Below are 561,577 nucleotides of genomic sequence, written 5' to 3' on the forward strand. Positions count from 1 at the left end.
TGGAGGGGAGGGGGTCTCTCAAATACTTCCTCAAGAACCAGGGTTGGCACAATAGCGCCAGACCTTGCAGCCACTGGGAAGTCTGGGGCCGCCTTGACGGCTGGCTCCCTGGCCCTCCGGTCTGCCTCCCTGGCCCTCCGGTCTGCCTCCCTGGCCCTCCGGTCTGCCTCCCTGGCCCTCCGGTCTGCTAGGTCTAAATTCTCTTCCTCTTCTGAGCTTCAGCTAGCTCCTTGGAGGAACAGGGTTGGGTATCTGAGCCCACAGGAGGACCTCTGTTTCTTCACTGCTTATCGCCTCCCAACTCTGCCCCCTCCTACCCAGCCCAGGGTGCCTCTGCCAACGGCTGGTTATTTATATCCTGGAGCAGCTGCTGACAGACAGCTGTGAGCTGGGAGGCGTCTGACAGGGACAGAGCTAGGCAGAGATGACAGGGCGGTGGGTGGTGCTGTCATTCTTAGCAGGCACTACTGGGCAGAACTCCCCCACTTTCACCAGGAAGGTGAGACTGACAGTCTGACAGGGCATCTGGGTAGGGGCCCTCCAAGGAAAGGGAGCAAGGGCTTGAACCCCAGATGCAGGAGGCAGAACTGCGGTTGCAATAAGGAGCTCACCTCTGAGGCAGGATGGGAACATCAAGGCTTATCTGGATACTTGCACATGGAACCTGCTCATGGGTGGAATATGACCTTGGAAAGGTCGACCGTGAGTCTCTGTAAAGCTAGGTGATTGGATGACAGTTCTCTAAATTCTCCTCTCGCTGTGTCAGAGGTCACAAGCACAAACTCTACCACTCGTTTGCTGTGTGACCTTGGACATCTTATGTAACATCTCCATAAAGTGGCCATTCTCAATGGCACCGCTGGCCTAGGGTCTTTGTAGGCATGAGACAAGTTAACTGATCCATCGATTGGAGCTGGGCTTGGCACACACAGCAGTTGTTAGGTTAAACAGAATCATGAGTCTGCGGCTCTGTCTACCATGAAGCTAAGTGACTATCAGAAAATACTACAGAAGAAGGTGGGGAGAAATTTTACTACACATTGCAGGAGGAAGGGGTTTTTGTTTTATAGATTTATGTCCCATGTCCCATCAGGTAGGCAACCTGAAGATAGCAAAATATATAGGATAAACCTACATTTGTTTAGAACCCAAGCCCTGGCCTCTGACTAATGCTTTTGCCTGCAATCTCTTTGGGGCTGCTGTTGACTTAATAGGAGTGATACATACTAGGAATTAACACTTGGCAAGTGACTACAAGGGCACTGTTCGGAGTTTCAGGTCAGCCTGGGCTACCTAGTACCAGACCAAACTAGTAAGACCCTGCCTCAAAACACACAACCACAAAAACTACCAAGGGGTCTGGAGAGATGGCACAAAACTTGCTGCTCTTGCAGAAGAACCAGTGTTGAGTGCTTAGGACCCATGTCAAACCACTCAAAGCTACCTGAAACCCCAGGCCCCGTGGATCTGATGCTCTCTTCGGGCACCTGTGTCCACATGTGCACACTCACAACAGACACATAAAAATTAAAAACAGGGCTGGGCGTTGATGGCACACACCTTTAATCCCAGTACTCTGGAGGCAGAGGCAGGAGGACCTCTGAGTTTGAGACCAGCCTGGTCTTCAGAGCCAGTTCCAGGACAGCCTCCAAAGTCACAGAGAAACCCTATCTCGAAAACAAAACAAAAACAAACAAACAGAAACAAATTAAAAACATTTTTTTAAGCTGGTGAAGGGTTAGAAGTATTTGTGTCAATTCTCCTGCCCTGTCTCTGTTCTCCTGCTCTGTGCCCTCTTGCTCTGTCTCCATTCTCCTGTTCTGTCTCCATTCTCCTGTTCTGTCTCCATTCTCCTCTCTAGTTCTTCCAGCTGTCTGCTTTTTAACTCCGTGCTGTTCTGTTTTAAAGACAAATTCTGGTCTCAGAAGACGTGGAATCCAGGGTGTGTAGCTGTGTCTCTGGGCACAGCTGAGCCTACAACACAGAGGGCTTCCATAGGAGGGTGGATTCTGAGACAGTGGTGACCCTGGAGCGGGAGCTGGTGGCCCATTGGCTCTATGTCCATCACATCAGTGTAGCTTTGCTGGATTTACAGTCACTTCTTAGCAAGTGTCTAGAGCAGCTGAGGGATGGATGACTTCCCTTCTTTGTAACCAACCTTGGCCCTCCTGTTGAGAGAAGTGTCTGCTATCACAGAGGACAGAAGGATAGAAGAAAGCAAAGGAGCTTTGGGTTACCATGGAAACCACCAGAACACAAACTCTTAGCTTTAGCTAATCCTTGACTTGCAGTAATACACCCATAACCGCAATAACCACAACTTAAGTGAACACACACACACACACACACACACACACACACACACACACACACACCTTTAAGAACAAATGTTGGCTCATTCTCTCATCACAGCAATTAGGTCTAATGCTGGATCTGGGTGTAAGATGAGGCTGAACTGAACCTGCCATTCTTTAAAGCCATTGCTGTCTACTCTTTTTGGAAACCTAGGGGCTGATTCTAACACCTGGACATTATCTACACGTTTGTAGGCAGTGTTGTATCCTCCAAGTCCCTAAGGCTTTGCTGAATCATGATGGCCACAGGCAGAGGCTTAAATGTTTGCTTTGCCATTGACCAAAGCCTCAACACCTAAGAAACAAGCACCGAGTGTCAGGCTGATGTGTCAGAGAGATGCTAAGAAAGCGTACAGTAACTGACTTCAAGAACTGTTGTGGAATGTTACTTTAACTATGTAAAGGTATGTTACATTTATTTATGTTTTGGAATATTACTTTAATTATGTAAAGGTGTGTTGCATTTGTTTAACTATGTAAAAATGTGTTACATTTGTTTTACCTTGCCTGCCAAAGGCACCTGATTGAGCTAACAAAAAGCTGAATGGCCAATAGCTAGGCAGGAGAGGGATAGGTGGGGTTGGTGGACAGAGAGTAAGTAGGAGGAGGAATCTAGGCTCAAGAGAGAAAAGAATGAGGGAGAAAGAAAGGGAGATGCCTGGCATCCACCAGCCAGCCAGTCATCCAGCCATGGAAGAAGCAGGAATAATAGGACATACAGAATGAAGGAAAGGTAAAAGGCCCCAAGGCAAAAACATCGAAGAGAAACAGGTTAAAATAAGAGCTAGTGGGACAAGCATAAAGTAGGACCAATCATTCATAACTAATAAGAAGTCTCTGTGTCTTTATTTGGGAGCTGGTTGGTGTCCCAAAAAGAAAGCCTCCTACAAAGAACCATTCAACTCAAGCAATGGAAGGTATGGCATAAATTAGCTGCTACTGAAAATAAAGGTCACCACTGACAGACACCATACTCAAGGGGATCCTGGGATGATGTGTCTTTTGAGGGGAGAAGTTGAGGCCTGGGGCGCAGAGAGAGAAGAAATTGATTCAAGGCCATGTCCCTAACACTTCAAGGCTTCCATCTTCACACACTCCAGCCACAGGCTGCTAGCCTCTTTCCCTCCCAGTATTACCTGCCTGCTCAATTCAGACACTGCAAAGATCCTGCATTCTAGATCCTTCTTCCACTTCAAAATTGGGTTTTCATCTACCCTCTGCACATTTGGAAAGTGGCCCCATTCACCTGAGAATCCAATTACCACTCACTCCCCTGAGCATACTTGGCCTCTGTTATGCAAATGTGGCTATGGTTGTGTCAGGCAGGTTTTGTTGTGTGTCATGCCCCGCCCCCCTGCACTCCCATTTCCTTTCAAGCTGGAGTCCAGCTCCCCCTTCTAACTGTGAAGCTTCCTGAGGTGTCATCCCCTACCCCACCCCCACCTTCCGGAATCAGGAAATCACCTTGATTACCCACTGAGGATTCCAGGAGCCACAACAGGCCTGTCTTGGATGAACAGAAGGAAAAAATAAACAACTGGGATTGGAATTTATTTTATTTCTTTGGAGATGCAATCAGAAGGTTCCAGATAAGCTCTGGGAACAGCTGTGAGGACTGGAGAATGTTGGCTCTGAGAACGATAGCTGTGTCTACATGGAAAATGGGCTGCTTTGCAAGCCAGAGGGACACCCTGATTCTATGAAAGGCAGGAGAGACACGGATGGCTTGTCGCCAGTTATATTTGGACAGACTTGATGGGTTTACAAGCCTAAGCCCCTGAATTCTTGGTTTGCACTGCTAAAAGCTCCTGTGGCTCTCCAAATGGCACTGTGCATCCAAGAGGGAACTCCACTTTCCTGGATGGGGGTGGGGGGTTGGGGGGGTGGGGGTGGTCTCCTAACCTGACCCTCAGAAGGCAGAGAGTTCCAGATTAAAACAGAAACCCACTTTGCTCATGTAATCATTGAAAACACTGAGAGCAGCTGAATGAGGTGTGCTTGCTTGCTCATGGCTTGGGAGTGGAAGGCAATAGGATCAGAAGTTCAAGGTCATCCTTGGCTACAGACCAAGTTCAAGATCAGACAGGGCTATGTGAGACCCCTTCTAAAAATAAATAAATAAATTAAATAACCCAAGTGCTTAATTTAGGCAGTATTCTTGGTACAGGGGATATACATCAACAAACGAATTAGATGTGAGCTTCCAATCTGAAAAAGACATTCACAAAAGAATGAATGTATTGTAGCAGATAGCCATGAGCAGCAAATGAATGTATTGTAGGAGGTAGCAATACACAGTAAGTAGAAAACCCAGGAGGACACCAGAACGTGATAAACTGGAGACTGATTTACTCTCCGTGTAAAGGTAGTTACAGTCTCCGCTGAGGAGTTCCAGCTGAGGGTGTTCAAGGACAGTTGGCAGCTATTGGGCTGGGGAAAAGGGTCGGGGGAGGAGAGGTCAGCACTCAGATGGTTTTGGAGGTCATCTAGACATCTTGGATTTTGCTTGGAGTAACGGGGAGGCCACTGGGAAGTTTTAAGCAAGGAAGTAGCTGGGTGCATCTTCGAAGGGCAGTTCTAGCTCCTGCTTGGCCGACTGTGTGAGGCAGAACCTGTGGATGCAGCAGGCAGAGGGCAGCTTGGGGACAGAGGGCCCAGGCAGGAGCAAGGTTTCCAGGTGGGAGCAGTGGTGAAGGCAGGAAGTCCTAGGAGACAAGAAAAATGCCTTCAGAGTGTGCAGGATGGAGGTGGAAGGATTCAAGGGCAATGCCTTGTCTGAACAATCAGAGCTACCCTTGACTAAGGCGGGAAAGGATGTAGGAGGAGCAGGCTAGGGCAGGAATCAGAGTCCTATTTGGGGTTGTTGGGTTTGAGACTCCTCCTGGGATAACCAGGGAGTGAAACAAAGGCAGTCAGCAACTGGAACCTGCCGGTCAAGAGCAGAATCCTGCCGCACACCTGCACTCGGTAATGAAGGTAAATGAGCTCACTTGCCCAGCGAGTGATGCTGGGATGATGGCAGGCTACACCAGGCCTGGCATTCAGCACTAGCAGCAGATCAGTGGTATGGGAAGATGGACCATCTGGGTAAACTGAAGCCTGGATTTCAAACATTCCGATTCCCCTACCTGCAAAAAGCCTCAGCTCTTAGGGTCTCAGATCTCGAAGTGAAATTGACAGGCAGGGCAGAGCTAAGGTGACCCGAGGAATTACTTCATTTCCTAGGCTTCTGTTTTCTCCTTGGTCTGAGAATGGAGAAGCCTCTGCCTGTGAGAACTCTACATAGCTCAACTCCAGAAAGCCCAGTGCTCAGCCAGTGCCACTGTTGTCACAGGGGTGGGCTGGGTGTATACCTCATTCCCTGGCCTGTCATGGTCTACAATACACAGCAGGACCTCTTATTCATAGTTTAGGTACTGTACTGGCAAATTCTTCCACTCCCTAACTCTTTGTAAACCCATAGTCAGTGCTCAGGACACTTCATCATTTGAGAGCAGAGCACCAAGCAACTGCATCCCCCATGCTTGGTCCTGGCTGAGCCCACCTTCTGGGTCCTGGCTGAGGTCAAAGGAGACTCTGGCTGCCTTCTGCTGTTAGCTTTCTCATCAAAACAAAGACCTCTTCTGCAGTCATTCAATACCACGCTTTCCATGTGTTAGCGTTTCTCGTTGGTGGTTTTGCTCTACAGGAAGCCTGCAAACATGGCGCCAATGTGTGGCTTAGTCTCCCTGTAAGCAGGCTGTGGTGCGCCTGCTTACAGGGCAGGGAGAATATATGAGGGTTTATGTGAATTTCATGCAGATGTGAGTTCTAGGTGTCAGCTGTGAGTTCATTGTTAACAGATCAACAATATATGTTAGGGATGGTACTTTTAAAAACAGAAACATAGGTAAAAAAAAAAAACTTAGGTATTGACAGTTCTTTAAAGTGTCTCCCAGGAGCCCAATCCTGTCTGTGTTTGTACATACTTCTGTATGTACAGTGGATACTCATTCAGAGTTTGCAGTCCCTCATAGAACACAGACATCTCAGAAGGACCACGATGGTTTGCACACTTTTCTGAGCTTACTTGCTTTTCTAGCCACAGGCTCTCAGGGAAATTGGTGTTGGATTTGTAAAGACCCTGGGGACATTTCCTGAGCACAGTGTGGTGTAGTATCATGCCTTTGAAATCATTCTCCTGTCCTTTAGGGTAGCTATTTTCTTTCTCATTTCTACTATTATTTCAATGTAGCTAGGTAATTCATTTGTAATGCAGTTCATTTATTAGCTTATGTTATATTTTAGGTTCTTTGACATTTCTGGTAAACTTTTATGCAACTGGTCTTGAGTTAACCACCATGGTCACAGTATAGAATAATGTCTGCCAGAAATCCCTTTGTCCTGCCAGTTTTGTGTTAGCCCCTCTCCCTACAACTAACCCATGGCAGCCATGCAGCAATTTTTATTGTCCTTATAGCTATGCTTCTAGAACGTCATGTGTAGGGACTCAGCATTTTGTATCTGACTTCTCCCAGTTAAGAAAACATATTTAAGGTTCACCACTATGATGCTGCCGTGTCAAACAGTATTCTCTTTTCCTTGCTGAGTAGTATTCCAGTCTACAGAGGTGCTGCAGTTATGTTTTTGTCAGCTAGAGAACATTTAGATTCTTCTAGATCAGGGAAACCATGAGTGAAGCTGCTGTGCAGTCCATGCTCAAAGCTTTAGGTGAACATGAGTTTCTGTTACTGAGCAAAGAAGAATGGTGTTGCAGATCATGTAGTAGCGTGTGTAGCATTACGAGAAGTCACCAAACAGCTGAGCTATCTGTTCTTTCACCCACAATGCTCAAGAGCTGCAGCTGCTCCTGGGCCTCCCCAGCACCGGTGCTGTCACTCACCGTTAGTTATTTGCCATTGTAATAGATTCACAAGTTGTTGTAGCTCTCGTCCAATACTCCTCCAATTACTAATGCTTTAGACACTTTTCAAACGTGTGGTGTTGTCCTTGTGTTTTCTTTGGAGAACTGACTTTTCTGATCTTTTGTCAATTGTTGTCTTTGAGTGTTTATCTTCTTATTGCTGAACTTTTTTGGTTTGTTTTTTTGAGACAGGGTCTTGTCCCACCCTGTAGTCCAAGCTAGCTTTGAGTTCACTGTATAACCCAGACTGGTCTCAAATTCATACTCCTCCCACCTCAGTCTCCTGAATGCTAAACTAAAATATGTGCTACGATGCCCGGCATATTGTTGAGTTCTGAAGAGTCTTTATAAATTCTAGATCTAAGTACTTTGCCAAATGTATGATTTGCAAGAATTTGTTCCCTGCTTATGGCTTGCGTTATCCTTTTATTACCAGGATCATTTATTTGCAAAAGAAAGTTTTGAAATTTATATCCAGTTTATTGTTTTTTATTTGTGGATGACATTTTTGGAATTTCATATAAAAGCTCATTGCCTAACCAAGATCACAAAGGTTCCCATGTTTTCATCTAGAAATTATATGGTCTTATGCTTTATGAATGATCCAAATATGACATGACCTATTGAGAATTAAATTGGGGTTAATTTTTGTGTAAGTTATGAAGTTTAGGTATATACCTATGCTTGTTTGTTTGTCTGGTTGCTTCAGGACTATTGGCGTTCCATGATAGTTTGAAATTGTGCAAATGGGGAAAGCCTAGGGAAAGGAAGGGATCATAGAGATGGTCTAGCTACTAGGCAACTCACCAGCAGCTCAAAACTAGAGTGTCAAGAGTCCGTAAGTCAGAGAATCTGGCAGAGACTTTGGCCTTTTCAGAAGTAATTAAATGGAGGGCAGTTTTTTGAGCCAACCTCATGTAGCTCCCTCAGGAGAGTGGGGAGCCTCATCAATGGTTTATTCGGCAGTGAGGTCCTCACTCTCCCAGGGCTCTATCTCCTTGGGCTCTGGAGATGGTGGATGCTGCAGCCTGGGCTGAATGCCAGGCTGACTCATCCTTCGTCCCAGGATGAGCATCTCGGGGAAAGATTGTTTTATTTGCTCTTGTAGCAAACCCTATTGCAATAACAGCTCCAAGGTGTCCTGGAGTTTTGGCTTTCTCTCCCTCGGTTCCTAATGGAGATTGGCAGAATCCAGCATCTAGGTAATTCCATTGTCAGTTCTGGCAGCCTCCGTACCTCATTAGACAAAAGCAGAGGGAAATGAGCAGAGAAGGAATGTCAGACCTTCAGCTTGTGTGAGCAAGCCGCTTCCAGGAGACAGAAAGGCAGCGAGGGAATTATCCAGGCCTTCCCACCAGCCCCTCTATCCCTGGGGTGCAGGACACTGGCATAAACTGTTCATTTGGGCTGCAGGCCCTTTGCTTTGAGCGACAGGACCAGGGGTAGCTATGACAATCTTTGGGACTATTCAACCCTTGGGTCACAGGTTCTTCCTGGTCATGTGATCTCTGGGTAATTTAGCTGGAGCAATGAGTGTTGGGGTCATTGTGGGTTGATATGTTTGTTCCCCTAAAGGTTTATGTGCTAGAAGCTCAGTTCCCAGTTGCAGGGCACTCAGAAGGTAGGACCTAGGAGCGATTGGGTTAGGTACCTTTTTTATGAAGGGATCAGTGTTGGTCTCATGACTGAGTTAGATCTTGTAGCATGGGCTAGTTCTTATGAGGGTGAGTTCCTGTAAAAGAGTCAGTCTGATCTGTTTCATGCTCATCATGTGACTTCTCTTGTACATACTCTGTCATGAGATGCTATCCCTGTGTTATACTGTCAGCCAAATGGCCATCACCAGAGACTCATAGAATATGGCTCCAACATCTCAGACTTCAGCCTCCAAAACTATGAAGTAAATGCATCTCTTTGCTTTATAAAGCACACAGGACTTCAGCCTGGGGTATCTCTAAAAGGGACTCACTATACACTAAGACACACATGATCAGAGCCTTGTTGATTTAAATGGTCCAGGAAATCAAGATGGTGCCCGTAACTATTGCTGCATCCTTGCAAGCCAGAGGGACAAGGCGGCTTCCTTCAGTCTCTTACATAAGGATCCCAATCCCATTTTCAAAAGCCCCTTTCTCTTAAGACTGCCATATTTGGGAGTTTATCGATTTGGAGAGAACAGCAGCATTCAGACCACAGCAACACCCAACATTAACATATGCAAGCTCAAGTACGGAAACAAGTATTTGTGAAGTTTCTGTCTTTGGCTTATGGCATCAGCCTCTTTGCTTCCTGTTTACATCGTGGAAGTATACAGCTCACATACATATTCACACCCACCCACCACTCTCATAACACACAGCGCGCACTCAAACACCCATGCCACAAACACATCCACGTATTTGTACTCTTAGCTATGTTTGCCCAAACATGAGCCTCTTTCAGTTTCCAAGTTCAGTAAATCTCTTGACCCGAAGTGGTCACTTGAATGCCTGCACTTACTCTACGGGTGCACGCCTTTTGACACATGCTTTCCTACCTGGCCTTGCCAGTGTCCACACAAGGACTATAGTCTCTCCCACCTCCTTCATGCTATTGACATGCAACACCTGTATGTCTTCCCCTCGTCACACTCTGGCTCAACTGGGTGAATGCCGGAGTCTGCCGGGCACAGATCCCAGAGCAGCAGCCCAGAAGAAATTGTCCAATGGGAATGAGCCTCCACAAACCCAGAATGGGTACCTGCCAAGTCAGGAAGAGCCATCAAGGAAAGAGGCCTTGGGAGGTGACCTGGCTCCTCCTCCAAGTGCTCTAGACAGTCATGGGATGAGGGCTCAAGGAGTGGCTCCTTTCTAGTCCTGCCTCTATTCTCCTCTAATGTCTGGACACTTTGAAGATTCATGGCCTTCATTGACCTAGAGGTGAGAGTGAGGCCTGAATGACAGCCAGCTTAGAGAACCCGAAGGCAGGGTCTGGGCTACTGGGTGGCTCACCAGCCTTTGTTTATGCGTCATAGTTATGTTTTAGAAATAGTTCATCTCCAGGGGTTCAAATGGTGGAAGCCTGCTCCCCACACAGTGATACTGGGGGTGGCAAGACATTAAGAGTCAGACCTGTCTATGTCACTGGGGGCTCTGTCCTTGAAAGCGATTAGATAGTTCTTGTGGGACTCCTGAACAAATTCACATAAGAAGCTTCCTTCTTCAGGATCTTTCTCCCACATGTGCCGTCACATCATGCCATGCACAGGGTGCTCATCAGAGCTGAGACAAAGCCATTGTCATACCCTTGAACCTCCAGAACCATGAACTCAATAAACCTCTTTATTAAGTTAGCTTGCCTCTGGTATTTCATTATATCAAAACAAAGCATAGTAATAATACAATCACTATATTCTTATAAGTTAGAACATGCCCAGAAACCAAAAACCAAAAACCAAAAGCTTAGCTGAATAAATAAGCATGAGTGCTCGTTAGCCCGTGAAACAAGGCAGACAATGCTTCGTCTCCTGGGGCTTTCTAAAGTTAGAGGAGATAGGCAGCTATGAAGAATTTTTGCTGTTGTTGTGAACAAAGCAGGTAGGTGAGCAATTTCTCTTCCCAGTTCCCATGCTTCTGAGTCTCCCACCCCCCACTGTGTGCTGTCACAAGGGTAAGGGCTCCAGCTGTCACGGCCCTGCTGCTGTACTTCACACTGCACTCTCTCTCTCTCCAGTCCGTCCAACAATGCCCTGGAAGTGAGCATCTGCAGCCAGGGAACCCGAGGTTCTGAGAGGCTGAGTAACTCACTCAAAGCCACACAGCTGTAGACAGCAGAGGCAGGATCTGACCTCGGGTCTTTGTTTCTCAAGCCCATACTCTCCGCAGCATACTAAGCTTGAATTTACATATTACCACCAGTCAGAATGCATATTCTAGACATTTATCAGTTGTCTAAGCCTGCATAAACTCTTTTTCTACGTCCATTTCTCAATGTTAAGCTGCATGTTGGACTGAACAGACAGCAGGAACTGTGTCTACAGAGTCCATTTCATGGTGTTTAGCAGAGTTCCTGGGATAGATAACCTTTTTAAAAATAGCAATGGCTTCATACATTTCAAATGAAATCTGGGGTTAGAGACAAAGTTCTACTTCTGTTCTTAGGAAAGAAGAAGATTCAAGAAAAGCTGAAACTTTTCAGGGCTGGGGAGTTGGCTCAGGGGATAAAGTGCTTTCTGTTTTTGCATGGGGCCCTGAGTTAAGGAAGGGACATAGCCACGTGCATCTGTGAACCAGTCACCAGAGAGACAGACAGATGGGTCAGGAGGCTTTCTGGGTAGCTACTGTAGCCAAATTAGTGAGCTCCAGGTTTGCAGACTCTGTTGCAAAAAAATAAGGTGGAGAGAAATAGAGGAAGGCATTCAGATTGACACCTGGCCTTCAAATGTACATGTGTAGGCCTAAGCATGCACACACACACACACACACACACACACACACACAATTTTTTTTACCATAGCACATTTCTGTGGCCAGATGTATGGGTTTCTTCCCCTCATACCAACTGGCTATCCAGCAGACACCAAAGGTTCTGCGTTGAGAGCGTGGTCTCACAAAAGCCCCTCAGTGTTCTAAAGCACCACCCCCCCAGGGCCTCAGATATGACTTGTATTCCTGACACGTTACATCTAAGCTTCGGCTCCACCCTGGCTCTAGGATTGGGGTAATTTCCCAGGATAGCTCAGAGAATTGAGAGGAAAAAACTGCTGATGGATAGCAGTTTACTACATTGGGTGTCACAGGGTTTAGGGTGCTGGCTGTAGGGTAAGGTGTGTAGCATGGGTGTGGAGCTTCCAGGCCCTCCTGGGGTTTGTGGCCCTTCAGGAGTCCCCAGGTGTTCAGCCCCTCAAAAGCTCTCTGAATCCTGTCTTCTTTGAACTCTGTCCTTTGGAGGTTTCTGGGGTCTTCATTCCATAGATGTGACTGACTACATCACTAGTCAAAGGTGACCAACCAAACATTTGGTTGACTCTTCTCCCCAAAGGTGGGAAGTGTGATTTGTTGCCTCAACCTGGTGACCAAGACTTGGCATGACTCAGTGAACCTGGTGAGCAGGCTCTATCCTGAAGCCATCTAGGGATCTCCCAAACTAGCCACCTTCTAGTACACAAAACCAGTCACACATCTGGTGGTGCAAGCCTATTAGGAGCTGTGGACAAGAGGGAGATATGCACTTCTCATGACATCACAGTGTCCAGCTGAATCCACTCACAAACCTGATTTGCTCTGATGATTTCCTCTCTCCACCTCAACTTCTTCATCTGTAGAGTGACATTCTGGATGTGATATTCTCCCAAACACGATTTTCAAATGTCCACTGTTTTGCATGGTGCTGAATGGAAGTGATAACATAAGATTACTCCAAGTGCTTGCTGAGAGGACCACGCCCAGACACTGTCTCCTGCTTCCTCGTGTTCACCTTCCTACGCATTCCTGAAGTAGACAAGTCAAGATGGATAGTCCTCTCACCTAAGAGTGCAGGCGCACCTTCATAGGCTCTTCTCCAACACAGCCACCTGGGGCTTCCCAAAGCCAGGATCGGTCACCCCACACGTATGCAGAGCATGCCACATGCTGAACACCCCCTGGGTACTGAACAAGCCCGTGTTAGGAAAAAGTCTGAAGAGATGACTGGGCCGATCTGAGAAGGGAGTCTTCTCATTAACAAACCTCTAGGAGCCTGGTGACCTAAGAGAGGGAGACAGGCTCTCACTGGCAGGAAGACAGTAGCAGTTCAGGTCTAGTCTTCGTATCTGTTCCCATCAGCATCAGGTACTTGAAAAGACAGCATCTCCATTCTGGGAAGAGCTAGTCTGCTGGGAGGAAAATGTTCTAGATTTGGCCACTGCTTGGCTCCAGGCAAGTCATTTATCTCCACAAGTCTTAGTGGCCCCATTTTTACACAGCCAGCTCTCTCAGATGTCAGCATTTTGTGCATATAACAGAGTGATGTGGATCACTGGAATGGCAATAGACACTAAGGCTTTAGGGTTCCTGGGAAAATTACGGAAGTCTTAGTTCCCAAATACTCCTCTCTGGGCCAGTATTCCGAGGATAGACAATCCCTTTTGAAGCCCATGATGACTCTCTCTGACCCCTGTCATCCCCATTCACTTGTCCTGTCTCCCTTCTGAGTCCCGTATCCAGAGGAGTCCTGGTCCCAACAGTGCACTCATAGATGTTTAACAAGCAGGTGTGGGAGGGAGAAATTTCTGATTTGTAGAGTTTGCCAACTACCAAGGAATAAATGCCATAGAGCTGAGCAACCCTACATGCACAGACACTAATAAAACACAGCCAAGAATTAGGAAGTGATGGGATCTCATTATGACCTGGCTTTTAATAACATTTATTGAATTGTAAGTTTGTGTCAGTTTCTTTTTTTCAGAGACAGGGTTTCTCTGTGTAGCTTTGGAGCCTGTCCTGGAACTCTCTCTGTAGACCAGGTGACCATGCTGGCCTCGAACTCACAGAGATCCTCCTGCCTCTGCCTCCTGAGTTCTGGGATTTAAAGCATGCACCATCACCACCTGGCTGTTGTCAATTTTTTGATGGTATGATTAACAACTTGTTCATTAAATTCTTGAAAAAAATTTGGTCCTTCCCTTCCAGACAGAGATGTACACCCTAGGTTTTCAGGAATATTCAGCTCTAGAGCCTTGCCTAGACAAAGTCTTGCCGGGACAAGCTTTGTGGAATTACAAGCATGCTACACTATGACTGGTCACAGCCAGCTTTTTCTGTAAAGGACTGGAGAGTAAATATTTTGGATTGTGCAGGCCATATACAATCTGTTGCCAGTATGTGGCTGTGTTATGGTAGAGTAGAACCTCTCAGGACAATATGAAAGCAAGCATGTGTTACTTCCCAATGAGTTTTATTTATGGTCAATGAAAATTGAATTACATAGAACTTTCACATGCCACAAAATGTTACTATGCTTTTTATTTTTCTCAGCCCCATGGAAGTATAGAAACTGTCATGTTGCTAAGCTGTTGGTTTTGTTGGGTTAGATGTTTTCAGTGATATCCTCAATTTATGATGTATTTATGGGGATGACTCCACTGAGAGTTGAGAAACATCTTCCTATTGTAAAATACTATAAAAATGTTAACCATGCATTTTGGCACTTCCACAGCAAGAATGGCATCACCTTCCCATGACTTTTTATTAATTATAAATTTGTACAGTACTTAGCTATTACTAGAATTCCGGCTGTTTCTGGAATTTACTATTTTAGTTGCTCTGAAATGTTTTATTTTCATACCATGTGAATAAACAACTACTCATGCCAAAATATAGAAATAACAATGTAGAAATCATTCTTAACTCAAAGGCCATTTGAGAATAAGCCCAAGGCAGAATATGGCCCACAGGCAAAGTTTAGCTATCAATGTCTTTCCCCTTTCGGAATTGAGTAGCTAGCTCATCTTTGTTAAAGAGAAAGGAAAAATAAACAGCCATCCCAAATGCTTGTTACAGGTGCTAAAGCAGGTTTTATTCAAGGGGCCCTTGGGCATGGAACCACTGTGATGGGGCCTCGCAGTGGGAGAGGGACCCGGCTCAGCTATGCCTCCAAAAAGGAGAAGTGGGGATTGGTAATGAAAGATGGAGGTTGTCAGCCTATGGGAAAACATGAAGGTTTCTGGCTAAACTGATTGGTTAAGGCAAAATACTGAGGTAGTTAAAAAAAAAAAAAACAACCCGGAAGTGTCCAAGCAGGCTTCTTGCTTACATGGGCTTCTACAAGGACAGAGAGGGAACCTAGGCACTATGAGGCAGTGAACCCAGGGGAGTTTGACTGTAGCTTTGGTCAAGGGCCAAAGAGTCATTGCTATTCCAAACATCCAAAAGAGTTTAGGAAATATAGCGGAATCTTTACCAGCTGGGCACATAGATGGGCTTGAGTCATCCTCATTTAGAAAATTGACAGTTAAGAGACTATGGGTATAGCATTGTAGTAGAGTATTTGCCTAGCTGGGTTCCAGCCACAGTATGAGGGTGGGGGAAGGAAGGGGGGCAGAAGATGAACAATCTTCCCCGCAGTATTCATTCTTTTCTTCCAGTCAGCAACCTGACAGATGTGTGAGTGGGAACAGTTCCAGAGAGAAAAGAGTTAAGATGCTAGGGATGCTACTCCTCAGGCAGGTTTCAGACCGGAAGCAGAGGCGGACCCGAGAACCCCCTCAGACAGACAGACAGACAGACAGACACACACACACACACACACACACACACACACCATGGGATGGGGAAGAGTTGAGGGGCGTTGTCTGGGAGGCGGTGATGAGAGGAGGATAGACCTGAGGATCCCCTCACCTCCTGTACTGGAGCCAGCAGGCACAGCTTCTCCAGCTCCCGCTGCCCTTTCAAGGTGCTTTTTCCTGCAGCTGCCTACTGAAGAGGAAAACACAAATGGAGTGTGAAAAAAATCAGCAAAATAATTACAGGTTACAAGAAATCAATTGAAGCTGTGTAAATAGCTTGAGGCAGGTAGCCGAGTCAGGCTTAACACCCAGCCTTGTCTACAGCTGCAGTGTGAGTCCCACGATGTGATGTCTGAGGATCTGGATGGATGGGAGCCCCAGCCTGTCCTAAGCCACCGTGTGAACGTGGCTGCCCACTCCCCCCTGAGAACATGTCTCATTGCCTAGGACACCACACTCATCACTGTACTCGTGTCTCCTGGATGGTTGACGGTCAATGCGCTAACGGCGGGAACGTGCTGGGAAACTACACAGAGCTAGACACACGGAGCCTCTGCCTTCCTGTCTTAAGTCCCTTGACTTCTCTACCTCCTGTCACCTGTTCTTAGGGGTAGTGCCAAAACCTGCAGCCTGATGTGTTGTAGCAGCCTGGCTGTATTCACTCTAATCCCTCATAGGCCTGTTGCCAGCATGGTCTTAGGGGAACGGAACCTCTGGGGGCCAGAGGGAAAGTGTGATTGAGGGTTCGGGGGTAAAGGTAGTTAGGACTAAGAGAAAGGGGGAACCCTGGAATGAAGGTTCAAGAAGCTTTCAGTAAGTACATCCTGCTTGGCATGGCGAGGGGTCCTGGGAGTTAGTGTCCCACCCTTCTGTGGCTTAATTACTATGCGGGAAGACAGAATTTGCCATGATGAGGCTAATGGAGTGCAATGAGATACAAAGTGTGTGCTTCCCTGACTGTGGACCGTCTGTAGCAAGGGCCCAAGTCCAGGAGGCTCACGGTGCTGGCCCGGCTGGTAAGAGAAGGAGATCTTGAAGAGCACACTGGGTTACAACAGAGACAGAGGATGGGCTCTGGACAAGACACTCAGATAGGGTTATGACTTGAGAAGCAGGGGCAGCAGTGAGGGGGCTATGCAGGGGAGAAGGTCCCGGCCCAGAGCATCGTGGCCACCTCTATTAGAAAGATGCTGCATGGTGAGGTCGGGTTAGGCAGGACTTCTAAGTCTAGCCTGGGGTGATGCGGTGTAGTTTAGATGAACTGTGGACAGGCTGATGCATTATTGATTTGCTCAATGGATAATTTCATACTCAGAAGTAGGGAAAACAAGAAAGAAGTGCAGTGCTCTGGGTTTTGCTTTGACTGGCCCCAAGGAACACTTGTTGGCAACGAAGTAATTGGGTATTTGGAAAATGGGCCTGTCAGCCTGGAATGGGTCACAGTGAAGACCCCTGGACATGACAGGATGGGTGCTACGCTGGAGGATCTGGGAAAGCACTGCGTGGGAGAGCAGCCAAACTCAGAGACGCTGAAACTGACGCAATGAGCAGCAGATATGGCTCTCAGAGTACGGAGCTGCCAAAAGTGAAAGTCTGTGACGCACTCATGAACAGCTCACACAGAGAACAGCATGGCACACGCACGGGCATACACAGGCACATGCCCTGTATTCTCTGGGTCTGTAATTTGGCACCCAGACAGTTCATTCTTTCAGACACGGTGCCAATGGCACCAGGAACCTTGTAGAGTTTACAACAGGGTGACATTGCCAGGCACATTACAATGTCTCAGGGAGAAGACAGGAAAGGGAATTCCCCTCCCCTGGCCTCTGCAGGAGATTGCCGCCTGTCCGCCTCAGCCCAGACCCACCTGAGGCTCACCCCTCCATGATCTAGCCCTGGGCTCCCGGCCTCCTCCCATTCTTCAATGCTACCCCGTCTGTGCTGACAAAAGGTTCTTTGGAGGAGAGACCAGAGGGTCCAAGTGGCTGGGACATGGTTCTAGGGAGAACCCCAAACCATGTGGCCATCCTTTTCCATCAGCTTTGGACTGAAATGGCTCACCAGGAAGTGAGAACAGTTTCCCCCTGGTCTCCCCGTCTTAAAGGATCGTCTAACTCACCAAAGTGCTGCACCTGGAAGATGGTGGACACCTACTTCTGGATTGAGTGTTCAAGGGCATGCTGAGAGCTTACTCCAGGCTCAGGCTTAGCCCAGACCCTTGAAATGTACTGCTGAACCAGAGGGACCACCATGCTCACAATGAGCCAAAGGGAGAAGGGCAATGAGCAACAGACACAATGAACAGGCCATCTGCATGCTGTGTTCCAAGGAGCAGAGAAAAATGAAGAAGGAGTTGCATCCTGGAGGGGAACGTGTGCAGAAGAGGTGACCCCTGGGGAGGAGAAACAGCAGAACTGCAGGCAGTAGAAACAGCTGCAACATAGTTACAGAGACTGATGGTTAGTGATAGCTGATGGAGAGTGATGGCTAGTTTGAACTGTCGGCCTGACACAGCCCCAGAAGGGGTGGTGGTGTCTGATTACATCTATTGGTGTTGTATAGCCCAGTCCACTGTGGGTGGCACCATCCCCTGGGTTTGTATAAGAACAGAGACAGAGAGCTGAGTAGTAAGCAGGCAGGCATTCCCTCTCTGGCCTTGACTGTGGATGTGATGTCACTAGTTGTTGAAGTTTCTACCTGTGACCACTTCAGTGATAGATTACAAATTGTAATTGTGGGTTCAAAGAAGCACTTTCTCTGCTAAGTTGCTTTCTGTTAGGGTGTTTTTGTCACAGCAGCAGAACTGAAACTAGGACAGAGGGAGGCAGTGTGACAGGCAGTATGGCTAGGGTAGCTGAGTGGATGCTGGTCAAGGGGAGCAGGAGGGAGGGCAGACCCTGCATGCCACCTCACATAGCACCCTTGCCTCAGCTCCCTTCACCCCATTGCCCAGTCTTACCACACCCTGGTCTGTCCTATGCTGAATCGTATGGTCTGCCTCCCTGTAGGATGTAAGCTTCCAGAAGCAGGCCTGTGGCCTGTTTGTCCACTGCCCCTTCCCCCAGGCCAGCTCATGGTAGAGACTGGTGGTGCCAGTGTCAGAACTGATGCTGAGTGTGACGAGAGTGGATACTGTCATACCAGGTGGTGGCTGCTGGGAGACTTCAAGACATGACCCCAACTTCCCTGTCCGGTAGGAAGCCTCTCTCACCCAAGGTGAATGGCCAGACTGAGGGAAATCCACAGGGGTGTGTCACAGATTTCTCTCACTGGCCTTGGTTAGCTGAGGGCAGGGTGGCATTGTGCATGTGGGATTTCTGTCCCCTGTGGGTGACATCATTCCCTGGCTGGGATCCTGAACTGTGTAAGTAGAGAAAGGTCTGAGGAACAGCATGCATCCGTCCATAGTTTTCCACTCCCTGAGTGTGGGTGTCACGTGACCAGCTGCTGCCTTGACCTCCTCTCTAAGACTGACTGTACTTTGAACTGTCAACTTCTTCCTTAGGTTGATTTTGTTGTTTTATCCAAGCAACAGGAAAAAGAGAGCAAGGGATCTTAGCTCCTAGTTCTCTGTTCTTTTCCACCTTTAGAAGGCATTTCCATAATCCCAAAGAAAAAGAGTTTGTTTACTTTACAGCTCAGCATAGCCTAGGACTCCTGCTTCTACCTCCTGAGTGCTAAAATTACAGGTATGTGCCATACTGCCCAGAGCTACAGATTTGATAAAGACGTCAATTAATAAACACACTGGGCTCTCCTGGCATCTGTGCAGCCCTCTCCCTAATTCATCCCATGGAGCAATTAAGTACTAAAAGAGGTGACTCCCAGAATTCCTCATTTCCTCCCCTGGGCTCAAGCCCTCCCAGCCAGTCCCTGTACTTGTAAATAGGACCTGAGGAATGTGGCGCTTCTTTTATTTCTAAATTTTTGTGTGTATGGGTATTTTGTCTGCAGGTATGTATTTGCACCAAACAGTGCTTGTGGAGCCCAGAAGAGGGTGCCGGGCCCCCTGAGACTGAAGTTACACACAGGTGTGAGTACTGGGAATTGAACCGGATCCTCTGGAAGAGCAGCCAGTGTTCTTAACCTCCATGCCACCTCTTCAGCCTTGGGGTTTCTTGCTTCAGGTAGAATTGTTCAAAGGCTATCACGCCTATTGTCTAACCTCCACACCTGCTGCCACCAGCAATAGCCTGAGAAACTCTTTCTAAAGACCTCCAACCAGGCAAAGCGTGGATCTGCTGCTTTGAGGTGGAACGCAATGTCAAGGAGAGCCCACATGAAGCAGGTTAGGTTGCTTACAGATGCAAAGGGGTACACTAGGAAAGAGTAAAGCAGGAGAGGGGGCAGGGGGACATAGAGATGGGGTGCAGAGGACTGGGGAGGCCCTCCAGTTACTTCTCTAAAGGTAGTTAAGAACCCGATAAAAATTTTAAAGAATTTTCTTTTTTTGTAAACTAAATTGTAAGGTAGATGTAGAGATGCTTAGACTTCCACGTGGAAGGGGAGGGCCAAGAATTCAGGGTTATGTATGATTTAACTGCAAGCGAACACAGTTAATCTACTCTTTGCCATTTCTGAGAAGTTCTTAGGGGGGAACGCCATCTCTGTCGGCCATTTTGGCTTTATAAGTGGCACTTGAAGTCTCATGGCCTGAAATGGGCAGGACAGGACCAAACATGGGATGAAGGTTCTGTCTGCCTACCCATGTTCCCTTCCCAGGTCACGGTAATTTCCCATGGCTTTCTCCCACCTCGCCTATCTGTGTTTACAACCTGGAGGAGAATGCGGACGGTAGTGTGTTAGTTAGAGTCCTTGCTGGTTTAATAGAAAGAGAGCTGTTCATCACTAAAGACAGAAGTTCATAGCAACATACAAGAAGAGGGGGGCTGGCCCTGACTTCTTCAGGACCCAAAGAGCTTTGTCAGAGCTTTGACAAATGGTGAAAAACTCAGAGGAAAAGATAATACAAAGATAAAAACAGCCAGCTCTCTAACAACTAGAAAAGGAGCAGAAAGTTAGGGTATCAGCTAGATGGCCCTGAAGGTTCTCCTTCCTGGTTCTTGTGGGAGGGTCTCAAGAATTTAGCCTAGCTGGTGTTGATACACAAAATCCCCAGAGAACTTGATTTAGGGGGTACCTACTTCTCATCCTGGGAACTGTAGCCCAGGTTGCATTAACTCAGGGCCATCCCTGGCCACATCCTTCTCTCATATGCAAGAATACAAGGCACCAGAGTCTCTCTTCTGGACTACTCACATGCATGCTAGACCCCTGAGACCATGGTCAGGCCAACTATGGCCCTCCATTGATTACAATTGGTCCATCCTGCCAATCATGTGCCTGAGAACTTCTGCCTGGAGTTGTGTGGCATTGGTAGTGCCTTTGGTCCACAGGTGAATTAAAACATGTCAAAATGAAAGGAAGATAAAATGTGTATACAAACATACAGCCTTTGTGCTAAAATACCTACCACGTACGAGTTCAGGCATGGGGAAATTTGGGAACAGAGAAACTGTAGCTTCGTGGGCTCAGTGACGGGAGTGTGAGGTGGCTGCTGACCCTGTCTGTCTTATGATTTCGTTAGCAGATGCTCATCTAGCTCTCGGGAGAGGACATGGTCCCCATGTGCCAGCCCACTCTGGAAAGTCACATTCAGTGCTGTGGCCACTCTGGGTACAAGGAGAGGCAGAGGTGACGGCTGTTGCTATAGTATATGCAGAATACATACAAGGCTAGTGGAGCTGCTGAGGGGACCAGACTAATTAGCCGAGGTTGACAGATTGTAGTCTAGCTGGCCCCAGCTCATGTCTGGGATTCCAAGGCAGAAGGAAGGGTCAAGGGATAGAACGGACCTGGACCACTGCAAGAGAAGCAGGTGCTGAAGTCAAAGCATGCCGTGCGAGATGGATGGACACATGGGGTCAAGGGGCTAGGCAGTTACAGGGAGGCTGATGAGGACAGTTTAGGGAAAGAGGTTGGAGTTCTATAGTTGCACAGCTGTCTAGAGAGACTGGCTGCAGTAGCTTTATCAACCATAGTGGGGACTTTGTTTGCAAGCGTGTTTTGTTGTTTTTGAGACATGGTCTCATAAAGCCTAGGTTGGTCTATGACTTAATGTATAGAGGACAATGAACTTGGAACTTCTTCCTGTCTCTGTCTTCAGAGTGCTGGGATTACAGACTTGCACCACCGAGCCCAATTTATGCTGTGCTGAGGATCAAAACCAGGACTTCGTGTTTTAGGTTTTTTTGTTTGTTTGTTTTGTTTTAAGACAGGGTTTTCTCTGTGTAGCTTTGGAGCCTGTCCTGGCACTTGCTTTGTAGATCAGGCTGACCTTGAACTCACATAGATCTGCCCGCCTCTGCCTCCTAAGTGCTGGGATTAAAGGCACGCACCACCACCCACAGCGCATCTGATTGTTTTCTTTTTTCTTAGTCTGATTTTTTTTCTTCTTTAAAAAAGAAAAAAAATCAGACTTGCTGGCGGTGGTGGCGTATGCCTTTAATCTGGTGGATCTCTGAATTTGAGGACAGCCTAGTCTACATAGTGAGTTCCAGGACAGCCAGGCTACACAGAGAAACCTTGTCTTGCAAGAAAAAAATAGCAGACTCCTGTATGAGTATTTTTTTAGGTTTTCTCTTTTAATTAAAAGTAACACTGTATTTAGGATGGGGGAAATGCAATTCTCCGTCCTCATGTTTGAATTCCCACTTGTTAGAACCAATGCTTCCAGCTACTGTTTTTGCTTCTGCCCCTCCCTACACACACACACACAGACACACACACACACACACACACACAGAGGAACGTGCACTTTATTTCCAAGCAGCAGATTGCATGGTTGTTTCTTGGCTTTTGTTTGCCTCTTGGGAGGTTAGGGATAGAGTCACTTACACCCCCTCCAGTTTCCAGTCATCCTATGTACTCATGTAACTGCTTTGCCCTCAGGATCCAGGATCCAGGGTTATCACACTGGCAGGCGTAGGGGTGGGGAATCAACAGCTGTCATTTGTGATTTATAGCGGATAGGGGCAGTAAAGCAACCTTGTTCTCTTTTAAACAGTAGATTTAAGTTTGCCCACTTGCTTGGGTTTTCCATTTGTCTGTCATAAAGTCACTCTCAAATAACTCCCCTCCCCAGGACAATAGAAGTTGCTGAAATGCGTGCAAGCATTAGATAGTGTGTTTCTTTTTGCCCTTTTTCCACTCGGAGGTCTTCTCCAGCACCCTGTCTCTGCCGTGTCTAAACCGTAGCACCCTAAGCTCGTTATGCAGTTTGGGGAAATCCACTTTACCTCTTATCTGACAATTTCCTTTGCTTATTTCCTGTGTTAAGCCTCTTATTTCCAGAATTCCTTGTTTCCCTCTGTATTAGGGTTCTCTAGAGGAATGGAACTGATAGGATGAATTTACATACATACATACATACATACATACATACATACATACATACATACATACGCACACACTTGCATGAGCACAAACACATAAATTTATTCACTCTCCAGAGCTGAGACCCTGATAGTTAACTCCATCTTTTTTTGTTTGTTTGTTTTTGGTTTTATGAGACAGAGTTTCTCTGTATTGTTTTGGAGGCTGTCGGTCCAGCCCGGCCTCAAACTCACAGAGATCAACCTGCCTTTGCCTCCCGAGTGCTGGGATTAAAGGCATGTGCCACTACCGCCCGGCCAGTTAACTCCATCTTTGATGTGGGGAGTTTCTGTAGTCCAAGTTGCCCCTCAATGACTGTCTCTTACTAGGGAGACCTAAAGCCAGTAGTTGCAGAGTCCACAATGCTGGGTGCCTCAGCAGTCCCAAGCTGGCACGGAACCCTAGGAGGTTCCTGGAGAACCACTGGTCCTTAGCCCATAATGAAATCTTGGAAACCCTGGTTCAGCTCCTTCAGCCACAGCAGCAGCAGCAATAACATAACAACAGGGAGAGTTGACTCCGTGGCAAGAGATAGGCCAAGCCAGCCAGAGGCCATGGTCCTCCCCTGGTCATGCCCTGGGGTGCCACCCTCAGACCCACATCATTCGAGGCAATCAGGACATGCCTTTAGCCAAGGCTCCTTACACAGGTGATTCTAATTTGTGGCCAGGACATTCAAATCAACCATAACACCCTCCTTCTTGGTTTGTTCTGCCCTTTTTGAACAGCAGCGTTTATGTAAAAGGATAAACGTCAGGGTAGTTTTTTGAAACCAGGCACATCTGAAGATGTCCATAAAACTCCATCCATTTAAAGCACACAGCTCAGCGGGTTTTAGTTGTTCAGAGTTATGCAGAACAGTTTAATTTTAGGACATCTTCAGCTCACCCAAACCCTGTCCACATTGGCCGTCCTTAACTGCTGCTCTGGCTCTTCTAATGAGCTGTGGTAATCCCAGGTGACCCTGACTTCCTTGGCATATGCCTGTGAGCTTGCTGACGGAACACGCAGTGCAGCAACATGACATGTGGTCCTTTGCCGTCGGTGTCTTTCACTTTAGCACCGTCTTTTCTGTTCCTGTTGGGCCATGTTCTATTAGCCATTCTTTTTTTATTGCTGCATAGTATTCTGGGACATGGATATATACCAGATTTTGTTTATCCAGACGTCGTTTATGGACAATTTAGGCTGCTATCATTCCTTGGCTATTTTGAATCACATTGCTGGACGTATGGTTTTTTTATGTGGATGCAAGTTTTTGTTTCTCTTTTATGGGATGTGTAGCACTGGGTTGTGAGAGGCAAGGCTGATTTTGAGTCTGGGCTGGTCAGAGTCTGTGATCAATCGGCCCAGTTACTTTGGGCCTGTGGTGAGTCTGTGCCATGGTGGGAGCCTGGGGAAGGGAGCCGCTCACCTCCTGACAGCTAGGAATAAAAAAATTAAAAGACAGCAAAGGTCTGAGGACAATCACCTTTTTAAGAATACACCCCTGGGGACCTAACTTCTTCCAATGGAGCCCCACTGTCCCAGTTAGGGTTCCTATTGCCGTGATGAAACACCGTGACCAAATGCAAGTTGGGGAGGAAAGGGTTTATTTGGATTACACCTCCACATTGCAGTCCATCATTGAAGGAAGCCAGAGCAGGAACTCAAAAAGGTTAAGAGCCTGAAGACAGAACCTGATGCAGGGGTCATGGAGGGATGCTACTTACTGACTTGCTCCCCATGGATTGCTCAGTCTGCTTTCTCATAAACCCAGGACCACCTGCCCAGTGGTGGCCTCACTCACAGTAGTTCAGGCTTTCCCCCATCAACCACGAATTAAGAAGATGCCCTATAGGTTTGCCTGTATCAAGATCTTATGGAGGCATTTTCTTAATTGAGGCTTCCTCCTCTCAGATGACTACCTTCTGTCAAGTTAATACAAAACCATTCAGCACGCCCACTCTTAGGTTTCCACTGCTTTCCAGTCGATTGCAGGGTGCTCGTCAAGCCTTCCACAGGTGGCTGTAAGCACAGCTCTCGCCTGCATATGCCTGCGTATCAGCTCTTCATCTACTGAGATGAGTGGATGACTTTTATCTTTTCTCTTGTTATCTAAACTTGGCACTGAATTTGTAGACCAGTTTGAGGAGTGCTGTGATCTTGGCAGGGTGCAGTCTTCCAGTCCATGACCATGTGATGCCACACACACCCCCACTCCCACCCCCTGATTTAGTGTCTTCAATAGGCCCAGAGAGCCACGGTTTAGTCCCCAGGTGTTATGACTGGAAAGTGCTGGAACCTTTGGTAGAAGGAGTGTTGAGAGGGGATTTGGAGAACACAGCCCATCAGTCCTTCTCCTTTTGCTTTAGGCCAGGAGGTGAGCAATTCACACTTCTTCGCATTTTCTACGTTGCCATCCTGCATTCGCACCAAAAGCCCTGAGAGATGTTTCTGTACCTTGGACAAGAACCCCCAGAACTGTGAGCTATGTATTTCCTCTTTACAAGTTCATTATCTTGGGTGTTTCATTATAGTGACTGAAAGCTGGTGAACACAATGCTATATTAAATCGACTTTAATATGTTAAATCTAACTCACATTCCCAGGATAAAACTCATTTAGTCAAAACGTCTGAGCCTTTTCATATGTTGCTGAATTTAGTTTGCTAGTATTTTTGTTGAATATTTTTACATTTATAATCAAGAGATGTTTGTCTGCAGCTTTCGTGTGTGTTGTCTTGGTCTGGTTTTGATGTCAGTGTAATACTGGCCTCATAGATGGGGTTGTAGATGCCCATGGATGGTTTGACCATTTGAAAACATAAACTTGCTTTAGATGAGCACTGGAAAATCTTTCTGTAAGGATGATAGGACCTACTTTTAGAACCTTAAATAGTCTCTGTTCATGTTACTTGTCTCCTTATCCTCCTGTTTAGAAGTTTTGGGGTATTTCTTCTCTCCCAGTCTCTTCCCTGGCTCATTCTTTTGTTCACATACTCTCTTTCTTTCTCTATCTCATTTTGCCTTGTTTTCACTTTGGAAACTCTTAGAGTGTTCTATTTCTAGAAACTTCTTGAAGATATATCCTATTGTGTATGTATGTATATATATATTACTTATTATATCAGGAAATATGTCTAATACAGAGACAGTTGACAAGGTTCTGGACTCTGGGGCCTGCTAACATGGCGGTCCGTAGCCTGGGCTCTGGAGATGGTGTTTATTTTTAACTATTGCTTATGTACTAATAGCCCCTGTTTTCTCTCCTTCCTGAACTTCTGTTATCATGAACTAGCTTTCAGATTTTCTCAACTCTTCCCCATTTCCTCCATCTGTTGTATTTTTATTCTGATGCTTAAGATATTTCCTCAACTTTATTTTTCAACATGTTTTTTTAAATTTCTGCCACATATGAATTTAACTGCCAGAATTCTTTCTGATTTTTTTTTTAAAGACAGAGTCTCATGGTGTAGTTTTGGCTGTTCTGGAACTGGTTATGTAGACTAGGCTGGCCTGGAACTCATAGAGATCCTCCTGCCTCTGCCTCCCGAGTGCTGGGATTAAAGGTGTGCCCCATCACACCCCAGCTCTTTCTTACTTTTCCAAATGGTCTTCTTTATAGAATTCTGTTTTCCTTTCACTAATGTAATGAACTTTCCCATCTGTCTCAAGATGTCAAGATTTTAAAAAGTTTTCTTGTGCATTCCTTATTGTGTGTTTCCTCATATTTCTTTTTCTCTTGTAACCTTTTGAATATGAAATATCCCTGACAATCTCGTATGCTTGACCACTTGATCCCCAGCCTGTGAGTTACACCCACCTCTGCTTCTGGTCTAGAATTCTCTACCTTTTGATCTATGAAGATCTCAGCAAGCTATGCTGTGAACTCCTCCCCACCATGGACCAGGCAACTCCAGCGGCTGTGCCTTCCCTGACAAGAAGGACTGTATCCTATGGATCTGTGAGCCAAAATCCACCTCTTCTTCCTTAAGTTATTTCTGTTGGGTGCTTGTTCGTTTTTCTCCCTTGGGAGAACAACTGGTCTGTCTGATTCTTGATTGCCCAATCACACTTAAGAATGAGAAGACTAGTTAGAGACTAGTTAAGGTCTAGTTAGAAACCCAGCTGTACTTTCAGCGGTGGACATCACTGGTGAACCAATGTATTTCTGCCATGCCGGAAGCAGGGAGATTGAGGAAAAGGAAAGTCAATAATTTATAAAGAAATAAAAATTGCCTACTACGTGTGGGTGTGTGTAGGTGTGTGTATGTTGGGGCAGGGGTAGGTAAGCCTTGCTGCCAATCTGTAGCCAAGTAGGGAAATGGACAAAGTGTGGACAACGGGGCCTGCTTTGCTTTACTTTCCCCTTGGATGGTCTATATTGCTATGGTAAGCACATGGTTCCTCTTGGTCAGTTGTCAGAAGAGTTAGCCTGATAATGCAGTTCTAAGGAGTAAGGATTTGGATCTGGGGACTAGAAATGCCTTTTATAAAGACTTTCAACCAATGTTATTTTAGCCCCACCCACAAGCTTCCACTTTAGGAAGAGAGAAAAAATTGCAAACTGAAACTGAATACTTTGAGAAAACAGTATATACCGTGTGTGTGGGGGGGGGGAGGGGGACCACAAAGGAAACCTCTTCACACAGAAGCTTAACAATTAGATGAAATGAATCACTTCTTAGGAAAACAAAGCATCACTCACCTAATATGAAGTATATAACTTGAGTAGCTTTATAATTATTAAAAAATCAATGTGTTTAGAGTTGCTATGCCACATTGATGGGTCAACCCTTTATCATTAAGCAGTATCTTATGGTGTCCTTGGCATTTTTATCTGATATTAATATAATCACATACATTACCCTTTGATTTATATTTTATAAAATTGTATTCCCCATTTTTACTTTAAAATTGCCTATGCTGTTGCATTTGAAATGAAAAAATTAGCTTTTTAAAAAATTTAATGTGTATTAATGTTTTTCCTGGCATGAATGCATGCATGCATTTGCATCACAAGAATGCCTGGTGCTCTTGAAAGTCAGAAGAGGGTGTTGGATCACCAGGAACTGGAGTTACATGGAGTTGTGAGTCACTGTGTAGATGCTGGGAACCTAACCCAAGTCCTCTGTAAGAACAAATGCTCTTAACTAGTGAGCCATCTTTCCAGCCCTGAAATCAATTTCTTGTAATAACATATAGTGATCATATTTTTCCAATATTGCTTCCTTTTGCGGGTGAGGGTCTATGGAGTCAGAGTCATACTCCAGGCATAGAACTAATAATATAGCCCAGGTTGGCCTCTCATTAAGGACAGTCTTCTGCCTCTACCACCTGAATGCTGGGATTACACTGTTTCAGTCTTGGTCTTTTAATGAGTGTATTTAGGCTATTTGTATCTGGCATAATTAATTATTTATATGTTGATGCTTAGGTCTGCCATTTTATCTTTATTTTGGCTTCTCTCTTTCAATACTGTTTTACTTTCCTTTTCTTTTTTTTTTTTTAAAGAATGCCATTCTGAATGCTCTGGAATGTATCCTTTGTATACCTTCCCCAGGGTTTCCCTTAGGCATTGTATTACAAACAATAACCCATCACAGTCTACTGGTAGTCATCATTTGATCAGTTTGAATGTAGTTTACAAAATTGCCATATTTATGTCTCTCTATCTTTCCTATTTAGAAGACAATTTTCTTAAATACCTCCTCCATAGTCACATTTTAAAAATGTGTAAGTTCATGCTATAATTTTTCTTTCAACAGTCAAGTATAATTGAGAAAACTCCAGAGGAGAAAAATGTGTCTGCCCATATTTTGACTCTTTTTGTTGTTTTTCTTTCCTTCTCGATGGTCCAAGATCCTTTTTTCTTTTTGAAAGGTTATGGGCATTTTTTTTAAAACTTAAATTAGAAACAAACTTACTTTATATGTCAATCCCAGTTCCCTCTCCCTCCCCTCCTCCCCTGACCCACTATCCCATCCCCTTTCTGCTCCCCAGGGAGGATGAAGCCTTCCATTGGGGGATCTTCAAAGTCTGTCATATCATTTGGAACAGGGTCTAGACCCTTCCCTGTGTGCAAGATCCTTTTTTCTATCACTCCCTTTGTGTTGTAAAACTTTCCGGCAGCGGTCTGCTTGTGAATGTGCACCGTGTGCCCGTTAATGCCACGATGGTGTGTGGAGTCAGATGACAACTCTCTCCATCACATGGAGCTCTGTGATCAAACTCAGGTGTGGTGCCAAGCATGGAGCTGGCCCTCTGTAGCCATTACAAAACAAAACAAACCCGCCCACATTTTCTTTGTATTTATTTATTTTTATGTGTGTGAGCATTTTTGCCTTACTGGGAACAGAACTCGGGTCCTCTGCAAGAGCAACGTGCGCTTTTAATCATTGAGCCATCTTTCTAGCCCCCATAGTCACTTTTATCTCCCCCCACCCTTGACTGACAATGAGTTAATTTCCCTTTCATTCTCAACAGCTGTTTCCACTAAGCAGAGGGTAGCAAGGTTGACAGTGTTTGGGCGAAATGTGCAGTTTTTCCTCAAGCCTCCAAGGCTGCAACTGCAGAGTAAGCTGCCGTCCAAATTGCTTTTCCCAGGAGTGAAGTGTCATTTTTCTCCGAAACTTTTCAAGACTGCTTTGCTTTTCAGAGGTTTAATTATGGTATATTTTGGCAAGGATTCTTTCTAGTTGGTCCCGATGGAGTTTGCTCTGATTCTATAGGTCTATGGATCTTGTTGGATTTGGAGGCATCCAGCCATCACTTTTAAGCGGTTTTCAGCTCCTCCTTGTTCCTTTCTTCTTGGAAGCTGGTGATGTGGGCTTAGACCCTTTGCTGTAGTTCCCCAGGCCTCTGAGGCCCTGCCATTTTTTCCATTTTAATTTTTCTCAGTTATTTGATGTGGTCATTCTGGTTGTTTTATATCCAAGTCAAAGATTATTTTCTTTCTTTCCTTCTTTCGCTCTTTTTGTCTGTCTGTCTTTATTTATTTGTTTATTTATTAATTTCCGTCTGTCTTTCTTCCTTTCTTGATTCTTTCTGTCTCTTGTATCCTACCTTCAGCCCACCCTGGGAATATATTGTTATCTAACGTCCTTGTTTTTCCTTACATCTGTTTCTTCGCTGAGGCCTCGGCTCTTGGTTGGAGTCAAGCGTGCCTATAACTGTTTACTGAAGTGTTGGCCACGGCAGCTTTGGAATCTGCGCTGGGCCGTTAGCAGCTGGGTCGTCTCAATACCAGTGCCCACCCACTTTCTCTTCTTTTTTTCTTCCTGCCCCAATTTAGCTTGATACCTTTCTGATTCTCTATATGACAGGTGGTTTGTTGACACCTGAGCTTTTTCACGTTATGTTATGGGGTTCTTTGTCTTACACGAACCTTCCAGTTTACATGGCTTTCTCTGACACAGATTCGACGGGACAGTGGGTGGTAGGAGGTGGGGCACTGTCACTGATGAGGTGGAAGCCTGGCTTTCTGCTGGGCTTCCATGGACACCCAGGGAAGGGTTCCTCATCTGTGCTGGCTGGGGGTGAGGGTTGGTCTCCCTTAGCACAGTAGTGAGGTGGTTTAGTTACTATCAGCTGTTGGTAAAAGTCCTGACTGTCTGCCAGGCCTCATCTGACACCATCTGGCAAAGGAGGGGAGTGATTCTCCGTTACATGGGGGCAAAGAAGGCAGTATCCAGCCTTTCCGAGTGGTCTGCACTGACACCAGCTGTGGGTAGCTTATTACTAAATCTTTGCTTTCTTGGACATACTTCTAGTAAGTATGTTGGGGCAGCTTGTAACTCATTCAATCTCTGTGTGGGGGTGGCACTAGAGGTCCCCCTTTTGGTTTATGACGAAGAAGGACAGATACTGTTTGTGTTCCGACCTGCTAGACTGACCCTCTGCTGATGTTTTGGTTTGGCCGGGCTTCTCATAGAGTGCTCAGCCCTGTGGTTACCTGCTTTAGCGCCTGTTGGTGGCTCTGGGTGGCTAGCACCCTCTGCTCAAGCCAGGGCTGTGCAAATCAAAATGAGCACCCAGGGCCTCACCATTGGGCCAATTCTGGCTCCCAAGGCTCTAAGCCAGGGTTCCTTCTGTTCCACCTTTCAGGTCCTTTTTGAGCTTGTGTGATATGCTCAGGGCATAGGATGTACTTAGTAGGAATGAATGAGAAAAATGCATGTATTCCATTGTCCCAGAAGTCTCCCATGCATTTTTTCCCATTCTTTAAGTGCAGAAACAGTCATTTACATGTGTCTCAAATCATACACTTTGATACACAGGATGCAGAACGATTACTATGGAGCTTTTCTTCCTCTTGGAAATCAGGGGCGCCGGAACCTGTAAGCACCATCCAACAGCTGTGTGCCCCAAATCTCCCAACAGCTCAGGAGCAGAACTGGAATGCGCTCTCCAGCTTGTGTGATTCTGCAGCTGGTACGCTGCTCTGGGTTTCCAACCTGGGGTACGTAGGCTCAAATACTAGAATATGGTCTCATGGGATCAGACAGGTTAGCTGCTTGTGGATTCAGATGACAGAGCTGTCTACTTAGAGAGCAGGAACTGTCTGTCCATCCGAGGTGCTGTACTGCAGGGTCGCCAAGGGTCTGGCCTCTGGACCACCTGTCTGCAATGTAAGGGTTGCAGATTCCTCCAGCCTACCCTAGAAGGTGGGTGTGGCAGACAATGGATGAGGGGTGTGCTCTTTCAAGCTTTGTTATAGGCAGCCTGGCCCTCTTCAAACTGAGACAGACTCTGGTTCTCTTGAAGCAACTGCCCTTGTTGCCCAGTATGGGAGACCACTCAGCTGCTCCATCAATTTCTGGTAATATTGGCTCGGTGAGGAAGGCCAACTCAGTCTTAGCTTACGGGAATATGCCTGAGCCTTGGGGGTCAGGGAGCTTCCTCTAGGAGAAGCAAGACGGGAGTAGGCTCGTTAGAAGCAGCAGACAGTGGAAGACTAATGGGATTAATGCTTGGGATTCATTAGCAGAAGATTCTGGAACCTTTCCAGCCCTCTCCAGCAAATGGCCCAAACTGCCCCCTTAATAGCATTAAGTGAAATTACAAATCAGAGAGGCTGGCTGATCGATCTCCTTGGGGCTGCTCTGAGGCTCTGATGGGGGTGGGGACGGTCCTTTGGTGGGGCTGCCACTGCTTCTCTGCCAGCAGCTGCAGCAGTACCCAATCCATCGGTCAGTTTCCTTGCCCCTGCTGTAGAGGAACAGTGCATCTTTGGCTCATGGTCAAAGCTTATCCCTCACCCACATCCCATTCTGCAGCACAGACGCCCACCCTCAAAAGGGAGCCATGCAGACAGAAGTTTCAAGAGATCTCAGAAACCTCCATGGCCACAGATCTGAGGTTGGAGTGATGTAATGGGAAGAAGGGCCATGTGGAACTTTTGGGGGAGGAGGGTGTCTTTTTCTCAGCATAACCTGAGGTGTTTCTGAGTATATCACAGGCTTGAGGAGAACAACCCAGCTAGGTACCACTGCTCTCCCAAGGCCAGGTTCTGGGCAGGAAACACTTCCCAGTGCTAAGTTCTTGGATCTCCCAGAGGAAACTGCAGCCTCTGGCCATTTGCTCTGATTCTCCACAGCCATGGCCTAGTGAGATAATCCAGGTCTTTCTCTCTTCAGGACAAGCAGCACCGCCTTATCACCTACATCTTACCCTCCTTTCTAGCAAGAGAGATTTAGTATGAATAGGTCACAGTCCTCCAAAGAAACCAAACCAATAAGATAACCAATAAGGTAAGCACAGGAGAGGACATTTGTTATGAGAACTGGCTCATATGAGCTGTGTGGTGAGAGACCTGTAAGTCAGAAATTCCAGGAAAGCTGGGATTTAACTAGTTCTGGGACTGAAGGTCTGAGACACAGGGACTCTGGGGTGTGGAGGAAGGAAGAGACTGATACCCCAGTCCAAAAAGAAAGAGGGGGCCTCCCTTTTTCTGCTCTGCCTTTCTGTCTGGGCCCTCAGTTGTTCAGAGGATGCCAGCCCATATTGGGAAGGGGGCTCTTAGCTGTTGCAAAGGCTAATCTCTTCCCCAAACACCCCCTAGACATGCCCACCAATAATGTTTCCCCAGATAGCTGTGCATCCTTCAACCTAGCAGACACATGAAATTATTATCAGAGAAAGACAACCAGGCCCGGTATGGAGATAAGAGCAGAAGTGTGAGCTGTGGGCTTCTCTGCAGAGGCTCAGCAGCTGAGGCAAGTACCTCAGTGCCCCAAGCCTCACTGGCCCAGTCAGCAGAGATGCCAACAGCAGGGTGGCCCAAAACATTCCTTCATGACAGTTACAAAGGAGGGATGGACTGAGCACACTGCATTTCTGTGGGTTTCATGAGCATCTAATGGCATCAAACCCCAAAGCGCACCCGCACCAATGAGGCTGTCCACGAAGAGCTCAGCATCCGATAGTAAGCACAGGTGTCCCCCGTCTCCCCACGGTAATCTATCTATACTCTATCAAAATGGGAAATCAATTCTGGTGATTACCCTATTTCCCCGATTTTAATATCCCGCTGATTAAAAGATGCACCCTTGATTCAATAGCTGCCTCCCAAAAAAGTGGGACTTCACAATAAATATGCACATCTATTTTAAGACCCATGCCTATTTCAGAAATGTTAAGATGTGTGCCGGGAAGGGGAAAGATGCATATTATAATTAAGAGAAAATGGTAATTGAGAGATAGTTGAGCCGATTGCCTGATTGAATTCATCAGTGAATTCAGTCAGCATGCCTCACTGGTCGGCACCATGAGAGAACACCTTTCTCAGCCAGAGAGTTGTGTGTGATGGGGAGCATCCTGGCCAATCACTCAACTGCCAGAGTTCCCTGGCAGCTGTCAGGGCTCCTGCCCATGGCCACAGTCACACGGGGCATCTGATTCCAAATAGCAACACACAGAAAAATTACATATTGCCTCACCTTCTTTAGTCAGATCCTCCCCCATCACTGCCCAAGGGTTCAGATCTCCTACAGTGTCACCAGCATGAGAGGCTCATATCTCAGAGCTATGTTCTGGAATAAGCTAGCTTACCACATAACGACCAGCTGCAAGGCTCCATGAAACAGAAGAAATTGAGGCAGGATGACATTTATCACCAAATGTACAGACACAAAGCATGGTACTGGGTGACAGCAAGACTGGTTGGACCTCTACAATTTGTGCCAGAAAAAAAGGTACAAATATATGTATCATAGTGGTTAGGACAAACGTGAACTCACCTATACTGGCATGTACCTGGCTTATGCCAAACTATCCATCAGGCACATTTCTGGCATTAGGGTCTGACTGAGAAGCTCCAGAAACAACTGCTTATCGTTTGCTGTGAAACTGCAGGATAAACAAACTAGAATGACTCTGGAGCCATCGTGGCAGTTACAGAACGAGATGCTGCAAGCCATGTCGAGCTGAATCCATATAGACCTCTGCCAGAAGGGAATTCTCCCCCTGCCCATCATCAGGATGGGACTCCAGTGCGAGCGAGCATTACCACTGTCTCCGTTCTGACTCCTCACCATCTCTCCCGGATACTCTAGGAGGAAGCCTGCAGCCAGATGTCTGGTGCTGTTTCTCTAGTTCCAACTCCTTCAGGCTCCAGCCTTTGCTAAAGTGGTCTTCCTAACCTTGGATTCCTATCGGTTCTATCAATCTTTTATTTGGAGGAGAAAGCATCACTGGATCATGTGATGGGTCAAGAGCTGATAAGCCAGCAGAACATCATGAAGGCCTAAGGTGTGGGGTGGGGACTGGTGGGAAAATCTGGCAAATAAAGTGTAACACCTGAATTTTGATTCATGTTGGGAAAGCTGCAATGTGCAAATGCAGAGAGGGATGGAGTCTTTGTAGGTAACAGATGAACTCTATGAAAAAGGCAGAGTGCCTCTGACCTTTCTACCTTACTCAAGACCGTCTCTCCTACATTTCTAAATTTTCTGTTTTTCTCTATCTTCCATGCAGTGGTTCTCAGTCTAGGGGCTAGGATACAACCCCTGCCTCTAGGTGTTTGGGAACATGTGGTTGTCACAATGACTGAGCTCTGATGCCATTGGATGGACAGGGCCTAGAACAACTAGGAATATTGAAGCATTGGGGACAATCTTGCTCAAGAAAGAGTGTCCTCTTCCAAATGCCAGGGCCAGGCAGAGAATCAGCCTGGAAGGATCTGTCCCTGTCATTGGCAAGCCTCTGTACTGGGCCGTGGCAGGACCTCTCCCTGCCGTTGGCATGCCCCTGTCCTCTTGGGCTGCCTTCCCTGACCATCACCCCATCACACATTCTAGTTTGGAATTTTCCATTTCCAGTGGAACTTTCTTACCAAGCTAAGGGAGACAGATGGGAAATTATCGAAGAAAGCACAAAGCATAAAAACAGGAGAGCAGGGACAGATTTCTCAGTCTCAGTAAACTCAAACCCATTCACACAAACTCTTTCTTTTTTAACTCACAATGTGCCTAATTGAAGTGATATAGCAGGTACAGTCTCACTTGTCTTAACACCACAGGGACAGCCTGGTCCTGATGCTGGCCTGGCAGACTGCTAAGACTCTCCAGAGAGGCTACTTCTGGACTTCCTCTGACATGTGACCCAGAAAGGCCATGGATTCAAATCCCTTGGTCCTCAAGCTGAGCTGGCCTCTGGCCTCTCCTGACTTCTCCTGGCCTCTCCTGGCCTCTGATCCCTCATGTTGGTTTCAATCATTAGGTCTCCGAGAAAGGTATGGTCCTCTTGCTGTGGAAATGTTATCATTGTGATGGAGGACCCACAGACTTGCAAACTCATGCAAGCCTTAAGCAAGGGCTACCAAGTCACTGCTTACTGGTAACCCAGGAGCTCAGTCTTCTACTTGGTGACAACTCCCTCATTGGTTTCTAGGCTACCATGTCTGTCTGCATCCAGCCAGCAGGAGAGGAGAGTGGGAACCTGAATATGATCTCCATAGATAGGCCTTGCACATTACATCTCAGATTCTGTTGGAAGTTCATCTCCATTAGCTTCAGAGGCTGGGAAATGTACATTAACATATATGTGAGGAAATGAAGCTGGGTTTGATGGTTGGACCTCAGCATATGTCCTTACCTACCTGAATATGGATTTCCTGAAGTCCTATATTCCTTTTTCTCTGTTATTATTGACAGTCTAAAACAGTTTCCTGGTTATCAGTTAAGTGACGGGTTCCTCATAATGTTGAATTATCACACAACCCTGCAGTCTATCCATAGGATTGTATCTAGAATCAAAAATAGACACACACACACACACACACACACACACACACACACACACCCCAAAACAAAAAAACACCTGGCATAAGTATCCCAAGGGTGAGAACAAACTAAGTCCATCAATGGAATCAGTATGAACACATATGGAGTATTATTTAGCCATAGAAAGCATTGATGTGTTGACGCATACTACAATGTAGATGAATCTCAAAAGGACTTTGCTAAGTGAAAGAAGCCAGACACAAAAGCTCACGTAGCAGCACATCGTCCTTTCATACAAAACATCCAGGGTAAGAAATCCACAGGTAGAGAAGACTGGTGACTCCCCACGGATATGGAGGAGCTGTTTACTGGGCTTTGGGGGGTGGGAGTCTCTTCTTGGAGTAATGAAGACAGCTGTATACTGCCCTGTATAGATGTCACTGCACTGTCCACTTGAGAATGGTTGGATTTAGCTGTGTGGATCATACTTCATGAAACTTGGAGCTAATCATTCTAAAAGAAAGCACAAAAGGCTGGATTTGTTTTTCGTGAAGTCTTTCTTTGATCTATCCTGTTTGTTCATGGCTCAGGTCTGCATCAAATAGAATGGTGTATTCTGGCCTAGTCCTTTAAAGACACTGGGAAATTAATGGACAATTTTCCCTTCAGCCCCTGGACTTCCTTCTTGCATTCAGTGTCTGCTGATAGAAAACACATTTCTAAATCATTGAGTGAGTGTCTGTTAGAGAATCCACTGGCTCAACACTGATGGCAGACTCCTACTCTCATGTTGTCATTTCCATCCACTCATGAAGCCTTTCAGCTTCTTTGCTGTCACGCCTGCCTCCTTCTCCACCTCAGATGCCTTCAAGAAGGCTGGGGCCTACAGCATCCCTGGTTCCAATCCTTTGTTCATGACTCTGGTCAAATAGTTTCTTTAATAACAAAAACAAATGCACAAAGAATCTATACTCTGCTCATGCTTCAAATACAGGAGCCCTCCCTCACACATGGCTCTGTGCTGCCTCTGAGGAAGGATTTCTGATGACTCCAGACTGCAGAGTCTCTGAGGGTAAGGACCATGACCTAACTGTTTTTCCCTTCTCAGCACTTAACATGGTGCCTGGATTATACAGTAGCTGCTCAATAAAAATGAATTAAGTGGATGAATGACCATCATGTAATAGGATACAATGAGAAAGACTGTTTTCTCATACAAATATACAATCCAATCAAAGCCATTGTCTTGTAGAGAGAGCAGCTTTTACTGGAAATCAATGGATGTTCATTCCTGCAGACCAGCACAAAAGAGTCATTATTCAAGGTGGCCAAGGATTATATGCAGGCAGGCTACAGGAAAGTAACAAGCTGTATTAGAAATAGTAATCTTGACTTAGCAAGCAGGGGAAGGGGACAATGCCAGAGTGGGCAAAAAGTGCTCACAGTGTGGCCGGGAACCTGCTGCGGGCAAAGGGGAACTCTTAGCAGTGTCCCCTAAGGATGTGCATTTGGGCAAGGTGATGGTGTAGGTGACCATCTCAGGCAAGACCATCAGAGGGAAAAAGAGAGGATCCCAGCCAGCACAAAGTGCGACTATGGTGTAACAGGGTATAGCAGGTGATTGACCTTAAAGGAACTGACAGTAGGCTTGTTCTAGGCAAGAGTTCTAAAAAGAATGGTGAAATTAAGACTCTCTTTGAAGGAATCAGCTTTTTGTGGCTGGCTTTCCTGCTGGGGGAGGGTGAGAATCTGGTCTCTCCAGAACACCTTAGAAATAAGGCTCACTGTTAAACTGACTCACTGATCAGAGTGGAGCGGTAGGATCCAAGGGCCGAACTCCTGAGGTGGGTGGGGCTACAACCGAGGCCAGGGTGAGTATACAGAGAGCAAGGAGCCATCACAGGTGAACTTGGAAACAGACTTGTGGCCAATCTGCATCTGATGATCAGGCTGTGCCCATAAATCCATGGGATTCAATGTGTACACATTTTAAAGATTTTCTTTCCTGGTAGCAATGTAGATTTATGGTTTGAATGGCTGAGTTTATTAATTATAATAATTTTCTTTAGAACACAAGTATATGAGAAGCTGAAAAGAGCTATGACTTGAAGTCCAAGAAGAAAGGAAGGGCTTGGAGGGATGGCTCAGCGGATAAGAGCATGTGTTGCTTTTGCACAGGACCTGAGTTCAATTCCCTTGTGGTTCACAATCATTTATGACTCTAGTTCTGGAGGTTGACCTCTCAGAACAATCATGAGTATGGTGAACATACAGGCATGCAGGAAAAATGCTCACACATAAAATAAAACGAATAAATCTAATTTAAAAAGTAGAAGAAGGAAGGGAGCCATGGGAGAAAACAGAGGGAGGGAGGGAGGGAGGGAGGGAGGGAGGGAGGGAGGGAGGGAGGGAGGGAGGGAGAGGGAGGGAGGGAGGGAGGGAGGGAAGGAGGGAGAGAGAGAGAGGGAGGGAGGAGGGAGTGAAGGAGGGAGTGAAGGAGGGAGTGAAGGAGGGAGTGAAGGAGGGAGTGAAGGAGGGAGGGAAGGAAGGAGTGAAGGAGGGAGGGAGGGAGGGAGGGAGAGAGAGAGAGGGAGGGAGTGAAGGAGGGAGTGAAGGAGGGAGGGAGAGAGGGAGAAAGGAACTTTGCTGCATTGCATTTGGCCAGATGTGTGTGAGTGTGCAGGCGTCCTGAAGGTTTTTAGCTGGCTTTGGTTCCCTTGTCCAGACGGTACTCCCTCCTTCCCTGAAGACGACAGACCACTAAGCTCTCATACAGAGGTATGGCTGCCCATGGCTTCCTGGTTGTGCTCACCCGAGCTCTCAGCAAAGCGTGGTGAATTCTGTACAGTCCTGGCCTGCCTGGGGCTGCCAGCCCTATCCCTGCTTGTTACATGAACACAGTTCTCGTTGTCTATTTTACGAGCTGGTCATTTTTTCCCCATACATTCCTTTTCAGAGTATATCAGTCTAAGCAAGTCCTGATGTTTGCAATACTGGATGGGGACAGATATAGAAACTGATGGCTTGGGTGGTGGCAGGAAATATACCCTCAGAGAAAGGAACAGATGGGTGACGGGACCTGTCATCTGCCTGGCTAGAGCTGTAGGCTGGGCAAATTCACCTTCTAGCAGTCTGGCTGAAGGAGAAAGCGCTTGCAGCCATGGATATTACTGAAGACCACAGCAGGCAAAGCGAGGGGTCTCTATGGCACATGTGCTTGCCCCTTGGCCGCCACAGATGGGCCCTCTGGGTTTCAGTGCAGCTACACATCGTCATGGCCAAGTCTGTACCAAGATCTCTCTGCTTTCCTGACTGAGGTTTTCTCCAAAGTGGGGGACAAACAGCCAGCCTCCACAAGAGAGGGCGGTGTCATTCTTGAATCAGGATGGGGGCTAAATGTCCCCATTCTTTTCCTTCTGAGGTGACTTCTATCCCACGGGACCAATGGCAGTGAGCCCACCATGTTGGCTGCTTTCCCCTTTCCTGTCTCCTTCTCCCTGCTTCTTTATTTACTTGCTGAACAAGCCTGAAGATGAGCTTGCCTGCAGTAGGAAGAACCAGGAGAAGGACAAGATGGCCAGGACTGGAGTCAGCAGCTTGCTCCTGCCAGGAAGCCTAAGGAGAATATGGAACTCAAACTCATGGCTTTCAGTTCGTGCTCTGGGGACAGAAGCATGAGGACTTTTCGGTCCCCAGGGGCTAGACTTATACTGCCCAAACTGACCACCAGCACGATTCTAAATTGGTTGCAGTACAAATTTAGTTAAAAGCCATAGATTCTCCAGTTTTTCTAATGTGGGACATTGGATGTTGGTCAGGAATAAGCGGTTAGAATAAAGCTGTCTGAGAAGGTTCAGGCTCTGAACTCATATCCACTGAGCCATTCTTGCAGGGCACAGCAACTCCTTCCTGAAGACACTGATACTATCCTGCTTGGACATTCCAGGCAGCTACCTTGTGAGGGAAGAATCAGTATCCTTCTTTAATCTCTAGTCTGAAACAAATAACTAGAGGCAAATCCCATAGGCAGAGGGATGTAAGAGGGGCTAATTAAGAGTTAAACTGGAGGAGAATGCTTGTATGTGGAATAAAATGATCTCCAGAAATCTGGGGCACTCACACAGAGATTCACAGAGAAAGAGCAAGCAGAAATCGGTGTTGGGGTGCGCACATTTGAAGACACAGAGGGACTTGCCCAAGGTTCTATGCTGGTTGTCCCAGTCTGACCAGTCACTGGCAGTAGTCCTGGTTCTGTTTGGCTGGGACACGGACTCCACCTGGATTCCCACTGAACAGAGTCAAGAACCCAAAGTCTCTAGGACACATAGAATGCGGGAGAGGAATGGGTTCCCCTGAACCCACCTTCCTACTCTGTAAAGAGTCTAAAGCTTGTTTCCCTCCCAATGCCAGGAAGCCAAGAAGTCACATGCTATTGTCCTGGAGTCATGGGTAAGGTCAAAAATCAGAACGGAAGATGTAAGTATTATTCACTCTTGTGTCAGCCCATCTTTACGAAGAACGAAGAATGCACTGAAGGAAACCTCCCACTCCCCTGTCCTCTATAGGTGGATGCTCGGGAGAGATGGGTGAGCCTCAGGTGGTTCAGTGCATACAGTAAGGATGAGGGATTTCCCCTCTGTCCCCACTCTTGGAAGAGAGAGAGAGAACCCTGCCAGAGAAGGTTACAACTTCATGTCCTGGTTGGGTGTCTGAGACAGCCAAAACCAATCACACAGTCCTACAGTCTGTCACAGTACAAATCTGGTTAACAACCATAGCTTCTTCCAATTTCTAATGCGGAGCATCAGACATTGATCTGGTCTAAGACTTGAGTACAGCTAGAGACTGGGTGTATATTGGGTGTAGAGCATGAAGCAACTGTTCCCCCAGCATGTGGCAGGTGGTGACCTGTGTCCTTTCCCAGAGCCTGGGGAACACAATGGAAAGAGCTGCTCTGGGTTGTCTAGCTAGACAGAGGACTGCCTCCCCCTGGGGACCCCAGCAGTGGGAGTCCCAATGGTGATTGTATTTGGTGGGAGATGCTGGGGGTAGCCAGAACCAAATCTCAAGGCGGACCTACCCGAGAGTTCACATGTGGGACAGCAGCCCAGCACTTGGGATGGGGAGGGGTGTCAGCTACCAGCCAGAGAAGTGGTAGCATTGGACACGACTATGCCCTGGTTCCTGTATCAGTTTCTCTCTGTGAGGGGAGAGCCAAGGAACAGCATAGGAAAGCACTGCAGACTGGGGCTTCCCTGGAGCCATCCGTCTGTGACCAGGTGGCTATGTGCTAATCAGAGCCACTAGATTTTTTCCAGGATTATTGGATTCTGGCCCCATGTAACATCAGTTTTCAGGAACCCAGAGCAACACTTTATCTACCGTCACTGCGCTTTTGTGGGCCAGGAGATAAAGGAATTTTCACCTGTTTCATGATAGACCCATGGGGACACTAATCTCATGGCATGCTTTTTTCCCCCAGTTCTAGAATGGACTGTTTTGACCACTGGAGAATCCCTGGTCTGGCTTCTGACCTGTAGAATAAGGCTGTTTCTAAAGACTGGTTCTCAAGAGTCTAGAGTGGCTCCAGGATACACAGAGATACTGATTGCAGCCATCAGTAGTCCAGTCTCAAGAGGTGCCCAGAGCAAAAGAAGGCTCTGTTGTAGGCTCCAGTCACCATGCGCAACTTGGCTCTGTACAGACACTTTGAGGACCAACATCTGTGAAAGAGCAGGATTCCATATGGAGTCATGGGAAGGAAGTAAGAGTATATGCTCCTTTGGGTCTGGGGAGCAAAGTCAACCTCTTTTTTATCCCGTAACTGTTCATGTTAGAGCTAGGGACTGGCTCTGAGAACCCACAGTGGCCCTGCAGCCCAAGTGTTCACTCTGACCCTGTTGTGATCTCAGTGCTCCAAGAATGACATCCCACCACCTCCACACTTCGGAGGTTTGGGAACATCTGAGACCAGACCAGCAAGTCTGAAAGGCACATGCTAGTAGCACATGGTTCATGCTTCCAACATACATGTACCTGCCACACTGCCACAGCCCTCAGATCATACCTGTGACCTCATAGAGAATAGGTCCCTATGAGCTATCAATTACAGATGTAGGGAGAGATCTTACATGCCCCTAGTACTGACCATGCCCATTTCGGCGTGGTCACAGGTACGTGGGAGAGGGCAGGGTGTAAGGGGCTAGGAGGAAGGGGACACCCCTCTCTTGGAGTTCCAGTCAAGGCTTGAAGACCAGCAGAGTGCTGACCTCATGTTCTCAGCTTCTCATGTAAGTGACTTCCCCCTCAATAAATATTATATGACAACCTACCCTGTGTAGCTCCACATTCCACATTATACAGAGGCAAATGGAAGCCTGGTTGATAGCTCTAGATGACTCTGGTAGGTAGCTCTAGATGACTCTGATACCACTCAGCAGTGGACTGCTGTGACATTAGAACCATCTCCTGGTCAGCCTAGAGGATGACAAGAAGGCAGAAAATCATGGGGACAGTTCCAGCAGTGTGTAGCGACCACTCTTCCCAGGAGATGAGGTGTCTAGCTGCAGTGGCATATAATGAGTTAGCCAGAAGGCCAGGACTCTGAAGCAGCAAGAAGAAAATTAGGGACAAGAAGGTTTAAGAGAACAGGTCATGATGAACCCACACCCCCAAATCACAAAAGCCTCCAATCTCCGTCCTACCCAACACTCTGCCCTCTTGAGGCTGATGCAACCATGCCATTTTCTGACAAGGTCAAAGACTCCTCTCACTTGCAAGAGAGAGCACATGTCCTCCAGATTGTCTGTGTGTTCCCTGTGTCTTAACCATGTGCTTCCCTGACATTCCAGCTTGCCCTCTACAGCAGGCCCTCCAGCCTCAGCATTTGATACCTCTGTGCATTTCCTCCGCCACCCACTACTGTGCCCTGTGCATCCTCTAGATCTCAGCTCAAAGGCCACCTCCTCAGGAAAGTCTGCCCAGATGGTCCCAGGTAGATGCAGCTGACCATTGTTGTCGACTCCACAGCTAGACACTGAGGCCTTCAATGCTGGCTCAGTCACTTGCTGGTGTGGCCTTTAGTGTGTTACTACTGTTCCTGTGCTTCTATTCCAGCCTTGTAAACTAAGCAAGGCTAGTGTGAGGATTAATTAATAGACAAGTAATAGCAATATTAATGATTGGACTTACAAACAATAAAACAGAAGTATCTAATAAATAATGCATTGCAGAATCTACAGGCAGAGAGGCAGGCCTGGTAGAGCTCACTGCATGCTATTAGTTGTACAAACATAGGCATGAGGGGAGCATGCGTCTTCTGCCCTCAGCAAAGTCTGGCTTCATAGCAGGCTCTCATGAAGAGCTTGTGGGATGCAAGAGTGATGTCTGGGGTGGGCAACAAAGACACAACCTCAGTTCAATGTTTACTGAGAACCCTGCGAAAACCATAACTGATTTTTGGCAGCTTCCTTGTCTGCATACATGATAATGCAGATGTTAGGTTGATTCCTATTTTTCTCTTTGTAATCATATACTTACATGATTCTACATTGTTCTTCCACCCCAGAAGCTCTGACTGAGGGAGGCCCAAATGCAGGAATGAGTCTGATGGCCATTTACAAGATGTAAAGAACTATATAATGTCAGTGTTGATCATTAGCAGATATACATAGTAAACTGGTGCTGGTATATTTAAGAGTCAAATCATTCTGTTTGTGTAGTAAATAGCATATTAGAGATACAAACTAAAATTTAAATTCAGATGATGGGTATCATTGGAGTTGGGCTTGAACTCGGGACTCCGGCCAGAGAAGAGCTATGGGTTTAGTGTCTGCAGAGAGCTGTGGAGAGAAAAGACGCAGCAGCCTGCATGTCTGCCAGCTGTAGGGTAAAAGGTCCAAGCCCAGTTCCTGCCTTGAAAATCCACTAAAACTCACCAATCCCTGAGCTTGAAAACCCACCCATTCTGAGCTTGAAAATCCACCAATGCCTGAGCTCAAAACCCCACCAATCCCTGAGCCTGAAACCCCATCAATCCCTGAGCATGAAAACCCACTAATCCCTGAGCCTGAAACCCCACCAATCCCTGAACTTGCCTTGAAATTCTACCAATCTCCACCCCCAAGAAGCCCTATATAAAGCCTTCATCTTTCTCAGTCCCCTTCTGCTTCTTGCCTGAGCAGAGGCAGCCACACTCTTGTGTCTCTCCTAATAAATCTCTTGTGTGAGGTTTGTTGTGAGGTGTGACTTTGTGGTATTTCTTGGCTTCCAACTGCCAGGATACCTTTCTCTTCAGAGCTGTAACACTTCCACTGGGGAAACCGCCCCACTCAGAGCTGCAACACCTCTGTTGGAGAAGCCTTTCACCTCAGAGCTGTAACACACCAGTCAGCTTGCATTTACCATCATGTGGCTCTTGGGACCCCTCAGGGATTTTTCTCCAGCATTTCGCTGATTTTCTGGCATCTGGCTCCACCTCTCCCAGATAGCCAAGGCAATAGCCTTCCCAGAATTCCTGAGTAGGCTTTGCTGGTGAATGTCAGTACTCAAACAGTCATGGGTCCAATCTAGGTAAATCCTGTGTCTCTGAGAACTCTGGAGACAGAGATCTGTCTATAGTCCAATGCCTCTCCCAGAAAACATCTATCCTGCTGTCCTTTCACCAGCTCAGACAGGCACCTGCTCTGGGCACAGTCTAAAGAAAAGGTGGGCCTACTGTCTGCAGAGGTCCCACGAAACTGAGAGGGTCTGTCCAGCAGCTGCCACCAAGCTTTCCTGGCTAGCTGGAGCCTCTACTCACTTCCTTTGAATCTCTTTGGCTCCATTCACTATCCTGCCTAAGAAAGACTGTCTGTCAATGGATGGCCTATGCTTATCTGAGATGAAGTCATAGAATCACCAGCAATCCTGGGGGAGACTCCTCAGTAATCACCCTGGGGAAACCACGACCAGCGAGAAGAGGCTGGATCTGAACCAGGCCTGTGGGCAGCCCAGGCGACTCCATGTGTTTTGAGCAGCGAACTGTTGTTTCTAAGAACTGCGGTGTGGGGCACAAGGAAGCCCTGCTGGCCTGAACCTGCTCCCCCAGCTGCATGGCCACCTTGTCTGAAAAACCTCTGTGCTTTAGAGGAGCAACTGCGTGTAAAGTGCCCATCTCTAGCTGCCCATCACACAGTTAAAGTGAGCACATGTTACTTTTAATAAAGGGGACTTTGTTGCAGGATTTGAAAACAAGTCAGAGGACTATGAGCTGACTGGGGGATCAGGACAAGGTAATGCTGAACTCCAGTGTGTCGGCTGTTGAACTGTTTGTTCCTCTTTTGGTACAAGACCTCACCTCTCAATCACATCCAGGGAACACTTACTGCATGGTTATTGTGTTTTAGGCCAGGTTAAGTTTTGTGGATGCAGAAGCTAAGTCAGTATCCCTCTGCCCCGGAAGGTGCTCTGCTGCTTGTGAGGCTGCCCCCAGAGCTGGTGACTGCCAGGCTGTGTAACAGGGAGGCTGTGTAATGGAGGGGGTGGTGTCCCAGGGAGTGGGCATGCTAGGCAGAAGGGGAGGTTTGAACAAGTGCCTGGAGGCATGAAATCAATTTGGAGACTGTGTCAGATGGGCATGAGCCGGGCAGCTGACAGCAAACAACCCAAAATAACAGCAGCTAGAGCAAACTACAGGCTTTTTCTCTCTCACACACGCAAAAGAAGGGCAGGGCTGGACACACAGAGCAGATACAGAAGGCCCCCGGTTACCAGGGGCCGGGCAGGGCAGGCTACACAGGGAATCAGAGCGTGGGCTCTTCAGGGTCCCTGCCGGACTTTAACCTCTCAGACCACAGGACAGTGAGGCCATGTCCATTCTCTTGCTCCTTTGTCTGTAAAGTGAGAACAGAGCTCTCTGTGTGGTGATTTCTGTGAGAAGTAAACTGTTTACTACAGGAAGCGTGTATGGGACAGAAGCTGGTGTACAGCTGAGTGTGCATGGCTCAGCCCTGTCTACTGCACAGAAGGTCATCGTCCCCATCGCCTACCACCACCCTGTTCACCCCGTCACAGAGAAAGAAGAGAAAAGACAGCCATGGCGGCATATATTTTAATATTCTGTTGTTTGCTCTGCCTCCCTCAGTATACGGCTTTTATTCCCAAGGTCCTTTGTGTTTCAGTGGCTGCTGAAGCTCCAGCCATTCCATCTCAACACCAGGCAGCAGAGATTTCCTTTAAACAGTTGTTCAGAATTCCCACTTGTCACATATCAGTGCCTGAACTTAATCTCGGGGCTTCTTGTTGAGGTTCAGACCCTTTAGTTGGATTCTCTAGGAAGAAAGAGGATACCCTTTGGTCAGAACGTGCTGCAGGGCTCAGCAGGTAAACCTGGGTCCTGGGTTTAGGCTAAGTTGCAGGAAACCAAACTATGGACAGCACTCACTGGCCTATCACATGCAAGGGCTGGATGCATTGCATCATATTGGCCTGCGCTTTCTTACTTTCAAAAGGGACATGAACTACTTTTCAGAGGCGGCTTCCCCAACCCCTCACCCTCATAGCATCTCAGAGCAGTGGGAGTTGGGCTGGAATTCTATCACCTGCTTACTCTGGCTGAATGACCTTGCCCTCCACACAGGCAGGGCTGCTGAGCACCGGGCTGCCTCTCTAGTGGAGAGGGAGAACAGTGCAAGCCTGTTCTCTTGCTCATGGGGGATACTGGGGTAACATTTAACTGGGGTCCCTTTGAGAAGCCAGGTCTGCAGGGCCACCCCCAGTTGTTCTCAGAGCCTAGGCGCCTCCATGATGAGTCAGGTGGTGGCATCTGGCCCTGCTGTATTGCTAGGGAGCTTTTGCCCCTCCCTGAAGTAGCACCGTTTGTCTTCCTAGCACTGTTCCCAAAGGAGAAGCAGGCACACTGAGGGTGGCGGTGGCTGGTTTCAGTTCTCCTCTGGGAGACGGTTGTATTGTATCCCGAACCTGTTTCTGCAGAACTGTTTTCTCCATCTAAGAAGCCTAGTGCTAACACAGTGAAGCAGAAATAAGGAATAAGTGCTGTGGGCCAGGAGGTCTAGGAGAAGTGTTACAGGGTGGTTCTGGCCCACAGGCTGCCGGGCAATGACAGGGAGCACTTGGGTCTGGTCTGGAGCCACCACCAGGCTGGATGGGGGCAGTGCAGCCACTCATCCATGTGACAGGTAAGGACAGAGCAAGACAGCTAAAGGAACCGGGGGTGGGGGGGGTTTGGGGGGGTGGGGGGTGGAGGGGAGGGGTGGCAGGCAGCGTCTAAGTCTGAGGACAGAGGCTCAGGAGCCACATGGGGACTTTTGCCACACCCTGCCCCTGCAGAACTGTTAGCAGTTTCCAGGCAAGAGGCTCCACCTTTTGTAGAAAAGACCGCAACAGAAATATTTGCAGAAATATTGAAACTCCTAAGCAGGATTTGGGAACCCTGAGATAAGGAGGCCAGAGGCAGAATCGGAAGGGCGAGTAATGAAATCCGCCTCAAGCCTTTAGGGATTTGAAGGCAACACAGAAAATTATATTGACTTAGTTCGGAGGAGTCTGTGATCCAAATCCAGAAATTTCCAAACTCCGGGTGGATCTGATGTCTGCCTAGCTGATGCTGTGCCCAAGAACCCTGAACTGTAAATTCTCATCGAGGTCAAGGCCTGCTATCACTTCACCACTAAGGACACTATCCTAGAAAGGGAAACTGAGGCCATGAGAGGCTAAGTGGCCTGATTTCTGGCCTCTGCTGTAAGTCAGGTAGAGGTAGGAGGACTGAGTGCCTCTCCAAAACCCACTGAGGTGATACGTCTATTCCCATCTTCCTGATTCGGAAACGGAAGCATGGTCATCAAAAATATGGATATGCCAGCATTTGGTAAGCATAGGAAGTCAGATCTCTGTGAGTTTGAGGCCAGCTTGGTCGACAGAACGAGTTCCAGGACAGGCTCCAAAGCCACAGAGAAACCCTGTCTCAAAAAAAAAAAAAGAGGATATACAAATGCCCATAAACATCCAGTCACAAACAGGAGGACAGGGCTACAATTCTAACCCAGTTGGTCTGACTCCAAAGATGGTGCTCTGACCTTTCTACTCTGCTGCTCTCCACCCAGCCATGTCTGAAAGTCATCACCCTTCTGCCCCTGTAAGCTCAGGCTGCTGGGTAGGACACTGGGGTCCTCCCAGACACAGGCCTCAGAAGCTGAAGTTTCCCTGGGGGAGGAGGCCGTGTCCCCGCCCTGGCTCTCTCAGCAGTTTTTTCATTAACTCCTCTGTCGCAAACCTCCATAATCAGAGTCAGGGTGCTGGGGTCACACAGACCATAGCTAGATCTCCAGTTTTACCAGCAGCTGTATCAAGGTAAACAACAGTTCCGACCCCGATTGTCTGGTACTCGCCCTCTAACCAACTGCATTGCTGAACTCCCCACTCTGAGCAGGGCTCTGTTCCCATGCCTGGCGCCCTCTACTGGTGGATGTGGCTCCCTTGGCTGCAAACCTGAGAGGCGGGGAGGGGGAAGGGGGGAACGGTGATATTAGCTCTGGTTTGGGGCACCTCACCCAGAGGCCAGCCTGTAACACACAGGTCATGCCTGGAAATGTGACAACTGGGTATTTCTAGACATTAACACTGCCATTTTCTCCACGTAGTGAATGTAGGCCCCATAGACCCTTGCCTTGCTTGTAGACCTACTGAGTGTCCCTCCTCTCCCAAGGTTTCTTGTGGTGTGAAATTCCAAGCGTAAGAAAAAGGACTTCCCTTGTGCTGCTGCCACGGCACCGGCGACAATCTTGGGTGCTGCTCCAAACTCCCAAACAGCCGCTGCCAGTTTGGCCTCTGTGTCAAACAACTCCGCTGTCCTAGCATGGAGGAAGTTTGGGAAAAGCCTGCTCAACCCAACTCCTCTTAACTGGTCCTGCACCCTCAGAAAAGACACAGAGTGTGGGATGTAATGTAGGAGAGGAAAAAGAAAAGAAAAAGACACAAAAGGACAGATGCCTTGTGACAGCCTTCCCTGCTTTTAGCCTTCCCACGTCTGCTAACCCTGGGCTGGCCATGCCCAGTCCACCTCTGTGTATGCCAGTTATCTGCTTTTCCCGTTTGGATGTATTATTTCATGTATGTGAATGCTTTGCCTGCATGTGTCTGATCCCTGGGAACTGGAGTTATGGGTCGAAGCTTGCCAGCACCACGTCAATGCCTAGAAGTAGACTCAGGTCCTCTGCAAGAGCAGCATTAGGATTGCTCTTAACCAGTGAGCCACCTCTCTCTCCAGCCCCAGCTTTATACTTTGTGGGAAGAACTAATGAAATATGAGCAAAAGAAAAAGAATGATTTCTGTTTTATTTAGGTCCAACACTTTGCCCGTCAAAGCAATTTACTAAAACCAACAGGCAAGCAAACAAACAGCTTTACATCTAGGTGTGGTTGAGTTGCCTGTAACAGGGCAGTAAGGACAAGGGCTGGGGAGGAAAATCATGAGAATCCCAAGGCACAGTGCTTCAGGCCTTCAGTGAAACAGAGATCAATCACAGCAGACGTCTTATGGACATGATTTATGAAAGAAAAGCAAAGGGAAGAAAAGTGGGTCTGTACTTACAAGAAAGGTCATGGGCTTATATCAAAAATTATCAAATGCCCATTTATAGTTTCCAAGGCAATGTCTAAGGTGGGTAATATTTCACCTGACTCTTGGACAAGGGTTTCTCTTACATTGGTGACAGCCAAAGCTTTCAGAGCCCAGCAAGGCAAGAGATCCCAGTACAACCAAAGGCTAATTAGGAAATCAATGCATCCAGGCCTAATTGACAATGCTAATCGTTGCTCTGCACCACTGGACTCAGTGGAGCCTGTCAGTGAGAGATCAGGCCTGAGGTTTGCACAAGGAAGCAGGGTGCTTTGCTCAGCAGACATGGACCTGATCAATAACTTTCAGTATGGTGGCCTGTGACCTTCTGCTCAGTAACAAATGCTTCCAAGCCTCTAATAGACTTCACACACTGTGCTTATGCTTGGCTGTTCCCAGGAGATCTTCTTCCCCCTGGCATGCTCCACCACTCCACTCTAGCTCCTGAGCTGCTCGGAGAAGCCCTCCCTGCTGAGCCTGTAAATCCCCTCCTTCTTCCCCTCAGCTGTGTTTGTTTGGGGGGAAACCTTAACCATGGCGAGGGATGACTAGAAGTCAGCACTTCTCTCTAGCCTCCTGCACTGTTTCCCCACCCTGCCCCCTTACTCTGTTGGAAGAATGGGAAGCAACTTTGCAAGTACCAAAACTTCCCATCCCCCCCCCCCCGTGACAATCAAGGAAAGGCTCCGAAAGCAGAGCTCATGCCTGTCCAGTCCTTGACGTGTAGCACAGTGAATGGCGGAGTCTTCCATCGGCTTCCATTTGCTGGGTTCCCTGCAACTGTCTAGAGGCTCCAGGAAGTGGAGGAGCTGAGATAATAAATAAGGATGGAGCTGTTGCCGCCTTCATCACTCATGTGTGTCACACACAGTTCATTTCCCCAGGGCATCCAAGTTCTAGTTCACTGATCTACCTGTTAATACACGTGTGCTCCTCCCGGTAGGTTATCCTCTGCACGTCGGCATCCTTAGTGTGCAGCAGCACACACTTGACACACAGGTGGGCTCCAGTGACACATATGGAGTTGTCGAGTGGCTGACAGTCACTATGGTTTCCCCCTCCTCCTGGCTCCTTCTGCATTCCATCATCCTATCCCTTAGCAGAAGTCTACCTTCACTTCAGCAAACCATCCCCCCCCCAAGCGTCAAACAGGAAACAACATAGGCACGTGGGACATGCGGTCCCCACTGCAGCATTCGAGACTCTACCATTGTGTACGGAAGCAGCCATAGACTCTCCATAGAGAGTAGGCATGGCTCCGTTCCAGTAAAGCTTTATGTATAAAAAGTGGGGCCGGGCAGGATTTGGCAGACATTCTCAAAGCTGCTGTTACAGAAAAGAAACAATGCTGAAAAAGGAGCTATCCTTGGTACCTTCATCTTCTCCAGGCAGCCCAGGAAGGGAAGGCCTAGGCTGTGAGTGCCCGTGTTCACGTATGGGGGACAGCTTCCCTCCACCAATCAGCACCTCCACCTCTTTCTGCCACGGGGTTGCTGTATCACAGACACAAAAGCTGGCACCATAGCCTGGCCACTTATTAACTGGTGACCGAATTCACCATTAGGCTTCTCTTCCGCCTTCACAGAAGTGGGCAACACTACTACTTTTGATGAACCAGCCTGACTTCATCTTAGGCTTAACAATCTTATAGTAGAGGCAAACTAGGCTCATTCTTGTTTATGATTAAACCTCTGCTTCTCCCTGTAACCCACCTCCCTGCTCCCACCTGTAACCGTAACTACACATGGTTCTGTACTGCCTGTTCCAGGAAACAGCAACGGCAACCAGGTCTTTGTTTCAGAAAGTTGCAACCCCACTTTAGCTTCAAAACAATTTTGTGGCTTTATGACCACCTCGCAACCATGTCTTTGTTTCGGGGAGTCATTATGCTCATGTTCTACTCCTGTAACCCATCTATTTTGCCTGCCAAGTCCCCCGTTTGGAAACTGCCTATCCTTGCCTTCCTCACATCTAATACTGATCTCTCGAAACTCACTTTAGGGAGAGATGGGTACATGATTTTAAAAAGCTTGCTTTAATTATCTGCATGCTTTAATTAACTTGGTCGTGGTGATTTGGGTGGGTGGTCTTACACCTCCCATCTCTGAGAGTAACACTTTCTCACGGAACTCTCCTAGGGGGCACTGGCACAGAGCACATAACATCACAATGTAGCAGCCAATGGTGCCCATATTACTATCTACTGACATGCTTCTCCGTTTAAAAACACAACTAAGTCTGCGATGAAGAGCACGGGCACCTGAACCAGTCAGCAAGACTTGGAAGGTAACCTCACCTCTTACTGACGCTGGGAACTCGGGGAGCGGCTTGCTAGGTCTGCACGTTAGTTTGACTAACTAGCAAGGTTGTTCTGAGGACTAAATGAATCATTGCAGGCACAGGGCTTCGACGGATGTCTATGGAAGTGCTTGCTATACCAGCACCAATTGAGGAAAGCATCCCTGGGTCTCTGGACCTTCATCAGCCCTGGGGTCCTGGTGTTACTCTCCTGGCTCACTCAAAGTGCCCCAGCATAATGCTTCCTCTGGCCATGTTGCAGCTCTGGGCTTCCATTGTCTATTCAGCGGGATTCAAAACCCCCTATATTCTCTTACCTACACTCAAGAAACCCTTTCCTGGTGTCTTGGAGCCAGTGGGTGAGCTATCTTCTTTTCTGCACCCCTCTCTCCTCACTCCTACCCTGGGATATTTGTGTCCCTGCTATTTATTTAGTGCAACCAATCAGGCCACTTGTGATGTAGTGATTGGCATCCTACCAGCTGAACAAGAATAGAATTGAGTCCCCAGCTCCCTCCAAGACATCATTCTTGACTGCCACTCATGGCCCTTGTGGGTGGGGGGTGGGAGAGGGAAGGGGTTTGGGGTCTTCTAGTGTCTGCCAAAGTGGCTTGAATCTCTTAGTATCGGGCAACCAGAAACTTGACTGTCGCCTTTGTTTGAGGCAAACTGTATTCCTCCCAACTTCAAGTCTCCTCCTGGTAGCCCAACAGCTCAGGGCAGGACATATCCTACAATACAGGGCAGGGCAGGACACATTCTACAGGACAGCTCAGGGCAGGACATATCCTACAATACAGGGCAGGGCAGGACACATTCTACAGGACAGCTCAGGGCAGGACATATCCTACAATACAGGGCAGGGCAGGACACATTCTACAGGACAGCTCAGGGCAGGACATATCCTACAATACAGGGCAGGGCAGGACACATTCTACAGGACAGCTCAGGGCAGGACATATCCTACAATACAGGGCAGGGCAGGACACATTCTACAGGACAGCTCAGGGCAGGACATATCCTACAATACAGGGCAGGGCAGGACACATTCTACAGGACAGCTCAGGGCAGGACATATCCTACAATACAGGGCAGGGCAGGACACATTCTACAGGACAGCTCAGGGCAGGACATATCCTACAATACAGGGCAGGGCAGGACACATTCTACAGGACAGCTCAGGGCAGGACATATCCTACAATACAGGGCAGGGCAGGACACATTCTACAGGACAGCTCAGGGCAGGACATATCCTACAATACAGGGCAGGGCAGGACACATTCTACAGGACAGCTCAGGGCAGGACATATCCTACAATACAGGGCAGGGCAGGACACATTCTACAGGACAGCTCAGGGCAGGACATATCCTACAATACAGGGCAGGGCAGGACACATTCTACAGGACAGCTCAGGGCAGGACATATCCTACAATACAGGGCAGGGCAGGACACATTCTACAGGACAGCTCAGGGCAGGACATATCCTACAATACAGGGCAGGGCAGGACACATTCTACAGGACAGCTCAGGGCAGGACATATCCTACAATACAGGGCAGGGCAGGACACATTCTACAGGACAGCTCAGGGCAGGACATATCCTACAATACAGGGCAGGGCAGGACACATTCTACAGGACAGCTCAGGGCAGGACATATCCTACAATACAGGGCAGGGCAGGACACATTCTACAGGACAGCTCAGGGCAGGACATATCCTACAATACAGGGCAGGGCAGGACACATTCTACAGGACAGCTCAGGGCAGGACATATCCTACAATACAGGGCAGGGCAGGACACATTCTACAGGACAGCTCAGGGCAGGACATATCCTACAATACAGGGCAGGGCAGGACACATCCTGCAGGACAGCTCAGGGCAGGACATATCCTACAATACAGGGCAGGGCAGGACACATTCTACAGGACAGCTCAGGGCAGGACATATCCTACAATACAGGGCAGGGCAGGACACATTCTACAGGACAGCTCAGGGCAGGACATATCCTACAATACAGGGCAGGGCAGGACACATTCTACAGGACAGCTCAGGGCAGGACATATCCTACAATACAGGGCAGGGCAGGACACATTCTACAGGACAGCTCAGGGCAGGACATATCCTACAATACAGGGCAGGGCAGGACACATTCTACAGGACAGCTCAGGGCAGGACATATCCTACAATACAGGGCAGGGCAGGACACATTCTACAGGACAGCTCAGGGCAGGACATATCCTACAATACAGGGCAGGGCAGGACACATTCTACAGGACAGCTCAGGGCAGGACATATCCTACAATACAGGGCAGGGCAGGACACATTCTACAGGACAGCTCAGGGCAGGACATATCCTACAATACAGGGCAGGGCAGGACACATTCTGCAGGACAGCTCAGGGCAGGACATATCCTACAATACAGGGCAGGGCAGGACACATTCTACAGGACAGCTCAGGGCAGGACATATCCTACAATACAGGGCAGGGCAGGACACATCCTGCAGGACAGCTCAGGGCAGGACATATCCTACAATACAGGGCAGGGCAGGACACATCCTACAGGACAGCTCAGGGCAGGACATATCCTACAATACAGGGCAGGGCAGGACACATCCTGCAGGACAGCTCAGGGCAGGACATATCCTACAATACAGGGCAGGGCAGGACACATTCTACAGGACAGCTCAGGGCAGGACATATCCTACAATACAGGGCAGGGCAGGACACATTCTACAGGACAGCTCAGGGCAGGACATATCCTACAATACAGGGCAGGGCAGGACACATTCTGCAGGACAGCTCAGGGCAGGACATATCCTACAATACAGGGCAGGGCAGGACACATTCTACAGGACAGCTCAGGGCAGGACATATCCTACAATACAGGGCAGGGCAGGACACATCCTGCAGGACAGCTCAGGGCAGGACATATCCTACAATACAGGGCAGGGCAGGACACATTCTACAGGACAGCTCAGGGCAGGACATATCCTACAATACAGGGCAGGGCAGGACACATTCTACAGGACAGCTCAGGGCAGGACATATCCTACAATACAGGGCAGGGCAGGACACATTCTACAGGACAGCTCAGGGCAGGACATATCCTACAATACAGGGCAGGGCAGGACACATTCTACAGGACAGCTCAGGGCAGGACATATCCTACAATACAGGGCAGGGCAGGACACATTCTACAGGACAGCTCAGGGCAGGACATATCCTACAATACAGGGCAGGGCAGGACACATTCTACAGGACAGCTCAGGGCAGGACATATCCTACAATACAGGGCAGGGCAGGACACATTCTACAGGACAGCTCAGGGCAGGACATATCCTACAATACAGGGCAGGGCAGGACACATTCTACAGGACAGCTCAGGGCAGGACATATCCTACAATACAGGGCAGGGCAGGACACATTCTACAGGACAGCTCAGGGCAGGACATATCCTACAATACAGGGCAGGGCAGGACACATTCTACAGGACAGCTCAGGGCAGGACATATCCTACAATACAGGGCAGGGCAGGACACATTCTACAGGACAGCTCAGGGCAGGACATATCCTACAATACAGGGCAGGGCAGGACACATTCTACAGGACAGCTCAGGGCAGGACATATCCTACAATACAGGGCAGGGCAGGACACATTCTACAGGACAGCTCAGGGCAGGACATATCCTACAATACAGGGCAGGGCAGGACACATTCTACAGGACAGCTCAGGGCAGGACATATCCTACAATACAGGGCAGGGCAGGACACATTCTACAGGACAGCTCAGGGCAGGACATATCCTACAATACAGGGCAGGGCAGGACACATTCTACAGGACAGCTCAGGGCAGGACATATCCTACAATACAGGGCAGGGCAGGACACATTCTACAGGACAGCTCAGGGCAGGACATATCCTACAATACAGGGCAGGGCAGGACACATTCTACAGGACAGCTCAGGGCAGGACATATCCTACAATACAGGGCAGGGCAGGACACATTCTACAGGACAGCTCAGGGCAGCTGCACAACCTGCAGGTGACAGGATGCTCTTCCCTTCCTACGTACTTCTAGACACTGACCTGAGGGAATGGATGCTGGTTGAGTAGGGTAAGCACTGGAGGGTGGTCAGGTTACTGCGCAGCAGCAGCAGCAGAAAGGGGCCATAACAATGGGAGCTGCCTCTCATTCCATGCTCATGAAGGTGCAGAAAAGTCTTCTTTTAGAAGCTATGGGATGCCCCAGTCAGACAAGGGTTAAACAAAATTAAATCTCCCTGGACCACATTGGATTTTCTTCCTAGGATCAGTTGCTTCTTTGTCTCCAGGCCACCCCCAGGCAGCCTGGGCCTCTTCCCAGGACTGAAGCTGCTTGTGTGCATTTCTGTGGAGATGCTGATGCTACTTATCCCCTGGGCCCCCTGGATCTTTTCAGCACTCCAGCCCCCTCAGAGATTGGCTCCATTCCTGCCTGCCCCAAGTAGCTCTGAACTTTTTTCAAAGAAGTACCCCTGTCAGCTCTTCTCTGGGCTCCCTGCCTTGCTCTCTTGGCTCCCTCCTTTCAACAAGCGAAATCTTCATCTTATTATCTGACTTCTGAGGGAACTGGGCCTTTCTTCCCTCTGAACATCCATCAAACAAAATAGAACATGAATTAAGTGAGTCTCTTCCAACACCAAAGCAGCTGTGCTCTGTGAAAGAGGGGCTAGGACTTCTGGCCGGCCAGCCATGCTGAGCAGATGGGAAAGAGCTGTGCCTCCCAGTCTCACCTCTCTCCAAATCTGGGAGCTGGGGTGGCTGGAAAAAATAGAACCAAAAAGAAACTCAAAGCCACAGCTAAGCCCAAGGTTAAGAGAGAAGTCCTTGTGTTGGACTGACAGAGGAAATTCCACATCAAGATGACATCATGTCAGAAGGAAAACAGCTCGTGATATTATGATCATCTTGACTGGGGCTGAGTATTGAGCTTAAACCGCCGAGGAGTCTTGGCCTCAGACCTTGTGTAGCAGAGCTGAACTGTCACAGAGAGGTGGGGATCTCCAGGGCTGGTGCATCTATGATGTGGAAATCGAGAGAACGTCAGTCTTGCCTATTGGCAAGGAAAGACTAGTGTCCACATATCAAGGACTCAGTACCCTCAGCCAATGGGCAGGCTTGGATTCTATTGTGTCCATCCAAGCTTAAACAAAACAAAACATAAAAGGCGGCCAAAGCTGCTAAAACTTGGAGTAGCTGGCAGATGCCTTTAGAGAAGCAACTCTCCCAGACAGGTCTATGATCAAGGCTACAAGAGAATGCTATGGAGAACAAGTCACAATCAAAGAAAAAAGTCACAGTCCAAGCTGGAACCACCATAAGGGATCATCATCAGGCATGGCAGATAAAAGAATTCTTACTCTTGATTATATATATATATATATATATATATATATATATATATATATATGAATGATACTTTGAGAAGTTTATGAAGACTGGCAAGCTAAGCAATAGTGTAGAGACCACCTCGAATGCCCATTCCTGATAATGAACTTGATGTCTATAGCCATCCTGGAGCCTTCACCCAGTGACTGATGGAAGCAGAGGCAAACACCCACAGTTAAACACTGAACTGAACCCAAGGAACCCAGTGACAGAGAGAGGAGCGATGAGCAAATTGGCAAAGAATGGGCTGGCAAAACCAGCAGAGACAGCTGATCTGAACAGGGGAGAGCTCTTGGACACCAGACCGACAGCTGGGAGGCCAGCATGGGACTGATCCAGACCCCCCGAATGTGAGAGTCAGTGAGGAGGCCTGGGCAACTTATGGGGTCCTGGGCAGTGGATAAGTGTTTATCCCTGGCGTACAAACAGACTTCGTGTGTCCATAACACAAAGAGGGATGCTCTCCTCAGCCTGGACTCTTAGGGGAGTGTCTGGACCCTGCCCTGAGTGAAATGAAAGACTCTAGATATCCCCTATGTGGAAGGAAGTGAAGATAGGGTGGGAGGCTGGGGGGGATGCGGGAGGAGGGGAGGGAGAGGGAACTGGGATTGACATGTGAAACAAGCTATTTAAAATTAAAATAATAAAAAATTTTTAAAAAGAAGTTTATGAAGGAGGCTAGAGAGATGGCCCACCATTTAAAATTACTTACTACTCTTCCAGAGACTAGAGTTCAATTCCCAAGACTCACATCACACAGCTCACAACTGTCTGTGACTCCAGCTCCAAGGGGATCCCACAGTTTGGGCCTCCATGGGCATCAACACTCATGTTCATGTACCCCCACCCAGATATACATAAACACAAATGATTTTTGAAAATTGTAAATTTAGCTGCAGGCCTAGCTTAATGATAGAGCACAGGTTAGGCTCTGGGTTCAATCTCCAGCACTGTAATAAGTTAAATATTAAAATGTTAAAAAAAGAATAGATACCAGGACCATAAGAACAATGCAACACAAAAAAAGATATAGTTATCAAGGGAACATATGGAATAAAACAATAAATCTCAAATGTTAAACATTCAACATAAAGGGTGAATCACAGCTTTTTCAAGATCAAAGAGAGAATTAGTCAGATTTTTAAAAAGTTGGAACTGAAGTAAAATCTAGAGTATAACTTGAGACAAAGAGTTGAAAACATGAAGTAAAGCTAGGGAGTGAGCAGGACAGAGTGAGGAAGGTGGGTGCATATTAAATAAGAGCCATGAAAGGAAAGAAAAGTGAAAGACAAAATGCTTAGAACAAACAGCTACCAACCCAGTTCTATACCCAGCTCAACTATCATGTAAGAGTGACTGTAAAATGAAGATGTTTTAAGACATTTGCGGAGTGGGATTACTGCTCTCAGATTTATCTCGAAAACATGGTGGTTTAAATAAGAATGACCCCAATAACTCATATATGTGAATGCTTAGTCATCAGGGTGTGGAGCTCTTTGAAAAGATTAGAAGGTCTTGGAGGATGTGTGTCACTTTGGGTAGACTTTGAGGTTTCAAAAACCCATGCCAGGTCCAGTCTCCCCCCCCCACCTCTCTCTCTCTTTCAGCTACTTCTACAGCACCATGTCTGCCTGCATGCCACCATGTCCCCTGCCATGATGATAATGGACTAAACTGTTGAAACTGTAAGCCAGCCACAATTAAATGTTTCTTTTTGTAAGAGTTGCCTTGGCCGTGAGGTTTCTCCACATCAATAGAACAGTGACCACAACAAAAATAATGAAACTGCTTTTAAACACTATTAGTGGCATTACAGGTGCTTTATCTGGCCTGGTGGTAAGGTCTCTCCTCATGGCTACACAGGAGGTAAGGCAGGAGGGGCAGAAGTGAGACCTGCTTGGCCAACTTAATGAATCCATCTCAAAGCAAGATCAAATAGAGGGATGGCACAGTTAAGAGCTGAGATGTTCCTCAGAGGGCTGCATTCCGGTCCCAGCACCCACATGGCCGCCCACAACCACCTGTAACTCCAGTTCCAGAGGACCCTCTGTCCCCTCTGACCTCATTGACACCAGACACACCTGTAGTACTCAGACATAAATGTGGCAAAATATACATTCACATTAAAATAAGTAAAATAAAGTGGAATACGTAAATAAACATAAAATGCAACTAAGATATTGTTTTGTGGGAAGTATTTTTTAAGAGTTACTATTTTATAGGCTAGTAAATATTAAATATTCATGTGGCTCAGTTTAACAGAGAGAGGGAAGCTTCCCAGATTTGCCAGGGACATACCAATCCTAACACATTATGAAGACTTTGAATAGCTCAGGGAAAGGTAGAAGTAAGTCATGTCAGATTTTAAGTACACATTCTAAATGTTAAGGATATATAGTACAGGAAAAATGCTTGTAAGAATAGAATGTATAGATGAGGGACTGAGCAGGGCAAAGAGACCTATGCACAGGCTGGGGTGTTCTGTCCTGGCTGAGGAGGAAGCATGGGCCCACCTGGTACCTCGTGGCGTCAGGCAGAAGGGCATTATTATAGTGAGCAGATGTATGGTGGGGTGTGGGTGGGGGGGGGACAGAGACAGAGACAGAGAGAGACAGAGATAGAGACAGAGAGTAGTTCTTTTCCCGTGGGTGGAGCCAGATCTGAAGAGGTGACAGTGATGAAGAGGCCTGAGGTGGGCGACTTGATTGCTACCCAGGGCTGCTACTGGGATCCGTGTCTGTGTTCATGGCTCTCATGCAGCCATGGTCTGTGTTGATGTCTGTGGCTCCTGATACTAGTGAAGGTCAGGGAAAATGGCTGCTCAGAGTTGGCCCCACCCCTCACTGGCTGCAACACTAGGGAGAACTAGTCCCACCTCCTGCTGGCTGAAACACTCAGGAGAGAGGTCTTACACCACACAGTAGAGCTGATCCTGGTCAACGGGGCATGGGTGAGCTGGTCCTGAGGGTGTGAGAATGGGAGAGCAGGCCACTCCCTTCTTGTCTGCCATGTGGTGGTATGGGTGAGGGAAAGATGCCCTCTTCCCCTTGCCTCTTGACACCTGTAGCAGCTGAGAGACCTGACCCAACTCCTTGCCATATACAGCACTCAGGAGAATGGGCTCTGCACCTTACCTGGACAGCACAGTAGAGTTGACCCCGTAGACAGCGGCAAGGGTGAACCACCCTGAGTAAGTGAGAGGGGCCTAGCTGGTACCACCTCCCTAGTCTTCGCTGTGGTAGTGGGGGCGAGGGAAAGACTCCCTTCTCCCTTGCCCCTACCACCTCCAGCTGCCGAGGGAGCTGGCCCTCCCCTTTACCAGCTGAAACTCTCCAGAAGTGGGCCCTGCACTTCATCTGGGCAGCACAGTGGAGCTGACCGTGTAGGCAGAGGAGCAGGTAAGCTGTGAGCATGGGGTAGCTGGTCATACCCTCCTCCTCTGCCTGTGGTGGTGATGGAGAGGAAAAGAAGCCCCTCCCCCCTTGCCCCTGCCACCTGTGGCGGGGGAGGGAGCTGAGCCTCTCCCAGACCAGCTGCAGCACCTGGGAAAGTGGGTCTCACATGGGCAGCCCAGCATAGCTAATCCTATCAATGGGGATGCAGGTGAGCCGACCCTGAGGATGTGAGCATGGGGGATCTGGCCCCAGACCTCACCTGCCATATGGTGGTGTGGGTGGGGGGAGGGGTGCCCCTCCCCCACCTCTCAATGTCTGTGGCAGGTGGGAGAGCTGGCCCTGAGGTCATAAGAGCAGGAAAGCTGTCCCTACCCTTCACCAGCTGCAGCACTGGGTGGAGAGGCCCCTACACCTTCCTGGACAACACAGTAGAGCTGGCCCTGGGGGTGTAGGTGAGGGAGAGCTGACCCTGAGGGTGTGGAAGCAGGAGAACTGGCCCCACCCCTTACTCATCGCTGCAAAGGGTGAACCAGCCTGGGCAAAGCTGAAGAGCTCACCCTGGTGGTGAAGACAGGGGAACCTGGTGGGTTGACCAACCCTGCAACTGCCAAGGCGCAGAACCCAACATCCACCCCACCTGTGATCAGTGAGAACATGCGAAGGAGCCGGTCCTGCAGACCCAAAGCTGCAGGGTCTCCACGACACAGGGCAGCAACAGAATAACCAAGAGAAATCCCAGGGAGGGTCCAACATCGATAGTGTAATAAAAACCAGGAACCAGAAATCTTGACTCAGACCAATGACTCTTTGCAATGAACACTTTCAAGTAAAGATATATGGATATCATGAAGTGTTTACTTCATGATCCACTGTGTCACACTGCAGCTTCCAGGATGAGATCCCCCCCTTTCCCTTTCTTCCTTTTAAATTCTTATTGGGGGGATGGATTGCAAGAGCTAGGATAGATATGAAGGGACAGGGAAACGAACGGGATGGAGACGCATGGTGTAAAAGACACAAAGAATAAATAAAAAAAGTTTAAAAAGAAAAGAATGTGTAATTACCTACCCAGTTAAAGAAAAAAATAAATTAAAGAACTTCAAGTTAGGTCACCCAGCAATAGGGAAGAGGAATAAAAGGAAGACAGGGTTTCATGAGCTGGCTTCCGGTTTGTAATCAAGACTTGAGCTGTTGATTCATGGCTCAGCCACATGTACCGGTCCTCTATTCTGAGCTTCATTTTCCTCAGCTATAAACTGGAAGAAGTAAAATTCAGCAGGGCACTTATGAGCACCGCATGGTATAATAGACAACCCGATACACACATAGGGGCGGCTGTGACATAATTGGTACTCAGTGAATGCCAGTGCTCTGTCCCATCTTGCTGTTCGGTGCTCCTTTCGGTGTCACCAACCCTAACCGAACAGGAGGGCTGTCTCCGTCCTAATGATGGCTGGATCACTCAAGCTCGGTCTTCATTCGGTGTTTGTGCATGGTCAGGATGGCAGCAGCTGTCATGCCATATGACAGCCTGGCCTGCCGGTCTTCGTCAGAGGACCTGAGTTGTGTCTCTGTACTTTGGAGGCTGCACGGTATTGGGAAAGCATTTTCAGAACCCGAGATTTCTCATATGTAAAATGGATTAACAGTGCCTCTCTTTGTCCTAGTGTCTCTCCATCAGGGTTCATTACAAGATGGAAGAGCAGTGCACTACAAGAGGCTATCATGTTAATTCCCATTGCTGTCGCTGTGGCACGATCCCTGGGAGGAGCCATTTAAAGGAGGGAGAAGTGGCTCCTGTCTTCAGAGAGCCCAGTCCGTGGCTGGCCGGATCCATTGTTCCCAGGTTGTGGTGAGGCAGAAGATCACGGCAGAAGGACATAGAGGAAGAAAAGTGTTGCCTCGTGGTAGACAGAAAGCCTAGAGGGAGATAGGAAGACATCAGGGACAGAAACCTATCTCCTAACCTGTCTCCATGTGAACCTCAACTCCCCAAGTGGTGACACCCTCTGGGGACCCAGCTCTCAAGACTGTAGCCTCTTGGGCAACACTCCTATCCAAGACAGGACAGTGGGCAGAGAACAGGAAGCCACTGCCCTCAGGTCAGGTCCACAGCACTGGCTCTTGCAGTCAGGCTCACTACTTGCTGACTCACTGGGAATGGACACTCATGCCCATCTGTTTATTCATTCAATCTTACGGCCTGCTTTTGTGAAGCATCTACTGTGTACGGGACACTCAAAGGATCAGCCGGCAAGATGGCTCAGTGGAGAAGGGTGCTTGCTGCCAAACCTGACAACCTGAGTTTTGATGGCCAGAACCCTCATGGTGGAAGGAGAGAACGATTTCCTACAAGTAGTCCTCTGGTTTCCATACAGGTGCACACTACAGCACCATGCCCCACCCCCAACAAATAAATAAACAAAAATAGATGGTTTTCCTTTTTTTTTTTTAAAAAAAAAAAGCTGAATGGCTTGCGACACCACCAGGTATAAGAATAGCATTGAAAAGTTTATTTAAAAATATCAGTACACAAGTTATCTTCAGGGAAGCATACTATTCATTGTACTGGCTCTCAGATCTCATAAAAGGTATTAGAACTCCCCGAATAGATGGGTCATCCTGCCGGAAACCCCTCCTCTCTGTCTGACAGATGTTACACAAATGGGACTGGGTTTATTTACTCCTAATGGGACATAATGAGTACCTCATATTAACACTCGTGAGACCCTTGGCAGAAATGGACGAGAGAAGAAGACAGACAGACACAAATAATGGGCAAAAGTCTGGATCCAAAAAGAGGAAACTCTGTTGCTGGTCACCTGCAAACCAGTTAGAGAGCAGGCCAGACAAGGCACACGTGTGTGCATGCATGCAGGTGTGCAAGTGTGCCTATAGGGTTTTCTTAGAAGTGGCCTATTTTTACCCTCTGCAGGGAGTCTCTAGGGGCAGCTTGGTGGTTGTGTTCGACCCTGCTTCTGAACAGCACAGAGCATCTTTCTTGGCACATGGTCTCATTTGCTTCCAGAGTAGCTTCGGAATTTAAGAGCAACAGGCAAATTCCCTCCCACCTGCATGCATGAGAAATGAGCTAAGCCCAGAAAACCCATTTGTTTTGCCTGATGTAGTGTAGCCAGGACTTCAAACCTGGGCTGCCACCTTCCTGATCCTGGCTCTTTGCATTCCTGCTCACTTTGAGTTGAGGAATACTGTGTCAGCTCAGGAAATAGTTCTGTTCCCTTAGAGGGAGAAGCGGGAAGCAAAAGCACATCCATGGGCCAAGTCTGACGTTGTTTTCATGGAAGGTGACAAAGCCCTTACTGGTGCTGACAGGGCAGTGGTTAGATTCAGCCACTGTAGGAGGAGAATGGTCCTTGGGCCATGTTTCTGGGATTCTGGATCATAGAACAAGAACATGTGACTTTTAGGGCAATCTCTGGAGTCCCCTCTCTTCTTTCTGGAACTTTCCCATTTCAATGGGAAACCTTCGCATTGAAATATTCTCTCTCTCTGTCTCCCCTCCCCTTTCTCAGGATTCATGAAAACGTGTTTCCTTCTCATCGTGTGGACCTGAGAGAGTACCCAGAGAAGAAACCAAACAACAACAATTCAGTGGCTTCCTGTCCTGTCTGCTACACCAGAGGGGAGGGAGTCCCAGGCCCGCACTCTCACATGCTCCAATGCTCAGCAGGAATAACCAAGCAGACCTTCTCTGATGGGAGACTCAAATGAGAGAATAGACAGGAAAGAGGCAAGAAAGCGTAGCCAGCTATCCGGTCTTGCCAGCACAGGTTAGCAGCCATTATCGTTGCAATAAATCCTTGGTTCCCAGAAGCTTTCTGCTAACCAGACTCCTCTGGGACTCCTTCTTTCAAGGCAAATGGTTTTGAATCAAGCTGATATGGGGAATTTATCTCACGATGAAGTAATGTCTGTCCTGTGCAATGTGTTCAAGTCCCAACACCTTCCCTTGCCATATCAGCATTATTACCTTGAGATGTGGTCTTCTGGAAACATCTTGGGACTCATTAATGTCTCTGCTCGTCAGAAACAGCATGTACCAGGTTTACCAAGCTGTGCTTGGGGTGGGGAAAGAGCAGTTGGACCTTCCAGGAAGATATTTAACAAGAGTTTTTAAAATAAAGCATAGTTACTTAGAAAGCTCAATTTACCGAACAATTCATTCATGAGCTTTATGGTCGGTTGTGCTGCCCTGTTACCTCTGAAAGCTTTCCAATCAAGTTTGTTGAATTGGATTGAGGTCATGAACCTTGTCTTCTCACTCAATAGGCTGGAGAAGGATGACAGATGAAGCCCGGCCAGGAGGGCCCACCAGTTTGTCCTGGGAGCCAGCTGAGGAGTCCCGTCTGTCATTGGCAAGGTCATAGTGGGAATTCTAGGACCTCCAAACTTGCCAATACAGGAGAAACTGTGCACCAAGGAAACATCCACAGATTTATTGCTAGGTGTGATGATGACAGGTGTCTATCTCCCCCCCCCCCCCCTTTAGACATTTATATTTGGCTATGAGAGACATGGTGCTATCATTTGGGCATAGATTTAAAGCATATACAGCATCTTATATAACAGCACCCTAATTTCACAGAGCATTGTCACCCAATCAATTAGGGTCATAAACGAGCCTCTCCTGGATATTGCACTTATCTCTCAGACCAGTTGCCTCAGATAAAGGGGGGTGCAGGGGAGATTTGTGAACATGAACTTATCACTGTACTATTTTTGTATTAAAGTGAACTTTTGTATAAGACACCATCACAATGGGACCCTGTGAGTCCCTGATGATTGTGTTGGCAGAGGAGACCCACTCAGATAAAGAAAGTGTCTACATACGGAATATGTGAGGGTTCCCAGTAAGACACGGCCCTGACCTTTGCAAGAAGGAACTCAAAGGTCTGGTTCCCAAAGTCACTGTGCCTCTTTCTGGGCCTCAGTGTTGTCTTCTGCTTTTGGTAAACTGGGCACTCAGCTGCTGTGACTGGCAGAGAAGCCTTGGAGAAACCATTTTTACCACTGCGGCCACTTTATACACAGACCCATGGACCAAACAGCTGGTAGCCGGGGGAGGAACTGACCATAGCAACAAGCTTTCTTTTGGGAAGCTTCCTGTGAAGTGGGTGTTCTCCACTGGACCAGCAATATCCTCATGTTCTTCACCTATCCCAAGAATTGCAACCACACAGTCTCCCTGAGAGCTCTGGTATCATATTAATCTACAACGGCTCATCTTTCCATGCTGCTAAGCTGCTACCCACAACACTGAATAATCTGTGTGTAAACCCACCTTCCTTTCCGAGCAAATCAGTTATTTTGTCCAGGTTCCTCCCAAGCCCCACACTGAGAGGCTGTTCTCTGTTACTACTTTTTAGAGCCATCTCCAAGTACAATTGTGCACATTGGCTGGTGTCAGGATTCAAATAAGACTATTCTAGAAACCAGGCCTACAGGTTTTCCCCTTTCAGTTGAATGATCAGGGTTTGGGGGTGGGAAATTCCCATGAGGGCTGAGGAAGAGGTGGTGAAATGGGGAAAATACAGTCTTGGCTAACTTGCCTGTGACTCCCAGAACTGCATTGAGTCAGTTTCATATAGAAAAGCTCAGTCAACTATGAGATGCCACTGCACATGCCTGACTTTATGACTCGATGAATGAGATCACACCTATTCATGGTCACTGTAGCTCACAGAACCACTTGGACAAAGGTTTGTGGTTTTATTTTAAGTGTCTAGATACTTAAATACCATCAGATCTGCTGGGTCATTAGACTGAAATTGCAGAGTCGCCTGTACTGCAGCCCGAGCTTGATATGCAGTTCTCACTTGTTTTGATACTTACCGTCATATGACCACCTCTTGGGTTACTGAGCAAATTGGCCAGGATGGAACACCCAGACATTTCTTCCAAAATCAAAGAGGTCAGGGGACAATCAGCACTTTTCCTTGTGATGCACGGTACAAAGTAGACTTTTTTTGTTTGTTTGTTTGTTTTTTTGGTTTCATGAGACAGGATTTCTCTGTATTGTTTTGGAGGCTGTCGGTCCAGCCCCGCCTCCAACTCACAGAGATCTGCCTGAGTGCTGGGATTAAAGGCATGCGCCACCACCGCCCAGCCAAAGTAGATTGGTTTAACTTCAATACTGGAAGGGCTGTCCCCGCCGTGCTCTACATTTTATGGGGTTATTATTCCCCCCCCCTTTGTTAAACCTTTCACACAAGGGATTTTGTTCACAGGTTTATCTGACATAATTCAATCAACATAAATGGCCATCATGAAGACCTGTGATATACCAAGGTCCCTTTGAGCTATATTGTGATAGCAAGTAGAGGAACTGATGTAACCCTGAAGGCCATGAGGGTATACTCCTGTCTCAGCCAGGTGAAGGCAAAGTGTTTTTGACTGTTCTTACTAATTAAGATAGAGCAAATTGTTTTTGCAGTTCATAGTGCTGTAGCAGATAAAACAACTAGGCCAGTAGAACTACATACATAGTCATTCCCTATGACTTGTATGGTTGTTTTGTTTTTGTTTTTCAAGGCATGGTCTCTCTGTGTAGCCCTGGTTGTCCTGAAACTCAATTTGTAGACCAGGCTGGCCTCAAACTCAGAGCTCCACCTGCCTCTCTGCCTCTGCCTCCTGAGTGTGGGGATTAAAGGTGTGTGCCACCGCAGTCCTGCTTTTGCTCCTGATCAAGTAGGTGTTAAACAGAGATACTTTTGGAGCCACCATTTTCATCTTCCAAGGCCTCCATGGTGACTCTAACTTAGGTTGAATTCTAGAGATTGTGATATTGCTTCTGGTTTCTTCTTTTGGCAGGTGGGTAAATGAACAATGGCTGCCTCCCAGAGGCCTCCTCTTGGCCTTTCTTACCCTGAGAGTTGTCCTGTGACTACAATAGGATTCTTCCATTTGCCACTTACGACCTATCAGGTTCCTCTTTCAAGAACTGGGGAAGCAGACACAGGCTTGGTCCATGGTCTTGTTGGACTACTTCTAGACAGCCCCAGTGGGATCCCGAATAGCTCCAGGTCTTTGTGAGCCCTCACTCAGGCTGGTGGATCCCAGTGCTTTGTTTTGTTATCTTCCCACCTGTGTAGGTTAGCATCAGTTCAGTTAGGATCCAATAGCCTCTGCCAAGCCTGGACATTTCCGTTCTCTTGTGTCCAGTCATCCTAGCAAGTGGCCTTCTAGCTTCTTCTGTGGAGACTTGGAAAGAATTTACAGAATTCACTCATCACATTCCAGGGTTTTCCCAAAAGGAACCCGGCTTCTCAGTCAAAGGATTTCAAGTTAGTGAGCCATTTGGACACAGAGAACTCACAAGAAGTTAAGGATTCCCTACAATAGCTATAATTTCCCCAATTATATAGGTCTGTGCTACCTAACTGATCACCTGTGATGCCTACTGATCACCTGCATTGTGGCCAGTCCCAATGAGATGTGCTTACATGAAATATACACACTGAATTTAAAGACAGAACCATGTAAAATATCTCAATGTGTGTATTAACTTCCCACTAAAATAATACTTCAGACATAACAAGTTAAACATGTTGCTAAAATTGTTATCACGCGTTTTCCTTTACTTTTCTAGCATGGTTACTAGAAAATTTAAATTCATCAGTGTAGCTCATAGTATATTTCTGTTGGACTGATGATATACCTTAGCCAACTAATAGCATAATCTTACATGGAACAAAACAATTTGGTATTCCCCCTTCTGGCTTAAAGGCACTGAACCCACTGACTCTGACAGTCAGGAGCTATCACCAGCTGTCACTGTGGGTTCCTATCTCCATCATTAGTATCAGCAGCCCCAATTCACTGGCAATATCTCCCACTGTCACCTCTGGTTTGGAGAGAATAGCCAAGTATGCTAGTGTTCTTCTTGATAGCATTTAAACTGCTTTTATGAGGGGAGGGGAGTGTTGTCTGGATCTTGCTGGAGGCAATTAACAAGTTACACAGAACAGGTGCATTACATTTGCCCATCACACTAAGCTTCTGTGATGTGCTAAGGAAGCTGTGGCACACCCAGCCCCATTAGATACAGAGCACTTCGACAACAAGGTTTAATTACTCAACCAGGCAAGCTATTAGAGCCATTCCTGGCCACTTAATGACTATATTACATCCTGGATCCCAGGTGAATCCACTCATGTTGACAAATTGATTCTGTCCAACTATATATTTCATCCTTCTTGGTGCAATGTGTAGGAAATAAATAGTTAATATTTATTCCCATACATGTGTGGAATTTCCAGTCAATAAAAATAAAAGGTGCTACAATTCCTTCTTTTGGCAAGGGCTTACCATGTTCCCCTGAGTTGTAACTCATTATGAACCTGAAGGTAATTAAAATAAGCAGTACTGACCTACAGGGCTGTATATTCTCCGCCCCCCCCCTCTCTCTGTGTGTGTGTGTGTGTGTGTGTGTGTGTGTGTGTACATGTGTGTGGAGATTGGAGGACAACTTAGAGGAGTAAGTTCTGTCCTTCCACCATGTAGGTTCCAGATACAGAGTTCCAGTCATCAGGTTTGTTGTCAAGCATCCTTACCCACTAAGATACCTTAGTGGCCTAATATGTAGCCTCTTTAGAGGTCACCCTTGTATGTGGAACTGCTGTCTCTGGTGAGGGAGATTTGTGGTGATTAGGGCTCTGAGCAGTTCTGTTTCCTTGGTGTCTCTCCAAATGTAGTCATTCTACCCTCAGATATCTCCTCCTTCACAATGCATGCCTTAACATTAGTGTAGAGACTTTATGAGCTGCATTTAACCCACTGTAACTCAGGGCTCTTCGGAAGCCTCCTTGGAAACCTTCTGGTTCTACACCCAAGTATTGAGTTGGACATCCGAGGCTCAGAGGCTCAAAGCCCACTCATCCCCCTCCCTCCAGCACAATCAAAAAGAACCAGTCCACTCTGCAGTTGCAATTACTGCTTCTGCATTTACTACAGTTGCTACAGCAACCAACTGACCTAGTCACTTAAAAATCTAGACTTCCACTCCATATCAACACTGGTAATAATTTGAGCATAATCTTAATGCTATTTTGTGCCACACCAGTGTCCCAATTCCCTCAGCAATTATGCCATTTATGTCTTTGGGATGTGAATAAGAGACCTGGTGGCACAATACCATTTTGAAGGTTGTTTCTTAGGACATCATTCCTGTCACCAGCTATTGAATTAAAAGGAGTCTCAGCAGGAAGCAGCATCTACACTGAGTTGTGTAGAGAAAGACATCTTAATGATGAGCTATGGCAGAGACGTGAACAAAATTGGGGACAAGAAATAATGTCTCCAAACAGGAAGTAAGAATGGGAATTATGGAGGAGGACTATGTAATGAGAGCTGCAGTATGGGAGGGTCACAGCCATTGCCAGGGGTGTGGCAAGGGTGAGGAAGGGGCGGGGAGGAAATCTCCAGCTCCCTTGTCAAACTCACTGGAAGCCAAGAGGCAAAAAGAGCCCAGTGGTAGGTCTAAAACATGAATGGCTGTCCCAGGCCTCATGCAGGGTGAATCAGATTTCAGATGAGCTTCTGGAGGAGGGCAACGGGAAAGCCGCGAGCCTTCCAGACAGTGCACTTGCATGCACAGTCTCCTTCAAGCCCTCAAACTCAGTGTCGACGTGGTATGCTCTACTACCATCTTAATACACCTAACAAGGAGCGGGCTCAGACATCGGCTTGCTCCGGATCATAGAACTGGACACCCCAGGTCTGCAACTTGACCTGTGCAGTTTGAACTTGATTTCACACTAAGTGATATTTGTTCAGCTTCGGTACAGAGTTGAGTTTGAGGAGAGAATGGGCGGAGGGTGACAGGGGGTTGAGGCCAAAGTATGGAAGACATGATAGCTGACCCAAGAAACTCATTAGCTCCCTTTTCTTTTCCTCAAGCACAGGCAAGGATCATGTCTGCTCCCGCTTGCTTAAGGCCTGGAAGAATTAAAAAACCAAGGACTCAGGAGGTTGGGAATAGAGCCAGCCTTTTCCTGAGTGTGGGGAACACGGTAATATGGGCTTCTCATTAGCACCCCCTTTTCTGTGCATTTAGGCTGTACTGAGCCCCCCACATCTTTATTTTATTTCATGGATGTGAGTGCCTTGCCTTCACATGCAGGCCTCTCGTTGTAAAGGTCGGAAGAGGCCATCAGAACCCCTGGAACTGGAATTACAGATGACTTTAAGTCCCCACATGCATGCTGGGAACTGAACACAGGTCCTCCGAAAGAGCAAGCCACCTCTCCATCCAGGGCTCTTTCACTCCTCACCACCATGACTTCTGGGTAGAGCCCTTCAGCCAATCAGCAAACAGCATTCTACTAATGACAGAGGTGGGCATATGACCAAAGTCAGACTAAAAGGAACCAACAAATCAACTCCTCATATGTCATCAGGAGACTAAGGACCTGAAAAGACATCAGGGCACACCTTTTATTTGACTAGTTTTCTTCCAATGGAGTCTAGACTGAAGCAGTGTCCACGAAAGGCAGACTAAGAGATGACCATAGTCTCAGCCTGGCAGCACTTGAGCCCTAATCTGGCTACACCCAACATGAGCAGTCCTCTGGATTTTGTGTTACATAAACCGCAGATTTGCTTTCTTTGCCTCAGACAGATCTCTGTCTTCTGTAATCACAGGCAGATGTGTGGAAGAGAGGGACCAGCTCATCTTTCTTCAAAGCCTTTGTCCCAAAGATTCAGAAGCGTGGGGCAAAACCCCAGGGGAAGAAAGCTGAATGCGGGCAGAGGGTGAGGAACAGGAAAGATGTCCCCGACATCAGAGAGAAGATAAACGCTAGAATCAACACACGCCCCCACAGAGGTATATTTAGTAAACTTTTTCCTCACAGGGCTTGAAAGATCAAAATTGCTTTTTAAAAATAATAAAAAGGAAACAGCCACTGTGGTTTCTCTTGACACAAGCCCAATTTCTTGGCTGTCACAATACTTCCAAATAACATGTGTAAGGCTTTGCTGGGCTGTCTCTTTTGCCTTAAAACTCAAGAGGAAAAAAAGAAAACCAGAAAAGCCTGCAGTTCTCAATGCATGATGTGTGGCCAGAGGCTGCTGCATCTCTCTCACGCCTGGCTGGCTTAGGGGCCCGATGCTTCATGGCAACCATCTTTGGGCAGATGAGATGGGGTCTCAGAAAAGAGCCCAGGCTAGGACAGACCCCTGTAATTAGCTGGGACCCTCTGGTATCTGCCTGGTCCCCCCCAGAGGTGGGCACGGTGAGCCAAATTCCTTGCTGCCCTGAGACCCTCTTTGTCTCCCCTATTCCATGCTCCCCAGTGTATCTGCACTCTCTTGGGTATATTTTCTCTTCCAGCCCCCTGGGGAGTAAAAAAAAATGGTATCTTACATTCCAGGTTAGCGGTCATGTTTATAGTTTTGATCCCATTTTACATTTGGGATTTGGCTTTATTATTTTCTTTTCCTTATATACTTAAAGACTGTTAATTAACTTTGTGAAAAGTATAAATTTACATGTAATAAAATGTAGTCATTTTTGGCATTAGGAATGTTTTGGTAAGTGGGTACACCTGTGTGACCATCATTAACACACCATGCAGTTTTTCACCAGGAAAGCTGCTTCCTGTCACCAGTCCTCCTTGAATCACCCCTGTCCCAGAAGCCACTGCTACACATGGCAGATATGCTTCAGTCATAGTTGATTAGGGTATAATGGAATTTATACCAATGTAATCATATGATATATACTCACATATTTGGCTGCTTTCTCACGTGTCTTTGAAATCCAGCGTATTATGACTATTCCCATCTCACCTCTTCTATTGCAGAGCAGCATACCACTGTATAGATAGCTATGATGTCTTTACTCCCCTGCTGATGGACGTTTGGGTTGATTATACCCCCCAAGACCAGACAAAAGATAAACACTTGAAATAAATAAAGTTGATGTGAAAATATGTGAACACCTTCACTTCATTTCACGTGTCTCTATGTTAACTGAAACTTTTGAATGTATGGGAAATACATGGTTATTTTATGGAAATAGTCAAATTGGTTTCCTAGTGTGGCTGGATCATTTTGTTCTTATGCCAGTAATGAGAGTTCTAGTTGCTTCCTATCCCTACCAACACATGGTGCTGCCAGTAATTTTACCCTTTGCCATTTTCATGGATGTTGAGTGTGTCTCAACATAATGAATGGATTCTCGTTGTGGTTAACTGTGCCTTGCTGTGATAGATGGACTTTTATGGATGTTGGGTCTTGTGATAGATGGATATTGATAGATGAAGGGTGTGTTTCATTGTGGTGAATGGATTTTGATAGAGGTTAAGTATGTCTCATTGTGACTGACAGATTTTCATGAATGTCGAGTGTGTCTCATTGTGACAGATGGGTTCTGATGGATGTTGAGTGTGCCTCATTGTGATGGATGGGTTCTGATGGATGTTGGGTGTGTCTCATTGTGATGGATGGATTTTGATGGCTGCTAAGTGTGTCTCACTGTGGTTTTATTTTTCTTTCCCCATTACTAAAGGTCTAAGAATTTTTTTCATGAGCTTACTTACTGGTTGCTTGAATATTCTTTTGTTTTGTGGATGATCAAATATTTGCCCATCTTTTGTTTATTATTGAGTTGTAGTAGTGTTGTATATACATTTAAACACACAATTACATGAAAATATAATATGCAAATATGCTCAGTATAGGTCATGAATTTTTTTTTCTTAACAGTTTTACTTTTTTCGTTCCTTTTTGTTTTGTTGTTTGAGATCAGGTCTTACTCTGTAGTTTTGGCTGGGCTGTTACTTTCAGCGACCCTCCTGCCTCTCCCTCCCTAGTGTTAGAGTTTCAAGAACATATTTAATTACTTTTGATGTAGTCTAATTCACCTCTTCTTGAAGTTAACATCTGTTGGCTCTTTTCTGTTGTCTTATCAAATGCTCGAATTTCTCCAGTAACTTATAAAACTTAACCAGACAAAAATCCCTTTATTGAACCCCATAGCCCTCTCTAGTCATGTCTTTCTGGCCCCTTGCACAGCTAAGCAGCAGAAAAACCAAATGTCTTCATTTACTGTCCCTACATCTAAAACCTCGTTCTTTCTTTTACCTACTCCCACCACTCTTCTGTGACATCTCTGGGAGAGCAATGGACCCAGATGCAAAGTCAAGTTCTGATATCCAGGTGTCCAAAACTTTCCACATGGTTGGTTCGAAGCAGCATTGCTGGGAGTGAAGCTGAATGGAGACAGTGCTGTGTGGTTGAACGGCAGGGACTAAGGAAGCCGTCTGACCACCTTCTTATGTTCCAGTCTTGTTTCCCAATAACATCTTTTCATCATTGCCTAATAACTGTCACATTATGAGATGATTATTACCTCACAAACGTCTACTGAGACCGCAGTTACTGACGGACACATTCTGATGACAGAGACTGTCTCTACTCTGAGATGTATGACTTCCAAACCCCAACACTCCACTCTCTCCTCACAACCATCCGTAACCTCTACTTCCAGGGTATCTGCCTTCTCTTGGCCTCCTTGGCTACCAGACACACACACACACACACACACACACACACACACACACACACACACACACACACACACACAAAGCACCTGCACACATTAAATAATAAATAAATAATTTTAAAAGAGAAGTTCATGGTCTACTTGGTGAGGTGGTGAGCCATCTGTCAACACAGGAGATAAACAAGAATACCCTGAAACAGCTGCAGAAGGAGAGCCTCACTCTGGGGGAAGTACGTGAACATAGCATGAACATGTATGACAAGGGAAAAAGGGGTGGCTGTCACGCCATTCGTGGAGAACACTTCAGCTCACTTAGGGAGTGGGGGTAGCTGAGGGAACTTGTGGGAAGCACCCAGGACTGAATAACAGCACTGCCTTCGTGGTGCAAAAGTGCATACACATCTGCCCAGATCCTTCTCCTCTTTTAACAGAGGGCAGCACAGCCAGCCATACGGCTGAGCTACAGTTCCCAGCTTCCTTTACGGCTGAGCTACAGTTCCCAGCTTCCTTTACGGCTGAGCTACAGTTCCCAGCTTCCTTTACGGCTGAGCTACAGTTCCCAGCTTCCTTTGCTGTGAAGTGGGAACATGTGTCTACGCTATCCCAATGGAACATGAGCAGAAGCCATGTGTGGCCTTTCCAAATGAAAGCTTCTCAGCAAGTGAGCAGGCCTCCTCCATGCTATTCCTCTTTTTGGTAACTGGTTAGAGACAGCAACACACTCCCAAGGAAGGATGGAGCCAAGAGATGGAAGGAGTTCAGGCTCCTGAGTGATGCTGTAGGGCCGAGCCACTCTGCAAACCCAAGCACCTATACAGGAGCAACCAATGAGCAGATGTGTTAAACGGGAGAAAACTCGGGGTCATTTTTATTCTTGTAGCATAGCCTACTCTATGTAAATGCATGCAGATTAAGGTACATTTGTAGAAAGTTTATAAATTATACATACATGTAGAGCAAAGAAAATGGAGTAAAATACACCAAGCTGTTAATAATGGCGGTTATCTGTGGGTGGTAAAATTATGGGTGAATTTAATTTTCTTTGAACACGTCTGCCTTTTCCGGATTTGCTACAGTGAGCATGTGTTATTTTATATGCATGACAAATATAAATTCTCTAAATTCAGGTAGTTACACAGAGATAATGACAGGTTAAGAAAGAGCTTTATCACTAGGTGGCACGTAGAAAGTCTACTCACGTTGCAGACTCGAGGACAGAGAAAAGGGAAACGAGACAGTTGAGTCCCTCATTCTCCCAGGCTCACGGAGAGATCCGGCTAAGACACAGCTGTGGGTTGCAGGCATCACTTGCCTTGTAAAGGTCAGAGCACTTGTAGGGAATCACTTCTTCCTCTACAGGTGTTCTGGGGAATCAAACTCAGCCATCGGGCTTGGCTGCAAGCACCTTTACCCACCGAGCCATCTCACTGAGCCTGAGCACGCTTGTGAGAGCTGTGGAACCTTCAGGAGGTCAGGAGAGGCGGTGTCTGAAGGTTTCACGCAGCTCGATGCTCTTTGCTTCCTGGTAGACCTCCATGTGAACATGATTCTCCCAGTCTGGATGCCACAGGCCGAGCCAGCCCTGCAGCCAATGCCTCCACCTCATACTCTCACGATGGCCTGGTGACCTCTGAAACAATAAGCCAAATGCAGCTTTCCCCCCTCCTTCGAGGCGTTTCCGTCAGAGGTTTTGTCACTTGGATGAGAAAGGTAACTAACGCAGCTTCTCTTTATGTTTTCCTCACCTGACCATGTGACATACACTGAGAAACCTGGGGGTCAGATGGAAAAGGCAGTCAGGTGTACAAAAGCGGGACCCGGGAGAGACAGATGCAGCGTAAGCCGCCCGCCCCAGGGGCTTCCTGAAGCTTACTTCCTCTTGGGCTTCCACGAGAACTCAACCCCCTGCCTTTCTGCCTTTCTGCCCACGCGGTACTTGTCACCGCCCATCTTCTCGGCTCCTCCTAGGCCCCTCTTTAGGTGTCTTCTCACACCACCCTCTTCTGAAATGGTCTCGTCCTTACCAACACCCCTCTGTCTGTCCTTCGGGTTGGCTCCAAAGACTGATGGAGAACGGCCCGTGGGCCTCACAGCTGAGGTCATCCAGCCCTGCTGTGCCCAGCAGCCTCCTCACCACCTCACCATCCAGTTCCATGTCCGAAGCCCCCCAGGGCTGCCCTCTCTCCTCATGCCTCTTCTCCAGCAGGTGCCAAGGTTGTCACTCCAGGTGTGAAGTCACCCTTGGAAGGCACCTCATGAGTCCACCTCCAACGCCACGCCCTTTGCTTATGCCTCCTTGCCCTATGGGAACTTCCCTGACGGGTTCTTTCCTAGACTCTCGAGGGCCCCTATTTTCCACAGAGCCCCCAAAATGAGTCTCTTAAAAAAATTGTGAAATTATGAATAGTTCATATGCAGAAAAAGGCACTGGAAATAAATACAGTAAATATCTGCATTTCTGCCACCTGCGCATAACAAGTAGGAAGGATTCCTACCTGTCTTTTGCAACTAAATAGGTCTAAGGAGAGATTCTAAATTGCTGCTTTGACTAAAAAAAAAAAAAAACCTCAGTGGGACAAGTCTGGTGGTTCACCTATTAATACGAGCGCTTGGGAGGTAGAGACAGGAGGATTACTATGCGTTTGAGGTCAGCCTAGGCTGCACAGTGAGTTTGAGACAAGCCCCCCGGGCCATGTAGTGAAATCCTGTCTCTAAAACACCACGGAGAGGGGGTGGGGCTTCGGTGGGGCAGGGCGTGCCGCTCAGCGGTGGGGTGGGGCTCGTCGTGAGACCAGCGAAGGGTTTTCAAAGACTCAGTGGCCCTAAATTCGCTTAATATAACTTCCTCAGGGGCACTGGTGTCGACAGCCTGCACACTTAACTGATTCTCCAGGCCTCAGAGTATCACTTTTCTCATCAATGTGACCAAATAGCTGGCAACAAGCGACTTAACAAATATGGCAGGTTCACTTTGGCTCCGGGATTGAAGAGCTGTGTTCTATCGCAAGAAGGAAGGCGTGGTGGCAGCGGCGAGAGGCAGCTGGTCATATGGTGTCTCCCAGTCAGCCGCAAACCAAACAGGAAGTGGGGGCGGGGCCACCAAAGTGACCCACTTCCTCTAGTGAGCTTCTTCCTCCTAAAGGTTCCCCAACCTTCCCAAACAGCGCCACCAGCTGGAGACAAAGTGTCTAGCACACAGGGGGGCATTTCGCATTCAAACTGAACGCTCGTTTCCTGGTAAAACGGAGATAACGTCAGGGGCTGTTATACGAGTTACATGGCATGGCACCCAGCACATAGTCCACACGCTGGATTAATTAGTTTCTTCCTTAATAACCCTTTAAAAATTTATTCTTATGCAATTTCTTTCATACATACTTTGATCATATTCCTCCCCATTTTCCCGTATTATTCTCCTTCTCCCTCTCGCTGAACCACCTCCCATCGTGTCCTTCCTCCAGTTTCATGTAGTTTTTGTTTGATTGTTGGTGGATCCCCGCATTTAATCAGGGTTACTTGCCAGGACAAGGGTGTCGGGTTATTTACCCGAACACCAGCAAGCCTAAACGTTTACGACAGTGCCGGCTGCCCCTCAACTGTCCGTAAATCCTCAGGAGAGCTGGCTCTCGACGAGCCTCCCCGCCCCCGTGATGGATGGATGGGCTCATCCCTGTGCAGGCGAGGAAAGAAGGAAGCAGAGGGAGGGGACTTTCAAAGGAAAGCGAGAGGGAACGGAAAAGAAAATAGTAGTAGACTTTAAAGAACGACTGGGGAGATGAAAAGATGTTTAAATGGAGGGAAACAAAAGACGTGGAATGAAAGGGAGGAGGCTTTTTTTTTCTAGGACAAAAGAGTGCTTCCAGTTGAAAGTAACTCGAGTTAGTGCGGTAGTTCCGGCTGGGTTGGAATCCCAGGCGTGGCTGCGCTGGCACAGGACCAGCTCCACCAGGGGGCGGTGTGGCGCTCTTGCTCCCTCCGCCTGCAATCCACCTCCTCCCAGAAGATGGAGGGAAACACCGAAGGAGTTGATGTCACGTCCCTTGCTTAGAGTCTGCTACTTGTTATTTGAGGGATAAGACAGGCATCGAGCTTTTCGGAGATTAATTTTTGATTTATTGGTAGTAACAATGATTTATTCTGATACACCCCCAGGGCAAAGAAGGGGCCGTAAATATTTTAAATGCTGCTAGCTGGTGACAAGAAACATTGCTGGTTGGGGAGTAAGGCAGATGGGAATTTCAAATGCCTTCCCTAAATTACTTAAAGGCAGACTGTGAGAACTTGTTACCTTGTTAAGATCAAGGCTGGTGGGGGTTGGGGGAGGAACATTAAATTGTCTTATTAACTCACACAAAATCTGTTTTCTTTGCTGAATCTATGGGCTCTCCCTGTGATGGGACACGTCTGGATTTCCCAGCCTTTTCCCAGACTTCTGGGAGAGTGGACTGTATATGGGGACTAGTAACAAGAGCCACCCACCGGGTGGTCCTCTGATATAAGGACTCCAGGACCAAGGGCAAGGCAGGACATGGGGAACCCTCTGGACTAAGAAACTGACCCAGCTTCTGCGCCTGTTAACTGGATTGATCACCCTTACTGGTGCAGTGTAGTGTAGACTAAAGACTGAGTGTGATAATGATTTGACATATGTCCCCTCACCAGCCTCTGTCTCATCTGGTTCCATGCTGGGAAAAGACAGTTACTCCAGCCTCTCTCCTGCCTCTTATGCCAGTCCTGACTTTTAGAAAGAGATGGGGATACCCTCCTGCATGATTGCAGAGCTGCCTAGAGCACTGCACCACAGCCCACTTGGGCAATCAGATGCAAGCCCCTAGTGCATTGTGGGTGGCCTGTGTCAGCTCCCTGGGCACTCATGTAACCTGTATCACCCCTCTTGGGGCTGAGGCTAGGCCAAGGAGAGTCAGACACTCAGGGATGCTCCCACAATTTAAAAATCAAGATTTTTAAAGTCTTTTAAAAATCAATAAGTAGGAGTTTGAGAGAGGTGCTTGCTGTGAATCCCTGGGGCCTGCGTTTAAGTTCCTAGCACCCATGCAAAAGCCAGGTGTGGGGACTGGAGAGATGGTTGTGCAGTTAGGAGCATTTGCTGATCTTACAAAAGGACCAAAGTGTGGTTTCCAGTACCCATATGAGGCAGGTCACAGCCACCTGCAACTCCTGCTCCTAGGGATCTGACACTCTCATTTGGCTTCCCTGGGAACCAGCACACTCACGCAGACACTCATACAGATACACACATGTGCATATAAATAAAAATAAAATAACCTGCAGGGTGGTGGTGGCACAAACCTTTCATCCTGGCACTTAGGAGGCAGAGGCAGGCAGATCTCTGAGTTCAAGGCCAGCCTGGTCTACAGAGTGAGTTCCAGCACAGCCAGGGCTACACAGTGAAACCCTGTCTTGGCAAACCAAATCAATCGAAGAAAAACAGGTGTGACAACATACACTCATAACCCCAGTGCTGGGAGGTGGAGATAAAGGGTCCCTGGAGCTCACTGGAAGCCAGTCTAGTGCTCTCCCCTCACCGGCGCCGAGGAAGCCGGCCCTGAAGGACGGGTAGGAGACTTCTGGAAACACAGCGGCCACAGAGGTGTGAAGGCACAAGGCTTGTCTGGCCACTTGAGTGCAGCCTTTCTGAGTCTGATCAGGAGAGGAAACAGCAAAGAGGCCCAACACCTCCAGGCAAGAGGGGGCCTGGTTCCCCTGCTGGCCACCCTGGCCAACAGAGCTGTGCTGTTGGGGTGGAAGGCCGATGTCTTCTGATGGCCTCTGCTCTTCCTTCTTCAGGGAACTTTGCTCCCAGAGGTTTCTGGTTGTGTTTGGCTAAGGGAAGGGATCCCAGCAGAGAAGACTGAGGAAGGGGTAGTGAATCTTAGTCTCTCGCCACAGATTGCTTTTTCCCCCCTGAACTCACAGCTTTTCTCGAGCTCTCCGTGTACACTAACCTCTCTTTAAACACACAGGCAACGGCTCTCTCCTCCTGTCCTTTTAAGTTCAGAATGGCCATGGCCTCACCGCACCTGACCAATAACCCGCAGATCCTGCTACATTAGGGCGGTCTGTGACAACAGGAAGAGGAGGTGGACAGAGAGGTGACACTGGTCCTGTAGATGATTAGTCTGTGAATTGGTGTGTGCACCTGTGAACACTGAGAGGTCCTCCCACCTGCCACAGGCAAGCTGCAAACCCAGGAGAAAGCCAGGTGTGGTCTGACAGCCTGAGCCGGTGGTGTTGACTCCAGTATGAAGGCCTGAGAATCAGGAACGCCAAGGCAGAAGATGATGGATGCTGACCTGCTGTCTGTCTGACTGGCAGTTTATAAACAGCGTGGTGCTTATAGAATGCATGGTGCTGGCAGCTGACAAGGGCTTCTCCCAGCATCATATGAGAAGGAGAACATGTGTGAGACTGAGAAGAAGGGCGGGGTCAAACTTAACCATCAGGGACCTGATCCCACCATAACTGACCCCCAAGATCGGCCCCATGACCTGACCAACCCTTAAAGGTCTTGCATCCCTGTAGCCTTCCGCATGGATCTGGGAAGGGTTGTCTCAGCTCAGCAGTCAGGAAGACTCTGAACTCACCCTTCCTCCACGACTTTATTGCATTCAGGAGGGTCATTCACTATGGACTGACATTCCCCGACACCAAGGAGGGCCATCTGCAGTACTCCATCCACCAACCAGAGTGCTAACCTCTCCTGGAAATTTCCTTGCAGATATACTTAGAAATTATGTTTAGGACTGGAGAGATGGCTCAGGGGTTAAGAGCACTGTCTGCTCTTCCAGAGGACCCAGGTTCAATCCCCAACACCCACATGGCAGCTCCCAACTGTCTGTAACTTCAGGACCCAACACCCTCACATAAGCATACATTCAGGCAAAATACCAGTGCACACCAAATAAAAATAAATAAATATTTTTGTTGTTGTTTTTGTTTTTTGAGACAGGGTTGGCCTTGAACTCACAAGAGATCCACCTGCCTCTGCCTCCCAAGTGCTGGGATTCAGGGTGTGTACCACCACCACCTGGCCTAATTAATTATGTTTTAAAAATTATGTTTAACCATATATCTAACCATGTCTTGGCCTAGCCAGGTTAACAGAGTTATCCTCAGACCTGTCTCTGTCTTTATAACTAGCCCCTTTCCAGATCTTCTTCGAAGTCCCCACATTTGAGCTGCTGTGTTTCCTGCAGAGGTCTTAGACCACACTCACTCACTTGTTCCTGTATCAGCTGCTCACTGGACACCTCCTGTGGATTTAGACTGTGGATTTAGGAGTGAATGAAGCAAGTGTCCCTGCCCGCCATCCCCTGTGTTGTCTGGCTGATTCTTTTTTTTTTTTTAAAGATTTTATTTATTTATTATGAATACAACATCCTGCCTCCATGTATGTCTGCACACCAGAAGAGGGCACCAGATCTCATTATGGATGGTTGTGAGCCACCATGTGGTTGCTGGGAATTGAACTCAGGACCTCTAGAAGAGCAGTCGGTGCTCTTAACCTCTGAGCCATCTCTCCAGCCCTGTCTGGCTGATTCTATGGCACCTGTGTGCCTCTTATCTCTGACTGTCCAGAAGAACAGTGTGCCTGCTTCAGCTCCATGCCAGTCATGTTTGTAGCCTGAGCAAAGGCACCCCAGAAGGCTAGGGAGGCAGTGTTCCTGAGGCTGTTGGCAGTGACCCAGTTATGACCATGATGGCTCTGAGAAGCCAGCTCTGCACACCTGGACATGTCACTAACTCACCTTTCCTTGTTTTCAAGTGAAGGGGCTGGATTGGACAACGGTGGCCAGCTTGGAGAGTTCTGTATTGGTACTGCCAAAATCTGGGGTTAGAATATCAAGATGCTATCTAAAAGCATCCTGGACCTTCTACAAGGAGTTTGAAGGATGGGGGAAGTCTGGGTCCTCTGCATCGTGCTGAAGGATATCCTAAAACGACTATGTCATTTGCTTTTAGGAATCTGGAGGTGGAAGGGCCCCATGGGCCCTCCAGGGACCTCTAGTTCCTTCACACCTACTCCCAACCCCCATACCTGCCCTTTCTCCCAGGGGCATGTGTGTTCCCTGAAGGTGGAGGGCACAGAGAAGGCAGACTTGGAGCCCTCAACGTACCCAGTTAGGCCCAGTGCTGCCAGCTGGCCAACCAAGCATCTTCAGAGGCAAACATATGCATATAGATCCCTGGATGCACCTGCTGGAAGAGCCTGCCTGAGGCAAATGAGAGTCCCCACGCTTCATGCTACAAGCAACATTCCCAGACTCACAGCACATTCAGGGCTCTGATGTCTCTTCCAGGCTGGACCTAGTCACCACACTTTAAAAAATGATTTATCTGTTTTGATTTTATATGTATTGTTGTGAGATATCTACCAGAGAAGACTACTCAGACGTAAGTCCAAGTCAATAGAAAATCTTTATTTTCCAGCCAGCAACTGAACTCGACGTTCCAGACACCCCCACAGCCCTGAGCCTTTCTCAGGGAGGATTTTAAAGCACAAAAATTTCATCCTGGATTGACACACCTCAGTTTGCAGTAATACAGAAGCCAAAAAGCATGATTAGTACATTTAGAGACCTCCCCAGAGCTATGGACTTTGATGGAATAGGTCTTTGTTATTATTTTGACAGGTGGTGCTGTCTATGTGCTGGGTTACAAGGCCTGAATGATACTTCCATCATGGCTTTAGTTATGCTAAGGTCTGGGGGCCTGCTACAGTATGAGTGTTTTCCCTGCCTGTATGTCTATGCATGAGTGCAGTGCCCATGAAGGCCAGAAGAGGGCACTGGAACTGGAGCTATATTTGGGGGCTGTGAATCAAATCCAGGTAATCAGGAAGAGCCACCTGTGCTTGGAAGCTCCAGGCAATCTCTCCAGCCCTCTAGTGACCACACTTAAGACAACTAGCAGACAGGGGAGGATGGGTAGGTAGCTGGGCTTCCTGCTGTGAGTCTGTTGGCAGTGAGCAAGCCAGCTTTGCTGATTCTACCTGGGCATAGCACAATGTGTCTGGCACTTGTGTGCACACCATTTCCTCCCCTCAGAAACTGCTCAGGGAGGTATGGGATCATGAGCTCGAGGCTAGCTTAGGCTATATAGCAAGGCTTTGTCAGGAGAGGCAGAGAGGAGGGAAGAAAGAAAAGGCTGGGAATGCCAGGTGTAGGCAGGATGCTTCGAAGAGCAACCCTGAGAGCTACCACATAGTACAGGGCCCTTGGTCTAGGACTTGCCCATCTGAGGCAGAACCCTCTGCTGAGCCTGTGATTCCAGCCAGAGTGTCAGATCTTGTGAAGCTGTCTCTGGGCACCTGTACTTCTCACACAGGTGGCAGTGCCCCACACCATCTTCAAAGCTCTTAGCTATCCAGGCTGAGAAGCAGGCCTTGAAGCCTTGTCAAGAATGTCTGCAATGTGTGGAGTTCACAGGTCAGGCAGCACGGATCTGGGGGTCAAGAACTGGAGTTTGAATCCTAGCTCACTTGTCTGGGCTGTGGATCAACGGATGGGCAAATCTGTCCTTCGTGTGATGGGGAAAAGGTCATCACCTGCTACCATGGTGGCAACTGACTTTTGACTTTTCCTGCTTTGTCTATGCAGCTACGAGCACACTTTCTTGGAGCTGAGCATGCAGGCTTGAATCCTGGGTGTCTGTATAAGCCATGCTGACATTTCTAGTCCCCAGAACCGGGCACTGGGGTAGGCTCAAACAAGCAAAGACTCTTTCCCACCTGTCCAGACTTCTGTTTCATGTCTCCCAAGCGCTGGCCACCCAACTGCTGGACCAGCTAGAACTGAAGCTGGCTGACCACATCCCGGAGTCCAGACAGTACACAGGGTGCTGAAACCCTGCCTTTCTCTGCCTGAGAGCTGCCCGCCCCATCTGTCCTGAGCAGCCCTGCCCAGTGCACGGGCACACACGCTACACACATCAGCAGGGCATAAATATTTATGACATGCAACTAATGCAAAGGCTTATAGGATTCCTGGAGCTTCAAGTGGGCGCCCTTTGCACAGGAAGCATTTTCTGTGAGGGGGGGGGTCCTGCACAGGAGAGCAGTGTGTGCAAGCAGAGAGAGGGATCTTGGCCTCTTAGAGTGTCCTGGAAGGCTGCCCTTCGCTGCGGCAGCTTGAGTGTTTCCATTTTCGGGGAAGCTTGGTCGGCAGCTGCCACCTTGCACTGACATTCCATCGGCCTTTGAAGTGTGCTCTTCAGAAGGCCCGCCCTGGCCTGGCCGGATGTCCACAAACCACAGGATGGAAAGCATTCCTTACCCACTCACCTGCCTACTCATCCTGCTGAGTCCTCCGGAGTTGGGTAGAGCAGAGGGCTCCTATTCTCACCATCACAAACTTCTAGACGGCTCTCAGAGCTGAAACCAAGAATGACTGCCCCTTCCAAAGCCCTCCATAGGGCTATTCAACCACATTCCCAGCACTTAGCCCCCACAGCAAGACATGCAGGTATCAATCCAACCGTGGTGGTGCACACCTGTAATTCTGGCACCCAGGAGGCAGAAGTAGGAGGATCCTAAGGTTTGGGGCCAGTCAGGGTTAAACTAAAGTTACATAGTAGGAACCTATCTCAGAAAAGAAAGGAAACGCAAGTATCTCAGACTTCCAACAATATGACAAAGGTTCACGCATATCTGAGTCAATTCCTTCTCCTCTGATCAGCCAGTATCCTCACTGGGGCCGTCTACTAACACCCGCTGATGTGGCTTTTCTAGGTTCTGAGGGAGCTGGTGAGGAGTGGTGAGCAAAGTCATGAGACAGGAGACTTTCTGCAGAGGTCCAGCCTGGGCCTGGAGTGGAGAGCTCCTGCCCTGTGGGCCTTTTCCTGGGGCCGTCAGCAGTGGTCAAACCTGACCTGGACCATGGCCAACCCAGAGTGGAGAGGGGAGTGCTCCTTTAGTGGACGGAGGGGCTTCCAACTGACCTCCGTCAGCAAGATTTAGCCACCTGGGAACTCCCACCTCAACGCCTCCAGTGCGCTCTCCTAAGCCACCCCCACCCCAGCACAGTCTGACTCCTCTCATCTGTTCCTCCAGTCAAAACAGCGCCTTTCTCCTGACTTTAGACAGTTCCTCTGTTGAGGAGGTCAGGAAGAAAGCCGAAGGGGTGTGGGTAGGGGTGGGGGAGGCGAGCATGGTGCTAGTCCTTCGCACACAGCCCCACTCCAGGGCCTCATGACCAGCATAAATTTCTCCTTCTTCCTCCTAACCCTGGCCAGCTCCCTGTCACTGCTAACAACGCTGCACTGATTTTGTTCACGTGACTGTTTCCCCCCAAAGACCATAAACTCCTTGAGAGCAGAATCTATGCTTTGTTTGTGTTTTTTGTTTTGTTTTGTTTTTTGTTTTATGAGACAGGGTTTCTCTGTTTTGTTTTGGAGGCCGTCGGTCCAGCCCAGCCTCGAACTCACAGAGATCCGCCTGCCTCTGCCTCCCGAGTGCTGGGATTAAAGGCGTGCGCCACCAACGCCCGGCTTGTCTGTGTTTTTGAACTCAACTGCCCACCAGTGTCCAGGACAGAGCAGGCTCACATAAGCACTTGGTGAAAGCTCCTCCAAGCTTTATACATTCACAAAAACAAGCGGAAGTCGCAGCTATTCACGCTGTTCTCCAGCAAGGCCCGTGTGGGGCTGGAGAGGAAAGACCTGCTTGCCGCCTGCAGGGTTTTCCAGCGGGCTGCTGCTGCTGCCGCAGCTCCAAGCACATGACACAGGGTCAGCTGCCTGCCACCTGCTGGTGTGTCATTCGTGCAGCAGGAGTGGACCCCTGTCCTTGCAGCAGAGAAAGCACATCACCCAGAATGAGCGCAGCATGAGCAGGCTGCCTAGAAAGACAATGGTATCCCTTCTCCGTGTTGATGGCACGCATTACCTGAGAACAGGAGGCACTGCCCTGAGGTGCCAGTCCCGCTTTAAACACAGAGGGGGGATAGGCATGAGTGGAGCCCAGTCCCCACCTTCTAGAGCCACCCGTGGGGCTGAAGACATGTGCCAGGCAATGTTCAGCTAAGCAACTCAGGCAGGGAACAATTATGGACTGCACTGTGTGGTGTGACCGTGGAGGTCCCAGGGGTTGGGGAGAGAGGCATGACTAATGACCAAAGGCTGGTGGCATTCTGTGTGACATACAGGAGGATGGGAGGTGGAGAGAAGAAACTGAGGCAGGTGCAGCCAGCAGTAAATTCCAGATCCCACGTGCTGTACGGTGAGCACAGCGGAGAGAAGGTCAATTCCGTGGGCTGAAGGGAAGGAGGCAAGAAAGCATTTAACAGCCGGGTATTGGGGCGCACGCCTTTAATCCCAGCACTCGGGAGGCAGAGGCAAGCGGATCTCTGTGAGTTCGAGGCCGGGCTGGACCAACAGCCTCCAAAACAATACAGAGAAACCCTGTCTCGTAAAACCAAAAAAAAAAAAAAAAAAAAAAAGCATTTAACTGATAGGACAAGAAGCAACAACAGTGTGCATCCCAAAATACTTCAGAGCGTCGAGTGACTGGCTATGCTTAGTGGTAACTGGAACCCTTCTTCTCTGTAATTTTTTTTAATTTAAAGTTGGGCTACAGAGATAGCATGCTTGCCATGCAAATGTGGAGGCCAGGGCTCAGAGTCCTAGAACCTGTACCAAGCCATGCATGATGGCCTTCTGCCCTCCTGGCACGTGAGAAGTACAGACAGGGGCTTCCTGGCTAGCTGGCTAGTTAGACTGCCTGGACTCAGTGAGCTCTTGGTTCAGTGAGAGACGCTACCTCAATAAACAAGCTACAGAGGACCAAGGAAGGCATCCAACATCAACTTTGGGCCTCTACACACACGTACATAAAGTATGTATGTACCCACATATATGTGTGCCCTTACAGTTGCAAGCATGCATACACTCACAAGGCATGCAAACATATGCAAAAGTTTTAATTTAAAACTAGCCCAGCTCACCTTAAGGAAATAATCTCACAAAAGACATTGGCTGACAGTTTTTTTTCCAGCGCCCACTGGTAACCGTCTTCTTCTCATCCCAGAGAGTCATAAGAATCAAAGCTTGTATTTTCACACAAATGACAACTGGTTGTTCTTTTATTTCAGTTAAAATATACAAGCGAGCGTTCCTTTCAGTCTTATAATGGCTCATTTCAATTGTCATCTTGGTTGGATTAATAAGCACCTTGGGGTGCTGGGGAGGTGGCTTAGTGGATCAAGAGCTGGGTCACGAGAACCTGAGTTTGAATCTCTACAGCACATGCTAAACTGGGTGCAGAGTTGTGAGCCTCTGATCCCAGTGCTATTATGATAGGACGAGAGGCAGAGGCAGCAGAATCCTCAGCTAGCCGGGCAGACATAGCAGGGAAGCAACAAGTGGAAGACAAGGACCACGGACTGATAAAACGGAGAAAACGATGCGCTGGAGGGACGGACTGGCAGTTAAGAGCATTCGCCATCAGGCAGAGGACCTGACAGGCCCAGCACCTACTGCCCGCACCAGGCAGCCCACAGCCCCTTGTAACTCCAGCACCAGGGGATCTGATACCCATCTTTGTTTCCGAAGGCAGCAGGCAGGCATGCAATACACACACACACACACACATGCACATACCCCCCCACACACACATGCGCATACACCCACACATATCCATAAGATGAAAATTACAGAAGCAAATCCTTTTATTTATTTATCTTTGGAGCAGCAGCTTACTATGCAGCTCTGACTGGCCTGGAGCTTACTATGTAGCTGGACTCCAACTCATAGAGATCCTCCTGCCTCTGCCTCCTTGGTACTTCTATCACATCTGGACCATAAATAGATATCTAAAAATAATATTTAAAGAGGAAAGGAAACATCCAGGTCAGCACCAGCTTTGTCCTTTCTGTACCCCTCAGGTGTCTCCACACAAGCCTGCAGCCCCACACTCCTGATGCCTGCCCTAGCCGCCATTTATGCTACTACATTCTGGCAAGGACTCTAGCCGCATTTTCCCTGTGTCCCGAGAACATGAGAGAGGATGAGGTCAGAGGTGAGGGACCTTAGGAGGAGGAAATTTCAAGATATCATAGTATACAAACTATGTATTTACCCAGATTTACAGATGGGGAAAACAGAAATAGAATAGAAAAATACAAACAAAACAAAAACAAACAAAAAAAGTGCAGTTTGGCCAAGAAAGGAATGTGAACCCAGTTACAGGTGCAGACTAAGTGTAGAAGGAATGCTAGTGTTGTGTGTACCCTGGGCTGTAGCCCAGAGGTGAGACACTTGCCTAGGAAGTGATGTGTGTGACGTTGTCTAGTTGACAGAAAATGGGCTTGTGACGGTTCATCTTCACTGTCAGCTTGATCTGATTTGGAACCACCTAGAAGACACAACTCTGGTGTGTCTGTGAGGGTGTTCCCAGAAAAGTCTAACTGGAAAAGGAAGACCAGGAATCAGGAGTCCAGACTGAACAAATTATGAGAAAACGATGAATACAGATAAGCTCTACCATTAAACAGCAAGCTAAAAGACTATTTCTTTCCTTTAGTACCTTCTTGTTAAGTATTTGGTAACAAGCAAAGTATCTAATACAAGTCCCTATAGAGTTGTCTTAATTTTATATGGTTTCATAGTATTTGACCAATTTCTTTGTGACTTTGTGACAAATTAATATAACCAGATCAATATTCATGAACTGTAAGGTTCTTTATTGTTGTAACTAGTGCTGAAACAATATTCTTGCATATCCATCCATGTACACATGCAGTTCTATAAGGGGCAGGAAAGGAAGCCTCAATAATGCTCCATAGAAGTGCCTTCGTGTGAGAGTACCTGATTCCTTCTCAGCAGGGTTAACTTTGTCTTCTTTAGAGGTTTTCCAAGACAGGGTTTCTCTGTGTAACAGCCTGGCTATCCTGGAACTCACAGAGATCAGCCTGCCTCTGCCTCCTGAGTGTTGGGATTAAAGGCGTGGGCCAGCACTGCCTGTCTCTCAGCAGGATTAAATTTAACCTTTGCCATCCTAAAGGCTGTGCTGTCTCAGCGTGGTGCAAACCTGCATTCCTTGTGAGTCAAGGCTCTTTTCAGGTGTTTAGAGTCCTTTATTTTCACTTCTTTTGTCTACTTCTACTAATTTGTTGGCATTTTCTTAGTGATTTGCAGGAAATTTTTTATTTATTAAAGTAACTTCTTTTTATAATGTTGCATATCCTTTCCAATCTGTGATTTGTATTTTTATTTTGTACATTTATGTATGTATTATTTGTGTATGGGTGTCTGTATGAGTGTGGAGGTGCATGCATGTGTGTGTGTGTGTGTGTGTGTGTGTGTGTGTGTGTGTGTGTGTAGGCCAAATGAAAGCATTGGATTTCCTCTTCTCTCATTCTCTGTCTATTCCTTTGAGGCAGGGTCTTTCTCTGATCCTGGGGCTCATGTTTTCTAGGAGAGGCTGGAAGCCAGCAATCTCAGAGATCCTCCTATCTCTGCCCAAAACAGAGCTAGGATTTCAGGCACACTCTGATCATCGAGCTTGTTATGGGTATGTTGGGATCTGAACTCAGTTCCTCATGAGAGCTCTTAACCACTGGGCCATCTCTTTCGTCTGCTTTTACTTCTTCACTAGTGACTTGCCAGGTAGGCGTGTGAGGCTTTTACACACACACACACACACACACACACACACACACACACACACGTCTGAACCTATTAATCTTTTCTTTTATAACTATGTGTTTGCCCATACTTATCTTTTGCACACTTTAAGATTATAAAAATATACTTGCATGTTTGCATATTTTCTTTTGTTTGGGTCCAATTTTATTTTAATTATTTGGTTGGTCTACAACAAATTTTGGTTTGTAGAATGACTTTTTTTTTCCTTAACACTGTAGCTCAGATTTCATGTTTACCTGTCTCTAAAAATCACCTCCTTATTATACTCTATTAACCAGCTCACCATATACAGATTGGTTCTATATAGTACAATATTAAAAGCTAATGTCCGGAGAACACATTTCAATGGCGTCCAATACAGACTAATGCTTATGCAGTTAATACTGCTTATGTGCCACCAAGGGATCAGGTTAAAAAAATCAGATTCCAGCTCAGTAGAACCAAGGCAACCTGAGGTCCAGCATCTATCACAGGTTCCCAGGACGCTATGTGATGCTTCATTTGGGGAGGACGCAGGTAGCACTCACGTGTCATTGAGTTCTGTCTGGAGCTGTGAAGGCTTTCCCATTAAGTTAAATCTGTTTCTAAGCCCTGGTTCTGCCTCGTGGGCACAGGCCTCGATCGTGTGCCAAAGCTTCAGCATTTTGCTAGATAGTCTTCACGTCTTCCCTTTCTCTACCTGTGCTACAGATGCCCTCGTCCTGGGTTCCTTGGAACCCAGTCTCTGACCTAACTTCTTCCCATGCTTGCCTGCCCAAGAAAGGTCATGAAATGTTCCAGTCATGTCTCGAGCTCCAAGTCTCTAAAGAAGACTCCATAGTAACAGGGTGGGTGCTGAGAGGGGAGAACTCGGTAAAAGAAGAAGGCCCCAGGGGTGTGCTGGCAGATGCTCAGCTGGCTCTCCACAGCAGCCCTGAAGTCTAGCACGAGCTTCCTCCTGTGGTGTGAATTCTCCCTCCACCATCAATTTCTAGCTGGCTGTGCCCCATCACTGCAGGCAGCAACGCTTAGAGCAGTCCCAAGCAACAGAGACAGTAAATGTAAAAATCCCCCAGTGACAAGAGCATAATCATTAGGAAATTAGTAGTTTTAGGGCTTGCTGTATTTTTAATGTATTTAGTTGTAAATTTTTAACGAAGGCTATATTTAGCAACAAGTTTTCGAAATGTAGCTATCTGCTCTCCTGAGCCTGTTTGAGCCACTTCCAGCTGGTCCTTTTGGGCTTCTACTTTGATAGTTGGACTCCATCCTCAAGGACAGACAAGCCTCGGAGGCTCCTTCCTGCTTGAGCCTTTGAGACCATCGCTCCTAGCGATGGCCACACTGCCAGCATCAGTGCTCTGCCACCCCCTATCGGCGACACTGGCCCGCTGCAGGTACCCGGCAATTTTACCTTTTGCAATAGACTTGGACACCCCAACGGCAGAAGGAGCAGTACCCTTCTGCAGCCTTTTTGTGTGGCTCTTCAACTCATTTTGCACCCTATCACTTGGGGAGGAGGTAACACTCACGCGCTATCTCATTCTGCCTGTACACTCACGCGCTACCTCATTCTGCCTGTGACGGGCTCAGGGAGGGTTTTCCTACTAAGTCAAGTCTATTTCTAAGTCCTGGTTTTGTGCCCTGTGCACAGATAGAGAAGGTTCGATCTCTGTCACCTGCTAGGGGGCTCCCTCTGCACCCCCCAGGGCGATGAGTCCTCCGTGTTCAGCCGCTCCTGGGGGAAGTGTAAGCATTCGGCTTTACCTGGAGCTTTAGCGCCATCTAGTGCCTCTGTGCACCCTCTCCCCAGTCCCATCCAAGGGACCTCTAGGTTCTGAAGACTGTGGAGTGTCCTACGTTGTTTTGTTGGGGGTAGCATAGAAAGTCTCTCCAGATATCTATCTGCTAGGCCGAGCTTCCTGTCATAGAGCCGGTCAGGAGGGAAGCTCAACACCAGACCTTCCTGTAAAGTACTTCTCACCACAGACAACAGTCTGGTCACAGCTGAGAGCTCCACCCCAGCCAGGATGATCCATTCACCTATTGAAGGCTGTCCAGGTTGTTTCAAGCTTCCGGCTGCTACAGGCAAAGCTGCTGTAAAAGCCTGTGGACAGGGTTTTGTTTGCACACACATTTGTATTCTGATATAAATGCTCACAAGTGCAGCTGAACTTTGTTTCCTGACTTAGGACAGGGCTAATCATGGGGAATGCTCCATGTGAAATTGAGAAGAACGTGGATTCCACTGAGAGAAAGTGTTCTGTAGGTGTCTCTTAGGTCTGCTTGGTGAGTAGTGCTGTTAACTGTCTATTCCTGCATGGTTCTCTTTGCTTTGGATGTTGAGGTCTTCACCTGTTCTGTTGTCTGTTTCGTTTCTGTCACGTTGCTTTGTGTATTTTAGTGCTGTGTTGTTAGGTACATAGGTGTTTAAAATGGTTGTGCTTCACGATGAAATGACTTTTCAAGTCTTTATAAAACACCCCTTGGGCTGGGAAGTGGCTCAGTAATGGAGCATTTGTCTAGTATGCACGGACCCCTGAGTTCAGCCCTCAGCAAAACACACACACACACACACACACACACACACACACACACACACACACACCTACCTCTTCGGATCTCTAACATAATATACTAAAAATATCTAAAAAAATAAAAGAAAGAAACCATGCTGGGCAGTGGTAGCACACACCTTTAATCCCAGCACTTGGGAGGCAGAGGCAGAGGCAGAGGCAGAGGCAGAGGCAGAGGCAGAGGCAGAGGCAGAGGCAGAGGCAGAGGCAGAGGCAGAGGCAGAGGCAGAGGCAGAGGCAGAGGCAGAGGCAGAGGCAGAGGCAGAGGCAGAGGCAGAGGCAGAGGCAGAGGCAGAGGCAGAGGCAGACAGATTTCTGTGGTCTACAAGAACTAGTTCCAGGACAGCCTCCAAAGCCACAGAGAAACCCTGTCTGGAAAAACAAAAAAAAATCTGCTGGTTGTGGTGCCGACCAGTAGAATGTGCTGAAGAAGTCACAAGTTCAACGGCCGCCTAGGTTGCACACTTCAGGGACTATAACGATATCTCAGTAGTTCAGAGCACTTCTTGCTTTTTGAGAAGATGCAGGTTCAGTTCCCTGAACTCACCTAAGGAGGCTCACAATCCCCTATCACACCAGCATTCATGTGAACACACACACACACACACACACACACACACACACACAAATAATAAAAATAAAACTTAAAAAAATGTCCACAGTTCCTGGGAACAAAACGAGTATTGCGGCTGCTTTATCTGCCAGGGCCCAGGGGCTGCCTGAAAAGAAAGACTCTGGTTTTTGTTTTCAAGCACTGCTGTCTTCACAGATTTTGAGGAATGCGGTGACAAGACCCTCCCCTATCTGTGTCTCACCTGTGCAGGTTAGGCACCAGATGGCTGGATACCTGTGGGTGGCCACGGGCGGGCGTAGCGCCACTGCTGCCGGCACCTCCACTTGGAGCTCGTGTAAAAGTGCTGGTGCTTTCTGCTCTAGTCTCTCGTGTTGGGTGTCACGGCCACTCCACTGTCGATGTTGACTCTCATCCTGCCTCCACTTTCCTTTCAGTCTGTTTGAGCACTTAGCATAAGGTGTGTTTCCTGCAGACGGTACACGTGACCAGGCCACGTCCTTCGCGTCTGGTCTGACGATGTTTGTCTTTGGAGCATTCTGTCTACTCGTGATTAGTGTTTTATGAGCTGGCTGGATTTCCACCCGCCATCTTATCCTTGGTCCTCTACGTATCTCGAGCCTATCTTCCCTCCTCTTTCCTTTCTTTATGGGGTCCTTTGGGTTAAGCGCATCCATCTAACAGGTTTTAAATGAGGGAGGGCAGTTCTGGGAATGAAACCCAAGGCCTGCTGCATGCATCATACAGCCGAACCACACCCTAGTGTCAGCATTTAGTTTCTTGATGAGCTCTTTAACTCTGAGCTGTTGTTTTGGTCAAGAGCAGCGGTTCTCAACTTTCTTAACGCTGCCACCTCTAATAAGATTCCTCACGTTGTGGTGACCCCAACCATAAAATTATTTTCCTTGCTACTTCATAACTGTAATTTCGCTACTGTTAAGAATTGTAATGTAAATATCTGATATGCGACCCCAAAGGGGCCCGAGACCCACAGGCTGAGAAACACTGGTCTGGATCCTTCTGTGCACATCTTAACTCCCTGGAGTCAGCATTGGCTCTACACTGCTTCTGGGCAGAGCTGTGCAGAAATGTTGCTCTCTCTAGACCTGCCCCTCCTCTCTTTTCGGTGGTTTATTGCTAGAGTGAGGGTTGTTTTTTTTTTTTTTAAAGAACAGTATTTCTGCACTGTATCGCAGACCTTCAACATTGAAATCTGTATTTTTAAAAAGCACCTGGGTGATTTGATGGCCAGCAGGCTGGAGATCTCCCCCTTCCTAAGCTGAGGATTCGGGAGGCCAAGATATAGCGGCAGCCACACGCCACCATTAGCTGATGCCCACATCTCCGCCCCGTGCCCACTCAGGTCTCTCCCCACAAGCTGGGCTGTGCTCCCCCATGACTTCACTGTGTCTTCTGTGTCAGCTGCCTGCTTGGGGCTCCTCAGAGAAGAACAGTGGAGTAGGAATGGAGGAAAACGCTCTGAGCCCTTCTGGGTATTTGAGGGGGAAGTAGTTCATGATGACCGACTATCTTAGTCAGTGTCCTATTGCTGTGAAGACACACCATGACCATGACAACTCTTATAAAAGAAAGCATTAAATTAGGGCTTGCTTACAGTTTCAGAGGTTTAGTTCACTATTCTAATGACATAAAGCTGGCAGCATGCAGGCAGACATGGTATTGGAGAAGTAGCTGAGAGTTCTACATCCGGGTCTCAGGCAGCAGGAAGAGAGACACTGGGCCTGGCTTGAGCATTTGAAACCCCAAAGCCCACCCCCACTGACACACTTCCTCAAACAAGGCCACACCTTTCCAAGGCTGCACCTCCTAATTCCTCCCAAGTAGTGCCACTCCCTGATGACCGAGCATTCAAATATATGAGCTTATGAGAGCCATTCTTACTCAAACTACCACACCGGCCATGACCTGGATGACAACTTCCATTAACCCGGGGGGAAAGATTGCAGGAACCAAAGGACAGTTCATGTCCTAATTCAACACCTTTGCCAGGCATTAGGGAAGGCATTAGAAGTAACTAAATGAAAGACACATACAGAGAGATACAAGTAAAGAACACATGGAAATGTTTAGCCTACTCAGAAACGGAATACTTCCATAACTTAGAAGTGGTGAAGGCTGAGCTGAGCTGCGGATAGAATGGCTGATGATCTCAGATTTCCCTGCCTAAAGGTTTCTCGTAAGAGTTTGTTATTTCCTTAAGTCCCTTTAGTCCCAGGAGGAATTTCAGAGGTTGAGGCTCACGGCCTCTTACGAGCAGAGTCTATAAAGAGCATCTGATTGGTCACTGAGATGCGACATTCTATCTACAGAATTTCTTTAAGGGTCATGAGAACTGTAGCCCTTTGAACTGCTGTTGCAGTGCACTGAACAACACTGGCTGGTGGACCCTCCACAACATCGTGACCTAGCCTGGCATGTGGTATTGACTGACTTTGACAACGATGACCAAAAGGAATAATGGGACTCCTCTGCAGTGCTGGGTAGGCAGAAGGAACAACACTTCCAGAAGCAAAGGGCAGTCTAGGAATGGGAAGTCCAGAGGAACCGCATAGTCCAAGCCAAGAGGCAGTGGGCAAGACTCAGACCCCAACCACTTCAGAGAAAGTGACAATTATAACAAGTAGGGTGTAGACCCAGGAGACGCCCAGGAAAGAGCTCAGACTGTGGACAAGTAGGAGAAACCAGTTCCTGCCCAGGACTAAGGCAGGTCCTGGCACTCAGAAATGGTCCCAACCTATTCCATAGCAAGGCCACTTAGATGCTGTGAGATACCCTATGCACCCGGGACAGCCTGCATCCCTCCTGAGGTCTACAGGACCTGGAGATGGGATTTTAGAATAGACCTCTCAATGGCAGAGCCTGGAGCTATAAAGCAAAGGGCCACAAGGAAGAGGAACCCTGAATTCCTTCAGGACAGAATACCCTAGTGTGGTGGTTTGAATAGGTATGGCCCCCATAGTGTTGAATAATGGCCATAGGGAGTGGCACTATCAGGTGTGCCTTTGTTGGAGGAAATGTGTCACTGTGGAGGTGGGCTCCAAGCATATGCTCCGCTATTCCCAGTGTGGCACACAGTCTCCTTCTGCTGCCTGCAGATCCAGATGTAGAACTCTCAGCCTCTTCTTCAGCCCATGTCTGCCTGCATGCCACCATGCTTCTCACCATGATGATAATGGACTGAACCTCTGAAACTGTAAGCCAGCCCCAGTTAATTTTTTTAAATAAGAGTTGCTGTGGCCATAGTGTCTTCACAGCCATAGACCCTAAGACTCCTGGTGTTCCTCATGAAGCAGAGGGTCAACTTCCCTGAAGACAGCATAAGGTCTCTATCCTGGGGATGACCTCCAAGCCTTTGCAACATTCAGGTTGATAAGTATGTCCTCATTTACCTCAAGGTGTTGGGTCACACCAGGTTTTCTGACACTGTGACAAGATGATCCACAGTAGGCCCTTAGATTAGATGACATCAACTTGTCATTTAGAGACACTAAAGTTCAAGGTCAGATTTTTGGGCAGTCAGTCATGCCTACACATTTTGGCCCCAATAGGAAACCATGACACCATGGCTTGAAGGAGCCTCTGGCTGGCAGTACTCTCTGTGTGTGGCCTCATGTCATGACGAGAAGGAAACACAGCTTCATTGTTCTCACTGATAGAGGACAGCTGGAGTACACATCTGTTTCTCTCGGGCTTGATGCTGCCAGTGAAAGCACACTCATAAGCAGCTGATGCAGATCACTGTGCTGGAGTTTCCAGTCTCTGCTTGTCTCCACATTTGGGTCAGCACAGCTTATGGAGTTTCTCATTCAACCAGAAACTCCAGTTCCATCTGTGTGATGGTTTCAGTCATCAACTTGACCTAACCTAGAGTAACCTGGGAGTGGTTCTCAGCGAGAGGTTGCTTACATTGAGTTGGTCTGTGGGGTTGTATATTAGGGATTGCCTTAATAAAGGTCATTGATGTGGGGAGACCCAGGCCAATATGGGGTTCCTAGACTGTATGGAAGTGGAGAAATCAAGCAAGCAAGCATGCGTGCATTTGTTTCTCTCTGCCGTTGACTGTGGATATGGAGTAGTTTTAAGTTTCTGCTGCCTTGGTGTTACTGCCCTGTTGGACTGTTACCTGGAACTGTAAGCTGAAATAAATCCTTTCTCCCCTGCTTTGTTTTTTGTCAATGTTTTGTCACAGAAACAGAAATCAAACTGTGATAACTTGTGACCATCCCTTAACCACAAAACCAATTATGGTTCTAAAAACTGTGACTTTGTCCTAATAGTAACTTAGCATTGAGTTCATGAGATCCCAGATAAGCAGTTGCTCTGAAGTCACCCACGGAGGGTCAGTGCAGGACACTGCGTGTCTCAGCTCCAGGTACCAGTTCCCTCCCTATAAAGTGGGAGCAACAGTCCACACCCTGCTACTCCATAGCTCTGAAGACGGATCAAATGCCTCCCAACCCCGGGGAACGGTCTGCAAACTGCCTAGTGGCCTGCCAGCTGCAGGGCTGGACCCCCAGAAAAAGCTGTGAGGTTTGTGCAGAATTGCTGTGGGTATGAGGAGTTTGGGCCATTCCTGCAGCTCCACTTTCCTTAGAAGAGATTTCCTTTCATTACTGGCAAACTAAAATAACCTCAGAAAACTTCCAAAGGCAGGATGTAGGGCAGGAGACAGTAAGCTCCCTGCCCTGGTTCCATTGTGCAGATCACAGAGAAGTGCTCCCTCTTATACATTCTCACACCAGCTCCTCCTCTCTCTTCTCCACCTTAGCTGTGGCTTACACTTTCACTGAGAACTCCATCGATGGCCACTCCCATCCCCCCTTGTCCATGTCTGGGGAGACCCCTGAATGCCACATGCAGTGGTGGAGGGTTTGTCCAGGCCTGGTGTGGAGAGGCAGATCTCTTCCACATCTCTCAGGATGCCAGGGAAGGGACTTCTGAATATGCAGGTGGCTTCCCCAAGATCGAAGTCCGTCTTCATCTCTTCTGCCCAAAGCATCCTCAATACTTCCAAGTGCTCCCTGTGTGGAGGGACAGAAAAGCCTTTCACTAGCCACCCAGGTTGGTTCTCTGCCCCTGCCACTTAGCCCAGGAAAAGAAGCGATTCTCCAAACCCTCTGTTCTCAGCTGCACGTGCTTGAGGACACAGCATTTGTGATTGAAGACAAGGCATAGAGCCTTGCCCAAGGGGTTTCAATCCTGCTTCTCAGCTTGCCAGCCGGGAGAGCTCAGGCAAAGTTTCTACCCTGTGTTCATGTGTTTTTATTATGGGGAGAAACTGTGACTCAATGGGCTTCCCATTCATGTAGTTCTGGGACCAGGGACAGGTACACAGTAACAACTATGCTGTTAGCTGGGTTTTTTGTTTTGTTTTGTTTTTGCTTGTTTGTTTATTTTCGAGACAGAGTTTCTCCATATAGCCTAGGCTGTCTGGAACTCCCTCTGCAGACCAGGCTGGCCTCTAACTCAGGGATCTGTCTGCCTCTGCCTCCTGAGTGCTGGGACTAAAGTTTTGCACCCTTCCTGCTAGCTGTTTTTATTTTAGCATATGAAAATACAATTACTCACTAGTCAGATTATAAACCTCTCTCCCCCATCTCACTCCTGCAGTCCCCCTCCCCCCCACACCCCAATATGATGATCCACAGACATGTGTCACGTCTTGACTGTGCTGACAACTGCATACTGGGAAGCCCAAAGCAGGAAAGCTTGGACCTGAGCACAGGTCCTCTCCTGTCATCCTAACCTTTGCCTCGCAGCGAAGCCCTGCTCCCAAGCACACTTGGCCCCACGTTTCCATCGCCTTTTCTGTTGCTATGGGACACAGACACGCCAGCCTTGGGGCTGTCCTCTCCCAGCTTAGGGCAGCAGAAAAGCATGTCCCAGGAAAGGAAGTGTGGAGAGTGGGTTGGAGAGGAAGCTGCCATCAGACATATGGCCTGGCCCACAGGGCCACTGAGTCAGCCCGCTGTACAGGACAGTGAGAAAAGGGTCTGCGCAGGCACCCGGAGCCTCGTGAGCTGTCACCGGCATCTGAAGGAGATGCTGATGTTGGCAACCAGGGCAGGTTCTAGAAAGGATAGCAACTGGGAGGTGGCGGCAGCAGCCATTGCATGGGTAGGTGTGGGTCACCAGCCGTGTTTGATAGCTCTGTCTTTCATTTTCCTAAACATGCACCTACCTCCCTGAGTGCATTCTGGAAGCCATGACCCAGAAATTCTAAAAGCAGCAGTCACAGGTACACATTTTGAAACGAGTGCTCTGGGGCAAGCATGCGTGGGAGCTAGCTCCAAGTAGCTTACAGAGCTACTGGATACCTGGGACTTTGTGAGGCCTCAAGAAACAGAGCCCTGACTAGGAACTAAAATGCAGATCCTGACAATTGAGCAGGTACATATTAAAAAATGGTGATTCTGGGGTGTAACATTTACTGAGCATGCATGAAGCCTCAAGTTAGATAGCCAACACTTCAAAGGGTAGAAATAGTTTAACTCACCATTTTCTAGTTATTTTACATTTTGCTCCTGGCTATGATCTCAGTGTTATTTATGTCTCTGGTGTCCGATTGGTAGAAATGCAAAAAGCAGTGAGACACAGATCTCCCTCTCTTCACATAGAGTGACATCATGGTGGGACTTTGAAAGTAGCCTCAGTGGGAGAATTTACAGCACAGAATTTGGAAGACAATATAGAAACAGGAAGACAAATTGTAACCAGAAAGCCAGATATTAAATATCCACTGTGGGCTGTTTCTCATAATAAGTATACACAACACAGACATACCCACAGACAGACATACATATGCACAGACAGACAGACAGATAGACACACACACACATACCCCAGAGGAACCTGTGGGAAGCCCTTGTCCATTCTTAGAGTTTTAAATCTGATCTTTGTCAGGACTGGAGGAAAGAGTACATGGGGTTCCTTACCCCAGCAGGGTAATCCCTACAGGGTAGTCCCACTTGCCCATGGAACTTGGTACTCCCAAGGCAGAGGCACCCAGTGGCCCATGAAAGTTGGCTCCGAAGCTTTGCACCCCTCCTCAGATGGTGGCTGTTCATCAGTTCATTAGAAATGTCCTCTTAGTTAAAAGGACGGGCCCAACTTCTGGGGAGGAAGAAACTGGCTCACTGGGGTAAGATGGAGTGATAGGGGTTGCTATTTACAAAGCCATGTTACTTAATAGAGAATTCTTAGTTGTTGATTACTTCTCAGAGGTCCCTTAAAGAGAAGCCTGAGCAAACAGCTTGCAGTTGTGAAAAATCCCCACATACTAGAAACACGTTCATCCCACCTGCTGGGTGGAGCTTCTCTGGGGGGCTCCACGGGAAAGGAGAGGTCACCTAACTGCTCGGGCCACTGAGCTCAGGCGTTTGGCTAGCATACCTGAAATCCAGTATTTCAAACAGGCATCTTCTCCTGCCACCCCACCCCCAACCCCAGGGGTTCTGTGTTACTAAATCAGCACTAATTATAAACTGGTTCACAGGTCAGTTTAGCTGTTCCTCTTAGCTCCTGGTCCCACTCTTCCAATCCCCAGAGCCGGCAGGAACAGGGTGGGAGCAGAGTGTATTAGCAGAGGGGACTGGAGGCCACAGCCTAGCACCACAAGTGAAAGGAGGCTCTCCTTGCCCCAGCTTGTGGGGTCTGGCCCAGAGCAGGAGGGACCTTGACACTGAGATGCGTGTGCATGCGTGCGTGCGTGTGTGCGTGCGTGCGTGCGTGCGTGTGTGTGTGTGTGTGTGTGTGTGTGTGTGTGTGTGTGTGTGTGTGTGTAGGGGACACATCACATTTCTGTGGTTCCTGGAAAGCCACAGGCCAGGGGCTTGTCAAGGTCGCCGTTCTGGAAAATTGTCAGCTGCTGTGTCCAGCATGTGATGACTGCTCGGTGAACACGGGCACTTTGTTCTGCTGTGCTTCCATCCCTAGCAGCAGGTTGTTCTGCCTACTGTGTTTGTCTCTTCAGGAAATAATTCCAGCAAGGCAATGCATGCCTCACATGCAAGAGAAATGGACACTGGTTGTCAGGTGATGAGGGCGGCCAAATCTCTCTATTTCCTTCCTCTGGTTTGTCTAGTTGGTGATACCTAATCAAAATCTGTTTACTTCTGGAGAGATGGCTCAGCGGCTAAGAGCGCACACTGCTCTTGCAGGGGACCCAAGGTCAGTTTCCAGCTCCTACATGGGTGGCTCATAGCTGCCTTTACCTCTAGCTCTAACACCCTCCTCTAAACTCCAAGGGTACCTGTGCTCATTCATGTGTGCGAGCCTGCTTCCCTATCTCCTGCTTGGACATTAAAAACAACAAAAAGAGACAAAAAGCCAACAAGGTATGCCTGGGGATATGCCTACCACTGCAAGGGCAACCGTGTTGCTGAGCTCATGAGTCACTCCCCAAGCATATGCCTCAGCCTTCCAGAGGCAGAGTCCTCTTCAGGCTTGCGGAGTAGGTGAAACGTCATTCCTGGTGGGGCCTGGCAGTGAAGAAGGAAGGAAAGGAAGAGGGAAGGAAAGGGAGGGGCATGGGGGGAGAGGATGAGAGTCAGAGAACAGGGATGAAGAGAAGGAAAGAGGGAGGAGGGGAAGAGAAAGCAGGGAACGTGACAGGGGGACTCGGAACAGCCTTCCTTGTCCTGACTCTGGCCTGTGCCCCTCCCTGTTCCTAGCAAGAGGCACCGTGAAGAACTGCCCTGAACCTCTGACAGGATATCGCGGCACTGTGAAGAGCCGTCCCCACAACTGTAATGTGTAAGGGCATGGGCTGTGAGGGACTTTCTCTGCACAGTGAAAGACACGCACACCTCTGTCAACAGTGGCCTTTAGTGACCTCCCAGCAAGAGAAGCCTGGCTTACACTCTGTAGGTATACAGAGCCTGGCTTTCTGGAGGCTTTGGAGCGTGGATATTTCGGCAGTTTGCCTCACGCATCCCACCCCGGACAGAGGCTGAGCCAGGGCTCTGCCTCGCTGGGATTCCTGGTGTTAATCCCTATTGAACAGGCTTTCCCTTTGCCGGACATGTGGCTCACCTGTAGACCTCACACAGGGGCTAGGAGGGCTGAAGCAGGAAGGTGGCAGCTTTGAGGTCAGCCTGAGTTCTAGAGTAGGGCGCTGGCTCAAAGGACAGGGAGAGGTTCTCCTGCTCAAACTGTCTGGTATTCAGCCACACTGGTGAACTTCACACCATTGTGCATTGCCAACCACAAAAAAAAGCTATTGCGTCAAAACCAAGTGGTAAAGCCAGGAAAGCCTCTGGAATCGCTTGCCCACTTTATCTTTATGGCTTCATCCTATTTAAAGACACAGCCCAAACATCTCTTAGTGAAAGTCTCTTGCTCTGCAAGCTCCACTCTTTTCCATGCCTGGACGAAAGGGAACACAGCTAGTACCCTCCCCCTAGCATTTAGCATAGTGGGTGTCTAGATTGTGAGTTTCCGGTAGGGAGTGGGGGCTGAATCCCCGTCTGTATCCGCAGAGCCGAGCTCAGCACCCTGATCCCAGTGGAAGCTCCATTAGTTCAGCAGGGTGATGAATGGAGCCATGGATGAGACCAAAGCTGCTGAAATATGGGTGATCACAGCCTAAATGTACACTAAAATTAAAAACTCAATTCACCAGTCACTGCTGCCACCCTACAAGTGTGCATTAAAGACACAACTGACTGTTGGTTATTATAGTGGGCAACCCAGACTGAAGAATACCACAGGAAGCACTGGACTGCACTATGGCAAGCATCACTTGGAGTTTTACAGTGTGCAGCCTTCACAACTGTTCACACAGGGCCTGTAAGAGTGAAGGTCTCCCTGTGTCTGGTGATGGGCTAGTTCTTGATCAAACACTACATCACCTATAATCTAAGATGGATACCTAGAACCATATCATTTTAAAATAACCCCCAATAAATGAATTCTAAATGAGGTAAAAGTTTTGTTTTGAAGTAAGTGTGTGTGTGTGTGTGTGTGTGTGTGTGTGTGTGTAGGTGTGTATGGGCAACTTCCCACAGATGCCAGAGGTGTCACGTGCCTTGGGGTTGAAGTTTTTGGTGGTTGTGAGACTTCTGACATAGTCTGAACTCTGGTTCTCTGCAAGAGCAGTAAGTGCTCTTAACTTCGGAGCCATCTTTCCAGTCAGATTCTTAAAAGTGGCACGGATGGCAGGGACATTTAGAGTCTCATACCAAGAATCCATACCAAATTAATTCTCCCAGTAATGGATAAATCTGCCTATGACCCTGCTCCTCCTTGGAAGTCTGTGGAAGAGGGTTGCTTGTAGAGAAGAGAGGCACTGTTCTGGCCTCCTTGGGCGCTGCACTCACCAGGTGCACAGACATACATGCAGATAAAACACCCACATACATGAAATAAATAAATAAAATCTAAAAAAAAACAATAAAAAGAGAACAAGTAAAGTACTCATTTTCCAGGTCTGATATGGTGAAGATGACATTTGGAGTCCAGCAGATGCCTCAAGAGTAGACACCATAGCCACTATGCATTACCACCAAAAGAAAGCTGCCCAGCCATTGTAGGGATCTACACAGTAAGATCCAGTTCCAGAACTGGGCCATTAGGATGCAAGAATTCTTTATTTCATGGGCCAGCCACCACTGGACATAGTAGTAAAGTGGAGTCAGGGAGCCCTTCCCTGCACAGACCTGAGGTAACTGAGTGTTTTAAGTGTGTTCCTCCAAGTCTTTTGAGAGTCCATCAGGGGTCTGGGACTTACCAGGGGCCAGGAGCAGCAGCCGCAGTTTCTGAGGTCCCCCCCACTGCTTACAGTTTTCCATACTCTGACTGCACTGTCCCTCTAGCTCCTTGGTGATGCCTGGCTCTGGTGGGGTAGAGTCTCACTGATACCAGGGTGATGCCAAAATGTTGACTTTGAGACGCTTAATGGTTAGTATTATGATAGGAGCTTTGTCCCTTATATTCCAAAGAGTCTGGAATGTTCTGGCCTAAGTTTCACCCAAGCCCTGCTTCCCATCTCTCTCCAAACCCTGCTGCATCTCAGAAAGACCCCCAAATGATGGCTCCTTCCCCAGAGATACTCAAGACCACTCCCACAGGGTATTTAAACTTCTCCAGAAAACAGACTCTGGTTTTTCCAGTCTTCCTTTCCCATCTCCTTCCTGGGCTATCCGGGAGTGCTGTATCCATTAAACGTAGGTTTTTTCTAATTCTGTTTGATTTGATCTGATCAGCGGAGAGGCTTATGTGGGGGTAGAAACTTCAGTTAGTGTATACGGGAGCCCTGAAGAAAAGGGTACTGACACCTAGGGGCAGTCTTGCTTCCAACCTTCCAGAGTCGCCGGCCCCTCTTCCCCTGGTGTTTTCTTTCCCCCTATCTACAACTGTGGGTTTGGAAACTCCTAGCTGGAGAGGGCATTTTGTCAGTGGGTAGGACAGGAAGGATCTCTATCCTGTCTTTTCCTGAGCCCACAGTGGGGGGCGGGGCTATGGCAGGGAGGTGGGGTCAGGTCCAAGTGAAGGTGGTATCTCGTCGTGAGCACAGAAGGAGTCTCAGGCCTGCTGCCTAGGGGGGCTGTAGTTTAGGGTGGGGAGCTGAACGAAGGGCTCTTTCAAGGCAGAGATTCTGGTTGGGCCTTCTTACTGTTTTGAGGCGGTGCACATTATCTGAAGCCTAATAGATTCTTCCCACCAAGGAGGCGGGATCTCAACAAAGATGCAGCCCGCTTTGCATACTCGAACCTGCTCAGTCACGTCAATGAGGCAAAGCTAACACTTGGATGTGTGGTCTCCAGGCTCAAGGCTTTTCCCACTCACACACAAATCTGGGACAGTACCCCGAGTCTCCCCTGGGCATAACAAATCTTCCAGTTTTAAAACAAGACCCGCCTGCAATCCTCTCAAAGTTTTCTTCCTTGTCAGCTTCAGATGGGCAATTCTTCCATCAACTGATGGTCTTGGAGGGTAGATCATGAGCATTGCCGAGCTAGCCCCTCCAAAGCTGTGGACAAATTCCTGACCCTAAGAAGTCATAGATAAAGGGATCATTTACAGGACAGACCCGCCACAGTTCTGGCTTCAGGTCCTGCGACACTGAGTGCCACTCTCCGGAAGGAAGATCAAGTGAGGAAACAGGTTTCCTAGTGTCTGGCTCTGCGAATTGTTCCTTAGCGCGCTGGACGGGTGGTGGCACCTGAGCATCTTTCCATGCTACTGGGTCCTGGTCACAGGTCCTCGCGCGCAGGGAGGGGCTCGGGGGCGCGCACGCAGACCGTCGGGGACGCGCCGGCCGCCCGGGGGCGCGCACGGGCTAGTCTCTGCCCTAATGCGGCGACTGGCAGCGAGAGGCGCTGCAGGGGACGTGGGGGAAGTGGCGGCGCCGGCGGCGGACATCTGGGACTGCGCCCAGGGCTGGAGCCGGAGCTCCTGGAGGTAAGTAAGGTGTGCGCGGGTACCCGGAAGGGTAGCAGAACAGGGTCGTGGAAGCCCACGGAACGGCACCCCTTCGATTCCGCCCTCCTCTGTCCATCTGCATCTTCCGACCTGCCCCATCCCCCTCCATCCACATCCCGGTGCCTTTTTCCCTCTGCACAGTCACCTGCCAGGAATCCACCGGATTCTGGCGGTATCTCCCCAGCTCTCATCCCTCTCCACCCCGGCATCCTTTCAGACTCGGCTGGCAACATCCCACATCCCACCCCTCTTCCCCGCTCTCCCCCTTTCCTCTCTGTCTCAGCCTCATCCTTTGAGTCCCGCCAGCCCCCATGCTTCTTCCCTCCACACCTTACTTTTCAGTTTCCCATTCCATCGATGTTTTCCTGCCCCACCCGTGCCCCCGCTGCTTGCCCTCCCTCATCCTTTTCTGTCCCTTGACCCAGTCTCCTTGCGTCGTGCTGATCTCCAATAGCTCCCTTCCAGTTTATCCTCACGGTTCCCCTCTGCACGCCCTGTCCCAACCCGTTCTCAGCGGCTCCCTTGTTTCCTCGTGCAGCACACTCCCCCTGGAGCAGCTTCTCTGCTCTCCTTGGTTCCTAGCTGGCCTACTCCCCATCACCTTCTCCACCTGCCCTTCCTGGTGGTGTAGACCCGGCGCTGACTAGGCTTGTACTCAGCCTACCCACTCATGCATCGTCCTGCTCTGCCACAGAGGCCTAGGGCTCTGCAGGCCAGGTGTTCACGGCTGTGTGTGCCATCCCCTTAAAGCCCTCTGCTGCATGTTTGAGCCTGTTCATAGCTTGCAGACAGAGATACTTGGGTTAACAGGCCTCTGTGTGGTCCTCTCCTCTTCTTAAACTGTTCAGGTTTGTTTCCTAGACCGGCTCAGGGAGAGCATGAGGCTGGGGGAAGAGGCAAGTCTAAGGGAATGGCCCACAGACTCCCGAGAATTGTCCCGGGTCCTGGGTTGCAAAGGCCTGGGCTGAGGAACCCGAGAGTTCTCAGAGGGCCTGAGAACTGCGAGTCTTAGCAAGGATTCTCCCTCGGCTTCCAAGTCAGCACTCAAGCATCAGGAGTGGTCATCAGTGTGACCCGTGGCTGGGCCAGGAGTGGGCAGAGTGCTGAATCACTGAGATTTCTGGTCCTCACAACAGACCCTCTACTCCCTGAGCCAGTGTCTTCTTATGAGTCCTTCCTTGGCTTCTGGCAGTGTGTGTGTGTGTGTGTGTGTGTGTGTGTGTGTGTGTGTGTGTGTGTGCTCGTGTATGTATATTTGTGTGAGTGTGTTTGTTTGTGTGGTGTTAGACAAAGATGCTTCCTCTAAGTCTAGAGGAGGGGATGACAGTATTCCTCTTCTTGCCTTTCTCTTTTCCTGATAGGAGGCCCTGGTGAGTCTCCTCTAACCTTGGAACTGAGGTGAGCCCTGCTGGGCCCAGATCCAATCTTCAGCAAGGAAAGGGCAGACCACAGCCTTTGAGACCTGGGTGGGCAGGAGATGTGTGGTTTGAATAGGGCCAGAAACCCGGAAGGTTCAGATCCCATAGAACTTAAGCCTGAGTAAAAGCTGCCTGGGGGAAATGTGTGGACCAAGGGAGACCCTGGCATTCAGGGCCCTACCAGATGTGGCTGTGGGGGCTGGCAGAGGAAAGGGGAAAGAGCTCTGTCCTCCCTTTGGCCAAGGATGCCGGATCAGGTGGAACTGTGTGTAGGAGGAGGCAAAGGAGAGAGGATGGAGCTGCTTCCCACCCAGGACAGCCCACCTTTTGTCGAGTAAGCTGGCTCTTCAGAGAGAGAGAGAATTTTCTACCTTTTGTCTTTGGATTAAGCTGAAGGTGTGTGTGTGTATGTGTGTGTGTGTGTGTGTGTGTGTGTGAGAGAGAGAGAGAGAGACAGAGACAGAGAGACAGACAGACAGACACACACACACACACACACACACACACACACAGAGAATGATATTACTGAGAAAAAAGACACAACCCCAGAAATTGGGTTTGCCTTTGTAAAATAGGGCCCTGGCCTCCCATTTCTCTGTCTTAAAGCCTCCTCTGAAACCCGGAGGTTTAACTGAGGAGGTTAAACTGCAGCTCGGCCCTGGGTGGAATGCTGAGGTGCTGGACACCGATGACTGATGTGTGGGATGTGGTAGTTCTATGTGGCCCTCAGACCGTGTTCAGCCAGGGGACATGATGTTGGGAGACCGACTGCGCCGGCTTTGTCACCCTTCTCTGTCCCCTCCCCACCACCAATGGGGGCAGGGCTGGAAGCTTCCCCTGGCATCAGGGCCTCCAGGCGGCCAGCTTTTCCTGGTGTCGGGGAAGCATCACCTGCAGCTGCTGTCGGGAGCTGATTGGATCAGGACTCTGACGTTGAAGTGCTTGATTGGGGCTCAGGTCAAATGGGGGTTTCTGATAACAGCCTACATATTTCCCAGTTTTGTGCACCGAGTCTTAGCCCTTGCACCCTTATTTGGCATCACAAAAGCTACAGAGAGTTAAATCCGGGCCCACCAACGGCAGAGCCAGCTCCCCAGAGAGCTGGGGCAGGACCTGCCTGCCCATTGTGCTTCACTGGCTGGCAGGTGGAACAGCGTGCAGGAGTGGCTTCCTCGGCCTGAAACAGGCTCGGCATACAATGGCTGGTCCTTTGAACAGCACGCCGAGGAGGTGGCTGAGATCTGGAGGTTAGGTTTTGGCTTTCAGGTGGGGCAGACCACAGGAGGGTCCTGTTTTTGCTGTGACTCCGGGACAGGATGCCTCTGGTCATCAGTCACTACTCTCTCCCACTTCTGGCAACATAAATCTCTCCCTGGCTGATTTGGAGGCCAGAGATCTCCGAAACCACCCACCAGCTGGGGGTGTAAGCATCTCTCTCTGTCTTTAAAAAAAATTAGGAAGTCATAAAGGAAGGGACAGAATAGTCCTGTCCTTCCTGTGTTTGGCTGGAGTGGGGACATGGGGGTGAAGGAGAGAAACTTAAGTAAGACTGGGCGCATATTTACGCTCGTCACAGATGTTCACTAGACCCTGTGGTGTGCTGCCACTGAGGTCAGAGAGGAAAAGCAAGAGCCAGGTGTTTCAGAGCCCTGGTGTAATGGAAGAGGGAGACAGGTCATCAGACAGATCACACAGGTGAGCCTGAATGAGCATGTGCAGACAAGGATGCTGAGCGGCAGGGTCCCGAATCCTGGGTACCGGCCCTCCTTGCCCACAGCCGTCTGGAATGGCAGCGCAGAGCTGATCTTGACATTGACTGCCTGGGAAAGGATGGGGGCAGAGGTGAGATCCTAGGTGCTATCGGATCCCCAGCTTAAGCAGCAAGAGGTGGGTTGTTCTGTGGAGCTGAACCCCGGTACAGGTGCTGCTGCAGTTTGATGGAGAAACACCCATAGGGAACTCTGGGACAAGATGGAGACTGCTAAACTTTCCAAAACTTAGTATTTTACAGCCAAAATATGGTCTGTAAGTGCTTGGAATGTCAGACCTATTCAGAGGAGAACTCCTCAGGGAGTTCCCAGTCTGATGGAGAAACAGTGTGTGTGTATGTGTGTGTGTGTGTGTTGCACACAGTCTTTCTCAGAAGTAAGGCAAGGAAGCACAGTGAGTTGATGCATGGGGTGGGGGTGGGAGGTCTTGGGGGCATAAGGAGGCCAGAATCAGGCAGCACGCATCATGTATGTCCATATGGGGGGAGAGGCTGATGAATGGGGGAGATCCTTCGAAGTTACACACTTGAGCAGGTTATCGCCAACCTCCATAGATGCGCTGGTACAGAGCTAGGGTACAGACTTTCATGTGGGTAGCCTCTCTGGCTCCCGCACATCCAGTGCCGTTCATTTCATCAGTGTGCCCGGCACTTCTGAGCCCGTGTCAGGATCTGTGCAAGGTGTCTGGTGACAAGTTGGAAAGAAATGAAATTAATCCAAAACTTAACATAAGAAATGCTATAACAGAGGTTGAAAAGTTCCTGATATTGCAGGATCATGACTGAGGGGTTACAGTGGACAGAGAACCTTCAGTGATGGCAAAACTCTTTGGCTAGACCCCTGTCTTGGCTAGTTTGCTGGCAAATCTTTGAGCAGTGACTCAGGGACCAGAAAGCCCGGCCCTTGCCGCAGGGGAGAGGTTGAAGACTTGGTTTCTGGGACATCAGGGGAGCCTGGAAGCCAATGGCTGCCCTAAAAGCTTAAGTAGGCACTTCCACAGTGTTGCTGATCCAGGGCATTTGTCAGAGCGCCCAGCCAGCTTAAGAACTCTGAGCCACTCTCCTTTCATGAGGTCTTGAGGCAGGCCAGGAAGCATAGCAGGACAGTAGCAGAGTCTGCATTGTTGAATGCTCACTGTGTGCTACACACCCCACTGCGGGCCTTATCTGTGCCCTCTCACTTGGACCTCATGAGAATTTGCAAAAACAGGCATTTTTCAGAATTCCATTTTCCAGATAACAACAGACTCCCCAGAGGTCGTTGCTGGTTGAAGATTATAGAATGGGTGAGTTTGCAGAACCAGAATTTAGATACAGGGTTTACACTGAAAGCCTATGTCTCTCTTTTACAAACAAGACTGAGCTTCCAAGCCCTGGTAGAACAGTAAGGAAATGGAAGGGATGCCAGAGTGGCTCAGAGTGCATTTTGGGTTCCTCCTGTTTCCTGAAAGACAGAGACGGGGGCCCAGAAAACACCTGTGAGAAACGCTGTGCACAGTGACTGAGCTCTCTTTGGCACTCAGAACCTAGACCGTCACATTTCTCAGGGAGGTGTGATCTGTCAGCGGGTTCGGGCTAAAGGGTACCAGGGCACTTAGGGAGGTCATGCATCAGATGGACACTTGGCAACTTCAGATTCTCTGTGAAAGAGGTGGCCTGCCTCACCTTGCCTGCTCCCCAGTGCTTCCTGATACACGGATCAGTGTGGGGGTGGGGAGTGGGGAATTATCCTAAAAAGCACATGTTGGTCCCATCACTGATAGGATTTAGCTGTGTTTTTTTCTCCGTAAAACTGGAAGATTCCTGTGAGTTCTCGTCTCTGGGGTCTGTGTCATTGATTAATTTCTTGCTGTCTTTACTCTCTCAAAAGAAAAGAACTGGAGGGCTCCGGGGCACTGTGGGGTCAACCCCTCTCCTCCTGCAGCCACCTCCTCTGAGCAGCAGCTGCCACATGGGCTGTCCCTCTTCCTTCACCTGCTCCTCTCCTTCCCTTTGGCCGAGCCCCGCCCCCCAGCCCCTCTCTCTCATCATTATGATGCTAATTGTGTTGTTAATTTTCCTGAGATCCAGAAAGAAAGCCCCAATCTGTTCTAATGAATTTAATTAGAGAGGGGCTTGGAGGACTTCAGAACCTCTTACAAGATCACCATAAACAAAGTTAACGAGATAAAAGCCCCAGATCAGCTCTGGGGGTGGAAGGGAGGATTTCTGTGTGGTGCTTAGGATAAGTCCTGGGCACCTGGACTTGGAGGAAGGCTCACCATGGGACTCTCACCCTCCGTGTGGTCTCCCTGTTGACACGGTTTAATCTGTCCCACCCAACACCACATCCCTAGTTTCCTGCCTTGTTCAGCCCTTAAATGAGATGTGAACATTATCAGCAGCAGTGCCTGACTCTTCTGTCTGCTCAGGGTTAACCATCTCCATACAGCAACATGGAGGCTTATTAAAAATTCTTGGCAGTAATTTCTCATTGTACAAGCAGAAAATTATCATCCTGTATCTCACTGTGTGTAGATAGGAAAGGTGAGAACTTTGACAATAGGATGCAAATAGGATGAGGTATTAGAACTCTCATCTTGTCAGGGACCAGACCATTGAGCTGAAATCTTAAGCCAGCTTCTCCCTCCTTCTTGCAACGTCTTGACTTAGGAGACCAACCAGATCTACGGGGTGGGGGGCATCACCAACATTTAGGTTATTATCTAACACCTGTTTGGCTTCTGATTAGCCAGCAGTGGAGTCAGTACTCTACCGAAGGCTGTCCATTCACTGAGGTGAGGGAAATGTCTGTGTGTGAGACATTGCTTCTAGGCCATTGTTGAAGAACCCACTGTGTGTGGGTATCTTTCCATATTAGTGACATGTTCTTTAGGAAAATGCCTCTGAGGACAAAAGCAGTTTTCCAATACCGGAGTAGGAAAGAACAGAAACCAGATCTCTCTTCAGTCGTCATCACAGACTGAGTGGAACCCGAGGTGGGAACTCACTCAGGATTCTTTGGCTAAGTCTAGCCCTGGCCTCTGCCTCGATTTTATATACTGTTTGTGGCAACTGAAGTATTCTTGGTAGCCTCTCTTATGTGCATAGCAATTTCATTGGCAGCTTATTTTGAGAGAACGCTGGCATCATGAGTGTCAGAAATGTCTTAGTCCGAGGTCTTTAGTCTTCTGGTCAAGCAACAGTGGCTTAGAACTGTGGTGTGACTTCTGTGTGGCTGTGCAGCGAGTTGCTGGCAGAGCTAGCTTTTCTGCATATGAGGCCACCTGGAACCTTAAAAGCTACATGTGAGCCTAGTACTTACACCCGATGATATGTAGTTAAGCCCGGAAGCACCATGTAAACTAGGTATGCCTTGAGATGACAGAGAAGGGAAGACATCGTTGCAGACTGCAGTCCTTGGGGGAGGTTTTGAAGAGTGATGGGGCTTGCTTGGGTCTCTCGAGAGGCAGAGGTAGAGGGGTGGCCCTTCTAGGGAACAAGTGCACAGTCATAAATGCAGGAGGAAGCAGTGCTGTGGCCATCAGGATGAACGGGCCCGCGGCGCAGTGGAAGGTGCAGCCAGGGTCACTGTGGCAAGAAACCGACCTTTCAGCCCCAAGCCTTGTGGGAACAACCTTTGAAGCTTCTTGGACGAACTGGCTCTTGGATGGAAGACAAGGGGTGTGGTGTGAGGACCGGGTAGGAAACACACACCTAGTAGTTTCTGAGGACAGGTCTTCTGAAGAGGTGTTGATGGCAGTGCTGAAACTTTCTGGTCCGCTCAGCGGGGAGCTTGTCGCTGTCCTCAGTGCTGACCTGAGGTTTTTATTTTCTTCTCTCCCGTGAGGCCAGGCTGAAGTAAAGTCAAGGATGTTTAGAATCATCCAAAGCCCCCAGAAAGTGATTTTTATCTAGAACAAGGCAGAGTTTGGGTCTTTGGGTATCCAGCTGGCCACAGCATCTAACTTCACAACCCTTGTGATGAAAGCAAAAGGGTGTGTTCCTTGAAGGACTTGTGAGTGTGCAGGTGTGTGTGTGTGTGTGTGTGTGTGTGTGTGTGTGTGTACACGTGCATATGTGCTAAGATCACCCCAAAGGGAACCTGCAAGGTTCATTTTAGAGTCTTTGTGTGAGAGTCCCTGTAAAAATGTACCATCAGAGCATCTGACATCCCTCCATCAGACTCAAGCAAAGCAGGAGTTCCCTAAGGCAACACACACACACACACACACACACACACACACACACACACACACACACACACACACACAGGCACATGTGCTCTCAGTGTAAGCATCATGCTGCAGAACTTCCTGCTTCCTCTTCTGCTAGAAGTGCTCTGTGCCCCAAAACAGTGGCTGCTGGATCTGAGTAGCTCCCAAGCACTTGGAAAGTAGCTCATGTGACTGAAGATTTGAAAGAAAGTTTTCTTTTGAGACAGGGTCTCGTTATGTAGCCAATCCTGGTTTTGAAATCAAAATCCTCCTCCCCATGTCTCTTGAATCCTGATATGACAGGTGTGCTCAAGATTTAAATTTTGAAGGTGGACGAACTGGTTGAAGGTGCTTGCCTCCAAGTCTGATGACCTGAGTTTGATCCCTGGGATCCACACACCCTCTGACCTATGTGCTATGTCACAGGCACCGCCCCCACATGTGTGTTTTCAAACTAAAACTTTTCAATTTTGAATCAAGTCAAATGTAAGTAACCACATGTGGGTAGCAGCTACTGTCTTAGACACTACGGCTTTCTGTATAGTCAGAATCCTTGGGTAAGGCCACTAATCCTTGCTCTTTGGTCCCATGTACTTGACCTCACTGGCACAGAGCAAAGCAGACCTTTGATGCTGGAGAGTGTTTCATGCTGAAACCGACAGAAGTTTGTGGCTGCACTGTTTCCCCCTTTACAACTTTTCTTGCTTAAATGGGGGCAAGCTTACCCATGGCCCTATACCCCTCTGCTCACAAAACCCAGCCGGAGGGTAACTTAAATTCTGGCTAGGTGTCCAGGGCCCAGTCCTGGGCAAGCACGGCCATGTGTTTGGCCCTAGAAGCCTAGCCCTGGGGAGAGCGCAGATGAGGTGCTGCTGGGCCACATTGCAGGCACTGGCTAGGCAAAGTTCTGGTCTTGCTGTAACCCCGATTCTAACTCTGGGTATCTTTAGTCTCATCCTGTTCCGATGCTGTGGTGGGCGTGGCTTGGGATGGTGTGAGGGTTAATGGGAAAGGAGCTATAGGAGGAACTGTTAACAAATGCCAACCTATATCAAAGTGACAGAGCAGAAGTTTCCTCTGTGGTGGGTAAGACTGCCTGTGTTATCTGTGATAAGATGCGATTGATATCCTTGAGTCTCTGGCCTTAGACTTGCCACAATGTGTGTGATCTCTCAAAACAGAGTGTATACCTTTTCAAGGGACACCTTATTGTCGTCCTGTTTCTCCTGCAGAAACCCAGTGTGCTTCGAGTGGTCCTTAACAAATGCCTGCCTATGAGTAGCTCTTTGTTAGCCTGTAGTGAGGGTTCAACCCCTCGAAAGAGTGTGCACATGAATACAAACAGCGTTTATTGGCCTCTGCCGGGTGTAAGTCTCCATGCTTGGTACTGTGGGCAGTGACAAAAGAGGAGCTGAGCATGGCTGCTCCCAGTCTCACGGGGACGCAGAGGCAGGCACGTGTGAGAAATGGCACGCACAGTGACAGATAGATAGAAACAAAGACAGAAGAGCTAGCTCGGATGTGGAATGGGGGCTGGGGTGCAGGATGTTAGAGGCTGGATGATGCATGCGCCTCTGTCTGGCCATCTCAGAGGATTCCCTCCTTCGAGAGCTTGGCTGGTACCAGCCAGCTCCATGCCTGAATCGACAGTGCTGTCTTTATGGGTGATCAGGCAGCATGATGTCACTGGGGCAAAGCGAGGCAGTGCTATCCTGAGCTAGCCTCTTGCACGCAGAGGGCCCTTGAGGGGGCTTAGAGGGGCAGTGGGAAGGAGCACTGTGTGAAAGGGAAGGGGCTCCCTTTTCTTCTCATTGCTAAAATGGTGGCAGGATGGCCTGCTCCCCTTAGTCACAGAAGGTTTGCTGAGATTCTCACAGTTCTAGGTCATGGAGTTCCCAGATGCAGGTCCAGGCACAGACTGGAGACAGGAGAAGAGTTGGACATGTGGTCCCTAAAAGTCACCCAGCCACCTTTCCTAGTTACTAGTGGCTGAGCTGCTTTTTTGGGAGAAGGCGGGTTGCATTTTTCACTGCAGCTATGGAGGGGCTCACTGTCTGCTCCTCACTGGCTCCCTCTCTGTGCTCCTCAGGCCTCCAATATCCCACATGCTTGGGATACTGATAGAATACAAGTTCAGGGCCAGCAGATCTGGACTGGGCAGAGGGTCTGCATGCCAAACCATACCTTGACAAACAGAATCCTGCCAAGATGTTAGAAAACATCTGGGATGGGGCAGGGGACTTACAAGACATCAACACTGAGTCCTAATCCCCCACCAAACTAATCCTAACTTCTGCAGAATGGACCATGCTCTGATGTGCACAAAGCCCCCCCCCCCAGGCTGTCTGATATGCAGCTTACTTTGCTGGTTGGTTTTCTCCCTCTTCCATCTGTTTCTCCCTTCCTTACCCCAGGACACTGGAAGAGGCTCAGAGGTAGAGCATCCTGCAGCATCTTGCTGATGCTTGGCTCACAGGGGTTCACAGTCAACAGAGCCTGACTCAGCTGGTTACATGATGCTTAAGTGCTGTTGGTGCCACAGCCCACATGCACTGGTGCCTCTCGGCTCTGCTCCTGTGGCCATCAGTCATGTGGAATCACAGAATCTGGTTGCTTACAACAGGCTAATTTGACTCTGGGAAACAGCAGCTCACAGTGGGTGCTCAGGGCCAGGAACTTAGTAAATGTCCTGTAGCTGTAAGTGAATGAGGATGATTCCAGGGTGGAAAAGTCACTGACTAGGGTGCTGTCAATCAAGGCTAATGTGTAGAGCAAGCTACTTGATCCTCTCTGGCTTTCATTCTCTCAGATAAAGAATGGGGCTATCATTGTCCACTTCAGAGACCTACTTAAATGTGCATGCCATCTTATTAAGTGACAGCCCTTGAATTAGACACTGTATCTCCATTAGGGTGAGACACTGCACACCTGTGTCAGAGCTGGGATGGACCTGGGTCCTTCTCATTTGGAAGTCCCCTAATCATCGCCCATCAGCTCCCACACAGTTGTGGGCTCTGGCCTTGCTGATTATCCCTGTCTTGTCCAAGGGTCACTTGCAAGTAAGATAAGGTGTGGGGACCACAGAAAGTCCAGTCCTCTGTTGAGGGTGTGAGGGTCTGAGCCTTGGAGTTATCTGAGGCTTAGCTGGTGCCATACCACCAAGCCACCAGTCACTCCTCAGGCCTTTTCAACCTTACTTCCAGGTGTGACGTTATCAGGCTGTTTCTCCATGTTTGCCAGGGCCTCGCCCTGGGTAGAAGGTAGCAAGTTATCCACCTCCAGAATTGAGCAGAGGCCATGATGTCTGCTGTCTGCTCCCCTGTTGCTCACCCTACTTGCTTTGGCTGCCATGCTGGAGCCTATGTCACAGAATATATCCCAGCAGAAGTTACCTTGGCCAAGGGCAGGAGGACCAGTGGTCTGTTAGAGGCTCAGGTGCTAACTCATTTATACCTAGGACAGCTATCTAACTCGGGATCTTATTAGGCTGAGGCCATGTTGAGGGTAACTTTATAACTAATGTTCCTCAATGAGGTGCAATTAACTGTGTTTGTTCCATGGCTAGCTTCTAATTCGGCTGGCTTTTCTCTACGTATTCTGTGCTGGGATATTGATTCCTGTGTCAGGACCATTGTGATGACACCTGGGACTTGCTGAAGTTCTGGTTGTGATTATTTCTGTGTGATTTTCAGCCCAGAGGGTCATGTGCTATCTTCAGCAGCTTTCCTGCTACAGCTCCATTTCTATGGTGCCCCCAGAGTCTTTGTGTCTTAGAGCTCTCTTTTCTGTCTCTGATTATGCTTTCCCCAGCAGAAGTAGATTTCCAGCTAGGCCAGGGTACACGTGGGTACAGTGTTTCCCGTAGCCTGGCCACCCATGATTCGTTCCATGCAAGACCACGAAGGCCAGTTTGATGGTGGGGGTTTTGGTGCTGACTTTCTCTGCTACCTATGTCCTGCAATGTCCCTGTACTGCCTGCCCTGAGTATTGTGGGAAGTGGCGTTGAGCCTACCGTACTTGGGGATTGGGATGAGATTGGCTGGTGACATGTAAGGGTGCCTCGTGTCATCTTCTATTTGATTGTCCTCAGCTGCAAGGCCATTGGTTGTTGTGCTGCCCTGACATTTGGGGTGCACACACTTGGGTGCTGGACGTGACTGCCATTGGTATGTGTAGGGGAGGGGAGCTAGGGCCTAAAAGAGATATATCATACAGCTGTGACGGCTTTGTGTCTGGGCCCACAGGAAAGTTTGGAAGGCTGCTAGGGATTGGGTCAGGGATGAGGTCAGGGCTGGCCTCATTCTGAATCCAGACTGGGAAAGTCATCTCTGAACACATCTCATGGTTCTTTTGTGTTCTTGAAACCTTGAAAAATAAAGAGCAAGTTTTTTAGATGACACCACGAAAAGTGTGACCCAGGGCTCTTCAGACCTAGAATACTTTTTCTCATTGTTTGACATCACTTGGGGTCTCCAGATGTTGGTGTTTGGGAACAGACCACAAGAGGTCAGTGACAGGACTGTGGCTCTTTCATTATTAGTTGTGTTATTGAAAATTTTATGGAGGTAATTAATCCCCATGCCCTTGTAGGAAATGGTAGGGTGAAAGGAAGACCTTCACAGTTCCCCAGTGGTCACGACCGTCATACACTGTCACAGCCAGGATGTCGACACCAGCACAGCCTCACACTTAGGCTTTCCCACACATCTTACCCTCCTTCTCAGTGTTTCTCAGGCTGATCTGCCACTACAAGGTTTCTCTGCTTCTCCTCTGTTCATCTCCCCAGGTTTCTTATTCCAAGTGCACACGATGTGAGAACAGGGCCTCTGATTCAGACTGTCTGGACCCGAGCAAATGACTCCAATCTTCTCTAATTTCATCTGTAAACCTGGGAGTTAAGCGCTGCTCACCCTGTCCTGCACAGAGGCGTTAGGATTAAAGTGCATAAGGCTCACATAAAGGATTAAGGCCCGCACACCCCCTTGCACAGTGAAAGCCAGCTGGTGCCTCTGTTTCCCCACACCGCTTCCTGACAGTAGCTGCAGACCCCACCTTCCAGGAGCACCCGGTGGCTTTGGTCAGCACTCATCAACCCACACACTTGCCCTTGGGTAGGTGTTCAGTTGTATGCCGGGCACTTTGAGCATTACAGAGGACACAAAGAGGCCGTTCTCACTTACAAAACTTTGTACACTAGTTGAGGACGCTTTCCCAGCGGCGTTCGCTTATGGCGCAGATGGTGCATTATGCAAGATAATGAAATATAAATGCAAATGAGTGGCTCCTTCCCAATCCTTAGCAGCGATTGGGAACATTTTGATCGGCGGTGTCTGGAAAGACTCCGAGGGGCATTTGGAGTGGAAACTTGAGAGGCGGAGTTCTGACTCTGCTCCCAATGAGGTGACAAAGATCAAGCCCACGTTTCCTTCATGATGGCCACACTCACAGGGCCAAAGTCTGGAGAGGAAGACGGAATGACTTTTCCGATTTTAAACAGAGACCGAGAGAAGATGAGAAAAATGACCCAAGAAAGTCAATCAACAAAGCTGAAGTAGAAGTGAGGTACACATGTTAGGACATGGGTTTAGAGTCCACTCCCCGTAGCAAGCCATTCCCTGTGATCTAAAGCTATCCTTATTCCAGGGATACACTAAGCCGTGGTGTAATTACTACTGTGAAGCCACAGCACAGAGTGTTGAAGCTGTTGGGCATCCAGAATGTGAGGTAAGGTGAGGCCAGCCCAGATCTTGACCTGTGGATGCCTGTCTGTCTAGTGTGAAGCAGTACCTTCGTTCTTAAGTGGGGGTGGTGAACAATCACCCAGTGACAGACCTTTTCCAGTGAACAAGACCCAGAACACCATGTGACCAGCACTGTACTCTCCTAGTGCTGGCTCAGTGCCAAGGCCTGGTCTCAGCAGCCACGGGACTTGGTAGCCAAGCTTAGGAAGAGCCCATTGTTTCCTTGCTGTGTGACTACTGGCTAGCTGGCTTGTTCATTGTTGCCTTTATGGAGGCCACTATGAGCCATATATTCAGCCACAGCTGGGCAGTTGGCACTTGTTCAACTTTTACTATAGAATTTTCAGTGGTACTTGTAAAAGGCTTCTCTCCCATCTCCTCTCTCTCTCTTTCTCTCTCTCTCTGTCTGTCTGTGTGTGTGTGTGTGTGTGTGTGTGTGTGTGTGTAGAAGAGGGAGAAAGGCAAGTATTAAGCCTCTGGAAAAAAAATAAACGAGTCTTCAGTAGCGTGATTCTGGATAGAGAGAACTCAGAGTAAACTGACTACAACTCCTTGGTCTGAGCACCATTATTAGGGATGGGATGTGCTGAGGTCATGGTCTTTACCTCGCCATCCCTGGATTTTGTCAAAGCAGCAGCAGCAGCAGCAATAATAACAGCGAGACTGAAGACATGTCAGGGGCAGACACTCAAAGCTTCCTGTGTGCTGGGTATATGCCACCCCACCCCACTCATCTTTGGTGTGTAGTCAGCAGCCCTGCTTGAGTGTCATGTGACTGAAGTGCGGGGTGCTTGAGTGGTTTTCCCCAAGTGTCATTTGTTGTGGAATATTATTTTAAGGTATGACACATTTCTTACTACTAAGTTTGTTTGGAATGCAAAAACGTTCCATTTGTTTGATTCAATAAAATTAACCTGTGGTCAGTAGGTTGAGTCAGCAACTAGCTGACAGGAAGTGGTAGAGAGAAACCAGGTATAGGGAGTGTTCTTAAGTGGGAGCTGAGCAGGGGCTCTCGTGGGTTTTTTTGGGAGACTCGAGCAGGGAGAGGTGAGCTACTTGAGATTCAGCCTCTCTGAGTTGGCAGAATTTCACCGTACCCTTTGAATCCTGAGTTCTAGAGAGAGGTAGAGATCTAGATAAAGTTTCCCTTAGTGGCTTTGAGAGAGCTGGTATGTGAGGGAGCAGGACTCCTGCTGGCTACAGCGCTTGTGCCTGCCTGAACCATTCCTGGTAGCCGCAGAGTTGCAGTTGTGGAGTAGGACAGCAGTTGCCTAAGGGGCAGCTACTGAATTTCATGAAAAACAACATTTGGTGCCCAATGTGGGGCTTGAGTAAATGTTTTCTTTTACTCTAGCCCCATGTTGGAACTCTAAAATGTTGTTGGTTTTTTATTCTTATTTTGACCAGCCAGCTCCCAACTAAATCATACACGGTGGCTTATTCTTTCTTATAAATGCCCAGCCTTAGCTTGGCTTGTTTCTTGCCAGCTTTTCTTAAATTATCCCAACTACCTTTTGCCTCTGGGCCTTTTCCTTTTCTTACTTCTGTGTATCTTTCACTCTTACTCTGTGACTGGCTGGGTGGTTGGGTGGCTGGCCCCTGGAGTCCTCCTCCTCTTGTTTCCTTCTCCTCTTCCCAGATTTCTTCTCCTATTTATACTCTCTGCCTGCCACCCCTGCCTATCCTTTCTCCTGCCTCGATATTGGCCATTCAGGCCATTAAACAAATGCAGCATAAACAAATGGTCCATTGCATAAACAAATGTAACATACCTTAAAAATCACATTCTACAGTAGTCATTCGGTTAGGAAACACAGCAACAGGGGCCTGAATCCAGATCTTCTCATCCAGTGTGCTTGAGATATCCTGAGAGGAGCCTTCTCAGCCAGGAGGTCCACATAAGCATCCCTACACCTGTCTCTTCCTGCTGAGTCTCATTGAAGGAAAACACTGCTCTGACCAGCCTTGCTGTGTTAGAAGGAGGCTACTGATAGCTTATGGGAATCACAAGTTCTGAGCTCAGGACACTGGGTTCAAGTCCCTCATTTCACCTGTGAGGAAGTGAGCACAAGGAAGGGGCTTGCTCAAAATTGTGCAGCTATCTAAGAGCAAAGTCGGGAGCAGCGGCAGCCTGCCTGGCTCACCTGGGAACATCACAGGAATGTAGGCTTGTGTTCCTAGCCGCCTTGCTTTGCTGTGTTTTACAGTGCTGGAACCCAGAGATTGAGCATGCTCAGCCCATACTCTACCAGCCTCTGATGCCTTTGCTTACACATCACCCCTCCAATACCTCCCTCTTCTGTCTTCCAGTTACACCACAGAAGCAGCACCCACTGTCACTACTGCTAATACATATCACATCAGCAACAAACAGTAAACTGCAGACCAGTATTATTCAAAATATAGAAGTCAGGTGTGACGCATGGAGAACAGAGTGTGGGGTGGGGGCAGGGAGATCAGTTGGTCCAGGCAAGGGTGTGCTTATTTATGTCTGTATTGATGTCATGCCTGTAGCCTGCTTTGGGGGCTTCCTTTCGGAAGTTCTGATCAAAGCTTACAGGGTGGGTATCCCAAGTGGGATGATGCAGCCCATTCTGGGGCTTGTCAGACCCTCTGACTGTTCCTTATTCTGATACCAGCTTCTTTGGGACTATTTAAGTCCTTTGCAGGACGTGCTACCGTGAGGACTCAGCACCCTATGAGAACTGATGTGTGATTTTGCTGATGGTACTGTTCTTTCCTCTCACTGTCCAGGCTGGGATAGACAGCATCCGGTCTGTGCAAGAAAGGCCTCAGCAGGCCCGTACACTTTAGCTTGCATCTAAATCACCTGTGGGCTTGTTAGAGTACAAGCATGCCCAGCCCAGTCTTGGAGATTTGGGGCCCAACACAAGCCTACATTCCTGTGATGTTCCCAGGTGATGTCCATGCTGTGGGTCCAGAGCTAGGACCAAACCCAGGTTCCTTGACTCCCAACTCCGTGTTCTGGCCCTAGGATGCTCTGATCCTCTGCTCTCAGAAATGCCAGCAGCATAGGGTGGGGATCTCTTTTCCCTGAAATTGAAATTGTCTCAGCTCAGGAAGATGGACAAGAACAGTCACAACAAGATTCTGGGACCAGGCACCAGGCCCAGCTACTGATGGATTCTTTCATATCTTTCCTGAGATTCATTCATTCATCCACTTATTTATGCAGGAAACATTTACCAAGTGCCTGCTATGGGAAAAGAGGAGTGCCGGCCCCAAGGCCACCTAGGCAGACAGGTAGTGTTTTGAGTTCTGTGGCGCCTGTGCACGCTTTCCCTGTCTGACCTTGTGACGTTGCCTCGTCCCCCAAGGGGGCTTTGCAGCCATGCTTTCCCTAACAGACATCTGGAGACGAGACTTCACAGCCAGGAAACCCAATACTCATCCTTGTGCTGCTGATGTACCAGGTGACTCCAGCTAGCTCACTGTCCTCTTTGGGCCTCGATTTCTTCTAGAAAGTTCAATGAGGTAATGACTGAAGCAGTAGTTAACAGCATTTCTTTCCCAGCCTGTGACTCTGGAACTGGAGCTGCTTGTGACAGAATTTGACTTCTACTCTTAATGAACACCTTAAAAACGATTAATTTATGTGTGTGTGTTGCCTGCATATATGTCTGTGTACCAAGTGGGTGCCCATGGAGGCCAGAAGAGGACATTGAGTCCCCTAGAATTGGAGTTACAGACAGTTGTGAACCATCATGTGAGTGCTAGGCATCAACACTGGTTCTAGAAGAGCATCTAATGCCCTTAACCGCTGAACCATCTCTGCAGTCCCTCAACAAATACTTCACGCCTTGTTTTCTCATTCACCTGAGGAGACTCTGTACGCAGGGTGTGAGGGGTGTGCAGAGCCCAGCTGTCTGGGCGTGTCCATTCCTGCGGGCACCTTACCTGCTGCACCCTGCCACATGGAACTTCACAGAGTTAAGGAGGAGCATGCATGATACTAAACCTTCCACAAATGTGTTTTAAGATGGTAGGCCCGGATTGTACTCACCTGGTGACAGTTATTATGTCAGAATTAGGATGTTTCCAGTATTTTAAAAGATGACAGTTACGCCAATAGTGGGTTTTCAACTCTTGGAAGTAAATATCTATAACAAAGGTGTGCATATAGACAACTCCAAAGCTGGTCACTTTTAGAAACATATCTGAAAACTTACACAGCTGCAAATATCCGAGTTTCCAGATGTGGGTATGAGACAGACTTTGGATTGTTTTTATCCCTCAACATCTCATAAAACCATTAGAATGTAGTTTGACCCATGAGCCTGGTGTGATAAAACGTCTAACAATGTTTTTTTTCCTTATCTAGTTAACCTGAGACATATTAAACAGCATTTGTCTTTACTAAATGGGAGAAAAATTGAAATTTGATTTTCTGGATATAATAATTATTAGTAAATATGATATTAAAAATCATACTTCATAAAATTTAAAACAAGTTGATCTAAAATATAAATATAAAATATAAATATTTGAAGTATAAAATAACCAAAGTTATCTGTATATTGGCATTTTAAAATCTAGGATTGGCACTTTGTGCTGGTAATGCAATGCCAGCACTCAGGAGGCTGAGGCAGGAAGATTATACATTTAAGGCTAGCCTGGGCTACAGAGTGAGACCCTGTCTGGCCTGGACTACATAGCGAGTGAGACCCTATCTCAAAAACAACAGGGCTGGAGAGGTGGCTCAGGTTAAGAGTCCCTGCTGTTCAGTCATGAACATGAGTTTGATTCTTAACACCCATGTAGAGAGACTCACAAGTGCCTGTAACTCCGGCACCAGAGGGCCCTCCCTGGCCACACATGCACACATAAATACACGCAGATACATATGCACACACAAATAAGATAAATATTTAACAGGCGAAACCTAAGCAGATACACACAGTTTCCAGGGTGATTCAAAGATGAGAAGCATCAGGGTGCAGTTTCTGGGATACTCCTGGCCCTGCCATTCTGGATCCTAAGGTATGGAGGGGCCCAAAAACTCTGAGACTGTAGTGGTTTGGACAGGAGCAGAGACACATGGTTAGCCCTGAACTGTTGTCAGGAGCGAAATTAGATACGTTCTTTGAGAACTCATTTGCCAGAGACAACTTTCTCTTCAGGGTAGCAGAGAACTTCTTAACCACTGGAACATTGACTGGTTGAGCTGAGAGAACTTTAGAGACCGTGAGATCTGATAGAGCTGTCCCCAGACGGGTGGAGAGAAAGTTAAAATGGCCACTTCTCCATCTTGGGCATGCTGAAGCACAGGCTGTCAGCCTTGAGCCTGGGATAATGCTGGCTCTAATGTTGGAGCTGCCAAAGGCTCAGACCCAAGTGTAGCCCTCTGTCCCTGCAGCTTCCATTTCTTTAGTGGCATTTAGTCCTTACCTGGGTGAACCTGGGGCATGGCACTGGGACTCCCAGGAGTACTTGGAGGCTCTTGCCAGCCTCTGTACATGCCTCATCTAAGTAAGTTGGCATGGAGGTAAACACCTGTAATCCTAGCGCTTGTGAGTATGAGGTCAGTGAATCCAGAGATAACCGGGGATACAAAGTTGTCTGTCTCAAAACGAAACAAAATAACAAACAAAAAACAAATAAACAGGAATGAGTAAACAAATTTTAGGTACTCTTTGGGATGGCTGCAGAGACTTCTGAAGAGGGCTGGGATCTACTGTCAGGTGAGGGTCTGGTCTAGTCTGAGAATTTCTTATAGACTTGCTTTCAGGGCACACCTGAGTCTCACCGGGCCCAGAGTGTCTTCAGCTCTGTTACAAGTCCAATCCCTGGGTAGCTTCCTACCATCCTGGCTTGATGTAACAGATGGGCAGCAGGCTGGGGGAAGCCCACCCCAGATAATCTGTAGCTCACATTTGGTTTAGGAACTAACAACTGGATACAATTTTTAAATCTACCTAGATTATCTTCCTCCTTTTTCTGTGGTTAAGACTAAAACCAAATGCTTTTTATGTACTCGGAATTCACATTGAATGTGGCCAGCTTGGCGTACGCTTAGGCTCTGAGGTAAGCTGGCCTGGGCCTGACATTTACTGCAGATCATTGAGGATAGCTTTTAGTTCCCATGATCATATTAGCTTGCATTTTTATATGTTAATCATCAGTTCTGGCCATCAGCACCCTCTCTCTCTGGGAGAGCGGCTGTGTGTACCCTATGCAGCCCGAGCAGCCTCTTAAGCACAGTCTAGAGCTTCCTTTCTGCACCCCCATACCGAGACCCGTCTCGGGCTTCCTGAGTATTTTGGGGGTGTTGTTACGAAGCAGCGGGAGCTCAGGATTTCTGAGCTTGAACAGGTTCTTTGTGTTCTTTTGTATGTGGGAGAACTTTGCTGTGTGTGTCCCGAGTTCATCTGTTCGCATGGCTCTTGGTATCATGACAAATTTGTGCCAGAGCTCCCTATGTCTTGACAAGTCTGGAGAAGTCTCTGATGACCTTGGCTTGCCTCACTTGGGGGAAAGGAGTTCCATGGTGTGTGTGTGAATGAATTTCTCAGCTGGGCTTCTTTCAATACTGTCTTTCTTTGGCTCCCACCCACTGCGCCAGTCCCATATTCTTCTGGGTCTTTCCTGGCAAAGGATAGCCTGTCTGTGGGGAGAAGAGACAGAGGACTCAAGAGAGTCGGCTGCAGGGGTTTCTACCTGACCTTTTTCTGTTCCTCTTTCGGGAAAATTCCGGGTGAGCTTTCTGACTTGTCTCACAAGCCTGTAATGCCCACCAGCCTAACCTTGACCACCAGCCTAACCTTGACCATGGGCCTAACCTCGACCACCAGCCTAACCTTGACCATGGGCCTAACCTCGACCACCAGCCTAACCTTGACCATGGGCCTAACCTCGACCACCAGCCTAACCTTGACCATGGGCCTAACCTTGACCACCAGCCTAACCTTGACCATGGGCCTAACCTCGACCACCAGCCTAACCTTGACCATGGGCCTAACCTCGACCATGGGCCTAACCTCGACCACCAGCCTAACCTTTGCAGGATCACTTTGCTCTCCTTTCCCACCCAGCCTTCCTGTCTGATCTCCAAGACTCAGCAGGAGCAGGATTCCTGGACTAACTCCTGTCCCCTCCCTCATTTGTCCTCTTCCTGGGCCTTGAGTTCATTGAGGGGACATATATGTGGGGCTGCATGTGAGTAGCCTTGCCACATGGGGCCCCTTCATTTTTGGCTGGCATTTAACCCAGCCAAAACAGGAAAGAAGGGGCCAGCTCAGCTCCCGAGAGTTTACCTGATAGAGCATAGTCAGGCCACCTCCTCCCGACCTCCCGACCTGGGAAATCCTCTAAGCTGTCCTAATTACCTGTGGCTTCCCAGCAGACGCTGCAGTGTAAGCAGGGAGGGAACCCTTGGACAGTTGTTCATACCCTGGGATTAACCCTGTGGTTTCTGTTCCTTTCCCTAGGCTGCCTGCCCTGGTGGGCATGAGCCCCTCTGGAGCCCTTCCAGGCTGCCAGCCCTTCCCAAGTCATATGTCCCTAAGACAGGCAGGCAGCTCAGCCTAGCACCAGTCCACCTGAACTGGAGTCTTTCTTCTCTTCTGGCATCAGGAGATAGGTCTATTTAGCTAAGGTCCTATTCCAGCTCTGCCTGGGCAGGAGCTATCCAGTCCCCTGGGTCTGATCTTCAGATCCACCACTGCGAGGGTGCTGAGGTACTGAGGGTACCACGTCAGACACTGCCATCAGTACACGGAGCATTAGTGAGTGTGTGCTTTCCCAAAGCCATCTTATTTCCTCTCGTGCCTTACAGTGTCCAGTGTCTCTTTAACTGTGTGGAGATCCTCATCTCTGCCTCCTAACAGTACTACCGCCAGGTGCTCAGACTGGGAGCCCTCAACCAGGATTCCTGGGACTTAGGCTCAGTCGTTAAATGAGGGCTAGAAGCAAAATCCATCCACATGACTCTGGTGCAATGCTCTTCTCACTGTCCAGTCTGCAGATGAATATACCAGGCCAGCAAGCAAAGGTTTCCGATTCCAGAATGTTTTCAATTAGGGATGTCCAGCCCGTACGTGGCTCCAGGGTCCTGCTGCCTCCTTGCTTGTATGGGGAAACATAGGGGTATGTGGTCAGCCCCCCTTCAATGCCTGTATGGGGAAACATAGGCGTATGTGGTGAGCCCCTCTTCAATGCTTGTATGGGGAAACATAGGGGTATGTGGTCAGCCCCTCTTCAATGCGCAGACAAAGACAGGATGATACTGATCTCCCACATACACAGTGTTGAGGCTCAGTTCTGCCATAAACCAACAATTTCAGCCATGCCTAGTGGTACAGGCCTATCATCCCAGCTAAGGGGAGACTGAGGGTGGGGCATCAGAAGCTCAGGACCTGATGGGACAGAAGTAGTCAGTCTTGAGCCCCGGTCTGAAAAACAAAAACCTGTGGATATAGTGCAGTGGTTAAAAACTAGCCTCACATGCATGAGGCCCTTGATTCAATTCTCTCTATACCCCTCCAAAAAAGCCAATAGTTTAAAAGTGGACAATTAATTGGCACACAGTAGGTTTGCTGTGCTGCACAGCCTCGTCCCTCTCTAGTTTCCAATGTCTTACTGCAGAGGATATCCCAATGAGCAGCATCCCCACCCTGTTCTCAGCCCCCCCCCACCGTGGCCATTTGTGTGTAGATTTCACAGAGATGGGTATTTCCCAATGGTGAAAGCAGAGCACACAGCTCCTCGTGTCTGGCTTCGCTCAGTTTTCACTAGTACCCTGGAGGGTCACCCACACTATGGCATGCATCAGTACTTCCTCTGAGGGCTGAATTACTCAGGGCTCTGTTAGCACACAGCTTCCTTCACCGTTCATCAGTTGGTGGACAGAGAGGCACAGTGCTTGTGTGAGCAGTGCTTATTTCTGGTCTCCAGGGGAGACTGCTGGTGATTGAACGAACATCGCCATCTGTGGTGCTGTGGCTACTTTACAGCTGTGGCTGGGTTCGGAGCGGGTTGTCCTGCCTTTTTCTGGTGGCCTCTGCCCCGGAGCACATGTCAGGAACACATGGCATCTCACTGTCCTCTGACCCCATGGCTGAGATAATTTTCAGTCCTGCAAAGTGGTGCTCAGGGGTTCCTAGTTAGTTGGTGCAGTGGTTTTCTAGGGTTACCCAAACCAGGTACCACAGACCAGGTGGCTTCAATGACAGACACTCATGCCCTCTCAGCTCGAAGCTGAAGTGTGAGATGAAGATGTCGCCAGGGATGGCTTCCTCTGAGAGGTGTCCCTACGGCTGTAGGTGGCCACCTCTTCTGTGTGTCTTCACACCCTTTTCTCTCTGTACCTATCTGTATCCCGATGTCTCGCCAGGCTATTGCTGGACTGGAGTCCGCGGCGGTGACTGTGCATTACTTCACTGGCCTCTCACTCTTACGGTCCAGCGTGTTAGCATTTCAGAGTGAGTTTGAAGATGGCACAGTTCATCTATAACAGGTGGCTGCCACAGCAAAGCTGCATGATGGCAAGGGGCAGCCTGGGGCATGTGGCAAGGGGCAGCCTGGGGCATGTGGCAAGGGGCAGCCTGGGGCATGTGGCAAGGGGCAGCCTGGGGCATGTGGCAAGGGGCAGCCTGGGGCATGTGGGGGAGGACCCTGTCCTCCCCTTGGGTCTCAGAGTGACTCGGGCAGATACAGGACAAGTGGAGTGGGGGTGAGAATAATGATGGCAGTGAAGAGGGCACTGAGGGCTTTGTGTAGGGGAAGAGAACCCTGATCGATAGTTTATTCCTGGGTACCAGGCAGGAGGGTGTTGCCATGGCAACAGGCCTGCTTGACTATTACCTCTCAGAGCAGCCTTTCCCTACTCAGCTCCCTTCTCTCTTTCTCCCTGCTGCCTTGCTTTCTCGTTGACACCCCCCCCCCCATTTTTCTTCTGTCTTCAGTCTTTTTGTGAAGTACAGCCTGCTTGCACCTGGGCCTACTCCATCACCTGTCTGTTCCCTGCAGGGACTTTTGGGCTCTCAAGAGTGTGACAACTCTGTCTCCACCAGGGTTATGACCTAAAAAAAAGTCAAAAGTAAGGGGTCCTTTCACTGACCACCCCCAGGCCTCTTACCTTAGTACAGGCACCCTGGGTATTTCTCATACAACCTGCCTGGCTGCCTCCCCTGACTTGACGGCACTGACTCTAGCCATGGTTGGCTCCATGTGGTAGGTTCCCCTGAGCCCGGAGTGACCAAGCAGGGCAATGCTAGCCCTTCATTCCTTCCTGGCCCCTGTGGATGGCCAGCATGCAGCTCACCAATGTCTGTGTCCCACACTCTACCCCAGTAATCTTGTGACAGGGACTTTGCCTTAGAGCCACACAGTAGGAACTCCGGAGATGTCTGCGTGGTTATAGAGTACATGGACAGAAGGCCAGGAGCAGGCTCCCTCTGAGCGTCTCGCCCAGTATTTCCCAGAGGTTCCCTTGGCTCCAGCAGTCATACTAAGCGAGACCATTGAAAATTTCAAGTTATTGTCTCACCCTGTAGAATTTGCTGCTCCCCAGACTCACTGGTTTTTCATAACTAATAAGAGATCTGGGCCCATAATAATCATCTAGGTCTTCCCATTACCAGTCTGGTAATTGCTGCTAAGGGTCCTGCTTGCCTCTGTGTTGGTAAATCCCTCTGCATAAAGATTAGTGAGATAGACCTCTGGGATAGAAGCTGCCATGAAATCTGGTGGGCTGGAGAGCAGGCTCAGCTGCTGCTGCGATGGTCCATTTCTGACAAGGGCGGAGCTGGGATGCAGATGCACACCAGGAGCATCTGTGAGCATCGGTTGGGGTCAGAATAGGAAGGGATGGCAGCAGAAGAGTGAGGCTGGGTGGCTCTGGCAACCACCAGCTGCTGGTGGGCGGAATGGCCTTGCCACCAGCCCCTCCCCCGCCTCTGCAGCTTGCAGTTTGTAATCTGACGGCCATGATGCTGAGGCAGGTTTAGGGCAAGTGGGATCCACAGCTGCACTTCAGAGGTCCTCCTCGCCCTTTGCTCAGAGGCTCCCCCTCCCCTGAGACTTTTGTTTAGGACAGGCCTGGTGGTTTGAGGTGGAAAAGGCCCAGGGCCAGGGCTGACTGTGGCTGGACAGCATCCTCTGCACTGCCCTGTCCTCTGTGCCAGCTTTGAGGGTCTCGGCCCTACTGCCGGGGTCCCACAGTCACTGTTCTCCCACTTATAGATCTTTCCTACCAGAATCCAGCACAGACACTTCCCCTCTCTTTCTCATAGAAAAATAGATAGACATAGAATTTACATTTGTATCTTTTATTTTTTTCCCCCTCCAATGTCGGAGTTTGAACTCCAGGGCCTTTCGAATGCCAGCCTTTTTTTTTCTTTCTGGTTTTTCGAGACAGGGTTTCTCTGTTTAGCTTTGGAACCTATCCCGGAACTCACCCTATAGACCAGGCTGGCTTTGAGCTCATAGAGATCTGCCTGCCTCTGTGGGATTAAAGGCGTGCGCCACCAACCCCTGGCTGCCAGCCTTCTTGTACTAAGCTCAAGTGTGTAATTCGTTGTCACTTAGTTCCAGGACTTTGCCCCCAGAGGAAACCCCCTGACAGTTAAGCAGTCATATCCCTTTCTGGGTTCCAGCCCCTGGCAATCCCTTGTCCTACCCCTGTGGAGTCACCTGCTGTGGACATGTCATGTGGCTAGAATACGTTTGGGTGTCTGGCGTCTCCCACTCATTATGTTTGCAAGGCTTAAGCCATTGATCTGATGAGCATTAGTACCTGATGCCCTTGTCTGAATGGCACGTTTATCCACTCCCCTGCTGAAAGGCTGTTTGGGCCGTTCCTACCCTTCTGACTGATGTGATAGGTGCTATTGGGAACACTTTCGTGTGTAAAGTTTCTGTTTGGACCCTATTTTCAGTTCTTTGGGGGCACACCCAGTAGTGAGATGGCCCGGTCACATGGCAACTCAGTGTTTAATTACTGAGGGACTGCCGGATCTAGGTTACCTGTTCACATCTGTCTTGGAGACCATCTCTTGCTCCCTGTGCTGCCCTCAGGCTCATGACTGGGGGCCACTTGGGAGAAGTTTCTGGTTCCTAGTCCCTGACCAAGACCAAGACAGCTGTGAGTTCCTCCTCACCATTTTTCTGTTGTCATGGCATCTGAGTCACTTATGTGCTATCACCACCCCAAGCTGTACCTTTGTTTCTCTATCAAAGCCAGCATGCAGAATCTAATCTCATCTGCCTGGGCAGTAGCCCCAAAAGCTCCCCTTCTCTTCCTTTGCTTCCCAGCTGTACCACCGTCTCCATCTTTCAGCCTAAAGAAAAGAAAATCACATGGACTCTGATGGGATGCTCAGGGTTCCATGGGGACCCTTTAAGAAGTGTGCAGCAGGCTTTGAAGGCAGTGCTTAAAAAAAGGAAAAGGAAAACCTGCTCCAAGCTTGAACGGCGCATTGTCAGCTGTGTAGATAGGCTCCCAGGGGACCTCTTTGAAGAAGACAACACTCATTTAAATGTATAAATTCCAATTCATTTGAAAAAAGAGTCAGACAGCTTTCTAGGCTTATAATAAAAAGCCGTGCGGATGGTTATTGAATTATGTATGCCTTTAGGAAGTTAAAGGAAGATTTGAGTTTTAGGAGTTTTAAGGGATGAAGTCTAAAATACAACCAGGAAGTATGGTTGGGATGGTTGACATGACACTGTTTCTGGGTTGTCTGAAAAGAGACAGTGATGAACCCAGTCTTAGTATAGGTGTCTCCATCTTAATAAAGATGGAAGGGTACCTAGGGAGGCTGGCTGGGAAGGGGACCATGCAGAGAACATTGCTGCGTTTGTCATTTTCCCTTTGTGTCCGTGATGGGGGGCAATGTGAAGTGAAGAGAGGCTGCTCAGTTAAGTTCTGAATGTTTTTAAATAACATGTCTTCTACTATAACCTAGACTGTCAGGAAGCATTTTAGCCAGCTTTGGAAAGTTCTGGAAAAGGAGTTTTGGGCAAAGCACCTGTGTGCCAGGGATGTTTGACCGAATGGGTGGGTCTCCTCCTTGTTCGAAACCCAAACTATAAGAGACAGAGATGGAGAACAGATGTCCAGGGACTGGCAGGAAGTGGGGGAGGGTGGCTGAAGAAGCTTTATCAGATTCTTGGGAAATTTCAGGGACACTGGAGTCTGGTGATGCTGTCCTCATTTGTAACCAGGACTGAAGGTAGATGACAAGGTCAGGGGAATTTCAGAGCCAAGTATAGGTCCCCTTGATGCTCGTCACCACAGTAACTCACTCCAAGTTTGAAGACTCCTGCCCTCAGGGGAAGTAGCTCCTTGGAAAATGCTGTCCCAGCAGTCGTTGCTTTGGGGTCACATATTGATGGTTTGATGGCAAAGCAGGGCAGGATGCCGCAGCCATTTTTCCTCTGGTTTTGGAATTGCGGATATTCAGACATTTAAATGATTTTAGTCATTTCAAGTTTATAATAGACTGGCATTTTCTATATCCAGAGAGATAGAAAATCCAGAGAGTAACTAGGCAGCAGTTACTACTAGCAAATTCCAAAGTATTGCAGCTTGAAACCTGTAGCCACCAAGCAGCAATTATCCACTCCATACCCTCCAGGCCCTTCATAACTCTGACCTAATTCTCATCTTCAGGGATCACTTATTTCAGTTCATCCATGGACATGAAATCATGGAAGGTAATCTTTGTCCCTTTGTGCCTGGGTCTTCTCTGGGCATAATTTTCTTTTTAAGATTATAATTTTTGGAAGAGTTTATCTTTTATTTTCATGTGTGTACATGTAGCTGTGCAAGCTATGTGCTCCTCATGCGTGTAGGATCCTGTAAAGCAGAAGACATTGGATCCCCTGGGACTGGAGTTACAGACAGTTGAGAGCTGCCATGAGGATGCTGGGAATCGAACCTGGGTCCTTTGGAAGAGCAACAAATGCTCTTAACCCTGAACCATCTCTCTATCCCTGGCTTAGTGTTTTTTTTAAAGGTTCATCCACATTATATCATGTATCTGAACTTCATTCTTTCTTCACTTATTTATGATAGTGGGGACCAAATCCAAGTAGGCAAGCACTGTACCAACTGAGCCACACTCCCAGCCCCTTTATCTTTTTCATGACCAAGTAATATTCTGTTGTATAGATAAATATAGTACTGTATTTTTCACTTGCTCTTGAGGAAAGTTGGGTTGTTTACACCTGTTGCTGTTATGAATCATGTTGTCATGAACATTCATGTATAAATACCCAGGTTCCTATTTTCAGTTCTTTTTTTTCCAGTTTTACGAGACAGGGTTTCTCTGTATTGTTTTGGAGGCCCGACCTCGAACTCACAGAGATCCGCCTGCCTCTGCCTCCCGAGTGCTGGGATTAAAGGCATGCACCACCACTACCCGGCCCTATTTTCAGTTCTTTTGGGTATGCACATCTAGGGGTGACACTGCTGTCTTGTAGTACTTCTCTGTTTAGTTTGCCAAGGGACTGTTTCCAGCACCAGGCCTTAGAGAGGGTTTCCTGTTCTCTTTCTGTCAGTGGCTGTCAGGTTTTCTCTGCTCTGGGAACTGGCGCTCTAGCTGGTCCTGGATGGAGACTGACTAAGCCCTTCTTCACAGAGCTAAAGCTTGGCTCATGCAGGAGAACTGTGGTCTTGGAGAATGCTTCTGATGAGGCAGCCATGTTGGTGGCAGGAGGCAGACATGAATTGTGATATGGATTGGGCTTGGGAGCCATGTTAAGCCCTTGAGAGAGATCAGTTCTTAGGTATCCATGTTTCTTGAGAATGAAGAAGCCGCCTTCTTCGCCTGCAGAGTATGAGTTACAGAGACCTGCAGCCTGGTGACTCTCTGGCTTTCAGCTTGTTCCTACCAGCGCTCACAGCTTTAGATGGCACCTGCTCTTTCCTTCTCCAGCTTGCTGGCATCATGGGGCAGTAAATAAGACATCAGATGAGGTGCCTGAGAAACTGAAAAGACAGGGTGGGCTTCCTGATGGCAAGTGACAGCGGGCCGCTAGTTTCACCACAATGGAAGAAAAATGGAGTCTGTGCTTAGTAAGGACGACATACAGGATCTGCTCTGGAAACCAAGGCTGGGGCTGCTCGCCTCCAGTTGAAGGGCAGACTTCATGGAGAAGGGAGCGTGACATGTGGCCCTACGGGACAGGCCCGTCAGGGCTCTCCTGGAAGAGATGGAGTGAGAGACTTAGGATCAGAGAAGGACAAGGTGTGGCCATGGCCTTTCTCTGCGTCTGGGAGAAAGCAAGTGTATCAGGTGTTGACAGTGAGGCCTCTAGATGTCCCCTTGGGGTAGGTGGGTTGTGTTCTACAGAACAGCGTGGTCCCTAGGGGTCACCTATAGAAGAGTTTCTCAGTGCTGTTTTTTTTTTTTCAGCTGGAAAGCATTCTAGTAATAACAGGGAGCCTGTGGGGCTGCGATTCCTTCCATCATTAGCTTCTGCCTCTACAGACACTATGGATACATACGTGCACATACACCATGGGCACAGGCGCGCGCGCACGCGCGCGCGCACACACACACACACACACACACACACACACACACACACACACACACGGAAACACAGAACTGCTATGCACAGATCAAGGTAGACATGCTTCCCACAAGCACACATACTGGAACTAGAATGGAAATCATATTGAGACTGGAAGACTCAATTTTAAAACACAAGTTTATCTAGCACATCTCGTCAGACACACACATACATACTGTTTACCACTAACAACAACAGCCTGGAAATCCAGCTGCATACACATGCACTGAGATGTCTATATATACCTGAGACAGAATTGTACCCATGTATATGGAGTCATACTAAGACACACACTTACAACAAGACAGATATCCTAGAACAGATGTGCCCAAGTACCAGGCGGGTGCATGGAGACACTTTAAAACACTAACTGGGCCACACATGCATATACTCCCTGCATACACACCCATGTATACACACACAGAGACTGAAACCCTTCCACAGAGACACACACTGTGCCTCCCACAGACTCACAACTGCACACCAACACATTGGCACAACCACACTCAGACCCATACAACCACACCTGAGCAGAGACAGGGATGGGGTTTCTGTGGTGCCTTCTTAGCCTATAGCTCTATAGGCTTGCATTAGTCGGGTGTTCACATGACCATGACCAAATACTTTAGAGAATCAGCTCAAGAGAGGAATTGTTTGTTTTGCCCATGTCTCCAGAGATGTTAGTCCAGTATGGTATAGAGAACAGCTCTCCTCACAGCAGCCAGATGCAATGTCTACAAGAGGCTTTTCCCTTTCTCTTTGAGTCCAGCCAGGCACACAGCTCAGGGAGCAGTGCCACCCTCATTCAGGGTGTGTCCTCCCTTGAGTTAGTCTTCTCCATAAACACACTCACAGATGATCCCAGAGATGTGTTTCGTTAATCTCCTAGTCATAGGCGTTCCCATTCCTATCAAGTAGACAATCAAGATAGCACACTGACCTGGCTAGCTTTAGTGGCTGCTGCCAGCCCGGTACACTCTAGGTCAGACCCAGACAAGACCTCAGTGATGGTTGTGGCCCACCTGCCCCTCAGCGCCAGGTTTCCTACAGCTCCGAGAGTGCTACCCAACGTCTGCTTAAGTCCTTCAGACAGAACCCATCATCACCACAAGTTCCCCATTGTAAAAACATTTTATTTCTGATCTGGACCTGAGTATGTACCCAGAGATGAAGCCAGCTGTCAGCTAACAGGAATGGGTGGAGGCTTCTGGCTTGCTCAGCCCACCCCTGACCCCTCTGCCTGGCAGTCTTTGGCTACAAAAGTCAGCAATCCTCCAAGTCATGGTATTGCAGATCCCATCCAGTGTGTAAGAACCTGCAGGTTGGGCTTGGTACACGAGGTTACCTGGGGGTGGGGGTATGGCCAGCAGGCAAGTGACCCTGAGGATGGAGAGCACGACTCAGCTGCCTGGCCAGGATGGCCTGAGCGCTCCTCCAGGCCGGCCAGCTGTCACCGCAGTCATTCTGCATTGGCACGCCTGCTGTCCTCTGCGAATGTGACCCACATTCGGGTGGGCTAGCATCTCTCTTTGCCTGCTGCTCCTCTGCTGCCTACTGCTCCTCTCCACTCCTGTTCCCCAATCCCTGTTTCCCTCCTGGGGAGTCACCTTCCTGGGCTGGGAAAGGAGACCTTCAGGAAGCTTTGAGAGAGGGCTGGTGGGCTGCCTGGACAAAAGCCAGGGGAATGGCAAAACATGGCAAAAACGCTGAGCTGAACTCGTGCAGGGGGAAATGAGAGGCAGTGGGGGGAGCAACTGCCTTCTAGGTCCCCCTACTCCCCAGCCCCACCCCCGGGGGTCCACCTTAATGTCCACCCAGCTTCCTCAGAAGTACATCTCCCTGCCTGTTTCTCTTGACTGTGGGCTAAGGCTGGGTTTGGCGTTAGCCCCCCACCTCACTCATCTGGAGGAGGGACCACATTTGTGGGAGACAGACTCAGCCACCCAGCCCCAACACAGGGCACCTGCTCTGTTCCGACTTTGAATCCTAAGCCAACACCCACTCACCCTTCTCCATCTCCTTGTCTACCACAAATATCACTAGCCATGTTTGTTGTAGGCCAGAGAAATGGCTGGTCACCAGCCCTGGAGAGCAGCAGGGCTTGGGGCAGGATATGGGCTGGAGAAGCCAGAGGCAAAAGCTGTTGACCTGACTGGTGCCCAGTGTGGTGAGCAGACAGGTTGCCCAAGATTAGCATGTCCCTTCGGGGATGGCCGTATCCAAAGCTGAGGACACCATCTGCAGTGTGCTTCAATCACCATGCTCCTGGGGTCGGTTTTCCTGTCACCAAAAGTTGTTTGTGTCCAGAAAATTTAGAAGATATAAACATAAAAGGGGAAATGCACATTATCCATAATTCCACTTTCAGTGACAGTCATTCTATTTTTACCTTTCCCACTTAATTTTCCTTTTTATTCCATCATTGTGTTTCATTGCTTATGATGATGAGAGTTTAAACTTTTAAAATATTTAACATGTACCTCAGGCACTGTCATTCATCAAATCCTTGTAATTTAACATGTAAATAAGGAAATGAAGGCCCAGAGAGGCTAAGTACCTTCCTCAAAGTAACACAGCCTATAAAAGACAGAGATAGATTTTGAACCCAGGTCCTTTGGTTTCAGAATTTTTAATTTCTATTTCCTTTCAAGCTGTGGAAATACTGTAATTGTCATTTCCCCCTAGCTATAGCTGTGTTCTGTTACTTCCATTTTTTGCCTTTATGGGAATATCCTTTCATGCATATGAGTTTGAAAGTATGGGTCCAACTAATATTCAGAAAAAAGTCTGTCTGTATGAACATGTGGGGACCTTTTCTTGTCATTGTTCCTTAAATGGTATGGTAGAGCAACAGTTTACACATTGTTTGAATTGTACCAGGAATTATAAGTACGGTGGGGTGATCAAAAGCAGGGACAGGTTGCTGTGCAGACAGCATCTAACATGGAGGGAGCTTGTTTGTCTGTTAGAGCTTGTGTGTCTGTTGGTCTGGGCGTCGGCAGGGCCTGGAACATTGTCCCCACAGATTCAGAGGGTGCCTGCATTCACATGAGTGCTGCCTTAAATATTCCCACCATCCTTGATTCTTTTCACTTAAGATCCACTTCCAGAAATGAGGCTTAGGGAGCAAATGGCATAAACACTTTAAAGATGTTTAAATGTTCTAGCTTCCTCCAGAAGTCCGTTGCCTAGGTCTGCTCTCCACGACCCACCCCAGCTTGCCCGTCAGAGGGAGAACAGGGTCGTGGAGCAGGTGGAAGTTGTTCCTGAAGGACTGGAGGTGTTTAGTCAGCAGAAGTGGAGGGGGGTGAGGTGGTCTCACTCATAGCTAAAGTGTCATGGGGTGTTGAATGGAAGAGAGAAGTCTGCCCCCAGACCTTTTCACAGAAGTGGGCGGAGGTTGTGGAGATCTCGCCTTGTCTGCCCTGAATAGAACAGAATTGGTGTTGGGTACGTGGGTTCACGTAGGATGTGTGTGCAGGGCAGGGCTGGTCCCAGGGCTGCCACACGGCACTCCTCCCGCTAATATTACGTCTTTGAATTATAACTGGGGGGGTCTGCTCCTCACTGCCCCCACCTTGGGGAGCCTGGCCCAGCCTGGTACCTCTCCCCGTTTATCCTGTCAGCCTGAAGAGCACAGCCTGGCTTGTGTCACAGGCCACACAGCTCCTCCATTATGCATGAGGGGGACCCAGCGGTGAGCAAGTGAGCCAGGCTGAGGGAGGGACAAGCCATTATTAATAAACAAGTTATTGTGTGGGGTTCCATTTACAGCACTCTCAGAGGACGTGGTGGGCTTGAGATAATAAAGCCCTATTTATGTCACACAGGGCTGGGAGGTGGCAAGTGGGGGCTGGCAAGCAGCAGGGCACCAGGAATGATTTTGAGTCCTCCTGGGGTAGGGCTGCTGTCTTTGCTCCTCCATAGAACGCCAGAACTCAGGGGAGAGGGTCTAGCTCGGATTTTACTCAGGCTTGAGTTTGCCTAGGACCTAAGAGAAGCCAGCTTTCAGTGTCAACCTGTCCACAAGGACAGCACCTGACAAGACTCTGGACAAGCCAGGAGAGGCGAAGGGTAAGCTCTCCTCTGCTCTTGGCCTCCTGCCTATCCCTGCCCCATTCTGCTCTGACCTTCGGAGGCTCCCTGGAGGTGTGTGCTGGGACATCCTAGCCCAGGGGTGGTTTGGTCAGGATTAGCAGACAGGCAAGAGGGTGGAGAGTGATGATGAGGGTCTTGCTAAGAAGCAAGCTAACATTTTAGAAGGAACAAGGCAAGGGTTAAGTATAAAAGCCCTGGGGAGGGTGGGCAGAGGCAACCTGGTCTGTGAATAAGCGCTGTCCACGAAAGAGAGCCACTGAAGAGCTGCCAGGGGACCGATTTGAGGGTGCACACCCTGTCACAAGGACTGGGTTGATTCTGTGGCTATTTCTCTCTGCTATTGTTCTTCACCCTTGGCTCTGAGCATCCAAACCCCCAGCCACCTCTCTCTCCAGCCAAGGCTCAGTGTTGGTGCCTCTGATGTCAGGGCACAGCTGCCGTTTGGAAGGGCTGGGATTGTGTGTTTTTTCAGTCAGCTTCTTGGGAAGAGAACACTCGCTGGTTCTGAGAGACCCTGGTTCCTGTCAGTTCTGAATGAGAATGGAAAACCAGACTCTGCTCGGGTCTGACTCGCTTGGCTCTGTTGGAACCTGATGGCCCTCACCTGGTCCTTGCCTTTGGAGGCAGCTCTTGCCTGCTGTCCTTTGAGGTGGAAAACCGCATTCCAAGGCCAGCTCTGTCTAAGAGGGGGTGTGGCACTGGGAGGGAGAGAGAAGACTGTCTGTGGAGGACAGTCTGTCTTACCTTCCTGGGTACAGGCTTTCTGAGGCAGAAGTTTGGATACAGTGACTTAAAAGTTGCATTTGGGTAGAAGATTTGGTGACCTTGTTTAACTCAGAAAGGTCGCATTATGTCCAGAAGGAACAGACCCCAAGTACTGGAGGAACATTGCGTCACTCACTGCACCATGAGGGCTCAGCCTCTCCAGAGGCATTCCCATCCTTCCCCAAGGGCAGTGTCAAGAAATGGGAACATCTAGGATGCTCCCTCACCATGGAGAACACAGCGGAGCCCAGCACACCCTCACTTGGCTCCTGTGGGGCCTGAGGAGGAGATGTCGAACACAATCACACTTCTCCCAGTCCCCACAGTCCCAGGAAGCACCTGCTGGCTCTGGGAGTAGGCTGTTTCTGTGCTGTACACGCCAGGCCACCTGCGTTTCTGACTAGAGAGGATGTGGCCTGTGTTGCCTGGAAGACCTGGCTTGGAGGAATGACCCCATGACCTCTGACATGCTTTTGAGGGGCAAGAGCAGGAGCCATAGGCCCGGTCATATGCTTGTCAGTTCTTGTGAGCACTCACTGGAAGATTAGGAACCCAGACAAGACCTTCTTCTGCACAGAGGCTGAAGTAAGCCGAGTGGTTGGTCAGTTCTTTCTCTGAGGTCAAGGGTCACGACACCCTGGAAGGAACTAGTGGGTTGGCCGTTCCCCGTTTTGGTAACACAGTCAGGAATCATGATGACTTTATCCGCTGTCCTTACCCCACTCAGTTCTTACCCCGAGGCAGACCTTTCCCTGAGCATTGGACGCCCCTATTTTCATTGCTCTCCCGACAACCAGGCCCAAGAACACACATTCTTGAATCTCTTACCCTAATTCTCAGGAGTAGATGACAATCGAGTGGGTTATTTCTGGTGACCACGAGGAAGACTGAAGTCTGATGCGAATAAAATCTCCTGCCAGTGAGGGGGCTGTGTGGAGTGTTCTTCCTCAGAGAGCTGGGAGAATGCCTGTTCTCTAAGCAGAGCGCTGCTGCTGGCTTGAGGTTTTCCTCTCAGAGATTTTTCCTTCTGAGGACTGCAGCAGCCGTTTTCTGGACTTTATACGGGCTACGTGCCTATACGAGATGCTGGATCCTAGAGAGAAGACATGGTTGCTGGAGAGCTCCCCAGGTCCAGCGAGTTCCCAGATGGGATAAAACATCCCTGAGGAGCGGAGAGCAGCCTGGACATTTCTTTACACCCTTCAGCAGACTGCAACTGACACAGAGACAAGCCCCAGGCTTCCGCCTCCCATGACTCCCACGATTCCCATCTCAATGTCATGGCTGTGCTTTGCCTCTGTTGGAGAAACCAGCAGCCTGAAGAGTGAGAGGGAAAAGGCCTTTAGTGGGGTCTGTGAGCAGTCCAGTTTGGTCTGGGGCATCTCCAGGGCTTCCTCCTCTCTGCTGCAGCATCTGTGGTAAGGCAGCAGCTCACGGAGAATGTTTTCCTCCTCTCTTGAGGAGCTGTGAAGGCTAGGCCCGCGAGCATCCTGGGAGTCATGAAGTGGAGTGGTCAGCTGCCAGCTTCCTGTCTAGCTGGGTGATCTCCCAGTCTCCTCCCTGACGGGTGTGATATTAATAGTACCCACCCCTCGGACTTTGCTATGATAGCTAAACTGATGCTTGAAACCAGGAGCACGGGAGGAAGAAGGAGAGCCCCTGACCACGCGCACATGGCTACTGTGTTTATGTTCTTCCTCAGCTCCAGGCCCCTTTACACTAGAGCGCAGGCCTCGTGTGGATGTGCCCTGTGTACCAACACATGTCCACAGCTAAGCCTGCTCCGGCTCCCGACTCCAGCTCACTGCCCCCTGCATCCTGCTACACTCCATAGTTGTGGGAGCTGGTGCTGGGCCACAGGCCCGCTGCTGACTAGTTCTGCCCAGACTGGCTTTGGTCCCGTTTGGGGTCTTTGGAGGTGAGCTCTCTTGCCAGTTGAGCTTGGCGCCCATTCTGATTTCCTGTGTCTTCCTCACAGCTCAGCAGTATCCCCTCTGCCTGGGGACCTGGCTGTATTCCACACCCTTTTTGTGCTCCGGCAGCCTCCCTGGGGCCCTGCCTCCAGGTCCTCCATCCCCAGCTGTCATTCTGGATCCTCCACCCCGTCCCCAGCCCCTTGCCCCGGTCGCCTCTACCCCACCTCCTGACCTCGGCCTGCATCCTCACCTCTCCCTTCCTTCTGCTCCCTCACCCCAGTGTGTACTACCTAGAGACTCAAGCATGCTTTGCGTTCCTCAAAGGCTCTGGTCTCAACTTTAAAAACCTTTGAGGGCCCACATCTGCACGTTGCTGTGAACTCAGCTGATCTGGTCTATTTCTGGCGTGAACATAGTGTCCTTCACTCTGGTAGAGGAAACTTCCACTGCTGTATTCTTTCGACGTATATTTTCAAGTAGTCCCGTCAGCAGCCTGGTGAGGTAGATACCACAGTTCTATTTTTTATAGAACGGGAGTCAGGCAGACTAAGTGACTTGCCTCCGGTCAGCCACACGGTGATTAGTTGGGAAGTGAGGACTTACACGTGGGTCTATGTGTTTCCCTGGGAACCACTGTGCCTCTAGAAGGTGTGGATTAAAGAAGATTAATATCACCGCATCTGCGTTTCTGTTACTCAGGAGCTTGGTTTCTGAGTGAGCAAACCCAAGCCTTCTGCTGTGGTGTTTCCTTCAAGCTCCTAGACGGTGGCCACAGGCCCCTCCCTCACACAGACGAGCCTGAAGGAGGGGAGGATGGAGCTTTCCAGGGTCCCTGGAAGTCTTCAGGTCAGACCAGGATGGGGAGGAAAGGCTGCTAGCCTCCCAGTCAGTGTCTGAAAGAGACTCTGGGGTGCTGGGGGTGAGGCTGGGGGTAGGGGAACTGACAAACTACAGAGCAGGGAATCTGGAGGTGGCTGAGTAATACAAATACAGTATTAACAGAAAAGGTGTTTCCTTTTCTTAAAAAACAGGCTGTGAGGGAGCATTCAGCAAAATGTTTGCAGATTATCTAAGGGACCAAAGGGCCAGAAACTTGCGCAATCCTGAGTGGCTGACAGCTTTGGCTTGGGGGACGGGTATACTAGCTCATCCCCCCCCACACCCCTCTGCTCCCCTCTGTGGTTCCAGTGAGGTCAGAGACTGGTAAGGGGCTTGACTAAGCACACACCAGGTGTACTTTAGTGTTTTCTTTCTGTTTTTTTTTTTTTTTTTTTTGTAGTTGACTCTGTGGTGTTGGAGCCTCTTGGATGCTAAGCACTCGCTCTTCTCAGCTACACCCTTCTCTTAACTTTCTGTACCGAGGTACAGTAACACTCAGGAAAGTGTGTTTGTTAAGGGCCCAGTAGCTGAGTTTTGACAATAAGTGTCCACCATCTCAATGAAGATGGAGTGGGAGTGTCTGGTGCCTCATCCCACAGGCAGTCAGTTCTCCTTCCCACAGTCCTGGCCCCAGGTAACCTCTGGTGGCTTTGTGTTACCAAGATTTGTTTCTTTATATAAATGGACTCAGTGTCCAATATACGAGATAATTCTTTGTGTCACTTCTTTTCCCCCTTAGGGACCTCGTCTCAGGTGAAGTCAGGTGAGCATCTGGGAATAATTTTAGGGTCAGTCAGTGGGGCAAAGTGAGTGTAGTAAGTAATTAGATGGAGACTAGAATAAGAAAAGGTCGGTGCACACCCCAAGACATGGGTGTCAGCTTTCTGAGAGAGGGGTTCTTGGGTGTTTCCATGAGTGTGTGTGTGTGTGTGTAATTCTGTGGCTTACTGTAATAGTAATACTTAAAGGATATAATTTACAGATAAGTTTAAAGATCAAAGTTTAAAACTGAAATAGAATTTTAAAATTAAGTTTAAAAAAGCCTACAGGAGCTGGGGTACCCACTTTTCTTTAATGATGTCCTTTTGTACATGGCATTATAAGGTGGCTTTATGTATAGGAACGAGACAGAGATACTTGACTGGCATAGTTTGTTGTTCTTAATATTCTTGAGATGTCTTGAGTTTGTCCCTGTATGTAACCCTGGGCCTTATCAGTTAAGTTGAAGCTCTGGCTGCTCAGCCTGACCTAACAGTAAGATGTTTCTTTCTGTTCCTGTGTCTTTTAAGTTCCCGTCTCTCTATGCTATCTCACTCCTAAGTTGAAACCAGCCTCATTAGACATTAACTCTCTATTTTCCTTCCTTTCGTCCCCCAATAACCACCTTTCTTCATTCTGCCTCTTGAATTTGACTACATTGGGAACTGAGATAAACACAGTCAGATGATCTTTGTCCTTTCGTGTTTGGCCTATTTTGTTATAGAAATAATATCCTTTCCAGTGAGAAATCACTCTGCACACTTACAGATTAATAAAGAAAAGGCACTTTCATAGTGCATACGCAGCTCTGGCTAATGCTTAAATGGGAGCCGGCCTTAACTAGCAGATTTTACTAACCTATATACAACTTAGACTTATGCATTCACATATGCTGTCATCTTCAAATCTCTTAGGTTCCAACCCCCGGTTACACTTTAAACAGTTTAAACAGAGAAGGAGACTCCAAGTCTGGCCACTCAGTTAGATAGGAGATTTACACAGCAAGGATATTGTCAGAATTATTTCTAAAGTACACCAGTGTTGTTCATTTTGAATAATTATTACCCAGGCTCATATTGCCCTTCTGACAGAATTATGTATTTCTCAAAAAAACAAAAACAAAACAAAACCTGGCACCTTTGTGGCAGGCAGGAATTTACCAACGGCTGGCTGTACCTTGTACTGTTCCCTTGAACTTTCTGCTAGAAGTGTATTCTTTGTGAATGGACCTAATGATTGATCAACCCTGATGGTCAAATATTTACATGCTAGTATTGATACATTTTGCTTGCCTCCACTTATCTTTGAGGTGTTTTGGAAGCAGCCCTCCCTTAGCTAAATTCTACTTTGTGTAATTTAATGTCTCCTAAGTAAAGCTATTAGTAAGTCCTTCCTAACACCAGCTCTGTGATGTTGTGTTTCTACTACGTCAGTTTCACCTCACGTAGTGTTCAGCTCTGCCGGGTTTCAGCAAGTGTCAGAATTCTTTCTTTCTTTCTTTCTTTCTTTCTTTCTTTCTTTCTTTCTTTCTTTTTCTTTTTTTTTTTTTTTTTGGTTTTACGAGACAGGGTTTCTCTGTATTGTTTTGGAGGCTGTCGGTCCAGCCTGGCCTCGAACTCACAGAGATCCGCCTGCCTCTGCCTCCCGAGTGCTGGGATTAAAGGCGTGGGCCACCACCGCCTGGCCAGAATTCTTTGTAAAGAGCGCTAACATTACATTGTATCTCTGTGTTGTTCTTTCTGATGGACAAACCCTAAGAAAAGCAACTTAAGGAAGGATTAGATCACGTTTTCAGAGGCTTCAGTTCATCACAGCAGGCGAGGTGTGGTGGAGCAAAGCCACCAAGAACAGCACAGCAGCCAGGAAACTGGGGGGGTGGGGGCAGTAGGTGCTGGTATAATCTTCAAGGACACACAACCCAGTGACGTGCTTTCTCCAGCTCCTGGAGTTTCTCATTTCCCAAAATAGTGCTTCCTTCTGGGGACAAAACATCCTCCATGCGCACTTGTAGGGGACATTTAATATCAGACTACAACAATGTACAAATCACTTTTGGGCTTCCTTCTGTTGGTAGAGCCATCTAAGTTGCTTTTGGTAAAATGTTGTTCTGATGGGCATTGGTGTACATGTATCTGTTCAGGTCACTGCAACCAACAATGTCCAGTGCCCTCCTGGCAACTCCCTGTTTCAGCCTTGGGATACTCAATGGCCTCGAGTGCTGTGTATTTATGCCCCAGGTCTGCTCTGTGCTCTTAGTCAGTGCCTCCAGCAGTTCATGTTATAGATGTGTCAGCAGTCTTGGTGGATAATGGGGACTTGAGATTTTAGGCAATGGAGTTTTGTGATTCATTCTCTAGAACCTTCCTTCTCACTATGTCTTGGCTACTAACTGACTTCTGGAGTGGAATTCCAAGTAAGAATATGACAGAATATCATTATTTCATCTAGAAAAAAATGAAAATATGTCCTCAAGTGTCCTTGCATCTATTCACTGTGCTACCACAGTGCTACAAGCACCATCTTTCCTATGGTGGTTCCGGGAAGGAGGATAAGAACCTGGGTCTTACGGGTAGAAGATCTGAGGAGAGTCTCAGCTCCAGCTCACACAGGCTGACCTTCCTCTGCATACCTAAGTCACTCCTTGGCTTTCCCAGGCAAGTGAACCAGGGATAATTTCCCCAGCTTCTCTTTTCTGATAGAAACTCAAGACTGGAATTCCCTCTATGACTTGAAAGAAAAACCTTTTCCTTGCCCTAGTTCTTGCAAAATATAGAATTATAATTAAGGGTTTGTTTGGTTTTACAACATATTAAAAATAAGGAGAGCAGCATAATGAATCCCCATGTGTCTACCACCTAGTGCCAACAATAATCTCTGCTTGGCCCATCTCCTTTCATCTCTCAGATTCCCCTCTTTGATCTGGGGTCCAATTCATGGGGTAGCAGTTGGTATTTTCTGGGTGAGGGCAGGAAAATGGGCAAATCTGGGTATTCTGGAGCAGAATCCTCTCCAGCTGGCAGAGTGTTAATTGCTCCAGGTCAGAGTCCCTGCATCTTTTGTCCAGTTCTTGACCACTGCCCACGAGGCTGGGGAGGGGCAGATCTGAAAGGCAGGCTGGCCCTGCTGGGATGGTGTGCAGAGACATTTCCCTTCTTTAGAGCGTTTTCTTTCTGTACATAGATTTTATTGGAGATTCTTTTGAGTGGAGAGAGGTCAAGCGAGGAAAATCTTCACTTTAAGGTTACATGACAGAAACGCTGGTTTTATGGGAAAAGACGGTTGGACCAGCAGGAAGCAAGTGTGTGGCCTCTTCAGCATACTCAATGAAAATATATTTGTTTGTTTTTAAGATCAGGCGGTGGCGGTGCACGCCTTTAATCCCAGTACTCGGGAGGCAGAGGCAGGCGGATCTCTGTGAGTCTGAGGCCAGCCTGGTCTACAAGAATGAGTTCCAGGACAAACTCCGAAGCTACACAGGGAAACCCTGTCTCGAAAAACAAACAAACAAAAAATCCGGGTCTTGCTGTGTGACCTAAGCTCATCTCAGACTTGGAATTTTCAGCTTCCTGAGTGTTGGGGTAACCGGTGTAAGCCTCCACACCTGTCTGTACTTATTTCATAAAAGAAGAGAGAAGGAAAACCCCTGAAAGCATCTACAGTGTAACAAGTACTGACTGAAAGCTGAGAATACGAGTTGGTAGCCGTTCTCAGAAAGTGTGCGGTCTACAGAAGGAATGGCTAATAGCGATGCTTTTTGAGGGATGTTAAGGACATCTGACCATTTATATTTACCCCACCCCAGCAACTGGTAGCATAGCGAAGTCTGTCTCACATGAGGACACTGGCTCGGGGTACTCTCTGCACCTTTCAGGGGGAGCTGGGATGGTGGCTTCCTGCTACCCATATGCAGCACAGGTCTGAGATGCAGGACTGGGAAGACAGGAAGGAGAGCAGAGGTGACAGACACTCCAAGTGGCAGGAATGTGGTTTTGTAAGACCCCGCCAGATGTGTGTTCTTGTGGCATTGGGGAGCAGCCAAATGACACATATTTCTTGACCAAATACAGGGCCGTGGGGCTTATTGTTAGTTAGAGAACAGGGCAGTTCTTTGGGGGAGAGAAAGAGTGGAGACCAGAGCCTGAAATGGGTGAAAAGGAGGGAATCCGGTTGGATTTATGGGTTTTTCTGTTTATTTAAAGGAAGATTTAGCTTGTGTCCAGGGTGAATAGTGGGGATAGAGCCCGTGTGAGGGCAAAGCAGGGCCAGGGTCCGTTCTGCCCTCACCTTGTCCTGAGATCAGCTGGTTTGGGGTTGCAGTGGGGTGGGAAACTGGGATGCATGACCAGTTCTTGCCTGAACCCTATCTTATGAGTTTTGATGCATTTCCTAGGGACAGGAGACGGACTCAGCTACTCTGGCAGTCACAGAATGAAATGATCAGAGCAAAACCTCTGGGCTTTCTTCCCAGTCCTCGCAGGCAGCTGCTTTCCTGCCCACATTTAAGCCTAAACTTTCAAGGGGGTCGGGGCAGTAGCAAGCACAGGGTTGAGCAGGTTGCTTCTGCAGCTCCTCGGGATGGGGTGGGGTGAACCATCACAGTGGGAGTCCTCGGAATGGCTGGTATCTCTAAGCAGCACAAGAACATGGTTTTCCCATTTGATCTTTAGTATCTTCATTTGATTGGTCTCATTTTGAAAACAAAGGCGTGAGCTCCTTCACTGCAATGGGCTGAGTGTTCCTCTGACTCTGGGGCAGCGGATTTGGGTCTGTAGTTTTCCTAGTTGTCTTCCTTCACCCTGGGTTCCCAAGTGTTGTACAAGCAATAGGATCACCTTCAAAGAGAACTTAGGAGGAGGTCTTGTGTTTGAACCTGTACATCCTTCATGCCCATGTGGTCCTTGCTACTGGGAGAGGAACTAGATGATGAGGGGAGGAGGGCATCTCTTTCAAGAGCCACGGGCTTTCCAGCTGGCCAGAGAAATGATGTCTTCTCACCCAATAAGCACCGAATAAGCTACTCAAGAGCAGCAGCCCTCCTGCCCTCCCTCCTGGGGCTGTAGCTCACAAATGCTGGTTGCTATGGATACAGGCAACTGAGGCTCTCCTGGGGCTATGGCAGCATGGCTGTGGTGGAAGCAAGGCAAGCTGTTTGTGGCTGCAAAAGTACCTCTTCATAAAGACAGGGACGCTAGCTTTGTCTGCACACCACTCGCCCCCAGGATTCTAACTGGCCAAGCTACCCATGAAGGTGCATACCTGAGTTCAGCCACACTGTGCAGAGCCAACAGACAAATCATAGGAGTGTGCAGCCCAGGTTAGGGGGACCTGTCCATCACTGACCATTCTGCCTTTCTTGTTTTGGAGGCTGACAGAGCTAAGATAATGCTCCCTAGAGTGTGTCTCTGAACTGAAGGACTCACGTTAGCTTTCTGTGAGTGGGATTCTGTCCTGGAAGCTGAGAGGAAAATATCAAAAGGTCAGGGAGGTACAGTTCATATCATCAGGGAGTTCCCATAGACGGGACACGGACCCTGCCCACAGCAAGCTCCCCGTCTGATGGGACAACCCGGGGCACTTGAATAAAATACACAGGAGAGCAGATGAGAGTCAGAGGAGCAGATGGCCTCTTTGTATGTGATAAAGATTCTTTATTTGCTGGGTGTGGTTGCTCATGTTTATAATCTCAGCACTCCAGGAGGCTGATGTAAAAGAACCAATAACACAGGGCCACATAGCAGGATCGTATCCAGTCACACCTCCTCCCCTACCCCTCAAAATATTCTTTGCTGGACCAGACCTTAGTCAGGTTCCTGGGCCTCTTCCCAGGCCTACCTGTGTACTTCCTAGGAAAATCCAGTTTTACCATGGGTCCTGCTGAGTTACTTGACAAGAACCTCCATTTCAATATCTGACCACCTTGCTTCATACCTGACCAGGATCCTCAACTCCCAAGGTCTCCTAAGTGCTGTCTGTTCCCCCTGGCCCGTCTGCAGCACGAATCTTACTAGGTCTGCTTAGTTCAAGCTTTCTTTTAGCAGTTGCCATGCACAGCCCCCTCCTACTCCCTGTCCAAGCTCTATTAGAAATGAGCCCAGTCTCTCCCCTACTGCAGAATCCTGTTGCCATGGTCTCTGTCTTCCCACCCTAGTGGTCCCGAACGAACTTATCTTCTTTGATCAGCAGGTGTCATGGGATCGATCAGTTTCCCTCCTGTTTTAAACCCCAGTGCCTCAAAGGGATGATGAGACTCATCCCCATGGTCACATGACCCGGCCCACCCCACTCATCTCTCCTCATCTGCCACGTTCTGCACGCCACACTGGTCTTTGGGCTGATGCCAGCGCTGGGGTTTTCTTTGCTACTCCACCTGAAGCTATTTTCCCATTGCTCCTCAGCTTACGCCTTCACTTTAGACGGATCTCTGCTTGGTTATCATCCTAACCACTTCCTGTAAGGACAGTCCTTCCTGCCTCGTTTCATTTTCCTTCTCCTCCAACTTCTTATTTCTGTTACCCGTTCTTGTGTTATTTATGTATCACTGTTTTATTGCCTGTCACATCCACCCATCCCTGAGTCCTGAGGTAATGTCTTGCTCACCCCTGACTCTCTTTGCCAAGGGCTCTGCCTGGCACATGAGAGCTAATCAATAAATAATGAATGAGTGACAAACTGCAGCTCGGTGAATGTCATTTAATTCCGGGACAATGTTTACAGTATGCTTTTCTATTGTCTTTGCTATAATAGAGGCATTTCTTCTCATTTGCAATTCTAATCTGCAATAGAAAGACATTTTCATGAAAGTAGATTTAGGTTAAAGATAATGTCTCTCACACTGCATTATGTAGACCCCCGGTGGGGGCAGGTGGGGCTCCCTGAGGTGCTCACAGAGTTTATGAGAGCTTTGTTCCTTCAGTGGTATCTACACATCAGTACAGGTAGGAAACTGGAGCATCTAAGGGCTTGAGACGGGATGCACTGGAGACAGTCACCGGAGGCTTCTCTGGAAAGCAGAGCTTAGTACAAGATAGGAAGTGTGCTGGGCAGTGTTCAGTGGGGACCCTGACTTATGGTGAGGAGCTACATGGACCAAGCCCTTGTGAGCATCGGGGAGCAGATCTGTCTGGCCCAGATGGAGTCTGAGCTTGGATAAAACAGGTTAAAGAGGTTGAGGGCTCCGAAAGCCTGCGTTTGAATGACAGGCTGTACAGGGCTGGGACTGCACTGGAGCGATGACCCATGAACCCTGCTTCCTGGCCCCTTCCCGGTCGCTTAGGTCCCTTTGAAGTTATGTTAGCATGATGGCCTCTCTGGGGAGCATCGATGCTCCTCCCGTGGCCTGTACAGCTGGGGTGTGGGACATCTGTGTGTGCCTGTGTCAGCTGGCAGGTGGAGGATGACCCAGCCCTCAGGAGGACAGTCCTCAGCTCAGCAGCTTGTGGTCCTTTGTTTAGTTGGGAACCTGTCAGGCCAAAGGTCAGCATTTTCCTTGGGAGATATCAGAGCTTGCTGTGGCTGGTGGGGGTGGTGGTAGGGCAGGGTCAGGTTTCCAGGGAGCGGACCGGGATAAGTCTCTATCTCCATCAGTTCTCCACTGTGTACAGTCTGGCCAGTGTCAGCAGCGTGTGACTGGCATCGCAGCTTCTGCAGCTTGGTTACAGGGCTAGAGATCTGACACCGAAGAGGCCTTTCAAAAGCCACACTGTAACCTCAGTCTAAGGAAGAAGCACCTGAGGACCAACCAGGAACTGAACCTGGGGTCCTGCCGCCTTGCTCCTTCAGGGGCCAGGAGAGCTGGGCAGCAGTGAGGCATGGCAACAGTACCCCAGCACCTAATCCTGTTGAGCTTCCCTGGAAGCAGTAAGCTTGGTCTGGGTTGCAGTAAGTGCCCGTTGCCCAGTACCAGAGTGACAGCTATTCTTCTACACAGTGGTTATTGATGTGACTCCTTCACCGTGTCACCTCCAGGTGCTTCAGGGGTGGTAGACGGCTCTAGGCTCCAGTCAGCACTGTGTTCTAAGGACACTGAGGCCAGATGATAACACCCACGTGTAGCCTAGCCTGGGATGGGTGGGCAGCTGGCGGGAGGATGAAGGAGGCCTGTGCCACTCACGGCATAGCTGCCTCACCTGCCAGCTTCCGTTCTCCAGGCCCAGTGAGCTCGGTGGTGGATCTTAAAGTCACATACATACTTGTAAATGTGCGGTCTTGTTTGTTTTGAGGCAGTCTTTCTATATGGTCCAAGGATGGCTTAGAAACTCACAGTCCTCCTGCATCAGCCTCCTAAACGTGGAGGTGACAGGCATACGTTACCTTACACAGCTGCCTGCCCATGTGTACTGAGTCCTGTCCTTCGGTCCTCTCCCTCTGAGGATTTGGCAGGAGGTGAGCAAAATGGCAGTAGGTTGGAGAAGGAAGGAACTTCAGGCAGAAGCATGGTAGTCAGTGTTCAGGGTTTGCAACTGAACTCCTTCCATTGACCTCAGATAGACTTTTTGTTTGTTTGTTTGTTTGTTTGGTCAGTTGGTTTTTTGAGACAGGGTTTCTCTGTGCAGCTTTGGAGCCTATCCTGGCACTCACTCTGTAGACCAGGCTGGCCTGAAACTCACAGAGATACGCCTGCCTTTACCTCCCGAGTGCTGGGATTAAAGGCGTGCGTCACCAACGCCGGGCTCGGATAGGCTGTTTATTTAACCTTTTGGAACCATGCTTTGAGAGAACTAGTCTTACATAGTACTGATACTCAGTTAACTGAGATGGCACACTAAGTAGGGCATCACCTGTATGTTCAGCACACAGATGGCATACCTGACAGTGTGGACTCTGTCCTCTTGATCAGCGCAATGGTTGAATATCCATATGACATCCGCCACTGTGGTTGGTGGTATGGAAAATAAAGAGAATGTCGCATTCCAGTCCTTGGTTTCCCAGGGTCATCCTATTACATAGGAAAAGGAGAACAATGCACAGCTCACCTGTACGGATGCTGGGGGAGGTGACTTCAAAGGTCTTTAGAGCAGTGGGGGTGGGATTGTAAAAATGACTTTGTGTGTTGCCACATGAAGATCTTAGATACCATAGGGAGCAAGCAGAAAGCCCGCCAGCCAGAGCCAAGCAGAAGCTCTGGAACCTTCCCTCTCTCCTCTCTCTCTCTGGGCACCATCTGCCGGGCACCTCCTTCCTAAAGACCAGAAACTGTATGGCTGGGTGGATAAAGAAGCCTCCACCCTTTGTGCTCACTGGACTGTGTGGGATGCTAGAAATAGTTTTCAGCCCACCAAAGGAGAAAGAATTGACCAAAGCTGGTGCCAGAATATTCAGTAAATTCAAAAGAGCCTTGTTTATAAAGAAAGTAGTGAGGCTGGGAGCTTCATCTTCTGATTTGACATCACAGCCTGGTGGGTGGGGACTTCGTCTGGTCCTGTCCCTACTCCCGGGTCCACAAGTGGTTGACCTGGGCAGACTCTATTTTGTTGTTGTTGTTGTTTTGGCTTTTTGAGACAGGGTTTTTCTGTGTAGCCCTGGCTGTCCTGAAGCTCACTCTGTAGACCAAGCTGGCCTCGAACTCACGGAGATCCGCTGCTTCTGCCTCCCCAGTGCTGGATTAAAGGTGTGCGCCACCAGTGTGGCCTGGGCAGATTCTTAGGAAGTAAATTTGTGTTTCTTCTTGTGTTGTTAGATTTGGATGAACCCCCCAGTCACCCTGGCCCTGAGATGCCATCTGTAAGATGGCACGGTGGGCATTACCTTTCATTATCTTCAGTGTATCTAGCTGAATGAAAACACTTAGTTTCAAATAAACGAGGCTATAAATTGTAAATAAAATTAAAAATGTTTTGAGCGATGGTCACAGTGTTAGAGCAGCAGGTGACAGGCCATAACTTCGAAGGACAACAGTATGTTAGTTATGATTTTTAAATCATTTGCTACTTCATATCTAACCCTGTTTCTTAAAAACGGAGCTATTATCTTTATTCATACTCATTCAGTAATCATTCGTTTAGTGTGTTTGTCCTTTTTATTTTCTTAAAGCTTGTTTACCCAGGTCATTAGTTATAAAAACATAAATATCTTATCTCTTTGGTTTTCATTAGAGTGCAGGCTATCGGACCCAGATTGCTATGTTCACACAGGGGTTTTGACACAAAGTCTAGAGTGAGATGCAGTTATTTGCATTTTAATATACTCTCAGATACTATTCCAGGATCCTGTTTTTAGACCACTTGGCCTAACTAGAAGGGCCTTTGGTCATCTAATTCAATCCCTTGTACAACTAGGGCCCAAGGGAAAAATGACTCCCATGGTATCACATAGTTGGTTAATGGTACACCTGGGAGCATGGACCATCCTTATGCCAATTCTAACCGCATCTTGTAGGACAGTTTTGGTTTCAGATACACTGGTTTCATGTTATCTGCTGTTATACAGCCTTGTCTTTACTTCATCAGGCCAAAGCCTGTACTGATTTTTTTTTATTGAGATTTTCCAAACTTCGAGGCATGTCGTCGTGGTGGGAAGACATTCAGTGTCATTACCTCGTCTTCACCACCATCCAGCCTTTTCTGAGCTCTGTTTGCTCAGTTTTTTATTTTTGAAATGGTATCTTGCCATGTAGCCCAAAGCTGACTTGAAATTCCCAAAGCTGACTTGAAATGCCCCAGCCTCCAGAGCCTCTTCATCTTCCCAAACTGAAATCCCACCCATCATACTAAATAACTTCCGATCCTTCCTCCCATCACCCTCGGCAGCCACTGCTCTGTTTTCTTTCTAGACGAATGTGAGCACACCAGGAGGCTCATGGAAGTGGAGCGGTACAGTCCTTTCAGTGAGTGGTTTAATTCAGGACGTCTTGGACGCTTACCCCGGTTGGGGCACGCATCCGCTTGTCACTCTTGGGATTGTCTAGCACGCTCCTCAGCTCGAATGTGTTGCCACGCCTTTACCCGTCACTGGGCAATGGACATCTGGGTGGTTTTCATCTTTGAGTGCTCATGAAAAATACTTCCATGGGGCTGGGGAGACAGCTCAGTTGGTAAAGCAGTTTGCTATTCAAGTGTGAGGATCAGAGCCAGATTCCCAGAGCCCACATAAATGCCTGGTGGGTGTGGTGGCCTGCCTGTAATTCCAGCCCTCAGAAGCTGGCAGTGAGGAGCTCTAGAGCAAGCTATAGGCATACCAGACCTATAAGCAAGCTCTGGGTTCGGTTAAGACACCCTGCCTGCCTGATGTAAGGTGTGGTAGAGCATGCCTTTAATACCAGCACTTGGTAGGCAAAGGCCTGTAGATCTCTGAGAGTTTCAGGCCAGTCAGGATATCTGGTGAGATCCTGACTCATAAATAAATAAACATGAAAAGAGACCCTGCCTCAATGAACAACACAGAAAAAAACCAAAGAGTTCTGGCATCAACCTTGGACCTGCACATACACATGTTTACACACATGTATGAACACACACAGACACACACACACACACACACAGGCACATAAAACAGTTCTGCTGTGAAAATTACTGTGCAGTGCCTCTCAAGGTCCCACTTTCAATTCTTTTTGAGTGCAAATATGGAAACGGGCTTGCTGGATCATGGGGTAAATCAGTGCGTGGTTTTTTGAGGAAACTAATTTGCTTTGGATTCTGGGAGTTTGAGGTTGGAATTTGCAATTAACAAACGAGCAGGGAAGCAGCCCAGAACAGACCCCGGTTCCTCCCCATCTGGTGCTGCTGTTAAATGGCAATCGACCGCCCTGAGGCCTCGCAATAAAGTGACCTTGTTATTCACAGTTCATAACCAGGCCTTGAAAATGGTCTCTTGGATTTTCTGTGTTCTGTGCTTGGCTGTCTTCTGATTCCCTGCCATCAGTGTCTGTTCACATCCACCCTGTTTGTGCCTTTGGACATTAAACTGTTGTATTACTGTCCATCATCTCCAGCCAGTGCCACACTCTCTTCACTAAAGAGCAGAATAAACAGTGATCAAAAGGCAGAAATGCAGAAATTTAGTTTAAAAGCTTTTATTTTATGACTTTAAAATCAGATTGCAGAAAAGAAATGGGAGACAGGAAACAAGAAGTGGAGAGATGGCCCAGTGGTTAAGAGCACTGACTGCTCTTCCAGAGGACCCAGGTTCAATTCCCAGTACCCACTTGGCAGCTCACACCAGTCTGTAACTCCAGTCCCAGGATCCAACACCCTCTTTGGCCTCTGCAGGCACTGCACAAATATGGTGGGCAGACAAAACATACGCATAAAATATATATTAGAGCAGGGAACAAAAGCAGATCAATTGTTTCAAAGTCAGTGTCCTTGTAAGGCTGCAGTGCAGGGCCTTTCTTATTAGCAGGCCTCAGGTTGACTGGAATCTTTGGGGCTGAGAGAAACCAGAATCCATTGGGAAACAAACCCCAAAAAAGGTCCATTGTTTCTGATTCTGTGTTTCTCTTCCTTTGCATGTCTTTTCCAGATCAAGGCAGCCAGACATCTCCTCTAGTGTGCATAAGCCCTGTTTCTTTTCCTCAGGTTAAACTGGAGGCTCCAGGCAGTTCCCAGATCCCAGGAATAATCAGGGAAGGTGAATCTACCAGGTGGTAATTGGCAATATATATCTAGCAGCTGGGAGCTGTCATCGGGTCTTCAGACTACAAATTTGTATACGTGTGTGTGCCGCTAATTGCAACCAGACTCCACCTTATCTCAGCACTGAGCTTGAAAGGGCAATTTCCACAAACTGACAGCTGCCTTACCTAGCCTATGTAAAAAGGAGAGGAGGCAAGTCTAATAGAACAATCAGGTGAGCTGTGGGCTCCCCAGGTCTGCTTAGAAGAGGCAGAGGACATCGGTTAAACTGTCTGGTTTTCCTGCAAGACCCACAGGCAGTTCGATCACTTGAGATCTCTGGGATGGAGGTTGCGAGGTGTCTCCTTGGTAACACAACTCCTTCCTCCATCCACTTGTTCAGGAGCTGCTACAGAGCTGGGCTGGTGCTGCGGTAGCCTGGGATCTACGGTTGTGTGAGACCCTAGTGTGTATTCCTTTCTATGGCTCTTGTAACTGAGGATACTGAACTACTATTCTTGGAAAAACAGAATATGTCTCAGGGCATCCAGCTACCCTAATATATTATCCTATTTTACAGGATAGTAAAGCAAGAAGTGATTCCCCCTTGCACACACGCACATGTTTCTTTTCTTTTCTTTCTCTCCTTTTCTTCTCCTTTTTGTTTTTTTCTGTTTATTTGAGACTGGGTTTGTGTGTGTGTGTGTGTGTGTGTGTGTGTGTGTGTGTGTGTGTGTGTGTGTGTAACAGTCCTGGCTCTCCTGGAACTCATTTCGTAAACCAGGCTGGCCTCGAACTCACTGAGATCCAACTGCCTCTGGCTCCTAAGTGCTAGGATTAAAGGTGTGCACCACCACTGTCCAGCCATGCATTGGTCTCTGGTATGAAGAAATACCAGAAGAAGGGGATAAGGGAGGAGTGTTTCAAGTTTAGGTGAAGAAATAAGAAAAATTATGCCTGTGTCCTTAGAAAGCAGAGGCCACTGTTCTAGGGGGATTATAGAGTGACAGTGACATGTTCCCCCAAATGCCCAGCTTGGTGTCGTAGTGATGGACAAGGCCTTCTGAGGCAAAGAGGGTGGGTGGAGAAATCATGACTGCATTGGAGAACCAGAAATTTGGGTCTCAACTAAAGCATCTACAAGGAAGGTACTAAAAGTTCCTAGACAGTAGAGTCTAAGGTATGGGCCTATGTGCTGCATCTTGCTTAGGAAGTACAGTCCAAGAGAACATAGTGAGAAGAAGGCAAGAGAAGCAAGACGGAGGGCTAGCCAATGCTGGATGTACTGTTGACCTGACTCCTATGTACCAAGTCTAGTCAGTGACTGTCTTTAGGGTTGTAGAAATGGTTCCTCAGAACAGTCCATGAAGAAGGGCCTTTCCCATTGACCTAAGAGTCATACTATGGGGCATCATATCTCCTGATCTGATCTATACATGCTTGGGCTCCCTAAACAGGCCCTGCTGTATCTCACCTCCATTGTCAGAACAAAACTCTGGGACTGGAAACAAGATACTCAGAAAGAGGTAAGTATAAGTCTAGGCAGTGTTGTAATGAGCTTATGGAAGTGAAGCCCCCACCCCATCTAAGCTTGGCACTGAGGCTGTCCCTGGGGCCAGGAGAAATGGCCCAGCCTCTGGGCCAGATGTGGCTGGGAGGAACTTAAACAGGAGGAGTCAGAATGGACTTTCCCATTGGCTATCATCACACTTCTGGCCTGACTCAGTCTTCAAGGAAGGTTGGGGCCACACACTATCTTTACCCAGGCCTTTGTGGGGCCTTGCATTATGGTTCCAACATGTAGTATCTCCCCAAGAGGCTCATGGGTCAAAAGCTTCTGTAGATCAATGAGGGGCACTAGTCTGTTGTATCAACAGGCTAATCCATTCTGGATTCACAGTTATTAGGAATTAGGTCCTGTTTGAAGGAAGTGGGTTATAGGGCATGCATGCCATTGAAGAGTATGGCTCAGTGCTTAGCTGTGGGTGTCTGCTTCTGCTTCCATTAGCTCTAGGATGGCATTTAACATAGTCATCAGTCTCATTATAGGGGAAGGGCATCAAAGGTGGCGTCTCCTAGGTTCTTAGTTGGGGTCATCTTTGTGGATCTCTGAACATTTCCCTAGTGTCAGATTTCTCTCTAAACCTATACTGGCTCCCTCTATTAAGGTATCTCTTTTCTTGCTCTCCTCTATTCCTCCCCTGACTCAGTCTTCCTGATCCCTCTTGTTCTCCTCCACACTCCTCTTTTCCCCTTCTTTTTTCCTACTCCCTCCCCTCTCCCCCCATGCTCCCAATTTGCTCAGGAGTTCTTGTGCAAAGCTTTCCCTTTCTTTGGGGGATGATGTATTCCTCTCTTAGGGTCCTCCTTGTTTCTTAGTTTCTCTGGTGGTGTGGATTGTAGGCTTGTAGTCCTTTGCTCTATGTCTAATATTCATATATGAGTGAGTATATACCATACTTGTCTTTCTGTGACTGGGTTACCTCACTCCAGATGGTTTCTTCAAATTCCAAGATTTCATTGTTTTTTCACTTGCTCAGTAATACTCCATTGTGTAAATGTACCACATTTTCTTCGTCCATTCTTTGGTTGAGGGGCATCTAGGTTGCTTCCAGGTTCTGGCTATTACAAACAACGCTGCTATGAACATAGTTGAACATATGTCCTTGTTGTATGAATGTGCATCCTTTGGGTATATGCCTAAGAGTGGAATTGCTGGATATTGAGGTAGACTGATCCCATTTTCCTGAGAAACCTCCATACTGATTTCCAGAGTGGCCGCACAAGTTTGCACTCCCACCATCAATGGAGGAGTGTTCCTCTTTCTCTACATCCTCTCCAGCACAGACTGTCATTGGTGCTTTTCATTTTAGCCATTCTGACAGGTGTAAGATGGTACCTCAGAGTTGTTTTGATTTGCATTTCCCTGATGGCTAATGATGCTGAGCACTTTCTCAAGTGTCTCTCAATCATTTTAGATTCCTCTATTGAGAATTCTCTATTTAGTTCTGTACCCTACTTTTTAATTGGATTGTTTGGTGTTTTGGTGACTAGCTTCTTGAGTTTTTTATATATATTTTGGAAATTAGCCCTCTGTCAGATGTGGGGTTAGTGAATATCTTTTCCTTTTCTTTTTCTTTCTTTTTTTTGTTTTTTGTTTTTACGAGACAGGGTTTCTCTGTATTGTTTTGGAGGCTGTTGGTCCAGCCTGGCCTCGAACTCACAGAGATCCGCCTGCCTCTGCCTCCCGAGTGCTGGGATTAAAGGCATGCGCCACCACCGCCCGGCTAAGTGAATGTGAACACTATCTGCTACTGACTGATGAGCATGTATTGTGCATCAAACCTACACTTCATAGCTTAACACAGCTGGATTATTTATTCACAATGCATAGAGCAACAATTAAGCTAAGCTCAGCTTGGGAGACTCTTCCGATGGCAATGCTGAAAGTCACTCACATACCTGTGGTCATCTTGTGTCCCAAATGCAGCAGGATGACTTTAAGGACACATCTGGCATGTACTGTTGTCAGCTGGTTGGTCTAGGACTGTGGTGTCCAACGTGGTAGCCACTGGCACATTTGAAGTGTGCCTGGCCCCGAATTAGGAGATGTTATCAATGTAAACAGTTCACCACATTTTGAAGATTTACTGTGTCTGGTGTAAATTATCTCAGTAATTCTTGTGTGTTGATTGCATGTTTAAAGGTAATATTTGAGTTACATAAAATAATAAAATAGTTTCATCTCTTTTCTCTTTTACTTTGGGATGAATGTTAGAAAATATCAAAATTTTGCTGTGGTCTATGTTGTTATCATGTTTCTATTGGACAGTACCTAGGCCACACCCAAGTACATCCAACCTTGCCTTTGACTCAGATCCTCTATGTCCTGAGGATGTATGAAGACATGGCTACAGCAAAGGAGAACTGTCTTGCAGAAGCTAAAAGAAAATGGATGTTGTTAGAAAGTAAACAGTGATCCTGTTTTGTGGTGGTGCTGTTGAGACTTGAACTAAAGCACCAGTGGGAAGCAATAATGTTAGGAGCAGAGTAAGCTGATACTTAGCAGCTCCGGTAGATGGTGGTTCAATATGGGTAGTGAAGAGACAGAGGAGTCTGGCTATCAGGATTAGTGGCTGAGCTTGCTGGATTGAGACAAGGTGATATATGTAGGAAGAATCAGTTTGGCAAAGAAGAGCAGGGGTCCGGTTTTAAATATATAGTTTTTAAGGTCCCCTAAGTACAGATGGATACATAGATCTAATTGTGGGAGAGAAGAAGGGGTAAGAGAAGTCAGCATGAATAGGAAGCGCCTGAAACCGTGGGTGGAGGCAAGATGCAGGGAAGTGCAGAGACAGAGACCATCACGGGTCATAAAATATAACGATGAGAGAAGACCACGACATGACCTAGCAACAGGGCCTGGTTCCCAATCTACAGCTGCTAAAGGACAGGGAGAAGAGGCTCCACAGTGAACCACATGTTGCTGTGTTAGGTACTTACCTTGTTGCTGGGTCAAAATGCCTGATGAAAGCAGCTTTTGGAAGGAAAAGTTGGTTTTGGCTCACGGTTCAAGGATACAGCCCATCATAGTGGGGAAAGTCCATGCGCCTGAGGCAGCTACTTACATTGTGTATACATACGATCAGGAAGCCGAGTGTTTGTACACCATTCACTTTCAGTTTTTATTCCAAGATGCTGGTCTATGGAGTGGTACCACCACATTTAGGGTGGGTCTTGACGCTTCAGTGACCTAATCTAAAATGTCTCACAGACGTTCTGAGAGAGGGGTTTCTGTGGTAATTCTAAATCCTTTGGAGTTGACAATCAAGATTAGCCATCACAATTCTATCGAACAGGCTCACATCAGTCTCATAATGCAAGATTCATTCAAAACAACTTCAAAAGTCCTCCTAGTTGCTAACAATCCAACACTAGAAGTCCAAAGACCAAGCCTTATATGAGACTCATGACATTGTCCATTTAAAAGGGAAGGATGGAGGCATACTTTATGATTAGGGAAAGCAAGACTGAAACACAGCAGGGAAAATACTAAATCCTGTAGCTCCATATCTAGCATCAAGGGCTTGTGATGATGTCATCTAGGCTCCAAAGGACTTGGGTAACCCCACTCCCATCCAGCTCTGCTTCGTGCAGAACCCATGGTCTCTATTTTGAGCCACTTTTTTTTTTTTGGTTTTTACGAGACAGGGTTTCTCTGTATTGTTTTGGAGGCTATCGGTCCAGCCCAGCCTCGAACTCACAGAGATCCGCCTGCCTCTGCCTCCCGAGTGCTGGGGTTAAAGGCGTGCACCACCACCGCCCGGCCTTGAGCCACCTTTGTGCTTGAAGGTTTATTCTGGCATCTCCAGCATCCTGGGGTTTCCACTGCAACCTAGACTCCATTATCACAGCTTTGCAGGACCTCTTTTCAAGCACTTCGATCCTGCCACATATTGTCTGGCCTCAGTAACTCCCTGGAATTGTGATGCAAGACTCAATGACCTCCTCATCTAGCATCTTTATTCCTGCAAAACCAGTACAATGTGGATGATGCTACTAACTTTTGCTGCCAGCTTGGGGTGGAGCCCGCCTCACATTGGGACACAGTTGCATTGACCCTGAGGAAACTGTTTCCTAAGTGGCTATTTTTAAGTAGGGAGTCTGGCTTAGTTTTATTTTCTGTTGCTGTCATAAAATACAAAAGCAACTTAAGGGAGAAAGAGTTTATTTGGCTCATAATTCCAGGTTGCAGTCCATCAATGGGGAAAGTGAAGGCAGTAGAAACGTGAAGCAGCAAATCACATTGCATCCACAGCCAAGAGCAGAGAGCAGTGAATTAATGCTGGCAGGCATGCTAGTTCTCCGCTCACTTTTCCTATTTTAGCGAGATCCAGAATCCCCTACCAGGGAATGGTGCCACCCACAGTGGACAGGTCTCCTCACTTCAATTAATGCAATCAATATTATTCTCTTCAGACATGATGCAGGCCATTCTAGCCTAGACAATATTTCCTGAAACTCCTTCCCAGGAGATTCTAGCTTGGGTCAAGCTGGCAATAAAAACAGACCATCACAGTGCTATTCTTAGTTTATTCTTTCTCCTTGTAAATGAATTTGAATTTTCACAGGCCCTTTGATTCATAGGGCCTTAACCTCAGGACACCTTTCTTGTAACCCAGAGAGAGTTCCAGATTTCTCTTTAGTAGTGCTAACCTCTTTAACAATTGCAGCTGCTCTAGAACCTTGCTTGGCTGGAAGGGTAAACTAACTCATATTTACCTCAACAAACTGCACATTTTAAATATCTTCTTGATCTCTCTCACTGTAGATCTGGATGAGAGCAGATATCTGTAGCCATCCATGCACAGCTTGAATGCTATCTTGTCCCGAAATTTCTTCTTCCAAACAAATTCGTTCATTACTCCTGTATTCAATCTCACTCATGTTCCCAGGATATGAACCAAGGCAGCCAGATCCTTCACTAGACTGTCACAAAAATGGACTCTAGCCCAGTTCCTGATAGACTAAGTGTTCCACTCTTAAACATCTTGAGCCAAGCCTTTACTGTTCACATTTCTCTTGGCATTGTTGTCCCCCAAGTCCCCACAAGAATGGTCCCTTAACCTTGGCTTACAGCAGTCAGTTCCCAACTTTTCCACATGCCACCCACAAGCTAGTCCTAAGGGCTGAGAACCACATGGCCTGGTTTACCATAGCAGTGCTTTCACTTTTTAGCACTTGGCTCTTAGACCTTACTTGTTCTATGTGAATTGCTGCTGTATCAAAATACTTGACCTGGCAACTTCAGTAAGGAAGGCTTTGTTTTGGTCCACAGTGTGAGTGTATAGTCCATCAAGTCATTGCAGTCATAATGGTGTGAGTCTCAGGCAGCTGGTCACGTTTATCCGCAATCAGGAAGCTGAGTGATGAATGCTTGCACTAAACTCTCTTATTATTCAGTCTTGCCCAAGGAATGCTATCACACATATTTAGGGTGGGCCTAATTAACCTAATCTAGGTAATCCCTCAAAGGCATTCTCAGATTTGTTTCCATAGAGATTCTAAGTCACATTGTATTGATCATCAAGACTAACCTTCACAGTTGTTTGCCATTTTATTCTCCATAGGGATTGTACATAGAGAGTGTGCAACTAATGTTCATTGACTTAGAGTAAATTATGCTATGCTATACTGGCCTGAATTGGGAGAGTCAGCCATATGACTTCCTGGGTTGCTTTTTGCAGGGTTAGACTTTTCCTGACTCCACCCAGGTCCTCCCCATTTCTTTCTTGTGCTAAGTCCAGGATGCAGGAGAAACTTTGTTGTCTGTCAAGTTTTTTTTGGGAAGAGCAGGTGAGGTTATCGCACAGTTCTCGCTTGCCTGCCTTACACAACTTTGTTAAGAGTGCCCAAACAGCATGTACTCAACAAGAGGCCATTAATATCTTTCGGTCTCAAGAGAGTTCTTTCCAGTTTGGAGTAGGACTTAGGCTGATGGGAGATGTCCTTCTGTATATATGTTTCTCTTATTGGTTGATGAATAAAAACACTGTTTGACCAATGAGTTGGGAAGATAGGCAGGACTAGGAGACAAGGAGAATTCTGGGAAAAGTAGGCAGAGGTAGCCCACCACAGAGTCACCAGTTGGTATAGTAAACCCTGTTAAGAGAAGCTTTATCTTTGCTAGCCGCTTTGGTTTATCCCCCGCCAGCCTCCTGGGCTCTGCTGGATTGTAGTCCCCAAATAAACACACAAAACGCTGTATTAATTATGAAGCTGTTGGCCTTGCTTGTTTCTTACTGGCTAGCTCTGACTTAAGTAATTACCCCATAATTGTTAATCTAAGTATGTTTCTTACCGGAGAAGTTTCCGGGCTTCCTACCCCAATGGCGTTACATCTCGACTCTCTTGTGTTTCTCTTACCCAGAGTCCTCCTGGACTCCTAGTCCCTCCTATCTAGATTCCCCATTGGCCAGACAGTACTTTATTGACAAATGCACAGGACTTCCCCAACAAAACCCACTTTTGAAAATCCTAAATCCCATCATCTTTGTTCTACTTATGATAGAAGCTGTTCCTTGCCTCTGCCTTGACCAGTAGTTTCAACCTATGCATCCAGACCCCCTTGGGGAGCAGATATCAGGTATCCTGAATATCAGGTATTTATGTTAGAATTCATAAGAGCAGTAGCATTACTGTTATGAAGTAGCAACAAAATAACTATGGTTGTGGGGTCATCACATCATGAGGAACTGTACTAAAGGACTTCAGCACTAGGAAAGTTGAGAATCACTGCTCTAGACTCTCCTTCAACTCTTACCTTTAAAAAACACCCCCTTCTATTCTTCTATCTCTAAGCAACAGCCCACAGCATTAGTTCCCACCAGCCAGTTTGGGTACCACTGCAAGCTTTGTTCATCTTCTTCTTGCATCATTCATGCTCTTCTGCCTCATTCACTCACTTCCATCTCATGCCTTGTTGAACTTGCTTCTCGAGAGCTAGCTGTCATCTCTACTCTCTGTTTCCCTCTTGAACACAAACCTTGATTCAGGAAGGTTCGGCAGTTCCCATGTCCTGTAGCACAAGTTCTTCCGTCTGCCGGAAGGATAGCTAGTGGGCTAGTAACAGTATTGGCCAGAGAGGGGACTTGGGTGAGAGGAGAGTGTTGAAGAAGTATTAGCTTCCCTGGATCACCCAGGCCTTTTACTGTAAGAATGCCTCACGTGTTGTTCACACAATTGATAAAAGAGAAAACCCCAGCCTGGCATTGAAGGCTTCCCACGTTCTCTCCAGTTCTCCCATTCCTCTTTCATGCAAACTTTCCTCTCTGCTCAAACTGATGTCCCTCTTGCCCAAGAACAGCTAAGCTGTTGCTGAAACTACAACCTAGTGTCACATGATCCATTCCTCTCCCTCCTGGCCTACCCATTCCTGCTCCTTTTGCAAGCATTTAGAACCTAAACGGTCTAATATACCCCACAGCCTTCATTGCCTGGAAGCCTCCGCCAGTCTCTACCTCTTTTGAATGAATATAGAGCTGTCCCTTTGTTTGTCGGTCATCAGGAATCTGGCAGGCACTGGGCATGGCTGGCCTTTTGTGTCATTCACCTCTGTTCTTTGGGAGCTGTCTAGAGGGTGTACATTCATTCTTGCTGCTCTGGTTCATTCAGTGACGGCCCTCAGTGTGGTCAGACTCAACAGAACAGCAGGTATCCAGGGTACCTGCCTTTAAAAACAGCCCTTAAGATTTGGTCTCCAAGCTGATGGTACAGGCCAGAAATCCCAACTACTCAGTAGGCTGAGGTGGGAGGATCACAAGTTCAAAGCCTGCCTGGACTACGAAGAGAGGTTAAGGCCAGTCTGGGTAACTTAGTGAGAGCCTGTCTCAGAGTTTAAATTGCAAAAGGGGTTGAAGATGTAGCTCAGTGATGGGTGCTTGCCTGGGGTGCTTCATCAGCTAAAAGTACAGCAGTGTGCTGTGGGTTAGCCAGGACAGCTGGGCCAGTCACATGGCCTTTGCATGTGACATCTCTGATAGTGTAGCCTGAGGCATCCCTTCAATACCACGTTGTAATTTTCACTTTTAAATACTCAGGTCCCTGCATTTGAGTTTGAGTGGAGACGACATTCCCAACTCTCTTTGTGTGAGTGGCTCCTCTGACCCGGGGATCACCTTGCAGGATCTTGAATCTCAGATGCTATCTCCTGGGTCTTGCTTTCTTCCCAGTCTACTGGAGGTTGCGGATGAAGGGAATGGGCTCTGAAAGTGGGTTACATACCCTAGGACCAGCCCAATATATTGGCTTCCTTGAGATGATTTTTTTCTCCAGAAGTCTCCACACTGCACACATAGCTCACCCACTATCTCTGCTGGGAGAGGCAGCATGGAGTAGGCCAAAGGGAATGATAAGGAGGAGGGGAGTGGGGTGGGCAACAGAAACACTGAAAGCAGAGAACTAAGACTCATTTCCCAAAGCTGCTGCAGAATGGAAGGAGGGGACTTCCAGCCCCCCTCGGCAGCTGCTTGCTGGTTTAATAATGGTGTTCTGAGCAGCGATTGCACTGGCATTTAGACGAGTCGAGAATGCGAATTCTTGCAGGGGAGGCAGCCAGGACAATCCCGCTTTGTTCCAGTTCTTGGAGGACTACGGAAATAATTTTTAAAACAATAACCCTCCTTCCTGGGCTCTGTAACTTGTTTGTTTGCTCTGAGGAATGCTTGGTGACTCTTTGGTCTTTGGGACCCATTTTTAAATTCTGTGTTCTTGACCCCCAGTAAAAGGTCAGGTTTGGGCTTTAAGAAGAGACAGTGATGTGCTAACTGTGCTATTCTGTGTATGTTGCCTGCTCCTAAAGGACCATGGGCCAGCGCCTCTTACGGGTATGCTGGTTTAGTCATCCACTCAGCAGAGTGTTTCCAAGAACTTAGTTATGGGCCCAGGACATTCCAGGAATGATTTGAAGTGGAAAAGAAGCAGAAGATGTGGCCTTTACTCTAAGAGCTATATGCAGCACATATATCATGATTGCCTCTCTTTAACTCTGACCAGAAACCAGGCTGCCCTCATTATGGCTGCTGTTCCCTTGAGTCATTAGACCTTTCTGGGACTTTGCTCATCCAGGTGGCAAAGGCTGAGCAGGGCAGAGAGCTACCCAGGGCCTGAGTTCAGGCAGGAGATACAAATGATGTTAATGGAGCAATTGTGGGTGTCTAAGGGACCATTCTCCTCCCAGGAACATCAAATCGCTTGGAACTTGTTAGAAATAGCTATGGCAGGACCACACCCCGGTTCATCAGGAATTATAACCTGCTCATTTTGACATGGTTACAAGAGGCTATCCATTTGTTTGCACACTGACCTCTGGAAGGCACTGCTGGGAAGCTTGGGATTTTTCCAGGTCTGGTGAGGGGATAAAGGAAGGCCTCTCCTCGAAAGTGCCTTTCCTGTTGCCATGTGGGGAGTGAGTGGAGACCTCCTGGGGAAGAGATAATGCCAGGTGAATGGGGTTGGCAGGAGTAGCCTGTGGACAGGCTGGAACTGCAGAACCCCGTACAATGACAGCTGAGGCCGGGCCAGCTGGGAAAGGCTGTGTTAGCCGAAGAGTTTACATCCATGTGCGACTAAAAGGGAATACTATCCTTCATTTATACACACGGAAACCAAAACACAATTAAGTCAAATAATTTACCCAAAGTCACATAGCTGGTCACTCACAGATAAATAGACAAAAGCTGGAATTCATACCTTGATGCATAATCCCAAAGTGCATTTTCAGATTCAGTACACTAAGGCCATAAAGAGACAAAGTATAAGTAGGATGTCATTTTTATTAATTTTTATGTGCATGAGTATTTTATCTGCGTGTATGTCCATGTGCAGCATGTTTGTCTGGTGTCCTGAGAGAACAGAAGAGGGCGTGGGACCCCTGAAACTGGAGCTGCAGATAGTTGTGAGCGGCCACATGGGTTCTGGGAATGAGCCCCCGTCCTCTGGAAAGATCGGTCAGCACGCTAACCTGTGAGCCATCGCTCCAGCTCCACATGAGACCGTTGTTTGGGCATCTTTATTGCTTAGTGTTTGATGAATTTTATAATAAAAGAGCTTAACTAATACAAGATGATTAAGACTGGAATAAGATAATAACCCCCACGGACCAAGAAGAGTCATAAGATGTGTTTGTGGTTTTGAAGGAGAGTAGCATTTGCCATTCACAAGCGCAGACTTCTTTCCAAGAGCCTTGTTCCCTGTTGTTGCTCTGTAGGCAGCTGGAACCAATCCCCTGGGAAGGCAAAGCACTCTGTGGCTTAGTGGAGGCCCTTTGCCTCTGTGCTGTGGCCTGAGCAAGTCCTTCTACCCTGTCCTGTTGGCAGAGGCATGCAGCAGCACCCACGGCAGGGTTGCAGAGAGGAGGAGAGACCCCGTGAAGCCCCTCCCCTCTGCGTCTCAGAGCAGATAAGTGAGACCTGACCACCGGCACCTGCTCAGGCTGGGGGCTAAGGTGCCGCCGCTGACCACAGTCCCGTACTCTCAGCAGGTCCCTCGTGGTCAAACTGGCCATCCTGGTCCCTGCAGGGAGGAATGGAAGCTCACATGGAGATAGCTAGGCGATTCGGAAGCCAGCTTTGGCCACGGAAACTTCCCATCTGATGGCAGAGGCGTTGCCCTTGCCTTAGACAACTCTAAGTGGGATGAGAGAGGGACAGTATCTGTTTCCACAAAGTCCAGACTGCTCCAGGAGACTTCCAGGCCAATGGGAGAAACAGAAATCACAGGCATGGGGGATTTTGGAGCACAGGGGTCAAAGCTACCAAAGTATTAGGAAAATACAGTTAGAGCACAGCTGGTCTCAGGGCTAAGAAGCATGAGTGGAGCGTCTCTTGCCCTCTCCTGCTAAAGCAGTGGCACATGTGGCATCCGCTAAATCAGAAGCCAGCAGAGATACTGGTGGCCCGGGCTGCATTGTTATTAACGATGAGGGGTTCTCTGCCTAGGACTCATTTTAGGTTGCCACTAAGCCGGAACCAGGGGGCCCTCCTGAGACCGAGGTGGGTAGCTGGCAGCACTTGGCCGTCTCTCTTCCCAGCCATCTTACCGCCAAGGCTGGTGGTGCCAGTCCGTGACACGTGGATGGTTCCCACCTATGGAGAACAGCTGGGCCTTCCAGAGCACTGTCTAGCATGTGGTATATTTGTTGGCTCTGGTGAAATGGCATCCTCCCGTCTCATCACCCTTCCTCCGCCACACCTCTGCTTGGAACTGTGGCTGCAGTTGTTGGAAGTCTGCTGAGGAGGATGTTGGATCCATCGGGTTCTTTCTTTCGTCCCACGAGCCACTCACATGCCACCTCGAGCGGGTCCTCCACTTTCCAGTCAGCATTAAAGTAAGAAGGATGGAAAAGAGGGGGGCACGTGACCTGTATCAGCAAGCCCCAGCTTCAGCTCCGTGCTTCACCCTGAGTGTGTGATCTTGAGTGAGGTGATTCTGGTTTTCCTCAGAGAAAATGTTTTAAAAATCATTTGAGATTTGGTATTATTTTTGACATGGGAGAAATGATACCCTGAACTCAGCTACTGTGTGGATATGCTAAAAGGGTTCAGAAAGTTGGATCCTTCAGTAGTTCTTGAGGAGGAGGCAGATCCCCTCCTCATCCTCATGAGGTGTTATGCTGACAATATTGCCAAAACAATGTGCCTAATAAATATGAATAGTCTGTCTGAACTTGAGCTGTAGGAAGAGCCAACTCGTGTGCTTGGGCTGAGGGGACTAAAAAGATAAATGGGGACAGCGAGAGGACCCGTGGGGTAAGGCCCTTGCCCCCAAACCTGATGAACTGGGCTTAATTCCTAAGACCCACATGGTGGGTAGAAGAGAGAACTGACTTCCAAAAGTTGTTCTCTGACCCACACATGAGCATGCGTCACACACACACACAGACACACACACACACACACACACACACACACACACACACACACACACACACACACAGACTCAAGGGCTAAGGTTTGGAGAACTCAGAACCCAGCAAGAAGATGAGAACTTAGCTTGGTACGAGTACCGCATCGTACTGAAGGCCATACCTGAAACCCTAAGCACTGGGAGACTCCAGAGAGACCAAGGAAGCCTGAGTAGGGGAAGCTTTATCTGTGCTGAAGTGTGAAAGCACTTGTTTATGAGAAGTGTGAAAGCACTTGTTTACGAACTGTAGAAATGATCCCTGAAAGCACAGTCTTGAAAGCACTGATTTACAACAAATGGTTTTGGGCCGCTGCACCAGTTATTTCACTCATCGATGGGACAAAAACCCTGCTAACAGCAACTTAAGGGAGTTTATGTCATCTCACTGAGGGGACACAGCCCACCATGGAGTGGTCAGGGCACAAAGCCCGTGTGATTAAGAGGTAGAGAATGAATGCTGCTATTTCCCAACTGTCTTTCTGTTTTCCTAAGTCCAGACCCTCAGCCCGTGGGTGATACCATCCACATTCAGGGCAGATCTTCCCTCCTCGGTTAAACCTTTCTAGAAACACCCTCAGATAAGCCAGAGGTGTGTCCTCTAGGTGATTCTAAGGCAAGTGAAATCAAATTGATAAGGAGGATTAATCATCACAACCACTTTCTGTAGTGTTAGCACTGTTTTAGATTTCAGAGATACAGACGAAACAGATAAAGCCCCTGTCTTTCAAGTGTCTTATATTTTCATGAGAGAAGACACAGTAAAAGATGGCGGTGTGCTAGTTAAATGCTAAGGAACTTGTTATCAAATAAAGCAGTTGGGGGTTGGGGTTATTGGGGTGAAGGGTGGCAGGAGAGGAGGATGGAGGAAAGCGTAGGGCCCCGAGGCTCGAAGGTGGTGGGATTTGCTTTTGTTCAGTTGTGAGGGTGACGACGGAGAGGAGACACTGGGTTCTCAGGGTATCACAGCACAAACTGTGTTTCGCAGGATGCTAGGGGAGAACTTTAGATTTCTTGGCTCCAAGACACTCCTTAGAAATGCCACCAAAGCCGGGCGATGGTGTAGCACGCCTTTAATCCCAGCACTTGGGAGGCAGAGGTAGGTGAGTTCGAGGTCAGCCTGGTCTACAAAGCTATACAGAGAAATCCTGTCTCAGCCCCCGCCCCCCTTAAAAAGAAATGCCACCAAAGGTGTCTCATGGACAGGTGACTGTGTGGGTTTGAAGGTCAAGGGGTGTGAGCTAGATTTAAACCCGAAGGTTTGCAACATAAGGGTGCAACTCAGGGTGTGAATGCATGAGGACACCGGAGCAAGGTGTGTGTGTGTGTGTGTGTGTGTGTGTGTGTGTGTGTGTGTAAGAGGAGCTCCTGGGGTACAGCATCAGGAAATTGAGAGAAGAGGACCTGGTGTAGGGGACTGAGAAGGAAAGGAGACTTAAAGGTGGTCCTTAAAGTTGACAAGGGAAGGTGTATCACAGAGGACAGTGTGATCAGGAAAGATGGTGGCTAGGGGACTGGTCATTCACCATCTTCTCCCTAAGCACACTGAGGTCACTGGTACTTTTCTCTGGTGTTGAAATTTCACTGCCAACATAAAGTACTAATCTGTGGCATTAACACAAGGTGCTTAGGTCACAATAACTCTGCTTCGGAAGCACATGATGCCATTATTTTGGAAAAGTGTTAGTTATAGAGAGGGGGGTCTACCTTCTCTATCTCTGTGTGTCGTCTCTCCACGTGGTGCCCTGGAAGGTTCTAATGCATCAGGATGCATGTACCCGAAGGTAGATGCCAAGTCAGGTTTGTTGAGTTCTAATTTATATAGAATGACATTCACCTTCGTTGGATCTACAGTTCAATGAATTTTGCCAAGCCCACATGATTTGGTAAACACCTCTTCAATTAAGATACACAGCATGTCCATCATTGAAAAAGTTCTCATGTTCCCTTTTTGTGAGTTTTAATCTATTCCTTTGTCATTCATACATAATTTTTATTTCTTTATCTATACAATACATCTCTAATTTGGATCAATTGATTTCTGCTTCCTGTTTTTCTTCTTTTTTTCAAATCATTTAAGCAATTTTGATTACTTTTTCTGTGTCAGTTTTAGGATAATCTTGTCTATTGCTACTAAAAATAATGTAGAGATTTTGATAAGGATTGCATAAAATTAGTATGTAAATTGGGGATTAATTTGCCTCTTTGCTGTGTTGAATCAAATCCATGGTATTTCTATTTATTACTATTATTTTTAATATTTTGTAAATTTTTAAAAATGTTCACATAAGCCCTGTGCATATTTTGTTGTTGATGATGTTGTTTGAGACAATGTTGCACTCTGTAGTTCAGGCTGTCCTAGAACTCACTGTATACTCCAGGCTGGTCTCAAACCATGGCAGTCTTCCTAAGTGTCTCAAGTGTTAGGGTTACACGTGTAAACCACTATGCCCAGCTTGAGTCATTTACATGTTCTGTTTGTTTTATACCTAAGGATATTTGAGGGGTTGTAAATGATATTGTATGCTAAATTTTTATTTCCTTATGGTTATGGCTTTCATGTAGAAATACAATTAATTTTGTATATTTATCCTATATCACACAATCTTGATGAATTCATTAGTTCTAAGAACGCTTTAATAGATGCCTTGGAATTGCCTGTGTACACCATCATATGAAATTAGAAATGGTTTTATTTCTTCCTTTATGAGTTTTCTTGACTTATCACTGGCTGTACCTTGCAGAGCGACAGTGATGGAAGGTACCCTTGCCAAGCTCCAACGACAGGGGACAGGATTCAGTTTTTCACCGCCCAGTATGATCTTAACTGTGGATGTTTGTAAAAAAAATCAAGTTGAAGAAGTTTCTTTCAATGTCTGTATTTCTCACAGTGTTTTAAACTCTGATTGCTGCTGCAATTTTGTCAGAGGTTATGTCTGTATTGATGGATGTGGGCAACTGATTGCTTTCTTTAGTCTGTTAATGTAGTGGATTTCACTAGTTCCTTTAAAAATATTGACCCATTTGAAAATATTGACTTGCCTCACTTGAGTGAACTTCATTTGTCCATAATGAGGAATTGTTTTTATGTACCAATGAATCCTGTTTGCTAGTATTTTACTATGGATTTTGAACCTATTTTTGAGAAATATTATTTGGTCTGCATTCTTTGACTTCTTTTGTTTTAGACTTTTGAGGTCTGGTGTTGGTCTCAGGGTCATACAAGCTTCACAGAATGTGCTGGAAAGTGACCTTCCTCTTACAATCTGGAGGAGATGGCACAGGATTGAGTTAGCTCTTTTTATGTTAGAGTTTTCCAGTGAAACAGTCTGGGTCCAGAGCTTTCCTTCTGAGGGAATTTTTAAAATAATGAATCCAAATTTCTTAGTGATTGTAAAGATGGTCCGCTTTTGTTGCATTTGGGGGCGGTAGTAATTTGGTTTTGAGGATGTGGTCCGTTTCATTCACGTGTAAGTCTGTGCGTGTGCAGCATTTCCTGGCCATGCTTTTGAGTTCATAGGTTCCATGGCGACATCCACGTCTTCACATGTGTTGTTTTTCTTTCTTCCCCACAGTCCTGTTAGCATTCTGTCAGTTGTGCTGACCCGCTCTCCCCCACCCTACCCGTGCAGATCTCATGCTGCAAGTTCCTCTCAGCAATGCTCTAGCTGTATTCCCCCAGAGCCCACGTGTTCTACTTTAATCAGTTCAACGTATTGCTTTTTATTTTGCTTGAAACTTTCTCTTTGAACTGTGGACTTTTAGAGCTGCAGAGGAGTTCAAAAATTAATATGAAGCAGTTATTTTAAGTAATGAATGGAAGATTAAGTACACGATAAGCAATGAAATGTGCAGTCAACATGAGAAAATCTCAAAAAGCATGTGAAAAGATACCAAAAAAAAAAAGAAACAAAATAAAACCAAGTGTCACATTCTTTTCTTAAGTGTGTCCTTACATGTATTTAAAGTATATAACATTCTGAGTGGTTATCTAGGAGCCGGCTGGCGGGACAGAAAACTCCACCTAAAATAAAATCTTAAACTGTCTCCAAAAGAGAAAGAAAGCGTAGAATGGTCTTCATTCCCAGAGCACAGACTGTGTATCCAGTGGGAGGAAGTGCAAGAGTAAAAGGCCGGAGAATTCAGAGTTTGTCTTTCTAGTAAGTGTGCTCTTGCGGCACCCTGGAGTCCCCTGGTGACAAAGTCTAGACAGTCTTCCATGCCAGCATTTCTTCTGTGGCAGAGGAAAAGACAGTCACAGAATAATGCACATTTGCTTAAGAGAGATGAGGAACCCCAGCAGATATTAAGACAATAAAGCTGGGAGAGCCTGTTTTGGAGTTGGCTCAACCCCAGACATGCCTTCCGTCATCGTCGTAGTCATCATCATCATCATCGTCGTCATCGTCATCGTCTGTTATGTCTGGTCCTGCTGCTACTGGGAGCATCTACCCTACTGTCTGTGCCCTTCCACAGCCCAGACTTCATACACAGCAATAGGTGCTAATGCCTGTGTGCCACTCTGCCTTCTGGAATCTGGGGCAATGCCTAGAGCTCACAGCAAACTGACCTCTAGTTTTGAACCAGCAGCAAAATATTTGTGTGTACATTTGTTCTCCAAGTACTTTTCTATGCATTGTCTCATAGGGAAAGGTCAAACCCAGGTATACAGCGGTCCTCTCTAAAGAGGCAGCTGTGGAACAGTGGGCTCTGGGATGCAAACGAGAGTGCCTGAATCCTTAACCAATGGATGCTTTTCTTTGGTGTTGGTGGGTTTTACTGAGATGTGGCTTGATTGTGTTGCCTAGGCTGGCCTGAACCTCGCCACTCTTCTGAGTCCTGGCATTACAGGCATGCACCACCGTGCCTGGCTTTTAATAGATGTTTTATACCATTTCTTCAAGTGTAAAAAAGGAAAGAGTACCAATAACACATTAAATGGAAACCAGTTCAGATTTCTTGGGGGGGTGGAACATTCTTTGCTTCCTGAAGACATGTCTACGTAATAAAATATGGTCAAATGACCTTGTTTTAATTTATGAGTAGCATTTTATTTTCATTGTTAAAGACTTGAACTTCGATACTAACTAGTGGCCCAGTAGTCTTGCTGGTTCACTCTGTCATATCCTCTCCCCATTGTGCAGATGCAAAAGACAATAAATACGTAGGCAAAGACCCACTCTTGTCGTGAGACGTATCTCATGGTAGAACTTAAAACTCCTAGTTCCCAACCATAAAGTTTGAACCCTTTACAGTGTGTTATGGATTTGTTTGTGATGAACCTGTTTGCTTTTCTGTGGGTAAGGAAGAAAACATAGCAGTTTTTCTAAGGAAGTTAAGATATTGATGAGGTATTTATGAGTAAATTCTCCTTGAGTGTAGAAGAGAGAAAGAGAGAGAGAGTTCCATCTATAACTGAACTCCTCTAGGAGATTGAGGAATTAGCAATTGGATTGTGGTGTCAGAGCGTAAAGAGGTAATTCGTGGATGATAGAGCCAATTGCCAATCCCAAAGGCCAGTGTGCTTAAGCCCCATTTCTTTCAAAGTAAACAAAGATGCCATTATGTTCTTCAAAACTGCAAATGGATGTGGACAGAGATGTCAGTCCTGAGTGAGTTAAGTCTTCCCACATACATAGCTGGAGTAACCCTGGGTTTCTTTCTTATGTTTGCTTTGAGACAGGTTGATTGACTTATGTGCACTTTGGGAGCCTGGAGTTTTCTTGCCCTCTGCAGACTGGAGCAGAGCCTCCGCTGGGGTTGCAAAAAGCAGGCCGAATGAGGCAGAGAAGGTACGAATGGGGCCTGAGCATGAGTTGGAGGGTGGGGTGGGAGTGGACATTGTTGCCCCCCTCCCAAGCTCTTTACTTGGCCCCAATAATCTTCAAAGACTCAGCGCCTTCCTTCTCCCCAGGCATGGAAGCCAGGAGTCAGCTGCAGAGTCACAGCCCTGATGAGGCCTGCCCTCCCAGGAGGCGGTGCTGGGGCAACTATGGCTCCTGCTCTAGGAGGGGCAGTCAGCTGGCATTAGTTTCTGTCATTGTCTGTCCTGCCCATCTTAGTTGAAAAATTGGAAAACAGCTTTGTTAATGACCCTTACCCCTTTGCCTGGGCCCCGGCACCCTGGGTACTTCCTGAGCGACAGCCCTGGCATATGGGGGCAGTCTGAGAGCCCCTCCTCTGGGTGGGGCTCAGGGCCTTGGCAGATGGATGACTGTCCAGGGTGCATAGAGCGAGGGGGCTCACAGCACCGAGGCCACACCCTGCATCCAGGGTCTACATTGTTCCCTTCTGGGGAAGACTTTACACGGGACCAGCAGCACCTGCCTTCCCTGGAAAGGGTGGAGGCTGACACTCAAGTGAGGGCTTTGCTTTTATCAGAGCAACTGATGGAAGATGGCAGTCCACTGTGGGGCTGTGGGGACAGTGGCCCAGACGCCTGGGCAGCCGTTTCCTTTTGAGTTTGGTCGTTTCTGCCTTGCGTCTTTCTTGCTCTAGTGTTCTCAGAGTCTCTGTCTTCCCAGAGGCCGAGGAGGCAAAGGAAGAGATGCAAAAAGAGAGTGTGAAGGCGCCATGGTACAGGGATCCAGGCAGTCTCCACGTGGGCCCCCTTTGGACTACAGGACTGTCAGCGTAGGGCATCCCCAGGGAGATTGGCGCTGGGGCTTTTTCATCCCACCATTGTCAGGAACTGCACTTTTCTTTCTCTTCCTCTACTATACATGGAAGACTGACACAAGAGCGGTGTTAGATTCTTGGAGTGGGTGCACAGCATTCTATGGGGACAGTTCTCCAGGGGTCAGCAGAGTCCAAGACGGGGTTCAGCGTTCGGCCTCCACAGCCCTCTTTGGGAATTTTTCATTGCTACCCCTACACTCTAGCCTACGCTCCCTAGGGTCCCTTCCTTGCCTTCTTGGAGCCTGAAGCCCCCTCTATGTGATGCTGTGCGTGAGGTCCCTGATCAGAGCATGCTCAGTTGTGCTATGTCTCAGATGTGCCGGTCTCGTCAGCCCTGGCTCAGTTTTCCGTCTTCCATCGCATTCATTAAGTGTGGCATCGGGGGCTGGCTTTCTCACCGCGGCGTCACGTGTGGTGAAGGGGAAACACCTTCCAAAGGCTGACGGACACAGGAGAGCCTGAAAGAGTGCAGAGACGGCATGTGAGCAGACACGTGACTGTTGTGAGGCGAGCACCCACCTGGGCTCTTGGCCAGCAGCAATGGTCTTCCTTGTCGTAGTGTGTATTTGAGTGTGTCTGCCTGTGGGGCCGGTACTCTGCACACACATGCGGCGTCCAAGTTCTCTCACAGCAGCCCTTTGAGACAAGACCCCTTAGCACTCTGTGACAGATGCCAAGTCACAGGGGTTAAGGACTTGCCAAAGCCTTACCTGGGACAGTGCCATGCCAACATTTGGGTCCCCGCTACCCAACTCTGGGTTCTCTGTGGCTCACTTTAGGTTTGGGGCTGAGGGTGTTTCCAGCTTGGTTTGTCCAGAATTCATGAGAACACTGCGTGGTGACTCTGAGCAGTGTCCTCGGGGTCCCAGATGTGGCCCCGACTTGGTGGCTCCAGCTGGAAAGCCTTCTCGGGAAGGAGCCCTGCCCTTCAGGTCTCCTCTGTCTCTTCTCCCTTTGTTCCCAGCCCAATGCCATCTGGAGCTGCCCCGGGCATCTGCTCCTGAGCTCTGCCCTTTCCTTCTCCTCCCCTCCCAGCAGGAGGAACCTTCCTGCGCCCAGTGCCTCAGCTCATTGTCAGCTGGGGTCACTCAGAGCAGACACCTGTCCTCTGACTCATGCAGGGAAACCACCCAGGTTCCCCAGGCCTTCAATTTCACAAATGGATCCATTTGGTTAATTGCACTCCTACCCCGAAGCCCCTCTCCCTGTCAGCCACAGTCAGCCTCCTCACCACAGGCCCCGCAGACACGGAGCATGCTCAGGACCCATAGCTGTGGATACACAGGACCAGGGCTGCACACTTCACTGGGGACTCTTTAACTTTCCAAAACGGATTCCGGGCTATCAACATTTAACCACCTTCACCCATGGGTGCTGAGACAGGCCGGGGTAGGTGTGGGGTGTGGTTGACAGCGGTGACAGCCGGGGCCATCTTTGTTCAGCAGGAGCAATGCAGTCACATCTAGTCTCCTTTCTTCTCTCTTTTAAAAGCCGGTTTCACGCTGTAGTCCAGGCTGGCTTCGACCTCACAGTCTTCTCGCATCTTCCCCTCAGGTGCTGAAATAACAGCCTAGCTTCCCCTTGGCCCTTTCTGCTAACCCGAGCCCATCTCCCCAACAGAGGCTAGAGACGCTGTGTCCCACTCTGAGTTCTGATTTCTAATGTGACGGCCAGAGATCGTGGCGATGCTTCTCTCCGACACGGGAGCTGGTAATGTCTGGTGGCATACACAGCCACCAGCACTTCTCACAACCAGACTCCTGGCCAAATGGTGCGACTTAAAACTTGGGGAAAATCTCCCCCCGTCTGTTGCCTCCCCGCTTTTGCAGCCCCCCTCCCCACCTCCTGTCTTCACACTCTTCCTGCCTGTGGGAGCCTGTTTGCCGGCATGGCAGTTGGATTCAGACTGCTGTCTGCCTGGGTCGTACATGCAGAAGGCAGAGGGAGGAGAGCAAGAGGGAGGAGGGCGGGCAGTGGAAGCTCCCTCCTACCGGCTTCATCCTTTCCTTCTGTGTCCCACTTGTCACAGCAGACAGGAATTTAAAAAATGCAGCGGGGTGCCCGTCTTTGGAACAGCAGCAGCAAACCCGCTATCAGCTCCGAATGGAAGCCCCGTCAGAACTGACTCTACTGTCTCCTGATGGCCAAAGGGCTGGGTCATGGTGGAAGGAGCTGGTGGGAAGAGGAGTGTGGGCAGCTTTGGAGATGGGGGTGGAGAGCACCAAGGAGGAGAGCAAAGGTATAGTGTCTGCTCCGGGATCCTGCAGGGGCCTCCTGATCTTATTGGGAGGAAGCAGAGACTACCCATGCGGATAACCCGCCGCTGGTCCCAAGAGTGAGCGGTGGCTCCTTGGGCATCAGGCCAGAGTGGAGTGGTCTGCATAGGCATTGTGTCACGTACAGACGAATGGATGTGAAAGCCCAGGTTAACCAACCAGGTAGCAAATAGTACTCCACTGTGATTTGGCGGGAAGGATAAAAGTCTGGTGTTTCTTGAAGGGAAGGTGTGTTGGAGTTAGAGGCTTGGGTTAGAAGCTCATGGACTGACCTAACAATTGTCACAGCAGCCGTTCTGTAAATGAGTGCATGTGCCCCTCTCCTGCAGACAGGAAGACCGGGGCTCTGAGAGAAAACAGCAAGCACCTGTGTGGCTGGGGTGGGGTCTGCAATTCTAAGCCCAGGCCACACATCTCTTTAAAGTTAAATCTCCAAGTCGGGATCCGGCATATTCCCTCTGCTCTGTATGACTCCTGGCTAGTTATTAAGCCCAGCTCTGTTGTGCTCTGCACTGACACTCATTTCTGTCATGGGTCAGGGACATAGAAGACATCTCTCTTGCTCACAGAAAACTCAAAATCTGGTTACAGAAGTGAAGGTCACTTCTCATCCCCCACCCCGTGTTCTTCTATAATTTTGTCTCCTTTTTCTCTGCTAGAATCAACCTGGCTTCCAGCTGACTTTAGAACAGTGCCTGGCCGTGTGTGTGTGTGTGTGTGTGTGTGTGTGTGTGTGTGTGTGTGTGTGTGTGTGAATAGAGGTGTACTTGGGTGGATCACAGTCTGGACCTCATATGGATACCCACTGGGTGAGTCTGAGAACCTACCGTGCCATGCTGGGTGTAGGGTACGGAGGTTTGGAACAGAGAGCAGGGGACTTGCACTGCTGACTTCCTTTTGGAAAGGGAAAGGAGTGACTATCCTAGAATCACCTTCCCATTATCTCAAAATCTCATGCTCTCTTAACCTTTTATTTTCAACTTTATAATTTTTCCTTAACAATCATTTCTTTGATGCCATTAATATAAACAGGCCATTTAGTTCCTTTCAACATGAGAAACTTCATTTGTAATTTTGTTTTTCGAGACAGGGTTTCTCTGTAGCTTTGGTGGCTGCCCTGGAACTCACTCTGTAGATCAGGCTGGTCTCGAACTCACAGAGTTCCACCTGCCTCTGCCTCCAGAGGGCTGGTATTAAAGGCATGCATCACCACCATCTGGCTGAAACTTCATTTGTAAATTTAATCATTCATTTTCCTTTATGAACTATCACATTTTTATAAAACAAAGCACTCTAAGTTCTCTTGTTAATGCTTTTAATAACTGCTTTGGCAAGATGTAATTCACATACTATAAATGTACCCATATAAGGCATACAGCTCAATGATGGTGTACAGTGTTTTGTTAGGGTCTAGTGTTAGACAGCTACCAACAACTTAATTTTTATAATTGTATCACCATTCCCAGTACCCCCACCTCAAAGCCATACCATTCTTTAGCTGTAGGACTCTGTCCCTCTCTATCCCCAGCCCTGGGCCGTCACTAGCCCACCCTCCCTGCCCTTGAATCCCCTGGTTCTGGAGCTTTCGTGTATATGGAACCATGCAATAGGTGGTCTTTCTTTTCTTAGCCAGATGTTGAGATGCATCCGAGCTGCAGTGGGTAAGCACCACGTTCCAGTGAGTGGCTGAGTGGCAGTCCATTGCACGGGTAGACCGTGTTTTGTTTGCATGATGGCTGCCTCTTGTGGGGACCCCACACTTCTCTTTCTGATGAATATTAATTCCCAGGACCCCTTTCTGGTGCTCTACCTCCTGTCTCCACCTTCTATCCCATCTGGGTCCCTCCTTACTCCATCCCACTCTTGAGCCCTACTCACCCTTGGGGTCTGTCACTCAGGATTATTATCATGCTCTCCCCAGCCTTCCTCTGAGACACTCCCTTTAATGGTGGCATGCTGTAGAGACAACTGGAACCCTGACTCCTATCCTGATCCCAGTGGCCTTTTCTTCCTCCTTAAGAAAAACCAATAGTGTCCAAGTGCTGTGTAAACTTTCTGTTGGATGGTAGTTACCAGGACAGGGAGCCCAGGGAGAGAGGCCAGCTTGCGTACTGAAGAGGCAGGGCTCCTGCCCTTCCCAGCTTTCGGGATTCCTCTGGAGCTGAGAGTCTCTTCTCCCTCTTTTCCCTCAGACCCTTTCCTGAGTGGGTCTGGCAGGAAGCCTTTGCAATGCTAAACTTTCCCGCTCTTGAAGTGCTCTTTGAAAGCAGAGGTCGAGTGCCCCCTCACCCTGCCATTTCTCTACCCAATCAGTCCCTTTTCAGAGGTCTCTCTCCCCTTCTCCTCCCTCACGTGCTGTTCCACCTCCCTGGGACAGGTTTCCTGCAACCCCAGGCTATGTCAACCCTGGGGCTTGTGCTGGTCTCCAGTCTGTAATACTGGTCTATGGGGGTGTGGAACTTTGGCTCGCTAACATAGGCCACTAGGGTGGCATAACTGCTACCACCATGTAGTTTTCTAGTTCTGACCTTCGAAGGACAAGAGAAGAAACAATGACAAAAATACAGTTCCAAAAAATCCCTCTTGACAGCTGGCTAGATCATAGCATAGATGAGGCCTGGTGGCTCTTGGTTGGGTTGTAGGGCTAAGGAATGAGGCCACCTGTGTCCATTGGGCTTTCTTGCAGTGCCAGACTGGATGTACTGGGTTCCAGCTGGCCTTGGGTCAGAACGACAGGACAGCATGAGGCAGCATTCCACATCCTGTGTGGACAGGGATAGAGATGCAGAGATATCCATCCTGCTGCTGCTGTGGTGGGGGGCATGGAGAAAAATCAGTCTGAAGAGCCACAGTGACCAGAGAGTTAAGTGGACCCAGAGGATGCAGTCACAGTGTGGAACACAGGTTCTATGTCCCTACAGTGAGGGCAGGCCACCCCACTCCAGGGGCAGCTGGGTCGTCTGCAGGGCTCTGGTCCTGATGGTTGCCTGTGAATAACACAGTGTCGTGGGGTGCTTTCCCTCCCCAGGAAGTATGAAACTAAAACTAGATGTTCTCCAGGTCCTTGTGGTTGTCACCTGGAGGAAAAGGCCACTTCTCACTTCCTTCTTTCCATCCCTCCTTCTCTATGTAATAGCCAAGTGGTCAGGTTTCAGTCTAGAGATTTGTTCTGGTTGCTGCATAGGAAACAGCTGTTTTTAGTCAGATTTCTAATTAATGTAAATGAAGGTGTTCTTGTCTGCCCCTCCCCAGAGAGAATGAAGACTACTTGACATCTTTTCCCTAGTCCAGAAACCTCAGTGGCCTTAACTGAGGCTTGTTTGTGAGGCAGCTCCCCTGCTTATATCTTTAATGGGAAGGAGCCTCTGGCTCCTCCCTATCCTCCCTCCCCCTCCCCCACCCCTCCTCCCCCTCCATCCCCCCCTCCCCCTCTCCCTGACGATGGAGCCAAGCTTGAGGCACACACACCACAGCAGATGGAGACCACCCCTTCCAGCACCAAGAGGGGGAGTCAGCCTTGTACCAGGTTTCCTTTGCTATGTGAAAACCCTAGATGACTGTTAGCCCACACACAGCTCAGGAAGCTAGTGGCTGTCCCCACTGGGCATGGGAAAGCAGTGCTCAAGAAGCAGGTAAATGAGTGATTCCCCCAGCACCAAGCAGTGTCCCTGCTGCGGCGCAGTTCGAGTCTTCCTGTAGAGATAATTATTCGGTTAGACGGACTTTCTGTGACAAGAGGGAGATTCAGTGCCAAGTGCTGTCAGAGTAGGGAAGCCGCCCTTCACACTGTTTCCTCGCCTAATGCCATCACCTCCCAGCTCCCCCGCCCCGCCTCTCTCCTCCTTGTTGGTGTTTCTGTTTGTAGATGTGGTGGCCATCTGTAGCCACACTTTGAATCCCCAAGAATCCACGTTAGAGGCCCGTGAGCCGCACAGACTTCCTTGTGCTTGGGTGAGTATCTGTCACTTCCCTCTTTGGTGTGAGAGGGACAGAGGTGGGAGTGGGTATCACTGGGGTCACAGAGTGGGACCTCAGGTGTCCCAAGCTGACCCCCTCTGCTTCAGAACCTAATGCTGATGTCCTAGGGTGAATGACAGGAGACTGGACAGGACACCTGCACTCTGAGAGCCTGTGAGGATGGCACTGAGGGTGATCTTCCCTGAGGTCAGGCGGAAAGCTGAGAAAGAAGTAGGGGAGCATTCTGGAAAACATGAACACATCTAGGGCATTGGCTGCGCAGGAAGAGCCTCTGCTTCTGAGGCTGCCGAGTCAACACTGCCCAGGGATTGCTGCTGCCTCACTGCTCCGCACAACCACTAACGGCAGATTCATCAGGCCTTTTATTAATTGAAGATTTATTAGGCAGACTTATTGATGGGTCAAATACCTCCCGGTAATAGGAAGCATCTGAAACGATGGCTGCTCAGCCAGCTCATGAGGATGTACCGCGCTGTCTCACTGCAGAGGGAAGCAAGAGTCAGGCCTGCCACTACTCAGGGTCTACAAGACACTGCCACGGAAACAGCTCTTCCCACAGGACAGGACGCAGTGACCACTGGGATGAGCATGGGATACACTGGGGAGCAAGGAGATGGCGGGGGCACGGAGGAGTCCGTGAGGACCTTGAACACTGGTGCAAACCAGTACAGTAAATACGGACGTGAGATTTGGGGCTTGGAAAGGATAGGTGTGGGTCTGCGCTGGACAAGGGACACAGGATTCTCTGAGTGTGGGGTGACTGTGAATGAGAACATAGGCTCACTCCTTCGGCTGTTTCTGGTAAACACAGCACACATGGTTCTTTGTCCTTTAAGGGGTGAAGGGGAAGGCTGTGCATGAGAATCTGATTCTGGTGATGGCCTGAGCCACTGAGGTTTGCGTTTATGTACTGACCATTTGAAAATGTCATGGGTTCATATCAGGAGTCGCTGGCGTCCTCTGTTCCAGGAGGGGAGGGCTTGCTTATCCACAGAGAACTCTCCAGATGAATCTGAGCCCTGGCGTATCTCTCACACCACGCTCAGACGTGCCTCTGCTCCAGCTCCTTCCCAATTCCTAAGCAGGTTGTTTTCGGGTAGCTATCCCAATCAGCCTTGCTGCCTGTCTTTTTAACGGGAGTGGCTGGGGTTTGCGTTGGCATGGGGGCTTTTATTATCTCTCTGCTCCCCCACAATTTCCTGTGGCAGTGATGTGTGAATGTGTTCCTTAGTTGGATCTTGTAGTACTATTCTAGTCACTTGATTAGCTTATTCCAAGAGCTAATTGCTGGCATGTGGCCTCAGCTCTCTCTCTCTGTTGGTGCATCCCTAGGCATTAATTCACACACAGCCTGGGAGAGCCTACAAGACTGTCACTCATGGCTCCCAGGCATTTCAAATGGAACTTACCACCTGGGCCAAGCCCAATCTCTCTGCATCGCAACCATGAGCCCGCTTGCTCCTCCTTCTGTGTTCAGAGCTGCAGCTAGTCCACTTTCCAACCTGGAACTCTCCATGCCACCTTCTGTCCTCCACCAGTCAGTCATCAGAGCCTGCCATTTGTGGCCCAGGAATCCTCAAATCTCAGGAAGGCCTTGGAGATGGGACTGGCATCTTCCAATGTGGCACTCCCCCTCCCGCCCTTCCCAGGCCACCTGTGGATCTGGAGCTGACAGGAGGGGTGGTAGCATGAGGAGAGGGGACCCCTAAGCAGCATCCCTCCCAGGCTGCACCGGCAGAGCAGGGGGATTCATTAGAACTACAGCCTGCCACCGAGCCCCACCCAGCCCCACCCAGCAATCTACCTGCAGCCTATGCCCTTGTGAACCCATGAAGGCTCTCTCTCAAGAGAAAGGGAACTTGTCTTCCCCAGCTGTCTCAGGGAAAGTCCCCAAGGACCAGCAGGTGTCTGTTCCTAAATAGCTGTGCTTTGGGCAGTGCTGATTGTCTTGAATCTTGGGCCCCACCCTGGAACTAGGGTAAGACACTCTTAGGAAGGGCGAGAAATTCTCCCAGGGAGAGAGTCGTGCTGTAGATGAGAGGAGAGTCTGGCTGCTAAGTGAGCACCTTGTAAGTGTCTACAGTCATCCTGCTGGCTGAAGAAGATGCTGCCTCCAACCACAAGAGACTCGAGGTACAACTGGGGACACAGGCAACTCACTGACCCCAAGAAGTAGCATTCATTACAGTGAGAATATCTCAGGATGTTTTGAGAGCATATAAGATGAGAACATCCTGCAGACTTGGTGGGAAGGTGTGGCAAAGGAAGCATTGTGGGTAGAGATGTTGCCCTGGGACCTAAGCCTGGGTGATGAGTAATAAGCTAGGTGAGAAGGAAAACTTGGAAGACAGTGATTTGTGTAAAAAGAATGTGGAGCCAACAGTGACCACCCGGAAGGAGGGAAACAGGAGAAACCATTGATTCAGAGCCGGATTGGGAGCCAGCCCCCATCCCTTGCATGTGCAGGGCCCAGGCCAGGTTGGAAATGGAAAAAGGAAGGCTCTGAGCGGATGGAAAGCTGGAGGATGTCCTGGCAGCAGGGCGTCACAGGTGACTGAGAAACATACACAGTCCTGCTGCTTGGTCCTGAGATGGAAAATGGGGAAACTGGGGTCACTGACTGTGCTAATCACTTTTCCCTTCATTGTGACAAATACTAGGAAAGTTGGCTTGAAGGAAGAAAGGTTTATTTCAGCTCACGGTTTCTGAGGATGAAGTCTGTGGGCACATGGTGCCAGTGTTTCTAGGGCTGAGAAGTAGACCAGCATGGGGGATGGGGTGGAGCAGAGCTGCTGATCTCTTCGTGAACTAGGCTTTGGGGACAAGACCCACTCATTAAGTGTCCATCCTAGTGGCATTCTGCCTGGGGAGTAGCTGTGGAAACAGGACACCCAGATTCTGTGCTTGCATCCAGCCCCTCCACACTGCTGCCAGAGTGGCCTTTACGCACGGATCTCACCACTGTGCCATTCCTGCTGAAAAGTTGGAATGCTGGCCATCAGTGGCCTCTGTGAGTAGGCTTGTATCTCCCTGACAGTGCCATGTCCCAACCCACTGGCTACCACAGGACCTAGGCACAAATACTTCTCCCTACCTAGGATGCTTTTTCTAACCCACCTTTGTAAGGCTGGCTCCTTCTTGCCACTTGGGATGCTACATCAGGACTTGGCCAGATGCCACCTTCTTCCAAAGGCCTCCCTTAATCCAGGCTCTCCTACCATCCTATTGAAACTTCTTTTTTAATAAACATAATCATCATTATTATTATCATTATTGGTTTTTCAAGACAGGGTTTCTCTGTGTAGCTTTGGAGGCTGTCCTGGAACTCACTCTGTAGACCAGGCTGGCCTTGAACTCACAGGGATCCGCCTGCCTCTGCCTCCCGAGTGCTGGGATTAAAGGCGTGCGCCACCAACGCCCGGTTAAGGAACTTGTTTTAGGTTCACAGTTGAACTGAGTTGGTACGGAGAACTCCCACACATCCCCTGACGCCAGCGGCAGAGCCTTCCTGTCACCACTGTCCTTTGCTGGACCCCACTGATAGTCCTGCAGCCACATGCCATTACCACCAGAGGCCCCAGTACAGCAGGAATCACACTTGGTGTTGCTGGGTCTGAAAATTCTGTAATGATGTGAGCCCACGAGTACGGTCTGATACGGATTTATGTCTGGCACCTCCTGGCACCTTCTGATCTTACAGACGGTGTATCTTGCCTTTTTTCAGAATGACATTACAGTTGGAATCACTCACTTTGTAATATCCACCCAAGCGGCTTCTCTGACTTTTCATGGCTTGGGAGTTCATTTCTGTTCAGCACTGAACAATGTTCCAGCACCCTCATGTGTCACAGTTAATTGATTCGTTTGCCTGCGGGAAGGCACCCACACTTCTGCGCCTGCTCAATGGAGCTGCTGCAGCGTGTGTGGGTGGATGGTGTTTTCATCCTCGGACATAAGCCTTCTGATCATCTCATTTTGGTCCTTTCCAATTCATTTTCTGTTATCCTCTTGGAAATGTGGGGTATGTGAGTGGATAAACCTTGTTTGCACCCACATGAGTTCCCTAGCTCAGTGCCTGCACCAGGTGGGCTGCAGCATGGACGAATGTCTGCTCCCTGCTCCCTGCCGCCTGAAAGCCTGTGACAGCCACTGCTCAGGGGACCAGAGCCACCAGCTGAGCCATATCTCCAGGCTGCCTGTCTTTCTCAGTCACTTCAGACATATTGTACCACTGTCACAGCCTGCCTGAGACAGGGCTGTGAGGATGTCGATCCCAAAGGCGACAGCTTGAAGGAGGGAGCTGTGGGCACCTATTCCATCTGCCAGGGACAGCTTGTAGGATCAACAACCGGGGGCTTTCAATGGGGAGGTGCAGGGGCAACCAGGACCCAGAAAAACAAAAGGAATAGGAAAGCAAGCTGTGACAATGAGTGGATAATCCTGGTGACTACTCACCCATTGTGGATAGTTACACAGACTGCCAGTGTGTGTGCACCCTTCACCTCTGGGAGGGGAAGTCCTGATCCGTGACAGCAGCTAGCGGGTGTGACGCTTTTGCTGTGCGCCCCACGAATACTGCATGATTCCCAGAGGAAGTGCTTCTGGGGTAGGAGCCGGGATTATCTCCGTGTTCCAAAAGAGAAGTATAGAGCTCTGAGGCCTGGGGTCTCTGCCTTGTAAGTGGGGATGCCGCTAAAGCAGGCAGTCTGAGTCATGGCCAGTGCCCTTGAACTGGACCAAGAGCCACCATGCCAGCATCTCCCCTGGATGGTGGCAAGTGATAACCAAATTCACATGTTCCCGTCTGAGACGTCTCAAATTGGAGTCGCTCGGGATGCTCACAAATGTTCAGGCAGGTCACTCTGGAGTGTGGACTGTTTCTGAACAAGATAACAAGTTCTTTGGCATTCATGTTTACAAAGTGAAAAAATCTAAAACCCGGTTTGGCCCCTCCCCAGACACTGAAGAGGTCAGAAGTTTGCACATTTGAGTGGTACCCACCGCTCTGCTCAGTTGGGCTCATTTTTCATGGATGGTGTGTGGTGGCTGTGGCTGATGGGTAACTTCTGCTTGCATCCTCCTCTCTCAAACTTCCTCCTCCTTGGTCCTGGTTGGATGGATGTTTGAGCTATTTCCACCGTTTGGCCTTTGTGACGCTTTGGTGAACATCTGCCCACACACATGTACTTGCTTGAGAATCTGTTTTAAATCCTTAGGGCATATACCTAGTAAAGTTGAAGGGTCACAGGCAGTTTTCTGTTTAAGTTTCATTAAAAAAACTAACAAACTATATACTGCCTTTGAAAATAGTATTTTCACCTTGGGCCTTGGCTGTGTAACAAAGACAAGGAAACTAGATAGAAAAGTCCTGGTCTAGACTGCAGGATGCCTGGATTCTTTTCCTAACTTTGAACTAACCAGCTGGGCGATCCTAAGCAAGTCTTTTGCCCTCTTCTGACTATTGCTTGTTCATCTAAAAAGTGAGAGGATTATTTACAGTTAAGTAGCTTGTATAAAATTAAATAACCTTTGAACTTTTTCTCTTTTAACATTTGGTTGGGGGGGGAGAATGGGTTCCTGAGAACAAAGAAGGGATTTATTAGGCAGCAGAATGTGGTTATCATGATGTCCTTTATCTACTATGCTACTAAACTGTGAATTTCAACATCCCTAACAGCTGGGCTTTTTCCTGCCAATGTGTTTCTGATTAATGAGTAATTTCTGGCTTCTTAGTTCCATCAAGATTCCCAGAATGAATATCTGTCCCTTTCCCATCACTTCTGCCACTTGGCAGGTTCTGGGCCAAACATGGTGGTCAGGGAGCCTGGACTAAGCCCTCCTACCCCTTCCTGAAGGAAGGCCATGCCTTCCCTAGTACAAGCTCCCTCCACAAAGGGGGCTTCAGTCAGAAAGTCAGGCTGATCTTTGGAGATGTGAAGTCAAGGTGAAACATTAGTAGCCTTTCTGAAGGACAGTGTAAGGACCACCCTGGAGAATTAACTCTTGTGATGCCTTCTAACCACAGACCCCTACACACACTTACTGCCCCCTAAGATTCAGGGATCTTCATAGATGAGAGGGCAGCAGGATTGTAAGAGCAGACTTGGTAGATAACCTCATGGAAATAGTGCTTACTGGACACAAAGAGCCGTTGCAAACATGAATTTATCATGACTGTGATAGCATGCACGAGACCTGTGCACACTCCAGTCAGACCAAATCCCAGCATGGAGTGGGGGAGGAGAGCACAAAACCATTACTAGCTGAGGAATTATTGGCATTTAATAGCTGCTGGGAAAGTCCATTTTCTTTAATGATATGACAGCCCTACTCCCAGAAATAGCTGGGCAGCACAAACTAGACTGGATGGGATTAATAAAAGAAGAAGAAAACTCACCCTTGTGTAATTAAAGCATGGCTATCAGATACGGGAATAGGGGGAGGGCATGCATATGTTCAAAATACATGTTATGGAATTCTTAAATAACAAAATATTTAAAAAATAATACCATCTAAGTAACTTCTTTCATTTATTCATGTAGTTGTTCATTTTTCTTACCTATCCTAATGTCCATCTGTCACACATTTTGAGAGGCTATTTGGTACTGAGGTTAATTTCTAAGAGTAGATAATAAACTTTCCCATTTATGGAGCCTTCAAATGACTTTTTGGAATGAATGCAAAGCCGAGGATGCCATCGTGGGAGTAGAACTGGGTATTCGGGAACACCTTGGTACCACTTAGCAAATCCTAATGAGAGAGGCCATGATCACAGACTGTCCTGCACACAGGTTGATCTTTCCTGGGCCAGTGGTCAGGACAGCAGACACTGAGACTCTTGAGGAGCCGCATGCCAGGGGAGAGTGAGAAAGATCAGGTAGGCACATGGTTTGGAGGCATGGAACCAGTAAAGGAAGTTAGCGTCAACTTGGGGACAATAGTGAGAGGTGACAAGGAGTGGCATATTTGTATTTGTGCTTTAGAAATAACAGTTCTGGTCATGGACAGAGAATGAATGGGGGACATAAGTAGGAGCAGCGGGGCTACTTAAGGGGCCACTGTAGTCACTCTAGCCTGGAACCCTGGTGATCCAAACCAAGGAGATGGCCATGGGAAGGGAGGCAGGTAGATAGAGGCCAGATCTCTCTCTCTCTCTCTCTCTCTCTCTCTCTCTCTGTCTGTCTGTCTCTCTCTCTCTCTCTCTCTCACACACACACACACACACACACACACACACACACGGAGGGGCGGGGCTAGTGTTGGACTCATTTGCAGAATCCTTCATTCTGGCACGGGGAGGTAGGGTCTAGTGATGCTTCCTACTTTAGGACCCCAGAAATATGGGTGGGTGTATACAATTGACTGTGGGTTCAGGTTCCAGCCAAATAGAGCAGGAGCAGAGCTGTGTGTCCAGCTGATACAGATGTCCTTGGAGGAAAGCTAGAGGGACTCTGGAGACTCCGCCCGTGGCCTTCCCCCATGACTTGGTCCCCTAGTGCTGGCAGGCTGGAGGAGTTAGGAGCTTCAGGCAGCCTCAGCGTGCTGAATTTGAGTCACAGCTCATCCCTTCTCCTTGGACAGCCCTCCCAACTCTCCATAGGGTCAAAGAATATCAATGATCTCTTATTCCTGTGTCCTTACCCAAAAGCATCCTGCTCCAGGCACACTCAGCCGTTGGTCCAGGGAAGCTTTGAGCTGGTACATCTATTCAGGACCTCTAAGCCAGCGTGTGTTTTAATGACGGCTCTATGCAGAGTTGCCTTTGTTCCACACTGGGTCTTAATCACTGGTGGAATTGTCCTCTGGAGATGCCACCTATAGCTCCTGAACATGTGGGACAAGTGGGAACGCCCAGAGATGTTTTTGGTTGGCAACAGGGCTGGCTGGACTCTATTGACATTGGGTAGGTAGAGACCAGGGGCACTTCCAACACCCTATAATATAAATGACAGTTCCCATGCCATGGACTGTTTCGTTCCAAGGTTAGAAACCCTGGTCTAGGAGATTCCCGCTCTGTGGCCTAGAGGTCCCTCAAGTCTTTTGAGACTCTGGGGGTGAGTAGTACAAAACGCAAGTTCAAGAGAAACTCACTCGCTGTTGTTTTCTTTCTCCAGCTGAGCACTGTCTGGAAAGCCCACGCAGAGCGGCACGAGGCGTCGAGAGCCCGTGGGCTGGGCAGCTGGGAGCAAGGCCCGGTGCTGAGGATGGACCGGCAGCAGGCGCCACCCTGGGTCCACATAGCCCTCATCCTCTCCCTCCTCAGCCTCGGAGGAGCTATTGAGATTCCGATGGATCGTGAGTTCTGTGCCCTCTTTTTCCATTTTACCCCTGATGCTGGAGGAATGGGTGTTGGAGAGAGAGGACAGGGAGGCGAGGAGGAGAGGGGCAGCAGTGGATGTCAGGCTTCAGAGCTGGGTTTTTCTCCAAAGGCTTGATGTAGGCTCCCACTAGGAAACTGGAAACTAAGATGCAGGCCTCTTCTTAGGGATGTGGATAAGCTGGTATCTGTTGCCTGAGGAGCGGAACCGAGAGTTGCGTAGTTTGGAATCCTGAAAGCCACCTGGAGTTCTCTCTCCCATACTTACCCACATGACCTTATCCTTGACTTACCTTTCTAAAAGCGATCTCCAGGGTCAAGTGTGGTGGGGTGTCCTTACTAGTCTAACTCGATACACCCAAAGCTGATGCCCCCTTTTGGCTGGAGTAATAAAGACGATGGTGGATAGCCTGGGAAAGGGTTGGCAAGGACAAAAGACACAGCCAAATGAGAAGTGAAGCCATACTATGTTATCATGGGACAGCCAGGCACAGGTTCTTTCTGTCCCAGCATTCCCTCAGAACTATCAAAATAGGGAACTCTCATGTCTGCTCCTGGTGGCGGAGCCCTGTCTGACCCTGACATACTGGACTGATGTCTGGCTCTCTGTCCTCCTTCTCTGGTACTGTACTCACTGGTGGCTGTTGATCGCTCCTTATTCCTTGGCCCTTTCTTCTAAGCATACACCCCTTTGGTACCGTGTTGGTACATGTCCCAGAAGTCTTAGCATCCTAGCACTAAGGTGTAGGCATAGCACCTCTCTCTGCCCCCTATTCTCTACCTCAAGGAATTCACTGAGTCCACATGATGCCAAGATAGACTTGGACTCTCTCCAGTTGACAGATGGATGAAGGAGGCGGGAGGTGAAGATGGCCTCCAAGAAGGCCCCACGCGCTCTAAAGCAGACCTCCTCCACTCCAGTGACAGCTACCCCAGAGGAGTCTGCACTTCTGGATGACAGAGACCAGTGATAACTATGAACTGATACCAGAAGCAAGCTGGCCAAGACCACTGCTGCCTGGGTGTCTACACATGGAAGGAGGGAGAGAGGAGAGCTGCGAGACCAGCGTTCCCATGGTGACCGTCTGTGGTGGGCTCAAGGAGAGTCTCATTAACAGCCAGGCCGACGGTCTAATAAGCGGCGTGATAAGGGCGTGTTCCCTGGAGAGGAGGGTGCAGAGGAAATTAGGTTATGGAGAACATCGTGAAGGCTCATTTCTCTTCTGCCACTTCTCACTCACCTGCTGTTAGAGGCACGGGGTGGGTGGGGGAGGGGCTCCTGCAGTGTGAACCCAGAAGTAGATGGTTTGGGCTTCTATATTGAAGATATGGATTTCCAAGGTCTACTGGTGATGGGTATACAACAGGAAACTCGAGTACTGCCTGAGGCAGAAGGCTGAGGGCCCTAACCTCCTTACCACTGAGGAGGAGGAGGACAGGGAGGAACTGTCTTTTCATGCTGTATACACAGACCAGACCATTTCCTGTTCAGGGTCACCCCCATCAGGGTGATAAAGTCAGAATGGAATCTGGGTCTTTTGTGCTGTGGCACAATGATCCTGCTTCCTTTTAGTGTTTGGACCCTGCTGGAATTGCAGCTGCCCGAGGCAGACAGAGCCCTCGGAGTGGTGATGACCCCACCACATGTGGTTCTCATAGGAAATCCACATGTGGTGCCATCCTCAGCTGACAAATCAGGGACCAGGGAAGAGCTGAGTCAGCACCTGACATCAGCACCTCCGAGAGGAGTCCCTACCGCATGGTGTAGTTGGTTTGGCTGTGTCAGGACGGACCCCATAAAGCACTGCACCTCCCTAGTTGCTGCAGACCCGTGTCAATAACTCCTCTGCAGAAGCTGAACTGAGCAACAACACAGCAAGGTCAAGGGTTTCCTCAGCACATTTCTTCCCTGGCTTAACCACAGCTCTTCCCATGTTCTCTGAGCTTACCTGCCATCCGGGCTTGGGACAAGTCAAGTGTTCCTAGCTTACCCCCTTTGCTGGTAGGGTGAGGCTGAGGGTATCTGACTAGAGACTGTCCTGTGGGTATCTTACTCATTTGCCCCTTCAGGGCATCCTCTGTGCCTCTAGGGCAGGGACACTGCTCCCACTCTGGCGCTTGGCATAGTATCTTTCTGGAGTAGCGCCCTGGATGGCTGCACAATCCCTTATTGACTCGCCCAGCCTCTGGCTCCAATTGCCCTGCCAGTGAAGTCACACGCCACATCCCTCCCATTAGCCCGGAGGAAAACAGCATGACCTTAAAAAAAAAAAAAAGGAATGGTCACCTCATCACCTCATCAGCCAGAATGGCCTTGCCAAAAATGAGTCTTCTAGAAGCTTGCATATACTTCCATCCTCCTTACGCTCAAAAGGATTCAGCATTTCCTCCTGGGAGCCCACAGAAGAGGTCAGCAGGATGGAGAGGTGTTCCTCCCCACGCTCATCTGAGATGGCCTCAGTAACACACCTACTCCACACCTTCCATCCTTCCAGGATGGAGCCCAGAGATCAACTACCAGAACCCAGGAAGAAAGGAGGGGCATTAAGGCAGAGCCCTGGAGCCAGAATAAACATCTGCTCACCCCACAGAGATGGGTTAGGGGGCCACTTTCTCCTTATAAACCAGAAGAACAAATTCATTCTCTACCTGATGTCATCAGACAGCAAGTTCCGGGTCAGGAAAGAATGTGTGGTGGGGTGACAGAGAGAGCACTGTTGTTCTTACCCTCAGACAGGCTGTCCCTCTACCTTCTCTCCATCTCAACTTGTCTTCTGGCTTGGTGCTGTCCCTGCAAGAAATCCCTAGGGAGCAGGATGGTGACTGAGATGTCATTGTCTCACTAGGCAAGTAGATGCTCAAGCGACCCTTTACCAGGTAGGCTGCATGGGCTAGGGTCAGCAGTCAGCCAGTTCTAAGCTGGCTTGGGAATCTCCATTCACTGAAGTATCTCCATTTTCCCTCATGCGCAATGTCAAGGATAACAGCATCATGAGGCCCATGCCCAGCTAACTCACTAAGGGTGGATTTTGAAAGCTCTGCAACAACATCTGGAGAAGCTAGTACAAATTCTGTCTCCAAAGCTAGCTTCCATAAGTCGTAGCCATGTGACCACCCCTCCTTGAATTCATGATGCCATGGAAGGCGGCAGAACCCGGGAGCAGGGTGCATGAGGACCAAGAGGCATCAGTGTGACCTGAGATGAAGTCATATCCCAGCTGGTGGTCAAAAGGAATGTGCTCAAGTACCGGTCCTACCTGTCCGGAGACTGCCCCCTCCTCGTGCCCTGTGCCAGCCCACTGGCTTTCAGTCTTTTTAGGATTACTGTTCTTGGCAGGAAAGCCAATGCAGGTGAAAGTGCCGTAGGGGAGCATCACAGAGCATCACAGGCTTTCCATTCGCTCATTTCCAGCCCAGGCAGACCTGGACAAGTGAAAAGCAAAATGTCCCTTTACTGCTCCAAGGGCCACACCACCGGGCTCATGGAGCCCTCTTAAAGGCCATACCATGGAGATTTTCTTTTGCTGACAGACTGCGTGGTGGTCTGTCTGTTCCTGCCACGCACCATCCCTTCCTCACAGCCTGTCCTCTGCTTCCATGACTCTCTTGGGCCTAGGCGAGCCCTGGCTCCTGGCAGGCTGCCCTTTCTGAGCCTGCACCACCTACTCCCAAGTCTCTTCACTCTGGTGGGAAGACGTCAAGGTCTTCTTGACTCTGTTCCAAAGCCTCCTACCTCCTGCTCTCCCCAGCAGCATTCACTCTGAAAAAGGCAGCCCACCGTGCGCCAGCATGATGTGTGGATATCACCTTGCTTCCTCACAGTATCATAAGAAAAGACACTGAGGAGTCCTAGAGAAATATGTCGTCCTTTCTCCACATCTGTTTGAACCGAGGCTTGCTTCCCACATCTGAAACCTTGCTACCCAGGGCACAGTTCGTGGGCCACAGTACCACCTAGGCATTTGTCAGAAGTGGGGGGGGGGCTTCAAATGGATGTGATTCTGTGGTAGAGGCGCCCTTGCCTGGGTTCCACCCCCAGCACTGGAAGAAAACAACAGCATAGAATCCAGACTCTACAGCAGGCCCTCTGAGCCAGAGCCTGCATCTGCTCTAGTCTCAGTGATTCCTTTGTGGGTTACAGTGTGAAACGCAGGAGCACACCTGTGCACGGCCCCTGTGAGGGATGTGTGCCGTCTACTCCTTTGTCCCGTCTGTGGAAGACACAAGAAGGAGCGGTGGGCTCAGCCAAGTGCCGGGATTCTGTCACCCAGGAACAGGACTTCTATAGAGTATGTTTTTGTGTAAGAGAGAAACAGTGTAGTGAGGGAATGGGGTGCTTGGCCTCAGTGCTTCTATGTTTTAGGCCTTTGTCCCATTACATGGTTAAAGTCCACTCACCTCTTCGTTCCACAGCATCTCCATGCTGACCCTGTGCACCGGGCTCCCACATCCCTCAATGGTGTCAGATGCTAGGAAGCATCTGAAGGGTTCCTTTTAGGAAGCGCTGCCATTTGGGGACATTTGGACTTCCCTGATAACATCTCCATTGGTTACTGGTCCTGGCCTACCGTGTAGTCTTGGTCTCCCCGGTGATACACCTTTTCCACGAAGTGTTTGCTGGGCCTGTTCTCCAACCTTGCCTGTCTCTTCTACGAAGCTCCAGATCTGGGATAAATCCCCATGCCCAGTGTTGTTCCCATGTCTCCTCACCCCCTGTATGATAGGGCAAGAGGATGCCTGATAGTTAGCCGGTCAATTGCGTGCAATAACAGTGTTCTCCTTCTCTCCCCCTCCCAATGCTAACCCACTGGAACTAACAGCAAGCATTCAGAATGAGCGTAAGTGCCTCGTGTGCCTCCATGCCCTTGAGTCTCTGGGAGGTTGGAGGGAGGGAGGAAGGGCTGGGAAAAGGCCAGTCGAGAAAACTGGCCTTGAATTCAGTGGCCTCTTCATTGTGTGTGGGTGCTGTTCAAGCCTAGTGAGTCCTTTGCCAATGTAAGATAATGTCCCCAGGACAGGGGGTGGGTAGCTGGTCAGAAGAAGGTCTACGGATAGCATCTGGGATGTTCCATAGCTACTGCAACTCCTTCACCCACTGGTGGCTGGCACCGCACCCCCAACCCCCGGCAGAACACCAGCTTGCTGGTGCACAGGGAAGCCCTTGCAAAGCTCCAAGGGACTGAAGTCTCTTTTGGCTCTGGCCTCAGCAGTCTGGCCATCTGTTGAGAGTCGTGGCTCAGAACCGTCACAGTCCTAAGTTCTGCAGTCATAGCTGGTTTCCTTCCTGTATCCATTCAGCACACATTCAGCAGGAACTGTTGTGTCCCGTGCAATGTGCTGGGCACTGGAATATGAGCCTGGGTGAAACAAAGCCTGCTTGTCAGTTGCTCAGAGGGAGACTGGATCTTCTTAAAGGGGTTCCTGTGCCCCACTTTTGACAGCCACCCCTATCCTGTAACCCTGTTTAAGACGCTGCATCTTTCGGGTACTACTCATACCTGCTTGCTTGCCTGCCTTCCAGGTGGCTCCTGGTGCTCTTGACTCTAGCCACTCTCTAAACCAAGTTCAGGGCAGGTGTCTGTCATTCTGACCATTGCCACATGTGTCCTGTTGCAGTGACCCAGCCCCCAACTATCACCAAGCAGTCAGTAAAGGACCACATCGTGGACCCCCGTGATAACATCCTGATTGAATGTGAAGCTAAAGGGAACCCCGCCCCCAGGTGAGTGGAGGGAGAGGGACCTGAAAAGCCACGGTTGAAATGACCCACTTCCTGGTCACGCCTAGGCAAGCAAACTGAGAAGTTTGGCATAGGGCTTGAGCAATAACTTGATGGTTGAGTGAGCACTGTATTTGCCAGGATGTGAGATCAATACCTGAGCATCCTGGTCATCTGGCTCAGTTACCTGTAACTGCAGCTCCAGGAGCACCCACTGCACCTGACCTCCACAGGTAACCACGTGCACATACCCCACTTATACCCCCACACATACCCCACACATACCCCACACATACCCCACACATACCCCACACATACCCCTTACATACCCCTTACATACCCCACATATACCCCTTACATACCCCACATATACCCCACACATACCCCACACATACCCCACACATACCCCACACATACCCCTTACATACCCCACACATACCCCACACATACCCCTTACATACCCCACATATACCCCACACATACCCCACACATACCCCTTACATACCCCACATATACCCCACATATACCCCACATATACCCCACACATACCCCACACATATCCCTCACATATCCCACACATACCCCTCACATAACCCACATACCCCACACATACCCCTCACATATCCCACACATACCCCTCACATACCCCACACATACCCCACATTACCCCACACATACCCCACACATACCCCTCACATACCCCACACATACCCCTCAGATACCCCACACATACCCCTCAGATACCCCACACATACCCCTCACATATCCCACACATACCCCTCACATACCCCACACATACCCCTCACATAACCCACATACCCCACACATACCCCACACATACCCCTCACATATCCCACACATACCCCTCACATACCCCACATTACCCCACACATACCCCACACATACCCCTCACATACCCCACACATACCCCACATTACCCCACACATACCCCACACATACCCCTCAGATACCCCACACATACCCCTTACATACCCCACATATACCCCACATATACCCCACACATACCCCTCACATACCCCACACATACCCCTCACATAACCCACATACCCCACACATACCCCACACATACCCCTCACATATCCCACACATACCCCTCACATACCCCACACATACCCTACACATGCCATATAGGTACCTCACATATACTCCCACACATATCCCACACATACCCCACACATAACCCACACATACCCCTCACATACCCCACACATACCCCACACATACCCCTCACATACCCCTCAAATACCCCACACATACCCCTCACATACCCCACACATGCCCCACACATACCCCACACATACCCCACACATACCCCTCACATACCCCTCAGATACCCCACACATACCCCTCACATACCCCTCAAATACCCCACATATACCCCTCACATACCCCACACATACCCCTCACATATCCCACACATACCCCTCACATACCCCACACATACCCCATACATACCCCTCACATATCCCTCAAATACCCCACACATACCGCTCTCATACCCCACACATACCCCTCAGATACCCCACACATACCCCACACATACCCCTCACATGCCCCACACATACCCCTCACATAACCCACATACCCCACACATACCCCACACATACCCCTCACATATCCCACACATACCCCTCACATACCCCTCACATACCCCACACATACCCCTCACATACCCTTCACATACTCCTCACATACCCCACACATATCCCACACATACCCCTCACATACCCCACACATACCCTTCACATACTCCTCACATACCCCACACATACCCCTCACATACCCCACACATGCCCCACACATACCCCACACATACCCCTCACATACCCCTCACATACTCCTCACATACCCCACACATACTCCCACATATACCCCACACATGCCCCACACACTCCCACACTCACACAGCATAGCATGTGTGGGTGTCATCCACCTATGTTCAGTTTACAGGAAGTTCCTCTTCCTAGCTAACTCAGGGCTTTCATTCTGCGCTTGTGTTTGCTTGTCTCAAATGTGAGGTCAGGAAACAGGAAGGAGAAAAACGTCCTATCTAGACTGTTTTGTGCTGTTACATGGTGTTATTCATCTGCCCCTCCTCCTCTGCGGCGAGTCCAGTCTCTTTCCTGAGGAGAGATGGGTGATTTTAAATGCCTCTCCTACAAGTCACCAGCTTGACTGAACCAGGATTTAGACCCACTACTTGATCACCAAGGCTAGATCTCTTTCTGCTGCACCATATAGCCTGGCAAACTGAAGATGTTAAATACCGTGCTCCGTTTTCAAAGTTGCAGAATGTATCCAGTATCAGGGGGACAATGCAGGGTGGAGGTTTGCTCTGCCTCTGAGGTTGTGTGAGGCAGTCAAACCAAGAATGGCGAGCCCAGAACCAGCAGGGATTCCCTCACCCCAAGCGGGAAGCACCCTGTCAGGCCAGTCAGGACATTAGTGACCATGCCTCTAAGATAGGTCTTTCCTACAGGGGTCCTCTGGGGGGACAAGGACTGTAAGCATCCATTGCTGTTCCTTGCTGTGTTTGTACCACATCAGCACAGGGAGCCAAGGATGTGTGGCTGGCTGCAGCATCCTCCCAGGACAGGCTGAGGAACATCATGATGATGATGATGATGATGATGGTGATGCCGATGCCGCCCCCTTGCCCCTCCTCCTCTCCTCCTCCTCCTCCTTCTCCTTTTTTATACGAAGGGTAGAACTTAGATTCTTGCACATGCTAGGCAAATGCTCTGCTGCTGAGCCCCGCCCCGCCCCGCCCCAGACCTAGGGGGACATTTTAGGCTCTTTACAGCTCTCTTTCCTTAGCCTGCCAGTTCGTCCAAAGCTGCCCTTCCCTGCTACTGTTTCATGGTCTTCATGCAGTGCATGTCCACCAAGGAGCAGGCAGCCCCTGCCGTCCGTGTTGTCTTCAGAGCAGAGGTGGCAGCGTGGCGCATGCGGGTTGGTGCAATAAGGAGTTTGCATTCCTAGGAGGAGACTGGGAATGTCACAAGGTAAAGGAAGCAGCTGGCTCTGTTTGGTTTTTAAGAAGCCACCGTGTCCCTGAGTTACGTGCTCACAGAACAGAACCGCTGGAGAACGTGGGTGCCTACTGCCCATCGCCAGCCTTAACTAGCAACAGCACTCAGAGTATTCGCGGTTCCAGTAGACACGAGCTGGGCCTTTGCATTCTTCCAAGCTTATCGCGTGGCTCTGCCCAGCCAGGCCTGGGTCCATTGGCACAGAGGTAGGGTGACGGAGTAGAAAGTCTGCCACTGAGTGCGGGACTAGGGACCAACCCTCCCCAGCCCTTACATATGGTTAACCTGGCTCCTGTCATTCACAGCTTTCACTGGACTCGAAACAGCAGATTCTTCAACATTGCCAAGGACCCGCGGGTGTCCATGAGGAGGAGGTCTGGGACCTTGGTGATTGACTTCCCGAAGCGGTGGCCGGCCTGAGGAATACGAAGGGGAATACCAGTGCTTCGCCAGAAACAAATTTGGCACTGCGCTCAGCAACCGGATCCGCCTGCAGGTGTCCAGTGAGTGTCGGGGACGGGGTTGGTGCTGGCTCCCCGGTGGGTGGGGGGCATGCCTTCCATGGGTCTCTCCCACCCCAGGAAGATTCCTGGAAAGAACATTTCCAGACTAGCCAGTACAACCTTACCAGTTACTCTGAGCACTGGTGGAGAGGAGAGGAGAGGAGAGGGCAGGGGAGGGGAGGGGAGGGGAAGGGGAAGGGGAAGGGAGAGGAGGGGAGAGGAGGGGAGAGCATCCACTGTCATGCAAAGCTTCTCCCTCCTTTCAGCAGCCACCCTCTGTGTCCTCACTCTTGTCTCCCCCGTCCCCCCTTCTCTTGAGCCTGTCCAGCTTCACGTCACCCTCCTATGTTTCTCTTCAGAATCTCCCCTGTGGCCCAAGGAAAACCTAGACCCCGTCGTGGTTCAAGAGGGCGCCCCCTTGACACTGCAGTGCAACCCCCCGCCTGGCCTCCCATCCCCAGTCATCTTCTGGATGAGCAGCTGTAAGTACGCAAGCCCCGCCTCACCGAGAGCCCAGCTCCGGGGGGTGCGCGGGGTGGGTTGAATCAGGGTATGATGGTTACTGTGAACTGTGAACTTGACGGCTCTAGAACCTTCATGGAGACAAATCCCTGTCTATAAGAGATTTCTAGCTAGGTTAATTGAAATGAAAACACCCACCTTAAATATGCGTAGTAACCTTTCTGTGGGCTGGGATCTTGGGTTAAATAAAAAGGAGACAGTGAGCTGGGCAGCAGCCTGTGTCTCTGCTCCCTGACTGAATGCTCATGCTTCCACTCCATGCCTTCTCCACCATGGCGGACTTGCCCTGGATCTTTAAGCCCAAACAAACAAACAAAAAGAGAACACCCTCCCTTAAGCTGCCTTGGTTAACTGAGACGCACAGAAGTATGGAAACTAACATGAGGGTTCCCTCAGAGTTGGGAGACCAACTTGTGAGAAGCAGGTATGAACTGGCCACATGGTTCAAAACAGCTGTGCAGAGCGGCTGATACTGCTGTGTGCTCATGGGCAAGCTGCTTCTTAGCTCTGAGCCTCTAGCTGGGTGGTGGTGGTGGTGGCGCACCCCTTTAATCCCAGCACTCGGGAGGCAGAGGCAGGTGGATCTTAAGTGAGTTTGAGGCCAGCCTGGTCTACAGAGCGAGTTCTAGGATAGCCAGAGCTACACAGAGAAACCCTATCTCAAAAAACAAAACATAACAAAAACAACCCCTTCTAAAAAGAAGCTCCGAGCCTCTATTCCCTCTTCTCGAAAAAACAGAACTGCCATCTATGTGTGCAGTAGAATGGGGGTCAGGGTGGGGGTGAAGGTTAGGAGTCCTCAGAGCTGGGTCACACACGCAGGAAGTCCTTGGCAACTGCATTGATGAAGGTAAAGGGTAGCAAAAGAAGAAGAAAGCAAATGTTTTCAAGCCGGTAACTGCTGGTGACAGTCTTGTTCCATCTTTGGTCCATCTGGTTTTACTCCAGTCCCTACACTTGGAAGTCAGGAGTTCAGTTGAAGACTGGCATTTTCCATAAGCAATGAAGGGAGATTGAGTTTGGAGTAGAGGACCAGGTAACAGCCCCCAGAGATTGTTCTGGATCTGCTGTGGTCTGATGCTCACCTAGCTCTGGAAAGACCAGTTTTTGCCACGTTTTCAATTAAAATAATAGGGGGCACTGATAAAGGAGAGATGAGCATTCAGTGCCCTCCACCCGGGCCCTGATCTTTCTCTCTGCCTCTCCCTCCCCGTCCATCTCCCTGGATTTCCCTCCCCTCTCCCTTTAAGCCCACCCATCTGCCTCTGCTGTCCCTCGCTCTGCCCCCTCTCCCCTGTCCATCCGCCCGCCTGCCTGTCTAGCCACCCATTCATTATCCTGTAAACCCAGCTGCCCACCTGCCTACCATGCATCAGTCATGTACTTGACTGTCCGGCCTCTTTCCAGTGAGGCTGTGCAGGGAGGCAGTGCTGTGAACTGTTTTGCAGGGAGAGGATGGCTTTGCGCACAGTCACCGTCCTTCTCACATTGTGGGATAGGATGCCTGATGTCATCTGGCAGGCTAGTTCAGACCCTCTTCTCTCACTATTACATCATATTTATCAGTGACTTAGGTCCTTGCCGCCTCTTGAGCAGCTCTCATGGCCCTCTTACTTCTGTCCTCACTAATATCTTCTCAGCCCAGAGCCCTGTTAGCTTTGCCTGGTTTACAGTCTCATCCATAGCCGGTCTCCGTAGGCTTTAAGAACAGCATCGGATAGCCTCGTTTGCATGCTTTCACCGGCTCCTCTCCTTTCAGCACAAACCCAGACTCCTTTACCTGGGACAGTGTCCCTCATGATGCAGTCCTCTGCCTCTCCGGCCACTCCCTCATCCCTGTGCCCTTCAGCTTCTGGCTAGGCTGTGTCATTTCAGCCTCAGACACACTGCTCTAGTGTCTCAGGACCTTGCAACATCTCTGTCCTCTGTGCCTGACACAGACATGCAGACCTCAGGGCTCTGCTCAGGACTCCCAAGAGGACAAAGTCCCTTCTGCCACCCTACCCTTCCTCCCAGCGCCCTCTCCCTTCCACGTCACCTCTTCCTTCTCTCCTGCTATACAGAGGGCTTGTCTTTCACCAGCCCCTAGAACATGTGACCTGGCACACAGTAGGCCTTCAGCAGACCTTGGAGGGGTGAGTTGAAGAACCAAGTGCCTGTTGTGGGACAGGTGGCATCACTGACACAAAGAAGCGGTTGTAGGAACAGGAAGTAGATCAACCTGGAGTGTAGGTCAGCAGACCTGACAGCTTGGCGAGCTGACCCTGTATGTTAACACCAGTTACTGAAAAATATAGCAATGTCACATCGTCAGGTTGTGGCATGACTGGAATTAGAAATGTCTGGTCACAGTATCTGGGCAAAGGGATCAGCCCTTCCCTTTGCTATAAGGAGCAGCCACACCCTGCCTGCTGCAGGATTGGGAGGAGTTGACTAAACGGTAGCAAGCTCCAACCCCCATCTGGAGAGCCCCCAAACGGCAGAGCTGATTGTCACTGAGTCAGTCTGCTAACCTCCTGTCACCCCTCTGCTTCCCCACAGCCATGGAGCCCATCAGTCAGGACAAGCGTGTCTCCCAGGGTCATAATGGGGACCTGTACTTCTCCAACGTCATGCTGCAGGACATGCAGACAGACTACAGCTGCAATGCACGCTTCCACTTCACCCACACCATCCAGCAGAAGAACCCGTTCACCCTCAAGGTCCTTACCAGTAAGTGCGGGCCCTGCTCAGAGCTGGGGGCCCTGCTCGGAGCTGGGGGCCACAGAAGCCGGCCCTGAGCCCACCCATCATGCATACCTGTAGCCGGCCCAGAATCCACCTCTGGCTCATTGTGCCTGAGCCACTGCCGCTGCCTTATGCAGCATCTCTGGATGCAGAAGCCTCAGCAGGCTTGTGCTCTCTCAGCCCTCCACTCTCACTGAAATGCTCCTGGAGTTTGAGAGACTTTAAGTGACCACCAAATCAGGAATCCCTATGGTACACTTGGCTTATTCCTTTTATTTCTAGTCATGGAAGAAAACCAGTGCATAAGGTACTAGGACCAGTGGAAACACCAGAACAATTTGTGAGCCATCTGGATGTGTTATGTCCACAAACTTCAGATTTATGTTTTTACCTTGTGGGGGTTAGTTTTTACCCCCTGATTGGTTTTGGCCAGTCCAAAAGCAAATTAGCATTCCCTGGCCCACTACACTTGTGGTGGCTCTCTCCAGAGGCATGCAACGACAAGTCAGGCAAGAGTTTTGGCTGCAGCCCTCAGCTTGTTCAAGATGTCGCCTGGGTGTGGGTACACCATGGACATGTAACACGGTTAGCAGAAGATCTTCTGAAGCGTCTCTAATCTGCCTGACTCAGGCTGTAAATGTCATTGTCAGTGCTGTGCTATGGATGGTGAGGAATGTGAGGATGGCATGCCAGGAGCACCACAGGTCAAAATGAGGCTGAGCCTACCTCTGGGGGCTGCCACTACCTGGGGGAGTCCCCTGGGGAAAAGCCTGGGTGGACTTGTTTAGCACTGGCAGAGACCCCTTCCATCTGTGCTGGCGATGGGCGGGGCACTATAGCATCAACACAGCCCCATCCCTTTCCTCAGGGACGGAACACCCGCCCCTCAGGAGAAGCTTCCTCTTGTTTGCTTCTCGTGGCTTCTTCCTCCCTTTTTTCTTTCATTTTCTTCTTCTTTTTATCTCCTTCCCCTGTTCTTTCTCCCTCTTCCTTTCTTTCTTTTCTTGCTAGTCTTTCCCTATGAACCCTCCTCTGGCCACCTGCCTCCTGGTCTGTGATATGCCTTTGCCAGTAGGTGTTGTCACCCATGATGGGACAGACAGCCCATGGGATTGTGCAAACTCTGGCAAGGAACCCTGCCTGCTGCTGCAGAGGCCCTGGCTTTCTGACTCCTGAATCCACCCCAGGAGACCCCTGGGAAAGGAAGTTGGTTTGCAGGTGGCTTCAGGTGGCTATCTGCCAGCTGGCTGAATGAAGGAGGACAGTGTGGTTTTCCCAGGACCTCTGAGTGCCCTCAGCCAGGACAGAGCTTGCAATGAGGAGGAGTGGTCCACCTAAAAAGGGTGATGCTGGGCGTCAGGTCTATAGCTCCAGGGCCTGAGCCAGGCTTCCTGATGTTCTGGGCAGTCTGGGAGAAGGTTCAGTTAAATGACAATTAGCAATGGAACTTTCCAGAAGCATTCTTCTCTCTATAGGATGTCAGGGATGCTTGCCTCTGCTTCACTTTGAGTTGCCCGTCCCATTGGAAACTCTCTCCTCTCAGTGACAAGAATCCCTCTTGGTAACCTGGGCAGAACCCTGCCAGCTTTCTGGAGCCCTCCCAAGAGCAGCTTTGGCTGGAAGCAAGTTCTGGGCATCTGAGCCAGCCTAGAATTGGGCACAGTTTCTTAAAATAGCACAGTTGGGCTCTGTTGACTTTCCTGTCTAGAAAGGGCACAGGCTTCCTCTACCTCCTTCAGTTCTGGAGGGGAAGCCAAGCAGTTTGCCTGTATTCCGCCTTTGGGGACAAAAATTAGTCTTCGTTAACACTATTTTGGTTGTATCAAAGGAAGGGGAGAAATATATACACATATATATGTATATAACAAAATACCAGGCAATCTAAAAATCATTTTTAACTTGTTTGAGGATGAAGTAAAATATAACCAGGTGAATTGGGCCAATAAAGACACATCTGTGACTTAACAGGCACAAGATGTCTACTGCTACCGTAGGAGGCACCCTGGTTAGAGAGAAGGGGATCTGCCAGGGCAGACAATGGGGTGAACTCTGCACTTCCTGCCAGTGTTCAGGTGGCATTCCTGAAGGACAGGATCTCCCTAGATCTCTTCTACACACTCCCAAACCTGCAGCCAAGTTGGCTGTGAGCATTGGTCTTTCCCCAGAAGAGAGTGAGACCCCGTTCCACCCGGTACCTTTGGAGTGAAAGAGAAGGGCCCCCTTCCATTAAGCATGCCTCTGTGCTCCCCAAGGGGGCTGGATATTCTCTCACAAGCACTGCCACACACTGGCTACCTGGTGCCACCTACCCTTTCATTCCACTGTGGGACAGTTCCCACCCTCCAGCCAGGTCCATCCAAACTGGCTTCCAAAGCAGCTAGGTCTTTCTCAACCAGTCCCAGAGTAAGAAGCAGCTCTGAGAGTCAAAATCTTTCCATTGCTGGCTGTAAAGCAGATTGGGGGTACAATTCAATGCTAGTCCCAGAAAAGAATTTATGTACCCTCTCATAATTACTTGTGATGCGATTTGAACAGTCTTTAAATGTTCTAACATAGCCGCTGGCCTCCCTTGGAAGTTGGACTGTGTCCTGGCTTCTCGGGTTGTCTGCTTGGCTTCCCTCCCCTGTCAGAACTTGATCCCTCAGGGGTATGAATAGAAAGCAAAAAGCTACTTAAGGAGAGTGGTATGTTTATGTGTCCTGTCCTAAAATATCTTCACTAGAGACTGAAGGACCGAGGGCTTTAGTCGCCTTACATTGGAATGGAAAACACTGATCCTGCTTTTTAAAGAAAGTTCCTGTCCTCCAAGACAATACAGAGAAACCCTGTCTTGAAAAAAAAAAAAAAGAGAAAGTTCCTGTCCCCATGCTATCCAGAAAGCTCCAGGTTTTAGGTGTGGGATTCATCCCCTCACCTTGCTGTCCTGACCCAAACTCCACCAGGGTCTCCCAGCAGATGTCTGGCAGGGTCTCCAGTGATGCCCACCTGGTCAGATTAGAGCGCTCTTGTTGCTGGGAACTGCAAAGGGACCTCTGTCCCTCTCTGCTGGTGACTGTCTTACACACACACACACACACACACACACACACACACACACACACACACACACACACACACACACACCTGCAGCCTAGCTACCACCAGGCAGGACTTTGCTGTCCTCTGCAGGTCTCACTAACACTCCTTTTTCTCTAGCTGGTCTGATGTGGAGGAGTCCTGGGGCCTGGGGAAAAGCTGGCTCAGATCAGCCACAAGATGCTACAAGACCCTAATCCTTACCTCATTTGTTCATAGATGGACCAAGCAGAGCTCAAGCCTAATCTCTTTACTTTCAACATAATCTCGTTTTATTATTGCCTTCTTTCACAGGATTTAACTGTTTCGTTTCCTTTTGAGCTGTTTTGTGTTGGCTGTTCTCAACCAAGTGCATTCCTTTTCCATGCACACCATTTTCTTTTGCAAAACCCCCACTGGTGCTGTCCTCGGTTGCAATGTGGCTTTGCATTTCTGTTCTCTTCCTCCTGGTGTTTGCACCACAGCTGCTGCGGGCCTCCCTGTTTGCTCACCCTCTTTTGTTTATTGCAGACAATCCCTATAATGACTCGTCCTTAAGAAACCACCCTGACATATACAGTGGTGAGTCCGAGGAGTAACTTCTCCTGTCCTAATCCACTTTGGCTAACTTGACTGATACCGTGACATTAACTCCTGCTGGGTGGTAGAGCTGGTCAGGCAAGGCACCAAAGAGACACCTCAGGACACGGCCCATCTGGAGCAAGGTGGTCAGTGCAGGAGTTTGGGGTAGCTCATATCGGGAGTGTTTCCTCCTTGCCCCTCCAATGTGCAAGTCTCTATTTGCTGAATTCTTAGACGGTAGTTTTAAGCAGGTTAGATCTCATGGAGGACTCAGCAAAGACTTGAGGATCCATGGCAGACGGATAGAAAGTGGACTTTTGCATCACTGACAAAATTATCTGAGAAACAACATGAGAGACCAGAGAATTATGTCTGCCTGTGGTTTCAGAGCGTTTTGGTCCTTCACGGCAGGGAAGCAGGCACTGTAGCATCGTTCACTATTGGCAAGAGTGTAGGTAGAGGTCATTCACATCACAGCAGACTAGGGAGCAGAGAGCAAGGCAAGAAGCAAGTGTTAGATGCCCTTCAGATGCCCAGCTCCAGTAACCTGCTTTTAACAGCTAGACCGCACCTCCTGAATGTTCCACCTGCCCTTAAAACAGCGCTGTGAGCTGAGGAAGAAGCATGGATCAGGGCAGGGGCACAATTCAGATTTAACCACAACAGAGGATGATAGCAGGTGAGAGTCCGCAGTTAGGAGGGAACAGGAAACCCAGTTCCTATTGCTAGGGTAAAGAGCACAGCTTTCATTGTGTTAACTCTTCAGTGTCTGGGTGTGAATTGCCTGCTTTGCAACTGCACTTTGCTTCCTAAGAGTATTGCGTCACAGCCGGGTCCCATATCTCTCTAAGGTTTTTCTAGACGGTTGGAGAGATGGCTCAGCAGTTAAGAGCTTTGACTGCTCTTGCAGAGGATCCAGGTTTGATTCCCAGCACCTACATGACTTATCTGCAGCCCCAGTTTCAGGGAATCTGACACCCTCTTCTGGTCTCCGCATTATCAGGCCAGCACATGGGGCACTTACATACATGCAGGCAAAATATGTATATGCATAAAATGAAAATAAGTAAATCTTTAAAAGATTTAAGGCTTCCCTAGAAAGTGGTATTAAGAATACCAGGCCAGAGTTCTCTTTCCAGGCAAGTATGAATGAAACTGTCCCTCCCTGTCCCTGACACGCGTGCCTTTCCTACCTTCTGGCAGCATGTGCAAATCCGGTGCCCACCAGCTACGTCTTGCAAGTCATGAACTGATCACAATGAGTTGTGTTTCTAACAAACCACAGCTGGCTGCTAGGTCTGATTAATAAGGGAACTGGCTATTTCCACACCTGAGTCTCCCCTCACTGTGGGTAGAGAATGCCTGGTGTTCCTTGAGCAGTCATTGGACTCGGCATTCGCTGGTCCCATCATCATCTGTGCTTCTGAGCCGAGGTCAGGTCCCCAAGGGCATCTTTGGGGGCTCAAATAGGCAGGAATATCTTTGCTGAGATTGCTAATATAAGCAATGGTCAATGTCTGGAGTGGAGGATGGGACAAGAAATGAGAGCCAAGGGAAAACAAAGGTTCCAACTTGGCACCAGCAGCAAAAGCCATGCCGAGAAACTGCCAAAGAGATTTACTGCCCAAGGAAGCTGGGGCCTTTGTTGCATTCTGGGCTTATTTGTTTTCAAGATAATGGCGCCAGCCACTGTTGTCAAAATTCCCAGAGCACTGCTATGGAATGTGCCTTTTTCTAAATTGAACCCCAAGTATCTATTGTAGGAAGTGCTCTGAAATCCAGAGCATATTGGAGCCCTTGGAGGTCATGTGACTCAAGTTCTTTGCTTTATGTAAGGCAGGGAAATGTAGTTGTTTTATCCATGGAAGATGACTGGGTGATCTCAGCCATACATGACCCACATCATCTCCAGAGGTCAGTATTTTTTTAAGAAGAAAATAAGTGAGATTTTGAGATTCACTCAGGATTGCAAAAGCAACAAAGCCCACAAAGTCCAGGTCCTCAGTCCATACCAGGACGTGGATGGCATAGCCTGAAGCTGCTGGGGAGGACAGAGCGTTTAAAAAAAGATAAATACTGAGCAAAGGACAACCAAGCTGCTGGTTTTAGAAAGAAAGAAAACGCAAGAAAGTAGGGAAGTTCTTCCTGGGTGAACAGAGATGTTAGCCAAGGGACATTGTCAGTGACAAATGTCCAGTATACACCTCTGTTTGGCTCTGAAATATGACGTGTCTCTCTTCTAACAGTAGGGCCACCAAGTCCTTCTGTTCTGATGAAGTGTACATAGTGGCATCCTCTGGACGTGGGCCAGAAGCCATCTCCCCCTCTGATTGGCAGAGAAAGCCACTTGGGTTTCATCCAGGCTAGAAAGCAGGTGGTTTATAGTGTGTACTTGGAGGTATACTGCCTCTAGTCAAATCCAGTCTCTAGGACTCACTGCCAGGTAACACTGGGCAAGTCATTAATGCCTTAGGACTTTAATTTCCTCATCCACCGAGCAGGCAGGTTACTAGCCTCAAAGATGTCTGTAAAGGTTAAAGAGGGCCGTGTGCCCGCAGCCTGGTAAGATGGCTGTAAGGTTAAAGAGAACCTTGTGCCCACAGCCTGCTAAACTGCCGCACACACTGACAGTGTTAATATAACCCACTGCTGAACTTAAAGGGAAAGGCTTTGTGTGGACTGGATTGTATATAGGCCATCTGCTTCTAAATTAAGGGAGACACAGAGACTTGGAAGAGAAGCCCGGGAGAGAAAGGCAGGCACACTTACAGGAGGAGAAGAAATCCACAGGGAGAGAGAGACATCAGAGTACACCAGAGGAATGAAAGCTGCCCAGATTGTGAGCTCTGCTAAGAACTGGGTAAGGAGAAAAGCTGCAACTATTGCAGGCGGGAGTTGAGTTAAATTTATAGAAGAATTTTCCTAACAGGGAGGCACACCAGGTGTTCTAGACCAAGAGACCCCCTTCCCCATACCGTTTGCTCAGCCATTCCTAAGGCCAGAAACATGGGTGAGGTGCCAGGAAACCCGCCTCACACATCTCTGGTTCTCAGTTCTGAGAACTGAAGACAGCAGAGAGAACTGGATGCCATGAACAGCCGTGTTTGGCAAAGGTTCGCAGGCGCAGCCGATGTATTGAACAATTGTTCCACTGGCAGACGGCACTGAGTGACGGGAACAGCTAAGTTTGTCAGCACTTTCGACCTTTCTCAATAGAAGACAGCCAGAAACTGTTTCTCATTTGACCCTTAAAGCCAATTTTTTGATTAAAGTGAGGTCGTGCCCTGATGTGCCCTGACCTACCATCTGACTCTGGAGATCTGCGAGTCCTCTCCGAGCCATAGCTTGTAAGAGCCACCCTTAGGCATCTCTCCTTGGACCTATGCAGGTTTGGGTCTGGCTTCTGGATCCTGAAGTTCCTCCGTATCGGGTGGACCCCAACCTGAAGGCCAGAAATAGGCAGAAACATCCCTGCCTCCATGGTGGAGAGAGCCGTCCTCCCTAAAGAGACATCTTTCACTACATAGAACTTCCTGCAATAGTTACCTTCGTATTGGTAGTTACTGGTTCCTGTGTCTCCTCCAGGGAAAGAAACTAGGCACCCTCCCTCAGGAACAGTGGCTCCCAAATCACCAGCCAGGCCCTCTTCCTTAAGTTTTCATGTAATCCCTCCTACACAGCCATTTCTTCGTAACTGCCCTTTAGCTCCAACCTTCTCGCTGCTCTGAAAAGCCACTAGTCACCATGATTCTCCCTAAGAATCCAGTTGAGAGGCCCTGGAGGCTCTGTGTTCCCTCCCCAGCTTCTTCTCCAAGAGCTGGGATCTTTGATGGTGAGAAGCGTAGAGCAGACCAGAGCAGATCACAGGACCAAACGCCTTTGTCCTTCACCTCTCAGCATTTGGATTTTGGGTTTCTTTGGCTGGGGTTATTAGAAATCTATTCTGAAATTGCCTGTCAGAAATGGGGACAAGTGACATCTCCAGCTTCAGACAGAGAGTCAATTTGGAGTAACTCACAGCACATCTCCAAATCCAAAGCAGAGTGAGCTTGGGCAAGCCTGTTAACGTCATAGAAACTGGTTCCCTCTGCTAAAAACAGAAATGGCACTTACTGCCAGGATGTGCTGTGAGGATTCGACCTGCTGGTGCCGCCAACCAAGCAGTCCCAGTGCCTGGCCCCTATCAACCAAGCAGTCCCAGTGCCTGGCCCCTATCAACCAAGCAGTCCCAGTGCCTGGCCCCTATCAACCAAGCAGTCCCAGTGCCTGGCCCCTATCAGATCCATACTGAGCGGTGATGGCTGCCTCTGACTTGCAAGGTAGCCTTCTATTTCATTCTCCTTTCCAGCGACTGCTTCCTCCCTAAGACACCTCTGTGGGTTGGTAGCCCTCATCCTGCAAATGTGGGGCTGCTGTGACTTTGCTCTGGTCACGTTCCAGTGTGTCGTCATGCCCAGAGCAGGCCCTGCACTAACCTTCCTGCTCTGCATCCTCACTGTTTCCTGCCCCTGGGGTTTTGTGCTGGATGCCATGGGTGAGTTAAGTGTCGGAAGGGTCACAGGTGGCTCCTGCAACCTTTCTTCCTTGCGCAGAATGAGTGTGATGACTGAGACGGGATCTTTTCCACCTCGCCATGGGGTTCGCAATTCTGGGCAGACTCACATCCACTTAATATGAACCTCCTGCCCTGGAATCGCCCTAACAGTTTGGTGCCCGAGCCTGTGTTTTCTTGGCTGTTTTTGTTTTTGTTTTGTTTTTGTTTTTGGTGAGTGTGTGATAAGGGTGGGAGGAAGCTGCTGCTTCCTGGATACTGCAATCTGGGTGTTGCTAGGTTCACAGGTACAGAGGGTAACCAACTAACCACTTAATGAATTAACCCTGCAGTTGCCGCTGTTCTGTGTGTGTGCGGGTGTGACAGATGAGGACAGCTATAGACAGCAAAGAGGGGGGGCTAAATTGTTGCCTCCTTTTTTTGTTTCTTCTCCCCTCTAACTTGTTTACCCCCAAAAAATATTTACTGAACATGTGTCATACGTCATGTATTGTATTGTGCCAATAGCCAGTATGTGCTTTAACCTTTCTTCCCCTGACAAAAAGATAAAAGGTAGGTCAGCTCTGTGAGATGCTGCCCAATGGCTAACGAAGAGAAGCCAAGCATCCCCAGGACAGGGGCCTCCCTGAGCCAGACAGACACCTGCAGATGCAGCCAACTCCCATAAGAAGCACAAATCACTGTTTGGATCCCCACCAGCCAGCCCTCACCCCGCCCGCACCAGTTAAACCCAGAAGAATGTCCTTGTACCCACTCCAGGCTCCTCCAAGGGCTCCCAGCTCCTGGCAGCCCTGCCTTTCCCCTACTTCCCACTTGGCTGGCTGAGCCTAAGACCCACGGCAGCCTCAGCGTGTCCTCCTCCTCAGTCCTTGGCCTTTGAGGATCCCTCAGCAGGGGTTCCTCCTCCAGTTTCCCTTTTGACCTGGGTTTCTGGTTGGAAATCTCTGGTTTTTCTTTTATCCATTTCTACAGCGTTACACAAAGAGCACAGGAAAGAAGTAAGGCTTGCACAAGGCGAGGTCCATTCTCCATGGGTCCACCCCGATTGGCAGGACCCCTTCTACAGGGAACAGGCTGCTGACAGCATCAGGGTGTGGACCACCCAGCCTCTACAACCAATATGGGAGATTTCTGCCTCCCTCATGGTTGCTTCAGCTGCCATTCCTCCCAACCCCATCTCTCATGGAGTTAGTCAAGAGTTAGGAGCAGAGTGGGCGTGCCCCCCGGGAGCTTTCCAGCCATCTCTCCTCATTGGTTCTCTTCATGTCTTTGCTATGCCATTAATAATTCTCCCTGCATGCCCACTGTTTATCTGGGACTTTGTTGCTTCATTCCAGCTCCTTATCAGGGTCCCAAAGAGCAGGTTGCTCGTACTGTGTCCCAAGTCTACGCCTTTTCTTTCTCCAGTGTCCCTGTCTGACACCGAATGACCTGCCCTCTGGCCCCTTTGTCCCAACACAGTTGACAGAGAATGGACCTCTCACTGCTTGATAACCCCCGCCAGAGGAAGGGAAGGGTTTCTGGGCTCTTCTCAACAGAACCTGGAGCTGGTTACACACATGTGCTGATGGGCAGAGATCCCAAGCTTCCCAACACACCTCTTAAAGATGCCCAGATCTTGGGGGTGGCTTGGGCTGGAAGGACCAAGAGTGGGGCGTGGTGACATTTCTCTCTAACCCAGCAGTTCTGGCACACCTGAGAAGGAGGCTCATGGAAGTTTGTTCTGTCCTGTTTCAGCCCGAGGAGTTGCTGAGAGAACGCCTAGCTTCATGTATCCTCAGGGCACCTCGAGCAGTCAGATGGTACTTCGTGGCATGGACCTGCTGCTGGAGTGCATTGCCTCTGGAGTGTATGTAGTCTGCGCCGTCTTCTGTCCCTGTTCCTGGAGGATGGGTGGGCACCAGTCCACACATTTGGAGGCACACAGTACTCAGGGGAAGGGAAACGAGCAAACCCAGGACACTGTGTGTCTGTCACCTGCATCTCACTATGGCTGTCCCTGCTTTGGGGAAAGAGAAAAGGCAATGGCTGGGCATACTGATCACATGGAATCTTAGCCATGTCTTTCCATGGAGACCCTCTGGCCAAACAGCCTCCTCTGAATAGGAAAGCCCAGCTTTTAGAGGGTATGCACCTCCCTCCTGGGCCCAAGTCCCCTTTTAGGATAGCTGGGTGTCAGGCTCTCTGGAAGACAAGGGCTGCATCCAATAGCGGCCCTTTGTCTCCTGCTTGGTCCCTTTACTAGCCCAACACCAGACATTGCATGGTACAAGAAAGGTGGGGACCTCCCATCTGACAAGACCAAGTTTGAGAACTTTAACAAGGCTCTGCGTATCACCAATGTCTCTGAAGAAGACTCTGGGGAATATTTCTGTCTGGCCTCCAACAAGATGGGCAGCATCCGGCACACGATCTCGGTGAGAGTAAAGGGTACGTTGTGTGTATTTCTCATTATGATTATGTTGCCAGGCCTGAACACAAACGTGACAACCTTCCCTCTGTGGTGAGGGGGCAGAGGGAATGGGGGAGCATCCAGTGTGGCATGGTGGTGTCACCCCTGATTGTGTGACTATATGCACTCATGGGCATCTACGCTGGGGAAAGGACACGTGTCTTAATGTTTGCCCAGCTCTGAGAGCTCTCTGCAAGTGACATTCCTCCCAGAGACTTTCCTTCACTTTGCATTCCCATCTGTGATGTGTCTGTCTGTGTTGTATGCATGGCACCATGCTTCTTCTGAAAGATGGGAATCATCATGGACCAAGTCATGTTTAAGTCACTTCCCTCCCCTCCGAGCAGACACAGCCCACCTCAGCTGTTGCAGCTGTTGCCATACCAGAGCCCCTGTCGCTGTGGAGCCTGGCTATGTGATGGGCTGTATGAGTCACTTCCCAGCCCGGGATGCCGTGCAGACGGGAGGCTGAGGGCTGAGCACAACAACTTCCTCAGCATACAGCTGACTGATCTTATGACCTTGCCTTCAGCACTCTACACACACAAGTGCGTTCTCTTCCTTTTTGGTGAATAACAAGATGTTTGAGATTTTAATCCAAAAGTTTCTTTTCTCAGAAGAATCCACGTGTTCACAAAATTGTCCCAAGAACTGCTTTAACTAAAGTTCAGTGCCTAAAAGGAAACAGTTCATATCTTTCTTAGACCTCTGTTCTTATAACAATGGAATCCTAAAGGGTGCGACCAAAGACTCCATCAATGTCAATGTCCCTTGACAGCTCAGAGGCAGCAGCAGGTGTAAATGAGTGCCAGCACCCCATATTTTAAAAGCCTGTTGGGAAAAGCTAACAAGTCAACTCTGCTCCATGGGCTTGGCTAACCAGCAACCTGCAGACTGGGCTGAGCCATCACCCTGGGGTAAAAGAGAAGGGCTAGTAAGTGGGAGTCACCCTCACACAGGAGCCCACCTGGCTTCTCGTGCCTAGCCTGTGCCATCTACATCTGCCTGCCTTGTCTTTCAGCTGCTCCATACTGGCTGGACGAACCCAAAAACCTGATCCTGGCTCCTGGTGAAGACGGGAGGCTGGTATGCCGAGCCAATGGGAACCCAAAGCCAACTGTCCAGTGGATGGTGAATGGGGAGCCTTTGCAATGTGAGTCCTGCCTCATGTGTTCCCCCCGCCCTCTAGAGCTTTTGTTGGTGGTCGGATGTCCCCGAAGTGAAAGAAAGGGATGGCTCATTTGTGCTGCTTCCATCAGCCTTCCTCGGCAAGCAGCTCAGAGGTAGAGTACGCCTTCTGCATTGTTCTAAGAGAACGGGAGGATAAACAGCCTAGACCCTGTGGTTGTGTTCCCGTGTTTAGAGATTTCTGCTTCTTTATAGTGTTCTTAGCCTTTGCTTTGTGGCCAATAACTCTAGAGCCCAGTTTAGAGTCTGAGCCTTGCACTTCATCTCAGGTTTGAGCTTTAAGTGGTAGGTAGGACTTACAAGGTTGAAAAGCCTGTCTATTGTCATTAACCACTGATGGATCTGAGTCTGTGACAATGTGAAAGACTGTAGTTGGACATGAGGAAGAACTTCCCTGTTAAGTGTTTTGGGGAAAGTTTCTTTTTTTGCTGCACTTTTAGAGTTCCTTTTACTTCAGTTTACTTTTTTTAACTTTTGTGTTTTAATATTCTATTCGTCTTACATTTAACTACTTGCATTTTTGCATTTTTCATTGTCACTATTTTTTATTAGCCTTTTGTGTTCCCCTTTTTCTTTTTTGTTACATTTTTACTTGACTTTATCTTAGTTTTCAAATAAATGTGTGTGTGTGTGTGTGTGTGTGTTCGTGTTCACATATTTGCCTGTAGGTAAAGGCAGAGGACAACTTTGAGTGTTTCTCATCAGGAGCCATTATCTTGTTTTTTTGAGATAAGGTCTTTCACTGGCCTAGAATTTGCAGAGTAGAGTAGGCTGGCCAACCAGGGAGCCCTGGTGATGCACCCGTCTCTGCCTCTGTGGTCCTGGGATTATAAACGTATTCACGGTGTCTGGCTTTTTCACATGTGCTCCGAGATCAAAGCAAGAAATTTACTAGCCATGGAATCTCCTCAGCCACAAGCAAAGCCTTTTATGTTGTGTTTTATTCCCTTCCTTACATCTATCTCATTTTCTTTTCAGACTTTTTCATTGGTGATCTTTATTTAATCTCTTTTTCTTTCATTTTCCCCTTTACAACATTCTACGATACTCCTTTTTATTTTCTTATATCTAACCTTGCTTTCTTGTATTTTCCGTTTCCTTATCTCACTCATTTAATATTTTTGTATGTACTCTAAACAATTTTCAACTTCATAGCACATACTACATTATTGTACCATTTTCTGTTCTACAGCAATGTTATGTATCCATGGGCTTTTAGCCAATATTAAGTGTATTTCTATGCCAGGTGTTGGTGATGTTGTTGTCACAGCAATCTGTTATCTCCTCTCTGAATGGTACTGGGAACTGTCCCCTTGAAAGTTCAGTAGGAGCAGGGTGGTGGTGACACACACCTTTAATCCCAGCACTCAAGAGGCAGAGATAGGTGGGTCTCTGGGTTCGAGGCCAGCCTGCTCTGCAGAGTGAGTTCCAGGACAGCCAGGGTTGCACAGAGAAACCCTGTCTTGAGGAAACTAAAACAAACAAGCAAAGAGCCGGTAAGAAGACACAGACATGAAACTGGAGGAAGAACTCCCAAAATGGACACATGTATAAATCACAGCTCAGACGCACATGAAAAAGCCATGGCGTGACCCCAGCAAAGGGTCACGATTGCTCGGCTGCTGAACTCAAAGACGTGAAATTAGTAAGTGCCAGATGAAAATGCAAATGTGTGAAACTACCAGTGGCCTCGAAGAGGACTGCAACAAGCAGCTGTGTCAAGTGAGGAGATGAGTTCAGGACCAAGAGACATGGATGAGAAAGACAGAAAAGCACGGGGAGTCAGAAACATGGAAGAGCAAGGACAGTGGGAGCCGTTTAAAGAAGTAGAGATGCTGAAATGGAAAAAAACTCAACGAATCAAGTAAAATAACACAGTGGAAATCATCAACAGACTACACTAAGAGGATGAAAGACTATCAGGAATAGAAGTAAACATCAAGGAAATTGTCATCCTAAAATTAAAAAAAAAAAAACAACATGACAACAACTTCTTTAAACCCTGAGATACAATCAAGAGATGAACCTAAGAATCCAAGATGCAATAGAAAGGGCTGAGATTTAAAAAACCCTAATGGTGTAGAGAATCTATTCAATGAAATTAAAAGCTGTAAGGGAAAAATATCAACTGACAAATGCATCAGAATAGCATTAGACTTCTGTACAAATCCTAAAAATGACCAGGAAAGTGTAGGTTAATCTGTTTCCATCATTAAAAGTAAATTAGCTGTTAACTAAAATTGCTATATACATCAGATTACCTTTTAAAATCCATGGACAGCAGGCAACATGGCTCAGCCTGATGACTTGAATTTGATCTCACATGGTAGAAGGAGAGTACCAATTCCTACAAGTTTTCCTCTGACTTCCAGATACATGCATGGCACATGCGTACCCCCCCACACATACACTATATATATGTACGTATTAAAATAAAGTCACGGAGGAATAAGGACATTTCAAGACAAGCACAAATTAAAGCAATTCTTGACCACCAACCTATTCTGCAGAAATGCGTAAAGAAATCCTCAACAGGAAGAATGAACTAAGAGAAACCAGAAAAGAATATAGATTTCTCATATAGAGCAGATGAATAAGGAAGACTCATGTAAACTAGCAAACCCTTATTACAAATGGAGGAAAGAAAAAAAAGAAGCAAACAACAATTCCCTAACAAGAAAAATAACCACCAGTTAGCAAACCACTTAACTAATAACACTAAATGGAAATGGCCTCAACTCATCCATAAAAAAAAAAAATCACAGACTAATTAGCTGTATTTAAAAAAAATCCAACTCTCTGTTTTCTCCAAAAAAACACAGCTCGCTGACAAAGACACACTTAGGGTGAAAGCGAAAGATAGGAATTTGCTAAACAAATAGAAGCTGAAAACAAGCTGGTGTAGCTATTCCCAAAGCTGCATATGAAAATTGGTCAGGAAAGATGAAGGATGCCACTGCATACTAGTAAAGGGAACAGTTCATCAAGAAGAGAGAACAAACATATATATATATATATATATATATATATATATATATATATGTATATATTGAATGCTGGAGCTGCCAACTTCATAGAACAAGCACCATGAGTGTAAAACAACAGCTGGTTCCTGATACAGTGATGGATGATAATAATATCCCAGCTTATTAATAGATAGGCCATCTTGACCTAAAGTTGATAAAGAAACTTCAATCTTGGCAGGCATTTATAGAATGTTCCACTCAATAGTTGCAAAATACACATTCATTGCTGCAATCTGTGAAACTTTCACTAAAATAGATCACATTTTATGCCATAAGAAAGTATCCCAGCACTCGGGAGGCAGAGGCAGGCAGATCTCTGTGAGTTTGAGACCAGTCTGTTCTACAAAGCTACCCAGAGAAACCCCATCTGAAAAATCAAAAAAGGAAGGGAGGGAGGGAGGGAGGGAGGGAGGGAGGGAGGGAGGGAGGGAGGGAGGAAGGAAGGAAGGAGAAAAAGAAAAAAGAAATCTGGGAAGAAAAAATTTTTGAATTCTGAGAATCAAATAAACCAAAAGCACAATTTATCAGAACCTTTGAGATATAACAAAGGCTGTTCTAAGGGGAGCATTCATAGCTACAACTTCTTATACAGAAAGATCTCACCTAAATAACTCAAGGATGAACCTCAGGGTCTCAGAAAAACAAGAACAATCCAAACCCAAAAGTGGTAGATTGGGTGAAATAATAAAAGTCAGGGAAGAAACTCAATGAAACAAGAGTTAGTTCTTGAGAAAAATAAATGAGATTAACAAATTCTTATCCAAATGAACCAAAAGAAAGAAAGGATACCAAAATTAATAAAAGGAGACATTACCACAGGTTTCAATGAAATCTAGAGGATATTTAGGAAATGGCTTAGGAAAAACATATATAATTTGAAAGAGCTAGAAGAAATGGGTATGGTCTAGATGCATATAACCTCCCTAAATTAAATCAAAAGTGGATAGCAACTTAAACAGACCCCAAAGAAGAAGCAAGATTAAAAGCTTGGACCAGGCAAGATTCACTGCAGAATTCCACCAGACCTTTAAGGAAGTGCTAACGCCAGGGTTCCTCAATCTGTTCATGAATTCAAAACAGGGGGGACACTATCAGACTCATTCTGTGAGGACAACACTACTTTCATATCAGACTTGAAAAAGATTCTCTCTCTCTTTCTCTCTCTCTCTCTCTCTCTCTCTCTCTCTCTCTCTCTCTCTCTCTCTCACTATGAAACTGGGCTTGGGCCTGAAACAGGAGGATAGCTGTGGGTTTAAGCCTAGCCTGGGCTACTTGGTGAATTTCAGGCTATCTTGGGCTATGGAACGAGACTTTTTCTCAACAAGAAAAATATAGAGGTGTTGGGGAAGTCCTGTTATTTACCTGTGCATTTGTCAATAAAGTACTGTCTGGCCAATAGAAAACCTAGATAGGAGGGACTAGGAGTCGAGGAGGATTCTGGGAAGGGGAAACACAAGAGAGTCAACATGTAACGCCATTGGGGGTAGGAAGCCTGGAACTATTCTCCGGTAAGAGACATACTTAGATTAACAATTATGGGGTAATTACTTAAAGCAGAGCTAGCCAGTAAGAGACAAACAAGGCCAACAGCTTCATAATGAATATAGCCTCCTGTGTGTTTATTTGGGACTCATGCGGATCTAGAACCAGGCTGGCGCAGCAGAGCCCAGGCGACTGGCGGGGGATAACCAAAGCGGCTAGCAAAAGAAAAAGCTTCTCTTAACATAGAGGGATATCAATTTCCCTGATAAACATAGATGAAAAAAATTATCAGTAAAACAGTTACAAGCTAAATTCAAGAATACATTAAAAAGATCACACATCATAACCAAGTTGGTTTCGTTCCAGGGATGTGGAAAGTTGACTCAACGTGTATAAATTAATGGCTGTAATACAGAAGATAAATAGACATATGGATGGGAGTCACAGGTCACCTCGCCCAATGCAGAAAAGGCCTTTGACAAAGCCCAACACTCCTGAAGAAACCGGGAATAGAAAGAACAAATGTCTACATAATAAAGTCTGTATTGTAACAAACCTATAAAGCATATTGAGTGAGACTGGGTAGTGGTGGCTTGCACCTTTAATCCCAGCACATGGGAGGAAGAGGCAGGTGGATCTCTGTGAGTTAAGACTAGCCTGGTTTTACAAGAACGAGTTCCAGGACAGGCTCCAAAGCCACAGAGAAACCCTGCCTCAAATAAACCCCACCAAAAAAATATTGAGTGGAAAACTCAAAATATCTCTACTAAATTAGGAATGAGCCAAGGCTGTCTGCTTCCATATCCATGATAGTTCTTGAAGCTTCAGTTAGAGCAACAAGACAAGACAGATACAAAAGGGACATGTCTTGGGCAGGGCTTCTATTGCTATGATGAGACACCATGACCATGGCAACTCTTACAAGGGAAGAACAATTAATTGGAGTGGCTTACAGTTTCAGAGGTTTAGTCCATTATCATCATGCTGTAGGAGTTGAGAGTCCTACATGTTGACTGCGGGCAACAAGAAGTAGTCTATCTCACTGGGTGGTATCTTGAGCATAAGAGACCTCAAAGCCCACCTCTACAGTGACATACTTCCTCCAACAAGACCACACCTACTAATAGTGCCACTCCCTTTGGGGGCCATTTTCTTTCAAACCACCACAGGGCACAAAAAGGAAAATAAGTCCCTACTGCAGATGATATAAACCTATGAAAGACTTATAGTCTTAGAAACCTCTTAGATTTAATAGCTGCTTCTAGAAAGCAGCAGGATACAAAATCAATATACAAAACTCAGGTGCTTTCCTTTTCACCAATAACAAACTTGCTGAGAAAAACAACAACTAACAAAAAACAAAAAAATGAAAGAGAAAGAAAAATAAAAACCCAAAGCAAATGAACAACAAAACAAAACTCCCAGTGATAACTCTAACCAAGAAGGTGAAAACTGCCACAACTAAAATTCAGAACACTGAAGAGAGTCACTAAAGACAACCCTAGAAATTGGAAGGACCTTTGGATTAGTTAATTGTCTTGTCACTGTAGTAACTACCTGACAGAGGCAGTCTAAGGAAGATTTGCTGCTTGGGTAACTATTTGAGGACATGATCCATGTTGGCAGTTTGAAGCAGCTGGGCTCATGGCATTTGCAGAGAGAGATGATTGATGGGTGTCAGCCCTCTTTTTACTTTTATTTGGGCCAGAACTCCAGCCTGTGGAAAGACCCACAGTTAAGACTGGTCTTCCCAACCTACGTCCATCCAGTTTGTATAATCGCTCACAGGCATGCCCTAAGTCTTGTCTCTTATTGAGTCTAGAACCTGGCAAACGGTTATCACCAACTATCTCAACCTCCCATGTTCATGGTTTGGCAAAATTAATGCCATAAATATTATTACAAAATCAGTTACAAATCTACTCAATCCTCATCTGAATTGGAGGAAAGGTCTTTAAAATAATATAAAGAAAAAAAAAGGATCCCAGATAGTGGAGGGAGGGGCTGGAGACATCACTATCTCTTATCTCAAACTATACTACAGAGTTGTAGTAACAAAAACAGCATGGTTCTGGAACAAAACATAAATAGGGGTAAATGGACCAATGGATTAGCATATATAAACTCTCAACCATGAACCTAATTTTTGACAAAGATGGCAAAAACGTACATTGGCAAGAGGATAGCCTCTAATAAATGGTGCTGGAATCCACATGTAAAAGAATGATACTAAAGCCATCATTCTCACCTTGTACAAAAATCAATGCAAAATAGATCAAAGGTCTTAATGTAAAACCTAAAACTGTGTTTCATGATTTTGAAGATGTGGGCATGCACAAGGACCTTCTGCAAAAGATTCTAGCATCTCAGGAAACTATTCCAGGAATTGGCAGATGGGGTATGTGTAGTACAAAAGCTTTTGTACAGTGATGGGGAGAACTGCAGAGTGGAGAGACAGCCACAGAATGGGGGGACAGCAGAGTGGAGAGACAGCCACAGAATGCAGGGAAGTCCCCGCTAACTCTACATCCGGCAGGATTAATATCTGGACTCTGAAGAACTCTAAGACTTACCACCAGGAAAAGGAGCCGTCCAATCAACAAATGGACAAACTAACTGAACAGGTAGTTCTCAAAAGAAATATGAATGACCAACCAATGGATACACAAAAAACACATTACATTCAACATCCCTAGCCATCAGGCAGATGCAAATTAAATCTACAATCAGAATGAGACAAAAAACAAAGCGGATGAGGAAGGAGGAACTCATATATACACTGCTGGTGACAATACCAACTGGAGGGCCACTGTGAAATCAGTGTGGAAGTTCCTCAAAAACTAAATAGATGCTGGGAGTGGTAGCACATACTTTTAATCCTAGGACATGGGAAGCAGAGGCAGGAAGATCGCTGTGAGTTTGAGGCCAGCCTGGTCTACAGAGCGAGTGCCAATCTGGACCACACACACACACACACACACACACACACACACACACACACACACACACACACGCATGCGCGCACATACACATGCACATGCACTCACATGTGCACACACACATACACACTGAGAATAGACTTGTCAGATGGCTCAGCAGGTAAAAGTACTTGCTGCATAAGCCTGAGTACCAAACCCCTAGAACTCGCATAAAAATGGAAGGGGAAAATCAGCTCCACAGAGTTGTCCTCTGAAAACACGTCCCCACACACATCTAGATGTAGCAGCCTTCAACCCTTCCTAACGTTTTGTACTTGGGCTAGTGAGGTGGCTCAGAAGGTTCAGGCACCTGCTGCCAAGCCTAACAGCTTGAGTCTGAACCCTAAGACTCACATGGTGGAAGGAGAGAACCAACTCCCAAAAGTCACCCTCTGACCTCTCTTCCTGAATTGTGGCATGTGTGCACCCAGGCACATGCACTCGAAGTAAAATACCTTTACAAACTAGAAATAGAACTACCATATAATCAGGCTATACTGTCCCTGATCACATATGTACTCGAAGGAAGCACACCACGGAGATACTTGCAGATCCATGCTTTTACTGCATTCTTCACCACAGCCAAGAGACAAGCAACAGACGAATAGATAGAGAATAACACAGCACACAGACACAATGGAGATTTTATTCCGACATAAAGAAGACCAACCGCTCGCATCATGTTAAGTAAAATAAGCCAGACTCAAGACAGGAGTTCCATGTTTTCTCATGTGTGGAATCTGGGCTTAAATACGAGTATATATACATGCACACATCAAGGACACAAAAGTAGAAGTCTGTAAAAGGGGGAAAGTGATTTAAAAGGAAGGGAGGGGAGATAAGAGAAGGCAATGGGGGGGAGAACTAAACTTAAGTATGTGTGGCATGAAAGCAGAAAGGAGGTTGTGGGGAGGGAAACAAGGAGAGCAGGGGGAGAGGGAGATGGGAGTGTAGTTGGGGGAGAATATTATCCAAGTTCATTGATGTGATATATGAGAATATTGTCCCATAATTTTTGCATGCTAAATAGAAAAAAATCATTTTAAAGATAGTCAAGGAGCCGGGCGTTGGTGGCACACGCCTTTAATCCCAGCACTCGGGAGGCAGAGGCAGGCAGATCTCTGTGAGTTCGAGACCAGCCTGGACTACCAAGTGAGTTCCAGGACAGCCTCCAAAGCCACAGAGAAACCCTGTCTCGAAAAACCAAAAAAAAAAAAAAAAAAAGATAGTCAAGGAAAGAACAGGAGGGGAACAGAGACAGGCAAAGCGGGGAGGCTGCTTGCTAGGTGATGTGTCTGTGCCCTTTCAAACACAGCAGGTGAGAAAACTAGGTTCTGTATTGCAGGAGGCCACAGGGGATGGGGGAGCTGAGGACTGCATTGGATCGCAGAGGGCTTGCAACCTCTAAAACTGAATCTGTCGGTATCCCCAGGGACTCATTACCCCACCATGAGCGGCGATGTAGCCACAGCCCTCTGGCCAGTCTTCTGTCCTTATAGACTTTCGGGGAAGCAGGCAGTGAGGGTGCACTTGGTAGCACTGTGCTGGAGATGCGACCCAGGGCTGGCAGCTGAGCCTCGGCCCTGAGGTGATCTCTCAGTCTCTGCAGGAAGTGCCTGAGGAAGTGACTGGCAGGAAAACTGTGTTCATGAAATTGGCCAGGCTAGGTGGTGAGGTGGGTGGCGCCACTTCCCGGGTGACTTTTTGCTGAGTAGGTCCCAGGATAGATGAATAGGACACTGACCATGCCTTCATTTACCTTCTGCTGAGTCCCCAGATTCTCTATCTGAGTGGCGCCATAGGGCCAGACTCCGGTTTTCCCTGCAGGTCTAAGCAATCCCACAGCCTCATCAAGCCAAAGCATTTGCTTCCAAGTTCAGATACTTCCAGTGGTTACAAATGAGAAAAGTGGCTGTTCTTTACATTTCTGGAAAGTTTGTTTTATAGCCCCATCTCATTCCCTCCCCTTACTTCTTCCTTCTCATGGAGAAGATAGGAATGGTGCTTCCCCAGAATATATGGATTGCTTCATTTGTCCCAAGTACCAGAGTGACATATGGGCAGGGCCTATGGCTCCCCAAAGCCAGCAATACCAGGAGAACTATCAGTAAGAATGGCCTCTCTATGTAGGCCATTTTTCTTAGGAAGACCTTTTTATAAGCATGGAGACTCAGTTGGCCTGAAGCCCTGTCTGGTGGGCAGTGAGATAGGTTCTTCCCTGAGGATGGGAAGATGGTGGGTTTGGGCTACTTGGACGTTGCTGAATTCTTGTCAGTGTACATTGGATTAAAATCACAATGAATGAGTATCTGGCACAGTGACTTACTCGTGTCTGTAATCCCAAGGATTGGGAGGCTGAGGCAAGAGGATTGCCATGAGTTTAAGGCTAGTCTTGGCTTCATGATAAGTTCAAGACCAGCAAGAGCTACATGGCAAGACCCTGTCTCAGAAAATTAACTAACTAATTAAATTGAGTGAAAACAGTAGCAGTATTTCTGGGCCTTCCACTATTCCCTTTATACCTGTATGGAAAAGTCTCAGTATATTGTCATAAGACTCCATAAGTGATGGACCAGGATCTGAAGCAGTGTGAACAATGCTGACCCAGTATGTACTTAGATTCCTATTTTCAAAGTTAGGCTTTTTCCATAGCTCACATCTTCAACTACAGCTGCCCAGCTATTGCTTGGATAAAGCAAAGATTCAGATTCCTGCCAGATGATGGATTGAGAAACAAACTCCCAGAGCCCCAGGTCACATGGTTCGGCAATGCTGAATCTGGAAGCTGGGTCTACCTGGGTACACCCAGCTGCCTCTTCCACAGAAGGCTTAGCGTATTTGGGACCCTGTCCAAGAGCCCTGCATGCTCCTCACTCGGTCTGGTTCCATTTCTTATGGGAAACCTCCTTTTTTTTTTTTTTTTACCTGTAGCGGCACCACCCAACCCCAACCGTGAGGTGGCTGGAGACACTATCATCTTCCGGGACACTCAGATCAGCAGCAGGGCAGTGTACCAGTGCAACACATCCAATGAGCATGGCTACCTGCTGGCCAATGCCTTCGTCAGTGTGTTGGGTGAGCGTACCCTCATAGTAGTCTCTGTCCACTAGCAGTGGGGTCTTCCTGGGATAGAGTGATGCCTTAGGTACATTTTCTTCTCTGGAGCCCGGGCATGCTGGGCAGGCTTGGAGAGCTGTGGGGCCTGGATGTGGGGTTTGTGGGGAGAGTGAAAGACTTGCACTCCACCAAATCAGATGATCACAGGGCTCACTCCTTCAGAGAAGCTGGGTAGGAAGGGCTTCCGAGCATGGCTGCTGCACTCCCTGAGCAAGAAGAGGGCAGTGGGAATTGGTAGATGCAAGATGCCTCAGGGTTGTGGAGAATCAACTCCAAAATCTGTGGGATAATTTGGGGAAATCCTTTGCAAAAGCTAGTTTGCTTGTGGGACAGAAGGTGGACAGGCAGAGGGGTGAATATACTCCCTCATCACCTAAACCTTACAGCAAGGATGCCCTGTCCTTTGATGTTGTAACATGATTGTGGTCTGCAAGTGTGCTGGGCAGCATTTGTCCTGAGACACCTGAGCCCCAGGGGCTGTAGGTTGGGCAGTTTCCCTTAGATGAGGCTTGTAAAAGAAAGGAATGGATAAGGATACCTAGGTGTCTGGAAAGCTGCTGTAAGGGGAAAGCATACTGTGGTGACACCAGGGAGGAAGGGGAAGGGTTGTGCTCCACGCCCATGTCGGCAAATTGGCCCTCTGGGTTTCAGATGTGCCCCCTCGGATGCTGTCTCCCCGGAACCAGCTCATCAGGGTGATCCTTTACAATCGGACGCGGCTGGACTGTCCATTCTTCGGCTCTCCCATTCCAACACTCCGATGGTAAGTCCCAGGAGGCCAGGTCTCCCCAGAAGGAGTCATTTGTCTTTTTGCTGCCATCTGCCCTCTAGGGATCCTTAAACAGTCAAAGATGGCCATCTGGGTGAACCCCCGCATTGTTCAGAGAGGGGCAGCTAGTGGCGATAGGCAGGGCCTGCCAGACTCAGGACTCCATGTGTCTACCTCAAGCCTCCCAACCCCCTACCCAGCCATGGACTCTGCTGCTTTCTAGCTCCCTTGGGCCAGCCCTTTCTCAGTGTGCTGTCTTCCCTACTCTGTGGTGAGGTTTAAGAATGGACAAGGAAGCAACCTGGATGGTGGTAACTACCACGTCTACGAAAACGGCAGCCTGGAAATCAAGATGATCCGCAAAGAGGACCAAGGCATCTACACATGTGTGGCCACCAACATCCTGGGCAAAGCTGAAAACCAAGTCCGCCTAGAGGTCAAAGGTAAGCAAGGGGTTCACCGGCGAGAGTTCAGGTTGGGCAGGAAAGCTATGCTCACAGGTATCCATAGGTGCAGGGGGAAATGCCCCTGCCTGGGATCTGGTGGGCACCAGCGTGTCCTCTCCGTGACTCCAGCTGACCTAAGTACGGGAACACTGAGGCAGTTTAGCAACCTGATCCAGAGCCTCCCTGTTTCCCCTCACCACCACTCGTATCGCGGATTTCTGAGCCAGAGAACTATTTGGGGATTTTGATGACCTCACACGTGGAAACTCCTCACCATTCTTACAGATAGTCACGCTCTGTGTTTGATACTCAAGGCCAGGCATGTCACCCTAGGTGGCCACACTGGGGCTGGTGGGCAGAAGGGGGGTCCACGCCAGCCTTCCGATCGTCCTCACAGACCCCACCAGGATCTACAGGATGCCTGAGGACCAGGTGGTGAAGAGAGGAACCACAGTGCAGCTGGAGTGTCGCGTGAAGCATGACCCCTCCTTGAAGCTCACCGTCTCCTGGCTGAAGGACGATGAGCCCCTGTACATTGGAAACAGGTTTCTGCTCTCCATCTCAGTCCCTGGCGCACACTCAGGGGGAAGTTTGCTCTTGCTTTCAGTGTCACGCGTGTCACTAGGGGGCTGCTAGGAGGGGCGATGGCCTTAACGACCCTTTCCCCAGGGGCAACCCCAGGAGCCACTCTTCCTCTCTCTTACCCACCTGTTGCTCTCTCCTTCTCCTCTTCTCTCCCATCTTCTTGTTTCCTCACCCCTTCTCTCACTTTTCTTCCTCCCGTCATTTATATCTCATTTTCTTTTTTTCCCTTCATCTCTCTTCTGCGTTCCACACTCCAAGCCTTCCAACTCTGCTTGTAGTGCCCCTGCTCGCCAGTAGAGGGCAGGTCTGGCCCCAGCTACCACATCCAGTGCAATGCCTGATGATTCTCGGCTCCTGGATCTTCTGGGTGCTTTGACCGCGCCCCATCTACACCTCCCACACCAATTCAGACTTTACTTGTGTAAGGGTGGGATTCCGGTGCCGATGGTATTGAAAGGTACCCTGGGTTCTTTTTAATGTGCAGTTAGGATTGAGGACCCCTACCTCCCTTCCTGGGGCTCTCTTTGCTGTCTCTCTTCTAGGCAGTAAGGCATCATTCATTCCCAGTCTCACCCAGCTTCATGCAGGGATGCACCCTGCCTGTGTGTACTGTCAGTACTAATGGGCTAGTACGGACAGTTCCACTGCAGTCTTGTATTGCTCTGGGATGCCCCTCCCTCTGGTGGAAACAGATCAGAGGAGCCCAGGGACAGAGCACCAAAACACATGTAGGGAAAGAGAAGCAACACCAGCCTGTCTTCGGTGTGTCGGGGTAGTGGTACCCTAATTTGGGGAGTGTGTGCAACGCAAGAAAGGCTGGGAGATGGATGCAGTGTGGATGCTGAGGGGCGTCCCACCCACTCTCTCCTCTGCCTCCAACCACAGTGTTGAGATGGCACCTCACACCCCTGGCCCTGCCACCTCCTTAATCTTCCTTTTCACTGTCCCTTTGTGGGAAGAAAGTGGCAGCCATGCCCAGTGTAGGAGCCACCCCCTGCCAACCTCAGTCTGGCGCCTTGCAGGATGAAGAAGGAAGATGACTCCCTGACCATCTTTGGCGTGGCAGAGCGGGACCAAGGCAGTTACACGTGCATGGCCAGCACCGAGCTGGACCAAGACCTGGCCAAGGCCTCCCTCACTGTTCTAGGTAATGGCTGCCACCCACTGACAGCCCTTCCCCCTGCTTCCCCGCAGCCAGGGTAGCTGTGAGCGTTGGTTGGTCCCCAGGGCAGTGCCTAGTAAACGGCAGGCAGGTGTGATGACCTCTTCAGGTCTCTGGATTAGGAGGCTGTCACTCTCAAACCAGCTGAGGACATTTTGGAGTTCTGTCTCCTGAGTGAGGTCCGTGACCTTCCGACCCCAGCTGAGAGGTGTGAAATGACAGAAAGTGGACTGACTTCTGTCTCTTCTGCTCTTATCGCTACCTCCACACCACCATGTTGACTAAAGCTACCCTGAAGCAATGCTAGACCAAGATGAGTGTGTGTGTGTGTTTTGTATATGTGGTGTGGGGTGTGGGGGTGTATGTGTTTGGTGTGTATGTGTATTTGATGTGTAAATGTGTCTGTGTGTATGTGTGTCTGACATGTGTAATGTGTGTGGTGTGTGTATGTGTTTGGTGTGTATACGGTATGTGTGTGTGTGTGTGTGTGTGTCTGGCATGTTTAACATGTGTGGTATATGTGTGGTATGGTATGTGTGTGTGGTGTGTGTATGTGTTTAGTGTGTGTGTGTGTGTGTGTGTTTAGTGTGTTGTGTGTGTGTGTGTCTGGCATGTGTAATGTGTGTGGTATATGTGTGGTATGGTATGTGTGTGGTGTGTGTGTGTGTTTAGTGTGTGTATGTTGTGTGTGTGTGTGTGTCTGTGTGTGTCTGTGTGTCTGTGTGTGTGTGTGTGTCTGGCATGTGTAACGTGTGTGGTATATGTGTGGTAGGGTATGTGTGTGGTGTGTGTGTGTTTAGTGTGTGTGTGTGTGTGTGTGCACACTTCCAACACTTCCTCTAGCTTTCTCCCCCCATGCTGCTCCTGGGTTTTAGTGGCTTTTCTCACTGGGCCACACACTGGACAAAATGACGCCATCCCTTCTTGTCCATGTGTCCATGCTGTGCTGCAAATAACAACCCATCCTAAGCAGAAGGGAAGGAGGCTACCCCTTCCCAGTGAAGCAGATCCTCTGCTGTCACACGTGTCCTGTTCCCCCTCTGAACTCCTGCTGTGGAGGTCACACTCGCTGGCCACGATGGGCCCAGATATGTTAATATATCTGGACAGGAAGAAATCAGCGACCCCACTCCAGCTCATGGTCAGCTGGGAGGTAGGACTGTCCGTGGAAGGGAGAGGACAGATGCAAAAGCCTCACTTACTGATTGCCATCCTTCTAGAACCTTTAACCCTGATAACCTGCTAACCTGGATAACCCATCTTACTGTTGCAGCTGATCAGGCCACTCCAACTAACCGCTTGGCTGCCCTGCCCAAAGGTAATTTGCACTAATCGGGGGCTCTCGTGCCCAGGGGTGGAATCTTGAGGAGGAATGTGTCTCATGAGAAGACTACATATTGCAAGCTGGTAGACAATACTCCATCTGCCCCACATGTGACCCCTGGCCCTCAGGCACCCACAGCCACCTGCCTCCCTGGACTATATCACAACCCTGCCCTGGATTCACCCCACTTAGCCCTCCCTTGAGGCTCCTGCTGTCTGCCCCTAGCTATACCTCAGAAGTGCCTAATGGCCAGTCAGGAAGGCTGCTTCCTAAGGTTATACCTCAGAAGTGCCTAATGGCCAGTCAGGAAGGCTGCTTCCTAAGATTATCCCCTACAGGCTCATCAGTTTATAGACTGCCACACATCTATTGCTATGCATCTTCCCTCCTCCAAGTCACACACACAAATACACACACACACAACACACACACATGACGCATGCACTGTCTAGGTCCTCCCGGTACCAGTCAGATAATGGAAATGCTGGTTCAGAGGGTTAGATGTGGGGGAAATTTGTCTACCTACATTCTATGGCTGGATGACTCTCTTCCAAAGCCAGGAAAATAGAAACCACCCCACCCCCTAAAAAGGTGTTTCTCTTACTCCTGTGTGGATGCCTCTGGCCCCCGTTGTTCTACTCCCTCACTTAATCCATGCTAAGTCTCCCCCTGATGGACTGTCTTTGAACCACCCACTTCCTCATCTGTCTGCCCTGCTCAGCACTGCAGAGCTCTCCTGGGCTCTGGTCCTCAGAGTCCCGGCAGCCAGAGAAACAGGCAGTGATCCTGAGAAATGAGATGAAGTCCCGTACCTCCCTGAAGTCTCTCTAATGGAAGCAGCAGCCTTTCCCCAAAGTGCATGTTCTAAAAGAGCCAAAGAAACAGGATGACTTGACCCCTGTTCCCTCTGCCCTGCCTTGTTCCACAGTCTTTGGTTCTTCCTTGTCTCCTGGAGGGAAGAGGGTGGTCCCTGCACTGGCCCTCCAGGGTAGGTTGGGGTTTGATCTGCTGGCAGTATAGACCCGAGCCCCTCAGAGGCCTGTCCAGCTCTAGTACTACCTATCCGAAGGAGAGGGACCGTCTCTCACTCAGGAGCTCAGAGTGACATCTTTTTCCTCTGCTGCCAGGACGGCCAGACCGACCCAGGGACCTGGAACTCACTGACCTGGCTGAGAGGAGTGTGAGGCTGACCTGGATCCCAGGGGATGATAACAACAGCCCCATCACAGGTCAGCCCAGGGCCCTGTGCTCCAGAGCCAGAGAGAGCTGGTAACATAGCAGCCTTGGAATAGCCCTGCCTCCCCCCCAGCGTCTGCTCGCACCCCTGCCCCATGACACACTCGTGGAGGCTTTGATTCCCTCCCGTATCTTGGGAAGACTTCCTCACCTGCCACTGTCTATCTTGGGGCGATGATAAAGATAAGCAGAGGCCAAGAAGGATGCGCTTCTAGAGCAGGACTCTGAGACTCCCAAAACAGCTCTGTCCTCCTTGTCCACTCAGACTACGTCATCCAGTTTGAAGAGGACCAGTTCCAACCCGGGGTCTGGCATGACCACTCCAAGTTCCCAGGCAGCGTCAACTCAGCCGTGCTCCATCTGTCCCCATATGTCAACTACCAGTTCCGAGTCATCGCTGTCAATGAGGTTGGGAGCAGCCACCCCAGCCTTCCGTCTGAGCGGTACAGAACCAGTGGCGCCCGTGAGTACTTGAGCCCCAGGTGCCCTGAGTTTACACTGACTCTCCCAGCTCCCGGCCGTGGGAGCTTCCGCAAGTTACTCGCCTGTCCAAGACCTGGCTTCCTCACCTTATTGTAACACATACCTCTCGGGGCTATGGTGAGGACTCCCACTTGAAACAGCTGGAGAGAGCTTAGGGGGTAGAAGCACCAGGTGCCAAGTCTGATGATGACCTGAGTTTGATCCCAGGTACCCAAATGGTGGGTGGAGATGACTGGCTCCTGAAAGTTGTCCTCTGGTCTTCACACATGCACTATGGCACATGTAAACCCACACATACACACCCTAAATAAATACATAAATAAATAAATGCAATGTTTAAAAATATTAAAGAAGAAAATTGTCTTAGGGGCCATTCAGCTAGTAAAATGTCTGCTTTGATTGCCTAAATCCAATCCCTGATCCCCACGTAAAAGGTGGGCATGGTGGCACTCATCTGTAAGCCCAGCACTAGGAGAATGGGGGCGGAGGATCTCGGGGACTTGCTGGTCAGCCATTGGAGCTGAATCACCAAGTTCCAGGTACAGTGAGAGACCCTGCCTAAAAACTAAGGTGATCGAGTGATCGAGATGACACCCAGTATTGACCCCTGGCCTCCACACATGTGCACACACAGATTCACATGAAAGAAAAAAGAAGAAACATGCCAGGCACTAATTGTGGTGACTGTCACGTAATAAGCACACAATAAATCTTAACTGTCATTTTAATAACTGTTAATGATTCTTTATTATCTGCTCAAAGGGGCAGAGCTGTGGCAGAGGCATAGATAAAAAACAGATCATCTGGTGTTATGTCAGATTTCTCTTCCTAACACACTAGGATAAGGTTTAAGTTTATGAGATCACACCAGCTCATGGAGGTAGACATGCTTGCCCCAAAACGTTAACTGCCAGGATAAACCAGTGTGTCACAAGCCGTTCTGTCGGATGATCTGTGAAGGGAACAGCACATGGAGTTAGCACAATGGCCACCAGAGATGTGGAAAGGTTTAAGTTAAGTGCTTTCTGGTAGAGGATTAAATCTAAAAGAAATTAGGTCTACTTTGGGGGCGGGGGTTGAATTTCAGCTAGGAAGATGTATCATGCATGGGAGAAAAAGAGTTGGGAGCTTGCCGGGCATTGGTGGCGCACACCTTTAATCCCAGCACTCGGGAGGCAGAGGCAGGCAGATCTCTGTGAGTTCGAGACCAGCCTGGTCTAGAGAGTGAGTTCCAGGACAGCCTCCAAAGCCACAGAGAAACTCTGTCTCGAAACCCCCCTCCCCCCCCAAAAAAAGAGTTGGGAGCTGTGAAGAGCCAGAGTACAGAAGGGGGCAGTTAGGTGGGAGGCAAAGATGCCCTGGCCGGGCTCGGGTTTGACTTCGGCTCTATCTGTTTGGGTTCCAGCCCCTGAGTCCAACCCCAGTGATGTGAAGGGAGAAGGGACAAGAAAGAACAACATGGAGATCACGTGGACGGTAGGAGCACCTCCCACCCACACTCACCTAGCAGCAGACACCCAGCAGCCCTCATCCCTTTCTCCCCGGGCCATAGTATGTTTCAGACTATCTAACTGAGAAGCCAAACAGGACCAGTGCCTAGGAGCAGGAGTTCAGAACAGACATGTAAGCAGAGATCATCCAATTCCAGTCTAGCAGAACTCATCAAGAAAGCCACCAAAACATGTGGTCTGATGCTGAAGGAGGGACTCGGGCTTTAGGAAAGAGAGACATGCAGAACACCAGTGCTGAGCCTGATGTGTGCTGGCTCTGGGCAGTGGGTTGCTGGAGGCACCGGAGCCATTACAAAGCCCAGGTCCTTTCTACAGCCTGGGCTAAATGACTTCCTTTGGGCTAGTCAGCTCCCCCTCTTCACCCGGGCACCCTGACTACACTTTCCAAATTAACACTGGGATGTTTAGAAACTGACTTTTTCCTAAACCACTCCTAAAAGCTGAAAATGTAGTCACTGAAGTGGTAACAGTCAGAGCTATGTGCTCTTCAGAGTCTCCATCAGCCCTGTCACTCTGAAGCCTGGTCGGCCAACATCCTTGACCAACAGCTTTGGACTGAACTCAAATTCTGGACAGTTGGTCTGTGGCTCTGTGTGGCCAGCTCTGGCAGCCTGCCTCCGGAGCCGGGTCCTTAGGGTAAATGGGTTCCACTCATGTGGATTTGGCAGAGTGAAGTCAGTTCTGGAATTTTGAGATCCTCAGTAGGAGAGTAGCTTGGTTAGATCGGGGTCCTCTCTCTGACTGGAGATCATGACTGCCAGTCTTTGGCTCCCAGCTCCTCGTTTCTTAAGAGGAATTTTGCCCTAAGTAAAGCATTTGTTCCCCGTGCACCTGCCGTGTGGGTGGTGCTTGCAGTCAAAGTGATTAAGTCTCTGGGGAACCTTTTGTTATAGAGAATCTGGGTGCTACGGAGTTTCTGGGATTTTAGGCTCTTTGGGGACTCAAAAGAGGCAGGGTACCGTCCCCTGTACTGAAGGAGCTGGCCGGTGGCAGACAAGCCTGGGTAGAGTATCTGGCACAGATGGAGAGGGCAAGCTTTGCCAACACTCTGTCCACCCTGTCTGCCTGTCTGTCTGTCTCTCCCTGTGCAGCCCATGAATGCCACCTCTGCCTTTGGTCCCAACCTGCGCTACATTGTCAAGTGGCGACGGAGGGAGACCCGAGAAACTTGGAACAATGTCACAGTGTGGGGCTCTCGCTACGTGGTGGGGCAGACCCCTGTCTACGTACCCTATGAGATCCGAGTCCAGGCTGAAAATGACTTTGGGAAGGGTCCCGAGCCTGACACCATCATTGGGTATTCAGGAGAAGATTGTGAGTATCGGTCCCCATCCCTTCCCCAACAGGGCCCTCGGTGCCAACTACACTGGCCACTCTCACAGGCTGAGAAACTCGGGATGTGTCGTGGGAGGACAGCCCGTTCCTGGGTGATAGGGTACCCTACTGTGGCCTAGTACTGTTACTACAGTGCTGTTACTAGTAGCAGTGGTAACATCCAGAAGAGAACTGTCTTTTGAACACATACCCACTTAGCCTGGTACAGATGTAAAAACTGAATCTAGAGACAGCCAGGACTGTACAACATCAAATGGTCCGGCTTGAAAATATAACCCAGGTCCTCAGGTCCCCAGGTCCCCAGACAGGTTGCTTTACTGCCAAGCCTTGCTGGCACCAAGAAAGAGATCTTGACTACTGTTTGAAAGAGCTATTTGGATATATCAAAGAAGCTGGGTACAGGCTAGATTCCCATGGCAGGGGAGCCATAGGCAATGAAGTCTACAGAGTCCTCCTGACCCACCATGTCCCAGCATTCCAGAACTGTTCCCAGCCCTTGGAACGGAACATGAAGTTGGATTTTCTTAAGAAGCTGAGTCTGGACAATCAACATTCTAGGCCTGTATGTGACAGTGTGGGCATGGCCTCTGTGCCTGGTCCATCAACATCAGTCCCACAGCTCCTGGGCAAAGCAGAGTATTGTAAAGTCAACCAGACTCAGCAACTGGGTCTGTGTCTGATCCAAGCAGAGATGGAGGGATTGGTGGGGTGAGCAGAAGGAAGGGACACAGGAAGCAAGACTGGGCTCCAAGTAAGGCCAGTGGTCCCAGGATGGTGAGGAGGGACACAGTGAGGACCCAGGACCAGTCATGGCTAGAGCCCACTGGAAATGAACAGAGGGGCCTATCCTAGTCCTGTCTCTATGGTGGAAGGTCTCCTGTAGGAGTCTAGTGGGGGCTGCCAGTCAGTGACTGGGGACTTCTGGATGACCCCATAGTTTCTACTGTATCTGTCCACACTGGGGACTGGGCTTTCTGGATGATCCCATAGTTTCTACTGTATCTGTCCACCCTGTGACCTGGGCTTTCTGGATGACCCCATAGTTTCTACTGTATCTGTCCACACTGGGGCCTGGGCTTTCTGGATGACCCCATAGTTTCTACTTTGAGTGTCAAAGGGGCAGGGGACGCGTACGTCACCACCGCTTTTGAGTATTACCCTAGGAGCTGTGGCTGCGGGCATTGGAGCATAGCACTGTCAACCTGCAGTCCTGCAGAGGAAGCCAGGGGAAGTAATATCCACGCCCCCTCTACTCTTACCCTGGCACCTCACGTTGGCGCCTCCTATTGGCCAAACTCCTCAAGAAGCCTGGGGAAAACGTATTGGGCTGACAAGCGAGCAGCCTCTTAGGCTACAGAGCAGTGGGACAGCTAGAGAATGACAGGAAGGTAGATGATCCCAGCACTTGAGTACCACAAATAATTACTCTATTCACCTGGATTGTCACCCTCTAGATCTGAGACCTCTCTGTTGTCTGGAGTACCCAGTATGCAGTAGAATGGAGGTATTAACTGTCAGAATACATCAGGCGCTACCTTTGAACCCAAGAGCCAACCTTGTCTGTATAACCAGCTCTCTGTCCCTACATATTGCAGATCCCAGAGCTGCACCCACTGAAGTTAAAATCCGAGTCATGAACAGCACGGCCATCAGCCTTCAGTGGAACCGGGTCTACTCTGACACGGTCCAAGGCCAGCTCAGAGAGTATCGAGTGAGGAGGCCAGCCCCCAGTCCCATCTAACCAACTTCTCGCTAACCAGGGCGCGGGGCAGCAGCTGCGTGTGTAGGGGATCTGGAAGGGGTCCTAGGAACACTCATGGGGTCTAAAGTTGATTCAAGATGATTTCTGGAATTCAAAATTACCCAGTGGGGAATGTATACTTGTATACATGTATTTATGTATATTATACATATATTCATGTTTCACCTAGCAACAGGGACATGTTCTGAGAAATGCATCATTAGGCAGTTTTGTCATTGTGCCAGCGTTGTGGTACATACTGAGACAAACCTAGTTGATATAAGCCAGTTCCTCAGCATGGCCACTTGCTGCAGTCAACACACACAGCAAGCTTAAGATGTGTGAGGCCGTTGCCAGTGAGACACTGGAAACTGTTTTACAGTAAGCTGCATTTTCTAAATAGGATAAAAAGTACAGAGTAGAGGGGAGGGGCTGGAGACATGGCTCACAAGTTGAGAGCACTGACTGCTCTTCCAGAGGTCTTGAGTTCCATTCCCAGCAACCACATGATGGCTCACAACCATCTCTAATGAGATCCGGTGCCTGCTTCTGGCCTGCAGGCATATATGCAGGCAGAACACTATACATAACAAATCAATCTTTAAAAGAAATAAGTATAAATCAGGGCCTGGGGCATAGCTCAGTGGTAGACTGCTTGCCTAACTTTCATGAACCTGGGTTCAATCCCCAGCACTTCAAAGGCAGACTGAGGACACTGAGTAATTACAAAGCATGGGTAGTATCATAGATGCATAAACCAGTAACCCGGTGATGCTCATCACCAAGCAGTCCAATTGTATTGCTATGACTTTGTGATTGGCAGCCCAGGAGACCTTTTTCACACAGCACCACCACACATAGAGTGTAATATGACATCATGATGGCTACGACACCATCCCTAGGTGAAATAGTCTTATGGGACCACTGTCCTATCATACACAATCTCTTGCTGGCAGAATATCACACAGCTCAAGACTATATGAACACTCATGGCCTATTGAAGGTCCAGCTCAGCTAGAACTCCTTAGGAGGGTGCTGGGTTTGAGCTGGTCCTGCGGAGCACATGAATTTGGTATACATGTATGAACAAACATGTGTACCATCGTGTGCCTCACTGAAGCACCTCTGAGCTACCCCCTTTCCCTCAGAGGCCCCCGCTGAGCTGTTTGCTTCCCCAGCCTGGTTCCAGAAAGCGACACTAACAGGGAAAGACATAAGCTGCCTCCCTGTTGCCTTCCATAGCCAACTCTGCTACTCAACACAGCTTCTGAAGGCCCTGGCCTCTTGTGCTTTCAGCCCGGGAGCCGTTTCTGCCAAGTCACGCATCCTCAGGGGTTGGGCGGAGGTTGAGGGAGAAATGGTAGCTACATTTCAGTTGGCTGGCAGTGAGCATGAGACAGCCATGGGTTACCACTGGGCTGTGACTCCTGAGGTCATCGCGAGTTGGCTGATAGACAGCTGGGGACAGACAGAGGGGGTCAGCCCCTTCTTGGGATGTGAACTTGGCAATGAACTAAAGAAAGGAAGGCCAAGTGTTCCTGATCTATATCTTCCCCAACAGTTAACTTTTTTAACCCTTAACCTGTTGGCCTGGAGATTTTTCTTACTGAAGTACTTATCAGTCGCCGGAAGTCTGGAATTCCTCACCACTCACTGGTGACACTGCTGTGACAAGTTGTCCTGTGGCCTCCCACCCACTGCTAATAAGACCTTCATTATATCCTTTACCTCTACCACCCTCCAAGACCATCCTTCCCATCCAAGCGCTGCTGCTGCACAGCCCTGAACCCCAACTTACTTGGACATGTGCCTGCCATCTCCAGAGATCTTCAACAATACATAAAGAAATCGCTTGGCTTCCGGGAATCACACCAACCATTGCTCATACTCCGATGTTTGGGACAACCTGCTCCTTGCATGGCCACCTGCTGCCTCCCTAAGCTCTACTAATCCAGCTGAAAGTGAGGTGGTCTTTGAGCACCAGGCGCAGCTTTCAGCGTCAGGACCCCTGATTCGCTTTTGTGGTTCTGGCATAGACTCTCTCCGTGCAACGTGTTGCCCAGCTTGGACACATTCTCCAAAGGGGTAGCATGGTGCCAAAAATGGGTGAAACCACACCCCTGTTTCATGTTCAGCATCATTCTATTAATGAGTGCCTAATGAGTAAGGACCATAAGGCTGTCCCTGCAGCCTGTATGGGGTGGATGAGGTCATTTGGAACCGGGAGATTGTAACAAAGGGAGGACCAGCCACTACCACCACTAACCACTAACCTGGCCTTGCCGCCTGGCCCCTCACCAGCCTGCCTCTGTCTCTAAGGCTTACTACTGGAGGGAAAGCAGTTTGTTGAAGAACCTGTGGGTGTCTCAGAAGAGACAGCAGGCCAGCTTCCCTGGTGACCGCCCGCGGGGTGTGGTGGCTCGCCTGTTCCCCTACAGTAACTACAAGCTGGAGATGGTTGTGGTCAATGGGAGAGGTGATGGACCTCGCAGCGAAACCAAGGAATTCACCACCCCGGAAGGAGGTAGGTCAGACCTGCAGCTCTTCAAGGTGGGGTAGGATGAGGGTGGTGCCACCGGTGAGCCTGGAGCAGCTCCAGCATGTCTTGGCACGGACAGCCTGGATGACCTCAACGAGCTGATGACCATCACCAAGGTAGCCCATCCTTACGGAAACTTGTGTCTCAAGAGATCTGCTCAGTATGCCACTGCATTCCAGTCTGAATAGGCTAACCCCAGCACCTCCTCTGAGGCGAAGGCTACACATGCATCTGGCCCCTTCGATGGCCTGAGTACCAGCACCCAAGACCTGCACAAGCCTCCCCTTGGCATCAGGAAGTTGGCCTGTGTGTACAGAGTACTGCCAAGTGTCACCCCACCCTCCTGCGGGTTTATGGTTGGATCTGACCCTGTGGTCCAGACATCTACAAAGTTCTGTTCTCACCTTGGTTCCCCACAGGCTTTTATCCGCTTGGCATGAACTTTGCCTTCCGTTTTGCCTCCCTCGCTCCTTAACTGTTTCCCGTTTTGCTTCTTCTCTTCCTCCTTTCTCTTCTCCTTTGTTCTTCCCTCTTGTTTTCTTTATCCCTGTCTCTCCTTCCTCAGTTTGGTTGCCATCATCAACCTCTCCCCATCACTCCCACCCTTCTCCAGGCGCTCCATCCTGAGTCTCTCTCTCCTCCCCCATGGAGCCCATATTCCCAGCTCAGAAGCTGGGGCCTGATGCTGCGCCGGTGATGCCAGCCCTTGGCTGGGGACTGGGAACTGCACCCTTGCCACAAGACAGTTAGGATTGGCTCCCTGTCTGGGAGTGGCTCTAAGATTTGGAGGTATATTTGCAGGATTGAAGCAGCCTGATGTTTGCCAACTCCAAGGTAGTTGCTAAAGGAAAACTCATGTGACTTCTTCTGCCACTTCAACAGCAGTATCTGAGCCTCCCTGGCTCCAAATCAGGTGAAAGTGCATGCCAGGCAGACAGCAGCTTTTGCCCGCAAGGCTCTAGGGCCTAGTTCAGAGTGGTCCAGCCGAGGGACCCCTGAGGTCATGTCTTCATGCTATGTTTTCTGTGTTCTCCTCATCCTCCCCGCCCTCATCTCCTTGCTCCCTCCTCCTTCCCCAAGTACCCAGTGCCCCCAGGCGTTTCAGAGTCCGACAGCCCAACCTGGAGACCATCAACCTGGAGTGGGATCACCCGGAGCACCCTAATGGAATCCTGATTGGATACACTCTCAAATACGTGGCCTGTATGTTCTGCTTTTTTGCTTTTTTTTCTAAATCAGATGTAATCACAAACTCTTTCTCGACATTTTCTTGAGGAATGGAGGTTGGAAGCCTGTGGGCGCAGATCGCATTGCATAGGGATGAGAGTACAAGGAAAAGTCCCTTGTAACCAAAGGGAGCAGGCAAGAAGCCCCATCCCTGTTCCTCTTACACAGCTCCATCTGCAGGAGGGAGACAAAGGGTCCTCTGCTCCATTGAGAGACCGCCCCAGCCCTCGGGGAGCTTGTAGTCTCCCACATCCGCTTCCATCTGATGGGCAAACAGTGTGCACAGGCATCCAAAGATGCTAGGGAGACACTGTAGGCATCATTTGATAAGGCAGCTTCTTGTAGAACAGTCAGGCTACTGTGGGATGATTTGAATCAGGGGCCCGGGTCAGGAAGTCACCAGGTGGGAACCGGAATGCCGTCACACTTCAAAAGTGTTAAAGTGTAGGCAGTGCTGTTCCTCGTTGGGAAACTCAAAGGGCCAGGCGTTATGTTGTTGACACTTTAACAGACAACCATGGGCCCTCCATGCTGTTCTGAATTGATCCCTGGACCCGACACTTCTGGTGTGTTGAAGAAGTGGCTTTTTACAAATGAGGCAAAAACAATCAAAAGCTTTGGGGGATTTTCCCAAATCTGTTTCAACAGAAGAGAAGAATTCCAGAGATTTGACCTTGTCAGAGGGCTTGGGAAGTGTAAACTGATCTTTCAGAACTGGCCACATGGCTTTCAGGAAGCTAGAGACAATGGGCTCAGTGACAGTGTGAACCCTAGGGTCCAATACCTCAGTGCTTCCAATGGGAGGGAGATTGTGCCGAATACCCTTCCAGAAACTCCAGAAGCTGCCCAAGCCACAGCTTCTAGGACCCATGCAGGTACTAAACCACCCACTTGCCTCTCTCTCCAGTTAACGGAACCAAACTGGGAAAGCAGATGGTGGAAAACTTCTCTCCCAATCAGACTAAGTTCTCGGTGCAGAGAGCAGACCCTGTGTCGCGGTACCGCTTCTCCCTCAGTGCCAGGACGCAGGTGGGCTCTGGAGAGGCAGCCACAGAGGAGTCGCCAGCACCTCCAAATGAAGGTAGGTCCATGGCAGCAGCCCTTGGAGTGGAAGGTCCTAGCTAATCTGGATGCCTAAAGAAGCACACCAGAGCTGGGCGTGGCCTTCTAGGATGGAAAGGAAGTGAGGTCACAAATCCTCAGCACTGCCCACTGGAGGAGGTAGCCTGCCTTGGGTGCTGAGAGTTAGGTACCAGTACTGTATCTGGAAAAATCATGACTCTTAGACATGCAGGCAGACCTGGTCCTCCATTTTTCCGTGACTTGTTCAGCGCTTACCATCAGCCATCTGTCCATGAAGGAGCATAAGGGATCTTAAAGAAGGACATGTGAGTTGAGAGGAGATCAGGGGAAACATGAGAAATAACCAATCTGATGAACTCCAAAGAGTCAAACCGCTCATCTACCGAGGGAGGCAAGACTATAACTGAGAGTCCTCCCTGGGAACACCCTGCCTTTTGCCAAGAGCACACAGAGCCAAGGAGACGGGGCAAAGTGCAGGGATTGAAGCTGCTTCAGTGGATCGAGAGTAGAGCAGGAAATATGTTCTCCCTTTGCAGCCTGAGTAAGATGAGGTGTCTGGCTGCAGATAAGTGGGAGCTGGGGGCAACCATTTGCCAAGCCAGCTTCACAGAGAGCAAGTGAACTAATACCCTAAGTCAAGGGCAAGACCCAACCACTAAGATCCCTCCCTAGAGCTGCACCTGACTTGAGTGTGCACTAGAGGGCACTCTTGGCCCATTTGCACCTATGCTGGCTTCCCCATAACCTCCCAGAGATGCAAAGCTACAGAAGCCTCAAAACTGGCAGCTCCTTGGAAATTGATGGGGACCTTCTGCCTCTCCAGAGGCACAGTGGTCTGTGCAACAACCATTTCTTAAGCACCCATCCACATGTACCACACCAGACACTGAACCAGCACAACGAAGAGCACAACGTCTAGAGACATTTATGAGAATGGCTGGTTGTCTTTCTGCCCGAATGAAGGTGCTGAAGTTTAGGACATTCAATATGCAAGGGGGAGACCAAAAAAGAGGTGATATGAACAGGCGTCTCTGGGATTACCACACAATGGTGACTTGTACTTGCCTCCAGGGAGGCGCGGGTCCTGGGATCTGATTCTGGCCCAGATGGAATCCTTCTGAGTATCTTTCACCATCGCCCCCCCCATGCCAGGAGAGAATTATGCTTCCTAAGGGGCTGCCAGGCCATGCTGCCTGAGCTCCTCCATCCAGCAGGCCAGTACCCGGGCAGAAGCTAGAGAGGACTGCCGGTCCCCCGTGTCCCTCTCTGGTTGTCTAGATCAGGGAGTAGTCACACAACACGTTCCCAACCCTGGTGTCCTCTTCCAGCCTCTGGACACACGGGAAGTTGATTAGGGCTGGTGGATTTCAGGTAAGTATCTGCTTGGGTCTTTTGCCGGAGACTGCCAGGCTATGGCACACTCTCTATAGTTCTAGAGATATTCAGAAAGCCTCTCTGCCCAGCACAGACAGAAGACAAAGCCCCTTTGTCCAACTTCAGTGACCATGCTGGGGAAAATCCTACAACTCCGGCGGACAAGAGAACAGATATGTTTTTGAATTTGTGGAAATTTTCAGAGATTTGTTCTAGAGCTCTCAGCCATATTTAGGTTCCTATTTTCATGAAGTACAATTAACAGGGGTGGGGACTGAGACAGTGGGAAACCAGGTCAGGTGCTTTCAGAGCTCCAGGGCTTTGGGAGTCATCATACTTTCCAAGTCTGAGATGGAGATGGTCCCTCACCCACTGCTACCCAGCATCTTGCTATGAAGGTGCCGGGGCTATGTTTGTGACTGGTCGGTTGCTCCTGCACCACCTACACCTACATCTCCAGTTCCTGGCATCTTAGGGGGTCACCTAACGCAGCCAGGGCAGGACACACCCTTGGAAAAAGAGCTGGAAATACAGCATTTTGCCTGACCTGTGCCAGCAGCCACCTTTTACATGGCTCATCCTTGAATGTGGGTAGGAGCGCCATGTATCAGAAAGGTCTTTAAGCCCCAGATGACTCCCTGGTTAGCATGCTCAGGATCTCAACCTGGTCATACCACTGGAGGCAGCCTTGAGCCAGACCTTCTTTGCTTTACTCTGTGGTTTCACCTGTGCTGTTTTCTCTCCCCTCTCATCCTCTCTCCCTCTCTCTCTGGCCATCTTGGGTGCTGTGTCTGAAGCTACTCCAACTGCAGGTATTGTACCACAACAGAGGTAATGGGCATGGCACGGGGCTGTGCAGATGGAGCCCGTGCTGGCCAGAGCCTAGCAAGAGAAAGTGACTCAGGCTGAAAGTGTGCTCCAGGCTCACCCTTTCAGAGGAGAAGCCAGCCTTGAAAGGAAGGTGTACAGAGAACGTTGCCTGGAAGGGGTGAACACGCCCGTTCCTTTCACACAACACCTGCCCCTACTAAGGAGGCTGGCTTGGAAGGGGTTTCATATTTAGATTACCTACTGTGGCCACCCAAGCCTTGCTGTACCTGACATCTCTGAGCATATAGATAGCTCTGGAAGGTGTGCTATAGAGGGAACAGCCACAGTCCCCTGAAAGGGTGAGCACACTATGCATGCTGGCCTTGCATGCTGCATGGGGGGACCCAGCGCCATTCCACCAGTTAGCACATGTTCCTCTCAGTGAGAATAAGCAAGCATGTCTGTGAGTAAGACTGGGGCTCCAGGGCCTGGAGTCTCACTGGGTGTCAGGGACTGAAGATCTCCTTGACCCAGAAACTCAGCTCCTCAGTATTTGGTGTGGAGAGAGACTTTCTCCTTTGGGGTCAGGAACTGGGCAGATGGGTCTGTGTTAAAAGCCAACATGCTAACAATGTCCCCCTTTAGTCCTCATGTCATTGGCTTGAGGACCATCAAAGGGCTCTAAGTTAGAGGGCTGTCCTCAAGCCAGAGAACTAAGCGGGGGATGCCAGGGTTCCTCTCCTGGTCCTCTGAACTTGAATTTCCCCATGAGTTAGGATCTGAGGGCAGAATGCCTGGGGTATTACAAAGGCTAGAAGGCAGAGCACACATGTGCCTGCGTAAGGGAGCTCCAAAAGACACAAGCTTTGGGTGAGGTCATCAAAAGCCAGGCAGGCATCCGAGTTTGCTATGTACTACCTAGTCCACGTGGTCTCCTTCCTACCTATGCCCATTCATTCCCACCTGCTTCCTCCTAAATTGATTCTGCTTCTGTTGCATACCCTCCTTATGTCTTCATGTTTTGCCAGCTAGATCTGCCAGTAATTAAAAAAAAAACACCATGCTTCCTTCCCTCCCACCCAGAAACCAGGCCAGCCAGCCAGCCTGGCCAGTGCTCCCTACAAGATCTAAAGCCCTCTTCCAGGATGTGAGACACAGAGTTGTTCAGGGCCTGGGCACTATAGATCATACAATTCTTGCCATACTAGAGGGACGGTAGCCCTGCCCTGTCTTCCTGTGTGAGTCTCCTTCACAATTGTGACAGCAGGTACTCAAGTTGAATTGGTCAAGCATCTTCCTGTCTCCCTCCCAATCCTGGCACTCCAAACCCAATGTAGTGGATCCAGTCGCAAGAAGTCTGCCGTGTTGGGGGAAGGGAAGCCTCTGCAGCCCTCCTGTGAGCTGCCGTCGCAAGGGGGGTGAGGGGTACCATTCCAACCCTCCTTCCACTTTTCTTTCCAATTTTAAAAGATCTAAACTCATCATGCCATGCGGAACGGGCCCAGAGTCTCTGCTGTCAATCAAGCATGTTTCCCAGGCTCCAATTTCCACATGACACACCGGGAAGGGCAGATTGTACCTTTTTGTAGACGAGACGTGCCAGTAATATCAGATGTTCTCAGCTTTGCATACACAACGCCTTCTGGGGGCAGTAGAGCTTAGGTTTTCAAAGGGAGTGGTGTCCAGCCCACCACCCTCTTCCTTCTCACTCTCACCAAACCTCGGTACTTCCCCCAAGATGGATCAGCCCTTATATCCCAGTGAAGATAAACCCTCTCTCTCATCCACCTGTATCTTCAGTCTGCTAGGGTTGCTACCATCTGTCTAACAATCTGTGACTTGGCGGGGGGAGTCTTCATGCCATGTGGACAATCTTGGACCATCTTGGAATGTCTGGAAGCTGTTCTTGTCTTTGACTCAGCTCAGATCTGCAAATGTTGGGTGGGTAGCTGATAGAAACTCAGCTCTGTGGCAGGTTTAGGAGGACGAGAAAATGAGCAAAGTGTGTCCTCTCTCCATCTCTACCCAATGCTCTCCCAAACACTCACGTCTTTAGCTATGTGTCTTCCTTGGGGCCTTAGATATTCTACAGAGTTGTGCCATCCTATTTTGGCCAGCTCCTGGCTTCCAGATCTAAGCTACCCTAAAACCATCTTGGGTACTTGACATCCATTGCTCTCTCTAGGTTGCCGGCCAGCTGTGACCACCAATCAGTGGCAGCCTGAATGTTTCCAAACTCACAGTTCCTGCTGTGACTAGAAATGACATTCTCGCACAGGAATATGTCTGCCTAGCCTGTGGTCCCCTCTATGTATGCCAGCCCCTCTTCAGGGTTCACCAATCTTCCACCCTCTCCCCAGCTCAGCCCAGGGTGGAAATGCTCTGAATGTCCTGAGAAATGCACAGTTCCCTTCCTTCCTACCTGCCCCAGGCTTTGGACGGTTCTCTCTCTGACTGCAGTGCCTTCCCTCTTGGCCTCTGTCCTCACTGTATCCAAAAGCCCTCCATGCTGATAATGGACACAGCAATGAGTGGGTGGGGGCATGCATTTGCCAGCTGTGACATCTGAGGGGAGCACCCCAGAAGCTGCCAGGAGCTCCTGATATCTCTCTCCCCATCTCTTCTTAGCACTTATTCCCTGAGGTTTGCCTCAGAGCTCAAGAAGTGTGCCCAGGAACTATCACCACAGAGAATACTTGGTAGGAGTGGCTGTCAAATGTGGATGGGAGTGTCCACATGGTCACTTCTCACCCTTGTCTTCAAGCTGCCGAACACAGTCAGAAACCTGTCCTAACCTCTCAGCATTTCCATCCCAAGGGCATTTGCCGGGCATAATCTCTTCCTATCTGTCACCTGTAGCCAAGGGCAGGGTGGATCAGAGGGACAGATTCTCTTCCTGTCTGTCACTTGTGACCAAGGTCAAGGTGGAGATATAGGACCAGCCCTGAAGCAGCTAATGTACGCCTCCCAGTCTCTCTGCTTCTCTTTGTGAGTCCATGCTTCTACAAGCGTGTTGGTGGGTAGGAAAAGCCAATCCCTTCGGGCTGAGTGTTAAGAGCCCTGAATTGACTTCCTGGCCTAGGGCTGAACACATCCCTGGAAAAAAATTATAAGGAAGGCTTCTCTCTGCTCCCTGCCCCCACCCTAGCTACTCCTCCCCATGCCTTCTTAAAGTCTGAAAGTTGACTGGAGGTAGGGAGATACAGTGTTATTGACTTTGAATGTTCTCTGGATTCTCTGAGAGTCATTTTCCCGGTGTGGCTTTGAAGTTCCCATACTTAGGACCATTAATAGCTCTGATTTAGCAAGTAGGGAAGCTTGCCCTTCTTCCCAATAAGGGCTTATAACGCCAGAGTCCCGGGGAAGTACAGTAAGTCTGGTTCTGGCTGAAACGGCTTAGGCTCAGGAGCCTGATTCTCCTGAAACTGTTCTCCACCTTCCATCCCTGGCCAAGCCCTCTTCTGTAAGGATGGGAGATGCAGGGGGTATTATTTTCCAGAGTTTCTGGAGATTTGAGGCAGATATCACTATTCCTCAGAAGTTAGGGTTACTGTTTATGTCTAAGTCCCTGCCTACTGCCAACACCAGAAAGTAAACAGTGGTAAGATCATTAGCAGTGATGTCCTGAGAGAGAGAGAGAGAGAGAGAGAGAGAGAGAGAGAGAGAGAGAGAGAGAGAGAGAGAGAGAAGAGAAAGAAAGAGAAAGAGACAGGGAGAGAGAGAGAGAGAGAGAGAGAGAGAGAGAGAGAGAGAGAGAGAGAGAGAGAGAGAGAGAGAGAGAGAGAGCTCTGCTCTCTGATTTGCCTGGTCATCCTCACACTGAGTCTTAACAAATTTGTTCTTGAAAGTAAGGAGAGGAGGCCCCTTGCCAGCTTCTCTGACAGTTCCATAGAGGAAGAGTGGTATGAAAAAGTTGCTGCGTTTGTGGACTAGGCCCCAGGGCCCACTAACATGAAAAGCCCGCTTTGGATAAGCAAGTCTGGCCAAATATGAGCCAGTTGTTTGTGACCCAGATGAAGATTCCACGAGAGGGGGCGTGGCACTGGGCTCCTTTGTTGATGCCGTTTGTGTCTTTCTGTGGCCCAGAGACTAAGGTTGCCCATCACAGACCACGTTGCCATGCATTTTGTGTTCCAATGGGGACAGGGAGGACTTGGGGGTTCGTGGAGCATAAGTATCCTAGACAAAAAGATAGCACTAGACGTTTGGGTGCGGGGGTAGAGGCAGCTGCCAGTGGGTAAAGAAGGAAGAGATGGGGAGGGGGACAGAAACCACAGAGATAATAAAGGGGAACTTTGGATGGAGGGGCTGGAAGTGGCGAGCTTGCTTTTAGTCCCTGAAGGGCAGAGCCCAGTCACCTGCCCACATCTCCTCTGAGCTGAGGCTCCAGGACTGGACCCACATAGTGTTTCTGGGTCTTCGTGGGTGGTGTCTGGCCTACACTCTGTGCCATCCCTGGGGTTCAAATGATTCAGTACGTGTGTGTCCTTCGGCCACTGTCCTAGTCTCTGGTTGGATGCATGCTGGGTGCTTCAAGCTACGCAGACCATGAGAAGAAAATGAAACACACAGCAGCTTCATTCTCTTCCCCTCCCATGGCTGTGTATCGGTTGCTGGGGTCCTCCTGGACCGGTGCGAATGCTTGGGGAGGCTTCTGACTTCTGAGCCCCATCTTCCCACTGGGCTGCCTGCCTTGCACGTGGGGGCCGGATATGCTAGCTGGGTGCTACCAGACCAACCAGACCCGGTTATTTCCCATTTCCCTCTTAGCTCCTCCCACGTTGCCCCCGACAACTGTGGGTACCACAGACCTTGTGAGCAGTACTGATGCTCCTGCCCTTGCTGCCACCAGTGAAGCCACAACAATCCCCATCATCCCAACTGTCGTACCTACCACCATCGCCACCACCGTCGCCACAACTACTACAACCACTGCCGCCACCACCACCACCACCACCACCACTACCACCACGGAGAGTCCTCACACTACCACCATTGGGACTAAGATCCACGAAACCGGTATTGTTCATTGCCCATGCTCCTGGCCCCTCTGAGCCTACCTCGTAGCTTCTCCAGACAACCCCAGACTTATTCAGCTGAGTGGTGGGCTCTGGGGTGGTGTTTGACTAGCCCCGCCATGGTTTACATGGCTCACTAAGGCCCCAAGTCCCCACCCTGAGCACACACGGGTCTGCCACTCAGTGCTCGTTATGCTAGGCAGATCCTGCCATTCAACAGAGCACCAGGCCTCTCTGAGCATGTGCCAACTGGCCGGCCAGGGTCGGGCACTGAGGAAGAGATGTGGTGAGAAGGGAAGGTTCTAATGGTTGTGTGCCTGGCCAAGAACAGCTGCTGGCTACATCATGTCTGTCCACCTCTAGGGACAGAGGCTAGAAGAAGGAGCAGGGAGTGGCTGCCATGCCACACAGCTTTGCCTCTGGAGCTCCTGCCCCTTCCTTGCACCTCTGCCCCCAAGGAATTCTTGCAGGTATTTCTTTTAAAAAGTTAGAGCATGCAGGAAATGCTGTTACCAGGTCATAATGCTTGACATGGTTCCATTTCTTTCCCATGCACTCCTAAAATGCTTATCTGGGGGAAAAAAAACTACAGGCGTTCTGGGGATGACCTTTAGGGTCCCTGGACTTGGAGAATTCAGTTAATTCTGAATACCAAGCATCAGTCTGTTATTACCATAGAGCAGAGGGTCCCTACCTTCTTGGACCCAAAGGGCAGCTGTAAAAACAGCCTGAAGCCACTGGAAAGACTGCCAGGAAGCACCCAGAAGGCTCTCGTTCCCAGAGAGTCATAGACCCCTGGCCTCCACTGCTTTCGCTTCTTGGAAAAGTCCCTCTACCTTCCCAGCCCCACTGCCTCCCACCCTCCCACTCACCAGCCTCTGAATGTGGATGGAGGCTTGTGGCCCTTGTTAGTGTTTGCTCTAGCTCAATCACTGGTATTAGGTGAGCCATAGGCAGAGGCAGGTGATTCACAGTTGACACATTTCTCTGCACCTGGAAATGCTAGAGGCACAGTGCTAGAATGTAAACATGACATTTAGGGGGAAAGCCAACCCAGGAGAGGCCTTCTACACAACCAGATGCCATCAGCGGCTTGGGAGTTGCTGTCCTCTGGGTCATAGGGAGGCATCTTTTTTCTTCAGAGCAGGTCTTTGAATCCTTAAAGTGCTTTGAATTCACAGAAGTGAGCCAAGAATTCAGAAACAATGAATCTTGCTCACTGGCAATTCCTGACCTAGAAACATCACTCTTAAACTAGGCAGCACTGGCCCATGACTCACAGCCCTAGCGTAGATGGTTCCTGAAGCTGCAGAGAGCCTGGCCACAGCCCTGATGGTGTAGAGAGCTTGGGGACAGCTGTGAAGTGTCCCAGCTTCCCAAGAATCTTTTAAATGAAATTCATCTTCATCTTGTCTTATATCTTAACATGCATTGTTTCATAACTTGTCCTTTTTCAGGGCATCCTTTGGGTCCTCTTTAGATGTAAGTTCTATTTCCTAGCTCACATGCTGGGAATCCATGAAACAATGCATGCTAATCATGGCCTCCTTTGGACTTCAGTGCTCAGAGCTCACCTTCTTGGTCCCTCCCTCCGAACACCCCAGTTCTTTAGCAGTCACCACCCGGAGCCTTCTGCATGGTTCCCACCTCAAAATCATCTGGTTTCCCATTGCTTGGGTTTTTCTCTTCTCTGTGTTTATGACGAGTGTGCTCGTGTTACTGTGTACATGTTAGTGTGTGTGAATGCAGGTCCATACATGAAGATGAGAGAATGAGTGTTGGTGCTGGCTTTCCAGCTATCTGGATTTGGGACAGGGTCTCTAGCCATGTGCTGCTACACACTGTGGCCTGCAGGGGTCACGTGGTTCTTCTTCCACCCCCCCCCCACCCCCCAGTCCGCAATGACAGACAATTGTGCTTCTGTATTTAGCTTTTGTTTGGGTTTCGGAGATCTGACTCAGTCTGACAGGCTTGCACGAGAGCGTTTTACACACTGCCCTCTCTCCAGCCCCTGCTTGGCCTTCCCTAAAAGCACCCTGATCATCGCCATTCCCTTGGAGAGCATCGGATTTAACTCAGTATTACTTTGGTGGGGGCGGGGGTCAAGCTGTTTAGATGCAAATTCTCCAGGTGTCATACAGAGTACTGAGGTTAGGAGCAATAAAACCCCCACATCAGGGCTGGTCAGCTTCAGTACAAGCTCCTTGAACTTGAAGGGAGGGGTAATTATTAAAGCAGTCAATGTGATCAAAACGGCCCTCGCAGCAGAAAAGAAGCCTCCCTCCCTCCCTCCCTCCCAGGCAGCAGGCCTTCTGCTCCATCATCAGTGGAGCCTTCTTCTCAGCCCCTCATTTGACACACATTGTGTTCACCTGGGGCAAACAACACCTGACAGGGTTGCAGTAGGGGGAGGAAAAAAAAAAAAACAACCAAAAAACACTTCTTTGAAGTGAAAATCAGGAAATCTTTTATCACTTCCCCAGCCCTGCAGACCCAATCACATGTCAACTAGATAATGAATAAATGCATCGCCAATATACTCTATTCCTTTGTGTCTGACAAGTGAGCTGGTGACAGTGCCCCCTTGCATTCTAATTAAATATGCACGAGCCATGGTTGTCAAGCCCTTGAACTACAAGCATCCTTGCTAGTCCTTTGCTGCTAAACCTTTTCTGGGAAATGTGGTGATCAGACTTCAGGGACTCTGGCGTTTGAAGGCTGCTGCCATTCCCCTGTATATGGACTATGGTTCCAGACAGTGCTGTGGCTTTGATAAAGTAGCTCCCAGCCCTCAGGTGCTTGATAATTAATGTCCTCTTTGTTACATGGAGATGAAGCCTCAATGGCTCTGTGGCCGAGAAGCCTACAAGCAGGGCTCTTCTCATACAGGGAACCTTAAGGGTTGGATGCCAAGGGAAGCTCACCATCCTTTGGTCCTATGTAGCCTGTGTTGGATACATCAATTCTGACTGTACTGGGGACCCTGAGGTTGTAGGACACAATACAGGTCATCCAGGCTCTCATTAACCAGAGGGCCTCAGATCAAAGTCACCTGATTAGTATTCTCTAGCTTCCGAAAGCCAGGAGAGTTTTCCTGTACTTAGTCTCATCCTTAGTATCTTGTTCTTCCATGGTTTTCTTGTGGTGGCGTTAAGGGTGGAACCCACATGCCCAGCAAGCACACCAGTACTGAACCATCCCCCAAGGCTCTCCTGCTTGATTTTCAAAGACAGGCCCTCTCCTTTTAGTGAAGGAGGAACGCCTACTCTCTCCCCCTCTGCCAGCATCCTGACCACGGGGTCTGTTTCTTTATCCCGTTCCTTACCCTGTTTAAATCTACGGCAAGGGATCCAAAAAGGCAACAAATCCAGATTAGAGCCCCAAGTGGTAAGACTGGAAGCCCACTCTTGTTCCTAACCTCCTCTTGTGAGGAGGGAGAGACAACTTTCTGATCCCCTTCACATACAGACAGGTCCTGTGCATCCCTGGGTACCCTTGGCCTGGCTGTCAAGACTGAAGCCTGTGGCTCTCTCTGTTGAGCCCCATGCACAGCTGTTCCTGACTCCTCCCTTTCCCGGCAGACTCTGGGTGTGAGAGGATGCACACGTAGAATGTGCGTCTCTGAGTCTCCTGTACTTCCTCTCTCCTCACCACTAACTCCTCTTCTAACCCGCCTGCCAGCCCCCGACGAGCAGTCCATTTGGAACGTCACGGTGCTCCCCAACAGTAAATGGGCCAACATCACCTGGAAGCACAATTTCAGGCCTGGAACTGACTTTGTGGTTGAGTACATCGACAGTAAGCATTGCTATGTGGGGTGGGAGTGGTGCAGCCGTGGAGGGGAGCGGTGCATACCCATTAAAGAGGTCCTGTTGAACTCCCCCAGGCTTAGAAGCCTTTTAGCCTGGCTTCATTGTGGTCTCGTGAAATCGATCCCGGCCAGAGATAGCAGAGGTGGAAGGAGCAGACTTGAACGGGGAAGGGACTTCCAAAGCCATTAGCAAAGACCTTGAGTTGCCTGTGTTGTGGAGGATCTGTGGACTGTGACCTGTGTCCCAGTCTTGCCCAGAATGAGGATTTCGAGTATCCGAACGTGAGCCAGGTCTTGTTTCTGTGTTGATCTCCTGGCCAAGACTCTGGCTGTTCTGATGCTTCTGCTGCATGGTCCAGGGCTCAGACCTGGGCTGCAGCTGCTCCCTGTTCACAGAATAGTGGAAAGCACCAGTCACAGACACAGACCAGACAGCCAGTGGTTCAAGGTGAGCTGTGAGCTCTATTGGAGCTTGGGTTTTAAAAAACAAAACAAACAAAAAACCTGAATGGGCTGCAGAATGTGTTCCAGAGATCTGCCTTCTCTGGACAGGGCCCCTCCTGTTCTTCAGGGTGAAGCCCACACTTCTCTAACATGTGCTGGAAGCAGTGAAATCAATAAGGCAGCCAGAAAACACGGCTGGATTACTCCCTTCCCCCAAGAACTCTTAGGAAGTGAAAATCTGGTGCTAGGTTCTGAGGGGAGGGCTGGAGTCCTGATTTGGGTCTGGGTGTTTTAAGTTCCCTGCCACCACCATTCCCTCCCACAACCCAGAGACATAGACACTTCGTCTGATATGTGAATTTGCAGTCTGGCAAACAGTTCAAGATGACGCCAAGAGTGAAGGGAAAGCCAAGGGTCCTGTCTCACCTCCATGTGAGACACTAACCATGTGACACACTAACCAGCACGCTGGCTCCCCCAGGAGGCTCTTGTGCAGAAAGTCAATCACTTTCACGGGGGAGCTGACATGCTTCATGGCTGAGGCAGCCAATCTTAGTGTGCTAAGTCTGTGGTGAGGAAGGAAGACTTCGGGGGGAGACATCACATAAGTGTTAGAGTTGCATGCTGGGCATCAGGGAGCTGCCTGTTCTGAGTGGTGGACTGGACCCAGGGAGCCTTAGCCCCCTTTCCCCACCCCTCTGCTTTTGACAGAAGAACAGGGACCTAAACACTCTCTCCAGTTCCTGGTGCCTGGTTGCAAGCTGACCTAGGTTTCTGTTCCCCAGGCAACCATACGAAAAAAACTATCCCTGTTAAGGCCCAGGCCCAGCCTATACAGCTGACAGACCTCTATCCCGGGATGACGTACACGTTGCGGGTGTATTCCCGGGACAACGAGGGCATCAGCAGTACCATCATCACCTTTATGACCAGTACAGGTGAGAGGGGATCTGGCCTTGCCATCCCCCCTGCAAGCATGGGCATCTCACCCTCATCCCAGCTTCCTGCTTGTCTCTTCTTGGAAACAGGTCTCATCTCCACCCCATCCCTTGCCTTGCATGGTGTGCCTCTGGCCTGCAGGAAGTCAAAAGGGTCAGTTAGATGTGCATTGTGCATGCCCCAGTGGAGAGCAAGCCAGGCTCTGGGCCCAGGCTGGGGGGTGGGGGAACCGACTGAGTTGGGAATCTGGAAACAAAGGACTGAATAATGAGGACAGGGAATGCTTGGTTCCCCACCACGTCTGTAACAAAAGGGTTCAGTGCATGCACAAGCATGGTCAGTGTGTGGGGGCCCCGGGGGGTAGCGGGGACGCTGGAGAGTCCTGCACTCTACCCCACTGTTTGGGAGCTTGCTCTCTCCGGGTAAAATGAGGGGAAGAGAGCAATGGGGCCTGGTTTGATTCAGAATTCTCCTGAGCAACCAGCCAGACCCGGGACCAATGTGTGTGTTGCTGGCTTGCCGACATCAGTGTTTTGTTTTAATTTCACTCCAAGTTTGTCCTGCTTAAAAGTTAAGTGGGTTTTGGCTGTTGTTGTTTTGTTTTGTTTTGTTTAATCGTGCTAGGGGCAGGACGATGACAGTCCGGCTCTGTAGGAGCTTTAGCCTGGATAGAGAAGCATCTTCATTGTAGCAAATGGCTACCTAGGGCTCTGGAGGGACCAGGCTTAGAATTTCTCTTCTGGTGGGCTGGGAATCTGCAAACACAGAGGCACTTGCTTGTCTGCGGTGTGCATTAGTGTGTATCTTTCATATCAGACACACAGCCAAGTTGAAGCCCTGGGGCTAAGGGGAGGTAGAGAAAGGGATTATGCAAGAAAAGGATAAGCCTTTGCCTCTAGGGATGGCCTAGTCAGACGCGGATTATTAGACACGCAGGATGGGGGGAACCCCACAATGATTTATGTGAATTTCTGAATGTTGACTTGAATATTCATTACTGTCCTCTCGCCCAGCCACATGATGCTGGTAGCTTGTATCTAGGGAGTCACTGTCTATCTGCAACCTTGACTCACCCTACCTCTTCTAGCCTGGTCCCTCCTGGTGTGTCTTCCCTGCTGTGACTCTGCCAGTCCCACACATTTCCAGCCCACAGAATCTGAGTGTGCAGCTCCTTGCTGTAGATGAGCCATGCGCACACAGGCAGGAGGTCTGAGTGAGCTACCAAGCCATCTTGTTACATGAGAAGCCATGCGTCTGCATCGGGCAGAACAGAGCTCTGCCTCTCTATGTGCTGTGGATAAGGGTTGGAAAGAGAGCCAGAGAGAAAAGGAAAGGACCAGACCCTCCCTTTGGGTTTGACCTAATCTGTTTCAAGTATTAAGCATGCATTATTGGGAGGCAGTTAGTAATGGCTGGTACTTGCTTCTGAATGTTGTCATCAATACCTAGTTTTCTTTCTCTCTGCTGGATCGCAAGAGGCTCTGATTGCTTCCCTGCCTTAAGAGCCATGGAAACACATAGCATCCACAAGTCTTCCCAGACCTGTTCTCAGGCAAGCTGGAGCATCCAAGCTCAGTACCTTTTCTCTGAGTTCAGGTTGTTCGCCTCTTCCTAAACCCGCTAGAAATTACTGTGTGCATACCACATGAGGAAAAGAAAATATTTTCGCTCTCTAAAGTCTGTATGTACCTGTAAAAATGTGTCAAAACAGTTTCCTGTAGGTAGACTCTGGAGGCAAGGCCACACAGACCCCGGATCTCTATGTTTCATCAAAGTAGAGCTTCTCTGAACATCTCTGGGCCCCAACCACAGGCCATCACTGTAGCCTGCAGATAACATGCTGCAGTGGTTCAGGAAGGAAGGAGAAAGGACTTCTGGGAATGCGAACAGGATTTCTAACCCTCACCAGGAAGATCCCATTGGGAACTTAATCATCCCTTGTTAAAGCTTCTGAAGCCAGAAACCTGGGGGGCTACAAATATGTGACCACAGATTCTAACGGGCCCTTCCATGCTTCTCTGCTGGGATGCAGTGAATGACCCAAGTGTTAGAAGCAGGCAGCAGGCAGCTAAGACCTCATGGAGGCCAGAGAGACTGCAGAATGAGACAGGGTGTATGGAGACAGGTGACATGGGACTTGAGGGAGAGCAGCCACATTTGTGGATGAAGAAAAGCCATCCCTGCTATGTTACTTGTTCATCCATTTTTAGAATGACTTTCAATGATGAGCCTGTTGTGTATGGTCAAGCCAGATTCCTCCAGCTAGACATGGTAATTGAATGAACTGTTTGGTTAACAGGTGAATTTCCCATCTTTTAAAAATAGGTTGGAGGTTGCATGAACTTTTCCAAGAAGACATAAAATTAACATCTGCCCCAAATTGGAATTGGCACCAAAGCCCATAGAATGACTCATTCATGTTATGTTTGAATAAAATGAGTTTATTAGCAATCGTTTGCAGAGTGGTAGACAACTACAGACAGGTGTATTTTCCCCAAGTTGTCCACTGCGCCTAGTACCAAGCCTGAGACTTGATGTGACTCTGAGTCTCCAACTGGATTGATGTAAAAGTGATTTCAAGTGAACTACCCAAGGCTCAGGCAGTAGAGATGACTACAGGCTCAGCCAACATAAGGCACAGAAAAAACCAGACTGAGAAAGTTGTATTTCTGCATACTCCATCCTGGTCTCAGAAAACGCTGCCCAACCATGGAAAGGCTGGCTTATTTTGTGTATATAATAGTTAGGTGGAAGCTTGCCACAAGGCAGGGTCACTCTGGCTACGATTGGGAAGACTAGCCTTGCTTCAGGTGTGGCTTAGAAGGCTTGAATGTGAACACTTCTAGTCCAGGGCAAGAGGCATTTGGACTTGTGCTTGCCAGGCATATGGTGGAAGAAGTGTGCCTACCATTTCCGGTTGGAGGTAGGAAGTATAAATGCTGTCTCTGGAGACTGATAGAGTTAGCATCTCAGTGCCATTTAGCAGATCAATGGAGCGTGGTATTGGTGGTCAAGTGTAGTAACTCCAGAGCTTCACTCACGTGGCTTCCTCTCAACCCAAGCTGAGATCATTCTATTGGTTTCTGTCCTTGAGAAACCAACTTACTTTGGCCCCACTTGGTTTTGTGTCTAAAGTTCGCAAGAATTTTTATTTTTTTTTTACATTTTTCAATCGTCTGAAGCTACATTTCAACTTCTCCTGGTACTCTCAGGAACGGAACGCTGTCTTTGCCTTCTAAACTGCCCCTGTAACCACTTTCCCCAGGCATCATGACCTTCTTTCTGAAGAGAAAGGGCATGTCGTGGAGATGGCTGCCAGAGTATCAGAACAAACACAAGGAAGATGGGGGTGCAAACGGGTGGTTGCAGAGATGCAAACCAACCTCTCTGCAAAATATGGGTGCCACTGTCCAAACACAAGTGAAGTAATCCCCTCACCTACTGCCTAGGCATGGTACGTAGACAGGAACATCCATGTGGCCACTGGTATGGGGAAAACCAAGAGTGGGGTCCCAGGTTATCTTCTTACATTAGGATTAAGTGAGTGTGTTCATCTGTAAGTAGTCACTGCTCACTTGTTATGTGATCGCATTATGCTGAGTACTGGGAGGGTCACCTTGTTCTCAAAACTAGAGCAGCACAATTGGAAACCAGGATCCAGGAAGCAGAACAATTGCATGTTAATTTGCCTGGAATAGGGCGAGTGAGAGAATAGTCCGGGGAAGCTGTAAGTTGGAGTGACCAGAGAGGCTCTGGAGGGAGTAGAGAATGTGAAAAGGTAGTCAGATAACAGGATGGCAATCTGGAGTCTTCAGTAGAGTGGGAACAAGGCAGGAAGAAGGCCAGGCAGACTTGAATTCCATGTGGCAGGAAATAAGGGAGGCATTATCTGAGTAACATATGGGAGTGGTAACGCTAGCCTCACTGCACCCATGGGTGCCAAGATGCATAGGTGCTGCACATCATGTATCAGAGTTGTTTCGGGGGGTTGACAATAGTCCTTAGACATGGAACATGAATGGAAATTCAGGCCGAGAGGTTAGGGAAGAGTGTTGGACTCAGAGCTGTGGCGCTGGCTGTGGGTACAAGAGATGATTAAAAGGATTGCCAAGTAGAATTCAAGACTTGCCTGAGGTCAGAGTCAGGGTAGGGAGGTAGGGGTGGGAGCTCACTTGAAATGATAACTGAGACATGGTGGTTACAGTACCTTGAAGTCAACTTCCTGTGAATGAGGAGCAGACTTGCCAGGACCTGGAGGCCATGAGAGACAATGGGTCCACCTGATCAGAACAGAGAGCATGGGCCGTCCCAGAAGGTCTGACAGGTTCCTCCAGGTTTGTGTTTTAAGATACAGAAGAGAGCAAAGAGGAAGAAACGGAACTTGCTGGCAGTCCAGGGGTCCCTATGGGAATGAAGGACCAAGGCGTTGCATCCCTATTAAACATTGGAGGGAGACGAAAGGGAAGGAAAGACCTTTGTCACATAAGGAGGGACAGCTGCAGAGGCTGTGCACGTTCAGGCTCTCCTGGTCCAGGGAAGGATCCGGGGAAGGGATGGACAGTCTAGAGGGCAATGAAGGAGAAGTAGCAGGATTGCTGGACCCTGAGCAGCAAAGTCCTGATGAAGTGAAGTTGTGGTGGGATGGGTCTCCCTCTAGTTCTCAGAGGAGAACCAAGGAGTGGAGTCATTGCGAGACTCACTGGTCTTCCTCCGTAGAGAGAGAGCAAAGGGCCTGAGGCAGGTGGCTGAGGGGTGGGAGTATGGAGAGGGGTGCAGAGCTGCAGGTGATGGGGCTGCTCTCTGTCAGAGCCTGATGGGTGAGGAATACAGGTGTCCTCTCATAGCAATTAGGAGTTTTAGAGGGTTGTAGCAAAGGAGGATTTTAGCACCTCGTGGGGTCTGGGCCTGCTGTGTGGGGAACAACAGACAGGAGCATGAATGGAAACAGGGCAGGGCTTTTGTCCCCAGCATACCGAGATCAAGGTGTCAACAGTCACGTGTCTTGTGGACTAGGCTTCTTTGCAGCAAGTCAGCTAGGATTGAGGTGCCACCAAGGACCTGTTTGTCACTCCTTAGTGTTTATAGAGAGAGCCTTCCTGGCATGATGTATTCGGCTTGGCCCTGAGAAGACCATGAAACAGTTTTTGCATTCTATTACTGGTAAAGGGTAAAATGTACCCAGAAGCTAGGGCACAGGGTATCACAGGCCCAGTGTCTCCTAGGAGGAGGTTTGGTGCTATGACTCACTCCACGGGTTGCCTAGCTCTCCCAAGCCTGCTCTGGGCTTCCCAGGGTATGTTGCATTCCATAGATCCTTCCCTTCTTCAATCTCAGCTCCCACCAAAGGCTGTGTTTCAGGAACTATCCCCTTTGTCCTCTGGTCCACAGGAAGAAGGGCGAGTGCGTACTTAGCACACTCTCCCACAAACCCAAATCCCCAGCCCCTGGACAGCATGGACACCATCAAAGGACTCATGGGCTCCTGCCTTTAGACACACCTGTATTCCCTTCAGACCACAAAGGAATCTGTGAGATGGTCTCCACAGAAAGGAAGGCAAGTTGGCTTGTCACAGCCCACCAGGAGCGTTTCCTGTGAGATGACCTAAAAGCACTGACCCAGCACCACTGACTGCCTGACTTGGGCACCTGGGACTGAATGATCTGCCTGCTGTCAGAAAGCTCAGCCCAGCTGGGGAGACTTGAAAAGGCACAGGGCCACCCGAACCTCCATCTGGCCCAGGAGCCACTGCCAAAGCCTGGTGGACAAAGAGACTGTGCCTGCAAGGTGTCCTCCAGCAGAGCTAGCAGTGTGGGCATGCTCAGCCTCCTGACAGGTACCATGCAGGCCCGTTCGCCAGAACCCGGCTGCACACGGCAGCCCTCATTCCCACCAGGCTGTGGCCAGTGCGTGCGGTCTACAGCAATGCCATGCCTTCTCTTTAGTAAAGTCTCCATCCTACAGGGCCTGCGCAGCCTTTCGCTTCTCTGCTCCCTGCACCCCTTTTCTTTGCCTCTTTCCTGATCTTTGGCCCTTGGTTCCTTAACCACTTTCTTTCCTCCCTGAGCAGAGTAGCTTGGGCCTGAGGGCTGCTAGGTGGGAACAGTAGGCTCTAGGACAAATCTGCCCAATAGTTGTGCGCCTCCCTCCTCACCCGGTCCCCACGGTGGCTCACGGTTTGCTTCCCACCCACCCTGCCAGCTTACACCAATAACCAGGCAGACATCGCCACCCAGGGCTGGTTCATCGGGCTCATGTGCGCCATCGCCCTTCTGGTGCTGATCCTGCTCATCGTTTGCTTCATCAAGAGGAGTCGCGGCGGCAAGTACCCAGGTGAGAGGTGGGGCTTGTGGTCAGGCTCTCCCACGAGTCACCAGGCCACCACCAGATCCAAAGCTCTGGTCTCTGGTCTTTTAATCTTAGAACTGCAGGCCTGTGGCATATTTGGCCTATTTCTTACAAGCTACCAGCAAACAACTGAGTTCGTTTATTTGCCCCGGGTGAATGGATGTTGCAGTCTAGGCTGCTCCAGGGAGGCATGGGAGGAGCCCTGGCTCCTACTGAGAGGGCCTGCCTTCCCTTGACTTACCTTCTCCCATTGGCTCTGCAAAGTGGCTTTCTTTAGCCTGAGGGTCATTAAGGCACTGGGTCAGGGCAGAGGTGGGGAAGTGAAGTAGCCAGGCTAAAACATGGAGAGTAGGGGCTAGGCAGAAGCAGCATAACCCAGAGAGAGTCCACATGGTGGGTCACGCCCTGCTGAAGTTTCTCAATGCCTGCCACTACAGATTCAGCAGCTCTGGGGACAGGCTGTGCTAATGACACCCTGGCCCTTCCTTCAAGTCCCACAGAAACATATCTCTCCTGTTCCTCAAGGGCCTTCAGTGTCAAGGACAAGGACCTCTCCATTCTTGTTTCAGAAAAATAGTGATTTTTTTTTCTCAAATGGGCAAGAGAGCCATCTGGCTGTGACAAGGTGGGTCAGGTGACAGGAGGCCGGATGACAGGTAACTTGAGAGTGGCCACCCTGTTGAAGTGAGGGATGAGCATGCTTCTGCCTTAAAGCTCCAGCCAGGACACATTCCCTTGATGCTCCTTGCTCTTGGAGCAGGGACAGGAAGCCTCAAACGAAGCAAGTAAAGGGAGGAAAGGTGGCGTCTCCTTCGTTCCCTGACTGGTGCCCACAGACCCTGTGTCCCGAAGCTGTGCTCCTGCTAGGTGAGGGAGGGTAGGAATTTAATTCCCTGTTGGCGAGCAGTGAATCTTTCACTTTGTTCCACTATATTTACACTGTTGTTTTTTTCTCTACAAGAGAGAAAGCCAGAATTGGATAGAGGTCCAAGTATGGGGGGACTTGACTGAATCAGGGGCCCGGGACCCCTAAGGAACCCACCAGATACACTTAGAGCCTGCCTTTGGCTTCTAGAAAGTGTCCCAACCCAGAAAGTTCTCTCAAACCATCCAGTCCCCTTCCCTCCAACTTCGGGGCAAGCTCCTCATACAGTAAGAAGCCGAGTGACCCAGGAACAGGGCATGGACTCTAGTCTTCACTCTTTCCGCAACTACTAATTCTGTGGCCTGTCCTCACCTCTCAAATGGGTTGATTATTCCATTCAGGCATCAAAAAGTCCCCCATTTAAGCACCTATCATATTCCAGCCAGGCTCTGTGCTAAATGCTAAGAATATAGGGGCAAGATAACTGACTTCAACATTACAACTAGCTGAGAGGGACTGACCACAGCGGAGTAGGACAGGCCTTGGTTATGTTTGTCATCACCCCAGAGACCACATAGGGAGAGGCTCAGGGGAGAACACCTTCATCCCACAGCCTCCCTCTAAGTGCTGTGCTCTGAGCTTTGGAGAAACATAATCCCCCCTCCCTCTGAAGGAGAAAGCTATCTTTTGTCACCAGTGAGGAAATATATAAGACTATTACAATTCAGAACAAACCAAGAAAGCGCTAAACAAGAGAGTATTTGCCTTTGGCAGAAAATAAGGATGCCACCTCTGGTATATTAAGATAACTTGATGGAGAAATGGCAGGGAGCTGAGAGGTTTGTCAGCTGGGGTGTAAAGACCCCTTGGGGTGTGAAGGGGAAAGAATCAGCTTAGCAACTGATTGAGCCTGGGGGCATTAATAGTGCTTTGTTAAAAGGAAGCTTGTCATTCACTGTCACTGAACCCAAGATGGTTCTAGGGTGTGGTGTATGGGGGTGTCAGGGACTCTCACTGAGCCCTGAGTGAGGCTAGTCCCAGCGATCCTGTGTCTACCCCCACAGCTCCAGAGTTACAGGCACACACAGCAACACCTGGCTTCTTACATGGGTGCTATGGGACTTGAACTCGGGTTCTCACGCTTGCTCGGCAAGCGCCCCTAACCACTGAGCCATCTCTCCAGCCCCCAAGGTGATGTCTTTTGTCTGTGTGTTCAGAAGCACCCTGGAGAATAGAGACATCCTTCTTAATCACCCTGTCTGTCTGTCTTGCCTTCTCTTACTGGTTAGTGCGAGAAAAGAAGGACGTCCCCCTGGGCCCTGAAGACCCCAAAGAAGAAGATGGCTCATTTGACTACAGGTGACTGATCTCCTTCCTCCCCTTGTAGCTGGCCTTGCTGCCCAGAGCAGCCACAGGGCTGCTGCGTCCACATCCCTCCAGCCCACGGGACTGCCTGCTGCTTTTACCTCTGTGGCAGCCCTTTGGCTGGGCATGTGTACTCCGAGTCTGAGAAGCCCTGGTACCCTCTCCTGGACAGGACTTCCTCTTTGTTTCTTTCCACTTTTTCCCTCAAAATGAGCCCTGGGCCTCTTTTCTGTGAAGTGAGCTTGACCAACAGGCCTCTTCCCAGCAGGCACCCTACTCCTCACCCCCAAGAGGATAAATGACCTGAGAAGCCTCACCGCTCTGTGAGCGGGTGGCAGGGCTGAGGAGCTGGGGCTGGGCTGAGGAGCTGGGACAGGGCTGCCATGCTTCCTCTCAGATCCGAACAGACCTTTCAGTCAAGATTGTGCCAAGTGGTCACTGTCCCATCTGGATGGCCAGTACATTCTGAGCTCAGGAATGGGTCAGGGTTTTGTTCTTTTGATATTTTCTCCCATCCTAAATGGTCTTGGATGAGATTCCATGACCATGTAGGATGGGAGAAAATATCAAAAAAAAAACAAAAACAAAAAAACCAGCCCTCCTTCCCCACGCCAACCCTGCTAACTCTGCACAGGTCACCCTGTCGTCCTCTGAACTCTCCTCCTTTCTGAAGCCTCTACTACCTGCTCTTCAGGAGCCTGGCAAACAGCACCAGGTCAGTAGGCAGGGAGCTGCTGCCTGCCCAGAAGCCATCTGGCAGCTTATGGCCACAGCTGTCCATCCAGCCTGACATCCCTATGACAACCTCCTCCTCTCTCCCTGGTTGTCCTGGGATCACCTGGCAGGTCTAGCCTCTCTGTGGGCTGAGAGCTACCTCTGGCCCTCAGTTAAAAGGCCTCAGGCTTTTTTTTTCTTCATGCCCTCAGTGTCGACCAATGGAGTGGGGGTGAACTCAGGACAAGCTGTTCCCACCTTCACCTCTCCCCCTCCAGCCAGCATTGCCTTTGCAGGTTCTGCTCCTAGGACCTGCATCAAATGAGTTTGAGAATCCTACTGGGGAAAGGCTAAAATTAGGAAGTCGGAAGAACTAAGTTTCTAAGGGAATGTGCCTGGGAGTGAGGAGTGGGCTCTCCTGCTCTGTTCTTGGCTTTCTTAAAGCTGAATATCCTTCTCATGAGGTCTGCCTCTTCCCCGTGTCTGTCCTCTTGGACCTTGCAGGTCTGGGGCAGGGGGCCGGGGGCAGACAGCCATGCAGTTGGCTAACCAGGCACTCTTGCATTCAAGTCTCCTTAGGAAAGGTCCATTCTTCTAGACTAAGGCCCCTTTCCTCTCAAAGGCCCCACATGCTGAAGTCGGACTCTGCAGGACTGTCTCTGCCCAAGGGCGCACTTAGCGAAGTCCCTGGACCCTGTGCAGGAGTCCCCCTAGACCACCTAATACAGTGTCCGTGCTCTACAGTGGCATGTGTGGGGAGGGGCCTGACAGTAAGAATCTGACTGTAACCAGTTCCACTTCCTGCCCAAACTCAGCTTAGCCCTGAAGATCCACTTGCCTCACTCTGCCACCGTCCTTCCTGTGGCCCTGCCATCAAAGCACACAGATAGGCCATGGTAGTAGGCCACATTCACCCAGGGTATGGCAGGTATGGACCTGTGACTCTGTGACCTGGCTATAACCTGTCCATCAAGAGGCGTTGGAGCACACGTGGCCTGTGCTCTTGACAAGTGGGCACATCAAGGAAACCACTTCCGTCTCGGCATTGCTCCTCTGGGCAAAAGCAATGCTAATACTTTGGGGTTAGCAAGTAAAGGGGGTGCATGCTCCCCCCACATGCCACGATGGGGCATTAGCATTGCATTAGGTCGTCTAGGGGGACTCCTGTACAGGGTCCAGGGACTTCAGATAAATGCACCCCTGGGCAGAGACGGTCCCACAGAGTCAGACTTCAGCATGTGGGGCTCTTGAGGGGGAAAGGAGCCTTGGTCTGGAAGAAAGGGACTTTCCTTGAATGGAAGAGTGCCTGGTTAGCCAACTGCCTGGCAGGCTTGCCCATCTGTTCAGACTCCGCTCCTGCTCCATCTAAGGCCCCCCTCCTGGTAGCCGTCTATCCGAGGCTGCTGTTAGAACACACTGACTGTTAAAATGTAAGCTTAGCTGGGGAAGGACTGAGGAGTAGCAGTGTGGAGGGTGTGGTGTATCTGCTCAGACTATCTGGCACCGCTGTGGTAACTTCTGCAGGCCTCTAGACCTCCACTGCTGGCCCACAGCTGCTTCCTGCCTGGGAGCCTGTGTCACCTGTGAAATGTAACCAGCAGCAATTTTCCAGGCACACCAGCTTAGAGGAGCAGCAGCTCTCAACCTGTGGGTCACAACCATTGCCAAACACAGTACCAATGGTCTTAGGAACTGAGACGTCACTCAGTGGCAAAATTACAGTTATGAAGTAGCAACAAAAACAAATGTTTGGTTGGGAGTCCCTAAGACCATCGGAAACATGTGTTTTCTGATGGTCGTGACCCATGGGTCATGACCCCAGTTGAGAACCACTGTCCTAGAGAATATAGCTGATATATAGGCTGAGCATCTGTCCTAGGCAATGCTAGTTTATCTCCAAGGCCTGGAACTCTTGTCAACCAGGAGGGCCTTAAGGACAGGGCCTAGAAGGGGCTAATAGCCTTGCTAGTGTCTTCTCAAATTATCAGGCCTCACATGCATCTCTGAATGCCCCTCCCTCCCACTGTCCCCCTTTTATACTTGCTAGGTCCAAAGCATTAGCATTGCTCTTGTCCCTGACCTCCTCCACTATGCCATCTGCCTTGGGGAAGATGCTGGTCCTCCTTGTGCCTCAGTTTCCCTTTTGTGGAGTCTGCTGGGCAAGAAAGTCTGAACACTGGATGATCTCTAAGTCTCACCCTCCTGCACTGTGTGCTTGATCGGAAGCCAGCTACCCTACACACACACACACACACACACACACACACACACAGAGGCCTGGTTCAGGCTGTGCTGGCCAGTTTGGACTGACTCTTGTCTCTCTCTGGCAGTGATGAGGACAACAAGCCCCTGCAGGGCAGCCAGACATCCCTGGATGGCACCATCAAGCAGCAGGAGAGTGACGACAGCCTAGTGGATTACGGTGAAGGTGGCGAGGGCCAGTTCAACGAAGATGGCTCCTTTATCGGCCAGTACACAGTCAAAAAGGACAAGGAGGAAACAGAGGGCAATGAGAGCTCAGAGGCCACATCACCTGTCAATGCCATCTATTCTCTGGCCTGATGGAGCGCCCCAGGCACAGCACTGCTTTGCAAGTAGGAGGGGAGAAGGGGAGATAAGGCAACTGCAGACCTACCACAAAGCCACAGCCACCTTCAGGGACAAGGGCACAACATGGGGGTCTGCCAAGCTGTGAGGACCGGAGGCAACCCAGCTATCCACAACCCCCTCCCAGTGATGCCCCAACTCCCTTGGGTGTCACTAGACGGGAAAGCTAAAGCTATGCTCATTGGAGGGAGCCCTAGTTTCCTGCCCCATGTCATGGCCACCCTGAGCGGTCCACCACAATGGCCACCCTTGATCTCGGCACACACTCATCCATTTCCATTGCTTACAATCTTCTCCGTCTTTTTTTTTTTTTTTTTTTTTTTGCTTTGTACATCTTCTCCTGCCAACCCATTGTCTCCATTTTCTTTCACTTTTGAAAAAAAATGCCCCTGGAAAAAGAATAAGTGGGCTCTCCCCCAGGAAACAAAAAGATGGGCAAAAAGGATTGATCCATAACACGACGTGCAGAAAAGCTGTAGTATTCAAGCTGCCACTGGGCCAGTGTGTTTCCGAAGGATGCCTTTTGCCATATGCCTCCCCCACCCCCACCCCCCACCCATCTGCCTCGGCCTTGTCCATGCTGAGCTGGGCTTGGCTCCTTTCTGGAAAATGACAGTGTTTTTATTTTTTTGGCAGGGAAAGGGTGGGCAGGACTCCTTGCCACGTTCTGGTTTGGTTGGGAGTGGGGTTTACCTCTTGCTCCTCGTTCTAACTCTGCCCCTGCTGCCAGAGAGTCTGAGAGTGAGCTGCACAGAAGATGAGAATGAAGAATGGGTACTGACGAGAAGGACTCTGGAGACTGAGCCCCATGCAGAAACAAGTGAGAATTGTTTCTGGGTAACGGAGCAACCCTCTGGAGGAAAGAGAAAGAGAGAGAGCTGGGATTGGACTTCTTTTGTCTCTGGCAGTGAAACCAGAGTGGAGGAGAGAGGGCCACAGCTGCCCACCAGTCAGGGTCTACGCTGCTACGCTCTGAGTGTTGGGTCCCTGTGATACAAGAGCATGACTGGTGTATCTGGGGGAAATGATACTGCTCCCCCTCCCATCCTCTCCTTGCTCAATTGTGTCTGACATTGACTTGTGTTTGACATGGTATATGAATGGGGACCTGCTGCCCCCAGACTGAGCCTATCTGTCCTTTCATTAGGGTACACGTACATATCAGGGGACCATGAGGTGCACCGTACTGGCAGTGCTGTGATGCCCCTGCCTGGAAGGACCCAAAGCTCTTCGTATGCCTTATGCAGCTCTCATCTAACCCCGCAGTTCGCAGATCCCTACCCCTACTCTGCAAGCCTCGATGCCTCCAGTGATGTATGTCCCGGGACCAGGGCAGCCTATGCAAGTGTCCCCTTGGGACCAGAAGCAGCCACTCCACACATGGCCCTTACTCACCCCCACTCCACCCACTCCCGCCACTGCCCTAACGGAGACACTTGCAGGCTTGCGGTTCTCAGCCTGAAGGTGCTGCCTTCATCCCTCACCTAATCCACTTCTGAAACCAAAGGTACCTTGCCTCAGCGACACAGAGATGAGAGATCTTGAGCCAGAGGGGCACCCTGTAGCTGTGTCTGCAGTCTGAGGCAGTTGTGGGAGGGCAAGGTCAACCGCTGCGAATGGATCGCCTGCCATTGGCATGGTCTCCAGCTTGAGCTACTAGTCAGGGGCCTAGGCAGGACCAGGGCTGTGCCCTTCAGAGACTTTCCAAAAGCATCATTTGCCATATGTTTAAGCCGCAGAGGTATTAACAATGCTTGCATCACTCGATAAGCATCCGGTTGAAGGTCAAGCCCATAGGCACACACTCTGTGCAGGTAAGAAACCATATCCCAGAGATGAACCAATAATGTTTGAACCCGAGAGCGCTGGCCCAACCCATGGCCGGCACTGCTGCCTGGAGGCCCAAGGGATGGCTCTCTGGTAAAAGGGGACAGGGTAAACAGCAGAAGGCCAGGGATGGGGGTGTGCTCAGGGTCCCCTTCCCTGGCTCTAGTCTAGCACTTCTTGAATGCAGCTGAGCATGACTGCAGCATAGGTCACCTTTCCAGGAGGGAAGGTTGAGGAAATGTGCCTGTTAGCTGAAGTGAATGATCACCCTTTCCAGAAAACTCTTTGGATCTGAGCAGAGTGGCCAGTTTCTCAGACCTCATTCATAGGTCACCATCAGCTAGTGAACTTACTGCACCAACAACAGGCTTTTAGAGGAAGGGATTCTTAGATGTCACCATAGCTATCTCCCTGCCACAGACAGCCTGGAGAAGGCTGCTTTGGTCTTCAGGGTCTGGGGGGAGACGTGAACCCTTAGGCTGTCTTTGTGCCTCATTCTAAGTTGTGTCACTCAGCACCATCCTCCTCTGTATATAGGGAAGGTTAGGAACCCTTCTCTCCAGCTGTTGTTTCGTGGGAACTGATAACTGCCCCAATCGCCACTGATCACAGCTCTCCCCGCAGGGACACATCTGGGCTGGAGAACCAGCACCTGGTCTGGCAGGTGCCCCCAGACCAGGCACAGCGGTGTGATGTTGCAAGGTGGAGGAGGCAGCTTCTTCTAGGGAGGGGAGAGGCCACTTTCCACACAGCCTGCCAGAGTGTAGCCCAACTCAGCAGGAGAGCAGTATTGCCCCTCCCTGCACCTGGATCTCAAGCAGCCGTCCCAAAGCAATGCTAGTATTTCATCTTTCTGGTGGGGACAGGAAAAGGGTGTGGGTCACCTTGCAGCGATTCTGGGTGTTTATCAAATGCTTCTTGAGTCTGGGCCAAGGCTTGAGCCCTAATACCATGTTAACGAGTGAGGTCAGATGTGGCCCCTGCCTGCACAGGGCTGATATTACTGGAAATGAGCAGATGAGTTACAGGGACACGGTGACCATTCAGTTGGAAGCATGGTGCCCTTGTTTGCTTAGAGGCTTCCAAGGGGGAACTTGGTCCATTGGGCCCAGCAGATTGGGCAGAACATGGCAGTCTAGATGGGCAGGGTTCATCAGCCAGTGCTGTGCTTCTGTAGGGTGTCTGCCTCCCCCATTTAGCCCCTCTTTGAATATTCCTGTGCAGAGGGAAATTAGATGTGCAGGTCTGGATCAGCTGCCCCCCACCCTGCCTAGGGTATGGTAAACAGGACTCATGGTCTCTGCTTGTGGACACTAGAGGGAAACCCAGACTGGCTCCTGCCCTTGACTATTTCCTCTGCCCCCAGAGGTCTGGCTAGGAATGATCACTGGGCCTAGAGTCAGCCAGTGACTCGGCTCACCTCACAAAGGGAATAAGAGGGCATGTTCCCGATTTCCCTGAACACAGTCAGCATTGAGAAGGGAATAGAAACATCCATGGGTATTTGTAGAGTTTCTGGACAACCTCCCCACCCACCACACACCTGTGCATACACACACGCACACAGCAGATCCGTGTCCTATTGCAGAGCAGCGCTTCCAGTAGGGAACAGTCTGGATCGTGACATCATCTTGCAGGATGTGAGTCCATATCTGGTTCACAGGAGATGAGTTACTAAGACCTGGGGGAGGGGGGCACTTTGGGAAGGGATGGAGGGGGAGGGGGGACTTTGAGAGGGAAGAGGTTCTCCGGAGTGGGCCTTATTTTGTGATTCCTGTGGACAGAGTGTAGAGAAGATATCTGAAGGAGAGACAAACAGACCTCCACGTTTCCTGCCTCCCTTTCCTTGGGAGCCTCTGGTTAAGCCAGGCTGTCCAAGAGCCTCCCCAGCATGAGGAGGAAAGCAAGGTTTTTTTTGTTTGTTTGGTTTTTTTTTTTTTTTTGCTATTTATGAGGCTGTTTCATTGTCCCTCTACAGAGGTGAAACATCCTGGTCCCTCCATGGTCTAGGACTGAGGCCAAGACTCACTTCTCAGTGGGAGGGTGGCCGGTCTCTCGGATGCCACCCCAGAGCCCATCCCTCACTTCTTTCATATTGTGGTGGGGTGTCCTCCAACCAAGTCCAACAAGCCTCCGTCCAGTGCAAGCCAGTGACCAGGATTAGGTCCACCCAGATAGGCCACGGGGCTCCCTTTTTACCGAAGCAGAAGTCCTCATGTGATTTCACCAGATAGCTTAGGAATTCTATGTAGGCTGTCCCCAAGTCAAAACAAGAAGTCTCGAGCCAGCCACAGAGACTGCGGAGTGTCAGGAGCTTCAGTGCCCTGGGGGACACAGGTGGGCTGGGCAGAGCTTCCGGTCAACTCCGTGGCCAAATGCCTTTTAATACTAATGTGCTGATAACAGCAGCTGCTGCCATGAGAAAGGAGATGGAGATGAAGCAGGTCCAAGGGTTTCCCCATGTGAAGGAACCTCGGAGCTGATCTAATTGAAATGACTCATTGTACAGACAGGGAAATGACGGTGCAGGGAGGAAAGCTGGTCAGTCAGGGTACTATTAGGACTTGAACTTGGGCCTTCTGACTCCGTGTCCAGCACTCCTTCACCCCACCACAGCTGCCTCAGCAGGTGTTGCTCCTCACCCCTCCACGTCTCTCTACCATCACATTCATGCCCCCAGACCCTCCAGGTGAACAACAAAAAGGCTTCTCCTGAGGCCGAGACCGGACAGTCTGTGATAGCCCATGGCTAACTGGGCCAGGGAGTTACAGACAGCCCAAGACCAGGGGTGGAATGATGAGCTCATAGGTGTTTGTTACTGTGGCCTCAGAATGGTGTCTCTTGCTTCATCACACACCAGGGCTCCAGCATGCTGTATTCCTCAGAAGTGAAGGCAGGGAGAGGGCGTCCGTCCATTCTGCCCTTGACCACAGAGTCTGCAGGTGCTGAGGGGTAGCGGGGCCCAGGCAAGTTTACCACCCTGGGATCTGCCAAGCTGGAGTTCAGCAGATGTAAAGACTTCCATGAAGCAATAAACACAAAAGTCTGGGAGTAGATATCCAGAATTTTGTGCACTCCTGTTTGTATTTTTTTTTCAAAATTGTTGCAGATCAGATGACCCTGATCTGCTTGCTCCTCTGAGTCTCAGATGTGATGTCCTCAGTCAGTGTTTCCCCTCTGCCCGGCTTCCCAGCTCTTTGCCAACTTCTTCTGAGCTAATTACCAGTCACCTGTCACATGCCGCTATCTGTCCTGGTTCCCCCACCACCACCTCAACCATGCTGGATCCTGGAGGCCCTCTTCCCCTGCCCGCAACCGCATACACATCTCTCCCTTCCAACATGGTTTTCCCTGTGTCTCCATCCGGCCCCACGTTCCTACGCACACGAGTTGGTCTAATCGTTTCCCCATTGGTTACACATTTAACTCTCCATGGCAGGCTCATGTCAATCCCTCTCACATCATGTTCCTCCCTTCTTGTGAGTTATTTGTCATTAACCAACTTTGTCAGCGACAGATGTGTATCTGAGGGTGTCATGCACGACCTTCAGCAGGGACTTCTGGGCCATGGAGGACTGTCTAATACATGGACTTATAAACTGACTGCATGAGCAATGAAAAGGCCAAATTATTCAGATTTTTTTTGGAATCACTGAAAAAAAAAACCTGATTTCTTTTGTATAGAGAACACTAAACGTATAATAAAAGTTGTTCAAAATGGGTGTTGGCCCTGTGATTTGTTTCTTTTGTTTGACCATTGCCAAAGACGATGCCAGAAGATTAATGCCAGAAGTGAATCTAAGGGTTAGGCATGGTGACACGTGCAAATAATCCCAGAACTCAAGAGGCTGAAGCAGGAAGCTCAAGGATTTGAGCTAGATATTAAGTTCAAGGTCAACCTGGTCTATATAGCAAGAGCCTTCGAACAACAGCAGCAACAAAGAGGGCCCAAAGGGTTTTCCATAGGCACCGGGCAGCATTGTCTGTTGTGGAATTCTGCCATTCGAACCCCCATCTAGAAGCTAGACTTTATTTAGAGAACTCAGTTGTGCAGCTGTGTGTTTTAAACATAGAGTGACTGAGTGGAATGTGTGTGGTCAAGGAGACACCTTCTGGTTAGGTACAGCCGTGTGCACACACCGCCTAGAAGGCATGGAAGCTGGGGTGAGGAGAGGAATTGGCAATGGCACCCTGTCCCCAATCCCTGCTCCTCCTGTACTCTGCGTGTGGGGAGACACTAGCATGTCCCCTTTTGTCCTTAGCCTGGTGTGAGCAGCTGGCAGAATGAAGAAAGAGAGATGATAGTTCATAGGTAGAAGTGGGAAACAAAGGCAAAAGGACCCCTACAAAATGTAGACCCAACTCCACTGAGCAAAGAATCAGCAAGGAACCCTCAGCCCCTGAGAGGCCTCACAGTGGACCACTGCCTTGAGGGGGCCACTGTTTCACTAGATTAAGTGGGACTCTTTTTTCTAGGTGGGCCTCCTCTTGAACTGTTAGGTAACTCACTGGCTTGTCACACAGTACCTCTGAACCTTCTTGTCACTCTCTGAAACTGATTCCTTACATCCGTTTGCTTCTGTCTCACCCTTGCTTCAAGCTGATAGGGTCCTGGGAGAAGGGCTCACAGCACAAACTATGACCCAAAACTCTGCTTGTAACTTCCCTCCCCTCCCCACCTCCACTTCTGACCTTGTACACTTAATTCCAGACCCCTGCCTCTTTCTAGGTTCCTCTGAATGCTTTTCTTGTTACACCTTCTAGACTAGTCCTCCTTGAAGGCAGCTGGAGTCATTGTTCTAGACTCCCAATCTCTCTCTCTCTCTCTCTCTCTCTCTCTCTCTCTCTCTCTCTCTCTCTCTCTCTCTCTCTCTCTCTCTCTCTCTCTCTCATTCATACACACACACACACACACACACACACACACACACACACAGGGTCTCACTATTGCTCAGGCAATCCTCCTGTCTCAGCTTCCAGGACAGTTGAGACTACCTTATGCTCTATTTTATCCAGCTTCACATATCTTCAGCCATCAGCTCAAGTGACAGCATCCCAACGGGTCTTCCCTGACAGCTCTGTGTTCAGGGGTCCAGATCCCCTCGCTGTTGCCTCCTTAGCATTTACTTTATGCATCATGGGGTTTGATGTGTGAGATTGTCTATTTCTTTGACTAAACTGTGACTACCCTGAGTGCAGGAGACTTTTTTGTTTCCCACCTCTGCTTCCAGACACCAGTGCCTGGCACTGGACTAAACGAGGGAGTTGGTTGACTGCGTGAGACTGCCATTCCTTTGAAAGAAGTAGCTGGGTAAATTCAAACATCTGTTTTCTTCTCTGCCAGTATTGGGTTGATGAATATTGAACAAGCATTGCCATTTCAGGATGGACCTCAAGGTGTGGGGGTCCACTGGCCAATGTGTAAAGTCATCCAAGGAGACAGAAATGAAGAGATGAAGGGCTCATCCTATTTGAAGAAAACCAACCTCCATCCCACGGAGGCCAGACAAAGCACCTGCCTCCCTTCAGAACCCTGGGGACCCCTGAATATGCCATCCTTCATCCCTGTCTCTGGAAGCCAGTGCCTCCCAGCCCATTAGAAATGCTAATCTCCAGCTTGGAGTTGGTTTAACAGACCCAGTAGGGAGGAGACAAGCCATCTTCGGATGTTTATTAAGAGCAAAGTCTGTACCAGCCATTTCCCAGCTGCCCCCAATAGTGCAATCAGGGAATTCATTCTGTCCCCACGGCTCAGCAGTATATTACATGCAGAAATGCAGGCACAGCCACTGCAAAACCCCCTCCCCCATACACACAACTTAACGCATCAGGGCCCATTTGTTTGATGTCAGTTCCTGCTGGAATAAGCACTAGGCAGTGGGCCTCACAGCAATTTGGAGCCACAGCTGCGGCCCAATAGCCCAGCCCCAACCCTTTTCTCCATCCCTACCCCATAATTTGCTACTGATTTGTCTAGACCCCAACATAGAGAAGCAGGGCACGATTGGCCCAGACTCAGTACACATGGAGCATGATTCCTGGATTGGGCTTATTAGGAATTCACCACGATGAACTCAAGCAGGCATCCTAACTGCAGAGAGCCAGCGGCAGCAGAGAATGGGCTGACTTCACTCTAAGATTCCCAGTATGGATTTAAAAGTTCCCAGGATGACTGAGAGCTAACAAATAGCAGCTCTCTCTCTCTCTCTCTCTCTCTCTCTCTCTCTCTCTCTCTCTCTCTCTCTCTCTCTCTCTCTCTCTCTCGTGTGTGTGTGTGTGTGTGTGTTGATGGTCATCCTGTTTAATAGAAGAGAGATTAGAGACTTCTAGGCAGTCTAAGAGGGAGCATTGAAATAGTTGAGACAGGCAGAGGAAAGATCAAAGCAATGCTGTCTACGAGTGGTTCCCAGCCCAAGGCATACCAGAATCTCTTGGGAACTGAGAGACACTAAAAATTCCCAAGTCTAGTGTATCAGAAGTTCTGGTATATGCTATAAAAACCTTCCCAGTGCAGGTGATACCAGCTGCTGCTTGAGGGAGATGGAAAAGTGAGAAACCACCACCTCTCATGCCCTCCGCACAGACAGCCATCCTACTCTATTCATGAATTTGCTTTGAGTAGGTAGAAGTTTTAGCACAATTGGTGAATTAGACATCCAGAAAAAAAGGAAGATTGAGAAGAGGGAGTCTGGGTTGGAGTCCTCAAGAGTGACCAGAAAATGTGGGAGAGCCTTTGACTTTCTGCAGCCATGAAACTTGCGAAGAACTAAGCCATTTATAATACTAATGGTGAAAAGGCAAGAGGGTACCAGATGGCCTTTGGGTGACAGTACAGTCACATTAAGAAAAAGAGAACCAATAATGCTGACAGCTACCACTGTGATGTGCACTTTATGTAAATGTCCCTATTCTTTTGCTTTCTCGCAGGGCTGGAGATCAAAATCGGGGCCTTTCCCATGAAGCAAGCACTCTAACACTAAACTATATCCTTAACCCTAAATGATCTCTTTTAACCTTCCCACAGCCCTTTGAGGCAGCAGCTATATCCTATTACACATAAGAAAACTGATTCCAAACAGCAGGATGGTGCATACCCAAGGTAAAGGACAATGCCAGAAGTAGGTGCCAGGCCAGGCTACTTACATACCCTGCTTGCACTACTACACTGGGGGTATGAATGGGCATCTGATGAATCCTCCTGAAACGTACAGTTCAAGGGCATTGTTCCAGGGCAGCCCCTGCAAACCTCTCAATATGCCGCAGCAATAGTCTACCCTTCTTCACCCTGCAGTGGCAAAGGTGCCCCAGAGAAGTCCTGGGCAGTAACCAACAAGAGCAGGGAAGCAATAGAGTCCTGTCCTTCTCTAAGCTCTCATGAACCCCAGTAAGAGCTGAGATCCTGCAGATAGATCGGGCTCTGACTGTGTGGCCACTGGTAAGTTACTTACCCTGTCTTTGGCTGACTTTTCTTATTCCTGAAACTGGGGCAGCCTTTGTAACTACAGCTGTTGTGAGAGTCAGGACAGTTAAGATGGGACTCCAAGAACAATGTGCAATTATACTTTTCCCTCTCTCCTGCTAAAATACAAGTCCTTCCTAGCATGAGCTCTGCCTTTAGAAGCCCCCCACCCCTTTTGGCATGCTCAAATCTAATCGTCCACAAGGAGAACTCTCTTGCTTCCTGCTTCCCTTGACTTCCTTGACTTTCAGCACAGACTCCAGGGTGCTACAGTAATTCATCTCTTCCATGCCTAGCCAGGCTGGAAATCCCTGGAGAGCACGGCCAGTGCCCCGTGCCTCCTATGCCTCTGTGCTTCCCAACCTATTCCTCACTAGGTACACGGGATGATCCATACAGTCATGTTGACTGATCTTTGAGACCAGTGGTCCCCAAAGCTACCAGGTGCTGTTGGTGTTTAAAGCTGTCAGCCATAACCATACTTACCGCCTGGGTGGTTTAGTCATTGTGGTTTGGGGAACGAGTATGAGGAAGGGTTTGGGCAGTAGCTGCCTTTCTAAAATTTAGCAATTCCAGTGGGGTGGGAACAGTGATGATTGCCGGGAGGTGAAGACTTGTCCCGCTGCCCCATTAATTAACTTTCCTGAAGTTCCCCAAGCACCTTGTCTCTCTCTCATCCAGTCCTTGGAACCCACACTCATTTATCTAAAAACACAATCATTTTCACATCTCCTTCCCACTCTTTCCGGTGCTGGTCTGGCTGTGTAGTTACTGAAGGGACACTATCGCACTAGCGTGTGTGGCTCTGGCAGGCCTTGCCTTCCTCCCCCGTCCCCCATGCCTTGCTAAAAACAGTTAGATTGCATTCTTAAAGCTAGCCCCCAAGACCTACTCCCTTATTGAGCCGATTTCTCCTCCCGAGACTGACTACCAAGGCTCAGCTATCAAAGTACTGAAGTCCAGCAATCAGAAGCCCCTTTGGCTCCCCTGGTTAACATGCCCAATTTAAATTAAACTCCCCACCTTAACACAGGGTTCCCACTTTTATCTTTATAAACAGCCATTTGCCTGTGGGCCATGTCTGTATCCTCTCTATCCAGAGGCAGTTCTTTGTCCCTCTGGGGCAAACATCCCTTACCCCTCTCCCTTGCTCCTTTTCTCCCTTCTCTCTTGTCCCCTCCCCCTTCTACCTCTTCCTCTATCTCCTGTCTTTGTCCGTTATCCATACCCTTTGTCCCTCTGGAGCAAATAAATCTCCTTTGTGCTGAGAACTTGGTCTTGCAGTGTCTTGAGCCGACTTCAGGGTTCCCTACAGATAGAGCCCACATGACTAAAGGGTGTATGACTAGATGACTTGTCCTGCAGTCAGTTACCTGGGACAAATAGAAGGCCTGGGTTTATTCTAGGTAACTGACCACAGGGCAGGACTCAGCCAGCATTCTTTCTAAAGGGTTTTACAACACTGGCTTTGATGGACTTAGAATAGTTACTTACTCCCCTGGCCCATTTTACACTGAGTCTTAGAACCTAATTCTCAAGCTGGGAGCTACTTACCAACCATGGGCACGGGGTTGAAGGTTCCTCCCATCTAATCTTGGGGAAGAAGACTGGCAAAGACCATTGTCAATTCAATCAGTCATGCCTACATAAGAGTTCAAGGTCAGCCTGAGCTATATAGTAAATGCCCATTTTAAATAGCCAGAAGAGCTGGAGGCTAACCAGTGCCAAACTACCAGGTCCCAGCACAACATCAGTGAATGACAAAACCAAAGTCCTTCTGAGCCATAGCCTCAGGCTCTTTCCTTAGTTTTCTGTGGGGCCATGCCTGGTACAGCCAGGTAGTCAAAGCTGACTGGACTAAACCAGAACAGTGCCTCAGAGTAACACAGCATGGGCATTCTTCTCTCCCCATACCCACCCCTTTCCACTTCCAACTCTCCAGCCCCTTCTAGAGCCATCAGATGGCTCTCGGGGGGTCCATCAGTGGCTTTTAACTGAACCCCCAGCTTTCATCCTATTAGTGAGCCGGGAGTAATTATGACTTCATTAGCCAAATAGGTTTTTGGTTCAGAGACTCTCTCCACAAAAGCAACACATACACTGGGCTTCCTTGCTTCGAAGCCTGTCCCCCAGGGCCTCCAGCTAACAATGCAGGCGGCTTGGGAGAATCTGGCAGGAAAGGGGGAAGAGGCCAGGATGCTGGCCAATTAGAAAGAGCCTTCCCCCCCCCCCCTCCACCGTGACACATCTGTCATTTACCCCTGAAGAGGCTTGACAGAGAGGAATGGCACTCAGCAAATGAGGGGCATGATCTCTTACATCTGTCTGCTGCTCCTTGCCCTCTGGCCTGGCTCACCCTCTCAGTCGTGGACATAAGCAATAGCTGGTTCACTGCCCGGATGGACAGGCAGTCTGCTTGGCTAAGGTCTCTCCCAATTCCCAGCACCATTAAGCGTCTCGGGCACCCTTGGCGTTCTTGCCCCCATCTCCTATTCTATACTTCAACTGCTGTAGTTCTTAGGGCAAGAAATCTCTAGGGCAAATGACAAGGACAAAGTGATGACAGACCACTAAGCTGGAGGACCTCTAGTCAGTCCTCTGCCACCGGATCAGACCGGTCCCTGACACCTGGGGGAAAACTCGACAGCTCTCACGGCACATATCTGTCTCACACCTAAGCATCAGGAAGTGCTTTCTTAGCAGCTAAGTTAATTCTAAATTGCATTAGAACTATCCACACAAGAAAGTGCTTATCATCATTCTCTTTTCCTGTACCTTTAATAGATTTAAGCTCACAGAGCCCATCCCTCCTGCCTCGCAGCGGCACCCAGCCAACCACCCCTCTCTGGATCCTGCAGCAGTGCAACGCTGCTGTTCTTGCAGGCCAGTCCAACATCCTGGATGAAGTTGTTCTGGCTGCCCGCTCCCCTCACCCCCACCAAAAAATGCAGGTTCCCTGCAGACCCTCAGACACAAGCCCTTTTATCCACAAAGCTTCCAAGAGATCTGGCTGCCTCTTCTGGGGGCTTTGCAAATAACAGCTGGTGAGTTCTCATTCCTGCTGAGGGCCCCTCTGCCTGGGTCCTCTGTCGGCAAGATGCCATCTGCCGGGGCTGAGTCCAAAAGCAGAAAGATAGATGAGATGACCTCCAGACAGCCCTGTCACTTTCGAGACTCCAAGCTATTGGCAGTCTTGGCCCTGGCTCTGGCTCTAACCTGACCTCTGGTTCTGGCCCCAAGCCCGATGACTCAGACACCTCTGCCCTCCCTCCCCCGACTCCATCCATGAGCAGCCCAGAGGCTAGGCAGGAGAAGCCCTCCAAGGGAAGGGGGTCCCTGGAGGCCATCCCAGCTGTGCTTCCTCTGCCCCTCCCTCCCGCCCCTCCATGCTTGTGTTCCCTCAAAGCGACCATCCTTTTGTTAATTCTGCAATTTTCCAAAGTGCCAGGAGCCTCTCATCTGACAGCCACAGCATCTGTTCCTCACACTTCCCAGAAGGCTGGTGGGATCTGTGCCAGCCTCCCCACAGCTCCCCCAGCCTCACACTCCCTCCGTGTGAACCTGAATCCAGGCCCCCTGCTCACCTTGTCTTAGTAGCTGCCTCCGCAGCTCTCAACACACCCATGTCTGTGACTGGAGTCCCTCACCAAGCTCTCCTGACCAAGCTCGTGGGCACCTGTGCTGGGGCTTTAGGGGACCGAGGAAATAAACTCATTCCCCATTTGAGGTTCGCCCTGGACCCTAGCAGGAAGGGGAGCCACAGGGCACCAGGAAAGTCTCACAAACCGCCCTTTCCATTAGCCCTCCTTGCTCATCATCTTCCAACTGTTAAGTTCCAGGATAGTAGATAACCTATAGGGATCTGGCTGGCCCTGTCCCCTGCTGTGGCACAGAATATCTCGGACCAGCACTGGGGACATTTGGGGTCAGAAAATTGGACATAAAGGACTATCCTTGCAGTGGAGGGTGCTTAGCAGCATCCTGACTCTCACTCACTAAATGCCAACACACTCCCCCCACCCATACCCTCTCATGACAACCCCGAATGTCTCTAGACATTGCCAAATGTTCTCTGCTTGACAACTGCTGAAGCAAAAGAGATCTAATTCCTAAGTGTCAGTGACTGATACCCCCATAGTTTTGAATCTAGGCTCCAAATGACAGAGAAATGTCTTGACCCAAGGGTTAGCAAGCATTTTCTGTAATGGGCCAGGTAATAAATATTTCTGCTTTGCAGTCATACACCTTCCATTATAACTACTTATCAGGTGATAAATATTTCTGCTTTGCTGTCATACAACCTCCTTTGTAACTACTTATCGGCTAGTGTGGTGCAAAACAACATGTGAACAGGTGGCCATGAGCCAATCCACCTCACTTATGAGCACAAGATGTCACATGAATGCTATTTTCATTGTCGTGAAGTATTCTTTGATTTTTTTCACCATTTAAAAAAATTACAATACGTTCCTCACACAAGGACAATAACCCTGGTTTGAAAGACCTCAGAGATCTACGTCAGATCTTTTGGGGACTACCACCAAGCCAAGGATAGAGACTGAAGTGCTGAGGAGGCCTGGTGATGGGACCAGTATTACTTCCCCCCAATTCTTTTTGACCCAGGTCCTGTTTCTAGACCCACTGAACTCCTCAGGAACAACACACTTCCCATGTTCACTGTGAAATGAGTTCCTTGTTTAGAACTTATTCTTAACTCCCAAACTGGTAATAGAAGGGGTCCAAGCTGGGCTCAGCTTCCCCCGCAGTGCACTGCAGCTCTAAAAGGGAGCCTCTGTAAAGGATCCCTGAAATAAAATTGTGGTGTCCCCGCAGAAACAGTGAAGATGGAACAGATGAAAGTCAGCCGGCAGGTCAGGCAGTTTCCATGTCCAGTTCTCCATCAAGCTGTCTCCTTCCGTGTAGTGGCATCTTGCCTTGCCAGTGAACTTGTAGTAGTGGCCACACCCTTTGGGCATGATGCCACTACACTTCTGTTCATGTCCTGTATCTCCATCAAGCTCTCGCCTCTGAAATGTTCCATCTTTGTTAACTCTCAGTGTGACTTTAGTAGGCCAGATCAACCTTACTCTGTTCTTGCCCCTTATTTCTTTCTTTTCCTTTTTCTTGTTAACCTTTCTCTTTACTCGTCTCCTCTCCCACAGAGTATGCTGTGACCTTGTTTTCCAGGTCTCTGAACCTCAGTCTCCAGGGAGACAGTACTGCTCTGTGTCACTGGTAGCATCTCTACCACTCTCTTTGGTCTTTCTTTAACCAACATTCCCTTATCACCATCCTCCTCTCAATTTCCTCTTCTGCTTACATTCCCTCTTTTACTTTCTCTCTGTCATCCCAATAAAAATCAGTAATCTTACTGTTCTTTTTCTTTCTACTCACACCCATAACAGCTAACGCATTGCCACATACAGTAGTGCCTATGTCCCTTTACTCCCTAAAATGGTCAGCACTTCAAAGGGCATTGTTTTTTACAGTTGATTGCTACTCTATTTTCATGATGGAGCTACTCCTGGATAGTAGCTTTTGATGCAGACGTACTCTGCTCACTGGGAGAGATGGGATGAAGAACATCAGAGGAAAACAACCTTTTGGTTCTTCTATAACCCACTCCCTCATGAACACAGCAAACACCTCTGCTGAAAGAAGAAAAGTGACCCAATTTTTAAAAAGAAAATCAACCAATGATCTAACTCCCGATGGGCAAGTCCCAACACAAAAACACAAGTAATATGAAAAAACCAAGAGAACATGGCTCCTACAAAATCTAATGCCCCCCCCCCGTGAGAGTGACTTAGATGAAAGTCCAAAAAATTCAAAAGAATGATGATGAATATGTTCAAAGAAATGAAATAGGACATGAATAAACTCCCAAAAGAGTACAAACAGCTGAAAGAAATAAGGAAGTCAATGCAGGATATGAAAGTAGAAATCAATAGCAGGAGAGAAACACTGAGAGAAAAAACTGAAAAGATGCTGAAAATGAAATTTTCAATAAGTCCAATAAAAAGCACAGAGAAGGGTCTGACAAGATAGTTCAGTGGGTAAAGACATTTGCCACCAAACTTGATGACCTGAGTTCGATCTCCAGGACCTGCACAGTGAAAGGAGAGAGCTGACTCCTGTACTTGGACCTCTGACTTCCCCACACGCTCCATGATGCACCCTCACAATACAAAATAAATAATGCAGTTGAGCAGTGGTGATGAACACCTTTAATCTAAGCACTCAAGAGGCAGAGGACAGCAAATCTCTGTGAGTTTGAGGCCAGTCTAGGCCACAGAATGAATTCCAGGACAGGCTCCAAAGCTAACAGAGAAACCCTGCCTTGGAAAACCAAAATAAATAAATAAAGCAATAATTTACTTAAAATGCACTGGAAAGTGCCACCAACAGGATAGATCAAGGGGAGATAGAATATTGGGGCCTGAGGATGAGATAGAGGAATTCAGTCAAGGCAACGATATCTTTTTAACCTATGGATGGAAAAAGGCATATCTTTGGAATACCAGTAGAACAGAAAATCTGTGGATTATGGGCATAAAGAAAGAAAAGAATTCCATGCTAAAGGCATAGAAAATATTTTCAATATGATAGTCACAGAAAGTTTCCTAAATCTAAGGAAAGAGAGGCCCACCTGAGTAAAGAAACACGCAGAACACCAAATAAGCAGGGCCCAAAAGAAACTCCCTACATCATATTACAATTAAAGCACTAAATATACAGAGGGAGGAAGGTGTCTTGAGAACAGCAAGAGAGAAACACAACAGAAACTGATTTCTCAACAAAAACTTTAAGAGCCAGAAAGGTAAAGAACTATGTGTTCCAAGTTCCACAGCTGCAAACCTAGACTAAGATGATAACCAGAAAAACTATGTCATAATCTAAGGAGAAAGGAAAACATGTAATGATAAAAGCAGCCTGAAGAAGTTGATGACCACAAAAATAGCTCTACAGAGGATACCGGAAGGAATTCTTCAAACTAAAGAGAATTATAAACACATCAAATAGGCTTGGGGAGGGGAGATAGTTGAGCAGTAATTAAACGAGGGCTAGGAAAACACATAACACTACAAAATCAATGAAATGACAGGGATTAATGCATACCTTTCAATAACTCTGAATATCAATTCTCATTTTCCTAACTAAAGGCACAGAAAGAAGACTGAACTAAAAGATAAGATGCATCTATTTGTTGCCTCTGAGAAAAAATAAAAAGGAGTATTCCAAACAAATGAAAGTAGAAAACATGCAGGTGTCCCTCTTCTAATAGCTGACAAAACAGATTTCAAATCAAGGCAAGTTACAAGAGATGAAGAAGGTCATTGCATGCTGATTAGTTTATCAAAAGGACATCACCATTCATCAAACACAGATGGGTCTAAAATCCCAGATTAATCTCAACACAGTATTAATGAGTGACTTCAATACCCCATTCTCCCTAATAGACAGATCATCCTAACAACAACAAAAAAATTAAAGTTGAACAACATCATAGATCAAATGGACTTAACAGACATCTATAGAACATTCTATCCAACTATTGTGGGATATGCATTCTTTGCAGCCATGGAATTTCCTCAAAAAATGATTCCTGCCTTAGAACACAAAGCAAGTCTGAACAAATATAGAAAAATTCAAATAACCATTTGCATTCTATCTGGCATCAATGTGATTAACCTAGAAATCAATAGCAAAAAAAAGTACAGATAATTCAGACAAACTCATAAAGATTAGATAACCAACTATCAAATGATGAACAAGTCACTGATGAAATCAAGAAGGAAAAAACTCTCAGAATTGAATGAAAAATTAAGAAATAGCATACCAAAACATATGGAATATAATGAAAGCAATTCCAAGAGGGAAACTCATAGCTGTAAGTAACTATATTTACAAAATCAGAGAAGTCTCAAATAAATAACTTAGTAATTTATATTAGGGTTTGGGAAAAACAAGAACAAGACAAACTCAAAAGCAGTAGATATAAAGAAATAATTAAGGTCAGGAGCAGAAGTCAGTAAAACAAAAGAAAATGAAAAGAATCAACGAAATGGGGAGTGGGTTTTTTGTAAAGATAAACAAAATTGACAAGTCCTTAGTCAAACTAGCCAAGTGAAAGAGAAGACCCTGATAAATAAATTTGAGCTCAAAAATGAGACATCACAATAGATACAAGTGAAATTCAGATAATCTTAAGGACATACCTTAAAATATCGGCGAGGGGTGGGGGGGAGTGGGAGCTGGGAAGAAGAGAGGGGGTGAAGAGGAAGAGAGTTTGTCATGTGGGAACAGGAAGTTGAGTGGGTGGGGGTAGAATAGGGGGAAGAGGGAATCATAGGATAGAAGACAGATCAGGCACCAGAGTGACCTCGAGTGATCTAAAGGGATAACACCAATTGGCAAGCTAAGCAATAGTGGAGAGACCACCTCGAATGCCCATTCCTGATAATGAACTTGATGTGTATAACCATCCGGGAGCCTTCATCCTGTGACTGATGGAAGCAGAGGCAAACACACAATTAATCACTGAACTGAACCCAAGGAATCCAGTGACAGAGAGAGATGAGTGATGAGCAAATTGGCAAAGAATGGGCTGGCAAAACTAGCAGAGACAGCTGATCTGAACAGGAGAGAACTCTTGGACCCCAGAGTGACAGTGGGGAGGCCAGCATGGGACTTATCTGGACCCCCCAAATGTGAGTGTCAGTGAGAAGGCCTGGGCAACCTATGGGGCCCTGAGCTGTGGATCAGTGTCTATCCCTGGAATACAAACAGTCATCGTGTGCCTGTAGCACAAAGAGGGATGCTCTCTCAGCCTGGACTCTTAGGGGAGTGCCTGGACTGTACCCTGAGTGAAATGACAGACTCTAGATATCCCCTATGTGGAAGGAATTGGCAATAGGGTGGGAGAGGGGGGGGGGAAGGGGAGTGCGGGAGGAGGGGAGGGAGAGGGAACTGGGATTGACATGTAAAACAAGCTATTTAAAATTAAAATAAAAAATGATAAAAAATACAATAAAATAAAAATTTAATATATATATATATATTCTGATAAACTGGGAAATCGAAACATCCCTTGATTACTAAAAACCCTGAAGAGACTAGAAATGGAGGGGACATATTTCAACACAATAAAGGCACAATATCGGTGGAAAGCCTATAGCCAATATCATGCTAAATAGAAGAAAGCTCAAGACATTTCCCGCTAAGGTCATGGACAAACAAGGATGCCCCCTCTCCTCTCTCCACTCCTATTTGTATATAACTTTTAAGTCTTTAGCTGAGAAACGGGTTTAAAAAGCACACAAACAAGGAAAGAAGTCGAAGATTCTTATTTCTGGTTGTTGATTCTATGTATCATCAGAGACACTAAGGATGCCACCAGAAAACTCTAAGAGCTGATAAACACTTTTAGCAAAGTGGCGCTGTACAAAATTAACATACAAAAGACAATAGCTGTCTTAGTGTTCTATTGCTGTCAAGACACACTGTGACCAAGACAACTCGTATAAAGGAAAATATTTAATTGGTGCTTAGTCCATTATCCTCATGGCAGAGAGGCTTAGTCCATTATCCTCATGGCAGGCAGAAAGGCCGATGCTGGGGCAGTAGCTGAGAACTTTACAACCTGATTCAGGCAGAGAAACAGCCTGAGCCTGGAGGGGTGGGCTTTTTGAAACCTCAAAGCCCACTTCCAGGGAAACACCTCTTCCAACAAGTCCACACCTACTAAACCTCCTCAAACTATTTATCATGGGTGGGGGTAGGCAACTTAAGCATTCAAATACATGAGCCTGTGTGGGTCATTCTCATCCAAACCACCACAGTGTCTTCCTATGTCCACTTGCTGAAAAAGAAACCAAGGAAACAATCCCATTCACAGCAGCCTCAAAAATCAACCTAACCAAGAGTGTGAGAGAGCTCTACAATGACTACTTAAACACTGAAGAAGGAGACTGAGGAAGATAGTGGAGGATGGAAAGAACCACGCTCATAGTTTGAAAGAATTAATATTGTGAAATAATCATTCTACAAGAGCCGTCTTCAGATTCAGTGTAATCTCCATCAAAATTTCTGTGCCAGTCTTCAAAAAAAATTAATCCATGTGGAAGTACAAAAGACTTCGCATAGACAAGCAACCCTGAGCAAAAAGATGAATGAAAAAAGAATGAATCAAGGGACTGAACAGAGCCACAGTAACAAAGGTGCATGGCACTGTCCCAAGGGCAGACATACATGACAACTGGAATGGAGGACACAAGTCACACTGACCTTCCGTTGATTGTTTACAGAGATATCGAAAGCACACATTAGAGAGAAGGCAGCGTCCTCAACAAATGGTTCTGGGGACATTGGATAACTACATGCATAAGAATGACACTTGAGTTTAATCTCTCACTCAGCATGAAAAGCAACTCCAAATGGATCGAAGACCTTAAAGTAAGACCTGAAACTCCAGAACTGCTAGAGCAAGAAGCAAGGAAAACATTTCAAGACACGGGCATAGGTGTGGCATTCCCTGAAGAGTATCCCAGTCACTCAGAGAAAAGCCCAACCACCCACAAATGGTATGTCGTGAAATTCAAAAGCTTCTGACCAGCAAAAGAAACAGCTAATCAACTGAAGACAGCCTACAGAGTAGGAGAGACTTGCTGCCAGCCAGCCATCTGACTAACATCCAGACCTTACAAAGAACTAACTAAACAAACAAGAAACGAACAACCTAATTAACCAATGGGATAATGAGCTGAACACAAAGTTCTCAAAGGAAGAAATACAATGACCTATAAATAGTCTTTAGATGTTCAACATCCTTAACCGTCAGGGAAATCAAATCTACTTTGAGATTTCATCTTACCCCAGTGAAATGCAAATGACAGCAAATGCTGGGGAGGTTGTAGAGAAAGTGTAAGGTTAATGCACTGGTACAGCCACTGTGGAAATCAGCGTGGAGATTTCTCAAAAAAGTAAAAATAGAACTTCCGTATAACCCAGCTTTACTACTCTTGGGTATACGCAGGAAGGGCTCTATCCTACCACAGAGACATGCTTATTGATGTTGTATTCATAAAGCCAGGAAATGCAAACAGCTTAAATGTCTATCAACTGATGGATGAAAAGTGAAAATGTGGTACATACACACAGTGCAATTTTATTCAGCTATAAAGAAAGATGAAAATTACAAGAAAATGGTTGAAACTGGAAAATATTAAGAGAGGTAACCCAAATCCACCAAAACAGTGTTTTCCGTCCTACGTGGACCCTAGCCTCTGACTTTCTATACAAGTGATAGTGTGGGAATAAGCACGTGTGGAGCACAGAAAACTAGACAGGGGCCATGGGAGGAGGAAAGGTGCTTTGAAGGAGGAGGGGGCACATGCAATACAAAAGTGGAAGGAAGGGGACACAGGCGTGCAAAGGTTTATGCGGTGAGCGACACAGGGGGATGGACAAGAGGCTCAGTCAAACTAAGTATATGAACAAGCCATAGGAGATCTGGTATCTGATAAGCTAATCAAAGATAATTTTATGTGTGTGTGGTATGCACGGATGTACTCATATTTATATGTGAATGTGGGAATGTAGATGTGCTTTTGTGTGGAGGCCCAGAGTTCATGTTGGGTGTCTTCCTCAATTATTCTCCATTTTAAAAGGACTTTTAAATTAAATTTGTTCATTCATTTTTTAAATATTTTATAAGTGTGTGTGTGTGCCTGTGTGTATCTATGTGTGGGCACAACTTAATGGTGTCAATTCTCTTCTTCCACCATTCAGGTCCTAGGGATCAAACTCAGGTCATGTGGCTTGGCAGCAAGTACCATTACCCACTGATCCGTCTGTCTGGCCCCAGATCTCTACTCTTGCTGTTGAATCGGTGTCTATAGCTGAACATGGAGCTGGCCAGTTTCAACTAGTCCACCGAGGCAGCTTGCCGCCAAGACCCCGTCTCTGTCTCCCAAGTTCTGAGGTTACAGGTGCCCACAACACCTGCCTGGCATTTATGTGGCATTTGTAATTCTAGTCTTCATACTTGCATGGCAAGCACTTTATTTTCTGAACCGTCTCCCCAGTCCCCAAAATCAAATTAATTTAAAAAAACCACACAGTTTGAACAGAGGTACCCTGTGTGGGTGGATAAAGTTGACCAGAGGCGATAACTTATAAAATGAAAATGCTAATAAATAGCAGTGGTAGGCTACCATCCTACTACAAGTTGTTAGTCAAGGAATTCTCTGAGGCCGCTAAAATAGTACAGGTAATCGCTACAACTTCTGGTTGCCCGTCAGAACTAGATAGTAAGACCCTATTGCTGAAGCATTGTTTGTAGCACAACAAGAAATCAAGCTGAACTGGGCAGGGAACTTCCTCCCTGTTGACTAGCCAGAAGGTGCTGTGCATCTGCTGAGGGAAAATTGTCTTAGTTAGCTGTGGACCCTGTACGCAACAATGCCAACTGGCAAGCAAAGCGATCCCACTGTTGCTATAGTGGCAAGTCTGTTATGTGGGTTAACAACCACTTTCTGATTAGATCTGATGCCTGCTCCACAGGCGAAAACTCACATCTGCTATAATAAACACAGTCCAAAGCCCATGTCTGGGGAGGTTATAGGTCCTAACGTGGAAGCTACTACTGTTGTTTCCCTACATGGACATGAAGTATGCATAAAATTGCCAAAGAGAAAGTTCTAAGACTAAATGATGACTACCCAAGCATAGTGGGACATCTCTCTCACCCCTCCAAGGCTCAAAGAAGATTCTGGAAGAAGGCGAGGAAAGAATGTAAGAGTTGAAGGAATGGGGAGAAATGATGTGGGGCACTGACTTCCCAGTATGACATGACTGTGGTACTCTTGAGCTCACAGCATCTGTGATAACCCAATCTGCACAAGATTGGGCCCACCAACACCCTTTTACAGAGGGGGGATGAACTCATGGGACCCCACTCCTCCTTAAGAATTATACAGTAGCCGTGCGTTGGTGGCGCACGCCTTTAATCCCAACAGGGGGATCTCCGTGAGTTTGAGGCCAGCCTGGCCTACAGAGCGAGTTCCAGGACAGCCAGGACTGTTTCACAGAGAAACCCAGTTTTGAAAAACAAAACAACGAAACAACAAAAAAAGAATTTATACAGTAGTTAATGGTTGATGAGGTGGGAGGAGACACATTTCTTCATTAGCAGAGCCACTTATAAAATGCCCCTGTAAACAAACTCTTACCATGTGCCTGTAAACAACCCTAAAGAAACACATTGAATCATCACAAAAAAAATTTTTTTAAATAAAGTAGAAGAGAGGCTAGTTGAGAAGCGGAAGGAGATTAGCTGAAAGGGGTGATTAAACTCCATTATGTACATTGTGAAAATAACTAACAGAGACAATAAAGGTATTTTTTTTAAAAAAGAGCATTCAAAGGCTACCTGCCTACTTCAGGGTCACCACTGCCCCTAAACCTGTCCCCTCATCCCCACCCCGCCTGGAGAATATGCTTCTTGCCAGAACCAAAAGTTGCCTGTACCGGACCTGTCCCTCTCACATCTCAGTGTGGGGCAGAACTCAGGCAGGGTCCACCAGCACCATCCTAGTCCATCCTTGTCCCCACTGCTCTGCAACCCTGGCCTTGTCCCTGAACTTGGCTGCCTCCAGCTTCCTGGGGCCTGGATCCCTCTCCACTCCCGTTTCCCTGTCCTCTGCCAAATTGTTTCAAAAAAGAAAGAAAGAAAAAGAAGAACTCAGGGTTCTTTGAGCTAGTGGAGAGACCACATAAATGCGGGCATTATTAGCATCATTATCATTAAATATTAATAATGGCATTAGCATTGTCTATTATAAGCCTTATAAAGAAGCTTGGGGAGCCCAGGGTTGAAATGGCAAAGAGAATAATTAGGCCCCTCTGGGCCATAGACCCCTCCAGGCCCTTAAGTGAAATTAGGAAGGCAAATGCAAAGATAGAATATGGAGATTTCCTTTCTGGACCCCTGCTCAGGTCAATCTAACTCCTCCTGACACTACCTAAATCCTGCTCCCTACACAGGCCCCACGTCCAGGCTCCTGCCACGCCCATGCTCTATGCCAGAAAAGCATCACTGACATTCTCCTCGTCTATCCAGTCAGCTCCAGGAGGCGTTTCTCCTTATCCCACTGATGTTTTCATCAACCTCTGCCCACTCCTTCCTCGCCCTCTGACTGGTACCCTGAGCACTGTCTACTGTTCACCTAGTCAGCTTGTCCTACTGGATTTCTGCCATGTACCAGGAATCATACTAAGTAGAAGGATGAGGACTGGGTAAGATGACCTCTCTCTCCAGATACTGCATGACCAAGATAGCAGTAGATTAGCAATGGAAACTTTGGATAGCAGCTGACAATCCATGAAGTCCCTTTAGAAATTTACTGGTTAGCCCACATAGCCACTCAACCATCCTAAACAGAAGTAAAATCATTCCCACTTTACTGAGTGGATTATAGGGATGGAAACTGGAAATATACACCCACTGAGGGAGTGTTTGCCTAGCCTGTACAACTGGGTTCCATCCCCGGTACCAAATAAAATCAGACATGGTAGTTTGCGATTGTAATTCCAGCACTGGGAAGGAAGAGATAGGAGAATCACACCGTCAAAGTCATCCTAGGCCACGTACACTGTTCAAGGTTAGGCTCAACTGCTTAGTTTTTGTTTTTAATTTATTTATTTGCCTTTTTAGGAGAATGGACTCTTAGAGCAATCAAGTATTATCCAGTGGCTTACCTAATGTCATCTAGATAGGAGTTGCTGAGCTGGGACAGGCTGTTCTCTCAGTGGAAGAGCTGTAGTCACCCTATTCAATGCAGCAGACAGGGAGAAAACAAAAATAAAGTGTTCCTTGTCATGGGCACAGGCCCTTGTGTTACAGCTGGGCAGTCGCCATTCCAGAAATACCAAGGGAAAGCCTACTAAGTTAGCTCTTCTTGTGTGACAACAGCTCTGAGTGTGTGTGCTGACCCTTATTTTCAGATGGGGGTAAGAAGGTCACATGCTCATGGTCACACAAATGCTCAGAAGCAGGGCAGAGAGCCAGGCTTGTCTGTCGTCAGTGTCTTGCTGCCATGTTGCTATGGCTGTGGATGGAGAGCCACATACTACAGCAGACAGCAGACAGCTTCCAAAGAGATTGTGGGTGCTTTGAAGGTAAACCACATTCTCATTCTCTGGCTCTTGAAGCCCTGCTGTTCTAGGCAGCCATGTATGATTTCCTGGGAGCTCTGGAAAAGGCTGAAGAATCTGAAACCAAAGGCAGCTATGCTGCTGGTGTAGAGCAGCCTAGAGAAGAGATACAGAAATGGTGCTGGTGAGGAAAGAGAGTGCAAAGATGCCAATGCCAAGAGGCTATAGCAAAGTCTCATCCTCCCTTGTCCCTTAGGACTGGGCCCAGGCCGTTGTGGACTGGTGAAGCGCCTCTTGACTCCAGTGCTATTGATCTGCTGGGACTAAGGCAGAGAAGAGCATATGGTCCTGGAAGGATTGAATGGTCCTCAGAATGCCTCCTGAGCCTTCCCAGGGGGCACCAATGTTTGTAGCCAAAACCGTGGCCCATTTGATTAGTCACTTGGCTATCTTCGGCTGTGCCTTCATCACCCTATTTGGGAGTCTGTGGAGACTCAAGTTCGGTGCTCCGGATAGATCAGAATTTGATTCTCCACGTAAGAAAGGGTTGCCCTAATGGTTACCACAGTGGGGATTCCAGGCAACAACAGGCACCCCAGTCAGGAAACGACTCTCCTCTGTTTTGCAGACAACTGGCATGCTCAGCAGAGAGTTAAGCCAGGAGCTCTAGGTCAACCACTCGGCTGCATTAGTTGCCTATGGCCAGCTTCGTAGGAGAGATGGGGAGGAACATAAGGAGGGTGGCACAAGTACCTCCTAGGTGAGTGAGTCGGACAAAGTTCTTAGCACAGCTCCTAGCCTTCTGGGGGCAGACAGCACTTCTACTACTATGGAGCCCATGACAAAGCTCTTCCTGGATCCTCACATGCCTACCTCAGGCACACCCCAGAGCATGCCAGACACAGGCACTGAAGATCCCTGGTGCCCACCCCCCACTCATCTGGACCAGGCTCAGCTGAGCAGTCTATACAAGTGAGAAGGCAAACTTGGGACCTGTCTTTTTAAACTGTGGTCCCAGCTTGGGATATATTCTTGTTTCTGCCCTGCCTATCAGGATCCACCTTCGTGTGGTGGGGCAGGCTAGCTGTAAGGGGATTTGAGAGAGTCTCTGGGAACAAATTTGTTGACACTAATGACCCTGCCCTAGAGACCTGGTCCCTACCACAAGGGCAGCAGTTGTCCTAAAATAGAGTCACAAAGACAGCTGTCTCTGTCTAAAACAATCCTGCAAGCAGTTCCAGACCCACGGCTCCTCAGTCCCACAGCAGCAGAGATGTCGCCCTGTTTGGCAAGGATTGGATCCTACTGTCTTCTGCTGGAGATATCTTGCAGAGACCCTGGGTAGAGCAAGGTGGACTTGGGGGTGGGGGTGTTAGCAGTGTGATGTGCCTCGGGACCTTGGGAACAGCATACTAGTCCCAGACAGACAGACAGGACCGCAGTATCAGGGGCAGAGCACACGAGGAAGTGGATGTGACTGTCTTGTCACAAATTTAATTCAAAATTACATGAGAAACAGCTTGTTAGAGTTTAGGCATCTCTGTATCAAAACAAAGAAACTGCGCTTCCAGGTGTGCCTGCCCTCGGGAGAGGCACCGGACTAAGAGATGTGTAAGTGTCTCTAACAAGCATTTGGATGCCTTCTCTGCAAGCCCACAGTCACTGGCCAGCCAGCAAGATATGGAGCCATGTTCACACCTGACAGGTATAGCATTTAAAACTCAGAAGCCGGCTGGCCTTGCCAGCTGTTGCAGCATCTGGACCACTATCCAGTTTTACCCTGGACAGCAGGCAAACCAGAGTGGGGTGAGGCAACAGTGACAGCCTGTCAGGACTGATTGGTGCTGCAGATGGCTGGTCCCTCTGCCTGCAGGCTTCAGTCTTCCCCGGCATGTACCCGCATGGCAGGAACAGGATAGGAGAGGCATGCTTTTACCCAGGGTAAGCACCTGGAATCTCAGAGCCAGCAGAGGCCTTGGCCGTCTTTAACCCTTTTAGGCTACCAGTGAGGCTCAAAGGAGGTGAGGCGCTTAGCCAAACCCACAGCCCATCAATAGGAGAGCACAGAGTGGACCCTATATATAGGCACTCAGATTCCAGTCCCATGAGCTTTTCATTAAGTCGCACCATTTGCTGGTTGAAAACGGGCTGGATCTGGGTGTACTGGTGTGCAAAGGTGTCCAAGCTCAGTTACATAGTCAAATATGTTTTGCAAATTATGATGTATTTTGTGATCCCATTGTCATAAACAAATCCTGATAATCCATGAAATGTAAGTGAAATATAAACCTAGAGGTGGTGCTCAAATTTGTCAAGAATGGAGGTTGGGGACATTTGCTATCTATTTTTTATTTCTTTTATGGTTTGACCATTTTGCCAAAAAAAATCCCATGTTACTTCTGGGCAAAAACAAGGAAGAGGAACGTGGTGAGTGAGGGGACGGGGTGGCACTCAATCACAGCTGCCCCCCACAGAAAATTGGAGGTTTGATTTAGATCCTGTCCTCTAACAAGGGTTTGTTTAGGGAAGGAGCGAAGCCTGGTGCTCATGTGTCGCCAGGGTTTCAGGAGAGCAAGAGACACTTTCTTTGTGCCTCCTCAGCGCACCCCACTGCAGCCGTCAGTTCCGGGCTGGGCACGGAACTGGCCAAGCTTGATGGAAGACAGTGATGCTCCGGCTCGCTCCCTGGTCCTTAAATGACAGCAAATGAGGTAGAGCCAGGAGGGTGGGGACGGCGGGGTGGGAGGGGGCAGAGGAAGCCATCTCCGGCCGAGCGTTGGCTGAGGAGCCGAGCCAGCCAGTGAGCGGAGCCTGTGAGAGGGAGGAGCGCATCCTGATGCAGAGATGCTGCAGTGGCTCGGGGCGCGCACACACTTACGCACCCTCGCCCGCTGCCACCGCGCCAGGACAGCCAGTGGCTAGGGCCGGCGGGGCCAAGCAGCCGCGAGGCTGGCGGCAGGGTCTGCTCACCGGGCGGCCGCAGCATTGCCCCTCCAGCACTCCAGGTAGGTGCCTATCGTTTTTCTGTCTGACCCAGTCCAGGGCTCCCCCCGGGTGCTCAGAGGAGGGATGCAGGGCTCAACCCTTATAAACATCTTCCTTGAAACTTGGGAGGGGACAGGGAAACGCAGCAGACTGGGTCCCGGCTGACCTTTCACCTGAGCGCTACAGTGGCCACCCCTCAGGCTCTTCCCCATCCTGTCTAGGTGGGTGGCAGTCTGCAAGGCCTGGTGTACCGGCCCAGGAAGCTGGTCCCCAGGAGGATCCAGAAATCTGTAAGGTCAAGCCCTAGCCTGTCCCTGGAAATCCTTAGATGGACCTAGACCTGAGATCCCAAATTTGAGGTCATTTGGGGGGCTGCTTCTGCCTGATGACCTCTTTTCAAAGTCTTGGTCCTACTGGACTACATAGATTATGGAAGAGAGGAAAGAGCACAACACAAGTCTGGGCAAAAGCTATCCAGGAGCTGGGACTTGGGAGAGAAACTGAGGCAAGTCACATCCCAACTGCGAGGCTGGAATCTAGCCTGCAATTCTTTCCCCCCTCCTCCGTCCCCCTTGCTTCTCCTCGGGGCCCTCCCCCTCAGTCTCACTGGTGGGAGGGAAGGGTTTGCTCAAAGTTTGGCTTTCCAGGGGATTCTAGAGAGAGGGGGCAACCTCTCTGCCTAGCCCCATGACTTATGTAATGGGCTACAGGAGAGAAGCCACACCAGCCAGGATGTGTCTGTCACCACCTCCAAGACTGGCTGTAGCACTTGGGGGGCAAGGGGCTAAGATGACGCTGTGTCTGTAGAAAAGTGTCCTGGGGACGCACAGGCAGCCTGGACCCGAAGCTCTGCACACCGCTCCCCACCCCCACCTCCTGTCTTCAGAGTAAAGCTGCCAAAGTCGTTAGTACACTTGTAATTAGTGTGACCAGCACTGAGTGATTGTGCGCGCAATGACCCCAGCCCAGGACCAGGGTGAGTTTGAACTCCATTCCCTTCTGCCAAGAGGCAGGAGAAGGAGCTGTCCACACAGCCTGGTCCTGAGCCCATCTAGGCAACTATTCCAGACATTCTTTCAGGTGCCCTATCATCCGATTGGCCTCTGAAATGATCTCCGACCTGTCCTAGGTCCCATTCAAAGGGACCCCTGTCACTAAATAACAAGGACAGAAAAGAGTAGACCCCCTGTGGGAGGGGCAAGCGCGGCTGAGGCTCCGGGGTGGGGCAGAGAAATGGTCTGGAGGTTAAAACAGGTGTCATATTTCCAGGCTGCCACTGAGTCAGAAACATTGAGCTCCTCCCCGAGGCCCCACCAGCTAACTCTGGAGAGCCAGGCTCAGGCAGAGCCACTCAGCGCTCCTGACACAAGGTCAAAGTCCTTCCTACTGTCCCGTGGGAGATGAGACAGACAAGGAGGCTCCTAAGCTGATGGCATCGAAGACACTCAAGGTTCACTACCCTTCTTCAGAAGCCACTGCCCTTGTCCTGACGAAGTGAGGGGTTTGGGAAGAAAGGCAGCTGCCTAAGGAGGCGGGGCCGCTGAAGGGACTGCTCTCTTCCCTTCTTCAGTCTCCACCAGGCCATGCCATGTCCTGCATCTCCCATCCCAGAGCATGCACTCCTCAGGTTCTCAGACACCCAGTCTACCCCCAGACTCCATCCCTAGTGACCCTCCACTGGGCACCGCCACTTCCTGCCACTGTTTAAGGGGAGGTACAAGAGCCTTAACTCTAAGTACCTGTGGTTCACTGGACAGTTGTATGTCCTGCTTTGGACCGACCCCAACTCTCTCCTAAGGAGGTAGGATGTTCCCGAGCCGGTTTCTATGCTGATGCTATCAGCCGTGCATTTGGGAAGGCTTGAAGAGTGCAAAGTCCCTCTGCCAGAAAGTTTTTCAAGCCAAATGATGGTGAGGAAACGTATTTCAAAGCCGATCTGTAAGCATGGATATGGGTAGTATTTGTGTTTTTGGAGAGACTCTTAGGAGTGGAAGCAGAGTGTCAGGGAGGAAGTGGTTTATTAGCACACAGGAAAGAACCGGAGCAAAGAACATGCCATCCAAGTATAAGACGTGTGAGGGACTTAGATCAGATAGTAGAAGGAAATAAAGGCATAGAGCAACCTTTAAAGATGGCTGTAAAGATGGCTGCAGAGCTGGGGTCAGTGTCCGGGCCAGCCTTGAGACACTCATGCCTAGAGGCAGAAGTTAGGCTGGTGACAGGTACATTTCTTCCAGCCTCGGGCCATCCTCTATTAAATGGCAAAAGATGACATCCTTTCCATCCTCCTGAATTCTGGCTTTTCTGGTTCTTCAAGAGGACCACTGGCCCTCATCTAGACCAAAATCCCAGGGCTATTGCTAACTTGGAGCATTCACAGGGTAGATTTCACCCTCCTAGAAGGAAGTTCCTTTTTGAGGTTTAATGAGTCCTTGTACAAAGTGAGACCTTGTACAAAATGAGTCCATGTTTCTTTGTCTACTAAACGAGGTACAACCAAAAGCAAAGGTGTACCCCAAACCTGAGCATCATCCATCCAAGGACACACTAGAATACACATCAACATCCATCTCGACCATATGGTCCCCTTCAAATGGCAGAAGTCAACCCCCGCCCTGCTTACAGGCATCCATCCTGATTTGAAATCCATAGGTTCTCCTCCAGAGGGAGTCTATATCATCTCAACATCTGTCAATCCCCCAGGACTTTGAGGTTCCCCCCATACACAGGCGCCTGCTCTCCACCAGCTTGCAGAAAACTGTCTGGGATCTGGGGGTGGGTGGGAATAGCAGGGAGTCTTCTCTTAGCAAAGGGAGTAGGCCTACAAAAATTGCCCTGCTAATGCATGAGGCCCTCGTCTTCCAAATTTGCTCTTTCGGGAACAGGTTGAAACAATTGTTCATGCTCCTCCAGTTTCACAGAGGATCAATCCTTCTGAGGACTGAGGGTAAAGTCCAGCCAAAGGATGCTTGCCTAGCATATGGGAGGCTCTGGGTTTGATCCCCAGTCCTGTTTAAAATAAAAAGTGTAGCGTGTGAAATTCTCCTCCCAAGGCCCTTGCTTGCTGTCTCACACTACAAACAGAGAAGGGCTGTTAGGGTGGGGTGACTGACAGTTTGGGACAACTGGACTCTAGTCCCATCCTTCCTTCCAGGAAGACCTAAGTTGCCCCACCCCTGCCCCATCCCTCTGGCCTCTTAACTCTGAGGGGCAGAGTTAAGAGTCTGTAGACTCCAGGCTGCAGACCGAGAGCCAGACTCATGCACTTGGTATTGAAGGTTCAGACAGACCCCTGAGCCTGGGAATCACAGCAACCCCATGAGACTCATTGCCTGCATTGCCGCCTCAGGAACCGACAGCAAACACAAAGAGCCATGCCTTCCGGGGAAAGAGACCTGAGGGCTTCCACCCTCTCACTTGGAGCTGAAGGTCCCTATCCCATCTACTCCTCCCTAGGCACCTTTCCACTCAGACCCCTCCCCTGCCCAATGCTGCCTGGCCTGGCACACTGAGATCCCCAGCAGCCTCCACACCTCAGCTTGGAGCCCCATCCTGTGGCAGGATGTGGTGACTGAGAGCCTCCTGGACTTTGATGGTCCTTCCAGGTAGTGATCCTCACCCCGAGCAGAGGACAGATGCTGAGCTCAGTCTGCCTCTGCCCTGGGCAGGAATTGGGCACATGAGAAAAAGTCATGGAGAATGCCATGGGCACACCCAGGCCATGTTCCCTGAACACGGGCTTTGGGTACAAATCTGCCAGTGGGCTATCTTGTGTCATAGTCTGGGGGTGATTGCTAGGGTTTGCCTCTTTACATCACGCCTTTGAAATGTGAGCAAAAGGCTCTGTCAAGAGGTGGTAGGTGTCTTTGCCATTCGCACTAGACTATGTCAGCAAGCCCGACTCACACAGGTGCAGTGTGTGTAGCTATCCTGAGGGATGGGGGAGCTTGGTTGTAGGATCCAATCTTTCCTAAGCATTAGCAGTGGCCCACGTATGGCTCTGACCTCACAATCATCCCTTGAAGCGACCCTTCTTGCCCCTACTTTATAGATGAGAAACTGAGGTGCAAGTAACTCAGGTTATAGGAGGTAGGGATGCTAGGTCTCATTGGCTCAACAACCTGCTCGATGACTCCATAACATGCTACAGGGCAGAGGCCAGGTGAGCATACAAGAGGCTCCTGCAATACCTTAAAGGCTGACCTTAGTTCTCTCTGTTTTCTGCTGTACTCCAAACCCTCCCTTCCCTCCACACTCCATGCACTACTACCACGCCCTTTAATTCTCTGATCTCCTTGACTGGGGAAGAGTAGAGGTGGGGCAGGAGCTGAGTATCTCAGGAAGCAGTAAAATTCTGCTGGGCTATGTACTTTTTTTTTAATTTTTCACTGGCTCCACATGGAGATCCTTAGTCAAGAAATCCTGTCCAGTGCTTATAGTCTGCAGTCCCCAAGCTGTCCTTCCCCTCACCCTTTGTTTCTAGAAACTTCTAGTGTCTCTGAACCTCAATGACCTACTCCCTCATGTACCTCACAGAACCAGCCCCTTGATGGTGGCAGCCTGTGCCCGACTGTGACAGCCTGTGCCTGCACCCCTGCACCAGGGCAGCTGGCCTGGGCAAGGCTTGGCTGGCTCAGAGCTGGCAGGGCCAATCTGGGCCTGGCATAACTCCATTCCAGCCTCACTCTGACAAAAAGGTCTTCTCCATCCTGGGCCTTCTAGAACACATCATGTGGATGTGGGGAGATAACTGATCCCTGAACTTGGAAGCACATTTCATGGCTGCTCTCAGCTGGCCAGGGAGTGCCATAAGGGGAGTGTCTCAGTTACTACCTCCCCTGTGCTCAGCACAATATCTGGCATGTGGCCACTGAACACTGTAATGGGGTTGGACGTGGTAGCACATTCCTGGGATCCCTGCTGGTACAGGAGGCTTATGGGTTCAAGGCATAGAGAAGGCCTTGCCTCTCACTACATGACATGAGTGCTCGAGTACAGGTATACATGCACACACACACACACACACACACACACACACACACACACACGATAATGGAAATGAATGTAAGGCATGGTGGATGCTGGCTGCCTCATCCTCAGGGAGGCTATAAGCTCCAACCTTTACTCCAAACTTGTATGTGATCTCTTGCTAGTTTATTCAGAGCAGTGGGGCTCACTATATATCTGATCACTGACTGGTTGCAGTAAGTCCCAGAGGAAACCCCACATCCTCCTGATCCCACACACATCTCCTCTCAAGACTGTAGGTCTTGGTCCCTGGAGAGTGCCCAGGACATTTAGGCCAGAGTGGTGGCTGATAAAAAAGCCTGGATTAAACTAAAGTTTAAGGCGTGCATTGAGATTGAATTATCCGTAATCTATAGTCGTCACCAGAAAGACAACACAGAATCTCGACCACTACATGATGGAGGTGACCACTGTGACTTCATCTCTGCCTTGCTCTGGTGTATTCAGATAAGCAGCTGTATACCAGCCTCCTCCTGCCTCCCTGAACGGCTGACAAAGAGCAGGAGGAGTAAGTGATGAGCGGTGTCTCCATGCCAGGTATGGGTTCACGATTCTCCATAGGGATGATTTTCCAAGTCCTTCAACAAGGAAGAATCCTGGGAAAGTCAAGGGTAGGGAGTGTGTGCCAGAGGAGACAGAGGCAGGAGAACGGGGACATCTAGAGCCACCCTCTCCCTCTCCCACAGTAGACTGATAGGGGTCCAAATGGCTCTGGGCTTTACAGTACTTGATAATCAGTACAGGTGACACCAAATGTAGCCACAGAACCACTCTAATGCTCCTATAATCGCCAATTTTGCTGATGGGCAAATTGAGGGGAATAACTCACATCAGGGGGAATAACTTGTCTAAGCCCATAGAGCTGTAAACGGATGAAGTCAGGGGGCTAGAGAGACGACTCAGAGGGCGTGAGCTAGGTTCCTGGCATCCAGCTCCAGGGGGTTTGACACCCTCTTCCGGCATCTGTGGGCACTTACACTTACACTTAAATATAATTAAAAATAAAATCAATTTTACAGGAAAAAAAGAGATGAGGTCAGTATTACCAAGTCCTGTCTGTCAGTTTCCCAGTCGTTGGGTGAGTGGGTGGACTGCAAACTGAGCCAGGACCACCCTGTGTTGGGGATAATGTCCCACACCTGTGTGGCACCCAGAGGGATATTTGTGAGATTCCCTGTTACTGGATGGCCTGCTGACCTGGAGACCTCGCTGTGTGGTTTTGTGTGTGTGTGTGTGTGTGTGTGTGTGTGTATGTGTGTGTGTGTGTGTGTGTGTGTGTGTGTGTCTGTCTGTCTGTTTGTCTGTCTGTGTGAGTGTGGGCATATGTACCATTTGCTCTGGGCTGCCCCACAAATAACCAAAGACCCCGCAGCCTGGTGTAAATCGAGTTCCCTGTGAGTGCCTGTGTATGCTTGCTTGTCATGGAGGCATTTGACCACGGTGGTTCTTGATTAGTTGAATGCGACACACAAGCAACACATATTACATGCTGGACACTTTGCTGGGCAAAGAGCTCTAGAGATGGCCAGGGTTCAAGCCTCCCCTTGGGTGAGTGACAGTCTTCCACTGGAGACAGTTCCACAGGCAGGAGCCGTTGATGACCAAAAGGGCTGAATTTCAGGGTTCAGACTGGTACATCTTGTGTGTTTCCAGGCAGCTGAGGTCTGGACAATGGGATTGAGAGACGCCAAATGTCTACCCCCTGGTACAGAACTAAGAGCTGCAAGAATGGGGGAGGGCAGTTGGGGGTCTGACAAGAAGCAGAGACTGTGAGGCTGGGGTCCCATGCGGAGGGAGGGCTTCTGCTCCTGACCCCCAACCCCTGCTTCCTGAGTCTGCTGGGCATACCTGCCACACACCCTGGCAGGCCCAGGGCAGGCTTCCTCTTGACTTTTGGCTGCTAGAATCGGAAAAGGTGGTGAGAGCCCAGGTTTGGGGGGGGGACTTTTTCTATGAGTGCTGTGGGAGTGAGGTGTGGCATATCCTGAGCCCTCCTTCATCTACACAGTCTTCCCTCTTGGCATACAGGCCAGGGGTCCTGACTGCTCTCTCAGCAAGCGTCAGAGAGCCTGAGGGGAAGGACCTGAAAGAGGACAGAGGACACAGATGTGGATGGCAGGGCTCCACAGCCAGTTAGTGGGGGAAGCCTTGCCCAGGCCTTCTGCAGGCGGGGGGGGGCAGGCTGGAAGAATCTGCAGCCTGGTGTCCTGGTCCTGCGGCAGCTCTGAGAGGGAGGAATGGGCTGTGGTGACCAGACTAACGCCAACATCTAGAAGATGGCTCCTGGGAGCCCCTGTTTCCTCAGAAGTCAGGAATTCTTCCCGAGGAGGAATAGATGGAAAGGTGACCCCCATCCCTGCCCTTGCTTCTCCAAATGAGGTCCTCACCTCCTCAGCCATTGTCCTGATCTCTGTGACCTACCCAGGCTGATTCTACCAAGTCTCTGCCATTCCAGTGTAAGACAGAAGTTGGGCTGTTGGCCGATGTGGTGGGAGTGGGGCCGATAGGGCCAAGGTCATGACTCCGTGCAAAGCACCCAGGTGCTGTGTCTGGGCACCGCAGCCTGGGACAGAGCTGAGTCATGAAGCTTCCCTTACTTTGAGAGAAAATCAGTCCTGGTTCAGAGACTGTGCAACTCCAGAGGGGCTTGGTGACCCCCACTCAGGAAGCTGTGGGAAAAGAGCAGAGAGAGAGAGTTGCCCTGGTCACCAAGTACCAGAGGAGATGTCCTTGGCTCCCCACCCAGGGACAGGCCCCGCTCCCTCAGGTGCCTTCTGACACAGAGGGATCACAATTGCAGGCAAGCAGGCAGGTGGGTTCCTGCCTCCCAATTAGTTCCCTTTCCACTTCCTGTTCAGCACCTGCTGGATGGAGGGAGGGGTACCGTGTAGAGCCAGACTCCCAGGGGAGGTGTGTGTGGGGCGGGGACTGACAGCAGGAGGCACTGAGCCCTGGAAGAGTTCATTGGTAATAGCCAAGCCCCTCCTCTGGGACCTGAGGAAGATGAGCGCCAGCCTGTGCCCCCACAGCACTGTCAGGAAACCAAGTCACTCACCAGGTGTGTTTACAGGTGGGCAGGGCGCTGAGGCTCACCAGGTGTGTTTGCAGCTGGGCAGGGCACTGTGACTCACCAGGTGTGTTTACAGCTGGATGGGGCGCTGAGGCTCACCAGGTGTGTTTGCAGCTGGATGGGGCACTGTGACTCACCAGGTGTGTTTACAGCTGGATGGGGCGCTGAGGCTCACCAGGTGTGTTTGCAGCTGGGCAGGGTGCTGAGGCTCACCAGGTGTGTTTGCAGCTGGATGGGGCACTGTGACTCACCAGGTGTGTTTGCAGCTGGATGGGGCACTGTGACTCACCAGGTGTGTTTACAGCTAGATGGGGCCCTGAGGCTCACCAGGTGTGTTTGCAGCTGGGCAGGGTGCTGAGGCTCATCAGGTGTGTTTGCAGCTGGGCAGGGTGCTGAGGCTCACCAGGTGTGTTTGCAGCTGGATGGGGCGCTGAGGCTCACCAGATGTGTTTGCAGCTGGGCAGGGCACTGTGGCTCACCAGGTGTGTTTATAGCTGGGCAGGGCGCTGAGGCTCACCAGGTGTGTTTGCAGCTGGGCAGGGCGCTGAGGCTCACCAGGTGTGTTTGCAGCTGGGCAGGGCACTGTGGCTCACCAGGTGTGTTTGCAGCTGGGCAGGGCACTGTGGCTCACCAGGTGTGCTTGCAGCTGGGCAGGGCGCTGAGGCTCACCAGGTGTGTTTGCAGCTGGATGGGGTGCTGAGACTCAGATCCTTCATCCTCTGTCCCCTTAGGTGTCTCTCAAGTCTCCAGTTGTTTCTCCTGGAAGCCAGCTGTGTTTCCTGTCCTCTCAACTCTGCCTCTGCCTGAAACAACCGTCATGAGGACACCGGGCAGGAAAAGGCCGTGCTTGCTGCTGCTGGTGCTAGCCACAGTGGCCCTGGTCTCCTCTCCAGGTAAGAGTGCCTGATTGTATGGTTAAGTCATTACTACCACTTAGGTGCTAATTCCTCTGCATTGTTGAGGCCATTTCCTTGCTAAATACTTCCAGTTTGTGAATCTTACCTTACCTCTGAAGCTTGGAGGAAAGGAAATGGATCTTTATTATGTTGAAGATGAAGAAAAAAATGACCTGAAGAAAAAAATGACCCAGAGAAGCTGAGTGGTTTATCTCATGTCAGACAGCGCAATATGGCACAGCCAGATCTCAGTGCTAACCATCGGAGCTGTGACCTCTAGAACCATACTGCACAGTGTGGGAAGCATCGCCAAGTAACATGTGATTCAAATGAAAATGATGTCCTCAGCTGTGCTTGCCATGTGCCAAGTGCTCAGTGGCCACCTTGGAAACTCCAGGCCACGGGACACCTCCATCATATCCAGAAAATTTTCCTGAATAATGCCCCAGGGCCCTGGACCCAAAGGGCAACCTGGATGGGAGGGGCAGAAAGGGACCAGATGAGGCAGAGCAGGGTTGCCTACAGAGGATCCCATTTCTGTGTTATTCTCCATGCTCAGATCAAAGATGGGAAGCAGAGGGCAGAGAAGGGAGCGAGAAGAGCTGGAGTGTCTCCAGGGGGGCCAGCTGGCTACTGTTTGGCTGGACCTGAGCTCCAAACTCAAGTCAACAGGAATTTCTTTTTCCCCAAAGAGACCCATGGGAGAAGGAGCAGCCATCCCGCAGTCTAGAGTTTAGACCCTACTTCTCCCCACCCCCCACTGCTCTTCCAGACACAGCCGTGCCCTCCAGATCTTCAGGCTCAGAAGCTCTCACCAGATCCACTTAACTTGTTGCGGGTGCTAAGAAGTTGGGCTAACTCCAAGATTCCAGGCCTAGCTATCTGCCCCAGGGTCCTCCAGACTGGGGGAACTGCACAGAGCAAAATTCCCACTGAGAGAGGCCAGAGAAGACCCTCTGTATCCCCTCACTTGGAAGCAAGGGGTGTGAGCACCGTTCAGGGTATCCTGATCTAAATGGGTCAGAAGGCAACTGACAAAGGGTCAGGACCTGGGCTGCCATCTCCCACGTGTGGCCTGATCTTAGACCTACTCCATACTGAGACCTGGAAAGTGCTTCTCTGCTCTTGGCTTGCTCACCTGATCCTAGGATAGAGCTCTGGACCATTCACAACCCGGGGCAAGGAGAGGCGCTGTGTCTTATTTCACAGAGCATCTCTCTGACCCCTTCCTTCCACTGCAATGCTTCTTATGTCTTTTCTGGGGAAAACAGTAACTGGGGTCAAAGAATGAGGGCATGTGGGACAGGAAAAGCCTTTGCCCAGGGGTTTGTGTCTGTGTGTGCTCACCTGTGGGATGTCAGGTATGTCTGTAGCTGTGGAGGGAAGTGTGGGCCAGGTGAGCTGGCCTGTGGACCAGATGCTGTGGGGTGCCAGTGTGAAGGAGGCAGAGCCTGTACCTTGATGCCCTCAACCCCAGCCCCTTTCAACAGCAGTTTTTCATTCTCCAGATTTGTGGGTGTCATTTCTAGAACTTGAGATTTCAACCCTCTAGGGTGGAATCAGGGTCTCAGATGATTCCAAAACCTGAAGTCAGAAATCATGGCCACTGTGGTTTAAAATGCTGGCTGCATGATGAGGCTGGATGAGGGCAGATATCCTCCTTTGCTTTGAGGTGGGGCAAGTTATTAAACCTTTCTAAGTCTCAGTCCTTATTGGTCTGGTCTGGAACTCGCAGAGATCCGCCTGCCTCTGCCTCCCAAGTGCTGGGATTAAAGGCGTGCGCCACCAATGCCCGGCTTGGTCTGAATCTTAAGGGTACTCTGAGAAAGAATTTGGAGTATCATATCGGGCAACAGTAAGCAGTTGGATCAACAGCACTATTCTTACTGTAACTTGATTATTGCGGTGTATAGAGCTACTCATGAATACATAACACACATAAGGAATGAGCAAGCAGGGCTATTAGCAGCTGTTTCTGCTTGGGATAGAAGTGTGTGTAAATGTGCATCTGGTCATTGATTGGCCTAGAGAGTCATCTGTATGTGAACCTATGTGTGTTATGAGAACCGGTGTTAGAACATGTGCAGGTGAGACACGGAGGTGTGTACCGGGGGATAGTGGGTGAGTGTGGAGGGGAAAGCTTTTTCAAGAAGAAAGAGAATCTCAGGGTACCAGGGTGCCCAGGCCCCACTCTGCCGCCCCCACCACCCAGACTGAGTTCCTGGAAGCTGCTATTGTATAAGGTGATTCCCAGCATCCTTCCTTCTTCTCCCTTCAGTCCTCCCCCATCTCCAGGTGGTCCCAGCTGGGACAGGGTCCCTCCCCTCTACCATCATCATTAACTCTGGATTAAGCTGGGCTTTCCAGGGGGAGATGATGCAGTTGCTGTCACACACCACCTCCGAGGCCTCAGGCAGCAGCAAAGGAGAGTGACAAGCAATTGCTGTGGGGTGGGGGTGGGCAACATGAACAGGACTCAAGGGAAGTCTTCCGCAGACCATTCTGGAAGTCCTGCCTCCTACCTCATTCCTCATTCAGAGGGCTGCTTAACAGATGCCCCCATTCCCAAGAGGCCAGAGCTGGGCCTCAGCTGCAGCAGAGGGACCAGGCCTGGAAGAGGGCTGGCAGCTGGATGTGCCCAGAAAGAAGGCACTAATTGGTTAATGGAGTTCCCTCCTCCCATCCCCCCACCGACAAGGAAGGTCTGAAATCAGCTGCATGAGAGATAAGAGCCAATTAAGGGGCCTGGCTCCCACCTGCTCCCACAGCGGCAGCGCCCCCCACTGTGCTGGTGCAGGTGTGAAGTCCTGTCCAGCCCCCTCCTGCTGACCCTGTTCTGGTGAGAGGGGACAGTGGTGTATGCAGATCGAGGCGGTGGCTGAGACTCTCAGGACCGGGAACGGCAAACGCGAAACCAATTTGGGAAGCGGCATCACCTGCCTGACTGGCCATGAGACCACCGGGCCTTTCTTTCCTGAGATGTGACATGGTTTATAAAATCGCCACCAGTTGACCTGCTGCCACGCTTCCATCCAGGCTTCCATCTCCCCCCACCCCTTGTCCCCAGTTGGATCTCACAGCCGGTTGTGGAGCTTGCTCCCTGTGCCCGGCCCTCCCTAATTTTCCTCCTGGTTAGACCCTGCCGTGGACCTGGAAAGTGAATTAATTCCTATTCTTTTCATGGGAAGACACCAGATCAATACATAGGGGAGGGAGTATAATTTGCCCAAGGAGGCCCAGCCCAGCCCCCAAATGAGCACTTTTCACTGGACTGCACTGCCCTAGAAGAGCACTGGGCTCCAGGAACACAACCCTTTCCTGTGTTTCCTGCTGGTGACTCCTCATGTGCCACACCTGCGTGAGGTTGCCCGAGTCTCACAGTATTTTGTCCCTAAAGTACTCTGTGGCATGGCGCTCTGCACTGTCAGCTCTGTTTCCCTTCTTGTACTGCAAAGCCCTTCAAGGAAAGGGACTGTGTGTCTGATCCCCTTAGACGGCCCAGGGCTAGGTATACAGCACATGTTTAATAATGAGACTGTAGGTAGGTGACTGACAGTGCAAACATGACCTGATGGGACTTGCACAGCCTATTTAAATTAATTAAAGTTGAATTTAAATTTGGTTCCTAAGCCACATTCCAAATCCCCAGTAGCCACAAATGACCACCTACTGGACAGTGCAGAAAATTAGGCATCCCCATTAAATTCTACTGGACAGTGTGCCGTTATCATTGGACTTTGACTGTCTCAGACTTTGAATCTCTGGTGGTACCCCCTATTTGCAGGATGGAGTTTTGTCCAGGGAACCCCAGCCACCTTTGGGCCTGTCTTTGAAGACCAGCCTGTAGGCCTGCTATTCCCAGAGGAATCCACAGAGGATCAGGTGACGCTGGCATGCCGTGCCCGAGCTAGTCCTCCAGCCACATATAGGTGAGGTCCCAGCCATGGATCCCGGGGTGGGGGGGGAGACCCAGGCAGCCATATGGGTTCTCCTCACATGAGACTGAGGTCCCGTCCCCGCTGTCACTTATCCCGGCTGCAGGTGGAAGATGAATGGCACTGATATGAACCTGGAACCCGGTTCGCGTCACCAGCTGATGGGAGGCAACCTGGTCATCATGAGCCCCACCAAGGCACAGGATGCCGGTGTCTACCAGTGCCTAGCTTCAAACCCAGTGGGCACTGTCGTCAGCAAGGAGGCTGTCCTCCGCTTCGGCTGTGAGATCCATGGGAGCCAAGAGGTTGGGTGTGGGTTGACAGGGCCAGGGAAAGGTGCCCAGGAAGGACAGGCGGCAGCCACAAATGGCGTGCTAGAAGCTGCTTCTTCCCCATGGAGAAGGGACTGGGGAGCCCCAGGCTTGAAGACGGTGCCTGAGCCCTGTTCTCCATCTCCAGTTCTGCAGGAATTCTCCAAGGAAGAGAGAGACCCTGTGAAAACCCACGAGGGCTGGGGGGTGATGCTACCCTGTAACCCACCTGCCCACTACCCGGGTAAGTGGGGATCCTGGACCACAACAAGACTTGAGGGGTGGTGCACTGGAGAGGACTTCCGGATACTGGGGAGAGGAAATACAGGACAGGAGGTGGTAAGTCCCAACTTTAAATGGTCCTGCTATTTCCTAGCTGGACTTGAGAGTGTGTCCTAGCATCCTGAGGACAGAGCTGAAGCTATCTCTTCCCCCTACGTGTCCCCTCAGCCCCTGTTTACTGCTGCAAGTCCTCCTGAGAAGGCAGAACAGACAGCATGTTAGGGTCCTGCCCAGATTGCCTGTGAGCCCAGCTCTCTCTAATCTCCTCAGTCTCCCTTCCTTTCTAGGTTTGTCCTATCGCTGGCTCCTCAATGAGTTCCCCAACTTCATCCCAACGGATGGGCGTCACTTTGTGTCCCAGACCACAGGAAACCTATACATCGCCCGGACCAATGCCTCAGACCTGGGCAACTACTCTTGTCTGGCCACCAGCCACATGGACTTCTCCACCAAGAGTGTCTTCAGCAAGTTTGCGCAGCTCAACCTGGCTGCTGAAGGTCAGGATCCTGGGGCTAGGGGTGGTGGTTAAAGAGTCAACGGGCTTTGGGTGCCCCCCCACCCCGACCCCAAGAAGAACAGCTCACAGGGAACGAGGCTCTGTTGCCAGAGACCTGGTGGAGCACTGGTTGGGCAGCTAGTCTTCCTGGAGCACCTTGCCCAGGCCCCCAGGAGAAAGGGACTGTTTAAAGACTCCAAACATTCGTGTTGGAATGAGGCTCTGTTGCCAGAGACCTGGTGGAGCACTGGCTGGGCAGCTAGTCTTCCTGGAGCACCTTGCCCAGGCCCCCAGGAGAAAGGGAGTGTTTGGAGATTTGTGGACTCTGGAAGGCACGGCCCCTAAACACAGAGCACCTCCCTGGAGTCCTTTGTGTGTGATTTACACATCTCTCTCCCCAGATCCCCGGCTCTTTGCTCCCAGCATCAAAGCCAGGTTCCCCCCAGAGACCTATGCACTGGTTGGGCAGCAGGTCACCCTGGAGTGCTTTGCCTTTGGGAAGTGAGTATCACGGGAGGGACAAGAGTGCACTGGGACTGGGCAGTTTCATTTTAAAGCCCCCCAGGAGCGGGAGGGATCCCACCACCAAATGAAACCAGTTCTTCCAGGAGGACATTGCGTTTGAGGGCATGAGTGAATCACATGGTCCTCCCAACAGTCAATGTAGTCCTAGGCAGCTTGAGGAGCACCTAGGGCTAGAGGCAGGAAGCACAGTGTGCAGACCTCATCCTGCTGGTTCAAAGCCCAGCTTCACCACTTGCTGGCTCGGAGACCTCTGGCTGGGCTCCCTGACCGGTAGCTGGTCATGGTAACAGTGCCTGCCCTGTAAGATTGTTACAGAGATTAGATGAGTTAATGGGTACCAGGCCCTGAGAATGATGCTTGGCATTTACCAAGTACTGCATGAATGTTGGTTCCATTGATCCTTTAAAAATTACAGCAGAGCCGGGCGTTAGTGGCGCACGCCTTTAATCCCAGCACTCGGGAGGCAGAGGCAGGCGGATCTCTGTGAGTTCGAGGCCAGCCTGGTCTACAGAGTGAGTTCCAGGACAGCCTCCAAAGCTACAGAGAAACCCTGTCTCGAAAAACCAAAAAAAAAAAAAAATTACAGCACAAAGCCTCCTTCTTGCTCTCCCAGGAGAGTTCATCAGAGCAGGGTCCCTTGGCCACTGCTGTGTGGGAACTTATTGGGTCTCCAGAAAACATGTGTAAGGAGCATTTGGCAGGGTAATGTGTTGACCTCCCCCCTAGAGTCAGTGGTTCCCTAGCCCATTTTATTATGCAAACTACTGATAACTGAAGTGCCTTGGGAACGTGGGGTGATATGAAAGGGGACCTGCAAAGACCCTGGTCATAGGCCACTGCTGACCGCTGTGGGGAGAGGGCAAGCAGGCTTCAGAGTTCAGGCCACGTGGAAAACCAGCTGCACTGCTCACAGCTGTGCTTGGGGCCTAGGATAGGAGAGACTTCTTGTCTCTTCCATGCATATGTTCCTACTCTCATTTGTGCCCTCTTTCCCTCTGTCCTCCCCGCAAACAAGAGTCCCCTTCACCTTGCCCAGTACTTCAGGAGGGCCTGTGAGTGTGAGCATAGGCTCTGTGGACACATGAGGAGCTTGCCCAACTCAGCTCACCCCCTCTGGCTCTTTCTCCCGTTAGCCCTGTTCCCAGGATCAAGTGGCGCAAAGTGGATGGCTCTTTGTCCCCTCAGTGGGCCACAGCAGAGCCCACCCTGCAGATCCCCAGCGTGAGCTTTGAAGATGAGGGCACCTATGAATGTGAGGCAGAGAATTCTAAGGGCCGTGACACCGTCCAGGGACGAATCATTGTGCAGGGTACGGAGCTGCGGACACCTCCCTTCTCCTTGAGGAAACAGCATGAAAATCCCCTTGCCAGGTCTACCAAGCATACTTGGAGAGGCCATCTCAGAGCTCAGCAGGGGCACACAAAAACCAAACATCTTTCAAGTGATTTAGTTGCTAAAGCGTCACTGGCACAACCATAGAGTGCCAGTTTTCTTCGGCCCCCACTTCTTTGTCTCTCCATCCCAGAATACCAACAGCGCCCTCTACTGTCGCTTACTGATACTGCAACCTTATGATTCCCTATTGAATGAGCCTAGGGCTCCTCCCAGTCAGTTCAGACTTTTTTCTCTCTTGCCCGCAGCTCAGCCCGAGTGGCTCAAGGTGATCTCAGACACAGAAGCGGACATTGGTTCCAACCTGCGTTGGGCTTGTGCAGCGGCAGGCAAACCTCGGCCCATGGTGCGCTGGCTGAGAAACGGGGAGCCTCTGGCCTCCCAGGTAGGAAACCAGGGCTCTCTCTGACACGGCCACCCTTTTCTTCTTGCCTGGTCTTCTTACCCTGCTGGGCAAACTAGGAGGTCTTGGGATGTTCTATTGCTTCCTCCCATGGCAGAGTCATACATATGGTCACAGGTGGGTCAGTGGTGCAGCATCACAGAGTTCTGGGATCCCACCAAATGGGCATGCAATCCTAAGTCTGGCCTCCAGGAGGCCCAAGATCCCAAGCAGCCCTGAAGTAGGCCTGCACTCATGAACCCTCCCATGGTGATATTGGCCTAGAGCTTCTGCACCCCCACCTCTTCCCGCCCCCTCCTGTCCTCCAACAGTCCTGACCTCCCGGCTTTTCTGCACAGAACCGGGTAGAGGTCTTCGCTGGGGACCTGCGATTCTCTAAGCTGAGCCTGGAGGACTCCGGCATGTACCAGTGTGTGGCAGAAAATAAGCATGGCACCATCTATGCCAGCGCCGAGCTGGCTGTGCAAGGTAAAGGGCCTAGGAGGCGGGGACCAAGGAAGCTGGTGAGTGTCTGGGGTTCTAAAGGACATTCTCAGCAGAGGGTGCCCTGGTGAGAGCTGGGACAAAGTCCCAGTCTGCTTCCCAGTACCAGGCTCTGATGTGAAGTTAGAGACATGGACAAACTGCCTGACCCAAAGCCCTTGCTGAAAGATACTCGGGCAGGCTGATCTGCATTCATCATCTCCTCTAGAGTTTAAACAGAAAAGCTGGTTTGAACAAGGGAAGAAAGTCACACTGGGGAGCCTGATCTCGAACCTATGACAAGAACCTTGAGCCGTTTTTTAAATGTATACAAATCCCAGAAATCAGCTAATGAGGAAGGTGTCTGTGAGCATGTACACCTATGTGGGCTTGTACACACATGTGCTGTGTGAGGGAGGCTAGAGAAGCAGCCAGACTCCAGGCCCTTTTTAGCTGGTATCGTGGAGCGGGAGGGATAATAGTCTGTCTGTGACCCTCAGTGAAAGTGCATGTGTGTCAGAGCCCGAACAGGGAAGATTGTGAGAAGAGAACCAGGAAGGGAGACAGAATGGGCTGCATCTGCCCAGAGTCACCTGCTATACTCTGACCATTCCCAGGGGAGGGCCTGGAACATGCAGGTTGCGGCTGGGTGGGTCAGAGCTTTTCATGTATACACCTGCACGCATGCACGCACAGGCACACACACACACACACACACACACAGTTTTCTTTGGGTTTTCAATGGTCCCTGAATAGCACCAGTTTCAAGACTCTAGAAGGAGAGTTCTCCGAGGATGTGACTAGACAAAGCATTTTCCCTGCAGTGAATAGTGGTCTTTATTTAACCTAGCTAGCTCCTTCAGCTCTGTGGCCTGGGGCAAGTCACCTGATTCTATGCTTCAGTTTCTTGATTTAAGAAATGCTTCATGCTGGGTGGTGGCGGCACATGCCTTTAATTGTAGCATTCATGTTTTTTTTTCTGCTGTAAGATAGACATGAAGATCCTTTATTAAGTTTAATAGGTTCAACAATGACTCACTATTTTTTTATTGTATTTGTATCACATACCCATAGAAGTCAGAAGAAACTGTTGCTTTTCCTGGAACTGGAGTTATAGATGGTTGTGAGCCACTATGTGGGCACTGGGAATTGAACTCAGGTCCTCTGTGAGAGCAATCTGCTGCACTCTTCACCACTTAGCCATCTCTCTAGCCCCACAACTCATTCTTTCTTTCATTCATTTATCCAACCAATACTTATTCAACATCTCCTGAGAAATGAACCAAAAAGATCACCTCTCTGCCTTAAAGTACTGTACAATCCAATAGAGGAAGAGGAATAAACAAACACAAAAGTCATTTCGTGTAACTCTAAAAATGTAGTATAAGAAAATCCAGCAGCGCAGTGGTACTGAGGTGAGCCAGTTAGATGGGATGCTCAGGGAAGACTCTCTGAGGAAGTCACACTTGGATGTGACCTGAAGGAGCCAGCCTTGTAAAGATCTGAGGAACCACCAGGTAATATGCAAGCACGAAGATTCTGAAGCTAGAAAGGCTTGGTGATTTCACAGGGTTAAAAAGGAAAGCAAAGGGTGGGTGGTGGGGGATTGGAAAGATGCCTCACCGGACACTGGCTGCTCTTGCAGAAGACCCTGGCTCCATTCCTGGTACCCACATGGTGGCTCACAACCATCAGATTCATGTTCCGGAGAATCTGATACCCTCTTCTGGCCTCCTCAGGCGCTGCATGAAGGTGTTGCACAGACACCCATGCAGCCCAACAGCCATACACAATAAAAATAAATAAATAAATCTTTAAAGGGAAAAAAACTGAAAGCAAGAGAGATGGGTGGAGCATTGTGAGGGAGGGAGGGGAGCGAGATATGGTGTGTTGGGGCAGGGGTGGGCTCGAGTTCTAGAGACGATGCTGCCGTTTGGGAGGCTGGGCCTCCAGCGGTGCTTACAGTGCTTAGCCCATGGCCAGATGACATCTTCATGGGGGAGGGGAGCTGTGGGTATCACAGGGTGAGTGTGTCAGTAACTCCTCTCCTTCCTGCAGCCCTGGCCCCCGACTTCAGGCAGAACCCTGTGAGAAGGCTGATCCCCGCAGCCCGCGGGGGAGAGATCAGCATCCCCTGCCAGCCTCGTGCAGCCCCGAAGGCTACAATACTTTGGAGCAAGGGAACTGAGATCTTGGGGAACAGTACCAGGTAGCGTCTGTGTGCCACAACCAAGACGGCCAGTCCCCTTTCCATGGCCACAGTGAATCTATCCCTTTTGTGTCCTTGCTGCAGAGTGACAGTGACTTCAGATGGCACCTTGATCATCAGAAACATCAGTCGATCAGATGAAGGAAAATACACCTGCTTTGCTGAGAATTTCATGGGCAAAGCTAACAGTACCGGGATCCTGTCTGTGCGCGGTAAGGACTGTGGTCTGTTCAGACCTGTGGTCAGCTGCCAGGGTGCTGTTCTGCCAGCTGTCTGCTACTGGCCCTCATATACTTCTGCTTCCAAGGCCACCTCAGAACTCACTTTCTCAGCCCTGGCCAGCCTCCAGAATCTGGCTGTTCATGCATTTTCTTCTTGGGGTACAGGACAGAGTCTCTCCCCTGCCTAGGACTTTTCCATCTTTACATCAAAGAGCCTTGTTTTTGTTGTTATTTTGCTTTGTAGATGCAACCAAGATCACTCTAGCTCCTTCAAGTGCTGACATCAACGTGGGTGACAACCTGACGCTACAGTGCCACGCCTCCCACGACCCCACTATGGATCTCACCTTCACCTGGACCCTGGATGATTTTCCCATCGACTTCGATAAGCCTGGAGGTCATTACCGGAGAGCCAGTGTGGTAAGGCCGGAGGTTTTGTAACTCCCCCTTCTTCCAGATAAGTCAGGGGACCTGAGATATCCTCAGCCATCACCATCTTCAAGCCCTCCAAAGTTCTCCCTAACCCCTGAGGCAGTGTCCAGCAAGCCCATCCTAGGACTGACAGCTACCTTTTCTGTTCTTCTAGGTTAGAATCAAGCGTTAGCATTCTAAGTGCCAAAGGAGGGTCTCTCTGCTGCTGTCTCTCTTCCCCAATACAAATGCCATCATTAACTTGTCCCGTGCAGACTGTCTTACATGTCATACTTTGTTGTTCAATGATACCAAGTAGTGATTTTTCCCCATTGAACAGACAGGAACACAGAGAGCATAGATGCCATGCAGCCAGAGAATCCAGGTTCTGTTTATACTAGTCAGGGCCTCCTCCTGACTCATTACACCTTGCTGTTCCCTGTGCACAGAAGGAAACTATTGGGGACCTGACTATCCTGAATGCCCAGCTACGCCATGGAGGGAAGTACATGTGCATGGCCCAGACAGTGGTGGATGGTGCATCCAAGGAGGCCACAGTCCTGGTCCGAGGTGATGGGAGTCGGCTACCCCAGCTCCTTGAGAGGCTGCTTGACTCTCCCCACCTCCCTTCCCTCCCTGAAAGCAGAAAGAAGTCACAGAGATGGACACCTCTATTTCGTTCCTCTGTGGTTCTTCCTGGGTCCTAAATGAGTAGAATGTTTCTTCTGAAGCAGTACTCAAGAAAGAAAATGTCCCCTAAATGCCCCAAGACTGCTGAGCCCAACAGTTCCAAATTCGGTCCTGGGAAATCTACACATCCCCTTATGGACAGCCTCTGTGAGCCCGCAAGTCTGAGACACATCACTCCCCGCCATGCTCCTCTGTCCCTGCCCTCTGGCTTCCCACCCAATCTTTCCCGCCCTCTGATGCCCCATCTAGATATTGAGCCCCTCAAGCTGGGTCTGAAGAAAACCGGCTCAAATTGGGAGCTGTCTACTTCTGACCCAGTGTACTCTGCTTCTTGGTACAGGTCCCCCAGGCCCCCCGGGAGGTGTGGTTGTGAGAGACATTGGAGACACCACTGTCCAGGTTAGCTGGAGTCGTGGCTTTGACAATCACAGCCCCATCGCCAAGTACACACTGCAAGCTCGCACTCCACCTGCCGGGAAGTGGAAGCAGGTTCGGACCAGTAAGTGTGAGGCCTCACCTGGATCAGTACTGATAAATCCCCCACTGTGTGCACAGCAAGAGGCAGGGATCAGAGGGTCAAGGACTGAGCACAGGGCTTCAAGGAGAATTAAGTTTTGTTCTCTATCTCCAGGGAGCACCTAGGCAGGCAGGGAAGCAGTTGTAGCCAGCAGGAAGGTAAGGAGAGGACTGGAGGAGGCACTTGGCCTGTGCGTTTGAAGCCTTGCTGCTGGAGATTGCCAGCATGCTGGCCATGTGTGGAGTGAGGGGTACACAGCATTGGCAAAGGCCTTGAGGCTCAGCAGCTTTTCAGTCAAGAGTAACTGAAGGCTTAACGTTTGGCAGTACCACGATGAGGGCAGAATACGAAGGCCACACAAGCCTTGAATCTGCCCTCATCCTGGCAATAAACAGGCGCTAGTCACTGACCCCTGGGGCCTTGCAGATCCTGTGAACATTGAGGGCAATGCCGAGACTGCCCAGGTGCTGGGTCTCATGCCTTGGATGGACTATGAGTTTCGGGTTTCAGCCAGCAACATCTTGGGCACTGGGGAGCCCAGCGGGCCATCCAGCCGAATCCGGACCAAGGAAGCGGGTGAGTGTCTGGGGTTCTAAAGGACAGTCTTAGCAGAGGGTGCCCTAGTGAGAGCTGGGTCAAAGTCCCAGCCTGCTTCCCAGTCCCAGGCTCTGATGTGAAGTTAGAGGCATGGACAAACTGCCTGGCCCAAAGCCCTTCCTTGCTGAAAGACACTCGGGCAGGCTGATCTGTAGTCATTGTCTTAGCTAGAGATTAAACAGAAAAGCTGGCTTGAACAAGCCTGATTTCTAGCCAAGGACAAGAACCTGGAGCCCGTTTTTTGTTTGTGTGTGTGTGTGTTTGTTTGTTTGTTTTGTTTTGAGTTTTTTGGGGGGGTGTTTCGAGACAGGATTTCTCTGTATTGCTTTGGAGGTTGTCCTGGAACTCACTGTGTGGACCAGGCTGGGCTTGAACTCACAGAGATCCACCTGCCTCTGCCTCCTGAGTGCTGGGATTAAAGGTGTGCGTCACCAATGCCCAGTACCTACAAACTACAGAAATCAGCTAATGAGGAAGGTGTCTGTGAGCATGTACACTTATGTGGGCTTGTACACACATGTGCTGTGTGAGGGAGGCTAGAGAAGCAGCCAGACTCCAGGCCCTTTTTAGCTGGTATCGTGGAGCGGGAGGGATAATAGTCTGTCTGTGACCCTCAGTGAAAGTGCATGTGTGTCAGAGCCCGAACAGGGAAGATTGTGAGAAGAGAACCAGGAAGGGAGACAGAATGGGCTGCATCTGCCCAGAGTCACCTGCTATACTCTGACCATTCCCAGGGGAGGGCCTGGGATCATGTGACAGCGTCATGGTCAGGGCCCTGTCTCCCTCCTTCCATCTGCCCAGACCTGTGCTTGTGTATGGTAGAAGGTCCACCTCCATGCACCCCTTAAACATGCTCCCCTACCTGCTCCAGGCTGGCTCCCCAGGCTCCAGAATCGCTCAACATTTCTATCTGGCATCTGTCTAGAGTAGGAAATTCCAGAGGGCATGCTTTCTGACTGAACTTCTTGGGGATATGGGGTGAGAGGGGTCCCTTTGATTCTAGCATCTCAAGAACTGATGAGCACAGACAAGCACACTGCAAAGAGACAGCGGTGATCTTTAAAATCGTAAGATCACAGTCTAGCTGAGTTGTGCATTAGTGTGTGAACTTGGACAAGTTGCTTGACTGCTCTGGACCTCAGGCTTTCTGTCTTGGAAATGTGCTCCACAGAGGATTGAATGCAAAGCTACAGAATCACAGTGTGAAAGCCTCTGAGCACTGGGTGCTCTGCAGAGATGCTCAGGACCCTCTTTGAATTGACGGAAGCCGTCCTTGGGCTTATCAGTCTTGTATAATACTAAAGACAGGGAGATTAAATCTTCTGCTAAAAAAGAAAGGAAGGAAAGAAGAAAGGAAGAAATGAGGGGGAAAGAAAGAGAGGGAAGGGAGAGGAAGAGAAGGGAGGGAGAGACGAAGGGAGGGAGGGAGGGAGGGAGAGAGGGAGGGAGGGAAGAAATAAGAGAAAGAGCGAGGAAAGGAAAGATAATAGCAATAAAATACCGTGGAATTTCCCCTAACAGAATTGGCTGGGTTTGCTGTTTGCATTAGCTGTTCTTTATCCCCACCAACTGAAGCAAGCTGGAGTAGGTCTCTGGTTTAGCTAAGCCAGCAGGGATGAGGGCAACATGCAAGGGTAGCCACTACATGGTGATTGGTCTCTCATTTAAACTCTTCTCATCCCAACATTAACAGACACATTGCCATCATCATATGGAGAGGAGAACCAGGGCCCAGAAAGGTTAAGTAGCTTGCCCAAGGTAGCAGAGCAAAAATGGGAATTGTTCTTAGACTGGCATGATGAGCCCATGCCTAGAAAGGCTATGGGAAGATAAATCAGGATGTCCTATTTAAGATGCTCTCTAGACACAGGCTGAGGATTCCCCCCTAACTGCCCACCCACATGACACATCTGTGTTCCTTGGCCCTGACAGTCCCCTCGGTGGCACCATCAGGACTCAGCGGAGGGGGCGGAGCCCCTGGAGAGCTCACCATCAAATGGACTGTAAGTGGGCAGGGACACAGAAGCAGGCAGGTGTCTTAGCCTCTCAGGAGTCACGCCCCTTTCCCTCCCTTCCCAGTTTATCTCCAGACACAGTGGCAGCAATCCGAAAGGACCACTGAAGTCTCACTTGGAAGCTGGCAGCTTTCCTCCCTCCCTTCTCCCCATGCACCTGTAGCCTCTCACTAAACCCTTGAGAGGGTACAAGCATCCCGGGGCCACTCCTCTGGGTGAAGACTGGGTGGAGCCAGATGGATGGGCAGGGACATGGACCCATGAGCCCTGGCCCATACCATGCTCTTGCCCCCAGCCCATGTCACGGGAGTACCAGAATGGAGATGGCTTCGGCTACCTGCTGTCCTTCCGCAGGCAAGGCAGCTCCAGTTGGCAGACTGCCCGGGTGCCCGGTGCTGATGCCCAATACTTCATCTACAGCAACGACAGCATCCATCCCTACACACCCTTTGAGGTCAAGATCCGAAGCTACAATCGTCGGGGGGATGGGCCAGAGAGCCTCACCGCACTAGTGCACTCAGCAGAGGAAGGTGGGCTGTTGGGCCTGGTGCCTGGCTCACCCTGACTGCCTGGCCCAGGGAAGGAGAAGGGATGCCCTACGGGAGGAGAAACAAGCCTAGGGTACGCCTGGAGTCCCCTGGGCTTCATCCTGAGCATTGGGCTTCATCTCGGGCCCTGGGATCCCCCAAATCCTAAGCAGATACCAGTCTTAGTCAGGGCCACTCTGTGAGGCACAGAGGTGTCTCAGGAATGTATGCCCATTCTTTATTGGTCCCCAGAGCCCAGGGTGGCCCCTGCCAAGGTCTGGGCCAAAGGGTCCTCATCGTCAGAGCTGAATGTGAGCTGGGAGCCTGTGCAACAAGACATGAATGGCATTCTCCTGGGATATGAGGTAAGCGCCGGCTGGAGCTGCCAAGAGGCAAGGCTGGGCTCCCCAGAGTAGGTGGGAGCATCTGCCGACTTACTCGTCATTCCTCCCGGCATCACTAATTCCTCACCAAGACCAGTTCTCCCCTGGCTACACACTTCCTCTTTCACCCCATATACTGACACCTGCCTTGGACTAGACACCGCTGAGTACCCACAGATGCGGGAGCTCATAGCCACGTGACCCTGACCTAGAGTGAAGGTTATCAAACTAGAGTCTACCACAGGACCAGCCCGGGTGGGAAAGGGGCATGCAGGCTGGGTAGCCAAAAGCTTCGCCATACACTTTAGCATACCCTGCCCCTTTTAGATTCGCTACTGGAAAGCCGGAGACAATGAGGCAGCCGCAGACCGAGTGAGGACTGCAGGGCTAGACACCAGTGCCCGAGTCACTGGCTTGTACCCCAACACAAAGTACCACGTAACCGTGAGGGCCTACAACCGGGCTGGCACTGGACCAGCCAGCCCTTCAGCCGATGCCGTGACCATGAAGCCCCGTGAGTGTCTGCCAGGGTTAAGGAAAGGCATGTGCCACGGGGCAGGGACTTGTAGGGCCTCTGTTTATTCAGTAAAGCACTTATTCCTGCCACACGGTCGGCACCAGGCCGAAGCAGGTCAGAGGACCTTTACTGAGACATGGCAGTTGAGTCATGGCTTCTGAGGCATCTTTCCCTTCTGCAACTTCTGGGTTGTCATGGTGACAGACGGTTCTGAGAACCCCTTCTATATGGGTAGGCCTCAGACAGGGGCTGGCCAGTGGTGAGAGTTGGGGCCGTGGAATCACACGGCAGTGTCTCCCGTCCTCCCTCCCCTGGCAGCACCACGGAGACCTCCTGGCAACATCTCCTGGACTTTCTCAAGCTCCAGTCTCAACCTTAAGTGGGACCCCGTGGTACCTCTCCTAAACGAATCCACAGTCACCGGCTACAAGGTGAGAACGGGGCCCACGGGATGGCCACCAGGAGGAAGTGCTCCCACCTCTGCAGTGGCCACAGAGAGCTGCAGTTCCAAGCAAGAAGACCTGAGAAACAGGAATGTGGCATTTGGGGCTAGGAGAGACATGAAGCACAGGTGCTCTGGGTAGAGACGATCAAAACAGGCACATGGTGCAGCTGCAGACAGGGCAGGGCAGTGGCGGGCAGGGAGTCTGACAAGAGAGTTTAGCTGCTCGCACTCTTGCCTCCCGCCAATGAGAAGCCTGGCCAATGGGAAGCTGAAGGATGCAAAAAGACAAACCCTCAAGGGCCCAGGAAGCTGTACCTGGAAACTTCTATCCTACAGATGCTGTATCAGAATGACTTACACCCAACTCCTACACTCCACTTCACCAGCAAGAACTGGATAGAAATCCCAGTACCTGAAGACATTGGCCACGCCCTGGTACAGATTCGAACCACAGGGCCGGGAGGGGATGGGATCCCAGCAGAAGTCCACATCGTGAGGAATGGAGGTACTGCCCCTCTCCTCCCCATCTCTGCCCCTCAACCATATCGGTCCCCCAGATACTGGTGAAAGGATTGTCCCCAGGAGCCAACTCTAACCTAGATCCCCACAAGGAGAAAGAAAGAGGCAGGCAAGAATGACTAGTGGCCATGTCATTGTCCCTTCCCTACCCTAGAGCCACCCCAAGGCACGGAAGGGAGTGTACCTCTTTTACGGAAAGCTGGAGACCAAGAGCAAGGGCCTTAGCCAGTGCTGCACGAGTAAGGCCAAGACCACCACTGGTGTTCAGTTCTTTGCCTCTTTGTGCCTCTCAAGAGCTCTCCGTCCTACTATGGGGGGGGGGGAAGGCTCCAGCCCCACAATTTTCACTGCTGGTTTCAGGAACAAGCATGATGGTGGAGAATGCAGCAGTCCGCCCCACCCATCCTGGCCCCATGTTCTCCTGTGTGGTGATACTGATGCTCATTGGCTGCCAGAAGCTCTGATCTTATCACTGCCTGCCACACCCAAGCTGGCCACCCACCCTAACGGACACAGCCGCTGGCCACAACCCTCCTCCAACACCGCGGTGGTCCAACACTGTGCCTGAGAGTGGTTGGCTTAGGCGCCCCCAAAAGTACCCTTTATGTAGGAGGTAGGGCATTTCTATTCTGCCACAAGATAGAAACCATGCAAGGGATTTTTCTTTGAATCCAGGGGCACTGGGCAGTGACTTCCGTGATAACACTAGGCCCAGTGCCTGGACCACTTGGGGTCCTGGACAGAAGGAACAGGCCTTTGGACAGAAGGCATTTAATATGCATCTTCAGATCAAGCAGATCTGGGGCCATGCATGGGCACTGCCATCTGAGATCAGAGTTCCAGGCCTAGCAGGAACACAGTCAACAGTGGGCTGAAATCCTGGGATATCATTTTCCTCTCTATGAAGCAGAGGGGCCTCTTCTAGTCCTCGCTGGAGAAACAGTGCAGCTGGTCCTGACATGGTCTTCCATGGCTCCCTGGCAGTCCTTCCCGCTTGGTAGCCAAGGGCCCCAGGCTACTGGGGAGAGGAGCTCAAAGGGGTTGAGAGGCTACAGCACCTGATGGAAAGGGTACCTGCCTGGGCCCAAGGCCTATGCACCATGCAGGCAGCACTGCCCTCTCAGCCAGCACTGCCAACCCAACCCACAGAGTGACAGAGCCACTCCAGGTTGCTAGGTGACTAAAGGGCTTGTCTCGAGGAGTTGCCTTGCCCCATCGAGATGCCTCCTTCTCAGCCCCTCCAGGGTGTGGGCAGGACATGTCCAGCTGAACGCCACTCTCTTCCCTTCGGCTCTGCGGCAGATCTATGCCTGCCTCCACCTCCCGTTTAATTGCAGGCCCTGGAAACAAACCCTCGACACAGCATCCATTCTTTGTCCTGGGATGAAAAGGCCTCTGAGAAGGGCCAGCATCATTGTGGCCCTGCCTGCTTCCAGGAGTACCCTCCTCCACCTGGCCACAGCTGCTCCCCAAACTGCCTCGACTACTCTGATTCCCCGAAGAAAATGGGGCTAATAAAGGGGGCAGCCTACCTTGAGCTCGGGGTACATAACCAGTGACAGACCAGACTACCAGAACTGAGGAGGCCTTATAGCTTGGCTGACCCATATCCTGCACTTGACAGATGAGGAAATGGTGGCCCAGAGAGGGTTAGGGACTTCCTCGGGTCACATGGCCCGTAAGTGGCAAGGGTTGGCCAAGCACCAGAGGCTCCCGCCTGCCTGTGGGAGGTGTGGAGAAAGGAGGTGTGGTGCTGAGCAGCCACAGCCTGCTCACTAAGGTTGCCGACGCCTCTGAAGGATGAGTCCTCTGCTCCGAGAAGTTCCGGCTGGTGAGAAGATCAGCATGGAAGCCCAGTCCAGGTAGATTCCGGGAGTCATCGGCCATCTGAGACAAGCCTCTGCTGGGAACTCAGCAAGCGGCACTGGCTCGAAGCCTCTCAGGTCCTATCTGTGCTCTAAGAGGCCAAAGCAAGGACAGAGTTCCCGAAACCAGGAAACCCCAGTGTCCACACCCTCGGCCCACAGGAGCAGCAGAGCAAGAGCCTCAGGAGGCACTAGCCCTGCAGCTCCATGGCCTGTTTCTGTAGTTTACAGTTAGAGCTCTATTTTGTTATGGTTTTTTAAACTTTAAGCCCTGCTCTGTTTTCCTGGGCAGGTTTAGGTTAGTAATTACCCACTACAATTTTTTAAAGATGTACACTTGCACTCCTTCTCCCTGCTTTCCTGGAGCTGATCCAATCCCCTCCCCTGCTCCCAGCACCTTACATACAAGGGTGCTAGGAGCTCAGCCATGTGATCATTCTCCCTCACCAGGACCTCACAGTTAGTCTAATCCTAATCCCAGCTAATCCTAGAAAGGGACAATGGAAAGAAACCTCCCAACATTTACCTATTTCTCACTGCCTTGGGCTCCAGGAGGGACGCTAGACACGTGACTATCTTAGGTGAGCTGGTTTGACACTGGGAGATGGGAGGCTGCAGCCCCTAACCTTTTTTTCTGTCAAGGTCTGTGAAAAGCAGGCAAGCTGCTGGGAGACCCAGGAGAGGAAAACCTTAGTCCTGTGCAGGTAGAATTTGTCTGGGGGGCTTGAAGCTTGGGGCTTCAGGTGGAGTGTTAGCTACAGTGTAACAAAACCACAGGTGACTCACCAACATGGGCCCTAACTGGCTTGGAAAAGAGGGCTAGATTAAACGGCTTCTTAGAGACCCTTCCGGGCCAAGGGCCCTCCTGAGTTTTACAGGCTGGGGAAGCCGGTGGACTTGCTCCTGCTACTGTCATGACTTGTTAGAGATAGCATCCATTCACACTAAACCACAAGAGGTAAAAGGAACAGCCACAAACAAATACTCTGCTTGGGTTTAGCAGGCAAGAAATGTCTCTAAGGGCTAGGGAGAGAGCTGCCTGCTACCTCTTGAGAGGCTGGGAAATGCTCTCTCTTCTGTCTACACAAGGACTCAACCCACCACTGAACTATCTCCTTGTCATCTGATGGTGCGGATGAGAGTGGTTTTGCCGTCTCGGGTAGCAGGTGACCCCAACAGTAGTGGGGGGGGCAGTGAGGTTATGGGGCAGGAATGAGAGGTTTGACAAAGAACAGGACAGGATGAAGCCAAGGTCAGAAAAGTCTTAAGGAATGAAGAAGTTTTATTTATTTATTTGTTTGTTTTTTGGAGACAGGGTTTCTCTGTGGCTTTGGAGGTTGTCCTGGAACTAGCTCTTGTAGACCAGGCTGGTCTCGAACTCAACAGAGATCCGCCTGCCTCTGCCTCCTGAGTGCTGGGATTAAAGATGTGCGCCACCACCACCCGGCAGGTTCTTCTTTTGAGTAAGCTTTGAAGAAACTTTGAGTGTTCTTGCAGGATCTTGGATGGGTTAAGTCCTGACTTGAGGGGTAGGAGGTGCTGAGTCCTTCTGGAGCTCAGCTCTTAAGAATCAAAATGCCTAACACAGGAAAGCCTTAGAGGTGCCATGGTCCCTACAGCTTAAAAAAGCCATCCAAGGGAATGGTCCATCACAGAGCAGTCCTTACACACTAGTGCCTTCCCCAGGGGGCACTGCTTCTCTGCAGTCCCCAAAAGCCATTCTCACCTGTGCCCTGGCCAAGAGCTCAGTGTGGCTAGTGAGGCTTTCCTCCCTTCATGCCTTTCCCAGCAACCAAGGCACCTTTTCTTTTCCTAGTGTCAAATAGCCAATACGGCTCCTGCATGCCAGGGGACAGCAGTGTCCTCATACCTATTACTAGTTCAAGTGTGGTGCTCTGTCTTGCTAGCTGAGACCAAACTTGGTGAGGGGATCTCCAGGTGGAATTAAGAGGGACCCTAAAGGACTTCAAGCTCACTGGAAACAGTGCTGGGAGCTGGGGATGGGGTTGTGCCTCTTGAACCTGGTCATAGGCTTTGAGGAAAACAGGGCATTGAAGAAAAACTGGAGGAACAAAATGGGTCAGACAGCTTTGTCCAGAGTCCAGGTAGCCTCAGAGGCCCACAGCCCATAGTTTCTTTAGAGATGAGACTCAACCTGCCTTGGCACCAGATACCTCCAATTTAGCCCCCATTTCAGAGCCTGTACAGCTCTGATCTCAGGGCTTAATTGGACCATTGATGACAGTCCCTGTTCAAATGCAGCCCCGCCACCCCAGCCCACTGTTCACTCTTGTAATAGTTATTTATTCACTCTGAGAGCAAACAGTTCTTAATAAAGATGTTTTTTTCAACCTGCCCAAGCAACTGGTTGCAGCTGCGGTCCGTATCACCTCACTAAGGGGTCCGTGCCACCCTTCGCATGGCCAACTCTGAGGAAGCTGCACACCGTACAGACTGCTTCCCCGAAAACACAGGCCAGGCAACTTGTAGGCAGCAGCAGAGCACAATTTGCCTTCAGCTAACCTGAGCAGGCTTTATCTAATGCCGGTCAACATACTGGGGGACAGAGCCACTTCTAGGTCCCCTGATCTCAAACCATTTCAAGTGCTGACTCTCTTGTCCTGAAGGAAGGTCCCCTCTATGAAGGGATTAATGACCCCACCTGGTAAGGGGATGACTGTTGTCTCTGTTGTTCAATCAGGATGGCCCAAAGAGGGGAACTCCTAGTTTTAAGGCTCGACACTCACATGATGAACATATCACACTTCATTACAGGTGAGCACACACAGGGATACACTAGGCAGTGCTGGTTTGATTTCCAGTATCGAATGAGTAGGACACCATGCTATGATGCTGCGTCCCAGTTTTTTGAGGAAGGAAAGGAAACTGAATGAAAACCCCTCCACGCAATACTTAGCTTCTGACCAGGGCCTTTCCAGCATGACATGCGGTCCACACAGACTTTAGTCTTTTGTCAGCCTCTCCACCTTCCCAGGGCAGTGATAGGCACAGAAGTAGGGAAATGAATTGGTGAGGGGGGTGGGGGGATTAGTTACTGCTGAAGTCAGAGCCATTCAGAATCTTGCTAAATTGCTCAGGCTGACCATGAATTCCCTGTGTAGCCTAGACTAGCTTTGAACTTGGAATTCATCTGCCTCAGTCTCCCGAATAGCTAGGATTACAGGAATATGCCACCATGTCCAGTTAGAACTGAGTTATTACTTTTATAAAGCCCATCTGAAAGTCTTTTGTTCTCTTCTCTGCTCATTTGCTTCAAAATCTGAGTCAAAATTCAAAAACCCAAGGCACACAGAGGCTATGAACCAAGAACCACTCACCTCGTGCTTGACTACTGACCTGCAACAAAATGCTGGAAAAGTTTGGTCCTAAGTGGTTTCCATCTACAAAACGTGAAGCAGGACCCTTCAGCAGACCCTTCTTACATACAACAGAATCTTTCACGGTCCTCTTTAGAGTGAGCTATCCTTGAGTGTTCCAGCAAACAGACTGAATGACATTCCCCAAACCCAGCACTTCATTTCACAAAACTGCTCACCTCAGAGGATTTCCCTGGGCCCTCATAAACACCCGTGTCAAAGTCAAGACTAGCTTTGTCATATGGTTCGACAGAGTGGGGCCAGGACCAGGTCTTCTGAAACTACTGTTTCTGAGGTGACAGACAGAGAAACATCTCAGCCTCCTGGTGCGACACAGTAAATATGTATCTGTGCAGGGCTCAAAAGGTGAAGCTAATCACAAGGACATGGCATGTCCAGGCTGTGGGACAGCATCTAAGACTACTGGAAAAGCCTGACTCTTCAGTGAGTCAACATGGGAGAAACAATGTGAGGGCTAGCTAAGAGACTGAAGAGAAAAGTGCAGCATGCGTGTCTTCCATGCTGGATTAAAATTACACCAAAACGCTTTGAGGGTTTTGAAAATGAAACTGAACAGGAGCGGGATGTAGCACCGGCAGCTGTTGGTTTTCTTGGGTGTGACAAAGGCACTTGGCTATGCAGGAGAAAACTCAGCTGGCAAAGACACTGACTGCTGCATAAGCCTGAGGCCCTGAGGACATCAAAGGCTGGGTATGGATGATGATTACAAGATGATCACGAGTAATACTGGTACTGGGGAGGCAGAGACAGGTGGATCCCTATGGCTCAGTGCCCCCCCCACACACACAGAGAGTCATGTTTCTGTCTAGTTTCCAAATGATTCCACAAAATCAATATACCCCTATAAGAAGAAGTTAACAGATGATGAATCTGGGCAGTCAATGGGTGCTGTGGCAGTTAGAATCAGATATCCCCCATAAGTCTCCAGCATTTTAGTACTTGGTTCCCAGTTGGTGGCTATTTGGTGACCTTGCTAGAGGAAGTATGTCACTGGGGATGGGCTTTCAGGTTTATCTCTCTGTTTCTTGCCAGAAATTCACACTAAGACTGTCTTTCAGCAGAGTCAGGTGCCATTGTTCACCTTTACAACATACAGCCCACACAAAGCAACCTGCCCAAGGCATGTTCTAGGAAACCCAAGGAAAAGGAAAACCAGGCCAACTATGGCAGTTTCTACATGTGAGAAACTTTACATAAAGTAACAAAGGGTTAGGGTGCCATACTGTTACTGCGAATTCTCTTTATTGAACAAAAATAAAAAGTTTCCACCCAAACTGCTACTAGCACATTCTGGTCCACACACACAGTTCAGAGGAGTGGGATGGAGGTGAGTGGCACATGCACCCTAAAACACAAAAAGAAAAAGAGCAAGCTTGGAGGACACAACTCCGCTAGAACAGAAGCAAGGCCAGGCGTGAGTGGGTTTCCTGAGCACCCAGTATGAGAAAATCTGAAGACAATAGACACTGCTGCCCTGAACAGCAGTGTGGGGATGAGGTTGCATCCTCCAAGCCTCCTGGCCAACCGCTGACTCTAGGAGCCCTTTTCTTGTCACTTCACTATCAGAGGGGCAGGACACTCACGTACAAGCTAGCTTGGCTTCCCGGGCAGCCAGCCTCCCAGTTGTAAGGGTGGTATCATCAGCTGCTGAGGCCGCCATTGCTGTCAATCCCCCCCAGCACTCTGCGGACAGCAACGCTCAGCAGCACGCCACCGAACACTCCAACAGCAATCCCTATGCCCACGGCTGATGCCACCTTCTTTTGCCACTTAGGGAGGTCAGGCTTAGAATGGTTGTCTAGATTAATTTCCCAGCCCTCATCTACTAACTTCTGGTCCTCAGTGAGGGACTGATGGAAATTCAGGTTTACCAAATTTGGAGGAAGGACCCTCAGGCCAAAATAGAGTCTCTTGACAAATTTCAAGTTTTTCAGCAGCTGCACATCACATCGGTATGTCCCAGAGTCATACTCATAGGCGGGTTTAAATCGCAGAAAGTGAGAGTTGACCCGGAAGGGTTTAAAAACCTCATCATTAGTAGAGATGATGCCCCGAGCAAGCTTCCAGGTAAAGCGGAAAGCTTCTTTCCCCACCTCTAGGATGTCTGAGCTGAGACAGTTCAGCTCAAACTCTTCCCCATGGACGACGGTGAAATGGAGCATCCCACAGATCCAGTTGGTCAGGCACTCCAAGCGCTGGGACTTGCACTTCCTCCTCACTCCATCAGGACCCACCTCACAGACGGTCTCTTCCTTGTAGCCAAGGCCACATGTAACAGTGCATGTTGTGGCATTGACAATGACTCTCCCCACAGCTTGTTGTAGCTTCTTGGGGATGGCCAGTGTTTTAGGTGTCATCAACACCAAAGGCAGGTAGATTATCAACACCAGGCTCCCAAAGATAAAAACAGTGGCCCCAGGCTTCATGTCTCTGTAGGCATTTTACCAGCAGGCATTCCAGATGAAGGCTCTATTGTACTGTAACACAGATTCTCCAACTTGGAATAACCCTTGGCATTGAGGGATTATGATGCATAGCTGTCAACAAAGCAGACACGTGCACCTGCACACATGTGCACAGAAGCGCAGTCCTTATCCTTAGGTGAGGCCACAGGCAGAAGAAAAAAAACACTACTGATGTCTAAGTTTGCCAGGGGCATCTTCACAGGTGTCTTTCTTGTCACTTCCTCCTAATGAATTGAAACCCACGGGCTTAAGAACAAAAAAGGGAAAGGCCTCAGAAGCTGAAGTAAATTGCAGTTCCCTTCCTTCAAACTGTGGAAGTTTCCAAATCCCATGCTAAACCTGACCAGATAGAAAAACCAGTCCTAAGAAAGTGGTGAGGCGGGGCTGGGTTGAAATGTTAATTTGAGTACCTTTAATTCTTTACTGTGAATGTTCCTATAAACCACATCCATTAAAAAGATAACTCTGGCCAGGTGGTGGCGGCAAATGCCTTTAATCCCAGCACTCGGGAGGAAGAGGTAGGTGGATCTCTGACTTCAAGGCCAGCCTGGTCTACAGAGTGAGTTCCAGGACAGGCTCCAAAACTACACAGAGAAACCCTGCTTCAAAAAACTAAAAAGATAACTCTAGAGTCACTTGACTCCCATTTCTATTTTTCTCCCTTTGCAAACCGAGATCTCCCTGTCTAGTTTCAGGAAGGTCACTTTGAACACTGCACCTGAAAACGTTTTCCCCAGTGTCAACTACCTTCATTTGTAAAGATTTTTAAAGAAATGGTGGTGACAACACCTAGAGGCAGAGGCAGGAATGATGGCAAATTCAAGGCTAGCCTGGGCTATTTGACGAGAACCGTCTCAACAGAAAAGAGAACGCTCAGTGAGTGCTGGCAGAGCCCTTGCCTAGCACACATGAAGCTCTAGGTGGATCCCCAGCACCACGCACACTGTTGTGTGGCAACATATCCCCTATCCCAGCACTCACAAAGGTCAGAAGTTCCAGGGCATTTTCAGCTACATAATAGGAGTTAAAGATACTAAATATACTAAAGGGTGTGTGTGTGAATATTTAGTCCAACACACCCTTCCGAAGGAGCAAGTGAGGCTACAGCAGAGGCAGCTCCTGTCTTGTTCCAGGTATTCTCTTTTCCAAAGAACCAGGATGATACTAGGTGTGAGGATGAATGATGCTGCTTGACTCTCTAGTCTTCTCTATTTACCCTGAAGAACAGAGGAGTTCATTGTTTGTTTACATCACCCAAGGTTGCTATGAAACGGTTATGATGAAGAAGATGGGTTCTTAGTGACAAGACAGGAGATTAGTAAGCAGACCAATTTGGTATTCATTAAAACCATACCACAGTAGCAGTGGTTCTCAACCTGTGGGTCACAATCCCTTTGAGGGTCTCAAATGACCCTTTCACAGGGTCACATTTCTGATATACTGAATATCAGATATATACATTATGATTAATAACATTAGCAAAATTACAGTTATGAAATAGCAACGAAAATAATTTTATGGTTGGAGTCACCACCACACAAAGAACTTATTAATGGGGTAGCAGCATTAGGAAGGCTGAGAACCACTCTGAGAAACCTTATTCTTTATGAGACAATGCATATTCAGTATGGATGTTAAAGTTATTAATCATAGAAATGACTAACAAGGAAGAATATAACTATATTTAGACTAACAAAGATCCTTGGAAGGCTCTAGGATGCATTACTGTACCCTACCAGAATGCCTAGCATTGTGGCCTCTTCAAAGCTTATACTGAGTTAAAGAATATGGAGATTCCTGGATGACCTTGTTTTAAATTAACATCAACTTTTAGCTCAAGTCACTTATTTCTAGTTTGTATAAAGGAAGAAATCCAAACTGCCTTACCTTTCCAGATCCAAATGACTAGAGAAAGATCTAAACTCCACACTTATCTTCTATTGTACAAAACCAAGTGGCTGCTGAGCTCCAGAAGCAGGCAGTTTACAAACAAACACCTATACTTGTGGATTAACAAACATCCCGTTTTATTTACAAAGCATTAAAGCTTTAGCAAGAAGTACTCAAGGCTAAGTCTCATCTTGTACAAAACTACAGAACATTTTAAGAAACAAATAGAGGCAGGGAAGACAACAAAAAGAAAGAGAAGCATACACATATATTACACAAATCAAAACAATCCTAGCTGAAAATGGATGGAAGGTTCCAGAAGCTGACGAAAAAGTCTAAAAGCATAAATAATTATTAGGAGCTGCTGCCAGAGGCAGTCTGGCAGGGCCCGGGCTGATTCTCTCAGTAGCCAGTGAATGGAAATGGACACAGCTTTAGCACCCAGATGGAGGAAATCAAATCAAGCCTCTCCACACAGGAAAGGCAGAACCCCTGTATCAGTTTGCTCACTATGCAGGGTGCTGTACAGAGAGATAGGACATGGATAAAGTATCTACAAATAAAAACATGTCATGTGTGAGCCCCTTACCAATCACAAACATTGGTCTCACACACCCTTGAGGAAGCAGCACCAGCCATGACTCTGGAGACTTCCTGCAATGTCCACTCTCACTTCTACCCCACAATATAAAGTAATCAATGGGTTTGGCTATCTGAAGGAGCCTCCACCAACTGATACAGATTTCACAATTAGCATAGTATTTAAACCCCCTTTCAATGCCGAGAAAGTATGCCCCTAGGGCAAGCCAAAAGCTATTGCCAGAGACACTACTAACTCTTTCCATACTTGGCTTCCAGACTTTGGATTTTCAGAAAATTTCAAACACTTATTATACACATCCATCCAATTTGCTATTTTTATTAAAAGAACAGCAAATGCAGAGAAAGCCAGGGTGAGAAAGAGAAGGGTAAAAAAAGCTAAGCAACCTTTCACAGAAAGGAAGTGAGTGAAAACACAGGGGGCCTGGCTCCAGGAAGAGACACACTGTGGCTGGTGGAGATGAGTTCTCCACGGGCAATGATTTGACAAATGAACCTGATCTTTGATTTGAAGTGAGCTGCTGCTGTGGTGCCCCAACCCCATGATATAGAGGCTTGTGGAGAAATACACCTGGCTTTGTTTCTAACTCTGGAAGTCAACACAGGTAAAGTAATACACAAACTGTTGATGATTCTTAGCTGGAGATGGATAAAACTAATCATACCCCAAAACCATGATTATTCAAACAGGCCTGATACTGGAAAACATGCAATGCAGGGAAACCCCGGATTTTCTGGAGCCCATCCAGCCTCCTGGGCAAAAGGTGGTAAGACAGAATGACAGGCCCCTTTTATCTTCCTTCCTTTTCTGCCAATTTGAAATCTTTCAGGCACTCACCTCTCTGTCCAACCTTTATACACAATAGAGAAACACAGGAAGCAGCTGGGAGGGGAAGTTATGAATGAAAGAAACAGAAAATGCATTCGTTTTCCGAGGATACTGGTAGCAAAATTTCAGAAAAGAACAAGTCACTCAAGGACATGCACTGAGGATGGAAGGCAACAGGAGACGGGAATACATGTCCCAAGGATGTGACTTCAACAGTTAGGTGAACAAAACCTGGGCAGTTTTCACCAGCAACACAACCAAGTGTGAAGTTGAAGCGAGTCAGATCTCCTGACGTCTTCACGCATCCTCATTCCTGAGAGCCTATTTGGACTTATGCTTGAAAGGGAAGGCAGGGACCTGTGCTCTTCTTCCATAATTCACTTCTTCCTTCAAACATAAAATCCACTCCTTCCACCTCCTGGGTGGGAGGTAGAGGCCTTTGTTTTCAATTAAAGCCAATCCCAAATGACTGGCCACACTGTCCAAAGGCTACCTGACGACAAGGTGAGAAGAACAAAGAGTTTCACAGTCTTCATAGCAGTTCTGAGATTGCTCCTCCTGCTAAAGAGATGAGACACAAAAGATTTCCTTTAGTATCATGGGCACTCATGGGCCAAGAATGTCCTCTCTGAAGAAAAGTGCATAACCCAGCTCCTGGTCACATTCTTCATTGAAGTGTCCGCCAATCTAAACCCAAAGCCCCACCCAATATTGTTCAGTACTGTCCCAATGAGTGTGCAGGGGGTGTAAATGGATGAGCCTCTACCCAATTGCTAGGCTGATAACCAGGCTCTTGGGCAATCACAACAGACAACATTAACTTCATATCTTAGACTAATCAGTCCCTAAAGATTAATAGTGAACAAGACATCCCTGTCTAAGCCCCACTGTTCCTTAAGTGACATTTTTATCAGCTTGGAACCCCAGATAACGGTGTGCTGTTGATGAAAGTACTATCTGTGTTTCTATGCACCAAGAACTGGCAAGTGAGTAAAATTCTAAGTAGTAAGATCAAATAAGACTTCCCTGATGACTCCACAGAAGCTGCTCAACTTCTCAGGGACGTCTCTAAATGGGTTGCTGTGAAATAGTAACTAGGACATATAAAAAGAGAACAAGGGAAAGAAAAGTCTCCTGGTTGTAATTTAAATGAGGGATTACACGATGCTTGGAGTTGTAAAATGGTGCAAATTAATTGCATAAGAAAGAAAAGTATTCATTCACAAAGTTGCATTGACTGTTATTTTTAAAATGAAGTTCTAATAAAAATGAAAACTGACACTAAAAACATACTCACATTTGCTGAGAATAGACCGAAATGAGTACAAGATACAAACTCTCTACTGAAGACTATACTGTTAAAAGTAAAACTGTGATTTCAATCAATATGAAATGCAAAGAATTTCCTGAGTTGACTTAAAATGTAAGATAACAGAATACAGTCTACTAGACTCAGTTCATTTACTTCTTTCATGTTGGTCTAACTGACTGCTCCCACAGGTACCCTGACCAAGTTTTTCAGTTTACAAAATAGTACATCACCACCATTTTAGCCATTAATCATGATGGAAAAAGTGGTTTAATCACAAACTGACACCTTCAATAATTGGCACTCAAGACAATGAATGAACACCCTCTACTGTACAAAACAGTTGACATTTCTACAACCACCCCCATTTTTAGGAAAGATGTGCGTGCATATTCACAATATACACTTACTGAGGCATTAGACAACTAAAATCGAAGCAAGCAACACTATTAGCAAGGTAATATATGACAAAACAGCTCTACAAAGGCCTGCAGCATTTGGCCCATGGAAACAATATTTAGTTGCATCATTCAGGAAATCTCCAGCAGTATAATATTAAGAAAAATTCAGCTTAAAATGAACAACTATTTTTGGTATCTCCCAGTAGGAGCCTAATTCAGGATGGCCAAAGAAAACATCCCAACATAATTTCCAATCCTTCATTGGTCGACTAGGAGGATCACATAGAATGAGACAGAATACCCAGCTAGGAATCCGTAAGTTAACCTTTGAATGACGATTTACTTCTAACAGGGAAGGAAGGGAAGGAGGTGGAGGACAAATGAACATTTCACTATTGGGCATTTAAAACCAAGGTGGTGTGGCCTTTGTTCACCTTTAACAGATCCAGGTGTACATCAAGCCACTGGTGTCTTCCATAGAGGGAGGGGAGATGATCTATGCTGCAAACCAGCCCTTTGTGGCCTTTGCTGATGAGGTTTGCTGCTGAGGAACCTTAGGTCTCAGGTAACAAGGAAAACAACACAGCTTGTGCTCTCATCACAAGCTCAGGAATAGAGCTAAGATAACAGAAACAGAGATTGTTAGACAGATGGTACGAGCAGGCCTGTCCCTGGACAGTCCCCAACTCAGGGTTACCCTTACCAGGCTTCCCTCAACACAGAATATAATGCTATTCAACACTAATGAGCTATGTGACATCAAATAGTTTCAGTGGCCCCAGATTCCAGATTAACAGTGGTCTACTTGCCCTCTCATTTCCCCTGAAATCTGTAATCTATTGTAACATACAACAGATAACGGCAGTTTTTTGTTAGAGCAATTAAGGTTTACAGAATGGGTTCTTCACTAATTGGCCAGTTGCACATATTAATAAACAGCTGTCATTTATCCAGCTTGAGCATAACACAACTTACCCCTAAAATTCTGTCGTCAAAAATTTGACACTAATGCAAAAGGCTCACAGAAACGAGCCTTGAACACAATCCTCAGAGTAGACTGGTTTGTTTCTGCAGTGCTGAGAATGGAATCTGTGCCCTTGCACATGCTAGGCAAATTCTAACACTGACCTTCATCCCCAAACCATGGGCTAATTTTCAAAGAGATCTCCGCATTCTGGATGAGTTTTATTTCTTAATATCTGGTAGAAAACAATGGCTACATACTATTTTTTTATTGAAAAGCTCTGTGGTATCAAACCACATGAGTTATTCGTGAAAATACTAGTTTTCCTCAGAGGCCCCTGGAGGGCCACAAGAAAATCAAGAGCAGGTCCAGTTTTTGCTTGCTCAGGACCCTCCAAAAACTCAGATGTTATTGAATGAAGCCCTGACCTCAACCAAAGATCCACACACAGAAGATATGATATTTTACCCTGAAAGTGATATTTCTGGAATTATCTTGGACATCTGGTGTCACCACTCACAAATTTGCTGCCTTACAAAGTTCCAAGCTGTACTGACCTGTCAGTAGAGCCACAGGGAACCCTCTGACTGTCTTGGAATCATGCCTCAAGATCCTTGCTGAAGTTTTGCTAATGATCCTGCTCCTCAGCACTGTGGTATTTAATCTGTTCTGGAGATTTCCATCCAGGAAAAGGTCAATGAATCAAGGCCAGAGAAGAAAGGAGAACACAGGAAGGACACATAGTTGCATGGAGAAGCACACGCTGCATGCAATCCTGAGGAGCTTCGGGACTGGAGCTGCTCTGTCTCTTATAAAATGAATCCTTCCTCTTACCCCACCAGGGACAACCTTCTAGCCTTCCTTAAGGATAGAGTTGTTAAAATAGTTGAGCACTCAACAAAATAAGAAAACAAAAGGGCAGCATGAAGTATTCTGCCACTAAAGACACAGTTCCACCTTAAATGTATCAGTATTTCCTTCAACTTGAGACTAAACAAAGTGACAATGGGTCTCCTTCAAAGAGACCCTAGACAGAGGTACCTACTCTTAACAGAACAGGTTGGAATGCTAGCCTGAATAAATAACCAGTATGCATTTCACTTACAGTTCAGAATTTTACTGCAAATTTGTTTTGCTACTAAGATAATAATGCTAATGAATTTGAGGAATAATAAGTTCATTCTCCAGGACTGAGCAAACTTTCCAACATTTTCATCTTGGTTCTCATTTAGACATTTAGTTATTGTGGTTAAACATATAATAAAATTGAAATTGCAAGTTTTTGTATTTTTGAGAAAGATAATTTTAAAAGTCTGAAGTAGTGTATTTACTATATACTATATATACTTCCTAATGAAAAGCACAAGATTAATTTAAACTAATAGTGTTTTGTTTTTCTGGTGATGTAGCTCAAACATAGGGCACTAGGCAAATGCTGCTCCACTGAGCCATACACAGAGCTCCCAAGTCCTTATAGGATGGTTCTGAAAATGGGGGATGGGAGAGGGGGCATGGCTGCACACACCTTTAATCCCAGAACTCTGGAGACAGAGGCAGGAAGATCTCTATGAGTTCCAGGCCAGCATGGTCTACGCAGAAGCATGGAGACTATGTCTTAAAGTGTTTTAATTAATTTTATGTATCTGGTCACATTTTAAATCATTTTAAAAGTAACTCGACTATTGTGGCAGGAAAATCTACTCAAACTTCAAGTTGGATTTCTTCTGAACTGACACAGCGTATGCACACGAGCTACAGAAAGATCATCTTTATTTGTTGGCAGTCAACTAACTGCTCATCTGTAGTCAATTGCTGACCTGTGGTTTTACTCCTGGCTCTTCCTTTATCTGCACACAGCTTAGGACTGAGTATGGAGGTAGGAACTGTTTACCAAGTGCTGTAACCACTGCTGCAGGGGACTCCCCTACTCAGTGGTAAGGTGATGTAGCATGAAAAACTCAGGTCTACATCTAGCAAACTTAGGGGACTAATGACTCAGTCTGCTTTTCAGTTCCTCTATAAAAAACAATTCCTATTTATAGGCAACAATTAACTAGCATAAGGTAACAAACTGAACAAGGAATTCTGCTTTGCATTCTACTATTTATGGATTAACACATTTAAATTAAATTTTAAAGCAGAGGGGAAAAAACTAAATATAACCACTGACATTTTATCTATCCTGTGTCAATTAGCCACAAAACCCAGAATATTATATTAACAAAAGCACTGCTTTCATGTGTGTGCAGCGTGATCAGTATTATGGATAGATACAGGCTTTCAAATCCCAAGGACATTTGAGTGGAGATGAGCACTAACTCGATCATTATTTTTCAAACAAACACTACTCAACTGGTTCACAGGTATTTTCTAGGAATTTCCATTCCTTGATAAAACTCCGTCAGTTATCTATTATGTGTTAGGGGCTAAAGCGGCTTAGATGTTAAGGGCTAAGGCTCACAACCAAAAGGGCACTTAGATGTTAGGAAGCCACACTGTGTCTTTTTGGCAGTTTCCTCCTATTTTCAGATACTGGGGGAAACCTCAGAGCCTGTTTTCTCTTTAACACTATGGTACTGATAAAAAACTTTTCTCTAGACTATCGAGAAAGAATGTCATTACTTGGAGCATCTGAATGAAATGAAGATACTGAAATTTAATAGTCAGGTTCTACACTAAACCAGTTTAGTTTGCATTTCTGGCTACTTGTCTGAGGCAAAAATAAAAAACAGACTAAAGAACTATCCACAGATGAAAAATTTAAAAACTAAACACCTAGGGCAGATACGGTCTAAGAAATATATTAAGTGGAGGCTCGAATCTTTTTTAATCAGATTTTCCTATAGGAATCTAATGGAAAGTAGAGTTTCCTCCCCAGAAAAAGACTCACGTAATACTTTGTGTGTCTGTAGAAGGCAGAACCCTTGTAATCTATTTATGGAACCAAGGTTGACAGTCAGTGAATTAAGCCAATTTTGGTTAAGCTTGCCCATAGCAGCTTAAAATCCAAAGATTACTTGATGCTGGGGAAAAGGAAGGAAGAAAGGGAGGGAAATCCCATTGCAGTTAAAGGAAGTCAGGAGCTGTACAAAGCAAGGCCACACAGCAAGCAGACAGTGCTCCCAATGTGTCCTTACCTGCCAAGGGCTGGCTGAGTTCCGCCTGCACTTTACCCTTCGTTGGTCCTTCCAGAGGTAAACCTCTGTCCCCTTTGTAGAGTTTCGGTTTAAATGGAGAATCTTTCTCTTTACCTTTTGATCCTTTAGGCCGGCCTGCTTGCTTCTTCTTGGATTTGCCATCCCCCTTCACACCCAGTAGTGGATGGACTTCTGCAGGAAGACAGACACCATGAAAAACAGTTCATGCCACACTGGTCCCGCACAACAACCAGACCTTTGAATGCAAACAGCATTGCTTTGTATGGCCCACATCACTAATCTAAGAAAAAAAAATGCATTATTATTTTTAAAATAATACAAAAAGAATGGCTACTAAATTGACAAATACTTGCTAGACCAAAGGCATATATACAGCCTATATGGTTTATACCAAACCATAGCAACTCCAAATTGAAAAACAGTTAAAATCCCCACTCATTTTAAGTCAATCAAACCTTAACAGGAGTGTGTGGGACACCAACACACAGCACAGGCATAAGGGATCAAAAATCAAATGGACAGGAATGGGCAAGAGTTCTGAATCCACCATTTTCTGTGAGAACTTGAACAAGTTATACAGCTTCAGCCCAACTTTTCTCCTTTGTCAAGCAAGATTAATAAAACACTTGCAGGGTGGATGTAACTATGACCTGTGGTATCGAAACTATATGCTGCTACTTGAAATAGAGTACACAATCAGGGGTTATACAGTTGTATAATTAATTGATCTACCGTTAGCTCTAAGAGAAAAGAATGGAAGATGTCTAATGCACTACTCCAACCCTAGCAAATCATTGCAACACATGGTAATAAAAGCTTCCAACCCCACCATGAAAGCAGGAAGGAAGAAATGACTGTACAGGTCTGACTGGCACTTAACGAGGCAGTAAAACCACTCTAGGGAAAACAAAAAGATAAACAGTTCAAGGAAGCAATTCTAAGTCATGTATCAGAAGACAAAGTATGTCATCTTAGGCAAGGTAATGAAGGGCGGAATGTCTCCATTTTAAAAGAAATGAACACCAATGTAATCACCACAGAACTATAAAGCAATATAGAAAAAGACTCATGGGAAAATTCCTTCAGAGTAAAATTGGCTCAAATAGGCACCAGAATGCAGCTCTTACCGTCATTCGGGACTCCTTGGAGTTCTATATTGGTTGTTTTAGGTTTCTTCTTTGGTGGCTGGGACCCATCTGCAGAAGACTGCCTCTTCTTCTCTGAACTAGCCCCTTCATCCATCAAGGAGGTTGGGACTGCATCCGGTGGGGGGCCATACGGATTTTCTTCAGGGTCTTCTACCTCAGGGGCAATGGGTAAATACAACAGAGCCTTTGAATCTTCCAGCTCTTCATCACTATTCGGAACAGGAGCAAACAAGGGATTGGAAAAAAGAGGAGATAGTTGCTTAAACCACAAGCCCTTCAGCCTTTCCTCTAGTGCCTATGTTTAGCACACACAACAGTTACAGACTCAGACTTCCCAAAAGCCAAGATGAAGGAAAGAAACTGGGTAAGAGGATAGTGAAATCATAACCATAATTAGACAAAGTTCATTACTGAAGCAGCTCTCTTTTTTTGTCCCTGAGACAGGGTTTCTCTATGAAACAGTCCTGGCTGTCCTGGAACTTGCTCTGTAGACCAGGATGGCCTCGAACTCAGAGATTCACCTGCCTTTGCCTCCTGAGTGCTGGGATTAAAGGTAAGGGCCACCACTTCAGTTTCTTAAAATATACATCACGTTTTGTTCAGCAAAGGACTGTTCACTATTCCCACCACTAAGCAGTTAGAAGTGAGGGGACAGTTGGGGCAACTGGGCAGTGCACAAGAGACAGGACTATTCCTAGCCTTCCAAGCCACTCACCTGCTACAGAAGGCAGCAATGGGATCTACGCTGGTGACATCCACTTCCTCGTCTTCAGCAGCATCAGCCCCTGTAGGGCAGAACATTGGAGAAGTTTGAAAAGCAATGGAAAATTGCTTTTTGCCTGAGAATAACCCAATTGTTCATTTTACTCAATTACTTAACAAGGATTGAATTCCTAGTAGACATTAATACTGGAAATAGCGACAGCCAAGAAAGTTGGGAACGGCTCTTCAGTAAAAGTCTCAGTCTACCCAGGAAATAGACAAATCATTTCAACATAATACAGTAAAATAATATGCACTGTGCTCGATAGGGAGACAAGAAGAGTGACTGGTTTATGCAGACATCTAAAAAGGTTCACAAAACCATCGATAATATTTTGCATCCCAGGAGGTATCCTAAAACCCACAAGACATGTAAGTTACCTAAAACCCAAAAGTGGAACAGTTTTCAAGCTAGGGAGATTTAACTTCAGGAAGTAGGTCAGGTGTCAAAGATCTGGCCATTAATTACAATGCTAGGGAGCATAGTTATCATATATACACACACACCCCTTCAGCCCCACTATGTGCAAAGTTCTACACTAGAAACTATGAAGATAAATCAAATCTCAAGACAGTGGTGATGCAAACATATAATCTCAGCACTGGGAAGGTCAGTACAAAAAGTATGAGAGTTTGTGCTACATAATGAGACTCTTGTCTACAAATAGCAACAAAAAAGTCAGATCTTTATTTCAAGGAGTTCCAGAAGTTTGGAAGATGAGATTAAAAATAAGAATGACTAAGGTCATGATAATAAAAGACTTTGGGGCTCTTCTTACAAGCTGGGCATATTCTAAGTGCTTTATATTAATTATTCCATTTATCTTCTGCAATGGAAAGACATGGGTGTTGCCATTACTCCACCTTAGAGATGAAGGACTCAAGCGTAAGTATTTTGCACAAAGCTATCTGGTAGTAGAGCTCATGCTCTTGACCTTTCTCCAACTGACAAAGATGTAACAGAAGACATGGCACAAACCGAGTCTGGGCATATCTCTGTGCTTTGCAGGGTGCTATATGCAAACCCTCATTCAATCATCTGTGACTCATCAGGAAATACAGATGAAATGTCAAGACCTGCTTGAGTACTGGTGATGCACATGGGAACCCTTAAGTAGAATATAAATTAAGACTCCCCAAGCACTGTGAAAACTATATATGCTTAAGGAAAAAGGATGGCAGATAAAGCCTAAGAAAAACAGTAATTTTTCTTTTTGGAAATACCACTTGCATTTGACAGGTATTACCTGTTTGCTCAGGCTCACTCTTATCTTCATCTTCAATATCGAACTCTGATTCTCTTTCCTCATATTCTACATTTTCATCCAGCTCTTTGAAATCTGGTGCAAATGCACTCCAATTTTCCTATGACAGAATAGGTAAGTTACGACATAAAATAATTAGTACCCCTGTAAGTTCAGACAACTTAGGTTCAGCATGAAACAGACTAAGCATTCTAAGATTAAATTTGGTATAAGAGAATAAATCTTAGGTATGTGTTTGCCATCTTGATGTATTTTCTTTTCTTTTCTTTTTTTTTTTAAGATTTATTTATTATGTATACAACATTCTGCCTCCATGCCAGAAGAGGGCGCCAGATTTCATTATAGATGGTTGTGGGTTGTGAGCCACCATGTGGTTGCTGGGAATTGAACTCAGGACCTCTGGAAGAGCAGTCAGTGCTCTTAACCTCTGCAGCCCGATGCATTTTCTATATAAACATTTCAAGTTATTAACTGCATTTCTTTCCTAAATAACTACATCCTTTATTCTTTTTAAAGTGTATTTCACAAAGGTAGTTTAAAATGTTCATCAATATAAAATGAACTGAGTTGAAAATAAGAAGAGCAAAATAAATGTTAAAAGGTTGTAAAGTGTATATACATGAAAACAAAATTGGAAACCAGCTCTGAACTAAGAATATCCCTCTGAAGTGAAAATGAAACTAAATACAATGAACCTACTTAATTAGGCTGCAAAACTAGATGCAAAACAAGGTAATTAAAGTAATATTTAGCGTACTCTTTATAAAGAATTTTTGATAAAAAGAAATATCTAGTTTCAAAGCAAATCAATCCAAAATATACTTACTACTTGATTTTGGGCCCAAATGGACACCACTCCACTAGAAATAGAAGCTATGATGGGTCGAACTGGATGCCACTATATTGCAATTTAAGAGAGAATTGTTGGTCAGAACAGATTTAAAAGCCATTCTAGAGTGTGAATGCAACCAAAACAATATACTGCTCTACTCACAGCCACATCCAGCAGGAGCTCCCCTCTGGTCCCATGCAAGATCTTCACCAGGTTGCCAATGCTCTTCTCCCAGATATACAGTGCATGCTGCCGGGCAGAGCCCGCCACTATGTACTCCCCATCCCCAGAGAAACAACATTTTTTCCATGGGGTCCTGAAACACAAAAAACATCCCCAAGAGAAGTTGGAACCAGAGCCCAGAGAAGGTCAGTCACACCCTCTCCTGGTAACGATACCTACCTATTCACCAAGTCCTGCAGTTTCTGCATGGGCTCAGGCTCTCCATCCCTTCCACACGTTAAAATCTCTCTGCCATCATAGACTCTGATTATTCGATCTGCTGTGTTAATTAGAAAGCAACTACAAAAAGGAGAGAGATTATCAACCAGTCAGACATCTGTCCCTGTTAACAATTTACCACTATTAATTAGACCAGCACCACAGACCAACTAGTTGGCTGGAGAGAAACTAAGAATGGCCAACATGTGACGCTTATCTATCTTCTTATTACTCCAAGCCAATAAAGTGAAAATACATGTTCTTTATCCTGTGTGTCCCCAAACCTCATGTTAATACTATCTGGACTTAACTGAGATCTAAGACTTTGACCCAAAGTCAGCACGCTCAATTCACAAGTTCATAATGTGTAATATTCAACAATAAAATACTATATTCATCTAGCCTATTTCAAATATCATATGGTTATTAATAAGTCAATAAGATAAATGTATATTCTTCAAATGTTTATTTGAGGAGGGATGCACATGCCACAGCACACTTATGGAGGTCAGAAGACAACTTGGAGGAGTCAGTACTCTCCTTCTACCATATAGGTCCTGTGAATCCAACTCAGATCAACAGGTTTGGTAGGAAGTTTCTTCACCTGCTGAGTGAGTTCTTAAACCTTAAATATGTCACTTTCAAATAGCTAACTTTTTATTGCAATGACAACGAAAATTTGTTTAAAATGTTTTCCATCATTTCCTTACAGTCTCTAATAGTAAAAATTATTTTTGAAATTATATAATTTTCTCCTTTCCCTTTCCTCCCCTCAACCCCTTCCATGCAACACTCTCCCCTTGTTCTCTCAAATTCATTGTTTCTTTTCTTTCTGAGTAACTGGGCTGTGGTTCAGTGGAAGAGTGTTTGCCTTGTGATGAGAGATGTCATTTTGTAACTCTGTCTCTTATTGGTTGTTGAATAAAGCACTGTTGGCTAAGAGGGAAGCAAGATAGGTGAGACTAGGAGTCAAGGAGGATTCTGGGAAAGAGAGGCAGAGATAGACACGATGTAGCCGCCAAAGGAGTAAAGAGGTCCGGACCCCTTCTCCGGTAAGAGAAATACTTAGATTAACAATTATGGGTTAAATACTTAAGTCAGAGCTAGCCAGTAAGAAACAAGCAAACGGCCAACAGCTTTATAATTAATATAGTGTCCTGTGAGTTATTTGGTGGTTCAGACAATGTGGCAGGGCCCAGGCGACTGGCAAGGAAGAAACTACACTCTACAGCCTTGCATGCATGAGACTCCAAGTTCAATCTGCAGATATACCAAGCACTTTGAAAGGGGATTTCCTCAAACACATGAATGCTCCTAAAAAGAATGGAATGAGTGCTACTGCTGACTAACAAGGCATTTTTTCTTGTTCCTGTCAATCCAGCTGCATCTTACAAACTTAGAGAAATGTCTGGAATTAAACCAGTTAGCACATTTTAAATGCATGCTCAATTGCAATATGAATTCAATAACATTAGTTCAGGTTATGTGCTGGCTAGTTTTATATCAATGTGACACAAGCTAGAGTCATCTGAAAGGAGGGAATTTCAACTAAAAAAGTACCTCCAAAGATTTGGCTGTAGAGCATTTTCTTAATTAGTGAGTTATGGGGAGGGCCCAGCCCTTTGAGGGTGGTGCCATCTCTGGGCTGGTGGTCCTGGGTTCTACAAGAAAGCAGGTAAGCAAGTCATGAGGAGCAAACCAGTAGGCAGCACTCCTCCATGGCCTCTGCATCAGCTCTTGCCTCTGGGTTCTTGCCTTGCTTGAGTTCTTGTCCTTATGGCTTTTGATGAAGAACTGTTACATTGAAACTGTGAATGAAATAAACCCTTTCCTCCTCAAGCTGCTTTTGGTCATGGTGTTTCATCACAGCAAGAGTAGTCTTAACTAAGACAGGCTGTAAACATATCTGGGACTGGGGATGTACCTTAGTTTTAGAGCACCTGTCTAGTAAGAGGGAAGCCCTGGAGTTCTATCCCTAGCACTGCTAAAAATAAGTAAGTGAAATATTTAAAATTTTTACTCAGTGCTATGTGCCAGGCATTTTGATTGTAAGCAACAAGACTTAAACATCTTTTCTGTAGAAGAACTGTCTGGTAACCTTCCAACAACTAAGATGTAACTCTTCAGCAAGGGGAATCTTAGGAACCTAGAAACTAAACAGTGAGAGATTCCAACAGCTTTAGTGAATTTTATAAATTACACACACCGCAAATATTATTATTTGCATTCCATTCACTTAAAAAAACAAACAAACTAAAAGAAAATCAAAGATATCACTGGGTGCGGTAGTGCCATTCTGTAACCTCTGCACTCAGTAGGCTGAGGTAGGAGGACCACAAGATCTAGGCTAGCATGAGCTATCTAGTGAGATTCTGTTACAAAAACAAAATACAAAAACTCTATACATACAGGAAGACAAGGCCTCACTCACCTCCCTTTCCGAGCAAACTCAATTGACTTAATGGCTGTAGTATTGCTTGTTCCTGTTGTTACTCTGAAGGAAGCAACAAGATCCTGAGAGTCTGTTTTTAGGACCAAGATCTGAAGTTTACAAAACAAAAATAGAAAAATAAATATTCTGATGACTACTAGTAATTAGATCTGACTTGTTTTTAAATTGTGCAGAGACCTAGTAAAAATTCAAACATCTCTAGTCCCAGATAGTCAATCTTATTAAGTGATATTAAGTTTTACTTCTTTTAATAAACTACAGAGTCTTAACCATCTACTTTTAAAACATGATGTTTAACATTATTCACAGCAGCCAACAAATGGAATCAACCCCAGAATCCACTGACAAACAAATAGGCAAAATGTGGCATACACATACAATGTGATTAAACTGTGAAGAAGAGGGAAATTCTGACACACAGTACACCACCATTTTTTAAAAACTGCTACAAGAAACATCTAAATGTACTACCCCCCTCAAAGTCTACACTTCCAAACATCCCAAAGAACAAATTTAACAAGAAAAAAGAAAAATGATAGTCTCAGTACTATAGTTAAATTGGCCTGAATTGTATCATGTTTCTTTGTGTGAATGTGCACATGTGTAAATGTTTATATTGAGTCTTACACAACTACATACTAAGACATTTTCATCAGCATGTTGATGACTTTCAGATATTATTCTCTTCATAAATACTACTGGTCAAGAACTTTCTGTCCTTTATTGTTTTTGCTAGAGAGTAAGCCCATAGTCTCGTGCGTACATGGCAAACACCATACAACTAAGATGTTACATCTCAGCCTTTTTCGTTTCTTTTCTTTCTCTTAGTGTCTTGAGATAAGCTTTGCTATGTAGTCCAAAACTAGCTTGAATCTCACTATTTAATTGAGACTGCCCTAAAACTTTGAGTGATCCTCCTGTCTCTGCTTCCCAAGTGCTGGAAGAATGACAAAATAAGCTGCCACACTGTCTCCATGGTTATCTAAATCAAACAATCTACTTTAATTCATAGTACAGAAATTATTAAGGCATGAAAGAGAACTTAGCTACATTTCAGTTGAGAGATTATTCCAGGGGTAAAAGAAACTTAAAGTAGAAGTAAATATAAGCCAAGACAGACAGATGCCTAGCCTTTTTTCACTAACCCCATAGCTTACCTTGCCCTTTGCATTTCCTGTATAAATATATTCCCCTCGCCTATCAAAAGAAGCCACCACGTTCAAATCGGAGTCATCATCTACCGGCAGAACAACATGTTTGGAATCTGAAAGGGTCAACATGACAGGAGCAGATTTCATGGGACACACGAGAACCTTGTTCCTGTTTAAAAATATGAACACACATTGGCTTTTGCTTTGGTATCAGCAGATTTGAGTCCCTGTCCTTTTCCCCAGACCCCTGAACACTTCCCTGACTGGCTCTCCCAGCTACAGCAAATATGAAATGGTGAAACCACATAAAGTCTACACATCTGATAACAGGGGACAGACTCAATCTGTATGAGAGCCTATCTTGTTTTTTTTGTTTTGTTTTGTTTTTTGTTTTTGTTTTTCGAGACAGGGTTTCTCTGTATTGTTTTGGAGACTGTCCTGGAACTCGCTTTGTAGACCAGGCTGGCCTCGAACTCACAGAGACCAGCCTGCCTCTGCCTCCCGAGTGCTGGGATTAAAGGCGTGCGCCACCAACGCCCGGCTTTGAGAGCCTATCTTGACAAATAAAATGTGACCATTAAAAATATTTAGTAAACCAGTAAGATACTAAATAATGTAAAAACAAAATACTGATTTTTAATTATGCTAGCATATATGCATATGTGTATCAAATATGGCCTGTGCTTGAGGCACATATAATGAGCATCATACTTACAGAGAAGTAGATTATGAGAGATCCCCAAGAAATGAGAAGCTGTGTCTGAAGTAATGGAATACCAGGAAACCTTTCCTTAAATGTAGTCTTAATAATAAAATGATCCCTCATACTCAAGGCATACTCATTACTTTATTCCCACCTTTGGTCATTTCCAAAGTCTTAATATTGATCAGTTACACTCTCCTTACAATATATTCAGTAAAACCAACCTCGACAGAAAAAGTATTTCATATAGGGTTGAATAGGTGTTGTGTTTCCCTCTTAAACCTTAATCTGAAGTTGTCAGAGCCCAGAGCTAATCCACTCAGAATGAGACCCCACCCTAGGAAAGGAATATCTTAAACATACTGATCTCGAGGATGATATTGGACTTTTAAGATGGGTGAAGGGAATCGAAACCTCTGGTCGCAATCGCCTGAAAGAACATCCCACTGTGACACTATGTTATCTGTAGAAGCACTCACAAGCTTATGACCATCTCGACTCCAACTAGGGGAAAAAACAGAAGTGAATTTAGCACATGATCTAAGATAAAGTGTATATGCCACTACTGTGAACAAAATGTTGACCTAATTGCACAGGTCAACATTTTTTTAAAGTATAGCCAAATCTATAACAAACTTTCTCATTACATAAGTAGGCTGACCTTGAACTCAATCCTCCTGCCTCCAATCCCCAAGTTCTATAATACCTGCAATTAACCCTGGGCCTCCATACACATATGCATACACACACGAGGCCACACACATGCAAACATGCCTATAAGCATGCACATTTTAAAAAGGAAAAAGAAACCATGGGGCTGAGGTATTTATATAACTCAGTAGTAGTAAAGTGTTCGCCCAGAATGTATAAGATCCTGGGCTCAATCTCCAATACCACAAAAAATAAAGTAAATAAAATCAAAAATTCCTTACCACAAAGAACAGACTGGATGGATGTGTGCACTAATTATTTTAGCAATGCCTCTTGTCAAGAAATCCCAAATAACAATTCGGCCATCATTACAGCCAACTGCAAGCAGTGTGCCCCACCTGTTAAAGGTGCACGTCAGGGCCATGCTGATGCAATCCAAAGTTCCATCAGCTTCCTACAAGACAAATGCAGAAACATTCACAAGGACTCTTTGTCATAGAAGACAATGCATACAGAAATGATCTCTGAGAGTGTTCTTACACCTTTTTAATTGGTTGAAATGAACAAATCCAAACCTTTTGGAAACAGTGACGATCAATCTTACACAAACTCTCTGGAGGTCAATGAGCAAAGGTTATAGAAGGAACTAGAAGAGTTCTTTGATTACAGGAAAATGTAAAAGCTATGACACAGCCTGTGCGACTGACATTAAGAAAATTACATTATTTTACGTCAATATCAAGCTTTAAAGAATAACTACAATGAAGCACAGGAAATGTTATAAATGTACAATTACACATAGTGATAATAATTACTATGTAAATACATTCATCAAAACTTACAAAGCACACACAAAAAAAGTTCCTGTATAAATGATGGAAGTGTTTGTTTAAAAAGCCCTTCAGTTAAAGTTGCGAATATTTTTCCTTTTAAAGAAAAATGAACCTTGCTGGGTGGTGGTGGTGCACACCTGTAATACCAGCAGTAAGGAGGCAGAGGCAGGCAGATCTTGGGGTTCAAGGACAGCCTGGTCTATAGAGTAAGTTCCAGGACAGCTAGAGCTACACAGAGAAACCCTGTCTCAAACAAAGCAAAATAAAACAAATTATTGTAAGATTTCCAGCCAAAATTGTATATTACCAATCCTCAAAGTTAAACATTTCATTTTCATTTTTACCAGCCATAATATGTATGTGTCACATTTAATTATTTGCCATCAAACAAATAAAAGGCAGTCACCGTTTCGCACACGTTACAACAAAACTAAACTCACCTCTGGATAGTTCTGCCCAAAGGACTCTGCAACAAGGCAAAGAAAGAAAGTGTATGAAACATAAGTCACACACAGGGCCCACACAGCCTACAAACAGTACACAACAGTATTGCCAAGGAGGGGATGGGACTGACACCTTCCAGGTCTCCATGAGGTCACACTATTCATCACCACAGACAGATGGCATATGCTTTTTTTTTAACTCTTGTCATTTCATAAGGATACAGGAAAGTATACCGAGGCTGTGAGATATTAACAAAGTAAGTACAGAAGCAGATGTGAATTCAACCAACTTCTATTTAGGCAAACACTAAAGAGATTTGTCAAAATGTACAATAATGCCATTTCTCTCACTCATGTTTCTTTGTTTTCAAAAACAGGGGGAAGTGGAAAGCCAGGGATCCTAACTCTAAGCTGTAACACTCACCTGGTATAGTTTGGAGGTGTTCTGAGAGGGCAGACAGACTACAGAGTGAGGGTCTGAAGAGCTAAAGGCAGGAGCTGAGACAGTGAAGAAAACAAGCCCTGGTGGCTAGAGTCAAGAGAGCCATTATGGGCACAGCCCAGTGTCCTAAGAGGCACAGCCCAGGGTCCTAGGATGCAGGGCCCAGGAGCTGCTGTGTGCTAGCAAGCCGAGCCTAGAGCCATAAGCTTCTGCTTAAGCACCCGAGCAGCAAGCCTCTGGCTCTGAAACTCTGGAGTTTTAAGTCTCTAGTTCTCCAGCATTAGAATATAAAACTAGTTTGGAACAGTCCGGGGGGCCATTAGAACGCAGGGTCACCACTTGTCCTCACTGTCTATACAGGATCTTACAAAACCAAAGAAGCCCCAGCCAGTCACTTGTAACACATTCAATTATGAAAAGAAATGAAAGCAAATGCTGAAATGTATCAAGAAAAGTGTTCTTGAAATTTGTTTTTGAAGTTTTAAAGCAGAACGTGTGTTATATAGAAATGTGTATCTGGGGCTGGAGAGGTAGCTCAGTGGCTAAAGTGCTTGCTGAGTGGCACTGAACACTGAGTTTGTATCCATAGCACCTGAAGGTGGGCGGAGCAGCAGGATGGCTTGTGGGGGGGAATAAAAGCACTTGACAAGCAAACCAACTCCTGGAAGTTCCCTGATTTCCACAAGAGCACCATGGCATGCACATGTTGGTCCGTGCGCGCGCGCGTGTACTCACTCAAACATCAGAAACGAAACTCAGGGTCAGTAAGATGGCTCAACAGGTAACGGCACTGAGAGCCAAGCCTGCAGCCCTGAATTCGATGCCCAGGACCCATTAAGTAAAAGGAGAGAACCAACTCTCACATAGGTTGTTCTTTGACCTCGACATGTACCCATGCACATATACACACGTGTATTCCTTAATATAACTTAAAAATATCCTTTTGGCAGCTGGGCAGTGGTGGCGCACGCCTTTAATCCCCGTACTCTGGAGGCAGAGGCAGGCGGATCTCTGTGAGTTCGAGGCCAGGCTGGACCGACAGCCTCCAAAACAATACAGAGAAACCTTGTCTCGTAAAACCAAAAAATAAATAAATAAATAAATAAATCCTTTGGCTAGAGATGGGATTTCAGAGCCTCAAAACCCATGTAAGGGTAAAGGCCAGGTGAGTGTACAGGGGAACAGGACAGGCAGATGCCAGACTCTTAGCCAATCATAGACCTCCGGGTTCAGTGGCAGACCCCATCTGAAAACAGGAAGAAGACACCCAACATTAGCCTCTGGCCTCTACACATACAAGCAAACATATGATGCACCGGCACAGCGTGCGCGAACACACACACACACACACACACACACACACACACACACACACACACACACAGGTACACACACCATATACACACAAAATGTTTAAGGCATCGCTATGAACACATCCTAGCACTCAGGAGACTAAGGCAGGACTGAGTCTGAAGGAAGCTATATATGTGGGGTTCAAGCCAGTGTGGGCTCCTACAAATCCAACATTCTGCCTTAGTCAGTCCTCTCAACTCCCTACTAAACAGGCATTTGCATCCTTCATTATTACAGATGAAGAAGGGTAGTCATGAAGGGTGAGTCCCATAACTACAAACTGGCAAGGTCCTGACCGACCCACAAACAATACTTGCGCAACCTACAAGCCTAGGAGCTTGCCTGAATTTGCCCATCAGTTTACTACTATGTGATTTACAAAACACACTGCCTTTTCCTGAAAGTTATAATGTACTTCCTCTCCTTTTCAGGATAGCTGATGCTCCATTTCCTCTACTCCTCGGGGATAATCAACAGTAACACCACTCACAAGCTCTTCAGGGGGCCAAGAAATATAACTCAACAATGCAATGTGAGCTAAGAGATCTACCTAGAATCTTTACCCAAGAGAACTTTTTATTCTGTTAGTTCCAAAACACCATCCATTTGCCATAGAACCAAAGAAAAGGTAAGAATTGAACTATCCACTTAGCCTTTGCCTATAACTCACAATGATTTATCAGAGTACTGAAAGATGACTGTTTTCCTAACCAGCCCTCAATATTTCGTCCTTATCCATGTTTGATAAAACACTGAAACCCTTTCTTGTCCCCTTATTCTTACAATCTTGGCTTCAGTTACAGTAGCTTTTCCACCTCTGTTCCTAAAAGCCTGTGTTACCCTCACATATGCACCTTTGGCTATGGAGTGTAGCAGTGTCTTGCCTTCGACATGGCAAGACGCCACTTCAATAGAGTCTCTTTGACCTGCTCTTTGGAAAGCTGAATTCCGTTAGCTTTTAGTGCAATCTCATCAGTTTCTTCGAGCACCTCCCCAGATCAGATCTTCCTTCTTCTGTGGGATCCTTGCTTCAAATGGCCTTGGAGTAGTTCAGGTTTCTCCAGCCTTCCCCTCAATCCTGTCATATGTGATAACATCTGCATCTCTTTCAAGATTGGCTGTCAAGAGCTTCTCTCAACAATCCTATTTGTTTTCTAATTACCAGCAAATCCCTCCCTTTCAGAACAGTTTGAAACCATAGTAGCAGCCCATTCTGCTGCCTAAAAGGTGAAGGCTCTGTCAGTATCTGTCTAGACAATGGACACCACTCTACCTGTAGTCTAACACGACACACCTGCTACATTGCCTTGGGCCTAGTCTTGCCTCCCTTCAGCAATCTTTCAAATAACTTGCAAGTCTAACTTCTTCCATCCATAACTGTAAAACAGCACTCACTTAAAATTCTTCTTTGCTTAACAAAATGAACAAAACTCTTTAAGTATAATTTTGAAAAGCAATCTCAGTTTGGCCCTGGCCAGTACTTTTCATTTCATTTTTGTCTTTGAGAACTTAAATTAAGCATGTCCTGAGTACCAGCTGCAGAGTACGCCATTTCCTTCACATCCACACTCGCGCATGCCTAGGAATGTTTGCTTCTAGTTTCCTCCATTGGAGGGTAACCCCACAGAAAGCTCCTGCTCCATCTGTTGGTTGGTTGGTTTGGCATCTCCATCTCAGTATTTTCAGTCTATCAGGACCTCTAGAAAATGTCCCCTAATTTTACATCAATCCACCCACAGTGTAGAACTAGCTGCTTTCATGTGAATTCCCCACAGTGTGCTAAGACACTGCAACTCTGTATTGCACAGACAGTACTCGTTTCTCTTCTCCTGGTTGTTTTTATCCAGGACAAAAGCAGTATCTTATTCTGTTTTCAGTTAGTATAATTCAACCCACCCCAAAAATGGATAAATCATCATACTCTATTAAAACAAGTTTTTAATAAATTAGTGTAGGGAACATCAGAGGATAATGAGCAAAAGGATTAAGTGGTTAGAAGTATTTGCTGCAAAGCTGAGGCCTGGAGTTCAGATCCAGGCACCCACATGGTCCAGCAGGGCCCTGCACACGCTTGTAAATCCAGCACTGAAGGGGGCAGAGACAGGAGAGGGTTTGCTCGTTACCAGTTCAGCTGAAAACATGAGCTCTAGGTTGACAGAAAAGACTGTGCCCTAAAAGAAAAGGGCAGAGAATGACAGAGGAGGTTACATTAATGCTCTGTATACATGACTTCTCTGGCCTGGAGTGCACAAACTTACCCACACACATATAAACTCACACAAACATAGGCATACATCACACAGACACACCCATGTCAAAAATATTCTAATTACACATGTACATATATAGGGGTTGTGAAAAGTTTATTTCTTGGGCCAGTGAGATAGCTAAGGACATGAGTTAGAACTCTGTAACTCCCCACATGGTGAAAGGAGAGAAGTGACTGCCCAAAGTAGACCTCTGATCTGCACCCCCAACACACACACACACACACACACACACACACACACACACACACACCTACACGCACTAAATAAATTTAAAATTAATTTTTAAAGCCGAATGGTGGTGGTACACACCTTTAATCCCAGCACTTGGGAGGCAGAGGCAGGTGGATCTCTGCGAGTTCGAGATCAGCCTGGTCTACAAGAGCTAGTTCTAGGGAAGCCTCCAAAGCCACAGAGAAACCCTGTCTTAAAAAACAAACAAATAATAATAATTTTTTAAAAAAAATATTTCTTAACGAGTTATAGAAAAAAATGAGTTTGAAAAACTATCTTGGGCTGGTAATGTCCAACTTGCCTGCCTAGGTGCACATGCCCTAGGATGGAAGAGAGGCTATCTTAGTAATTTTGCATCTCCAGCGTAGAACGCTTGTTACACAGCAACATCTCAAAAAGTGGTCAGATGATCACAGAAGTAAAATTAGTATACTATCTAGGAACCACCTGAGTGGCCACGTTCCACAACCTACTATCCTTCCTTCATTTCCTTTACCTGACCCGATGTCCTTTACAGTGTTCCCATAATATCACACTGTTCCTTTTTCCTGCTTATATACAATCATTGACTTTCTCATTTTAAAATTCAGTCACTTCTACAGAGACTTTTATCTTTTGGAGATCCAGACCTCTTTATATGTTGGTCACTGTTAAATATTCCTAAGTTTCCCCCTTATGAATCTTCTCTATCATTCAAAATAACTTTCCCCATGACCCTGTTGTAACCTCTTCCCTCTTATAAATAAGGCTCATCTCTTGGTATCTACTTCATCCACACCTTCTTAAAATCACTATAATCTACCTTCATCCTAGACGGTTAAGGCGTACAAGTTGCCCAGGTATGAGAAGGAACGGCCTATCAGTTTTCAGCTCCAAATGCTCTGCAATCAGTGCCTATAGGAAGGAAGTACTAACCTGTATCCTCTTCTAGCTGCTGTACATAGGGAAATATATGGAAGGTACCTGAAAATGCACCTAGCTCATGGAAGCACTGCATATTATATAAATTATAATCATTTGCTCATCCTTTTCCCTCCAAATATAAGTAAGTAACCAAAGATCTTTGCCTGGCAATTTTCTTTCTATCCCTCTCATCTTTTCCCTTCCACTTACTCACAGGGTTTCAATAAACCAAAATGAATCGTGATGAGAAGTCAAAACTTGTCTCCCAAGCTCTCAGTCTACATTCAACATATCCAAGTTACCTTTCAGACTCCCTTACATCTTACCAACAGCATCATTATTTTTCAATTCATCTTCTCATCAATACTATACTCAAACTCTGCCTACACTGCCTTCTCAATGTTTTTTCTCTCCATGTCCTAGCTCACACAAACTGGGTTTTTTGTTGTTTGTTTGTTTTTGGTTTTTTCAAGACAGGGTTTCTCTACATTGTTTTGGAGGCTGTCCTGGAACTCGGCTCTGTAGACTAGGCTGTCAAACTGGTTTCATATTGTCTCAACTACACATTACTGTCAGATAAACTTTACAAATCAGTGCCCCAACTGAGTTGTCAATGCATCTGCCCTACCTTCCTTAAAAAGCAAACTGCCCAACCTGGCATCCACGACTCTCCACAAAATAGCACCAACCTAAACTTTTTGATCATCTCTTTATCACAATATACACATTTTGGCCAAGCAGAAAAATTCTCTCACTGAGGGTGCTGGAGAAATGGTTCAACGGTTAAGAGCACTGGCTGCTCTTCCAATGGTACCAGGTTTGACTCCCTGGTAGCTCATAACCATCTGTAATTCCAGTTCCACGGGCTCTCTCTTCTGGCCTCTGTGAGCACCAGGCACCCCACTTGTGCACAGTCATACATACAGACAAAATACCCAGACACATAAAATAATAAAAAAAACTCTCACTTATGTCTTACTTCAGACACATCTTCCACATATTTTCATAGTCTGTCAGTATTATATGCATGTGCATGCATGCATGCTCCAAAAAACTACTTAAAGACAAAGAACACTTTTTAAATCTTTATAACCCTCTGTCCCTTCAGAAAAAAAATCATTAAAGGCAGCCAAGTCATGCAGGAGCTCTTGCAAACAGACGTCACCATGCTAAACCATCACCTCATAGAAGGCCATAAGAAAATACCAATGTGGATAAGGGGTTGGGAGGCAATGATGTAAGGACATAGTGAGAATAAAAGAAAGAACTGCCTGTGTAGTTCACACTTCAGTGATCTACAACTCCTTACGGTTAAGGACCTTAAACTGGAAGTCAAAGTTACCGGATCCCAAGTGCCAACTACGTCACTTCGTGCCCAGTCACAACACTCTTAACCTTTTTTAGAAAATCTGGATAAATAACACATTTCCAGTAGGAGTCACTCTATCTAGGTACCCGATCCCCTGACAGGTCTTCACAGTTTCACCCTAGTTCACTCTGGCTCAGATCGCATCTCCAAAAACTCTGGTCCTGTCTGCTCAGTTAGTTCAGCACCTGCGATCCTCGAAATCACAGCTCAGTCCAAAAGTGCCCTTATGACTCCACAGGTGATCTGAAAGCGGCTTCGGAAAGGCAATGCATTCTTCTCGGACAGAAGCTGATCTCCTGCTGCTGCAACTCCATACCATGAGCACTCAATGAATCATCTAAGAGGGGTGTCCCTAAGGTTGCAGCCAGCGTTTCCTCCCGCCCGGGTTCCCTCCTTTCCAGTACTAAAGGGTTAGCTAACACGCAGCCACAGTCCTCCTCACCCAGCAGCTCGAGGTTCATCCCTGCGGACGCTGGCCGCCTGGTCTCCGCACCGGCAACAGTTCCTTCTCCCCCACCCGCTCAGAAGCACCGCGTCTAAGTGGGGGGCGCCGCGAAGAGCCTGGCGCAAGCTCCGGAGAGTTTCGGATTCAGAAGGCCCCGCGGCTTCCGCTTTCCTCCCCCGCCTTCCTTGTTCGTTTTACGTAGCTGTCCACATTTATCCCTAATTTTTAAAAAAAGATTAACCGCTTTTTGAATCAATAAATTATAGGAGTTTTGAGATATAAATATGTTGTCGTCGGTCAGAACTCCAAAAAATTCAAGCATGTAAGGCTTTTCTGTCCGGGACCATGTAGGCGAGCAAAACATTTCAGGCATATCGCTAACCCACTAATGCTTACTGTGCTGTGTGTTCCTTGAGTTGTCCCGGCGGCTGCCTGTGACTCCGCAAGAAAGGTTCCGGGTGACTCTTTCTAAGGCAAGAAAGCGGGAAAGGTCGGCCCCTAGTGCCGGAGTGTTGGAGCGCGGGCTGGCTTGGATCACCCTACGTGTACTGTAGTTTACCAGAGCTGACTTAATTTCGTGAATATTATTTCACGTCTCTACGAGTATGCCATCCACCACGGAAAAGAGTAAGATGGCATTGTTAGGCCTTGTCCTTTGGTTTACTGTGTACACAGCGTCGATTAGAACACAGGAAAAGAACTGTCAAGAGAGATGGACTGATTTCCCCAATTGTCAGACTTGATGTACACAGAGCAATCAGAGAAGACCAGCTGATGGTAAATAAGGGGGGGGGGTGTTTATCCTACTGTAGATGTGGTGGGCATTCACAAAAAAGGAAAGAATAGCAAAGGCCCCACTGCACTTAAAAGGAGACAAGCTAGGTTCCCCTGGGTCGATATTATGATAGTAATCTAGAGGTCCTCCTAACTGACTCTACCCTTACAGGCATTTAATCCTCTGTGCCTCCGTTTCCATGAGAGTAAAATGGGAATGATAATAATATTACTGACAGAATTGTGAGGATTAAATGGCTTAGCATACAAGTGCCTAAAATAGCAGGTGACAGCAAATAATAGTCATTATTGTCCAATTACCTTAAATATGACACTTTCTTGTAGCCATTTAACCCACTAACAGTAATTGAGACTCAGAGATATTAGACAATTTTCACTCCTTTGCATATCCAATTTTCCAAAAAAATTCTCCCCAAATACTACACTACCAGTAATAGTCTATAGAAGTCTTTCAGCACTTCTCGCAGTGACTTATTTTCAAGTCTCTTCAGCTATACCCACTGGATAAGTGAAAAAAAAAACATTGTTTCACTTGTTTAGCAATAGTTATGAACTTTTCACATGTATACATTTTTATTTTCCTCTTCTGTGGGGCAGTTGTTTGGTGTCCATTGCCATTTTTTATGGTACATACATTTTTATAAAATTTTCAAGGAAGGAATAATATGATCAAATTGATATTTGAGAAATAAAACTCGCCAGGTGGTGGTGGTGCACACTTTTAATCCCAGCACTCGGGAGGCAGAGGTAGGTGGATCTCTGTGAGTTCGAGACCAGCCTGGTCTACAGAACGAGTTCCAGGACAGCCTACAAAGCCACAGAGAAACCCTGTCTCGAAAAAAGAAAGAAAGAAAGAGAGAAAGAAAGAAAACTCCTACCCAGCCTTGAAGCACATACATGTGACCTCAGCATTTAGGAGTCTGGGCTATATAGTGATCCTGGTGTGAAAGGAAAGAAGGAAATAAAATTTACATGGTTGTTTTGTTTGTTTGTGTGTGTGTGTGTGTGTGTGTGTGTGTGTGTGTGTGTGTTGTTGGGTTTTTGTTTGTTTTTTATTTTTTTGTTTGTTTTTGGCCTGGTGCTGGTGATTGAACCTAGAGCCTTACCTAAAGGCCCTACCCATAAGCGTAGCCCTAACAATAACACTCTTAAGAACACTGGTCAATAGGAATTCACTTGAGGGGTGAAAACTCTTCACAAGTTTACTGCAGTGCTCCTGTGGAAAGATGAGAATTATCTGAATCAAATCTATGGTAGAGGAGGAAAACAAGCAATGAGTTTGAGAGAAATTAGGAGACAGAATTGGAAGTGGCAGAATAGGAAACGTTTTTTGTTTGTTTTATGTGGGATATAATGGAGGTCATATGCCTGACATGAGCCATGTCTCCACTTTTGGGGCTCCATTTGCTATTGCATAGAACTCAGAAAAAGAGACAAGGTAGATGGAAGAGCCCAGCTTCAGATACATTGGATTTAAGAAGTATATGAAAAGGCTAGAGACCATAAAACATGGACTTCAAAGAAGTCCAGGCTAAAGATGTGCTGTATTTTGTCAACATTATAATATGCATACTTTTTATTTTAAAATCTCTAAATTAGGGATATATCATATGTGTAGTTATCCCTCATAATGAATTAGCAGTGGTTTTTGTTTCATAATATGCTATTGTATGTCTTGTAATTCATTGTATTCTACTTTGATGAGAAACTGTAATTGGTGGGCTTTGCTTAGTGAGGATTAGTTATAGCTGTATTAATACTGCCAGAACAGGGTATCTGAATTTGTATGATGAAGGGGCCTGGAGCAATTTGCACCTGTCATTGCTGTTGTGCCCAAGTTACAAAGATCCCCAGAGACCACCAGGAAGACAGACCCACTAAACTGCAAAATCAAGGTTTTAATTATTCATCCACCCAGGACAGGGACCCCGTCTGGCTAGCTGTCACAGCAGCCTCCAGAGGGAGTGAAGTTACCAGTCTACTGCTAGGATTACATCAGTAGGTATGGGTTGGTTTCTGATTGGTTGACATTTGGGAACAATTAGGATAATTTCTCAAAGTCATATTTTGGCATAAATATGTGTACCAATTATTCTCATTAGTCAGTGCTGAGAGGGAACATTCTGTAGTTTCTATGGCTTTGTCTCATTACTTGCAGGTGGCCTGTTGTACATAGATACCAATAGTCTTTAGGACTATATCCTGGAGACTACAGGGCGGGGGTTGGTCTCCCCTGGAGTTTCTTTTGTGGCCAGACAGTTCCTAGGAATCAAGTATCTAGGAGGTCGGGGGGGGGGTCTGGAGTTTCTTTGTGTTCAGTTTTGGCCTTAGGCTCTAGGAGGCCAGAGGATCTAGAGTTTCCTTGTGTCAGAGGTCTACGTGTGTTTTCTGTAGCCTGTCATGGATGCTAAAGCAGGGGGCTGAGTGAGGGTTTGGTCCCTTTATTTCTAAATTATTACAAGTGAAGCCTTTAAGTTTAATTTACCCCTTTCAATTGCCATATAATTTAAACAGTTAAATTTTTTTGAAAGCAGAGAACTGGAACTTCTTCTCCTCGTCCTCCTCGTCCTCCTCCTCCTTCTCTTCCTCTTCCTACTCCTCCTCCTCCTTCTTTGATTTTTTTGAGACAAGGTTTCTCTGTGGAGCTTTGGAACCTATCCTGGCACTTGCTCTGTAGACCAGGGTAGCCTCAAACTCACAGAAATCTGCCTGCCTCTGCCTCCTGAGTGCTGGGATTAAAGGCATTAGCCACCAACGCCGTTGAACTTCTCATTCTTATTCATTCTGCAGAAGATATGTTGAGATTATCTCAAAAATCTGTAATCTGTTTTAGAATTTTATGTTTATGTGTAGATAAAAGCGAATTTCTTTGTAGGAAATCCTCAGGAGTTTGTTGTGATCACAGGATATGTGTGAAGTGACTCCAAATAATTGTTGAAAACATGTTTTATGATTCCTAATAAAGAATATATTATAGATGGGTGTTAAAACTATTTACCAATAAGAAACCCTCATCTCTCACATTAAGTTTTTTAAAAAGGCAATCTGTTGCTCAAAAGTGACAGCAAAAGCATGAAAATAAAATAATTGTAAACACTGCCTTCCACTAGGTGTAGCCGTTGACACCTGAATCCCAACACTCAGGAGGCCAATAAAGGATGGTTTTGAGTTAAAAGCTAGCCTAGGATACATAGTGAGCTTGAGGCCAGCTTGGGATGTGGGACTCTCCCGCCTTGGGGGATGAGAATGTGTCTCAGCCATAGAGCCCTTGCCTACCAAGAATGTGTGAGATCCTAGGTTCAAGACCTAGCACTACAAAAACAAAAACTTCATACAACTTTGTGACAGGAAGCTTTAGAAATACAGTGGAAAATGTTGATTTTTTTCTGTTGATATTATATACTTGCAAACTTAATTTATCCAGGAAAAAAAGAACTACTAGCCATGCAAATGTTGAAGGTTTTAAAGACATCCCAAGGGCAGGCATGGTACAAGCTTCAATCCCAGCATTTGGGTGACTGAAGCAGGAGGACCTAAAGTTCAGGGCCCAATCAGAGCAATGCTATATAGCAAGATGCTGTCAACAAACAAACAAACAAACAAACAAATAAATAAATAAATAAAAGAGGCCATGGAGGAAACGGAGAGGCGAGGACGAGGGAAGGAGATGAGAGGTAGGATGGAGGGGAAAGGCAGGACGCATCAGAAAGAGGAAGGGAAGATAGATGCAAGCTTTTCATATGTTCAGATTTCCCATGTCTAGCTTTCCCAAGCATCACCCAGTTCTCTCCCTCCTGACTGAGGAGGAAGCACATCTTTGCATCTCAGCTGTCCTGGTTACTTCACCTTGCTTTGTTAGCTGTCGACCTTGTCTGTCTGCTGTCACTACTTGTTGGATGCCAACCTTGTGGGTATTATGGACCTCAGACCTTGGCAGGGTCTGCAAACCATTTATTAGACTGTGTTCTCTTTGTCTCACACTTCTGTGGATAGCGTATAGTTTTCTTCATAGCAGGGAACCAAGTCCTGTCACAACTACCAAGATGTAGCTGCTATCATCTCTGGTTGCGTCACATCCAGTGCCTTCTCTGTAGAGTGGTCTGCGGTAGTCTCCTTTCTGGAATAGGTAGAGGGTTTTTAGAAGCCATCCTTACTTACAGTTTCATCTGTTGGAAACTAGCTGCATTGGAGATAATATATGAACGTGCAACAGTCTAGTATGTTGGGGGAAGGGGTTCCATGGGAGTGGAAGCCAGCCAGCCTGCTGACACTGACCTCGTTTTTTCTCAGAATCCCTGTCCTTCCTCTTATCTGGTCGGCTGCAAAGCCCTGTTTTGTACCTTCTTCAGTGTTCCTGACGTCAGCACTTTAACCCTAACATTCCTTTTAACATTAACATTCGTTTTCAGGGCAACAAACCCCACAGCCCTGTGCATGTTAGACAAAGTGCTCTGAGTGCTCCAGCCTCATCTGTAGAGTAGATTTTTATATCATGTATTTACTCAGTGTGTGTGTGTGTGTGTGTGTGTGTGTGTGTGTGTGTGTGTGTGTGTGTGTGTGTGTTGGGTTGCGTTTCAGGGGTGCCCATGGCATACTGTGGAGGTCAGAGGACACTCATGGGCAGAGAATCAGTTCTGTTTCTACTGTGTGGGTCCTAGGAGTTGAACTCAGATCATCCGACTTGTGGCAGGTGCCTTTATACTCTGAGCCATCTTCTAGCACCCCAAATAGATTTTAAATTAGAGTAGAATTGGATTCTCACTGCTGTTCTATAGCCGTTTCCTCTGAATTTTCCCTCTTAGAGGTAAAAGGTAGTTCATAAGATTCAACAAGCTTCCATGCACGGAGGTGCACCCCTTTAATGCCAGCTCCCACGAGAGACAGGTGAATCTCTGAGTTTGAGGGCGGTCTAGTCTACCCAGGATGTTCAAGGTCAGCCAAGGTTACATAGTAAGATCTTGCATTAAAAACAAAAACCAAAAAAAGAACCCAGAAGGAGTGAGGAACTGGGATGTGAGTGGGATGGAGCTACATGATGTATAATTCCCAAAGAATCAACAAATAATTATGTTACTAAAAAATGGGGAACAGCATCTTCAACAGATATGACCAAGAAAAAGGGGGAGTTTCAGGGAATAAAGGACAAAGTTGGGGAAACTCTACATTCAAACACTTCCATTGGGGAAGGGAGAACCACACATCTGTCACATGGAGTCACAAACAACTGTCTACATGCTCCAGCTGGGGCACCCATGACACGTCTGGCTTAGTGAACCAGTAAGTTCACTGGAGCACAGATAACTAAAGCACCCGCATCACCGCAAAGCCCACCCTGGCATGAGTGATGGCTCTTGAGACCTGCATCCCTACAGCTCCTTGTCCACTGTATATCTAGCAGGATTACTATATAGAATTACAAAGAACTCACAAATTAAACCCCTAAACCACCCAATCAAAAATGGGCTAATGAATTAAATAGACTGTTTTCAAAGGTAGAGATGGGAATAGCCAATAAATATTTAAATAAGTGCTTGATGCAAATTAAAACTGCTCCAAGATTCTCAAAATCAGTCAGAATGGCTATCACCAAGATAACAAATGATAAAATATGCTGGCACAGATGTGGGGGAGGGAGCCAGTGTGTCATTGCTGGTGCACGTAACAAAGCAAACCGCCTACTGCATGGCTAGCGAACAAAGACCACTATTCTTTTCGAGAGCAGGCCTCCCATGGGCTCCATGTCTATACAGTCTGCACTTCTCCATAGCCTCAAACTGCTGGCATCTGCAGTCTTTCCTCTGCCTGACTCCATCTTCCTTTTGGCGCTGTTCCTGTCATCATCCTGGTGACCTCCACAACCTCACGGTTTGATACGTCACCTGGATTCTAGCCTTCTCTCCTCCAGTGGCCTCTTTGATTGTACCTTATTGCACTCTAGCCTCTTGTTTCAAGGGTCTTAATGCTGTAACCACCAAAAAACAAACAAACAAATAAAAACCTGCACTACCTTTGAGATCTCAATTTCAAGTACCCCATTCTCAAAAATAGAAATCCTGTTTCTGAGGTTCCCGTCCTGTAGTCTCCTGGTCAAATTTTCACTCTTAACCAAGATCTCTGTGACTTCTGGTTCATCTTTGTTCTCGTGCTCCTCTCGTGTTTTCTGTTCATCTCACCAGACTGAGATTCCACAGACGTCTTCAATTCGCATGCCAGCTCTAGTGTCTACTAATTGTACCAGGCTGGTTGCGTACTCTATCTGTGGTGCTTAGGTCCCACTTGGTGAACTATTTGGGAAGGATTGGGAGGTGTGGTGTTGTTGGAGTAGGATGTATCCTTGTTGGAAGGGGTGTGTCACTGGGAGGTGGGCTTTCTGTGGATCAGGACGTAAAGCTCTCAGCTACTGCCCCATTTTAAAAGACAGGAAAAACAAGAGGAGGATGGTGGAAAGTATTATGAAGGGGAAGAGAAAAGAGCAAGGAATTTTTAAAAGGAAGAAAAGATTTCCCAAGAAAGAAAACTTTCCAAAATTAGGTAAAAAGAAGTGGAATAAAAAATTAAAAGAGGCCGGGCGTTGGTGGCGCACGCCTTTAGTCCCAGCACTCGGGAGGCAGAGGCAGGCGGATCTCTGTGAGTTCGAGGCCAGGCTGGACCGACAGCCTCCAAAACAGAGAAACCCTGTCTCGTAAAACCAAAAAAAAAAAATTAAAAGAGAAAGGTTTTAAAAGCAATAAAAAGTCAAAATACTAATAAAAGTATAGTAGACAGAAAAAGGAAAAATTGTCAGAGGAAAAAAATGAAAGGAGAGGATTGCCAAGAAATGAGAAAAATATATAATTAAAATTAGGGAAATGCATGTAGGAAAATCAAAAGCATACTTTCCTGACAAGTAAAAATAGGTAAACACCCTCCCCCATAAAAGGAAAGAAAGTATTAAAAATGGGAAAGTGTTGGATTAGCTTCTTTCTGGCTGGGTCTTGAAAATTGAAGCCTGCCAATATCTGTGTATGGAGGAGCAGAGTGCAACTTGTGGACTCTGATCTTCCCTGGCATTTATGTTTATGCCAAGTGTATATGGAACATGTGTGCAATGCCCACCATCTCCGGCTGTTGTATGTCTGTAGCTCTTTGTGTACTATGGGCCTCTGCTGGACACACTTAGCTTTGCAGTCTTTGGACCAGATAAGTTTTCTCACCTTCCAAACTCTCCAGATCATATGTGGCTAGTATTGTAGGGGGTGTGTGTCTCCCTGTTGTGCTAGGATTAGCAGAATTAAGCTAACACTGAGTTCTGCACTGGTGGACCTGTCTCCCTGCGTTCAGAACCCGCAAAGTACTCATCACCCTGCTGAAGGGATATAGCTGTAGGTATCAAGTGATCTGTGGGAGTTCCAGTGTTCTCAAACCCTACAGAAAATGCCAAAAGCTGATTCCTTACTCACCGCTCCTGTTATTCTGAGTGGATGAGGTCTTCCACCTACGCAGGCAAGAGCACCTTTCTTTATACACCTCACTGCTTGAGTCCCATGCCAGCTGGACTTTTCAGCTGGCCAGTGCCCAGCCCTCCTGCTTTCCACAGCTGTTTCCCAGGGCCATCTCTTGCTCTGAGGCTATAGCAAGTTTAATTTAGGCACCATTACTTACGACTGTTCCTTTTCTCTGGCCCTCAGGATAGCTCAGGTTTAAACAGTGAATTCGTTTTCAAGATGATGCCCTGCCACAGCCCTCTGAATTAGGGGAGTTCTTCTCATTGCTGACCCATCCCACTGAGAAGGCACTGCTCCAGCAGGCCCTGCCGCTGCATTGGAGACTTCAGAAGGCTGAGGGCTTGTCCCGTCGGTAGACTGCCAGCCTTTTTTCATCAGGACTCTTGATTTCCATTTCTCCTGCCCTTTCAGAGTACGAGGTGTAACATGGCCTGTACTCTTTTTGTGAATTTCTGCTGCTCTTCCCTGACCCCTTCTCTTTGAGGTAGAATCTGTTCTATCTTACCTTGCACGACACCCCCTTTTGGTCTTTTTGAGACAGGGTCTCTCTGTGTGGCAGCCCTGGCTGTCCTTGAACTTGAGATCCACCTGTCCCTGTGCCACCACCAGCCGGCCTCCTTGACTCTTTACCAAATGACCTAGATGTAGTTCCTAGAGGTCGCCGTTTTGTTTTATAACTAGGCATTTGTTACAGCAGCCACTGGGACCATTCCATCTCTTCTAACATGAAAGGGCATGGCCTCCATCCCTTTTTATCCTTCTGCTCTTCCATTATGTCAACACAGCACATCTCCTTAGGCTATAGCAACAAGGCTCCATCTATGAAACAGAACTGCCCTTGCCAGGCACCCAAGTGGCCTGCACCTTGACCTGGGGCTTTCTGCTCTCCAGAACTAATTATAAGTCATTCAATCTATAGTTTTGTTATAGGAACAGATTGATAACCAGTTTTATCAAATAGTTTCTCCCATTGACTGGAAATGTTACCTCTAGCATATACTAAGAACAAGTTGTCCCTTGGGCCCTAAGAAACCTCAATCTGTGCATGGACACCCATTCTTTTATAAGAATTCATTTATTTATAAGAATTGCTTGGTCATGATGCTCTTCACAACAATAGAACAGTGGCTGAATTTGGTACCAGGGACTGCGGCATTGCTGTGACAGGCCTGACTGTGCTGTTTGTTGGAGGAATTCAGGAGACTTTGGGACTTTGGACTAGAAAAGAGGCCAAATGCTTTAAGCAGGGATTAATGGGTATCACAGTAGGATCATGGAAGACAGTGCTGAGGGTGATTTGAACTGTGGGGGCCAGCTCAAGAAGTTTCAGAGGGGAAGCATATTAGTAAGTGGCCTAGAGAACATTTTTGTCATATATTGGCAAATAATGTGGCTGTTTTGCCCTTGTACTAAAGCTGCCAGAGGCAAAACTGAAGAATTTTAGATTAATGATGTTGGCAGAGGAGATTGCAAGACAGCCTAATATTGAATGTGTAGAGATGAAAACATTTAAAGAAAAGCCTAATGCTAAATGAAATAAAGGGAGTGGTGACCGGAGGGCAAGACCCCATCCAGCTAAGTTTCCACTTTGTGAAAGGGAATTAAAGAAAAGCTTAAGATGATGCAAGGGGCTGGAGAAATAGCTCAGAGGTTAAGAGCACTGGCTGTTCTTCTAGAGTCCTGAGTTCAATTCCCAGTAACTACATGGTGGCTCACAACCATCTATAATGAGATCTGGTGCCCTCTTCTGGTGTGCAGACCAGGCTGGCCTCAAACTCACAGAGATCCACCTGCCTCTGCCTCCCGAGTGCTGGGATTAAAGGCGTGTGCCACCAACGCCTGGCCTTTTTTTTTTTTTTTTTTTTAAGAAAGCTGATGCAAAGGTAATTAGATAGGAGGCCAAGTTCCAGCCTCACCAAACACCAGAACTTGGCAGCTTCAGCCAGCCATGTGGTTCTGGCTTTAGAGTCAAAGATAGAAGAAAGGGATTGTGGATTCTCCCTCCACAGCTAAGGAAAGCTGCTGAATGAAGCCAGTGTGTGTCGGGCGTCCCTGCATGAAGACCCAGAGGTCACTATGTGAAACTGTGAGGTAAAAGCTGGATTGTGTTGAAGACTCTAAGATACTGGAGATGCCAGAGCTGTGGGACAGCTGCCAAGGCCAGCTGCTAACAGGGAGTGGAACCGGCTCAGAGAGAGAAGCATGTTCAGTAAACAAAGCTGAAGAGCTGGGAGTTTCAGCAATCTCCCAGACTGGAAGGACAAGAGGTCGTGGAGGGAAGCAGGGCCTGGGAGCATCCTGTGACTGTGTGAAGGGAAGAGAAGAAAAGCTGCAACCAAGTAGGTTACCCCGGACATAAATGTGCTCTTGATGCAGCACACCTGGTCTCCACACTTAACAGCTGGTGGAGGACTCCACAGAACCCAGGCTGCCATCCAGATTTCACTAAATGGAGAAAAATACACACAAGGAAAATGGTCCCACTGTAACAATGCCACCAAAAGAGCCGCACTGCACAAGGAAGGAGGACACAGAGGCTGAAATCTGTGTCAAAGTAATTTTGTGTTATTGCACTTTATTCTACACACTTAGTATGTTACACTTTTATATAATACTGTAATAAACATTAGTCTTTTAAAACAAATAAAAACATTACATAAAGACAAAAATAAAAAACAAGCAAGCCATCCAGACCAAGTGTCTTGTCAACCCTCTAGGCTAATTGGCCTCCCCAATGTCAGGTGTTCACAGCCTCCACCACTATGTCAATCACACTAGGTTCTAGTAAAACACATGAAGTTAAAACTTTTAAGAGCACCAGTACCACTTGAAACTTCTAGGGGAGTTTGCAGTACCAGTGTCTTAAGGCCACTCTCCTATCACACTAGCTCTACGTCACATATCCCAACACTTAAGACTAAACCCTCATTTTAAGGAAAATGTGGACTTTGAGACTCAACAAATGCAAAATGCAAGTCCTGAACACTTAAAGCAGCTCCTCCTTTGGAATGCACTTTCCAAGGCTGTTAATCCACCCCAACACAACACAGGCTTGGGAGATCTCCCTGTAAGCTACATCAAAAAAGCAGGGCATCTCTCCAGAGCAAGACCGAAGGGTGCCTCAAGTTTCCCTAAGTGTGACTGTACTGACCCATCCCCTGGGCTTCTCAGTGCTAAATAAGACAACAACAACAACAAAAATAAAGTGTCATTTAGTGCAGTTGTCACTTTACAGCCCCACTACCCCAGGCCACTTCTGTCAGGAAGAACATTCTCCAACCCCTTTGACCTTTGTGTTTTGTTTTGTTTTGTTCCTAGAACCCCAGGCCATGTGCACACTAAGCACATTCTACCACTGAACTACACACACCCTGAGTGTTCTATCTATGATGACAGCTCAAGCGAAAATACAAAATGCACTTGGGGAACTGACGCGTGTTCAGAGCTCACCATTGTCTGGCTCTAGCTGTGTAGTAATGAGTCCTTTTCTTGGTTTCCTTGAGCTTTAGTGTTACCATTTTGACTCAGTGACTGCCTAGCCCTGTCCCTTAAAGTGGATGGAGTCAGAAGTGACTCTCTTTGGTCTAGGAACAACCAGGGTAGTCCTTTCTGAGAGCAGAAAGACTGCCTAGTCATGAAGCCACTCAGCTGTGCCACTGCTAGCTCAAGGCACAGGTGGGCCATGCAGAGGCCAGACTGCCAGCATTTCTTCTGATTGCTCTGCAGGAAGGCCTGTCACTCCATTCCAAACCAAATGAACAAGCAGACTTTCAGCTCCTAAGAAGCAGTCAGGTGGTCACTTCCGGGCTAGAGTAACTGCCCTTATGGGAATTTTTTGAAGGATAGCACACAGTAAAGGATGCCACCCTTCTTTTTCCCTCAGCCTGGAGGTAAATCTTCAAAACTTTGGCCCTGTTGAGCCCTGTACTTCCTAAGTGCCACCACACTTCTCTGAGGACCTAGTGTCTTCCCAAGTGACATACAATACAGTACATTTCATGGCATTTTATCACTGAAATAATAATAGATGCCAAAAAACCAAAGAATTCAAAATTAGCTTACAATGTTATAAAGTAAAATACATACAAATTAGATACAAGTGTTCACATACTCAGCCTGCTGAGCATTGAAATACCACCATCAAATACCCCTATGTGGCCTTTGGCTTGCCCAGACACTTTCAGTAATATCTTGGACATTTTCAGATATTTTTTAATGAATGAACTACAAAACTACTCCTTATATCCTCACTTAGCATTAGCCTCTCCCTCCCACTGGACAGAAAAATGGAGGGAAACTTCTTTTTAAATATTAAAGACTGAAAAACTGAATCTGTAATCTGGCAGAAGACTGAAACCGGACTCTGGATGGGGAAAAAAATCTGACCTCCCATTCATGAGTCTGAGGAGCTAAGACATGCTACAAACGTTAGTAATATAGTTTCCGTACTGGAACTGCAGCCTCTGTGTTACAGTTAGAGTTCAAGAACAAGGGTCAGTAGTCTCCCCACTACACAAGACCTCTTCAAGTTTCACACACAACAGATCTAACTAATAGAGATGACTCATTTTTTTCTTTCTTGACACCTGGCTTCCTGTACATCCTACTGTCTCCAGAGGATAACAATGTAATGCTCAGGGCAGAGTAACTAAATATAATTGAGTAGATATTAAAATTCTAAGAGCGAAACTAAGCATTCTACCAAAATGAGACCAGAGCCAACGAGCCCAAAGACACTGGGCTCACTTGTCCATTACAATTTGCATGTAGAGCACTGCATGGAATTCTGAGTACTTAGGAGACCATTATGCCCAACCGCATCATCATCAGAGGTCACCATGCTGAGTATTAAATGTGAACTTTGAAAGCTCTATGAAACTGGAGTGTAGCTCACCAGAGAGCACTTACCAGCAGTTCTGAGGCTGTGGATTGATCCCTAGCACTGGAGAAGGAAATAGAAGAGTGAGTTACATAGTTAAAAGCTGGGCATGGTAGCACATGCCTGTAATCTCGGCACTTTGGAGGCTAAGCAGAAGGATGGGATTTTAAGGCCAGCCTGGGCTATATCCCATTTAAAAAAACAAAATTGTAGTCTATCTCTGTCTGATAAGATGCTGAAGTCCAAGTACCATGCTACCTGGAGGATCACCTCCTTTTTAAGGGAAAAGAAGGGTAGGAGGTGGGGAAAGACCCAGGAATCAAACAAATTCTGTTCTGGGTTAGCCTTGCCCTGCAGAAACCAGGGCTCTCTGGCCCTGGAAATGTAAACACTGGGTTGTGAGGGCAGACAGCTTCACACCCAGCTGCCTCCTGGGGTTTCTGACTTACAACCTGAGATCCTGGTTACAGAGAACAAGAACCAGACAACCACAAGGTATATTTGGCTGGATTGGTTTGTTTTTTGCCATTACAATCATATGAACCTGAACTAAGATCATGTTTTCTAAGTGGTCTCTACCATTGGATAGAACTGAACTGTTCCCAGCTAAAGCTGAAGTCATGAAAATGATAGTTTTATACCCCTGCACTGCAGTGTCCCACTTGTTTTAGAAACATATACAGTGAATAGACAGTGGTAACAGTTGCCTCCTTTTCAGTTCTGAGGCCAGAACATCACATTATTCAGCTTCTACACATCTGAGACAATCTTTTGCTAAAGAGATAGTATGAGGCAATATGAACACTAAAACAGCCACTGAATTCTTCACTGTCCAGGAGCCATCTCTGCCCAGGAAGGTCTTGAGTTGCAAACAAGCAAACAAGCTCCCTTGGGAGCTCCATCAATGAACAAATGACAAATTCTCCTCATGGCCAAAAGGTAACAGGGAAGGAACAGAGTGAAAGAGAAAGGTTTTGTCTTCAAGTAGAATCATCTAGTCCTCTGTTTGGTCGCTCAGAATTGCACTTGCAAAGCCGGTCCATAATGCCTTGGAGCATAGGCTGGACAATGCCCAGGAGAGGCCTCTTAGAGGGGTCACCATCCCAACATGCTTCCATCAACTGCCAGCACTCCTCATCAAACACAGGAAGACGCTCTGGACGGGTCCCTAGAGGAGAGCAAGGAAATACAGCCAATCAAGGAGAGCTGGGAGAGCAAAGCATTTGGGTTTCCACTGCAGATAACTAGACTATAACCTAACAGAAATGTGAAAACCAACACACTGGCTTAGAAAACCCAACACTAAAAATTGTAGCAAAAACCATTTTTGAGGTAATTCAACATAGTGCTATCCAGTAGCAAAGAACTGGTCTGCAGTATCCTTTTTGCTTTCTATGATGGTCTGCTTAGCATGGTCATGCTGTGCAGTGGCCAGGACATAAGGGAACCCTGCTGTGACGTCCGGCTGTCTGCTTTCAGTGAGGGAGTTAAAGCAAAGCAGGTTGGTGGCTCTTACCTCTTCGCACATTGTTCCAGAGATGATCTTTGCTAGCACACCTCTCAAATGCCTCGGGGAGCTTGATAGAGCCCGAGCAGATATACCAGAAAAGGATCCCAAAGGCATAGACATCCACGGAATTATCATACTTCCCTAGGGTAAAGACAGACGAGCATCAGTGCATGTACTCTCTCATATATGGATTTTAGACATAGATCTGGGGAGTGCCAGCCTACAATCCTATGGCCAGAGAGTCTGGGAAACAGAAACTTTATTTAGTGGCTGATCGAAGAAGAGGCAGACTCCCTTGGTTAAGTACTGAGCTGAACTCAAGAAAGCCAGTAACAGAGAGAGAGGACTGATGATCAAAGGGATTAAGACTGGGCTGGTTTAACCCCCAGAAACAGCTGACCAGACAAAGGTTAACTCTTGAATCCCAGGCATCAGCCTGGGAATCCAGCATGGGACTGATCAAGACCCCCTGAATGTGGGTGTCAGTGAGGAGGCCTAGGTAATCTATTGAGCCTTGGGCAGCAGATCAGTACCCATCCCAAGTATACACACGGACTTTGGACTCCCATAGAACAATGTGAGGTGCACTCTCACCCTGAACTCTTGGGGAAGGGTCTAGGCCCTGCCCTATATGAAATGACACACTATGCACACCCCCATGGAGGGCCTCACCCTCCCTGGAGAAATGAGGGGATAACGGGGGGGGGGCGGGGGGGGAGGGCACGGGAGGAAGGGAGGGAATGGGAGAGGGACCTGGAACTGGCTTGTGAAGCAACCTTGTTTCTTATGTAAATTTAAACTGGAAAATAAAATTAAAAAAAAAAGACAGACGAGCATCAGTGAGCCCCCTCCTTGCCTTTACAGTCCTTATATGATTTTAAAGTTTTTACTATCTATTGTTCTTCACAATTTGCCTGGTAGGCAAGGCACATTTGTAATCCCCATTTACAATACAGAAATCTAGATGCTAAGACAGAGAGATGAAAATTTGCCAAAAGAGAACGAAAATCATTTTATCATTTTAATGGGACAGTCTGCAAGATCAATTCTAAAAGGCCATATTAGAGAAATATCAGTAGGAACCAGACAATAAAGATTATAAAGACAAGATTAGCAGGTGCAATGCCCACCTGTAATGCCAGCACTCAAAGGACTGAGGCAGAAGGATCATTTGAAGGATGTCTAGGATACATAGGAAGACCTCATCTCTCATAGAAAGACTTTAAGGGCAGAGAGGAGTCTAGAGTTGATGGGCAGCAGAAGGTCTTTTTTTTGTAGAGCAGGGATACAAAAGAACATTATTTTTGGTTTTTCGAGACAGGGTTTCTCTGTATTGTTTTGGAGGCTGTCCTGGAACTCACTCTGTAGACCAGGCTGGCCTCGAATTCAGAAATCCGCCTGCCTCTGCCTCCCAAGTGCTGGGATTAAAGGCGTGCGCCACCAACGCCCGGCCAAAAGAACATTTTAAAATAGCCTTCTGACAGCAATGGGGTAGACACAATAAAAGGAGTTTAAATAAGCCCCAGGCAAGGTGGAGTAACAGCATTAGGAACAGAACAAAGTAAAACTAGGAAGAGAGGTCTATTATTTGGCTTCAGTGAGCATCAGACTACAGCTGCTTACTAATTCCTAGTCCCTCAGTATATCACCTAGTGAAGAGGCAGGTGACCACCTCCACGAAATGAGTAAAATTCAGGGGCTGGAGAGAGAGCTCAGTGGTTTAGAGCACTTTGTGCTCACAGACATCTGTAATTCCAGCTCAGGGGATTCAACAACCTCTTTTGACCTCCTTGAGAAACAGGCATACTCATGGTACACATACATGCATGCAGGCAAAATATTCATGTACATAAATCTTAAAAAAGAAATTGGAATGCATTGCTAATTTTGCTAATGTTTCCTCCTACCAACACTAGCGAGTGACCTGTGGTTTCTTTCCCATCTTCCTTGGCACAGTGCCATCATTCTCCATCCACTGTGGCTCAGAGTTTCAGTCTTCCATGCCAGCCATTCTTTTCTACTCAGCACTCATATCAAGGCAGTAAAAAGCTTTCCCACTGTCCTCTGAATTTATCTCAAATCTGTAACCTTATTTATTTCTGCATCAGTACCAACCTAACCATGGGCACAACCTAACTGGTCACCTCACATTGATTCTTCTCCCTAGCATCCCCCTACCAATGGTTGTGAAGCTGGTCCAGGCACATGTTCTTTGCCATCCTCCCCTGCTCAAGAGCTCAGCACTTCCTTACTTACACAAGACCCTAACCTCCCCATGGTTCTCAGTCTACAGACTTCCCTGGCCTTTTCTATCACTGATTTTCCAAGTGGATTTCTTTCCTGTCATGACCATTTCTGTTTTGCAGTTTCCCTTGGTATTTCCCCTTATTCAGCATCCAGATGTTTCTGCCCTTATGACTGGACTGTGCAGACAGAAAGGCCTCGATTCAAATCACAGTTCATTGCCTTCTGCCTCAGTGTTTAGGGGGTCAGTTACTTCATCAATACAGTCCCGATTTAATCTATGACTCTGATATCATCACAGGCTTGCTGAAAGGATTAAGTAAAACAAGATATCCAGAAACACACCTGACATGCCTACTGCAAAGTGTACACTCAAACCCGAGCTCCCTTTCCACTGCCAGGTTTTCCAGAGGACTCAAATTTACCCCAGATCTCCTAAGACCATGCAACATTAACCTTGATTTGTTTTTACACTCTGCATCAACAGAACATTGTAGCACCTATAATTTAGCGTTTAATGCTGCCTTACACTGCTTCCAAATTATTTTACCTCTCTCAGTATATCTCCACATTGATGATAAGTTCTTTAATGACAGATCCCATCATTTACAAGTTATTCAACCAATACTTTATGACTAAGTAAGTGCTAAGTATCTAACAGCCCAGAGACACATCCAAAAGAGTACTTGGCAACCTCGGTTCACATTTATACTTTCTTTCTCACTTCTTTACCTCCTTACTCTCCCTCTCTTCTGCTTTCTTCACTGTCCGTGTCACACCTGCAAGCAGTCCTTACACTACTTACTCCGAGGGGAAGCACCCCAAGGCTGAGTACTGAGGTCTGCCTAAACTCACTCTTTGCCCTCTAGTCTTACCTGTGAAAAGTTCAGGGGCCATATGGATTGGTGTCCCAACAATGCTGCCTGACATCATTGCTTCTGGCTTGCAGAATCCCAAGTCAGTGATCTTGGCACGGTTTTGTTTGTCCAGCTGTCAAAAATAGCAAGTCGGAGTCACCTCATGTCCACACACCCAGCCTCAAGGCAGTACTTAGTAAGTCCTTCCTTCAACCTCACTATCTCAGACTCGTTCCTGTCACCATCCTCTTCCCATTGTGAGCAACCTGGTGTCAGTGACTGTTTCTTTCATCTTTATATCCCTGGAACATACTAGGTCCACTATAATCTTGGAAGAATGAGTAATGAAGGTCTAACATGAGGAAAACATGTTGGCACCTGATTTCCCTTAGTCAGCTGAAGCAATTCTTTAATTCTTAAAGCTCAAATACAGGGTTGGTTGTAGCTCTATGACAGAGACCTGAACCAGCATGCACAGACCCTAGCTCTACCCCAGCACAGTAGAAAGAACAACAACGATACAAAAACAAATAAGCAAAAATCAATTCTAGAGAATAAATGTGTCTCATCTGGCTACTGATTGTCTCTTAGATTTCTATCTATAATTTTCAGGTTATCTTTCTCTCCCCTAAACTGCAACTTGATGGGGTGTTGCCATGTGATACTGGAAGGCATTTTTCCTAAATTATTACCTTTTATTTATTTACTTAATGTGTGTAAAAGCCAAGGACAAGTTGTAGGAGTCTCTTTTCTCCTTCTGTGTAATAAAAGGTACCACAGCTTGTTGAGCCAGCTCAGTGACCCTAATAGATGTTTTCAAGGAGTCTGTCAAAAGATCCTTTATGGCTTATGCAATATGACCTTTAAGGTGCATTATGCATGTTAGCACTCACCTTGCATCACTGATCAAGCCCTACACATTAACAAAGACCTGGACTCCTCAAAATACCAATGACATAAAAACAAAAAAGAGAAAAGATTATTCTAGATTAAAGAAGGCTGAAATAGCATGATAACAAGATATACTGTAGCATCCTTGGATTAGATCCTAGACAAAAAACAAAACAGCAAACAGACCATATTTGGAACAATTGGATATAATGATGGAGCCAAAACAGAGTACCGTATCAATGTTAGATTTCTTGAGTGTGGTAATAGCATTTTAATTATGTAGAAGATTCTTCTTTCTTAGGAGAAACACACTGACATATTTCAGAGTGAAGAATTATCAGCAACTTACCTTCATATGGTACAGGATGAGAAACAGAAAATATGACTGTGAGTGGGCACCCTGGCAGGAACACAGGATACAAGGGTATCTGAGTTTCCATTATTCCACTCTTAACTATTCCATGAAATTGAAATTTCTCAATAGTGAAGGGAAAAGTATTTGACACAGGTAGTCTGTTGAAATTGCTCCTTAAGCTTACACTCAGAACCCCATCCACCCACCACGGTGTTAACACTCCTGCATTCCATATAGACTTTTCCTAGAATCAAAGTGCGTATTAACAGACCCTCCACAGAGGCAGGGATCCCCTCTGAATAGAGCTGTTACTTACCAGCACGTTTTTCAGTTTGATATCCCTATGGACAAGCCCCTGGCTGTGCAGAAAGCGGATTCCCTCCACCACATCCAGGGCTATCTGCAAACGTGTCTCCAGGGTCAGCCCAGCCTGGGAAGGCAAAAGAGCCTAGTTGTTAGAAGAGCCCAACTCCTTAACCCAACTGAGACTTCCAATTGCAACTAAATGACTTCTGGTGGAAAAGGGCAGAACAGTGGGAGGTACAGGGAAGAACAAGCTGTACAGGACACAAAGCAAAATAGCCCTTTGCAAGCTGCAGTTAGTCAGCAGGACCACACCCAGATTGGAACACAAGAGGTTCAAGGGCTAACAGCATCTCACTCCCAGCATCAGAAAGACTCTGGCACTGCCACACAGAAGATTTGCTTTCACAGGCTTGGTTAGCCCAGGTTTGATTTTATGGGTTCCATTCCAAAGTCACCATGATTACTTTAACTTAAGACTCTTTAGGATTCTGAAAACTGTCCTATTAATTTCCTCCAAAACTTAATTTCCTCTAAGGTCCTCAAATGGACATTCTAGGTGCTCCTGAGATAGAGAGGGAACTACTTGGAGTCTCTTCTCCATCTCACCAATTTCTTAAGTTTCCTCTACCTTACTTCTGAAAGTCTCCAAGTAAGCTCATATAGAGGGATCCAGACACTCTTAGGTCAGCTTCTCTCCCCTTCTCAGCAAATGTAGGGGACAGAAAAGAAACCTAACTTCCTTGCTGGTGATTTTTAGATAAGAGTTTAAACTCAGAATTCAACTGAGAGTTTCACCTTTACTCAAATGCAATTCTTTAGCGGCACATCCCAATTTATTTTTTAAAACTCAAGATCACATAACAAGATCTTACAAGTGACTTTGTGGTTACCCCCACCCCACATCTTTTTCACTGACTACAATTTTCTTAAATGTGTCTGGAAATTACACATTTTGCTATTATCTAATGGTGCTTAACACACAGTCTTGCACAAAATAGTCACTAATAAAAACTTGTTCACTTAACAAAAATTGGCTTTATCCAGAAGACTAACCAGAAGCTATTCTCTCTTCTAAAGAATATAGATTTTCATCTCACCAGAGGACATCAAAATGGTAAATAAGCTGGGCTTGCCACCTTTAATCCTAGCACTCTGGAGGCAGAGGCATCTGGATCTCTTGTGAGTTAGAGACCAGCCTAATCTACATAGCAGACTTTCAGGACAGCCAGTGCTACATGTTAGACCCTGTCTCAAAAAACAAACAAGCAAATAAAAACAATTTTAAAAGTAATACGTAAACACATTACAGAAATATACTAGGACAAAAATGGATTCTGAGAAATGTCTGACATTTTTCTGGAAATAATTCAGTAAAGCCAGATTACTCCATCAATGTCTATGAAAGTGAGAAGTTAAGAATAAACAGGAAGGGATGAAGTGCAGGAAGGACAGGTTGAGCCTGGCTCCTGGCTGGCTCTTGTCCCTGGCTGCCTCACTCACCTTCAGCCCTGTGTAGAGGTCCCGGTGCAGCCGCTCCATAATAAGCAGTACAGCAATGCTGGAGCCACCACCATAGTTGTAATCAATGACTGAACCGTGAAGATCAACCAATCGCTCGTGCTTTGGCAAAGACCTGTGAGAAAGAGAAAGGTTTGGGCCACCATACTCCGGCTCTAATTCTGCATGAGATGCCAGGACATAGGGAGAAAGACCCTCATAGCTACATTTAGTCCAAGTGCAGACAGAGGGAAAAGAGAACTACTTCACCAAGGTTAAAAACCATACTGACAGTCTTAGTGACTAAGAAGATAACAGAATGAAGAGTTGAGAAACTATGTTGGGAAAAGACTGAGCAAAGCTAACATATGTGACCTAAAACTACAAACATTAGTTAAAACATTTTGAAATCTAGGAATATAGAGACAATACATGCTGTAGCCCATGGTACAAAACTAATCCCCAGAGAGATTAAAGAAACCAAGACCTACCTCATGTAGTGAAACTCCAATGCCAGGTCATTCCAGTGCTTCTCATCTGGAGGAACAACTGACTTGAGGGCACAAGGAAAGTGTCCCCCCCAGTTGTCACACAGGTACACCACACCATATTGGCCCCGGCCTAGTTCCTGTCCTAATTTAGGCTTACCTATAAGATATAAAGACAACAATGAGGCAGGCAGAATGACATTTTCTTTAAGATTCTTAGATGCAGACCTGCCTAGAGGCCAGAAGTTGTAATCATGCAATGGAAAGAAACTCAAGTGTTGTTCTAACCCAGTAGAAAGTAACTGAGCTGGATGATTTTGAATAAACTTTGATCTTGTTATTCATATTACATAAGCAGCAGAACCAAACAGGAATTCAGGAGCATCACTAAGTGCTGAGGCAGCAATGTGGGGATTCTTGGAGGCCAGGCAAAAGAATACTAGAAGACCCTGCATTTCCTTCAGTTTATTTGGAAAGAAATAAGGACTCACGGTGAAGCAAGACATCCTGTAAAGACCGGCTCTCTAGTGAAAGGCGGGCCAGACGAGGGGCATGATCTTTTCGAACCTTTAGCCACAGATCTTCAGTTTTCTCCAGCCGGCCAGAGTGACCAGCTTCCAGCTAGGAGGGAAACAGAAAAAGACAACATAAGAATCAAGTCCCTCACCTTAGTGTCTCCATCTGATGCACAGAAATAATAGTATCTCTTTCATGCCAACAACTGTGAGAACTGCACAGCATGTATATGACATATTTAATACAATGTCAGTGAGCAGTCAATAGTCATTATCCTCTTGGATGCATAGTCACATCTATCCATATTCTCTCTCTCTCTCTCACACACACACACACACACACACACACACACACACACACACACACACACATACACTCACTCACTCCTGGGGGAGCACATAATTGTATTAAGTTAGAAAGTCATTCCTCTGTCATTCTTAAAATATGATATAAACTTATATAAAGTATACACTCCTCTATACTCTTTTTTCATTCAGTTATATGGGAAGAAATTAACTGTACTCACTCTACCTTTCCTAGAGTTATAAAAAGATCCACATGAAAAATTTGGTGATGAACCTTCCTGTAACATATTATTCTTTAACAGACTATAAAATATACTGATTTTTTAAAAGTATAAGGATAGCAGAGAGCAAATAATTTCCCTCTAAATGAGGCTCTTCTCTGCTTATTCCAGCTTTCACTCCTTCCCTGCATACCAACCTGCCTCAAGGAGGCTGCAAAAGCCTCATGAGAACTATTGAGCCGAGTGCGAAACTGGCTGCAAATGCTCTTGGCCAACTTGGAGGCGCTGAGGCTCTCGATGGCTTCCTGGGCCACCTTCCTCTTCCACTCTAGAGTGATGGTGGGTGGGCTCACCCATGTGATACGCTGGATGATCTGCCAAGATGAGGACAGAAAAATCATTGAAGGAAGGAGGAGGAACTCTCAGGCAGCTCCCACAATGCCCTTCCTTCACGGGGTTCTACTCATCAGGAACAGCTCTTAATGTAGGAGACTATGAAATCCAACATTATCTCTATCTCCATCTACCTCAAAACCATGGTTCAGCCAGGAGAAGCACCAAAGAATAGTAAGTCTAATCTAAATGCTCACACCCCTCAGCATGTTATAGTCAGGGCCAGATAACTCTCCTGAAGCAGTAAGAACTCTACATAGATGCAAATCCAGGATAGGAACCACACTTTTTTTTTTAAGATTTATTTATTTATTATGTGTACAGTATTCTGCCTGCATGTGTGCCTGCAGACCTGAAGAGGGCCCCAAATCTCATTACAGATGGTTGTGAGCCACCATGTGGTTGCTGGGAATTGAACTCAGGACCTCTGGAAGATCAGCCAGTGCTATTAACATCTGAGCCACCTCTCCAGCCCGCAGGAACCACACTTTTGGCCCCTGGCAACAATGCCTGTTTTTTTGTATGTGCTTGTTTTGTTTGAGACAGGGTCTGTTTACACAGCACTTGCTATCCTATGTAGACCCAGGCTGGTCTTGAACTCACAGAGATCTGCTTGCCTCTACCTCCTCAATGCTGGAAATAAATACATGTGTCAACATAACCAACTCAATGTCTAGATTTTTGTTGTTTGTTTACTTGTTTATTCCTTTGGTACCGGGGAATCAAACCTATGACCTTGCATATGTTAGGCAAATCATCTACCACCAAGCTATATCCCCAGACCCAACAATATCTACTTTTAAGAAAACATTTAGGCTAAATAAAGGAAAAGATGAAGAAACTAGTGAGGTGGAATTTTGTGGCTTCATCAAGCATTACACAAATCTATGGTTTTTTTAAGGTTAAAGGGAACATTGGTAGTCATTAATTGAGAACAGCCATACAACAGAATTCTCTCAGAGAGGCAAATCAGAATAATGGCCACCCTACTTTAACAGCATGTTCCAAAAATGTGATCTGTTGGAGTCTAAGATACAAGGGAGCCCTTCTCTGAGGAACACTCACCTGCTTGATTTGTTCCCAAAGCATCCTTGTAACTGAGGACCCAGAGTGAAATGTGACTTCAACATGGTAAGCGGCATTTAAGATCTGAAAGAGAACACGTGAAGGAGCATATGCAGATAGTCATTTCTGAACGACTTCAAGAACAAGTCCAAGTTAGGTGCACTGGTATACACCTTTAATCCCTGTTCTTAGGAGGAAGAGGAAGGCAGGTCTCTCTGAGACCACCTGTTCTACATAGTAAGTTCTCAGCCAGCCAGGTCTACAGAGTGAAAGACCCTCTCTCTCTCTCTCTCTCTCTCTCTCTCTCTCTCTCACACACACACACACACACACGCACACACACAAACAAAACAAAACAAAAAACAAAAAAAAGCATAGTTGGGCCAGACACAGCTCATGTCTGTAATCCTGGCACTTCGGAGGTAGAGACAAGAGAATGAGGAGTTCAAGACCAGCCTTGACCAAAAGTTCAAGGCCAGGCCAGTCTTAGCTACATGTGCCCCCTCCTACGTTCTGCATGCTCCCCCCACACAAAAAATTACAGTCCAGTCTGAAGGTTTGAAAATCTAACCCTCGATATATAGAGTCAACTCAAGTTCATCACCCCTATTTTGTGACTAATTAGGTTCTTTTACTTTCTACTTATTTTTATCAACTGTAATTTTACAACTCATCAGCATCTCTCCTAGGCAGTAGTCATGTAGTAGGAAAAAAAATAAAATTTCAACTAGATTGTTTCAAAGGGAAATCCTTGACTAATTTGAGGTTGGGCTTATGTGTGAATTATTCTAGATGTTATCTGTAACGTGTTGTCTTAGCAACCATTCTTTTTATACCTGTTTGAGATAATTGCTGGTAATATGAACTGAGACATCCTGTGATTTTTCAAGGCTCTGCAGACACCGTTCCAGGGTCCCAACAAAGCTTTCTCGTAGGTAATCCACTGAGCTAATCAGCTTGTTGGCCACTGCCTGATTGAGCCTGGCGATGATAAGCTCTTGGATCTGTCGGATGCAGCATTTGATCTCTCTGGTGCCCACTGTTTCTCCATTCTCCGGGACAATGACATCTACAGAGGCAGAGACTACACTAGTTAGCAATGAAGGAAAGGTACAGACATAGTAAATACAGGCATCTCCCAAGTCATCACCAGTGAATTACCATGATGGTGGCTATGAAAAGATATGGTTGGTTGTCAAATTCTGATTCTTAGTATGATCAGAGCCAGGCGATGCTCAGTCACTTACGTTAAATAAGATTCTGAAAATGAACAGTTATATCTAAAACAAGTCTGTTGGTTTTAGTACCTTTTAGGTTTCAGGAAGAGAAAAACACCATTCACTCAGTGGAAACTATTTGAAAGGCACAGTAGTAAGCACCATATATAGGTAATCTAACGTCATCTTCACAGTACCTTTGTTGGTAGATATTAATGGATATATTCTGCAGATCAGGAAACAGCCTCAGGGATAAGACAGAGTGGGCACTGGGAGAGAAGATGGGCAGTCAGGAAGCAATATAGCTAGAATTTGAGCACAATCCTCACTTGTTCCAAATCTAGAATCTTTGTTAAATTTCACACTGCTTGGCATATTAATCAGACAAGCACTGATACCACCTGTGTAGGCGCAGATATCAAAAATTTAAACCAACCAACAATGACAACTTTATACACTCTCCAAATAGCTATGCTTCTGGAAATTCTTTCTCTACAACTCTGTCCTCACAGGTCTCAGATTGTATGTATAATGCTATTAGTTTAGTCATTTGTAATAGCAAAAAGGAAACCACAAAAGAGCCTAAATAGCTATCAATGGGCTGAAATTGATGCAAGGTATGTCCATTAGAAGACAGACCTATATGAACATTTGCAGACAGCTCTCTGAGCTATATATTAGAAGTAGAAGGGAAATGCAAAAGTACCTAAGTTTGAATTAAATATCATATATCTGCATCTATCTTATTGGGGGGGGATACAGCTCTATGGTATATTTCCTAGCATGCATGGCCCTAGGCTCAATTCCCACTACTATAAAACAAGAAAAAAATTTGACATATAACTCCCTACATAGCCCAGGCTGACCTCACACTTACAATTCTTCTGCCTCTGTCTCCTGAGAGCGGGGGGGTACAGGCATATGCCACCACACCTGGATTAAAACATAGATATTTTCTAAAGTATGTACATCCTGTTACCCAGCATACATCATGGCCTTTATTTAAAGACAAATAGCAATAGAAATCAGATTGTGTGCAAGCTCTCTTTTAAACCAATATATTATTGCTTCAAAGTTACTCAGAAAGAACTCAGAACAAGGCAAGATCAGATATTAAATTGTACCTAATATGTAGTTATTTAAGTACATGGATCCACAGACCTAAATACAGAGTCAGACATTTGATCTACCTGTTTCAGTTATTCCCGTATCTGTTTAAGATAAACACTGTGTCAAAGGCACCAAATTTGGTATGCCTGCCACAATATAATCCAACATTATACTGTCACCTAACTGCTGCCCTGCCTGCTGTCACCATGTGGGTAAGATGCCAGCACTGATACTCCAGGGTGCTTACTGAAGTGTTCAAGGGACTCCTTAGAACTTCTCCTGAAATAAGAATTTCTCAGCCACTAAAGATATCTCTATTCATTTTATTGAGAAAGGAGAGAAGAGAGAAGAAGGAGGGAGGAAGAAAAGAAAGGTGATTCTTTGTTTTTTGCTGCAAGGTATAAGATGATGAATAACTCCAACTCATATTCTTCAACTCTGGCATTTCAGAACACACAAGTGTACAGTACAACACAGTAAACTACGACAGAGGTTACAGGTGAAATGTGTGGGGGCAAAAAGGAGCACAGCTGACAGTAGACGACAGGACTAGCAGCTTTACAAAAAGTGGCGTGTGGAGGGTAGGTAGGATTTGGAAAATTCACAGAAAAATAAAAGAACTTCAGATTTGAGGCAGGGCACATGCAAAGAAAAGATCTAGGGAGTGTGTGGAGGACAGCAAGCAGCTAAGACCAACTCAGTTAAAACTAGAGGAAGGTGAAGAATGGAAAATACGGTTGGCACAGTTGATAGAGGCTTTGGAAGCTCTCCGGCTAGACCGAGGTTCTCAGTACTAGTCTGTGGAACAAGCAAGGAGACTGATTAGGTAAAAATACTTCAGACAGATTAAAGAAGACAGAATAGAACCAGGAGTGTTCTGAATGCTTATATCCCAACATACTTAAAGAGGCTGAGGCAAGAGGATTCTAAGTTCAAAACCAGCCCAGGCTACACAGTGAAATCCTGTCTCAAAAAATATACAGAAAAACAAAGCATGCATAGACATAAAATCACTATGAACTCATGGGTCCTTGGCAACTTGTTAAACAAGAGAATTCAGGAGAAAAGACAATACAGGGTATGTTGAGCCTCTGAAGCTGGGTACCAAAAAGAAGGGGCCATAAGTAACTTAGAACAGTTTAAGCCCGAGGTTCTCAATCTTTCCAATATTGCAACCCTTTAGTACATTTCATGTTGTGGTGACCCCCAACTATAGAATTATTTCATTGCTACTTCATAATTGTAATTTTGCTACTGTTATGAATTGTAATGTAAGTTTCTGATATGCAGGATATCTGATATGTGACCCCTGTGAAAGGGTCATTCAATCCCCAAAGGGGTCACAACCCACATGTTGAGAACACCTGGTTTAAGTAGTAAAGCAGTGAACTATAAACTATGGGTTCAAGGACTGGGTGTGGTGTTGTATTCCTTAAATCTCAGTACTCAAGAAGCCAAGGCAGGTAGATCTTTGTTAGTTTGAGGTCAACCTTGTCTACATAGTGAGTTACAGGACATCCAGAGCCATACAGTGATACCATGTTCACACACACACACACATACACACACACACACACACATACACACACACAAGAATTGGACTATCTCAGTTCATATTCTGCCTCTATTATTTACTAGTTGTAGGACCATTGGCAAAATTGCTTACCCCTTTAAGACTTTTTGTCCCTCATCTAAACAATGAAAATATGCTGAATCTACCTAGTGAAAGTGCTGACAAACACATCACTGACAAAGTCTAAAGTGACCTTTCATGGTTTTAGCACCCCCTGAGATGATGTGCATGCATACTCATGATTGAAAACCTAAGGAGTAACCTAAAACAGTGCCATTTTAATCTCTGTGCAGTAGAGCTAATGCTCATGCATGGACATTCAAACAGTTGTTAGCATAAAGGTCAGACACCAAAAGCCCTGACTGATGGCTTTCCCCAGTTTTGTTAATAGTCGTTTGTGATAAACGAGAGACTGTCAGAAAAGCTAAACATGCTTTGGGAAATTTTCCTGTGTTGAGCTTCAGGAGCAGCCTGAAGATAAAACAGACCATGGGACAAAAAGCAACCCAGTGAAGGAGTTGGGCCATGCTGACAGAGCAAAGGTGAAAGGGCAACATAGTAAGCTCTTTAAGATGCTCTTCTTAGGAGTGCAGGGATGCAGACAGAAGATAGAGATTGGAGAGTGCTAAGGATGAACTTATGAACAGCTAAGCTCAAGGCTTGGGAAGGAATGAAAGTGAATCTTAAGTCCATGAAAGCAAAAGAGACCACCTCATCGAAATGATTAAGGTGCTGTGGTAGTTTGAATGCAATTGGTCCCCATAAGCTCTTAGGAAGTCGCACTATAGGAGGTGTGACCTTCTTGGAGTAGGTGTGACCTTCTTGGAGGAAGTGTGTCACTGTTGGGGTCTGGTCTTTGAGGGCTTCCATGCTCAAGCTACACTCAGTGTGGACACTGCCTGCAGATTAAGATGTGGAACTTTCGCCGGGCGGTGGTGGCGCACGCCTTTAATCCCAGCACTCGGGAGGCAGAGGCAGGCGGATCTCTGTGAGTTCAAGGCCAGGCTGGACCGATAGCCTCCAAAACGATACAGAGAAACCCTGTCTCGGGAAAACCAAAAAAAAAAAAAAAAAAAAAAAAAGATGTGGAACTTTCAGCTCCTCCTCCAATACCATGTCTGCCTGTATGCCACTGTGTCCCACCATGATGATAATGGACTAATTGAAACAGTAAGCCAGCCCCAATTAAATGTTCTCCTTATAAGAGTTGCTGTGGTCATGATGTCTCTTCACAGCAATAGAAACCCTATGACAGTTGCCCTCTTGCTGAACCTTAAGAATCAGGGTATTCAGCTTCCAGCCCAAAGAATCAGAGGTCTCTGCAGTCCCAGCACCCCACTAAGGTCTAGAGCCTACCTTTAAACTCCATGTTGGCAGCATCATCCAGAAGTTCCTCTTTCATGGTGTTAAGTGTCTCAACAATCATATCCTTCATTTCCTCCTGCTTTCGGTTGGCAATGTTCATCAATGATTCGTACAATTCATTCTCCTTTTTTCTAGTATATTCTAGACGTTTGGGAGTGATCTGCAGGTCCCGCTGCATATCAAAAGCCTGGTTAATGAAGATGTCAAGGCAGCGGCAGTGCACCACATTCAGGGCCTTGGCTGCATCCACTAGGCGGGTCTGTAGCAGTTGGTGAGAAAATGTACTCAAATGCCTCAGCATCTCACCTTGCTCCACCAACATGCTCTGAGCTCTGCTGTCCTGGTCAGGGGCTACACAGTTCCTGTGACTGCCGCTCAGATAGCCCAGGTCCATTAGCTGTCGATAGAGTGGTGATCTTTCACTCTCTGCTCTCCCTCCAGAGGAGTCCATTATCTCCAGCTTGGGTGCTTTGAAAAAGAACACGGGAAAGGAGAAATACTTTCTGATTTCCTGAAGCTCTTGCTCATCCCTCTCAGAGAGTTCATCTTTGTGAAGTGCATAGGTTATCACAGGCAAGGAATCATTTGCCAAGTCACCCAGAACATCTACTGCAGACCGGTGGCTGGGGCACGGAGCCACCACAATATCCACTTCCTAGAAGGAGAAGGGGTCAGATCAGCACTTCAGGGTTGGAAACAATCCTTGACTCCCTTAAGTCTCATCTACCCTGAGACCAAAACCCAGATGAATATTGGAACAATTGGACGTCAGTGTATCCCAGTCACTTGCCAACCTCGTACCTTGGTTTCAAACACCCCCTTCTGTGACCTACAAAGGCAATCATTCATCTAGATAGTGAAAAAATAAGTGGAAAGGATGGAAGCCCCTTTAGCAATTTCAGATGAAAAGAATAGTTGGTCCCTGCCTCCTTTGATACTTGTAAATTCCTATTGATTTCCCATGAAAAGGAAACAAATAGTGTAAGGAAAATGAATTCTTAGGGCAACTACCAGACAGGAAGTAATCCTACAGTCTCCCTCTTGCCTTCCTCTCACAGCTCCATCCCCACCTGCCAGCCTGGCTAACCCCAGCAGCCTTTACCTGTCAGTGTGTAAAGCACATCAGACCTCACAGTCTTTCCTGCTACAGGGACCCTGGAACTCTATTTCTCCTTATCCACATCCAACACATATAGTTGACTTATGTAAAACCCATCTTGTTCAGACAGGTGTGGTGATACATGCCACCTGAGGCACAGAGTGAGTTCCAGGCCAACCTGGGCTAAAACCTAGGGAAACTCTATCTCAAAAGGGAGGGGAGGAAAGGGGAAAGAAAAATGATGAGAAGAGAGGGAAGAAGAGGAGAGGAAGAAATACAAGGGGGAGGGAAAAGAAGAAACAGGAAGAGATTCTGTTCCCTGTGATCCTGTAAGTCCTTTGAAGGCAGAGGCCACATTTACTTACTATTAGAATGCCAATGTCTAGAACAAGTAAGTCCACAATATAATCAGTTGTCAAACCAAGAGACCATTCTGCAAACTGCTAGCCAGGGTCACCAAAAATTTCTAACCTATTCCAAGACTTCACAGATATCTCAAAGGCTCAGTCAAGTTACGCTGAGGTTATACCATTAAGAATATGACCACTTGGGGGTTGGGGAGGTAGCTCATGGGTAAAAGTACTTGCTGAACAAACATGAAGACCTGAGTTCCAATCCCAAGAATGGCCACAAGAGCCCTCTTGTACAACGAACTTCAAGTTCAATGAGAGACCCAGCTTGGTCTACAGAGTGAGTTCCAAGACAACCAGGGCCATACAAAGAAACCCAGTCTCAGAACACACACACACACACACACACACACACACACACACACACACACACACACACACACACCAAAACAAAAACAAAGAAAAAAACCCTTAAACTTTATTTTCGGGTCATATGATACTTTAGTCTCTTGAACTCCAAGTAATCTAAGAGCCTTTTACCTTTTAGCATCTTCTCATTTGTAATTTCAGCAAACTACATAAATCCATTCACTCCTTACCCAAACCCAGGTCAAGAGGAATCTGCTGTTTCATTTCTGCCTCCAATTGCAGGGAGTGTTTTCTAGTTGGAAACCATGCCTGGCTCTCATCTTGCTGCCCAGAACAACCCTTTTTACTACCCTGACTTACACATGCTGGAATGTGAGCGGTCACTTCGGGGAAGCTGGCACGTAACAAATTTCGAGGTTTAGACTGGAATACACACTTGCATAAATACCAGCAGCAAAATTACATTAATGATGAGAAGAAGACCAACAAGAGTCCTAAGGACCAGAGGAAGAAAGAGAAAGAGGGGGAGTATGGTGTTCGTATGATGGGGCCAGAAGACTTTTCAGGAGTTGGTTCCTTCCTCAATATTGTGAAGCAAGATCTCTAGTTTCTGCTGCTGTGTTTCACACTCCAGGCTAACTGGTCCACTCAGTTCTCCTGTCGCTGCTGCCCATCTCACCATAGGAGTGCTGGGATTACAAATGCTTGCTGGCACATCAGGCTTGTTGGTGGGCTTCAGATTGAATTTAGGCCTACTTTCACCCACTGCGCCATCTCTCTGGCCCATACACTAGATAAATTATATATAGTTTGTTTTTTTAACCACAGTTCCTCTAAGTATATAATACTCCACCAGCACCAAGACAGGGTCTCATGTATCCCAGATTGACCTCAAACTTGCTGTGCTGTCTAGAAAGACCTTCTGATTCTGACTCTACCCCTAAATACTACATTACAGATATGCATTACCATGCTTTCCTTATACAGTGCTGAACCCAGGGCTGTCTATGTGGTAGGCAAGCACTCTACCAACTGAGCTATACTTCAGGCCCCTGGATATACTGTAAAAAGATATAATCACTTTTATTACAGGACAAAAGTAAAATATTCAAAACCAAAGTATTATTTAGAAAATTTTCACTGGAGGGAACTCATAGCTGGTACTGTAAACTTGATCAAAAGCCCAAGGCTGGGAGGTCATAGGCCATAGCAGGGAAATACCCACTGCTACCTTGCTAACTGGCCATGTCAAACTGCTGACCTCAGCCTCAGCCAGACAAGCTTCTTTCTCTCTGTAGTGGTCAGCAATTAACTAAGCAACTCATAACTGGTCAAAATGCTGAGATTCTGTGACTGGCCTCTACACAGGATACCTATACAAACTCTCGAATGCATTAAGGCTCAGGGAACACTGTGGAAAAGAAGGTAGAAAGAATATAAGAGCCAGAGGATAGGGAGGAGTGCTGAGAACTGCCATCTTCTAGAAGACATGGCCAGTATACTCATGAACTCACTGAAACTTTAGTTACCTACACAAGATCAAGTCAACAAGACTAGTCAACATTCCAACAGGCAACACTAATTGAACTAAATGGGTTACAAAAAAGGGAAGGGGGACGAAGTAGAGATAGGGACATATAAGGTTCCTAGGAAAAGAGGGGAAGAGTTAAGATAGAAATGATGAAGATACATTGTTTACATTATGAAATTGTCAAAGAATAAATAAAAGATATTAATTAATTAATTCATTTAAAAATAAAATTTCAGGTTTTCCTCAAAGGACCACTTTGTGCATAAGAAAACCACCAGTCAAAACTGCCAAATCCATACATAAGACCAACACCCACCATTTAAGAGAACAGAAAGAGCCCAGTGTTGGTGCACACCTTTAATCCCAGCACTCAGAAAGCAGAGGCAGGAGGATCTCTGTGAGTTCGAGGCCATCCTGGTTGTAGATCAAGGATACCCAGGGCTACACAGAGAAACTCTGTCTTGAAAAGGAGATGGGGGAGAGGGAGGGAGAAATATCAGAAAGAACAGTTGACTTCATTTATTCATAGGTACAAATTTATCAATTAAGGGAAATTTTTCTTTCTTTCTTTTTTTTTGGCAGCATCTGTGCCTCAAATTGCAGGGAATGGGTTCTGGTTGAAAAGCTTGTTTGACACTTCATGGCTGTTCATAACAACACCTTCTGCTGCGCTGACTTGCATGTGCTAGAGAGCGAACAACCTTAGGAAAGCACTTTCTAAAAGCTAGTGCACAATACATTTCCTGGGCTCACTTTCATGACTTGCTATATAGCCCTGGCTAGCCTGGACCTTGGCCTCAAACTTGTGTCAATCTTCCTGCCTCGCATCTAAAGTGCTGGTATTACAGGCATATGCCAGCATACCTGGCAGATTAAGGGCTTAGTAATGATATAGTAGCACTTTTGAGAACTGTTTTGTTTTAAGGGTTCTGTTTTTGTTCTGAGATGGGATCTCCACATATACCCCATGGAGGCCTTAAACTCACTATGCAATACAAAGTAGACTCAAACTTTTTAATCTTCCTATTTCAACCTCCTCAGTGCTGAAAGAACTACTATGCCTGGCTATCTGTAAATACATATTGCACTAAACAAAAATGGACAGAGAACAAAAACAGAGCTCCCCCCACCATGCCCAGCCTGTTCCCTATGCAGCTGGTCTCGCAGCTCTCCCACGAGGGTCAGTGCAGGCTGACACTCAAGCGGCAGTCAATACAACCCAGACTGCAGTGTGACTTGTGAGTCTGGAACAAGACTATGGCTAGGGAATGACTCACATTTTATGGGTATAAACAAAGGGAAGCCAGTGCTGTCTTCTGGAGGCAAAGAGTAGAAAATAATAAATACTGAGTGGATGAATCAGAGCTCTCCTAAGTCCACCATAGCCACCTGGGATACAAGTCTGACCTCAACTGTCTACTTCATGAAGGATAGACACCTTCCTACTACCCAGGACAGTGCCTGTAACTTAGACAGCACACAATAAGTAGCTGGATTAACTGATGAAGAAACAATGCTCATATTACTTCCTCAAAATGGCATTTGATCATCTTAGAAACTCTTCCAGCTTTCAGGTCACATCACACTTTTACCTGACACTGCTGTTTGAAGCAATAAGAAAACATTTTGTTTAGGGGATCATGATAGAATCCCTTGATTTCCATTTGAATCACAATAGGAGAGTTCTCTTGTAGAATGCATTCTGCACAAATTCATGGACTCCACAAAGGTTTCTGTCAACCATCAATTATTCTGGAAAGATTAAGAGAATGTAAAAGAAGGAGGGGGGACTGGGAGGAGTACAGGGAAGGGAGGCTATAGTCAGGATGTATTTTTTTAAAGATTTATTTATTATGTATAGTGTTTTGCCTGCATGTATGCCTATAGGCCAGAAGAGGGCACCAGATCTCATTATAGATGGTTGTGAGTCACCATGTGGTTGCTAGGAATTGAACTCAGGACCTCTGGAAAAGCAGCCAGTGCTCTTAACCACTGAGCCATCTCTGCAGCCTGAGAAGAATTTTTTTAAATGAAAATTAAAAAAAAAAAGAATGTAAGAGAAAGTGCTCACTACTCTCAGCCCACCAGGATAACAGCTCTTGGGTTTTGTTTTCCGTATGAAGTGGCAAATGCCAAGTGTCCGTTACTCAATCACTGAAGAACCCTGACTGCTTCCTAAGAACATTGCTTGTATTGATAGGGACCGTGTAGCACACAGCACACTGCTAGAGCTCAGTTACATAAGGGTGATATCCTGGATGGTGGTTTTGTTTCTTGTTTTGTTTTTGTCAACCTGACACAAGCTAGAGTTATGTGAGACAAGTGTGTGGGGCATTTTCAGAATTAGTGATTGATGTGAGGAGGCCCAGTCCAGTGTGGGTGGGGCCACTCCTCAGCAGGTGGCGTGGGTTCTGTAAGAAAGCAGTCTGGGAAATTCATGAGGAGCAAGCAAATGAGCAGCACCCTCCACGGCCTCTGCTTCAGCTCCTGCCTCCAGGTTCCTGCCTGAGTTCCTGCCCTGACCTCCTCAGTGATCCAGTGTCACCTGAGAGCTGTCAGCTAAAATAAACCCTTTTGGTCATGGTGTTTGCCACAGCAATAGAGCCCTAAGTAAGACAGGTGATTGTTCTGAGACTCAAACAGCTGTGTGTTCAGGGTGCCATTGGGAACTGGCAAGTGTCTTGGCTTTCTTTCTCCACATCCAAAGCCTCAGGTTCAAAGCCCACAGGAAAAGCATCACACACTAATCTAGTTAAAGCCCTGCTCTGCCAGAGACACTTACACAGTGCAGCTTTTGCCCTGCCCACTTTTTTTTTGAGGCAAAACACTTTATTCAGAGGCTGGGAAGGGCTAGAGAGGTCCGCATTCTCTGCTGTCCTCCACAGGGCAGGTCTTTGAGGTCTCTCTGTCACTAAGAGAGCCCTACCCATCTCTGCCTACAGTTTTCCTCTGAGGTCCCTTTCATCGGCACTTGAGTTTTTTTATTTATTGTTTTACAGGATTGCCTCTGAATTCATTTCCACTTTCTTAAAACTTTAAGTTTTATTTATTATTATAGTGTGTATGGTGTGTACAGGTGGCCGTGTGCCAGACCACTTATGTAGAGGTCAAAGGACAACTTGAAGAAAGGTTCCTTTCGTCTACCATGGGTTCTGGGGAGTAAACTTGGGTCTTCAGGCTTGCTCACCCAGCATTTGTACCCACTGAGCTACCTCACTTGCTCCTCACACTTAAACATTAATTACATTTTAAAGAAAATACTGCCCTACTCTTGTCATATTGTAGACAATATACTGACTCTGGTTAGTACAGGTACTCTCCACGGGGAAGCTTAAGTAAATGGGTTTCTAGGCCATGAGATACCTCCTAAGAACTGGGGTCAATGTGAGGCCATCCCGGAGCTTTGTCTCAGAAGCACAGGGAATGGACAGAGCATCTCAACGGGAAACTTTATGCAGCCACGGATGAGGTTCACAGGCAAAGAAAACATGGGTGGAAAAGGAAGATCTGAATTAAGGTTTCATACACTCTGTACGGTACCTTCTTAAACAGCTTTCTCCTCTCATTTTACTATAAAAGCAAGTCATAATGAATTATGAAGAATTTTATTTCTAGTAAGGCTGACTAACTAAAAGTTAGCTGGCATGAGGACTTCTGTTTGAAAGAAAAGGAAAAGTCTGTATTTGACTGATTATTAGGGAAGAGACAAATTACTGAGAAAATAGGAACTTCATTATTTTCAAAATTAGAAAATGTAAAGTGTGTGTGTCTGTCTGTCTCTCTCTCTCTCTCTCTCTCTCTCTCTCTGTGTGTGTGTGTGTGTGTGTGTGTGTGTGTGTGTGTGTGTGCAGTGCCTGCAGAGGCCAGAAGAGGGTTCAGATCCCCTGCAGCCAGAGTTATAGACAGTTATGAGTGGATCCACCTGACTGGGAACTAAATTCTGGTCCTGCAAGAATCTACACTCTTAACCACCGAGCCACCTCTCCAGCCCAGGAGCTCTTCTGGAGAACACTGGTTTATTCACCTAAATGGAAGGAGGAGATGGCTTCTTTGTACATGTTGTCTCATTTTAGCTTCACATCAATCCCAAAAGATAGGGATAACATCTCACACAGTCACGGAGCTCAGTGACAAATCCAGATGGCTACACAGTTCCTCATCCACCTATCCACAAAGGCCAGGTTTAATCAGTGCCTGACGGCCTACTGTGTATCAGGAACTGTCTGCTCTGATGTCAGGAAAGCTCTGAAAGAGAAGGCATGGCATGCTAGCAGGGGTCTGAAGAATCCTCTCTCTCACTCTATGCTTAAAAAGTTCACCCCCTGCAAAGTACAGACCCCACATAAAACAAGAGAGCATCCTCTAAGAATATCTCAAAAGAAATCAGAGGAAATATTCTCAAGAACCTTAACAGTCAAGTTCCTTCCTACTGACCATTCTTTCAGTTCCTGAGACTGAGTAGACTCCCCCCACACACACACACTAGCCTTTCCTCAGAGGGAGACACAGCAGGTTCTGAAAGGGGTTAAAACTGTTTAGGCTGGGAATTGGTGGTTCATGACTTTAATCCCAGCACTCGGGAGGCAGAGGCAGACGGATCTATGTGAGTTCAAGGCCAACCTGTCTTGGAAAAACAAACAACAAAAATATTGTGTAGGATAGTGGTAGCAAAGGAAGAAGATAAAAGAGGGTATCCTGATTAAGACTTTAAACTGTCAGATAACCTCCAAGAGCTAGCTTGGAAGGCCAAAGGCAAATGAATAATGAACTGAGAAAAGACACAATCATATCAGGTGTTGTTTTAAGAGACAGCAAAGCCACTATGGTACGATTAAAAATCTTAGGATTTTTTTCTTTTTTCAGTTTTTTGAGACTGAGCCTTTCTACATAGCCATAGATGTCCTGGAACTCATATATAGACCAGGCTGACTTCTAATTCAGAGATCCACCCAGGTGCTGGGATTAGATGAGTGTGACACTACGTCTGGCCCAGGATTGTTTTCAGGTAAGATTTCATACATCTCAGTGGCCTCAAACTCTCTGTGTAGCTACAGACGACCCTGAACTTCGGATCCTCCTGCCTCTGCCTCCACAGTGCTGGGATTACAGGTGTGAATCAGTATGCCTCATATATCCTGTGTGGGGTGGAACCCAGGGCTGTGTGCATGCTACACAGGTGCTCTACTGTCTTAGTTAGGGTTCCTGCTGTGATGAAGCACAATGACCATAAGCAAGGTGGGGAGGGAAGGGTGCGTTTGGCTTACTCTTCCACATCTCTGTCCATCACTGAAGGAAGTCAGGACAGGAACTCAAACAGGGCAGGAACCTGGAGCCAGGAGTTTATGCAGGCACCAAGGAGGGCTGCTGCTTACTGGCTTGCTCCCCTGTCTTGCTCAACCTGCTTTCTTATAGAACCTAGGACCTCCGGCCAAATAAGCCAAATAAACCTTTTCTTCCCCACCTTGCTTTTGGTCATGGTAATATACAATGTTAGTTTTATTAGGCAGCAGAATAAATGCCAATAACTAGTCAGAACGTGAGAGAAGCTGGTCTCCTAGCAACGATCTTAGGAAATTTCAGGGTTAAAATTTTGTATAAATTTTTGTTCTCTCATGATTCTTTGTGGTGACTGGATTTTTAAAGCATTAACTGCTAAGTATAATTAATAATCAGTATATATATTAAAAACAGATTATTCTCACTGACAGCTAGTAGTTGAGGGTTATAAAGAGAAAATAACCAATAACCATGCCACCATGCCAGGCTAGTTGAGGTGACATGTACATTTCACAAAGGGCCAAGAAGTACCTGTCAGGATAAACAGGCTACTGAACAGGATAGAACAACATAGCTAGCTGTGGTGGCTCATACTTAAAATCCCAGCATGCAGTAGGTTACGACAGAAGAACTGCAAGTTCGAGGCCATCTTGTGCAAAATAAGTAACACTTATGATGATGATGGGGAGGGGAAGAGAACGAGGAGGAGGGTTGAAGGACAGGGAGGAGGGTTACAGGACAGGGAGGAGGGTTACAGGACAGGGAGGAGGGGGAGGAGAAAAGAGGAAGAACAAGCTCGGAGCAACTGAAATTATGTAACAGCCACAGTAAAGTAAGCACTGCTGAGACTGAGGGAATCCTCTCAGGTTGAGCAAATTGAATCTTTACAAAAGACACACACACACACACACACACACACACACACACACACGCATGCACACACACCACTGCCACCAGACTGTGCAAGTGTGAGGCAGATAACTGTTCCATTAGCCCTGTAAGAGGAAATTTTAAAGGAGGTGGGTAGATGCAGATGCTAGAAAGGGAGTGGGGGTTGGGAAGGCAAAGTGTGTCTGCATATAAAATACTGTGTATGAGGAAGTGTGAAAGGCACTGCCAACCGGGAAAAAAAGCACATCTGAACACTAGTTAAGGTCTCCAATACTAATGGTTTCACCTTGTTCCTCTTATTAAAGTGTAAACCAGGAATCTCAGGGGATCCAGACAGACAAGTTGGAAGTGCCACGAAGTGTGAGTTGATATAAGTTGGTCTCTTGGAATATGCTGAAAATGACAAAGTTATGAGGACTTTAGCGTATTAGAAAAATGACCATTGTATAAGAGGGCAGGGGGAAATTCTGCCTTGATAGTTTGACAGCTCAAAGGGACATCCATTTCCCCTAATTCAATTTTGGTTTCCTTCAGCTAAATGTTTCCTTTATTTACCACCCCCTCTCCAAATCAAACAGAAGCACGGAACTACTCATTGATCCTAAATATAACTGGAGCCGAACAAAATATCTTTTTCACAGGCATGAGCATTCTCCATGTAGCTGTACCCTGCTCACAGCAGTGAGCTCAGCATCCTTGATTACTCCACAGATGAAAGGATGCGGTGAGAGAGTTGCAGCCAAACCCACAGAGGCCACAAAGCCCCCAGCATGACAGGAAGCTAAGTTTAGAGTCCCTGGAGTCTGCTCCCAGTCCCACATCAGAGCACTGGAGAAGAAAGCAAATCTGGAGAAACTGCATAAAGGAAATCTCATCAGCCACAGGAAAGGGCAGGAGAAACTACAGAACTTCTCAGGAAGAGTGAGACCTTCATTTTAACTGTGCCAAGAAAAAGCTACTCTAGTATTGTAATCCCAGTACCCTCCTCAATTATAATCTGTGCGTGTGTGTGTGTGTGCGCGTGCGTGCGTGCGTGTGTGTGTGTGTGTGTGCGTGCGTGCGTGTGTGTGTGTGCGTGCATGCGTGCGTGTGTGTGTGTGTGTATGTGTGTGTGTGCATGCGTGTGTGTATGTGTGTGTGTGTGTGCGTGCGTGCGTGCGTGCGTGTGTGTGTATGTGCGTGTGTGTGTGTGTCTTGCATGTTTGATGAGCACCTGACATAATGCTCTGGCTTCTACACATACACCAAACACACGCATACACACACACACACACACAAAATTAATAAATAAGAACAATAGAAATGTAAATCAAATAAGGCTGGTATGTAGCTCAGTAGTAAGAGTGTCTGAAAACAGGAAGCCCACCACTAAAATTGAGCTGAGAGAAAAATGTGGATTATTACATATCCCACTCCAGCCATAGAGATTAAAGAAACACGTAGAAGGACTTGAGAAGATTATCTCTGTTATAGGTCATAGTTACTGGCTGAGAGACCAAGTGTCTTAGAAGAAAGGTAGATGGAGAGGAACTAACAAAGACAGAAGCACTCCCCCACGCTGGCCAAACTGGCCCATTCTGTCTAGTACAGCCACACAAGGTGATGAACCCCAAACTTTGAGCACTATCGTGCTCTTTTAATCCTACCTAATGTGACCCCAACCATCACATCCTTCACCAATGCCCATTTCTGTCTAGCCATGGCATAGTCCTAACTATCTAGTAGCAAATGAAGGCCAGAAAAAGAGAGGAGTCCTTCTTATGTGGAAGCAGGAATGACGGAGAGGCAACACGATAGCATAGGAGATGCCAAAGCACCTATGCTTTCTCTTTCTTTGGGAGCTTACATAAAAGAAGCCAAGGTAGTCTCCAAATGATAGGGATGCTTTGCTCCGTTATATTGAATCAGACATGGGTTCCTTATAAGGTTGGGGACATGAACTGCCCCACTCAGTAAATTAACAGCTAGTGCTGAGAAGAAGCAATACAATTTTTTCACATGGCCTCAGTTCTACTAAGTATTAATTATTCATCATATCACTTTCCCTTTAGGAAGAGATGGCTAGAAACAGTACTAGAAACAAAAAGGCTTTCTGGCTTTGATAACTACTCGATAAGATCTTGTCAGATACAACAATCACATAACCCTACCTGTCTGACGCAGACAAACATTCCCCAGGGCCTGCAGTATGATGAGCAGAGGCAGGCATAAAACTGCTACCGCCTGCCCAGTCAGCTTCGTGGATCACATCCCTCCTATTCTACATTCCTCTTAGAATACACAGCACCAGACTACTTTCCTAAAAAGTCAGAAAAGAAGCCGGTGCGGACACACATTTAAGGCTGGTACCTGTAGGAGAGCATGATGCATCGTCACCTCCAGCTCAGCTAAAACATGAGCAGCATCCTCGCTGTCTTCCTGAACCTCCAAGTCCTCCTCAGGGATGGTCTCCCAGTTGTTCTGGTGTGCAGCCAGCGTGTGTACTAGCTCATACTGACCGGGGAGTGCCAGGCTGACCCGAGTCTGAGTCCCATAGGTGAAGCGGAGGCGCCGGAGCTTACAGCTCTCGTCACTGTCCAGCTTGATGGTGGGAAGCACCTGCACCCCCAACAGCAGGTTCAACAGCTGGCACTTGGCGTTACAGTCCTGGCCGAGGATCAATATACAGGGAAGGCAGTCCACAACCTGCTGGAGATACTTCTCTTCCTTAGGTGGGAAGGAAATGCAGCTCAGCTGGCCTGGTTGGGGAATGGGGAGAGTAGAGGAAAAAGAAGCAGGTAAGAAGCGGGCGTAGAGCAACTTCCAGAGACTCCACTAGAAAGGCACAGTTCTAGAGGGAAATCTCCAGGAAACTTCTGGTTAAAGGAGGTACCAGGAAATGCAGAAAATGTTCTTCAAATATCCATCTGGCCAGTTCATCATGGGGAAACAGAAGGTGACAGTGACCTAACAGTCCCTCTCCTTTGTACAGTGGAGGAACAGCTTACAAGGATTCCATCACAAACACAAGATCATTAGATGGCAATAATTAGGGTCTGAGTTCAAGTAGAAACTATATCTAAATGTATCAAATTAAAGCCTTCCTCTGGCAGAAGGTGAAATACTTGAGTGCACAGCCCCTTTAAGTCCCTACCCTATGCAGTTTTAGCTTATGCTCCTCATTTAAACTTATTTTATGCTGATAGATACACATATGGGGGCCAGTAAAAACCTCTGCAAGATGACATGAGCTCAAAAGCATTTTCCAGTTCATCAGAGTGATAGCCAATGACAGCTCCCAGCTGCCAAGTTTTCTCGAGATACTGGATGCCTAATCAAGATCTATATTCCCTAATCAACTAATACTCTTTGTGTTGATAGCTGACAAGACCATGAGTAAGACAAAGGGACAACACTGCCCAGCAGGATAAAATCTAGGCAAATCTAAGAGATGTAATCTCAAAAATAATCTCCTTTGAGGATACCACCATTAACCTAAAGCGCTTACTTCCTCAAACAAATTTCAGTAGAGCTGTGCAGAGCAAAAGGCTTAAAAGACTGCTTGGAAAAGAGTATGGAACTGGTTCCTGGAAATGCTCAAGAAAAACCTCTGTCGGTCTCAAGCTGCTTCAGCAGTGGGGTCTGCCACTATCTAAGATTCGGGAAAGCCCATCTTTGAGTCAAACACACACGTCATAATTGAAACTTAAGGTGGTAATACTGAGATACTATTTGCCTTACTCACCTAACAATATATTATTTCAACTCACTTGTGGTATTGTTTTGTTCATGAGGCAAGACGCCTGACTCACTGAAAAGGTAGTTCTTCAGAACATACCTGCCCCACACTCCCTTACCCTCCACAAGTGGCATCACAAGAAAGGTTTAAGAGGTCTATTCTCCCTGCATTTATTATGCTCATCTGTTTCATGTCTAGCTACAAGTGCAGCATCCTGGCCTCAGCACATACATTAGCACACTAGAAATGGGAAACCTACTCTCTGGGGAAGAGACAGTTCCTCTGAAAGCCTAGAGAGCGTCTCCTGAGTACCTGTTTCTATGCCAGCTGTCTAAGAAGCACAGGAGTAGACAACACCAGGCTACTCGCTGGTCTAACCCTGGCCTACACTCGAAACCAGGAAGGAACAAACAATGGTCTGTGTGACTACTTAGCAAAGAACAATGGGCAAGTCCTAAGTCCTGTGTCTGTTTGTTCACTATACACTATAATATATACCATACAGGGCAGAAGTTCTCCTATTAATAACTGCTTCTAAGAGTCAACGCATAAAGAACCTTCCTATTTCTCTGTATCCTCCGCACCCAACACAATGGCTGACAGCATTTGAAAATTATGTATTTGTTCTGTGTAAGAATTCATTGGTTGTGAAGAGTTGTCTACAGAAGTGACTCTGACTCTACTATGTCTTCAAAGCACAGTGTCGTAATGAAGTTTCAAGAGAGCCATCATTCCTAAAATGTTCCATCATTACATAGCGAGTAGCTATGAGGAAAACAGAACTACAGAATTTGAAAGGAAGATGTCAGCTAGCCTGCCTTCACTCTCATCTGCATGTCTCCATTTCCTTTTCCTAGCCCTTCCCAGATTCTCACCTAAATGGCTGTTCGAACTGACAACCTTGACTTTACTATCATAAAGGCAGTTTTATAAGTAAAACAAAGCAACAGCCCTAAGCTCTGCCACTGCTGCTCCCTCTAGCAGAGTGGGTAATAAAGAAAACCCACTGAGTCCTTCAGGACAACACCTCTGACACAAAGTGTCAACAACAGGAAAGCCAATAAAGCATGCTGCATCAGCCAAAACCACAGAGACACACCCCATTATTCATCTGACCCAAATCATCACCTTCCCATGTTCCATCTCTCCTACAAAAATAGTCTACAAAAATGAGCTGCTCCAGTCAAAGCAGCCAAAAACTAGTGCAATGGCAAGGGGGCTGAGGTTGAGCCCAGCTCTGCTCCTTTTGCTGGCGCTCTGCCAGGATTCCATGTGCAACCTGCTGAGCTGGGAAGGTCCTTATCAGCAGCATTCTCCCTTGTTTTCCAGCATATCCTACCCAAGCCCTCTGCTTCTCCCATGAGGCTTTAGCTTTCCCACTGGTCTACAACATGTCCGTAAGATTTGAATATGTGCACAAGAGAAATGAAGCCGAAAGCAGCTGGGATGTCTTCCTTTTCTGGGCACCTTTGTGACAAGGAGCAGCTGGCAATGGGAACAGCCCTGAGGTGATTTTCTGATCCTGGCAGCCTACTGGCTCTTTCTGATACACATTGCTCATCCATGAACTGACAGAGTTAGGCCATCTTTAACACTCTTTCTGGTTCTAAATTCTCATTTTAACAGATCTGGTTGTTGTTAGTGCTATTCCAAGATAGGGTCTATATAGGCATGGCTAGCCTGGGTACTAAGTAGATAAGGCTGGCCTCTAATTCAGAGATCCACCTGCCTCTGATTCCTAAAGCTTGGCTGGTTTTATTTTTAGATTGTACATGAATTTACTTATGCTAGCTCCTCCTGAACTACTCACTATTAAGTACAGTGTCAGCTGTGTCTGACACTGGAGACAGCAGCTGCCTCCCAGACAGCTAAAGGACTCTGAGTTAATCCGGTTTTCTTTGGTAATTAATACAGCAGCATCTGCATATGGGCTGCCAGAAGGTAACAGTGGGGCTTCTCAGCTGGCGCACATTAACCTTGCCAACTCTGACTGCAGGAAAATTCAAATCAAACTGTCCTAAACACAAACCAAGGCTTTATCTCTCTGTCTTTCTTCATGGTGGTTGTTCTTAAGTACAGTTATCTTGATTGAACTTCCTTCTAACAAAGGTTTCAGGTTAGGAGGAAGCGCAAACAAAGGAGAAAGCCATTGTATTTACTTGTCCTAGACAGTATGTTTGGCTCCCTTTCTATACACTGGTCATCTTAATGTACCTGAGGCTACCAGATAACTTCTATCCTCCTTTATAAATTAGGAAGTAGCCTCAAAACAAGAATCAAAATCAATCAGGTTTCTCCATTTACCTTTACCTAAGGACCTAAAACAGCTGAGCAGAGCTGTGCCTTGGTCTCAGCAGTGACACTAGGCAATGCCCCCACGACGCCATTTCCCAAGCCAGAGCTAAATAAACAAAAGTTGGTAATTACCTAACTTCAATTTAAAACAAACTGATAAATTGCTATGAATGTTACTCTAGACCACAAGGCCTAGGGAGAAAACAGAAAGACTTGCTCAGCATGTCGGCTCACACTGTAGCCCAGCACTAGGAAGCAGAGGCAGTAAGGTCAGGAGTCTGTAATGAGAAGCTGTAGAAACAAGCAGGCTAGAGAGATGACAGCTCAGTGATTAAGAGCACTCACCACTCTTCCAGAGGACCTGAGTTCAGTTCCCACCCCTCACGTCAGACAACTCACAAGCCATCTAGTGCTCTCTCCGGGCCTCTGCAGGTACCTTCACTCCTGACATACACAGCATGCACGTTAGTGAAAGTAAATCTTTTTTTCTTTCTTTCTTTTTTTTTGGTGGTGGGGTATGTATTTTTTCCAAGACAAGGTCTCACTATATAGCTCTGGCTGTCCTGGAACTCACTATGTAGACCAGACTGGCCTTGAACTCACAGAGATCCACCAGTGTCTGCCTCCAAATATGTTATGATTAAAGGCTCTCAATGTAGCCCAGCCTGGCCTTGAGTGAGTGCTGGGATTACTGGTGAGCCACCACGCTTAACGTCATTTCTTTTCTCTAAATTTCAGCAGTGTCTTGCTGCATACTGAGAGGAATACTTATATATTTATATAAGAAGCCCAAGAAACTGAACAGACAGGCCGTGCTGGCCTCCACAGCTAGTGCCATTCTCCACAGCGGTCCCTTCTTCACCAAACCTAACCCTACATTCACCTCCCCTGGATTTACATAGAACTTTACTCTATCACTGTGCTTTGCCTGTTAACCTGGTATTGCTACAGGAGATTGGGCTTTGACCTTGAAATGGAAAAGGAAAGGCACCATACCTCAAGAGTGACTGACAAAGACTTCAGAGTTCATCTAGGTCTTAATCCAGCTGGTGCCTAAGCACATTTCCTTCCCTTGGCTTTTTGTTGGCTTTGTCTGTTTGTTTGTGGCAAGGTCTCATTCTGGGACTTAAAATGGCCCCCTGCCTCTACTTTCCTACTGTTGGGATTGCAAGTGTATGTCACCACAACCACTCTTCAGGTTTTCTTATTTGTTTGTCTGTTTATCTCATTTTCAACTTAGCTTCTCTATACACTATGATTTTGTGGCAAGCTACCATAAATCCTGTCTAAAAGCAAATAAAATAGATTCAATAGTTATCTGAAAGGAACTGTGACACAAACATACATTTCCAAAATAAGTAGTGAAATTTTACTTTCTATTAGCTACATGTGCCAAGAATAGAGGTAAGGATCAATCCAAACTTGAAAAAGAAATGCTAAACAGTCTTTTACTACAATCAATTCTACTACAAGTTTTGAAGTATTGAACTTGGAACAAAATTCCCAGGAGCTTAGAGAAAAAATTCTAGATAAGAAACATATTTATCACTTCCAAAGGACTCTCTGAGCATCCCCTAAACATAAAAGATTCTGAATTATATGGGAGACACATTTCCAAACACCATCCCTTCCATCACAGTTCTTGGCCTACTTTTCCTACTTCTAAAACTCAGGACAAGGAACTGTGAGGGAAGGGATGGTCTGGAGATAAAGCTGAAAAGCATTCAGGTAATCAATGGTTTTTGTTGTTTGTTTGGTTGGTTTTTTTCAGACAGGGTTTCCATGTGTAGTTTTGGAGACTGTCCTGGAACTAGCTCTTGTGGACAAGGCTGATCTTGAACTCACAGAGATCTGTCTGCCTCTACCTCCCAAGTGCTGGGACTAAAGGTGTGAGCCACCACCGCCCAGCAGTAACCAATGTTGTTATTGCAAGCTCAAGTCCAGATGCTGGAGTATGGCTAAAGTTACTTTGTGTGGTAGCCCTAGGAAGATCTCCATATTTTAAAAATCATAAGAGGTTGTCCTGGACTGGAAAACCTCCCTAGTAGCTGGTACCCCAGAGCCTGTGAAAAGATGAAGACACTCAGCAGCCTGCCAACAAGTTCCTTCCTGAGTGAAAGTGCTTCTGACACTACCACGGTTGTGCACAGAACCGTGGGAACAGAAACACAACAGGCAGCGGAGGCTGTCATTATGGGATGCAGAAATAGAAGCAATTCCTCGAAGGAAGTGAGGCCTATGCATTACAGAGGCCTTAAGTTCTACCATTTGTAAGAAAGCATATTGACCATTAGGAATGATTCAGAGGTGAAGACATGACAAGAGGACACTGGAACCAGCCTGAAAGGAGTCTACTAACTAAACAGGATAATTTAATCATAAAATAAAAAATACTAAAAGTTATGACCCACTCAAAAAAATCCCCAAATCCAAGTCCACAGTGATGAAAATAAAGCAAGCTGTTTTTAGAATAGCAACAAGACAGGAAGAATGATGGATATGAAAACTACCACTGGGCAGTGCAGACTGTCAGCGGGTGCTATTCTAGAGCAGTGGTTCTCAGTCTTCCTTTAATACAATTCCTCATGTTATGGTGATTCCAACTATAAAATTATTTCCATGCTACTTCATAACTGTAATTTTGCTCCTGTTATGAATCGTAATGTAAATATCTGTGTTTTCCAATGGTCTTTGGAGACCCCTGTGAAAGGGTCATTCAACCCCTCCCCCCAAATGGGGCCTGGACCCACAGGTTGAGAAACACTGGTCTAGAGAAAGAAAGGGTTTTGAGGAATAAGCTATCAGTAAAGCCTGAGAACACATTCTCACAAAAGATTCAGCCAAGGGAGAAAAAATGAAGTTAAAGTGGATATATCCAGAGGATACCCACCTCATTTGTGATCAAGCTTAACATCTCCAGAATCGAAGCATAGCAGCCTGTGCTCTGTGAGGTGAATGTGTCATATGTCAGTTTTCTGAAATTCTTGAGGGCTCATGACTGAATCTAGTCATTCTACATTAGGTAAGGCCTGTCCTTTTAACTTGTCACAGATACAGATGTCAGGGAAATGGTAAGGAAACTGCTCCTAAGGTAGTTTGAAGAGGTGTGACAACTAAATGCAACACTCGTTCAAGTGAAATGCCAGGGACATGTGTTGGGACAGTCAGCAAGTTCAAATGTGGCCAAAGACTGGATGGCAGTGAACCCATACTGACTTCCTGATTTGGAGGGCAGCAAGATATGTGGAATCCTTGTTTAGGGAACTGGAGTCTTCAGAGATGAGACAACCTATCTGCATCTTGCTCTTATAGGCTCTGAAGAGATGAGACATAACATAGAGGACATGGGTCAACTGGGAAACACTAACAACTTGTGAGCTGTACGAACAAATATACAAGCTCTTTGCATGTTTCTGAAAGTGTTCATGTGTCTTTGAAGTTATTTCAAAATACTTTGTGTTTTTTTGTTGGTGGTGGTTTTGATTTTTGTTTTTTTGTTTGTTTGCTTGCTTGTTTGGAGACCAGTTTCTCTGTGTAGCTCTGGCTGTCCTGGAACTCACTTTGTAGACCAGGCTGGCCTTGAACTCACAGAGATCCACCTGCCTCTGCCTCCAGAGTGCTGGGATTAAAGGTGTGCGCCATCACTGCTCAGCTTCAAAGTACTTTTTTTAATGACCCAAAACACAGCTCTAGATCCCAGGAAATAAAGAGACATACTTTGACCCTAGAAGCAAAGAAAATGTCAGATACAGTAACAACAGGATTTGGTATATTTTTAAACAACTTAATAGCAGTTCCTTCCTTGTCCTCATTGCAGCCCTGCACAAATCTTCCCATCAGGGCACTAATCTAAGTATTTCAGAATGAACTTTAGGATTCAGATCCACAAGCTGAGGCAGTGGTACTCCAACAGACCTACTTACAAGTCCATTAATGAAGAAGCCAGCAGAGAAGCCTAACCTTACAGTGCCCACAAGGGGCCCTCCTATTCACCCGGAAGTAGACATGTCACCATGTCTGAAGAGTGCAGGCATCCTCCCTCCCACCCTAGTTAGTTTTAGTCTATACTAATAAGACCACTTCTCCAGATTAGGTTGGTAGGAATTCTCTGTCTCTCCATGGAATATGCACGAGAAAACATGGTAGTAGTTCTTCCAAGAGGGTGAACCCCGCTTCTCTAGAGGGGCCTTGTATGGCCGACCCAAGCACGGCTTTGCTTCCACTGGCTGTTCTCCACACCCCTCCTGTGCTCGCCTGTCTTCACGACTTCAAAGCTAAAGCCTCTTCTGCACAATAGTCCTAAAAAGTAAACTCGGGAACAGCTCAGCCATGATCTCTCTAATCTAAATAGAAAGAGTTTTCTTAGAAACTAGTCTTGTAACCCTTCTGGGCTCTGCAAAGTGTAGGGGGAAGCAGGGAGAGAAAAACAGGGGACAGGAGGAAAGAGACAAAAGAGAGAATCTTGTGAAATTCTCTCCCCACTATCTGGAGTGAAAAGGGTAAACCACCAAAGAGAAGCCAATGTGACATAAATAATGCATTAAAGTTCTTAATCTGATTAATCTAAATTTAGATACTTTACATCCATCCAAGTAAAGAGATAAAAGTCACTTTTTAAAACAGGAATGTATTTTAAAACTGAAAGGCTTTTATGAATACATAACCAAGACATTATTCTTCAGAACAATTCTGACACATCAATTAGCTAGACATGTGAAAAGCAAAACAGTTCTGAAATCCTACTTCCAGCTTCCTGGCCAGAGAACAGTGCCCCAGGGAACAGAAGCACAATTCCAAAGTGAGCCTGGTCCAAAGATTCCAAAAGCCACATGGCACAGAGCTGGAGAATACATCCAAACCATTCACATTACCCAGGAGAGGGCAAAAGGCACACTACATATGACTGGCCTTCAAATGGGGAGAGGAGGTTGTCAATGGGTCCCCATGATGTGGATGGCTTTCCTTCAGGGTTTTGGTCTGGACTTCAGAGGAACCCTGATTTATACAGCTCAAAGCAAGGGTACACATATCTCTACAACCACTACACATGTTCTGTCAGGTCTCAAGTTCCAAGATCCCAAAACCACCAAAGAACTGAGTCAAGCCCAGGAAGGGACTGAACTGAAACTGGGCATCCCCACAAGGGACCCCAGCCAGAGTTCTGGGAGGGAAGAAAGAAAAGTGCACCTTCCACACACCCATTATATTACTGATTCTCTGAACCACGTAGAAAACAAAACCCACTGTCCTAGAGGCTCTTTTCTTACATGCAGGGTAAATTCACCTTGGATCCTAAAAGTCTTGCATGTGTGGTGGTGGTGGTGAGGAGCAACCCAGAGGGTCACTAATAGTAATGGAACGGGAAGCATTCTGCATTCAACCACACAAACCTGACAATCATCATGACTCACAAAGAGTACAGAGTACCTCAACTCCTTTTTTAAAGTTGGTTGTTTCTCTTAGCAGTGATGGAGACGGGATCCTGGGTCTTCCAGTTAGGTAAGTTCTCTCTACCACTGAGTCAACTCCCATCCAACACAGTATTTTTAGTGTGTGTGTGTGTGTGTGTGTGTGTGTGTGTGTGTGTGTGTGTGTGTGTGTGTAAGAACATATATGCATCATGTACACACCTGTAGAGGTCAGAGGACAACTTACAGGAAGAATTGGTTCTCCTTGTACTATATGGATTCTGGGGCTTGAATTCAGGTCTTCAGTCTTTTGTTTGTTTTGTTTTGTTTTTTAGACAGAGTCTCTACATAGTCAGGGCTGTTCCAAAGCATTCTATATAGACTAGGCTGGCCTTGAACATACAGAGATCCATCTGCCTCTGCATCTGCCTCCTGACTGCTGAGATTAAAGGTGTGCATCGCCATGCCCTGCTTAGGTCTTCAGTCTTATATGTCCTTCATCCCAACATATTCCAACCCTTCCAAGTCACGTGATGGTTAAGTAGGCAACCAATCTATAGAGGATCCTTTAGTGATGCCTGATGAAATGCTAAGCTTCCTCTCCTACCTTCAATCTGGAATGGCTCATCTCAGGTCCCCAGGTAGAATGCTTTACATAAAGAGCTGCTGAGCTCATGAACATTAAGAACTTCTCATACCTTGATGGCACTCTGGTCTAGTTAGTATTGCACAAAAATCATTCTTTGGGACATGAAAATAATTATTTTGGATAGGGCATGGACTCTAACTTCAGTCCAACTAGGCACAGTGGCACATGTCTATAGTCCCAGCTACTCAGGAGGCTGAAGTAGCAGGATCACACAAGCTAAGAGTTTAAGAAAGGTGGAAAACAGGCTGAAGAGAAAAGGATGCAAAAGCTATTATGCTCAGGGAGGCCGTTTCCTAGCGAGTTTCTGATCAGCAAAGGTGGTCCCGAAAGCCCTGAGCCTCAGGGAGTAGGATCTAGGGAAGGGGTCTGACAGGTGTCACATTTTCTTCACTGAATGGAATAAGTTCTCATACTACAGTAAATCATGATTCTAAACTAGGACGCATTTGTAACAGCCTCTGTGAAGAGTGCATTTTTATTCCCAAGCCAAGTCAGGGAAGCACAAGGAGCCACAGAAGCAGAACTTGACCTGAAACCTGGAGATCCGGGTTGAGATCTGGCTCTGGTACAGCATTGTTTTGTCCTGAGTTACATATTTCTGCCTTACTCTCTCCCCTCCCCTCCAAGTCCATGATCCCACTTGCTAATCCAATGTTCACACCCTAACACAGGCAAGAGCCAAATCTATTAATACCTACACCTGAGCTGTAATGTTCATAGTTTCTAAGTGTCACAACTTTGTAAAGTGGGCATTATCACTCCTATATCATATAATGAGACAGAAATTATCTTTTTTATTTTTTTCTGTCTTGACTTTTTTGGTTTTACGAGACAGGGTTTCTCTGTATTGTTTTGGAGGCTGTCGGTCCAGCCCGGCCTCAATTTAGAGAGATCCGCCTGCCTCTGCCTCCCGAGTGCTGGGATTAAAGGAGTGCGCCACCACGCCCGGCTGCTTTGACTTTTGAGACAGGGTCTCACTATGAAGCCCAGTAGCTCAGACTATCTTGAACCCCAGATCCTCCTGCCTCAGCCTTCCAAGCGCTGGGATCACAGCCACAGCACTGCTGACTGTGATACAGATTTCTAGGACAAAATCTGTTTTCAGTAAGTGTTAGTGCCTTGCTTCTAAAATTCTAGCAAACAATCTATACTAAAAGTGACAAAAAGAGGTCAAAGAATGCTGAGAAACACATCTATTAAATGACAAAATGAACAGCTATAAAAGCCTAAGAATTAGACTTCATTTAAAAGGCCTCTAATCTAGCCACTCTACCTTCCTGTTTCCTCTCAGCTTTATGTGTCACATGTATACAAATTCTAGGTAAGATTAGTCCTCTGCAGAGGACCAAGTTCAGGCCTCCAGCTTCTTTTTTCTACTACCCAACATATGCAAATATCATTAGTTTTTCTTAAGAGAAAAGTGTAAGCCAAAGCAGTGCTGCACACCTATAGTCTCTTTGCTCTCAGGTGAGGCAGGGTTACAGGTTTGAGGCCAGCCTGAGCTACACTTTGAGACTCTGTTGAAAGGAGAAAAAGAGGGGGAGAGAGAGGACTGGTATCTGCTCACCCAAGGCAAGGCAAATTTCTTTACTTGCCTCTTTAACCCTGTTGTAGCACACTGACCAGTGCATCCCAGACACTCACCTGTCCACCTAATAATGGCTACCATGGGACTGGGTGTGTACCTGTAATCCTAGCATTTGAGAAGCAGAGGCATCATTTGAACAGAGCCACTTAAGACCAGCCCAGACACACAGTGAGACTGTATCAAGAACAAACGGCAGCTGCTACTTACTAGCACCTTTGCAGGCCAATCTAAACATGCAATATTAACTCCCAACAATCTTAGAGGTAAGGGCATTATAACCCCCACCTCCAGATGAGGAAGCTGTGACACAACACAGTTATGATCAGTTGAGACCAAAGGGAGGCAACACAAATGACAGCGTTCCAACCAGACATACATGAGTCATTCCAACTTCTTAAAATGGAGCGCTTAAGAAAACTGCAATAGCTAGGACCTCTACTGGATCATAAAATAAGACAAATATTTTTCCTTCTTCTATGTTGTAATATTCTACCCTGCTTCACCTAAAAACAGTTCAAAGCCTTTATCTCATTGCTTCTGAATGCTCTAGCAGAGGAGAAGAAAAAACAAATAACAAAAAACTCAACAGATCAAGGGTCTCTCCCCTACAGCTACAGGAGATGACTTGAACAACAAAGTACAGTTTTCTTTGTACAAGCGAAGCTACCTCAACACCACAACATTTCAAGATTTCTATTTAATCTATACCACTGGCATCACCACCACTGCACAGCCCAGGCTGACCGGGAACCCACAATCCTCCCATCTCAGCCCCCAGCACTGGAGTTGCTGGCGTGTGCTGCCATGCCTAATTCCATTTTTTTTTGAGTGGGGAGGAGCCGCGTGAGACAGGGTTTGCTAAGTAAACCTGGCTAGTCAGGAACTCCCTATGAAGCCCAGGCTGGCCCTGAATTTAACAGAGACCCTCCTGACCATGATTCTTCTAATTGCCTCCAGGGCTGGGATTACAGGCACACACACCCTTCCATCCACACTTAACTTGTAAAATGCTGGAGCTATTTTGTGTTCTATATATGGACTTGATCAAATATATACCTATCAAAACTAAGAGAGAAGAGTTATTTTAGAGTTTTTCCCAGTTCACTGTGGCTGAAAGTGAATTTTTTGAAAAATGGTGTCCTATGTTATGACAAATGGTATACAAAGAAATATTAAAAATTGCTTTATTATTGTTGCCATCTTTTTAGTCCAACAACTTCAAAGTATAGTTAGTCCCTGGTCTTCAGTTGCTCAAATACCACACCGCATTAAACTGAGAAGGGCTTGTTAAGAACTGAGTGCCCCTTTCCTCCATGTTCTGACTCCCTATTAATCAGAAACCAACATTCACAAAAGAAAGTTGAGACAGCCTCCCAGTGACTCTGACCTTACCAAAAAGCTCCAACTGGCACAAGGAGCTAATTGTCCTTTATGGAGTACTTCTACTTTCTAACACCTTTTCCAAAATAACAGGGATGACAGCATCCTTCAACTAGACACAGAAAGAGGTACTTAAAATTCTGGTGCAGTTGCACCCCTCAAACAGAAAATCCTCCCGATGACTGGGAAGCATGGTATGGAAAAAAATCAAATTGTTTCCCATCCTGTCAACTGTGTCCTCCTGGAATTTTATTGAGATGGGCACATTCCAAAGGGTAAAAAAAAGTTTAAACATGCAAAAATTAAATCTCGATGCAGTCAACCAGAAAAGCCAATTAAGCAAAAATACAAAGGTGTTTTTTGTATGTCTTACAGTTGCCTTTAAACAAAACAAAAGCCCCAAGCTGGTGGTGGTGCACGCCTTTAATCCCAGCACTTGGGGAGGCAAAGGCAGGCAGATCTCTGTGAACTCCAGGCCAGCCTGATCTACAAAGGTAGTTTCAGGACAGCCAACACTATTACACAGAGAAACCCTGTCTCCAGGAGAGAGAGAGAGAGAGAGAGAGAGAGAGAGAGAGAGAGAGAGAGAGAGAGAGAGAGAGAGAGAGAGAGAGAGAGAGAGAGAGAGAGAGAGAGAAGGACAGACAGACAGAGACAGACAGACAGACAGACAGAGAGACAGAGACAGAGAGAGAGACAGAGACACACAGAGAGAGGGAGAGAGACAGAGACACAGACACAGACAGACAGAGACACAGACAGACACAGACACAGACACAGACAGACACAGACAGAGAGAAGAAAAGAAAGAGAAGAAAAGCCAACCAAGATGCTTGAAAATTTGAAACTCTCCATCTAATTCTGATTTTTTAGAAAAGTAACTCTGAAATAGTCATTTTAAGTAAGAGCAGCAACAAAGGGTTTTTAAAGTAAAACTGTGGGAGGGTCTTCTGATGGTAGAAGTTGCTTCAAAGCACTTGTGTCCTGCAAGTGCTCTTTATCTCCTGGGTAAATAAGAACTTTTGCCTGGCAGTGGTGGTGCACACCTTTAATCCCAGCACTCTGGAGGCAGAGGTAGGCAGATCTCTGTGAGTTCACAGCCAGCTTGGTCTACAGAGCAAGTTCCAGTACAGCCAGAGATATTACACAGAGATAACCTATCTCAAATAACAAACAAACAAACAATCTTTTAAAAATACACATAATCAGCCAGGCGGTGGTGGCGCATACATGCCTTTGATTCCAGAACTTGGGAGGCAGAGGCAGGCAGATCTCTGTGAGTTCAAGGCCAGCCTGGACAGCAGAGCCAGTTCCAGGATAGCCGGGGCTACACAGAGAAACCCTGTTTGAAAAAAAAAAACGACATATATTCATTGTGTGTGCATGTGTTCATGGTGTGGTGACCAAGGCCAACTTCCAAGAGTAGGTTCTCTTCTGAACAACTCAGGGCATCGGGCTTGGCAGCAGGTACAGTAACCGGCTGAGTGATCTGGTTGGCTCAAAACAAGAGCTCTTTAAATTGCTACCCTGGACAATGAAACAGTATCATCGAAGGACCTAGAGGAACCTGCCAGCACATCTTTAAGTCTCCCCTTCTGAAGTCTCAGACAAATTTAAGATGCTAACCACGCACATACTATGAGTGTAAAGTCCAACTCACAAGTTCACCTTCAATCCAAATTTGTCAGCAGTATCTAAAATCATATTTCTGAAAGTGTTACTAAACCACCTGTATCCGATCCCAGCATCTCTGACTGCTAGACTCTTAGGACCCACCTACCAGTTACACAACCAGAATCGGAGAGATGGAGCATGGGACATGGCATTTTTCAATACACTCCTGAGGTTATTTTAATCCACACTGCAGCTTGAGAACCACTAAATAAAAACCAAGGACATATCTGCTGTTATGTTGTCCTCAAACCCTATTCACATGGAATGCCAATGCCTTCTTCCTTCCATCAACTTCCTAAAGAGACAGAGGTTTCCCTCCAGTTCCCCCCACTTGAAGTTTAAAAGTAATCAAGGAGGATCAAAGATCTTTCAGTATTTAAAGTGATTTGGAACCTCTGACACATCCCAGGAAAAAAAAAAATCAACTCAAGAAAGGCAAGTTCTTCAAGGGCTGAGGACCGCCCGGAACAACAACAAGAAGTCTCCCTTACTTAACTCTTTGACCGTAAGCGCAAGTAACATCTCTGGCCAATTAATTGCTGGCACCCATTAGATATCTTTTTCTTTGGCGACTCCAAATCCTATTTACAGGGCATCTTCACAGGGCTGCCTCTTGATTGGATTACAAGCATTTTACACACCCAAAACCCGCGCGCGCACACACAGACATCCCAGTGCAGTCCCAAGGCGTCCGGAGACTCCATGAACACCCAGACTAATGCCTAACTAGAAGAACAAGCCCCCAAACTGCGCACCCCCAACTCAAAGCAACTTTGCCGCTCTCTGCTTTATTCTCGGGTTCTGCTTCCCGGTCCCGAGCCCTCGCCACCTCTCTCCAGGGATGTCCTCCCACCTCATCTCAGATCCCGCGGCCCAGGCCCCGCGCCGCTCCGCGGCCCACTCCCACTGGCCGCCTCCTCCTGGGCTTGTTTTGCTGACAGAGGTGCCACCCTCCAATTTTCCTCTCTCCTTCGGGCCTGTCCTCCTTACCCGCTGGCAGCAGGACTTCGGCGACGTCGCCGGTAGGGCCAAGCTCGGCCGCGCCGCCGCCCGCGGGGGAGGAGGGACAACTGTGACTGTGGGAGCATTTGATGTCGCGGAAGAACTTCTGGGTCTCTCGCAGGTTCTGTCGCAGCCGTCCCAGGTAGCGGCGATAGCGGCCGAAGCCCCGGCACAGCTCGCGGATCATTCCGCCTCCTCCCGGGCCGGGGCCCGACACGGACTCGCCGGCCCACGGCAGCCCGTCGGCCTCCATCGCTCAGCCCGCTGTCTCCGCGGCAAGCTGCGCCGCTGGCCCGGCCCCCTCCTCCCGCCCCCTAGCGCTCAGGGAAGGCGGAATCCGCCTCCCGACGCCCCTGCAGGCACTCCGCCGGTCCTCCAGCCTCCGTCACTGCCGCCGCGGAGCAGCTAGGGCGCCGAGCGCTGGCCATAACCTTTCTCCGCTCCCCAGCGGAGTGAGGGAAGCGCTCACCGAGACACCGTCGTTGCGCGGGCTCCTGGGACTTGTAGTCTGGACAGGGTGGAATGCCACAACGCCCACGGGAAAGCACGGGAGCGGGTGGGCCCGACTGATCTCCCTGCTTAACTCGTTTCGTTTAAAATGTGTTCTTGCTCTGTACACAAGTTCCTAAGGAAAGGCAAAACTAGCGGAGTCTGAACGCTGGTAGAAATGGGGTATCAAATCAAGACGAAAGATTTTAATATTCGAAAGAGGAAATAAGACTGAGGCCAAAATATCTCTACTGGTTACCCCCAAATGGACACAACAGATACTAGAGAACTGTCTGAAAATACCCTGGGAAAAGTGAAAACTCTCCTGTTGGTATTACAGTCTACATTTTCTTTCTTTCTTTCTTTTCTTTGTCTAGATGTGGAAGGGGGGTTGTGAAAGGGTAGGTTAAGGTATACAAAAAGGACAGTTGGTTTCTTGTAGAGCCGGCTGGGTAAGGGGAAGTTGAGGTTTGTAGCCTTCTAAAGCTTTCTGATTATCTTACTAGGCTTCTGCCAGTGTGGCAAACTTCCATCACTCAGGCTGTCCCGGATCCATAACACAATCACAAAAGGGACAGAACTTGATATCAGTCACCTCTTCACCTTTTCCTGTACACACACACACACACACACACACACACACACACAGATCCTTGTGGCAAGACCCTATTTTATCAACTATGATGTCTAGACAAATTAATTTCTAAGGCTTTTCAGGTTTACAAGTCTAGCTTTAAAATTCTACACACACATCCAACTCATTGTATCTTGAGTAGCCTGGGCTCTTAACTAAATGATGGCATTATATTAGATTAATCTGATGTGAAATGTGGAGGCCTTAACAGGAACTTGTGGCACTTTCTAGCAGTTCGCCAACTCAAACAAATCTGTACCTCAGTGTGGGCTAGCTGCAAAGAGGGAGCCGAGCAGTCCCCACTGCCCATTCCTCCCCTTTACAAGACTATATACCCCATGCTTCCCAAAGGGCTCAGAAAACAGAAGTGAAAACACAAAATGGCAATTCCAAGAAAAGAAGGTTGATAGTGTTCTTTAAAAATAGAACGTGGGCTGGGTGTGGTGGCACATCTCTTTAATCCTCACACTTGGCAGAGGCATGTGGATCTCTGTGAGTTCAAAGCCAGCCTGACTGACACAGTGAGTTCCAGGCCAGCCAGTAATACATAGTGAGACCCTGTCTTTATTCTAACAAAGTAATGTGTGATGACTCATCTCACACAAGAATTTCCAGTGGAGAGAACACTCAGGCTGGAGGAGGAGTCTATCTAGATGAGATACACACAGTGACACACACCTGTAATCCCAACACTCAGGAGGCTGAGGAAGGATAATCACAAGTTTATGACCAGCCTGAACTACATAACTAGACCTCAACTCAACATCACAAAACTATTCATTAGTACTTAATATTTTAAAAATAAGTGGGAGAGGGCTGGAGAGATGGCTCAGTAGTTAAGAACTCTGACTGTTCTTCCAGTTATCCAGGGTTCAATTCCCAGCACTCACAAGATGGTTAACAACTGTCTGTAACTCCACTTTCCTTGATGCCCATTTCTGGCCTCCATGGGCACTGCACACATGGTGCACAGACACACAGGCAAAACAGCTACACACTCAGAATAAAAATAAAATAAATCTCAAAAAAATTAAGTTAGAAGTTGATGCAGGAGGATGGCGAGCTTTCAAGTCTGCCTGGGGTACATAGCAAGTCCCAGGCCAGACGTAATTAGTAAGACCTGTCTCCTAAAATAAAAGCAATATAAGAACTCTGTACAAATTTCAGAAGATATAAATGGTACACGAGGAAAACTAAGTCTCCCTTAGTTTTTCTATCCCTGTCTCCTAGTCACCTAGTTCCCTTCAGGATGCAGCCACCATTGTAAAAATTGCACAAGTACTTTAAATATAAATGAACACCACACAGATACTCTGTTACAGCCTCAAAGACTTTTATACCAGAACATAAAAATCTACTTCATTCTTTTGAGCTGTGCAGCATTTAATGGCATGTTCTGCTGAGCTGATCCTTTACTGATGGAACTTTGAGGTTTTGCAGCAGGAACTAAAATCTATGCATCATTTGAAAATGTGAACGTACATATTATCATTTTTGAGCTGCTGAAAAAAAGTAGTGTTTGTTGTTACTTAAAATTTTTAAGGTTAGGCTGGTGTCACTCAGTTGGTATCATGCTTACTAAGCATGCATGAAGCTCTGGGCTCAATTCCCAGCACTGCATATACTTGGCATACTAACATAAGCCTACAATCCCCAGTGTATACTGGGCATGTTGGCACAAGCTTGCAATCCCCTGCATACACTGTGCATGCTGGCACAAGCCTGTAACCCCAACACTTGAGTGGTAGAAGGAGGAACCAGAAGTTTAAGCTCATCTTTAACCATAGTAAGTTTGAGACCCTGTGAGAGGTGTGTGTGTGTGTGTGTGTGTGTGTGTGTGTGTGTGTGTGTGTGTGTGTTGGGACTGGAGAGATAGCTCAGTGATTAAGAGCACTGCCTGCTCAATTCCCAGCACCCAGCTGACCCCAAGTTCAATTCCCAGAACCTAGAACCCACATGGTGGTTTACAATCATACATAATTCCAGTTCCTTGGATTCAAAACCCTCTTATGGCTTTATTGGGCATCAGGCAGACACATGGTGTACAGATATACATGCAGGTAAATATTCATGACTTAAAAATTTTAAGACAAAAAGGCTGCAACAGTCAACTGTTGGAGAATATTAGCTAAAGATGTGTTACATTCATTTATTCTGTGGAACATTTGTTTAATAGTGCCAAGATGTGTTGCATTCTTTTATGTTGCATTTGTTTAATTCTGTGAAACTGTGTTACTTTGTCTGTCTAAAATACCTGATTGGTCTAATAAAGAGATAAACAGCCAGGAGAAAGGATGGGCAGGGCTGAAAGGCAGACACATAAATAGCAGGAGAAGAATGTGAGAGGGAGTGAAAGGAGGAGAGGAGAACTCGAGGGGCCAGCCACCCAGCAACACAGCCAGCCACAGAGTAAGAAGGAAAGAAAAGATATACAGAAATAGAGAAAGGTAAAAACCTAGAGGCAAAAGGTAGATGGGATAATTTAAGTCAAGAAAAGCTGTCTAGAAACAAGCCACACTAAAGCAGGGCATACATAAGTGAAAATAAGTCTCTCAGTATTTACATGGGAACTGGGTGGCAGGCCCCCAAAAGATCAAAGAACAAAGAGTAAAAAACAAGTAAATAAAATAATTATCAACAGTGGAAATACATGTTTTATTCAAATACTTAATTAAAAGGATAAATGAAGGTTTGAGTGGGCTGAGCACAGAATTAAGGTTAATATAAAGAACCAATGAGTTAAATAATTAGTGAAGACCAACTCAGATCTACTTTTATTTCATCCTAGAATGCCTTTAAAATGACAAGGATTTTTTTTAACTCTTGAAACAAGATCTCACTATATTCCAAGCTGTCCTGGAATTCATTCTGAACTCCTCCCAAGTGTCAGAAATTGGTGGAGGTTGATACCTTCTTGTCAGTTCTGGAAGTATAGGCTGTACAGGGGCCATAAACAGAAAATTAAACAAAGCTTTGGGGGCTGGAGAGATGGCCCAATGGTTAAGACACTATCTGCTCTTCCAGAGGGTCCAGGTTCAATTCCCAGCACCTACATGATGATTCACAACTATCTGTCACTCCAGTTTCAGGAAATCTGACACCTTCTTCACAAACATAAGTGCAGGCAAAGCACCCACACATATAAAATAAACAATAGTTTTAAAAGTTGAGAAAAGCCGGGCGTTGGTGGCGCACGCCTTTAATCCCAGCACTCGGGAGGCAGAGGCCAGCCTGGTCTACAGAGCGAGTTCCAAGACAGCCTCCAAAACCACAGAGAAACCCTGTCTCAAAAAACAAAACAAAACAAAAAAAAAAGTTGAGAAAAAATTAAAAGATTTTAAGGGACTAGTAAGATGACTGACTGAGTAAAGTCACACATCAGCAAACCTAACTTCAATTCCTGAAGCCCTCATGACAGGAGAGAAGACACTCCCACAAGTTGTCCTATGGCCTCTACATACTTACGGTGGCACTCACATTAGCATGCACAATACATTCACAGAACCGCACAGACTAATAAACGTATCTTTTATTTAAAGGATTCTGAAAGTTATGTAAGAGCCCTTGAAGCCTTGGGTCTTCTTTAAGTCCCCAGCCCAAAGAAGACTGAAAGAGTTATTCCCTAGAGAGGCTCAAACAAAGTGTTCACCCCTCTGCAGGGAGCATGAACGAATGTATGGGAGCTCGATGTACTCACTTTCCATCCAGTAGCCAGGTCTTTGGCTCCCAGGTATTTATTCACAAAATAGGAAGCTAGAGGTGTCTTCTTTGAGGAATCTGACCGGCTCATGAGGAAAGATTCAAGGGCACAGATAGCACACAGTGATGTGGGGAGGGTTGTTTGGTTTGTTCCTGCTATACTTGAAGCTTCTAGAACAGCACTTGCTGTCCTTCCGTAGTCACTCATTAGCTATTTATTACAAGAAGGAATGTTTGCTCTAGACATTTCTGAATATCCAGGAAACCAGGAAGAGGGAAAGACCACTCACATTCTTTTTTAAATCTTATTTTACATACCAATCCCAGTTCCCTCTCCCCCTACCATCTCCCCTTCCCACCCACCCCCATCCACTCCTCAGAGAGGGTGAGGCCTCCCATGGGGAATCATCAAAGTCTGTCACACCATTTGGGGCAGGACCTAGCCCCCCCCCCCATATCTAGGCTGAGAGAGTATCCCTCCATAGGGAATGTGCTCCAGAAAGTCAGTTCATACACTAGGGATAAACACTGGTTCCACTGCCAGCAGACCCATAGACTGCCTAAGCCCCCCAACTCTCACCCACACTCAGGAGACCTGATTCAGTCTTATGCAGGTTCCCCAGCTGTCAGTCTAGAGTCTGTGAGCTTCTATTTGCTCAGGCCAGCTGTTTCTGTGGATTTCCCCAACATGGCCTTGGCCCCTTTGCTCATATTATCACTCCTTCCTTTCGACAACTGGACTCCAGGAGTTCGACCCAGTGACCTCAATGCCAAGTCTAGCACTAAAACATACCTTCTTCCAGCCCAAGCATGTTTGGAAATCCCTAGATCTGTATTATTGTAGAGGATCTTGTTCCTTTCTTAATCTGTCCAATACATGGCTAGTAGTATTGCAAAACAGTACTCACCCTTTACTATACACAGCAACCACACCAGAAGTTCTTTTTAAAATTCCATTGCACGGGGCTGGAGAGATGGCTCAGTGGTTAAGAGCACTGGCTGCTCTTCCAGAGGATCCCAGTTCAATTCCCAGAACCCACATGGCAGCTCACAGCTGTCTGTAACTCCAGTTCCAGCAGATCTGGCTTCCTCACACAGACATATATGCAGGCAAAACATCAGTGCACACAAAATAAAAATAAATAAATTATTTTAAAAATTCCATTGCACTTTTTTTTTTTTTTTTTGGTTTTTCGAGACAGGGTTTCTCTGTATTGTTTTGGAGGCTATCGGTCCAGCCCAGCCTTGAACTCACAGAGATCCGCCTGCCTCTGCCTCCCGAGTGCTGGGATTAAAGGCGTGCGCCACCACCGCCCGGCTCCATTGCACTTTTATATTTATTTTGTGTGCCATGCAAGGGTATAGAGGTCAGTCCTGTCCTTCTACCGTGTGGGCCCCAGGGATGGAACTCAAGTCATCAGGATTGAGGACAACGCCTTTGCCCACTGGGTCACCTCACCAGCTTCTGTATGGAGATTTCTGACTCAATGAGCATTCTATCTCGCTTTCTGTGACTGTGATAACACCATGACCAAGACCAACTAAGAAGAAAGGGCCTCTTCAGTTTACATGTCCCAGGTCACACACACTCCATTCCCGAGGAAAGTCTAAGCAAGAACTCAAGCAGAAACCTAAAACAGAAACTGCTTCCTGGCTTGCCCAGATAACTTTCTTATATAGTGCAGGCCTATCTACCTAGGGATGGTACCACCCATAGTAGGCTGGGTCCTCCTGCATCAGTCATCAGTCAAGACAATTTCTCATAGACATGGCCATAGGCCAGCCTGATATGGGCAATCCCCCAATTGAGACTTCCTCAAATGACTCTGGGCTATGTTGAGTTGACAGCTGAAGCTAACTGGGCCATAAGCCTGTGAGATGTTTTACATTTTGCAATTATAACAAGTTGTCAGGTGGTGCCAATGTTGTTGACCTATGGACCATAACTTAGGCAACATGGATGCAAAGGTACTTTACAGGAGTCAGCAAAGGGTTTAAGAAATGAAGTCTGACAGAGAAATTTGCATTAAAAACCTTGTTCTTGACCTAAAATTTGCATGCCCTTAGAGATGACACTTTTTAATCTTAGTTCCTTATATGTAAAATGGAAAACATAGTACGTTAGTTACATAATAATTATATTTAAAAGGACAACAGTAACCTCAAAGTAGGTCCAAGTATGTATTAAAAATAATAGTTGTTTTTTTTCAGGGGAGGGGTTGTTTTGTTTCGTCTTCCCTGAGACAGGGTCTCACTAGGTAGCTCTGGCTGGCCTGAGCTAGATGACCCTGGCTGGAACTCACAGAGCTCCAACTGCCTCTGCCTCTGCAGTGCCGGAAGTAAAGGTATGTGCACCACCCCCACCCCCCAGGGAGAATAACTGCTTTTGTCAACTGCATTTTCGTTACTATACACATGGTATCTTAGTCAATGTTCTATTGCTTTGAAGAGACACCATGACCATAAAGAAGAACATGTAAATGTGGCTGATTTACAGTTTCAGAGGTTTAGTCCATTATTGTCACGGCAAGAAGCATGGTGGCATGCAGGTAGGCGTGGTGCTGGTGAGGTAGCTAAGGGTTCTACATCCAAATTGTCAGGCAGCAGAGGAAGACACTGAGCCTGGCTTGAGCATTGGAAACTCCAAAGCCCACCTTCAGTGACACACTTCATCCAGCAAGACCACACCTACTCCAACAAGGCCACACTTCCTAATCCCTCTGAAGTAGCACCACTCTCTAGTGGCCAAGCATCCAAACACATGAGCCTATGGGAGCCATTCCTATTCAAACCACTGTGGTGACATTTTGTTTGTGGTCTAATAAATAAAGTTTGCCTGAAGGTCAGAGTGCAAAGGTAGCCACACTGGTCAGCCATACAGGCCAGTCAGTGGTGGTACACTCCATAAATTCCAGCAGTCACACTAGTTAGCCATAGAGGATGTGGGGTGGTGGGGCATGCCTTTAATATCAGCACTAGAGAGGAATATCAGGTGGGATGAACTCTCTCTCTTTTCAGTCTGAAGATTTTGTTGAGGTAAGAGCTCTCTGGTAGCTTAGCTGCTTTGCTTTTCTGATCTTCAGTTTGAACCTCTGTCTGTCTCTGGGTTTTTATTATTCGTGCTACAAACCACCAAACCTGGGTTCTCACCTGTCTTGCTACTATAAAATCTCAGTCGTTCATTGGCCCCTCTTAGTCTTGTTTTCTTTTCCACCAAATGGGATATTATCATTCGCTTCAGTAGTTATTATGTGAGTGAAAATAATGGGGGGAAGCTCATAAAATGCCTTACATGTAGGAGGCACTAAATAAAGGTAAATGTCCTCTAGAGGAACAAAAGTGATAGGATGTGTGTGTGTGTAGTTGGAGTTTTCTTTGGGCTGCCAGCTCATAAGTAATGACACAGAGACATTAATTATGAAAATTCAGGCTTAGCTTAGGCTTGTTCTCAACTAGCTCTATAACTTTAATTACCCACTTATACTACCCTATGTTCTTTTGTTTTGTTTTGTTTTGTTTTTCGAGACAGGGTTTCTCTCTATTGTTCTGGAGCCTGTCCTGGAACTCACTTGGTAGACCAGGCTGGTCTCGAACTCACAGAGTTCTGGGATTAAAGGCATGCACCACCAATGCCCAGCACTACCCTATGTTCTATCACGTAGTGTTACCTCTCTCCCATCTCTCATGACCTGGATTCCTTGCTGAATCCAAACACACCTACATCCTCCTCCCAGTTTCTCCCCCACTCCTTTCTCCTACCCAGAAGTCCTGCCTATTCTCTCCCATTTAGCTACTGGCCATTTAGCTCTTTATTAAACTAATCAGAAGGTGCCTTAGGCAGAGACACATCTTTACAGTGTAAACAAATATTCCACAACATATATGTATATATGTGTGTGCATATATTATATGTGTGTATATTATTGAATCAGTTTATATGGAAATAGTGACAACAGCTGTCTCACACCTGAAAGGCTGAGAACCCAGAAGTTGCTCGGTCCAGGAGGCTGGGTGACTCAGCAGTACCAATCTGGCACCAGAAGCCTAGAGGTTCCTGGGAAACTGCTGGCATTTAGTCAACAACGGATGCCTGGACATGCTGGCTCTGATATCGGCAAAGGAATCAGCAACTGCAGCTGCCCAGTAACACAGCTCAGGCAAGAGGGAAGGCAGAGGAAGCAGAAGACAAACCATCCTCAGCTGTGACCTATATATCCAGGCTGCCACCTTAAGATGCCACTCACAGTTTGGAGAGATCATCCCACATCAATCAAGGCCATCAGCACATTTCCTAAGGTGCTGCACCACGCTCAGGTGATTCTAACATGTGGCAAGCAGACTTTAAAGCCAACCATCACAGTCACTGACGTGATGGTAATGATAAACCTAGGAGCTAGAGCTTGTTCTGTGATAACGCCTGTTAAAAGGAAGGGTCTGGGGACTGCAGAGATGGTTCAGTAGCTAAGAGGACCTGGGTTTGAGTCCCAGCACCCACATGGCAGCTGACAAGTTCCAGGAGACAGGACACCTTCTTCTGACCTCCAGGGACACCAGGCATTTGTGTGGTATGCATACAAACAAGCAGGCAAAACACTCAAAAAATTTAAAAATCATAAAAGAAAGGATGCACTCTTTCTGCTTGCTTCTACCATGACAGGAGTAGCCTTTGCCACAAGCTCTAGTCACTGTGATCTTCTACATCATTAAGGGCTCAGCATCAACAGAGTTAGGGCTGTCAACTGGAACTTTTGAAACTCTGATGGATTTCAGAAATAAGTTTTCCCTTGACTGCATTTAGCACAGCTGAAAATATCAACAGAAAGTTTGTACTAGAGAAGTGGGGTCATTGCTGTGACTAAATTTGAACATTATAGAAGTAACTTGTGACTGGAACTTGGAAAAGTTTGGAGAAGTGAGCTAAAGAAAGCTTAAGCTCCGTGTGGCGGTTTGAATGAGAATGGCCCCCATAGGCTCCGATATTTGAATTGCGGTTGCCAGTTGATGGACTGTTTAGGAAGCATTAGGAGAGGTGCGGTCTTATTGGAAGAAGTGTTTCTCTGGAGGATGAGCTTTGAGGTTTCAAAAGCCCTCGCCAGGACCCGCCCCCACATCTGTCTCCTCTCTCTCTCTCTCTGTCTCCTCTCTGTCTCTCTCTCTCTCTGTCTCTCTCTCTGTTTCTCTGTCTCTGTCTCTCTGTTTCTCTCACTGTCTCTGTCTCTCTGTCTCTCTGTCTCTCCCTCTCTGTCTCTCTCTCTCTCTACGGCATTCAACTTAACGAAGAGCCAGGTGGGACCCCAGAAAACCAGAATACTGATAGGAACTTGGACTACAAAGACTTGGCTTGTGAGGTTCCACGTAGGGATAAGGACTAAGGGCCATTAGGGGTTACATTTCAGAAAGGAACTTATTTTAGAGACCCTGAATTGCTAATTAACCTGGCAGAGAAAATTGCAAAGCATTTAAAATGTGGCATTGTTATTTGTGATTTACAGAGCAATAAGCAGCACAGTTGGAGATCTATCTTAGTTTAAGAGGTGTTTGTCTAGCATTCATGAAGCCCCAGGATCCCATCCTCAGCACTGCATTAGAAACAACAGTACATGTCTGTAATCCCTGAACACAGGAGATGGAAGCAGTGTTTCCGAAGTTTAAGGTCATCCACAGCCACATAACTGCTTCAAAGATGTAGGATACATATATATATTAGATAGTTACAGTTTGACCATAAAGCCTACATAAAGTTAAGGAAGGCATGATTTCTGAAAGAAAAAAATAGTGTCATCAGAAGAAAAGAAGTCATGAAAGATGCCATGAAGGCATTTCAGAAATTGGCCCCACCCATTACAGGTTGAAGGGCAGAAAAAAGTCAAGTAATTTCAAATACTTTCTTGCCAGGCAGTGGTAGCACATAGCCTTTAATCCCAGCACTTGCAAGGCAGAGGCAGGTAGATCTCTGCGAATTCCAAGCCAGTCTGGTCTACAGAACACGTTCCAGGACAACCAGAGATGTTACATGGAGAAACCCTGTCTGAAGAAACAAAACAAAAGAAAGAAAGAAAATAGCATCTCCAGAGTGTCCAGCACCAACAGGTCTGCCTAGTACACTGCTTCTCCGGATTCTTTTCCTGATGCTCAGCTGACCAGGCTTTCCAAGGCAAATGTAGCCATAGTCTAAGGAGTTCAACTACAGTTTGATTCAGCAACAGGCTGAGCATCATTCATATGATGTTGGTTTTGCAGGCATGCAGAATGCAATTATAAGGTCTCAGAGGCTTCTATGACCCTATAATGGTTTCCTTTCTTTTCAAAGGAAGACTTGGGAGGCTGACAATAGTGAAAAGGTCAGGGTCCCTGCAGGCAGCTCAGAGCGGGTGGTTTGTAATGCTGTGAGAGTGAAGCCTACTTTGTGATGGATACTCGGGAGAAGCCAGAAACCTAGAATGTTTACTATGGAAAGCTAGAGGAGCTGTCTGGGGACATGGCTCAGTTGAAAGAATACCTGCCTCACATGCACGGAGCCCTGATATCTCTGAAGGTGTCAATCAAAATAAAACCTAGCCTTCCTTAAAAACTTTAACAGTACTCAACCTCACCGGATTATTGAGAAGCGTATGTATGATACTTTTTAAAAATAAAAATCCTGCAAAATTTTTAGAGAAAAGCAATAGAATCAGACTAACCCATCTAGGCAAGCAAATCACTTGGCTTCTCAGAGCTTTAGGTTTTATTGTTAAGGATCAATACTATAATGGCAGAATTAAGCCTTTCCAGTGAGAAATCACTCCAAGCACTTCATAGATTAATACGGAAAAACTTTAATAAAAGCGCACATCCTGATCCTGGCTAATACCTATAGGACTCTGGCCATGAATAGAAATCTTCCACAGCTTATACAAGTTGAGCTGTATCACTGTGCGCTTACACATGCTCTCATTGGCAGGTGACTTCTTAGGCTCCTGCCCCAAGTTATATGTTCTGAACAACTGGGTGAGTTTTACAGAAACCAAAAGACACTGCAGTTTGAGTATCTTTAGATGACACTTCCTTGGCTGTGAAACACCGATGCAGCTTCCTACTAAACAAGCCAGGTTGGTTCTCTGAGCATCTGGAAGCCGAGGTCATTTTCTCTCTACTTCTTCCTCTGATGAGAAGAAGGGCTCCTCAAAAGCAAGCAGCCCCGAATGAGTGGGCTCTAAAGAAACATATCCTCACTGAATCTAAATTCTAATTATCTGAGGAGTACAACTCTACCGCCATTATCTTTCATGGTCTCTAAGAAGTTTGATTAGTATGCTGCGCGTCTTCGAGTTATGTCAGAGACAATGCTGCTTCAGGCAAATTCTACTGCTATGTGACAACATTTTCTAAGCAAACTCATTGGTAAATCCTCTAAGACATTGTTTGTCATTTTTAATTCTTTTCTTCAATAGCACTTACTCCATAGCATTGTGAAGGTTAAATGTCATAATGTGCAAAGCTGTTACCTGCTTCCTATCATGTGTAATGACTTCCTTTCTATCATAGCTATCCTCATTCAGGATTATGGTTTTTTTTCCTAAGAGGATAGTATTTCTAAGAATATTTTGTTTCGGCTTATGAAATTGTCTGTATGAATATTTATTGGCTTGAGGATTAAAAATCTATAAAATTGAACTACTAAATGCATCCTATTTAATTATACATCAAGTATCACCCCAATGCTGAATATTTCATCAGTTGGCTTCCCTGGCTGTGAGCGTACAGAGCCTGGGTAAAGAAGGCAATCAATTAAAGAGAATTTGGTACAACCCCAAACAAAGATCATTTTTTATTTTACTGCCAAGTGGAAGAGCAGGGTTTTCCAAAAGGGTTTGTTGTTGTTCTTTGGTTTTGTTTAAATAACCAACTAAAAAAAATTCAGCCCTGGACATAGCTTGGGCCATCAGCAGTATCAGTGGACTAGCACTGTTTTTCCAAGTAGAAATGGTTATAGACTAGTGCTGGAAAGATGGCTTGGTGGGTAGGAATGTGTACTTCCCTTTCAGAGGACCTCAGGCGGTCCCCAGCATCCACATTAGGTGACTCACAACTGCCTGTAACTCCAGCTCCAGGGTGTCTGTTGCCCTTTGGCCTCTGAGGACATCTGCGTGTGACTGGTATATATAAACTCACACAGGCACAGTCACATAAATTTAAAACATAATAAATATGAATGGTTATATCCTTTCTTTACTATGTTACCTGACAGTTCCATATAATTTATCTGTGTTAGTTAGAGTAAGAAGTGTCTCTGTAGGCTCACATATTTGAACACTTGGTTCACTGTTGGTGCTATTTGAGGGAAGTTGTGGTGATCATTTGCTTGTACAAATAAAGCCTGTCTGAAGGTCGGAGAATGGAGCTTGCCACTCGCTAACCATAGAGGTCTGGAGGTCTGTACAGACAGACTTAGCTAGTACTTAGTTGCTTTTGGTTGTGATATTTGATCACAGCAACAGAAAAGTAACTAATATACTGTCTTTATCTTATTTCTTTGCTACATAGAACCACCTTACAATAGGTCATAGACTCTCTGAGTCACTCCTGTATAAAGATAGGTAAATGAAAAAAAAAACCTAGCAATACCCCTTCTCTTTTCTCCCTTCCTTCTTTTTAAAATTATCATTTTGTTTTTGTTTTTTGTTTTTGTTTTGCTTTTTGAGACAGGGTTTCTCTGTGACTAAGGAGGCTGTCCTGGAACTAGCTCTTGTAGACCCAGGCTAGTCTTGAACTCACAGAGATGTGCCTGCCTCTACCTCCTGAGTGCTGGGATTAAAGGAGTGTGCCACCACATCTGTCGTATGCCTGCCTGTTTGTATATGCACCATATGTCAATCTCCTGGGACTGAGGTTACAGGTGACTGAGCACCATGTGGGTGCTGAAAACTGAACTTGGATCTTCTGCAAGAGGAGCAAGAACTCTTAACCACTGAACCATTTTACCAGTCCCTAAAAGTAGACCCTGCCCCACACCACCATGCATTCAATATTTTCTCCTTAACAGCAGCAAACCATGCTGTCATACCATTGCCATTGCTACTCATCTCTGTTCTTGGACTGGTACGTTGTTTCAGGTTTGGTGTTTTTTATTACAATAAATAACGCCACTATAAATAGTTTTGTTGTTGCTCCTGTATCTTATTTTCTTCTTTTGCATTATTTCCTGAAGATAAATTCACTGACGTATCACTAGGTGAAAGGTTGCAGGATCAATGTGGCTCTAACTATGCATTATCAACTATCCTCTGAGCAGACCGTACTGTGTCAGCCCATCTTGAAAGAGGGTACTATCTTCTCTTACCAGCTCCTCCTGAGAGCTGTAAGGCAAGCCAGGGTGGAGTCCCTCTACTGCATAGGTGTGCCCTGGGGCTTTATAGTGTTGATGTATGACACAAGGGTGTTTACTCCAGAACAAGATCGCACATGGGATGGTGTGATCCCAACTCCCACGAGAGGATTCCTGGATTAAGCTTGTCTTTTGGAAGTCATAAGGTCAACAGAAGTTATTCTTTTGTTGTTTTTTTTTTCAAGAAACTGACATTTTCTTCTTGAACCAGATATCATCTCTCCAGATGTGTGGCATTTGTTAGAAATAAAGGCTAGACTTTAATGCATGGTTGGCCTTTCCAAACTGGAGTGGTTGAGATAAACTATATCAAGTAAAGGAAGTCCTGGCAGAGCTAGATTTTCAGGTTCTGTTAGGAAAATATAAAAATGGAGGAAAGCAGATCCACAGCCAAGTACCAGGCAGAGCTCCAGGAGTCCAGTCAAAGAGAGGGAGGAGGGATTATATAAGCAAGTGGGGTCAAGGTCATGGTGGGGAAACCCACAGGAATAGTTGTCCCCAGGTCGAGGTCGTGGGACCTCACAGTCTCTAGACCCACAGCTGGGGAACCTGCATGGGACCTAACCAGGCCCTCTGCATGTGGGTGACAGTTGTGTAGCTTGGTCTGTTTGAGGGGCTCCTGGCCATGGGTTCAGGATCTATCCCTGGTGCATGAGCTGACTTTTTGGAACCCAGTCCCTATGGTGGGATGCCTTGCTCAGCATTGATACAGTGGGGTGAGACTTGGTCCTATCTCAACTTTGTTGACTCCCCATGAGAGGCCCTACCCTTTCTGAGGAGTGGAGGGTGGGTGGATTGGGAGAGACGTGAGGGGAGCAGGAGGCAGGGAGGGAGAGGGAACTGTGGTTGTTATGTAAAATGAATAAAAATTTTTAAAATAAATTTAAAATGAGGGAAAGCTCTTTTCAAATGTGTTGAAAGTGATTTGGAAATTGCATACTAATATCATACATGACAAAAGTTCCATTTATAGTTATGGAAAGGTTTGGATCCGAATCATACAGCACACAGTAGGACTCATATGACAGACATTATTACTGCCACAATGGCAGCCATGTTTATCATATAGTCTAATGACAGTACAGGAAGCATTGTGGGAAAGCCTGGACACTGAAAGTAAGCAGAACTGATTTGGACATCTCCCCAGATGAACAGGTTTGATCCTGCCTCAGCTTCTATGAAATGAAAGTTACACCACTGCTCAACAAAGTTTGCTTTACATATGAAATGACAGTGTGTGCCAGGCATCCAGTAAGTGGTCATTTAATTCACAAATGAGTGACCAACCAAGTTTCCCCCTACCCCAGAACTTCTCAGACTTCAATATGACTAAAGCAGATTTTCAGATTCCAGCTCCAGAAATTCCAATTCTGTAGAATAAAAGGATGACGCCTGGGACTCTACATGTGTAACTAAACTCCAAAGTGTTTATGCTACTAGTTCATAGACCATACTTTGAGAACCACTGTATTGTAATCTCAGAGAATTAAAGCAAAGAAAAGAGATTTTTGTCACCAAAAGGCTACAAAAACTTGATAGTATGCCAGAGGCCCAAATGGTGAATGATTTTATTTTCAAGACACTGCTGGTAGTTCTTACCTAACAAAATTAGGATTGTCCCGTGTAACGTCTTTATCCTTTAGCCCTTGTGATGGATGACTGCGTCCTTGATCTGTCATTGCAATCTGTGCCTTTTCTAGACTGCAGTGCACCTCTCCCATTCAGCAAGCTGACTGACATTACATCTTTAATCTTGTGTTACTGCACATTTGATTTGTGCCTCATTTCCCACAACTGGACTTTAGGTATCTGTCATTGTTTTACCCTCCACAAGCAGCATGGAAGCCCTTTGCAGCGATAAGCATTTCAAGTACATACTTTAATACGCAGACATATAGGGCCAGTGGAGATGAGTCAGCCATTAAAAGTGCATACTGCGCCGGGTGTTGGTGGCGCACGCCTTTAATCCCAGCACTCGGGAGGCAGAGGCAGGCGGATCTCTGTGCGTTCGAGGCCAGCCTGGTTTACAAAGCAAGTTCCAGGACAGCCTCCAAAACAATACAGAGAAACCCTGTCTCGAAAAACCAAAAGAAAAAAAAGAGTGCACACTGTTCCAGCAGGGGACCCAAGTCTGGTTCCCAGCACCCATGTCAGGCAGCTCACAACTGTCTCTAACTCCAGTTCCAGGGCACCTGACACCCTCACATAAATGCACATAAAATAAAATTAAATACAAAAATCAGAATAAATATAGATGTACGTATTGAACTGTTGACCAATAGTCATTGGCAAATCCCTTGCCACAAAAGTGGCTCAGACACAGTCATGACTGGTTGAGGCCTGGGCTTTGGAAAAGGTAAGTGCTGTAGCCCCACTAGCTGCTTCCTCCTGTAGAGTAGGGAGAATTCTTACATCCCAGGGCTGTTTGGGGGATTAAATAAGAAAGAATTCACAGCATTTATAGCAAAATGCCTAATACTGTGGTTACATTTAAGTGACAGTTGCTGGCTCTGGTTAATACACCTGAAAGGACCACACAGTGTGCAGAGCTGTTTTCAACATCCACTTTCTGATGCAAAGTTACTAACTGGTTATTTCTGAGCAAAACAGTATTTGATCTGTGTGTGTGTGTGTGTGTGTGTGTGTGTGTGTGTGTGTGTGTGGGTTCTCTCCTTCCACCATGTGAGTTCCGGGAATTGAACTCTGGTCATTAGGCTTGGCACCAAGTGTCCTTACCCACTGAGCCATCTTGCTCATTCAGCTTGCTTCATTCAGGTTCCTGGCATAAGCCATGAGACCGGTCCAGGCATTGCACAGGCTCTGTTCATTGGGCTCTTCACCTTGCTTTTTGAAACAGGGTCTCTCACTGAACCTGGAGATCACTGATCTGTCAAGGTTGCCTGGCAAGCAAGCTGCAGGGATCCTCCTGTCTCTGCCTCCTCAGCATGCGCTATCAGATCTGGCTGTTAACGTGACTGCCCTCATGCTTGTGTGACAAGCACATGAACTGTCTCCTTAGCCCCTTTTTCTTTTGTTTTGAGGTCTAGAATCTTAAGCTTTAGGAGACTGGTTGTCCGGAAATGTGTGTGGATTCCCTATAGAGATGAGTGAGCCATTTTAACATTCCGGCTTTCCCAGAGCTGTTCAGTCAAAGTTTATGCTTCACAGACCCTCTCTGGTCATGTGATTATCATGACTTTTTTCCATTACTGAGGAACATCCAGCTTTCAAAATAAAGACTGTGGAGCCCACCTGAAGCAAGACACAGACTTTCAGCCTTGTGCTGTGGATAGGGAGCACTCCAGCCTTAGGAGTGAGGCAGACAAAGGGGTCTCCAGGCTATTGTGAGAGAAGTGGGCTTGTCTTCTTTGTAATATAGTTAACTATAAGAGGGTCTGTGCCATGGAGAAAATTATATATTGCATACATACATATATATAGAGTTTATGTATACTTACAGGAATTTCAGCTAAAAGCAAGAAACTGAAACAATTCTCAGTGTCTAAAAATAAACTGGCTAGTGATTAAACCATGAGAGATTTATTTGATAGGTTGTAAAGGAATTGTTCTAAATGGTTACAGTGACCTGGAGAATACGACTAAATAATAACTAAATAATGTGAGAAATGCAATAACATGTAAAAAAGGCTCTGGGCACATTTTAAGAAAGCCAGGGGGAAAAAAGGTGAAATTTAGTTTAAGCTCGGAGCTTTCAGCAATTGTGGAGTGATGTAGAACCTTCCCAGTGCTCCCTTCCTCTTTAAAAAGCCAATAAGCACTGTATGCTTAGGTGGTGGGATTGTGACATCACCAACACTCCAGCCAATCTCTTCGATGGTTTCCGATGGTTATTTGCATAGTTTACTCCTCCTACTCCAAAAGAAGTTGATTTCTTTTCATGACAGCACTGAATGAAAGCGTTAATCTACAACAGAAAAGGAAGAAGAAGACTGCATTAACAAAGGAATATATGTAATGACATTAGTATCAAAATACAGTGGTGAAAGTTATAACTAGTCCTGAGGTGCTTCCCTTCTAAGTGCTCTACTCTACTCAGTATGCGGAACCTTAAAATAGCTCTCCAACAACTTGACAGTTCCTCATCCACTTGATGCTTAGATGTTTTAAAAGGGATTTCTAAGGAGGCAGAGACAAGAGAATCAGAAGTTCAACGTATCCTTGGCTACAATAGTGAGTTAGAGGCCAGCCTCAACCACATGGGACTCCACCAAAGGGGGGGGGGGGAGAACTGAAGGTTTAAAGCAGATTCCTAACTCCCAACAGAGTAAAAAAATAATACTTAACAATTTTCTGGGACACTCTACAAATCTCTCACTGCTAAGAAAAAGAGAAACCTCTTATTTCTTAGACCTGTTCTTATAGAAAGAAGAAAAATTCACCCACTCTAGACTTACCTGCCCATCTTCCCACTTTACCCTCCGTAGGCATCAGCTCACCCTTGTCAAGTGTTGACAAGGACACAGGATTCTGGAACACTCTTCTAATATATATATATGTTCTATATATATATATTATATATATATATATTCACCAGGTTAGCAGATGTAATGCTAGTGCAGGATGACTTTGTTTACTATTCTAATTGAGATTTCTATTCAAAGAGCATACTTAGTAAGTCAATCCTGCTGTTCTCCTACAACCCAGGGGCATGGGTCCATTGCTTGCTTCATTGGGATTTACTGACATCAACCATGTGTTCCGTGCAGGCAGTTCACAGGCCCTATCCCTTTGGCTGATCACAAAAGCAATGTGGGCAGACATGTCACAACCCCTTGATTCACAGTTGAGAAGAATGTGGGTTAAAGAGGTTCATTGATTCGGTTGTCCAAAACAGAACCAGAATTCTCACATAAAATTTTTGGCATAGGAATAGCATTCTTCCCACTACATCATATTTACTTATAATAACTAGTTGTGTCAAAACAGAATGGAAAATTCTACTCCTATATGCCAAACAGAGATTCTTGCTTTGTGAGTCTGCAAATGCTTGCCATATCGTAAATATAAACATATAGTTTGTGCTTGTATTTTTCTCAAAGCGGCCGAGAACAATAGGATGATCCATTTAATACTTTAAGCAGAATTTCAATCAGCCAAAGCACTTCTGAGTTGTATACATCTCAAGTACTTATTTGTTTACTCTGGCCAATGAAAATCTGCCACTGACTTCAAGACAGCATTTGCCGGGGAATCCAGGTCTTTCTAACGATGTCACTTCCAAACGTCCTTCGAAGTAGCATAATTATTATGTAGTATATCCCTTTGTGAAATTCAGAAATGGCTTGGACAGATTTGAATTTTATGGAACCATCTGGAAGCTGGATGACATCTGTGACATCATGACCTTTAACCCTGTGCCAGGTGGTATCTAGATGATATATATAAGAATATATATATATATATATATCCCAACACTCTAAAAGATAGTAGCCCCCATTACCCCAGTTTCCAAATAGCTAGGAAATTTGGACATGGTTTAGGGACGGAGGTGTTGTTTAGGGCAGAGTATAAGCTTGGTAGGTGTGAGTCTCTGGGTTTAATTCCCAATAGCACACTCCCAAAAGAAGGAAAACAAAGTAGATTTTGTGAAAAACACCAAAGACTTCCCATTGATGAATTTCATACCTTGGACATCATGTGTTAAGTATACGATAACATAATAATGAAACAAACCAGATGCTTGTAGTCTCAACCGTTGGGAAGCTGAGCCAGGAGGATCACAAGTTAGAGACTAGACTGAGCTTCCTCAAACACACAAAATCAAACTTAAGGTGAACATCTAGTTGGTAGTGAAATGAGATATAAGTGATGTTTTCTGTTTCCTTAAAGGTCTTTTAAGTTTTTTATATATTTATTTACTTTATTTTTATATGTATGAGTGTTTTGCTTGCATGTATGGCTGTGTACCATGTGTGTACCTGGTGTCAGGTAGGTTAGAAGAGGGTGGCCAGAGAAAGTGTTAGATCCCCTGGGACTGGAAGTACAGACCATTGTTAGCTGCTATTTGGGTGCGGGGAACCAAACCCAGGTTCTCTGGGGGAACATCCAGCGCTCTTAACTGCTGATCTGTCTCTCAGACCTGAAGAACCCCTTCTGCTTTTCTTCGACTTGGAGTCAGTTCATGAACATGGGTGTGAGGGGGGCACTGTGCGGCCCACACTCGATGCCACCCCTTTCTCTGCTATGAGATGTGTATTTAAAACAGAGAAAGGGTTTATGGGGCTTCTGCAGTTCTCCCAGCTCAGGCAGAGAGCAGTATGTTCCTCTCCTTTGTACCAAGGGAACCTGCCCCCACCCGCTGCCTAGTCCTACCCACGATCTGCTCTGGCACACTGCCATTCCTCACCATTGAAAATTCGAAAGGCTTATAGCTTTGCATTCCCAAATTGTGCCTGATACTGTGTAGTGGATATGGGGGGTGTTTTTGCATTCCCAGCCCATTCTAAATTCCAATTTTCTAAAAATGGAGCAGCTTAGTTTAGAAAGTGACTCCCTGACTGTAGTAAATTCTTAACAACTCGATCTCTTTTAGGATACACATCAAAATACGGGATTGCAATGGGGGAAAAAAAGACTTAACAGAGTCAGGAAACTCACAGACTAGTGGGACTGAAGTGAGGCTAAAATGGCCTAGTGAGTGTGAAAGAGATTGGTAAACTGTAAAATCCTTCAGGGAAAGCTCTGTGACTCACACAGCAGCCCAGGCCAGTGGGTCTCAGCTGTTAGCATGCATCAGAATCACCCAGAGGGCTCGTAACTTTAGGTTTAATAATGCCCAGGAATTTGTATTTCTGTCTGGTCCCAAGAAATGCTGATGCTGCAGGTCCCTGTTTAGGCCTTGAGAATTTCTGCCTACTGAATAAGGGCAGTCCATCACTGCCAAGTAAGCAGGAAGTTTGCAGAAAGAAATAGTAATTATTAATACTAGTAGACTACTGTTACTCTCCATTTCTTGGTCTCCCCAACATCTACTGCTCTCATCTTCCATCAGTAAAGGGCAAAAAATAGCATTCCTCTTCTAATCTGCAGTATGTATCATCAATACCTACCAGCAATGCCCATTCTTGTTTAAAAGCTGCTTTCAAGGGAGCAGGGGCCTCTCACAGGTTATTGTGCACCTAGTTTCTGAATGTAAAGCCTAAGTTCCTATGAGATGTGTATTTTAAACAGAGAAAGGGGCCCTCTCCTTTGCATTTGTAGCTATGAATGTTGGCATAGGTTTGTAACTCAGACCCCATATCCCAGAAGGTACCAGCCTGTCCCTAACTGAAGGGACGGATATAACATAAGGTGAAAAGTTAGGGGAGTAATGATAAACACCTACTATGCCCCAACATAGCGTGTAGGCGGGGTAATTGCAAAGGCCTAGACTGAGAGAGGCTGCTCCAGAGCCGGCCCTCCACAGAGCTCCAATGCAGCCTCTTGTCGCCCTCCAGACCCTCCTGGGGGACGCGCGGTGCAACCAAGCCTATAGCGGTGGCCGCGCGCCGCCGCGCAGCCCTCCGGCCTTCCCATTGGCGGGCGGCGCCATCTGCGCTCGCCTCGCCCTGGCGCTGGCGGGCGGAGGCCCGGGCGGGGTAGGCCGCGCTCGCGGCGGGCTGTGGCCGCAGCCTTGCGCTGCTGCTGGCGAGGAGCGGGGCGCGCGGCGGGAGGAGGCAGGTCCATGCAGGGCGGCGGCGGGCGGCGGGGCCGGGTGCCCAGGGCGGCCCCACGGGACCCGCCCGGCCGGCTCCCGCGCGCCCTGCCTGGCCCAGCAGCTTGGCCTGAGGGCAGAGATGCGCCAAGTGGTCCAGCTTCCCGCCGCCCTGCGGGGCCCTGAGGCAGAAAGTTTGGGGGTCGGGAGCGGCCCTCCTCCCCGCCAGTGACTGCCCAAGGACTCCTGCAGCCCGGCTTCGCCCGCCACCTGCCTCCGCTCCCCAGGTCGGAATGAACTATCCCAAGGCTCCCCCTCTTCGCCCCTCCCTCATCCTCCTTTAGAAAGATATTTTCTTAAATTCAAGAACTCGTGATCTGCCTACTCCTCTCGTCCATAATTTAAACCCCAGGTCTTTTGAGTGCAAGAGGGGGTGCGGTCTCCCCCAAGACAGCACGCTAGAAGGACAGATTCCCCTTGCCGACCCACTTACACCATGAAGAGGTGCAAATCGGACGAGCTGCAGCAACAGCAGGGCGAGGAGGATGGGGCTGGGATGGAAGATGCAGCTTGCCTTTTGCCGGGCGCGGACCTCCGGCCTGGGGAGGCCTCAGGTTCCAACTCTGCTGGCGGGCCAACTTCAGATGCTGGCGCTGCGGTGGCACCCAACCCGGGTCCCCGAAGCAAGCCTCCTGATTTAAAGGTGAGCGCAGACCGTCCCCAGGCAAGCCCAACCCGCCACGTAGCTTTCCCCACCCCACGCAGAAGTGTCTTTACCGAATAAAAGTGATGGGGACGCTCGCAGAGGTCAGAAAGGATGCACGATGTTCCGCTAGGACCGGAGGGGGAAGTTAGGTACCATTTGTGCCTGTCTATCAGTTCCATTTCAGGCCTCTGTGTTCTTCATTATTCAGCAAACGGTTTAATGACTCACTCATCCGAGATTGTTTGAGGAACGTGTGTGAAATGCTATTTGCAGACAAAGGGCTGGCGAGATCTAAGATGCTAACTTAAAAAGTTCACAGTACGCTTCCTTCTGTAGGAAGGCTTGGGAGGAAGGTTACAGCATGGGATGCTAAATAGGTTACCGCCACCTTCTTATGCCAATTAGCCCCCTCCTGGTGGGGTTTTTGAGCACCTTCCTGAAGGAAGCTCAGTTTGTCCATCTATGAAAGGGGGGTGTAGATGTCTTGCCGTTAGGTGGAGCCAGAGGTTAAGCTAGTGCTTGGAGATCCCTGTCTGCCTGCTGAACCAACCCCCAGGGTGGAGAACTGACAGGTGGCAGGGCAGAGCCTGAGCTGGTTACAGCCTCGGTTCAAGTTGCACACATGCTGAGCCGGCAGCTAGACCCAGAATTGGAAAGGACCGTTCACATGGAGCTGTTTAGTTTCCAGCCCGAGGTCTTCTAGACAATTGGCGATCTGCATTGAATATATCTCTGAGTCAATTACAGCAGCAGCCGGGATAAAAAAAAAAATGCGCCTTTGCTGGAGTTACCACCAGGACTGCCAGCTCAGGCTCCTCAGGCCAGTTCACAAGTGGGCTGAGAGAGATGTCAGCCTCAGGAAGGAACTTAGGTGCCTTGGGAATTGATGCCTTGGGAATTTTCTCCGGAGAGGGTGCAGGGTCTGGGATAGGGGAGCAGAAAGGACTCCCGTTAGGTTAAAGCCCGTGTCCCTATGGCTGTGGGCACTGAGGAACTCATCACAGTAAGCCAATGACATTCCTTCTTTGGCCTGAACAGCTCAGAGTCAGGAAGCCAGGTGAGTGCCTGTGCTCTTTTGTGGTGTGTGTGTGTGTGTGTGTGTGTGTGTGTGTGTGTGTGTGTGTGTGTGTGTTCACTTGTGTTCCTTGGGGGAAGAGAGCCCCCTCACTCCTTATGCGGATTTTTAAAATTTTGTGGAAGTTTTGCAAATCTGGCCTCTTGTTCACCAACCTTATGTCTAACAATGGGCTCTGTTGGACACCTAGGCTCTTTTCCAAAAGCTTGTGATTTCATCAGACCCCAAGAAGAGTCACTCCCTCCCCTAAGTGAGTTTTCTGTTTTAAGTGAGATGACAAGCACAAAGAAGTCCCTTAAATGCTGCAGAGAGGAGTGGGGAGGGGATCCTCTGGCCTCACTCTGTGGTGTGAGAGCTACAGTATCTTTGTGCATACAAAGCCTGAATGTTGTTGTTTGAACCTTTCTTTTCTGACACTCATTTTGGTCAGGAGCAGATAGAGCAACTTGACTGCAACATTGAGCATGGAGGACGCTCACCTCCACACGCACCCTACCTTCACACAGTCTAGCAGTGAGGACCCAACCGAGGAGAACACAGTGACCACAGCTCATGCTAGCACAGGGAGGCACACAGAGCTCCTGCCTGTTTATCTCTGTGTGCTTCATCATAACATGTTTACCACCACAGAGCAGAGACTTCTCTCTCACATGTCACTTGGGGGCCACCACAGTTTGGCAGGTCACTTAACTTTTCTGAGGAAAGGGACAAGGGATATTGGAGTATGGCCAAAGTTGTTTCCCATTGCCGGACAAGTTTTCCATGGCTGATAGCTTAGTGGAAAAATGTCATCATTGTCTCTAGAAGTGGATAGAAGTTGATGTGTTCTAAATTAATGGTGGTACCTAAAGGGACATGTTTACTTTTTAATTTGTAATACCGTTTGTTTGTCCCATACCTGTGTTTAGTTGATACTGCTCAGCAGTTCAGGCTTGCTTTTGCTTTCATTTTCAACCTGGAGATGGGAACTTTCAGTTCCTTAGTCCCACTTCTGTGTTTTTGTTTTTGTTTTTGTTTTTTTTGTGACAGCTCTAGGCATTATCACTGATAGAGTGCCATGGAGGAAATAATCTCGAGCAAGCAAGGAGCAGAAGCATGTCAGGCTCTGCCTAAAGAACCTCCGTGGTAGGAGAGGAAGAAGAAAATTCAGTGTTTGCTAGAAACATCTGATTCACTGGTGATGGCCAGAAATGTCAGAGGCTTTTACTGTCCCTGGTCCTTTAAGGAGCATTGTATTGTGTGTTGTACTTCTCTCAGTTTATTTTGTATGGGTGTGGGGGAGGACATCCTGAGATCATAACTAGAGTCTTCAGCATGCTAGCCTGGGATCTGTGATTATGGAGTGGGTAGGGCCAGTGGGGTGGGGGGTGGGGGTGGGGGAATAGCTACATAGTAGTAATTTTAAAATGGTAACTATAACAGAAAAGCAATCTGCAAATGGTCCTGGCCCCACAGGAGGCTTGTGTAAACACTTGAGAGGCTTGCCACAACTTCACATAAGCATGCATCCTCCAGGGAAGATCTCAGCAGACAGTATGTAAGGGGAGCAGGACAGTTCAGCATGGATTCCTGTCTAACCACCCAAGAGTATGTCTTTATTTGTTTGTTCTCATGATTCCATCCTTTGCTGTGATCCAAGTACCTGCTTGTTGAGGAGAGATGCTGGGGTGGCTTGCCATAGAATCTGCTGGCTGACCAAAAGTGTAACAGAATTCTCCAGCAAGGAGGCTGCCTGCAGTGAGAAGGGGTGTGGGGGGAGGAACTTAGGAGAAGTCTTCAGACAGAGACCCTGTTCAGAATACAGCATGTAGTTGAGGCCTGGGTGAACAGCTGTGCTCAGTGTGTGCATCTGTCCTGAGCACTGGAGAAGCCTGAGGTTGGGGGAAGCGTTGCCCACCTACCGCCATTCCAACCCCACTGTTTGGTTCAGGGACACAGCCTTTCCTGGGAGGAAAAGCCTGGGGACACTGGCCAGGAAAGTTCCCAGAGCTGCTCTGTCTCCTTATCCAAGCCGGATTTCCCCTGGGATTTCTGAGCAGTATCATGGTCATTCCCTGCAGAAAAGTGGGGAGTTCCACCATCCATTGTTCACACCTGGTTGGAAGCGCTCTTGACTCAAGAGTCCTCTGGGATGGTTCAGGTCATGTTCTTCTGTTCTCCGTTCCTACTGAGTGAGGGAGAAGAGAAGACCACAGGCTGCCAAGGGAAATTCACAGCTGAATCCTAGGTGGGTATCCTGTATGGGAGCTTGAAGGGGCTTCAGTGCCCCATGAATGGCTCATGATCCTTCCGTGTTCATCAGTGCACTGGCAAGAGGGTATGTTTGTGCAGTCAACAGATATTGGGCACTTTCAGAGGGAAGATGTTTTTATAAACAGTGAAATAGGACATGCATATAAAACTATCCCCAGAGAGATATGTGTAAAGTTTAACAAAAGCAAAAATTGACAGCTCATCTATTCGATACCCGAGTCAAAAAACAGTATTAGAATTCCCAAGCGTCTGTGTCCCTGTTCTTTTGTTTTATTTTACTTTTTCAAGAGCCAGGTGCTGGTTAAATTTGTGCAATCAGTCTTTAAATGAAGGAGAAGACTAGCTATTTTGGGGGGTGTGGTATGAAGGCATGTGTGTATCCTGAGACCTTGGATAATTTGGGGACTGTGGAGTGTGGCTATCTGGGATCCCGTTGCATCCTGGAGTCCTACTGTCCTTTAGAAATGATGTTCTCAGGCTTGAAGATCCCTGCACTCTGTGGGACATGGACCCCTGAGGTAGATTTCATCAGGGAAGGTAGGCTTGAGGGAGACCTAACCCAAGAAATGGAAACTTACTTCTTGAGCAAGGCAATACCTTCATTTTCAGGTGAGCCTCTAGGTTCCCCAGGATGAAACAAACACTTGCAAGAAAATCCCCAGGGCACCTAAGCTTCGGTGTGCTTGGAACACCATGTGGTAGAATCTGAAAGATGGCTTAAGCAAGAAGGGTGCTTGAAGAGGAGATGGCTTTAGATCAGAATATTACAGAAAGGACAGAAGTATTAATTAACAAACAAGAGAAGAATTTCCAGCTAGGATAAGATGACAAGAACCCAAACCTCAATATAGTCTTTACCCATTCCCTTTCCCTGTCAGCACCAGGGACCATAGAGCTCTGAGGAACGCTGAAGTTGCTAGTTTTGACCCATCTATACCTTATGAGGACAGAGGGTCCTGAGGCCCAGGACTGCCCTCCAACCCCTCTAGCAGACAGCAGTGTTCAGAGCAGCGCTCTGTGTGGGCTCAGGAGGAACTGGGACCGGTAGAGAAGCATGTGGCGAGTGAAGCTCTCTGTTCTCCTGTCACATATTGGGTTCTAGATTCACTCCCAGCTGCCCTAGTTGCAATTCAGTTTACAAAGTGTGCTTCTTTTTATGTGTGTATCCAATTGTGGTTAGCCACCAATCACATTAAAAATGCCTTCCTGTATGAGGAGTTGAAACATCCAGTAAGTTATGAATGTGGAGGTGAGGTTAAATGATACCATAGGGAGAGGTTTGATGGGTTCTCAGGGTGTGGTGGGGTGGTCTTACTGCTAATCCAGAATCATCTGCGTTGACCTCTTCCATGAGACTTGGCATCTCTCTTGGAAAACCCCACCAACTAGGATGGTGCACCTTTGGACTAAGGCTCCAGCTAAACAAGGATCATAAAGAAGGGTCCACTTCTCTGCCAAATACAGGAGTCTCTCACCTGAATTAAGAAGTTAAAGCAAAGCTGCTGGGGAACGGGGGGGCAGGTTTTGGATTTGACTTCTCAAACCAAACTACCAAAGGTTTCCTCATTCCAACCAAGTTGGCTAAGTGATATCCACTGCAGAAAATGAAACTGGTTTGCAAGGACATGACTCCCCAGCAAACTCTCCCTGAACCACTTGTGGGGACAGTAAGTTCATTCTGCCAAGCCAACACATTCTTGGCAAAATACTAAGATGATAAATGGAGACAGGGGTTCAAGCCATAGCAGGAGGGATCTGGGTTAGACACAAGCAAAAACTGCTCAACTGAGCATTTTAAAGTTTTGGAAAAGATTAAGCCCTTGGAAAAGGTAGTTCTCCAAAGATTACATAACTTTTTAGGATTGTTTTGTAGAGTTGGGACAAATAGACAAATTGCAATAGCCATGTTTGCATTGAGGTCTCTGCCAGGTAATGGGCCAGATAGCTGCTGCTCGGCAGTCACTCATCTTGTCAAGAATTCTGCAAACTGGTGGGCAAAAACTTGGAGAGCCCTTGGAGCAAGCACTAGAGGCCAAGGCACAAGACAGCACATAACTAATTGCAAAATGAGTGGTGCAGATAATGAGCCCTCATGGGTTCAGAGCAGAGGGAGGCCATGGATACTGGCTTCACGGAGTGGATAGGAGGAGAGGGACGGCTACATGAGGAGAGAGAGAGGACACATCTGCTGTGCTAGGGCACATGAGACCCCAGTGGATGAGGTGAACTTTCTCAGCTGACCTTCCTTAGTTTCAGCTAGACGGTTCTAAGTAAAAAAGGCACAAGAATTCAAATGGGGGTTGGACTTAAACTCAGCTGATCCTGGGTTAAGTGAGCTCTGCTTCCCAAACTGATCCAGGGGAAGAAGAATGAATCCAGAAACCTTCCATCAGTGTGTTTCCAATAGAAACCCCGCCAGCAGCTGCTGATTTCCATCACTCTGTGATCAGGGGCAGGGAGCCTGGGGTGATAGACCCTCCCCTTCGCTCTCTCTGCTGCTTCTTGGGGGGCATTGGAAATCACAATCCCCTCCAGAAAATCCGTAGTTTCTGTGGGTTTTCCCAGTGACTCGTTCTCTAGCGCTGGCCCTGTTTCCATAGAGACCCTATAAATAGAGGAAACGTTGGCGACCTAGGCTTATGAAGGCTCAGGGTGACCCAGGCACCCCCCGAATCCTCACAGCCATATCCGTGATGGGGCAGAGAGAATTTCAGACCAGGTGGAGGAAGGCTAAACAGTTGCTACCTGGGGATCGTTAATTCCTGGTTAATGATGCCTTCCCAAGACCCCCTCAGCATTTCTGGGATTGATGAGAACACAGGGACCTGTAGGTGTTGGAAGCTGCTTTAGGTCGTGTTTTTCAGCCAAATGGTGCCAAGGCCACTGCACCCTGCACGCTTTCCCTTTTGATTTGTTGAAGCTGTCTTTGCAGAATCTGGCGCAAACTTCCCTTTGTTGGGCCCACACCCAGGGAGAAGAACAGCTGAAGCCCGCTGCTCAGAAACCACAGGGTTCTCAGGAAAGAGCACCATTCTTCCTGAGAGCATGGTGCCACCCAGGGAGCTGGTCCTCCCTACTCTGGAAGACAGTTCCAGGGCAGGCAGGGGCAGTGCAATTCGATCAATCACTGCCCTCCCCAGGTGCTGGAAGCTGCCTGTGGACAGAAAGAGCTTGTGTCCCATCCCTGACTCTCCGGCCTCACAGCTTTCTCTTCCTGACACATAGTCCTGTCTGGCCATCACGATGGCTGTGGCAGCTGGAGGAAAGCAAAAGTCAGTGTGGCAGAGCAAGTGACATTTAGAAGCTGGAGCCCGCCAGGCAGAGCAGGTGGTGCTTTCTGCTGCGTTGGTGGCTAAGTTCCCTCGAGCTAGTCGCCATGGTTTTCCTCACTTCTGAAACTTGGGGCTGGGTACGTATATGCACTGAGGGTTTTCCCCCCCCTCATCATGTTATGTCAAAACCCTGAAGCGTCTTCCTGACACCCACAGGTAGGAGCAGCTGGCCTGCGTGTCACCCTGCCTGCTATTCTTGCTTTTTACACCACCCCCCACCCCGCATTGTTCCTCACCTTTGTTCCTTCCCTTCCTATCTGCTGTGGACTTTAACAGAGTCCCAGGCACTGCTGGCGGAAAGATCCTCTACCTGCAGAGCACCTGGGGAGGGGAGAAATGAAGACCTGAAGATCTGTGATCAGGCCTGCCCAAGTCCAGTGGTGAGGCCTGAGCATCTGCTCAGTGCAGTGAGGATACAGAGCCCCATACCGTTCAGGGGCCCTCCTTTAACCCTGAGACTTTTGCCTTAAGTATTGTCCCAGGAGACATACAACAACTACTGTAGCCCCATGTCAGGTGCGGGCCAGTAAATTAGACTAGAAGTTGGAGGCTCATCTTTTAGGTTTGGATGAGCTATCTAACTAACTCAGTTTTTTTATCTGCAAAATGGAATGTGGCTTCTATGTTCTATGAGTTTTTAGCTCCTGGAATAAGACTAGTGTTGGGCTAGACTGGCAGTGTAAGTTGAAAAGCACTTGGTATAGTTTTTAAAGTAAATTAGACAAGGAGTGTTGGGGTCAAGATGATATGGCTAATGGGTAGTTGAGATTCTCCAACCTACCCCTTGTGCCCCATAACCCATCAGTTCCTAAGGCTGTATACCCAGGACCTCAACTAAAGTCTTTTAGGGGAAACATTGTCTCCCTACGTGGGTAGGAAAGGGGGGCTTCTGTGTAGGAGAAGCAAGTTAGGAATGGGGTATGGAGGAAAGGCCTAGAATAGAATGCTAAAGTTCAGAGGACACTTACCAAAAAGTCTGGCAAAGACCAGGGCCAATAGGCCTCTTCTGGGGTCCCTCATGGGGTCCCACAAGAGGGTGGGTAACTCAGCTGTAGTCAGGAGGCCCAGGATCTGACTCACTCTGAGTTTATGGCACCCGTATGCTGTCCACTCTGGCTTGGACATCTTGGTTCTGACCCAGTATAGATTCAAGTAGGCTTGGGTACAGCCTCTCTCATTCCTGAAGAGAGGGCAACTCTGGGGGTACTGCCTCTCTCATTCCTGAAGAGAGGGCAACTCTGGGAGCAGCTGGCATAGAAGACCTGTTTCTAGGGCTGCCTCAAATCTCAGTTCTTGAGAAGAATATTTTCCCTATCTGTGGGTGCAAGTGTGTGGTTGTTGCTTTTGTGGGTGTCTGGGGGAAACAATGAGATTATGCAGGAGAGAGCATACCTCCAGAGCTCCAAACTGAGCTCATGGTGAGGTGTGAGGATGGACAAATCTGGCCTGTGAAATGACAGGAACCGGGGGGTTGCCTGTAGGACCCCAGTGAGGATCCTTTCGTTTTGGGCAAGTGCGGGTCTTGTAGTCACAGGGAGTGTGCGTGCAGCGAGCGTAGACAGTGATGGTGAGCAGCACTGAGTGGGCAGCTACTCAACAACTGGAGGCTTGTGCTTTCCTGCTTTCTTCATGGCCCAACTTTTGCTCTAGGAAGAAAACTAGTATGTGTAACTTTTTTGGACCGTTTAGATTGTTTTCTACTGATGGAGTTACAGGATGCTGGTACAGAGAAAACCCTGCTGTGACTCGCCAGCCCCAGGTGACTTGTCTCTGTTTCCCTCTTAGAGGTCAAAGTATAGTTTTTCCCTAGTCTTCTGAGTCCCACCCATTCTCCCACATCTCTGGAGCTCCACAGAGGACACGGCCTGTGCAGATAAGCCATCTCCTCATAAGGAACCTGCCTGCCATTACATGACAGCTGCCCTGGCAGCCCATCCACCAGCCATTTATCCTGGGCAGTGCTGTGGGGAGCAGGCGGGGTCTCTCAAGGAAGTGCTGCAGCAGGGCAACACCAGGCCTCAGGGCTTCAGCTTGGTTTTAGTCTGAGGGGTATGAACCCCTTATCTGGACAGCTGTTTCTGCTGTAGATCATCTAGGCTAAGAAAAGTAATGTTTATTTCATTGTCTGCTATGCCAGAACTTAACTGGACGCAGATGACAGAAGATCATAGTATGGTCATGTAGACAGAGGTAGGTTTTGTAGACTGTTTTCTTGGATGTCTTTGTCCTCCATCATCAGCTGTCATGGCTACAGCATGGCAACTGCATCTCCAGATATTATTTTCACATTCCAGATGGGAGAACTAGAAAGGACTTAGTGCCTTTATCACAAAAGCAAAGGTGTTTCAGAAACCATAGCTACAAGCAAATGTGCTGAAGCAGGAAGTTCTAGCAAAGTACATTAACACCCTGCAGTTTGGTTGGACACACAATTAGCAGAGCTTGCTTTTGATGGTATAACCTGATTATATGGCCCTGCTTTTTCCAAGGAATGTCACAAAGACATCCTTAGGAATGGATGTTTGGTGGTCTCAATGCCCTGGTGCAGCTTGAAGGATGGTCTAATAGGGAACAAGGGAGGTGATTGGCCTGAGGAATCCAGTCAAGAAGGATACAGCCCCAGGATGCCTTGGGTGCTACTTGTATACTACTAATCCCCAGGCTCCAGTCTGAGAACATCCTGTTTAGAAATCTGAACTTACTTTGGGAACTGAAGGGTAGATGACCCTGTAGGCATGGCAGATCACCCATAGAGATCCTAGCATTCAGATGTCTGTGCTAGCTGCTCTGCTCTCCTAAGAATAGACCCACCTTCAACCCTAACTGACAAGGCATCCAGGAGCTTTCCATTGACCAGGGCTTTTCATCTCTCCCGCTTAAGAAAATCCAGCAGCTCTCAGAGGGCTCCATGTTTGGCCACGGCCTGAAGCACCTGTTTCACAGCCGACGCAGGTCACGGGAGAGGGAGCACCAGGCGTCTCAGGAGGCCCAGCATCAGCAGCAACAGCAGGGCCTATCCGATCAGGACTCCCCAGATGAGAAGGAACGCTCTCCGGAGATGCACCGCGTCTCCTATGCTGTGTCCCTGCACGACCTGCCTGCCCGACCCACTGCTTTCAACCGGGTGTTACAGCAGATCCGTTCCAGGCCCTCCATCAAGCGGGGCGCCAGCCTGCACAGCAGTGGGGGGAGCAGCAGCCGCCGTGCCAAGAGCAGCTCCCTGGAGCCCCAGCGTGGCAGTCCTCACCTGCTTCGTAAGGGCCCCCAGGACAGCAGCCTGGCCGCCATCCTGCACCAGCACCAGGGCCGACCCCGTTCCTCCTCTACCACCGACACAGCCTTGCTCCTGGCTGATGGCAGCAATGCGTACCTCCTGGCTGAGGAGGCTGAGGGCCTCGGGGACAAGGTAAGTCCCGACAGGAGGGCGGGGGAGAGAACCTCTGAGGCCACGCTGATGCCTTGCCTGGCACCGCTGACACCTGCTACAACCCCATTACCTGTCCTGGCTGAGAAGTCAGGATATGACCAATCCAAACACAAGGGGCTAAGTTTTGTTTGTTTAGGGGACTGTTTTTCAAAAATGGTCGTTTGCTCAGATTGTTTGATAGTAATTTTGATTAACTTCCCTTAAACATGCTTTGAAGAGGCAGGGACTGGTTATCCCTCTTATTAGCAGCATTAACTGGCTGTTTAATCTCTTTGCTCCTCTATCACCAATTGAAAATGGGGGGGGGGGGGGGGGGAGTGACAGGATTGAGTTAGCATAGGTAACTTCCTGGACTGGAGCCTGGCACTGTAGCTTTAGTGTGACCTTTACCACCCTGGGGAGAAGGGGAGGAATCCATGAAGTGTTATCTGGCACTTCATGAATGTATCCAACTCATCTGTTTATTCGTTTAACAAATACTTAGTGAGTAGATGTTACAGGAGCAGACAAACCAGTGTCGCTGTTCGTGCTGCCCGGTGTCTAGAATGAGTGGAAAGGCTCTGATGAACACTTTGGGAGCTTGGAAACAGAGTAGGCAGGGCGGCAAGGAGTTGGCCAAGTCCTTCTGGAAGACTGTTGAACTAACTCGAAGGAAGGGGGGGAAACTTGGTATGCAGCAGAGCAGGGGAGCTGGTGGCAGTCCTTCTGCTTTTGCAGACTCGGGGAAGCAGAGGCCAGAGTACAGAGGGTCAGCTGTGTCCAGTCTGGGAGTCCAGAGACACAAAGGGAGGCTGCTAGACAGGAAAGTGAGTGCAGAGTGCATTAGGACAGCAGGCAGTAGATTAAGAAGGGGGGAAGCCAAGGAAACTGTCTTTGACATTATCGCAGCAGCTGTAGCCACGAGGAGAGGAATTCAGAGAGTACTGGGGGGTCAGAAGCAGTGGCACTAGACCAGGAAGAGGCTATGGAAAGGAAGGAGGGCGAGAGGAACCTCTGGTTTAGCTTAGTGGTGCTCTGTTTGGTTGAGTCAGGAGAAGAAGCAGGGTCCAGGAAAGGGGCTGTCCTGTTGTAGGTTCATTGGGAGCTGCCATGTAGAAGGACCCACTGGTTGGTGGATGAAAACAGCATTGAGGTTGAAGTCACTGGTGCAAGTGAGACAGATCCTCAAGGGGTATTTGGAGTGAGGAGAAGGCTAGAGCCAGATCCCACTGGCATAGAAGGGACAGGCAGCCAGCTCTGACCTGCTGGTTTGCCACATTGGTTTCTCCCCTCCTCGTCTCCTCTCTCTGCCTCAGTGGTGTCTCTCTGCGGGTTTGCTCCCACACACACCTGGGTGCCCTTCCGTGGCTCTGGGGCTGGGATTCATTTTCCTTCTAGTGGTCTCTCTCCATCAGTGGAAGAAAAGTCACAGCTGAAGGATTGATGGGAGGCAAGTTGAAAGGTCAAAGACGGCAGAGGGCCTGGGATTAGAGGGCTAGTGCGACATCTGGGCTTGCAGAAAAGCAGGTGAGGAGAGCTGATGAGGTAGAGAGAAGGAAGTGGGGGCTGAGAGAGAATAAGGAGGAGGAAGAGATAGAGATGTCATTAGGTTTAAGAAATCGGGAACTTGATTTGATGTGATTGTACATACTCATAATCCCAGCTCTATGGAGGTAACGCAGGAGGGTCATGAGTTCAAGATCAACCTGAGTTACATAGTGAGACTCTCAATAAAAAAAAAGAACTAAGGATATAGTTCAGTGATAGAGTATGTTAGCATGTTCAAAGCCCTAGGTTTGATCCTTCAAAGAAGAAAAGGTCAGGCAGTAGTGGCAGTCACCTTTAATCCCAACACTTGGGAGGCAGAGACAGGCAGATCTTTGTGAATCTGAGGCCAGCCTGGTCTACAGAGCAATTTCTAGGACAGCCAGAGCTATATAAAGAAGTCCTGTCTTGAAAAACCAAAAGAAGGAGAAGATAGGGAGAGGAGAAAAAGGAGGGAGGAAGGAAGGAGGAGGAGAAAGAGAAGGAGTAGGAGAAGAAGAAGAAGAAGAAGAAGAGAAAGAATGAATGAATGAATGAATGAATGAAAGAATTTGGTATCTTGGGAATGGGAGACAAGGCTCAGAGAAAGAAGGAATGGAGAGAGATTTTATTTTGATGTGTCAAGATCTGAGAAGTTAGATAGTCCACTTGGTAGAGGGAGATAGGTACATGGGCTTTGCTTGGGGAATGATGGCGGAGGTCAGAGAGAGATAAAGGCAGAGGAAGGAACATTGTTACAGCAGGAACCCCAAAGCTGAGGGTAGGCCTGCCCATGAGAGCTTGAGAAAGTGGGTGTTCCTTCTTCTAGAGCATAGGAGATATGGGATAAAGGGCTGCTGTAGGAAGAGGAGGCTCTGGGACAGCCTGCTGATGGACAAGTCCCTCCTGTGGAGGATGGATGACAGAAGATGGGCATAGTGGGAAGTAGGGAGAGTAGGAGAAATTCTGGGTGACAGTGGAGTCTTGTTTGGGAGTAAGAGGGCTAGCTAGCATCAGGGTTCCAAGGACACTCTGCTGTAAAGTTGTTTCTACTATAGATTGTCACCAGCACAGATTCAACTTCCTACACAAGGCCCAGGGCTTTCTAACACTGACTGTGACTTCTGGAAGTATTTGGAAGTTAAAGCATTTGGCCATACTACCTACCAGGCACTGACTCAGGTTGTGGCTGGATGCTCTTCCAGTGTAGACATCTTTTTGGAAATTCATTAAAATGGTCCACTATGCTCAGCAAGCCAGATTATAAGAGCCCAAGTTTTGGGGTAAAAAATATAGCTCAGAACTACTGTAGAAGGGTTGTGATAGATCCTGGGTTTGCTAACCCTAAGCCCTGTGCTCTTCCCACCATGCCAGGCTGCCTAGCATGGGTAACTGGCACTGGTAATCAATGATGAGGCTCAGCCACCAACTCATCTGACCCCAGGATTTGCTCTGGTAGAATTATCACACCCAGGGGTGACTTTGCAACAGTTTCTGACCGTGAGCTGTTGAGCCATTTTGTATGTTCTACATGTAATACCCATTCTACATTTCTTCAGGAAGGATTTTTCCCAGACGGTTCTGGACCACCTGTCCATAGCAGAGCCTCAGCTGGCAGCCATAAGTCAGCAGGTGCCCCTTCCCTTCCTGAGCACCTACTTACACCTCCCTGCTTTCCCCTTTATTTGATGACGTTTATTGAGCATCTACTATGCTCCAGCTACTATTCTAGGCATTAAGGGATAATTCCGTGAATGAAAGGAAAGCTCCTACAGCAACACATCACCGGTCCTAGTGGGAGGAGATAAGCGCCACATGACTGTGCAGTGTATTTGGTGGTAAGAGTGCTGAGAAGCTAAACAGAAGTGGAGCATGAAGGCAGAGAATGTGGCTGGGCATGCTGCTTGGACAGGCTGGTCAGAAAAGCCTCTGGCAGTGTGGCGGGTGAATATGGAGGAGAGGTAGCAAAGTAGACAACACAGAATCTAATCAAGGACAGGCTAGGCTGGGGGCTGGGGAGGGACAGGAACCCTGCAGACTGCATCGGGGCCAGTATGCCAGGAAGAGGACTTTTGATTTGCTTTTCCTCAAGGGTTAGTGAAGGCTGGTAGAGAACGATACAGGATTACCCTGTGAGACCTGACAGGGTTGAGCCAGGAGTCTGGTAAAGCGCTGATGCATACTCCAGAGGAGCTGATAGTTGGAGTGGGGTGGTTGTGGAGAGGATGTTGGCTGAACTCTCCATTGGCTTCAGACGTTAAGGCCAAGGGTTTCTGGTGGGTTGGATATGGGGCATGACAGAACAGAAGCCAAAGATGGCTCATGGTTTGGGGCTTGGATGCAGGACAAAAGACACTTTCAGTGAGCTGAGCAAAACCAGCAAGGAAGATGGCAAACTGAACAGCTACTCCTTTGGTGGGGGGCGGGTAGAGCTAGGTTTTGGCTGTGTTAAGTCTGAGGAGGCTATTAAACACCCCTGTAGAAATGCCAAATAAGCAGTAGGATGTACAAGTCTGGAGTCCTGGGGACAGATCCAACCTGGAGGCATAAATTTGGGAGGTGTCAGCACATAGATAGCATTTAAAACGACGGGACTGCGTTTGCAAGCCTGGCTTCTTCTGGGAGAAGTGTGCGGTAAGAGGGAGGACTGGATGCACTTGCTGAAAGGGTGTGGCCTCTTGAACTTGAGAGCTGGTGGGACCCAGCAGCTGCAACCAGGTTGTTCGGGCCTTAATGAGAAAGCTCTGTGTGTATGGCAACAGCCGGGCCCATCTCTCATGGGTGAGTCAGTGAGTATGTTTAAAATTGTATTTAGAAATATCCTGTCACATGAGGGGCTTGAGCTTGGACTGGGAGGGTGATCCTTGAGACCTCCAGTTAATTATGGTATCTCTAGAGTTCTCCAGCTGCCTGAGAAGATGGGGAATAGGTGGACAGTAGGCACTTTCAGAAACCAGTGATGATTGCTGCTTCTGAGTACAGGGACCTGGGGTGGTACTTTGGGCAGGTATGCCAGCTGGACAGCTCTCTGGGGGCGTTTCCACCCCGTTATTTACCTTGACATTGTGTCTGGGATGATGTGTGGGAGGAGGGAGTTCCTTCTTGATGTATATGGAAGGCCAAACCCAGAATCTTGGGTGACCTCACTGGGGGATGGCTGGGGTAATAATGATTGGTTGTTATTAGTGGTCATGTGGGTGCTGGGAATTGAACCAGGGGCCTCCGGAAGAGCAGTCAGTGCTCTTAGCTGCTGAGCCATCTATCTCTCCATCCCCCTCTTCCCTATTCTGTTTTCTTTTTTAAGATTTTTAACTTTTGCTTAATTAATTAATTTTAGGCAGGGTCTCACTGTGTAGCCTTGGCTGGCCTGGAACTCACTATGTAGACCAGGTTACCCTTGATCTCTTAGAGATCTACCTGCCTCTGCCTCCCAGGTCCTGGAATTAAAGGTGTGGCGTCTTATTTGGAACTTTTGGTGTTGTTACTGTTAACATGGTCCACCTTCACAGCAAACAGTGCAGTTGGCAGAGCAGATGCCATTATTTCTACTTTGTAAGTAAAGACTGAGTCCTCCAGGAAGGAAGGGACTGCTTGTTCAGGGCATCCAGCTAGGCCCTGGCAAAGAGGCACCGTTTCTTCCTAAGGTACAGACTTTACAGACTTGGAGCTGTCCCTCTAGAGATGGGTGTGGCCCTGGGAGTCTTGAGGGGGGAGAGAAGTGCCTCCCTGTCCTTGGAAGGAGGATCTTCCAGCCACCTTAAAGCTTGAGGCCCCACCATCTGACTCTCCAGACCCAGAGGCCATTGGCTGGTGTGAGAAGCGTGTGGTTCCACTCTCTTGGTCTGGGTATGAATAGGAAGTATTCTTCTCTCTAGTAAACAGAGCCCACATGCTCCCTTGCAGGCTCTCTGGTGATTACTAGCGTCTATTTTTAATTCATAAGCCTCCCCCACTCCCCACACCCCTCACCATTGTTTGCAACTCACCAGCTGCCTCTTAGACCAGGGCACCCTGATAGGGCTTGAGTTACCAGAACATCCCGGAGGCAGCTAGGGTTCCTGACTGGAGGCTCACACAGCACCCACTCAGAGAAAGCAAGGGAGCTGGAGCCCCTACTTGAAGGAGCAGGGAGTGGCAGAGACAGGTGGGGACTCGGAACAGCAATTTAGTCCTGATAGTGGGAGCTGAGCTATCACTTGTTCCTCCAAACCCAACTATCTAAGCTCTGCCTGTAGTTGTTTCCCTATTAAAAACAAGCAATATTCCTCCTTAGCCCCACCCTTCTGCTTTCCATTATGTGTGTGACTCTGAGAAAGGTCACCACACTCAGTCTTACATACGTCAAATAGGGGAAAATCATTTGTCAGTGTACTGGGGCATCACAAGTGAACAGACAATGAGGGTAGCATTTAACTTCTGGGAACAGACCCTGGGGCATGGAGAGGGAGCCACTAGCCTGGTGAGGCCACTTGGCTCCTCTAAAAGTAGAGGAGACGTGTTCCCTACCCCTCCCTCTCTCTCCCTCTCATTTCCTTTTTTTCTCTTTGCAAAAGTAGCTCCTGGAAAATGTGGGGTTGAGGTTTCCCATCCGTTTTTCTTCTGTTCATGTCTGGTTGGACCTCCCTCAGAACCTCGTCTCTCCTCAGCTGTCTCCCCACTCCCTACTCGGCTTTGCACATCCTGGACCAGGGCACGGCTAACGGTTGGCCAGAGGAGAACGGCACAGGAGCCAGATGTGTGGCTAGGTTCTGACTTTGGCCTGGTCCTGCCTTCCCTCCTGTCCTGTGTGATCGAGGAGCCATGAAGGCCAGGGTCTGTGCAGCCTTGAGAGAGACCCCTATGACCAGTGAACTCTTCCCTGCTGCCCCTGGGATAGGTGGGGGCCAGGGGGCAGGTTCTCCATAGTCACATGGTGGTGAGGGGGACAGTTTGCTCTAACTTGGAGGTGTTATCTCTAGTGCCAGACGGTGGAGGGGGAAGAGGTGGAGTGCAGCTCATCTACCATCTCAAGGCAGATTGAGGACATCCTATGCATACACTTTTCACCAGATTTATCCAACAGCAAAATTTCCCTACCCCATGTAAATAAGTCCCTGTTTACTTCCAGGATGGCGAGGGAGGGGGCACACCCTTAACCCCACCTCTTGCCAAGAAGACTGAAGTTTTGGCAGACACCCAGGGGCCCTGGTTTATTTATGTCTTAACAGTCTGCTGGCTCAGTGGTGGGCGGGGCTGCCTGCTGAGAGATGTTTCCAAACATGTCCCCTAGGCACGAGGGGCCCAGAGACTACTCACCTATGAGGCCACTGCTGTCCTAGGCCTGGCTACACAGGGACTGTAGTGAGTTCGCTCTAGGATCACACCAGCTGTTCAGCTTATCCACACAAGTACAGCTGCTTCCCATGTAGTGCTGCCACCCTCCAAGCGGCACAGCCACTCACACAGTCACCCAGGCTTCTGAGCACAGCTATGGCCTCTGTGCCCTCCTCACGCAGTCCTTTCTCCTCTTTCCCCCTTCTCTTCTCTGTATGGAGAGTCCCTTTGCCCAGAAGAAGAGCCAGAGGCAGTGTCCTACTCCTTGGAGGACCCTTCCGAGACTGTGCAGTGTGCTTCCAGGCGCTCGCCAAGACGAGGCCAGCGGCTCTGCTTTGCTTTGAACCATTGCTTCCCTGCTCCATAACCCTGGAGCCCCCTCCTGCTTCTGTGCACCGTTTTGACCCTGGATAGCCAAGATGTACTTCAGTGTGGTTTTATCCCTCGAGTTTGGGTGAAGCCCTACACCGTGTTAGGGTTCTGTTCAGACACCAGAGGGGCCCAAGGATGAAGACTGCCCTTGACTCCAGAGGTCCTAGACAGCACCAGCCCCTTTTCTTTCAGAACACTCCCAGCCTCCGAGGCAGCCTTCCTTTGCCTTTTCCTACCCCCACTGACGCTCTCTCTGGGTGGAAATACGTTGCCCTCCTGATTAGCCCTGGATTCTAGCGCATACAATTGCCTGGGATACTGTGTGCAGGTTAGATAACTCCGCTGTTACCTAACCCCTTGTTGCTAAGCTCAGGCCAGAGCCTTGTGGGAGATGAGCTCTTTGTCTACAGCCCATGGGGCTGATGTGATGCCAGTCTAGACATGGGAGGACACGACAGCCAAGGCTCCATTCTCTACCTCCCTCAGCCTTGGTTCCTTCAGCCACGCTATGCACTGCCCAAGAAGGTGTGCTCAGGATTTGGGTGTCAGCCCCCCAGCCAGGGCTGGTCACAGTCAGCAGGAGGTAGAGCTCTGTCAGTGGGCTCCAGACTATGTGGAGCCAGCACTGGGATGTGGGCATGGGCCACGGGCGTTGGCATGCATCTCCCAGCTGCCTAGCACACTCTTCCCTGCGTTTGCCACATCCCTGAGATGAGAAACATGAACCTGGTCCCTCGGTCCCAGGTGAGGCAATGGAAATACAGTACTGTTAACCTGATCCCGCATCTGAGTCTTGTTCTAGATGCAGTTCGTACTTTCTGTCTTTAGTTCCTGCAGGGCAGAGAGCTCTGAAATAAAAACAGAGGTTACAGAATACATGCCCTTTGAGGATTCACAGAGAATCAGGGGGCTCTCCTGAGCTCCAGTACTGAGGTCAAAGTAATGCCTTCTCCTGCCTTTCCATTTCCTCCAGGGACAGGTGCCAGGGTGTCACAAATAGATTGTCAGGCAGATTTTAGTGGCCCTTGCTCCTCAAATACTCTGGAGGGCCTCTCTGGCCTCCCCCACCCCAAGTCTAGTATCCAATGTATATACTTTCCCTCTTCCTTAGAGCTCGCCTGATACCCCTACCCTCATCCCAGAGGCTTGCTGTCCGTAGCTAGTGAATAATTCAGCATGTTCAGCAAAAGCTAAATCAGATCCATAGTGATACTGTGATCAAGAGGCCCCCTTGGGGCAGTGGAAAGGTGAACCCTGCCCTGGAAAGACAAGAGCCCTGCAACATTAACTTCATTATATAAGGTGTCATCGCCTCCTGAGAAGGCAACTTCAAACCCAGATGTTACCCAGGTCCTGTTCCTGTCTACTTGGCTTCTTGGGGACTCAATGGCCTTGTAGGCATGCTTCTGGGACATGCTGGTGCCAACAGTCAGTCAAGCAGCATGCTCTGGTTTGCAGAGTGCTTTGTGCATATTTCTTGTTTAATCATATCAGCTCCTGTGGCAAGCTCAGAGCCCTTGAGTCAGCGGGAGCCTACAGGAATTGTGTTTCAATCCCCTGCTTCAGGAAAAAAGATGTTCTCAATTATTTGTGGCAAATGGGGTCGGGGAGAGGATACTTTGTGTCCTAAAAATTGTGCAGAAAGGAGATGCCATTTCCTCTGGGTCACTTTCTTCAGGACCTGTTCCAAGCAAGCCCTCCTTTGGGGATTGGAGTACAGCAAAGGAGTGAATTTGTTTTGCTTAGCCATGAGCCAGCTATATGGCTGTTTCCACTGACCAGGTTCCCATGCCCAGGAATGACAACCCCCCACCCCAGAGCATCTGAGACATTAGATCATCCAAGATCCCCAGGTGGAGGAGATGCCTCCTCCTTCCGTGAAAGCAGCTGAAAGGTCTCGTGGTGTGTACATGCCAATGCTATGCTGTGGCACTCCCCTCAATATACCTTCTGTTTGCATCCCCAGCTCCTGGGGCTGTATCTCTCTGAGGACTCAGGGTACACGCCTGCCTTGATTGCTACAGAGCACAGTGAACAATACCAACCATTCTCTTGTCTTCCCAGGGGAAGACAGTTCCTGATGGTGACCTGGTTAGGTCTAAAAGTAAGTGTGGAACAATGGCCTCCCTGGCCCCTGTTTTCAAGGGAGGCACAGTAAACATCAGGGAAGCTGCCAGCCTCCCCAGAAGGAGCCCTCCTCACAGGGGCTCTGCTCGCCACTCAACATGTGCAGCCCAGGATTTTTTTAAGGCCTTACTTTGCCTTCCTAGCTACTAAATTTAGCTGCTCCTCAGCATTGTTCTCAGGCTTCCCACTCTGGAGAATGTGTAGACTCTGCTGAGTTTTCTATTTTATTTGTGGTTTGTAGTACTAGGGAATCAAACCCAGGGCTTCGTGCATGCTAAGCCAAGTGCTCTACCACTGAGCTATACCCAGCCCTATTTTTGTTATATTTGTAAGAGGAAAAAATAGTATGATTTTTTTCAGGAGTAAGAGAATGATAATATGAATAAGGCAAAGGAAAGCAGAGTTTAAAGAAATAAGGGCCTGAAGAGGAAGTATATGTAGCAAAAGCCAAATGAGGAAGAAGCCGGCGTGGAAGAGAGCTGAGCCCTGCCCAGCGTGGAGCGGATTGCGGGTCCAGGACTGGGCTCCTTCCAACTTTCCCCTCAAGGACAATGTGAGCCCATCTAGTGCTCCCAGCCTTAGCTCTGTGTGGAGAAGGTGAGGCCACACACCCCCAGCTGAGACTCAACTGCCTGGGCCTGTAGACCAGTGGTGAGCACCTACTATGGTGTTGCCTCTTCCTCAGCCAGATCATAGAGGAAGTAACCAAGAGAGATGGCCAAAACCTACTAGGAAGTACACGCAGGGACATTCACCCAGCAGCATATTTCCTTGCAAAAGGAAAGTTGCTTGGTGGCTTGCGTCCTTCCAGAGGCATCACTTGAATGCTTGTGGCAGCTCTCTCTGTGTCTTCCTGCCATTCTCCCAACTTCCCTTCAGATGACAGCTACTTTTCTGTTCCAGGTTAAGCCTTTGCAGTACAGTATAGAGCACTGTGATGTGTGCATAGGTGTACACATTCACATGTGGTGAGGGGGGGCTCAGTTCTAACAACCTCCTCCAGTAAGGCCTACAGTGTGCCAGGCTCTGTGGACACAGCTGCATAGCTTCCGAGGCTTGGCTTACACACACTCTCTCTCCATGCCCCATTTGGCTCATCCTGCCAGGTCCTCTCTGAGTATGCCCGACTCCTTTATGGCTGGGAAGAAGTATGGCTAGTACCTGTCCAGGCTACATAGCTTGTGGGTAGCATGGTAAGGATCTCTACCATCCATTCCACTCCCAAGAACTCTGCCAGGCTATTGGCAGGTTTATTCAGCATCCCTGGAGTCCGTTCTGTACGTGTCTTTCTGCCAGACGTATTCACCTTCAACTCCTGCCTGTTCACATTCCTCCCACTGTGCCTGTGGATACTGTCAGCCAGAGTTCTGGAGCAACTATGGAACTAAGCTTGAAACACAAGGTCATAAGTGTTCCCTGCTGCTCATCTTGGTAGATTCAGGGTCTCTGCTCATGGAAAAGGACAAGGACAACAATCACAGAGGAAAGGGTTCTCTGCCTGCTAGCTTGCCAGACAGACACTGCTCTGATCACTATTTGTACCTTTTCTCTTAGTGACTGCTGGTTCATCCCTCAACCCCTTCCCTCCCTTTTCCTGTCTGTCATTGTGATGAGCTGCAATGTCCCATTAGGGGGTACTTTTCCCTGTGGTCATCTTAATACAAAGTGGCCCTAGGGGAAAACTCTGCTTTCTTAGCTTTCTGGATCAGGAAGTCTGGGAAGAAAGTGCTGCCATTTAGAGACAGCTCCACAGTTAAAAAAAAAAAAAAGGTGGGGGTTATAATCCCAGCTTTAGCCTGCTCCCAACCTCTAGTCTCCTGTGATCACTGCCACCACCCTGTCTTCCTCCTTTGTTGTTGTTTATATGAAAAAGGTTATGGGCCAGTGGATGGTTCAGTGGGTAAAGGTACCCATTGCCAAGCTTGATAACCTGAGTTATGGAAGGAGAAAATCAATGACAGGAAGATATGCTCTGCCCTCCACATGTGTGCTGTGGTATGTGTACCCACACGCATACATGCCCTGCACACAAAAATAAACAAATAAAATGTAACTTTAAAAAGGAAAAAGGAAAGGGAAGTTTAGAAAGAGACAGATAAGGGGGTGCCTTGGAGGATGTGGGATTTTCCCAGGCAATCATGGGAAGCCTAAGACCTTAAGACAAGAATGTATGCTGTGCTGGGTTACAAACTGAGCCCGATACAATCCCCCAGCTAACCAGATCCCAGGTGGTTCAGGATAGAGCCTTACACCTCTACTCACACGGGTCTAGATTCACCGGTATTTTTGTTGTCACTCATACACTGTCCTGGTCATTTTCCATCCTCTGACCCTTCCCAGTAGACAGATGAGGATCCCCGCTGATTATGAAGACTGAAAGTGTAAACTCAATCCTTTACAATTAAGAGCATGGTGAGAAATATCAAGCAGTTACAGACTTGTGTTGTACATTAAAGTAGTGAATTTAAAGTGGTTTGACCAGTAAATATATGTATATGTATGTAACAATTTTGCAGGGAGGGTTTGGAGAGAGGAAAAGGAATGGGGAGATTTTATAATTATGCCATAAACTCAAAATATAGAAGAAATAACTTTTTTAACTCTTAGCTTCGGGGTTGGAGAGGTGGCCCAGAGGTTAAGAGCACTTTGCTCTTCTGATGGACCTGAACTTGGTCCCCAGCCCCCACATCAGGTGGCTCTCAACCTGCAACTCCACCTTCAGGGAATCCAGTGCCTCTGGCCTCCACGGACACCGGATTTCACATACATACACCACACATACACTAACATATCCATAATTTAGATTTTTTTAATTTAAAAATCTTAACCTGGTAAAGCCCAATAGGAGGGGCCAGGGAAGGGCTGTCTTTCGGATGAGAAGCTCAAGCCATACTTGCTGCTGCCCACGATGGACTCACTGCAGAGCACTTCCATTATAGCTTGGTGAGATGGTCAGCTGTCATCCTCCACTGTCATTGTCAAGGGAGACCAGCCTCTCGCCAGCCACAGGAAGGGGCCCAGATAACCATAAGGGTTACTCCTTTCCTTCCTATAGTTTGATAGGGACAGGAAGACTTTATATTAATAACCATTATGCAAAAGGAACAGTACTTGACTAAGTGTAAACAAGGAGATCATTTATGAAAGTAAGAGCTGCTTAGAGTTTTCCCTGACCTTCTTGATCAGAGATGGCCCCAGTAATGGAGACCCCTGTAATGTGCCCTGCAAGCCTCCTCACAAACCCTAAGTCATCAGCTGACACATGTTTATATGGTTTCCAAGACCCCCGGGTGGGGGATTCCTGGTCTCGGTGATTTTGGCTGCAAACCTTGGCACTGGCTCCTAGAGATAGCATTGGGCCCTTCTTATCTCTTGGAACCTTCTTGAACTTGGGACTGCCCCATCAGCATGATCCACATTGACCCTCAGTATTTAAGCCCCATGTGCTTCTCGGGGCTCACACGAGTGCCTGCCGAGTCTCTGAACGGGTGTTCTGCCTTGGGAGCTGCTGGTAGAGACACAGGTGGATCCTGGACTGGATTCTCCATCTCCTCACGCTGCCACTTGCGCTCCTTGAGCCTGGCCCTCTGGCCCCCTCTACTGACCAACAGTATTTCCTGCGGGGACTGCACAGATGAAGTCCAAGGAAAAAGAGAGTGCTGTGAGTTTGCTGTCCTTTGTTGTATCCTGGGGGACAGGAAGTGGACTAGGAAGCTGGAGCTGGGAGGTAGCCACGGTGGTGTCCAGAGCAGAGTGGGTTCCTGGGACACAGTCTCAGGACAGAGGAATTCCCTTACTGAGGCTGACTGACTTCTCCAGGCCATTACTGGGGAGTCTGGGTGGGAAGGGACCATGCTTTAAGCCACTGGACAGGGAGAGATGGGGAGAACTCTAAGTGTGACCCCTCTGAGAGACTTACTCCCGTTATGAGCTGAAGTCAGGACTGGTGCTGTTGAACTGTTGTGAGAGGGTCTCTGGTCACCTGGTATATTTTTAGACATGGAAATGGGAGGAACTGGTCAGTGCCTGTCTGGTGGGTGAACAGTTACTTGTCCTATATTTGCCGGTGGCTTTCCTGTATGCAACTAAGCCAGTCACACTAGGACATCCTCCTACACACTGGCCTGGGGAGAGGTCCCTAATCACCACAGGATCCTCCTGCTGGATAGACCTCCACATACCCTGCCAGATGGGAAAGAGCGGCCATGAGCCCTGGGGGAGGAGGAAATCTAGAGCAATCCTCCCCTAATCCCTGGCTGGGCCTCACTCAGACTGGAGATGGCGGCTTCAGAGCCTGGGAGTTCTGGAACACCTGCTCTCAGACCCCGATTTCCAACAGCCAGCCCAATGTTGCCCAGGGACTGTGAGTCTGGGAGCCTGGCACTGTCCTCAGACAGCTGGGGCCTTAAAGCTCCTGGCACCTCTTCGCCAGCACGGCTTTGGGAAGCAGTATCCACGCAGGTGAGACTGTGGTTCGGGGAAAGGAAAGACTTCCACCTGGGAGATAGAGTGGGGTTATAGAATCAAGGAGAGCTGTCCCCAGAGCTTGTCACGCAGCGAGCTCCCTCTCTGGGCTCCCCCAGAACCAACCCCTATCCTGCCCAGTTATAGAGAACTCTGGCTAAGGGGAGCTGGCATGAAGGTAAATGCCAGGGGTGCTTCCAGTTATGTCTGCTCTGCATTCAGAAGCAGAGGCAGGGAGAAGGAAATGGAGAGGTTCTGGGAGCACTGACCCTCATGGACCAAAGAGAATTCAGGACCACAGTGTTTAGCTACTGGAGAATCAGAGGATGGAAAATGAAAGGGACTCAGGAATGAAAGGCCAGGTCTGGTCCCTTCACGGGATCTCAACCAAGAGTCTATGCTCTACAGAGAAGGAAGGAGAACACTGGGCATTTATGTGGACAAAAGAGCTTTGTTCTCAGGAGGGCCAGGACTGAAGGGAGGATGGAGTTATGCCTGCAACCAGGGAGTCGCCCTAACAGAAAGGGTCACAAATGCAGGTGTCGCTGAGCTAAGGCCCTCCACCACATAGGAGAGTAGTCCCTTAGGGGCAGGGGGCGCTCGGTGGCTGCAGGCAGCATTGTGATAAAGGCAACTAGCTATGCGTAGGCTGCACCCAGCAATCCCCATGAAGAAGTGAGAACCGGGCACGCTTTGCCTCCTCGTGTGGCTGGAGCCTTGCTGTGGGATGTTTGTTCCTTCCTCACTCTGCACATACACAGGTACTCTTTGTATGCCCTTTTGGGTGACTGGCAGTCTCTTATAGACAGGACTCTTTTAGGCTTCCTGGGTATTTCCCCCACACTTCCTGCCTGCCCACCTGGGATGACGGATCCCAAGCTGGTTTAAACATTTCCATGTGTTTCCTATGTCACCACTGGGAAGAGAGAGCCTCTGGCCAGATAAGGTGATAACTGCTGTACTGGAAGAGGAACAGGCTGACTTCAGGACCTGGGGCCTGGTGGGTAGTCTTCCTCTGCTCTGGCTGTAATGTCAGGCTCTCCCTTAGTCTGCCAAACTGCCTCTTTGAGGCTGGAGGATTTTAGCTGGCCATGGACTTTCCTCTGCATCCCGGGCTGGATTTTCCCTCTGGGACTTAATTTTAAAAAGGAAATCAGTGTTCCCCATCCCAAGAGAGTTTAGAGAATCAGTGTCTGTTCAGGACAGCAGTGAGCTGGTCCAGGCATCTCTGCTGAGTCACTGCTGAGTCACTAGTCCTGACACCTTGCCCCACCCCCAACCTGCACACCCACTGGGCTCTGACACAGTGGAAGTCTAGACACCTGTTTGGCCAGGCACATAGGCAGATCAGAGTAAACACTGGGCCTAAAGGGAAGAATAGAAGACTCAAAGATCTGTCTGCTTCTTTTGTTGTCATCATCCTCTCCCTCCTCCCCTCCTCTTCCCCCTCCTCCACTCCATCCTCTTAAAAGTAGCTTTACTGTTGTCTTCCCAACTAGACATGTCAATCCACTGTGGGTCCCTTGGGCTGCCTGCCCCAAGGTGGGAGAAGGTCATGGGAACACAAATAGGAAGCATGAACTCCTTACACACAGTCATCATTTCCACGGCCCGGAAGAATATATTGCTAAAGATAGAAAATGAGGAATCACATAGCAACTACCAGTCTGTCCCTCTCTAAAGCAGTACTTAAGCTAGCACTTTCTATCCTGATAGTGTCTACCATTTGCCTGCCAACTTCCAGGATTCCAACTGCTGAACTGTCGTGCAGCGGGGAGGGCAAGTGTCCCATGGCCAGGTTAACACAGGACTCAGGCCCAGAAGGAGGTGAGAACCACAGAGGGTGATGGGCCCAAGGCTGGGGAAGCCCTGACCCAGCTGCTCCTGTAATTTGGCAGGGCGCCTAATCCAGCTTCAGTTTGGGTTGCCGAAAGCCGGTAGGGAGACAGGACTGTGGCACTGCCAAAGCTAAGTAGACAGGGTGCCCAGCTATTCATGGACCTCGGGGAGCTCTCACTGAAGCCACGACAGAAACAGGAAAAACTGGCCCCACAGACTCAGAAAACACTCCAGCTCTGCCTTACCCAGAACCTTCATCACTGTGTTTTAAACTTCAGTCAGTAGCTGCAGCCCTGGCTAGTAGAATCTCTGAGGAGGACCAGAGATCCGTCATGGATCCGTCATGGACTTCCCAGTTGCCTGGCATCTGCACGGCCCCCTCCCCTCCTTGCCAGATCTTTCCTTAAAGTTTGTTCAGCCTATTCATGGGGATCCATCCCTAGTCAGGCATCTATGGAGTAACTGGTTCTTCTCAGGGGAGTGGGTTTGTAACCATGCTTTGGGGCCTTCTGTGCCAGATGTGGTACTGGCAGCTGGTGGTTTGAGCTGAGAGAGGCTCGGCACCATTTTGGAGAGAGGAGCAATCTTTGCAGCCAAACTCTGCTCCAAGCTGGGAGCCTGGAGTTTCCACCTACTGATGGCAGGTACTGAGTCACCGCGCTGTGCCTCTCGGCTCCCTCGCCCAGGAGGGAGCTTCTCTGGCAGAGGATTCTTCTCTGCTGACCATGAGGCAGTGAGAAGGTCCAGATGCCCCCTTGCAGCCCACTCTGATGTGGTTGGATCCCGCCCTGCCATGCTCATGCAGCACAACTCTTACCTCCTCCGACTTCTGAATCGTCTTTACACTCCTCAGGGAGACCCAATACCCATTACATTCTTATTCTCCATTCCGCCCCCCCAGTGCCCAGCAACTGCTAATCTGTAGATTTAGCACTCTGGAAATCTCACATAGTGGAACCATTCAGCATGTAGCCTTTACTTAGCAAACTGGCTTTTAGATTCATCTATGTTCTGGCATTATCAGAATTTCATTCCTTGCCATGACCAAACAGTCTTCCATTATATGGAATGTCTCATTTTGCTAGCCCATTCATTGGTTTAAATGGCCATCTCTGAATTGTGCCTGCCCTTAGGCTATTGTGAAGTGTGCCACTGTAAACTTGTACCAGTGTCTATTTGAATATCATTTTCAATTCCTTTGGGTATTGTCATAGTTAGCTTCAGCTGTGAATTTGACACAGTCCACAGTCCCCTGGGAAGAGGGAACTTCAATTGAGGAATTAGCCTGTGGTCATGTCTTTGAGGTCTTTTCCTTCCTTCTTTCTTTTCTTTCTTCCTTCTCCCCCCGCCCCCCTTTTTTTTTGAGACAGGGTTTCTCTGTGTAGTCCTGGAGCTTGCTCTGTAGTCCAGGCTGCCTCGAACTCATAAATCCCCCTGCTTGTGCCTTCCGAGTGCTGGGATGAAAGGCGTGTGCCTCCACTGCCCAGCTGAGATATTTTCTTAATTGTCAATTGATGTAGGACCACCCAGCCCACCGTGAACAGTGATATCCCCAGGCAGGTGGGCCTGGGCTATAAGAAAAATAGCTGAGCAAGCCAAAGACTCTTATATTTTTGCAAGCAGCATTCCCCATTAGTTTTTGCTTCAATCCCCTAGCTTGACTTCCTTCTAGGATGGACTGTAACTTGTGAGATGAAATAAACGCTTTCCTCCCCAAGTTGCTATTGGACATGGTATTTATCACAGCAACAGAAAGCCAACTAGAACTGGTGCACAACTCAGAGTTGGACAATAATGAGGTAATTCTGTATTTAACTATAAGGGACCACCATCCTGTTCCCCTTCATTGGCTGCCCCATCTTACCTTATTACCAGCAAAGCATGAGGATTCCAGTTTCTACACATGCTCACTACACTGATTTGCTTTATTAAAAAATGTTGTAGTTGGGCAGATGAAAGGGCTCGGCAGTTTAAGGCACTTGCGGCCAAGCCTAACTGTAGGGGTGAGCCCCACAAAGCTATCCACCCTAAGGGCTAAGGGCGGGGATAAGGAAATTTAGGATAGGTGGAGATGAAAGGAAGTGAAAGAGAAACGAATCCCTCTTCTCTCTTCCTCTGGAAGCCTGCCACACTTCTGACTCCCCAGCCTTTGTGTGTAAGTTCTTATTCTGTTAAATAAATATATTATGTTCCATATTGTTTTGACCTTGATCAACACCTAACAAGCTGAGTTCTAACCCCAGGCTCACAAAGGAGAGAACTGACTCCCAAAAGTTGTCCTCTGACCTCCACACATGTGCGCCTCCAAAATAAACAAATGTGACTTCAAAGACAAGAAATTTAAATAATGTAGCCTTCCTACTGAATATGCAGTGTCTTAATATGTATTTATTTTTAGAAGCATAAATGCCTGTACATATTACATCTATAGCTATAAATGCACTTGATTGTTGTAGCTCCACAGTATAGTGAATTTTTTATTGAGAATTTCATATATGAATATAATATTTTCCTACACCCTCATTCCCTCCCTAGATCCCCCACCACTTTTCCCTCCAACTTCATGTACTCCTCTTTTTAAAAACTCACTGAGTACTTTGTGGGTGAAGGGCCATCTACTGAGGCATGGGATGACTCTCAGGAGCCCCATCCCTGAAGAAAACTGACTCTCCCTCACCCAGCAACCTTCAATTGCCAATAGCCTCTCAGTTAGGCATGGGATATCGTGAACCCCTCCCTCATCCATGCTGGGACTTTGTCTGGCTTCATCTGGACTGCACAGGCTCAGCCACTGTGACCTCTGTGCACAATGACCCTGTCATGTCCAGCAAATATTTCACTGCAGATGTCCACTACCTCTGGCGTTTACATTCTGCCCTCTCCCAGGGTTCTCTCTGAGCCTCTGGGGATGGGGGAGTGATATGGCGTCCTGCGTAGAGCCGTGTGGAGCTGAGCTCTCCCACAGCCTCTTGTGGACCAGTTGTGGGTCTCTGGGTTAATCTCTGTCTACTGCAAAAGGAAGCTTCCTTGATGAGGGATCAAAGACGCTTGGATTCTGAGCCAGGACTGGTCCATGTCCTGGGTCTGCAGTTTCCACTGCAGCTACTGGGAAATCTGTATTTATTTTTAAGGAACTGCCATATGCCCCTTATTTTGTATCTCATTTTATCCTCTGAGAATCCCTTGAAGGAAGTAGAATTGCCCACTTCTTCCTGGTGAGAAAAGCAAGTCTCAGATAATGGCACACAGCTGATATCTGACCAAGTCAGGGCCCGTTCCATTGCCCCTCACAGGCTCGTATCCTATCACTATTTTTAATAGATTTATTTTATTTTGTGTGTGTTTACCTACATGTGTGTATGTATACATGCATACCTGCTGCACCCAGAGGTCAGAGGGGGACATCAGGTCCCTTAGAACTGGAGTTACAGATGGCTGTGAACCATCATGTCAGTGCTGGGAACCAAGCCCAGGTCCTTTGTAAGAGCAACAAGGGCTCTTAACCACAGAGGCGTCTCTCCAGCTCCACCCCCCTCTTAGGTGCTAGGATTTGAGCCTGAGGTCTTGTATAAGCTGGGCGAGCGCTGAGTCACTGAGCTGCATCCCAGCCCCCATCCATCTTTGGCAAATCTCCGTGTGCTTTCTCACTACTGGAAGAACTCGCGTCTTTTCTTTTTTTTAACATTCCTTTCCTTGTTGAAATATAATCCTTCTTTGTGCCCCTCTGGCTGTCTGCCAGATCCTTGGCTCTCTTTATCCCCTGCCCTGTCTCCCTTCAGTCTCAAAGGGGTCTTGGTGGTGGCTGCTCCCTGTAATCTCTGCACTATGCAGGCCAGACTACATAGCTAGTTTCCAAGCCAACCTAGGCTACAGAGTAAAACCCTGTCTCAAAACTCCACTAACACAAAGGGACTTGGGGAAAGCAGGCCATGAGGAGCTCCTTAGATAACTCCTTGGGGAGAATGGGTGTGGTTACTGCAAGACTAAGACGCACCAGCAGGTGGCAGGCATTGGGGCTGGAGCTCAGGCTTAAGTCTAGACTTGAGAGTTAAGAAGAGGAGCCATCAAGGGAACCCCTACACCCCACTGTCAGCCCTGGGGGTGCATGCTTCCCTTCCTTAGTCATGGCATTCGCACAGCTAGCTTCAGTCCTGCTTTTCTCAGTGTAACCAGATGTCTCAGGACCTGGGAGGTATAGAGTTCCCTTCCGGAATGGGATCTGTACTCAATACCCTGAGGGGAGAGATGGAAGCCACTTCCTGTTGGTGTGCAGGGTGGTCTTTATCCTCCAAACTTTGGGGGAGAAAAACCAAAACTTTCTCTAGGGTCTGTCATGTGTGTGATGAGAGCAAGTCTGAGTGGGTATAGTCTGCACCAGACTGTCCTGGTAGTGAGTGTTTGTGGCTGGGGGTGGGGTGTTCTCTGTGGCTACTCTTCGTACTCCTCTGGGATCTATATCTTTTTGGGGGGGGGGGTTCGAGACAGGGTTTCTCTGTAAGGGATCTACATCTTATAAACACTCAGGCAAGACAGGCCTGGGGAGAACTTTTGTGTGTACACACCCTTCCTCAGTGTGTGCATTAATTCTTTTATGTGTGTGTGCACACACATACACATGCACAGTGTGGCCAGTGGGCAGAGGGCAACTCAGGGGAACTGGTTCTCTCCTTCCCAGTCTTGGCAGCAAGCGCCTCTAACCAATGCTCAGCCTTTCACCTGTCTCCATAATTCCCTTCTTTTCCTTGCTTACGTGGGGTGTAAGACCCCTGAGTCTCACTATAGGAAATTCCAGCTTGATTGCTTGAGGGCGAGACCAGGTGTCGATGGGGAAATTCTGCTTCTTGAAAGAGTGACAAAAATCCTGAGACCACTCAAGGCAAAAATGTCTCAATCTGAGGATCTTCAGGGACTTCCCAGCCCCAGGGAGAGTTGGCCCTGGGGCTAGGCACCAAGTAGGATTCAAACCCTACATCTTTCACTCACTAGTGTAGTTCTGGGCCAGCCCCTGGTTTCCTCTCCTGTAGAAAGGGACCAGCAGTGCCGCCTGGCTCTTGGGTTGTCCCCAGGATTGAATGGATGAAAGTATAAATCCTGGAGGGCCACACCTGGCACAGAGCAGCAGGTGGGGGGGGAACAGTGCATGTTACTGCCTCATTCTGCTGTGGAAGACATTAGAATGGAAATTCGGGAGGGAAAAAAAAGACCCTAGGGGCCAAAGGGAAATGTGCCACTTTTCTGGCAGCCTCTTGAGGTGAGTCCACAGAGAATAAGGGTCTGTGGCTGGAGATGTGTCAGCGTGTGCCAGACATTTTACACCTACCTGTCAACATACAGTCCTCCAGCCAGGACGCCCAGGTTGGGGTCTGGGCTAGAGGGACAGAGAAGCCTGTGTACGGACAGGGTGGAGGGGTAGAGGGGGTGGGGGTGGGGCAGACAGCACAAGTCTCCGCTACCTTCAGGTCTCAAGAATGTCTAGCTTTGACCGGGCGGTGGTGGCACACGCCTTTAATCCCAGCACTCGGGAGGCAGAGGCAGGTGGATCTCTGTGAGTTCGAGGCCAGGCTGGACGACAGCCTCCAAAACAATACAGAGAAACCCTGTCTCGTAAAAACCAAAAAAAAAAAAAAATGTCTAGCTTCACCAGATAGATGGTGGGGGGCGCTTGCCTTTAACCCCAACACTCCAGAGGCAGAAGCAGGCAGACCAGCCTGGTTTACAGAGTTCTAAGACAGCCAGGGATGCCCAGAAAAACCCTGTCTCAAAAAAATAAAAAAATAAATTAAAAAAGCCAAGAAACCAATAAACAAACGTCTAGCCAAGAAACTAACAAACAAACGTCTAGCCTCGTTCCTAGGCCTTGCACTGTATAGCATCCACTCTGACTTTTCTGTGTAGAGCAGACAGATGCTTTGTGGTATTGGAAACAACTGCACCTCCTGAGAGGAACCGGCAGGCAGGCAGGCAGTGTGCTCTCCCCCCCAAGTAAGGCAGCTTTCCCAGCATTCCACATCCATTCCCATCTGTACTGCCCACTGGTACCATTCACAAAGAGTGAATGGCAGCATACCGACTGCCAAGCACATCACCCTCAGTGCCCATTGCCTGTGTAGTCTTTGCCCCAGGAGGAGATGAAGGAGGTTGGACATCTGTGCTAAGGCCAAGTTATTTGAGAGTAAAGGCCACGTGTTATAGAGCACTTACTTTGTATGGTGCCATCAGTACTGAGTAAATATGATCTGATAATCTCTTACATTTAGCCCAGCTTGATTGTAGGCATCACTCACCAGGAGAAAAATCTGCCTAGACTCAGATCTGGCAGTTATCCTGTGCCTGTGAGACACCATCCATGTAACCCTCGCATGAAACTTGAGAGTAGGCGTGACTGCACCCACTGTACAGGCGAAGACACAGGGGCTCAGGAAACCAGAGGGACCACTGCAGGGAGTGACAGGCCTGGGGTGGGGGTGGGGCACTAAGTCCGTCAAGATGACTTGGGATGGGTTGCTTTGGGGGGACACGGCTTGGATTTGAAAGGCCCAAGTCTGAGGAGGTGAGTCCTGAGGTACAGACACCTGCTGGGAGAGTGAGGGGACATAAAGGGACACCCAAAGCCAGGAGGAAAGCCCTTCCTTCAGGAGATTGTCCTCTTAGCATCCTTAGGGAATCCACGACTTGAGAAAGCCTAAAAGGAGCAGGTCTCCAGCACTGTTGTCAGAGCCCATGCAGCACTGTTGTCAGAGCCCACGCTCTCCCGCTAACATGCCTGTAGTTAGCTCTGGCTCTTTCTGGTTCTGGCTAGACTGCTTTCTTTTGTTTACTCCCTTCTGCAGTCACCTCACCCCTGCCCCCAGTCATCTGATCCAGCTCGCTTCTGTTGTGTGGTGATAAGGTACTGGACTCAGCTGCCAACAGTGGCCTGGGGTTAGTGGACTCCAGGCCTGCCCACACATCTATCTCAAATTCAGAATCTTCTCTGCCCTTTCCTTCCCACCCCCCACCCTAGCCAGTGAATCCTCTCTCAGACCTCTCCCCTGTCTCTCTGAGTTTGTGCCTCACTAATGCACTCCGGAAGCCAGCCAGCCTGCCTGCCTGCCTGTGCCCTGCCTGCCTGTTCCCTGCCTGCCTGTGCCCTGCCTGCCTGTTCCCTGCCTGCCTGTGCCCTGCCTGCCTGCCTGCCTACCTGTGCCCTGCCTGCCTGCCTGCCTGCCTGTGCCCTGCCTGCCTGCCTGCCTGCCTGCCTGCCTGCCTGCCTGTGCCCTGCCTGCCTGCCTGTGCCCTGCCTGCCTGCTGCCTGCCTGTGCCCTGCCTGCCTGCCTGCCTGTGCCCTGCCTGCCTGCCTGTGCCCTGCCTGTCTGCCTGCCTGTGCCCTGCCTGCCTGCCTGCCTGCCTGCCTGCCTGGTGGGGAGAGCAAAGACTCTTGCCTTCCTTGCTGCACATTCTCTTCCAGACTCCCGGCCTCTTTTGGCCTCTGATTTACTTCTGGGTCTTTAGGCTTCAAGGACCTGCCCAGCAGGGTGGGTGGGTGGGTGTACTCTCTCCCTGCAGTTCTGGGAGAGTGGGAGAGGTCGAGTGTTCCACCATCATGAATCAGAGGAGACTGCTGATGCCCTCAGAGGGCAGGAAGGTAGCAGGAGGGGCGTCAACAGGGCCAGTGACCCGTGCAGCTGTATTAGTGAAAACAGGCTACAAGGCTGGACCGCACCGGTCTACACGTAGGCTGTCACGTCTGCAAAGGAGAAGGTTGCTCAAGGCAGGAGCCTAGTTAGGAGACTGAACTGCTGAACTCCTCTGTGGTCTCAGGGTCAGAGGCTCTGTCTTTTATAGCTGTGTGCCCCCAAGTTATTCTTTAGAACACCCAGTGCCAATGGCAAAGTAGATCTGCCTAGACTTCATTTCAGGGAAAAGGCTCTCTATAAGGGCCATATTGGCATGCAGTTGTGGGAGCTCACTATAGAAGCTTGGGCTCTTCCCCTCAAGTTCTCCTTCATCCCACACCTTAGGGTGTCCTGGGCTGCACAGACAACCCTGCTGAGCCCCCTCGAATGTCTCATGATTATTTGTGCTTGCCTCCTCCCCAGGGTGATAAGGGAGATCTTATGGCCCTGAGCCTCCCCTCTGTCCCTAGCCATGGTGACACGGATGGTCCCATCAGCCTGGACGTGCCAGATGGAGCGCCCGACCCCCAGCGGACTAAAGCTGCCATTGACCACCTGCACCAGAAGATCCTGAAGATCACGGAGCAGATCAAGATCGAGCAGGAGGCACGGGATGACAACGTGGCAGAGTACCTGAAGCTGGCCAACAATGCGGACAAGCAGCAGGTGTCGCGCATCAAGCAGGTGTTTGAGAAGAAGAATCAGAAGTCAGCCCAGACCATCGCCCAGCTACACAAGAAGCTGGAGCACTACCGCCGGCGCCTGAAGGAGATAGAGCAGAATGGGCCCTCGCGGCAGCCCAAGGATGTGCTGCGCGACATGCAGCAGGGGCTGAAGGACGTGGGCGCCAACATGCGTGCCGGCATCAGTGGCTTCGGGGGTGGCGTGGTGGAGGGGGTCAAGGGCAGTCTCTCTGGCCTCTCGCAAGCAACCCACACTGCAGTGGTGTCCAAGCCCCGGGAGTTCGCCAGCCTCATTCGCAACAAGTTCGGCAGTGCCGACAACATCGCCCACCTGAAGGATCCTATGGAAGACGGGCCACCTGAAGAGGCAGCCCGGGCGCTGAGCGGCAGTGCCACGTTAGTGTCCAGCCCCAAGTATGGTAGTGACGATGAATGCTCCAGTGCCAGTGCCAGCTCGGCTGGGGCAGGCAGTAACTCTGGGGCTGGGCCAGGAGGTGCATTGGGGAGTCCTAGGTCCAACACTCTTTATGGTGCCCCTGGAAATCTGGACACTCTGCTGGAGGAGCTGCGGGACATAAAGGAGGGCCAGTCACACCTGGAGGACTCCATGGAGGACTTGAAGAACCAGCTGCAGAGGGACTACACCTACATGACCCAGTGCCTGCAAGAAGAGCGCTACAGGTGGGTGCCTCCTGGCTTCACAGCTGTGGGTGGGCCCAGGGGGCAGTACGGAAGCTGCTCTGAGCTTTGGAGGTCTCGAGAGAAGCATCTAGAAGGGTCCTGCCATGTTAGGAGGAGCCCCTGAGGAGCTTTCTCCAGACTGGGAGAGAGGTCACCAGACCTCGGGAAGGAAGTGTCTGCGTGTCTTAGGATACTTTAGGTCAGTGGTTCTCAACCTTCCGAATGCTGCAATCCCTTAATACAGTTCATCATGTTGTGGTGACCCCCCAACCATAACATTATTTCCATTGCTACTTCATAGCTGTAATTTTGCTACTGTTATGAATTATAATGTAAATATTACAGATCTGATATGTGACCCCTGTAAAAGGGTCATTCAACCCTCAGAACCTCTACTTCACGGCCCTTATATTCTTTTTTGTTGTTGTTTGTTTGTTTTGTTTTTTCGAGACAGGTTTTCTCTGTGGCTTTGGAGACTGTCCTGGAAGTAGTTCTTGTAGAACAGGCTGGCCTCGAACTCACAAAGATCTGCCTGCCTCTGCCTCCTGAGTGCTGGGATGAAAGGCGTGCGCCACCACTGCCAGCTGTCCTTACAGTCTTTATTTACAAAGGGAAGACTGAGACAAGGGCCAGCACCATGTGTGCTCTTCTGAAGACTCTGGCTCAAAAGCACTTTGGAGGCAGCTACCTGAGTTCAAATCCCAGATCTTCCTTATAGCACCTTAATCAAGCAGCTGGCACTCTACCCTTGGTTTCATCTGTGAAGAAGGGTAACACTGACCATGACTTTATGCAGTGGTTACAAAGAGTGAATGAGTTGGCTAGGTGTGATGGTGCACATGCCCTTAATCCCAGCACTCAGGAGGCAGAGGCAGTCAAATCTCTGTGAGTTGAGGTCAGCCTAGTCTATATAATGAGTTCCAGGCAAGCTGGGGCTACATTCTAATACCATTAAAAAAATAAGATTGAGCAAGTCAACCTGTATATTCGAAGTGGAGATAGATGTATAGTATGGACAGTTGGGATGCGTAGGAGGCACCTGAGGTCAAGAATGGACTGGAGTTTTGTCCTTACCCTGCCTTCCTCCCTCTCTGGGATTCAGGAGACCTTTTCCTTAGCACTTCTTTCTAGAATGGCTTGTAAAACTAAGGGGAACCCCACCTAAAACTAACCACTCTCACTTTCTTGTCATCTTTTGATACTTGGTGCTTTGCAAAGCAGGGATCACATCCTTTTTACCCCAGGGTCCCTGCTAGCCAGGGAGCATCTTAGCCAGGGTTTAGACCGGGTTAAAGTCACTTAATCCCCGTCATGAACCATGAGATCCCAGACGGGTTCCTTAGTCTCTGTCTTCTCTCCCAACCTGTCCATACAGATGATCTAGTACTGTCTGGTGAGGCTGTGTGCGGATCCTACAGGGCAATGCCAGTTCCTGTTTAGCACAGGGCTGGCACAGAGGAGAGTGACACTGTCACTGGGTTAAGATGAGAGCAGGGCTGGGCACACGGGTGGGCTGCATGGCACTACCGAGTGGCTTGTAAGAAGTGCTGTCACCTTTTCCTACCAGGTATGAGAGGCTGGAGGAGCAGCTGAATGACCTGACTGAGCTCCACCAGAATGAGATGACCAACCTAAAGCAGGAGCTAGCCAGCATGGAGGAAAAGGTGGCCTACCAGTCCTACGAGAGGGCCCGAGATATCCAGGTATGGCCCAGGGCCTGGGTGCAGATAGAGCCATAGGCACAGGCTGCAGGTGACACTGTTGGGGTGGGCATATCACACAGGGCAGATAGGCACAGGCTGCAGGTGACACTGTTGGGGTGGGCATATCACACAGGGCAGATAGGCACCGGCTGCAGAGAAGGCAATGCTGCCAGCGTAGAGATAAGAACAAGGTAAGTCCTTGGCTAAGTGCATGCACTATGCAAAGGTGAACCAGAGGGCAAGGGTCACTTACTTTTGTTTGCCACATCTTTGGTGGCAGATTTACAAATGAATAATTGTTATTTCCGGCCATTCACCTGCCTCAGTATGAAGCTGGGATCTATAAGCAAGATTTCCATTTCCTTACATCCTCCTCAGACAGTTGTCAGTCAAGAGTTCTGCCCCGAGTTGCAGCTGATCAACCTACACCCTTCTTGGCCTTGAAGAGGGGTCATATGTTACCACCTCCTTGGTGCAGTGGCATATTGGTCTATTCCTTGCTGTAGCAAGATGTGTGAGGTTGGATAATTTGTAAAGAGAAAAGATCCACCAAGCTCTTACCTCTAGAGACCCAAGAGGATATCATCCTCTCCCTGGAGGCGGTGAGGACCTCATTGTTACAGTCTCCCAAAGGCAGGAACTGTGTAGGGGAGTCACATAGTGAGACAGAAAGCCAGGGAGATTTGGGGCTCAGACTTTCTCTGACAGCATGCATTAGACGTGCACACGCGCGTGCGCGCACACACACACACACACACACACACACTTACCTACTCTCAAGGTTCTGCTACCCTAACATTGCCATGCTAGAAAACCAAGCTTCCAGTTCACAAACCCTTGGCAATCACACCTAAGCCCTGTGGAATGAGAACCGGTAGACTGGCCTCCGTCTGGGATCTCAGCGGCACTGAGCCCCCATATGCCACCCCGGTGTCCCCTGCAGGAGGCTGTGGAGTCCTGCCTGACCCGCGTCACCAAGCTGGAGCTGCAGCAGCAGCAGCAGCAGGTGGTGCAGCTGGAAGGTGTGGAGAATGCCAATGCGCGGGCTCTGTTAGGCAAGTTCATCAACGTGATCCTGGCACTCATGGCCGTGCTGCTGGTGTTCGTGTCCACCGTTGCCAACTTCATCACGCCCCTCATGAAGACACGCCTCCGTATCACCAGCACCGCCCTCCTGCTCCTCATCCTCTTCCTCCTCTGGAAGCACTGGGACTCGCTCACCTACCTCCTGGAGCATGTGCTGCTGCCCAGCTGAGCGGCTGCCATCCCACCCTGTGCTCTCCGGACTCCACCGCCACGCATCTCCAGGAGGGCCTGGGACTCCTGAGTCCCTGGGACTTGTCATGTGTCCTGTTTGGCCTCTTGCCCAAACTGCCCATCGGGCAGCTCCTGCCCCTTCTCTGCACTGCTACTGTTTGACACCATCTCTCCTTCGGCCTGGAGGTTGCTGAGAGGGGGGTCCAGGCTGGAGGGAGTGGAGACACTCATGACCAAATGGAACAGGGGGAGACACCAGGGCTGCATTGTTTCAATTATTTATAGTTACGTGGGACTTTTCTGGGCTGAACGGAGGATGTCGTAGGTCATGAAGGCCACTAAGATAGAAAGCCAGTCTCAGTTTCCCTAAGGAAGAGCCCATCCTGGCGCGGCCACAGTTTCCTCCCAGGGAGATGGTCTGGAGGCTGTGCTGATATGAGAGTGCAGGAAGGGGAGGGTCCCCAGCCTGGGGGCCAGACGGCAGGCTTGATGCAGCGGTTGGTAGCTCAGGCTACCCTTCCCCTGCTCCTCTCCCCATTGAGATGATTTGACACTGGTTTCTGGAGGCTGGGTGAGGCGTGGCTTTGGAGTCATGTTTTCTCTGCTCATCCTTCTGCCTGTCACTGGGTGTGCTGCTTTCTGAAAAATAGGCCCCAAGGGCCCTGAGCCTCTAGCCCACACCCTTAGGTCTCTGGGATCAAGTTGAGTTTTATTTATTTATTTATTTACTTACTTATTTATTTGTTCCTACCTTTCCCTTGCTTCTGCCCAGCTGGGCTCCGGGAGAGGACCTGCCCATCCTCCCTCCGAATAAGGCTTACTTATTCTTGGCTCATCACCTGGAACTCCAGACCATGTATCCTCTGGTGTTTCTGGCTGGAGAAAGGGGTACGTGGCCACCCAGCCCGTTCTCCCAAGCAGCCACACCAGATGGGCAGGAGATTCATAGCCCTTTTCTATCTATTTATTTTACATGTGTGTCTGTGTGGGGAAGAGGGTGTTTGCTGATTTGTTTCTTTAAGGCCCTGGAGTGCTGTGTAGAGTCTGCACAGCCCAGCCTCCCCATGGGCCCTTCCAAGCACAGTGGGGATTTCTCAGAATAGCAGAGAGGAATCCATGAAAGCAGGAGAAGCAGTGCCTGCTGGCTGTGGTGGACCTTCCTGAGAAATAAATATCCTCTACGTTTTCAAACCATCCTGTCTGGTGTTGGCTGATTCAGCTGTCTCTGTGAAAAATCACAGGATCTCTTCCCCACAATCTAGCATTCGGGGTAGCACAGACTGGGCCTCATCTGTTGGCCTGAATTGTCTTCTTTCAGGAGACATCATTGAATGAGGCATATCCATCCTCCAGCCTTGTTCTGAGCAACTTAAGTGATGTGACTACCATCCTATCCAGCCCGTTTTGCTGGAGCACTTCCCAGGAGCAACGTGGAGAGGCTGCCATAGCGGTTATGACAAGTTGTGGCCACAAGAGGTCAGCAGAGTCCGTACTCCAAAACTGCTCTCAAAATGCAGTTCCAAACCGGTATCCATTGGGATTAGCTTGGCTTTGTCATTGTGGTCTGGCTGGGGTCAGGGAATACCTGCTTTCTAGGAGCTGTGATGTGATCCTCTCCATGAAGACCCAGGACTTGGTATCTGCTCCGTGGTTGGAGCACCCAGCCCTCAAAGCCCCAAAGCTCTTCCCGGAAGGAACTTAGTGGGTACTTACAATAGGTCCTTTGAAGGAGGAGGCAACTAGGACGGACTGTGATTAAAAAGAACAAAAACAAACCAACCAAAATAGCCGAGAGCCTTAGGTCTCAGCCCATACCCAGTGTGCTGCAACCAGCTCCCACCTTCCCTGGGCCTCAGTAAAGTAGGAGGGGTATGGCCACTGTACATGTCAAGGAGCCCTGGTCTTCTGTGGTTCTGTCAGTCCTGACAGCCAAAATTACAGCTGCGTCTGTGGCCTCAGGCTCCAGGGGATCCCAAGCCTGGAGTGGACACAGGGAGGGTGGTGTTGACAGTCAGACTTTGCCCTCTGTGTTATGTAGGAGTTCTGCCAGACAGCCTCCCAACTATTCCATTCCTGGACGTTGTGTCCCCTTTCTCTTCCAACCACGTGTGTGTGTGTGTGTGTGTGTGTGTGTGTGTGTGTGTGTGTGTGTGTGTGTGTGTGTACCTCTCTTGGGGGCCATAGGTGGCTCAGAGCCCACATTCCTGGGCCACAGGTAGGGGGTGACTGCCCCTGGCTCCAGACATTTCCTACATTCCTCCCAAGGTCAGATGCCTTCTCAGCCTTGACTCTAGATGCCACTGGCAGCTGCAGCGCACACTGAAAGGGAGGAGGGAGGCAGGCCATTCTTGGCCAGTTCGGAGGCTGCAAAGCAAACAGCCCCAGGGAGGTGGCAGGCCCCCAGCCGCATCTTTGTGGAAGCCAGCATTGGCTTGTTTTCCTCTTGGGGAAGACAACGGTACATCTAGCAAGAACCCTGCCTTCCCGGAGCTGGAGGCATCCGTGTTTGTGTCCATTTGTGCTCCCTCTCTAGAAAAGGAGGGTGGGTTGCCCCCACCTCCTGCTCTTCCCTGAGGTCCAGAGAGTGAGACATTGAGTCAGGGTTCCCACTTGAAGTCTGCTTTATTCAGACTACAAGACCTACAGGTAGGGCCTGCCCAGAGCACCTGTCCCACAAGCGTTGGTCCCACCCCCAGAGTGCTGCAGATCAGACTGGTGGACTCCCACTGCCTGGGTCCCTTAGGGTGGGGGCAGATGAGATAGAAGACTCGGTGCCTCCTGGCTCCTTGGCAGGCAGCTGACCCAGAGCAAGAGTGCTTTGTAGTCTGCAGAGCCAACCCACAGGCCTCCTCCAGGACCACAAAGCGAACCTGAAAGGCAGTAGGGTAGGGTACAGCTGATTTGTCTGTGCAGTGAAGGAAGGACTGCAGCCATAGTAGACAGGAAGGAGAGCTATAAACAGATCTTTAGAGCAGGCTAGCCTCCTCTGCCGAAGCAGGCCCTGGAGGGAACCCCAGATCTGGGCTCAAACCCAGCATGGCCACTTGCCTTAGATCTGTCCCAGCTGCCCTCACACCAGATCCCCATCAACAAGAATGGAGCCTCCAGCTGGGCAACACCTTTAATCCCAGCGCTCAGGAGGCAGAGGCAGGAGTTCCAGGCCAGCCTGGTCCACAAAGCAAGTTCCAGGACAGCTAGAGCTGTTACAGAGAGAAGCTCTGTCTCAAAACAAAACAAAAATAATGGAGTGACTACCGCACTTCAACGCTGACACTGGCTGGCAAGGTCCAGAACTGCTTGGAGACGCTGAAGTGGGCTCTGTAGAAACGCGAAGGCTGTCGGAGGCAACACCTCTAGCCTGAGGACCCAGGAGAGGCCCTTTCCCTCCACTAAGAGCCTGTTTATTTGTGTCTCATCAACCAAGCAGGCCCAGTCCCAAGGGCTCAGCTCAGCTCAGTAGAGGATGAGAGGAGGTCTTGCCCGTCCTGAGCCGCCATCAGAGCCTTACAAATGTATCGGTGTGGGGCCTTCTCTCCTCTAACAGGTGGGGTGTCTAGGAAGGAGGATGAGAATTAATGTCAAGATGCCTGGGTATGAGCTAAAACGGTCAGGCCATACAGGCGAGTTTCCCCACTTTAAGTGCAGAGTCGAGGCCGGGTGTTGGTGGCGCACGCCTTTAATCCCAGCACTCAGGAGGCAGAGGCAGGCAGATCTCTGTGAGTTCAAGGCCAACCTGGTCTACAGAGCAAGTTCCAGGACAGTCTCCAAAACAACACAGAGAAACCCTGTCTCAAAAAAAAAAAAAAGTGTGGAGTCGATGCCTGCAGTGCCTACCTAGTAGGATTTGGCGAGGCACAAAGATGCCAAAAGCACCCAGAGTCCCCAAATGACCCGTAGGGAACTATTCCAGGAGGCTTCCCAATCATCGGGGACTCCACCAGGGTCTCCGATCTGCCACCAGGGCTGGGCAGGTCTTAAGACATGGCCAGAGCAAAGTGGCTCGGAGGCCTATAGCCAGCCTGCAGATGAACATGGAGGAGGCGGTGGGCCCCACCAAGGCCTGCTGAGATGGTGGCAGGGAAGCGGAGGAGGCTGGGGCTTGCTACAGCATATCCAGACGTGTCGGTAAGTCCTGAGTCACCCAAGCAGCCAGAAGGGCAGTCTGGCTGGGGACAGCAGCACTGCCTCTCAGACACAGAGCCTCCAGGAGAGTGCTCCCACGCTGGGAGCCCAGTCCTGACACAGTGCAGGTGAAGCATCCAGGACCCAGCACTGCTGAACAGGCCACCTCTGTCATACTTCTGCCTCCAGGAAGGGCTCATCAAGTTGACTCTGCCTCCAAAAGTACCCCAAGGCCATTCCCCAGTCTGCCTCTGGGGGACCAGGCTCTGCACCTCCTGGGCTCTGCATCCGAAGCTCTTGGTTGCCTCTTTCCATGTCCTCACAGGAATTTCATCTCACTGGATCGGAGCCAAAAGGCAGGAAGTGTGAAGTCGAGATGTAGACCCTGGCTGGGCTACCGGAGGGCTAAGTCCTCCATCACCACATGAGCTGAGAAGACACTCGCCTGTGTCAGGAAAGGTCTTGAGCTGTCCTAAGAGGTGGTCCTCTGACATTTTAGCCCCAGGCACCCAACTCTAGGTGGAGAGAGGTAGAGAAAGTTTCACTTCGTTTGGACCGGGTCACTAACTGAATTCATCTCAGAAACAAGTCACCAGCACAGACCAGCTGCAACCAGCCAACTTTGACCCTCTCCCCTCACCTTCTCAGTCTTAAGGAACACAGGGAGGGGCCAAGAGGAGTTCCAATCAGGGGTTAAGAGCAGTGGCTGCTCTTTCAGAGAACACAGGTTCGATTCCCAGTACCCACGTGGCAGCCCACAGCTGTCTGTAACTCCAGTTCTGGGGGGGGGGGGATCTGATGCACACTTCTAGCCTTCACACAAGCACATACATACAAACACACACAAAATCACATACACGTGTACAAGATCGCCCTCATTCAAAGACACATCCCCGTGTGTCTCCCAGTGTCGACACACGCATCACTTCTCTGGGATTCTAAGTTCCCATCTCCATTGGAGAACTCGAGAGGGAGAGACTGACACAGCTAACGAGTTACCAGGCCCTGGAGGCTCAGACAAGATAAACCAAGATGCTGTGTGAAGCCTACTCAAGGAGGACTGCCACCGTAGAGAGAGGAGGGAGTTCCGTGATCAAGATCCTGTCCATCTGGGATGCTGGGGAGGCCTGGGACCGTCAGGCAGGTCCTCACTGCTGGAATGCCCAGGCCGGGGAGGAGCTCAAGGGGCTGGCTTTGACTTCACAGGAGCCTTTTTCCTCACATCCTCTCCATCGTTGGTTGTCACAGTTCTGACTGGGATGAGGGGCTACATCAAAGTAGTTTTAATTTTCATCTTCTTGACAATAAGAGTGCTTTTAAAAATGGTTATTGGCCTTTTGTGTTTCTTCTTTTGAAAACTGTCCATTTCATTAGTCTATTTGTTGATTGGCAATTTAACCTCCTTGGTATTTAATTTCTGCAGTTCTTTGCCCATTATAAATGTTAGCCCCTGTCTGAAAGGTAGTTGATAAAAACTGTCTCCCTCTCTGAGGGCTGCCTGTTTGCTCTGCTGATACTTTTTAAATAATAATTTTTTTTACCTTTTTAAATTTAAGTTAGAAACAAGCTTTCTTCACATGTTAATCCCAGGTCCCTCTTACTCCCTCCTTCCCCACCCCCCAAATAATAATAATTTAAGAACATTTTTAAAAAGATTTAGTCTTGGGCTGGAGATCTGGCTCAGAGGTTAAGAGCACTGACTGCTCCTCCAAAGGTCCTGAGTTCAATTCCCAGCAACCACATGGTGGCTCACAACCATCTATAATGAGATCTGGTGCCCTCTTCTGGCCCACATACATACATGCAGCACAGAATACTGTATGCAGAATAAATAAGTCTTTTTTTTTTTTTTTTTTTTGGTTTTTCGAGACAGGGTTTCTCTGTGTAGTTTTGGAGGCTGTCCTGGCACTCGCTCTGTAGACCAGGCTGGCCTCGAACTCACAGAGATCCGCCTGCCTCTGCCTCCGGAGTGCTGGGATTAAAGGCGTGCGCCACCAACGCCCGGCCAGAATAAATAAATATTAAAAAAAAAAAAGATTTAGTCTAATGTGTATGAGTGTTTTGCCTGTAAAGTGTGTTCATGTGCGACCTGTGTTGTGTGCAGTGCCTGAGGAGGCCAGAAGAGGGAAGCAGAGTTCCTGGAACTGAAATTACAGGTGATTGTGAGCCACCATGTGAGTGCTGGGAAATGAGCCTGGGCCCTGTGTAAGAGCAGCAAGTGCTCTCAACACGTGAGACATCTCTCCAGCTCTCAAACAAAAGAAACATACTTGAGGAGGCAGGAAGTGAAGACAGACTTACCAGTTTCACTAACTTACTGTTTCTTCCCAAGCCTGGGTCCTTTAGCCACTAAGCCACTAGACCTCCTATGCCAGAGGTCAAAGCTAAGTTTCCAAAGGAGCCATTTGTCCCTCTGCTCATCAAAGCAATGCAAGCATCTGGGTGAGAGGTGGCAGACACAGAGGCGATCAACTCAGACTGAGAAACCCAAGCCCACCCTGAACACACACATGGGAACGCCAACGAGCCTGTGCCTTACCGACTGCCAAAACGGGACTTCTGGCAGGGCAAGAGCACAGATGGGTAGCTGGCGTCTCATCCCCCCCCACCCCCAGCCCTACACACCCAGCCCAAACCCTCCACCTGGAAGGGAAGTGCTTTTGGCCGTCGCGCTTGTCTCCTTTATCCAGGTGCCTAAATATGCTTGACTGCATCCACTGGCCCTGCCTGTGGCTTCACCAAGTAGGTGAAGGACCAGGGAGAGTGTATAGTGCTTCTGGACCTCACCTGGCAGCACCCCCACCATGGCACACGCATGGAGACCTCACCTGGCAGCATAGCACCCCCACCATGGCACACGCATGGAGACATCACCTGGCAGCATAGCACCCCCACCATGGCACACGCATGGAGACCTCACCTGTCAGCATCCCCACCATGGCACACGCATGGAGACCTCACCTGGCAGCATCCCCACCATGGCACACGCATGGAGACCTCACCTGGCAGCATCCCCACCATGGCACACGCATGGAGACCTCACCTGGCAGCACCCCCACCATGGCACACGCATGGAGACCTCACCTGGCAGCATAGCACCCCCACCATGGCACACGCATGGAGACCTCACCTGGCAGCATAGCACCCCCACCATGGCACACGCATGGAGACCTCACCTGTCAGCATCCCCACCATGGCACACGCATGGAGACCTCACCTGGCAGCACCCCCACCATGGCACACGCATGGAGACCTCACCTGGCAGCATCCCCACCATGGCACACGCATGGAGACCTCACCTGGCAGCATCCCCACCATGGCACACGCATGGAGACCTCACCTGGCAGCATCCCCACCATGGCACACGCATGGAGACCTCACCTGGCAGCATCCCCACCATGGCACACGCATGGAGACCTCACCTGGCAGCACCCCCACCATGGCACACGCATGGAGACCTCACCTCTCCACATGCTTAGAGAAGGATACGAGGCAGGCGTGGGCAGGAGAGCGCAGACCAGCAGATAGTGTCTGAGGGAAACTTGTCCCCATTACCTCCATCTCTTGGACCTTCTCAAGGCTGGCCGATCTAAATTGAAATTAGTCAAAATTAAGTGAGTCAAGTATACCCTAGTGGCATGTCAGGTTCTTAGCAGCAGCCCTGCACTCCATCATATCAGAACAGCCCATTCAGACAGACCCTTTACACAGCTGATCTCACTTAAAAACAATTCCTGAGGGCTGGCTCAGTGATTAAGATCACTGACTGCTCTTCCAGAGGATCTGGGTTTGGTTCCCAGAACCCACACAGTGGCTCACAACTGTCCTAACTCCAGTTCCAGAGGATCTGACACCCTCTTCTGGAATTCTCAAGCACCAAGCATGCATTTGGTACACAGATACACATGTAAGCAAAACACCCATATTCATATGTATCTATTTTTTAATTATTTTAAAAATTATTTTAGAATATATAAATAATAAAATATGGGCATATAATTATACACACATGTATTTGTGTTTTATGAATTATTGTTTATCAATGTTTTGTTTTGTTTTGTTTTGTTTTTTTGGTTTTTCGAGACAGGGTTTCTCTGTGGCTTTGGAGGCTGTCCTGGAACTCGCTCTGTAGACCAGGCTGGCCTTGAACTCACAGAGATCCGCCTGCCTCTGCCTCCCGAGTGCTGGGATTAAAGTCGTGCGCCACCAACGCCCGGCTTGTTTATCAATGTTTTAAAAGAAATTATATATTGTTTATTTGTATATTAAGTATGAATAGTAAGTTGTTTGTATATATACATATATTTATATAGATATATGTTGTGTATTTTATGTACATGTGTATACATTTTTTTCCTTGAGTTTCTTAAATACTTTTGTTGTAGAAAGTTGAGCAAGGAAACTCAAATCCGAGGTGGCACTGAACACCACTGGCACTGATATAGGTCCTTGGTTTTCAGTCTTTCCTTAAAAAAAATTGGACACTGGGCAGTGGCGGCGCACGCCTTTAATCCCAGCACTCGGGAGGTAGAGGCAGGCGGATCTCTGTGAGTTTGAGACCAGCCTGGTCTACAGAGCGAGTGCCAGGATAGGCTCCAAAACCACACAAGGAAGCCCTGTTTCGAAAAAAAAAAATTTGGAATCTTTCCATGGCATCAGAGGTCCTGTAACCATACCTCACAGAAGGCTGAGGCAGTAGGATTGCTATAAGTTTGAGGCAGCCAAAGCTATATAATGAGAGCCTGTCTCACACAAAAATCAAAACAAACAAACAAAAACCAGAAAGAGGGAGAAAAAATAAAGTTTGAGTCAGGGGCATAGCATTTTTGAGACAGGGTCTCACTATAGACCTCTGGCTGGCCTTGAACTCACAGAGATCCACTGCCTCTGCCTACTAAGTACTGGAATTAAAGGTGTACTCCACCGCCACCTGCCTACACACTGGTAAAACTGTAGACATCACAGGTGTGAGCGTAGGGGGAGCGTGGCCACCACTTGCCACATACTCATCCTGTGTCGAAATCCTCAGCAGCCACCTCCTTCCATGTGCCGGCGCTTACCCACAGAACCTTTAGCTTCTAAATGTCACACTTGTTGCTCAAAACTTCTGGCCCCTCCCATCTTCCTCACCCGAGGTTCCAGCAAACACTGGGGCAAGTCCTCAGGCTGGCCCCTTGGGTAGCTTCAGTCACCTCCCCTTCGGACCTTCACTGCTCTGGAAGTTCTCTTGCCCTGGCTTCACCCAGCTGTGCTCCCTCGACATGGGGCCTTGGGGCCCAGGGAGGGCACCGTGTTAGCTTTGTCACGTGACAGACACGGGCCACCGATAGGAGGGACGGCTTTTTCAGCTCTTGGTTTCTGGGTTTTCGGTCAGTGGTGGGCTCACCACCAGGCTGGCTAGCCAACACGGTGAGGCTGAGCCGTGTTGCTGTGTCCTGAGCATGTGCCGGGAAGGCTGGGGAAAGCACAGAGAGGGGTCATCCAAACAGATACAGCCCCCAAAGACCGCAGTGACGGATTTCCCCTAGCCGGCCCCACCTTCAGCATGTGAGCTTTGCAGGGGACACTCTCTCTATCCAGACCACGGAGGCGCCATGACCCTTCCGCCTGCCTCCTCATTCTCACGGCTGACCCTGTCAGCAGCAGTCAGACTCTCCGTGAGCCGTTCCTGGGATTAGTCGCAATGACAGGATGTTTACCATGTCACCTCCGGTCTGCCATGGTGGTGCACACCTTTAGCCCTGGTGCTTGGGAGGCAGAGGCAGGTGGATCTCTGAGTCTCAGGCCATCCTGCTCTCCAGAGCTAGTTCCAGGACAGCCAGGGCCACACAGTGAAACCCTGTCTTGGGAGGAAAGAGGAATCTTGGCAGCTTCACCTGTTTTCCCGTTGAGAATGGCATGGCAGAACCCTGTGGGTAGTAGGGAAGTGATACCCTGCTCCTTCCTTAATAGAGACTTCAGCTGGACTTGAACTAACATCAGACTAGCAGGAGAAATGCAGATTTCATTTCACGTGCGCTCAGGAAACCCCCAAGGGAATCAGAACCCAAAGTCACCCACCCCAAATCTTCACAAAGCAGTAAATTGTATTGTTAATTGCAATGTGCCCAGAGGCCCCGGGAGGTGCCTCTCTTTTCTTTTTTTAATATATATAAAGGGTCTTAAAGCACCCAACCTGACCTAAAAATAAAGTTAGAGTCCAGATTGACCTCGAATTGTGATCCTCCTGCTTCTTTCTCCAAAGTAATGGAAACACAGGCAGGGTCACCACGGTAGATGAAGGGAGTTGTCGTAACAAGGTCAGTTTGTAGAGATATTTCCCAGCCTCCAGCCTGCTTCTTGTAGAAGAATGTTTCTTCTCTCCCATATAAGGAGAAAAGGTGACCTCAGAGGTCCTTCCCTATCTGCAGGCTTTCAAGTGCCTTTTGTTTCACAAATCACAAAACCCTCTGACAAAGCGGCCAGCTGGTTCTGCTGCGCCTTGATTAAATGAGATAATATGCCTTGGTTTAGGAGATGGTTATTACTGTCATTTTAAAGATGGGGAAACTGAGGTTCAGAGAGGCATAGGCTCCTGCTCCAGGGGCTGGAGTTCTAACTCTCATCTATCTGCCTTGGCTCCCAAGCCAAATTGCTGCCTGCTCAGGGTGACTGCCCCTACCCTCTGCATCTGTATCTGCCCCAAACAAAGAGCTGTAAGGTGTCCCCTTCCCAAACTGTCCCCTAAGAGGAAGTCTGCCAGAGGAAGTCTTCACACTCCTGCCATGTCGTCCCTTTCCATTGCTGACTGTATCCTGGCACTCCTGTCACATGTGTCATCTAAGAACTCAGTTTCCCCAGATGCCTAACAACTTTGTGCTTCTGTGACCCCTACTTCAGGAGACATACAGGGCACAGGATCAGGCTGACTGGGGCAGGGTGGAGAGTAAATTGGACCTCAACCCAGAGTTACTTCTTCTGTCCCCAGCCTTCCCTGGGAAGCTGGGAGAGGGTGTGGTGTGGACAGGCCTGCTGGGTGAGAGTAGATTTGGAAGCAGGCTCAGGAAGGGTGTGAGGGAGGGTGGGCCTCTGAGGATCAGCTGTGGTCACACAGGAAGCACGCTTGCCGCTCACCGCAGCTCCGGCAGTGGTACCAGTCAGGGCAGGGCAGCCTCTCCACAGGCCACTGCACGGCTGGCTGCCTTAGCTTTCAGCCAAGGGTAAGCAGGCAGCTTGGCTTTGGATGGCCCCGTCCCCTTATAAGGTAGCTCGCCGGCCCTGTGTTCTGGGTGGTGGGCAAAGAGCGCAAGGAGACCAAACCGCAGCTGTCCCCAGTACTGGGAGGATGGGGTAGATAAACTGTGTTCACAAGCCCAGCTGGCCAGCTTCCCTCCCCTGAGGAAGAAGGGGCAGACAGCGGCCTGATGACTCAGCCAGGAGCCATCCATCCTCTCATCACTCCCAGGCCTGGCCCAGCCCAGTCCAAATCCTCTCCTACAGGCTAATGACCATCTCCTCATGCGTGGGAAGGAGGGGTCTCGGCTTCCTTCCCCAAGCCCTGCTCTGGTCTGCCTGCTCCATGGTAGATCCTGATCTCTGTGGAGAGGAGCTGGAGGAGAGAGCAGCAGTTTCCCGGAGGCAAAGAGCCCACAGGGGACTAGAGTTGCTCTTCTGCTTTGGAAGGCTTCACCTGCTCTCCCAGTCCCGGGGCAGTGGCACTATCATCTCTTCATCTGCTGCTTGGAGAGTTTGAATCCTGCCTGCAATTATTCACTTCTGCAAAGATTAAATATGTGGAGCAGTGACAAATCCCACTCTCCTCCACACAGGCCAGGGCTTAGTTCCTTTTGCTTAGTTGTCTGTCTTCCTGTAGAATCCATGAGGCAGCAGCACTTCAAGAATTTAATGTCCATTCCCAAGGCCCATTAATTCTAGGTTCTCTGCACCCAGCAAGACTTTTGACAGACTGGGATATAGCTCAGAGTGTACTATGGGCAGGGCATCGGACTTCTCCCCAGGAGCTCATACACTAAGAAACAGTAACCTTTTAACATCTAGGCCAGTGACCTCTGGAAACACTTACACACGGTGTTGAGAAGGGAGCCCCATGCTCCTGTGGAAGCCAGGCCAGCAGGAAGGTGACATCAAAAGTTCACCTCCAATGGTTGCCACCTGAACACAGGAGAAAACAGTCCCCCTTGAAGAGGTCACCAGCCTGCAGGGCACAGGCCTCCCTTGGTAGGAGCCTGAAACTCAGTGGTCAGTCCTGAAATCCCTTGAGGGTCTGTGGAAACTGCACCCACGCTCTCCTCTGAGCCAGGCATCTGTTCCATAACTCTGTGTGACACCAGCGTCCCTAAGGAAGATACAGGGGCCACAGGCTAGGCCATGTGTTAGACCGAGAATCTTGATCACCTTCCTGTTCAGTTGGGTCCTCACACCAGTTCATGCCTGCCGTCTGGGTTCATGTTCTTACCTGGGACAGATCCTGGAGCACAAGGCTGTCAGCAAACAAAACACAAGGCCAAGGCCCAGAAAAGGCCAGTGACTTTCTCAGGGTCACACAGCCAGTCTGAACAGCTACATAGATTTTTCTGACTTTTTTAGGGCCTCCAAAAGACGAGTTCAGAGCCTGAACCCCATTATCTCAGAGAAAAGGGATGGGCTTCTGGCCGTGGCCTGTCCAAAGGATACAGACTCCATACTTGGCAGGAGCACACACCCTGAGGACAGCATGTGGCCTGGGGTGGAGGGAGAAGGGTGTGGAGCCCATCTGTGGGTGTGAGTGTTACACACAGGCTCAGACTTGTCAATTTTAAAGTTTCTAAGGAATTCCTGCTCCTTAAAGCCTCTCCACTTGCTTTGGGTCACTGAGTCCCTTCCTTGGTGAAGCTTTTCCCACAGTGAGTCCGACGTCGACGTCGTCCTTATAGACTCCCTCCCCCAAGTTCCGTGTTTAGACCCTACTGGGCTTTGTTTCTCTGTGAACTCACATGACGGTGCGAACTGCAGACTGGAGTCCTGAACTCAACTCATTACTTCCCCAGCCTTCCTTGACAAGAGGTCCACACCCAGAAGCCATGAGCTGTCCTTTGCCTCCACCTGTCCTGTGGCTTCACGACATCCCAACATCTCAAACCTTTGTGGCCAGAGGGAGTCCAGCACACCTGTCACCATGTAGGGGTCTCGAACAGGTTCATTTTCTTTAAAGAATTAATAAGCAGGGGAAATCTTGAGTGTAAAAGGTCAGGGAAACCTCAGATACAGCAGACAGAGCCACAGAGCCAACCAGTAAAGAAAGGTTTTTATGAGAGAGAGAGAGACAGAGACAGAGACAGAGAGAGACAGAGACAGAGAGAGACAGAGATATTAAGAGAGAGGCTTCCAGAGACCCTCTGCAACCTTGAAAAGGACTTGAAGGACTTGGAAGCCAAAACTGGGTCTCCTTGAGGGCTGGGAGGTTTTGAGGGTCTTTGAGGGGTCCTCCTCCCATAAAGAGATCAGTTTCAACAGACAGGGAAGCTGATGGCCATGACTGTGAGGTAGATACACTCTGGTCTCTGGTCAGGAGGAAGAGGGAGAAACCAAAGCTGGCCATCTCTATCATCTTTACTTTTGGCCCTTCTGTCTGTCTGTCTGCCTATCAGGAATCTGTCTAACTCCTAGTGACTCCCCTACCTCTGCTCCTAGCATGGTCAAGGCAAAGCTGGCTCCTAGGTATCACCCAAGGATCCTGGTGTGGTGGGAAACATCGTGTAATTCCAGTTCAGGAGAATCCAGAGCTCCAGGCCAGCCTAGCCATCTCCCAGCAGCTTCCCCAGGTGTGGTAGGTAGCAGAAGCAGGCCTTTGATGCCAGCACTGGACAGGCAGAGGCAGGTCAATGTGTGAGTTCAAGGCCAGCCTGACTAACAGAGTGAGTTCCAGGAGAGTCAGCACTACACAGAAAAAGAAACCCTGTGTCAAAAAACAACAACAAAGATATGAAAAAGCTGTCATTTTTAAGTCATTCCCCAAGCCAATAAATTCTACTCTACTCCAGAGGACAAGCAAGCTGTCTGGATAGGGGCAGAGCTGGGTGCTTTGGGAGCAGGTGGTGACCATCCTTTTTGACTTAGTGTGCAGGCTGGTTAGGCTGGTGGCACATCGTTCTGGAGGCAGAGGTGAGAGGAGGGTGGCAAGTTCAAGTCCAGCCTGCGTTGGGGCTGTTCCTTGGCTGTTGGAAGGCTTATAGAGGAACAAAGCCCTGGATTTGGTTCCCAGCACTGTAAAAACATGGTATGACTGGTGAATGCCTATAATCCACCTTTGGGAGGGAGAGCTGGGAGGATCAGGAGTTCAAGGTCATTCTCAGCTGCAGAATAAGATCAAGGTCAGCCAATCTTTAGAAAGAAAGAGAAGAGAAACATCGGCAACAAGTCTTCCCTCTTGTAAACTATGAATTCACAGGGCTGGAGAGATGGTTCAGAACAGAGCACTGGCTGTTCTTCCAAAGGTCCTGATTTTCAGTTCCCAGTAACCACATGGCAACTCGTAACCGTCTGTAGGGGGATCTGGCGACCACGTTTGGTATACAATAGCATAAAGTTATACATGCAGATAGAACACTCATATATATAAAATAAATTAATTAAATCTTTTTTAAAAAAGTTACAAATTCCCAAGGACTTCACACGTCTCCCCTCCCCTGGACTTCCAGGCTCTGTAGCACAGCAACCATATTCTGTTTAGTTCTAGACTCCCAGGGCTCAGACCACACCCAATGAACTAAAGGAGGAAGAAAACAAGACATGCTTGACAACCTTACTGGCAGTTTGGTTTCTAGGGCACGGTTACAGACTGAGTGTCCCAGAGCTCACTCTGGTGACCCAAGGAGACCCACGTCAGCCCCTCCTCTGGGTACTCTCTGCACCGCTCCTGAGACCATCTCTCTTCCTAGATCATTTCAAGCCTCAATAGGTATCTTAAGGTTGTCTTCCAGGGACTGAACCCCCTGCTCCAGAGCTTCACCCAACCCTCCAGAGTCACCCCACAGCTCCACACCCTACACCCTCCCCTCCTGCTGCAGCCAAAGTAAGGGGTGGGGGGAGCCAGATGATCTCAGCACCTCCCTGGGGACTTCAGAACTCCCCTGCCCCCACCCAGTGTCACTTCCTCATTTTGACAGCAACAACACGGATAATCTGTTTCACTTTCCACTGCTTCCTGTGTTTTATGTGAATCCTCCTGAGCCCAGCTACAGAAGATGATTGTAAAGATAGCCCTAAATGTCTAAAGGCTACTGGCCAGGTCCTAGGCAGAATCTTTTTTTTTTTTTTTGAGACAGGGTTTCTTTCTTTGTTGGCCTGGTTATCCTGAAACTCACTCTGTAGACCAGGCTGGCCTCGAACTCACAGAGATCCCCCTGCCTCTGTCTCCCCAGCGCTGGGATTAAAGGCATGCTCTGCCTCTGCCACCACCAGGTTTGGCACACTCACCTTTTTTAAAGCTGTCCAGAACAGGAGAATTGCTTCCTCTCTAGGTCAGAAGCCCAATGTCTGATCCAAGATCTTCCTATTATCTAACCTCAATCTTCATGCTTTTAGGATTTCCAGATTTAGAAAGCAAAAATACTAAAGAATTACTCAGATTTGAGTTTTAGGAAGACACTGAGTAAAAATTCTAGTTAAACATCTCCCCTTCTATATCAGAACAGAAGTTATCTGGTCTTAAAAGTGAGGCTTGGAGCTGGGCGTTGGTGGCACACGCCTTTAATCCCAGCACTCGGGAGGCAGAGGCAGGCGGATCTCTGTGAGTTCGAGGCCAGCCTGGTCTACAGAGCGAGTTCTAGGACAGCCTCCAAAGCCACAGAGAAACCCTGTCTCGAAAAACCAAAAAAAAAAAAAAAAAAGAAAGTGAGGCTTGTGGGAGAGCATATCCTTAGCATGCACTTGGCCCTGGATTACACTCCCTAGTAACCATCAAAAAACATTTAGGGCCCGGGGAGACGACTCAGTCAGTAAGGCTTCTCAGGCATGGTGGTGTGAGTGTGCCTGTGAAGTCCTACAACACCAGAACTAGGGGTTCAGGGGGAGGGGGTGCAGGAGGATCACTGGGGCTTGCTGGCTGCCAGACTATGCCCAGGTTCAGTGAGAATCCCGTTTTAAGGGAACAGGAAAGAGAGCAATAGACAAGGCACCAATGTCCTCCTCTGGTCTGCACGTGGACACACACACACACACACACACACACACACACACACACACAGGAAAAAATATTTAAAAAACAACAACAACACTAACAACAACAAACCCTACAATTCATTAATGAGAGGAGTAGCAGCATTGTTTTTATTCTCTCTTTTCTTGGTCATTTCCAACTTCAAGTGTGCATGCGTGCGTGCGTGCGTGCGTGCGTGTGTGCGTGTGTGCATGTGTGTGTGTGTGTGTGTGTTCTGCTGTGTGTATATATGTGTACCATGTGAGTGTCTGATGCCCTTGGAAGCTAGAAACTAGAGTTTCAGACAGTTGGAGATACTATGTGGGTGCTGGGAATTGAATCTGGTTCTTCTGCAAGAGCAACAAATGTTCCTTTTTTTTTTTTTTTGCAACAGTTGTTCTTAATGGCTGAGCCATCCCTCCAGCCCTATATTCTGCATAGTTATGTGAATGTTCTCTTACTTTTTATAAACAGGTTCTGAATCTATAGGCCAAGTTGGCCTCAAACTTGTGATCTTACTGCCTATCCCTCCCAAATTCTGAGATTACAAGAATGCACCATCATGTTGGGTTCTATATTATTCTTGCTATTATTATTAATATTATTATTATTATTATTATTATAGGCAGAGTCTCAAGTAATCCAGGCTAGTCTTGAACTTATTTTGTAACAAGGGTGAACTTGAACTTCCTATCTTCCTTCCTCTCCCTCCCAAGTGCTGGGGTTATAGGTGTGTTCCCTGAGAAGTGTGTTCTGAGTGGCCTTTTCTTTGCTTGTTTCTTGAGATGGAACCCAAGGCCTTATTCTACTAGGCAAGCACTTCAGTGGTGTTGAGTCTGTATCCATATTGTTGGGTAGAGTTCATTGTATCTCCTGAATCTGAACTGACTAGAATATCACGTACGATGAAACTTCTGGAGAACTCCACTGCATGCTCATGAGGGAATGAGAATGAAAAAGACAAGTGATCTCTTCCCTTCCTCCCTCCCTTTCTTTTCCTCCTTCCCTTCTTCTTCTTGGTTTGTTTATTTGTGGTGCTAAGGGTCAAACCCAGGACCCTACACAAGCTAGGTAAATATTCTACCACTGACCTGTATACATGCCTAGACCTGGAAACAATGATTTTTCACTCTATCATAGGTAAAGGAGCTCAGACTGTGTGCACACCCTGAAGTGATGTCCTGACCCACACTTGGAAAGCAATAGTGACACAACGTCTGTGACTTCCTTAGCCATTGACATTTTTTGTTCCTCAAGTTAATCTGGAATGGGGATGCCATGATCCCACGCACACACAATTTAATGTGGGCACAAAAAGGTTCTTAATTCTGAGGTAACTGGTGAGGACGTGTGGAAGCTGAGGCTGGATCTTGCCTAGAGCTAAGTAGGGAGAGAGAAACTGATCAAGGGGACTGGTCATGGAACATAAGTAGTAGGGTAGCTCAATTTGATTCAGCTGGGGAGGAGAGGGGTTTACTGTGTTGATGTATTATCTGACAAGTGTCTTCATGTGCCGGCTCCCTTTAATTCTTTTTTTTTTTTTTTTTTTTTTTTTTTGGTTTTTCGAGACAGGGTTTCTCTGTGGCTTTGGATGCTGTCCTGGAACTCACTTTGTAGACCAGGCTGGCCTCGAACTCACAGAGATCCGCCTGCCTCTGCCTCCCGAGTGCTGGGATTAAAGGCGTGCGCCACCAACGCCCGGCTCCCTTTAATTCCTAACAGCAGCAGGACAGACCTGAAGGGACTATGGAAGTGATTCTAAGATGTTGTGGCGCCGGGCAGTGGTGGCGAACGCCTTTAATCCCAGCACTCGGGAGGCAGAGGCAGGCGGATCTTTGTGAGTTCGAGGCTGGGCTGGACCGACAGCCTCCAAAACAATACAGAGAAACCCTGTCTCGTAAAAACAAAAAAAAAAAAAAAAAAAAAAAAGATGTTGTGGCACGCTTTGTGGAAGACCTAAGAGGCATCAGATGATAGTCCGGTCTTCTAGGCAGCAAGAACAAAAAGAGAACAGCCACAATAGCCAGGGCCGATAGAGTTCACTGCTTTGCTGCCCACCAGGGATGTCAGGCGAGGAAGGAATTAGCCTACTCTACCTAACCCTAACTGACATGCCTCTGCTTACCACCTTCATGGGCATGTCCTACAATGGCAGGAGCCCAGGGAAAGCAAGGTGACACTAGTCGGGAGGAAGCCTACAGACTATCAGGTGCCACCTGTCACCTACCAGGCTGTGGGGCCTAGCTAGCATCCAGGTAGGACAGCTCACCCCTCAGCTGACCTACCCGTACTACATCCACACAGTGGCCCCTTATAAGCAACAGGTTTGAACACCTCCCCTTTGACCGACCTCTGTATCGTTAATAATCATCTTATAGGTGTTGGTTTATAGCTCTGGCTCTATTCTATATAAATTCATGGAGGGAGGGGACCATTTCTCTGTTTTCTATGGCATCAATAACAATAGTCTGGTCTCAGTTACCTAATGATGGATTCATTGGGTAACAAGTTGTCGCTTGTTTCACTGTCAGATTCCCTTTTATGAGGGGCTGGGCTGGCAAATGGAGGAGGCCCTCACTTCTCCCTCACCGAGTACCCGCTCTCACTCCTTAGGCTGGCTGCTCTGATCTCTCTCACAAAGCCCTCTCACATGCTGTCTCCTCTCATCCTTGCAGCAACGTGATGGGTGTGAGGGGACTATGAAAGCGACTCTGAGTCATTGTGACGTGCTTTGTGGAAGAAAGGTGGTGCTAAAAGAAGCTGTCAGGGTGGCATTTAACAGCATGAGGCTAACCTTAATGCGGTGCTAGTGATTTGAGTGACCCGCTGGGGCTGGCACTACCCACCCAGGGCTAGCTCTTCTCAGCCAGCTTCCTGCTGTCCAGGTGAGACCCACTGAATTTGGGTTTCCTCTGAATGAATGCCCTGGCAGGGAATGTGCTTATCGGTAGCTTCAAGTATCTGGTTGGTGTGGCTTCCGGGTTCCCGTCCACTCGTGACCTGGAGTTTTGTGTAGGCCCGAGTCTGTCTCCGAGGAATATTGGCAAGCAGGGGTTGTTGGTAACAAGGTTTCAAGGTGAGCCCCAGACATGATGCAAAGTCAGCTCCGGCTAAGTACCACCTTGCATCTTCCCTAGGACTGGGCCAGGGTGGGAGGTGGAGCAAGCTGGGATTCCCTTTGCAAGGAGGGGCTCCTGGCAGTGGCTGGACTACTTCCCAGTGGGAGGCTGCATCAAGCAGCTCAGTGATGGCCAATGGCGGCCAGAAGCCCCCAAGTTCAGACTCCAGCGCTGGAGCTTTGAAGGATGACTGCCCCTTCCGTCTGACTGGAGTTTATGTGGTCAGCTCCGCTGCAGGGGCTGAGCACCCACACACAGCCCAGATTTCAGGGCAGCACAGGCAGGACAGAGAGGAGGCAGGAGGAGGGGTGGGCACTCTGCTGACTAGATTCTGACCTCTACAGACATATACAATTGAGTGTGTCCCTCAGGAAATGGGGGCTTAGCCTCTGGAGCTGGGAAAACCCTGGCTGGCTGCACATGTGTTTACAAGGGAAGCTGAGTCAGACCCGGCTGTCTTCTGAAATGCCCAGCTATTTCTAGAATCTCATACTGTCAAAGCCAGTGGCCTCTTTCCTCTTCCCAGGAAATCCCTGGCAGGGAGAGAGCAGAAGCCGCCCCCCTTGTGAAGACTAAAACCAAAGAGTTGGTGTCCATTTATGGACTAGAAGCCCCCTCCCCCGTTAAGATGACTCATTCTCCCAGCTTGTCCTAAATGCCTCAGACAGGATGGGGAGAATTTTGAGGGGGGAATAGGCCAGGAAGGGAGCAGAATGCTGGAGGAGGAAGATTAAGGAAGTATTCAGATCCAAAAGGAGCTGGAGAAAGTTTGTGTTTCCAGCTACCTGCACTGTGGAGGTTCCAGTTCCTCCCGAGGTTATCAGCTGAGCGCTTGTCAAACTTGTCAGTGGGGCCAAAGCCGTGCCCCCTTTCTATCCTTTTCTGGGCAGCAGACTATAAGCAGCCTCCCCAGGGGCCTTCAAAAGAGAATTCTGAGTACAGAGGTGACCAAAGGAGACCGGAAATTATTCAGTCCCAGCCTCTGTACAGTAACACCTGACCCCACTGTAGGGACCAAGGTCACTCAGAGCCAGGGCGACATTCCTGAAGTTCTTAGGGAGACTGTGAAAACCTTTGAAATTGTGGGGCTTCAGGCCTGAGTGTAAGGATGTCCTTCCATCCTTCAGAGAGAGAGAGAGCCTACCAAGTTTTGTGGAGGGAGTGCGGATGCTGACTGAGTCTTCAGCTCTGCACTGCCCGCTTCCCCAGAATCACACCAGGCAAGCATGGGAGGCAGCTCATCTCTGGAAAGATCTGCCTGCTCTCCTACCTCCTGTACTGAGACATCCACACACCCTGCCCCACCTCAGGCCCCCACTCCAGCCCCGGCCCACCCCAACCCAGATTATCTCCTTTCCGCAAGCCTTCCCTGCCCAAGCTAATGGACAGTCTGCCCTTATTTTTAGCGCCTCTTTCCCATCCTGAATGTCTTCTGTCAGGAAACCTTGTCGGTTTCCCCTTCAGAATATGCCCCCAAATCTGACGGCTTCCCATTTCTGTGCTGCTCCAGTCCAAGCTCCACCATCTCCTCTGAAAACTGGCCTCCTGCTAGGTCCCCATCAAGCCTGCCACTGCTGACCTCAGCAAGAGGCTAGACTCTGGTTATCTATTTTTATTGGGGGTGTGCGTGCGCGTACATGCCGTAGCTCACGTGTGGAGGTCAGAGGACAGCATGTGAGAGTCAGCTCTCTCCTTTCTACCATGTGGGCCCTGGGGATCCTACTCAGGCAGTGTGCATCAGTGGCGAGCCCCTTTACTTGCTAAGCCATCTTGCCTGCTAGAAAGTCTGGAGGAGGGGGTCTGTTAGGTCACATCACTCTTTTGCTCAGCACCTCCCAAAGACTCTGTTTCCCCCAGAACAAAAGCCACAGCCTCAGAATGGCCCACAGGGTGCCATAGCTTTCCCTCCTGTGGCTTCTCTTGACTCCTCTTCCGGCTGGTCTTTCTTTCTTTTTCTTTTTTTTTTTTCTTTTGTTTTGGTTTTTCGAGACAGGGTTTCTCTGTATTGTTTTGGAGGCTGTCCTGGAACTCACTCTGTAGACCAGGCTGGCCTCGAACTCACAGAGATCTGCCTGTCTCTGCCTCCCGAGTGCTGGGATTAAAGGCGTGCGCCACCACCGCCCGGCTTGTTGTCAGTTTTGTTCATAAATGTATCCCTCATGCTGGGCACGGTGGAGGATTGATCTGTGTACCAGGCAAACCTGGGCTACAGAGTGAGGAGACCCTGCCCAGAAACAAAAACAAAACACAAACGTACTAGAAGACCTTTAGTAAATTAAAAAGGCTGGGGGTGGGGGTGGGGAGGGGGTTGTTGAGGTCCTGGAGATGGAACCCAGGGTCTTGCCCGTGCCAGGCAAGCGTTGTAAGCCTCATGTATAGCCCCAGTTCCAATAACCACTTGACAATCAATGGGATGGCTGAGTGATGGGACACACCACATAGGAGATTAGCGAGCTAACTCTTGCACTTGGAGGCTCAGCCATTGGCTTTGGCCTGGCCTCTGCTCCCCATCTTGGTCTGTACCTCCATCCTCGATTCCAGAGAGTCAGTCTGCCACCTATTATGTGGTTCCCAGCCCTTCCCCTCTGCTGCTTTAAGAAAAGCTCAAGCCACTCAGACAAACCTTTGTCCTTGATCCATCTTGTCCCTCAGGGAACAAGATTGCTGATAGAGTTCAGATTCTCATTCTCAGAGCTGAAGCCTGCATGTGTTCTCCTGGGGGAGCGGGGTCTGCCGCTTCCCATACATCCAGCTCTACTGCCCCCCCACTCCCCCCTTTGAGGGGGCCCAAGGCAGCTAGCTGGACAGGACAGGGGGAGACTGAAGGGTCATCTGGGTCTTGAGCCAGGGAGTCAGGCCAATGTGTCATGGGAGTTTCCCTCCCACAGCCCTGCCCCGCGAGGGGTTGTCCACTCAGGAACATCAAGGTCCTGCTTGTGCCTCAGGAAAAGGCCAGGGACAGGGAGCATTCAGAAGGCCTTCGTGATTTCCTAGAGCCGCCTCCCCCACCTTTGTCTAGGTTGTTCACATTCCGGAAGCACTGATGTGGCACTAAATATTCCCGCGGCTCCAGCTTTGTCCCCTGGGGCCCTGGCGTCATCGCTGAGCCTGCTTTCTGGAATGCTTTTGGTATGAAGTGTCCTGGCAGGTGAAGGGAAGGTCTGTGTAGATAGAATCCACAGCCCAAGTCTAGATTTTGGGGGGACCTCCCCACATTCACCCCCTCATCCTATCCATGACCGAGCTCCCAGGGAATTAAACAGACCACAGGAAGTCCAAGCTCCCCATCACCCCAGAAGCCCATCAGGCCCAGCTACTACCCAGAGAGTAAGGTGCTGTGTCCCCTCGGGCCCTCACCCCACACCTAGATTTCTTAATAGGTCCGACCTTCTCCATGGTCTCCCCCTTTCGTTTTGCCCCCCACCCCTCATCTCCCCCATTTCCTTCTTGGGCATTGTGGAGACGGAGGGAGGGCACTTCCAGGAGAGGAAATTTCTTCAGATCTTGTGCCTGGCCAAAAGCAGTATGTAATGGATGCTCCCTGGTGTGTGTAGCTCTGTTCACTCCTATCCATCAGCCGCTCTAGCTCCCTGTTCCCAGAAGGTGTGACTTTTCACAGATCTGAGTTTGAAGTTTGGGTTCCCACAAAGCATATGAACGTATCAAACGTTCTGTTTCTTCTCAAAGCAAGAATAAATAATTCCAGACTCACAAGGATGTAACAAAGCTATCGAGAACATGGATCTGGGCTCTGAGTGTGAAATACCTAATGCGGGAGGGTACTACGAGCCTGGGGTGCTGATACAGGCACAGGAGCATAAGGAGTCATGGTGAGACCTTATCATGAATAAACAAGAATTGGGGTTAGCAGCTCAGTGATATGATGTTTGATCCCAAACATCAAAACCAAATAAATAAAACAAAGATAAGTGGTAGCCTCTACTGTCTCCCGGGGTTCACTTCGCTCATCTAAACTTCTCAGCAGCGTTTAATTCTCTCATACTCCCACATACTGTGTGCCCCCAGCCCGACCACAAGTTGTCTGCCATACTTCAGCACACCCAGGACTCACTGCAGGCCCAAAGCGATGGCAACAACCAGCACTCTGGGACATCCACTTCGTGGGGATGAAGGCCCAGTCTGTGTCTTTCTGGTGTTTACTCAAGCCTAGCCCAGTCCGGGGACCTCAGGCACACCTGCTGTCACTCAAGCACCCCTCCCTGTGTCGTCTGTCCCCAGGCTGTGACCTTTCTGTAGGTGTGAAGGAGGCCCAAGTCTTCATCTGGCAAGTGCCCCGCACTGGGAGGACAGCTGGGTTGTCTAGCTGGAAAACTGGAGCCAGCCAGAACGGGGAGATCAGAGGGTGAATAGCAGAGTGGGTCAGGGCTGGGGGTGGAGAGAGGGCCGGCTTGGAACCGAAGCCAACCAGCTGCTGGTCTGCACTTTGTCCTCCCTGTCAACCAGTCCTGGAGTCTAGCCGTTTCTCAATGGAACAGGCTGCTGGGACAGCTCTGCAGGGGGCTGAGGGACTGTCCAGGGAGGGTGGACATTCCAAGCATTCTTCACTTCCTCCCAGAGTCGGGAGCAAGGGCCCCGCAAGAAGCTGTCCAGCACAGGAGAATGGGGAATTTCTTTAGAGGGAATAAAAACTGTGGGAGAGTCTTCAGGCAGCAGGGGGCAGGGCACAGGCCAATGGGGGAGGGGAGCAGCGTGAGATGGGAGGCTGGGGAAGGGAATCAGCCCTATGAATTCACCTGACCCATTTCTTCCTTGAGCACTAGGGAAGGAGAGAAAAATTCCGGACCCTGGGCCAAAGCTTTTCTTCTGGAATGCTTGTCAGGGTCAGGCCCAATCGCCGGCTGCAGGTGAACCGGGTGCTTTGGAGAGGGACTTTTTTTTTTTATTCTTTTGTTAGGGATTGAGAGTACACATTAAATAAAATTTGGACCACCCAGCCGCACTTCCAAACTCCTTTGTCCTAAACTCCTTTGCCCAAGAGGAAAGTATCAGAAGGCTGGAAGATGTGAACTACATCTCACAAAGAGAACAGGAGACTGTTTTTGCAGTCACCATGCTGGTTTTAATGGATTGAGGTTTATTTGGCCATAGATGCAGGAGGGTGGATAGCCTCGGGTGTGAAGGGCCCAGACAGCCAATCCAGTGCTCAGGACCTAAGTTTGAAAAAGCCAGCCCCGCCTCTCCCCACCTGCTAGAGGGACATCATTGCCAAACACTTCTGTACATAGATGTCAATGGCACAGTGGCTTTTCCGGGGACACAGCATTCACATTACTGAAAGCAGCACAATTCACAAAAAGAAAAAAAAATTGAGAATCAAAAAAATAAATAAATCAGCACACTCTAGGTCCTGTTAGCCTGAGAAATAGACACATCCATGCAGTCTAGATATCAGGAGCAGCTTCAGGCAGAAGCTCAAGTCTTTGAGGTCTAAGGTGGGGTCCAGAGGCATCTGGTCCCCTGAGATGAAACCACACAGCAGCCTGAGTCTTTTCAGGTCTCTGAGATCCACAGGGTGGCTCCGGTGTGGGGGATGGGAACCAGAGGCCGCTTCCTCTTTCAAAAAGGGAGGAAAGGTTACTCCAGACTACCCCAGGCATGTCAGGGTTCTAACTCTGGTGGCTGGTGGGAACAGGAACTTGTGTGACACAGGCAGAGAACAGGAAGGAAAATGCACCATGGGTAATACTCATGGCATTGAGGAGGTAGGCACAGGCTGAGTGCTCTTCAGGTTTCCGTGGCCCCACTACAACACTCTGGCAGCCTGGGTTCTGTGGGTCCCCCCAGGACCCCCTAAACACATCGGTACCATTTCCCTCCTCATCCTCCTGGTTCATCAGGCTGAAGGCACGGAGCACTTTACTCCCCCAGTTTTCCCAGGAATCCTAACTCGGGTTCCTCTGCAAACTTTCTCAGAGCCCACCCCAAACTAGGGCACTGCCTGGCCTCTTCAGCTGAGCTTTGAACAGATTCCTAGGGCTTGTCGGTAGGCTGCTGTCACCTCTTGGCAGTCTGTCAGAGAAAAGCAGCTATCGCCCAGGGGCTCCTGCCACCATCGCCTCAGGCCTTCTGAGGGTGGCTGCTCAAGCCCCCTCAGGTTGTCCACAGATACACAGCCCCTCAGTGGGGTTTCAGGGAGCCGCTCAGGCAAGTCTAACTGGTCAAAGGACTCAGAAGACAGGATGCTGTCCTCACTCACAGCCCCTGAAGGGCGGCTGGCCCGGGTTACAGGGTGAGGGGAGGCCAGTTGGTCCAGGGAGCCAAAGGTGCTCGGGGTGGCGCCTCCTAAGGCTGTGCTGGAGAACTTGCCATTGAGTTTGAGAATTCCCTTCCGGTGCAGGAGGTGCCCTGCGGCTTGTGAAGGCTTCTGCTCCCCAGGGTCCCCATTCACAAACACGTCACCAGCATCGCCAGCATCTAAGAGCTCCCCTGACTCACTGGGCTCTGGAGAGGAGTAGTAGCCAGACTCACGCTGCCGAGACTTCTTGAGGATGCCCTTCCTCGGGAGTAGGGCTGCAGCAGGGACAGGCTGCCCTGGGGTGTCAGGCACTGGGCTGAGTTCCTGAGGGTCCTCCTGTACCACCCCTGAGGAGGTAGAGGCCTTTTTCTTGAGGATGCTTTTTGGTAGCTTGAGGCTGCCCTTGCTGGGGCGAGGGGAGGTGTCCTCAGCTGGGTCACCCTGCCGAGTCTGAGCCATGTCGTTCTCTTTGCGGGACTTCTTAAGAGAATGTTGCCGTTCCAGCCCTGGGACAGCGCTTCCACCTCCTGGCACATGCTGTTTGAAGAAGCTGCACACCTTGGCCCCGTTCTCCAGGAGGGGGCGGGAGGAGCGTCGTAGCCAGTCGGCCATGGAGGCCCGGCCAGAGTCACCACCAAGGTGCCCACCCTCACGCACAGCTTCCTGTTCCCCAACTCTGGTGGTATAGCCCCAGTTGACCCACCAGTGACTGGCTACATCCTCCAGTGTGGCCCGACGGGTGGGGTTCACCATCAACAGCCACCGGATCAGGCCACAGGCATCTGCAAAAACAAAGGCAAGGGCTTCAGTTCGATAGGACGAGAATGGCCCAAAGTCCTCTATAGAGCACAAGTATGTCTCACTTGAGTGCAGACAGCGCTCTTGTTTCTGGGTTAGATCAGTACATTCTCTCCTTAGGGTTCATACAGGTTCAGGTCCACTTCCTAGGGCAACTTTCCTAGACAGACTCCGTCAACTGCCTCTGTCCCACAAGCTCTCTTTATCAGCCCTTGTTTCTATGTCAGTATTTTCTTTCTCTACCAAAATTCAATTCTCTGAGGACAGGGACTATGCTTAAGAATAAAGCAAGGCTCTCACATACATCTTCCTGTTCTCTATATCATACGCAAAAGGTCAGACTTCTTAGGAGAAGGAAAAAGGCAATAAGGGACAATGCAACTATAGCAAAGATGACTAAGCTGGAGCTTCGAAAGCATTCTAAAGCAAGCTTATAATAAAGAAGGCTGCCCCCTTCCTCAGAGGTCTCAGACTGGAGAGAACAGTGGGGAGCACCCTAATCTTCCCTGGGAGTCACTATGAACTGCTGCCCTCCCTATCACCGTTATCCAGTCACTGTCTCAGGAATCAAGGACTGTGCACCCCATGCTCCCAGCCTGGCCACAGCTCTAACTTACCAGACGGCTTGGGGGGCTCACAGTAAGCCCCACTGCTAATTTGCTTCACCAGTGTTTTATGATCCTGCCCATCAAAGGGCATGGTGCCATGCACCAGAATATAGAGGAGAACTCCCAGAGACCAGCTGTCCACCTGAAAGAGAGGCAGGGATGCTCAGCAAAGACACAGCTTGTGCCGCAGACGAGAGGACTGCTATTCATATCTCCAACACAACGGATGATGTGAAGGAGATATCTGAAGGCTTCCTTACCTCCCCTTGTAACCAGAGGAGAGGTAGGGGAGGCAGCAGAGGGGTCAGGATCTCATAAGAACAGACACTGCCAGTCACTTCCCCTGGGAGGGTCAGCCAAAAGCATAGGAGCAGTGGGCAGGTCATCACCATCATTCTGGGTCAAGGTGGGGGTGACTGGACTGAGTGCCGGGAAGTGATGAGAACCAGGGGACAAGAAAGAGACACGATACCAGGAGACCTAAGTTCTTGACAGCTTTTTACTTCTGTCTCAAGGCTTGGCAAACCATTGCCTTGAATGGACCTTCGTTTTGTGCTCTGAAAAAGGATGTACCTAGCAACTAGCTCAACCTGCCTGACCTAGATTCATGGATGCTGGCTGGAGGAGAGTTCTTACCTCTGGGCCCACATAGGGCTTCCCGTTGACAATCTCAGGTGAGGCATAGAGAGGGCTCCCACAGAATGTCTGGAGGAACTTGCCTTTGTGGTATAGGTTGGAGAGGCCAAAATCAGCAATCTATAGGGTTGGGACAAGCACAGGTCATGCCAAAGGTTGGGTTGTTCACAGCTCTTGGCCATCATCTCTCCAGATCCTGGGGAAAGCCAGGTCCCGGTAGAAGGGAAGGGACTCCCAACCCACATCTCATAGTTCAGGTCTTGAAAGACAGTGCTCTAAGGCCCTCAATGGGCAAGCAAGGGCCCCGACTCAGTGACCATGTGAAGCCTGAGCTGCCTTTCTGAGCAAAGGACTCATCTCTGTCCATATCTGGACAGGAACCCAGGGTGGACATGCATGGCCAAGACAGAGAGAAGAGAAGAGCAGGGGAAGGAAGGGGAAGGGGAGGGGGGGAGGGGAGGGGAGAGCAGTGTTGTTCACAGCCCAGGAGGATCCCTGTGATGTTTGATTTTAGTGGCCTGAGAGGTTCTAAGGCTATCCTCTTTCCTATCTATCCTCAGCTAGAGGTGGAGGCCAAGACCCTGGAGCTATCTGACCCTTCACCCCATCAAAGGGTGTGTGCATGGAGGAGAGGCCTATTTATGAAACTCTGGCTCCTTTGTTTATAGCTTTATTGGCGTCTTATCAAGCAGTTGCCAGGAGAGTCTATAATGATGCTGATGACTGGTACCAACAGAGCCTGTGTGCTTGTCTAGTTCGTGCGTGTTTACTGGCTCTGGCCTCCCTTTCCTGTCAGCATCAAAGAAACCCGACCTGCATCAGGAACTGGACGGATAAGGGCCACCAGGATATCTCAGGACATACAGGTCAGCAGCCATGGAGTGACCTTTGTCCTGTGTCGAGTAGATTCCGAGCAGGGTCAGATTATGTCACTCTCCCAGTTGTTCAGCAGACTAACCCGTCATCAAAGTCAGCTCCTGCCATCTTTCCCTTCCAACCTTGAGACTCTAGTTTATCTCGTTGGCATGAAACACCGATTGACATAAACCTAGGGGCTGCAGCATGGGAACCGAGCAGTTGTGGGAAACAGAAAGTGAAAGAAGCTCTAGGGTGCCTGACTGAAGCAGATTAAGCTGTGTGTGCAGGTCTGAGTTCGAGCACACTGACGACAGGAAGGAGGCTCGGTACCTGTCGTCCCAATGTCATCAGTAAAAACTGACCCTAGATTAGCCCCTTGCCACCCTTGTGACATTAGAAAGACACTGGCCTGGAAGGCGGAGACTTTGTTTCAATTGCTGCCTAACCAACCTCTGCCCGTCACTAGTGGGGGATCTTCCTTTAGGGAGCTCTGTGCCCCATCCATACAGGAAGTGTTAGAATGGATGATGCCTGAGGTCCAGGGTTTGTTAACTTAACTTAAGGGACCCCTAAGCACTCAGAGCTACTTGACTGGAGACAGAACAGAAAACTTAGGGTGTGACAGAGAAGTTTCTAGAAACCAGAAGTGATGCTCACCTTGATATTTCCATTGGCATCTAGAAGGATGTTCTCCAGCTTGAGATCACGGTGAACAATCCCGTTCTAAAAGCGGAAGGGAACCGAGTCAGGGAACATCACCAGGAAAGGGAAGGGGACAAGGGACCTAGTCTAGAAAATTGAACTAACAGAGTTGAGACCACCAGGCTGGAGCACATAAATTCACTGACATAGTTGAAGAAATCATAGGCCCTTCCATGATCAAGAGCACAAAGCCAGAGATACCAGCACCCCTTGGTCTGAGAGTCTAAAAGCCTTATGGTCTAAGCCAACTGAGAGCCCCAGAGATACCAGCAGGTGCTCACCTGGTGGCAGTGGTGCAGGGCAGAGACAATCTGCCGGAAGAAATGCCTGGCGTCCCGCTCACTCAGTCGTGGCCGCTCACTGATGTAATCATACAGATCACCCCGGCTGGCATATTCCATGACAATCACGATCTTGCTGCTATTCTCAAACACTGGAGAGGGGAAATGAGAATGTCAGGTCTCCCAGAGAACACTGTCCCACCATGGGCCACAGTCTCTTCCTCTGGAATGTCTGCCACAGGGCCAGGGGCCTCAGGGCAAGCAATAACGGTGGGAGAAGAGGCTTGAAGGCTCAGCATCTTCTAGGACCAGCAAATCAAGTCCTGAGGTCAGTGGCTAGGTTTAGCTCTTCAAGAACTCTGCAAACGCCAAGGAGGACAAAGATACCACTGCTAGGAATAAAAAGCAGGGCTCTTTGATTCTGACCCTATACTTCATCTTATGACCTTGGTCAAATCTCTACCAGATCTATCAGTGAGAACACAGAGTTACTGGATGGACTTTGACAAATTTTCACACCACTGTGCCTTAGTTTCCTCCTTTGAGAGCAGCTTCATAGGACTGGGGTAAGAAACAGGTAGGCAATCAGTGACAAGTACCTGACCCACAAGAAAGTGCTCAGAAAATGGAACCTATGGCTATATTCAGTGTCCTCATGTATAATTCTAAAAACCGAGATCTGCCTTGTGACAGTGGGAGTCACTCCTGCCACTTCTGACTTCCCATTCAGGGTACCCAGGCTATGGCAAGAGTGCATATGGCCTCAGACACAGAGACAATCGATAAATATGGGGTAATTAATTGGCTGTCTGGCTTCTTGGCAGTCAGCCCACCCCAGTTAGCCCATCTCCATGTGTAGGAGGGGCTGTCTCACCACTCCAGGCTGTGTCCTGGCTTCAGTCCTCCAGAAAAGTTGAAAAGAATTGCCTCATCAAACTGGCCCTTCAGCTGGTGTGTCAGAACACGCTTGTCTATGACATTGCATCTTGTGGTAAACGGGTCCTATGAGTTTGGCTTGCTTGGCCAGCCCCAGAGCTATTGCTGTCCAGCCTCTAAGATGAGTCCCCACTCCCAGATGTCAGCTCCAGGGCCAGAAGAAGGCTTCTAGTGTTGGTTTGCAGGTGAACAGGGTGACCCAGGCTCTTAAGGGTGCCTGACTGAGACTCCACTCATGTGATTCTCAGTTTATAAGCAACCTTTATGCTAGGAAACAAGGATAAAGAGCTAGCACCATGCATCTGTGGAAACATTTAGATTAGAAGTCATCCCAGTACTTCCCCAGCCCCAAACACCTAAAGCCCTATAGAAAGAGGAAGATGAATCCAGAGGATCCCTCAGACACCCAATAACATTAATGTCCTGTGTCTGCACCATCAACACACACACACATACACACACACACACCCTGAACATCAGCTCAGTTCTCAGACCCAGACAGAAACTGGGGATGGAGAGACTTCATATATACACAGATTCATGCATGTGAGGACAGGCACACACACACTGCCAATCACCAAGCTTGGCCTGCTCACTACTCCCAGAGGGAGAAAAGAGAAATACAATTAGCCTCATCAGTCACTTGTCTGGGCTCCTCATGGGACAGGCTCAAGCCACAGGATCATAACAGTAGCTTTGCCCTTTATCGTCCTATGAACCTGAGAGTAGAGACATCTCTGTTCTTCCTACCAGGAGTCTTCATACAGAAAAAAAGCACTCTAGACAAATCCACAGGCTCTCTTCCTCCCCTCCCTCCTCCCGCTGTCCCCATGATCCCATTTAGCTGATGTTACATAAAGACTTGAAGCAGACAGGGAGTGTGGGAGGGTGTTCTCCCTTCTTCCCTCGTCACCCTCTCCTGCTCACTTTGTTGTCTGGGCCACAGGGAGGAGGGCAGCAGAGTGATCGAGCCAGAACTGATACCCGAGGAGAAGAGGCCGAGAGACAAGAAGAGCAGAGTGAGCCCATGGCACGAGTGATTCGAGGACACAGGATGACTAGGAGGCCTGGCTAACGGACGAGGGGTGAGCAGCACCCACACACCCAAGACAGGTGCACACTCTGGCATTTCAGTCCCCCCCCCCCCCGGGTTGCTAAGGACATCGTGGGGTTGGGAGGCTGTGCTACTAGGAAAAACTCAATGAGGACAAAAAGCTTGCAGTCCGGGGTGAGGGTGCAGCTCAGTTTATAGCATTTACCTAGCAAGTATGGGATTCTAGGTAGGGCGCCAGCCGTGCTACAAACACACTAACAAACCTACAGCTTTCCCACTTACAGAGTACTCAAAGATACCATACAGCTGGATCTTTGCAACCACCCTGTGATATAAATGGGACTGTTCCATTTTGTAAAAGGGAACTAAGGCCCAGTTCTTATGAGTGCTCTGTGTCATGTGGCAGGGTTTTGAATCTAGCTTTTGCAACTCTAAAGCCTTTATTATTCTTACTTCTTTTTTAAAAGACCTTTATTTATTTAAGTTATGTATTTATTTAAAGGGAGGGCCCAGTTATGCATCTTAGGCTGGCCTCGAATTTATATTCCTCCTGTCTTAAGCCTCCTGGGGCTGGAGTTACAGGCATCACAGTTGGATTACAGGCATGTACCAGTGGGTTCATGTTGTTGGCAGTTCTGACTTACACATACACACACTCATGACTCCCAGTTCCAAATGTCCCACAATTATACCTTCATGGATGGCAATGATGTGCGGGTGGTTGAGTGACGACATGATTTCAATCTCCCTCCTTATATGCAACAGATCCTGCTCATCTTTGATTTTGTCTTTCCGGATTGACTTGATGGCCACCTGGGAAAAGAGGATGCCCCAAATTAAGGAGAAAAGTCTAGCAGAGACATCCCTGAGGATGTTACATGAGTCCTGACCCTGGTACTCTGCAGCTGCAACTCAAACCACAGAATGCACCAAGAGAAGCCACCCATCTTTACCAGAGCAGGTGACAGGAACCTGGAGATGGCCTTGTCTAGAAAAGGTTCTCACTTGGGTCCAGTGCAGTCCATCCAGGAGGAAGCAGCACTGACTGACCAATGGCCTCACTTTCAAAGTCTACCAGTGAACAAGAAACATAACAACCTACACCTGTGAGGTTTGACACTTTGAGATTTACTAGTCAAATACACACTGTACACCCTAAAGACAAGGATCTGGCATGCATTACAAGTGAATACTTCCACGTTAATAAACAAACTGGTCCTCACACAACTCTGGGAATTAGATAAAGAAAGCATCCTCACTCTCTTTCACAAGTGAAGTAACTAGAACCCAAGAGGCTAAGTGCTTTCCTTAAAGCCACAGTCACTGGTGAGCACAGCTGGCAACCTAAATCTGAGTTTAGTCCTTTCTCTGTCCCACACTCCAGTTTGCTATAAACAACCATTCGTTAGCCCAAAATTAAAACACCCCAAATACCTATCAACAGATGAATGGCTAGACAAAATTTGGTATTAATCAGCCAGAAAAAGGAATGGAATTCTGACACCTACTACAAGATAGCTAAACCATGAAAATATACTCAGTGAAATAAGCTAGTCACACAGTGACAAATATTATGTGAGGTACTAAAACAAACAACTGTATGGACAGAAAATAGATCAAAAGTTACCAGGAGTATAGGGCTAAAGGGTGGCATTGGGTGGGTGGGTAGAGGCGTTATCATTTAATGGCCACAGAGCTTCTATTTGGGATGACTGAAAAAAGAAAAAAAAGGTTTTAGAGGTCTGGAGTGATGTCTCAGCAGCTAAGAGCACTGGCTATTCTTCCAAAGGATGAGAGTCTGGTTCCCGACACCCACATGGTAGCTCACAATCTAGTTCCCAGGGATCAGATGCCCTTTGCAGGTGCACAAACACACCCAGAGAAGATGAAATTTACATATGAAAAATTTAAAAGAAAGCTATTTTATACTGTGATGATTTACAGTATTGTGGATATATTTAACATGCTACTGAGTTATACACATAAAAGTAGTTAAAATGGCAAATTTCATATATGTATTTTTCCATAATTAAAAAAAAATCACCATAACAACGAAGGAAGCACTCTCCACAGAACAGTCTTTGAAGTCCAGGTAAGGAATGTCCCTTTTTTCCCAACAAGTAAACAAACAACTAGATAGACAGTACCCTGGGATTTGGTGTCTTACTCTAGCTCCTCCAGCTGGTGTGTGGTGGCCTCAGGAAGGGTAGGTACAGAGGAAAGGGAGGAACTGCAGTTCACACCTAAGAGCCTCAGTCTCCCTGATCCAAGGCAGTCAGCAGTGGTTCTAGGATGAGGCACAGCCAGAGTGACTAATGGGAAGCCATAGAGCCAGGACCCATCTTCATCAGGTTCTGTCCTGGTGGCTTTTGGCAAGTTCCACCCTCTCAGAGCCTCAGCTGCCTTTCTGTGAGCAAAACTGACTGAACTGAGTAGTCTGAAGGGTTTTGCTGCTCCAAGTCTGTGAAATGAGTTGTATGCATGCCAGGGGCCCTCAGAGTCTGGGTGAGGATTGGGTGTCCCAGGCCAGTCAGTTCCTGGCAAGTTCTGTCCAAGGACACCAGCAGAGTGGTAAACACAAGACTTCCTCTTCACACAAGTAATGAGAAATATGAAGGCCCAGACTGAGGTAAACAGCTCCTCATTCAATTTCCAGGAGGGCCAGCCTCCCCTCTGGATTCAAAAGGAGACAGAAAGGAAACCCCAGCCCAAGGGGTAGGGCTCTAATCCACTCTTTCATGGGCTCTGGAGGTAGACAATGGCTTCTGCTCTCGGGACAGCAGGCTCTTTGGGCTTGTGCTCCCCACTGACAAGAATGTGGAATAGCCCTAATCCTGTCAGAGGAGTTGCTCACAATGCCCACAGCCCGGTCACCCCGGCAACGGGCCATGGATGGCGTGCCCTCCACCCCATCCTGCCCTAAAGCAGCAGTGCTGAAAGGGGGCAGGCCCCATTCTCACCCTTCCCAGAGCAGGGCAGGGAGGACAATGGCAGATGGTCACCATGGAGCCTCATCCGGGAGAGGCCCAAGGCAGGGGGATGCTGCAGATGTGAGCGCCAGGCTGCTGCAACCGTCTGCTCTAATGCTACTCATTTCTCCCTAAAGAGCCAGGCAGAAAAGCCCCCGGGGGCAAAACAGGGGAGCAGGGCACAGGCCCTGAATATTCCTTCAACACCTCTCCTGAATTCAACACTGAGCAACACTCCCACAGGCCTCTTCTCCACACCACTTTCTCACCCTGAAGGAGAGATTGCATAGCTTGCATAGCTGTAAGTCTTTGTTTGTAAAATCAGACAATGAGTAAAGGGCTATGAACTCTTTAGAGACAAAGATATATTAGTAGGCAGGAAAAACAGACATATGTAAACACACACATCACTATCTAGACAACTACAAATGCCTGAGAGCTTAAAGTGCATCCAGGCAAAGACCAGGCAGGTGCTACATGCACAGCTGTGTATACACACGCGTATGGAATATTGAGATGACACCACAGGCTTAGGGACAGAGCCCTAAAAGCAGTAAGAGTTAAAAGAAATAAGTTTCCAAAACAGATTTTGAGAGTGATAGGAATATTTGGTATGGACAGCGGGCACACAAGTAAAAACCTCAAGACCCATTTCTTGTAACCTTAGAAGGTCTGAAATTCTAATTTTCTTCCCAGTTTCAATCTCCTACAAGACATGAGAGGGGCCAGGAGTAGGTTGCTGAACCCCTAGTTATCCACAGAGGGCCCTAAGAGGTCCTGTTTAGCACTTCCCAGGAAAAAGACATGTTCTTCTATGAATCTCCAAAACAGTGACAGACCAGGACTGATTTAACACTGCCTTGGTGGGGCTAGGCCACTGTTTCCAAACTCTCCCAGCCCTAGTATGTCAAAGTAAATTAGATATAGTACCACTCTAGCCAAGAAAGGGCCCTGTGCACAAAGAACCTTTAACTCCTGTACACTAGTGAACACTCATTACACATACCTATCGGCTAAGTCCCTGAGTGATCTTTGCCTGAAGGAACCAGTGACCAGATAGGGTTTCCCCGCTCCATTCCCTCCCAGGTCTGGGTGGAATTCACCTCAGTTACAAGAACTAATTTCTAGGGACCTTTGTTCTCACCTGCAAGGTAATTGGCAACTGTGCCTTAGGATAAAAACAAGCTGACTAAAGCCTAGGAAGAGCATATAAACTAAAGACAGGTACCCAAACCCAGAGGGAGGATGGCCACATGCTAGGGTCTTCGTTTGTCCTGATACAATATATTTTTCTAATGCTGTAAATTTGTTAATTTTGTGTCTGCATGTTTTATTTGCATGTATATGCATGTGCACCATGTGTGTGCTTGGTCCCAGGGAGGCCAGAAGAGGGTGCCAGGTTCCCTAGAACTGGAGTTATGGATGGTTGTGAACCACAGTGTGGGTGCTGGGAATCCAAACTGGGTTCTCTGGAAGAGTAGCAAGTACTCTTAATCATGGAGACATCATTTGAGCTCCCTGACACAGTTTTTAACACTGTCCCTTTTACTCTGCAGATTACCTGCATCTAATCAGTTTATTATAAGGCCACTGCACTCTGAGGTAGAAGAAGGATAAACCAGCCCAATGATGATTCTGTATAAGAACACATGGCCAGCCAAGTGGACCCTATGAACCCAGGCACCCAATTCACACTTGTCTGTCTCAAGTCATACAACTCAAGGCACATAAAACTAGGATAATCCAGCTGCCTGGGTTGTCTAGTTTGTTTATTTATATTAATTTATTGTTATTTTATGCAAATGGGTGTTTTACCTATGTGCCATGTATGTGTACCACATGCATCCAATGCCCGTGGAGGTAAAAAGAGGCTCTGGATCCCCAGAAATTACAGACGGTTCTGAGCAGTCACATATGTTGGAAACCAAACTCAGGTCCTCTGTAAGAGCAGCAAGTGCTCTTAACTGCTGAGCTATCTCTCCAATCCTTGGCTGTCTAGTTTTAATATCCTCTCTTGTGGAAGATCTTGGGGAGCACAAGTGGCTTTCTTTACTCAGGAGAGCATGGGAAACCAGCCCAGGAGCAAACTGTTTCACATCTAGAAAGATAGGTGAGGTTTTCAGCTAATACAGTAGGCTAGGAAAGAGCAAGAAGAACATTCCAGGCAGATCAGGGTGGAGCTCTAAGTTCCCTTCCATGATCCATTCTGTGTAGAGCTTCTTCAGAAATGGGTCATTGCAATGTCAAGAAGGTGCCACACAAGGACTGTTGCAAGGCCACCACGCTTGGCCATGCTAAATGCCAGAGCAAAATTCCTGCTGAAATCATCCCAGTGAGTTTTGTCTCTGAAGTCATGCAAGTTGCTAAAGGCAGAAAAGCTAATTCCCTAACCTGATTTGCAAGCAGTGAACACTTCAGAAAGGTAAACCAACTTCTCCAAAGTTCCTCCATGAACAGGACAAGACCACAATGGAGGACAAACTAGTATCTCAGAAGACAAAAGTTCCTTGGAGGTGTCCAGCCCTGCCTCCCATTCCTGGAGAAGGGACTGTCCAGATCTTGCCATAGGCCACACTGTGTGCCATTCTTTCCCACTTAAAACATGCCCTCTTTTGGCAACACCCCGAGAAGGTGGAGCTGAGGCCCCATTGGTAAATACCTCCTCTCTCCCAGAGCTCAGATTAGGAATGATCTGTCTTCAGAAGGTAATCAGAAAGTTTTAGGAGAAGGGGTGGGGATGGAGGCCAGAGATACTGGTTCTGGATGCAGAGAGAGATGGTACAAGTTGGGCATCTCTGGTCATAGCCAACATCCTTGACACCTCTCTAGCCTTTCATGGAGAAGATGCTGTCTGGGAAGCAGGCAAGGAGCTGAATGATGACCCACTTAGATAGTGCAGGAGAAGTTAGGCTAGGCTGCCCCAGCTGAGCAGTGGGGATGTGCCACTCTACCAAGAACTAGACAGGAATCAGGAAGAGGCTCTGTGGGTGACTTGAACCATCTCCCCTGGTCCTATATAATGCCACCTCCTCCTAGCCTCCTGCTAGCCCACTCTGCTAGGTTCCTGAGCAAGGAGCTTCCCTGCCCAGCGCTTTTGTGCGGCTTGGCTAAAGCCCAAGGACAAGAGTCGCCTGCAGCCTCCCTCCCTGTTGCTGAGCAGGCAGGTGCAGGAGGAGCTGGGAGGATAGCATCTTGCCCAACAAGCCTTTGGCTGCTGGCCAGCAGGAGTCCTCTGAAGTTGGCTGAATGAGAGATGAGGGCTTTGAACAAAGAGAGACCATAGTGGTTCAACTCAAGAAGGCTGAGCACAATCCATGCTCCTTATTGTAGCAGGAGAGGCCCAGAATAGGAGTACCTAGGCCAACACCACCCTTCCTGGAGCTTATAATAAACCCCATGTGTGTTAAACACTGTGCTAAGATTCACAGATATTGTTGTATTCAGTTCTAGGAGAGACCCACAACACAGGAATGATTACAATCCCCATTTTACAGATAAGAGGTCACCCATCTGGTAAACAACGGGAAACACCATTTGACACTTTGCAGGAATATAGTGTCGTTCCTTCACCCACAGTCCCTCAACACAGTACTGAGAAGGGGGGTTCCCAGTGACTTCTCCCACTCTAAACATTGCCTGGAGAGCTGGGGAGGCAGCTGGAGCTCGCTGATGGGATGACAAAGCGCCCAGGCAAGCCCAGGCTCATCTCAAAGCTAACTTCTAGACCAAGACTCAGCACTTGGTCATCCAAGACCTAGGGTGGACAAGTCTGGAGCTTATGTTGCAGATCTGCCATTACCCAGCCAGAAGACAAATCACTTCCCCTTTCTGGGCCTCAGTTCCCTTGTCTGTCAACCAAGGGGACAATTCTCTCCATTGTTTCCCAATGCTTTGAAGCCCACTAAGCAACTGAAATGTAAAAGGGGCAGAGACCGCATAGAACTCCCCACTTGGGCTCCCTTCCTGCCCCTCATGGCACCCCTTAGAGGTGAGGGAGACTTCGATGCAGGTCAGACCACAGGATTTGGTGGGCCCCCAGCAGATGTTTTTCTCTTCAGGGAGAGGGGTTGGGTAGGGGAGCTGGGAGACTCGGCAGGAGGAAATGTCATTTGGGTACCAGGAATGTGTCTGAGATCCAGAGCAAATATTTGTTTTTCCTCTGATGCCATCCTGGTGCAGTCATCAGCCCCCCCCCCCATCTTCCCTGAGGATAATCCTATGGGACCCTCCTAACCATCTCTGCAAGGGGAGAGAGTGGGAAGAGAGCTAGAAATGTGGTGAGCCATTCCAGACCGACGTCACCCAGCAGGCTTCCCTGTGAACTGAAATCTCATCCCCATCTCCATTCATCTGGGGAAGACATAAGCAGCTCCAAGTCTCTCTCCCCCACTGACACAGCTGAAGCATCAGGTCTCTCTTTAAGGAGAACAGTCAAGACACAGGGATGGGTGGGTGGGGGAGAAGGCATTGCTCCAGGATTGAGAAATCATTAGCATAGCAGACAGTTGCTTTCCAAGAAAGTGGGGGTACTCTGAGCAAACTCTCAACAGCAATCCTGGGTGGTCTGGTTGGGGAGTTTCAGAGTAGACCTCACATTTGCTGATCTTGGCTCCTTGTACACAGCAAGACACGTGAACCTGAGAGTTCCTTCTGAATTCTCTCGGTTTTGATGTAAGAGCCACCAAGGCCTGAATGTGATCTCAATCTCTCTCTCTCTCTCTCTCTCTCTCTCTCTCTGTGTGTGTGTGTGTGTGTGTGTGTAAGACAGTGACCTCAGTGAAGAGCTGATGGGATCTTTGAACTTTGATCTCAGTTTCTCAGCCACTCGAGTTCCCTGCACCCAATTTTCCCACAACACGAGATGCGGGGCACAAGCCACAAGCAAGAATTTTCAAGCTAAGCCCCTGACAAAGCTTGGGCCCGGCCGTCTCAAACCTGGGGCCTCTAGGGCCCTGGCACTTTATAGAAAGAGAAAGAAAGGACAGCCAGGAAGTACACGATTGCCCAATAGCTGTAACCTGGCAGCGGGCAACTGGGGACTGTGCCAGGCCTTAGCAGGAAAAACATACTTGCTCCTATTGATGGGGCCATAATCCACTCCTTTCTCCAACATCCCCTTTCCTTCACCAATGAAATGACTTCTTGAATTTCAAACCAGCTACTGGCTGCAAAAGCAAACAATGAGGGAGGGGACCACTGCCATAGTCAATAACGCAAACTATGATCACACACACACACACACACACACCTCACAACCAGCACTCACCGGATCTGGCAAAATATAATCCCTAAACCACCTGCTCTGAGGCTTGCTACGGTGTGAATTATAGACCTTTATCACACACTACTGGGCATTTTAAACAAGTACCCAGCTAGTGCGTAGGCCCACTGAACTGGAGTGGGAGAACCACTGCTGTGTAACTTTTGGTAGATTTGCTATCCTCGGGGGTGGGGGTGGGGCGCTTTCCAGATATAAGCACCCATTCTCAGTACAAGACCTGTGATCAGGACCCGCATGCATTCTCATCTGTATGTTATTCACTCTCCCAAGCAGCCTGTGAGACAGACTGTGTTCTCTGTTTTTGCAGAAGGGGAAACAGAATACAGAGATTAAGGAACTTGCTCAAAGTTACAGATTACTATGGCGATTACACACGCATGAAATCAACAGGACAAGTTCCCCCAAAGGCCTCGAAATACAGTGGACCTGGCACCAGAGCCTGGTTTTACATTTCCCAGAATCAAAGCCCCTCATAACGAAACTTTGATTCAGTCTCGGCTGGAAAGGACCCAAGTGTCAAGTCAGTTAACGATCTCTCCACACCTCATCCATCTACTGAGATCTGGTGCTTTCAACTTCCTCCTTCCATTCTACTCCGTAGAAGTTTGTTCCAGTGAAAATTCAAGTGAAGCCCCATCTTCTCAAACGACAGGCATCTGGTGCTGCTAAGATTCTCAGGTCCACGAGCACTGTCGCTGAAAACCAGGGGCAGACACATCTAAAATGTGCGCGCCTGGCAACTCAGCCGAGGACACCGCAAGGGACGCGCGGTGAGCTCCCGGGAGCCGGGCGCTGCGAGGGACACTCACCAGACGTCCCGAGCTCTCTCGTGCCTTCTTCACCTTCCCGTAGGTGCCCTTGCCCAGGGTCTCCAAGAATTCGTAGCGGTGCCGCAGGTTGTGTTTGTGATGGTGCCGCTTCACCGCCTGCTTCTTCATCAGGGGTTTGGGCGACTTGATGAGCCCGTCCGCCAGCGCCTGGGCGCGCTCGGTAGCCAGGGCGGAGGCGGATGGAGCCTGGGCCGCGCGCCGGGACAAGGCCACCGACTCCATTGTGCGGGACGGCGAGGCGGAGGGGGTCGGGCCTCAGCAGCGCGTGGAGAGCCGCGGGCTCAGAGGTCACAGCCGTACCCCGGCGCGCTAGAGAGCCTCACGGTCCGAATTGCTATAAAACGTTGCGGGGGGGAGAGGCCCCGGCCACGCCCCCTAATCTCATTGGTCCGCTTGCCGGCGACTCGTGACCAAAGCCTATCGCATTGGCTCACTGGCTCCTGCCCCGCCTCCTCCCCTTGGCGAGGCGCGGAAAGGTGTGAATGGAGCCCCGCCCACCTGGGCCCGAGGGCCAGCAACGCCAGAAAGGAGGCCGAGCTGAAATTACTACTGAAGTGCTGGTCCTTACCTTTGAAGGCTCTCTGAATTGCTTTTGCCTCTAAATGGCGCCAACCTGTTCTATTGTGCAGTGTTCTCGGTTGTCAAGGGACAATCTGAGGACACTAGAAGGCCTTAAGTATTTCTCCACACGCAGTAAATTGCTTCTCCCAAACAAACAAATATACATACATACATACATACATACATACATACATATATATACATGTATATATATATATATGTAAAGGGTCTGGAGAGATGGCTAAGAGGTTAAGAGCACTGGCTGCTCTTCCAGAGGTCCTGAGTTCAAGTCCCAGCACCACATGGTGACTCACAACCATCTATAATGAGATCTGGTGCCCCCTTCTGGTGTGTAGGCAGGAACAATGTATTCACAATAAATAAAATTTAAAAATCTGTAAAGTCATCTGATAACTTCTTCAGGGACATAAAAGAGAAAGAACAAGGAGATGGAACGGGATGAGGGCTGACTCCAGCTAAGCCCGGTGGAGAGCTGCCCTGCGTCCAAGTTCCCGCTGCTTGGGGTCCATCAACTTTAAATGGACTCTGGGATCCAACAGGCCAAGTCCTTACCTCTTCTGGGGAAAAGGAAAAAAGAAAAAAAGGATTTATAGGGTTGGGTGGATTCCCTCAAGAAGCAGTCATCTGTATGGATTTTCATTCATGACAAAAGTACATCACACCCCAGCGACTTACTACCCTGTGTCCCTAAATCTGTAAGGAGCTGGCTTCCTGGTCCCAGATCTTCTTCCTGTGGTTTTTTAGCCAGAAGAACAGGCGGTTGGTCATGAGATTTGACTCCATTAGAGAGACCTGGAAGGTTAGGTCCAGAACCGTCTTTTCTGTTGTAGAGAGGGAGTCTACTTCTGCCAAAGGCCACACAGCTGACGCAAGAAAGTCACAGAGCTGGGATTATGATGCTGACCTACAGAGATGGGAACACAGGACAAGGGGACCTCCCCCCTCCCTCCTCTGCATCACCTCATCCCCAGCTGTGTCTTCAGGCCTAGCAGAGAGTCAGATAGGACCACAGCCTCAATTATCAAGTTGTGTTGTTGTTGCTTAATCTAATCTGCCCTGGGGCCCTCTACAGCCAGAAAAGATCCGCCAGGAACCAGCCTCTCTGAATCTGGTTCGTCCACTGCTTTGGCGTCCTATGTTCTGCCAGCCTGCCTTCCCCTTCTGAGTGATCTGTGAAAGTAGAAAGGCCAAGGAGAAGGTTCATCTGACCACTAATGTGTGCAGGGTCCTGGAGGCCCATCCAGAGGGATTCGGACTCGGTAACAGAAGAGCAGGCCTGGGAGACCTGGGGGGCATGAGAACTGGGGGAGCCCCTGGCCCAGATGAAAAGAGGTTAGTTTTTGGAGCTGCGTCCTAAAAAACAGGGCTCTCAAAGCCAAGGCGGAAGGACTCATGGCAATTAGTTAGCTGGATAAAGATTTCCTCATAAGATAAACAATTATTCAGAGGAACCAAGATTCCCTTTTAGACTTAATCTAAAACAGGTGGTGGAGATGCACGCCTCTAATCCGGGCACTGGTGAGTCAGAGTCAGGCAGATCTCTGTGAGTTCAAGGCCAGCCCGGTCTACAGAGCAAGTTCCAGAATAGCCAGGACTACACAGAGAAACCCTGTCTCAAAAAAACAAAAACAAAAACAACCAAAACAAAACAAAAAAAGACTTGATCTAGAAATGCCTCCCTATTTCTAAACATCCCCAACACCTGGTACACTGCTAGGCAGATCAAGATGCCAGTGGACTCACACTGACCAAATGAATGTACGGTGGAGGCAAATGAACCGACCTGGCCATCAGAGCTACTGAGCAGGGCTGGGGAGACGGCTCAGCTGTTGAGAGCACTGGCTTTTCTTCCGAAGGACGGGGTTTTAATTCACAGCACCAGCACACTGGCCCACAACCAGCTACAACTCCTGTTTCAGGGGATCTGGTGGGCTCTTCCGGCCTCCAAGGACACCAGGCATACAAGAAGGCAAAGTACCCCCACACATAAAACAGCAGCAAAGCTATTTAAGAGCTACTGAAGCCGGGCGTTGGTGGCGCACGCCTTTAATCCCAGCACTCGGGAGGCAGAGGCAGGCGGATCTCTGTGAGTTCGAGACTAGCCTGGACTACCAAGTGAGTTCCAGGACAGCCTCCAAAGCCACAGAGAAACCCTGTCTCGAAAAACAAAAACAAAAAAAAAAAAACAAAAAAAAAGAGCTACTGAATAGAGCAGCCAAGTACTGGGACTCAACTTCCCTTCTGTAAAGGGAGGCTTGGGAGGTGGCTCAGTGACTGAGTCTTGGGTTTAGATGTTTGGATAAGATGTGCTGGATGTCCAGGCTGAGTGGAGCCACTCTTGGTCCTATCTGTTTGACACTCCAGCCCTAAGAAGAGGCACTTCTCACTCTCACACCCAATCACCAGCTAGCCATTTGGAGGCCCTTGAGGGAAATAGGCCTCTGTGTACTCGCTGGGAATAAGTACCCACTCCTGTCCTGCACACCGTAGTCTGAAGGTGCCCCATGCTGGGGACTGGGTGGGATGTGGGAGCACCTCCGAGCAAGATACCGTGACATATGCTGGGTGCAGAGTACAGGCAGGAGCACAGATGAGAGGCAGCAAGGCGGATCCCAGAGTGTCTGCTCCCCGGGACTGTCTTGGTACAGATGCTCAATTCTCCCTTTTTCTCAGGGAGAAAGAGTGGCTGCGGGCTCAGCGCACCACCCACCTCCAGCCAGAGACATTGGTCATTAAACTGCCTTTTCCTTGGAGCTCAGATGAGTTACGGCCCTGAGTCACCTTTTAACCCCACCTCGTGGTGGACAGTAAGGCCGGAATGTGTGGACCTTGCCCTCTCAGCGGCTGGTGGAACTGCGTGAACAGGAACGAGCCTGTTAAAGCTGGCTCTCCAAAACTAGGAGGTGAGAATCCATTGAGTCTGGATAAACGTTATAGGCTAGGAAATTGAGTTATCTGGCTCAAATCTGCCCTCTTCTGGCCAAACGTAGAATTGATGGACTTATGGACTGACTATCCTCAGTGATTATAATGAAGTCTACCTATAATTTGTTGAGAACATCCGAGTTCTAAGCATCCTAGATACAGTGTCACCAGCTAGGAAGTTGCATAGCCGGAGGCAAATAAACCTGCCCGGCCTGACATCGTGGCTGTGCCCCTTCACATTGCCTTGTGAGGGCCAAATGAGTTCCGGAAATACAAAATGGAGCTAGTGAGCTACAAACAATCGGAAATTTTAGCAAGTCCTACAAGGAATGTGGCAGCCTTAGCTGGCCTGTCCTGGTGAACTCGCCCCTCACTAGGGACCAGCATGTGATTATCCCCACTGTAAGTAAGCTAAGACACAGAAAAACGAAGAACCTGTTCCTACAGGGTCACACAGATGGCACCAGAGACGGCAGTGTTTGCTATCCCAATTTGGTTGGGTAAGGAGTCTGGTTTGCCCAGTCTCCTGATGCTCTGTGTTCATGTATGAAACTCGTCACACAGATGGCACCAGAGACGGCAGTGTTTGCTATCCCGATTTGGTTGGGTAAGGAGTCTGGTTTGCCTAGTCTCCTGATGCTCTGTGTTCATGTACGAAACTCATCACATGTCTCTCTCATGAACTTGCTTTCGTACCAAATGGCTTCCTAGCTGTCTCCTTGGGCTTTTGCTGGCCTTCCATCTTCCCAAACTCCCCTCTGCCAATCCTGGAGGAGATCCAAGTGTGTAGCTGGGAGGCTGTACAACAAGGACTTAACAAACACTTGAGCTCCGGTGATTTGACCCAGGCAGGAGGACAGTGAAGATAAGCTCAGAGCTAATGAGTGATTGTTGAAACTGCCCTAGAACATGCTGGGAGCCAGGGGTGGGGTTGGGGTGGGGGGAGCTGTCCGAGGGAGGGAAAGAAGGGCCTACTAACTACCCATGTGCTAATATTTAAGCTCCTAAATGTGGGGCTGTGGGTGCTGGGAGCTTGAGGGGTGGATACCTAGCTAGTTTTAAATTCTGGGGGTTCCAGTCAGTGGTTTGCGAAGGACGTCTCATCCTTCTGGAGGATTGAAAAGCTGGGTCGTCTGCTTTTAGGCAGGTGTTAAAAGTTATAGGAGTCCTCTAGTGCTCCCCTGAGATGCCGAATACTTTCCCCGTGTGGTGGCACTCAAGCCCAAGTGACCCAGTACTGATGATGGGCTAAGATGAGTACAAGTCTCTCCTGTTGTCAACACACCGTGCCCACAACCTTGATGCCCCTTCCCTGAGCCCTGGGTTAGATGCTGCGTGCGTGGGTAGTTGATGTGAATGACCCAAGGAACACAACAACCTGAGTGACAGTCTGAGACAGGGCTCTTCTGCCTGCTGGTCACATGACCTGGACCAGTGACTCAGTTTCCCTGTCTACTTGGTCTAAGGAAACCCTGAACTTGAAAATGGTTTTTGCATAGAGTTCTAGGCTGCCCTGTAGCTCAGGGCCTGGTAACTTCAGTTCATATAAATGTCCCCTTCCCAAAAATGAGAGAGCATTTTCTTCCTGCTGGTTCTGCCTCAATTCAGGGGAGACCTAGGGTGACTAGGAAATACAAGGAATATGTACCCAGATCACGGCCGGGCGGGGGAGGGGGCGCTGTTCAGTACCACCTCTCTGCTTTGTGTTTGGTTTCTGCTGCCGACTCAAGCCCTTGGCCTCCCAAGCTGATCCTGGAATGCTAACACCAAGCAAAGCACATTCTTTAGCCGGGTCAGCAGTTCCTGGCCCTGGGTAAAGGAAAGTGGGAGCCAGCATTCCTCATGGCTCGAATAACACCGGTACTGTCCGGTATTGGGGGGTTGCCATTGCAAGGTGGATTAGCAAGCCCCTGTCCCCAGTTCTCTTAAAAGCTGACCTATCACTCCTACTGGATCCCATAGCAAAGGGCCGAGGGAGCCCATCTGTAGGCAAGGGGGACGCTGAAGTTCTGCTCAGTTTCTGACATGGTTCTGTGTCCACAGAGGCTGGGGAAGAGCATAAGATGGAAAGTAGGCAGCCTAAAGAGTCCTCTCTCGGTCAGTGCTTTCTCTGGGCCTTTTGATTTCCGGCTGTCATTTGACTATGCTATACATTTAGCTCCCACCTGACGGGCTCTCTGGGATGCCCTGGGTCACATGAGTTAGTGATGCCATCAGAGCCTAAGGAGACATCAAACTTGTGGGAGAGGACTGAGGAGACAGCGGCTCACATCTGCCACACACAGGAGGGGTATTCAGGGTGAGGGGACAGGTATATAGGGCGGGGCTAAGGAGGGAAGGGAGGCCGGAGTACTGAGTGGTAGGGGCAGGCTGGAAGGCTAACCTTTCTGGGGGAACTGAACCTGGGAGTTTTATGAGGGGGAGGCTGAAGGGAAGTTAGAGTTCCATAGCACGCAGCCAGGTTTATAGCCGAGGTCTCTGGAAGGGTGGAGGGAGTCCCGGGAGAGCCTGAGCCTGAAGTGTTTCTGTGTGGTGATGAGGGTCCATAGGAAGCTAGTCACTGTGTGAGGGAGAGGGCCTGTCCAGGGTAGAGCCTGCTTCCCTAAGGCGCCGGAAACTCAGGTCCCAGGAACAATGAAGAAGGAAAGTTGCTGGTCAGCCCACTTCTACAAGTAGGGATGTAGAGCAGGGAACCCTGGGAAAGTGATTTATCTATTACCACTTTCTTACATATGTTTACTTTTGAGACTGAGTTGCTAAGAATAGGCCCAATGTCTACTTCCCATTGAGTGGTCAGGTACAGTGATTTTGAGTCCTTATCTTGTCCGGGTGAGAGAGCAGGGTGGGACACTTGGAAACAGTGACCCCAGCTTGTTGGCCCAGCCACATGGTCTAAGGCTAACCACAGAAAAAGTTCCAGGAGTCCAGTTGAAGCCATGATAAACTACAAGGCCACTAACTACCAGCTTGGGTCCAACCTGGCTGTTTAGTTGGGGCTGGGGTCCAACCTGGCTGTTTCCCATGGTATAGGCAAACAAGAAGACACATTTTGACTCCCCTCAGCCCTCAGGCCCATCAACTCTGAGGTGTCTCATTGTCTACCAAATGTCCAGACACTTCTGTGTCCTCATCCATCCTTCCAAAGACCCTCTGAGTCATCTGTGAACTATTTCCTGTTTGGAGGGTGGAGGTGGCTCCCAGAGTTTGCATTTAAAAAAAAAGTGATCTCTGGAGAGATCTGGTCAAGTCAGGAGACAGGGCTGAGGCACTGGGTCTTTCTGGCTCCTCCCTAGGGAAAGCCATCTGTGTCTACCTATCAGTACACCGCTGCAACCCTGTGCTGGCACGGTGCCAGGTACCAGCAAGGTACTGAGCAGAGAGGGTAAATGAGGATGGCCGGGTACTCCCTTCTTGGTGGAGCCAAGCAGCCTTCCCAGGAGTTAGAGTACAAGGTACCTTTAGCCCTATTTCCTCACTTCAGAGGGATCCCAGCCTAAGTGTGGTCCAAAAACTTCCCCTAGCCGTGGTGGCAAATGTGGCATGGGATAGTTAGGGAGAGAGGAGTGATGCAGAGATACAATCCAGGGTAACAGGTGCAGAATCTTGTAGCAACTCATCGTTCAAAGGGTACGGGCTCTGAGCTTGGCGGCGTGGCCAAATGATTGAATTGAAAGGATTCTGAGCTAGGTGTGGTGGCCTATGTCTTTAATCCCAGCACTCAGAAGGCAGAAGCAAGTGGAACTTGGAGTTTGAGGCCAGCCTGGTCTACATAGCAGGTCCCAAGTCGGCAGAGGCTACACAGTAAGACCATGTCTCAAAAAAGGGTAAGAGCATTCCAACTGTAATTGAGAATATATGTATATGGGTGTGAGAACAAAGCTATGTGCGTGGCCGGGGGCCATAACTCCATCCACTGGCACTGTGACTGGGGAGGGACAAGGTCAGAGAAGCACCACCAGAACAGACTCCAAGCCAAGTGTTCCCCTCTAAGCCTCAGCTCCCCTCAGGGTCTGCTCAAACTCTGCCTTGCCTTGGCCTCTTGGCTGCACGTCCGAGATGTGTGCTCTTTGGCTCTCAGGCTCTTCTCTGGAGGCCCAGTTCTAACAGTGGACTGATGCAGGGAGCTCAGGACTCAGGCAATTATTGCTCTCCCTGCCCTGCTTATCATGCTTGGTATGGTGGTGAGCTGACTTGTGTTGCCCTCCCCCTCCCCCAGAACCGTATGTTGATATCCTAACCTGTAGTACCTGTAAATGAGACAACACTTGAAAACTATATATATGCATATATATGTGTGTGTATATAATATATGCAATATATACTCCATATAATATATAAGTAATAAAGAGTACATAATACGATATAATCACCTTAAAATGAAGTCATATCGGATATGCTTCAGTCCAATGACTGGTGCCCTTATGAAGCCAGGGAAACCTGGGCACAGTCATGCTGGAGCGGCTGTGTGAAGACAGTTTCAATTGAAGCTATATTGCTGCAAGATAAGTTACATCAAGGACTTCCAGATAACACTGCAGCCAGGAAGAGTCGTAGGGATCGTCTCCACCTAGACCATCCCTTCCGTGAGCCATCAGCCAGAGCACATCCCCTCTAAATCCTTTGGTTTCAGATTTTTAACCTCCAGATGTGAGACCCAAATTTCCTGTTGTTTCCAGGTGCCCCCTCGTCCGTGGTGTTTTCTTTAGGGCACTCCTGGAAAGCAACCTGCCCATGACAATTTTTATTGGCTCGATTTGTCAAAGCCACTTTGACTACCTTTTTGGCTCTTGCCGGAGTCCTGCCTTGTGCCAAGGTCACTGCAACTGTCCCATCTCCCACACTGAAGCCACCACTGTGACTCCCTGAGCCCCTGGCTAAGACTTTGGGCCTGTTCTATATGTCCCAGGGAGTTTAGATTCATGCATGAAGCCCCTTGCTGTTCTCCCTATCCTGGTGGCATTAAGGGCAACAGTGTGCGTTTACATAAGTGTGGGGGCGGGGCTGTGTTCATAGAGAAGGCTCAAGTGTTCACCCCCAACACACATGAGCTGTACCATCAGGGCTAGGAGTTCAGGGTGCCTAGATGTCAGGTTCTTTTTCAAAGTGGGGAGGAGGGTTGGAAAAGTGACCACACTCCTCCTCCCAGGCCAGAGCTGGGGTTGGTGGGTGATTGGGTGGGGAATCCCAAAAGATGAATGCAATCACATTCCCCTGTTAGTAAGAGACCTGGAGGAATGAAGTGCCATTGGCATGGGCTAGCCTTTTCTCCTCCGATTCGGAAGCCACCTGGGACTGAATGCTCTGTGGATGGATTGACTTGAGACAAGTCTTGCCTCCGGAGTTCCTCTTGATCCTGGATGGTACCTTGGTGTGTCTACCTCTGTGACTGTCCTCCATCTTGTAAGACAAGCTGGGGAATTCAGAAGAGGAGGGTGGTGCGGGGAGGCCTGTGGCAGGTGGAGGCAGGCCATTGACTGCTCTGCTTCTGGAATGTGTGCGAGCAGTATAGAACCACACACTTTAACACAGCCATTGAGGGCTTCTCTCACTCCTCAGTGTGGTATTCCAAGTCTTCCCACAATGGAAGTTAGGCAGGGTAGCCCTAGCAGATACCAGCTCCAGCCTTGAGTTGTTCTGTTAATTCCGATGTCTAACTCAACCTTATAGGAGGGCTGGGCAACCAAGGCTCCAACTCTCTTAAAAGGATTCAGCTGTATCCACAGATTTGGGGCCATTATGCCTGGAGAAAGCCCCTGTGTGGTTGGCTCCTCTTGGGTTGGGGATGATGCGGACAGAACAGAAGAGAAAGTGGGGTAAGGAGATAGAGTCAAGTGTGAAACAGCTTGCTCCAAGAAACCCCTGTCCTCCACTGCAACTGCAGCCCCCCAGCCATTTTTTCTAATGGCTGGTTCAGGGAGGCTAAATGGAATTGGATCCAGAAGCAATGGAGGCTTCTTTGTGGTCTGCCCTTTAGGGGAACCAACGGCCACAATCTGCCTCCTCACCTTGGTGTGAAAAAACACGCTCGGCCAGCAGGTGGCAGTATCTTCTTGGACCCCCAAAGAAGAAAGAAATCAAGGTATTCCCAGAAAGGAGCCAATAACCCACCATTCCTTAAAGACCCAGGTGTCACTCAGTCCTTAAAGATCCTGCTGGAAGTGTCACCCCTCCCCTTCAACAGGAAGAACTCCTTCTGACCACTCCTTAGGAGGTAATTCTTGCCTGAGCCTGTTGAGACTTCTGAAGAGCTAAGCAGGCTTCCTGGCTCCTCCACAGCCTTGGTAGGGATTTTAGTCTTTGTGTTCTCAGGGCTAACTGGTTGGGTTTGCTTTCTCTGCTGGGGTTGGATTCCTGAGGGTGTGGGTAAGTGCTCTTCCCCGAGCTGGGACCTACTGGGATGAGTAACTGGGACCGGGAAGCACAACGAGATGCAGGGCAGGGTAAAGGGAAGGCGCATCCGTATCCATCCCTCTGATCTTCTTCTCCCTCACTTGTTTTCTGAGCCAGCGGACGGTTCTTTCATCCTTCGATGCCTAAAGTGAGCTCCGGCTGAACTGATCGCGGTTAGACGTGGGTATAACATGACAAAGACTGGATAATCACAACCTTGAGCAAACGTACACGTGTGCATGTAGGGAAGAGAACCCAGCTGCCCCCTTGAGAGCGGGACAGTTATGGCTGAGGGAAGGTGGAGCTCACAGCAGTGGTCAAGAACAGGCGCCCATTGGCCCCTATGTAGCCTAAGGACACAGGGGGAAGTGGTCTCTATCCAACTAGGACACCCCCTGCCTTGTCTCCAGGGTCCAAAGAAGACAGGAATAAAGATGTCAATCATTGTGCTGCTGTTATTAACCAGAGTGCAATTAATCCACCCATTGTGGATTTGGAAGCCACAGTGTAAATGAGAAGGTTTCACCCAGAAACACTCTGAGAGTTGTTGAGCACAGAATGGCCAGGTCCCGGGTGAGGGAGGGTGACAGAAGGCAGAAGACATTGATGTTCCATCGCCACGTGTCCAACAAGGACTTGAGAGGAAGGGTGCTTCCGGCCAAGGCTGCTGGCCTGACCTGGTGTGGGAGCCCCTGACTGCCTTCCCAACTCATCCGTCTTAGCTCCAAGTCCAGCTCCTGATAAGTAGGCGAGAGCTGGAGCAGACCCGCAGCTGACTTCTGCATGGGGAATGATGCCAATGGAAGACTAAAAAGGGGCTGGGATGCCCCATCCTTCATGAGTTTATCTCGTGACACTCAGACTAGCTCAGAGGTGGGAAAGGGCAACAACCCCCTCCACTTGGGTGACAACGGCCCCACCCCCACCCCAGGAGGTAGGTGTGCCTTTCTGAGCACTGGTTGAGGATTCCCCATAGGCCACCACTAGGGGTGGAGTCAGCTGTGCTCTCCGGGATTGGTAGGTTAGGGGGCAGAGGGAGGTCATCGAGAGCGCTAGGGCTTGGCCCCACTGGCTCTTAACAAGAGTTGGAGGACATAGTCTGAACTGCTTTGATGAGACTATTCCTCGTGTCCGGAGTGGAGTGATGCTGTCCAGGCAAGGGCACTGCTCGGGCCAGCTAGGATTCAGAGACATAGAGCGCCTCTACGGCATCACTCAGACCCTGGCTGACACCCCCCACAGCCAGCAGGCAGTTCTTGAAGACAATGCTGGAGCAGGCACAGCGGGGTGTGGGCATGGCAGGGAGGGCCTCCCACTTGTTCTTCTCTGGGTGGAATGCTTCTGCTGTCTCCAGCACAGTGGGCTGGTTGCCTGAAAACAACAGGGGAGTCAGATCTTAGACCAAGGAGCCCAACCACCAAGCATGCCCCTCAGTGACCATCTCCCAACCCTGAAGTAAAAGCCAAGCAACTGCATTATCTTTTGCTACAGGATGGCCCTCGTTGTACTATCCTGGGCCAAGAATTTCTGTCAAGCAACTTTGTCCTATGTCCCTTCTCTGCCCTTTCATTTTAAGAATAGGATTGTTGGCAGTGCATGCCTTAAATAATCCCAGCACTCGGGAGGCAGAGGCAGGAGGATCTCTGTGAGTTTGAGGCCAGCCTGGTCTACAGAGCGAGTTCCAGGACAGCTAGAGCTACACGGAAAAACCCTGTCTTGGGGGAAAAGAAAAAAGAAAAAAAAGAGGATTGTTTTCTTCACCCTCAGTTATCAGGGGCTGTCTAGAACACTGCTGCTTCCTTCCCTCCTGGTTTTCCACACACACAGGAAGCTTCTCCCATAATCTAGCTCATAGGGATGCTCAAGAATTAGTACAGTGGGGGTGTGTCTACACTGAGTAAACTCTGGCTGCCTGAGAGGCCCACTGCCTTTATCACTGTGCCCTACGACTTCGGTGTACCCCAAGCCCCAGACCAGCCTTCAAAACACTGGCAGTCCTTGAGAAGGAGGAGTTTTACATCATTCAAGTCCAGAAGTAAGACCATTCATTTGATCGCTTGCTTTGCTATCCCAGGATACTCCTGGATGTCCAAGGAGAGCTAGGTCCATGAAGGATGACACTGATCCCTTTACCCTTTGTCTCCAGCTGTCCCCAGAAAGGGACTCAGAGACCTGGGTTCGGCATAGGGGCTCACAGTTACCAGTATGTTCCCTGTTATTCCTAGATCTCCACTTTCCTAGTTCAGGATGAAAAGAACACATATGGGGCCACGTGGAAAGGTCAAGTCCAGACTGTATTGAATTCTTTGGCATAGATCAGTGGGAGGTGTGTAAGAAGTCACTCCAGGGCAGTGCCGAGGACCAGAACCACAACACAGAACAGCTGAGATGATCCATCCTTACCAAGTCCCCCAGCCACTATGACCCGTCCACTCAGACCACCGGCCACGAAGTCTGCCCGGCGCTTCTTGAGGAAGAATGAGCGTTCCATCTTCAGCCATCCCCCTGCAAGTCATGCATAGTGATGGCAGAGACAGAGGGTCAGGTGCTGATGTCCCCTAACAAACACAGATGAATCCCAAGTGACTCTTATCCTGCATGGCTACTCCCTTGTGCTTAAGGTGCAGAGAGCGTCCCCTGCTGATTGAAATGACACTCTCTACCACCTCAGCCTTCTCTGGTGCTTGGCACAGTCTAACATATACAACTCCCATGAGCCCCTGTTCTATTTAAGTTTTCCACAGTTCTAAACTTGGGAGGAATCTGACTAAAGGTAGTGAACAGAGTGGTAAGTATCCCTCTGACTCTCCATCAGGACAGGAAGAATCCTTTCCTCACCTGGTCCTGCACAGATACCCGGGGAGGAGGAGGAACGGCTATCATGAAAACAGCCAACCAGACCAAAGGGTGCCTTAGAATTTGACTCCAAGCATATCCATGAGTTAGGAAGGCTTCTTACACACTGGAGAGACCTGCCTGGATATGTGAACAGCCCCAGGAAGATTTCCAGGATGGGGAAAGTGGGGATCAGTCAGAAGAGAGACAAGCAGCTAAGAGGGTGGGGACCCAGCTCACCCTGTTCCATGTCGAAAACATCCATTGTCCGGAGGAACTTGGGCTGCCGATAGAGACGACCCTGTCGCAGGCCTCCCAGGCTGTACAGGTGGTTGTCCAGGGTCACAAAGCTGGAGAAAGCCCGCTTGCAGGGAATGTTGGGGAACTTGGTCCAGGACCGAGACTCTATGTCAAAGACCTCGAAGGCATTGACTGCATATTTACACTGTCGTCCCCCTGGAGGTGGGAGCAGGGTACATGGTGGACAAAAAAAAAAAAAAAAAAAAAGCAGTCCCCGAGAACCGATAGGGCCGGGATTTCCCTTCTGTTATTCAGTTATTTGAAAGATTCCTCAGGGGCTGCAACAGTGTGGTTATCCCCCAGGGCCAGGGGAATTCTCAGGCTGTGGGCGATGCTTCCTAGGGAACTCACCCCAGGGAGCCAGGAGAGGAAATGAACAACAAGTAGCTTGTCCTTACCCAGCACATAGATCTTGGAGCCCCGGAGGAAGGAGGTGGCAGCGTATCTTGGAGTGGGCATGGGTGCCAGTGACACCCACATGTCCTTTAGCATGTCATAGTGCTGCAAGTAGTTGTGTGGACGAAGGTCCAGGCCCATGCCACCTGCAGCATACACTCTATAATCTAAGAAGAAAGCCACACACAGATATGGTTCGGCTCCAAGGCACCCAGAGACAGGTCCAACGGAATCCATAACCTTATATAGGCCACTCAGAGTTCCTGGCCACTGCTCTGCTAGGAAATCGCAGCTGTTTTGGTGGAGTGGGTAGCACCATTCAAAGTGCCCGTTATGGTTAAATCTGGGTCTTCCTGAAGCTGTAGCAATACGGTGTGCCTCGGCCCTCCTTAGTGCCAAGTCCTTGGCAAAGCCTGATACACTAAATCCTGCACAGAGACAGGTGGCAGTGAAGCCTAGGTCCCCCGCCGTCCTCCTGTCCTCCTTTATAGGCAGCCAGAGAGGAAGGTGAGGGGAGAGACTTTTGTGATGAACTCCAATAATGACCTGTCCCATAGGATCCCACAGGAATTATCTGACATTAATTCTTCAGACGTGGTGAAGTCCTTCAGAACTATAGTCAGCCCCATTATCACTGGGCCTCTACATACTTGGCTATCAGTGGTTCTGTCTGCTACCCCCGTGGGGAAATGGCATTCTCCTCCACATGTACAGAAGCTTGAAGAATCCAGGAGGCCCCTGTGCATTCTCCTCCACATGTACAGAAGCTTGAAGAATCCAGGAGGCCCCTGTGCTGAATGGGCTGATGAGGCCAGGTCTGAATGAGGAGGAGGCTTTGGGAAACTGGACCTTCAGGAACCTTGCCCTTAGAGAGCTACGTTCTCTAAGCAGGGTGTCTCCTCCTTTTTCCTGTGCTCTGGGCTGTGGGTAGCTTTTCAGGGGCTCCACACACCGTGTCAGAGAGCATGGACTAACACTTGTTCCCCCTGCCCTTGCCTGAATGGGATTTCTCTCAGGAATCTTCAGTTCCTGGGTGTGGTTCTTGTTCCCAGCAGCCTTTGCTCACAGCCTTCCTCTCTATGGTGCTTTGACAATTGGAGGTTACTACTACAGAAAGGGAGCCCTGTTTCCCTTTGCTTTCTAGCCATACTGAAGTTGGGGGTGGATCCTAGCCCTAAGCCCAAGACTTGGAAAGGACTTGATGATGAGCACCTGATTAGCACAATTCCACCTTCCTTCTAGGAACACCCCTCCTGAATAAACTATCTAGGAACACCCCTCCTGAATAAACTCTCCACTCCACAGTCATTCAGCCAGTGGTCAGTTCTGAGCTGCAAAGCAGGAGGCCCAGAGGACTTGGCTTGGTGCCTCTTGAGTGATGGTATCTCCATTGCTCCATTACTACAAGTAACTAATACCAGCTCGAGCTGTTTCTCCCAATACACTGAATCTATGAGCCCAGCACAATGGCTGACATGTAAACGTTTACCAACCCATTGTTGAACCCATTTGACTTTATAGCTGGAACACAGGCATGGTCTTGACTTACTATCTGTTTAACCTTGGGGAATTAACCTTTCTGGGATTCATGCTGTCTCTTCTAAAATAGACTAAAAATAGCACTTATCTCACTGGATATATTGAAATTCCAAAGGGATAATACACCAATGGTAAGCCTTAATTTTTTAGCTTTCAGCATAATTTATTGAAGAAGCTAGGGATGCAGCATACTCTAAACTTATTATCCTCAGTGTCTCCATGGGCCTCTGGACCTTCCAACTTTTTTTTAATGGGGTCTTACTATGTAGTTTACATTGCCCTTGAACTCATGATCCTTCTGCCTCAGCCTCCAGAGTAGCTAGGATTACAGGCCCTCAGCACCAGGCCTGGCTAGTCATACTTCTAACTGGCAGGTCATGAAAACCCTTTGTCTATCCTTTCCAAGGGGACTCTGGTTCCAGCTTCTTGCCAGTCCCTTTCAGGGTCCAGATTTTCTACCCGGTTCCTTCCTCCCTGTGGCCTAAGACTGTGCCAGGGACAGAGCAGGTGTTGAAGAAAAGCTGGTTTTTGATCTGCCATATGCCAGACAGGCAGCTGGGGTGGTGTAGCAAGAGAAACAGGGAAGGATGGGGAAAGGAAGGAAGGTCACCCTACCAAGACTACAGTGTGGAGACAAATGTACATGAATTCGGGGTCTCTTAACTCGAATCCTCATAAAACTCTATGTTTTAACAAAACGCCCGTTGGACCCCTCTATAGACTGTATTGGGCCCCAAAAGAGTGAAATGAGGACTTTGAGAAAGTGAAACAAGGGTTTTAAAACCACATGCAAGTCAGAGAACTTGATGGATAATAGGCTACACGAATCAACCTTTGGAACATTCTGACCTCCACTTAGTATGACTGAAACTGCAGTCAGGAGTTAGAAGATCCCAGGATCTGGTCCCAAAGCCTCCTTGGCAGACCTGGTGAAGATAGGATGGAATGACTGTCCTCAGGAACCCACAGAGGTAGGTTTGGGTGTGTGTGTGACCATTGGGAAATGTGGCCATTCGGCTGAATGCCAGGGTCTGCAGACTCATTGCAGATAACCCCATAGCTTACACCTTGGCTCTCCCTCTGCAGTGGCCTGCCCAGCCTGGCGGGAGGAACCCGCTGGAGCTGACTGACTCCTGGCATCAGATGGAATTCCTAGACATTTCACCTGCTCAGTCTCCCTTCCCAATAAGGGAATAAGGGCAGTGGGCCTCCAGTTTTATTGCTTAATGTAAGGTTCAAATGTGATAGGTGATGTGCTATTGGCCTCCCAAATCATGTGGCATTTCCTCCGTTTTCCCCGTGACCCTTTACTTTCTTCTCTATGCCCTCCCTCAACCCTGGCCCCACTTGCCTTTGGCTGTAACAGAAATGCCCATGGCAGCCTCACGCAGCACGCTCCTCTTCTTCCACTTGCCCTCATCGATATTGTACATTTCCACGACCTTCAGAGGCTGCTGATTGGTGCCCACACCCCCGATCACCATAATCCGCTTTCCTAGGGCAGTAACCGCTACCCCGGCCCTGGCTGTGGGCAGGGAGGGCAGGGAGGTCCATTGGTCGGCCTCAGGGGAGTAGACCTCGAAGCAGTCCATGGGGACGCCGTTGTCATCACATCCCCCGATGGCATAGACCTGCCCCCCGGTCTCCAACAGTGAGCAGTAGACCCGGCGGCTAGGCAGTGGAGCAAGGCGCTTCCACTGAAAGTCCTTGACATTAGGCACCTCCATGGCAGCCCAGGGGAGGGCCCTGCTCGCTCGCCCTCAAGTCCGGGCAAGGTCCAGCCCCGGGGCCCACCGGCTATTCGGCGCCGGCCCGCACGTCCCCTCTTGCAGCCTCCATCTCGCGTTGCGCGGGCTCCCGCCGACGCCCGCTGGCTTCTCCGGTCCCTCGGGTGTCAGCGGGGCGGCGACGTCCACCCCTGGCTCCGCGGGAAGAACCCGGCGAATCTAGGGCAGCAGGGCGCCGGCGGTAGCCTGCCCTGGGTCAACTTTGCAGGATGCGCCCCGCCCCGCCCGGTCCCCGGGAGCGCAGAGCCCACCCCGCCGCGCGTGGGCGCCGCGCTCGCCCCCCACTAGCTCCCGGGCGGTGCCCGCAGCCACGCGCGGCTTTCACCGCCAGCCCGGCAGCCGCGGAGCGGGGGGAGGAGGGGACAGCTTGCCCTGCCCTTCCCGGCCCGCACGCCGCTGTCACCCGAGCAGGGAGCGGCTGCTAAGACTGTTAGCCCGGGCCGAAAAATACCGGTTCCCCGCACCGCCTCCCCGCAGCCGCCACACCTGGGCAGGAGCCCACGCGCCCCGCGGCGGAGGCTGTGGCCTGTACGTTAGCCCCGGCAACCGGGGCGGGCGAGGGCAGGGCCTGCCGTGCCTCCAGGGTCGGAGGCAGCCAGAGCAGAAGCCGGTGCCCAGATGACAGGTTGATCCCGCCAGCGTGGGGGCGGGCGTTTGCGAGTGTTTGTTTTGGGTGAGGAGGCGGAGAGCCCAATTACCCAGTTTGTCTACAGTACACAGACCCAGTTCGTGACAGGCTGGCTTTGTTTTGGGGGAGGTATTCTCACACGGTCAAACCTCTCAGAGCCGAGTTAGGAGGCAGTGACACACATGCAGCGGGAACCAACAGATCAAACAATCTGCACGAGTATGCATGTAACTCACACAGAACCTTCCTTCCCTCCTGAGTAGACACGTCCACAAAACCTCAGATAAAGTCACAGAGAGGAGAACCACACTGAACACACCAATAGACGGTCTGGCAGGACCCCCCTCAAAAAAATCTTCACACACCTCTAGAAGGGCAAATATGGTTAGCACCAACCACAGGACAGGATAGATGACCTCTTCAAACCTCTACCCAGCAACAGACCCTTCATAACTGTGGTCCCCAGTAATACAAGTGCCAATGACACACACGGGACCACCTAGTGGTGTGTCTCTCCAAGCCCACAGGGTCCTTCTATCTGACTTCCTTCCACCTGGAAGCTTGGGAGCCTAACAGACTTTCCATTGTGTGTGTGCACACGTGGTGTGGTGTATATTTTCCCCCAGTGCTGGGTCTGGAACTCAGGACTGTGCACATTCGAGACACTAAACTTTAATTTGTGATAAACCGTAGATTCACACGTGGTTATAAGGGAGGAGCTCTCTTTATCAGGTGTCTCTCAGTACTAATATCCTACCAAGCTAAAGTACAATTCACAAGCAGAATACATTTTCACTATTACAAGGGTCCCATGTCACCTTTTGATATCTGGTATAACTCCATACTTCTTGCTCCTCCCTCCCCAACCCCTGACAATCCATTTCTGAAATCTTGTCTCTTCAGCCGTGTTGTACAAGGAGTAGCTCCTATTTACTGGGACTGTAGCTCACTTGGTGAAGTGTTTGCCTAGCAAGCACAAAAACCTGGACCCCATATGACCCAGCACTACATGAAACCTGGTGCCTGGCACAGTGACATAAAACCTAGTGATGTATGTCCAAAATCACAGCACTTGAGAGGTGGAGATAAGATGATTAGTAATTCAAGGTCACCCTTGCTATATGTCGTGGTCCAGGCTGGAAGGAAAAGAATGTTACATGATAAAATCATACAGTATGTAACCTTTCAGAGTTCCCACCCCCAAACCGGCTCTTGGATTATCATTATCCAAGTTGTTAAAAAGGTCTCTCCCTCCCTCCGCCCCCCTCCCACCCACTTCAGTTTTTCTGAAACATGGTCTCACTATGTCTGGAACTCATGATCTTCCTGCTATAGCTTCCAAATGCCAGGACTGAAGACCTGCCTGTGCCATCAAGCCCAGTTCTTTTCGTTTCGAGGCAGGGTCTCTGAATGTAGGCCTGGCTGTCCTGGAACTCTCTGTATAAACCAGGCTGGCCTCAAATTCACAGAGATGCACCTGCCTCTACCTCCTAAGTGCTGAGATGAAAGTTGTGTGCCTCTATATCAGGCTTTTTGCTCCTTTATTTCTTTACAGCATTCCATGGTATAGGTCTTTGTGAAGGTTAGAAGAGGTAATACTTGTCAAGTGTTCACCATACGTTCTGACAGGGAGCATGGGCCGGGTACGTTTCTGTCAGTGCCCATACTGCTACTGCAACTTCTGTGGAAACAGAAGATGTAACTCAAAATAGGCCTATCTTACTATCTTGAGCTCTTGACCTAACAATTCTACTGTTTTTAAAGCTTAGATTCACGTATTTGCAAAATCAACATCTAGATCATCCGCGGAAAGAGGCTGTGTTCTGTTTTTCCCTATTTGGTAAGAACTCACAAATTGTAAGAGTGTAGTCTAAATTAATGAAGTTTCACAGACAATGGCAATCATTTCCTGTTCTTGTAAAAGGCCTCCAGACCTTATAACAACTGACATTATGATGGAAGTACCATTCAGGCCTTGGAACCCAGCATATAGGCAGCACCACCTACCAAAAAACGAGAACAAAGACCTATTCCATCAAAGTCCACAGTTCTGGGAAAGTCCCTAAGTGCACTAACCTTGCTTTTTGGCTTCGTAGCTCCACTTCTGGCTAACTATTCTTGGTAAATGAGATACACCAACTGGGGATGTGGTTTTTGTGCTTAAAAGCCCTCCCTGAGAAAGGCTCAGGACTACCCTCAGGTCCTGAACACCCCAGTGTTGTAGCCAGCTGGCCAATAAAGACTTTCTGTTAGCTTGAAGCCCTGCCTGTGCAGTCTTCTCTGGTGGGTACCCCATAACATTCTTAGGGTCCTCACCTGCCCAGAGGAATGTGGAATGGACTCTTACTTTGAACTGAGTCGATTTCACAGCTGTAGTTTGGGGTAAGGATGAATGGAAGCCACTGTCTTCTCAAATGGGCTTCTTGGGATCTGCCTTCAGCCTGGCTTGCCTGTGAGCCTTCAGAGCCTTCACCGAAGCAGCAAAGCCAAGCAACTTCTCACACTCTCCCAGCAGGTGGGCAGACTTCCCAGAGCTCAGCCCTTGCACATCCAAGTTCTCATACTCTTCAGCTGGAGGGAGACTGCCAAGCAGTGTTTTGCAGAGGAGAGTCTGACACCCAGGGAGTGCTTCACTTAGAGCTGGCAACTCATTCAGAAGACTGGGTTGAAGAGTCCAAATCACAAATGAACAAACCCTGCATTAGCCAGGAGGCTGGGCGTTTCCGTTCTCACCTGGCTTCTGATCATTTGTCCAATTGCATCGAGGGAAGGTGCCTAGAGCCCAAAGGGGTCCCAGTGATTGTTGAGGGTCTCACCTGGGGAGACACCAGAGTTCAGTTCTGGACAGCCCTGTTGCAGCACAGTGCTCACATCCATTGGCTTTACTCTGTGCAAACCATAGGGGTCAAGAGACTTGGCCATGGAAATATAGGGGAAAAAATCAGTTTGTCTGCAGGCTATGCCCAATTGCTAATTCTGGAAGTCTGACTTATTTCTTTTCCCTCTCTCCTTCCCTCATTGCTCTTCCTCCCAGTCAGGTAGCATCCCTTAGTCTTTACATCGAGGCACATTAAAGAAGCTTGTAACCTAGCAACCACCACTTAAGATTCCCTGAGTCACCTGCAGTTTCCACGCCTGGGCTGACTGCATCAGGCCTGGGCTGAGGAGTGCCAAACCCAGAGGGAGTCAGTGTGTCCTCTGATTTCTCACCACCCTTTTCGGGTGTGGAGTCATTCTCCCAATCAGAAGTTCTTCCTCAGGTCAAACCTAAATCATTCTTGCTGGAAGATCTTGCATAGCACCTGGCATGAGTTTCTGTTCTCTCTTAAAGTGTTTATTGAGGGTTGGGAGAAGAGATGGCTCAGTGAATAAAGGTACTTACCTAACAACCTGAGTCTCTCTAGAATCCACATGGTAAAAGGAGAGAACCAACTCTCACAGGTTTTCTACATGCACACAAGGCCATGCAGTGGGCACACACACACATGCACACACACACGCACATGCACATGCACACTAAATAAATAAACTATTAACTAACTCTAAAGTTTTTGACTGGGATGCCTAGTAGAGAATATCCTTAACATAACCAATGCCCTAGGCCATCTTCCCAGTACCAAAGCAAACACACAGAGTTTGATTTTTAGGTATGGGGAGAGGAGGAAAGGGAGAGAGATATCGCAAATGCCCCCATAGAGGTCTGTGGTACTGTGGACTTGTGTTATTGTGATACTGAAGTCTCTCTTTAAAAAAAAATCATGTATAGTGTTCTGCCTGCTTGTATCCCTGGAGGTAGGAGGGCAGCAGATCTCATTGCAGATGGTTATGACCCACCATGGGGTTGCTGGAAATTGAACTCAGGACCTCTGTAAGAACAGCCAGTGCACCAGGCGTTGGTGGCGCATGCCTTTAATCCCAGCACTTGGGAGGCAGAGGCAGGCGGATCTCTGTGAGTTCAAGGCCAGCCTGGTCTACAAGAGCAAGTTCCAGGACAGCCTCCAAAGCCACAGAGAAACCCTGTCTCGAAAAACCAAAAAAAAAAAAAAAAGAACAGCCAGTGCTCTTAACCCCCCCCCCCATGGTACTAACGTCTTAATCAAACTTGGAGGTGCTTAGCTCGAAAAACAAAAAACAAAAAACCAAAAAAAAAAAAAAAAAAGAACAGCCCGTGCTCTTAACCCCTGAGCCATCCCCCCGCCCCATGGTACTAACGTCTTAATCAAACTTGGAGGTGCTTAGCCCCAGACAGACAATCACTTTGTGAAAAGTTCCTACCTTGTATGTGTCAAGGTCTACTGTCATACAATGACCAGCAGGTGCAATTTGGCTGAGCACCTACTAAGTGCCTGTCCAGTTTCCCCTGGAAGCCAGCCTGTTATGAGGAAGCAGTGAGTGGAGACACAGTATAGAATACCAAGCATCCTCTCAGGAGTAGTGACCGGCTGACGGAGCGTACATGCGTGCATTCTGTGGGACTGATGGAGTCCCAGAGCAGGGTATATTTTGAGGAGACGTCCTAACCTCCTTCCCCAGCAACATGTGTTACCATGCTGCCGGCAGGTTCTGTATAAAGGAGCAGTTCTTCCTTCTGAGATAGTGTCTCTACCTCTGACTTGCTATGTTTGGGCCATCGGTCCCAGGAACTGGGACCACCTTCACAGGGTAGGTGGCCTGGAGGCTCACACCTTCCTGCAGCCCATCATGTTGGGGTTATTTTGCAAGGGGACTGTCTTTCTTCTCAGCTAAGGTTGGCACTGCAGATCCATCTGGAGGACACGGCGACTCTTCACCGGGTGATCGCTAGATGGCGCTCCTAAGCAGAAGTGTCTGAGCATGGGGGTGGGAGTGAAGACGATTCTCTAATCACCGGCAATCCAAGCTCTGTGAGCCCCCCGCCCCGCCAAGTCAGTCTGGAAGTCAGCCCAATGAAGGATTAAGGCTCAGTCAAACTGGATAGGAGGCAGCAAGGCAGAGGTGGCAATCTGAGGTGTGACCTGCTTTCTGTGCCCCCACCGCCCGAGGGAGAACGTTGGAGTGTGTAGTCTCTAGTCTCTAGAGGCAGGGATGGGAGCCACACATTGCTCCCTTGTTCAGCGCGCAGGATGAGGGCAGGGCGGCAGTGCGAAAGCTTTAAAAGACCTGAGTTAGTTTCCCGTGTTGATTGCAGCGTTGAAGAGGAAATGGGGCTTGTAATAAAGCCTGACTGTTAGTTATAAACCATGAGGAATTTCCTGACCAGCGGTGCAAGAAACTGAGAATAGCAGTATGGAGTGGTGCGGAAAGGCCACGGCGCCTCTGGGAGACACTAGGAGCAGAGAGGGCACAGGGGATGCATCTATCAGACCTACCTGGGCTGAGCAAGCACGGGCATAGCATGCCCTCACCGTGGTGGCTGTTGTTCTAGAAGGAAAGTGGGGTGGATTCCGAGTGGGCATGTATGTGTTCTCCCAGTAACTACATATGCATAGTGACCTAGCTCCCTCAATCCCTCTGCAGTGTCAGTTACCCAAGGTGCAGTCATCACAGGGCCTGGTGAGGAGCCTTGCTCTGGCCTGGGGCTGCTATGCCCACTCGGTTAATGATGGGATGGTCTTTTCCTTGTGGTGTTTCAGCACCTGTCTGGAAGTCCAGTCATGCTTCCTACCGTGTCCTGACCTTCCTAGGGTGCCGCTTGTGTCCCACAGCTCTCTGACAGGACTCAAGGGTCCAGCTCACTTTGCAATCTGGCCCTTTTGTTTGTTTTGTTTTTCCAGACAAGATTTCTCTGTGTAGCTTCGTAGACCAGTCTGGCCTCGAACTCACAGATATCCGCCTACCTCTCTGCCTCCTGAGTGCTGGCATTAAAGGCGTGCACCACCACCGCCCGGAAACCTGGCCGTTTCTTTAAAGAGGAAAATGTACCAGTTAGTCCCAGCTCACTGAGCTGGGCTACACTGGTTCTGGAACCAAGAGACACCCTTTCCCCTCCACCTCCTACACAGTCCCCTGGACCCCACACAGTCTTCCCTAGGGTCCAGTCCGTTCTATAGAGCACTAGAGAGACTGTTCACAGGCAGGTGGCATACCCTACTCAGACACGTCTCTTTAAGGGCTCATTAGTAAGTTAATATTGCCATTTCCAGAGCCAGAAGCATTCTCCATTCTTCTTAATTAAAAAGAGCTCTGTGTCCTGGCAGAGCCGAGAGGGGCTCTGAGTGATTTACACACCAGCCCCACTGCTGCCAGCCGGGAAATCGGCAAGGAAGATTGATTGGCAGATGGGCCAGCCTGCCTGTCTAGCTAGTGAGTGCCCGTGTGTGAATGTGTGCACATGTGCATGTGTGCGTGTGCAGGGGCAGGGGGTTGCTGTCCTGCTGGCAGGTGCAAAGTGAACAGGGTCACAGATCCATCACCCAGTCCCAGAGAGTACAACTTGGTAAGGCCAGGAGAGAAGCTGCCAGAAGTTAGGCCATAGGCAAGGCCTGCTGATCTCCCACTAAAGCTCCCTCCTCCCGCAGAACTGTCTTTTCTGAAGGACAAAAGTCCAGGCCTGAAGCCTGTATCTCCATGCAGAAAAGAAAAGAATGGCCCATTCCCTGAAGATATAGCTTATTCCCAGGGAGGCATTCCCCACCAAAACCACACCATGGACCAGACTTCAGTAGACTTTTTTTTTAACTATAAGAAAAAACTTTCTGGTGCTGTGGCTGGGACTGTACCTTAACTGGTAGGGTGTTTGGTTTTCATGAAGCCCTGTGTTCTGTACCCAGCACTGGGTATGGCATCATACTTCCATAACCTCTGCACTTAACTGGTGGAGGCAGGAGGGTCAGAAGTTCAAAGATATCCTCAGCTACTTGGTGAGTTTGAGGATGGTTGGAGCTACATGAGAGCCTGTCTCAGAGACAGAAAATAGGGGTGGGGGAAGAAGGTTCCTTGACTCAATTCTCCTTCACCAATTTTCTAGCTCATGAAAGATATTGAGGCCTGAGATTTGACAAGACCAGGAAGGGAATGACAGACAGTTTGACTAGTATGAGATGACATTCAGCCCCAGGCCTCTAGGGTGCCAGGAAGTGAAAGTGGTCACTCTCTGAGGTACCCACCCTCTTATGTCTCTCCATCCCAGGAGCGCTGAGGACTCTTGTTCCCTACTGCATGTGTCTGCTGCCCTCCAAGAGCCCACCATCCTTCATGCCACCAGTAAGGATGGTCCACTGGGGGGGGTAGCAGAGGAAGGAAGCATCTTCTCTCTTCTTACCTCTTCCCTTCATCACACACACACACACACACACACACACACACACACACACACGCACGCACACACGCACACACGCGCACACACACACGCTCTGCATATTCTGCATCCCCCTTTCCCTTCCCAGAGGTACTGAAGAAAAGATAGCACAGTTGCGGAGGGTAGGGTTAGAGAGCAGACCTCATCCGACGCCCCGCTTTAACCCAATCCCTTGGGAGACAGGCAATCTGCTGCTGCAGCAAGGCTGCCATCTGGTATGCTGACCCATGTCGTCTCCATGCTACACACAGAGGAGGAGAGGATGCATAATAGGCCAGCTGTGTGTGGGTTGTGCTGTCCTAAAATAGATGGGCATCCAGAAAGGTGAGCAGCAGCCTCGGGGGTGGGCGGATCAAAGGGTCTGCATGTCTTTATTAGTGGGCACTCCCAGACCAGTCAGGTGTGCAGCTGAGGGATTTGAGGAATCCCAAGGGACCAGAACCTATCACCAGGAGAATGGGGCTTCCTGTTTAGAGTCTGAGAGTCCTCAGTCCTTACCTGGATGGCACTAGGTGTCTTAAGTAGGGTTTCTGTTGCTGTGAGGAGACACTATGTCCACAGCAACTCTTATAGAGGAAAGCATTTCATTGAGGCTGGCTAGCTTACAGTTCAGAGATTTAGTCCATTGTCATAGTGGGAAGCATGGTGGCACATAGGCAGACATGGTAATAAAGAGGTAGCCAAGAGTTCTATATCTGGATCTTCCGGCAGCAGGAAGAGACTGACACTCTGGGCCTGGCTTGAGCATCTGAGACCTCAAAGCCCACCCTAGTGACACACTTCCTCTAACAAAGTCACAACTATCCCAGGAAGGCCACACCTCCCAGTAGCGCCACAACTTATGAGCTCATGGGGCCTATTTTCTTTCAAACCACCACAGTAGATAAGGATCGGGAGTGGTCCCTATTCAGACTCAAATCTAATGGCTGGTGTTCTAGAAGCTACCATCACAGACCCTGTGTGTCCTTCGTTCCCCTGAAGTTCTAGTTCACACTGTTTCTTTCCTTGGATGATATCCCTCCCCCATAGTCCCAACTTCAGTTGAGACCCCAACATTTTAGGGGGTCCTTAGTACAATTTCTCCCAGACCCAGGACCACAGTGCCTCAGTGCAGCAGCCAGCAAACAAGGACTTGGTCTGGTCTGGCCTGCTGCCTTGTAGCAGTCTTTATAGTTTTTAATTGTTAAGGAGAAAGAAACAAAAGAAAATATGCTTTAGGCTATGTGAAAATGACATGACATTCACATTTCTATAAATACAGTCATAAATTATGTTGGAACACAGTCCCACATGTTGTCTGCCACAGCCTTCCTGCTACAACAACGTGAAGTTGTCTACACGACATGTGGGCCCACAGGCATAAAATATTTCCTCTCTAGACCTTTACAAACTTCTTCACCGCTAGCTATTGTAGAGGGATAAGCAGGATGCCACCTTTTTCTTGACAACTTTTCCCACACTTACCTTATGGTAAGCTGGCACTTACAAGGGCAACAGAAGCCTGTTCCGTGCCAGTGTCTACTGTTGGTCACTTACTGCATGTGGGCACCTTTTCTCATTTTTGTACAATTTTCACAACAGTCTTGAGAGAAGCAAGCTCTACCAGTCCCATTTCCCCAAGGCATAGCAGGAATTTACCCTTACTCATAGCTCTTCAGAAGAGTGTTCCAGGCTGGTGGAGAAAGTGCAAAGTCTTGAGCACCATAAACAGTTTTGAGAAGAGCATCCTGGGCTGGTGAGATATGCTTGCCTGGCAGGGCTGGCAACCTGATTTCTCCTCCTGGGACCCACATGGTGGAAGAAGAGAACTGAACAACTCTTGCAAGCTGTCTTCTGACCTCTGTATGTATGCAAGGATTAGTGTGTGTGTGTGTGTGTGTGTGTGTGTGTGTGTGTGTATGTATGTGTATTGAAGGGGAAGACAAAGCACCCTCGATTCCAAGCCAGGTGTTCCTGATTCTAATGCCTATGTCCTCTCCAGGCCATCAGTCTAAGATGACTTCCTGCAGGTCTAGACATCCTCCCTAACTGACATGGGGACAGGAGTTTGGGTGCTGGGGACAAGGACTCTGGCCCTGCCAAAAACTCCCTCAGCCTCAGAGCCTGGTTGTTGTGGTGAGAGGAGTGTAGGTGGCAGCAGCAAAGTCAGTAGCAGTGACAAAAGTGACAATTCCGATCAGCACCCCACCTCCAGCCTGCTGCTTTACCCTTTGAGGTCTCCTTCACTCATCAGCTTTCATCTGGGAAGAATAATTTGCATTTAAATAGGAAAGGCCAGGAAGGGCCATGCTCTAGTGTTTGGGTGCTAACTAGAAATTCATTCCTCTTTAAATATTAAGGCACTTCTGTTAAGGGGGTGGGGGGAGTGCAGAGAAAGCACCAGGTACTTGTGGTATGTCTCATCAGGAGAGGGCAGAGGGGTGTTCACAAGATCTATGCTGGCACAAGGATGTGTCTTGGTAGCCTGGATCAACTCAGAATGAATCCTGGAAAAGAACTGGAAGGTGGCCAGTGGGGTAGAAGTCTTCAGGTTGCCAGCTTTCCAAATCGCTTAAAGATAACCCAAAGCAGGGTCCCCATCCATCTCTTACACCACTTGCCCAATATGGAGGCCCTAGCCTGGCATTCAGTGGGCACACAAGGAGTATTTGCTGCATGAATGAATGGATCAATAAGTTTCCAGGGGATTACTGGTCCACTGCTGGTGTTGTCCCTGAAAACTTATCTGAGTCTTCCTGTTAAATGGTTTTTAACCTCTGCATTTCCCCAGAACTTTGCAGACAACATGCCTGTGTGCTGGCCCTCATATGCTCACCCCTGCTTATCCAGACCTGTTGCACCCTTCAGTGCTCAGCCTGAATACCACCTTCTCGGGGCTGGTGTGATCCCTACAGCAAGAGTCATCTTGCATGTGTTTCCATGGGATGTACCCTGTGACTGGTAAACATGTGTGGTAATAGCCTGTCACAGTACTAGCTACCACATACATTCAGGGCACCATGAGAACATATATATATGTTCTATATAATTTCACACTCGTGAGAACCCTAGAATAATTACAGTGACATTTAATAAGTCCGCACTACTTATTGTATGTAAAGAATTGACCTGAGTACCTGAGTAATTTAGCCTGTAAGTCTGCCATTCTACAGATGCAAAATCTGAGGCTTCCAATGGGCAAACAACTTGTCCCAAGATCACAGAGCTAGAAAGATGTATGAAATCCAGCTTGTCTAGCCCCAGAATCAGTGTACCCATCTATCTGGATGACCAGCTGTGACACATTTAAGGCAGGAACCATGTGATGTGTCTGTCACTCTTATCAAGCACACCCTTTCAAGTTTAGGCCAGCACCCATACATACTGGGTTATCCAAAAACCTAGCTGAAGTGGACTAGCAGCCAGACATTTCGAGTGTTGGCTGAATGACAGTGAGTCTGAATAGTGGTCTATGAACGCAGTTAGCTGGGTTAAAGCCAGGCTGGGAGAAACAGTCACTTCAAAGCCAGAGAGGATACACAATGGAGCAGAAATGACAAAGATCCCTTGCTGCCTCATGCCAGCCACCTGGCCTGGGTACCCCTCTGTTCACTAACATCACCACCCGTCTTTGCCAGCCGAGGGCTCTCAGCATGCCAGGGTATGCCTCTGCACAAATGAATGAAAACTTTCCTGACCGGGAGGCAAAGGACATTCAGAGACCATTGTAGAAGACAAAGGAGGGAGGGATTGCAGAGCATCTCCCAGGTGGGCTGGCTCAGAGTCTTGTTCTACTGTAGCATAGGCAGGGTCCCCAGGGATTCAAGAGTCTACCACTGCAGTTTCCGTTTGATGGCCTGAGAAGCAGCTCTGCACACCCCACATGTGCCCCTCAAGGCAGGAAGGAGGGGAGCCCTCAGGCCCAGCCCTGTTCCAGTGACTGAGTGTCCCTCTCTGAGCCCAGCTGCCAGGGCCTGCTCTGTAAGATGGTGAGGGGGCAGCCGTGGATAACTGCCATGGATACTAGCAACAAAGAGGCCAGGGAGCTGAACTCCTCAGCAGACACAGGAGAATACGAGGAAGAGAGAAGGACCCATTCTTCAGTGGGTGACCCACAGGCGATCCCGTTTTTGTTTTTTGAGACAGGGTTTCTCTGTGGTACAATGGCTGTCCTGGAACTCACTCTGTATACCGGGCCTGCTCTGCCTCCTGAGTGCTGGGATTAAAGGCATGTGCCACCACCACCCAGCCTCAAGAGGCTCCTTAAGCCTACCTTTTCTATCAAGGAAGTTAGAGTATGTAAACACAAGCTAACAGGGATGTGGTTGGGGCATATAGCTCTGCCTTTGAGTGTGAATCAGGACCACACAGGATATAATGACTCCATTTTGGTCAAATTGTGACAATTTCAACAACTAAAGTTACTTAGTTTCTTTCTTTCTTCCTTTCTTTAACTTATTTTATGTGCCTTGGTGTGAAGGTGTCAAATCCCCTGGAACTGGAGTTACAGACAGTGGCAAGCTGCCATGTAAGTGCTGGGAATTGAACCCAGGTTCTCAGGAAGAGCAATCGGTGCTCTTAACCACTGAGTCATCTCTCCAACACTCTCCAGTTAATGAGTTCCTAAAAATAAATTAGTTTCTAAATTCTCCTTCTTCTTCTTCTTCTTCTTCTTCTTCTTCTTCTTCTTCTTCTTCTTCTTCTTCTTCTTCTTCTTCTTCCTCCTCCTCCTTCCTCTTCCTCTTCCTCTTCCTCTTCCTCTTCCTCCTCCTCCTCCTCCTCCTCCTCCTCCTCCTCCTCCTCCTCCTCCTCCTCTTCTTCTTCTTCTTCTTCTTCTTCTTCTTCTTCTTCTTCTTCTTCTTCTTCTTCTTCTTCTTCTTCTTCTTCTTCTGTTTTTTGAGAGAGGGTGTCTCTGTAGCTTTGGAACCTGTCCTGGAACTCTCTCAGTAGACCACGCTAAACTCTAACTCACAAACATCCTCCTGACTCTGCCTCCCCAGTGTTGGGAGTAAAGGTGTTGGACACCACCGCCCAGCAGTTTCTAGATTCTTGATGCCCCGCCCTGTACCCCAAGTAAAGCCCACACAGAAAAGGCATTTATGGATGGCCTGACATCCTTTACTCACTGGTCACCCCCAAGCCGAAAGGGAAATCTGTCAACCTTCCTCCCCGTCCCCTCTCTCTCTGCCCTGTAACTGTCCAGTTTGTACACGGTCAGCCAACAGATTTTCACAAGGCACCCACTTCTGCAGTACCCCCAAAGAATTCTGCACTGTCTGAAGTCACCTGTTTCCTTGTCTGTTTTTCCTTCTCACTGACCTTTCACTGAGGACTTTAGGATCTGTCTCAGGGGATTTTTCTCTCTGAAGTGAAGCTCTGAGGAGAAAACAGTATCAGAGTAGAAAAAAACCGCACACCAGGAATCCCTCTCCAACTACAGGGGAGGCTTCCTCTGAGAGAGAGAGAACCAGTATGCGGGGCTCAGGAGTAAATAAAATGATACAGCTAAGTTCTCAGACCAGGCAGGCTAAGAGTACTTGCTGTCTTCACAGCCGTTGTCCTTAACCTTCCCAACCCTTAATTTCTGCAGCTATAAACTGAGAAGGTCTCCCAAGGGGACTGAATTTGAGGCTTTGTTAAGCAATTGTATATTTCATAGGGTGGTAGTCACAGGATGTACGTGTTTGTCAAAACCATCCAATAGTTATTCATGCATTGATTATATCCCAGTATATATAGATTTTATCTTATTTTATTTTTTTGCCATGCTGCAGATGGAACCCAAGGCCCTGTGAGTGCTAGGCAAACACTCTACCACTGAAAACACTGCAGCCTCTACATCCTAGCTTTTTAAATGTGAGTTTATGTAACTAAGTAAATCAGCCTTACAGCATAGGAAGTATTTGTTCCTTTCTTAGCCCCTGGTCATCTGCCTGGAAAGAAAGGAAAGAGAACGCAACTCTAGAAACAGGACTGCACAGGGAGGGCATGTTGTCACAAGCTTTGCTGATTTCACAAGCAGCAATGGAGACTCAGATATTCTGGATGCTTCTTCGGGCTTGAACATTGTCCTCTCAACGGCAGGGTTAGTGGCTGCATTAACTCTGACGTTATACCCGGGATTAGACCACGACCTGCCTGCCTGCTGTCTAGTTGTCCCTCCATCACTGCTGTATCTCCACCACCACTATCCCTTTGTCTCCCAGCCTTCCTGCCAAGCTACACTTTAGTCCCTGAGCAGGGTGGCATGGTGACTAATGGTTGCAGGCTGTCACTCTTAATGAAGCATTGGTCCAGGGAGGCAATCATCTATCACGGCAGTCCGGGATGATCCGTGAACTGCATGTTAGAAATGCCTGACAAAGATGGGTTACAGCTCAATTAAGTCGAGGTGTGTGTGTGTGTGTGTGTGTGTGTGCCTGTGTGAGGGGTGTGCATGTGTGCTCACGCACTGGAGTCTGGAGAGTAGAGCATAAGAATCAAGTAAATGGAGTAAAAAGTGTGCCCTGAGGATTGGCCAGAAGCTAACGTCTTGCCTGAATGACAGCTGCTTAGGAGATGTTAGAGATTGGACCCTTGCTGCCAAGCATCCCCCAAACCTTGGAAAGCTTGTAGTTTGCTGTTTGTCTCATTCTATCAAGGAATGAATATAAATTCAATAACTGATGTATGAGGATAATTATGAACTCAATTTGGGACTCTCCAGTAAGAAAATAGTTCAGGGTGCTAGCTTTTCTGCTACCTTTGAATTTACAAGATGTCATGAAAGGGGCAAGGGATTGCGGTCAGGCCAGACTCTCACCTATCATATACAAAGCCTAGGCTGGACCCCACCCCAGCTTCAGAGAAAAAGAAGAGGACGATAAGATGTGAGGTCAATACAAAGGTGAAGGTGTTTCCAATGTGGCATCCCTTCAGAAGTCCTTCCCTCAGCTCTCCAAAGATGCTCCCATGTAGGAACAGGGAAGAGATGGTCATGGGCTGAGTTTGTGAAAACCAGGCTACTAAGACAACTGCCACTTGGGGCTGGAGAGATGGTGGGCAATTCATAACAGCTGGTAATTCCAGTTCCAAGGGATCTGAGGCTCCCTTTTGACCTCTTCAAGCACACACACACACACACACATGAAAATAAATCAAATCTTTAAGATAACTGCAGCCTCAATCACAATTCCCCTGAAACATCGAAGAGATGAGCTATCTGATGCCCAGCTCATACATAACCTTGGCAAAAATAAGAATTGTGTGGTTGGATACTTGGGGGACAAAATAAAATCGGTTCCAGGCAAAACTAGCAGGCTGCTAACAAAGGGAGTAGGATATCAGGATACAGATAACCAAGTGGGCTCTGCTTGGGGAGGGGGCAGATTTCCAGGACTCCTCTTCACTTGGCTCTTCTCTCCCCACCCAAATCACAAGGGGCCAGAGCAGACATAAAGAAAAGGGCTGGAGCTGACATCTTGCCTAATTTAAACTCTGCTCACAAAGAGGCCAGAGAATGGGGGGGGGGGTGGAAATCAAGTAAGTAAATGTCAGCCCTTACAGTTGGTTAGAAGCCATTAGCCAGGCAGAGGCTCCAATTAGAAACCATCGAATTAGCACAGTAAAAGAGGAACAGAACAGGACTGGGCACAGCGGGGGAGGGATGGAGAGAGAGAGATGAGGCAGAGATCAATAGAGGATTACTGTAAGATGTGCAAATGACAGGAACTAGCAGATGTCTTCCACATGACATGGCACCCAGGCAGACGTCCTTCACAAAATGTCCACACTGTTCCTTGGCCCTCTCAGATCCTGTCTCAGGGGGCCAGGCCATCTTGAGGACTATTTTGGAAGAGATTTCTCCCTTTTGCTTAAACCCATAGACAAATGGGCAGCTTTCAGCCACTCGGGGGCTGGGGGTTGGGAATTAATTGGAACACGCAGAGAAGGAAGTGACCCTCTGCAGACTGCGGGGAGGTGACATTCTGTTTTCTGTATAAAGCTACTCCAACAGATATGGAGATGCATCCGACTGTGAGGTTGGATCACACAGACACATTTCTCTTCAAAGCACTAATAATTATTTAATTTTGCGTACAGTACTTGCCAAGGCCAAGACTTTCACTTTTTCATTTTAATAAACTCTCATTTTCTTGTCCAAAGAGAGATTAGGATTCCTCCCCTTTCTCCTAAATTGGAAGATTTAAGATCAAGACTCTGAAAAGCCCAATCATTTGCCTGTGATTGTCACGTGCTCCTGATCCCAGGGGTGGGGATAACATACTGAAAAAGAAAACGAAAGTCACCCTATTTCAGGACAGCCAGAGCCCTGGGCACACAAGGCACAGGATGTCCATCTTCAGAGAGTAGATGCCATTCGAGGTATTCAGGGTTCACCTTTTGTAAGCAGGTATGCAAAGAGGATTGACAGTTAAAACAAAGGAAGCCCAGTTAATCTGAAATAGTTACGGTTGACTAAAAATTATTTACTGACTGAAATTCAGTTTTAAGTGGGTGCTCTATATTTTTATTTTTGATTTTATATCAAAAAGAAATAACCACCCTAATCCATCAAGTCCCAGCAAGTGACATCTGTAATGTCTGCAAGTATCTCTTTGAAGTAACAGGAGCAAATCTGCTTCAGGGACAGTTGAAGCCAGGGATCAGAGGTTTTAAGGAACCATGACACAGACCCAAACAGGAAGTAAGAGGTGGGATGAGATCGACCCTAGGTCTGATCAACTCCCAAATGCATACTGAAAAGTCAGGTGAAAGAGACTGGGAGAGCTCAAGAGAGCCCTTGCTTGAATGCCAGGTTGAGACAGACCCAGGTCTAAAACTGACTAGATGGTTCAGTGGTTAAGCGTTTCTTGTTCTTCCAAAGGACCTAGTTCAGTTCTCTGAACCTGTGTTCTGTGGCTCACAACTACCAGTAAGATAGTAATTAAAAACAAACAACAAAAAACAGCCTTGAAGTCTTTGAAGGTTCTTGAGCAGGCAGATGGAAGGGTTAGAGCAGTGTTTAGAGAACTAAAGTGACCATAGACTTCTGTGATGATGGAGGCCACCCTTCACTTTATTTTATTCTACATGTTTTACCTACTTGAATGCTTGTATAACACATGTGTGCAGTATCCTTGGGGGCCAGAAGAGGGTGTCAGATCCCCTGGGACTGTTGCGGGGGTGCTGGAAACTGAACCCAGGTCTTCTGGAAGATCAGCCTGTGCTCTTAGCCACTGAGCCGTCTTCCCAGTCCCGTGATTCAAGTCTTGACTACAAAGAGAGTTGGAGCAGGAGAAACACAGGTCTTTGCAGCCCAGATAGATCCTAAATCTGGTTATGATGGGTAATCTTATGCCAACTTGACACAAAAACTAGAGTCATTTGAAAGAAGGGAACTCAGTTGAGAAAATGCCTTCATAAGATCCAGCTGTAAGGCATTTTCTTAACTAGTGATTGGTGGGGGAGGGCCCAGGCCATTGTGGGTGGGGCCATCCCTGGGCTGGTCCTATAAGAAAGCAGGCTGAGTAAGCCATAAGGAGCAAGCCAGTCAGCAGCACTCCTCCATGGCTCTGCATCAGCTCCTGCCTCTAGGATCCTGCTCTGTTTGAGTTCCTGGATGTGTAAGCAAAATAAACTCTTTCCTCCCTTTTGACCATGGTGTTTCACCACAGCAATAGAAACCCTAACTAAGACAATGCTCCTCTCTCATCTGATGGATTGTGGATATATCTGTATGTTTATCTAGTCACAGACAAAACAGCAAAGCATCATGGTTAAGAGAAAAAACTCTTCACAGATTTCAAGGCAAGTGCTAAGAGGATAAAACCCTTAGAGGGGAACAGGCTCACATCTTCCTGACTCTGGGCTACATGATGGTTTCTTAGTTATGAACTCAAAACACAAGCAACAAAAGAGAAATTGACTATGTTGTTGAATGTGTCCACCTAAATAATAACTAGAGAGGCATTCTGTGAAAAACTATGAACAAAAAATTTGCATTAGCTAGACAGAGGCTGGTATTCTCCCTTGGTCACAAACCAACCTTCTGATTCTAATTTCCCTGCGTAGAAAACCAGCTTTATGCTGGGTGATGGTGGTGTGTGCCTTTAATCCCAGAACTTGGGAGGCAGAGGCAGAGTTAGAGGCCAGTCTGGTCTACAAAGTGAATCACAGGTCAGCTAGGGCTGCTGCACAGAGAAACCATGTCCCACAAAACAAAACAAACAAACAAACAAAAGGCTTTATTATAACACCCCAAATTGCTGAGAGGAATAAATGAAATAATTCATGTAAACACTAAGCGCAACTCCAGGTATATTGCAAGCTCTTTATTGAGGTTGCTTATCCTACCAAGGTTGGACGAGTTCCAGCTTTGGCGGAGTGCCTCAGGGTTAAGAACAATTGCAGGGGCCTTTAGTCCCAGCACTTGGGAGGGAGAGACAGGTGTACCTCTGAGTTCAAGGCCAGCCTGATCTATATAGTGAGCTGAGTCCAGGACAGCCGTAGCTACATAGTGAGACCCTGCCTTAAAAACAAAACAAAAGCAAACAAAAACCATGGCTGGAGAGGTGGAGGATGGTTAAGAGCATAGCTGCTCTTCCAGAGGACCTGAGTTCAATTCCCTGAACCCATATGGTGGGTCACAACCATCCCTAACACCAGTCCCTGGGGATCCCTCATGCTCTCTTCTGGCCTCTGCAGGCACTATATGAATGTAGTACATAGACATACTTAATACATAATATGTATTTTTTAAATTAAAGAATAGCTTATTATTATTATTAATGATATTAACATTTGAATAACTACTACAGACATATCATCTATGCACAAAGCCCAGGGCAGGGAGATGTCCTAATTCCTATCGTATATTTTAATCCCCAAAATCACAGAGTTAAAAAGTGGCAGCAGCAGAGCTGGAGCGGGAACCAGATAGAAGCCTTCCTCATCTCAGGGCCAGTTATTTTTGGCCTGGTTTAGCAATAAAAAGGGACCTTGAGGTCTCTGTCTCTCCTGTTCTCTGAGCCCGCTCACTTGAAATCCGCTAATCCTTGGTAAAGTGGAATTCATTGCTGACCTTGGTAGCACACTGATGCCTGTGTCCTTCCCCCAGATATGCTGACGCAATCAGTCTGGGGTGTGGCCTGGACATCAGAGAGCAGATCAAAGGGCTCCAGATGACCCTCAAAGGCATTGAGGCTGTGGCCCACTGGGACAAGGACGGTGTGACAATGCACTGGTACTTTCTGTTCAAAGAAGTGCCAAGAAGGACTCAGAGAAGCTACGACTTCCGGCCAGCTTGGGCCCGACCAGATTTGCCCCATGAGCTGGACCTTGAGGGGTGACTACTATCTGAGACCTGAGGTAGCAGAGCCTTTTGTGTGCTGGATGGGTATGGTGGACAAAGCTGGACTCTCAGCCAGCCATGCCAAGGCCACACAATTGCTTGACCAGTTTGCTTGTGAACAAAATATATCAGTGTTATCAGTTTCTAGAATCTAAACTCAGGGATTAAAGCTCTCATCCCTGCCTGGTGGCCTGAACACTGGGAGGCTGGTTAAGCACTGTAGCGCCCTCATCTGGCTTCTCTCTGGCTTTCAAGAACAAAGGACAACTGAGTCCAAAGAGTGAGAGAGACAAAAAATCATCACAGGACAGTGACAGATACGGGAGTTACAAAGACAAACATGTGTGTGGCTTTTCCTTGGGATTTCCTATTTCTGATTGGCCTTAAACTTCCTATTATTAAGTTATCTTGCCCATTATATTATGTAGAGAAAGAGCAGAACTGTGAAAACATTATTTTACTTACATGTATGTGTGTTTTGCCTATGTCTGTCTGTGCACCAGGTGTGTAGCCCATCAAAGCCCAGAGGCCAAAAGGGACTTTAGCTCTCCTGGAACTGAAGTTACAGAGAGTTGTGAGCCACAATGTGGGTGCTGGGAATCTAACCCAGGCCTTCTGGAAGAGCAGCCAGTGCTCTTAGTCACCTAGCCATCTCCACAGATCTGAAAGCAGAATTTTAATATCCTGTTTTGGTCACTGTATATATAAAATTAAAAACTAAACCCTAATTTCCCCTTAACCACAATAGTATGTTACTATGGTTTTGTTTTGTTTTGAGACAGGCTCTTACTATATACCCTAGGTTATGTTGGAATTTGCTGTATAGCAGAGACTGGAGACAAACCCTCAATCTTCCTGCCTCAATTTCCCAAATGTTAGGATTATAAGAATGTACCACCATGCCTAGCAGTATATGTATATAGGAATTTTGTTTTTTGAGATAGATTCTCACTTTGTAGCCCAGACGGGCCATGTACCCACAGTGGATCTTCTGCATGCTAGGATTACAAGGGCTGGACATTCAAGGTAAGTGATGAAGACACTGTCTTTATTTGCAACCCAGCTGACAGTTGCACACTTACAAACTACCAGTGCTAAGTCAGGTTGGATCAAAAGAGTGAATGATAAACCAATGGCCCTAATAATTCTGGCTTCTTTCAACCTACAGCAGATTAGAGTCAGAAAATTCAAATGGTGGAAAGCACTGCTCAGGATAGCTGACTTCCTAAAATCAGGGAACGAAGCAGGCAAGGCCACTGTCTTAGTCTATTCCTTCGAAGAGACACCATGACCATGGCAACTCTTATAAAGGAAAACATTTAATTGGGTCTGGCTCAGAGGTTCATTCCACTGTCATCACGTGGGAATCATGGTATATGCAGGCAGACATGGTGCTGAAGAGATAGTTGAGAGTTCTGCATCTGGATCAGAAGGCAGCAGGATGAGAATGTGAGACACTGGGCCTGGCTTGAGCGTCTGAAACCTCAAAGCCCACCTCCAGTGACACACTTCCTCCATCAAGGTCAAACCTCCTAATAGTGCCACTCCTTAGAAGTCTATGGGGGCCATTTTCTTTCAAACCACCACAGCTCCAACTCAGAAGGCACAGTGGTCTGGGAGTCCACTGTAGGGATAGCTGTCTCGGGTCTCAGTAGTCCAGTGGTTCTCAACCTGTGAGTCATGACCCACAAACGACCATTTCACAGGGGTCACACAGATGTTTACGTTATGTTTCACAATAGTAGCAAAATCACAGTTATAAAGCAAAAACAAAAATAATGTTATGGTTGAGGGTCACCACAAATGAGGAATAGTACTAATGGGTCGCAGCTTTAGGAAGGTTGAGAACCGCTGCTGTTGTCCCTGGCAGGCATCTTTATTCTAATATGGTAAGAAAACAGCCTTTGTGACAGTGGTGAAACAGGCCACTGGGAGCTAAACACAGTGAGTCCTCGCTTGGGACCATAGATAATTTAAAGCAGGATGGAGCCCTGGCACCTGTGACAGCCGTGTGTGGGACCACACCTTGACCAAGACTGATCACTCTTACCTCTTGCCCCAGTCTGTCTCCTTCCATTTAAGCCTAAAGCACCTAGTATTACCTCATGGAGTCTCTGGATTCCTTTATGTGTCCCTCTTCCCACATATGCATTAGACCTCCTTTCTCTACTTTTTACTCTTGTCAGAACCAGGACTTTCATCCTAAAACTCTTGCTATAGCAGCAGCTACTTAAATTACTGGTCACTTTATGTGATGCTCCAGGCTGGGGACTTTATGTGATGCTCCAGGCTGAGGACTTTATGTGATGCTCCAGGCTGGGGACTTTATGTGATGCTCCCTCCAGGCTGGGGACTTTATGTGATGCTCCCTCCAGGCTGGGGACTTTATGTGATGCTCCAGGCTGGCCACCTTATATGATACCCTGTGCTGGGTGCTTTATGTGATGCTCCAAGAAAAGCAGTCTTTCTCACAACAGCCCCAGCACACAAACACTGAGACACACTCAGGAGCTGCTTTTGCTAGGAAGTAACAGCTCCTCACTTGGGGAACTAAAAGCAGGGAAAAGGCTGCCATCTTTATCTTTTTTTTAAAGATTCATTTATTTATTACATATACAGTGTTCTGCCTACATGCCAGAAGAGGGCACCAGATTGAATTGTAGATGGTTGTGAGCCACCATGTGATGTGGTTGCTGGGAATTGAACTCAGGACCCCTGGAAGAGCAGTCAGTGCTCTTAACCTCTGAGCCATCTCTCCAGCCCCCCCTTTGTCTTTTTTTTAAGTCTTCCCCTTTATTATGAATGGTGTGTGTGTGTGTATGTTTGTGTGTGTGAAATCAGGTCAAAAGTCTTGGGACTTTTACTCACAGAGACACCTATTTTTTATTAATTTATTTTTATTTCATGTGCACCGGTGTTTTGCCTGCATGTATGTCTGTGTGAGGGTGTCAGATCTTCTGGAATTTGGAGTTACACACAGTTGTGAGCTGCCATGTGGGTGCTGGGAATTGAACCTTGGTCCTTCGGAAGAGCCGCAAGTGTTGTTAAGAACTGAGCCACTGAGCCATCTCTTCAGCCTCTGAGCTTATTGTTTTTAACATCCTTGTTTGAGATGTCTTTAGAAAGACAAATACTGTCTCTGGAGTCAATTCTGATCTTTTGTTTGTTTGTTTGTTTGTTTGAGACAGAATTTCTTTGTATAGTCTTGGCTGTCCTGGAATTAGCTCTATAGACCAGGCTGGCCTTGAATTCACAGAGATCTGATTCTGTCTCCCGAGTGCTGGAATTAAAGGTGTGCAACACGACCAGGTTGGCAATTCTGATCTTATCCATTGTGTGGAAGTTTCTGAGTGGAGCAAAGGGCTCCTATGCTTTTCTGTGTCTCCTTAATTTCCCCCGTATTTCTCTCTCCTTCCTCAACTAAAAATGGTATTTGTTTAAAAAGATAAAGAGTAGGACCGGAGAGATGGCTCAGCACTGTGGAGCAGGCAAGAGCACACATGCACATGCACACACATATGCTCACACACATGCACACACACACACTAAAAATTAAAATAAAAAGGTAAAGATATGGTTAAAATGCAGGACGATTTTTTTACCCATAATTTCCCTACAACATTGCCACAGGATGAGGTCCCCAGAATCAGGGCCTGAAACAAGGAGACATGTATGAGCCTGGCCTTCAGAAAGGCTTTCAGTGTCTAAAGCAAGAGAAGGAAGGAGAGCTGTAGCCTGGCCTAACAGCAGTGTGGACATGCTGGCTTCTCTGAAAACTCAATAATAACGCAGACAGACTTGTCTTCCCTCCGTCCTGCTGCCAACCTGGTCTGGTGCTTGGTTTGTTTGTTTGTTTTCTAGTATCAAGCTGTAAGCTGGACAGAGGTGGATACAACTGACCAGGAGAAAGAAGCAGCTTCCAGCAACTGAGGTCCTCTGTCAGGAGAAGAATATATCCCTTTATCTGCCTGTCCCCACAGCAGGGGTAGGGGTATTGGCCCTGGCTGGGGATTCAGGCAAATCATCAAACAGCATACATTCAAACACTCTGGAAAAGTTATAATCAACTTTTGTTATGGTTTAGATGCAAAATGTGCCCCACAGGTGCCCGTGTTGCTCCCCAGCTGGTGGCTCTGATTTGGGAGGTTCTGATATCTGTGGAAGTGGGTCCTCTCTGGAGGAAATACATCAGTAAGCAGGGGAGACCCTGAGGTTTATAGCTGAACCTCACTTCCTGTCTTTTGTCCCGCCCCTGCTTCCTGCGCCCCTGAGATGCAAGGAGAGGAACCCTGTTACAGGTTCCTGTTACCACGTTGGAACTGTGTCCCCTTAACCATGCATGAATCAAAGCCAACCCTGCTGGTCTCAGGTAGCTCTGCAGGTATTTGGTGGCAATAACCAATACAAATGTTTTTGTCTCTGTTCATCTTACCATTTCCTGGGCCCCCAGAAGAAGCAATGACTGGTGGTGGTCGTACCCCCACCTCCTAGCCATGGCTGGTACAGCAAGTCCTCCATCAGTTGCAACAGGATGGAATACAATTGAGGAAAATTGCTACAGCTTCTAAAGCAACAAACTGTAGCTATCAAAACAGAAATTGCCAGCTGTATGAGGTGTCACCAGGTAAATGGACCTCAGAGGCGTAAGACAGGACTCAGTAAAAGTCAGTGAAAACAGGCCACAACCTTCCCGTCACTGCAAGGGTGAGATGGTTTGGATGAAAACGGCCCCCACAGGCCCATAAGTTGTGGAACTATTAGGAGAGATGTGGCCTTGTTGGAGGAAGTGTGTCATATTTTCATCCTGCTGCCTGTGGATCAAGATGTAGAACTCTCAGCTCCTCCTCCAGCACTGTGTCTGCCTGCCTGCTGCCATGATTCCTGCCATGATAATAGTGGACTAAAGCTCTGAACTGCAAACCAGACCCAATTAAATGTTCTCCTTTATAACAGCTGCTGTGGTAGGCTGGGTGGTGGTGGCCCACTCCTTTAATCCCGGCACTTAGGAGGCAGAGGCAGGTGGATCTCCTTGAGTTTGAAACCAGCTTGGTCTACAGGGTGAGTTCCAGGATACCAGGCCTGTTACACAGAGAAACCCTGTCTCAGAAATAAATAAACAAATAATAAATGGTGTCCATGGTGTCTCTTCACAGCAATAGAAACCCTAAGACAAAAGGTTACCCAAAGGGCAGGTCTGTCACTCTGAGTAGCTCGTCCCCACTTGGGAGTGCATGACATATTGAAAAGGAACCTTCTGATGGCCTCTTATGTGCAGGAGTCATGTGCTGTCACTTAGGAGTAAACGGAAACCTAGCCTGGGGGAAAGCCCAGGTTTCTTCTTTCCGCTCTCTGGTTTGGGAAAGCCTACAGCTGAGTGATAGATGACTAAAGACCTGTTCCCAGCACTGTCCCAAATGGCCTGCTTTCTCAAGTAATGTCCTTTTCAAGAAAGTGGCTAGCACATACAGAATGCTGCCCGTGTCCTTTCACCAGGCTTATGAGGGAAATACAATAGAGGCAGCCTCTGGAATCTGCAGGGCTGCCACCACTCAGTAAAAGGGAATGCCCCCCCCCACGCACCGTGAGCTCGCCCACTGAGATGTATTTATTACACTTGTCAAAATCAAGAAAGAGATCATGTCTGACTTCTGAATTTGGTAGTGAGGACAGACATAGCTACAGCGAGGAATGCAAACAATCGGAGGCATCGGATGTGCTGAGTGACAGCCAACGATCTCTGTGGGCTTCCGCGGGTCTCCATGAAGAAATCCTAGAGAAGAATGCTATTAGTAGGACTCTTGTGAAAACGACTTTGGGGCTAAAAAAATGCACACAAGCACCTCAGGTTTCTGCTGGGTTCTACTAGAACAAACAATGCTGAGGCCACAGTGCCAAGTAAGTCAACCCTGACTGTCCTGGCCTGTTCTGGTTGGACAGTGTAGAAAATGGGGGTGAGGGATTTATACAGGTACAGTTTGTCTTGGCTACAGCATGCTTTATGGGAGAAATATGTATTGAGGAGCTGGCAGAGAAGAGGGAAATCTGATTTGCTACCTAGAGATAGAAAACATGGGTTCTATAAATGACTCTAAACTGCAGGTGCATCTTGTTTATCCAGTGTTGGGGAAGTCCTGTGCATTTGTCAATAAAGCACTGTCTGGCCAATAGGGAATCTAGATAGCGGGACTAGGAGTCCAGGAGGACTCTGGGTAGGAGAAACACGAGGAGAGTCAACATGTAACGCCATGGGGTAGGAAGCCCGGAAACATCTCCAGTAAGAGAAATACATAGATTAACAATTATGGGGTAATTACTTAAGTCAGAGCTAGCCAGGAAGAAACAAGCAAGGCCAACAGCTTCATAATTAATATAGCCTCCTGTGTGTTTATTTGGGACTGATGCGGCTCTAGAACCAGGACGGCGGGAAGGCTCCTCTCAAAGGAAAAAGCTTCTCTTTACAATCCAGTTTTATTTATTTATTCATTTGGTTAGTTAGTTAGGTGCTGGGGATGAAACCCATGGTTGTGTGAATGATGAATTCGGGTTAAGCACTCTGCCAATGAACTATATCCAACCTTCCTTTAAAAAAAAAGATTTATTTATTATGTATACAGTGTTCTGTCTGTATGTTTGCCTACAGGCCAGAAGAGGGCACCAGATCTCATTCTAGATGGTTGTGAGTCACCATGCGGTTTCTGGGAATTGAACTCAGGACCTCCAGAAGAGCAGTCAGTGCTCTTAACCTCTGAGCCATCTCTCCAGCCCTGCAACCCCCCCTTTACACTTTTGCCTTTCTTTCCTTCTCTCTCTCTCTCTCTCTCTCTCTCTCTCTCTCTCTCTCTCTCTCTCTCTCTCTCTCTCTCTCTCTCTCTCTCTCTCCTTCCTTCTTTTTCTTTCTCCCTCCCCCCTCTCCCCTTATGGTCTTTTGTAACCCAGGCTGCCCTCATACTTGCTATTAGCTGAGAGTGCCCTCAAACTTCTGAACCTCCTGCCTCTACCTCCCAGATACAGAGATCACTAGTGTACAACCACATGTTTTTCTTTTAAGGATTACTTTAGGCTTGTTGGTGTGTCGTAGGGGCATACATATTATGATCACGTGTAGAAGTCAGAAGACAACCTTTGGGAGTTGGTCCTCTCCTTCCACAGTGTAGGTGTTGGGAATTGAACTCAGGTGCTCAGGCTTGGCAGCAAGCACCTTTACCCACTGAGCTGCCTTTCTTGACCCCACACTCCCGTTTTAGGCAGTGCTGGGGTGTTGGGGAAGTCCTGTGTATATGTCAATAAATTACTGCTGGCCAATAGGAATCTAGATAGGTGGGGCTAGGAGTCCAGGAGGATTCTGGGAAGGAGAAACACAGGAGAGTCGACATGTAACGCCGGGTAGAAGCCCGGAAACGTCTCCGGTAAGAGAAATACATAGATTAACAATTATGAGGTAACTACTTAAGTCAGAGCTAGCCAGTAAGAAATAAGCAAGGCCAACAGCTTCATAATTAATATAGCCTCCTGTGTGTTTATTTGGGACTGATGCGGATCTAGAACCAGGCGGGCGGGAAGGCTCCTCTCAAGGAAAGCTTCTCTTAACACTGGGGGTCAAACGAACAGATTTGTGTATACTAGACAAGCTCTCTTCTGACTGGGTCATAAATACCCTCAGCCTTCTTTCTCTTAAAAACATGATTTATTTTTCATTTTATGTTCATGAGTGTCTTGCCTAGGTGTGTGTACGTGTACCTCATTCCTGCCTGTTGCCCACAGAGTTCAGAGGAGAGCACCAGATCCCTGGAAACCATAGGGGTTGCGAGTTATCCCATGGGTGCTGGGAAACAAACCCAGGTCCTCTGTAAGATCAACAAGTGCTCTAAACTTCTGAACCAGCCCTCCAGCACCTTCTTTTCAGCTTTTGAGACAGGAATTCACTAAATTGTCCAGGATGGCCCTGAACTTGAATTCTTCTATCTCCAATCTCATAAGATTATGGGAGCTATGATTACAGGCTGGCACCACCAGGCCCAGAGTTTCTTTTTGAATTTTTAATTATCAATTCAAAAACAATCACATTTGAGAACTTGCATTTTATATAAATACTCAGAAACTTCTTTCTTTTTTTTTGTTTTTCAAGACAGGGTTTCTCTGCATAACCTTGGCTGTCCTGGAACTCCCTCTGTAGACCAGGCTGATCTTGAACTCACAAAGATCTGCCTGCCTCTGCCTCCCAAGTGCTGGGATCAAAGGCATGCGCCACCACACCTGGCCAGAAGTTTCCTTTTCTCTTGAAAACCCTACGCTCGTCCCTGCACACTGTTGAAGCTGGCCTTGCCACCCCCTCTAGAGTCACTCTGGGTGCACACTGGGCTTGCTCATTCATTCTCACACGCCTTGCCTACTTCCTGTGGGTGTCTGGGTCTTTACTGAAGCCCCCAATGCTACATGAAAACACTATGAGCAATTGTTTAGTTGTTTTTTTATATCGCGGCAAAATATACATCATATACAATTTCCTGTTCTACCCGTTTAAGAGTTTATTTCTGCAAGCTGAGCACACCACAGGGCTGTGCAGCCATCCCCTCCACCCATCTCTCAGACTGAAACTCTGTTCCTGCCCTACCATAATTCCCTAATCCACGCACCCACCCCAACACTCTGTGACCAACACACTTCCCTCATCCTAACAGCCCCTGAGTTTATGCGAGCTCGGTGTCAACTCGGAGAACCTAGTTCTCGGCACATGAGGAAACCCTTCGTTCTCACAAGGAGTGGGTACAGAGAGGATTGGAATCTGGGTCCACAGATTCCCGTCCAGAGCACGCTGCCCCACCCTGGCCTCCACCACTCCGCAGGAAGGCCTTCGCTCTTCAGTGTTGTGAGTGGGAGCACTGTGCTCTTCCCAGCAACCATACTGCCCTCACTCACAGACGTGCCCAGTGCCCTTCTCTTCTTCCTCTGTGCTCATTTGGGGGGGGGCTGCCAACGTCCCTCTTGGGAAGTGGAAAGGAGCTCTCCTCTAGTCAGGACAGTAACGGTTATGAATAAGCCATTTCTAAGCCACATTCCTGCTGTCCCCTCCCCACAGCGCTAGGTAACCCTTAACTCGAAAGAGAATTTTAAGAACCAACCACTCTCTAGGAACTGAAGCTGTCATGCTAACCCTTGTTGCCAGGCAATGGAGAGCATGCCTCTGCCTAAAATTCTTTCCCGTGGCTCTCCAGACATTGATGCATAGCTTGCGCTGCGTTTAGGTGGCCTCATGTGCGCAGAAACAATCTTGGGAGCTGTCTTTTTGTCTTTCTCCGTAGAGGAGCAGCCCTGCCTCAGCCTCTTCACTTCTTGCTTGTGCTCTTTGCCCATAAGACCAAGAAGGAAGTAGTTGTGTGCCCAGCAGCGGGGACACCTTGTTCAATGTTGTCTCACACAAACGGGTGGTTTTCTTTCACCTGAGTATCTGTGAGGACCTTTCCTCTCAGGCAGTCAGCTAGGGACTCTGTGTGTGTGTGTGTGTGTGTGTGTGTGTGGTTGCATGAAGATGCCTTGGATATATTTCTGTGTCACTTCTTAATATTATATTCTTTAGTAGGGTCTCTCACTGGATCTGGGTCCCACAATTGAGCCCCTGGAATCCTCCCATCTCCTCAGGCCCTCAGTCCCGGAGTTAGAGGTGTGCCCCACCATACCTAGCTTCTTATGTGGGTTCTGGAACTGGAATGCAGGTCCTCAATGCTTGCACAGGAAGAACTTTACTCCCCGACCCCAAGCCATCTCCCTACCCACCAAAGCCATTTCCCTGCCCCCATCCAAGCTACCTCCCTAACCCCCAAGCCATCTCCCTACCCACCAAAGCCATTTCCCTACCTGTCACCAAGCTACCTCCCTAAATCCCAAGCCATCTCCCCACCCTGGCACTTTCTTATTTTAGTCTTGGGGTAAGTTCTGGCCTCAGAAAAGAATAAAGTTTAATTTTACTTCAGTTCCTCGAATCAACAAGACTTTCCTTTTTAGTTGTATTTCCTTTTCTTATAGGGATGGAAGCAAGGGCCTTACACATGCTAGGCAACACTGAACCATATCCTAGCAGCTCAACAAGAATTCCCCTCGGAGGCTGTGGGGGTGGGAGGGAAGGGAGAAGAGGAAGATTAAAATAAAGATAGCACAGCAAACATAAATAACCTTTCTGGGTGTTGAGACTCACCAGCAGCCTCTATAGATCTGGACAATGTGGTCTGACACTTCTCTATTTATGACTGGAAATGAAAATAGCTTGGTTCCTAACCAATTATTTTAAAAGGTAGCACAGCATCTCTGTGAATGTCAAAAAAGAAAAAAAGAAAGAAAAAAACAAACAAAAATAGAGCCTTTAAGAATTTCTTCCATCTGCCAGCCTGCACGCTGGCTGAACAGAGATGTAAACAGCACAGGCCTCACTGCCCTACATGGAGGACACAGGCCAGGGCTCCCGCGTGACATGGACTGGATTCTGCTGCTTCCGCCAGTATTTCCCATACCTGTTCACCGTCAAAGAAATCCCTCTAACTGGGTGGCAGGTCTGGCCCTGTAGCAGTGACCTTTACAGACATGAGCACAACCAAGGCTCTGGGGATGACAGTCTGTTCCAAGCTGAGGCTTCAGGGCGGAGGCCACCGGAATATCTTGCAAGCCCTTTGTTTGAAGGAACAAATAAGAGGCAAGATCTGGGTCATAGTCTTGTGGTTTCAAACGCCTGTTTGGGTTGGAAACCACTCAAAAAGGGACAGGCTCTTTCTGGAGTGAGTGCGGAGCTCAGCCTGACAAGAGAGACTGGTGAGACACAGTTCTCTACCCAGGCACTCCAAGGTCGGCAAGGAGACAGTGAAGCAGTCAGAACTGGAAAAATGCCCCTCCCACCCATGCCTAGGAGTCTGCCCTGAACAAGAAAAGAAGAAACCGCCATATTGACTTCCTCCTATTACTGAGAACAACCAGGGAGAAGCCTTGCCTTGGTATTTGATTTGGCCAAAACTCAAAATCTCAATGCCATGGCTTCTTCAGGGTCATAACTGAAGGTGAAATGGGGTTGGTTGGTGGCTCTCTGGAAGTATGAGGCACTGATGTCCTGTTTGCTGCCAACCTGACCTCCAGGTTGGCAGCAGGGAAGAGGACATAGTTAAAGGCACATACTGTCTAGGTTGGAAGCTGGGGGAAGCTTGGTGTTCTGTGTTGTCTGAGATGGGGCAGATGCCTCTTTCTTATAGGGCTCCATCAGGAGTCTGAGACACTTCCTGTCCTCCAAAAGGGAGGGTATGACAGTCCCCCAGAAGTTCCCCAAGACAGCAGAGTGAAACTGGTGGCTGCTATGCATCTGGGAGGATACCCTTTTAGCTGGGGTTAGGCTTTTCTGTCTGCCCAGGACTTATTTAGCATCTAGTGTGTGGTTCTTCCCCATCCCCTACATTGGAATTTTCTCTTCCTTTCAAAATGTTAAAGAGATTAACAACATCCACAAGTGTAGCTGATACTGTTACCGTGTGGGGAGTTTCTAGACAGGAAAGCGGCGGAGAGGGTGGCTTCCCTTGCATCACCCAGGTGACAGCCAGGACGATGAAGAACATGGATTCTAGGGTATCAGTCAGCGCTGTGCCTGCATATTTCTCTCCGTCACTAGGGAAAACAGAGCCTGAAAAGGAGGGTTGTAGAAAATACGGGCACTCAGTAAACATCCAAGAAACTGTCGGGGAATCCAAGACATTGTCGGGGACATTCTTAAGAGTTCCCTGAGCTGAGGAGCTACAGGTGCCTCCTCCCGGCCTCCCTACTCATCCAGGTCAATTACAGCAATGTTGTTTCCTGCTGGCTCCAGGGTCCCCTGGAGCTGCCCTCTACCTGCTCACCAACAGTTGTCATGGCCATGGGACAGAATCCCTTGAGGCCATCTCTGCCCGTGGTGGTGATGCTGCCTCACCGACATGCTGGATGAGCTCCTGGATCCTGGCATTGCCGGGGTGGGGGTGTGTGGGTGGGACGGGACTGACCCACACTCCCAAACTCCCTGTCTTTCGGCAACATCTCCTGGGGTTCCTCCTTATGAGAACTTCCCCACTCTAGCTGTCTCAGGGGTGGCAACGGAAATTGACATGAAGCCAACCAGAGAGACACTGTGAATATAGGTTCACAGCAGGAGTTCCTGCCTCTGCTCCTGGGTCCTCGGAGTACAGCTTCGTGCAACTGCACTGGTGCTGCTGATTCTAGAAAATTCTTTGTTTATTCTTTGCCGTGTTCCAGTTTACCCTGATGCAGACCATGATGACCTTCCAGACTCCATCATCTGACTTTCCTTCCTTAGCGGCCGTGTCTCCTTCACCCCTTCCCCTCAGTCCCTCAGTCACCAGTGTCGCTGTGGAAATGCTGCACTCGGCTGGGCTGACTTTCCTTGTAGCCTCCCCCATGCCCATGCCCTTTCTCTGGACTGACTTTCTTGTCCTTCCTCCCTAGCCACGGCATCCTTTTCTTCGAGAACGCTACTCAGCACCTGTAGCCGCCTCTTCTCCATCCCAGTGTCACACTGTGCTCCTGGAGAGCAGGAAATGTGTCTTCTGTTGATTTTACTTGTCACCTTATCGCAAGCACGCAGGATTGTAAATCAGCTATTGAATCTGTATCTCTTGGGTGTCTTCCACACACAGGCTCGTCCCACTCTGGAAGCTAGTCTTGGCATACTCGGGCTTCTGAGACTTATCCCTCACCTTCCTCTTCCCTGAGTCCTGTCAGTGTCTATTAGAGACGGCAAAACCCAAGGTGTCTTTACTGTCACAAACCATGCCTCTTCTGACAGCTGATAAATGAGTTTCCTCCCCACGTGCCAAGCAATGCTGTTGCCACACTCCCCAGCAGACACCAGCTGATTGTCCTGATTCAGCTCTGACACTATCTCCCTGGAGAGAGGAAAAGATTCCACAGGTAACAGCTCAGTCCCAGCCTCTCTGTGCTCCTGCCCAGCTGGGCTCAGTAGCGAGGACTCACAGGCCGCTCAGTCCCAGCCTCTCTGCGCTCCTGCCCAGCTGGGCTCAGTAGCGAGGACTCACAGGACTCACAGGCCGCTTTGGCTCACTCCTCACCTGGGCCTGCAGGCGGCCTTTGGGGAACTAACAGCAGGTTAAGAACGTGGCATCTCTGCCTCCCCGTTGCACCTCTCTTCTTTGCTCTGGGTTATGCTCACCTTAGATTCCAGGAACGACAGATCTGACCGGAGTGGAAGCCACCCCCAGGCAGCCATGGCTTTTCGCTTTCAACAAGGCCCACCTGACCAACTCTGACTGAGGCTCATTTGTGCCTTCCTTCCCTGTTCTGTCTGCACCTCTGTGCAGACTCACGTCCTCACCTGTTCTTCACCATCACTGCCCATTTGTTCTGTTGTTCGTTTGGTGGTGTTATTTTTGTTTTGTTTTTAAGATAGGGTTTCACTCTGTGGCCATGGCTGGCTTGGAACTTGCTATGTGCACCCATTATATGGCTTTTAGGCAAGTGGCTGAACCTGATGTTTTTGGTACTCTCAGGCCAGCTGGGCATCAGAGTGTGATACTTTCTCAAAAAACAAAACAAAACAAAAAACAAAACAGCAAGCAGGTTGAGGTGAGCAGGAGGTCTGAGCTACTGCTGGCCAGTGAAGAAGCCCTAGAGTGGCAAATCACGAAACTAGGTAACGTGCACTTTCTTTCAACTGATTCCAGGATTCGGAAGTGTAGAACCAACTAGTGCGTGCGCAAAGGCGAATGCACAAGCTGTCACCCACATGTGCACACACACACACACACACACACACACACACACACACACACACGAGTGTTTTGTCTGCATGAATGCCTGTGCGCCATGTGTATGCAGTACCTGCAGGGACCATAAGAGGGCATTGAACCTAGACCCTCTGGAAGAGCAGTAAGTTCTCTTAACCATTGAATCATCTCTCCAGCCCCACAAATGAGATGTGTCCCTGGGCACTGAGTGGGTATAAAGGGTTGTTGGGACATTTTTTAAATTGCTGTTATCATTAGTGATACTTTCTAAGACTTTATTTTGTGGTCACTCCTATGTTCATTTCCTTGTAAGTAAGCAAGGTTGTTGGGGCTGGGACTATTTGACTCATTAGTTAGCAGCTGAACTCTCCCTTACTGCCCAAGCTGTCTTGAGCAAAAGAACCGTCTGTTAACAGCTGCCCGGACTACCCTTACACCAGCACCAGCCATCACTTCATAGATGCCTTGGGACAACTATGCAAAAGACAGCAGCTAAGAGGAGGAGCCTCAGTTTGGGTCAGACTTGTGCTACCACAAGCCTGGAAGAACCATTTCTAATTTGGTCACTGGGGGCACACTTATCCAATGGAAGGACTTCTATGACTGATGGGAAGTTTACGATTGGTCCCAAACACAAGTCTGAAAGGCTGATTAGTGTTACACACCAGGCTGTGACTCAACTAAACAATCCATCCCTAGATATGTAAGAGATTCCTTCAGTTCACCTAGTGCACTGACTGGGAGACATCCTGTGTCACCTACCCTGATATAACAGTTTACTGGGAATAAAACATCATCCTGGAGGGGCTCCTTAAGACTCAGAAAATCTTAAGTTGAAAGGTCCCTTCAGGAAGGAGCAGGAAGGCTCATATGAGATGCAGGAAGTATACAAACATCACTGTCTGAGGAAACTAAAACGAACAAGCTTCAAGATATAGAAGCAGCAAACCGAGCTGGGAGGTGGTGGCCCATGCCTTTAATCTCAGAACGTGGGAGGATCTCTGTGAGTTTGAGGCCAGACAGGTTTACAGAGTGAGTTCCAGGACAGCCAGGGATACACAGAGAAACCCTGTTTTGGAAGAGAGAGAGAGAGAGAGAGAGAGAGAGAGAGAGAGAGAGAGAGAGAGAGAGAGAGAGAGGGAAGGAAGGAGGAAAGGAGGGAGAGTAGGAAGGAGATGATGATGAAGAATAGGAGGAGGAAGAGGAGGAGGGGAAGAGGAAGAGGAAGAAGGAAAAGAAGGAGGAGGAGGAGGAAGAGGAGGAGGAAGAAAAGAAGAAGAACCATAGCTGGGGAGAGGGAGTGGAGCTCCTGGAAGACGTTGACCCATCAAGCTGTCTGTGCTGTGCTCAGAGTACTCCAGGGTTGCAACTTTCCTGAGCTGTCTCTCCTGATGGGGTGGGCTTTCCAATGGTGCAGCTGCCCTTGAGTCACCCTGTTCCTGACTCCAATAAGCATATTGGTTTATTGAGCTGGATTTTGGTATAATTGTTACTTTGATCTATCATCAGTCACTACCTGAGTAAGTCTCCCACAACACCTGGTATTGCACTATCCATGAAACAGAGATTAATCCCAAGTGGTTTTTCAGAAGTGCAGGCCACACTGGATATGAAGAAGCAGCACAGCATGGTGACAGTGAGGATGGCAGCAGTGTGACAATGGGGGAGGCGGTATGACATTAAGGAGCACCAGCCACACCCATGCTTGGACAGTGACTTGAAACTAAAGACTTTGCACCAGCCTGTTCTTTGGGGTCATAAGCACCACCCCATGACTTAAAAGCTGAACATCTGCACCTTGCCTGGGCAGCACAGTGGAGCAGTCTTGGCTTCACAGCCCAAAATACCCAAAAGAAGGGTTGGGGGAGGCCTTGACAAGACCACTTGGCAGCTAAAAAGGTGTTTACCTGAAGAAATCTGGGCCCCATCTGGTGATGCCGGCACAGCAGTGTGGCCTGGGACCCCCTGCTGATCTACCCAGAGAGCCCATCTGCTCATAAGCATCCCACCTCTGGGATGTGCAGGTCTGTGTGATCCTAGCTACACCAAGGCCCAGCTGCTGAGTGACCCTCTAGGCATTTGGCTCCCAAATGCTTTCCTAGCAAAGACGAGTACTGAGTTATCCATCCTACCGGCAGCCATGGACAACCGAAGGAGCAGCTGCGAGTTCGA

General features: G+C 48.2%; 8 protein-coding genes and 5 long non-coding RNA genes across 24 annotated transcripts; 4 read left to right on the forward strand and 9 right to left on the reverse strand.

The window, feature by feature from the left end:
- Positions 1 to 4,789: 4,789 nt before the first annotated feature.
- Positions 4,790 to 6,109, reverse strand: LOC110341489. Its single transcript, XR_002383447.1, has 2 exons — positions 5,899 to 6,109; positions 4,790 to 5,059 (listed from the first exon to the last, which is right to left on the reverse strand). It is a non-coding gene; the product is annotated as an uncharacterized LOC110341489 (long non-coding RNA).
- A 40,107-nt stretch (positions 6,110 to 46,216) lies between these two features.
- Positions 46,217 to 60,918, reverse strand: LOC110341488. Its single transcript, XR_005874493.1, has 2 exons — positions 60,617 to 60,918; positions 46,217 to 46,450 (listed from the first exon to the last, which is right to left on the reverse strand). It is a non-coding gene; the product is annotated as an uncharacterized LOC110341488 (long non-coding RNA).
- Positions 60,919 to 66,633: 5,715 nt separating this feature from the next.
- Positions 66,634 to 72,815, forward strand: LOC121137081. 2 transcript variants are annotated; one of them, XR_005874302.1, is made up of 3 exons: positions 66,634 to 66,809; positions 71,540 to 71,723; positions 72,703 to 72,815. It is a non-coding gene; the product is annotated as an uncharacterized LOC121137081 (long non-coding RNA). The 2 variants fall into 2 exon arrangements; XR_005874301.1 differs by lacking the exon at positions 66,634 to 66,809 and adding an exon at positions 70,808 to 70,908.
- A 784-nt stretch (positions 72,816 to 73,599) lies between these two features.
- LOC121137080 lies at positions 73,600 to 77,554 on the reverse strand. The gene is made up of 2 exons (XR_005874300.1): positions 76,430 to 77,554; positions 73,600 to 76,177 (listed from the first exon to the last, which is right to left on the reverse strand). It is a non-coding gene; the product is annotated as an uncharacterized LOC121137080 (long non-coding RNA).
- Positions 77,555 to 105,497: 27,943 nt separating this feature from the next.
- On the forward strand, positions 105,498 to 270,214 carry Nfasc (neurofascin). The gene is given in 33 exon segments (XM_040738665.1): positions 105,498 to 105,617; positions 174,411 to 174,519; positions 189,774 to 189,954; positions 195,593 to 195,698; positions 199,054 to 199,147; positions 199,149 to 199,251; positions 199,611 to 199,733; positions 202,315 to 202,485; positions 206,086 to 206,136; positions 212,426 to 212,537; positions 212,934 to 213,118; positions 214,162 to 214,293; positions 224,746 to 224,889; positions 225,583 to 225,694; positions 225,977 to 226,143; positions 226,544 to 226,691; positions 227,754 to 227,878; positions 229,167 to 229,211; positions 230,345 to 230,446; positions 230,719 to 230,916; positions 232,342 to 232,412; positions 233,539 to 233,761; positions 235,378 to 235,493; positions 237,843 to 238,047; positions 239,143 to 239,265; positions 240,197 to 240,370; positions 242,544 to 242,558; positions 247,327 to 247,575; positions 251,256 to 251,372; positions 252,615 to 252,767; positions 258,968 to 259,099; positions 261,269 to 261,338; positions 264,389 to 270,214. Coding segments are annotated over 33 exon segments (4,395 nt in total). The 5' UTR covers positions 105,498 to 105,510; the 3' UTR covers positions 264,621 to 270,214.
- A 21,693-nt stretch (positions 270,215 to 291,907) lies between these two features.
- Cntn2 (contactin 2) lies at positions 291,908 to 322,163 on the forward strand. Of its 3 annotated transcripts, XM_040738830.1 has the most exons (24): positions 291,985 to 292,112; positions 297,477 to 297,657; positions 300,922 to 301,083; positions 304,871 to 305,015; positions 305,128 to 305,303; positions 305,481 to 305,576; positions 305,902 to 306,111; positions 306,512 to 306,611; positions 307,769 to 307,944; positions 308,276 to 308,412; positions 308,769 to 308,898; positions 310,951 to 311,101; positions 311,186 to 311,313; positions 311,567 to 311,742; positions 312,183 to 312,303; positions 312,764 to 312,922; positions 313,367 to 313,516; positions 315,470 to 315,540; positions 315,848 to 316,082; positions 316,332 to 316,444; positions 316,790 to 316,976; positions 317,298 to 317,410; positions 317,761 to 317,929; positions 318,304 to 322,163. In XM_040738830.1, the coding sequence occupies exons 2-24, from the start codon at positions 297,636 to 297,638 to the stop codon at positions 318,405 to 318,407; spliced, it is 3,231 nt and encodes a 1,076-aa protein (XP_040594764.1). In that variant the 5' UTR covers positions 291,985 to 292,112; positions 297,477 to 297,635; the 3' UTR covers positions 318,408 to 322,163. The 3 variants fall into 3 exon arrangements, with proteins under 3 accessions (XP_040594763.1, XP_040594762.1, XP_040594764.1); XM_040738829.1 differs by lacking the exons at positions 297,477 to 297,657; positions 318,304 to 322,163 and adding an exon at positions 318,098 to 318,292 and having other exon boundaries at positions 291,908 to 292,112; XM_040738828.1 differs by lacking the exon at positions 297,477 to 297,657 and having other exon boundaries at positions 291,911 to 292,112.
- A 2,268-nt stretch (positions 322,164 to 324,431) lies between these two features.
- On the reverse strand, positions 324,432 to 327,546 carry Tmem81 (transmembrane protein 81). Its single transcript, XM_040738833.1, has one exon. The coding sequence runs from the start codon at positions 325,630 to 325,632 to the stop codon at positions 324,847 to 324,849; it is 786 nt and encodes a 261-aa protein (XP_040594767.1). The 5' UTR covers positions 325,633 to 327,546; the 3' UTR covers positions 324,432 to 324,846.
- A 135-nt stretch (positions 327,547 to 327,681) lies between these two features.
- On the reverse strand, positions 327,682 to 352,683 carry Rbbp5 (RB binding protein 5, histone lysine methyltransferase complex subunit). Of its 2 annotated transcripts, none has more exons than XM_040738832.1 (14): positions 352,514 to 352,683; positions 345,501 to 345,526; positions 344,509 to 344,681; positions 343,940 to 344,080; positions 342,880 to 343,042; positions 341,702 to 341,811; positions 339,232 to 339,351; positions 338,992 to 339,145; positions 338,824 to 338,895; positions 337,980 to 338,097; positions 336,686 to 336,755; positions 335,950 to 336,179; positions 334,916 to 334,993; positions 327,682 to 329,551 (listed from the first exon to the last, which is right to left on the reverse strand). In XM_040738832.1, the coding sequence occupies exons 1-14, from the start codon at positions 352,530 to 352,532 to the stop codon at positions 329,523 to 329,525; spliced, it is 1,503 nt and encodes a 500-aa protein (XP_040594766.1). In that variant the 5' UTR covers positions 352,533 to 352,683; the 3' UTR covers positions 327,682 to 329,522. The 2 variants fall into 2 exon arrangements, with proteins under 2 accessions (XP_040594766.1, XP_040594765.1); XM_040738831.1 differs by having other exon boundaries at positions 334,802 to 334,993.
- Positions 352,684 to 363,338: 10,655 nt separating this feature from the next.
- On the reverse strand, positions 363,339 to 409,273 carry Dstyk (dual serine/threonine and tyrosine protein kinase). The gene is made up of 13 exons (XM_005087347.4): positions 408,807 to 409,273; positions 393,454 to 393,842; positions 381,579 to 382,242; positions 377,159 to 377,391; positions 376,323 to 376,406; positions 375,062 to 375,238; positions 374,314 to 374,443; positions 373,826 to 373,982; positions 373,338 to 373,470; positions 371,848 to 371,961; positions 370,304 to 370,418; positions 367,191 to 367,325; positions 363,339 to 366,842 (listed from the first exon to the last, which is right to left on the reverse strand). Exons 1-13 carry the CDS (start codon positions 409,069 to 409,071, stop codon positions 366,655 to 366,657), a joined length of 2,784 nt encoding a protein of 927 aa, XP_005087404.2. The 5' UTR covers positions 409,072 to 409,273; the 3' UTR covers positions 363,339 to 366,654.
- A 17,255-nt stretch (positions 409,274 to 426,528) lies between these two features.
- On the reverse strand, positions 426,529 to 431,286 carry LOC121136723. The gene is made up of 2 exons (XR_005873807.1): positions 431,152 to 431,286; positions 426,529 to 426,929 (listed from the first exon to the last, which is right to left on the reverse strand). It is a non-coding gene; the product is annotated as an uncharacterized LOC121136723 (long non-coding RNA).
- On the forward strand, positions 430,802 to 470,242 carry Tmcc2 (transmembrane and coiled-coil domain family 2). Of its 7 annotated transcripts, none has more exons than XM_040737645.1 (5): positions 430,802 to 431,361; positions 440,906 to 441,430; positions 465,148 to 466,088; positions 467,656 to 467,840; positions 467,894 to 468,724. In XM_040737645.1, the coding sequence occupies exons 1-4, from the start codon at positions 431,155 to 431,157 to the stop codon at positions 467,825 to 467,827; spliced, it is 1,845 nt and encodes a 614-aa protein (XP_040593579.1). In that variant the 5' UTR covers positions 430,802 to 431,154; the 3' UTR covers positions 467,828 to 467,840; positions 467,894 to 468,724. The 7 variants fall into 7 exon arrangements, with proteins under 7 accessions (XP_040593579.1, XP_040593576.1, XP_040593580.1 ...); XM_040737642.1 differs by lacking the exon at positions 467,894 to 468,724 and adding an exon at positions 468,735 to 470,242 and having other exon boundaries at positions 430,809 to 431,361; positions 467,656 to 467,791; XM_040737643.1 differs by lacking the exons at positions 430,802 to 431,361; positions 467,894 to 468,724 and adding exons at positions 431,889 to 432,421; positions 468,735 to 470,242 and having other exon boundaries at positions 467,656 to 467,791.
- Positions 470,243 to 493,521: 23,279 nt separating this feature from the next.
- On the reverse strand, positions 493,522 to 509,990 carry Nuak2 (NUAK family kinase 2). 2 transcript variants are annotated; one of them, XM_040738112.1, is made up of 8 exons: positions 509,653 to 509,769; positions 509,387 to 509,538; positions 501,286 to 501,406; positions 498,604 to 498,755; positions 498,278 to 498,343; positions 496,763 to 496,882; positions 496,136 to 496,268; positions 493,522 to 495,502 (listed from the first exon to the last, which is right to left on the reverse strand). In XM_040738112.1, the coding sequence occupies exons 2-8, from the start codon at positions 509,393 to 509,395 to the stop codon at positions 494,433 to 494,435; spliced, it is 1,671 nt and encodes a 556-aa protein (XP_040594046.1). In that variant the 5' UTR covers positions 509,396 to 509,538; positions 509,653 to 509,769; the 3' UTR covers positions 493,522 to 494,432. The 2 variants fall into 2 exon arrangements, with proteins under 2 accessions (XP_040594046.1, XP_005087403.1); XM_005087346.4 differs by lacking the exon at positions 509,387 to 509,538 and having other exon boundaries at positions 509,653 to 509,990.
- A 10,017-nt stretch (positions 509,991 to 520,007) lies between these two features.
- Positions 520,008 to 526,664, reverse strand: Klhdc8a (kelch domain containing 8A). The gene is made up of 5 exons (XM_040738684.1): positions 525,992 to 526,664; positions 523,104 to 523,268; positions 522,646 to 522,861; positions 521,974 to 522,075; positions 520,008 to 520,941 (listed from the first exon to the last, which is right to left on the reverse strand). Exons 1-5 carry the CDS (start codon positions 526,365 to 526,367, stop codon positions 520,748 to 520,750), a joined length of 1,053 nt encoding a protein of 350 aa, XP_040594618.1. The 5' UTR covers positions 526,368 to 526,664; the 3' UTR covers positions 520,008 to 520,747.
- Between the last annotated feature and the right edge of the window lie 34,913 nt (positions 526,665 to 561,577).

Source organism: Mesocricetus auratus, unplaced genomic scaffold (assembly GCF_017639785.1).
Source record: "Mesocricetus auratus isolate SY011 unplaced genomic scaffold, BCM_Maur_2.0 Super-Scaffold_100676, whole genome shotgun sequence".
NCBI lineage: Eukaryota > Metazoa > Chordata > Mammalia > Rodentia > Cricetidae > Mesocricetus > Mesocricetus auratus.

Excerpts from the sequence above, each read along its gene's own strand:
- Cntn2 (XM_040738828.1), top strand. The coding sequence starts at position 291,944 with ATGCAGAGATGCTGCAGTGGCTCGGGGCGCGCACACACTTACGCACCC. Across the intron at positions 305,577-305,901 it reads CCCACCTGCCCACTACCCGG|GTTTGTCCTATCGCTGGCTC; the intron begins GTAAGTGGGGAT and ends CTTCCTTTCTAG. Across the intron at positions 306,612-307,768 it reads GAGTGCTTTGCCTTTGGGAA|CCCTGTTCCCAGGATCAAGT; the intron begins GTGAGTATCACG and ends TTCTCCCGTTAG.
- Tmem81 (XM_040738833.1), bottom strand. The coding sequence starts at position 325,632 with ATGAAGCCTGGGGCCACTGTTTTTATCTTTGGGAGCCTGGTGTTGATA.
- Rbbp5 (XM_040738831.1), bottom strand. Across the intron at positions 338,896-338,991 it reads AGCTCCTGCTGGATGTGGCT|TGGCATCCAGTTCGACCCAT; the intron begins GTGAGTAGAGCA and ends ATTGCAATATAG. Across the intron at positions 336,180-336,685 it reads ATTGCTGCCTTCTGTAGCAG|TGATGAAGAGCTGGAAGATT; the intron begins GTGAGTGGCTTG and ends TGTTCCGAATAG.
- Dstyk (XM_005087347.4), bottom strand. The coding sequence starts at position 409,071 with ATGGAGGCCGACGGGCTGCCGTGGGCCGGCGAGTCCGTGTCGGGCCCC. Across the intron at positions 375,239-376,322 it reads TTTGGGAACAAATCAAGCAG|ATCATCCAGCGTATCACATG; the intron begins GTGAGTGTTCCT and ends TCATCTTGGCAG. Across the intron at positions 367,326-370,303 it reads GGCCCCTGAACTTTTCACAG|GGAAGTATGATAATTCCGTG; the intron begins GTAAGACTAGAG and ends TCTTTACCCTAG.
- Tmcc2 (XM_040737642.1), top strand. The coding sequence starts at position 431,155 with ATGAAGAGGTGCAAATCGGACGAGCTGCAGCAACAGCAGGGCGAGGAG. Across the intron at positions 466,089-467,655 it reads CTGCAAGAAGAGCGCTACAG|GTATGAGAGGCTGGAGGAGC; the intron begins GTGGGTGCCTCC and ends TTTTCCTACCAG. Across the intron at positions 467,792-468,734 it reads AGAGGGCCCGAGATATCCAG|GAGGCTGTGGAGTCCTGCCT; the intron begins GTATGGCCCAGG and ends TGTCCCCTGCAG.
- Nuak2 (XM_005087346.4), bottom strand. The coding sequence starts at position 509,895 with ATGGAGTCGGTGGCCTTGTCCCGGCGCGCGGCCCAGGCTCCATCCGCC. Across the intron at positions 498,756-501,285 it reads CATCATTGCCATCCATGAAG|TGTTTGAGAATAGCAGCAAG; the intron begins GTATAATTGTGG and ends TCCCCTCTCCAG. Across the intron at positions 496,883-498,277 it reads ATGCCAATGGAAATATCAAG|ATTGCTGATTTTGGCCTCTC; the intron begins GTGAGCATCACT and ends CCAACCCTATAG.
- Klhdc8a (XM_040738684.1), bottom strand. The coding sequence starts at position 526,367 with ATGGAGGTGCCTAATGTCAAGGACTTTCAGTGGAAGCGCCTTGCTCCA. Across the intron at positions 523,269-525,991 it reads CATTTCTGTTACAGCCAAAG|ATTATAGAGTGTATGCTGCA; the intron begins GCAAGTGGGGCC and ends CTTTCTTCTTAG. Across the intron at positions 522,862-523,103 it reads CTCCAAGATCTATGTGCTGG|GGGGACGACAGTGTAAATAT; the intron begins GTAAGGACAAGC and ends TCCCACCTCCAG.